The sequence below is a fragment of the Pristis pectinata genome, chromosome 6, assembly GCF_009764475.1.
Source record: "Pristis pectinata isolate sPriPec2 chromosome 6, sPriPec2.1.pri, whole genome shotgun sequence".
NCBI classification, from domain to species: Eukaryota; Metazoa; Chordata; class Chondrichthyes; order Rhinopristiformes; family Pristidae; genus Pristis; species Pristis pectinata.
In genome coordinates, this window is record NC_067410.1 from 15,000,637 (window position 1) to 15,577,352 (window position 576,716).

A 576,716-nucleotide genomic window follows, 5' to 3' on the forward strand; every position below is an offset into this window, starting at 1 on the left:
AACAGAAAAGAATCAAAAAGAAACATAATCATCCCAAAAATTAGTAAGTGGTTACTAGAAAAAAAACTCAAAGGAAAAAAAAATAGAAAACAGAAAGTGTTCATAACGAGAAATGTGAAATCATTCAGTAGGAGTTTCCAGAAAACTCTGGGCTTCTTCCAAGGATCGAAACCATTTTTGCGAGCCGTTTTTAAGTATGATCCTGAGTCTTGCCGGGAATCGAAGTGACGGCTTGTACCCTTTCTGATACAGATCCAACATAACCTTTTTGAATTTAACCTGTTCCTTCATAACCTCTGGTGAGTAATCTTCAACAATTCTAATTTGATAGCCTTGGAAATTAATCATCCCTCAACGACGTGCCTCCTGAATTAGAAGCTCCTTAGTTTGAAAATCATGGAGAGAGATGATAATTGATCTGGGTTTAACTTGTGTAGGAGGTTTGAAAAAAGATATTCTATGTGCTCAATCAACCTTAGGCAAAGGTTCTAGAATACCAGGGAATAATTGAGCCAAAAACTTTGCAAAAAATTCCATCGGTTGATTACCTTCAGTCTTCTCTGGTAGTCCTAGAATACGAAGATTGGATCTTCTGCTCCTGTTTTCTAAGTCAATAATCTTCAGCTTTAATCTTTCGTTGTCTTTGGCTTGTTTTTTATAAAGGCTCTGTAAATCATCGATTTTCCCATCCAAAACCGAAAGAGAGGCTTCGTTCACTTCAATTTGTCCTTCATGATCTTCCAGTCTTCTTTGAAAAGAATCAAGTTTAGCATTAATTTGTTTAAGCTGCTTGAAAATAGCTTCTAAAGTTACAGGAGGAACATCTTCCTTAGTGGTTTTCATAGCACCCCTTGTATTCATAGTAAAATAAAATCACGTTTAAATTTACTACCAAGGGTGAAAAGGAAGAATTTCAAGTCAGGTTGAAAAGGTTAGATACAGTGAGAGCAGCAGCAGCAAATAGCTGTTACTCCATCTACGGCCAGCAGAGACTCCCCCAATGAGCTTCACTAAAGCATTATCCAAACTCAACTACTGAGCTAAGAGTGGGCTCACCAAAAATTTGGTCTAAGGGAGACCTAGAAGCGGTAAGGCAGGTGGAAGTGTTTAGTGAAGAGGACCAGGACATGAGGCCCAGGCATCTGGAGGCACAGGAGCAATTATGCAAGTAAGGGAAGGGAAAGACTCCAAGTGTGACCTAACCAAAGTTTTATACAGCTGCAACATGACTTCCTTCCTCATGTACTCGATGCCCCGACGAATGAAGGCAAGAATGCCACATGCCTTCTTTACCACCCTATCTACTTTGGGTGGCCACTTTCAGGGAGCTATGCACTCGAATCCCAAGGTTCCCCTGTACATCAATGGTGCCATTAACTCTATACTTTCCCCTTACATTTGACCTTCCAAAGTGTTACATCACATACTTGCCCGGATTAAACTCCATTTACCATTTCTCCGCTCATATCTGTAACTGATTTCTATCCTGCTGTATCCTTTGGCAACCTTCTTCACTATCAACTCCTCCAATCTTTGTGTCGTCTGCGAACTTACAAACCCACCCATCTACATGTTCATCCAAGTCGTTAGTATGCATCTCAAGCACTAGGATCTGCTGTTTCTGGGCAGGGATATCCCTGTCAGTGCTGTAGGTGGGATGGGAATGTCTCGTGTGCCACTCAGAGTCAAGGGTCACAGTGGGTTTGCCCTTCTCCACTTCTGACAGGTGGATCCTCCCTGATCTCCTCACTGCTGTTGGCCATGCCTTCAGCTGTCCACCTCTGAACTCTGGAACTCACTCCCGAAGCCTTGCCTCTGTAGAAGATCCACTGTAAAAGGCACCTCGTGACCAAGCTTTTGGTCAGCTGACCAAGTAATGTCATTGGCTGCCATATCCTGTGACAGAAATATGGAGGAATTTCAGTATTATAGGGGTGAACGGGGTTTAGAATTTGCAAAAGGCTAGGTCAAGAATAGACTTAAACTGGCAGATTAGACTCATAAAACTGGAGATGTTATTGAATTGGATGGAGGACAATGATCAAGTCTTCCTAAGTTACTGGAAGCATAGCAGATGCTCATCAAGTCCTGAATTTAGTTGAGCTGGTTCAAGCAGTCCACGAGTTGCATTTTATTCTCAGTTTCATCTTACTTAAGGTAATGGAATTCAGGCACTTAGCACTTTCACTTTACTGAGCTGACCTTTGAGAATTTAACTCTATTAAGAAATCCAAAGGGCATACTTTACTTGGGGTGATGCAGGGAGGACCTGTACAGTACCTTACTATGTTCTGCAGGGCTGGAGTGGGAAGGCTGTGTTGTCACTGAACTGTATGGAATGATGTACAATAAGCCATTGTAGACTCTATGATGGCAATTGAGAGCAAATTCGTTTGTATGCACTTGCACTGCAGTGACCACGATAAAGGCTTTACAAAATATTTGGGAGATTGCTGGAAGGGTTACTGAACACAGCAGTCCTGTTAGAATTCCCAAATTGTTAACAAGGCTTAAACACCACCAAAAGAGCAGCAATCCCTTTGGGTTCATAGAAAGAAAAGTTTTAATTTAACCATTTGCACATTGTTACTTCCAGAGCATGGTTACAATTACTATCTAGGCAATGCTGGCTAGGCAAGATCACAAACACAGCAAGGAACCAAGTCCTGGATTAATCCAATAAAACGAACCACTGGAGGAACTCAGTGGTCAAGCAGCATCTGTGAAGGCAAATGGATAGTCAACTATCTCTTTAACTCTACAGATGCTGCTTGACATATTGAGTTCCTCCTGCAGTTTGCTTTTTGCTCCAGATTCCAGCATCTGAAGGCTTTTGTGTCTCCATCTCACCTACAGGTCCGCACTCCAGTGGTCTTACATTGAAGTGTCACACGAGAGTGTGTGCGGTTAGTTCCCTGGAGTGTGGCTGACCCCATGTGGTGAGCATGCTTCACGGATTTAAGATGACTCTTGTAGACATACCCATCTGAGAACTGATGGTGGTCCCTTCTCAAATGTCAACCATCACCACCACAAAATGGCCAACACAACCCATTTCCTCCATTCCTCCCCAACACACCATCCCTCAATTCAAATGCATCTCAATATTGCAAACATTTTATTTTTTACTGCTATCTTCCAGTTGGTCTTGACCAGTTGGTGACTTGATTTTCAATCAACAAAACTTTTCCTTTTCTGTCCTGTTCATCAATTTTATCTCTTAGATAAAGAACCTAGCTGGACTCATTGAAACAGAGGTAACACAATTAACTTGCTTTCTCTTCTACTCTGAAGACATACAAATACAATTAATATAATACAATTAATATCCCGCATTCAAACTGCTATGACTAACCATTCAAAACAGTTTCAGGATAAAGCATTAAAAGTGTTACTCGTGCATAAAGAAACCTTAATGTAACCAAATAAACTGAGACAGGAAATCCTCCTATCTGTAGCACAAAACTCATTCAAACCCATATTGAGAGGGCTATAAATAACATGCCAATAAAATGTCATTTCCTTTACCGAAACCTGCACACAAACAGAAATCCTTTCAACAATGTTCAGCAATTTTTTCTCTCCCTTGATCTCTTCTCCTCCAATATTCTCCTGCAAACGTTAGTATCTTTCACTTTTCTTGCCCCATGGACTTTTGTTGACTAAAATTGGACATTAGGTGCATCACTAGCGATCCTTCTTCCTGAGACAATTAACCATTAGGTTCAAGAGACTGTGATATCACAACATGTCTCGTTCAGTTCAGTAAACTGCAGTTGATCACTACTCCTGGATCTGGAGTCATAAGACCATAATAAAAGAGGGTTCTTTAAGCCTGGTCCTTCAGTTGCAAGGTTATGACGGAACTTCTACCTAAAGTCTACTTTACAGCAGATTTTCATATCCCCTGTTACAACATCTGTCAATCTGTCTTGAATTGACACAAAAACCAAATCATCACCATTAAAAAATGAGCTGTTTTTGCAGAAAAATGTTTAACTATATTTCATTTTAAGTTTTACATGTATAGATGCAGTAATACAGCACAATTATAATTAAAGATATGAATTAAAGAAGTCATAACATGAAACACATATCCCTTCCCATTTTAATTAATGAGGACATTTGAATCTTTTTGAATGATTTCCCCATGCAGAAATATATTCATAGAAATGTGCTTGACTAACCATTTCCAGCATTCTTCTACAATGGATAAATGTTATGTCCAGATTTATTGTTCTCATCAGCAACTACAGAATGATTAACTTCTCAAGTGAAAGACTCATTAGTAATTATCATCACCAATAAAAACGGAAAGAAATGGATAGTGGCTTGTAGATGTCATTTCACTTTTTACACTGAAATGGTCAAGGCGATAACTACTGAGAAATACTACTCATGATGCTTGACCATAAGAGCAGCAAACCCTCTGATCCTTTCTGGCTTGGTCATCACATCCAGCTTTTGCTGGGAAAGATGCCTGTGAAAACTTTGTAAAAATACAAATTCCAGCTTCAGTGTTCCATGTCTGTCTACCACTGCGGTTGGCCTTTTTTTTTGTTGAAAATCAATCTGTTAGTCTCATCCAAGGAGTCGGTGAGGATGGCTGATAACCTATTCCATGCTACCCATTGCCTTCAGCAGAGAGTTTGTTCAGATTATAACCAAGACAGTGCTGCAATTACCCAAATCATATCCCCTATTATGTGCTACAACTGCATCCACAAAATTCACTTCAAAACACCTGCACTTAGTACCATTGCAAACGTTCACAAGTTGCTTCATCTACTTGAAGAACTCTGAAGAATGCCATTAGCTGGAACCCTCTTGTATCCTGGAAGCTGTCCATCAATGAATGAAGATTACATAGAACAGGACAGCACAGAACAGGCCCTTCGGCCCACAATGCTATGCCAACATAGCTATTCCCTCCTACCTACAGAATGCCCATATCCTTCTATTTTCCTCGCATTCATGTGCATATCTTCCAGCATATCTTGGATCATGTTCTAATTAAGGTATTGACAACTACAGGAATATTTAACTGATCTGGTGTTCCCTCTTCAACGTTAGGAGAATCAGGAGTTATGGAGAACAGGCAAGTTGAGGACAAAATCAGAACATTCATGACCTTATTGAATGGTGGAACAGGGCTAGAGGCTATATGGCCTATTTCAGCATCTATTTTTATGCATTCTGACCCATCTACCAACGAAAGATCATTTAGTATTTACCCTACAGCTTTAAATAAATGGTATTAACCAGTGCACATTATTAAATAGGCACCAGTGCCTGGTTTAGTGCTTTTATAAATTAGTTCTGGTGTTAATAGAATTGAACAAAGCTCCTTAATAGTCAATTATATATGCTAAGGGAGCATTGAGAACTTTATGGAGGTGGATGAGAAAGAAAGACTATTGAAACTGATTTAGGAAGAAGAGAATCCAAGACCCAATGTAGTGTCAGTGCCTCTGAGTTATGAAGGTTCTGGGGTCAAGTCTCACCACAGAGAATTTTGCATAAAAACCTAAGTTGATTCCAGTGCAGTAATGGGGGAATGCTCCCCATACAGAAGTGCTGTCTTTTGGAAAAGACAATCCAATATTCTGCCAGATGTTAGGTGGAGTAGAAAGATGCAACGGTTTGTATAGAAGAAATGGGTTTTATCCCCAGTGTCCTGGTCAATGATTTCCTCCCATTGTCAGTAAAAGCAAATCATCTGTTTGTTACCCAATTCCTTCCTCTGGGAGCCTGTTGTACACATGTTGACTGCTAGTTTTTCCATATTACAGGAGGGAGTAGATTTCAGAAATACTTCATTGTCTGTAAGATGTCGTCAAGAGGACGTGCAGCAACAAAATCAGATACAATCCATCTCTTTCTGACATGCGTTCAAGTAACCCTGTAATACCGGTGCACTTTGTTCAGCAGAAGCACACTACCACGGGTCCACTACATGAGACAAGCTCATTCTGCCAGAACTCATGACAGTAGATTTACACGATGATAAGTGATGAGGAATTTCTATTAACCCATCTATGTTCAGCCATCAACATCCTAAAATCCATCAGTGCAGAACACAGATTGTTCTTTGATGATTATGAGAATTTTTCAGTTAATCATCTATTGGGATTTTTTTTGTAATGTAGTGTTTCCTGATACTAGTCCTATATTTACTTCTGATTAACCTGAAACTCTTTTGTTCTAGTTGTAAATATTTTAATTTAAGCAACTTTCTGTATTTAAGAGACTCTTGAACAGACCTCTTGTACCGTAAAGATGAATTCTTGATCTCTCAGTCTACCTCATGGTGACCATTGCACTTCATTTGCCCACCTGCACTGCACTTTCTCTGCAACTGTAATTCTACATTCTGCACCCTGTTATTGTTTACCTTCTGTACTAGCTCATGTACTTATAGAACATAGAACAGTACAGCACAGCACAGGCCCTTCGGCCCACAATGTTGTGCCAACATAGCTATTCCCTCCTGCCTACAGAATGCCCATATCCCTCTATTTTCCTCACATTCATGTGCTCATCCAAGCCCTTCTTGAAAGCCCCCAATGAGTTTGTCTCCACCACCTTATCAGACAACGAATTCCAGGCATCCACCACTCTCTCAGTAAAAAACGTACCCCTCACGTGTGTTCTGAACCTACCCCCTCTCACCTTAAATGCCTCTGGTATTGGATGTGTGGAATGATCTGTCGGGATGGCGTGCAAGACAAAGCTTTTCACTACATGTGACAACAATAAACCAATTACCAATCTATACTAACAACAATTTTACACAGTTTACTTAGCATTTACTTCAGGATTCTAGTTTAGAGAAGCCGGTTCTGACAGAGCATTTTGACACTCTCCGTGACTGAAGTCTGATGCAAAACTCACCCAATCTGTAGCATCCACTAACTGTGGTGTGAGTGAGTAACTGGTTTAATTGCCGGGGTCTGTGTGATAGGTTCAGTGTTAATGAATGTGAGATCATTGTTAAATGTGATCAGATGATAACTGTGCAACAGGTGTATATAAGTCTGGGGCTGTGCTTCTAAAGTATCAGTCTGGACTTTTAAAATAAAAGTAAGTAGCGATTTCATTGAGTTTACGCTTGATCTCATAGAGCTATGTCATCCTTCTAATCAAGTATTAGTGAAATATTAAGAGGGAAATCGGAGTTTTGATTATTTTAACGCATCCTTATTGGGTCAGCGGTGGGCATTACAGCCGGTGAGTGGATTCGAAGATTAAGCATGTAAATAATCGACCTAAAAGATCTTCCAATCTATGTAGTCCTCATGGCTGCAGTTATCGGAAACGAGCACTCCAAAGACACACTTTGTGATCACGGTTGGTGTTGGACTAAGGCAAAAATCTAACCAGGTTTGCTCCGCTCCCCTGGACCGCTACACTTCGACCAGATGTAACTATTCCACTTCTGGTATAGCTAGGTAGTGGGGGGAGGGGATCCTTTGGCAGGCTGCAGTAAGTGTTTACAGTTTACCAAACAAAAAAAAATGACCTTCCGTAGGAACTTGCACTTCAGAAATGAATTGAGGAAACGCGAGGGATTCTTAAGTTTAATTAACGGGCCTTTTTATTAATTTCTAGTGTAATGTGAAACTCTAGGCATAAATTAAGAATGTTTAAAAACGGTATGTAACCAACCTAATTTAAAAATGCGGAAGCAACCAGCCATACTGTCTACACAACTAATTTAATGCTGAACTGCTTTGTGGTTTGACATCTGTTCTGTGCTTCAGAACCTCGGTTTAAATCAGATTAGAAACTAAAACTGTTGCCAGACTTCATCTGATTAAGAGATGGGAATTGAAGAGGTGCTGAACACCGGTTAGTTATCTGGGGGCATCTAGAAGTGTCCCTAGGTAACTGACCAAGTCGTTTGGTTTTTGTGTATAAATGTTGTATTCTAGCTCAGTAAACTAAGTAGGTTTCAATAACGTGTGATTTAATGATTGAGTACTGTCATTCCAATTTTGTCATAAAATCCAGTTCATCCATTGATATTTTCTCCCCTGTTCCATTTTTCTCCTCTTTCCAGCTCCTATCACTCTCCAAAATGTTGTACTAAAGGCTTGTCTCTTTCTGGCACTTCATTTTCCACTGGTGTGTAGATGTGGTCAACAAAGACCAGTTGGTGCTGCAATGTCACCTTTCCTCCCCCTGCTCCATTATCTGCTAATTTGTTTTCTACAATAGAATTATTGAACAAAGTTTGTATGGCAGGAATTAAAATGACTTGAGTTATCCTGCTGGGCAATGTGGCTGAAACAGATTCTGTTCCATCCTTTTACTCCTGTTTTAGAAGTCCCAATGGTCATCTTGGTTTTTCTTTTTCTTTTAAAACAAAAAGAATATTTGTCTTGTGATATGCTACCCTTTTGTCTAAGCTGTTTCCTTTGTAATGAGACTATTGATTTGAGTTGAATGTTAGAGTTCCCATTCTGGGAAATGACTCTGCAAAGAGTTCATGTTGCTGAGTCGGGCAATTCGCTAACATTTGCCGAAAAGAATTTGTTAAATCATTATCTTTTCCTACTTGGATACAGTGCTCTAATTTGGGTTCATTATATAACAATCAATGCACTTGTGCAATAGCTGAACTAATGTGTACTCCTTGTGCTTTGAATTGGAGATTGTTTTGCAACATTTGGCTTTGTTCATGCTGAAACTTTTTTTTACAGAACCTTACTGGAATTTCTACTATACTGTATCTCTAATCAATTGTCTTATCTGCAGATGTGAAAAATGTTGCTGCCATGCACCTTTAATTAAGTTGGACCATAAGTTATAAGAGTGGAGTTGGGCCATTCAATCTGTCGAGACTACTCTGCCATTCAATCATGACTTTTTTTCTATAAATCCCCATTCTCCTGCCCACTGAGTGGGAAGAGTGCCCCAACTTCAGTTAGTTCTTGAACTGTAACAGCACCTCCTGTATCAATCATCAGGTTCCCCATTGTAATTAATGATTTCAATTGACCTTACCAAATGATTTAAAGATCAAGACTAATTTGTGAATTCTCAATTTGTTTTTAAAAATCTAGAAGTCTGGTTCTGTACAAAAATCATTCCACTTCAGGGTAGGCTGGAAGAAAATTGTCCTTTTGAAATGTGGTGCTGTTAAACACATTGATCAACACTCCCTCTTTTTATGCTGACGTAGTATTGTGGAGTAGGAATTTTAATGGCAGAACTTTGACCTACTTGAGTCATTGATTTTACTGAAACATTGAACTTTGGAAAACTAGTCAGACTCTAGTATGTGGGCAAAAGAGAGAGACTTGAAACTCGGAGTGTTTTTTTAAATATTAGTATCAGCTAAAGTGAGTATTGTCTTTTTACTTATCTACACTTTCTACTTGACTCTGGGATATTGGGCAGTGTTTTAAATCTGTACAAGTTGATTTACTTTGTGCTGCTTCAGTTCAATCCTTCTCCATAAATCACTGGAACATTCCCATGCATTGAAACTGTCAGTGTACAAGCAACCTGCCTGAAATTTTCCTTTAGGGTGTTGTGTACATCCATCTCTTGCTTGCTGTAGCCCATGATTGGTAACAATTTAGTTGTAATTCCTATTAATTTTCGTGTATTATGTCTGAAGAGTGTGTCCTTCAATTAAGTGTTATTTTGGGGAATGTAGTTATTGACTGAAGGTGAATGTGTAATGTGTGGCTACCTGCTGCAGATGTAGTTTCTATACAGCATGTTGCTAAGTTTGATGGTGTAGGGGCTTGCCTTTACCCTTGTCAGATGGTACTTTTTTTTCCTCTGGATTGGTGAGGAGGGAGGTAGGTGGTTTGATTAAAAGATTATTGTGGTGCAGAATTGTTCTTGATCTGGGCATTCACCTAACTGAAAACTTTAAGTGTTAACTTTTGCAAATTATTTTTAACAGGTCTTTGGGTTTTCATAAAGGCTAAAAATGGAATATGCAAAGAAGTCCCTCAGTTTCTTGTCTTCCAGTTCCATCTCCAGGTAATATCTCCACAGATACAATGATCCTTCAGTGCACACAGTTCCCTGCCTGGTTGTGACCACTGGATTTCCATGACCCAATAGTAACTGTACAGAAGCTTGTACTATTGGTTCTGTAACATTCTCACTCTGGCTCCAGTGTGGTGGATGATGTTTATAATTCCCTTGCCATGACTGGACTAGAAGCCATTCACTCTTGGACAGTTCTGAAACTGCAGGAAGCTAGCAGAGGCAATAATAAATCACAACTTTTCTGAGACTGGTTGAAGGGAAACGTGAATAACTGATAAGCCTACAGTATTTAAATCTCTCTTGGATTTGAACCAGTATACTGATTTGTATTTCCTTCAAGCCCCTGATATCAACTCCAAGTCTACTATATTTCTGGAAACAAGAGACTGCAGATGCTGGAATGTAGAAGAAAACCATGCTGGGTGCACTTGGCTAGTCAGCCAGTATCTGTGGAGACACATGTGAAATCTGAAACTTCAGGTCAATACCCTGCATCAGGACTGAGGGAAGAAGAAAGATAGAATTAATGGGGAGAGGGGGTGGAGAGACAGAGACTGGTAGGTGATGGGTGGAACCAGATGGGAGGGGATGATGGAACCAGGGAGGGGATGGGGAAAAGTGTCCAAAAGGATGAAACTAAGTGGGAGGAGTACACTTGGGGTGTGGGTTACCTGAAACTTGAAAATTCAATGTTCATAGCAACTTGTTTTTCTCATTCCTCTCCATATTATGGAGAGACCAAACACCTCATTATTCTGCACAGGGAGCTTGCAACCCAATGGTATGAACAAACAATTTTCCAATTTCGGGTTATCTACCCCTTGGTAGACCTCTCCTCCCACAACTCACCTGTCCACCTAGTTTCTTCCTTGGTTTGCCTTTCCCATTCTCTCCTCACCTGGTTCCATCTACCCATCTCTTTTCCCCATTTGATTCCACCTATCACCTACCAGCTAGCCTATGCACTCCACCCCACTTTTCCCTGTACTGCTATGTACTAGTGTTTTCTTTCCTGATGCAGAGTCTCAATACCTTGCACCTTTTGCTGATTAACCGGAGTTCTTTCAGCATTCTGTTGCTTTCTACTACATTTCCTATTTATGTAAGTTGTATTCTGGCAAGGAAAAACTCATTGAGCATTGTTTAGTGGGGTTTGATGTAATAGTCCAGGCCTCTGGATCACCTTGCACCTTATTGTCTACCCGTAATGCACTTCCCTGTAACTGTGACACTTTACTCTGTATTCTGTTATTGCTTTTACTCTGTACTACCTCAATGCACTGTGTAATGAATTGATCTGTATGAACAGTATGCAAGACAAGTTTTTCACTGTACCTTAGTACAATTGACAATAATATACTAAAGTTCTTCCAGTATTCTGTTGCTTTCTACTACACTTCCTGTTTGTATTCCGGCAAGGAAAAATTTGTTAATTGAGCACTGTTTAGTGGGATTTGATGTAATAGTCCAGGCCTCCAGATTACTCGGAGAGATGGAGAAGGAATGTCTGTGATAAGAGGGAGACCAAGATTGTTCAGATTGTAATTGCTTTTGGTGCTGGTAGTTAGATATAAAAGAATATTGGAACTAAGATGCAGTGCACTTCAATTAGTGGCAATCTGAAGCAAGAGACTTCCTGAAATACCCAGCAGATCAGTGAACATCTGTGGAGAGGAGAAGCTGAGTTAATGTTCCATGTGGTTGACTTGCCTCTTTTCTGACCTAAACAGGAAAGACTGGTTGCTTGTTGCCTCTAGTTTCGACAACAAAAGACACTCTTATTTGGGACAAGCTGTTGCTTTGACTTGAGCTATTTCCTTCAACCTGTCTAGCCTTGTCAGTAATCATCATCCCACCATCTTGCATGCTTCTGTGTCAAGATCAATCTGTTACAGTAATCAGAACAGGACAAGTCAACGTAACCTTCCAGAAACCAGCCTGTTATCTTTATTAAGAAAAGAATTTAAAATTCACTACTTCAATGAACAGTCTTGTAGATATTAAAAGATGAGATTTCTTTATTAGTTGCATGTACATCAAAACACAGCGCAATGCATCTTGCATAGAATGTTGTGGGGGCAGCCTACAAGTGTCACCATGCTTCTGGAACCAACATAGCATGCCCACAGCTCCTACCCTGTATCTTTAGAATGTGGGAGGAAACTGGAGCACCCGGAGGAAACCCACGCAGACATGGGGAGAATGTACAAACTCCTTACAGACACAGAATTGAACCAAGGTTGTTGGTGCTGTAATAGTGTTATGCTAACTGCTACACATTACTATTGATCATTCTTTACAAGATAATCCAATAAAACTTGGGTGACCATCTGAGGTGTTTTTTCTTAGGTGTGTTTCTGCCAGTGCATCAGTAACTTCTCACCTGTTGAACAGTGGTCCACACCAAAGACCATTTAGAGTGTGCAACTGGGATCGGAGTTTGAAGAAAGGCATCATGGCAGAGGGTCTTCAGGATCTACTGGACAAGGTGACAATTATCTCCACAACTTTAGTGTGGACTGTAAACATCCAAATTCTCTCAACTCATTTACTCAAAACTGGATGGACACTGTTCGCACAATGGGGAGGGGGGAAATCTTGTGGCTGGTTGTCTTGCAATTCAGAAATTGTCTATCCCTTTAACATGAAAGTACAATAGTTTTCATAAAATTTGAAACCCATGTGGACTATCTGTCCATGTACAGGCTTGCCTGAAAGGGATACTTTAACTAGTGAGTTTTTGTTTTGAGTGGGGCTAGCAAAAACATTTTTATTGCAAATCCTTAATGCAAATTGGGCTTTTAATCTTCCACAATGTGGTGCTTCATCTTAAGTGTCTTGAGTTTCTTGACCTGTGACTGAAGTATGATTATGGTTTTGTCAGCACCAATATTTTCTTAATATTGTTCTTGGCAGTTAAAGGTGAGTGTCCAGGAATTGCCAATTTCATAGTACTGAAGTGGCTTAGCTGAGGGGTGACTCCTGTGCATTGGAGCACAGACATGCAATGTCATCAATGTTTCAGCATCATTGATAGAAACCTTGAGAGCAAGTAGAACTGGACAGATCTTCAATAAAGCTGCACTGGGATCTGCTGAGACTGTAACTGGTGGTGCACACCAATTCATTGGCTTTTTAATGAAAAGGTTTTCAGAAGTGAGCTTTAAAGTGAAAAACCAACAATTTAAATTTGTACTTGTATCAAGTTTTAATAAACTGACTTGGAGTGTGAGGTTTGGTATTTTGTTTCTTAAACAATTTTGCATTCTTTCAGGTCCAAGAATCACTACATACAACATCCAGTGTCTCACTTCTACTGGAGGAAGATGGGACCTTCATTGAGACTGAAGAATTCTTTCAGACAGTTTTGGATAACACCCTCTTCATGGTCATTGAAAAGGGGCAAAAATGGACACCACCAGAGGTGTGGACACTGGCATTATTTATTAATGAATTCTGTAATTTTGAATCATGACTTGAAGTAGTTTTCAACTGTAAATTCTTCCACTCCTTAAATGGCCAGGAGCTTTCACAGAAGCTCAACTTGCTTCCAAACCAGTTCAGATTAAGCCATTCTTCCATATAACATGCCCAACATTTCAAGGCTCAATTTAGTCCTGAATTCAAAATGGCTATTTTCCACATAACTATCAAGTGTGATCAACCAAATCATTCTGGAGAGGAATATACAAGTAGATTACATTTTCTGCTGCAGAATAAAATTTAGTTTTTATTTTTAACAGAATGTTGGCTTTCACCTGGGTTTCCGCAACAAATTGCGTAGAAGGAAAGATGTTGCCAGAATAACCTTTGACCTCTACAAAGAAAATCCTCAGGACTTCATTGGCTGCCTGAATGTAAAGGTGACCCTCTATGGCTCCTATTCTCTTTCATGTGATGTTCAGTGTATGGGAGCGAAGAAAATAATGAGGTAAGAATTGAGCTAAAAAGCATTGGACTGTTGAAATTAATTACTGTTCAAGAAATATTTTGAATAATTATTGATGAGACAGTGTTATAGTTGTCTTTGGGATGCTAAACTTTCTATTGCCAACTGCTAGTCCAACAAAAGTGAGTTATAAGTCAATGGGGTTACCCAAGCATTAGGGAAGATTTTTAAATTTATCAACTCTCTTTAGCTGTGTATTCATTCATGTTCATGAATGGGTGTCATAACAGAGGTTGCCCAACAGCCTTGGGTTATGAGAACCTAATTTGTTTTTGGGGTGGGATGTCTTTTGCTCCCATGCTTTGGATTGAAACAAACAGCCACCTTTGCATAGTCAGTAAAACTGAAGTAATCTTGGGTGACCATGGAATGCTTCTAAAGTGTTCTTCTGTTTCCAGTATAATCTTTGTTCTGCATCCCCTGCTAGTGTGATAGATCCCAGTACACTACTTCATGCAATATGCCCTTGCAATAGCCCAAATCACCAATTCTTCAGTCTTTAATTATTTGCTCTCTTCCCAGTTCCAAGATCTATCCTTGCATGCAACATATTACCTTGCAAAAATTGCACCAAAATATCCCCTTCCCTAACCTATTTTTACACTAACTTTGCATTCATCAACTTCAATTTCATTTGAACCTTTGAGTTGCTTCCACATTAATCTTGCCCCTCTATCATCATCCAGCTAACCATGTACTTCAACTTCTGTCATTGAATGCAAGCTTGACCTTTGTTTAGATTCTGCCCAAATCCCCCTCCAATTACTCTTTTATTAATCCCCCTTTGCCTCTTGCACTTGGTGCCTATATGCCACCTATTAACATACTTCGTCAGTTTTCCATCTCATGGAGAGAGATGACATGTAAACAAGGCCTTTTTGGCCCACCAAGCCTGCAACAACCAAGCACTCATTTACACTAGTCCTACATTAATCCCACATTATTTCCTCCCACATTCCCACCAATTCTTCCCCCCCCCTGCATACTAGGGGCAATTTGCAGTGGCTAACTAACTTTCAAAGCCACAAGTTTGAGATCTGGGAGAAGACCAGGGCACCCACAGGAAACTTGTGTGGCCATAGAGAACATGTAAACTTGTCACAGACAATGAGGCTGGGCTGAGGCAATTAGCTGTACCACTGACCTACCCATGTGGTCATGGTCTCCTTGATGGAGACTCATTAGATCTAGTACTTCCATGCTTGATGGGGCTGGCTCTATTTTCTACTGTAGCTGCAAACATATTTTTACAGAACTAATTGGATCCAACCACTTTGCTTTAATGTGCTGCAAAGAGGAAATGCAGAAATGAGAAGTTCTGGTTTCTACTAAATCTTAAAAGGTACTTGGCTGCATGGCAGAAAATGGGGACTTGGGTTATGTGGTTAATTGTGCTGACAGAAGTTCTCTGTATAACATTATACAGACTTGCCTGTTTATCAATGATCTCTTTTCCTTCCATATTAGGGAAGCCTTGCGTTTGACAATGTTCACAATGCAAGCTACAGGACACATTCTACTTGGAACTTCAAGCTATGTCCAGCAGCTGTTGGATGAGGAGGAACAGCAGGCAGCAGGGAAACCCTTCCATCTTCTTGAATGAAGGACACAAGCCCTATCTATTCATAGAATACATTAATGACTACTTTCATAAAACTTTTTGGCACATTTTATATAACTATCAGGTATGCTCATTGAATACTGGAATGGTGAGTAATTTTACCAACAGACCTTGAGTGATATGGCTCAATGATCTGAGGTTGTTTGCAAAAACTTCATTGTCAATCCTGATCATAGAACCACACTAGAACAAGAACATGTTTGCAATAATATGGCCTAAATGTTTTAGTGGAATAACTGCATTGTGGGAATAATCACCAGTTAATCACTAGAGATTCCTATATCAGTACACTCAATCAATTTGAAAAATGGAATATTAGTCACCATTTTTGGAGCTTTGTCCCTTTGTGCTCAGGTGGTGCACAACCCAGTGTTGGTTTTCGTTAGCTTCCACTTACAGTAAAACTAAGTGTGCCCTTAACCACATTTGTTTTGCCTAAAACCTGTACTTGTCACCCTCCTGTAAAATTTATTCAAAGTGTCCACTTAAGTCTGCAATTGCAATAGTTAGCTGTAATCTAGGATGACTATTTATAACTATCTAATTTTATTCTCAATTGCAAAGGGGATTTCTATTAAAATGGGTGACCACAGGCTTTGACTTGCAATCCATTGTACTTGCTGTGGTCAGAGTTGATTTCTAAGCCATTCAACAGTGACCTTTTTAACAGAACTAAAACTGTCAAAGTGACAATGATGGAGCAATCTAGTCAAGTTCAACTGTGGTTATAGCAAGAGTTCTTGCCACAGGGAAAAACTGAATTAAATGCAATTTAATTGTAAATCTAATGGTGAAAATTAATGTATAAATTTGCCTCTATGTAAATACAGAATATTTATCTGAATCTACTCTTGGTGTACTTGTCCTTCAACTCTGCCTTCAGTTATTTCTAGCTTGACTGGTTCAGTTAAATTGCAAAATCCTAGATGGCTTTCAAAGTGCAGGTTACAAGCCATCCACTTCTAATATCAATAGAAAACCAAGAATAAGGCCACATGTGATGTACTGTTTCTTTTTGTTTTTAATCTTATTGCAGTTTTGCAATGTTCAGCAGGTCAGACAGCATCTAGGAAAAAAATGGTTGACATTTCACTTTTATATCCTTCATCAGAACCAAAAGGTCCTGGACATGTTAACAGTCTCACTTTTCTGTAGATGCTGAGTGTTTCACACTTTCTATTTTCACTTCAGATTTCCAGCAACTGCTTGATTTGCAGTATTTGGGAATTCAATCCATCTAAATTGTTCATTTATTGGAAAATTAGTTACCTCATTTTCACACTAAACCCAAAATGTAACTTTAATTCAAATTGGTGTCATTGATATTTGGTTTACAGTGAATATTAATTCTAATTGCAAACACTTCATTGCTGAAGGTCTACTGTAGTTTTTCAAATGGTTATTATCTTAACTGGGTATATATATTCAATAAGTGAAAATATTGCTCCTGCCTTAAACAAGAAACACAACCACACCAGTAAGCCTTAATGGTTACAAAACCACTTGGGTGTGCCAGGTGATGTTGCTTGTCTTCTCTGAGCAACTTGTTTGACCTCATTAGTTTGTTCTTTTGGGTTTGGTGCTTTCCATTTTTACTTTAGTAGTCCAATCCTAGCCTTAATTCTGACGATGTCAGCCTAAGAAAGAATAAGGAAATTCTGGCAGTTGACAGTGTAATCACCATCAAAATTCAAGTGTGCAAGTTGTTGCTCTTGGGAATGATCACTTTGTAACTCCCATTAATTCTTCCAATATAATTTAACACTGATTTCTCTGCACTCATTCACTCTTGCCTATAGTGTTCTATTTCCAGGAGGATTTTGCTTCTTTAGTGAAGTTTTTGTTTTCCCTCATTTCCTCTACAGGGAAGTGATAGGAAAACCTTAAACAAATCACTTCCACAGCTTGGGTGATCTCCCTCTGCAAATACAGATATCACTGCTGAAACTCATCACAACCTCCTGCATTAGCCTTGGCTACATGAGGAAGAACATTTCAGGATCTCAGCCCCAACACTAAGCTCCACACTAGCGTGCCTTTCTCTCCTCTCATCTTTGAAGATGTAGACTAATGGGATTAATATATCACCATCACCACAATGTGGTTTCAAATCTTCTACACATGTGAAATCAAGTTTGCACAATGGTGCTGCAGATCTTTCATTAAACTGTGAGTTGCTTTTGAACTGGTACATACATGGGTGAGAAACCTACAGCTAAAGAACATTACCCAAAGTACTTGTGATTTGTTCTTCTAGTCACTTTAAAGAGCAGTAAGTCAGAGTGTGCCGATGCAAATTCTAGGCAGTGGGTTTAATACTTTCTAAATCTTCACAAGATCAACCAATAAAAGCTTCCAATCCATTTATAATCAGGCACACTTCGGTACCATTACAGACCTTCAGGTTGCAATACCAGTTACACTGTGCTTGACTCTACTTTCCTAGTACTGCTTGCATGTATGGCTTCAGGCTTGATTTTATGTAACCCTATCTACACCCAGACAGTTTATATAGGTGTAATATTTTAAGTTTGAGTAAACCAGTATGTACTGTTTCACCAGGATAGAGACCAAACATAACTAAGTGGATAAACAGTCTTTTGCAATGTCAGACAGAGCCAGCTGGATTTAAGTCGGCAAGCAATGAAATCTCCCTGGGTTTACATCAGTATTGTAACTCATTGCAGTGACCATGTTGTGTGAAATTGTTCTTTTAACTGTCTTAAGGATCAAGGACTCTGGAAACAAGCTTTGTAGACCAAAGCTAGTTTAATCACAAAAGTGAATGCAGGACAGAATGGATGGGAACAGACATGCTCATCACGCACAGGATACCACGAACACAAGGGAAATTGCAACTGGGGTAACACAAGTGTGCACGCACACACACAAAATGTACAACTTCAGGATATAACACTTCAATGCCTGTCCCACACTAGCATTGGCCCTTAACACTCCCTGAGACTGAGTGAACTGCTCCCTGACCATGTGGTGATGCACTTTTACCAATGATCTCTGCAGTGTTGTCTCACTACTCCTGGGGACATCAAAAGAGGCAGGGCTAGGGGAGGCAGCCCTTCTTATGGTGCTAGGAGGCTGGGTGGAGCCTCACTGTTGTGATTTGAATGAGCCAATGGTGTGGAAGTCAAAGACAAAGGTTCCTGCCACAGCCAATGGTCAAGTAGGTTCAGAGACAAAGGATACTGGTCAGGCAGGTTCAGATGCAAAAAGGTACTCTCACACCTGAGGGGTGGGTGGAGCTGCACCTTGATTGACAGTAGTACCACTTCTGATCAGAGGAGCAATGCTGTCCTCCAGTCAGCGGGGGGGGGTCAGTGTCGTTACTGTCACGTGACATCCATGTGGATTTCTCACAACAGACCACCAACTGGTTTAGCATTGTAGCCAGGTATTTCCACCCTTATATTTTTCTTTATTAACTCATTTCTCCTGAATTTGTCAACTCTTATTAGAATAGGAATCCACTGATGCCAGCAGTTTTACTATCTCAATCAAGTGTGCAGGTATAAGCTTAGATAAGCTACAGAAACATCACATCAAACTGCAAGTTATCACCCATATCTCTAATAGGTACACTGTTAGTTGTGAGCATTGGTTAACAATCAGAAGTGAGAAACTTGAAATATAAACAGGAAATGCTGGTAAAACTCAAGATCAGACAGCATCAGTAGAGAGAGAAACGACATTTTAGGTCAATGATTCTTCATATGAATAGGAACCTGATTTTATTTTCTGAATTGAGGACCACGAGAATGAGGAAAACCAAAAAATATTTATTTAACCCAATTTCTAAACTCATTTTAATTAAGGTACAATTGTTATGATTGTCCTGGAGATCTGTACCATCTCTGCAGGTTGCAGTCATTCAGTTCCATGTCATCGTGTTGTGAAAGAAGGACTGTTACAAACATGTCCTGATCTTATAAGTTTCTAACATTTGGATTTCACTATGACCACACAGAAGTTGGGCCTTTATCTCAGAGTTCTGGCTCAGACAGCCCTGAACGTAATTCTTCATTTCCTTCTTTTCCTTATACTTTCATCAGCAGATCCATTCATTGTTAAACCCAGGAGTTCAAGAGTCCTGGTGAAGTAAGCCAGGGGAGCAGCTGTAATGACTGTCTCTGATTTCTTAGTTTCAAACGGTGGAATTGTAAGTCTTTGTAAGTGAAGGTGAATTGGTATTTTCCACATCTGTTTTTGATCCAAATGTAGCTTCCGCAGCAAGGACTCATCCAATACCTAATAAGGAAAATGCAGTGTTTGTAAGAATTATGCAATGGTTAATCGGATGTGTACAGTTTAAGCAAGGATCATCTGATACCTGCTGATATTGGGACAGACAAAAAATAATTCAATACCAAGACAGACTTGGACAATGTCAGCGAGTTTTAACACCTATTGTCTTCCTGACAGTGCAAGTAAAGAAAATTTAGTATATAAAAATCATTGATTATTTAGGATGCTTGAACACTATCAGTACAGGTCATTTAGAATGGTAAGAATAAAAGGGGTGAATGGGGGCAAAGACTAGATTCTGATGAAGAAATATGCAAGTTACACACATGCAACCCTACTTCATTTTGCCTCGACTCCAGATCCAGCAGCCATTTCCCTACTTCTGACGAAGGGTCTCCAACTTGAAAAGTTGACTCTGTTTCTCTTCCCACAGATGTGTCCTGACCTGCTGAGTACTTCCAGTATTTTGTGTTTTTGTTTTAGATTCCAGCATTAGAAGTTTATTTTGGTTTTCAATGCTGTTTCTCTTGCATCCTACATCACCCACCCAGTGTCCTCACAACCTCCCAATCTGCTCTGGCCTCATCCTTCCCAACAACAACCAGTCACCCTTCAGCTTCTTATCCCTAATGCACTTACCTGAGTTTGAGGAATTACTGATTCTGCAGGAAGGCAGAAAGGAACTCCAAGAACCTTGCCCAGGCGGGCAGAGTATACGTGATCCCCAAGAACTGTGCAGAGTTTGACAGCGAGGTGAACTTCCAACAAGCTCTCAAAGGCTGGAAGGAAAAGTATATAAAAATGGAAAGTTTTAATGTTTAACCAGGATATAATATCCACTTGACCCAACCTTCATACAAAATGAATCCACTTAAGGAAATCTTTATTTGCAATGAATGCTTCTTTTGTTACAAACTGCCCAGGGCCAAGACAGGGGCTTACAACTTAAAGTAATGATGGATTTATCATTTTCAAACTTTAGAAGACATTCAGAAATAGGTTGGATCAAGGAAGCAAAGAAAAGCTGAGTAAACCTATGAAAATTCCCCCCACATTATAAGTCAAGTTTTAGCAGTAGAGGCTTATAAGGAACAGCTCTCTGTTCAACCTCTGCCAGAAACAGATTAGAGATCATCAGTGGAGAAACAACCCAGGAACAAGCATCTGCCCACACTCCCCACCCAACTACAGGTTTCCATATTTTTCTGCTCTCTCCTGCATCATAAATTGAAAGACTATATGATCTGTATTCCACATTAATGGATTAGCAACACTTTCATAGCTAATATTGGACAGACTTACTTGTAAGAGGCAGAAGCTGCACTAAAGCACAACCAGCTGCAGCATCCAGAACTTTGTATCGTGTAATTGCTTTCTTTGCTTCTTTCCGCTGAAAGTTTCCAGGAGTAGGGTGAAACACAGGAACCACCTATTGGCATAACAAAGTATGCTAACACAATTTCACTCTAAGTTGTCACCCTAAGAAAATATGACCAAGTGTTAAAATTGGACAATGCATTATGATTCTACCATTCACCTACAGATAGGGGGAATTTACAGTGGCTATCTGACCTACCAACCTGCACATCTGTGGGATATGGAAGGAAACCAGAGCAATCTGAGGAAACTCACAGGGAGAACATGCACACTCCACACAAGCAGCATCAGAGATCAGGATAAAACCCAGGTCACTTGAGCTGCCCACAGATGCCTCGGAATGCCACCATCTGCAGGTTATTAGTCTCACAACATCCTGACTTGGAAATATACTGTTGTTCCTTCATTGTCAATGGATCAAAATCCTGGAACTCCCTACCCAACTGCAATGGGAATATCTTCACCAGAAGAACTGCAGCAGATCAAGGTGGCGGCTCATCAACACCTTCACAAGAGCAATTAAGGGTTGGACAGTAAATGCCGTTGCCAGCTATGCCCACATCCCAGAAACAAATAAAAAATGTGCTCAAGTGGATTAGTAGCCTGTTATGTGCAAGCTACTTCCAATTGATGTATGTTACCATCACTTAGGAACAGAAAAATTGTTGTTCCTCTCATTCTTCAATGATGGACAATCACTTTAGGAAGTTCTTATGTTGCAGTCCACCTTCTTGTTTCATTTTTGCTTTTATTATTCATTGACAATTGTTCCGCTGTGCCATTTATTGCATTATCAAAATCAGAAGGGTGTGTATCAAGCAGAAACGTACCAGCTTTTGCTCACCAATATTCTGTTGTTTCAGGGCAATGTTGATTTCGCCCTCCGCAGGTTCTGGAACACCCACTGTCACTGCACTGTTGGGAAAAAAATACAGCAAATGCAAATACTCAAAGAACTGGATTCACAAGCACACAGAGCTCCAGAATGATTGCACGGGATTTACACCACCTTCACGTGGCATGTAATTACAATTTTGAATTAATCAGTTACAGTAATATTGTGAGGCAGGTACAAAGAACATTGCGAGATTTGAAGGGGAAAATGCAGATGATGGTACTCAAAGGCATGTCTGGATAGCACAATGGTGCCACGAGTACGACCACTGTCTCATGAAGCCAGAGACCCGAGTTCAGTCCTGACCTCGAGTGCTGTCTGTGTGGAGTTTGCATGTTCTCCCCGTGACCATATGGGTCACCCCTGGTTGCTCCAGTTCCCCACATCCCAAAGACGTGACAGTTGGTTGGCTAATTAGCCACTGTAAATTGCCCCAAGTTGAGCCTATTGTTGCTTGTCATTTGTATCAATGATTTGGATAAGAATGTACAAGGCATGGTTAGTAAGTTTGCAGATGACACTAAAATAGGTGGTGTCACTGACAGTGAAGATGGTTATCAAGAATTACAATGGGATCTTGATCAGCTGGGAAAAAGGGCCAAGGAATGGCAAATGGAGTTTAATTCAGATAAGTGCAAGATGTCGCATTTTGGGAAGTCAAACCAAGGTAGGGCTTTCACGGTGAAGGTTAGGGCCCTGGGGAGTGTTGCAGAACAGAGGGACCTAGGAGTACAAGTACATAGTTCCCTGAAAGTGGCGTCACAGGTTGACAGAGTGGTGAAAAAGGCTTTTGGCACGCTGGCCTTCATCAGTCAGGGCTTTACATATAGAAGTTGGGATGTTATGTTGCAGTTGTACAATACTTTGGTGAGGCCGCACTCAGAGTATTGCATTCAGTTTTAGTCACCCTTTTTATAGGAAAGATGTCAGTAAGCTGGAAAGACTCAAGGGACTGGGTTATAGGGAGAGGTAGGGCAGGCTAGGACTTTATTCCTTGAGTATAGGAGACTGAGGGGCCTTATAAAGGTGTATAAAATCATGAGGGGCATGGATAGGGTGAATGCACACAGTCTTTTTCCAAGGGATAGGGAATCAAGAACTAGAGGGCACAGGTTTAAGATGAGAGGGGAAATACTTAAAAGATTTATTAGGAACCTGAGAGGCAACTTTGTCCACACAGAGAGTGGTATGAATATGGAATGAGCTGCCTGAGGAAGTGGTTGAGGCAGGTACAATAAAAAACATTTCAAAGGCACTTGGACAGGTACATGGATTGGAAAGGTTTAGAGGGATATCGGTCAAACGCGGGCATATGGCACTAGCTTGGATGGGCATCTTGGTCGGAATGGACGAGTTGGGCCGAAGGGTCTGCTTCCATGCTCTATGACCCTGATTATGACTCCTCTTATAAACTGAAAACAAAAATTTCTCATGTTTTGCACCCCAGCCACTGACACATCTCCTCCTACACAGCTCCTTAGTATTTAATTTCTTCTAGCAACAGGGCTTGCACTTTGCTATCACTGTTCTTGAACAAGCAGCTGTGACCACACATGCATCCTTCTACCACCTCTCATCCACACCCATATCCATATCAGTGCACGCACTAACCTCCATCATTCCAATCACAACTCCACACCCGGAGACATAGGTCAAGGCAGTCACATTATTACACGAGAGTGGTATTTGAATCCACAGCGAAAAAAAACACAAGATATCTTTTTTTTGCAAAAAATAGATTAGTTGCACAACATGGTAAATATATTTGAAACAGGTTTAAACCAGTCTGCCTTGTCACATGCTACTCCCAAGACAAACAGTTTTGTTATTCAGATAGTAATAGCCCCGTCATTCATGGTGTTCAGTAACATTCAACTTATGATAGCCATGCCACTCCCTGTCCTTATTAATTTTCAACTCATGTCAATTGTGTATGGAGTCATAGAGGTATACAGAGTTATACAGCACAGAAACATCTCAGCTACTTCCATTTGCCCATGTTTGGCCCATATCCTCTAAACCTTTCCTGCCCATGTACCTGTCCAAATGTCTTTAAATTGTAGTGCCTCAACTACTTTCTCTGGCAGCTTGTCTCACATGCACACCACCCTCTGTGTTAAGAAGTTGCCCTTCAGGTCCCTTTTAAATCTTTCCTCTCTCACCTTAAACCTATGCCCTCTAGTTTTTGATTCCATTTCCCTGGGAAAAAGACTGAGTGCATTTGCTCTATCTATGCTCCTCATGATTTTGTAACCTCTGTAAGGTCACCCCTCCTGTGCTGTTGTTCCTTGTGCTCAGCAATTTTCAAGCAGTCACACTCTGTCATTTCCTGTACTTCTCAATGAAAATTCAAGTTGTAACAGCCTGCCATCCTCAGTACTCACTGACATACAAACAGTAATAGCCCTGTCACTCTGTGCACTGATTAATATTCAATTCATAACAGTACTGTTATCCCGTGTTTATTTACACCCTGTATTTGGTGATGTTCTGTTTCTAACAGTCACATTGTTGGCACCTTATCAGACCAAGATCTTTGTGAAATAGCTTTTGTCGTGCAGATATAGTGGAAAACAAAGAAAAATTTTGTGACCAACACCAATTTCTACATACATAGAACAAACAGCACAGTCCAGGCCCTTCGGCCCACAATGTTGCGCCAACATTTTATCCTGCTCTAAGATCTATCTAACCCTTCCCTCCCACATAGCTCCCCATTTCTCTATCATTCATGTGCCTATCTAAGAGTCTCTTAAATGTCCCTAATATATCTGCTTCCACCACCTCTACCAGCAGTGCATTCCACACACCCACCACTCTCTATGGAAAAAACTTACTCCTGACACCCCCCTTATATCTTCCTCCAATCACCTTAAAATTATGGCCCCTAATACCTTGCTATCCCAGGCATATTGTTGATTTGTTGACAGGTGCTATGATTGAGGTACTGTTACTAGGATTTGTTCCTTTGATCAGTATTTGTGAACAGGACCTGGGGTTTGATATACAAGGTTTTATTTTTGGGTTATTTAAAGTTTGCATGGTAATTCAGCCATTACCAGTAACTTGCTAATGTTTCCTTCTTTCTGCGAGCCTGGATGAAGGCATCCTCGATGTGTTTGGTGGTTTGGTGACAGGTGGAAAGCAGAACCAGACCAGAATAGTCCCTGTGAATAAAACAGAAGAGTCAACTGCAAGTAAGGCTGGATACTGAGGGTTAAGAGACTTGTCACAACTCAAGTTACACAGTACACTCATTTGCAACATACAAATCACAAAGTAGAATTATATACTGTACGTGATTAGTGTAGTAGTAGAGTCTTCAAAAATGAGGACTATTTCAGTGAGATACCTTGATCTGCAAGACTTCTATGTTTAGTTGCAAAAATGGTGTGTTGTCAGTACCTGCATATCATTGGTACTATTTATGGTGATCCAAATTGTACATAACGGCACTGCTGCAACCTTCTCTTCTCTCTTATATGTAACCCATGATGGAATTGTATGGTGCTATGGTTGTACAAAAGAGCTAGCATTGGTCCATTGCATACTTTATATCTGTGAATGCATTCTGCCCCTATAGTTGTTCACGCCACTCCAGCACGCATTCTGGACACCTGTCTAGCTGTGCAAACAACCTGGTTTTCTATGGGCAGCTGCCCTAATCCAACTTGCATTTAGTCCTGTCTGCATTACTCTGGATACACTTTAGCCCTGTATAAAAATCATTATTTTCTCTTCTTGCATATGTATTTCCCAACTTCTAAATTACATTCCAACTATGTACAGACGGCTTATTTAATATCTTGCACAATGGATCCAAGAAGAAAACGGTCATATTCCCACCACGAAGCTACCCACCTGTGACTTGCTTTCACAACATGAAGCGTTTCGGAAAGCTGCAGCTGCTGCTGAAGATCTGGAAGCAGTGAAGTCAAGCAAAGGTCTGACGTACCTGATGTACGATGGGGGAGAAAAAAAGGCATGCTTTATCTTTTTATGAATATAAATAGGGGCACAAGAAGGACACAGTCCATTGAATCTTCTCTGCCATTGAATAAGGTCATGGCTGATATTATCTCAGAATCAGAATCAGGTTTACTATCACTGAAATATGTCGTGAAATTTGTTGTTTCGTGGCAGCAGTACAGTGCAAGACATAAAGATGTAAAAATTACTATAAGTTACAAAAATAAATAAATAGTGCAAAAGAGGAATAATGAGGTAGTGTCCATGGACCATTCAGAGATCTGATGGCAGAGGGGAAGATGCTGTTCTTGAAACTTTGAGTGTGGGTCCTGTACCTCCTCCATGATGGTAACATCTTTGGCTTCAACTCAACATTCCTACCTGACCCCTGCCCCCAAGGCCCAAAAATGCATCTGGATCATAGAACATAGAACAGTACATCACAGGACAGGCCCTTCGGCCCACGTCGTTTGTGCCGACCATGATGAAAAATTTAAACTAATCCCATCTGCCTGCACGTGGTCCATATCCCTCCATTCCCTGCCTGTTTGTGTGCCTGTCTAAATGCCTCTTAAGCATTGCTATCACATCTGCTTCCACTTCCCTGGCAGTGAGTTCCAGACACCTGTAACTCTCTGTGTAAAACAAACTTGCCTCACAAATCTCCTTTAAACTCTCCCCCCCTCACCTTAAACCTGTGCCCTCTAGTATTTGACATTTCCACCCTGGGAACAAGACTCTCACTATCTACCTTGTCTATGCCTCTCATCATTTTATCTACTTCTATCGGGTCACCCCTCAGCCTCTGATGCTCCAAAGAAAACAATCCATCTGTCCCAGTCTTGAATATGTTTAAAATATTAGCAGCCAAAGCTCCCTTGGATAGTGAATGTCAAGGTTTCATAATCCTCCAAGAATAATAAATTCCTCCTCACCTCAATCCAAAATGACTGAATCCTTTCTGCAGCATTTACTTTGTCAATCCCCTTCTGAATCATAACTTTAAATGAGATCATCTCCTATTCTTTTAGACTCCAGACCTATATTGCTCATTTCTTTCCTCATAAGACAACTCTCCCATTCAGGAATCAGTGAATTTTATGTGACTGTCAGTGATATCAGCCAATGAACCTCACCTCCAAGACAAATATATCCTTCCTTATTAAGATGACCAAAACGGTATACAGTATTCCAGGTGTGGCCTCACCCAATCTCTGTACAGCTGTGGCAAGACTTCCTTGTAGTCCATCCCCCTTGTAATAAAGGTCACTGATCCATTTGCCTCCTTGATTACTTGCTGCACGTGCATGCTAACTTTCTGTGTCGCTTAGAGAAGGTCACCCAGATCTCTCTGAACACCAACATTTAATAACTTCAGAGCATTTAAATACTGCGCTTTTCTATGCTTTCTACCAAAGTGGAAACCTCCATATTTCACTCCATTAGCATCCTTTTGTCCACTTACAACCTGTCGAAATCCCTTTGCAGATTCTTTATGTGCTCTTCATAACTACTAGCACATCTTAGATCTGCCAGCGAACCTGGATGCATTACACTCAGCCCTCCATCTCAGTCATTAAAACAGACTGCAAATAGAAACCTTTCTCATTCATTGTTGGCAAAATTAAGCAACTCTGCAATCTGTAGGCAGAGCATCATTTCTTGGTCCACTGCTGGTCCAGGTTTCTATGCTCTTCTATCTATTCATTCATTTGGCATATAGAAATGGGAGAAGCTTATTGAACTTGAGCCAAATATTTCCAACTTCCTGAGAGCACCGACGTACAAAGACTACAAAAAACAGCTCAGAACTTGTTAGGTGTTAACTGAAGGGATAGTACTAATGTCTTCCTCTCCCGTTCTTTCCCCAGCCCATGCAAACTCAAAGCAGCTGAAGGAAAGTACTCCTTATCTTTCGTTGACCAGAATGTCCCAGCGGTCTTCTCACTTCCCATCTCTGCTAAAGGCACAACAAATTGACATTTCCTCTCACACCAGCACCTGTACAGTTTAGGTTCCATTATGTTCATAGCCACGATATTTACAAACTTTCAATCAGTAATGCATAAAGGATGGTACCCAGCAAAAAAAAAATCAGTGGATAAGTTTTCAGCATTCAAAACACATCCAGTTTAAGCTCCCTAGCAAGGTTTGGTGCAAGGTGAGGATGGATATTTGCAATGTAAAAACAAACCACTTAGAACTTAATTTTTTTAAGTGGTACAGCAATTATGAATATTGGCTGGGTCATTAAACCTTTAAAAAAAAATTAGCAATGTTTGGGCAAGTTGTACCCAAAATGTGCACAATAGCAACAGGTGCTGAGTGTGTGGTTCAGGTATAAGTCAAATGCTGCAAGTATGATAATTAAGAATGGTCACAAAGCTTCTCTAGAATGCATCTGAGCTGTTTGTTTCAAATACTCCGAGTGGTATTGAGTTCTAATATTCTCTGGACAGAAAAGATCCTCCTTATTTCTAACTAGATCTGATAACTACCACCTTACCTTACAATATGACCTTAGGATTTTGTACCATCAATATACCATAAGATAATATGGTAACTGAGAGAACTATTTCCTGATTGAAGATTTTCTCTCCTTCCTGATGCTCTTAAAGGCATTAACTCTTTCTTAGGTAGAGTTCTGCAGTGTTGAGCATCCTACAATACTCCCCTCACCAAGTGTTCACTATTCGTGCATGAGCTTTTACTCTCCATGCTTCAATCTACCCAAAACGACACCTGTCTCATTGACCCCTTTAGTTGCCACAAACTATCACCTTTGTGGATTATCCTGCTTGATTTCATCCTTAAGTCATTCCCTCAGAAATAGAGCCAGGAAAGGGATTATATAGGATTATATTTCCTCCTGCATACAGGCAGTGTTAGCAGTCTAAACACTAGTTATGCTGCCTTTTTTGCCCTTTACTGGTTTATCACACTGCAACCAACTGGGAAGAAATCCAGGAACAAATTTCCAGAAATCCACCAATGACATCCTGTAATCAGCCATTGGCAATGTCCCATAATCAGTCGTCAAGGCTGCATATCAGATGGTAACGCTACTTCTATTTGCCTCTGTTCCATGGCTGAGAATCAAATATGCAGGACAATAATGCTGAGGTTAAAGCCTTACTAGTAATGGTAAACCCTGTGACATGTCCTAATACTGCTAGAATCACAATACATTGAAAATAATACTGTAGCATGAATGGTACAATTTACTTATATTGCTTCAAGCACGTTAATGGAAAGATGAAAAGTACTTCAGCTCAAGAATACACACACCATTACCTGTGATAGAGAGTCCTGGAGGTTTATTAAAGCCAATTAGAGGATCTGGTTGAGAAACAGACAGTAAGTAACTAAGGAACCAGATTATTGACAAAACACAGCAGAAACGCTTACAGACACTCAAAGTTTGTATCTCGAGCTCTTTGAAATGCTCACATGCCCTAAACAATGTGCATCAAAAAATCCTCCCTCTATTGGTCATGAACTGTAATATCAGTATTGTGTATATAAACTATCAGTACAGCAAAAGATATATCTTAAAGAAATATTCACAGCATTGAATTAGACTAAATAATTAAAGTTGTCCATAGTTAAGGGATTGTATGACTAATGTTTCCACAATATATTTTAATTTTTGGGAACTTAACAAGTTCCTCCAATCCTAGCAATTTTTGTTGTATTTTTTTCATTCACACAAGATGTGCCATGCTGACAGCAGCAGTAATTATTAACGGTTCCTAAGTGCCCTTGAGAAGGTAGAGGTGAACTGGTTCTTGTACAACTGTAGCCCAGTGAGATGAAGTTATACCCATTGTGCTGATAGTTAAGTAGTTCCAGATTTTGGCCTTGGGATAATGATGGAATGGCATTACATTCCCAAGTCAGAATGGTGTGGAACTTGTTGGGAAACGTAGAGGTCATGATAGTGTCAGTCACCTGTAGCCCCAGGCTTTTTAGATAGTAGGAGGTCATTGGCTTGGGAGATGCTGCTGAAGAAACTTTGGTAAGATGCTGTAGTGCATATTGTAGATGGTATATATTCAATCTACAATGTAGTGAATGGAGTAGCTGTTGGAGGTGTTGGACAAGTCAGCTTTCAGTAAAGAAGAATGGCTTGTCCTGAATGGTATCCTGGCAATATGGAACAGCTTTGGGATTCAAAATGTGAATCACTGATCTCAATATATAGCCTCTAACTTGCTCCAGCGGCCACTGATTATATGGCTGGTCGGTTAAATTTCTCTTCATTTGCGACTGTTGGTGCAGAATTCGATAATAGAAAGACTATTAACTTACACTTTAGTTAGAAACGGTCATCTGTGAACCTAAGCTTGGATATTCTCCAAGTCTAACTATGTACGGACACAGACTGCTTCATTATCTAAGGACATCCACAAGTATACAAGTCCTACTTCCTTATGTTTCAGGATGTGCTTTCTTGAACAGAAACCCAAGTAAGCTTTTGCCAGGGATCAAACAAAGCACACTTTTCATTTGTATACAGTATTATTCCTATCACATCATCCTTCCTTATCTTCAGAAGGTGAAGTATCAGTATGCTAGTTTTTGAGAGTATTTAACCACGAAATAGTTTTTTTAAAAAATTAATCAATAATAAAGGAGAGGAATAGTAATAGCATCATACCGTATAATCCTGCAATATTTACTTAATTCCTCTTGCAGTTTGCTCTGCAACTATTGCACTAAACTATGATACCAGTGATTTTCTTTCGAATAGTTCTTTTCTTGTTCTCACTACAGAAGCTATCAAAATTTCTATCTTTGAATACTAGTCAGATTTTCTAATTTAAACAAAAGGGATCAATAAATACTTGAAGCTAACTGGACCAAACCGATTAAAATTACTGAGAACCAAAGCTGCTAATCAAACACAGATGTGTGGATTGAAATGAGTAGTTTGTTTCTCTCCCCTGGATTCTATTCACAGTCAAACTGTTTAATTCTGTTAACTGGTCCAAATTAAGATAAAAACCTTCTCTATTACAGCAAAATAAAAGAACCAAACATTAACAAAAATTTAAGATTTTTCTCTGTATGTGAACAAAATGCAATGGGGGCAATACTTCATAAGTTTATGCTGAGGGGCATAGGTAAAACAAACACGTTTGTTTCCAGCTTCCACAGATGAGAAGAAGGAACAAACAGCTCCTAAGAAAATCACTAGCACTATAGTTTAGTTACAATGGTTGTGAGAGGCTGACCTGGGAACAGTAAATATTCCTGTGTCTTTTTCCCTTCTCCTAGCCAAAGTTATTGATACCATCTGGGGTGTAATTCCACAGGAACTCCCTATATCTGTGTCAATTACTTACATGTTACTGTAATCAATGACTAGCAACATTGTACAAGAGTACGGTCACCATAGCTGAGATACATGCAAGTGATATTTATCAGGTATTAGCATGGATGCTAGGCCAGCAGTATCCCATGATTAAATACAACACACAGGGCCACAGGTTCCGAGTAGATACGTATCCGTCAGCATGTAGATACATTAACCTGCTGGTCTTAGCACCAAGCTCCGACTTATGTCTCAAGATACACGAGTCACCAATCCAAGAAATGTACCTTTATGTTCCACGTTAATTACATTTCAGCATTGGCTCAGTTGCTAGCAGTCTCTCCCAAGCCAGAGGTTTATAGGTTTAAACTTGAATCTAGTGACTTGAGCATAACTTTAGGCTGTCACTCCAGTGCGGGATTGAGAGTGTGCTGCCCTTTGGAAAGTGTCAACTTTCAGAGGCCCCACTTACCCTCTCAGGTGAATGTAATGTAGTGTCCATGACACTATTTGGAAGAACAACAGGGAACTATCCCTGAGGCCTAGCCAATATTTATCCCCCATTCAGTATTATTACCCATAGGTTTTAAACACTGGAATGTGAAAGGAACATTTCATATGTGCTTAATTCTCACAACCCTCCTGGTTAACAACCATTGTTACAGAGCTACTTGTGAGAACTTGTTGTGTACAAAGCAACTATTGCATTTCCTGCATTACAACAAAATCTACTTCCTTGGCTGTTAAGCTCTAAAAAGGCAAATTCAATAAATGTGAGACTTACAGTTTTCTTACCCACAAATTTCATATGTAGGACTGACCTTCTAGAGCCCAATACACACCTTTGGGCACACTATTGTACCTTGAAGTAAATCATATGATCTCAACTCAGATATGCTTTCCACAAGGATTAGAGGCACAAACGTCCCACTGATAAATAAAAACACAGATACCACTAAGCTTCTCTCCTGTGTACCCAATACACCCCCCCGAAATAAACATAAATATGCCCTGTAATGTTCTAAAAGCATTCACACATATGAATCAACACACTGAAATATTTAAATACCTAAAAGGAAATGACATTAGCTAAAAAATGCCTTCCATTGAATCTATTGATACTAAGAAGCAGTGATTGGTTTTGAAATCACACAACACGGCTGTGTAATCAAAGCATGCTCTCCATTAGAGCAGTGTATAGCAGGGAGCCACTTGACACAAGTGACCTGGAAACTGATCACTGTACCTATACAGACAATGATTGGTTCCTCATTGTGTCCACGTTTATAGATATATTTTTTCAAAAAATTCAAAATGGGGCACTGACCTTGTAAGCATACAGATATGTGGAGAACAAATCTGCGTATAACATGGAATGTATGTAATTCTAGATATAATCCCCATCCCAAAACTCTTATGCAGTTACCACTTGCATTTTCTGCTTAACCTCATATCATGGAGCTGATTTTACTGAAGTGAACGCTCACATTCTTGGTATACCACACTGGCTGCTAGCAGTTCCACAAGCTCTTGTCTGGTCATCTTTCCTAGCACGGGGATGCCTGGATCCTGGAGGATACTAACAGCTTTGCCTCTTTTCACATGCTGCCTCTGTTTGTGTATCTGCACCTTTGGCTTTATATCAGACCTGAAACAGAGATGGAGGACACATAATGAAGAGAAAACCAAAACTAGCCTCAACATCATCGCTATCTCTGAATTCCCAGCCGAGCACGGCAATGCCAATCACAATACCTTCAGTCACTCCATTCACAATACCATTTTAATCTCCAAAAGATATCCAAAGTGTATTATCCTCGGCAGAAGAATGGTGTAATCCAACTCTCTTGCAAGTTTCATGGTACTTGTTGATCCATCAGCCCAGAAACCCTGACTTTACATGGCAACTCAGAACACACAGCTATGTCAATAATAACAGTGAGCTAATTTACAATCATCACATAGAATGCTTAGTGTTATAATGATTACACTGAGCTCTGTCAATCAATTTAGAGCCTGAACTCAGTTAAAATCATAACTGACCACACTGCATCTGATCATTATACATGGAGAAGGTGAGGAGACATGGGATCCAAGGGGACATTGCAGTGTGGATCCAGAACTCGCTGGCCCACAGGAGGCAAAGAGTGGTTGTTGAAGGGTCGTATTCTGAGTGGAGATCGGTGACCAGTGGTGGACCTCAGGGGTCTGTACTGGGACCCTTGCTCTTTGTGGTTTTTATAAACAACCTGGATGAGGAAGTGGAGGGGTGGGTTAGTAAGTTTGCGGATGACACGAAGGTTGGGGGTGTTGTGGATAGTTTGGAGGGCTGTCAGAGGTTACAGGGGGACATAGATAGGATGCAAAGTTGGGCTGAGAAGTGGCAGATGCAGTTCAACCCAGATAAGTGTGAAATGGTTCATTTTGGTAGGTCAAATATGTTGGCAGAATATAGTATTAATGGTAGGACTCTTGGCAGTGTAGAGGATCAGAGGGACCTTGGGGTCCGAGTCCATAGGACGTTCAAAGCGGCTGCGCAGGTTGACTCTGTGGTCAAGGAGGCATATGGTGTATTGTCCTTCATCAATCGGGGATTGAATTTAGGAGCCGAGAGGTATTGTTGCAGCTAGAAAGGTCCCTGGTCAGACCCCACTTTTACTGTGCTCAGTTCTGGTCGCCTCACTACAGGAAAGATGTGGAAGCCATAGAGAGGGTACAGAGGAGATTTACAAGGATGCTGCCTGGAATGCGGAGCATGCCTTATGAAAGCAGTCTGAGGGAACTTGGCCTTTTCTCCTTGGAGGATGAGGGGGAACCTGATAGAGGTGTATAAGATGATGAGAGGTATTGATCGGGTAGATAGTCAGAGGCTTTTCCCCAGGGCTGAAATGGTGGCCACAAGAGGACATAGGCTTAAGGTGCTGGGGAGCAGATATAGAGGAAATGTCAGGGGTAAGCTTTTTACTCAGAGAGTGGTGAGTGTGTGGAATGGGCTGCTGGAAACGGTGGTGGAGGCGGATACGATAGGGTCTTTCAGGAGACTGTTAGATAGGTAGATGGACCTGAATAAAATAGAGGGTTATGGGTAAGCCTAGTAATTTCTAGGGTAGGGATATGTTCGGCACAGCTTTGTGGGCCGAAGGGCCTGAATTGTGCTGCAGTTTTCCTATTTTTCTATGTTTCTAATTCAGTTACAATCTAAACACAGTTATATGCATTATATGTAAAAGGTTCAGTACAATCTTTTTTTTTCATTTTAAGTATGTCCTACATTTTGGTAGTCAAATCTAATAACTTTTTCAGCTAAGTCCTAGTAGGCAAGAAGATTTTAGCTGGAGCTTGCAGTTTCAGGTAACCAAATACCTTAATAGGGACCCCCTTTTGTAATCAACTTCAGATGACTGGTCTGTTGTTTGAGTGTATAAGAGAGCAGAGAACTTTGTGAAAAAAAAAGTCTGGTCTTGGAGTGCAATGGACTCACAGACTGGTGAGGTGGCTTCAGGGATGAGGGGAGTAGCAGAAGGTGGATATTGTTACCTTGCTCTAATGCTTTAATTTCTCAGTAAAAGTAAAGGTAGGGACTTTGGATTGTAGCATTTTGTGCTAAGAGCATAATTAGTTACTCCCTTTAATCAAGAGTACTAAGGGAATTCAAGAGAAGAACTTGGCAGTGTCTCAAGTGACCATATGTGCAGGAAGTGGGTCCAGCTGCAGGTCCTGACAGACTCTGTAGCACAGGTAGAATTGCAGACAGTTTCATCGTGGAGTATCCACGATGCTGCGACATTGTGGAAAAGCATGTTTAATGAGCTGCTCACCCTGTAATTATTGGCTGCACAGGCAGAAAAGTAATGAGTGACCAGCAGGAAGAGCAGTAGACACAGGTGGGCGGTAGAGAAGGAGTGCCCTGTGGCCATCCTCCTCTCAAACAGATATAGTGTGTTGGGTACAGCTGGGGGAGTGGAGTGGGGTGAAGTAGCAGCAGCCAAGTGTGTGGCATCACAGATGGCTCTACTGAACAGGAGAGGAAAAAGATTAGGAGTGCAATAGAGAGAGGGAATTCAATTGCAAGGGGAGAAGACGGATGTTTCCGTGGCCACAAACGAGGTTCCTAGATGGTGCCAGGATCAAGGACGTCTCTGAGTGACTGCAGGACAATCTAGAAGGAGAGGGTAAACAGCCAGTGGCCCACGCTGTTACTAAGAACCTGGGTAAAGAGAGGGATGAGGTCCTGCAACATGAATTTAGGGAGCCAGGTCACAGATTAAAGTGCAGGACCTCTAAGGATATAACCTCTGGATTAATTGTAGTGCCATGAGCTAGTGGGTACAGGAGGGTAGGTCAGATGAAAGCGTGGCTAAAGGGATGGTGTGGGGGAGCACTTTCAATTTCTGGATCAACTGGGACCATTTCTGGGGAAGGTGGGACCTGTACAAGCTGGACGGGTTGCACATGAACTGAAATGGGACTAAAATCCTAGCAGGAAGGCTTGCTACTGCTGTTGGGGAGGGCTTAAACTAATTTGATAGGGGAATGGGGCAGAGTAGATGTACATTTCAGGAGGTGGTGCAGTCAAATATAGAAAGAAAAGAAAGTCAGTCCAGTAGGCAGAACAAGAGTACATATGATAAGGTACATTATATGGGAGGAATACAAGGCTAAGTTACATATATTATAATGCAAAGAATTGGAATAGTAAGGCAAATGAGCGTAGATCATTGATCAGCACATGGGAACATGATATTGCTTCTATCACAGAGACCTGTTTGAAAGAAGGGCGGGATTGGCAACTCCATATCCAGGGTATAGAATCTTCAGGCGTGACATGAAGCAGGGGAATTTAAAAGTGGAGGTGACATTGCAGTATTGATTGAAGTCTATTCTGTAGTAAAGGATGAGGATATACTAGAAGGCTCTTCAAATGAGGCCATGTGGGTAGAACTTAGGAACAAAAAAAAGGGATGATCGCTCTGCTGACAATACACTTCAACCTCCTAACGGTCAATATGAGATAAAGGAGCAGATATGTATACAGATCACATAGAAATGCAAGAGTAATAGGATTATAATAATAGGGGATTTCAATTTTCCCAGTATTAACTGGGACTGTTTTAGTGTGAAAGACTCAGAGGGGATGGGATTTTTAAGAGGATGGAATTTTTTAAAGTGCATCCAGAAGAGCTTTTTGTTCCAGTTTGTAGACAGTCTGACAGAGAAGGACCTAATATCAGGGAATGCAGCAAGGCAAGAGGTGCTTAGTAAGTTTGCAGATGACACTAGAATAGGTGGTGTCATTGACAGTGAAGATGGTTCTCAGGATTTAGAGGGATCTCGATCAGTGGATAAGTAGACAGTGATGGTGAAGGTTGTTATTGTGATTGCAAGCCCGTGACCAGTGGTGTATCACAGGGATCAGTGCTGGGACCCTGACTGTTTGTCATATGCATTAACCATTCGTTTATGAATGCAGGAGGTATGATTAGCAAGTCTGCAGATGACACAAAAATTGGTGTTGTTGATACTGAGGAGGATAGTCTCAGGCTAAAGGAAGATATTGATCAGTTGCTAAAATGGGCAGAGCAATGGCAGATGAAATTTAATCCTGATAAGTATGAGGTGATGCACCTTAGGAGGATCACTAAGGGTATGCAATGGACGATAGGGTCCAAGGGAACAGATATTTATTCTATTGATTATTGAATTAACTTCCTGTTATGTGTGAAATGGACAATAAATGGGTGCATGCAGGACTTGTATGCACATCGCAGAGGTCAAGGTTACTTTTGTTATGCTGATTACAGAGTACAGCAATCCTTGTGCACTAGGTCTCATTCATAGGGTCCAAGGGAACATTGATGTACACCTTGGTGTACAAGTCCAAGGATCCTGAAGATGGCAGCACTGGTAACTAAGGTGAGGCAGAAGGCATATAGGATACTAGCTTTCACTGGCTGGGCATAGAATATAAGAGCAAGGAGGTTATGGTGTATCTTAGCATAACGCTTTACAGCACCAGCAACCGGGGTTCAATTCCCACTGCTGTTTGTAAGGAGTTTGTACGTTCTCCCCGTGTCTGCGTGGGTTTCCTCCGGGTGCTCCGGTTTCCTCCCACATTCCAAAGACATATGGGTTAGGAAGTTGTGGGCATGCTATGTTGGCGACGGAAGTGTGGTGACACTTGCGGGCTGCCCCCAGAACACTCCACACAAAGATGCATTTCACTGTGTGTTTCGATATACATGTGACTAATAAAAATATCTTAGCTTATCATTGGTTAGGCCACAGCTGGAGTACTGTGTGCATTCTGGACACCACACTAATGTGGCTGCAGAGGATATTCAACAGGATATTGCCTGGGATGGGGCTTTTCCCTTATGAGAAGAAGCTAGATAGGTTGGATTTATTTTCCTTGGAAGAAGCTGAGGAGGGACCTGATTGAAATATACAAAGTTATGAAGGACACTGATAAGGAACCTTTTCCCATAACAAGAGCTGTCCAAAAACTAGAGGGTATAGATTTAAGGGAAGGGGCAAGAGGTTTAGAGGGGATCCAAGGAAGGTGATTGGAATCTGAAACACACTGCCTGAGTGGAGGGGGGTGGGGGGGTGGTGGAAGCACCACCTCATAACGTTTAAGTACCACCTGGACATGCACTTGAGTTGCCAAGGCATGGAAGACTATGGACCAAGTGCTAGTAAATGGAACTAGTGCAGATGGGTAATTGACAGTCAGCATGGACAATGTGGGCCAAAGGGCCTGTTTCCATGCTGTGGGACTGTAACACCCAGCACTTGTACCTGGAAATGTGGAAGAGTAGCAAGAGTGCTGGTGTGGTAATAATCATACTATAGAAGACTCTAAAATGTCCTAGCTAGCCACTAATTTCAGACAACTAGAGATGGGCAACACATTTGGTCACATATTTCCAGTGATACCCAGATCCCAAGAATAAATAGAAAATCAAAGGTTTCTACTGATGACACAATGTTTTTTGGGCTCTTATCTAAAGGTACAGCTGAAACTGTGCTCATTCCATGTGCAAACACTGCTAAATACTGAAACATACCTGGGTACACAAAAATATCTGAATTTTTGAGCGAAAAAAACCTCACCTGCACGCAGTACTGAGGAAAGATGATGCTGAGTTGGTTACGAGTCTTCCAACACGGAAACAGGACCGTCTCTGCACGGCAGTGGTCAGGGTCATACTTCCTTTATAGATTTGTTTCCACATGTGGCTCATCCTAAATTAAAACAACTACAATCATTAATGACTGTCAAAGTTGGAGGAGCTCACTGGATGACATGATACACCCTCAACTAATCTGTTGGAATCCACAGAGAGCACAAATCAGCTAAACATATGCCCTTTGTCTCTGCTTAAGTAGCTGAGAATAACTAACTTAATAGCTCTAGTAAAGAGTCTGCATGGACAAATGGCCTCCAGCTCTGTTGTACTATTCTGCCTGTTGTATTATAAAGAATAATGAAAAATAAAAAATTATATTCTATTCTCATACTTTAAAAGTAATTGTGTTTCACTGACAAAAAAAGCTGATGAAGCCACGAATTCCAAGGGCATCTTTATCTCAAGACAATTGTAATATTGCAAGAGACACTAATTATGTCCAGTTAAGGGAATCCTTTTTTCCTCACTTGTCAATATGTATCAGTAGATACAAACTACATTAATCTCATCAGTAGCTTCATGGCAATGATTTGAATGCAGTCTTTTTTTTAATTAGAAAGATGTTAAACTGTGTACATATTACACCCTTGATGCACCCAATAACACAAGAATAATGGGTGCAGAAAATAAATTTCTCCAGACGATGGAGGTGTGTACCATTTGCTAGGAACACAAGTCTAACAGGAAATAGCAGAGGCTCCAATTTTAATCCTCTTTAAATATGCATATTTAACAGAGTATGAACTGTGACGAATTTTAAAATTCTGTTCAAGATAGAACAGAAGGATAAACTGAGACAGGTGTTTGTAAGGCAAACTCACCCAAGTATAAAACTAAATATAGAATTAGTGCACATTTAAAACAGGAGCAAATCAATGAGAGTGAAAACTTAAAACATTACAAATCTAATAAAAGTTTTCTTTTAAGTAACTGGATAAAGAATATACAATTTACATGATTATAAAGGAACAGTTTTTAAGTTTGTTACAAAAAAGCTAACTTGTGCTTTAAAGATGAATAGATCAGTGTGGATGCTTGACACGATAGGAAACAAATGGATAAGGCCAATGGGCAATCCTTGAACCGGAAGAAGTGTTCCGCAGAAGCTACTGCTGTATCCAACTTTATCCTTCAACCAGTATCACTACATGATATCACTGGCTGAGCGTAGATTGGCTATTGTATTTCTACAAAAGGTGAACTAAACTTCAAAATGTATGGCACCAGCTAACGAGGGCTGTGAGAGCAGAGTCATTAAAGCATCATAAAAAAAAATCCTTTCCTAATAATACAGATGGTTGGTTGTATTCAACATATGAAAACTTCCTAATATAAAGGGGCTAGCAATGAGTAAGAAATGTCAAGACAGGAGAACTACACACAGTTGGTCAATGCAATTTAATGCAAGAAAAAGTGGCTTGCAATCATAATTAGTTTCCCAAAGTATTTTAGAATGCTAACTTTTTATTAAAGTAGTTTTTGTCATAATGTAGAAATCAGAGCAGCTATTTTGTGCACAGGAAGCAACATTGTGGTAATATCCAAATAATGTTTAGTAACTGACTGATAACCACCACCTCCCCCCAACCCCCTTCTTTATGAGATATCTTGCATCTACCTGAAAGAGTAAGCTCTGCCCAGGACTGCAAGAAACTGCAGAGAGTTGTGGACACAGCCCAGCGCATCACGGACACCAGCCTCCCCTCCTCAGACTCTGTCTTTACCTCTCGTTGTCTTGGTGAAGCAGCCAGCATAATCAAAGATCCCACCCACCCAAGACATTCTCTCTTCTCTCCTCTTCCATCGGGTAGAAGAGGCAGGTGCCTGAGGGTACGTACCACCAGACGTAAGGACAGCTTCTACCCCACTGTGGTAAGGCTATTGAACGGTTCCTTTATACAATGAGATAGACTATGACCTCACAATCTACCTTGTTGTGCCCTTGCACCTTATTGCACTGCACTTTCTCTGTAGCTGTGATACGTTACTTTGTACTGTTATTGTTTTTACCTGTACTACATCAATGCACTTTGTACTAACTTAATGTACCCGCACTGTGTAATGAATTGACCTGTACGATCGGTTTGTAAGACAAGTTTTTCACTGTACCTCAGTACAAGTGACAATAATAAACCAATACCAATACTTCCTCAGTATTGCACTTAAGTGTCAGCTTAGATTTTGTGCTTAAAACTATGGAAAACCACAATCTGGTGAAGAGAAGCTGCTTCCAGCAGAACCGTGAAGAGTCCGCGTGCATTAAAACAGAAAATGCTGAAAACATCTGGGTTACCAACCCATAACCTTCTGTACTCACAGACCTCAAACGTTAACGTGGTTTCTCTCTCCACACACGCTGCCTGACCTGCTGAGTGTTTCCAGCATTTACTGTTCTAATTTCAGATTTGCAGTAACTCCAGTTCTTCTAGAGTCTGAAGCAATACATTTCCAAAGTTTAAAAATAATCAGTGCAATTACGTTGACAATAAGAGGCTGCCCTAAAAGGTGTATTTACAGAAAATGCTATAAAATAAGTGGAAAATGGGACAGTTACTCGCAGCATAGTAAGGAGCCACGCTGCAAGGGGAGGGATTATGAGGTTGCTCCAAGGCTGGGCTCAATCATCGGGCTGGAAACCGCCGACCCTGCGAGCAGCTCCACGACTTCGGGACTCGGTGCGATCAGCTGCCGCTTCACCGACTCCTCTTCCCCCACTTCTCCTCCTCCTTCCCCGCCAAACCCGGCACACTTCTTTCGAGCGGTTCTCTCCACCCCACTCACCGTTCAGCGCTTCATCTCCGATCGGAAACCACAGCTCCGAAGATTGGTTCCATTCTCCCTTCAGCTGAACAGTCCAGCTCTTCGTAACTTACAGCCCAGAGTACATTGAGCCTCTCGTTGTTTCGGATTTTGTTGTATTGCAGAATGATTTTTGTTTAAATATCTTCCTCGTGTTGGAAATAAAACACCTTCATGGGAAACTGCATGAAGTGATGGGTAATCGATCAGATCTCTTGCAATTTTCCAACCACAAGAATTTCATTCAACAGTTCTGAGCAAATAAAAGACAAGGGAATACTTGAGTCAATTTTATAAATCAAGTTTTTAAAAAAATCAATAGAAGAAAGTTCGTATATAGCAGTATTATGCAATTCACCCATCGATGAGAAAGAGACCTATCCTTTGGAGATGAAAAACAGGATGATGCCCGAGGAACTCAGCAGGACTTCTTCAGTCCTGAAGTAGGGTCTTGACCTGAAACGTTGACCGCTTGCTTTTCTCCACGGATGCTGCCTGGCCTGCTGAGTTCCTCCAGCATCATCGTGTTTTTATCTAGATTCCAGCATCTGCAGTCATTTGTTTCGCACCTCTCCTTTGCATTTCTGTCATTTGACTTGGAACAAGTTGTGAGAACTCTTATGTTTGTAAGAGCCTTGAAACCATCCCTAACATTTCCACTGCCAACGACATCCTGACAGTATGCCCTTCATTACTTGAGTACAAGTTCTGGATATGCGTGCTGGACTACATAAAGCTGAAATGAACAAAGTGGACAGCAAGATATCAAAAGTTAAATATATTCAGGGCAGTAAATGAGGGAATAAACTGCTGGAAATTCAACTGGACTTTTTACTTGAAGGTGGGCTGATTACCTATTGAGAATTGCTGCATCCAAAAACTTGAACATTTGACATATCAAACATAGAACTCACAAATATAACAAATGTAGCCTAATTACAAGAACAGAGAATGAAATTAAAAATATTCTACCTAAGTGCTGTGCTAAACAACGGTTTGAATATGCATATCCAAGATTAGCTGTACTCGGCAAGGACACACTGTTAAAACTTAATTGCTGGCGGAGGTGGTAGGGCTCATTCTAAAACCTGTAACAGATATAAGATCTCCAACAACCTCTGTTTCAAACCAACTGACAGAATTCCAAAGGATGAATCTCCTGCTCATTGATGACAAAGTATGCTTTATAGTTGAAGTAGTTGACCTCCAAATCAAACTGAGTTGCAAATAAGATATTAACAATGAAAGGTTAATTGCAGATAATCTGAATGTTTATTTTCTTGTCAAAGTAATATCTAATAATTTCCTTGGTGCACAGAGATTACATCAAATGACACATTATTCTCATTCTTTTAATGGTTTGTTTTCAATGAGTTGAATGAATTGCATCCTATCTACAACTATTGTGCCAATAAAAGTGTAATGGAGCAGCCTTGCTTTATCACTTATGTTGAAGCTGTAGCATCTTCTGGTTGTGCAAGTGATCCCCTTCTTGATGGATATGTAAGGAGACATCATATTGTCCTTTGTTACTGACATAAAAAATGTTCTCCTTCAAAAGCAATGTTGGAGAGAGAGAGAGAGATTCAGAGAGTTTTAAAACAATGTAGGGGTTTGAGTAAGAGGATTTGAGTATCTAAAAAACAACAGGAGTAAAAGGCATTTAAAAGAGCACTAAGTGAAAAGCTGATGATAAAGAGCAGAAAAGAGAGAAGCTGAATGTAAAGAGCGAAAGAGCCAGAGGTCAAGATAAAGACCAGGACTGTGAGAGGATTCACCAGCACAGAGTCATAGAGCAATACAGCACGGATACAGGCCCTTCAGCCCAACCAGTCCATGTTGACCACTGTGCCCACCCAACTAGTCCCAATTTCTTGCATCTGGCACATATCCCTCCAGGCCCCGCCCCTCGAAGTACCTATCTATGTAACAACAACAACTCTTTGGCAGGATTGTACTGACCAAACATGCCTTAGGAACTGTAGCAAAAAACAAACTGCTGGAGGACCTTAGCGGGTCAGATGAAGGGTCTCCACCCGAAATAACAATCATCCATTTCCCTCCACAGATGCTGCCTAACCCACTGAGTTCCTCTAGCAGTTTGTTTCTTGCTCCAAATTTTAGCATCTGCAGTCTCTAATGTCACCATGCCCTAGGAACTGTGTCCACCTTAAATCTGCCTCAGGGTTATAGAGCTGGAGTGCGAGTTGGGGACTCTTGACAGAAGAGAGATGGCGAGGGTAGAATATGCCATGATGATTTAACAATGGCACAAGAAAGACAATGAAATTCCTGCTGCAGCATCAACTACAAAACTTTATTTTTAAGCTTGTGAAAGCCTTTGACTCTTTCAGTTGAGAGAGGCTGTGGCAAATCTTCCTAAAGTATGGCTGTCAAAGAAAGTCACCTCTATTCTACACTTGCTCCGCAGAGACCTGCAAACCATGATTCTAACCAATAGGTCAACTGCAGACCAAAACTCAGACATGAGTCAAGGGAGTTCCTCAATCTCCCTTGCTGCTATATTGCATCTCACCTCTAACATGCTCCCCACTGGAATGGAGCTAATCTACAGGATGTAAAGGAAACTTCATAAGCTCCACTTCACCATCAAATGGAGAGGTCTGGAGGGTTATTGACTGGGTGCAGGTAAATGGGACCAGTGGAATAAAGTTTTGGCACAGACTAGAAGGGCCAAATGGCCTGTTTTTCTGTGCTGTAGTGTTCTATGGTTCTATGGTTCTATCAAGTGAAGTATGTAAATACTTGGAGTCTGAGTTTCAAATTATTGTTGACTTATTTACAGAAGCATATGAAAGAATTGGCCTTAGTCTAAACAAAAGTCCAATAGGACAACTTGCCCCATTGGCACTCTGCCCCCAACAATAGACATCAATCTATAAAAATAGATTACATTCCACAACTTGGAAGCTCTTTCAGTGTAGACAGACATAAGTGATGACATTCACCGATGCCTCCAGTACAACAGCACTGTCTACAGCTGTCCAAGGAAAAGTGTTCAAAAATTGGACCTTCAAGACTGGTGCAAAGTTCCTGCTCCACTGGGTGGCAGCGATCCCTGCCCTTCTGTGTGAAGACATAAACTATTGTCAATAGGCACTAGAAAGCTACTTGGTCCTTCAAGCTTTCATTGCAAAATCCCCCAAATCCATTAGCAGGCTAGGTGAACCAATGTCACCTTCCTCTCCCAGGACTATATCCCCACTATCAGAGCTCTAATTACAGTCAGCCAGTTCTATGGGTGGTTAATATTGTTCACATGGAGATACAAGCGACTGCAGATGCTGAAATCTGGAGCAACTATCTGCTGGAGGAACTCAGAGGGTCGAGCAGCGTCCGTGGGAGGAAAGGAATTGTCAATGTTTCGGGTTGAACCCCTGCATCAGGACTGAGATCCCCTGATGCAGGGTTTTGACCCGAAACATAGACAATATTGTTCACATGCCTGACACCAGATTCTCATCTCTCTTTGGAACTCTCTTCCTCAAACAGCTGTGGCAACAGAGTTTTTGAATATTTTAAGACAGAAATAGATGAATGCTTGATAAGGAAGGAGTTGAAAGGTTACTGCAGGTAGACGAGAATGCAAAATTGAGATTACAATCAAATCACCCATGATCTTATGGCTACTTGTAGGCTACTTGAAGGACCAAGTAGCCTACTCCTTCCTGCACCTAATTTGTATGTTTGTATGAACTTTCCTCTGAGCTCTGTCACAGCAGGTTTTCAGGTGGACAGAGAAAACGTTTCAAGGATATTCTCAAAATGTTCCTTAAAAAAATATAACATGTTCATTGATTCATAGGAATCCCAGGCCAAAGACTGCTCAAAATGGAGCAGCAACACCCAGGAAGGTTCTGAGTGTCTTTGGTGGGAGCACACAGAGGCCAAGTAAAAAGGGATGGAAGGAGCACAGCACCTCCCAAACAACTCACCCCAAGCTATCAAGTGCCTTCAGCTGTACCTGTGGGAGAGTCTATGGATCTGGTATAACCTTATTAGCCACCTTGGAAATGGGAAGAAGCAAGTTCACCCTTGACCCCAAGGGACTGTCGAAAGAGAAGTCTGTGACATCCCATGGCAATGGTTATTGGCTTCCAACAATGACAACCATTTTATGCAAGATACAACTTCAGCCAATGTCTGGGTCTGCTGTGTTTCCCATTGACTACCAGGGCTGCTGACGCTACTCAAGGTGAAAACCTATCTCAATGCCAAGAGCACTCACTCTTATTTCTGCACTGGCAAAGGCTAGACAAAGGCTGCATAGAGGTCTTGAGGCAAATGATCCTGGCAGAACCCCAAATAGAACATTATGTGACCAATTTGGTGACCCCCACCATCACTTTGTTGATAGTGGAATGTAGCCTGACTGGGCTACATTGGTTAGCTGAGGTTTGTTGATTATCTGGGGACAGGGTACTCGAATTTTTCCATTTTGGTACTTGTCTTTATTATTGTTATACAGGCTTCCATTATTAGTTGGGATGTTTTTGGGACATGTACTCCTTCCTGAATCCAGTGTGCTTTGCCATTTCTTTATATCACATGGACTGAGTTGAAGTTTTGCATCTAAAATGTTAGAAAACCCTGTCAGGTTTTCCTGAAGTGGTTTGCTCCACCATCAATCTTGATGGGGATATTCATGAAGCCCTCCATCCATCAGTAGTTCGATTATCCACCATTGACTAGATAAAGAGGGATTTGGGGCTTTGATCTAAATGATTGGTTATGAGGCTGTTCAACTGTCTACAGTAAATTGCTTCTGCTTTTTAATTGACATCTGGTCCTGGGTTCTAGCTTCACCAGGCTGGTCCCTTACTTCAAGATATTCCAGGTGCTGATTATGGAATGCTGTTCCATACTCATCACTGAACTAGTACTGGTCCTCTTTCTTAATGGTAATGGTAGGAATAGGCTGGGCAATGAAGTCATAGGTTGTGGTGGAATAACATTCACAGCTTCTCATGTCAATCATTGTGAGTTACCAGATCCCTTCTGAATCAGTCCCATTTACCATGGTGGTAGTGTATCCTCATGAGTGTATCCTCAATGTGACAATGGGAATTTGCCTCTACAAGGATTGTGCTAATTATTCTTGTTGACACTGTCATAGATAAATGCAATGGTGACTGACAGAGTGATGAGCCAATGTGATTTTCCCTTCTGTGGCTCTCTGACCAACTGCTGCAAGATCATACAAGCTGCTATAACTTCAGTCCTTATTAAGCTTAGCCAGTGATGGTGTTACCAAGCCACTTTTGGTGATGTACTCTGTCTGGGCGGGGGATTTCCATGTCCATGTTTTCCATGCTAATTTCAGTGCTTCTTCTAAACCTTGTTCAATATGGAAACAAGGGGATTCCTGAGCTGATAATGGGCTATAGATGGCAATCAGCTGGAGAATGCTTGTGTTTGTCCTAATGCAGCGAAACTCAATGGGGCCCAGAGACAATGTTAAGGACTCCTGCAAGTTGGCAGGACAAACTCGGGGGTGATGATGGATATGTCATGATGTTGGCTGAAACACATGATTCTGTGATTAAGAGCAAATCAGTCTGGTTTTGTTATAACTGTGGTCACAATAGTTTATCGTGGGAAACTATGACAGTAACAAATCAACATGAATTGAGGTTTTGAAAACAGACAATGGGTAAGATTAATATATGGTGTCAGGTCTGTACATACTTTACCACGTGCAGCACTGTATTTGATTCCTCTGATTGTGTTTTTTTTGCACTGATGTCTTGTTTTGCACACTTTTTTCACTGCCTTGTATAACTAATGTATAATTTATGGGTAATTACTGTTCTGTGTGTTGTCTGAATCCATGTGCCTGTGATGCTGCTGCAAGCAAGCTTTTCATTGTACCTGTACCTCACTGTACTCGTGCATATGACAATAAACTCAACTTCACCTGTTATCTGTTACATTCAGTCTCTACCATACCTAATCCTTTACACATATTTTGTTATTTTTGAATATTTCAGTGTATTTCTAATATTTTCAGTTTAGCTGGTGGTTTGTGTAGAGGTAGAATTTTAATAAAAGTTAATAAAAACTATAGTCTATAACATGCCAATGATAACAACAACGTCTGATTCATTCATTATTACAATGACCTCCAATTTCCCAGATACAACTGTATCACCTGAGATGAACACAGTTCTCATTTTAACTGTTATAAAACTATTTTTCAAAAGAAACAAATTGTTTTTCAAAAACAACTACTAATAATATCAATTTTCAATAAGGTAAAAGCTCTTTTATATAAAAAAAATGATTTTCCAGTGAGAATCATTTCCTGAGAGAACTTCAGAATGCATTGCCCTTGTTCTAGTGAATGATTTGGAAAGGACCCATCAGTAAAGATCTCCTTTAATGGAAGCAGTGCAAAGGATCTACTGGAATGGGCCTTGAGTTACTGGAAGAGCTGGAGAGGATCTGCCAGCAAATACTCAGATCATTGAAGGAGTCCAGTGCTTGTGCTGAAACAACTGGACAGGATCAACCAGCACAGAAATTGTTACTGAAAGAGTGGAAAATAGCTTGTTAGCAGATGCCTGTTCATTAGATTGATGGTTGCATTCTGTTGGGTTTCTATGTACTTGTTGCTGATGTCACTTGAAGCTTTAAACTGAGGCTGCAAACCAGTAATATGAAGCTGTGGAACATTAGTGTCTGTTGATTGCAACCGTGATGTATTGTATGAGTAACGCAATGGAATAGACTTTTCGTGGCTAGCTCTGATTTTGTTTGCATCTGCAGTAGTTGAAGCTCTTGAGTGTTGCATATCTTTAAGGTTCAACAGATCTAAGCTTAAGTATTTCAATTTTACCCGGAAGGGGTCTCTGAGTAACTGTTGACCAGGCAAGAGGAGGTCTTTCACAGATGTGCTCACTTGTGAGAACTTGGTCTTTGTTGGCAAATGCTGTTTTCCAGTCCCTCTGTTTCCTCCTGCCTTACTGAGCTTTGGAATTTCATATTGCTGTTCCAGTTTGTCACCAGAGGCAAGTTTGGAAATGTTTTCGGTTGCACCATCCTGAGCTGTGTCGACAATGTTATTTCTTATTTCCTCCAGATCATCCCAAGCCTTTGCAGAACTTGAGCCTAGAACACTGTGATTGCTTAAAACACTTGCCATCTTATTCTGAGTAACACAATTTCTTGTTTTGTGGAAATGCTTGGAAACGTGTGAATTCTTTGTCTTGCCGTAGTGTTTGGAAATGTTGTGAGTTTTTTCTTTGCTATTATGATTGGGACCTCTGTGATCTTGGAGGATATTGTTGGAATCCTGAGAAATTATGGAATTCTTTGAATTGATGGGCTTGGGAGCTATATTATTTGCATCACTAGAATTATTGGAATTGAGAGGATATTTGGTTTTGCTGGTTTGAATGGGAAATGGAGAATTGTTTGTAATCCTAGGTTTATTGGTTTGTAACTGACTGTTTGTATTGGTGGGATCAGTGGAATTTGATGTTTTTTCTGTAATTCTGTAATTATTGGGATTCAGAGGACTGTTTGCAGTGCTGGGATTTTTGGAATTCAATTCATCCTTTGTGATAATGGAATTGGTAACATTTATTGCATCTGTTGTATTGCTGGAATCAGCAGAATTTAATGTATCCTCTGCAGTGTTGGAATTAACAAAGCTTGATGTATGTTTTGTAATGCTGGAATTCTTGGGAGTTAAATGCTTAGCATTGTTGGAATTTTGGGGAATTATGCAATGGTTTGCACTGTTGGAATTATTGGGGGTTAAAGGGTCTCTTACATTGCAGGAATGAGTGAGTTTCAATGGAACTTTTCCTATGTTGTAATGATTGGGAATTAAAGGATTTTTTCCATTGCCAGAATTAAAAAGAATAAAAGAACTCTTTGCATTCAAGAAATTGTTAGGAGCGATAGGATGGTTTGCAAATTCATGTTTTCTATCAATTAAGGAATATTTTGGTTTGCTTGGATTGATCAATTTTGAAGCGTCTTTATTTTTGGTATTTTCAGTGTTGGCTGATTGGTCTCCATCACAGTTCAGGGAATTTTGGCGGTAGTGAACTTTGGCAGCAATAGGTTTTTGCACATTTTGGGAGACCTGTGAGATGTTGTGCATCCCAGAGCTATTGCTCCTCTGAGTGAACATGGGTGGTTTCTTGATGCCTGATCCTTCCACCAGCAGATTTATTCCTAGGTACAGAGGAATGTTTGTTGTATTCTGAATAAAAAAGAGATTAAATCAAATTAGTGAACAAAATATGGCAAAACTGTACAACCAGTATCATATTTAATGAAAATTATTTAAATGAATATGCCATTGGGCCAAACATTGGGATCTTTAGATTTTAAAGAAAAATACTACCCTTACTGTATATAATATAAATCTTCAAAAGATAGCTGAACCAATTCCTTGCTGGGGCTGTGGTCGTACAAAAGGTAAGTGGAATACAATATGATATAAATCATGACCAATGTTGTCATATGGGCTCAGCTTTAATCACTTAAAGTGGTCAAACAGAATTTTACTGATTAGAAAAAAGACCTTAGTTTATACAGTATATCTACTTTTTCTCTCCTGGGGTATTAGTTAGGCTGATAGAGCAAGGTGAGTTTGGAGCAATACTTCAGGGAATTTGAAGGGCTGGCTCAGTGAACCACAAGGCCTTTTCTTGCCTATCATTTTCCATAAGCTTCATTTGGTCCACAACTCTAAATTCACAGATTACATCCCTTCCTATCAGACGAATTCGGCAGAGAATGCATCCTCTATATGTTTGTAAAATATCACATCTTGTTCCCAGATCCAATTATTATGAACAGGGACATCAAAAAGACTTGAGTAACAAAGACTTTTTTAAACATCCACCTCCATGAATGCTTGGTCAATTCAGTTCTGAAATGTTTAGATTAGTGCACACTTTATAGTAAAGGGAAGCATTTCCCTTCCTCAGTGCACGTAACCTTAACACTGTCATAGACTAGTCTCTATGAAATATACCCCTGTTGGAATGTATGATTTACAGTCTGTCTGAAAAGGAAACAACTAGCAGTCTGGACTGCTTTACCAAGAGGCCAACAAAGGTCATCACTCCTACTAGCAACACAAAGTCAGCAGGTCTTAGAGAACAAAACACACCATAATTGAGTTGCATGTTCATGAGAAGTCTGACTATTTGGGCAAGAGTGCCAGGAAATATAGGATTGCCCCTCTGCACCCATGTCCAAGCACCTTTCTCCCACCTGGCAGATGATACAAAGCTCAGAAGTGCAATAAACGGTGATGGTAAGAAGGCATGGAATAATGACATGGATAGGCAATTATTAATGCAGAGAAGTTAAACATATATTTTGACAGGAAGAATGAGGAGATACAATATGAAGTAAACCAATGTTAAAGGGGGTGCAATACAGAAACTTGGATGTTTGTACGTATAACCTTAAAGGTGGGAGATAAAGTTAAAAAGGCAGCTAAAAATAGCATATGGGATCCTTGGCTTTATCAAAGAAGGGACAAAATAGAAAAAGAAGGAAGTCATGCTAAGTCTTTATAAAATACTAATTAAGCATCAGCTGCAATATTACATTGAATTCAGGATACCGTACTTTACCACCAAGTCAAGGCCTTGGAGAGGATGGAAATATTTACTGAAATAGTACCAGGAATGTGGGAATGTAGGAACAGAGAAGGATAATATAAAATGTTATGGAGTTGTCCAAAATCATGAATGTTCAGTAGTTCATTAATGAAAACAGATTTCAGAGGCAGTAGGAGCAGTAAATAGAGGACAGAGATTTAAGGTAATTGGTGAAGGAACCAAAAGAAACAAGAGGAAACTTTTCCCTTATCATAGTGATCATCCAGAATGCAGTGCTCTAAATAGTAGCAGAAGCAGATTCAATAGTATCAGCTGAAAATGAAATGGATAAATAATTGAAGGAAAAATAATAACAGGGTTATGGAGAAAGAGCAGGGGAGGGAATCAAATGCATGTGCTGCTGAAGAGATAGTCCAAGCCTGATGAATAGATCAGCCTCCTCTGGCACTTTAACATTCTATGATTCAAACTTCATTCCATTATAACATTTAGGTGAGCCATCCAATAATAAGGCAATGTAATGAAATAATGTGACAAAATCTCTCTTTTTAATAATGTTAAGAAAATTGCCTCTTTTATGGCCACAGATCAGTTTACTTTCTTCCCTAATAAAAACAGAAAATGCTGGAAATGTTCGGCATGTCAGGAAGTATCTACGTAAGGAGAAAAATAGAGTCAAAGTTTCAAGTCGATGACCTTTCATCAGAACTTTTCCTGAAACGTGACTCTGCTTCTCTCTCCGCTGATGCTGTCTGACCTGCTTGGTATTTCCAGCATTTCTTGTTTTTTATTCCAGATTTCCAGCATTTGCGGTTTTTTGCTTCTCGATCATTTCCTTCCTTGCTTGCTGCATGTTTTACATTACCTGTTTATACAAAAGCTCAAATTGGCCCGTGTCACATGTCTTCTCAAACTTCCGATCGATAACAACTTTAATAGTGTCCTCTTGAACATTGCTGCACAATGTCGCTGTCACTGGTGTTGAGGCTGACATGGTGGGGCTACAATTAATTTCAATCAGCCATGGTTTGAAGTCCTCCCCTAACAGGAAATCAGCTCCGTACAATTCAAAACTGTTCTTGCGAGGTTTCACAAGGTCCTGCATAATCTGCATGGTATTTATAATTGCCTTCTTCATGCCAGGGGAGATTATATCCTCCCAGGTGTTAGTAAAGCCACTTTTATTCAAATATTCCTTGAACTGGTTACTGGACCACATGTTATCTTTAGGAACTAATGGGTGGCGACTGGAGGATGCCACATAATATTTTTGGATTGAGTTATTACACAAGTGAATTGATCTAAAGGATGCAAAGAGAAATATGTTAGTTGTTATGAGATGGATTGGAGTTATTTTTAAGGTTTGTGTGCTGTTAGCTAGAGCACACGTTATCATATGACCTTTGATAATATTAATATATTTACCTTAAATAGGTTGGGACCCCTGTTTGTTGAGTGTGTTTGCTTAAGACTATATGCAATTTTTAGACAGGAGTTGCTGAACTGACCACTTCAGCAAACTGGGTTCAATTCCCACTGCTGTCTGCGTGGGTTTCCTCTGGGTGCTCTGGTTTCCTCCCACGTTCCAAAGATGTACGGGTTAGGAAGTTGTGGGCATGCTATTTTGGCGCCGGAAGCACGGCGACACTTGCGGGCTGCCCCCAGAACACTCTATGCAAAATTTGCATTTCACTCTGTGTTTCAATGTACATGTGACTAATAAAGATATCTTAACTTATCAATCTGAAGCTAAATTGAAGAGATGAATAAAATCCAACACAGTGTGGCAGCCTGAACAGCACAATCCATTTTGCACTCATTACATTGACATGCAACAAAATGTAATTTCTCTGTAGCAGGTCATTAAATCATAGCATAGGTTACAGATTAGTACTTGTCGCAAATTTTTCACTGCAGAATCCAAGAGAAGGATTTCAATTTACAGAACTGTGGACCTGACCAAATATTTTGCCGCAGATATGAAAGTCATTTACAAAGCCTCTTCAAAGTGCATAAATAAGAAGCAGAAGCTGCACCACAGGTCTCATTGTTGCACGTCTGAGACCACATGTTGAAAATTGGGCTCCCTCTTCCCAGTGTGTAGGACTTGATTTGAAGTCCTAGTGTGGCATGTGACAAAGTACGTGGTGTGCCTACTGAGGGGAGTAACACCACATCTCAGTAATATACCATCTGTCCACTTCTCAATCAAAATGGTTGGGATGTCACAAGAAATCAGCTACATGACCATTAAAATCAGGTGACAAGAGGTGATAACTGGGAGGTTCCAGGGGGGCAGACCCTGGCACAAGATTGATGCCAGATTGGGTAATCCCAGGGCAGAGAAAACCTTAATTTTCCTTCTGATACTCACAGAGGTGCCCTTTTGTTTTTCTTAGGCCACAAGGAAGCCAGGAATTTTTTTGAAAAACTTATCTTACTCTGGGTCCAATCTGGTATTTTAACCTTTGACATCAATGAACCCAATTAACCTTTGACATCAATGAACCCAATCTGCTTATTTACGGTGTATCCCAGCAAGTCGGACCAGATAGCTGCTACATCTCAATTTAAAACTGCTGTCAATTAAACTGGGTCAGGAAAGAAGAGGCAAAGCCTCACAATCAAATTTAACTGCCTCTTAATGCCAAGACATAATTTTAGGGATATGATGCAGAAAGAAACTATGTAATGGCATTGCCAAATAATTGTACTGTTAAATCTGTCTGGTTTGTAGGTTTCTCAATATTTTCAAGAATGGATCCAATGACCACATGAAATGCCATCATCTCTGACACTATGGATCAAAAATCTGGGACATCAGATTAACCTCAAATCCATTTTGGCCAAAATAGATGTGATGGGCCAAATGGTTTCCTTTTGTGTTGTCAATTTTTATGTTTCCATCTAATGATTATTTGTCCTTGGAAGAAAGAGAAAAATTATTCATTCCTTATATCCAGTTTGGCTAATGGATCAACATGCCTACTCTAGCATTTGATAATTTATTAATTCTTGCAGTTCATATGATATTCTTTGGGTAGTTTATCATTCAAATGCATGCGACAGTAGAACTGATACATACGCGTCTAGATTCTCCAAGGAGAATGCTTGGGTTGAGAAGCGCAGATAACAGTCCTTATAGAACCAGATAGTCACTGGGTTCCAGTCTGTTACTAGGAACCATTGGCGCATGTCAAATTTCGTCCCATAAATAAGTAGTGGATGCTCAATGTACTTCTGCACTACCCATTTGCCATCTGTGATGAGAGTTGGGTGGCCGTAAACTAGCTTCATGATCTGCTCCAATCGGTTCATGCAAGTGATTCCTGCAGAGACAGACAGACGATGATCTGTCATTCCATCTGTCATTACCACAATTCATAACCCTTTGGTATCATAGTAAGATGCAGAGACTCAGGTACAGTGATACACTGAGGAGACCCCAGTAACACAGATTTGAAGAACACACTGAAAGACATTAATAATATCAGTAATACAGCACAGGGGCCATTTGAGCCATTGTGCCGATGCTGGATACATTGTAGAGCCATTCAATTAATCCCACTCCCCTGTTCTTCACCTGTAGCCCTGTACATTTCTTCCTTTCAGATAATTATTTAATCCCCTGTTTATTTATTTATTTGTTTGTCTGTTTGTTTATTTTTGTTGAATCTGCTTTTACCACCCTTTCAGGCAATGCATTCCAGATCCAAATAAATTGAATTAAAAGTAAATAAACTTTCTCACGTTACCTCTGGTTCATTTCCCAGACATCTTAACTTTGTGCCTTCTGATTAATAGGAAACAATTTATTTTTATTTACACCATCAAAACATTCAGTTGAGCACTTCTTATTTTTTCTCTTAATCTCTGGTTTCGTAAATTTAATGCCAAGATTCTCCAGTTTCTTAAGCCATAGTAGTAAAACCTCTTCTGCACTTTTGTTAAGGACTTCTTGTTATTAGTGAAGTGTGGTGTCCAAATTGAATACAATCGATGGGTGCATTTTGATCTCTAAGTCTGAGTGTAGTGGCATATTAAACTATAAGCAAATCTCAGCCTTAATGGATGTGGATTGGAGGAGGCCAACCTACCCATTTGTGAATGGTTGGCTGGTCATTTAAATATTATAATAAAGCTGTGGGCATCAGACTTAATCATTGTTTTCAATCTAACCATAGACGGCTGTGTTTCCCAGGCTTCAGGATTCTTATCAGTTAAAAGGAAGCGAGGACCCGTGGAAGTAAGTACCTTTCTATTTACTCATCAAGTCCAATTTACCTGCCAACCCCATCTCTCCCAATCAGACACTGCCCTCCAATCCTTCCAAACTCCCCCCTCTCAAAAAATTCCTACCTCCTTCCTCAGGTACTTCATATCTCTTTCCTAAGGCCCTTCTACCCCATGACTGTTTGTGGGTGGTGCTATCTATCTGCTAAGAAGCAGGGTTAACCACTTCCTGCGACTAGGTTCACTAGACTCAAGAGGAATTTGTTCTCAAGGGTTTCCTAACCTTGAATCAGCCTTCCTATCTCACCCAAAACTCACCCAAATTAACCAGTGCTCAGATGCTTTTGCACAAAGCCTTTACATATAGAGCTAAGTATATCTTTGCTTAAACAGCCTTCCTGCCACCATCAATGTTTTGATTATGTACATGCATGGTCTTACTGTTCCTGCACTCCCTTAACATTGTACCATTTAGTTTATATTGCCAAACTCATTCTTCTTAACAAAATGATCACTTCAGTTGGACTGTGCTATAGCACCTGTCCCTCATAGAAAAGTTGGTGCAGTTAATCAGGCAGTCACCTGCACAGAATGCCCTTGAGCACCTGCAGGAAAAGAAGATGGTGGATCCTGTCAGATGGATCCATGAACAGACTGCCAAAGTCATTTGACAGAATGTCCCTCTACCAGAACTTTTAAATGAGCACCAAGACCTTTCTTGGTTGGTGGTGAGAAGGACCCTCCATATCACATGCTTCATACACTGCTTGAGTCTCAGTACCATTACACGCTACCTTGGAAGTGCCTGCATTGCAGATGAGACCATCATCCACTTCCTTCAGGAATTTATGTTTGAAGTACATTAATAACATTGAAGTGATTAATTTTTAAAATAACTTGTTTTATGGTTTTCAAAGTTCTAATAGAAAGCACAGCATACTAGATTATGTTGCTTTGTTTCAAGGTCTCCAAGTCACTGACTTAGTTCCCATACCTCTGCCACGAGATTGGGCTCCAGGCTTCACTATCCAGATATTACACATTCCTTCGATCTTCAGCTGTGCGTTCACCTTCTGTAGCTGCTGCAGCATATTTTCACACAACTCAGCATAAATATTCCAATTTTGAATTGTTGCTCCCTCACTAAGACAAAGACATATTACAATACAATACAAAAGTACAACTATCACAAACCAATTCAGGTAGACTTTACCATGATAAAGTGGACTATAACATTAGAAGGTTTTAAAACTGTACACATCCTTAAAGCAACTACAAGTTATTTATTTTAGAAGTTAATCAAATCAAAGATGAAGATTTTTTTTAACCCAGAGAGTGGTAAGGATCTGGAAATGCACTGCTAGAGGTGGTGATGGATTCAGATTCAATTGTACCATTCAGAAGGGTGCTGGATAAGTATCTGAAAGTAAAGAATATTTAGAGCTATAGGGAGAAGGTGGGAAAGTGGAACAAACTAGATTGCACTTATATCGAACCAGTATAGACTTGATGGGCCAAATAGCCTCTTACATACTGTAACCATTCTCTGATTCTGTGAATTTTATATGCAGGATGGAATGTGATGCTCTATTAATTGAATGTTTTGACGACTTAAAGTGCACAAACTTTTGGAAAAATCCTTCTTTTCCTTAAAATAAATGGTATGTATTTGGAATTATTGCTTGGTTAACCTGAGAGAACTGTTTGTTAGAGTTTATTTTATATTACATATTAATAAAGTGCAGTTAATGTCACAATACACTTATTTAAATCTTTTATGTATTAAATTCATCAATGACATATCTACACCATCTCACAGATTTCCTAGGCCCTAAACATGCTGCAAAAATTTCAGCTCTCCCAGCCCTCCCCTTCTTTCTCAAATGGTCATCTGACCATTGATTGTATGATTTCTTGAGAGGTTAAGAGGCTTCTGTGGTACAGGGGAAACATTGCTGCTACCGTTAGCCCACAAACAGTGCTAAGAGGGCTCCGATTCAGTTGCTGGGTTTCTGAGGGCTAAGAAATCTGGCAGCCTGTATTAAAGTTGGATCAGAGGGAGAAAAAAAGCACACAGCCTCAATTAAATATTTAAAAGGAGGACCTGACTCAAGAGTGGACTGATCTGGAAAATCCACCAATCACCAGAAACCAGTGGGTTTGAAGCAGTTGGGCCCCAGACTTAAAATTTAATTTTTAAACAAAAAAATCCCACTTTACCTAAGTTCACCCATCTTCAAGGGTTAAAATTACCCTCAATTTTTTTTTGTTTTTCTAACATAATAATTTAAAAAATCAGTGAAGTAAGTACAAGGCACATTATTTCAACAACTAATCATGTTAGAATTATAGAATTGTTACACTGTTGAAGGAGACCACTTGGTCCATTCAGTCTATGCTGGCTGTGGCAGTACCCATAGCCCCAATCACCTCTTTTTCCCTATACTCTGCAAATTATTCTCTTTCAAGTGCCTATCAAAACGGAGACACAGGAGATTCTGCAGATAATGGAGTCTGGAGCAACACGCACAAAATGATGGAGGAACTCAGCAAGTCAGGCAGCATCTATGGAGGGAAATAAACAGTCGATGTTTTGGGTCAAGACCCTTCATCAGGACTGGTGAAGGGTCTTGACCTGAAATGTTGACTGTTTATTTCCCTCCATAGATGCTGCCTGACCTACTGAGTTCCTCCAGCATTTTGTGTGAAGTGCCTATCAAATATCTTTTCAAAATCCCAGATTTCCTTCACCCTAACAAGCATTTTAACATAGTTTGAGACTTTCTCAACTTACGTTGTAATTCCTGAGTACTAAATACAGGAACTAAAACGATGCATTATCAGTTTGTAAGTGTAACTTACTCCATGATAACAGGGATGATAGGAAAAGCATATTAGGATTCTTTGCTTGGACTAAAGCCCAGTGTAACAGAAGTAAGGTTGTATCTTGGATTGCTAGGCTTGGATGAAATCATCTACTCAGCAGGAATGCTGGACGGTTGCGATTTTATTCTGAGCCATTAAATCAAATCTGTTAGAATGGGATTGGCAACTTGGTGTTTCATGCTTGCATAAATTGCTCCATAGCACAATGGGGATGTCATATTTGAATCAAAAAAGCGATGGGATAAATTATTCAATCAGGGTTAGTAGCAATGATGTGGTGCACTGTAGTTCAATGTCTACATTATTATGACAAGATTAGAATATTGTAATTATTTGTTGCCAACATGTTCAAAGCCCATCATAAATTTCCAAAATTAGTGTGAAATAACCCAACAATTGTATCAACATTAATAAATTAATTTATCTGGCATGTTACTGAATGTTTCCAGCACAATGACACTACTAATTGAATCAATTGTACTTACTGGATAACCTTGTAGTACTGCTGGATAGTCTCTTCCCAGCGTTTTTCTGTTACTGCTGGTGGTGTGTCCAGACTCACATCAATATCCTTGTGATCCATGGTGTTTAAATACTCTTCACAGGCACGGAGTGCTGTCTCAATAAGCGTAACAGAAACAACTCCACCTTTTTTATGAGGGTGTCTTTGAAAAGCTGAGAATAGAAAGTTAAAACATCCTTGTGTGTGATATTGGCCACTAGTTTGAGAATTAAATTTGTTTAAAAGGAGTGTTGTTTTCTTTCCCATTTTTACTTCCAATTTCCTAATTCCTTTTTGTTCATGTTGGAAAATAGATTTACAGGCACTAAGCCATGTAATAAATAATTTATTAAAGTAACCATTCTATACAGTTAACATTGTGAAGTTATTACTCTGTTACAGATACCACTGCTGAACCCAATCCTCTGCTTTCCTAACATCTTGAAAAGAAAACTTCCAGTAGGCAGTCTGTGGCTGCTCACCAGTGTTCTGTCTACTGTATATATAACAGGAATGATCAATACAAACCATGAACAATTGGAGTTTTAGGGTTATAACAACATTTTCTTCAATGAATTTCAAACAATATTTAAGTATCTCAAGTCATAGTAAACATCGAGCTTTTAACAACTGTATTTTCTTTCATGCTCATCACCAGACCTAATTTAATCCTCAATGGATATTATTGACTTCATCATAACACTGGGAGAGAACTCAGTTACAATTTGTGTAAATCTAACATAGATTGCTCCAACTGTTAAACAAAATGAAGTGTCCCAATGTGAGTACCCATTTATTTCTGGATGATCAAAAGACAGTTTTAAAAAGATATACATATGTGAGATATACTTCCCAAACAGCCCATAAATTATATTTTTGGAATATTCATTCCTTATCTAATCTAATTCAAATCTTGGTGCAAATCTAAATATAAGGATAATCTCTCCTTCATTTGAGATTCTTTAGCCCCTTACTGCTACTTGTAGCCTTTGGCAGTTAGAAAATAGAGGTAAAAATGAAAGGTCAAGATAATGTGCACAAAATTAAGAGAATTTAACAGTGGTATGTGCTGTGTCATAGCTTGATTATTTTGCTCTAAATACTCCAACTGGTCCAACATTCTTAATACAATTTGACAGGGTGTCCTCATCAGTGCCAGGAAAAGGAGTATTGTAACATTTTTATGACTCCATGTCAGAATCAAGCACTCCTATGTTAGAAATCGTGCAGGTCAGAGTCAAAGCAAAACTGTATACCGTCCCTTCAAAAATGTCTGAGGCCCAGTCTCAGCATAGCAGCTCCTTTTGTTATGGAGAATCTTTTAGTTGTTTATCAAAGAGTGCAATTCTCTACAGTGTATAATTATTAATAAGTATAAAGTATGGTATGGGAATATGGTGATCAGGAAAATTTGGTGAAGAAGGTGGAGGGGTACTGCTTGATTTTTTTAAAAAAGGATAAAATTAATTAGAAAATAACAATTATTTAATCACTAATTAAAATAAAGCTTTAACTACCAAAGAGATATTTCATTCAGGGTAACAAATTAATAATGAGCATACCTAAAAAGAAAATGGAGGAGAAATACAAGGTTTCTCAGACACCTGCAACTTACTGTCTGCAATTCCGGCACCATGAGAGAACTTCAATATGTTGGAAGACCATGTGTGTTGGAAGCACCTCTAATTAATTGAGCTTAAGTTTATGATATCCCAGCTTTAGGAGCTACAGAAGTCATTGAAGAGTTTCAGGGAAGCTGAAAATTCCTTGGATTGTATGTTCCAGGAGGTGGTCACCACACAGCAGGAGGGAGTTCAGGATAGTAAGAGAGAGATAAGAGATGAGGCCATCTGAAACTTTCAAGGTTGTTGCCACTCACAAACTTACACTCAGTGTAAAAGACAGTGGAGGCGATGACTCTCTGTAATAGTGCAATATAGAACATTGCACTGTGAGCCAAGGCCTGCACAGAGGAAAGGAGCAAAGCATAGAAATGCAGTGGTCATACAGGATTACGTTGTAATGGGGGAAAATGGGCGTTTCTACAACTGTCATTGTGAGTCTTACATGATGTGTTGGATCCCTGGTACCAGGATAAAGTACATCACAGAGACAGTATGGAGAATCCTGTGAAGGGTCAAGAGAGTAAGCTATTAGTTTTGGTACACTGGCATCATAAGCATAGATAAATGAATGAAATCATGCAGACATATTTCAAGGAGTTAGGAAAGGGTTTAAAAAGGACTTCAAAGGTTTTAAACTCCAGATTAATCCTGGTGTCACAAGTGCAGAAATAGGATGGTGTGAATGAATGTATTACTGGAGGGATGGTGCAGAAGGGAGCATCTTAGATTCCTGAATCACTGGAGCCAATTCAGGAGAAGGTGGGACCTGTAAAAGACAGACAGGTTGGACCTCAACTAAGCTCGGATCAGTGTCCTCAAGGATGTGTTCACTGATGCACGAAAGGGAAGGGAAAAGTTAATTTGGCAGGGAGATGGGCCAAAGGATGTCTCATTGGGAAGGAGAACAAAGGTGCACGAAAGACTCGGAGATACTGATGGCATTGGGACAGAAAATAATACACGGAGAGACAATATAATTTAGAAAACACAGTTCTAAAAGGAAAACAGAAATGTAAAGATTTGGGGGTGTATGTGCATAAATTACTGAAGGTGGCAGGGCAGGTTGAGAAAGTGGTAAAGATATCTTATGGAATTCTGGGCTTTATAAATAGAGGCTTGGAGTACAAGCACAAGGAGTCTTGGATCTGTTACTAATGGAGTCTTATGCTAATTCTGGGGAACACATTTTGTGAAAGATATGAAAGCCTTAGAGAGGGTGCAGAAGCAAATTAATTAAATGATCCCAGAGATGAGGATAGTTACGTAGGTGGAATGGTGATGCTGTTGCTTTCCTTCAATAGAGAGAGGATCTAAAAAGTATATTTAAAATCACAAAGAAGCTAAATAGAATAGATGGAGAGAAAATGTTCCCAGTGACAGAAGTAGGCAACACAGAATAAAGGCGATTGGCAAAAGAACAAAAGAATGACATTAAGAATCCTACTTGCACATTAAGTGGTTAGAATTTGCAAACTACAGCCTGGAAGATTATTGAAGACAGATTCAACCATGGCATTCAAACAGGGGTTGTATAAGTACTTGAAAGAAAAAAGAATTGGCATGGCTTTGACAAGAGGGTAGAGGACTGAGACTAACTGGATTATGCCCACGGAGCTGGCATATCCTGGATGGACCGAATGACCTCCTTCCATGCCATGACTTCTTGTGATTCTGTGACTTAACATCCTTCACAACCTCTGTGAGGGTTCACAATTTATGCCAAATTATGTGTCGTCTTTGTGCTCTGGAGTCAGCCCAGAGAAAATGGATTGAGGCCATTCACTCAGAACCATTGTGGATAACACTGTGGCAAATATAAGAGAGGAGGGAACTGAAGAAGGCCTTTCTATTTTGCCTAACAATTTTAGTGTTTTGCCACTCTGAAACTATGTGTTTAAAAATTGTACTTTGGTATTTTGGTTCATAAAAGAACCTTGTTCTGTAATTTTGTACTGTCATAAATCCAGGGCTCTCTGCTTTCTTTGCCTTATAGCACAGTGAACTTTGGAATTTTACTCCTGTTCCACATTCATCACGAAGATAAATGTGCCCTTCCCCACAATATTTAGTTGCACTAAATCTTGTGGGATCCTTTCTCTTCTACCTTCTTTCATAGAAGACTTTGATGTCATCTCTCTGTTTTCTTGGTCCTTTTGCAAACCATCATTTGTCTTCTTCAGTTCCACAACCCACTTCAGAATACTTCGGGCTGCAGTCAGTCTGAAATCCTCTGAAGAAAATGAAGGACAAAGATTAAAGTAATCAATGTAAATAGAGAACAATTAAAAAGGGACAAACTTCACCTTACATCACACTGTACCTTCAGTAAACCTCCGTAACGCACAATTGAGAGTTTTCTGTGTACAAAAAGCATTATCTTAAGGTGTAATTGAGAGGTCTGAATCAGAAAATTGTGGCTCATGTTCCAATCTAAAGAATTTAACACAAAATCTAGGCTGATATTCTAGTACTGTATGAAAGGACTGTCAGGGGTGCAATCCCCTGGAGGAGGTGTTAAACCAACTCTGACTTTTGAGGTGGACAGAAATGATCCTACTGCAAAATTTCAAAGAAGTACAAGAGGTCATCCACTATAGAAGTACAAGAGGTCATCCACTGTATCCTGGCAACCTTTAAAACTTGACCTCTAAGTACTGCTGTTGTGTTATCAAATCAGTGAAAGATGTGCTTTCATCTGGCCAAAATTTGCTGGTCTTCCAGGACAAGGAGCTATTTGCAATGAAATGTTGCAGACTGGCATATCCCAAGGTCCAGAACTACATGCTAAGAGACACACTGAAACTTAGTACAAAGTCTGTATGGGGAAAAGCCACAGTTTAATGTATTCCCACCACTGAGTATTCAGGGCTTGAACCTATATAAATACCTCCTGGATATTGCTCATTGAATGTCTGCAAAAGAAAAATAGGAATCATGCTGATATAACATAAATCTTGTAAGCAAATGGAATGATATACCTAGTACAGTGAATGGCCACATTTCACTTTTCTGTATTATGTATTTGAAGATTTACAGAATATGGAAAAAAAACACAAGTAAAACTGAATTTCTGATCATCAGCATATTATCCCACGATGTGGCAGTTCACGATACACAAACTGGCTGTTGTGCTTTTTAAGCTTGACAATGACAACTCTTTTAAAAATACTTCATTGATTGTAAAGTGCTTTGTGAGTTCCTGAGGTTGTAAATGTCTTATTTGTCTTTTATTTCTTGTTAATGAGTCATACTGGTCAAGCATTTGAAAAATTACGAGCAAGGCTGCCTGTTCTACAGCTGTTGGAAAAGTTGTTGCTTACACCCTAATTGTCATCAATGTATGTGGTTATTAGAAAACAGAAGGTATTGCACTGAGGGCCATTTGCAAGTAGACCTCAGGATTCTGATCAGATACTTGAAGATGTTTTATGTTGCTTCTGAAAAGACCAGAATGGTTCCGATTTGCAAGAATAAAAAGTAATCCAGATTATGAGTGAAAGTGTGAGAAGACTGTAACCTGGATGAGATTTTGTGCTGAGATTAGTGTCAGATTTTTCTTGGATATTTTCTGGAGAGTGAATGTTGCTTTCTTTGTTAGTTATTATGTTGTGAGGTAATGCATAGCAATTGTGCTAAACCTTTTTTGTCAAGAGAAACTACTGTATTAATAATGTATTATTAATATATACTATTAATAATAAAGGAAACGAGGGATATATGCAGGAAAGTGGTGCAGTGGTAAAAGATGAGCCATTGATGGAGGAAGGAAAAAGGATGGAATGGCCTACTCTGCTTCTATTGCTTATAATTGTTATAGTTCTTAAGTGAAGTGAGACTTGCTATATATATATATATATATATATATATATATATATATATATATATATATATAGCTACAAAAATACAAACCCCTGGTCAAGCCACACCTGGAGTGCTGGGTGTCACATCTCAGAAAGAAAATATTGACTTTGGAGGAGCACACAACAAAGAGTTACCAGAATAATTCCTATACTCCAACTGTAAAACCATGAAGGAACGCTATAAAAAAATAAGGCTTGTATTCCCTGGATTTCAGGAAACCAGTGGATAACCTGATTGAAGTTTTCTAGGGGAACTGATGACGTACAAATAAACTATTCTCAGCCTAAAGCCATTTGCTTCATATTAAAGCTTAAGATTGTAGACTGTTACCCTTATTTTTTTAAGATATTAGTATCAGAAGCATACTTTCCTGCTAATCCTCATAATAGTTTTCAAGATGATAAAAGCAATTGATAAAATTGATCCAGGCAAATTGTCCATTTTAGTAAAGAAATTTTTTCATTTAGAAAGTAATAAATTTAAGGACAAATTACTGATAATTATCAATGAAGATGCAAGTATAAATCTAATCAGGCAGAATTAGGATCAGAATCAGGTTTATTATCACTGACTTATATGACATGAAATTTGTTGTTTTGCAGCAGAAGTACAGTGCAAAGACATGAAATTACTATAAATTACAAAAATAAATAAATAGTGCAACAGAAAAGGAATAATGAGGTAGTGTTCATGGGTTCATGGATCACTCAGAAATCCGATGGCAGAGAGGAGGAAGCTGTTTCTGAATCATTGAGTGTGGGTCCTCAGGTTTCTGTACCTCCTCCCCAATGGTAGTAATGAGGAGAGGATATGTCCCGGATGGTGAGGGTCATTGGTGATGGATGCCACCTTCTTGAGGCACCACCTCTTGAAGATGTCCTCTATGGCAGAGGGGGTTGTGCCCGTGATGGAGCTGGCTGAGTCTACAACCCTCTGCAGTCTCCTGTGATCCTGTACATTGGAACCCCTTCATACCAGGTGGTGTTGCAACCAGTCAGAATGCTCTCCACCATACACATATAGAAATTTGTAAGAGTCTTTGGTGACATACCAAATCTCCTCAAACTTCTAACAAAGTGGAGCCTTCTTCTTGATTGCATCAATGTGTTAGGCCTAGTATAGATCCTCTGAGATGTTGACGCCTAGGAACTTAAAGCTGCTCATCCTTTCCACTGCTGACCCCTCAATGAGGACTGGTGTGTGTTCTCCCGACTTACCCTTCCTGAAGTCCACAATCAGTTCCTTGGTCTTGTTGGCATTGAGTGCGAGGTTGTTGTTGTGACACCACTCAACCAGCTGATCCATCTCACTCCTGTATGCCTCTTTGTCACCATCCAAGATTCTACCAGCAACAGTAGTGTCATCAGCAAATTTATTGATGGCATTTGAGCTGTGCTTATCCACACAGTCATGGGTGAAATTCATGTGTTCATGAAGTTCATGAAATTCATGGCAGAAATTCCATGTGTTGCGGGAAAGGGATAGAACAACATGGAAAAGGAGAAGACTACATAGCCCTCAAAACTGGTTCATCATTGAATAAAAAATGTATCCATTCCCATATTATTTTAACGATAATGACATGAACAGTCATTTGAAGTTCATCTAACTAAAAGGATGACTTCATCAAATCTATTAGACTTTTGTGTTCCTTAAAAATAAAGTTAATTACGGTGATAATTTTGAAATATTCTGCATTGGAGACAATTGACTAAGTAACATACCAATGAATGACTGCTTTTCGTCTTCCACTGCAATTCTGTAACATCTTGGGAAAAAACTGTCTGGATTCACCCCATTAAACCATTGAAAGTTCCTGAGATTTACACAAAGTCCAGCCTGGAAAGAAATAGAACACATAATCTACAATACAGCTATACTGTTTGGGATGATGTAATTATTTTTTCTTTACAAAGAATCTAATCAATATGTACAAACAGCTAGAGACAATGTGATTAGTGTACACTCTCCAAAGCTGTAGATGTTCACAGTAAGATTTAAGAAGTACAACCATAATGCAAATTGAATAGACTCAGATTAGGTCTGACTGTGGGCAGAACTGCTTCACTAACTAAGGAGTCACAAACAGAAGTGCGCATTGTACAACCTTCATTGAACATCCCCACTTCTGATCTTAAGATGAATTAGCTTTGAAAGTGGTTGGAGATCCTGCAATTATGTGATGGGGTTGAGGTAACAGGCCTCCACTCACCACAGTTATCTTCTTTTATGCCAGGTATGAAAATAGAGAGTGCAAAGATTTCTTCAAGTTCTACTTCAATGTCACTCATTCTACTTGGTCACATGATGCTTTGATGTTTAGGGAAATCTCACTCCTGTCCTCTAGTGGCTGAAATCTGAAGTAAGTGTCCATCCTGATTAGACTCCAGTGAACTAAAACTCCCTCAGGGAATGCATCTGATTCTATGTTTTATGTAACCAGGTTGGGTACTAATGCAAATTTACAGCAGAAATCAGTTCTAATAACAAATGTGTAGTGTGGTAACTTATTCCTGAGCATTATCTGTGTTTTGTTTTAAATTTTGTGTGCCTATAAATGTCAAAAACATTTATACCATTTTAAGCTAAGTATCTCCATTTCTGTGTTCCAGGATATTTTTTAGTTCCCTCCAAAGACTACAAATTAAGGTAATAGGCTACTTGCATAGAATAGTTTGCTTCAATCTACCGGGAAATAGTGTTGCAAACTAGCTTAAGGACATTCCCCAGAGAATTATTCATAGGATAACAAAACAATTTAGCAAAAAAGCCAGGGCTTATCATTATGAGCTCCTTCTGTACCCACTAGACTTCAGTTACACAGAAGCAAAACCCTAAGCAGAAATTACTAAAAGAAATGCAAAATTGGATTTGGAAGGAAATAAAACCTAGAAAATGCATTGCACAGCATCTTATTTAACAATCACCACATAAGATTTGATTTTAAGTGGAATGAATTGCATTAAAGATCACTTCAAGGTAAAATCATGCCAATTACAAAATTGGACTGGACACATGTGTACAGTTTAGTGCACCTGACCTGTTCCTAGCATCAGTCATATACCTAACACCACCATTAATTTGTTCTGCACATCTCTGTCCATCCCCTGGTGTCTATGCCAGCTGTGGTGGGATAACATTCTTGATCATATAATCCTCAGGATCTGAGCTGGCAAGGGCTTTTGCTACTGGCAAGTTTAACCATGCTAGGCTGATTTGAGGAGGAGCCTTAGAAAACAGCCACCTTGCACCTTCAGTTTAGGAGACACAAGAGAGACTGCAGATGCTGGAAATCTGGAGCAACACATACAAAACGCTGAAGAAACTCAGCAGGTCAGGCAGCATCTACGGAGGGAAATGAATGGCCGATGTTTTGTGTTCCTCTCCATCCCCCACCCTTTTATTCTGGCCTTTTTCTTTCCGGTCCTGATGAAGGGTCTCGGCCTGAAACGTCGACTGTTCCTTTCTCTCCATAGGTGCTGCCTGACCTGCTGAGTTCCTCCAGCATTTTGTGTGTGTTCCTCCAGTTTAAGGGTTAGGCACAGGTCAGGCAATCCTGTGCTGTAAAAAGCAAAATATGTTACAGAAAGAGTGATGAAGCAATCAAACATGACTGTGTGTTCAGGACTCAGAAATCTATAATACATACAAGTCTCAGAGGTAATAGCCAAAAGATAGTTACTGAGAGGAAGAATGATGTTACCAAAACTGAAATGAATTGTTTGAAGATATGGATGTAAATTGGTTCCTATACAGTAGCATGGTATGAATAAGGAAATCAGATGTGCATGTAATAATAATGGGGGACTTTAATCTGCATATAGAAAATGCAAATCAAAGAAGCAGTAATAGTGTGAAGGATGAATTCATGAAATGTATAAGAGATGGTGTTCTAGATCAATATGTTGAGGGACCAATGAGAGTAAAGGCCGTTTTAGGTCTAGGATTGAATAAAGGATTATCTGTTGATCTGCTAGTGAAGGGCCCTTTAGATTACAGTGATCGAAGTATGATAGAGGATTTTATATCAAAATTGTAAGTGACTTAGTTCAATTTGAAACTACTGCCTCAAATGTGAATAAAGGAAACTATGAAAGAATGAAATGTGAGTTGGATTTGGTGGATTGTGAAACTACATTAAATCTAAGGCAATACACAAACAATTGCCAACATCAGAAGAATTACACCAATGAGGAAAGAGAAAGTAGAATACAAATATAGGCTAGAGAGAAACATAAGAACAGACTATAAGAGTTGCTATAGAAATGTAAAAAGGAAACGATTAACCAAAAGGACAAATGATATTGGGGAAATTGAAATGGCAGAAATTAAACAAATATTTTGTGTTTGTCTTCATGGAAGGAAACATAGAGAAACTCCCAAAAGTAGCAGCGAGTCTGGAATGAATGAGGGAGGTAAACAAATTAGCACTGCTTAAAAAATTAGTACAGGAGAAATTAATGGAACTGAAAAGCAAAAGATCCCCAGGACTTCAGCCTAGGGTTTTGAAAGAGTCAGCAATAGAAGTAGTGGATGCATCGTTTGCCCAAAATTCCACACTTTCCAGCCACGGAGAGGAATTCAAGGTGGTTTAATGTTCAAACACTGACCACATGCCTCATGAAAGGACTGAGAAAAACATGATGAGAGAATAGTGGGCAAAGAAGACATTTGTTTACACAGTGAGTTGTGATCTGGGACATGCAGCCTGAAGGGATGGTGGAAGCAAATTCAACGGGAACTCAGGGTTCTGTGAAAGGCATTACACACAAGCAGAGGACACAGGACAAAGATCTCCAACAGTGTTACTGGTGCACAAGGCACATGATCGCATTTATTCATCTGGTGTTTGATAAAATTCCATTGTAGAACACTGAAAGTAATGTGTTACAGAATTGCCTCTGTTGTTTGCTTATTCATTCACTTTTTTGGATCTGAGCTTCACTGGCAAGGCCACCACACAGATGATACCACTGTCATGGGCCGTATCTTAAATAATGATGAGTCAGAATACAGGAAGGAGATAGAGAGCTTAGTGACATGGTGTCATGACAACAACCTTTCCCTCAATGTCAGCAAAACAAAAGAGCTGGTCATTGACTTCAGGAAGGAGGGTGGTGTATATGCACCTGTCTACATCAACGGTGCTGAGGTCAAGAGGGCTAAGAGCTTCAAGTTCCTAGGGGTGAACATCACCAATAGCCTGTCCTGATCCAACTACATAGATGCCACAGGCAAGAAAGCTCACCAGTGCCTCTACTTCCTCAGGAGGCTAAAGAAATTTAGCATGTCCCCTTTGATACTCACCAATTTTTATTGATACATCATAGAAAACATCTTATCTGGATGCACCACAGCTTGGTATGGCAACTGCTCTGCCTGTGACCGCAGGAAACTGCAGAGAGTTGTGGACACAACTCAGCACATCATGGAAACCAGCCTCCCTCCATGGACTCTGTCTAAACTTCTCACTGCCTCAGTAAAGCAGCCAACATAATCAAAGACCCCACCCACCTCGGACATTCTCTCTTCTCCTCTCTCCCATCGGGCAGAAGATACAAAAGCTTGAAAGCTCGTACCAACACGCTCAAGGACAGCTTCTACCTTGCTGTTATAAGACTATTGAATGGTTCCCTAATATGATAAGATGGACTCTTGACCTCACAATCTACCTCATTATGACCTTGCACCTTATTGTCTACCTGCACTGCTCTTGCTCTGTAACTGTAACACATTATTCTGCATTCGGCTACTGTTTTACCTTGTACCACCTCAATGCAGTGTGTAATGAATTGATCTGTATGCAAGACAAGTTTTTCACTGTACCTCGGTACCTGTGACAATAATAAACCAATTCCAATTCCACTCCTGACTTGTGCCTTGTAGATGGTCAAAAAGTTTTGTGGTGTCAGGAGGTTAATCACTCATTGCATGATACATACTTTTGACCTGCCTTGTAGCTGCTGTACTTATATGGTTGGTCCAGTTGAGTTTCGGGTCCCATCACATTAATGATGACGGACTCAGAGACAGTAATATCGTTGAATGTCTGGTGTACGTGGTCAGACTTTGACTTTGTTGAAGCTGGTTATTTCCTGGCAGTTTTGAGATGCAGAAGTGTTTAAAAGGCATCTGGACAGGTATTTGGATAGGAAAGGATACGGGTCTATTGCAGGCAACTGGGATAAGTGTAGATAAGCATAGCGGTTGGCATGGACAAGTTGGGCCACAGGACCTGTTTCTGTGCTGTAGAACTCTATGACTCTATGATATTCAAGTATAGTTTCTATTTCTCTTGAGTGAATAGAGGAGCTATCTTCCTCTCCCCTCCAACCAGTGAGTTCTCCATGGCAGTATCATGAACTAATTCTTGTATATGTTTAAATTACTGTCATAAATGCTGTTGCATTGATGTGACTCTTCAGCAGATCCTACCTTTATTGATGAAACAACAAGCTGCAATACTATTTGAAACTGACTTGCGTTAGAGGAGAGATCATACTTTAATGATAAAGTAGTGAGAAATAATATAAAGGGGAGACTTACCTTGGAAGCCTTCATTTTAGTAGACAGTTTTGGTGAAGGATTTAGCAATGTAACTGAGATCCTGCATTTGTGATGAAGGAGTCTGCTATGTAATGGACTTTTACATGGTATAGAACATCAGTTGCCACATATTGAAGAGTACACCTTGTGAAGAAAGAGCCAGTCCGATGAAGCACAGCCTACCTTTGTGGTGAAGGAACCAGCCCCCAAAAAATGGTTGAAAATCTGATCTTTCTGCAGGTTCTGCCCATCAACCCCATTTGTCCAGAGAAAATATGGCATTTCGTTCTTCAATAGTCGAGACTGCAACATAAAATTAAATGCATTTATAAATTTCTAGATAAAAAGTAAACTAATGTAAATTACTAAGTAAAACAATGTGTTTCTCCCTTCTGCTGTCTCTGTTTGCTTAAAAGCAGTCATAGAATGTTGCAATACAGAAACAGGCCATCTGGATCATTAGGTCTGCAAATTTCTCCACAATAATTGCAGTTCATTCTCTTTCTACTAATTATTTGCTTCCTTTTGAAAAGATTTCAAGATTTTTTAACAAAATTTCCGAATTCCATCCACTGCTAGAATGTTGTCTTTAATCTCACCAATTTAATTGATTATAACTATTTAACGCAACCTAAGATAATTTTGTTCCTCTGTCCCATTACTTATTCATCTTCTTAATTCTAGTGGAATAGAAGCCTCCTTGAAGTTCTTCATAACTGCAACTTCTCAATTTAGTGACAAAATCCTATCAACCATCAGGACTCTGACTATGGTAAAACCGAGGTAAAACTCCATTGTAATGTTTCTATATTTTCTTTCCTTTCATAAAGAGCATGAAATTTAATTTATTTGTCTTTTACCCTTTTTCAAGTCCATAGTTCAATCCACTGTTCCACCTCAGTAATAGTCCCAATACAATGGCACAACCCTACTATCACAATAAGTTTCACTCAGTTAACCACAACCCCAAACCAAGGTAGAATTATGCATATAGGCAGTTTTCTGAAGTTCTATCTTGCAGTCTTGCCATTTACAAGATGGATACCTCCGCTAATAAACTGTATGCTTTTGGTAGTTCATTCTAACCAAGCAATCATTGTTGAATAGGATATGTCTATTGGTTTTATATGCATACTGCCATTAAAACTGCATTAAGCAACACAGTCACTTTGAAATGGACCATTATGTTACCGAGTTTTATCCAGACGCTGTTTCTTCAAAGTAAATGCTATTGGCAGCAAAGTTTCATAGGCAAATAACTATACAACACTAACCACGATGTCATGGATGTTATCTGGATCATCAGAGAGGTCTTTCTCATCACCCGTTTTGTCTGCATTGTAAAATAAAACATCACAGCTTAATGTCAATCCCATTTAAACTCTAGGATTTTGAACAAATAAACTGACATGACTTTACAGGAATATATTTATTGAAATGAGCTTTCGATGCATGGTTTAATATTAAATGTCACAGTTTTCTGGATTTAACCTCCTCTTCTTCTGCCCTGACAGTTGTTCATGGGAAATGCACAATGCCAAATGAAGCAAAATTATTTTCTGTAATTCCAAGGATGTTATTAGCATGAATAAGTTCACAGGCTCCATTAATGGCTCAGTGAGCATGTCCAGTGATTAGCTGCACTGTACAGTCTAGGAAATTGTAACATTTAATTCCTGGACTGTGCTGAATTAACTGATCACTTATGTGGTTGCCTCAATGCCCTTAGGTTTGGGAGGTGAATATTAGACAGGATTCCTAATCACCACTCCAGCTAATACTGTGGGTGCATGTGGAAACTGAGTGAGGGCAATGAACAGCTTTCTAACACTCACTAGCATGGTTCATGTAGAGGTATTAGCCATTTTTATAAAGTAGTGGAGGATATCCATAAGGTCATAGCCCAATAAGAGTTAAAGCCTTTAAGAGGAAAAGAGAGGAGCCAATTAGTGCATGGAGAATTTTTTTAAAATATCACTCTATATCAACACGTCACACGTACAGGAAAATTTTAAGAGTGGTGAGCTCAGGGTAGAAGAGGAAGAGTTAAATCCTGAAAATGCTAGGAATCCATTGACTTTACAGAGAGGGATCAATAGCCATCAGGAGACAATTTGGCATTTTAAAATGTCTTAGTTTTGGTGTAGACATTTGATTTAATCTGCTTTGCAGATTTTTCTGTGACCAATCATGATTCCCAGACCTTGGGGACAAACCTCTGGATTTTTCAACCAAAACTTGTTCTGCCCATCTCTCTGTGTAGCCCTGCATGTGGCATCATACTCGAAATCCATTCAGAATACACAATATGTGAAGCTTTGTGGTTTTGCATTGTGGTTACAGGATGGCTAAGCATCCATTATCCTATGTCTAGAAAAACTGTTTGAGACTTCACATGGTCACTCAGCAGCATGTAAATGATTATGTTTGAAATACCCACAAAATCATTGCTCTGTTTGCACAAGATGGTGTATGGATGATTTTGGCATTAATGTGGTTTATGCACAGAATGCTGTGTGAAAGCCATGGTTGACTAAAATTAAAGGAAATATGCTTAAAATTACATCAGTACAAATTGCTGAATCTACATGGATCTATTCATCCAGCTTTGGAAGAAAAATTATGATTACCATCAGAATCGCACCCATCAGAATCACCAGCTCCATCATCTAGATCATTTTCCATGAAGATAATCTTCTCCTTTTTCTGAAGGCTCTTTGGTGGTTTGGGCATCTTCTTCTCTAACCAGCCCCTGTTGCGCAGACATTGTCTGATCACTGGATATGGTCCAAAGATGGTAAATATCTTTTTTAGCTAAGGATTAAGAATGTTGTACAATTATTTATTATTTGGTGAAATTACTTTTAACATTTTCACCAAGTACAATGGAAAACAGCACCACATTAGTACAAGTCTCAAGCATTATGGTGAATGGTCTGATGGTATTGATAACCTTCTCCCCTCCCCTCCCCTCCCCTCCCCTCCCCTCCCCTGCCTGGCTCCATCTGCTCATTATACCCCACCCCATCTGGTTTCACTTATCACCTACCAGCTCCTATCTCACCCCTCCCTCTCACCTCTTTATACTGGCTATCTTCACCCCCACACACTCAGTCCTGATGTAGAGTCATGACCGAAATGTCAACTATCCCGCAGATGCTGCTTAACCTGCTGAGTTCCTCCAGCAGTTTGCTTTATGTTCCAGATTCCAGCATCTGCATGGTCTCCCGATGGCATTTCTTTTCTTTATGCACAAACTAAATTATTTACATTGTATTTAATGACTGGATTTTGCAGTAGTATTTTCTCTGATTGTATTTTCTTCATCTTCCTTGCTAAGTAGTTATCTAGAGGAAGGGTGGTAGTGCAAGAGAAAGGGATGTATTTTCTGTCTTTGTTCCAAGTTTCAACATCAATCCTCCCAAATCAGTTATACTACGGTAAGAAGCATTACTCCACCACTCTCACAACGTAACCCACAACACAACTTGCACTGAACCAGTGTGTGTATCCTTAAACATCCAATGCCAACAGCCTTTCTAATCTTTCATGATTATAGTGTAACTTAATCCTACTTTTAGGGGCAGCTTTATATCCTCTAAGAAATGAGGGTGACACCTCCACTTCACTACTCCAAGGTGTGCATCAAGTACACAAATTGAGAACTTGTGACATTCACATTATATTATGTCTAAGGTTAATGGTTTAAAAAATGCTTGGTACACATCAAAGAATGATATTGCGGAATTTTTACTCTCTAAGTTTAAATGGCCACACACCTTTATAGCAAAATGGACATTTTTTCTATCCCATCATTCTGGGCATCACATACCTGATACCACCTACAAATTTTAAATGGAAAATCATTCAGAAAAAAAATCAAGATCATTTTACACAATTAAGCTGTTCTGTCTGTGGATTATATTTGCTTTAAAAAGGTGTGCACATTGCTTCATAGTTTTGGTTTCCCAAGGGAAAAATAACCAGCAGTAAAAAATAATTTTAAGACACGGTCAATAAAATCTTCATGCAAAGAATCATTCACATTTAGAAGGTTCCTCCTGGTTGGATAATGCATGCAAAAACCTTACCTCTGTTCAAGATCAAAATAGAGAATTATTGGGAGAGCAAATACATCTTCCCTCTGCCCTAACCCCTGGCAAATGGATGAAATAAAATGAACTGAATACTCTTTCCGAACCACACCCATGTTGTGACTCCCAAGAGCAATATTAATCAAGGTTTAAGACTGACATTGTTTAGCTCGGAGTGGCCAGATTTCTCCAACAGCATTCCCACAATTTTAATGGTGTTGGAATCACGGCATTCTGTATTCTGAAATTCAATCATGCATGTCTATGGTTAGCTCCATAAGCTTCATATTTAACCAGATGCTTTCGGAGGTCATTTCTAATAAATTAATTGTACTACTAACTACACAGTGCAAATTTTCAAAAAATCTGAAATGCAAAATAAAATGCAATGATGTGAAAACATGTGACAAGTTGTAAGCCCTAACCCTGGGAATGAACCTAAGCAGATTTATGCTTATAATAGTGCAATAGCAGAATAGTATAGGGATTTAACCATGGTCTTGCACTTATTTTGTAGCTACTGTCCTGAGATGCACCTGCAAAATGGATTCAAACTAGATAGTACATGATTAAAGCTGTGTAACTGATAGTGTCATGGTTAACTTTATGTGGAGAGAACTTTTCCTTGACTTGAAAATGTAAATATGGTTTAAAGATTATATGTTGTCCTATTCATATCAGTAAATCATTTAGATGAACTGTAGGTTTGTCTAAAGCATGTTCAGGAGGTATAACTAATGCAAAAGTTATTTCAGGTTGGTTACTTGCCATGAAGTGTCAATCCTAAGTAATGTAAGATTACCTCTTCAAAGGAGCCTAACAACACTTCTACCCAGACTCATATTGAAATAAGATTCTTGATTTACCCTACAATCTTAAGATTGCAACAAAATAGAAAACTGAAGTTCTACTGTGTGTGTGCACCTGAAACAATGCAAGCTGCAAATGTTCTGACTCTAGTCCTTGATTCTTGACCTGATGAGTACTACACTCTGAACTAAATTTTTGATAATTTTTTTTTACCTTAATTGCTTTCTCCACAAGGAGTTTGCAGTTTTTCAATCGATCGTGCTTTATCTCTAGTGCAATCGCTTGAGACTTGTGGACCTTTCCCTCTTTTGTAATCCATGACTCTGTGGAATTAAATGAAGAAACTCCTAAGACTCGCTTGTTTTCAATTGTGCAGGTAAGTTGTAGAATTAAAGTCAGTTATACAATCCTCTCTGTTAGGGATTGAGTAATCATAAATAATTTCTACATGTACTGCAAAATATTTGTTAATTTATGACAGCAGCTATATTGTGCTGTTTTAAGGAGTGTTTTATAATACTATTTTGAGATATAGTGAAAGCACATTGAATTGTTAAACTTGGAACAGCAACTGTAAGATTATAAATTATCACTTAAGAATAAAAAAAAGCCAATGGCCCTCAAACCTACTCCACTATTCAATGAGAAAATGGCTGGTTCTGCACTGTGTCCATCTACCTGGCCATACCCTGTACCTTCTATGTCTGAAAATCTATTGATTTCTCTTCCAATATGTTGAACAATTTAACATGTACAATCCTCTAAAGTTGAGAAATCTAAAGATTTACCATCCAATGTACTAAGAGAATTTCTTCTCATCTCTGCGCTTAATTGGTGCTCCATTATCCTGATACAGTATTTCCTGGTTCTGGATTCAAATAAACCTGGACTTAAAAGATCATACATATCCATTTCAAAGAAAAATATTTTAGCCCACACACAAACTACCACCTGCAATTTAACTGCAGAGACACTTCACCTATACTTCTAAGTGAAGATGAAGTGGGAGAACATGCTGCACAAATGATATTGCTAGTTGGTAGTGGCAGATAAACAGTTAAGGATATAGATTTACCAGACAAAGCTATCTAATTTGAATGGGATTGCTGATATTTAGATGCAAAATACATGCAATGTGAGAATGATATTTGTACAAAATATGACATTGAAATGAGTAGTGTATGAATGCATGGGCCCAGTGTGGGAAAAATACACATATTAAGCATGAGAAGGACAACAAAACATCATCGTAGCTATATAAGTAACACAAAATTATTTTTGAAGAAAGATCATCAACTTGAAGTGTTAACTCTGTTTTTCTCTCTCTTCACAGACACTGGTTGATCTACTGAGTATTTGCAGCATTTTCTGGTTCTTTTTAAACATAAGTACTTCTTGTAGAGACACAAGAGACTGCAGATACTGGAATCTGGAGCAACAAACAAGATGCCGGAGGTCAGGCAGCACTTGTGGAGGGAAATGGACAGTGGACATTTCGGGTTGAGACACTTCATCTGGAATGAAGAAGGGTCCAGATGAAGAGTCTCAACCCAAAATGACGACAAATGCTGCCTGACCTGCCGAGTTCCTCCAACATCATTTTTGTTGTTGTATATCTTGTGGAATTGTTTGAATGCCGTGTAAAAATTAAAAATGTCAGTGTGAGTGGTCTGAATGTACAATTTGAGTGATGGAGGCTTGTAGCAAACATGGGTGGCAGATACACAACATGAAGGGCAAAGATACCTTGAGATACTAAAGACACAAACTTGAATATCATGCAGTCTATGCGTTTAAGTTACAGTGTTAGTGGAATAGACAGACAGTGTGAATTTCAGATACAATGTAAATCTCAAAATTGCTAAGAAATTAGATGCACTACAGATACCATAGTACAGCTGATGCAGTACAGTAATTTATTTTCTCACCAGATGACTTGTTTGTCCTTTTGGCTTCATTATATTGGGATTTAAGATTCTGTTTCAATTTGATTCTTTTCATACTCTGAACTGATTCATCCTGTTTCTCAGAAACTGGGTCAACAAAAGAGAAAGTTTAATTAAAACACTAGTATACCATGGGTTTTCAATTTTGTAACATCTAAATTAGGCAGAGGGGAAGAAAATCATCTGACTTTTTGAATTGTAGCACTTACTGGTAGGAGACGTTTCTCTATGCAGATTGAGAGTGGCATATTATTTTGGCTGATTTGTCTGAAAGCTGTGCTATAACCTATCCAGAACTTTGCTTCCTATCAGATATGGTGTACATATAATTCCAGTGTAGCCACACTGTTTTTCCTGTATGCTGGTTCAAGAATAGTTGGCAACAGGATGGACAGAAAAGGTGAGGTGGGTCCCTTCTGTGTCTTCGTTCTGACTGTCCACCAAATATTGAGGTGTGGCCAGCACAAAACTACATCCTTTGGATTTGTACATGTTCTGTATTTATAGGCTGGAAGGAATAGATCGCAACTAGTTGGATGTTTAAATTTACTTTGTCATCATAACTGTCAGGAAGTGGGCCCAGGTGGAGGCTCTGGTGCAGAGTGTAACATAAGCAGCCACATTGAATACAAACTAGTACAAGCATTTCCCAGAGGACTCTCTGATCTACAGGCTGTTCCCGGGGACACACACCGAGACAGACATCAAGTGCTCTGGAAGGTCATCAACTCGGTGAAGGACGCACTTTGGTCTGCCCGAAACTTGTTGGTCTTCCAGCACAGCAAGATGTCCATTAGGGAATGCTGTCAACTGGCACAGTCCAGGCTGCAGGAGTATGTGCTGAGGGACGCACTGAAGCTCGGGGCATCCAATGCTAAGGTTTTGTGGGGAAGGACCACAGTATAGGCCCCTTCCGCTACCACACATGGATGGGCAGAGTTGGGTGGGGAAGCCTCTCGAACAATGAAAGGGGTATCACCTCAGGGAGCCACATAAGTGGCAATGGTGTTATGTTTGTTTGTGTGTTTGTCTCTTTAAAGTTTACACTACTGGATGTTAAGGTTTTGTTTTTGCACTGTTCCTAACTTTGTATATATTTTTTATCATGAATAAAGTTTATTTTTGAATAAAAAAATTCCCTGGCCCACATCCAATAAGCACATATACTGGATTAGTCAGCTGTACAAATCCTGTCTTGACCAAATCATCACCTAAAAAACAATTCTTTACAAAATAGTATTACACTTATTGATCTTATTACTGTTTTTTTTAGATGACGTAATTGAAAACCACACAGCTGTCACTAGAGCCTCTTGAAAGAGATTCCTGAAAACATATGATGGGTTGACGGTAGAATTAGCAAAACAGTGGGTAAACTTTGCTTTTTTTTCCTCAGAGGGGAGGAAAGTTACAATAAATTCGGAGGTAACAACACCTGCACTGCAATAGTTCCATGATGCTTTGCATCTTACCATTGTCCTTGGGACAGCTGCCACCAGTCATCTTGTCCTTGATCCTGCAGGTATTTTTGCTCTGTTGTAAGATTAATACAACCGTTAGTCACAATTATGAACTGACCCTAATAGCAGTCAGATGGTATTATAAACATGTTGTGGGATATTTTTGTAGCATTCAAAGTTTTGCCTTCAGCCAAAACGTAACTAAGGCTTCTTGAATGTAATTCTTTTTTCCCTAAAAGATTTAAGTACATTAATATTCTTCCTTCAATATATAAATACTTGAGTGGTCCTCTAAATACCAATTTATCAATTTTAATAATTATATTGCAAACCTATTAGATATTTGTGGATACACACCTCTCAATTAATAAAATTATTCCATTAGTGCTGAACTCTAATTCATATCTGTCCTCATAACCAAACTCTACACCTTCAGGTAACTCCCTTTCCCTGCATCAGGATGGCCAGTTCATCATTAGATATTAACTTAGGCTTCCTCTTATCACAACTTGATCTGCTGGGCATGTCTTCAGCCTTGCATTTCACAATATTTACGTTGCTTTGTCTACATTCCCACTATCTAACTGCCTGTATTCCATAGCTTTCATGAATGAAGGATGACATTCTCTCTCCTTCATTGCTCCCATTAACCCATCACCCAGATGACTTCATTAACAACTGTGCCTGGGGTAAACCTGGCCTCACACTATCAGACACATTCCCTTTGTCCTATCCATACTCCCCCACACTCTGTGCAACTTCCTAATTCTGACATAGGGTCATTAATTCTGTTTCTCTTCCCACAGATGCTGACTGGCCTGCTGGGTGCACTCTGCATTTTCTGTTTTTATTATAATTGAATTCTTTCTTTACATGGTTTAGACAGTAAATTATCCTCATTGCCTGAACACTTGAAATCAAGTATTTTGGATCTCTTTGTGGTAATGGATGTAGAGTTTTTCAGATTTGTTAAAGTGCTTGCAGATAATGATGCACTTTGAGCTTTCTAGAAAGCACACGTTTTAAAGGTGTAGCTCTTCTGTGTCATGGACTGCTCCTTTGTGGAACAATGAATATTTTAAGGTTTTTATGGGCATTTAGTTTAGTGTGTGATTTTTGTGATTTGTTTTTAACTATTTTAAATTGTTTTACCTTTTATTAATACAGTTGACATTTTTTTAGTTTTTATTTTCAACATATCAGATGATATAATTCTTTTGAAAGACTGGTCAAGAGTTTGTATCTATTTCCATTTAAGGTGACAACTGTTTCACGTTAATTTTCTGGCCTGAGATCAACTAGCCATGTCAATAGATGAACTGCGGTAAAACTTGAAAAAAGGCTGTGATACATGTTTGCTTTTAATAATTGAAGAGAAAACTGTGAGCTTCAGTCAGGGTTTGTTGATAATGCTCTTGTTTCTGAGTCAGGATGTTTGAGTCCCAAGTTCTGCCTTAGGACTTAACAACGTTACCAAGGATGATGCTTCTGTGAAGGAAGTGCTGCATTGTCTGTGGCACTGACCTTTAGATTAGAGGTTAATCCAGCATCCATCTACCTGTTCCAATCGGTTAACTGGACATAATGATCCCATGGCACTGTTTAAAGAATACAGAGTTCCTTAAGTACATTCTATTTTGTCCCTCGGACTCGGTCAGCTTCCAGTTAGTGTTGGTGGCCTGCTCAGATATAGTACTGCTGAAGCAAGTTAGAAGAAATTATCATGTTGATTGAGATTATCAAATAAATTGATAATTTTATAAATAATTTATAGGGAACAATTGCTATTGCATTGATAATTATTAGAGATTTTAACTTTTTTTTAGGCAGTTCCTCAGTGTCAAAAATAACTTGCTTCCAGTCCAGTTCTGGGGCGGCCAACGTTTACTTTTTAGACTGTACCACAGGAGGTACTTAATGGGGCAGCTGGGTGGATAGTATGGGAGCTGCTGCACTCCTTCAGCCATTTTTGCTGGGCTTTCACATGTTCCTGATGGAGACACTAGGGGTTCTCAATGCCATCCTGAGTGCTCTATCTCCATTTTGAGCGATCTTGGGCTAGGCATTCCCATTAATTGGTAAGCCTGTTACATTTGTTCAAGGAATCTTTGAGAACACCCTTAAGTTACTTCCTTTGTCCATGCAGGTCCTCTCTTGCTGTGCTGGAGCTTGGAGTGGATGTCCTTCTTCAGGAGTCTTGTGTCATGCATGCTAATGATAATACCTACCATCAGTGTTGGTTGATTGTAATAAGTGCTTGATGTTGGAGATGTTGGCCTGAAGAGGAAGCTCCAGTAGATTTGAAGAATTTTGTGGAGGCAGCATTGCTTTCAGATGCCTGCTGTAGATATCTCCTAAGTGAACAGGAGAGCAGGGATCACTGTTTGTTGGTGTATTTGAGCTATGTTCCAGCTTTATGTCATTCATCTTCAAACACTCTTTTTCTTAGATGGTAAAAGGCTATGTTGACGCAATGAAGGCGATGATGAATATCATCTGTTACGGACTCAGTGAAAGTCCCTTTAAGATAGAGAGTGTGTGTGTATGTGTGTGTGGGGCGTGCTTACGTCAATAGAAGATAAAGGACGTAATGACGTTGTTGAAGAAGTCAGAAGAAGAAGAAGGAGAGAGAGAGAGAAGGGAGAGAGACACCAGCCTGCTTGTTTTCTCTATCGATGGATGAGAAACAATAACTGTGTTTGCCACTGAAATCCATGTATGGAAGTTGGAAGTAATCCGGTGGAGTTCACTTTGTTGCTGACCTGTAGAAGGAAACAGGTATTTGTGTGTGGACGACCATGGTTCGGATGCTTTTCGGGGTGAGGAAGTCACTACCGAGTAAACACTGAAGTGTCGTTTGGGTTCCATCGTGGAACATTTGGATTTCGTATGTACTCTCTCTCTGTTTTTCTACATCTACGTCTTATCTTCAGACAACGGTGGTTGTTGAAGAAGCCCTTGCTCATGTTTCACCTTATGGCTTGCGGAACTGAACTTTAAGAACCATTCAGGAACTGGGAGTTTTGGACTTTGTCACACACACACACACGAAGAGTTTAGTTTTGGGGTTAACGTTCGAGGTTTAACATTCTTGAATTCTAACATACTAACATTTTTACTTTTATTCTACGTATTATCATAAGTAGTGATTAATAAAATAGTTTTTAACACTAAATCATGCTCAGTGTGTTTCTTTTGTTGCTGGTTTGTGACACATCATTGATGACTGCCTTCACTGAGAGGTGGCTCTGGTTTAGGAAAGTGGTCCACATTTTCAGGGTCTCATCCTTGGTCTTTATTGTCAGGGGGTGGTATTGTGTGCTGGGTGCTGGTTTGTAGAGGGCCTTTGTTTTGTGGATGTTCAGTGTAACACCCATTCTCCCATCCACTTCAGTGAAAGTATTGACAATGGCCTGGTAGTTTGGCATATGTGCAAATGTTGTCTCCATATACCAGGCTTACTGACTGAGCTTGGAGTGACCTTAGTTCTGGAGTAAAAATGGCATAGTTTCCCATCTGTCTTGTAGATTACCTTCACTCCATGAGGAAGCACGTTTGAAGTGAGGTACAACAATGTGACAAGGAAAGTTAAGAAAAGGGTTGGAGTGATGACACAAGTGCCTGCCCCTATTCTGCTTTAGAATTGGATCTGTGGGGACTATTTGGTTAGAATCATGGCTTGCATGCATCACATAGATGCGGAATATAGACAAATTTCTGAGTGCAGCCAAATTTTAGAAGCATTGATCACAGCCCCTCTTGAATGACGTAGTTAAAAGCCTTTGTAACATTAAGAAAGTCATATGTAGTGGTTGATTTTGCTCCCTGAATTTCTCTTGCAGTGGTGGAGCAATGAAAATCATGTCCATTCTGGAGAATCCTCACTGTGATCCAGAGAGGAGCTCTTTGGCTGCTGGGAGGAGATGCCTAAAGAGAACAGTTGTGATGATTGTTCTGTGGCAGAGAGCAGGGAGAATCCTCTGTAGCTAGCATAATTGGATTTGTCTCCTTTCCCCAAGATGGTTTCCTCATCTCTCAGGGCCCCTTGCGTGCTCTCCTCTTCCTTGATGTAGGAAATGAGGGTGAGAATTTGTGTCACTTGCTTACATTTGTTGCAATCATAATAAGAATGTCCCTTCTTATTGCTGCTTAAAGAGACTCATTTTGTGAGAGGAAGAGAACATTATGATTTGTCATCCAGAAAAAAATACACTCTGAGTCACACTAGTTTGAGGCTGAGATGAAGGAAGTAAATATCTAGCCTCTTATGTCCATGTTTGGTTTGAGATTAAAGTCCAGTTTTAACTGTGGTTTGTTAATGTCCTGTAGAATTTATTGTAACTAATCTGAATGATGTCATACTCATTCACAGTTCTGGTTAAGTGCTGACAAAAAGCACAGTTCAAAGTGAAACTACAGCAAAAATTGCAGGTGAAGAAATGGACACATTTAGCAATCTAAATAGCAGCATGTTAGAAAAATTGCAATGAACTGCATCCCATCTCAGTAAGTAAGCTATTAACAGACTTTTAAAGTTTCCAGTTAATTCTCAAAACTGTGTTGAATCAAACTACTATTCATCATTGCATACCAGAGTTGTTGTATATCAGAAGCCTTATTTCCACAGCCCTCAATTTCTCCTATTACTGCTTCCTTGCTTGGCTTTACATTAATTATTTCCGCATTCTCTTTCCCTCTTGTTTCTTCCCTAAACTTCGACACATGGGCCCAGAATTTATGATATTTAGCCAGTAACAAAGCTAACAATGATGTTACAGAATTCCAGCAAATAGTGACAGAATAGTATGTTAGTTCCAAGTCAGTCTTGTGGGGAATAGATAGGGACATCTTGATATGGTTTCACCATAGGTTTATCCCTCTTTTCTTTCTCAGCTATATTTGTCACACGGGCTGCTGACATAGTATTAATTAATTACTATAATCTCTCCTGGATAGACTAATATTTTTACCCAATTTTTGTAGATAACGAGAAATTTGTTTATTAAAAGGCAATGTTCTGTTCTTTGTTTGCAAGGTTTATCAAGCCACAGTGAGAACTATTTTTTACAAGTAACAACCTATCAGCTAATCATATTTCAGACAAATGAGTTCAAGCAAGGTGGATGCTCTGCCTTTCAGTTTTTATCATTTGTCACCTCCTCTTGACAAAACTGGTGTCAAGCCTTTGTCAATGCATAAACACATAGTGACAATGAACCTGCATTTAAAACCCACAGTTTCAAATCTGCTGCTCAAGCAAGGAAACCAACTTAATCTTATTTTAAACACCATGTCCAAAAGCAGCATGTATTTACAGGAGGATCATACCTCTGGGGTTTAGAGCCATCAGAGAATTGTGATTAACATCCACCAACTTTGTGCTGTCTCTGTTAAATAAATAGTGTTCCTGTTCTGACTGGTGGTACAGCCTATAATTGTTGAACCTTCCTGGCCACAAGGGAACTGAATTGCAAATATAGCCCATGTTTTGTTATGGTTGCATTTGCATGCTTTAAGTTTTTTAAAAAATCATTGATGATTGCACAATAACAATAATGGATAAAGATGGAGCCGTGCTTGTTACTAACGGGTCTCCACTCATTTACTTTGCAATTTCATACTGTTGACAAGGTGTTGATAATATCAACTGATCCAGCAGGTTTATTCTAGAAAGCACTAGCCTTTTTTTCAAAATACCATTGACAAGGTAGAGCATCCTAAGATTCTTCTCAGGATCATTATCAAACAAAATGTGTGACACTGCGACACACAAAGAAACCTTAAGATATGTTGTCGAGAGCTTGGAGCTTGGCCAAACAGAAAGGTTTTAAAGAACATCTTAAGGGAATACAGAAAATTGGTGAGGTCAGGAAAGGGCATTCCAAAGTTTAAGGCACAGACAGCTCAGAATACAGCAATGAACATCAGGGATGTGCCAGAGGCTAGAATGTAGGGAACAGAGCTAAGTGTTGATTTTAATTACCACCAATTATAAAAGATTCTTAGGGTTAAAAATAGAATGACCTGCAACATTTGTCCAATCTGCAAACTCAATTGGATATATATTTTGGCTTTCAAGAAGCTTAAAGGAGCCTCCTAAGGTGCAATGGAGACCCTGTCTTTCCAACCTGCTTGTTCACCCTCTGTTTTCATTCTGAGAACAGTCAAATTATCAACAAATTCCAAAAGAATCTCACATTTTAGATTCTTGAAAGATTTGCTTCTGTGTGTCTGGTAATGGTGTCCAATATGACGGCAGCATTTCCTTTTAGCTTCTCACTGGCATACTATCTAAAAAAATAGAAAAATATTTATGTTTTTAGAATTAGAAAACTATTTCAGAGATAAAGCTTAATTTTTTAAAATAAAAAATCACAATAAAATGAAAGTAATCTCATGACTCTGAATTCTTAGTTTTTCTTGGGGTGTAATTTAAAAACTAAAATACATCCTGAAATATTATAGGGGAATTCAAACAACAATAAAAACTGGAAATGAAGCAAAGAACTGATGAAGCCAGACGGACAAAGTGAATGTTAAGAGGTTGTTTCCTCTTGAGGGAGAATCCAGAATTAGGGAACATCATTGAAAAATAAGTGGACATCCATTTGTGATTTAGATGAGGCACTTTATTTTCCTCTCAAAGGTTTGCAAGTCTTTGAAATTTCTTTCCTCAAAGTGTGGTGAAAGCAGATTCTTTGAATATCTTTGAATAGTAGATGGATTCTTGATAAACAAGGAGGTGAGAGGTTATTGATTGTAGGTAGACTGGAATGCAGTGTTGAGGTTACAGTCAGATTATCTTGTTGAATAGTAGAGCAGACCCAAGAGGCCAAGTGACCTACACCTGCTCCTAATTCATTTGTTGATTTTACTTTACCCAGAGGAATTGATGTTTGTTTAACACTCCATTCTGTCTGACATCATTATTATATTTTTGTGTTAAGAGTTTCATACTTGGCGGAGAGTCTTAAATGATGACGGTCTTGACTAAAGGAGAGTTCCCTCTTAGGCAGTTGGTGGTCATCTTGGTATATGTCTGTTCTTGAAAAGGTCTTTCCCTTCCTGGGAGGAATGAGGAAAGGAAATACCAATATCAATTTCATGAAAAGAGAGGAGAAATTTTACCTGTGGTTGGAAATTAGCCAGAAAGATTACTCAGCAAGTAACCAGTACAGACTTGACTAGAAGATATGCTCTTCAATCACCGACTCCAATAGATCCTCATGAAGTTTCATCTTGTACGCTGATTCCAGGAGGTTTGTCTGCAGTTACTGTTCAACTAACAAGGATTGAATGTATCAGTTTTGCTGTCTCTAGTGATCTTGTGTGCTATCTTGTTACATTACTACCTATCCTGTTACATTATATGTTACATGAAAACTTGCTGGCCATCCAAACACAAAAGGCATCAATGGGTAAGGGGAGGGAGCAGGAATTTGGTATTGAGATAGAGGATTATATTCCTGATCATATTCAATAGTGGAGCAGACTCGAAGGGCCAAATGGCCTACCCCTACTTCTATTTTTCCATGTTATTCATGTGATTACTGTGAAGCCTCCATAAACTTAACATTAATTTTGGGCCATTACTGACTATCCGTTATCTCTCTGTTCTTAATTTCCATGTTCTTATCATTGCTGTTTATTAGTTTTCATCCCTTTGAATTTTTTTTACATTCTTTTTCAAAATACTACATAGGTAGTTGAGAGGTAGCTCCTGAGACACAGGCCCTGTGAGTTTAAAGACAACCCGGGTAGTAACTGAACCCACAACCAGTAGTTTGCTAGTCTGGGCTCTGGGACATTGTGATCTGTGGACACCAGAGAGCTTTATAACAGAGGGTTTCAGGAATCTGGGTTAGGTCCCGGGATGAGGGAAAGAGCTAGGGAAATGAAGGGCCGCAGCTGAATGAACCGTGCCTAGCAATTACTCTAAAGGCTTTTTCCAGGGGTGCAGATCTCATCGAAACTTACAAAATTCTTACAGGGCTCTACAAGATGGATTCAGGGAGGACGTATCCCCGGCTCAGGAATAAGGAGAAGGCCAGTTAGGACTGAGATGAGAACTGGCTTCACTCAGAGGAATTCCCTTCTCCAGCAGGGTGTGGACGCTCAGCCATGGAGTTCGTTCAAAACCGAAACTGATACGTTTCTGGATATTAAGGGAATGAAGGGATATGTGGATAGTGCAGGAAAATAGCACTGAGGGAGATCAGCCATGATCTTAATGAGCATTGCAGAAGGCTCAAGGGGCCAAACAGCCTATTTCTGCTCCTATTTCTTAAGTACTTAATCCTCTAAACACCCCATGGGAGTGGAACTAATTGACAGGACAAACAGGAGGCCGTTTAACTTGTGTCAATTCTACTCAAGAAACAAAGTATCCCAATGTCAGGCCCGCGGTGTGCCCATGATGCTTGCATATGTGCACATCTAGTTGCCAAGCTCCAGGCGATCATCGACTCATTCACTGAAGGATGGGCCTACACTTAATTCATGAAACAAGGGTCTAACAAGTTAGTCCAGCTATATACACCTCCAACAAAGAAGTTACGTGACAAGTCCCTTGAAAAGAAAGACTACATTCCATTTCTCAGATGCTAACGCTCAACGAGAACAGACACCAGTGATGGAATTCACCATCACTGTCAGTGCTTCAGCACAGCCTTTCACCATCCAAGGAAAATCTACACCAGTACTGGAGAGATGCAACCAATGCAAAATCCTCCAGTCCTCTGGTTGCATAGCAAACCAATGTCAGAGCCCTCTCCCTGATCAAGATCTCTAGCATTGAAGCTCTAATTATACTCAATCAGCTCAAATTGGCAGGTTACATTATTTGCATTCCCAAAACTAGACTCCTGAAAACAAACACAAACAAGCAGCATCATGATGGCAAGAGAATACCAGATGGACAAGGATATTGTTGAAACCTCTTTGAAAATGCGTAACATCACCACCAATTTGTGGGAATCCACCACCACTCAAAATGGTGAAGGTGCATTTGGGGTGCGATCTGAACCCTGATTCCATTTGTCATGAGCACATAAAATTCCAATTTAAATGGCCTCTTTCCCCACCTGTGGTAGAGTCTGTCTCACACCAGAACCCACAGTCACCTCAGAACCCACAGAAATAGAGTGGAAGCAAGTTATCCTTGACCCTGAGGGACTGCCTATTAAGGAAACAAAAAAACTTGCAGCCTCAGTCATTCAAGATGCTGCCTCCACTTTACTCTATACGCACGTGGCCTTTAGTTTTACTTTAATCAGTGTTTATAGAAGTCTACAAATCTTATTAAAACATGTTTTGCTAGTGGACCAGCTATGCTAATTGAGCTAAATGTTAAGGGAAAAAATTCAATGAATGCAAGTGATTCAACATAGACTCTACTTTTAATTTAAAGTTGCTTGATTCAGATTAACTGATAATTGAACTATTTATAATTGACTTACTAGCTTGGAGTGTTATTGGTGTATCTTAATTCAAATTGTTACATAATTTATTCTTTATGCAAAACATTTTAAATTATCAGCAGCAAACTGTGTTTTAATTAATTACATTGCATGCTCTACAAGTGCTGAATCATACTTGAACCAGTCCCTAACAATAACAACAGATTATTAACTAAGGCACCACAGTAGCACAGTTAAATAGAGCTATCACCTCACAGTTCCAGCAACCCCGGTTCAATCCTGGCCTCTAGTGCTGTCTGTGTGGAATTTGCACGTTCTCCCTATTATTATGTGGCATTTATCTGGTGCTCTGGTTTTCTTAGTTGGCTCCTGTAAACTGCTGCTTGTGAATAGGTGCTAAGGAATTATCTGGGAGTTGATGTGAATGAGAATAAAATGGGATTAGTGTAAATGGGTGCTTGATGGTTCGCCAAAGGGCCTGTTTCCATGATCTAAGACTCCAATTCAGCTCACATCACTTTTTTATGTTATATGGAGGAATTAATTTTCTTGCTACAAGTGGCACAAGTCCAGTCATGCTTGGTGTCAATGTATTAAATACTCCCACAGGGTAAAAGACATCCATGTATAAATGAATATTGCTTAATCAGTAACATTTTTACCTCATGATGTGAACAGCCTAAATTGAACTCCAAGCCATCATATGAAGAAGATTTGGAATTAAACTCCAAAAATCATAACAAAATTGTGTGGAAATCATGGCTTAATATTCCCTTTAAACTATCGTCACTACCATTTTAGTTGTCCTCTGTATACATTTAGGACCCTGCAAAATACAGTAAAGGAGATTTTGGTAGACAAAGTATGTTATCTTATTATCTATGGGCCTAAAATATGTCAAAGGATAGAGCATTGGAACACCATCTGCTGAACAATCTGCAAGGAGTGATAACAAATGCTAAGATTTCAAGGAACTGTATGTAACTGATTAAAATCTGTCACGGAATTGAAGAACTTTCCAATAGCATTTCCTAGGTGCAAGCATCTTGGGGGGTTTTGTATCAATACGATGAGCAGCCCGACAGGGAGTCAATCTTCTCCATCATTGTCCCAAACCCAGTGTCACTGCACATGTGACATTCAGAAAAATAGACAACTAAATTAATTAACATACAGAAACAGGCCATTTGGTCCAACCAGTTCATTTATCATCCACATAAATGAATAATTTTAATCAAATTTACCACCCCTTTCCACTATCACTTCATCCCCTTTTCTCAGTTCTCCTATCCAATATGGCTTCAGCTGTGATTATTCATCCTGGAGGTAAGTTCCACAGCCATGTGTTTGAAGAAGTTTCTCCTGTCCTCTGGTTTGTGTATCTGTCGCCCCTTGTTCCTGACCCCTCAGGAACAAAAGATTTCAAATAAGCATTTTTTGTTGCTTTCTGATCTTGTTATTGTTAAATTACGGATACATTTATAACAATGTGAGTTTAAATGCTGTTTCTTGGAATCTGCTGTGGTAGAAAAAAATTAACAGAGAATGTTTTGTGTATAAAGTAAAAGTATATGCAGTAAGAGACTTATGAGCTAATTAGAGGACTTGAAGAAAGTTTTAATTGTCTAGGTGCATGCATCTTGGGGGTTCATAGTACAAATAAAAGAAATATTAATCACAATAGAAACCTACAAAACCCTGGCCATCAACAGGCTGCAGAAGGACTGTGTCAAACCTCAAAGGCTGAAAGCTATGGAAATATGCCATGGGCAATGGAAAGCCGCATCTTAAAAAAGTCTATCCTAAGCAAGTAACAACATCAAAGGTGTGGTATAATCAGGGAACATAATGATAACCACATGCAGAAAGCCTCTGCTTGCTGCTTTTTTTTCAGTATACTTTCATGTTTAATGAACTCATGCTCATTACTGCCCATGACCATTCAGACAAATGGAAGGCTTGTTTCGGCATTAGGATCAACTCTGTATAAAAAAAGTTTCTTTTTGAGCATTGTAGTTTAAATGTTATTTTTCCCCAAAAAGTACTTAAAAATTCTGAATGAACTGCAGATATTGCTTGATGCTAGGTCTATATTTATTTAACATTTGAAAATTTACTTTTAAAAACTCTCCTTGGTTCATTGCAAGCTTCCTGTGAGGATTAAGAACTCATTTAAAAACACAATTTTAAAAGGGCAGAGGTAAACGTAATTCAGAAAGAAAATCACATTCCCCGTGTTTCCTAATATAGTACATTTGGGATTGTAATTGCTGAGATTAGGCAGAGAAATAATAAAGGCATACAGTACAGAAACAGGCTCTTCATCTCACCAAGTCCTCATCAAATTTCACACACCCATCTACACTAATCCTTCACTCCTCTCATTTTATTCTCCCTCCAACTCCATCCCTCCACCCTCAGATTCTATTAGTTACCTACACACTAAGGGCAGTTTACAGCAGCCAATTAGCCTACCAACCAGCACATCTTGTGATGTGGAAGAAAACCTGGTCACAGGAAGAATGTGCAAACTCCACAGAGACAAAACTGGAGGTCAGGATTGAACCCAGATGGCTGGAGCAGTGAGGCAGCAGCTCTGCTGGCTGTGCTGTTGTGCCACCCAGCAGCTTGATTCAATCTCATTGGTATGGGACTGAGAAGCCAAACCAGACACGGTCACAAGATTCCTTTGTGCTTCAATTACAATTTGTGCGCTTCTTGGTCACTTTTACTGATACTAGTTTTTTTAATTAACAAGTTTTGTGCAGTTCACAATTTGTTTACTGTGCAAAGGTCTTTTTTTTATATATTTTTGGGATGGGAAGAAAATATTTTTGTAAAATGGCAATTTTTAAATTGTAGTTATTGACCAGAATAAACTTCTTAACTTCTGAAAAATATGGTTATCTTCACTCTTTAACATTTTGTAGTTACACTGCCACAAACGTCACAGTCATACAGCACTAGAAACAAGCCCTTCAACCTACCATGCCAACATCAAGCATTCAAGTTACATTTAATTACAATTAATTTCTTATAGATAGGAAAGATTTAGAGGATCGATAGGAAAGGTTCACACGTATATAGACTAAACACAGGCAAATGGGACAAGCTTAAATGAGCATCTTGGTCAGCATGGACAAGTTGGGTTGAAAGGTTTGTTCTGTGCTTATTAATCTCTGATCCTACACTATTCCCATTTTATTGCCATGTTCCCATCAAATCCTTTCCCCTTCCAGATTTTACCATTCACCTCCACTCTAGAGGCAATTTACAGTGGCCAATTAACAATTAACCTACTAACCCACATGTCTTTGGGATGTGGGAGTAAACTGATGTACCAGGAGGAAACCCGCAAGCCCACAGGGAGATCATGCAAACTCCACACAGACAACACCAGAGGTCAAGATTGAACCCAGTTGAACCAGTGCAGCGAGGCAGCAGCTCTACTCGCTGTGCCATTAATGTATCATGATATGGTTTAACCAACAGTTACCAATCTCTCACACGTTCATCAGGTGATGCTTGGTTTGCACGCTCTCCAAGCAAAGTAGCCATCCCCTCTATTATGTAAGAAAGAAAGTCTTGGATTTCTACTGTGTCTTCAACGATCAAGGATTGTCTTAACTGCTTTCCAAAGAAGGATCTTTGAAAAGTAGTTTAGAAACAGAATTAAATATCACTTGAAAAATGTGGATTGATTAGAAAAAGCCAGCACGGATTCATTAAAGGAAAAATGTATCTAACTTTTTGATGTAGTAGTAGAGAGGGTCAATGAGGGAAAAATGTTTATGCAATATATATGGACTTCCAGAAGGCACTTGATAAATTGCCACAGAATAGGCTTTTTTATAGGTAGGCACGGTAGTGTAGCGGTTAGCGTAATGTTATTACAGTGTCAGCAACCCAGGTTCGATTCCGGCCACTGTCTGTAAGGAGTTTGTATGTTCTCCCCGTGACTGTGTGGGTTTCCTCCAGGTGCTCTGGTTTCCTCCCACACTCCAAAGACATACGGGTTAGGAAGTTGTGGGCATGATATATTGGACCCGGAAGCATGGCGACACTTGCGGGCTGCCCCCAGAATACTCTACGCAAAACATGTATTTCACTGTGTGTTTCGATGTACGTGTGACTAGTAAAGATATCTTATCTTTTTATTAAGAGTGAAGCCCATGAAATAAATAGGACTGCAGCAGTATAGATAGAAAATTAGCTAAGTACCAGGAAACAGGAGCCAATAGTGAAAGTCATTTCTCATATTGAAGGGAAGTGTACAGTGGGGTTCCCCAGGTTCAGTACATGGGCCATGCTATTCTTACTACAAAACTTGAAGGCATACTAAACTGTGAGGAGATAGTTATAGATTTTAAGGACATACAGAAAGCTGGTGAAATGGGCAAGTTGGTGGCAGATGAAATTTAATGCTGAGCAATGTGAAGATACCTTTTGGTAGAGAGCATAAGACAAGAAAATATAAACTAAAGAGAACAACTCTAAAAGGGGTACAGGAACAGAGAGATGGGCGAGGGGCATAAATGTACATGGTTTATTAAAAGTGGTAGGCAAGTGGTTAAAAAAACTATACAAAATACTGAATTTTATTAAATAATGGAATGGAATATAAGCAAACGAAATTGATGACTAACCTTTTTAAAACACCAGTTCAGCCACAGAAGAGATTTACTGAAATAATTCCAGTAATGAGTGCCTTTTTTATGTGGATAGTCTGGAAAAACTGGGATTAACCTTCATGGAATCGAGTACATGAAAGAAAATCTATTTAAAATTATGAAGAGTATAGATAGGATAGATAGAAACTGATCTCATTGTGGCAGGGTCAAGACCCAAGGGTATAAAATGAAGGTGATTGGGAAAAAAAACAAGCTACAAGAGGAAAAGCTTTGAGCAGTTACCGCCTGGCATGCACTGATACTTGTAGTAATGGAAGCAGATGCAACTGTTAATTTCAAAAAGCTGCTGGATAGAGGAAATAATTTGCAGGCTATTGGAACAGGACAGAAGACTTAGACCAGCTGAACGGCTCTTACAATATGTACTCCAGAGGTCAAATGACCCCCTCCCCTGGTGTAACAGTTCTGTGATTCTGCAGTCACTGTTGTAACACAACAGCTATTTTGTGCACAGGAAGCTCCCATAAACAGCAAAACGCTAACGTGCTATTTTTCCAGTATTGGTTGATGGATAAATATCAGTCAAGGATCTTCAAAAGCTATCTGTATGGTATGATTTTTGAGGTCAGAGACTTTAGCCCTTCATTCAGCACCGCGATGCCAGGCTGGATTTTTGTTGCTGAGATCTCTGGAGTGGGACTTGAACACGCGAACCCTCTGAAGGGAGCTTAAACAAAAGCACTGCACCAGTGCCTCCCCCTCTCTCTCTCTCCCTCCCTCCCTCCCTCCCACGGATGGTACTCACTCTGCCCGATGATTCTTTACTGCCCCCCAACGTCGCGCTTGGCTCCCCCTCCGCTCAGGGCTGCACCCAGTCACCACCACCCCCCACCTCCCTCCACCCAGCGCCGCGCAGGCGCAGACCCGCTATGTTTACAGTTACCATGACGACCATTGCACGACGTCAGGCGCCATATTTGTTGGGACCCCTCCAGCCTGTTCAGTCACGGCGAATTGTTGCTGCTCATTCACCAGAACATTGTTGACGTGGCTTATTTTTTTGGCGGGGGGGGGGGGCACTGGGGTGCTTGCAATGCAAACGACGCTTTGATTTGCACACTAAATTAATTGCTGAACCGAATGTTGAAGGCGGCTCCGCCCTTGGCCACCGCCTCCATGAATGGATAGCAAAGGGGTTTGCGGGTTAGACGGGCCCCTGGCAGTCAGCCCCACCAGTTAAAGTGTCTGCTGCTTCCTTCAGCCATCACTGCCAAAAAAATAATCCTGCCTGTTGGAAGTTTGAAACGAAAGTAGTAGAAACAGGAGCCCCCCCCCCCCCCATGCCACCGTTGACTGCATCATCTCTCTGATCCTCGACCACTTGCCCACACGATCACCACACCCCCCGCTCACCTGATTGCCCAAAGAGCTATCGATCTCAGCTTTGAATGTACCCAACTACTGTGCATCCTCAGGGTTGAGCATTCGAAAGATTTGCACATCTCTGTGAAAGCAACAAAAAAAGTTGGAAATCCGTAGACGTTGGAAATGCACACAAGTCAGTCACCATCTGTAAAGAGAGCAGGTGAGTGAACGTTTCAGGTGTGTTCTTGAGCATGATATTTTCCTTGTGATTGTGCCCATCGTAAGCAATGCCAAACTGGGTCACGTTGTAGCTGAGACTGGATTGCACACATACACACACGCACAAGAATTACTGATTTCACCATTGCCAGGATACGGTAGTGACAGCAAACAAGGGTAGTAATATAATGCGAAGTGGGTTGACCACTTTTCAGTAGGTGGACTCCTTGAAACAACTTAAAAACTGAGATTAAATTGGGGGGGGGGGGGGGTGAGGAGGAGGAGGAGGAGGAGTAACGTAATATGATACGTGTCCAACCTTCCAGGACAGCGGGGTAAATTTTCCACAATTAATTGCAGTTGATTTAGGGAGAGAAAAGTGAACTCCTTCTGAAGCCAGTTTTTTTTCATTTGGATACAGTTCCATAGATGTCAGGGACTTTCCAGTAGCTCATCAAGTAGACATTTTCCATCTGAGCCTGAACCAGTGATGATAGGATTGGTTCTTATGGCTCCAATAGTCCAAAACCCCAGTTCTATTCACACATAGATCCAATAGGATCAGTAGTCCAAACCCAAATTAACGTCATCCTTCCTCATTCTGATTTTTAGTGTTTCCAACAGTGGCAACACTTCCTTAGCTGTGAGGTGCTTTCCAACAGCTTGGTGCTATGAAAAATGCTTTAATACATCCCTACCTAAATGACTGCTGTTGTTGAAATTATTTAGTTATGAAAAAAGTGCCGAGTTAAATGAAAAATTAATATCCTTTTAGTGCTGAGTTAAATGAAGAATTGATATCCTTTTACCCAATGGTAGTAGATCATAATAAAATTTCAATATTAAATCTAATGACCAAGCTACTAAATTCTCATCTCCAGTAGTTTACTACTGTTCTTCATCTTGCATCTGGTTCTTGTGCTACCTTGTGTTTAGATCACTGTTTCAACCCCTGAACATCATCTTACCAGTTATGATCATAGCTTATATCATTATTTAGAAATGATTTATCACCTTTATAAATGATATTTTGGTGAAAAATAGGTATTTAAATGGTAGGTGACTACCGTCCCAATACTGCTTAAAGGAAACAAAGGTGTGACTGAAATTTCTCAGTTTAACTTCGGTAAGGACCAATTTCAAAAATCTTATTCCAATTTTAAAGACATTTCAACACATTGATATTTTTCATTGGAAAAACTCAGGTTATTTGAAAATAGGAATCCAAGTACACTAGAATGAAGGTGACTCAAGAGCTTTGTGTCAAAATAAACATTAAAAAAAATTGGGTAACTGAAATAATTGGGCTTTCCAATTTATGTCAAACACAACTTTCTCATTGGACACGAGCAAGGAGGAGGGTGTGACATTGTGCTGCTAGTCATAATTTACAAATTATCTTGGAGCTATTAAAACATTTCTAATTTCATGATACAAGCTATGAAAGACCAGACTGTTCAGAGATAAAACTAAAAACAATTTACAGGAAATGACTGGGTAGATGAATTGCAAAAGTTTTTAATATTGAGAAGCATGTCAATACACATTAATTGCAGTAACAGCAGTATTACATACCCTAGTTTAATTATTCCCATTCAAACTACTAAGAGTTTAGTTTCAAGTGAACTCACAAAGCACATGCCAAAGCTACCTCTGGCCTCAGTACACTACTCTAGATCATCTGTGTTATAGAAAGCACACTGTTGACCAAACTAAAAACAGTAGTGCAGTTTGCACCCTGACTATTCATTACCAAAGTATTTTAGGCCAATACATCATTATCATTTGTCAGCTGCAACGGTTAAAATTAAAAGCAACAAAATCTATACCCACTTGCAGTAGAACAAAATTTGTAATAAAAACAGAAAAATGAAGAAAATACTCAGCCAACTAGGCAGCATTTGTGGAGAGAAAACCAGGGTTAACTTTTCGGCTTGATGACCTTTCATCAGAACAGTTCTGATGAAAGGTCATTAGTTCTTTCACAAATTGTCCTGGAAATGAGTTAACTATTCAGTTCAACAAACTTTCATCAAAACCATTCTGATGAGAAGATCATCAAACCTGAAATGTTAACTCTGCTTCTCAGATGCAACCTGACCTCCTGAGTATTTACAGCATTTTGTATTTATATCAGATTTCCAGCATCTGCAGTATCTTGCTTCTGGATAACAAAACCCATGACTCCATAACAATATTAAATTTGACAAAAAACTCATTCAGAAACTAATGATAGAACAAACAGAATTAAAAGAAATGCAAGGAATGTGGCCCTTCTTACAAATTGACAAGATGGGAGATTATACAAATGATGAATTACTCAGATTCCATTTCAAACAGAATTATAATTGGTGATAGAATAAGTACCAGTAGAGATTGAAAATGCCAGAACATTTTGACAAATCTTGCAGCTTCTGGAGAGAAGCAGGGTAAACATTTAAAGTTAATGACCACCAGCTCTGATAAAAGGTCATCCCCCTTCAACTAACCAAAACACATGTCTGACCTGCTAAGTGTTGTCAAAATGTATTATTTATGATGCCCTGCACCTGCAGAATTTTGCTTAAGGTTTTACAAGATAGAGGTCTTTTCCTAATACTGTCAAGAACTCTGAGCAGTCATTGTTTTATTGCATTGATTAAATCCCTCAAAAATAAAGATGGACTATCAATTAAACACATGGATTAAGAAAGAGCCAAGTCAGAGACACTATGACACAAACTATGAATGAAAGTTTTTATTTTTCAAAATACAAATGTATTAACTCGGTCCCTTCAATTTGTGAAAGAACTAATGACAGCAGATATGCTGCTGTAAATACAGTATCAATTGAAAAATGATTTGTTAATACTAAAGCCAGCAGTCTGGTTGAGTTATTGTACAAGCTCCTTCCAGCAAACTGGTTAGGATATTGTGTGAGCCCCCTTTCAGCAGATGATTACACCCACCCCTGCCCCAAAGCTTCTTTCCAGCAGTGCAGTTTCACATAGTTCCTCGTAACCTTGGTCTTGACAGTTGAAAGCAAACGCAAGCAGCATCAGAACTGTAAACAGAAAAGTAAAGATCATATTTAGTACATTTTCAGTTATTGAGACAAGAGCCTGGTGGGAAAGCACTTTTAGTATCAGGGCACTGCTATTGTTATTTATCACATCTTGTTAATTTCCTATCAAGGAAAAAGTTTTCATGACCCAGGAGGTATAAGAAATCTAATATTTTAAGATGGAAGCTGTCCACCTTCCACCAAATGAATGAGGTTAATGGGCAAATCAAAACTTTGCAAGTTGCAATTTTTGCCACACTAATCAGAAAGGTCACAGGGTAGATGGACCTCCAATTTTTCTTTTAGTGAAGCATGGCAAGAACAGTAAATCACTGGTTTATAAAAACTTAAACTTTACAGCATTCTATATCCTTGCATATTTTTTGCCCCTTAAGTAATGCTAATTACTGTTGGTGGGCAGCAAACTAAGACAGCAAAGTTGTCTGATAATAAGGGATAGAGGATGGCAACAAATGGGAAAAAGTAAATATTTCAGTACAAGTTAACATATGACAAAATGAAAAATAAAGAGAATTGTGCAAGAAGAGGTGGTGAGACAGAACAAAAGTGAATGGAAGAAATGAGGAAGACAGGATTAGGAAACTGGGGGGGGGGGGGAGAATGAAGGAGAGGATGATTGAGATGGAGAAGGAGAGAGATATGGAATGGAAAAAATGGAGAGAATGCACAACATCAAAGCAGCCTCGCAAGAGGAGATAATGATATTAGTGAAATGAAATTCAAGAAAAGAACATTAAATAATATAGGAGATGAGAACCAAAGAGCAATGCATGACAACACCACTGGAAAAGGACATGGGGTTAAGGGGTGGGTATGTAGAACAAGTGTGCAGATACAAAATAAGCGGTGCAATGGCTGGAACCAGTTGGGACTAAAGATAAGACCACCAGTCATTTCATTGTGCTTCCTGCTGCTATCAGAAGTCCTAACCACATCCAGTCCTTTAACCTGCAGCCTGAATGTCTGTCTCCGTAGCCACCTGAAACAAGGTAAACTCAACAGAGAGGGAGAAAACAGAAGGAAATAAAACTGTGCTACAAGCAGAGCAAAATACAGCAAATAAAAGCAAAACAAAAAAAACACAAAATTGATAGGGAAGTTAAAGCAAGCAATAGCATTATGACACACCACACAAATATTACATTCTACTACCATGGGCAATGCTTTGGGAGAACTGCATCCAAATCCAATGACAGTGCTTATTTCTCCTGCTATGCACCTTGGCTTGTAGCTGGCTATTATGAATAAATTGTACTCTCTACATAGAATTATATGTCCACACTAAAGGGTTATATGGAGACACAAGGCACTGTCGATGCCTGAATCTGGAGTGAAAAAAAAAATGAACTGCTGGAGGAACTCAGTGGGTCAGGCAGCATCTGTGGAGGGAAATAGACAGTTGATGTTTCAGGTCAAGATACAAAACATTGACTGTCTATTTCCCTCCACAGATTCTGCCTGATCCACTGAGTTCCTCCAGCAGCTTGATTTTTGATCAAAGAGGTAAGTACTGTTCTTAAGTGAAAGAAACCACTGGTCTTGTAACTCATTCCAGCACTACTCAGCTGCTACTTGACACCATTTATGAGAAAGATAGTTGGACCAGCAATCTCATGAATGCAAGATGCTGGGCACACCACAACAAACAGCTCACCTCTCAACATGCTATTCTACCATTTATAAAGTCTAATCAAATACTCATTTGTCTAGATGGCTGCAACTATCAAAGAGTTCAAAAACATAAGTTTCTTGAATTATCACTCCCATCATTGATGTCAAAATCTACCCCCTTCATCAGTCCTTTGTATGGCAAAATAGACCTATAGAATGCACTACACTAACTCAGACAACCTCTAAATCTCAGTCTTAATTTTAAATTGGCTAGACCTCAAGTTTTTGTTTGAATGTGCTAGATATTCACTGCCCTCTGGGGCAATCATTGTTAAATCTTTTAATCATCCTTAACACATGAATTACGTCACCTCTTCAAATACTCAGGGAATACAAGCCTATTTTATGTAATCTTTTCTAATATTTAATCTTAATTGCCCTGTATCAATACGATGGATCTTTACTGCACCCCCTTCTTCCTGGATTAATGTTCAGAGCAGAACCATATTGTCCAGATACAGTCTGACAGTAAAATACATCCACCCCATTACATTCTAGCCTCCTTGAGATGAAAGATAACTTATCCACTAGTCTTTATTTTTTGTACTTATCCATTCGCTTTTAGTAGAAATAGTTTTATTCATTCAATGTCACTAGGTCATTTTCGTGGAATTCCCAAACCAACATCGTTGTGAGAAAATCTATAGACTGCTGTATCACAAGATGGTTCATCAACATCATCTCAGCATAACTATACATAAGGAATGAATGTTGCTTTATTACAATTGTAGCCATAGAGCAAATAAAACAGTGAACAAGTCATCAGGCTATTTCAGGACACTTCCTTTTTAAAACAGTATCACTGCATATAAAAATAATGTTCAAAGCACTAGTTTCAACTAAAAGAGAAGTCAAGCATATTTGAGGAACACATCCTCTCCAAGCAAAAACCACAAAAGGCAAAATAAAGGCAGCACAAAGACCGACTCAACATAATTTATGCAACACTAACCGACCTTGCCAATGCATGCAGTAAAACATCAGAGGTGCAATTTTCAGGCTCCAACGGGTTCAGCAGCTAACCAGTGCTGCAAATCTCTATCGGTTTAGGGAAAACGAGGAAACAAGGAAAACTCACATTTTTGAGGAACTCCTCTGCAACAATGCGAGCTCTGGCATTTAACGACAGTTTCATTTCACTGACTTCCTTATCAATCTCCTCCATGAAGTGGATGACAAAATCAACCAGCTTGTGTTTGTACATTTGTTCAGTGTGGAAGTTGGTAATCAGGAAGCTGATATCATAGCCCTGCCAAGAGAGGAAATAGAGTTTCATTTATGGTTACTGACATGGTTAGCTATCTAGCAAATCAGGAGGTAGGAAAAAATTCTCTAACATACATTCACCAGATCAGAGCCGAAGTTCGAGGAATTTCCTGCCAGAAAACTCAGTTATTCATAACACTCGAAGTCCTTGTGAATTTTATGCTAATTTATACCATTAAATTTGGACTAAATCCCATTTCCTAGAGATGAAAAAGTAGCCTGCCAACCCACTGCACCATGCAGCCTCTTCAGTCATATTTTCAGTAAGGAAATTACTCTGCATGCAAAATGGTTTATCACTTCTACATGCAGAGTACACAAAGCCCAGATTCTGCTATCTGAGATATTGCAGTCCTTAACTTTCAAATCTCACACAAGCTTTCAGTGTGAGGATAAAGATGATGGCATGAACTACATTCAAATGGTTTGCAGACCACTGGATACAGAATGCTAGAGATAAATGCCTGCCCATTATCTCACAAAGAAAGCCTAGCACATCACCAATGGGCTCCTGGAAGGTCCTCAGCATAGAAGAAAATAAATTTCCTTTACAGGATATAACATGATTGGGAGGAAAAGGATCTGCATGTGATGGGATAAAACATTCACACACAATGTTCAGGTTAAACTTCTCTGTATACTTTCAAGCAGTTGAGCACTTGCTAAGACGAGTACAGTAGCAGAATGCAATGTGCATGGACTTCTTGAAATGTTTGTAGAAAGTCAGAGTTTGGGTGGAGGATGAAGAATTAAAATCTAGAGAACTTTCAAAAACAGGATTACTGTTGGTCCTCAGTCTTCACCTTTTTTGACCATCTGACTTGCACTAATGAAGTGAAACCAAATAAAATGCAAATTCCAGGCAGTACCATTACCTCAACAGCTTTTCTTCGGAGGATGAAGAAGTTCTCTGCTCGCATCATCATAAACCTCATGAATTTATGACAAAGAATCTTTTCAATCTCATCTGCCTGAAATTAACAATATGAAACTTTAACAGGTACAAACTTCAACCTGTTCAAAACTAAAAACTTGAGGTGTTTAGGATACTAATAACCATACAAGGATAATTTAAAAAAAGGATACCACATGCACAATTACTAATGAAGGCATTCATGGGAAAGTACAGAGAATAAGAGTTAAAAAGTGGTTAAAAACATCCTCACTCTTTTGTTAAGATTATTGTCTACTACTCAAAAGTTGGAAGTATTAATGTGTCGGGGGTAAAGCACCACCATGTAGCACAATTATACAGGCATAACCCCCAGGCTAAAATTACTGAGTTTATAACATCAGCTATGGTGCTACATGGGTGTTCCTTCATACAAGAGAAATAGACAAAAACAAAAGGAAGAACTATTGCTAAGTTGCTATTGCCAACATATACTTTAGAGAAAATGAATTAATGCTGATGTGATCATGGAGACAAATTAAAAACATACTGGAAATGCACACCTAGTCACTTAGAATTAGTGAAGACAAGACAGTTTAACAATTTAGCCTTGAACTGTTAGTCAGCATTCTATGGAAGGTTATACCAAAAACTTGAATAAATCTTATTACAGTGTACCCTAACATTACAGTGGTTTGGGTAACAGAAATTCACCCTTACAGAATTCACAAATCACTACCAGTACAGAATACAAATTCATTCTTATGGAATCGATGTGGGGAAAAAATAAACACAAAGTGTATACAGAGTTTACCAAGGACCATGATTGCAAACTGCTGGTTCACAGCACGAGTCACTTAAGGGATTTGCTTGGGAGATGAGGCAATCTCTTCTATCGATACTTTGTTGAACAATGTAACATCCATTTCTAGTCAATTAAAAAAATAACTCTTTCTGTTCTGCCTAAAAAATACAATTCAGAATTCCCTTGCCTGTAGACTGCACACTTGTGGGGGCATTACTGTTGAGAAAAAAAACTTCCTGTAGAAACATTTCTCGCCTTATAGCACAGGATTTAATGGGAGTAAAGGGCTCATGTTATGGAAAACTGCGACATGGACTGTTTTCTAGGAATACAACCGTTCCAATAACATGGGGGTATACAATATTTATTGTTGTTGACTGACCCAATGCATAACATTATTTTTGTTTCAAATCTTTGGCATTTGCATTTTATTCATTCAATTAGGTCAGATTGAGCTTTACTGTATATACATAGTTTGCCTATATTGTATGAAAAAGGTGGCATGGTGGCACTCAGTTATTGCTGATCCTGGTGCTGTCTGTAGAGTTTGCATGTTCTCTCCATGACCTTGTGCATTTTCTTCAATATCAGTAGACATGCTGGCTGTTGTAAATTACCTTTTAGTCTAGGTTAATAACAAAATGTGTTAAAGGAAGCTGATGGGCATATGTGTGTGAGAGAACAAGTTCCAGGAATACAGAGAAAATAAGGAGGGGGAAATGGGACTAATGGGATTGCTCCCCTAGGAGCCAGCATGGCCTTGTTCTTTATTATGTTGTAGGTAAATGACACTACAGAGGACTGAAATATGTAAAGATATGAGGGACTAAGTGTGCTTTTCTAATGATATACACAAAAAGAGGGAGAAATAATAGAACTAAAGATCAATTAACCTAACATCAATTGTTGGGAAAATGTTGAAATCCCTCAAAAAGGAAGTACAGAAAGGCAAAGAAGATCACCATCTGGTGAGACCAAACGCAGACCGCTTCGCAGAACACCTGCGCTTTGTCCGTAACCGCGATCTGCATCTCCCCATTGCCAGTCACTTCAACTCCCCCTCCCACACTATCACAGATAGGTCAGTCCTTGGCCTCCTCCACTGCCAGGAGAATTCCAAGCGCAAACCGGAGGAACAGCACCTCATTTTCCATCCGTCTTGGAACCTTGCAGCCTAATTGCACGAACATTGAATTTTCCCACCTTAAGTAATCCCCACAACGCCCCCCTCCCCAAACCATGCTTCTTTTCTACCATTTTCCTTTCTCTCTTGCCTTTGACCAATCCCCCAGTAGATCTGCTCTCCCTTCCTCCTGCCTATCACTATCTCTTACGTTTATCTACCTATTACCACCTTGCACCCAACCCACCTCCCCTCTTTTGTCCACCTATCACTGCTCTGCTTTTCCCTCCTACATATTGGGCTTCCCCTTTTCCTATCTTCAGTCCTGAAGAAGGGTCCTGACCCGAAACATTGACCACCTGCTTTTCTCCATGGATGCTGCCTGGCCTGCTGAGTTCCTCCTGCATCAGTGTTTTCCACCATCTGAATAGGCAGGGTAAACATTCTTAATGAAATGTATCTAGTAGGGTAACTGAATTGTTGGTTGAGGGATATCTGAATTTGCAAAGAAGCATCAATAAAGTGTCATATGAAAGGTTGTTACACAAAAAGGTTAGGGATTTTTATACATTTTCATGGATAGAAGCACAGTAAATGCCATTTCCCTTGGTTGCACAATCTTAGATCTAGAGGGCAGAATCTCAGAATAAATCTTTGCTCACTTAGGACCAAGCCAGAGAATAATTTCTTCGTTCAGAGGATTGAGAATCTTGGGAATTATCCACTTCAGAAGGTTGTGCATGCTCAGCTGCTGAGTAAATGCAAGAAAAATTGATAGCTTTTTTTGGCCTTAACAGGAAGAAGAGCTTTGGGGACTGGGCAGGGAAGTGGAAGAGGATCTTACTGAATGGTGTAACAGGCTTAAAGTAGTTATACACCCTAAATGGAAGTATGATGTTCTTAAACTTTTGTCAGCTATTATTTCCAAGAGAAAACATACATTTCACTTAAACTTTGTTAATTAGATAAAGCCTTGCAGATATCAAATTGTGCATTATTAGAAAGAGCATCTGGATGACTATTTAACTGGGAAGCAAGAAAGATTTAATCCAAATACTGTACTGATTGGAAATTACAATGCCAAGTATGCATTAACAGAGTTAAACAGGGTACTGACCTGCTTGATTGCAATGCTGACTCGTACAGAGTTTATTGAGCCCTCAATGAGCACCTTCTCCTTCTCATTCCTGCTGATGATCAAAGGCTGCAATAGCAGTTCTTTACTGCTCCTGTTTTTACGCAAGTAAAAAGTTGTTTGTTACTATCCAGTAATCAAAAACATCTTATGCTTTCCACAGATTACCTAAATCCATTTTGTTTTTGAGAGCATTGATGTAGAGATATTTCCAAGGATTGCATGCAGATGGTGTGATCGCAGACTGGCAGCATTCTTGAGTTTTCCAATAAGCAATTTCAAGACTTAGAGTTAACTTTCCACTTAAATTCTTACTTAAAAGGAATGTACTTCAGAACATACTCCACATAACAACTGTGATGACATGACCAGTATTGAAACAGTGACACATCATGTTGAAACTATAAAGGCACCACCATTCCTAACAGTACGGTATCATCATGTCAATATTTCAATAAAAGAACATTTCCACACAAATCATTTCCAAAAGGGTTATAGAAAATAATATTATTCCGGTCAGTTACACAAATACACCTCAGCAATAAAGCTTAAGGAATCACAGCTTTCTGTAGTACTTAACTATTTCACCCAGAGTCCAAAAATAAGTTTATTCACATTTACCTCCAGAAACAGATGACTGCATTTGCATATTCCTGTTTTAGTGAGGAAAGCCCCACCTGAGCAAACCAAAAACTATATCTGTCATATTTACAAATCCTACCTCACTTCCACCTCTGGTTTATTGTGACGCTCCACCACCTGTGATGAGAAATTTTCCAGACACAATGCCGCTTGAAGAGTGGCACGAACTGCATTCAGGTATGGCCGAAGTGTCGCCTTTTCAAAAGGAAATCAAACCAATGTCAAAATAACACAGCTAAGAATACCTTTGGTGGTGTTTCCATCTCTAAAAGGCCTTCATCAATGTTGGAAAATACTCCCATTTCAGTCCATATGATTTAATATATTTAACTGGACAAGATGTATTGGCACTTGTTGACAGGTGTAGAATCACTGTGAAGTCAGTGCCCTACGTCACTTCACACTCCCTCTCTAGCTAAAGAAATATGGATACAGAGAACCCATGAATAAAATGATAAAAGGTCATTCAACAAGATATGATTGAATAGACTAGAAGCTAACAAATACAGATGCAACAACTAATCTGATAATTTAGTTGATAAATAATGAAGGGAGTTGTTTGTGGGTGGTTAATAGTAGGATGAAGTGACAAGCCTACCAGGAAATTGGGTCCAAATATCCTAATGCTATAGAATAACTTTAATGACAAACAAGGCAGCTCATGCCCACATAGTTGTCCACACAAGAGACTTTTGAAAATATTGCCCACTCACAAGATCATCCAAGAACAGTTAAAACCTAAATCACATTGATGTAGGACTGAAATCCCACAAGGGCATTCATGAACAACTTGTTTTTTTAAATGATAGTCACTTTTAATGGTGGCAGATTTAATTTTGTATTTTTTAAAAAAAACAAATTCAAATTTTCAAACTTCAATGGTGGGATTTTTGGTTATACTATTTACATTAAATTCCAAATATTTGTGCAACATAACTGTACAAGTATAATTCAACTTTTAATTAAGTTAAATAGATCACAAATTGTACTACGTGTATAAAGTATTTGAAAAATAATTGGAAGCTAACAACTGAGTACTAAACCTCAAAGTTTTGCACTCAAGCCAGCCTCTCAAACTTGTTAACCAGAATAAGTTCTTTGAAATTAACAGATACTAACATAGACCCCCCCCCCCATAAAGTATACGGTCCAAATAATGCACATAAATTATTAAAACTAGAGATTCTACAGTGACTATTTCTCATACAATGCTACAATTAAGGTTAGGCTCTGTTGCATTCTCTCAGATTTAGAAACCTGGACAAGTCGAACCACCCCGAGTTCTAACCCTCCTGTTTCATCTACTGCCCTCCCCTCCCCTTCCCTCTCCTCCCCTCTCCTCCCTGATGAGGCTGTACGGAAAATGGTTCCCTAACCCTGCACAGACGTCGGATAGGATCCACAGCTGGGGCATTCAGCAGTGGTAATGTAATGACAAAGACCACCGGAGAGAAACCGATGGACCCGGGCCCAGCCCAGCCCAAATCTCAATGACAGCCTCAAACAGGAAGCCCCGGGTGTGGATCTCTCCTCGCCCTGGGGAAGTGGGTGGGGCCCCGGTCGCACTTAAACCCCATTACCCGTGCGCAGCGCTGGAGACCCCCCTATATCTCAGGCTGGGGGTCCACACCCACAACCCCCCACCGCCGCTCCGCGCTCTCTCCCCCTTTTACCATCTTGTCTCCCCGGAAGGCGGAAACGTCTCGGACGCATGCGCACTCCTCCCGCCGGTCCTCCTGCGGGAAGTACCATCCCTAGCAGCACAAAAAGAAGGCCGATGCACTGAAGCAGGATTGCATTGGCTTTTGCGTGCTGCTTACATGATATTAAGATACTATTAAAAAAAAGCAAGCTACTTCGTGCATTAGATTCTCTTTAATGTTCCTCCTAAAACGTGCATTATATTTTCTTGCACTACCCCTGCCTGGTGTGTATCATGCTAGCATGAAAGGGGGGGTTACATTGTGCATTTACCTTGTTATATGCATTATTCTGGTTTACTTTCTTTTTCCTCCTTCAAATAAGACTGTAACAAGCTTTTAAAGTTCAGGTGTGAGCAGGGTACTCCGGCCACCGATGCAAACCGTTTCAGGCGCCGGACCCTCTTATTAAATCCCCCCTCCCGGGCTCGCGACTGGTTGAGTCCGTCCGAGGCGCCGGAAAAGGTCGCGCGCTCCTGTTGGGCGCTGCCACCGGGCCGGGGGTGGGGGGGAAGCGGGGAGGATGATGGCTGAGCTCGGCGCTGCCCCACTGTCCTACAGGCTTCCCTCTCTGCCGCGTTCGGTTACTCAGTGTGTAAAAAAATAAACGGTAAGCGAGGGGTGGGAGTGAATGCCGAGAGCACGCAGGGTGCGTGGCTTCATGCCCAACACCCCCCCCTCCCCCAGACACACACATCCAACGGCGGCGGGGCTGCCGATGGCACCCGGGGAAATGTAACATTTTCCTGTTGCAACAATGTGAAGCGGCGCGGCGCCTAGTAACCACCGGCCGTTTCCCTGGCGACCCCAGGCAACCCCAGGGTTGTTACTTCTCGCTTGTAGCTACATCAGAAAACCAGAGGTATGCCGTGCCTCAACCACTCAGCATTTGGGCTTTATTTCAGAGGGTGGCATCCAGTGGTTAAAACAAGGGGCGCCGCGCTAACAATTCCAGCACTGCTATTGATCCCAAGGCTTATAAAGGATGCATTAGATGTTAGGATTGTGATTCTTTTGGACTGCAACTTGTTCCTATTCCTGTATCAGTTATTCTGGTAACTCCATTTGATGGTCAGATGGATAATGTAGTGAAGCTGAAATGGAACTGGAAGTTAGGTCTTTAAGCTGGAGCTTTAAGTGGTCTGGGCTACCTAGCTCTCCCCTGTCACTTATTCTGAATTGTGCATTATATAGGTAGTAGAAAGTTGATTATTCCTATCAATAAAGCTGAGAAATTTGGAATGGATATTATCCCTTGATAAAGGTTACTGAATGTCACACATAACATTAATTTCATTGCACACTACTTTGTGGATAATTTTGGTAAGAAATATCTTATTTTAGAATAGTTTACTGTTTCTGCTTGTGATTGCAATTTATTTTCAGTATTACTCTGTGTACAATAAAAATAAAATGCTAGAAACACCTAACTGGTCAGGTAACATCTATGGAAAGAGGAAAATGTGTTTACATTTCAGGGAAGAGATGTTTTAGTTCTCTATCTACCCTGTTAACCAGTTTGACTTGTCCTTGCTCTATTGCAGATAGTCCCATCCTTATCCAGCCCTCATGACAGTTTCTCTGCAACTTAAAATTACCTTTTGTTATTTCTTTTCCAGTTCTGACAAAAGGATCTTTGACCTGAAACAGCAACATTTTCTTTAGAATGATGCTGCCTAACCTGCTAAGTGTTTCCAGCATTTTCTGTTTTTATTTTAGATTTCAACCACCTATGATTTTTCATTAATCTCAGTTGTTATGATTGTATCTTTAAGATTATACTTGATAAAAAAATCCCAGATTTTATGGTGATCACCCAATGTCCTGAGTACATTGTCCTTTCATCTGCCTTAAACCCAGCCCTCTTTAATGACTTGGAGTCCCTGCCAGTCAGCTTTCATGTGAAATGAGTTGGCTGACCTTAATCTTGAATTTAATGTTAAAGGCTTAAAATGACCTCAAGTTTACTTCAACATTGTACGTATTGCTCATTAGACATGGGTGTGCTTGTAACTTGGAACTAGAGCTTGATATTAGTGCTAATGTCATATAGCAATAAGAGCATTCTTATTCTGCAAAGCACTGTGGCACTTAGCCTGATCTGAAAGTGTGAGACTGCCAGTCTATGCCTGCAGTGCAAGAATGCACAATTTCCCAATCTTTATCTTGATGCTTGCAAAAATTCACTGGAAAACTAAACTATAAGTAAGTTTAAAAGGTACTGAAAATCCCCGAAGTGTAATAATGGAATGGTTACCCTACAAACAGAAAGTAGGAGAACCTGCAGCCACCGATAGCATGAGGTATTAGGACCCTTGGAGCGAGCAGATCTTGAGCCAGTGAAAGAAAGTGGTAAATCAGTTTGGTACATTAATTAGGGAGGGGCATACTTGCAATGGAGGCAGTTCAGAGAAGATGTCCTAGGTTGACTCCTGGGAAGAAGGAGATGTCTAATGAAGAGCAAGTTGGAATTAAAAAAAAAGGTGTAAGGTTCAGAGAGAGTTTGATAGGCTAGCTGCTGAGGGTTCGTATCCCTTGGAGGAATGTAGAATTAGGAGTTTTCGATTTGGAATACAGGTCTGCCATTTTAAGGCAGATATGAGGAGGAAATTTCTTCAGTCAGACGGTTACGAATCTTTGCAGTTTTCTACCTTGGAGACGTGTGGAGGCTGATTCATTGGACATATTTAAGAAAGGAAATGGGCGGGAAAGTGAAGTGCTCAAGATCAATTTGATCTTGATCTTGTTGAATGGAGAAGTAAGCTCAGGGGCCCAAATGACCTATTCCTGCTCATGTTTTGTACTTGTGTTCTTATTACAAAACATTTTGGAAAAATAAATGATTTTACTGGGATAAACAAAACTTTGCTGGTACATTAGTACTTTTTTTTTAGCAAAGCTTCACTTTAATGGTGCTAACACTAAGCAAGTTTGTGGCCTTGAAACTTCATTTGATGGACAAACATCAAGGTTCTAGGTACTAAAGGGCATGTTAACTCCTTAATGTCAGCTGTAGATTTTCAAACTATTTGTAAGACATCAGCCCAATGAAAATCCAGAGCATATTTTACAGTACCATTAACATTATCTGCACTGTTTTTAACCAGCCTTTCACCTGCTGCTTAACCTTTTATTAATAATACTGCCCAGTACTTGTGTGCTCTAGCCAGTAGTGCTGAGTGGATGATCCATCTCTGCTTCCTCCTGATGTCCCCACTGTCATAAAAGCCGGTCTTTAACCAATTTGATGTACTTTTAATATAGCAAAGACTATGGGACCAGATGGTAATTCAGCTGTTGTACTGATGACTTGCATTCCAGAACTAGCTGTGCTTCTATTCAAACTGTTGTAATAGTGGTACCTACCCAACATTGTAGAAATTTGCTTAGTCCATAAAAAGCAGGACATCCAATTTGGTAAGTTACCACCTAATCAGTCGTACTTAATTGCCAATAACCTACTCACCAATGCCTGGTTTGATTATGACCAGGACTATTTAACACTAAACCTCTTCACGGCCTTGGTCCAGATATGCACCAAACAGCTGAGTTCCAGAGGTGAAATGGGGATAACTGCCATTGATGTCAAGGCAACATTTGACTATCTATCAAGACGCCCTGGTAAGAATGAAATCGGTGGGAGTTGAGGATAAAGCAATGGTTGATGTCATGGTTGTTGGGGGGTCAATAATTCCAGCTGCATACATTGCTGCAGGAATTCTTTTTGTCCCGGCACAAGCATCTTCAGATGTTTCATCAATACCTTCCTTCCATCTTGGGGCCAGATATAGGGATGTCCTCTGATGATTACATTACATTCAATTCCATTTGCAACTCCTCAGAAAATGAAGCAGTCCATGCATAGCACTCCACGGGAGCCAGATAATATGGTGATGAGTTGCAAATAGCAGTTGTGGCACAATAGTGCCAGGAAATGACCATTTCTGACGAGAGAGAGTTTGGCCAGCTACACTTGGTGACGGTAAGGTCAGTTCCCACGTCAGCCTCCTGGGAGGTCTCCATTGTCCAACTGGAGAAGTCCCACAGTCGGTGGCTATAAGAGCAGGTAAGAGGTTGGGTATACTGCAGTGAGGGACTTGTCTTCTGGCACTCTAAAGCACGTCCACCATCTATCTACAAGGGCACAAATCAGGAGCATGATGGAATGCTTTCCACTGGCCTGGATGAGTGGAAACCCAAGGTTCAGAATCGGGTTTATTATCACTGATATATGTCGTGAAATTTGTTGTTTTGCAGCAGCAGTACAATGTAAGACATAAAATTACTATAAATTATAAATAAATAGTGCAAAAGAGGAATAATGAGGTGGTGTTCGTGGACCGTTCAGAAATCTGATGCCGGAGGGGAATAAGCGGTTCCTAAAACATTGTGTGTGGGTCTTCAGGCTCCTGTACCTCCTCCCCGACGGTACTAACGAGAAGAGGGCATGTCCTGGATGGTGAGGGTCCTTAATGATGGATGCTGCCGCCTTGAGGCACTGCCTCTTGAAGATGTCCTCGATGGTGGGGAGAGTTATGCCCGTGATGGAGCTGGCTGAGTCTATAACCCTCTGCAGCCTCTTTTGATCCTGCGCATTGGAGCCTCCATACCAGGGGGTGCTGCACCCAGTTAGAATGCTCTCCATCGTACTTCTGTAGAAGTCGCAAGAGCCTTTGGTGACATACCAAATCTCTTCAAACTCCTACTGAAGTAGAGCCGCTGGCATGATTTCTTTGTGCTTGCATCGATGTGTTATTCAATAAAGTTCAACTTCATCAAAAGTAGCCTGCATAATTGATACCCCATCCACCACCCCACACATTTGTTCCTTCTGACTAGCACACGGAGGTTGCAGTGTAAACTAACATCAAAATACATGCCAGTTACTAACCTAGGCCACTCTGACAGCACTTCGAAAACTTGTGATCTTCACTATCAAGAAGAACAAGCAGAGGTACATGGGAACACTGTTATCTGTAGGTTTCTCTCCATGCCATCCTGTCTTGGAAATATATTGCCAGATTTTCATTGTTGCTGGGTTTAAATTTTGAACCTCTCCACAAATGATGTAGTTGGGTTAGCTTCATCAAAAGGATGTGAATGGTTTGAGGTGACTCACCACCACCTTCTTGAGGACAGTTAGGGGTGGGTGATAAATGCCACAATGCCTGCATCCTGCAAAAATGAATAAATACAGAAAACTTGATCCACCTCGTTTTTCTTAGCAGGTTTTAGACAGAAGTCCACTGGTTCAAAATGAGCGAACTAAAAGATTGCCCACTGCAATTCCATGACTTCAAGCCAGTAGACCATGCGAAGATGTGTCCCCGGTACGCTGCCGTGCTATCGCGTTCGGAAGATGATGGGATTGGAATTGAGGAACTGGACACGTTACAGTTGGAACTGGAGACGTTGCTGTCCTCAGCAAGTCGGCGACTACGTATCCTAGAGGCAGAGACACAGGTAGGAATGATGCTGTGACCTGTGTTCTGTCAGGTCATAGAAATACAAAATTGTCTGTACAGAATTGACATGAAGATTTGATTAAATACTCCTTTCAGAAGAAAAGCTAACAATACACATTTCGTGTGATAGCAGATAAAGATTTCATGCAATATTCCTAAAACTTTGTTATGTTGGACCCAGTCTTCAAACCCTGTCTTCTTATGGTCTACAAACATGGTCCTGTTAGGTTGTGACATACTCTTTTTTTTTAGCAAGATTTAAAACAGGACATGGACACATTCTTACAGTTAAGTAATAGTGGAGATTATACCTGTTCAGAAGGAATGTGTGTCTAATTTAACTTGATGGTAATTATGGACCAAAGCAATAGATTTAAAATAAAAATTCCTATCAGCCTTTATTTATTTTGGAAAAGTCAAGCAGTCAACATTTTGGGGAAATAGGCACAAAAGTGTTGCTTATCCTCTGGGTGGCACACTAACTGTTCTGTCACAGCAGGACTCTCAAAGTGCAGTCATTGATCCTTTTCTAAGGGTTGTAGCTTCAACTGACCCATGGTCAGTTTCAGAAGAGCATTCCCAACAGCATCACTCTGACAGTCCCAGCTCCCACACATTTTTACTCTCTGGCCAAGGAAACACTGATGCTAAATTGAAAAGCTGTTTTATATATATATTTTTAAGAACATTTAAACTGTTGATTTCAGATCCTCACAGACTGGCAGGATAAAAAAGGAGATAAGAGGCTGTTAAAATTTGGGAAAGAGCATGAGCATGGAACGCCACAGAAACACGGAAAACCGAAGAAGCAGAAAATAGATGGAAAGGGCAGTCACGGAACTGGACCTGGGCCCGGGCGCCCTAAATCCAAAAATGTACAACCTAAAATACAGGAGTATGAATTTACAGATGATCCTTTGGACGTTCCCAGAATTCCAAAGAATGATGCCCCTAACAGGTAGGCTCTTGCTGGTAGCTTTGTCAGTGAGATCTGTAGGTCAGAAAACGTGTCATATCTTCTCTGGAGCTTGTCATGAGTAAGATTTGTATATCCCGTCAGATTGTATAGTATTTTCACTGTACTCTGCTCGAATTATCTCTTGTCCTGAGAGAGGTGAGTAAGCAGAAGGAAAACACTGGAAAAATAAAACGATGAATTGCTTTGACATTGCCCGCACCAACCTCCTTCCGAGGGCCTGAGGACTGCATGCAATGTTACAGCCCAGTCTGGAGATCTACCTACCAGGGGTAGGATCCCAATGTCCATAAATCTAGGTCTCACCTTTATCGCTTTTAAGGAAAACAACAGGTTTATTGAAATGTTCCAGTTCTGTAAATAAATCTCTAGTTAAGTGATTGTGTCTGTATTGTTTGCATCTTAGCCATTTTGACCATTTCCATAATCTTTTTTACTTTAATCAAAATTAGTTCAACTCTAAAAGCTTTTGCTGTTAGTTTTAAAACCCCTGATTTTGTCCTTGTCATTATTCTTTGAAACTTCTTATCAACTGAAGATATATTGGGACCTTACCAATGACTGTAACCAGATGATTTCAATTTTGCTTCAATCTAACAATCTTGTAATGCATCCTGTATTTGTGAAATCTAAAAGCAAAAAAACCACAGATCTGAAAATCCGAAATAAAAACAGGAAGTGCTAGAGATACTAAGCTGGACAAGCAGCAGCTGCAGGGAAGAAAACCAAATGAACATATCAGCACAAATGAAAGGTCATTGACTTTGATCATTAACTCTTCTCTTTCAATATCTGCTTCTTGACTTGCTGAGTAACTCGAGCATTTTCTGTTTTCATTCTGGTGTTTGAATAACCTAGCCAACAATGGCTACACATTTATTGGATGTTAGTAGTGAATTGTTTGCATTTGACTATCTGCTGTAGATTTTGGGCATCAGTGGAACCGTACTGTGCTGATATTACCAACGAGGAGATCCGTATCCTTGAGGACCTTCTGAAACCCCCTGAAGATGAAGCAGAGTATTACAAGGTGAACAAGCAGGGGAATGAGAATAAAATGTGGGTTATGAAGCAAAAGTACAATTGAATGAAAGTCTTTTTTAGCAGGCTTTTGAAAGCAGGTTGGATTTGCTTTTGAAAGCAGGTGGATTTGTTTTTAAAGCAAGGAAGAGGAAGGTGTGAAGCCTTATGCCAAATGTGTCTGTATTTCTGCCTATAATTGTTTACTTGACTGATGATGCTACTGAGCTGATAACCTACAACAACTTCAAACATACCAAAAGTAGGGTTTCAGATAGTCCGGATATAAAAGGCATGGCTATCCATGTGATTGTTGCTATTGAACCTCCATTGTTGAATGTAAAAAAAATTACAAACCATTAGCACAAAACTTTACTTACCTTTTCTTATCTGGTGATTGTATAACTGGACACTTACCTAACAATGATGGAATGGAATTAGCATCCATTAATTGCCTGGTTTGTACTCATTTACACAGTGCCCTTGATTAACAGCTGTCAGTATTTTAAAGTATCAAAGGAAAGGAAAGGAGGTCGTATTGAACTCTCTTTTTAAAAATTACCACTATTCCCACATGAGCAAGCAGGTTAAAATTCCTCTGATGGTTTGTTGAAGCCCTCTACACAACCAGCTGAATGGGGGTGACAATAACACTGAGGATAAAACTCCATCCACAGCACCCCCTCCCCATCCCCCGACCCCCAATCAGTATCACAAATGGGCATTGCTAGAAAGGCCAATGTTTTTTTTGCCTATAAGTAGGTGTTGTAGAGATACTGCCTTGAACAGCAACCTTGAAGGCACTCCCATAGCACATGGTGATTTTTGAAGTACCTGAGCTTGCCCGGCTCTTTCAGGGACATTTGCAAGTTTCTGTGTATAACAATGGCAGATTTCCTTTCATAAAAGTATCAATGATCCCTTGATTCACTTAAAACAGGAGTTTTGTCGACCTCACAACTGAAATGATTTATTTTATTCCACTTTTAAATTCCCTAGCTGCTGCAGTGGGATTTGAACCCCTGCCTCTGTTAATTAGTGCACACTTCTGGCTTACTGTGTCCTCCTGGGGCACAGTACAGCTCAGATGATTTTAATTTGTTTTGAAATAGGAGAGGAAACGGGATGGACAAACACATACATTGGAAAAGCAGGAAGGTTGAAACAGCCGAGTACAAATATACATCTGGGTGTGTGAGGTCCATGCATCCAAATGGCTGTGTTCAATAGGAAAGTGGCATTAGCTGAGGAGGGAGAGTGTAGCTGTGGAAATTCTGTGGAAGTTGGCAATCCTCAAACATTTATCTCCCTTTTCATCGCAATCATTTCCCATTATTCTGGGTGCTCCGGTTTCCTCCCACATTCCAAAGACGTATTGGTTAGGAAGTTGTGGGCATGCTATGTTAGCGCAGGAAGCGTGGCGACACTTGCGGGCTGCCCCCAGAACACTCTAGGCAAAAGATGCATTTCACTGTGTGTTTCAATGTACGTGACTAATAAATAGATATCTTGTATCTTGTATTCTTTTCCGTGCAGATCCCTCCTTTGGGGAAACATTACTCTCAGCGTTGGGCACAAGAGGACCTTCTGGAGGAGCAGAAGGAGGGTGCCCGTGCTGCGGCCGCAGCCGAGAAGAAGAAGGGCATGCTCGGAGCTTTAACTGAGCTTGACTCTAAAGGTGAGCTGGACTTCACTTGAGTGCAATGCATTTCATTACAAGTTGTTGTACTCTGTTTCTCTTCGTAATAATACCAGCGGATTGAACAGTCCTGTACTTTGCTTATTTTATTCCTTGGACTACATGTATTTATTTAATGTTTGTTTTCAAGAAGGCTTTCTGGAGAATTGCCTCAACGGGTTTACCAACTGGAAAAGATCTGCTTAATGCATTGGATCTGACTGGCAGCCTGCCACTTGCTGAGCAGGAGTCAGAATAATTCCCATCAGAATTAATGGCAACCATCCTTAACCTTTGATCCACCCATCCTCAAATCTTGCCACCCTCGCTTTCTCTTTTTCCCCTTTCCCTGGAAAGGAGAACAGAATAAACATTTTAATACTGTTTTGGCACTGAACACATAACCCCAGCTTGGTTTTCAAAAAAAAACAAGAAATATCCCGTCCTGACGTGAAAAATATCCCATTTGTCCCTGACCTCTGATCCAATTAATCTGCCAAAATTGCTGCAAATAGTTAAAATCCAAATCTGCAGCTAGAAATCCATCATGATATCGATTTATCCTTTCTACTCTTCTCCAGGGCTATTGGTACATGAATGGCAGATGGTGCTTTCTTAGAGAATGAAGGCAGGGGAGTACCAAGGGGTGTTTGTAAACAAATCCCAACAAGAAAAGTTGATGCTTAAGTGAAAAAGAGACTTAATAATCCTGATGAATTTAAAATAAAGTATTTAAAGAGAAACTGTTCTAGTGTCTGAAGGGTTTTAACCAGAGGGCATAGATTAAGATGATGGTTAAAGAATCTGAGGTGAAATGTGAAAAAAGATCATGGGCCACAGTGGTTAGGATTTCGAATACACCACTTATTTGATGGATACAGATTTAACAGTGATCTTCAAAGGATATCTGGATAAATGTTTGAACGAGAAAAAAATGGCAAGGGTGTGGGAGAGTCGGATTGGTTGGAGTCTTCTTTGAAAATGCCAGCCTGGCTCAATGAGCTGTTTGTCTTCTTCTAGAACCTTTACTTTCTCTTTGCTCTGGCCTCTCCTGCCACCAGCTTCAGCTGGTGAAACCTCCCACTGTATCTCTCTCCCGACCTGTCTCTGCACCTTTTCTTGAACCCAGTCTCCTTGACCACATTTAGCTGGCTCACTTTCTGTTACTTCACATCTTTTGTGACTGGCTGTGCATGATAACTGGGCTTTAAAAGTATTGTATAAATCCATCTGCTTGTTGTAAGTGATTATTTTTTTTGTTAGATGTGGATGCATTGCTGAAGAAAGAGCAACATGATCAGCCTGAAGATGGCTCTCCTTTTGGGCCACTTACGCAACGATTGCTCCAAGCTTTGGTGGAGGTGAGACTAGAGTATTATGGCAGGGCATAGAATGCTAAATTTCTTCAAGATCATTCAGATTTTATTTAATACATATTTTTAATTGTTCAGTATACATGTACAAATATCCAATGTCCATTCTGTGCTCTTTTTTTTTTACGGTGGGTGTCTAAGAATTGAACTTGAACTTTTTGTTCCTCAGTACTACCCCAAAGTAATTCACCTACTGAGCCATTGGGCAACTGCAATGGTGGACTGGCAGGTTGGTAGGCATGGAGGTGGGTGGACAGATATTTTAGCTTTATTGTGATCTTTTATTCTGTTTAATTCCAAAGACAGAACATAGAACAATACAGCACAGGAATAGGCCCTTCAGTCCACTATGTCTGCACTGACCGTGATGCCAATCGAAGTAATCCCATCTGGATGCACGTGGTCCATATCCCTCTATGTGTCTATCTAACTGCCTCTTAAATGTTGCTACCATATCTGCTTCTACCACGTCCCCTGACAGCATATTCTAGGTGCCTAGCACGCTCTGTGTAAATAAAAAAAAACACTTGCCATGCACATCTCCTTTAAATTTAAACCTACTCCCTCTACTATTTTACACTTTCGCCTTGGGGGAGAAAGACTCCAGCTATCTACTCCATCTATGCCTTTCATAATTTTATGTACTTATGTAGGGTATAAATGTGAGGTGTTGCACCTTGGTAGGACTAATGTCAAGAGGCAGTACACTCTTAAGGGCAAGACCCTTAATGGTGTTGAAGAGCAGAGTCACCTTGGGGTGCAAGTCCATGACTCATTGAAAGTAGCTACACAGGTAGACAGGGTGGTTAAGAAGGCTTATGGAATGCTTGCATCTATTAATCGGGGTATTGAGTGTAGGAGTCAAGAAGTTATGATGCATGTCTATAGAACTCTGGTTAGGCTGCATTTAGAGTATTGCGTGCAGTTCTGGTCACCTCACTATAGGAAGGATGTCGAGGCTGCAGCGGAGGTTTACTAGGATGCTGCCTGGATTTGAGGGCATGTGCTATCAGGAGAGGCTGGACAAATTTGGGCTCTTTTCTCTGGAGCGGTGGAGGCTGAAGGGTGATCTGTTGGATGTGTATAAAATTATGAGAGGCATTGATAGGGTGGATGAACAATATCTTTTTCCCATGATTGAGCGATCCATTTTAAGGTGAGAGGGGGTAGGCTCAGAACAGATGTGAGGGGTACGTTTTTTTACCGAGGAAGTGGTGGATGCCTGGAATGTGTTGCCTGATAGGGTGGTGGAGGCAAGTTCATTGGGGGCTTTTAAGAGGGGCTTGGATGGACATACGAATGCGAGGGAAAATTAGAGGGATATGGTCGGTAGGAGGGAATAGCTATATCGGCACAACATTGTGGGCCAAAGGGCCTGTTCTGTGCTGTACTGTTCTATACTTCTATCAGGTCACCCCTCAGCCTCTGATGCTGTATCAGGCTGCTTGGCTCAGGACATTATAAAAGCGCTGGGTTCAGCTGGGTGGGGATAGTGAGGAGTTGGATGTGCTGCCATCTTTTCCATGCTACAGTGCACAAGTGCAGAAGTCTGGTGCGTGTTGATACGTGGAACCATCAGCAAGTCCAGCTTTTTATTTCTGCAGGGGATATTGTGCTTCTGTAACTCTTTGTTGTGATTGGAATTATACACTGACAAGAGTGAACTATCAATTTCAGAGGGATCCACTATTTACTACCTCTTTTACCAACCCATTTTCTACATTTTCCTTCTTTTCTGAAAATGGTGCCACCTTTGTGGGATATGAAATCAAAGATAGCAGTTATCCTTGAAATATTCAAGTAGTCAAATATGACCCAAAAATGTTACTTGGTAGGATTATTCAAATAGGGATGTAGACAATTAAGTAAAATCCAATATGCTATTTCCCAAAAGACTAATTTATATCTCTTGAATTTGAAATGTGGAGGTCAATTATAGCATCTCTGTCATCTCCTAGCTAATGCTGGCAATCTCGGCATAGGTTAGGTTTAAAACTAGTTAACCAGCTGAGTTATTCAGAAAGGAGATGATCCCCACCTTCTAATTAATTAAATGCAAAGAAGAACTTGGTACCTGATCTGCACATCAAATTCTTAATTAGTTATTCCTGAAATCTATCCAAGATCATTTTCTTTATTCCCCATGTGTTTTGACCAGACTGAACAGACTAGGACAAAATTAACGCTGGATATCTCCTTCATTGCAGAGCTTTTCATTTTTTCCCTCACTTCTCAGGAGAACATTATTTCACCCATGGAAGATTCTCCCATACCAGAGATGACAGGGAAAGAGGCGGGGACTGATGGAGCAAGCACCTCCCCTCGAAGTCAGAATAAGGCATTTAGGTAAGTTGTTTGGACAATAGAATTGCACAGGCTGTAAATGAAAAAGATCTCAGAATAAACATATACCCCAGAAATGTGAGCTGCTAACTTCCCTTGCTTACTTAAGCTTTCTGCTAGGGCATTACTAAATTAACAGATTGTGGAATGAAGGAAAAATGATGCTCATTTACAGTAAGAATGTATCACAGATCATATATCATTGTTTAAGAAAATTATTAGGTTTATTGACTCAAATACAAAGCTCGTCTTCGTTCACTGAGATTAATGTGACCAAGTGAACACTTGGGATGCTGATCTCTTTGTAGCAAATAACATGTGGATTCCAAAGTGTGTTGTTTTTCTTCGTACTGCAGGTAAACACCAGAAAACCCATCCCCCCCTTACAGTTATGATTAATACTTAAACAACTTTGTAATCATACGTTTGTATATATCCAGATCTTGCTACTTAGTAAAAGAATTGCAAACGGTTATGAACCATAGAACCATACAGCACAAAACAGGCCCTTCGGCCCACCATGTTGTGCCGTCCATCAAACCACCCTCACACTACCTAACCCCTTCCTCCCGCATATCCCCCCATCCCACACTCCTCCATGTGCATATCCAACAAGCTCTTGAACCTGTTCAATGTATCTGCCTCCACCACCACCCCAGGCAGTGCATTCCATGCACCAACCACTCTCTGGGTGAAAAACCTCCCCCGACATCTCCCCTGAACCTCCCACCCATAACCTTAAAGCCATGCCCTCTTGTCTTGAGCATTGGTGCCCTGGGAAGGAGGCGCTGACTGTCTACTCTATCTATTCCTCTCAGTATTTTATGTACCTCTATCATGTCTCCTCTCATCCTCCTCCTTTCCAGTGAATAAAGCCCTAGCACCTTAAGCCTCTCCTCATATTCAATACTCTCTAATCCAGGCAGCATCCTGGTAAATCTCCTCTGCACCCTCTCCAACGCCTCCACATCTTTCCTATAATGAGGTGACCAGAACTGAACACAGTACTCTAAGTGTGGCCTAACTAGAGTTTTGTAAAGCTGCATCATCACCTTGCGGCTCTTAAACTCAATCCCGCAATTTATGAAAGCCAACATCTCATTGGCCTTCTTAACTGCTCTTTCCACCTGTGAGGCAACTTTCGATGAACTGTGAATATGAACCCCCAGATCCCTCTGCTCCTCCACACTGCCAAGTACCTCACCATTCACCCAGTACTCTGCCCTGGAGTTTGTCCTTCCAAAGTGTACCACCTCACACTTCTCCGGATTGAACTCCATCTGCCACTTGTCAGCCCAGCTCTGCATCCTATCAATATCCCTCTGTAAGCTCTGATAGCCCTCCACACTATCCACAACACCGCCTATCTTAGTGTCGTCCGCAAACTTACTAACCCAGCCCTCCACCCCCTCATCTAAGTCATCTATAAATATCACAAAAAGTAGAGGTCCCAGAACCGATCCCTGCGGGACACCACTAGTCACTGCCTTCCAATCCGAGGGCACTCCTTCCACCACAACCCTCTGCTTTCTACAGGCAAGCCAATTCCTAATCCACACAGCCAAGCTTCCTTGGATCCCTTGGCCTCTGACCTTCTGAAGAAGCCTACCTTGAGGAACCTTATCAAACGCCTTACTAAAATCCATGTAAACCACGTCCACCGCACTGCCCTCATCAATCTTCCTGGTCACCTCCTCAACGAACTCTATCAGGCTTGTGAGGCAAGATCTTCCCTTCACAAAGCCATGCTGGCTGTCCCTAATCAGTCCATGATTCTCTAGGTGTTCATAAATCTTATCCCTTAGAATCCTTTCTAACAGCTTACCCACCACAGACATGAGACTCACCAGTCTATAATTCCCTGGCCTATCCCTATTACCTTTTTTGAACAAGGGGACAACATTCGCAACCCTCCAATCCTCTGGCACCATCCCCGTGGACAACGAGGACTCAAAGATCCTTACCAGCAGTTCAACAATCTCCTCCCTAGCCTCTCGAAGCAGCCTGGGGAAAATCCCGTCAGGCCCCGGAGATTTATCTGTCTTAATATTATTTAACAACTTCAACACATCCTCTCTCTTGATATCTACAACCTCGAGAACATTACCCCTACCAGCACTCTCTTCCGCATCATCAAGACCCCTCTCCCTGGTGAATACCGAAGAGTAGTACTCATTGAGAAGTTCTCCCACTTCCACCGCCTCCAGGCAAATTCTCCCACCTTTGTCCTTAATCGGACCTACCTTTACCCTAGCCATCCTCCTACCCTTCACGTACTTGAAAAAGGCCTTGGGATTTTCCTTAACCCTACTAGCCAAAGCCTTTTCATGTCCCCTTCTAGCCCTCCGCAGCCCTTTCTTAAGTTCCTTCCTCGCTACCCTATATTCCTTCACGGGCCCTGTCTGAACCCTGCTGCTTATACCTCACGTATGCTACCTTCTTCTCCCTAACAAGTCGTTCCACCTCTCTCGTCACCCATGGTTCCTTCACCCTGCCATTCCTTCTCTGCCTCACCGGGACATATTTATCCCTAACATCCTGCATAAGATCCCTGAACATCGACCACATCTCCATGGTAGATTTTCCTTCAAAAAGGACATCCCAATTTACACTCCCAAGTTCTCTCCTTATAGCCTCATAGTTCGCCCTTCCCCAATTGAAAAACCTCTTGTCCTCTCTGCATCTGTCCCTGTCCATGACAATTTTAAAGGTTATGGACCAATGGTCACTGTCCCCCAAATGCTCACCCACCAATAGATCCTTCACCTGTCCCGGTTCATTTCCTAAAACTAGATCTAACATAGCATTCCCTCTAGTCAGCCTGTCAACATACTGCGTCAGGAATCCCTCCTGGACACATTTAACAAATTCCATCCCATCTAAACCTTTGGCACTAAGCAGGTTCCAGTCTATATTTGGGAAGTTGAAGTCTCCCATTATAACAACCCTGTTATTTTTGCTTCTCTCCAAACACTGCCTGCCAATCTGCTCCTCTATATCTCTACTGCTACCAGGGGGCCTATAGAATACTCCTAGTAGAGTAACTGCTCCTTTCTTGTTCCTTAATTCCACCCATACGGACTCTAGAGATGATCCTTCTACAACATCCATCTTTTCCACAGCCGTAACAGTGTCCCTGACCAGTATCGCCACCCCTCCTCCTCTTCTCCCCCCTTCCCTATCCCTCTCAAAACACCGAAAACCAGGAATATTCAATATCCACTCCTCTCCTGACGTCAGCCATGTCTTAGTAATAGCCACGATATCATAGTCTCCCATACTTATCCAAGCCCTCAGTTCATCCCCCTTATTCCTGACACTTCTTGCATTTAAGTAAACACACTTCAGTCCATCTACCTTACTACTTTTATAGCCTGTATTCTGCTTCTCCTTCCCCAAATCCTCTCTACCTGTTTGATCTAACTTTTCCCCATTCCCTTCTTCCTCTGACCTACTCCTCCGGTTCCCTTCCCCCTCACAAACTAGTTTAAACCCTCCCGAACCACCCTAGCAAATCTCGCCGCAAGGATATTGGCCCCCTTCTGGTTCGGGTGTAACCCGTCCTCTCTGTACAGGTCCCACCTTCCCGAGAAGAGATCCCAATGATCCAAAAATCTAAAACCCTCCCTCCTGCACCAGCTTCTCAGCCATGCATTTATCTGCCACCTCCTCCTATTCCTGCCTTCACTATCACGTGGCACTGGCAGCAATCCCGAGATCGCTACCCTTGAGGTCCTGTTCCTCAATTTTCTGCCTAGCTCCCTGAACTCACTCTTCAGGACCTCATCCCCCTTCCTACCTATGTCGTTGGTGCCAATATGGACCACAACTTCTGGCTGCTCTCCCTCCCGCTCAAGAATCCTGTGGACCCGATCAGTGACATCCCGGTCCCTGGCACCTGGGAGGCAACATACCATCTGGGATTCATGCTCACTGCCACAGAACCCCCTATCTGTTTCCCTGACTATCGAGTCCCCTATCACTACCACATGTCTCTTTCCCACCCTTCCCTTCTGAGCAGCAGTACCAGTCCCAGTGCCAGAGACCTGGTAACTGCAGCTAGGCCCCTGCAGGTCATCCCATTCAATAGCTTCCAAGGCAGAAAACTTGTTACTGAGGGGAACAGCCTCTGGGGTTCTCTGCTCTGTCTGCCTGCCTGACTTCTTCTTCCTCTTCCCTCCCCTGACAGTCACCATTCTATCTGCCTCCTGAACCTCAGATGTACCTGCTTTAAGGGGAGTGACTGTCACCTGATGCACCGTGTCTACATAACTCTCTCCCTCCCTTATGCTGCGCAGTGTTTGTAGCTGCGACTCCAGTTCATCAACTCTGAGCTGAAGTTCGTCTAGCCTCAAGCACTTACTGCAGATGTGGCCATCTTGGACCGTAGCAAGGTCCACGAGTTCCCACATCAAACAGCTGCAGCACACCACCATGTCCTCCATCTGACTACCTTTCTTTTTTCCCTAGTTAGTCCCACCTACAAATCTATAATGAACAAGAGGTAAACCTTGCCTTTACCTACTTACCAGCTACTTACCCTCCTTGCCCCTTCACGCCGAAGGCCCTTGAGCCAAAGCCCAGAACACTCTGCTGCCACTCACTCCGCTGCCCGCTCCGACGCTGCCCGCTCTATAGGCTGTTTGCTTTTTAAGCTGCCCGCGCTGCGCCTGCGCAGTCCAGCCCCCACTCGACTACTTAGAAAAAACTTATAAAGATCTAACCCTTACACTAAAAACCCTAACAAAAACTAACCCTTACACCTAAAAACCCTAATAAAAGTGATAAACAGAGAAAATACTTAGCTGCTCCGAAGTCCTCCGAACCGAAGCCCGAGAATATAATAGAAGGAATATTTCGGGTAGCCTTTTCGGCAGAAGAGGTTCTTTCGATACAAACCTGGTTTCCACGTTGGTGTACTTAATGTTTATTAGCTGTGAGCCATTATGATGGCCTTATGATCTCTTGTCATTGTTTACTCTGTAAAGCTTTTAACATCTCCCCGGTATCTGCTCCAGTGTTCCTCACACAAAGTCTCTAGAAGCTCGAATTAAGGAAGAACTAATTGCACAGGGTCTGCTGGATTCCGAGGATCGTCCTACTGAAGACTCTGAGGATGAAGTTCTAGCTGAACTGCGTAAACGTCAGGCAGAACTGAAAGCCCTCAGTACCCACAATCGAGCAAAGAAACAGGAACTTCTCAGGTAGTGTAAAAGGGCTAGGTTAAGAATTCTGGATGCTGATTGCCTGGGTTTGGATGAAAAATAATACTTAGTATAGCACAACTCTGAAGAATGGGCTAGTGACATTTTGTATTCTTGATTGGGAGAGTTTATTTGGGCACCGATTTTTTTTTTTCTCTTTCAAATGAAAATTTACTTTCAGAGAATTTGCTGAAAACGTTTACATTGTGTCCTTAGCATGGATAAGCAACACAGTGTTTCCTGGAGATATAAGTGGCAGACCTGATCTAAGATAGGATTTTAACAATAGCATTTTGGGAATATGGGAGGCTAACCAGGGCAGCATTTGAACAAGGAGGTAACAAAACCGTGGATGATAGTTTCAGTAAAAAATGGACTGAGAAAGGAGTGAAGGTGGGCAGCATTACAAAGGTGGAAATAGACTCCACCTCTGGGGAGGATATCCGTGTTCAGGCTTGGAGTTTAAAAGGACACTAAGGTTACAGTCATCTGCATGAATGAGATGGTGAAAACATGTCAACTGGTTGAAATGTTAGGACCCTGGTCAGACCCCACTTGGACTACTGTGCTCAGTTCTGGTCGCCTCACTACAGGAAGGATGTGGAAGCCATAGAAAGGATGCAGAGGAGATTTACAAGGATGTTGCCTGGATTGGGGAGCATGGCTTATGAAAACAGGTTGAGGGAACTCGGCCTTTTCTCCTTGGAGCGACGGAGGATGAGAGGTGACCTGATAGAGGTGTATAAGATGATGAGAGGCATTGATCGTGTGGATAGTCAGAGGCTTTTTCCCAGGGCTGAAATGGTTGCCACAAGAGGACACAGGTTTAAGGTGCTGGGGAGTAGGTATAGAGGAGATGTCAGGGGTAAGTTTTTTACTCAGAGAGTGGTGAGTGCGTGGAATGGGCTGCCGGCAACGGTGGTGGAGGTGGATATGATAGGGTCTTTTAAGAGACTTTTGGATAGGTACGTGGAGCTTAGAAAAATAGAGGGCTATGGGTAAGCCTAGTAATTTCTAAGGTAGGGACATGTTTGGCACAACTTTGTGGGCCGAAGGGCCTGTATTGTGCTTTAGGTTTTCTATGTTTCTAAAAGATAGGACATGTAGTTGAAAGATGGATTTAAGCTGAAACTAAAACATTTATTTATGTAACGTGATTATGTAGAATGAAAAGAATAAAACAGAACACAGACAGGGAGAAGTGTGCAACACCTGATTTCCACTTACTTCAACTGTACCAAGTGAATAAAAAGGTGTGAATCCTTCCCAGATTTTATTTTGATATCTCTGGAGTTTTTTTTAAACTATACTTCGTAAATGATTCTTTTAATGAGAGGAGCTGCATGAATTGGTAACTGGGGGGGGGGTTCCAAAACTTGTGTAAGGTTTTGTGTTTGATTTTTTTCAAAGTTAAAGCAGGCTAATTTGAAGAATAAAAGCTTTTCTTTTTGAGTATTCAGGTAATTAGGATAAAAGGCACTGCCTGCGTTTTCAAGAATGGTGAACGTGAATCCACTTCAACCAATGTTATATTTGGTTTGACACTTGATAGCAATAACACGGTGCTCTAGACGCAAAGGTACTGAATTTTGTTAGTTTCCCCAAGTCTATCTATTCCAATTTCCTGAGGAAACTGATCCAGACACCAAAATAATTTTCTGCTCTAAATAAATTCTGAATCACTAAAGGAAAATAGCTACAAAATGACTCCTACTGAAATGTAGCTGAATTGGGAAGGGTTCCTAAATTTAATATAGCAACAAGAAAGATTTTTAAAGATGCAGCTCTTTATTGATAATGTCAACATTTGGCTGATCTTCTCTAGCTCTATTTATTTTAGATCCCTACTTAACACAAATTATTGAGTATTCCATTCACTTTAGCTGTTATCTATTGTGCTCTTCTCTATAGTGAGAGGTGGATGGGAAATAGTGGTACTTGCACAGAAAGTGTGTGGGTGTGGGGGGAATTCAGGTGACCCATCCCTCAAACTAAAATTTCTTGAGATTTTAGCTGGAATCGTGCTTTTTTTTAAATAAGTGTGTCCTAGATCACCTAAAAATGCAGATGAAAGATGATTTTCCAAAACTAGCTATTCTGCTGTTTGTCCATTGACAACTAATTAATTGGACAGCCTTCTAATGCAAACTGGGATTTGACAACAGTAGAGAATTTGTTGAAAGGTTGGTGACACATTACAGAAGTTTGAGCTTTGGAACCACTGCCTAACAAGACCTTATTCCTTCATTTTGCTTTATTTGAATTGTTCTATTTGTGGCACAGGTGCTTCTATTTGAACCGTATTGTGAAAGTGCTGCCTGAAGAACGGTCACATGATTCTCCAGAGTCTATCAAACTCTCATCCATCTCTAAGCACCACTATTCCCCCACGCACACACCCCTCAAATAATTCTGCTGCGGCACTGAAGGATGTGATAGCTGGGGAGCGATTACTGGGGCCTCAGATCTTCTTTCTAACGCTAATAACCTACTGCATTTTTCTATAAATCCAGACTTGCCAAAGAGGAGTTAAAAAAACAGGAGTTACGACAGCGAGTGAGGATAGCAGACAATGAAGTCATGGATGCCTTCCGGAAGATCATGGCGGCACGCCAAAAGAAACGAACACCTACTAAAAAGGAGAAGGATCAGGCATGGAAAGCACTGAAGGAAAGAGAGAGCATCTTAAAACTGTTGGACAGTTAAAGGCAACTGTGCCAACCCACCGCACTCTGTTACTTCAGAAATATTGGGGAAGCATTTTTTGTCCCTGAGCTGTTTGGACTTGAACTGACAAAAAATAAGAGAGATTGAAACCTACCTGTTTTGAACTGGTAACATTCCACTGCAGCAGGCTGTCTCTGTTGCAGCTTGCTTGTCTTGTATGTCGAAGATGGACGTCTGTCATATAGAAATCTGGATGTTGTTTTTTGCTAGTTTGGATTTGTACTGTATGTAAGAGTAAAGTTTCTGCCATATGTTCAGATGAGAGTGTAGCATTTATAGGTGGTTGTGCCATTGCTGGTCCTTCAAAATGTGATGTTAACAACTGACACTTTATAACTTTTGAGAAAGATTGTCCCTCATTCACTTCCCCACTCCCATAAAATTTTATGGAAATAATGTGTGGGGGTTATCTCTATGACCCAAAACATGTTCATTATTCCTTAAAACTATTTTTATTCTATTTCCATCACCCTCCTCGTAAAGCCAATGTACGGTGGGTCTCTTGTACTAATTTGAAATCTTCCTGCATTTCCTCTCAATCATTCAATGCTTTGTGAAGTATCAAAATATTGCAAATTTCTAATGTCAAAACGTAGGGAGGGGAAGTGGGAGTGTGGGGTGTGAAAGAAAACTTTTTTACAGAAAGGGAGGTCACATAAGGTTTATATAACCTGAGCAACAATAGGTGCGGTTCCATTGATCAGTCCCAGGGTAGCATAGTTACAAATGTTCTAAGTCCACTGCTGTTGGGCCTTTGGGGTGAACGCACAGCGTGTGGTCTCCATGGTCTTGCCCATGATCCTTGACTCAGTCTCTGGTGTTAGCTGTTAGCAGTGAGAAGTTGCTCAAGAAGTTCAATGCACCTTTGGCTAGTGGCAACATAAACAACCGGTGTTCCTAAGTCTACACCATGGGTTTCACCTGCCTTACAGAATTGTCTTGTGTGATGGTTGCTATTGTTTTTGTATTTTGTTTCTGCATTTGTTTGGATGGGACGACCATTCTGCAGTCTTGGAACAAAGTGGAGGAATCTGACGCTGCATCATTTTATGGTCGACCTTAAGCCATTTGGCACACAATCCAGCTCACTTTACAGCCGAGAAATGGACTGTTTGGGAAGGGGCCGGATGTGGCTGAGTTGGCCCTTTCTTCACCCTCCTGTGGGATGACCTGAAACTTTGATGTATCGTAGATGAGGCAGGACCACGTTGGATAAGATGACAGGGGGCTGCTAATACATGAATTGGTATTGAGGAAGAACAAGTATGGGGGAATTGAAGGTGTGCTGTGGAAAAGATTTTTACAAAATACTATAATATTACCCTACCATTGTATAAAAGAGACTGAAGAATCATACTGCTAAACTTGCCATTTTATTTTAAGCAGGAGCCTTGCTGTGATTGAACACCATTTGATAATCTCAGTTCTGTTCTGCGACATCAACACTCTGATCACCTGTCTGTCGGTGAGTTGAACAAGTCTCATCCTCCTGCACAGACCATATTAAGTCACTGATCTGAATTCTGATAGCAACTATCAGTCATTGTAAACCCAAACCAGGTGCCCTTACTAAATTATTGGATTGTATTTGAAGCAGCAGCAGTTATTATCATTGGTGATGTCAAATCCTTAATAGCGTACTGGTCATTAACTGAAACTGTAATGAATTTTCAATAAACGTCAACTGATTATTTCAGTTCTCAGTGTGAAATATGTATTAAATAGGCATCTTCAAAAGATGAGACAAATGAGTCTGAAAGTGACCTACTACACTGATCACTTGCATATCAAAGAGATTTCATGGCTTTGAACATCAGACCTCATACACCCTATGTAGGAGTCTCTTAAGATGGCTCTCGATCTAATCTTTTTTAAACATTCTGCCTTCCCACGTAAATGTTCTGAATCTCCAAATTTCTTAGTTGTCTCCATCAGAATGTGTCAGCTCTCCACATAAGAACTCTAATAATAACTGCTGGAGCCTCTCAAATCTGCCTCCTACAAAATTACATTTCACTAATTTATTGATTAAAAATACAGTGTGTCAGTGTCAGCAAAGAGCTGGAGGTGGGTCCAGGCTTCTGAATGGATTTACAGCAAGCTATTGATTATACATCACAGTTAATTTACTCGGAAAACAGAGTCAATTTAAAGAACCACGGCTGTAATATTTCCCAATAAAAGCAGTGTCATTTCTCCAGAAAGAAATGCTGTGAATGCAGAACAGTTAATGGAAATTAGGTGCTTAAAATTATTTTCAACACTTGCAGCATTGTGGATGCCAGACTTGATCAACAGAGGTATTACCCAACCATATCCACTCTGGGAATGGTGCTTCACTACCTGCAACCTTCAAAATATCAAGTCCCTTCTGGTTCTTTTAATAAGGCACCAGAGATTCAAGTAATTGATTCTTTGAGACTGTGTGTGACTCACAATTGATACCAATCATTACACTGAGCATGATCTCATTAACTGTTTTTCCATGTTAAATTTCCAAAAGGCAGAAACAGGAAATTTAGTTAGGCAATTGTTTAGTGATGATTTACCAGTTTCACCATAGATTAACCCAGAAAGGTAAAGTGAAGCAGTGGAATGAAACCCAAATATGCTGGAAATACTTAGGGAAGGGAGCATCCACGGAGAGAGAAACAATTCCAGTTAACGTTTCTGATTGCTGACCTTTCTCAGAACTTGGAAAGGGTTGATAATGTAATTGATTGAAACAAGTATAAAGGAAAGGAGGGAGGACGGGAAAGAACAATAGGGCAGATTCATGCTAGTGTGGAAAGTAGGAAAGCAGTGAGATTAAATGACAAATAAATGACTATGACAAAAATGGGTAATGATGAGGTAGGAAGATTGGTACTATATCTGTGCATGGGAGTGTGACACAGGAAAGGAATGTGTTGAGTGTGTTTGAAGAAGTGCACGAGAGTGACGCAACAGGAACAGTTGATAGGGGAAGTGAAGGCATATTTGATGATGGTATAGCACCAAGAGTTATTAAATGCTTTTTATTTTGGGTTTTTTTGGCCATTTTTACACTCTTACTAGTGTCAGAAGGCAACCTTGGAGATATTAAATCATCTCAACATACGGAGATACAAATTAGATTGTTACCAGAAAACTATATTTGGTTTCGACAGCAACAAACAATCTGCTGGAGGAACTCAGCAGGTCAAACAGCATCTGTTGGGGGGGGGGGGGGGTGGAAGGAATTGCCAAAGTTTTGGGTTGAAACCCTGCAACAAGGTATTTGGTTTACAGTCTACGAATAAACTGAGAACTGATACAGTAAGCATTAAAGTGAAAAGATAATTTTTGTACCCATGGCAACATATTTCTGAGTATTACTTTGAGGCTTGTAGTAGACTACTTTATTGCTGTGATTAGTTAACTTCATTAACATTGTATAATGTGAATTCCAAATACATATGGGCTAGTAGGTTAACATGGGTGTAATTGGGCAGCGTGGGCTCATTGGGCTGGAAGGGCATGTTACCTTGCTGTATAAATAAAGTTTTAAAGAAGGCAAACCTTTTGGACCTCGTTACTTTATTGTCTAGGAATTTCAATGCCTCTATTAAAGCAGCTCTGGTGTTTGTGATGGACAGGGCAGAATGTTTGTAAATTTCCCACAGCTACCCTTGCCAATACAGTATAAACAACTCCCAAACACTACTGGAATACATCATCCTCTTTATTTGCTTCTGTTGTCATTCTAGCATTTCAACATTTTGTGGTGCAAATATAGTAAATTGGAATGTTGAGGCTTCTCAACATAACTGAGAGGAAACAACATCTCATCTTCTGTCTGGTCATACTGCAGCCATCTGAGCTCTACATTGAATTCAACAATTTCACATAACTGGTCTTTTCAGTTTGCATCAGAACAGGCCAGTTCTGGTGTAAGAGCAGGGAATGCTTGGGATACTTGGCAGGTCAGCTCACAGTTCAAAAACATATGATATATGATCTGGGGTAGGCCATTTGTCTCTTTGAACCTGCTCTGCCTTTCATCTATATCATGGCTGATCTTCTCTCTTAGCTCTGTTTTCCTGCCCTATCCATGTATCCCTTAATATCCCAAAAGCTTTTGGTTGTTGTTTTGAATGAACTCATCGACTAAGCACTTGTGGCCCTCTAGGGTACAGAATTATAAAGGTTCACAACCCTCAGAGTGAAGACGTTCCCCTCACCTCTGTCCTAACAAAAAGCATGGTGGATGCTGGGATTCTCAAACAAAAGACTGGGAATAATTCTCCATGAATTGCCTCCAGAGAGAGAAACAGATAACGTTAAAAGGATAAAAACCAGTAACTGCTGAAAGAACTGAACAGGTTAGGTAGCATCTATGGGGAGAGAGGTAGAGCTAATGTTCCACGTCAATGACTTTTCATCAGAATTAGGAACTGTTGGGTGTAGAACCATTTTTGAGGTTGCATGTCAAGTGATGGTAGTGGTGGAAGCTGAAGGAAGATGACAAAAGCTTGTGAATGGACGATAAGACATAGGAGCAGAATTAGACCATTCATCCATCGAATCTGCTCCGCCATTCAATCATGGCTGATTTACTTTTCCCTCTCAACACCATTCTCCTGCCTTCTCCCCATAACCTTTGACACCCTTACTAATCAAGAACCTCTCAACCTCCGCTTTAAGTATACGCAATGACTTGGCCTCCACTGCCGTCTGTGTCAATGAATTCTACAGATTCACCACCCTCTGGCTAAAGAAATTCCATCTCATCTCTGTTCTAAAGGGACGTCCTTCTATTCGGAGGCTGTGCCCTCTGGTCCTGGACTCTCCTGCTACTGGAAACATCCTCTCCATGTCCACTCTATCCAGGCCTTTCAATATTGGTAGGTTTTATTGAGACACCCCCCCCCCCCCATCCTTCTAAATTCCAGCGAATACAGGCCCAGAGCCATCAAATGCTCCTCATACATTAACCCTTTCATTCCCGGTCAGTCTTGTAAACCTCCTCTGGACCCTCTCCAACGCCAGCACATCCTTCCCTAGATATCGAGTCCAAAACTGTTCACAATACTTCAAATGTGGTCTGACCAATGTCTTATAAAGCCTCAGCATTATACCCTTGCTTTTATACTCTAGTCCCCTTGAAATGAATGCTAACATTGCATTTGCCTTCCTTACTTCTGACTCAACCTGCAAGTTAACCTTTAGGGAATCCTGCACTAGGACTCCAGATCTACAGCAGACACCATCTCCCTGGCCCTGCACTCATTTCTGGAGCATCTAGACAGTAAAGACACCTACATTAGACTGTTGTTTATTGACCACAGCTCTGCCTTCAATACTATAATTCCAAGCAAACTCATCACCAAACTCTGAGACCTGGGATTCAACACCTCCCTCTGCAAATGGATCCTTGACTTCCTGACCAACAGACCGCAATCAATAAGGGTAGGCAGCAACACCTCCAGCACAATTATTCTCAATACTGGTGTCCCACAAGACTCTGTCCTCAGCCCCCTACTCTACTCCTTATACACTCCTGACTGTGTGGCCAGATTCTGCTCTAACGCCATCTACAAGTTTGCATATGATATCACCACAGTGGGCAGTATCTCAAATAACGATGAGTCGGAGTACAAGAAGCACACAGCTCAGTGACATGGAGACATGACAACAACCTTTCCCTCAATGTCGGCAAAGCAAAAGAGCTGGTCATTTACTTCAGGAAGGGGGTGCTGAACGTACACCTGTCTACATCAATGGTGCTGAGGTCGAGAGGGTTGAGAGCTTCAAGTTCCTGGGAGTGAACATCACCAATAGCCTGTCCTGGTCCAACCACATAGACGCCATGGACAAGAAAACTCACCAGCACCTCTACTTCCTCAGGAGGCTGAAGAAATTTGGCATGTCCCCCTTGACACTCACCAACGTTTATCAATGCTCAATAGAAAGCATCCTGGATGCATGATGGCTTGGTATGGCAACTGCTTTGACCGGGACTGCAAGAAACTGCAGAGAGTCATGGACACAGCCCAGCACATCACAGAAACCAGCTTCCCCTCCATGGACTCTGTCTATACCTCTCGCTGCCTCGGTAAAGCAGCCAGAATAATCAAAGACCCCACCCACTCTGGACATTCTCTCTTCTCCCCTCTCCCATCAGACAGAAGATACAAAAGCCTGAAAACATGTACCACCAGGCTCAAGGACAGCTTCTATACCACTGTTATAAGATTATTGAACGGTTCTCTAGTAAACTTCCAATCTACCATGTTATGACCTTGCACCTTATTGTCTGCCTGCACTGCACTTTCTCTGTAGCTGTGACACTTTACTCTGCATTCTGTATTGTTATACCTTGTACAACCTCAATGCACTGTGTAATAAACGTTATGACGGTATGCAAGACAAGTTTTTCACTGTACCTCGGTACAAGTGACAATAATAAACCAATTCCAGTTCCTCTGCATCTCCAATTTCTGAATTTGCTCCCCATTTAGAAAATAGTCTACACCTTTATTCCTTCTACCAAACTGCATGACTATACACTTCCCTACGCTGTATTCCATCTGCCACTTTTTTGCCCATTCTCCCAACCTGTCCAAGTCCTTCATTCTCCCAACCTGTCCAAGTCCTTCTGCAGACTCCCTACTTCCACAACACGACCTGCCCCTCCACCTATCTTTGTATCATCCGCAAACTTGGCCACGAAGCCATCAATTCCGTCATCCAGATCATTAACATATAACGTGAAAACAGAAGGCAAATCTGTAACTTAGCAGACATGAAAGACTGCAGATGCTGTAATTTGGAGCAAAAATTAAACTGCTCAGTGGGTCAAGCAGCATCTGTGGAGGCAAAGGGATTGTAGACATTTCTGGTCAAAACTCTGCATCAGGACTGAAAGTGTAGAAAGGGAGATAGCTAGTATAAAGAAGTGAGAGGGAGAGGGTGAGGCAGGGGGTGGTAAAGAGTTGAGAGGGAAGAGTGGGGCAAGGGCTATCTCTTTGCCTCCACAAATACTCCTTGACCCACCGAGTTCTTCCAACAGTTTGTTTATTGTTCTGTAAATAATCGATTGCATATCTGAAATCACTCCTGACAATTACAGGTGAAGCTGACATTAATTCTGATTCTATTTCTGGAGATGCTGGCTGATCTGGAGCAATTTCAGTCTTCTGCGGTCCTTTGTTTCTCCAGTTTCTCAGTCTTTTATACTTACATTGAAAATCCCTAATAGGGTTGTACTTGTAAACATTTAAGGAAATGGGACAACTTTCACTCTGCATCTTGGCTCGTTGGTCTAGGGGTATGATTCTCGCTTTGGGTGCGAGAGGTCCCGGGTTCAAATCCCGGACGAGCCCACTTTTAATCGCACACACGGCAGCGGTCAACCGCCCAAACCCAAGTGATCTGAGGGCAGAACGAAACGTGGCGGAAGAGCTCGGGAGGTCGAGCAGCATCTGCGAAGGGAATGCGATTGCCGACATTCGAGGTTTGGACCCAGCATGTTGGGAAAGAAATAAATGAAAGGAATTCGTGCAGCAGGGTCGCTATAAATTTTTCGGCTAGGAGACGAATAACGTCGAGGTCTCTGCATTGACTTCATATAAACTGACAGCAGATCCCTACTACAGCGGCTCGTTGGTCTAGGGGTATGATTCTCGCTTTGGGTGCGAGAGGTCCCGGGTTCAAATCCCGGACGAGCCCTACTTTTACCTACAACTTGTGCATTTTTAAATATTTTTAAAGCGCTTTCAGTTCATCTACGATTTTTTTTCTCTCTACGAATACTTATTTTATTTCGACACCTCGTTAAGATTGTCCAGTAAAGGGACCATCTTGTTGTGGTGCATCTGTCACAATCCATTGAATTATTGTAGATTTTAAAGTGAGCAGTTGAGAGAAATAAACAAAAGAAAATCAATTTTACAATTATATACGACATAAAATGAGAAAAGTAGGGCTCGTCCGGGATTTGAACCCGGGACCTCTCGCACCCAAAGCGAGAATCATACCCCTAGACCAACGAGCCAATATGATGGCAAAGCGGAACCAGCTGAAATGAAGGGAATTGCGAAGTAGCAGAAAAAGTGCTTATTGAATTATAATGAAATAACATCACAAAAGGGTGTACGGTGTGTACGGGACTGACGCACTTTGCAGTGGAATGAGGTCTATTGTATTATCAGCACTGAGTTCAGATTGCCATTGCCACAGCCACAGACTGTTCCCTCACCGGTTGAGCCAGTAGGGGGAGCCCCGCTGCAATAGCTGCCTCCCCCAGCGACTTGTAGACTTTCATTCAAAAAAAAGTCGAGCGGGAATCTGATTGGTTAAACAGTAAGTCAATCATATTGCGAACGCGCCTTTGTATTCCCCACCCCGGTAAAACCACCTCCGCTACTCGTTCACCCATCAATCTGCTCAGATTTGAAAAATAGAAATCTCAGTCATACCAGATCATTAATATCTCTTAATGCTTTTATATAATTTATGATGTGATATTCTATTTATTACATAACACTGGGGCAAAAATCCAGTCCTACCTGGGGGCGCTGGAGTTTTAAAGGACAAATAGCCTCAATTCTTGTAGATTAGACATCAAAGGCAGGAACCTGGAGCTGAGAATTTAACTTAATTTCCAATTACTTTTAGGCAAAATTCAAATCACATGAACCAAAGATTTCCTTCTTCAGCTGTATGGATTTTAATATTTGAAATTAAGGTTGGATTTACACAAAAGAGTGAGAATCTTTATTTAGGGCAGTTCGTCGGTGTGGCACAAGTGTACCAAATGTCAACAAACCACCCTCCTGGGAGAGTAGCCACAAACAAATGATTGTCATAGAATCATGCAGCACGAAAACAGGCCCTCCGGCTCACCAATCTCATGCTGACCGTCAACCATCCATTTTAATTCCAATCCTGCAATAATTCCATTTTTTATTGTTACCGTATTCCCATCAACACCCTGCAGATTATATCATTCCTCTGCACATTCCAACTGCCAATTAATTTACCAACCTGGACACTTTTGGGATGTGGGAGGAAACCAGAGCGCCTGGAGGAAACCCACATGGTCACAGGGAGAACGTGTAAACTCCAAGCAGACAGCACCTGAGGTCAGGATTGAACCCAGATTGAAGTGAGGCAGCAGCTGCCCCATCCCACAGTGTTGATCTGATCAATCTAAAAACTACATCATTCCAAAGTGGGTAATATTTTGGCAACTTGAATTAACTATTGATATGCTGTGGTGCACATCAGGGGAGAAAGGGTTTTTACCAAAGCTAAACTTGCTGTTCATGTCTGGATCCTGTGATAGACCTGTCTCTGGAATAAAGTTCAGGGATAATGGAAGCTTGCTTTGGTTTGATAGTTTGATAGAAATTTGGTTTGTCCCCTTTGACTCTCACCAGCTTTTACAGATGCACCATAGAAAGCATCCTATCTGGATGTATCACGACTTGGTACGGCAATTGGTCTGCCCAGGACTGCAAGAAACTGCAGAGAGTTGTGGACACAGCCCCGCGCATCACAGACAGCAGCCTCCCCTCCTTGGACTCTGTCTTTACCTCTCGTTGTCTTGGTGAAGCAGCCAGCATAATCGAAGACCCCACCCACCTGGGACTTTCTCTCTTCTCTCCTCTTCCATTGGGTAGAAGATACAGGTGCCTGAGGGCACGTACCACCCTCAAGGTGGTACAGAAAGGTAGACAGCTTCTACCCCACTGTGATAAGACTATTGAATGGTTCCTTTATACAATGAGATGGACTATGACCTCACGATCTTACCTTGTTGTGACCTTGCACCTTATTGCACTGCACTTCCTCTGTAACTGTGACATTTTACTCTGTACTGTTACTGTTTTTACCTGTACTACATCAATGCACTTTGTACTAACTCAATGTAACTGCACTGTGTAATGAATTGACCTGTACGATTGGTTTGTAAGAAAAGTTTTTCACTGTACCTCGGTACAAGTGACAATAATAAACCAATACCAATACCAATATATGGATCTGCATTACCCAGATGTCGATGGAATTAGCTTCCATTCATAGATAAATGTAACTGTGCAACATCTCCAATTCTGCTCCCATAATAGTGAAGCAATACAGAGCAAGTGTAGAATTTCTAGCTTTGTTGTATGATGTGTATAAAAGAACTTCTTTGAAAATGTAATGTAAAGCAAGCTGAAGAAGGTGGCATCATTTCAAAATTACTAGATGTAGTTGTGGACTGTAACAGTTGACTGGCTTGGGAGTATGAAAATTAATATCACTTTAAAGCAATTGAAAAAAAACTTGTGCGAGTGTAATCTCTTCACAAATGTATTGACGTACATTCGATATACTTTAGAGGGACCGTAGTTTATTTGCAAGGCAGAACACTTAACCTTGATACATGTCTTAATCTAAAACTCTTGTCACAGATTGTTTTCCAGTCAATGTTCCATTCTTACAAAGCATGCAAGTTATATCATGTTCCTGTCTAACAGCTTCACAGTTTGCTCACAGAGCAGGTTCTCTACCACCCTGCCCTTCAATAATAAAAGCCTACGATGAGACCCTTGTCTGCTGACTGGTCAAGTGATCAGCAGAAAAAAAAGGTAGGCCATTTGTTGTCAAACTTGATGTAAACAAGGGGAAGAGATGGCAAAGTGGTGAAGAAATTCAAAATCCTCTGCAATTTCTGCTGCTTTCAATAAGGCAGGCACAGTAGTGTAGTGGTTAGTGTTACGCTTTACAGCGCCAGCGACCCAGGTTCAATTCCGGCCGCTGTCTATGTTCTCCCTGTGACCGCGTGGGTTTCCTCCGGGTGCTCTGGTTTCCTCCCACATTTCAGAGACGTATGGGTTAGGAAGTTGTGGGCATGCTATGTTGGTGCCAGAAGCATGGCGACACTTACAGGCTGCCCCCAGAACACTCAACGCAAAAAGATGAATTTCACTGTGTGTTTCGATGTACATGTGACTAATAAAGAAATCTTATCTTAAGATTCCACCACTGGGCCTACCTTCACATCACCTGCCCTTTCAGCATTAGGTAGGGACCGTCCCCTTTGCGATTCCCTGGTCCACTCCTCTGTCCCCGCAAACTACTCCCCTCCTCCAGATACATTCCCATGCAACCTCAGGAGATGCAACATCTGTCCCTTCACCTCTTCCCTTCCCACCATCCAGGGACACAAACAGTCCTCCCAGATGAAGCAGCGATTCACTTGTGCTTCTTCCAATCTAGTGTACTGCATTCAGTGATCATGATGTGGTCTCCTCTGTGCTGGAGAAATCAAACACAAATTGAGTGAAGGCTCTGCAGAGCACCTGTGTTCAATTCCTGCAACCCTTAGCGACCTGTAGACCGCCACTTTAGTTCTCCATCTTACTCCCACTCTTACCTATCTGTCTGCACTATTATAATGAGGCCTAAAGTAAGCTTGAGGAACAACACCTCATCTTCCATCTCGGCATGTTGCAGCCTTCTAGACTCAATCTCAAATTCTACAATTTTGCTTTATCTGTCTATATCAGTTCTGCTGTAGGTCATCCATTAATAGTATCTGCTCAGTTCTTCTCTCTTGATTAGCACTGCCTAACCTGCTGAGCCTGTTTACCAAAACCTCAGTATTTAAATAATGATATTGGAAAATAGATACATTATGTAGACAATAGTACTTATTCAGAGGAAGCACTTACAACCTGTTTCAGTATTATCTGTCACTGGCTTCACCTGCTAAGGTTGATCTACTGAGTTCTGAACTCAGGGTCTTCTTACGTGTTGCTCCAAGGTTTGAGGCCACTGTTTTTGGTTCTTTCATGCTTGCATGCCCTGTGCTCAGATGGATACAGTGTTACTTGGGGTCATACCTATCGTTATCAACCTTTTGTCTTTTTGCGAATTCCTCAGACATCTCCTTCAATGTCTCAATTGTGACACTCAGCCCTCTCTCCTAATCCACATTTTCCTTCTCATGTGTACTAATTATAATTAATTATCTGTCTTCTGATGCTGACACTCCTGCCTCTCTCTGTCATCTTTGTTCTTGAGATAATTCCCAATATCCTTGCTTCACTTACACATTGGATGTTATTTGTGACCACCTGTTCAAGCTCCCATTCATACTTCCTTTATTTCTTTGCATCTCATCATCGGTCTCTGAGTACCAGTTTGACCATCATACCTTTCTCTACTGTCTCCTGCAACATCATTTGTTACTGTCCTAATTAGTAATAACAGGTTTAAGATAACATTCATTTCCTCTCCTGCTTGACTGATGAAGTTTCCATGCAGTTCAAAGTAAGGTACATTCTCATGGGTTTAGCTGAATTCCTCATAGTTACAGGTAGAATTAGTCAGAGAATGGGATTGCTCTGTGAGCTAGTATAGACTTAGTGGGCCGAACAGCCTCATGGTAGTGTAGCAGTTAGCATAATGCTATTACAGCACCAGTGATCCGGGTTCAATTCTGGCTACTGTCTGTAAGGAGCTTGTACGTTCTCCCCGTGTCTGCGTGGGTTTCCTCTTGGTGCTCTGGTTTCCTCCCACATTCCAAAGACATATGGGTTAGGAAGTTGTGGGTATGCTATGTTGGCGCTGGAAGTGTGGCGACACTTGCGGGCTGCCTGCATAACACTCTACACAGAAGATGCATTTCACTGTGTGTTTCGATCTACATGTGACTAATAAAGATATCTTATCTTATATATCATAAGGAAGTTAATAAACCAATGCCCCTCTTGCATTTCCTACAGCTCTGCATTTTCCCTTTGCCTCTTCAACCAAATTCCTTCTTCTTTAGCCCTTTGCCTCTTCTACCTATCACCTCTCAGCTTCTTACATCTTCCCCCTCTCCCACTCACCCAACTTCCTCCTCTCACCTGAACTCACCTGTCACCTGGCTTCATGTGCTCCTCCCCCTCCCCCCACCTTCTTATTCTGGCTTCTGCCCTCTTCCTTTCCAGTTCTGATGAAGGGTCTCGGCCTGAAACGGCAGCTGTTTATTTCCCTCCATGGATGCTGCCTGACCTGCTGAGTTCCTCCAGCGCTTTTTGCGTATTGCTCCAGGTTCCAGCATCTGCAGAATTTCTTGTCTGCATTTTGCAGCTTTTACATTCCTTTGTATTCTCTCTCCCTAAACTGCCTCATTTCACAATTATTGTGTTCCTTTTCATTTAAAAAAAATTGTTTGATTTATCCAAGTATTTCCTATTCATACATTTGGGTAAGTTTAGGATTTTGTCTATTAATGGTAATTGCAAATACATACTTATTGTTCTGAGTCTCCTTCTCAAGTTCAAGTTTATTGTCGTGGGCATGCAGGGTGCAAATGCCATGAAAATTTGCTTTTTGCAGCAGCAGCACAGTATGTTACAAACATAAATTATGCATAACTTAAGCGACAAAATAAACAAAAATAGGCATAACGATTTCTCAGATAAATGTTTAATTATGTATATTAAAAAAAAACTACAGGGATTATCAATGGCGAGGGAGTTCATTCTTTAGATCCCTGAGCTTGCCCGCAACCTGGAGAATGGTTCATTGATTCTCTCAGTCCAGTGATGAGCAATTTCACCGCGGTTGGCGGGCGAACTGGGCTCCCTCGCTCGCTCTCGATTGGTCAGCGTTGCCTCGAAGTCCCGCCTCTCCCCTACCACGATAGGACGGAGGGAATCGCACCCTCTTCGTCTCTGATTGGTAAGGGGCCAAGAGCGAGGGCCCGCCCACTTCTCCGCCCCATGGGTGGGGAAAGGGCTCATGACGTCATTGCGGCAGCAGCAGCCCAGGGCAAGTGCTGGATGGAGCGAGAGGTGTGAAGGGGTAGAGTTACTCCCTCCTTTTACACACATACACACACGGCAGACCAGACTGGAAGCTGCCACCCTCTGCATCTGACACAAATAAGCGCAGGTAGGAAACATTGCAGCTCTTGGATCTGAATTATTATCCCTTTATTGCAACGAGCGACCGTGGACGTTTCTTAAAAGCGAACTATTGCCGAATTCACATTTGCGTGCATCTCTTAAAGCGAGACTGAACGGATCGTGTTTATTTCTTTGCTTCGGCAGCGATAGTGCACGGGCACGCTTGGAGGGAGACTTGAGCTTGGGGCTAAGTCGCCGTTGCTGACTGTGTGCATTGTAAATAAAACAGAATATGATTGCTCTCCCCTCTGTCTTTCAGTGGAGAAAGCTGCAGTCTGCGGAGATAGGATGCCTCTAGGAGAGATGGACAAAACATGGAAAAAGAAAGAGGAGATTAAAGTGGCGTACGAGTTCAAGGAAGTCCTGGGAACGTGAGTACAATCCGATTTTTTTTGTTGGGTTTTAATCGCCTCTAGGAATTGATTATATTTGTTGGAGGAGGTTAAGACTGCGCGGGGATCTGAATGGATTCACATCTTAAAATACGTATCCTGGTGTCCCGAGAGATTGGTGAGAACGTCTCAAACTTCTTTAATTTCGGGGCTGTCCTTTTTTGCTAGGTGTACTTGAACCTCTTCTCCAATATCCAGCTATGTAGAACTACCTTTGACTGGTTCCATTTAGTTCTGTCTAATCAAAGCTAAAGGATCTCTTACAATAAGGTAGAAGGGGGCAATGTTCGGATATGTAGCAGTCTAGCTCTGCTTCCATATCGAGCCAGTTGCATGTAGACTACGCTGTGTTGTGTGAATGAACTTGCATGAGAAATATAGAAGGAAACATCGCCACTGCAGCGTTACTCTTGGGACATCTTCAAACTGGAATTGGGAGTTCACCGTTTGTAATAGCGTAATATAATCTGATTAAATCCTCGTCCAGTTGAGTAAATGCATGGGGCATACTTTCCTGTAACGAGAGAAAGTAATCAGAAGAGGGAACTCCAGCAGCGATGTAGAGATAACCACTGGATTAAAGTTAGGTTAACAGGCAAACTAAAGCACTTTCTTCTGGTCTGGATCTAAATGTCCAAGAAAAGTTGCAACTTTGAAGCCTGTTAAACTAACTTTAATTCCAGCACCCAATACGGTATCATGCCTTTGCAACTATGGAAAATGAATTAATCATACAGTCTAAAGAATAATTCCAGTGATAGTTTAGGTTATTTTTAACCTTTGTTGCTGTATCTTTCTCAATCAGTGTCTTGTATTCTGAGGCACATGCTCAAACCTTTCATATGGATTTTTATTCCTGCCACAGCACTCAAATATTGTCATTGTAGTGAACTGACCTTCCTCATTTTGTTTTGACTTGTTGGTGGCGGTCAATACAATTGGAAAATGTCCCTTCTCCAGTATCCAGTTATGTAGAACTACCTCTGACTGGTTCCATTCTATCTAGTCAAAGCTAAAGAATCCCTTACAATGATATTCATCTGTGTTCACCTCCGGAGCTTCACTATTTTTGATCTTTCACCACTACCCCTCACTACACTTCCATTACCTTTTGATTTTCCTCCTAATTCGGCTGATGATATCCAGTACTGGTTGAACAATAGCCAGTGCCATTAACATAGCAGATCATCCCAATGTGCCCCATTGAATACAGATTTTACACAGTTACATAAAGAAATGTATTGGTTTATTATTGTCACTTGTACCGAGGTACAGTAGGAAAAACTTGTCTTGCATACCAATTGTACAGATCAACTCATTACACAGTGCAGTTACATTGAGGAAGTACAGGTAAAAACAATAACAGTACAGAGTAAAGTGTCACAGCTACAGAGAAAGTACAGTGCAATAAGGTGCAAGGTCACAACGAGGTAGATCGTGAGGTCAGAGTCCATCTCATTGTATAAGGGAACCGTTCAATAGTTTTATCACAGCGGGGTAGAATGTAAGGGGAGGCTTACAATTTACATGCCTTACAAGAAATGTAAGACTGCAAGTTTAGTCAAAAAGGGAATGCTAGAATGCAGGGCCTTGACAGTTGAAGTCACGGCAGCCGGTTGTAGAGCGATTGCAAGCTGGTAGCCAGAATTAGAGGATGACAGATATCTTGAAGTGTTATACGTCTGGAGGAGATTACAGATACGTTGAGGCCAGGACCCTGGAAGGACCTGTACACCAGGACGCAAACTTAAGATCAGGGCAAGGCTTAACTGAGATCCGGTGTCGATCAGCAAACAAAGGAATGAGGCATGAAGAGGACAGCATACAAATTAAAGTAACAGAACTTTGAATGGCCTTAGGTTTGTAAAGAGTGGAATGAGGGAAGCTGGGGTGTTAGAATAGTCAGACCTAAAGCTAATAAAAGGATGAGCAAAACTTTCCTCAATTAAATATTGCGCTGACGAAAGACAAACTTTTTTTTCTATTCCTGCCACAAATTCTCTTCCCTGTCTCCATCTACTTCTCTCGTCACTATGTTTTATAACAGGAGGGTTAGCTAGGAAGTTTGCATAAGTACCATGAGTGCAACTTACTCTCAGTTATTCTTGCATTGAAACCAGTTTGAGCATTATTCTGGTCTAGGCATTTATTGAAAAATAATCAATTTGCAGAAAAATAATCAATTCTTAACTTAATTTTGTTTAGTTACCATGCTTGTGTACACAAGTTCTATACGGCTGGTATGATTGCATTGTAATAGGCTGCAAATATTCAGTCTGCCTTCTGATAACTTTTCTGTGTCCAGTTCATCTGTTGCATGCCTTTTTTTTTGTCCACAGTAACAATCATTAACTATTGCAAAAAAATTCATAAATACAGCCAGTCCAAGCTTCTGGCAGGCTATAGTAGAATAAGCTTTGGCCTAACAGTTTTACACAACCAGCACAAAAAATATTTTTCATGAGCTACTGCAGTTACATTTTTATTACAGAAATTAGCCAGGCTTCAAAAGAAGGAAACTCTTGTTTCCAGTGACTGATGTACAATACCCTTTAGCTAAAAAGAAAGAACAAAGGAAGGGTGAAGTAAAAATAGGGGAATTCAATCACTTGCTGATTAGAAAAATAGCCCTTATGAATGAAGTTCCATGTGGCTGAAAAACATGGTGAACTCTGTGTTTGAATGCTAATTAGATATGGCTTGCCCAAAACGAAACCTTCTAGTGAATCTGGAAATAAGCTTTATGTGCACAATTAAATGAAATTACAACTCCATGAAATTTCATACTGATAATTGGCATGGACTGTATTGAGAGCACCAAATTTAAAAAAAAGTAAAGATAAAAGGTGAAGATTTTATTTAAGCACCTGATAGTGTTTATTTTTACAAGTGCAGATGATAATAGCCTTCTTACTGTAGCCTTTAATCTGCTGTTCCTTTTAATGTGAGAGTTAATTTAGTGAAAAGCAGGCTGTGATTGAGATGTATAAAAAGCATCCCATCCTGGATTTGTCTGAAATGGTCATCAGAAATTAAATTATTGCTTCATTGTTGAAGTAAAGATAAAAATCCTCTGGTACGAGAACATTTGATATAAATTTTGTTGCAATTTTAAAGTGATACGAACTAGTTGTTGTCTACATTATTTTTAAATTAACTGTCTTATTTGAAGACAGCTGATGTTTGTGGAATACAAATAGGCTGCAAAACATAAAATATAGTTCTGTTGTTAAACCCACACCCTAAATGTTATATAATGTGATTTATACTGAAGGATTGATGCATCATTCTCCTTGGCTAAGTTACAAATATTCATTGGGGAAACTTGCCTTGTGAGCAAGAGAATGGCATTTTTAGCAAAAAGAAAAATGTTTACTTTCATTTTATTCTCACTGGGACTTATTATTCTTTAAATCTGAAGGATTACAAGTCTATTAATAAATTCCCTCTGCTTGCATCCAGTGCCAAATGCTTTCATAATTCCTATTCTTTAGATCATATCTCTGTAAAAATAGCATGGTTTTTACTTGAACTGTGTTGTTCAACGTAATGTAATTTTAAAAAAAAATGCCTTAGTTGGGAATCTCTGTCTCTCTTGCTTTCTCTCTCCCTTCTCTACCCTTGTTTTTCCTGCCCTTTTTTCTTTTCTTGCCCACTCATTTCTCACTCTTTCCCATCCTCTCTCGAATAAATTATGTGGTAATCCCCTTCAGCCTGTGGATCCCAGCATATCCAGAAGCCAGTGCTTTTTTATAGGGATTATTTTATTTCTTCTCTTGCTTTGTTTTAGTCTTGCTCACATTGTGCAGCTAACTATTGGAAATGGATGTTGTGCTCCTAAGCTGCTTGCATTTCGGCTTTCTGGCTGCACACCAGCAGGTTAATGAGAGAGACAGGCAACATCTGCTCTGTTCTCTGTTCCTCCCAGTGTGTTGACCAGGCAGCCTGCTTCTGCCTGGTCTTCTCTCAGAAGCTGGCTGAGATCAGAAACTCACTGGAGAGGGTGCTTAAAGCGTGACTGTTCCACTGTACATAACTGAGCATCAGTGGAGTGCCTGGTTATTTTGAATTTTGATGCACGTGGATCTAAAATGGTAAACTTATTTGCACCTAGGCTCTAGCAAAGTATTGGTCAATGTCACAGATACTCCTCTGCTCCTTATCGCTGATTGAATTTTCTATACCTGCTCGATAATAATAAACTGAGAGAGGCAATACAGTTCAAACAAATTCAAATTTTTGAAAGTGAAACTTGAGATGATTTTTGCCTCTCCATGCAGTTGTGATTTTTTTTTGCTGACCTGGCCAGGAAATTATTCCAAACACTTTTCAGGATAAATTTGATCTCATTTGAAACATAGAAACCTCGACTTTTAACACCGTTATAGCTTTGGTTTTAAAATAGCACATTCTAACTCATCTCTCTTTGTCCTCTTGACCAATAAATTTTGATTTGTTGCCTCTCAGTTTTATGGAGACTATTGCAACTAGTCTTAACAATGTACCATATTCTTGTGTATAATCCAAAGTACCATATCAATGATCTGTTATTTCTTAGTGCTGCCCCACAAGTTTCTGTCAGCTAGTTCTTGCCACTGTCATAACTTGTGAAAGCCACAGAATTTTTCATTACTATTTTATTGCATTGATTCCATAAGCTATTCATCTGCTAAGGTCACAGAAATTAACGGGGCGGGGGGGGGGGGGGGGTGGGGGGAGGGGAGAGGCTTTTATTTTCATAGTCTCTTTACCCATAACTTGTCAGTGACACAAAAAGATGTGTAAAATTCCCCTCTGATAGGGTGAATGTTAATTATCCACAGTTATTGTTGTCCCAAGGCATTGTTAAGTTTCAGAATGACTGTTGTTTTTCAGTTTGAATTTCAGATTTACACTTGCGTTGCTTGGAGCTGTTTTGTATACTGATACTCTATTCAATGAGGTAATAATTTTTTAAGGCAGGATTGAGTTTGAAGAAATGTTTTAACGATTGTGTTCGGATTGCTCTAATATTGTGTCCTGATTGGGAACGATGCAAGGGTAGTGTCTTCAGGAAGGAAATGTATATCTGAAAAGGATTTCCCAGAATAATAACTGGATTGCAAGGGTTAAATGTCAGCGAGGGACTACGCAAAATAAAATTGTAGTTCCTGGAATGTAAAAGGTAGAAAAGTGATGTTTCAGTAAAGTATTAAAGCATGATGAAGGGTGTGTGGAACAAAGCTATTTCCTGTTGTTGGGGGCCCCAAGGACTAAAGGGCAATGTGCATCATTAGAACCAGACCGTCCAAGAAAAGAGTTGGGAAACACTTCTATCTGCAAAAGGATGGACAAATTTGGAAATCTCTCAGCAAACTTCAATTGATGCCAAGTCAATTGTTAATTTTCAATCTGCGATTGTTAGCTGATAACAAAAAGAAAGGTTTGAGAAACACTATGATGCTGGAGGAACTCAGCAGGCCAGGCAGCATCCATGGAAAAAAGCAGGCGGTCAACCTGAGACGTTGACCGCCTGCTTTTCTCCACAGATGCTGCCTGGCCTGCTGAGTTCCTCCAGCGTCATGGTGCTTTTCATCTAGATTCCAGCATCTGTAGTCCATTTATTTCTCCAAAAGAGAGGTTTTCTTAATGTGCATTTCACTGAGAAGTCTTGCATTTATTGTTTAACCTTACTTATAAGATAAGATATCTTAATTAGTCCCATGTACATCGAAACACACAGTAAAGTGTACCTTTTACGTAGAGTGTTCTGAGGGCAGCCCACAAGTGTCGCCATGCTTCCTGCACCAACATAGCACGCCCACAACTTCCTAACCCGTACGTCTTTGGAATGTGGGAGGAAACCGGAGCACCCAAAGGAAACCCATGCAGACGTGGGGAGAACGTACAAGCTCCTTACAGGCAGCAGCCAGAATTGAACCTGGGTCACTGGTGCTGTAAAGCGTTACGCTAACTGCTACACGACTGTGCCTTGATAAGATGGTAGTGAGCTAATGCAGTCTTTTTGGTGAAAGTGCTCTCATGATGCCACTGGTTAGGCAGCTCCAGGATTTAGATCCTGGCGACCATAAAAGGATGGTGAAACATTTTGAGGTTACGATGGCACGTGACTTTGAAGGGACCCTGAAGATGGTGGTGTACCTATGTGCCATCTGTCTTAGTCCTTCTTGGTGAAAGAGCTCATGGATTTGGGAGGTGCTGTTGGACTAGCCTGGGCAAGTAACTGTAGTTGTGGTTGTCAGCAAAGGTGCATTGGTGGATGGGGTTGCATTGGTGGATGGGGTTGCAATGAAGTGCACTGCTTTGCTTTGGATGACTGAGGCCTCCTTGAATGCCATTGGAGCTGCACTTATCTGGGCAAGTTAGATATACCCCTGACAAACGCCTTATTGGGTGGAAAGGTTTTGTGGGTGTCATGCTTCATAACATTTCAATAACACTTCAGGAGACCCAGTCTCAGGCTTCCTCTTGAGCCATATAATTTTTGTGGCTGGCCCAACTGAGTTTCTGGTCAGTTGTTGTTGGTGGGACACTCAGCAATGCTATTGCCATTGAACATGAAGGTTAAGGGGCTAGGTTCCCTTTCATTGGAGCTGATCATTGCTTGGCACTATTGTGGCACCACTGTTACATGCCAGAATATTTTCTCGATCTTGTTGCATGCAACCATGGACTGCTTTCTTTGCTGAGGAGAAGCAAATAGAATTGAACATTGTGCGTTGTGTGAGATCAACGACCTCTAATGTTAACTCAGTTTTTCTTTCTCCACGGATGCTGCCTGAACTGCTGGGCTTTTCCGGCCTTCTCTTTTATTTCAGATATCTAGCAACTGCTGTGTTCTGTGCAGTTCCAGCATTCTTCTTTCCCCTCTCTTCTCCCTCTGCTTGTAGCTCCTTCCAAAAGATTAACCGCCTTTACCCCTCCCTATCAGTCAACATCAATCTGCATCATCCATTTTCTTTTGGTCTCCACCCCATCACATACATTTCCACTGTTCTCTCTACCCCTTCCTCTTCTTTGGCCTTTCTGAAAACCACCTCTCTCGGTCTCTAAAGCTGCAATAAATAATAATATCTCGAGCTCTTAAATTGTTAAATGCTGTATTCAATGAGCAGAAGTTCAAAATTAGCCTGCTTCATGATAAGAGAAACAATCACTGAATTATAAATATTTTCATTAAGGTTTCATTTATACCAGCACAGGTTAATCTCAATTTTTTGGAAGTGTTTGCTCTTGGGGGTGGGTCAGAACGTGACACAGAAGGTAAGGGACTCAATTTAAAGCGTAGATCTTGTGTTTTAGAAAGTTGAAGTTCATACACGTTGGCATCTGAAAATGCACAGGAGCAGAGATCTTGAGCTATGACAATGGTGGGTTAGGGAAATTGTAAGTATGAGCCAAAACAATGGGAAGAATTCCTTGGGAATTGTTTTAGGCAAAGTAGGAGTGGGGATGGGGAGAGTTAGGAGTATTTAGATCCAGATGGTTTAGTGGATTGGCCCAGTATAGATGGATGAGAAATTCCACTCATTGTAAATACAAATCCGTTCATTTGTAATGCGTTGAATTGTACTTTGGAACCACTGGCATCCAGCATCCAGCTTTTTGATGGCTCTGGGCCTGTACTCACTGGAGTTTAGAAGGATGAGGGGGAATCCCATTGAAACCTACCGAATATTGAAAGGCCTGGATAGAGTGGATGTGGAGAGGATGTTTGTAGTAGTGGGAGAGTCTAGGACCAGAGGGCACAGCCTCAGAATCGAAGGATGTCCCTTGATAACAGAGATGAGGAGGAATTTCTTTAGCCAGAAGGTGGTGAATTTGTGGAATTCATGGCCACAGATGGCTGTGGAGGCCAAGTCATTGGGTATATTTAAAGCGGACGTTGATAGGTTTTTGATTAGTAAGGGCGTCAAAGGTTACGGGGAGAAGGCAAGAGAATGGGGTTGAGAGGGAAAAATAAATCAGCCATGATCGAATGGTGGAGCAGACTCGATGGGCCGAATGGCCCAATTCTTCTTCTATGTCTTATGGTCTTACAGGGAGTACATCCTAGATCTGCTGGATCAGCTATGCAACAGACAGGCATCTACAGACCACTCTGCTCCATCACATGACTCTAATGGTTGAGCTATATTCAACATTACACTTCTGCTCTTAAGATTAGTTCAGTTATTTTTCACCTTCATTTTAATAATTGGGATACAATAGTGTAATGGCTACTGGACCAGCCGCCAAAGTTGTGGATCGTTGATTCAGGCTTGTTTAAATCCCACCAGGCAGCTGAACAAATAATTAAATACGTCTGGAATTTATAAAGAAGCTCATCTCAGCAACGGTACCCTTGTGACTATTGGATTGTCATTAAAAACCCATCTGGTTCACTGACGTCCTTAAAGGGATGAAATCTGCCATCCTTACCTGTTATTATGTAGTTATAATAAAGAACTACAGTTCCCAGTAGGCAATGCAAGGGGTCACATGGGGGAACAGGAAATGGCTGTAAAAAGAGAGGGGAAGCAAGCCAGTCTGTGGTGTTGGTTAATAAGAATGTTCAGATGTTAAACCCATGAGAAGTTTGTCTCTTGATGAAGAACAAACATAACTTTACCCACTCTGGCTGATGTATGACTCCAGATCCACCATGTGATTGGTTCTAAATTACCCTTTCACTTCAGGGGCAATTAGGGGTAGACAATAAATGCTGGCAGTGCCACTGACATCCGTGTCTTGTGAACAAGGAAAACAAAAGTTAGTTTGGTTTTGATTACTTTTTAAGTATTTTTTATGTTTTAATTGTCTGTTTTAATCTGTCTATACCTCTCGCTGCCTTGGTGAAGCAGCCAGCATAATCAAAGACCCCACCCACCTGGGTCATTCTCTTTTCTCCCCTCTCCCATCAGGCAGAAGATTCAGGAGCCTGAGGGCACGTACCACCAGGATCAAGGACAGCTTCTATCCCACTGCTGTAAGACTATTGAACGGTTTCCTTATACAAGGAGATGGACTCCTCACAATCTACCTTGTTATGACCTTGCACCTTATTGTCTACCTGCAATGCACTTCGCTGTGGCTGTGACACTTTACTCTGTATTCTGTTATTGTTTTTAGCTGTACTACCTCAATGCACTGTGTAATGAATTGATCTGTACAAACAGTATGCAAGACAAGTTTTTCACCGTACCTCGGTACAAGTGACAATCATAAACCAATACCAATGCCAATTTTCTAAAGCAGTTTTAATTCTTCTTAAATGTCTCTGAAGATCATAGGTATTTACAAACTATAACTGTTCAGCTTTGACAAGAGGTGAGGGACAACCTCCGTCCCTGACTTCTGTTAAATGCTCTCAGATTGGCTTGGCGTCGCTGAGGCCGAGTCACTGCTGAGAACTTGCTTTGCCATGGTGCCCAACCTCCAGGTGTGCAGAATCAGCTTATCTGGTTCAGGCAAGCATGAGTGCCACAGGTGGTAAGTACCTGCAACAGCCCTGAATCAGCCCTCTATCTCCTCCTTCGAGAGGCACAGATAGGAGATTGTAAAGGTCAAACTGCAGAGGTTCAGGGGTTATAAAAAAGGCTGTCAGTTTGATGTGGAATTGTCAGCGTTTCTCTGCATCAGTGCTGTTATTCCTGCACAGACATGCTAGAAGCTCCTCACTACGCTGTTTCCGATGCGCTCTGACGTTCGATATGGAGGACCATAAACGTGTTGCAGCTCCCCAACCGAATCCTCCCCTAATTAGACAAGGGGCAGGAGCAGCGAGTCCGTTCATTTCAATGGGGAGGAACAGTTGGTAGGGGCAAGGGGAAGGATCAACTAACATGGTTTTTGAATTATGGAGTCATACAGCATGGAAACAGGCCTTTCAGCCCAACTGGTCCATGCCGACCAAGATTCCCATCTAAACTAGTCCCATTTGCCCATGTTTGGCCCATATCCCTCTAAACCTTTCCCATCCGTGTACCTGTCCAAGTACCTTTGAATTGTTGTTGATATACCTGCCTCAACCACTTCCTCTGGCAGCTCATTCCATATACTGACCACCCTCTGGGTGAAGAAGTTGCCCCTCAGGTTCTTATTAAGTCCCTTCCCTCTCACCTCTTTGCCCTCTAGTTCTTGATTCCCCAACTCTGTGCCCATTCACCCTATCTATGCCGCGCATAATTTTATACACCTCTATAAGATCACCCCTCATTTTCCGATGGTCCAATGAAAAAAATCCCAACTTGCTCAACCTCTCTCCATAACTTTCCATAATTAATTGCATGTTTTATTGTTTCTAAATATTTTAAAGTATTTGCATATTTTAAATGAAAATTTAAATGTTTCTGAATGTACCTGATGTTCAGAAACACTTAAAGTAACTGATGGGTCTGATAAGTCTGTGTATGTGGCTCCGCAGCTTTATTCAGCTGCTCCATGTGACGGCATTGCCTCATTCAACACCCTTTCCTCCACCAGGGCCATGCTGCTTTGTATTGGGACAGCTTCTGGCAACAATTTGACACCAGATCCTGCCAAAATGTTCACGCAGACTCCAAGATGGGAAGTTCTATGCAGTTAGCATCCTTCAGTCTGAAGTTCATCCCAGTTTCTGTGATCAATCTGAAGGCTGTAAATTATTCATTTATTAAGGAATACTTGCAATCTCTTGTGTGGAGAGACATCTGTTGGCATGATGTACGCATGCTTTCAGTAAATTTAATAATTCAGAGCTCTTTCTGAAATCCACTGTAGATGTTCAAGTGCCTTGAATCTATATAACAAAAAAAACTACTTGCATTGATGTAGTGCCTCTTGCATCTCTTTCAGGATGTCCGTTTACAACCAGTGAAGTATTTTTGAAGTCTAATCACTGTCATAATGTGAGAAACAGGGCAGCCAGTTTGTGCAGATCGCTCCCCACAAGCAGCAATGCAATAAGAACCAGATAGTCTGTGCAGAGTAATGTAGAATGATGGGCAAGTATTGGCTCGGAATCTGGGATAACTCCTCAGCTCTTTAAACATTGCCATGAAATCTCTTACATCTACTTGAGGACACAGAGGACTTCAGTTTAATGTCTCATTCAGAAAATGAGTGAATGGATGCTTTTTAAAGATATCTTCAGGCTTTTAACAGCGTGAGGAGTAGGGTTATTGATTGGGGCCCCAGAACAAGGGCATATTTTTGGAAGTGTGCTTTATTTCACTGCATGCTATTGATCAGAACTTTATAAAGCTTCAGGCAAGCATTTTTTTCAAAATCAATATGAGTAACATTTTTCAAAATGAAAGATGGGCAACTGGCTGGCTGTGAAATGAAGTTGATTCTGGAAAATTGCCAGGATATGCAGGCTTTATTCTAAGTAGATACACAACACTAAGCTTTTACGAGCCCAGCAGGTGCTTGGAAATGCAAAAATGACTAGATATTACTCCTTTGATTACTACCAATACAGTTGCACTTGAGTACTGATAAGATGGTGCGGCAGTCCTTGGCTCTTAGTAACACGGTAACTCCGCACTGGTAGCAGCAGTGTACAATGGAGCCAGCCTTCACCTCCTGTGGTGGCATACAGATGCCCCTACCTCTTGTGGCCACGTGACTTCCAACGCCCTGCAGCCATTCAGTGGAGCAGGCTGCAAGCAACAACCAGGCTGTAGGCCGTGGAAACAAAGGCCGTGGATTGCCTGAAGGTCTTTTGATTGCTCTTGATGTCAGAAGACCTATTCATCTGTTTCCAAACGTCTTCGATGATCAGAGATATTTAGAAACAGATGAAAAACATTTAAATAATTAAAAATAGTAACAAATTAATCCATTTTAAATGACAGTTAACCTGTGTAAGTTACTTAAAACATTAGCACACTCACCCTTCATTCACCACAAGGGATAGGTGAACTGTCTTCCTACTAAAACGCACATACTAAGGCTCAATCCTTTGTACCAAATATACTCCAAAAATAAGCATAAGTATGTCCTTTAATGTTCTAAAAGCATTAACAAGCAACCACGTTAAAAAATCTAAAAGGAAATAATATTATGTAACAAACTACTTCCATTAAAGTTTAGAAGCAATGAACAGTTATGAAATCACAGGGTGCAATTGTGTAAAGAAAGTTCTCTATTATAAAAGTTCACAGCAGGGAGCACTTGACACAAGTGGTCTGGAAGCTGAGCACTCTACCTATACAGACAGTGATTGGTTCCTCAATGTGTTCATGTACATAGATATCTTACTTTGGAACATTTTACAGATGGGGCCTGGGGCCAACCTTGTGAATAGAAAATTGGCGGATAGCAAGGCCTGAGTATACGGATTAAAATTAACTTGTAATAAAATTCACCACTTGTTTTTACTTATCTATTCCGAGAAGGTCAGCAACCAATTCATGTGTAAGTGTCTGTGCTGGATGTGCCAGCAATGGCTGAACCAAGTGTTCTGGGTGAATTGGCTCCTTTAGTTCTGGAACTGTGACTGGGCCCAGCAGTCGAGCTGGAGGTTGAATGTGCCACTGTCTGAACTCCAGTGTGCTCTGTACTTCCACACTGCCGTATATGGGTCCGGACTTCTGGAGTGCTCTGGCGCGCGTACTTTTGCCAGTCACTGTTTCTGTATGAAACTGCAAGCTTGCAGTCCAATATCTCATCTTGAAAGTCTATTGATTCCATTTGAGGAACCCACTGTTTGGCAGTCAACAGCAAGTAGTTTACTGATAAATTGTCTTACTACCCGATATGCCTTTAAATAGGCAAATAAGTTTGATCAGCTAGCTTTAATCCTTTACATGCCCTTAACCCAAGATTCACCTTCTGAGGTGAACATTAAGTATGGTTTCGATGCTAATATGGCACTGCAGGTCTCCTGAATGTTATTTGAGAAAGTTTCATATTCGAGGTTCACAGAATACTGCAGTTAGGTTTCGCTGGGTAACGGCAAGCAAAAAAAAATGACATTGTCAGTTTAAACGTGAGGTTCACTATTGATATGTTGCAAGTTCTCACTATTCTCAGCAAGCAGCACAACAGGTGTGATTTTTGCAGGAAGCTCTTAAAGAGACATGCCACTGCAAGCAACAGGTCTCCAGCTACTGGTGAATGTTGCTATTGAATAGCTGGATGCTGAAAGGAGGGGGCTGGTAGAATCTTCAGGAGTCAGGAGGAGCTGGGGAGGTAGCACAGTGCCTCCAGGAGGCACACAGCTCCCTCCCTTTCCTCTCTCGGGCTATTGCCAGCAGGAATCATTGAGGACGGTGTACAGCAGAACTGGCCAGCAGCCTGCCTGAGGTTGTAGAATTTGATATTGAGTCTAGAAGGCAGCAACATGAGCAGCCTGACACAACGGGTCACATTGTAAGGAAGCAGGAAGCCACAGATCAGATGGGGTGATCCACAGAGCTCCCTGTTGGCTTCCACTTTAACTCACCAACCCTTCCCTCCCTGTCTGTTATATTGAAATAGAGATTCAACTCCATGGAAGAAAAGTACTGCAGATGCTGAAAGTCAGCAATAAAATCAGGAAGCCCCCAGCATCTGCAGAGGGAAAAGAACTGTTTGGCCAGATTGCCTGACCTAATGCCCACAAGCCCCGTACAGTTGAGTGGAAGCTGCAACAACTACCACTTGGTGCTCTTCAAGCCTGCCAAACCTCGTTTGTCAGGGATACAATAACACTTCTGAGCCGGGGGGGGGGGGGCGTGAAAATGGCCTCAAACCTATCTCCTCCTCCCCCTATCCTCAAAGGACACAGCTGAGAAGTCACTTCAGGGTGTTCAAATCAATCATTTGGAGAAACATTTAAGAAGACATTTAAATTAGGACTAGCTTCTGCCCAAAGTATCTTTCCTTTATTGAGATATATATCAGATATTTACTTATTAGTGACATGTACATTGAAACACAGTGAAATGTGTCTTTTTGCGTTACTGAGAATGTGCTGGGGGCAGCCCGCAAGTGTCGCCACGCTTCTGGCACCAACATAGCATTCCCACAACTTTCTAACCCGTACGTCTTTGGAATGTGGGAGGAAACTGGAGCACCCTGAGGAAACCCACGCAGACATGGAGAACGTACAAGCTGCTTACAGACAGCGGCAGGAATTGAACCTGGGTTGTTGGCGCTGTAATAGCGTTACGCTAACCGCTACAGCTTGCACTTTGGACAAGATTGCCCAAATTCATTCCACACACACCTCCACCTCCAACTCGAGGGTCTCACTCAGCTTGAGGCAAGGAGCAGGATCACTGAACACCCCTGATATAAAGGCTGGGAGACTCCACCTCCTGGTGGCGCAGTGAGGGACTGGCATTGCTGGCAAGCAGACAGTGGGGAGGTGGCTGGTTTGGCGATTGGCAAGCTGGCCTGCTGATCTGGCTACCTTCCAACCAGCGAAGCTATGTTCCTAGCAGTTCCTTCACAAACTGAGGGCCCACAGGTTGCACACTCGCCCAACATTTCAGGTCTTTTCACTGTACCTCGGTACAAGTGACAATAATAAACCAATACCAATACCAAAACCCATACCAATACTGTTAGAAATACTGATGAAAAGCCATCGACTTGCAACTGAGGTCATCGAGCTTTCAGCTTCTTTCTCTGCAGACACTGCCTGACCTGCTGAGTGTTTCATGTTTATATTAACTTGATTGGTTGGATTTACTGAGGAGAAAACACTGATGCAAAACAAAAAAAGCTGAATTTTGTAGATGTGGGAGCCAACCAGGGAAGTGGCAGACTCCTGTTCTATGTCTCTCTCTGGTAAACCAAGGTGAAAAGGAAGAACAATGGGGTAAAACATGGCCATTTGGTTGGACTTCCAGCAGAAACTTAATGGCCTGCCATTCCTCATTAATTTGCATGACTGAGGCAGACCTAATTACAGTGCTCCAGAGATGGAAATTTCGGTTGATTTTGTTTTGCTCCCTTGAGACTGGCTTTCCATCCCGCCTCGAACCTCATTGAATGTCATGCCTTGCAAGCTTCAGGAAGGGGAGAAGAACGAGTGTCAACTTTCTATAACTGTTACAGCACTTTGTTTGACACTTGACAGGAAACGGTGCATGGTGGTGTTGCTGTACTTGAAAAGTAGCTTCAGAGAAAGTTTGACACAATAGGCTGTGAGAGGCCTCCTTCAGCTTAACCTTCCGAATGAGCTTGTTCCATAATCCCTGACAGAGCGCACCTCTTGCCTAAATAAGATCACATCAGTTTCTTTCCATTTGCAGGGATTTCTTGGACCTATGGACCATAGTTTTTCCAATGGAGCAAATAATGGGGCAGGTCCTTTTGATGGTTTGCAGACACCATTGCTGGTTTGGGTTTAAGGAGTTGTATCTGTAATAGATGATCTGTGGAAGTGAGCAGGATGATGGCAAATACCACCTAATCGCAGCTTGTGCCAGTCTCAAAAGGAAGCAAACATGGAGTAAGATGTGAAGATTGATCTGCCATGACAGTGTCTTCCAGAAATTGCTGAGTATGCATATCCTGGGTGCACATTGCTTAAATACAGCACATTGGTTCCAAAGCTAGGACACCATGGCTGGCTGTGTAATTATCTACTATGTAAACAATTGTGATTAGCATCTTCACTTTGAACACAATGACTTGACAGTGTAGTATTTATTGCTTTTAAAACTGACAAAGTCAAGCATGTGATCTCTGGCGCGTGATGCCAAAATGGAAGGAAATTGGTTAGCTCTGTGGGTTTCTGTCTCTGTCATGTCACACCCAAGATTGCATATTTAATATTGGTTATGTGTCTGTTAATAGAAATTTCCTGTTTGGCTGTTAGCTGGGAAAATCATTCAAACATGCTGGTTATTCTTTAGTGAGGAATAAAGCAAGAGGAGAGGGTACAAGTGAAATCTAAGCATACGTAGCGTGAAGGAAGGAATCCTATTTCTGTGGGCAAGGTTCTTGTCTGCTTTATAGAACCTACCATCTTGGGATTCAAATGAACAAATATGTTGGGGGAAAGTCTGCCTGAAGTGTCTCATTGGCTCGTGTGTGATTGATGATTGCAGAGGGAAGATTTTGTCTTTACTTTGCGACTACCGTGGGGATGTGAAATGGTAATTGGTCCCAGAAGGACCAGTTACTGTTGGAAGAGAAGCCACAAGGGACTTCTTCGTATTGCTTGATATTGTTTGCCTTTGATCTGATCCAGGCCTTTGGTTGCTGCTATCTGAACAATGTTGGAAGCAGTGTAGGACAGCAATCACTGCTATAACCCTCCAAGGATATTTAAATGGCTTGAGAAGGCAAATGCAATGTTAGCATTCATTTCGGGAGGACTAGAGTATAAAAGCAAGGATGTAATGCTGAGGCTTTATCAAGCACTGGTCAGACCACATTTGGAGTATTGTGACCAGTTTTGGGCTCCATATCTAAGAAAGGATGTGCTGGCGTCAGAGAGGCTCCAGAGAAGGTTTACGAGAATGATCTTGGGGATGAAAGGGTTAACGTTTGAGGAGCGTTTGATGGCTCCGGGATCATACTCACTGGAGTTTAGAAGGATGAGGGGGGGATCTCATTGAAGCCTACCAAATATTGAAAGGCCTGGATAGAGTGGATGTGGAGAGGATGTTTCCAGTGGGGGGAGAGTCCAGGACCAGAGGGCACAGCCTCAATAAAAGGACGCCCCTTTACAACAGAGATGAGGACAAATTTCTTTAGCCAGAGGTTGGTGAATCTGTGGAATTCACTGCCACAGACGGCAGTGGAGGCCAAGTCATTGGGTATATTTAAAGCGGAGGTTGGTAGGTTCTTGATTAGTAAGGGTGTCAAAGGCTGCAGGGAGAAGGCAAGAGAATGGGGTCGAGAGAATAATAAATCAGCTATGATCGAGTGGCAGAGAAGACTCGATGGGCTGAATGGCCTAATTCTGATCCTATGTCTTATGGTCTTGTTGATAGGAGAAAGCAGGGAGTAGAAATTTCTTATTTTTTTCTTCCCTGCACCTTTTCATGGGGTTTTCAGAAACCTTATGACTGCTATTTTCTAAATTACATATGGCATGGTGCATTTGATTAGATTTCATTAGTTTTGAGGGAAGTAAGTCTGGTGTTCCCCCACAAGCCAGCTGGAAGTCTGGAATAACAGCAGAAAATGTTGGAAAAGCTCAACAGGTTAGACAGCATCTATTGGACAGCAAAAAACAAAGAGAAACAATGTTAACATTTCAGGTCAACAATGATTATTCATCTGATGAAAGGCCATTGACCTGAAACTGAGTTAAAGTTTCCTTCTCCACAGTTGCTGACTGACCTGCTAAATATTTCCAGCATTTTTTTAAATAAAGAAATGATTTTCAATCAAGCTGAAAAAAATATGGGAGCCAGTAAAATAAGAGCTGATGAGGCTTTGTTTGAAATAAATGACCACCATTCCTTAGCCACCCAAAATAAATTAATTGAACTCTTCAATAATGCACCCCCTTCTGGATTTGTGGTAAATAACAAATGATATCCTTTAGAAAGCTAAGTTCTCCCTGTTTTTAAGTGCAATTGTAAAGGTCTTCACAAAATTACAAAAGGTGCTTCACTGTGCAAATCCGAACATACCGTGCCAATAATGGGACAATATTACTGGCATATGTAGGTGGTTTCTAAACAGTTCAAATACTAAGGGACTCTGGAAATTAGTTTGTGATGTAGTTGACTTTCTTAAAAAAAAAGCAGCCATTTTGCAAAACTGCAGTCCAGCGAAAAGGCATGCTAAAACTGAAAAGCTTTCCTGGTTCAATGTGAAAGAAGCAGAGTATTTTTGGATTGCTACTAACAAAACTGGTAAGAAAAGACAGCTTGCCATACTGCTAAGAAACAGGAATTTCTAGTGTGTGGTGTTACTTTCAGAATCTTCCAAAATGAATAAAATAAATCTTCAAATGTCTAGATGAATTATTATTCTCCCCAGGTTTTCTACACCAATCTTACAAATGATAAGACACTGTTCATTGCAAGAATGTATTTCATTTTTATAAATTAAATAGTAAGTTAAAACCAAGAATAAATCTCATTCTTCTATTTCAACATTAATTATTTTAATTTAATCTGAACAGTACATCAATCCAGTGACAGGTTTATTAAACTGTCTTTGATGGGGTCAGAATATTCATTGACAGGGTGTTCCAATCTGCAACTGATGAATATTTTAGCTGGTAGTCGTTTCCTTGAAGACATAGGTGTGCTGCAGTGGGACATTTGATTCAAGGACTTGCTGGGTATGGAGAAGAATCACAACAACCTAAACAAACTTGGTTAGGTAACTTTGTTCCTTCAGTTGATGGTACTGAATGGCACTAAATATATTTGCAATTCTTTAGAAAGGAGCTTGAAAGTTCAAGGAGCCATGTTTAACAAGTTCCTTCAGCAACCTTGCTTTTTTTTAAAAAGCAGAATGCAGCTGCAGCAATATTTAAAGCAGAAAGTAGCTCCTTTCTCTTTTCCTTCCTGTTTTAGTTTCCAAAGCGATGCCTGGTTATTTTGTATTGAATGTTAATGGTAAAATAGCCTACCAGTAATTGTGTTGCAACATCTTTCCAACTCTTCACTAATAATGTGTTGCTTTATTTTAGCGATGTCTAATCCCTCATTCTATTTCATTTAAAGCTATCCTCAAGTTGGGTGTCCATTCTATGTTAAATATTGAGCAACACACAAAATGCTGGAGGAACGGTACGGTAGCATAGTAGTTAGCGTGACGCTATTGCAGCGCCAGCGATCAGGGTTCAATTCCCGCTGCTGCCTGTAAGGAGTTTGTATGTTCTCCCCATGTCTGCGTGGGTTTCCTCCGGGTGCTCTGGTTTCCTCCCACATTCCAAAGATGTACAGGTAGGTTAACATCGGTTTAGATAGGCGACGCGGACTCGTTGGGCCAGAATAAATAAATATGTATTGTGTATAATACATTTAATATATATTTAATATGTATAAATAAATATTTATACTGTGCTGTATAAATAAAGTTTTTTTTTAAACTCAGCAGGTCTGGCAGCATCTATGGAGGGAAATGAACAGTCAATGTTTTGGGTCGAGACCCTTCATCGGGACTCAAATGTTCAATTTTACCAACTTATGAGGAGAGATTGGGTCAGTTCAGACTGTATTCATGGGAGTATTGAAAAATGAGAGACAATCTGATGGGAATCTAACGGGACTAATTAGATTGGTTATATGGAGGAATTTCCCGATGTCTAGAGAATCCACAACCAGAGGTCTCTGCTTCAGAATACGGGGTACACCATTTAGAAGTGAGGTGAGGAGAAATTTCTTCACCCAGGTTTTGTGAGCCTGTGAAATTCTCTACCACAGAAGGCAGTGGAGGCCAAGTCATTAAATATATTCAAGAAGGAAGTTTTTTTTTAATGCTAAGGGGATATGGGGGAAGGTGGGAAAAAGATACTGAAGTGGATGTGTAGAGTGGGCCCAAAGGGTTAAATGGCCTTGTTCTGCACCTATTGTCTATCTTTCCATAAATCTACATAACATACTGTCAAGAAATGCAAGGAATTAACCCCTGGTTGTGATTCCCTTTCAGTGTGAGTGTTTGGTGGGTTTCCAACTGGCACATATTGGAAGTGATAAGAGAGAAACCATGATGATTACCTACTCTGCGACACAATAATCTTCCCCCTCCTAGGAAAATATTGGCTTTAAGCACTAAATCAATTGAAGAGTTTTGGTGTAAAGAAAACCTAGTTAGTGCAATGTTACTCATATTTTATCTGAGGAGATGCTTGGAAAGAGACATGCATAACTGAAAATAAACAAAGTGTAGAATGTTTACCTTTTTCTTTCTCTAGAACCATAACTTATTCTTGTTTGAAGTGTGTGCTTATTCATTAGTGATTATTTATTCCTGAAGTTGTAACATTTTGGTAATTATATCTTAATCGTGTGTCTTGGACTTGTGTCTCTTAAATGTAACCAGAAGAGATAGCTAATAATCAACTGTGTTTCCTTTGTTTGAAGCCAGTTTAGTTTTTATTTCTGGTCAGGGTTAGGACCAAATGGACAACAACGGCTGTTAATTGAATGGATGGGATGACCTATGATAACAGTGAAAATCGCCTAATCTTATTTAACTCCCATATTATGTAAATTCTTCCAGCTGTGCTCAGATTATAAGGCAAACAGTCTGATGGACTGTTCCTGTTCCTTCACTTAGTGACCATGTAACTTTCACGAAAAAGAGGATTAAAATATGGATCCATTGGGGCTCTCCTATGTGTAGATCAGATTTGGAAAAGATTTTTACTTGGGTTAGATACTACTAGTGATCATCTCAGGGTGGAGTTGTACCAATTGGGAAATTGGCCTGGGTACTCCCATGTCCAATTCACACCCGGTGTGAAATTAATTCTATCACAAGTTACACACCACACATTTTCCCCTTGACGGCATAATTTGGAGTTTGTGTGTGCAGTCTGCAAACTTTCAACATTTTCAGTACAGGCACATGGCATGCTACTTTGTTGTATTTGTGCCTGATTTGGTAACAGAGGGAGATCCAACTGGGCAGACTGCTCAGACAATTCTGAGTCCACAGATTGTGTTAGCATTAACGGAGTGGTTTTCTTTTAACTTTCAGCTGCTGAGATATTCACTCAGTGATTGTTTGCCGGCATGGTTGGAGGTACCTTTATAACAATGACAATGCAGCGAGTGTTGGGGACTCCTGTGCAGGAGTCAATGAGATGCCATCTGTGAAGAGTGTACTACCACAGTGTCTTCAGAGTCACCTGGACCTTACTGATGAACCACGTATCTCAGGCTTAGGCTCAGGATTTCATCACTAAGCTATGTGACTTACAGTGGAAAGACCTTGAGGTCCAGGTCCATAATTCACTGAAAGTGGCAACACAAGTGGATAAGGTGGTAAAGAAGGCGTATGGAATCCTTGCCTTCATTGGTAGGGGTGTTGAGTATAAGAGTAAGGAAGTCATGCAGCAGCTGTATAAAACTTCAGTCAGACCACACTTGGAGTACAGTGTGCACTTCTGGTTGCCCCATTATAGGAAGGATGTGGCAATAGTAGAAAAAGTGCAGAAGAGGTTTACCAGAATGCTGCCTGGAGTAGGGGGTATGAGCTATAAGGAGAGGTTGGACAAACTAATTGTTCTCCTGAGAGTGTCGGAGGCTGAGGAGAGACCTGATGGAGGTTTTTTTAAACAAAATATACTTTATTCATAATAAAAGAAACTATCTACAATAACAAAACAGTTCAAACCTTTATATTCGTGTACAGTTCCATTCATAGTGTTACCTTTTTATATTAAAAAAAACAGCACCAATGCCAGACGTTTGGCTCCCTGGGGTGATACCCCAATCCCATATTTACAATATTTGAGGGGCTTCCTCGCCTGACCCCTGCCCCTCCCCCTCCTGTGGCAGAAGAACAGATTTTTTAATATCAAAATATACTTTATTCATAATGAAAGAAACTATATACAATAATAAAACAGTTCAAACCTTTACATTCGAGTACAGTTCCATTCTTAGTGTTACCTTTAGGGTAGACAGTCAGAATCTGTTCCCAGGGTAGAAATATCAAACACCAGAGGACATGCTTTTAAGGTTAGGGGGAGAAATTTAAAAGCAATGTGAGGGGCAAGTTTTCTTATGCAGAGAGTGGTAGGTGCTCGGATCGGTTATTGGGGGAGTAGTGGAATCAGGCAGTCTGGAGGAGCTTGAGAGGCTTTTAGATAGACACATGAATATGAAGCGAGTGGAGGGATATGGATGATGCACATGAGGAGGATATAAAATGGCCTGTCCAGTGCTGTATTGTTCTATATTCGGTGTTCTATCCCTGGATTGCTTTCTCCTTGACTCAACCTCCTCATCACTAGAACTTTCAACCTGACCGCAGCTGATCTCTGCCATGTCTCCCAATTGGCTGCATCAGAGAGGTCACCATACCACCCCGTTCACAAGGAGGCGTGCTCATGCAGAGTTATACAGCACAGAAACAGACCCTTCCGCCCACCACATCTGTGCTGACCATCAAGCATCATCTACACCAATCCCATCGTTTTCATGTCCCTGTCAGCTCTCTGCCAAGGGACAAATGTGCAGTAGCTAATGAACTGACCAACCAGCATGTCTTTGAGATGTGCAAGAAAACTGGAGCACCTAGGCGAAATCATGTGGTCGCGGGGGGAATGTGCAAACTCCATACAGGTAGCACCCAAGGATGGAAGCCGGGTCTCGGGAGCTGTGAGGCAGCAGCACTTACTGCTGTGCTGCCTTATTCTTTGATTTCATTGAGGAGCGGGTGACCCTTTTGGCAGTTGGATATGCAGTGTTGGAATCCTACAAGCGTAGGCAGCCACTGACTGTGCTCGTGTGTCCACTAATAACCCAGATATTTCACCCAAGTTTTCCACCCTCTCACTGTTCAGATAGTTGTGAATCATCAGAAGGCTGATGATAAGTGCTCGGTATCCAGAAAGCAGTTAATGTGTCTGACCTAGGGGAGATAATATTGCCAGACATTTTCAGTGCCTGGATGGATGGATCCTGGGGAACAGAATCTTCTCTCTACTTCCCTGTATTCTCACACCAACTTGGTGTCCGGCTGAGTGCCACTGTGACGAGAGTTGAAAATGCGATTGGTCTTTTGAAAATGCGACTTCCATGCCTGCATCGATTGAGATGCATGGCTGGTGTGGAGACTTTGTTGTGTGCTGCACACTGCACAGCCCGGTGTTCAGAATGCAGCAACTGGGGAAGGGCAGCATACAGATCCAGAGGCTGAGGGGGATGACGTCCACACAAGAGGAACAGTGGTATATCCAAGCAGGGCACCACTGTAGTCGTCTCCCAGCAGAGCAGAGGAGGGAGGCATTAACTGCAGGAGACAATAAGGGACCTTGATTAGGAGTCTGTTCTCTTAAGAACCTGCAAAAACACACTCCCCACTCCAGAAACTTTGACCCTCTCCATTAATAATCCTTCTGTCCTTAATAGTTCACATGGTTCATCAGTAATAGGCTGAGAGAGCCCAGATAATCCGTGACATCCTCCTTTGCAGGATCAACTGTGCTGATTGTAACACGTCACTGAGTGAAGCCCTGTCCCAAAGATAGAATTGGCCACAACTGCTTTCAGTGGTGGGAAGCTTGTGAGGATCTAGATATCATTTGCGCATTGCAGTGGGTATACTCAAAAGCTGGAGCCACTTCCCATTCTAGTGGGTCTCCATGCCCCCACTCTCCCTCCTCCCAGGTGCACAGGACCTACCTCTTGGCATTGGTCTCTCTGATGAGAGTGTCCAGATCTTTTCCACGAGATCTAGGCGGGTCCCTTCTCCTCTGCAGCCTCCGCACCCTCCACAGCAGCCAGAGTGGTGTCTGGCCACCAAGGAGCATGTACCTTTAAGACCTGACGCCTTTGTCTGATTGCAGCAGGAAGAGTGTTTCCAGCTGCTGTAAATTGGATGAGGTCCCGTGGAGAACAGCACAGGCCCTGCTTTATGGCATGATTCTGGGTGTAAGAACATAAACATCAGAATTAGGAGCAGGAGTAGGCTATCTGGCCCCCTTCGAGCCTGCTCCACCATTGATCATGACTGATCTTTTATCCTGGCCTCATTTTCCTGCCCTATCACCTGGTTCCTTTAATATTCAAAAATCTCTATTGACCTCTGTTTTGAATGAACTCGACCGAGCCTCTACAGTGTAAAGAATTCTAAAGATTAATCATCCTCTACATGAATAAATTTCTCCTCATCACTGTTATGAGTAGCTTGCCTCTTATTCTGAGACCTTGTTACAGACTCAGTCTGTCAAGCCTTATAAGAACTTTGCCCCAACCTCTGCAGTACCCCACTAGCCACAACCTGAGGAAGATCTGTCTACTAACTCAATGTAACTGCACTGTGTAATGAATTGACCTGTACAATCGGTTTGTAAGACAAGCTTTTCACTGTACCTCGGTACAAGTGACAATAATAAGCCAATACCAATACTCCCATTCTTTGCTTTCTATTGTTAACCAGTTCTCATTCCGTGCCCTCATACCTAATTACATGCACGCTAACCCTGTTGATGAAGTTCCTGTGCGTCACCTTATCGAAAGCCTTCTTTAAAAAAAACCCAAATATGCCACTTGCACTGGTTCCCTCTTATCTATTGTACTAGTCACCTCCTCGAAGAACTCTGATAGTCATAGACATAGAATCATACAGCGTGGGTACTGTTGGCTCACCATGTCCATACTGACCGTTTTGCCCACCTACGCTAATCATGCTGATTGCACTTTTACTCAGTCCTTTAATTCTTTTCCAGGTTTTCTGTTATTATGTCCTTCATTATAGATTCCAGCATTTTCCTTCATTATAGCATGTCCTTCATTCCAGCATGTCCTTCATTATAGATTCCTGCATTTGATAATTTCTTGTTTTCTCTCTCTGTCCTTTATAAAATATTGGGGTCATACTTGCTCTCCTCCTGTCTGTGGGCACTGTTCAGTATCTGTAGATTTTGAAGGATAATAACCAATGCATACACTGTCTTTATAGCCACCTCCATGAAAACTCTGGATGTTGATCATGGGGCCCATGGGATCTATCAGCTTCCAGCCTCGCAGACATCTCTAGCACTGTACTTTTACCAATGCTAATATCCTCCATTTCCTCATTCTCACCAGAACACTGATCCTCTAGTACTTCTGGTGGGGTTTTGTGTCTTCCATGAATTTCTTTATTCCCCATTATAAATTCTACCATCTCTATCTTGCCAATCTATATGCTCACTGGTCTTTTCCTTTCTGTATGTTTTTATGTTTCTCATCATTTCACAGTCATGCGTTGTCTTCCCTTTCTTGGTCCTCCTTTGCTGAGTTCTACAATGCTCCACAGTGTTACTGAAATTTCTGGCAATTTTAATAGCTTCTTTCTCTGATTATAATACTAACTTTAATGTGTCTGGTCAGCCAGGGATGAACCACTTTTTCTGTTTCTTTTTCTTGAAATAAATATAGTTTGAAAATCAGATATCATTTCTTTAAGTGCGAGCTTTGTTTTCCCGCCATCGTGCCTTTTCAGCGTTTCCCAATCAGCCATTGCTGATTCGCCCTTCATTCCTTTGTATTTTCCTAGTAAACCATCATAATGCTGTTTCTAATGTTTTTTAGGCTAATGTTATAATTTTTCATTGGGAGTCTGTTTGGGCATTAGCACTGTATGCAGCATGTACCAGTAAACAGTGAGATCTAATCTCCAGGCAAATCTGTCTGCATTGAGGGAGGCTGTTTTGTTTATGAGTGAATGTGATCAACATGTTTCCCGGGGCTAAATAAAACCGAGATCCTTTTAAACATCAGCGGACATTGTTTTAAGATGAGGTGTCACGCTGAGCTGTAGTCTTTTATTAAAAGTGTAGAACCTTTATTACTGAAAATAAAGTGTGACCAGGGTAATCAATATGTTGACCGACTTGTATCTTGACACTTAATAGCAGCATCTCTCAACCATTAGTTAATAAGGCCAGAATCAATTGATAAACTTTCCAATGTAGCTGTTGAAGTGTCCATTTAAAGCTTAGAATGTGGGGCTCGATAGAATACAGAGGGTGACCTGAGTAAGAGTGATTTCAAAGACAATTTGATCTACCCTAAGTTTGTGGACAGCCACTGATTAAAGCAGTATGTGTTGAGTTACTAGTCTTTTAAGTGCGGTATGTAGCTTGTACTCTGAAGATATAAATATTGAGAAGTTCCTGTACGTTTTTGGAACAGTGCTTGGGATTGGTAATAAAATGATTTTTATATCTTTGTAAATGTTAAATTTTTTGAGAGTTGAGTAAGCCATTATATAGTTAGGTGTAAGTGTATTGTTTTATATTGAGCAAGGGACTACAGTATATCGTCAGGTTTTTAATATGTGTTATGTTTTAGTTTTAGTTTCTATGTTTTAGTTTTTAATAACCATGATAATACCTGGACTCTGAGGAGAGGATGAACAGCCTGGAACTCTCTTTTAAAAAGTAAGCAGAGGGAAAGGTTCCTTGGGGGGGAGAAACAACAAACTAGAATCATAGAATATCATGGCATGCAGGGTTCAGAGGTTGGAGGTTGGACAAACTTGGGTTGATTTCTCTGGAGCAGCGGAGGCTGAGGGGAGACCTGATCGAAGTTTATAAGATCATGAGAGGCATAGATAGAGTAGTCAGCTGGTATCTTTATCCCAGGGTCAAAATGCCTAATACTACAGGGCATGCATTTAAGGTGAGAGGGGGTATGTTTTAAAGGAGATGAGCGGGGCAAGATTTTTACACAGAGAGTGTTGGGTGCCTGGATTGCACCATCAGGGGTGGTGGTGGAGGCAAATATGATAGAGGTGTTTAAAGGGCTCAGATAAGCACATGAATGTGCAGAGAACGGAGGGATATGGACATTGTGTGGGTAGTAGCGATTAATTCTGTAGGTGTTTAATTACTAGTTTAATTAGTTTGTCAGAACATTGTGGGCCGAAGACCCTGTTCCTGTGCTGTCCTATGTAAGGATGCCCTTTGGCCCATCAAGTTTTTGCTGACATTTTGTAGAGCATTCAATAGTCCCATTCCCCCTCTCTTTCCCCATGGCCCTGCAAGTTGTTTTCCCTCCAGTGCTGATCTGCTTCCCTTTTGAGCGTTCTGATGGACCCCACACTTAAAGGCAGCATCACAGTCATTCTGCACCAAAGAAAGTTTTTCTTCACATTGCCCCTGTATCTTTTGCCTCTAACTTTAGGATTTCTGTCCCCAGGTTACAGATGTCATTGTTATAAGGTAGACACCACAAATCATTTAAAGAATTCAGAAGAAGCTTTCTCATCCTAAGTGGTGAAGATGAGGAACTTGCTCTTGGTTGGGGCAAAGACCATAGATTCAATCATGAGAAGGCTTGACAAGCAAAGGAGGGTTGTGGTGGTAGATGAGGAAGGATGAGATGGGGAGGAAGTATAAATTTCCACAGTGAATGGTTGGGCAAAGGGCTCATTTTTGTGCAGTGTGTAATTCAGGCAATGGAGCACGTTAGTATTCCATTGTCTGAATTATGCACTGCACAAAAATTTGAGCAACCAGTGTCAGTATCGAGCTCTCCTTCATCTGATGTGGCAGAGTTAGAAATAACACGTCTCTCTACTTCGATCCAGCTGAAACTCCATCACCTAGGAGATAGCGGTGTTTTATTTCTAGCCCTGCTTATAATAAGAATATATTTTTGGAATTGAAAGAAATCTACCACCACAATAAATCAGAATGTATTCAGCATATTTATTCACCTTCTTGTCAAATCCATCAACTCCACATTTATTTTTGATTTAAAAACAAGCCTTTTATATTATAAGATTATATCACTTTAAATGAATAACATTTACTTGGGTCATTCTCTTCATACATTGGAAGCTTTAATTAAGAAATGTAATTCTGAGAGAAACAAAGTCCTACCCTCTTAACCTTTCGCTTATAACTCGAATTCCTGACAGCCATAATCATCCTTTGGCTCAGTACCTTCAATCATACGAGTTAGTTGACCAAAACAGCACACATCATTCCAGACGGAGTTTGGCCTTTTCCTTATATAGCAACAAAAGCACCTTTTCTTGGCTAGATGCTCCAGTTTTGAGGTTTTTGTATTTTTCTCTCTCTGACCTCAGTCATACAGGTAGTGCTGCCATCTATATCCGCTTCCCCTGCCTTCCCTGGCGATTATATTTAATTTATCAACTTCTGTTTTAAGCTGAGGCTTGACTGCATGTTCTCCCTCCTTGGCTCTGAAATACAGTCCGTGCCTAAGAAAACAATTAAAGTCCTTCTCTGAGTTTGCAGGTATTTCACAGGAAGTCTTGATTGACATTGCTGGTCACTGATTGATTGTTCAATATAGCACGGGGATGAATGCTTGGCACCATATGTTCAGAGTAGGGAGTTGGATTTTATTTATTTTGGGAACACGAACCTGGTTAAAACTTCCAATATATGAAGATAGTGACTCAAACAAACTGCATGCAAGTGGACGGCATGGTGGTCCCACTGCCATCTGGCAGGCAGTACTGGAGCATCCGGGCCAGAACTACTAGACTGTACAACAGTTTTTTCCCCCGAGGCTGTGAGGCTCCTGAATACCCCGGAGGCAGTTTCAGACAAATGCCGCGTCAAAAGCCCTGGTTTGCCCAACGGCATATAAGTACTTTGGCTGCTGCTGAATATGTTTATACATTTAGTGCAACACACTGTGTTCTGTATTTTCTTTGTCCAACTCGGTTTTGCACTAACCCTGCACTAATTTTGTATTCTGTATACACCATTTTTCGCACTATTTGTACTTGCACAATTTTTTTTGTCTGTGTTTATTGTATGTCCTCTGTTCTATGTATGTCCTCTGTTGTGAGTCTGGGGGAAATGACATTTCATTCCTCCATGTGTTTTTATAGCATGTGGGTGAATGATAATAAAGCAACTTGACTTGCAGCAGTGAGTGCTGCTGCCTTACAGCTCCTTGGACTTGAGTTTGATCCTGATCTCAGGTTCTGTTAGTGTGGAGTTTGCACAATCTCCCTGTGATTGGGTTTCCTCCCTAGGCTTTGGATTCCTCTGGCCTCCCGCAGATGTGCTGGTAGGTTAATTAGGTACTGTGATTTACCTCTTAGTGTAGTTAAGTGACAAAAATAATCAAATGGGAGAAGAAGGGTGCAGGGAAATAAGGAGCAGGGGAGTAGGGCTGATCAGATGCCTTTTTGTCATGGTAAACTGATAGAGGCCAGGAAATTATACTTGTTAAAATTCTTAACAAGTATTTCTGTCAAGCTAGTAAGTGAAACAAGGGAATAAAAATTGCTTGCTGTAATAAGACAGAAATGGCATTGGTATGTGACTTTTGGAGCAGTAAACTTTTGTGAGCATCTATGGAGTAAACTGCTGTGTTTTCAAAGACCACATTTCATATTCTGTAGCTTGACATCTGAAGCTGGCCTGCTTTTATGAAACTGCCTGCTCTAGGGACCTGAGTGGGAAATCCATTAAACATGCTGTAAATGAACACAAACAAGAGCTTAAGTATTTTATGGATGGAAACCTGGGAGAAGGATAGCCAAATGGAACAAATGTCTCTGTAGAATCAATAATTTAATATCAGTTTCCCTTTTTATTTTGGAACTTGAGCAGAAATGTGCTGTAGTAACACCGAGGTTCAATTCATACTCTGTAACAGGGCCAGGGTCTCTGTATCTGGTACATAATTAAGACGTGTAAAAGATTTGGTTAAATTGGAACTAGATATAGCTCTGCAGTCATAGTGGATTAGTGACACAATAAATTGAATATGAGCTTGGCTGAATGTTGTGTCTGTGTCAAAGGTTGTACGTTGGAAGGAGAATGGTAAAGTTTGTATTTGCTATAAGTGTCTTATTTTTACCAAACATTATTGTCTCTTAATTTATTAACTGGGCTTTGATCTCGTGGTATATGCTCTTTAGAAACTGAGCTCGTAGGTTCTACACTCTATGCCTGGGTCTTGTTACATTTACCTATAGGAGGGTAAGAAAGTGCAAATATTTAATATTTAATTTTCAGTACTGGCTAGTGATGCTGAGTGGAAGGAAGATATTTTCTTTAACATTCAAGACAGAATCGACTTCAACCAAAATTTGTTCTTCTGAATCTGAATTGGACTCTTCTCTTCACTGGCACCACTTGCCCCCATGCCAACCCACCCCAGTTGTGGCCTGTTACTGCAGGCTTTCCACTCATTAGCAATCTGTCAATCAGGCAGAGAACCTAGTGACAAAAGGGTTAAAATACTTATTGATAATTTCAGCAATACATTGAGGAAATCTGTTCATCCTGATTTTGTGCTCACATTTTGCCCTCCCTTAACTGCGTGCAGTCGGTCAGATTAAGAGAATTGCCTGGTGGATATACCTCAGAGTCGTAGAACACAGAAACCGGTGCTTTGGCCCACATATGCATACTGACCATCAATCACTCATCTGTACTAGTTCTATTCACCAGCACTGTAGCCTTCTACGCCTTGCTATTCTTCTTGGAAATAATAATGTAACAGTGTGAGGAAAGCACTGTGGTATAGGGTAGTTAAAAATCCAAAGTCCCGTTCCTTTCTGTTTACTCCATTCATTATTGTCATGACAACGACTGACTCAAAGCTGACATTATTTGAGATATTCTGGAAACAGTGAAGCATTGTACTTTTTATGGTGCATTGAGCATTCCCTTACGCTTTGAGTCTTTAAAGCCTTTCTTTCTATAATTAAGTGATGGGCTTGAACTAAACGAAAATATTTTGTGCAAAAAACTGGGTGATGTATGGATGAGGGTCTTTTTTGCCCTATATTTTCCTCATTTTATTTCTCTTTTTTTCTTATTTCTGCCCTGTCTTGAATGTGTAAGGTCCTGTCTAAGGTGTCAGAGTATCCTTGGTACATTGTAGGCATGTGGAGTGGTGGTGAAAGTCCACTGCTGTGAAGGTCCTCTACAATTTCCTGCCACCTTACTAAATGATTATTTATTGTCTCTGAACCAACTGGTCCTGGCAGTCCATTTAACTAGAGAAAGGCAGACCTCTATGCAGTCTTAGGTGGTAGTAACTGCGTTGTTAACTAACACTGCACCGTTTTATTTGAAGAAGCCATTACTTTGGTAGTCATTTTTTAATACTTTCTGTGAGTGTGATTCTGGTCTAGGAACATCTTTTCCACGGTTCTGGAAACATACACGTTCTCCCCAGCTTATGAACAGCAACTTGTGTACAGCCCGTACATACGAACGAGCGTTTGGGAGACCAGTGGGACGGATTTGCTGGCTGCTGCGGGGCTGCAGGCATCTTCTGCCGTGTGGGGACTCGGTTTGCGACCAGATTTCCCACTCGTGCACGATTGGGGTTACGAACAGTTCACAGGAACCGAGCTCCTGCCCTAACCTCGGGAGGATCTGTAGTCAAGAACAGCATAACCTGCAGCAGGGGAAAATTGTGCCTATTCCCGTACCTCTGGGTACCTGGCAGGAAACTTGATCCCTGGCTTTCCATGACATTTTATTTCAGACATAAGGGTCTCTCAAATAATGTCAATGATACTGCAATACTGAAAGTTGATGCAAGCAAAAGCATTGGTCTGGAAGACACCAGGTGCCTCACTCAATGCTAGCTGAATCATCATGGCTAAACCCTCCTTCCCTTCCTGACCTCTTTTCTTTCCCACCTCACATCTAACCCCACAGTCACACTCTCAGTGGAAACAAAAATTGCCCCACACATCCCCTTGGACCTTTTCCCCCTCTCACCTTAATGTTATACCCTCTGATATTCAACCTTAAAGTTATACCCATTGGTATTTGAATTGTTAACATTTTGGGCTGACAACCTGCATCAGAACCCATAGACAATTCCCACCCACCACCCCCCCCCCACCCCAAACATAGATGCTGCCTGACCCATTGACTTCCTCCAGCAGTTTGTTCTTTGCTCCACGTTCCAGCATCTGTCTCCCTAAGTGTAGGGAATTTCATAAGGAGGTGTGCTGCAGTGTGAACAGACTGATCAACTGCACCACAAGGAACCATTCTGACTGTGGTCTACTGCAAAAAAAAACCTTCAGCAGGGTGGTGATGGAACTTTTGCAGGTCCCAGTTGGTGGGTATTATCTGGCTTCTGAAATACAAAAATTTCTTTTGGTCTGTGCCAGTTTTGCACAAATTTCTGGTTTAATCTAAAGGAAAAGATAAGATTTCTTTATTAGTCACATGTACGTTGAAACACACAATGAAATGCATCTCTTGAGTAGAGTGTTCTGGGGGTAGCCCGCAAGTGTCACCACGCTTCCGGCACCATAGATAGCATGCCCATGACTTCCTAACCCGTACATCTTTGGAATGTGGGAGGAAACTGGAGCACCCGGAGGAAACCCACGCAGACACGGGGAGAACGTACAAACTCCTTACAGACAGCGGTTGGAATTGAACCTGGATCGCTGGCACTGTAATAGCGTCACGCTAACTGGTACACCACCGTGCCTGCAAAAATATAGAACGCTTCACGAATTTGCATGTCATCCTTGCACAGGGGCCTTGCTAATCATCCAAGTGTAAGATCAGCTGATAAAGACAGAAGGGACTATTTGACGAAGGTCTCAAGTGTCTGTAGGATTTTGCTTTGACACTAATACTGTACGGTTCTATTTGAAGAAACTATCATTTATTTTGTAAGAAGCTGTTTTTTTTGATACTTCCTGTGAGAGAGATTCCCAAGAAACTTGACTAGGTGTTCCTTTGCACTCCAGAAAGAGTGGCATTGTGCAGTCGAGAACAACTTAACCTGGAGCAGAGGAACATGGTGCCCATTCCTGAGCCTCCAAGAGTCTTGCAGGAAATTTGATTTCTGACATTGTGGGGGATTTTCATTAGCAACGGACATTTTTGGACATAAAAGCCTCCCAGATAATGTCAACAAAAGTGTAATGCCAAAAGTTCATCTTCCAGCAGGGCTTTCCAATCTCACTGTTCTGAACAATGACAGTTCTTATTTACTCACATAACAGCCAGCTTCCCCCGAAACCATGCTATTTAAAATGCCAACATTGAAACTGCTTTCTTTGTCCTCATTGAGATCTGTGATTTCCTGTGACCTCAATACAAGCTCGCACAGGCACCTGGATTGGTGTCTGTGGTGGCCATGGTCACAGTCACTCTTGGCATCCCAGCCTCAGGATCACTGCTGCTGATCTGTGCAAGATCTCAGTTTACTGCTCATTATTGCATTGGAGAGGCCATCAAGCTCCGTAGTCAAGGAGAAAATATTATTCCTTCAGCTTACAGAGCTGACAGTTCTATGTGCAAATTGAACAACTTCTTGAACAACTATAGTGGCTGTATCTCCAAGGTGTTTCTATTAACTCTGGGGCATTATGAAAGGCAGTGTGTAAGTACCAATCTGTTCCTGCTTCCCTCCCTGACAACACAGGATTCTGCATTAGTGTTATACCCCATGCACACCTTCTTACAAACCACTTACATCAATTCATTGTCAGATCACTTCTGTCTTCTCTTTTCTAAAGTGATAGAGTAATTTTATCTTTCCTGAAGGCTTTAGCCTCTCCATTCTGATGCGATTCATATTTTTATCTCACCGGTGCTTCTATCATCTTTATTATACAATGGAGATAAGATCTCTGCATAGTGCCAAGTGCAGGCTTATTAAAGTTATGCACAATAACCTAACTCTTTTGATTGTTTTGTATCCCTAGAAAGAAATCACAGTGCTTTGCCAGCATTTGTACTGTGTTGCTGCTTGTATCCCAAGATCTTTGTATTACAATTGCACTCAATTTCTTGTGCAAGAAATTTTGAAACTGGAGTTGGTTTATTATTGTCACTTGTAATAAGGTACAGTGGAAAAACTTGTCTTGCATACCGTTCATACAGATCAATTTATTACGCCGTGCATTGAGGTAGTACAAGGTAAAATAATACAGAACGTAGAGTAAAGTGTCACAGCTACAGAGAAAGTGCAGTGCAAGTAGACAATAAGGTACAAGGTCATGAGGTAGATTGTGAGGTCAAGAGTCCATCTTATAGTCTTGTACAGTGCCAGAAAAAGCAATGTTATGCAGACAAATGTAATGTTAGCCAATTTGTGCTTGTTTCTAGGAGAGTTAATACCAGTTGTTAATATGTTATGGACTTATTGGTATGAGATTTTGGTGTACCCTTGCTCTCTTTTACCAATGTCCAGCTTGTTCAAATAACATTAGTAATAGTTCAACACCCAATATTCATCTCCACCAAAATTTTCAACCATGTCATTCCTGGCAACTTCTTGAGATAAATGTAGCTGCCTCCTGTGTGCACTGTTCCTATGCATATTCCTCCTTCTGCTACATCTCCCCCATCATAGTAATTTGCATTCATTTCATACCATTGTGTCTCAGTAGCTGAAAGAGTGCTGGTTATGTTGTGGTGTGACACTTTAAGGACTACTTCCAAAGGTCAGATGTTACCCAATGGGAAATTTGACCCTTATCATCCATCCTCGTTGAAACAGAGCAGCGTTTTGGAACTAATACTGTTTTGGAAGTGGTGCTGCTACATTTTACAATCCAGATATTGTATTCTGTTTATTTTATATGCTTTTTAATATGGCATAATGGAGATTGCTTTTGCTTTTTTTAACACGAAAAATTTTCAGGGCCCTTAATTTCTCATTTCCATTTTCCCTACCAAAATTCATTACCTTTTATATTCATCCGTGTGAAGTGAATGTGCTTCTCAACCAGCCAGTTGCAGTGCTGTAATGCTGCCTTCCATTCAGCAGTGTTAGCTAAGCTGCATCCGTTCCCTATCCTTTACCCCACCCCTCCCTCTTCCTCAATTTGATGTCACTGCATGTTTTGACATTGGTTTTTAACATCCCCATGTGTGCATCATTACTGTGATTTATGAAGAATAGCAATACCGGCACTGATCCCTTTGGAACACTGATTTCCACGTGGCTGTAAGCTTCCTGACTAACCTTTATGTACCACTTTTTTTTTGTCAGCTTGTTATCCACCCCAGCTGTGAGTACTGCACCACCACTAGGTTTGTTATAAATCTAGCATGAGGAGCACTATTGGGGGCATTTTCAAAATCTGTGACATCAGATCCAATTAATCTCAGGATGTCTAATAATTAGTGATCTTAAAGTTCCATTGCTCAGTGAGAGATTACTGTACTGTGCATTTTCGTGGTGTAATCTTACCTTTATAAGGCACAAATGGTCTGCCTATTCATAAACAACACCACTGCAGATCTGTTAATGTGCAAATTAAATGCAGCAAATGTCCTTACCAGGGATGAGACAGCAATCAGTGACTCCACTGACTGCCGAAATGGGTAAGCTACAGTCGGCTCCATGTGAAGACGTTTATCTCCCTACTTAGCCAGCCAGGTGGCCGTGATGTTCCGTTTATAAGACGTGAACATTTACACTTTGAATAAAGTGACTCTGTGCAGTCCTGGCAATTTTCTAGCTTCTAGTCTGAATAGCCATTTCCTCGTGTGTGTGTGTGTGTGTGTGTGTGTGTGTGTGTGTGTGTGTGTGAGTCCTGATGGTGAATGTAGTTAGCTATGTGATGTAAAGGAACATTGCAGTTAAACTTAATTCTGATTTTCAGTGAATGCCAATGGATAGCAGTGCAGGAGCTGCAATCTGGGTACTTAATTTATTCTTAGCTTGGGTTGCTTGTAACTCGAACTGAAATCAGCTGTATCCTTCAGGCATCTAAAAATTGGTTGAGAAACAGAAATCTGAGAGCTGTGCAAACTGACACAGATTTTGAGACAGGTGGCTGAAAATTGGGCATCCTTGAAATGCTACGGGCAATGTAATTGTGCAGCACTTCACTCCGTAGTTGGATGGTTTGGTGTGTTCCTCAAATTGCTATCGTCCTCGAGAGGAGAACAGGTGATAATTCATCCATGGACTCTCAAAATCAAGGAATGTTACAAGATTAACCTTACTGTGAGAAACCAACACTGGTGAAGCACTGTAGCTTTTATTCTATGTGATGTAACACACTGATTCTTAATGTCACATGGAATGAATTTAGTGGGTAGGACATTGACACTTGTGAGGGTGGGAACCTGAGGAGAAGAGGGACAGAAAAACTTGTCATACCCCAAGAGTGGTAAACAGTGATCCTTTAGGGATTGCTGACATTAGACAACTAACAGGAACAGTAATAATTCACAATGCTCTCCATTCTTGACTATGGTTGAACCGAACATAGAAATGCAAGAATAGAGGCTGAAGCATTTGCAATCAGTTCTCCTGTTTTCTTCCCTCTCCTCCTGCGCTATCTGTCATTATTGGCCGAATAAATGCAACCTTGTCAGCACCCATTGCAATAACAGATAGCAAAATGAAGAGGTCAGAATGAATGTCGTATTTGAAGAGTCAAGTCACAACTGACACAATATATGATTGCAACAAAGGTAAACCATCTTCTCCTCATCCTTCTGACCTGTAGCCTCATTATCTCTCTACATCATCTCCTCCAACATGCTTGAATCCTAGCCCAGCCATTTGGGTGTCTGTCTAGTTCACCAGATATCTGAAAATAATTAACAAAAAAAAATGCCAGAAATCTGAAACAAAAAAGAGAAAATGCTAGAAACACTCAGCAGGTCAGGCAGCATTTGTGGAATGAGAAACAAAATCAACATGGAGACACAAGAGACCACAGGTGCTGGAATCTGGAGCAACGCAGAAGGCGCTGGAGGACCTCAGTGGGTCAGGTAGCATCTATGGAGGGAAGTGGACAATCAATGTATTGTATCGAGACCCTTCACCTGGTCTCCCTCCATTTCCCTCCATAGCTGCTGCCTGACCCACTGAGTTCCTCCAGCGCCTTTTGTGCTGCAACAAAATTAACATTTTGTGTTGGAGATTCTTTGTCAGAATTTTCTCTTCTTACGGTGGCACGATGGCACAACTGGTAGGAGCTGCTGCCTCACAGCACCAGCGATCCCGATTCAATCCTCTCTGCCTTTGTGGAGATTATACATTGTGACTGCATAGCTTAACCCCGGATGCTCCAGTTTCATCCCACATCCAAAATGGGTGCCAGTTGCTAGGCCATTCTGAATTGCCTCTACTGTGTAAGTGAGAGGCAGAATCTGGGGGAAGTTGATGGGAATGTGGGGAGAATAGGTTGCAGAGAAAATTAGTGGAGAAATTGGAATGCTCTGTGAGCTGACATAGACTCGATGGGCTGAATGGCTTCCTATGTTATCTGGAAATGGGCAGAGTATTGCCTACAACAGTTTGTGAGGCTAAAGAGGGAGCAGGAAAGATTCACAAGAATATTTCTGGGACTGGAGGGCTTGAGTTATAAGGAGAGACTGGATGGCCTGGGACTGTCTTCCCTGGAGCAAAGGAGGCTGAGGGATGACCTTATAGAGGTTTATAAAATCATGAGGGGCATATATAAGGTGGTTGGTCACAGTCCTTTTCCCAGGGCTGGGGAATCTAAAACAAGAGGGCATTGGTTTAAGGTGAGGGGAGAGATTTACAGTGGACCTGAGGGGGAGGTTTTTCACACAGAAGCTGGTGAGTATTTGGAACAAGCTGCCAGAAGAGTGGTGGAGAGTGGTACAGTTATAACATTTAAAAGGCATTTGGACAGGTACCTGGATAGGAAGGCTTTAGTGGGGTATGGACCAAACGCAGGCAAATGGGACTAGCTCAGGTAGGCACCCTGGCTGGCGTGGACAAGATGGGCCAAAGGGCCTGTCCCTGTGCTGTATAACACTATGACTGAACGGTTCATGCTTCCTGCACTCATTTCATTCCCCACTAAAGACATTCCCCCCACACAATAGACATCTGTTCCTCAGCTGCCTTCCCACCTGACGGTTATCCGGCCTGCCAATTCGACTGGCTGTCAGGCAAGAAAAATTTATTATGTCCTGCATTCAATTTCTGCATGAGGTCTGGGAAAGCTTTTCTCCCAAGTTTCCTTTTGGAAAATCCTCTGACCATTTTTCCACTTCACCCCTCCCCTCACTCTCCCCTGCTCATCATAAATATCAGTCATGTCTCCAAAGTACTTCTGCATGTGGTGTGATGCAGCTTTTTGGAATGTTTTATGTGTAGTAACCTTATTAGCTTTTCGAATTGAGGAAGTCCCTCCTGGATTCCTGGCCTGACAATTCTTTTGCCTGTTTCAGCTGATGTGAATGTTTAATTCACAAAGAAAACTACAGGGGAATCTTCGCTGAGAATGAATCTAAGGGGCCAAAAATACGTTGTTGGCTAAAAAGGCAAAATATTTGAACCAGCTTCTATTTCAAAGTATTGCAGTTCATGCTAATTTGACACTAATTGCATCTTTTGCCAAAAAGCTAATTGTCATGGAAGATAAGGGAGCACAACTGACGTGGTAGAAGCCAACTTAAGGAAGGGAAGTGATGATAATCACTATTTTGAGAATGTTTGAAAAAAAGAAATCTGGCTTTGGACCAATTGCAGTCATCAATATAACAATAACTTTAGCTGGACGAACGTTACACACAAACCATATGTACGTACGTGTCAAGTTAAATTTCTGCCCTCACCTTAAATCTATACCCTCTAGATTCCCTGACCCTGGGAGAAGGACTGTGACCATCCACCTTATTTATGCCTCTCATGATATTATAAACCTCTATAAGGTCACCCCTCTGCCATTTAATAGGGTGTTGCAGCTGGTAGAGCTGCTGCCTCCGAGCTCCAGTGATTCAGTTCAAACCTTGGGTGCCGTCTTTGTGGAGTTTGCACATTCTCCCCGTGGCCACGTTTATTTCCCCCAGTCGCTCCAGTTTGCTCCCACGTCCAAAGACACACGGATTGCCGGGTTAACTGGCCGCTGTTAAGTTGCTCCTAATGTAGGTGAGCAGTAGAATCTCGGGAAGGTGGGTGGGGGAGGGGGAGGGTGTGATGAGAATAAAAAATGGAATTGATGTAGGATTAGTGTAAATGGATGGTTGATGTTCGGCGTGGACTCAGTGGGTTGAAGGGCTCTTTCCCTGCTGCGTCTCTCACTGTGACTCTGAGGTCATAACCTCACCTCCACATCCCTGTCTAACCACCTAATCCCACATATCAAGAATCTGTCTACCTCTGCCCTAACGAGATTCAAAGACTCTACTTTGACTGCTCTTTGAGTAAGAGAGTCTCAAAGACTCGCTGTCCTCTGAGAGAGAAAATTTTGCCTCAGCTCTTCCCTTAATTGGCAAACCCATATTTTTAAATGGCAGGTTGTAAAGGAGCAGAGATTAATTCTGGTGCAGAGATCAATTCTGGAGCGGAGTATCAAATGCTTGCTCAATTCAGGAGTAGAGCTGTTGGATTTTTTTTCCTTTTATTCCAAAATAAACTTTATTCATACTAAAAGACAAACTATATACAATAATAAAACAGTGCAAGCCTTTACATTCTCGTACAGATCAATCATTAGTGTTACCTTTTTATATAAAAAGAAACACAGCACTGATGCCACTCTTGTGGCTCCCTGGAGTGATACTCCAATCCCATATTTATAATATTTAGGGGGATTTCTCGCCTGACCTTGTCCCTCCCTCTCCAGTGGCAGAAGAACCCTAAACTATAGTCTTTCCCCACTGAGCCCTTGGGTTGGCTGCACCCAGCTTCAGTGCATCCCTCAGCACGTACTCCTGCAGCCTGGAATGTGCCAGTCAGCAGCATTCCCCTGCGGACATCTCACAGTGCTGGAAGACCAAGTTTCGGGCAGACCAAAGAGTTTCACAGAGTTGATGACCATCCAGCAGCAGTTGATGTCCATTTCTGTGTGTTGCTAAATTGCAAGTGGCACCCAAAACATTACACACAAACCGTATGTACACACGTGTCAAGTTAACTTTCCGCCCTCACCTTACCCCAGAGTCAGGGAATCTAGGTTTAGAAAAGGCTGTGACCATCCACCTTATCTATGTCTCTCACGATATTATGAACTTCTGTAAGAGTTCTCTGTGAGAGAAAAGAAAACCAAAAGGCTGCAGTGTGACATCTGTTTGTTGACCTGGGTCGCTGGAATAATTATTATGGATAGAGTGACTGAACATTTGAAGAATTAGCCGATTGTAGAGAAGCAACTGATTTTTTTTTTGAGGAGTTCACTAACTAGGTGAGTAAGTGGATGTTATCGATGTGGTTCATCACTGCAGAATATTAGCTGGAAGCAATTGGGAATAGCCTTCAGACATAGGTCAAAAATTGTATAGGAAGTCAGAGAGAGATATAGGTATAAAGAGAATGTACTCTAATTGGCTGAGTTTAATGTGAGTTGATCTTCTCTGGGCTGTCAAATTTCCATCATGTTTATCAATGACTTGGATGAAGGAATAACATAGTTGTCTATAGAAGTGCTGTCACTGTTGTAAAGTAGGAAACAGCAATGATATTCACTCAGCTGGCTCATTATTAAGCAGTTGTGTGATAATGACTCCAATCTGTTTTAGAGATGTTGATTGAAGGATGAACATTGATTAAGCCATTGGGAATAACTCTGCATTTGTCTTCAAAATAACATCATGAAGTCTGTTATATCTACCTGAGAATCCAGATGGGCATTTGATTTAACAGTGCCTCTCAATGTTGGCAACTCTGATAATGCAGCACTCCCTTGGTAGTGGGGTGTCAGCCTAGATTATTATACTCTTATGTTGAGTCGAGCATGAACTTACAATGTTTTGTGCCAGACACAAGGGTGCTACCAACCGAGCCATAGTTGGCACAGCTAAGGTGTATTGATAACCCAGCTGAAACAAGAATGTCTTGGCAAGAACCAACTGACACCATACCGCTGCGGGTTGTGACATGGATGAATGGCCAGGTGATGCGTAAGAAGGGAGCAAACAAGGAGCCTCGGTACTCCTCCATATCCAGTTGGCTAACTTTTATACCGTCCTCGGACATGTAGCTGAAGCTCATTTTACTGACAGTGAAATCAATAATTAATAGTTATCTGCGGTATTTAAAAAAAACTAAAGCACTTCTTGGAGACCAGATTGCATCTGCTGAATTGTGGTGAATTGGTTCTGAGTCAGCAGTGACCAGTTGGAGGCCTAATAACACAAGGCTGGTTTTATTTGAGAAGGCTGGGCTGTTGTATATCAGTGAATTGGGAATTCTGTTAAATATTGAAACAGTTTAATGTGTTATACGGTGGTGTGTTTAATGCATGATCTGCATCTGAATGCTTGTATTCTGGGCTTGAAGGCTATGTGGCTGAACTGTATTTCTCTTTTCCATGGTGTTTTCATTTCCTAAAGTATGAGTGCTCCCAGTGTACAGAAAAAGCTCATAGTTGCTGTTTATCTGTCAGTCACCTTCCTGTTATGAATGAATCAGCAGGCTGATCTGTTCTCTTTCTCTCTTCAGCAGCACACCCTTGGTTACATTCACAATCCCTGATGCTGCACCTTCCCCTAACGTTACTTTACTCCTCTTCCTGTTAATGAAACTGGAGGAAACCGCACTGATTTCACCAACTACATTTGTTAATGGTTTTGTTTGCCAACTTTACAATTTTAAAATGAATTTGAAAGGCCTTTCCAAAGGAATTAAAGTTATAAGATCTACTTTGTTTCATTTTTTGACTCCTCCAATATTTAATTATGTTTCTGCTACCCAAATGTGATCTTTTTTCTGTGGATACGTAGAAAGCAGGATGCAACCTCTTTAGTAAAGTAGAGGTGGGGCTGTTGTTGAAGGATAGCGAACTGACAAAAGCAAAACTTTCACGCGGTCCATAGTTCCCTCATCAAAGCTGGCAAATACCTAATTATCCCTGGCACCATAAATTAAAATGTATTTGTGTATCTGCATCCATACATATTGTGCCTGAATTTCTACATTTCCTCAATATCCGACATATAAATTACAGCTCATGAACAGGCCATTTGGCCCAGCCAGTCTGTGCTGGTGCACAGATTCCATTCTTTCCCACCCAGCTTCAAATCAGCCTATCAGCATATCTGATTGTTCCTTCCTCCTTCATATGCTTACCTAGCTTTCTCTTAAATAGATCCGTGCCATTCACCTCAGCCAGTGAAAGTGAGCTCCTCATTCACAGCTCTCTGAGTAAAGGTTCCATTCCTAAACACTATCTTATATTTGTGGCCCCTGTTTTTTTTTTAAGCTTCCACAAGTGAAAACATCTTTTCTGTGCTTACCTTTCATAATTTTCAATGTCCTTTATCAGGTCACCTCTTGCTCTCCGTTTAGACTAACAGACTTCCGCTCGATCATCCTTACACAATAACAGCAAGTTGCTTGATTTTTGTTTTGGATTTTCTCCCCATCAAGCCATTTCCTTTTGCACCGAACGCCTGTTGGTTGTCATTGTAAATGGAGTCCCAGGAGTTAGCTGCAGGCAGAGAAATGAATGAAGGTTACTGTAGCAATAAACTGAACTTCGGAAGAACTCAGTGGGTCAAGCAAAGTCCACGGAGGCAAAAGGTGTATGTCTACGTTTCGGTTCGAGGTCCTGCATCAGGACTCAGGGAAGAGGGGAGAATGCCAGTATATAACAGTAGAAAAGATATCTTTATTAGTCACATGTACATCGAAACACACAGTGAAATGCATCTTTTGCGTAGTGTTCTTGGGGTGGAACCACAAGTGTCGCCACGCTTCTGGCACCAACATAGCATACCCACAACTTCCTAACCCGTACGTCTTTGGAATGTGGGAGGAAACCGGAGCACCCAGAGGAAACCCAAGCAGACACGGGGAGTATAAGGAAGGGGGTTGTTTAGAGGCTTGTAGGTGATAGGTGGAACCATATGAGGGGAGGTTGGGTTTAGCCTTTCTGGCCTGTGGGTTTAATAGCACATTACCATGGTTATTTATTATTTTATAGAGATATTGACATCACTTTCTATTAAAATGGAAATTCTCTAAGATGGTTTTGGAACCAGCTTATTTAGATTATAATGCCTTCATCTTTTACACCACTGTTGCCATCTGTGGGTATAATATGAATGACTATTAACGGCAAAATAATCAGAATCCATGAGCAGGGTGACCAGATGGAAATCTTCAGTTCAGTGGATGCTGATAAAGGTGCAGTAAATATTGCAGACTAAGTGGATTAATGTTGTGTGCAATAAGCTAAAGAGGAAGCAATTATTTCTGCACCGTTGTACTTAAAGGTGTGTTTAAGGATTAAGTGATTTCCTCATTACAGATCTGTATTAACTGCTTGCTTCTATGTGACCCAGACACACACTAATGACAAGGTGCAGGTTCACAAGAGTCCAGCAGAACAAAGAAATTCTTGCCTTGAAGCTGGACTCAAGTGCACGTATCTTTTGTGTGCAATTTGCATGTACAGACCGTTTTCAGGTCTATTAGTTATCATCGGGGAATTAGACTGGGCACTTCTGGATATGAAACACCCTTGCCCGTACGACACTTATCTGGTGTACCGCAGGTTTTCTGCAGTTGGTTATTGAAAGTGTGACTTTTGACCTGCATTTATAACACAGAGTAAAGCAAGGAACAAACCCTGCAGCCTATTAAAGGCATACAAGTTAAAGGATCCCCACTACAACATCAATGCTTGGTCTACAGGCTCTGTCAGACTCATTTTTCTGTGCTCCAGTTCAGCTACAAGTATTGCTGACAATGACCTCAGGGCCTTAGTGCACGATACTGTGACCATGAGGCCTTGATGAGTCCATATTTTACAGCAGCTTGTCGCCTCATGTGGCGCAGTGGGGGGCAGGGGTGGGGGGTGGTGGTCAGACCACCTCACCCTACCTGCCATTTCACTCTCATTACAACCTTCATGCTTCTGCACTGGCTATTTCGGAGAATATATTTAAAGAGCTGACTGGCGTGTCAGTGACATGGCAGCTGTGAGCTCTGTTGGCAGCTGCTGTTAGGAAGGTGTTGCTTGCGGTGTAACCCACCTGGCTGTTTTTTTGTTTTGTAACCAGGTTGTTCCCCTGTTTCCAAATTCCCCAATTTTGTTTTACTACACTGAGTGCTAGCCCTGCATGCTGCACTTGCTCAGCACATCAAACAAGGCTGAACTCCAATTTCTGAGCATCTCTGCAGCGGAATCTCTTTTGGGGGACAAAGGGGATTACATTGCTTTTTCTTTCACATGGTTAACATGCATTTACAAGAGAGCTGGCAGAAGAAGACAGAAAGAGGTAGCTCTTGCAACATTTCCTTTAAAAGAGCTTGTACTTCCTTGAAGAGCAGAGTATTTGATTGGTCGGAAAGCCTCTCCCAAGCAGCTTGCTTGTTTAGATAAACAACACCAAACACATTCCTGAGCTGGTTCAAACTCGTTCATGATGGCAGAGCTGCAAAATGCTTTATGATATGATCATGATAGCTATGTCTTAAATTGTGCTATTCCCCACCATACCATCTTCGACCTGAATAAACCCAGGCCCTGTTCCTTAGCATTAATAGTAATGTAATTTAACATTATTAATTATGTAATTGAAACTTTTTTCTTAGTTTTCTCCAGTGTTTTTTTTTAATCATAATCTTGTCTTTTATTGTGGCTTATCTTGGAATATTTGAACTGCTGCTCAAATTGCCCCTGATATGAATCACTTTCAGACACAGGCATTCCTTGGCAGCACCACATTCTGTCTGTGGTTAGCCTGGCAGTGTGACAGTTGGGGAATGTAGTCTTGCCTATGATCCCTCACTGTGCCTAAAGTTGCTTGAATCGCTAAAAGCTTAAGGAAAGGTGCAGCTTCTCTTCATGTTGTGACTTGCGATGTGATCGGAAGGTCCACAACAGTTTTATTTTTAAAGTTTACCTGATATTTAAAGTTTACTGTTTTGATGTAATCGAAATAAAACTTTTACTTTGTGTTCTGTATGTTTTTCTGCCAAGTCCTAATCTGTGAAGCAGGTAGCTGTCTTGCACAATTCCCTCTGTTGTGTGTAATGAAGCCTATGAGGTACATTGACCTAACATGGTGGGACAGAAACTTGCAATATTTCTCTGCACTACAAGTTCTCAATTTTGGCTCCAGTTGAGCTCTCGAATTGTGGTGGTGCATCAGCAGAACTGTGTCAACTTCTTTGCCTGGTTGTATCCTATTACATGAAGGGTTCTTAGACAAGACATGGTAAAAATACACATTCAAGGGAAGAGAGGCCCACACTTGCCTCTTGTGAGGCCACCAGCAATAAAATTCTACTTCACATATTGGCCAGGCCTTGGACATTTCTTGTGCACAAAGATCTTTACATTGTAAGTTCCTGCCTTTACAGAGCTAGACAGGGAAGTCATTTGCACTGTGCATTGCAAAAAGGGTGTGGTCGGGTTGAGAGAAGATAGTAGGATTAATGGTAATTAGCAATTCATTTATTATTGTTACATGTACTGAGGTACAGTGAAAAATTTTGTTTTGTATGCCATCCATACAGATCATTTCATCACATCAGTACAACAAGGGAAAAGCAATAACAGTTTGCAGAATTAGTGTTATAGTTACAGAGAAAGTGCAATGCAGGTAGACAATAAGTTGCAAGGCCATGACAGGTTAGATTGTGAGGTCAACAGTCCATTGTAGAGTGGATTAGACTGGGGCTAGGCTGAGGGAGGTTTTTTCTGATAACAGATTCGTGTCTGTCAGAGCATTGAACCGGGTTAGAGAGGCAGTTGTGGGCCCTGGAGATGTTAGCAGGAGGGGAGAGCGGTGAGAGTTAACATAGAGAAAGTTATTTAGAGATGGGCTGAAGGGCCTGATTCTGTGTTCTATCACTTCTATGATTTTATTTCCCTTTATAAGAAGATGAAAAGTGTCAACTGGGTGAAAAGGAGTATTCCTCCCCTAGTCAGACACAACACAGAACCAGCTCCACTCCTGAGTGCACCAGTTCCTTAGAGAATTTTGATGCATGTCTATGCTCAACAAGAGTCAAATCAAAATTGTATAATGTGGAGGAGCATTAAAACTTGAAGCAGATGAGATTTAGCTCATTGTAACGTTGGGTGCAGTGTGGAGTCTGGACTCCTGAAGAATTCAGATGATTTCACCATTTTATTGACATGAAACAAGTTTGCTGTGTTGCTGGGAGGAAAAAGCGATATGAACTGGGCTGGAATTGTAATCAATAGATGATCATAAATTTTTAACCAAGTTGATTACCCTAGTCTAGTTAATAAATGATGAGAAATGAGCAAAATGCCTCTGTAAAATATAAAGCCCTTGGTGAATGAAAGGATGAGGCAACCATTTTCTTGTCATTTTACCAGCAGTGTAAAACCAAATGCGTAACATTGATTTAGAATTAGAGAAGTGGACAGAGAATTCTGGCAAATAGCAAATAGCTTACTTGCCAAACCAGGGTGACAAATCAGCAGAACATTAAGAGCTGTGGTAAAGGATTAAAGGGAAGTAGTGCTGATCCAGTGAGGGAGGAGGGGATTGTGGATTTGAATGCAGCGTATTTGAAATCCATTATCAGAGTTATTAAGTGCTTGGTTAAAATAAACCTGCTTTCTGCACATTCAGCGTTAGTCTCTGCTGGGGCGAGGGAAGGTGAAAAGAAGGGATTGTCCTCGGTGGTTCTCTAGAGAGCACAATTTATTTTTGTGCAGCTAGGTGCATCCAAGCCTTAGCTAATGTCTATGGCTCATGTGGAGATACCTTATAGGGATGAAAAAGCACAGATGACGCTGTGAGATAGGCAAAATGAGAAGAATATGGGTATACCTGGGATTGAAAGCACTGCTCGAGATTTGAAGGGTCTTTGAACACTGGTAGAAGCAATGAGACATAAAGGCAGAGAGATGTTAGGCAAGGATTGGAACGTGTGTTAACCAATGGTACATCTAAGAATTTTACCTAATGCCATAGGCCAGTTGGCTCCTTGAGCCTGCTATGCCATTCAATAAGATCATGGATGATTCAGTCTTGGCCTCCACCACTTTCCCACTCTCTCCCGATACTCCTTGAATCCCTTGTAGTTCAAATGTCTGTTAAGTTCCACCTTGATTTACTCACTAATTCAGCCTCTACATCTCTCTGGGATAGAGAATTCTAATAATTAATGACCTTCTGAGAGAAGAAATTCCTTTTCTGTCTGCATCTCAAATGGGCAACCCCTTATTCTGAAACCGTGCCGAGATAACCCCATTAGGGGAAATATAGGCTCTGCATTTGGAGACACGAGAGACCGCAAATGCTGGATATCTGGAGCAATGCACACAAAATGCTGGAGGAACTCAGCAGGTCAGGCAGCATCTATGGAGGGAAATGAACAATTGACGTTTCGGGCCAAGACCAGCCTGACCTGTTGAGTTCCTCCAGCATTTTATGTGCTTGGGCTCAGCATTCACCCTGTTAATCCCCCGCAGAATCTTGTGTGTTTCAATAACATCTCCTCACATTCTTCTGTCCTGCTCAATCTCCCTTCATACATCGATTTTCATCCCAGGAATCAACTTAGTGAATCTTCTCTACGCTGTCTCCAATGAAAGAACTGTAGAACGATGATAATCTAGTACCTTTAGGATTATAATGGTATTGGACTAGCAGATTTTCAGTTCTATTGGATAGTACTCCTATTAATATCCCAATATTTAACACGTTTTAGGTATTACACAGTAGTTCAATACATATTCCAGTTTGAAGGGAGTGTGCAAAACAGGGCCCTAGGGAATTTAAAAGGATAGTGAGAACAGGGCCCCAGTGATTTTAAAAGAAGTGTGGGAAACTGGACTCCGGTGAGTTTACTGAGATGTGAAGAAATTTCTTTAACAAGGGAGGACAGTAATAAGTCTTTGGCATTCTCTACCCAAGAGGTCTGTGGCAGCTGAGTATATTTAAGGCAGAGATCAATAGAGTTTTGAATGTTAAGAAAATCAAGATATGGGGTTAGTGCAGGAAAGTAGTGCCATGGAGAAAGATTAACCATGATCTTATTGAGTAGCAGGGCAGGCATGAGGGGCTGAATGGCCTATTCCTATTTCTTGATTTTGCATTCTTGCTTTATACTCTTGTACGTTCATCCCCTTACCATCCTGATACTAGGTAGGATGTGGCATTATATATTCAATCATTGGGGAGAGACCTGGGTGGCATCAGCACAGATGTTTGAAGTCCTTGTACATAAGTCAGTGAAAGTTAACATCCAGGGATAGCAAGGAATTAGGAAGTCAAATGGTTTGTTGGGGTTTCCTGAAAGAGCTTTTAAATGCAAGAATAAAGATGTCTTACGTAGACCCCCCCCACCCTGGTCATTCTCTCTTCTCCTCTCTCTTGTCAAAGAAGAAGATACAAAAGCTTGAGAGCACGTACCAGCTGGCTCAAGGACCGCTTCTATCTCACTGCTATCAAACTCTTGAATGGACCTCTCGTGCTGAAAGATGAACTCTTGATCTCCCAATCTACCTCGTCGTGGCCCTTGCACTTTATTTGTCTATCTACACTGCACTTTCTCTGTAACTGTAACGCTATATTCTGCATTCTGTTTTCTCTGGACAGCTATCTTGCTGCTATCAGACTCTTGAACAGACCTCTCATGTTCTGAAAGATGAACTCTCGATCTCTCAGTCTACCGTGTTGTGGCCCTTGCACTTTATTTTTCTATCTGCACTGCACTTTCTTTGAAACCGTGACACTATATTCTGCATTCCGTTTTCCCTTCTACTACCTTGATGTAGTTATGTATGGAATGGTCTGTCTGGATGGCACACAAACAAAAACTTTTCTTTTCATTGTACCTTGGTACATGTAACAATAGTAAACAAATACCAATACCAATAGTAGAACCATGCTGGTCTGGTCTGGTCTTCCCTGCTAAAGAAGGATCTACTTTCAATATTGGGAGTGCAACAAAGGTTCACCAGATAGATTGCTGGGATAGGAGCTTTGTTCCATGAGAACTTAAGGAGACTTTGGTTCCTCGGGGCACATAGGTGGCTTCATTGCAGGTAATTTAATCTTTGTGCTGTAAGGTCACCACCTACAGGAAGGATGTGGTTAAGCTAGAGAAGGTGCAGAAAGGAGTCACAGGGACGTTGCCTGGATTGGAGGGCTTGAGTTATCAGGAGAGCTTGGATCGGCTGGGACTGTTTTCCCTGGAGTGAAAGAGGCTGAGAGGTGTCATCATAGAGGTGTATCAAATTATGAGAAGCATAGATCGGTTAGAGAGCCAGAGCCTGTTTCCCATGGTAGGGGTATCTAAAACTAGAGGGCATAGGTTTAAGGCAAGAGGAAGGAGGTTTAACGGGGATCTGAAGGGTAAATTTTTCACACAAAACGTAGTTGGTATCTGGGATGAGCTGCCAGAGGTGGTGGTGGAGGCAGGAACAGTAAACAGCATGTAAGAGGCGTCTTGATGGGTACGTCAATGAGCAGGACATAGAGGGAGATGGAATTAATGCAGGCAAGTGGGATTAGTATAGATAGGCAGGTTGGTCGGCATAGACACGGTGGGCTGAAGGGCCTTTCTCTATATTGTACAACTCCATGACAATGATTCTATAAGTTGTCTAAGGACAATGTGGATTGAGTTATGGCAGACCACAAATTTAAAATACATTTTAGATACAGGCCAGTCCTTCGGGTGCTGGAAGAGATGAATGTACTGAACCAACTCCTACTGTAAGCTTCTGGATGGCACTTTCCAAAGAGCATGTCTCCTGAAGGGCTAATTAAAGCAGAAAATGTCAGGGATACTCAGCAGATCAGGCAGCATCTGTTGAGTGAGAAACAAAGTTAATGATTCACATCAATGACCTTTCATCAATCTTCTCCTGAAAGGACAACACTGCCCTCAAAAAAAAATTTTGCAATGGATGACTCGATGAGCAGTATCGCCTTTAAACAGCACCTGCCCACAAAAGGAATACCACAGATGTGCAGCAGATAACAAGCGTCGGATATTTTTAAAACTGTGATGTATTATAGATTACAAGCAGTAACTAATTGACCACAGTACATGTGAGCTTTAATTCAGATGCTGATGAGGCTATTGAAGGCTTCCTTATTGAAAGCTCTAAGCCTCGGTAATTTGTAGTTGTAATTTCTGAAAACTATAAATAGTCATAAATAGGATTTTTCAAGGGCTTAGTTTTGCTTAGGGCCCCTGCCTGACTATGTATCCGAGTTCATTGGGTGGGGAAAGGAGAGCATGAGAATATCTTTGTAGCCAAGACATTTTGCCCTTGAGTTGGCTGGAAGACTGTCCCTCGGGCCAGTAGATTGATTCTTGACATTTGTCGCATGCATTTTCTCTCCTCTTCCAAGTTTTTGTTCTTGTTCCATTGGCCCCCACCCAGTCTCCAGAAGCAGGCAGACAATCAGAGTCTGACCTTGTTTTAAGCCAAGTGTCCACACTCCTATGATGCTCAAAGTAAAGGGTTGGCTGTTCAGGACCAGGGTGGAGAGAAATTTCTTTATCCAGGTGGAAATGAATTTTTGGGTTATTTGTTACCTAATAGAAGATTCCAAGACACAGGTCAACAAAGTCAAGTCGAGTTTATTGTCATATTTACAAGCATGGTGAGGTACAGGGATGTGGGGTTAGTGCAGGAAAGTAATGCTGAGGTAAAAGATCAGCCTTAATCTTATTGAATAGCAGAGCAGGCACAAGGGGCCAAATAGCCTTCTCCTGCTTCTATTTGTTTTGCTATGTATGTAATTTGTGCTTGTCTTTCTCAGGATTTTTGTGTGATATGGAAAGCCATGAACTTATCTTTACTCCTGCAATGGATTTCAGATGAGTATCCAGAATGCATATATTCCGATTCCTTGGGTCACTTGTAACTGCTGCACTCTGTGCCGCTGGTAGCTATTGCTGGTGTTGTAGACAGCACACTGAGAACAATTTGTCATATTTTCCACATCCAGTGTCAGGGATCACTCAAAGATGAAGGAAGTACTGGACATCTGCAACAATCCCTCTGAAGAGTGAAGGCTGGTCAATAGCCGGAGCATACTCTGCCTTCATTAAAACAAACCTGTCACCACATCTGTTCACTTCAGTTGTTGATTGTGTCTGCTGCAAATTCCCTGCATTTATTGTTCATTTTCCAACATTCTCAATTCTTGCTTTTAATCATGGTCTACCATTCTATTTAGGAGGTTAGTTATTGCACAGTGAGCTTTTAGAAATGACCTTAAACATTTTTAAATTTTGATCTTTAATACGAGTGATCAAAATCCTATGCACTTTCCAAATCATATGTAGTGTTTATTTCCATATTTCCTTCGATAGAATACCTTTTGAGAAACACAATGGGATCTGTGAGCCGTGTAATTTATGTTGCTAAGGCAACATGATGTTCCAGCTGTTGGAAAATTCACCTTCTTCTGCTGTATAAACCAAACTGGCAGAACAATTTGATGGGTTTTTCCAACAGTTATTACAGTTAGAAAAGTAGATGGTTTATTTCAGCCTTTTTTTGTACTTCCCTAGTCTGTGGTAATCATTTAGCTCTCAGGGTTTAATGAGTTTTATCCAATATTCAGAATTTTGACTAGAATCCAAATCTCATTATATTTGGTAACTAGCACTACTTGTTACCCTCCACTGAGATCTTGAGGGATCTCAAAGTGGGAGCTGTGCCTTGAAATTGGAGGGGTTATTGGGGGACTGGACATTCAGGACCTGGACCCCGCTGGATTCGAGAATAAGATCCATGTGCCAGTGGGGGTACTGTTACCTTGTAATGAAGGGTGCCCACAACTCCAAGGCAAGTAAGGGATTGACTTAGTGATTCCCAATCCGGCAACGTATTACAAAATCTTAGCTGTCTTGTGAGTGACGGAGGATGGTTGCTCACTGAACAGCTTGGTCCAAGTTCCCCCACAGTGCTCCAAAGGGAGCGTTACTTGGCAAATGGTATCATCCCCTCTGCCACTGATGCAGAAATTACTTCAGAAGGTGCGAGGGGGAGTCCCTCCAAGGTGTGCTTGGCTGAATAACTGGAGTAATGTGAAATCATCTGGAAATAATTATAATCACTTTTCAACCTAGAAAACGTTGATTGTATATGACTGAAAAATACAGCTTTATATAATTGAATTCTTAAGGATACCGTTCTATATGTTTTTAGGTAGGAGCATGGGCAGGAATTGGCAAATGCTGGGGAAATGTATCTCATGGCACATAGGTCTGTGGATATCTTGGGGGCTTGTAGCCAGGAATATATTAGAGGAAGAACTGAGACTACTGATTTGAATGGGATGAAGTGCAGATTATGTCCAATACTTTGGAACCTTTCTGTCCCTCTCCCCTCCATCCCACCCTCCCCAGGACTCCTCCTTGGCAGTCATGTGACCATGGCCTACATTCCTTTTCCTGCCCTGATCTCTGAACAATTCCTCGATCTCAAGTCTCAATGAGTCCAGGTCCCAAGCTCTGCCTGTGCTTTCTGAAAACCTCTGCAGAGTTCCCTGGACTTCCCTCGCGGTATTTCTGTGAACATGGGCCATGCTCAAAATGTGGCTGGAGGTTGAGATCCCATCCCTGGCCTAGAAAAGCCAGACCCTACATTCTGAGTGTTCCCACATCTCAGGCTAGTTCCAGTGTGACCTTAGTAATACTATTCGCAATAATACCCCACTCTTCTGAAACATCCATTTCATTTTGTATGTGTGTATGGGGCATGAGCATTGTTGAAACAACCAGCTATTGTCCACCCTGACTGCCCTTGCATAGGTAGTGGTGAGCTGCCTCCTTGAACTGCTGCAATCCTTCTGTCAAAACTACTCCCGTAGTGTTGTTGGATAGAGGGTTACAGGGTGTAGATAATAGTCATAGGGTTATGCAGCACGAAAACAGGCCCTTCAGCCCAACTCGTCCATGCCTACCAAGGTATTGGTATTGGTTTATTATTGTCACTTGTACCGAGGTACAGTGAAAAACTTGTCTTGCATACCGATCGTACAGGTCAATTCATTACACAGTGCAGTTACATTGAGTTAGTATAGAGTGCATTGAGGTAGTACAGGTAAAAACAATAACAGTACAGAGTAAAGTGTCACAGCTACAGAGAAAGTGCAGTGCAATAAGGTGCGAGGTCACAACAAGATAGATCGTGAGGTCATAGTCCATCTCATTGTATAAGGGAACTATTCAATAGTCTTATCACAGTGGGGTAGAAGCTGTCCTTAAGTCTGATACTACGTGCCCTCAGGCTCCTGTGTCTTCCACCTGATGGAAGAGGAGAGAAGAGAGAATGACCCGGGTGGGTGGCGTCTTTGATTATGCTGGCTGCTTCACCAAGACAGCAAGAGCTAAAGACAGGTGTCTTTCCAAGCTAGTCTCATTCACCTGCATTTGACCTGTAACCCTCTAAACCTTTTCTATCCATTTACCCGTCTAAATATCTTTTAAATATTTGTGATTGTCTCCCCTCCTACAGCTTCCTCTGGCAGCTCGCTCCATATACCCACCACCCTCTATGTGGAAAAGGTTTCCCCTCAGGTCCCTTTTAAATCTTTCCTCTGTCACCTTAAATCTATGTCCGCTAGTTTGAGACTCCCCAACTCTGGGGGAGAAAGATTGTGACCATCCACCTTATCTACACCCCTTGTGCTTCCATATACCTCCATAGGATGATGGAGCACTACTTGGAGAGGAACTTGCAGATGGCAGTGCTCCATACACCTGCTGCCTTGGTGATATCCTTCACTTGGGCAATACCACCAAAATTATTGCAATAATTACTCAAATGTGCCCATATATTTATTTAATGGCAGGCAGACGCACTGTGGACTTGTAGAGTGAACCACAGGAGTATTTCTGACTTATCCATACTTATTTATAACATCTCCATATAGTGCTTGATACCATCTGTCATATAACTTTTTTTTGACAACATTGTGTAGCAGTTTCAAAATTAATGAAGCACTGCAAGGCTGCAGTTTCTTTTGTCACTTAATCTTTATTCCATAGCGACCCTGCATTCAATGGCACATTGCTAATGTTCATTTGATTGTATTTTGAGTCAGATGAGCAAGGCTCCTGCGTCAATGGTGACTGTTTTTTTTATATAGACGAGCTTCACAGCACTCGGCTTGTAGAGAAATCTGAAACCTGGCTCTCAGATGAAGTTCCCAGTCTCCCACACAGTCTGGGACAACTAGAATGAAGGGCTGGTAGATCAGGCAGTACAGTACTTTATCCCAGATGATTAGTGATGCAAGAGTGAAGCAATTACTACCAGAGCAGATTTTTCAGAGATTTGGATTATGTTCTCTCAGGGTAGTTCCACTGGGGTCAAATGATACGTGCCTGGCTGAGTCACGGGAAATAATGTCTGCCTTCGATATTGCAAGGCAACAATGTTTTCTTTGGTTCCCATCCTGCCCATCCCCATTAGTGTGTCAGTGGCCAGTGATAGAGGTGGCATCGTGAAGGAGATAATAAGGAAATTGGCCAGAGGGGTAAGGAGAAAGCCCGGGATACATAGACAGAAGAGGTGAGAAGTAACTAATGAGAAAATACGACAGAGTATAAAGGAAAGGAAGGACAAGAACTACAATACTTGAAGATAGATATGGAAGAAAATGAGGGTGACTATAAGTGGACGGAAGGAGGTATGGGTAAAAAAAAGTTATAAGAGTCAAAGGGCCTATATGGAGGATAAGAGGCTTAGATTGCATTAACCCCTGTTCTTGCAGGATCAACAGTTCTTCCCCTTCATTCTTCTTTGATATTCAATAGGCAATGATCAACAGAAAGAAGAATTAAATATCACTTTTTTTTCTTCATCCCACTGTTTGTACATGGTGCCAAATTGATTCTGTCAATGAGTGTTAAGGTTTCACTGTGCGCGTCACAGAAGAACTTCAGATTAGCACGGAGACAGGGTGCTCAAGTGGAGTTGTGAATCAGTAGAAGAATTTCATAGTTGGGCAGATTCCTGGGGAAGTGTTCACAGTCAGCTGATGTTGGAGAAATTTCACACTGATAGCATGCTAGACAAATCTGAACTTTTTTGTTATTAAAAAAAATATTTGCCCGATCAATCTTCAGTTGTGATATAGTGATGATTCACCTTGAAAATCTGCACTATTTCTGCTATAGGTCAATGATGCATTCAGTTACAATATTAATCTGTCTTTTGAAATTATCCAGAAAATGTTCAGTTAGATGCTGGCCAGAAAACATAATAGCAGGGCTGCAGTTCTAATTCCTTAAGATGTATGGAATGTTCCTGGAATATTATTTTTTACTGCTGCTAGTCTAGGTGTTGGGAGTTGCAAAACCAGCTTTTCACTTTTCAGGCAGCGATGCATTGGAACTTGTCCAGAGCTTATTTTCCTATCGATCAGTTTTGCTTACATATTGGTTAATTAGCCTCTAGATGGATATAGTTGACGGCTGAATCCTTGAGTAGAAGTACAATTGTCTTTTGCTTTTCTAGGTTGTAGAGAGAGGACACAGTACCATTGTTATAAGCCCTCTTCGAAACAAATCGCGTGATGATTATGACAGTAGAAGACTGCCTTGTTATGAAACCTGACTAATGTGGGTGTGGTGGGGTGGGGGACTGTTTTAGGAAGGACTTCAAGGGCCACATGCCTATGTCTGGTATCATTGTTTTCTTCATTGTTCTTTCTGTCTCTGAATCTGTGAATGCTTCCAGTCTCGGAAAAGCTTATTGTCCACTTGACTTCATTTGACAAAGGCAAACTTTTAAACCTTTCATTAGGAAGTTCCATATATCAATCCTGGGTATTATCATGAGGCACTGTGGGAATAAGATAAGATTGAGAGTAGCTTGGGCTCGAGCAGTGTCCTTAATAATGATCCCTCTGCTGCAGAGATGAGCATTTTTCCCCCATTGCCATGTTAGCACTTTGTTAACTAAACACTTCCAGCTCATAATGTACTGGCAAACAAATAGCAAAATCAAAAGTTTGCTGAAATGAATTGACATCTCGTTCTCTTGTGCAATTTCTTATCTCACTATCAAGAAGGTTTTTTTTTAACCAAGAATTGCAATTAGTGAGAATTGATCAGAGTGGGCATGTGTAGACTCCTTGAAGCAGTGCCACCCCCTTATTATGAAGGAAGTTGTGTTTCACCTGCATGTGGATCCAATTCCTCGACTTTTACTCTCCCTACTGATCCTGACTGCTTCTTGTCTTTTTGCTCAGGAATCTAGCTGTTCTGCTTCTTATGGGTATGAATTAGTCTTTGCCAAAGTTCTGAGACTAAGAATTCATAGCCATTATGTGAAGCACGCTACTTCCTTAAATGCAGCTCAAGAAGTACCTGTGACTGGCAAGTTGGGGAACAGAGGATGACTAGCAGGAGACTCCCGATGAGCAGTTCATACCATCTGATTTCAATACCATCCCATGTAAAGTGTTGTCAGATCCAGTTATTTTCGAACCCACTGGTTCTTTCAGGAGTCCAAGAATGAGTTGAAATCAACTTGGTGCTTCACAAAGTTTTATTGGAAAAGTTTAAAACAAAGAAACAGTCACAGAGCACGTGGCACTAGCTTTACTACTAGAAGATGAGCCGAAACAAAAGGAACTAAAAATGAGCTAGGGCCGGCGGGGTGGGGGGGAGAGAGCAAGAGCAAGATAAGCAAGAGAGAGAATAGAGAGAGAGAGAGAGAGAGATAAGCAAGAGAATGATTAACAAAAAAACGACACTTTTTATACCTGAGATAGGAGGTACTGCTTAGCTAACAATAGTCCAATCAGAAAACCTATTAGATACCTGTGGCAAAACCAACCAATGAGAAAACACATATTCACCTGATGGACGAACCAATAAGCTAAGAAGCGGCCATTCCTTGTGCTTCCTTGGCCATTCCAAGTGGCAATACACGTGAGGTATATTAAACACTATACATGTTTAAAAAAAACTACTTAAAACAGTCAAATCCAACAGTGTCCAACTTCCTTGTTTCATTATGAGGCCAAGCAAGAGTTACATAAGTTCATTTTTTCTTGCTATGAGGGATTTGTGAATGTTATTCACATTTTTCTTGAGGGTTTAGGCAGAAATACAACTGTCTTTTGTTTTTCTAGGCTGTAGAGAGAGGACACAGTGCCATTTTGCATCAGAACATAGGAGCAATAGAATGTCATGCAGCCCCGAGCTCGTTCCATTATTCAGAGTTCATGGCTGATCCTCTATCACGTCCACTTTCTCAGCCATTCTCGTATTTCTTGACTCCCAAAAATCTATCAATCTCAGCCTTGAATTTCTTGTGACTGAGCGTTTCTCACCATTCTTTATTGAAATACTTTTGTTATCTACAGCCTTGAAATGTCACGGGGTCAAACCAATGCAGAAGGTAGTTCTTTTATATAAAATGAATAGCGGGAGCAACATGGCTATGTAATAAAATACTGGGAATACTCAGCAGGCCAGACAGCATCTATGGAGAAAGAAATGGAGTTGGGCAGAAACTTTCTCTCTCCATATTTGTTGCCTGTCCAGATGGGCATTTACACCACTTCCTATTTTTATTTCATCTGCATTTTTTGAATATAGTAAGCACCTTTGTTGTGGACCTGAAAAAGTAAACAGCATTTGATGTTGAAGTCAGCAGGATATTTTTATTTTGTTCTTTGGAAGTCTGAGTCAGAGTCTTTGCGCATCATCCTCAATCCATCCTTGAGTCTTGGAAGTATTTTGTGCTTTCATGTAAAATACATAAGTGTGGAACCTCTTTGTCAATTGGTGTGGGGAACAAAATCTGATTTGCCTTGGCGTTGTCTCAAAATTTGATCCTCCAACAAGAATGGGAGCAGGTAGAACAGATTGAGATCATCTATATCTGTTCAATGAACAGAAATCCTGCATCCATTCCCGTTGCAGTGACTGTGTTATGCTGGGATGGGTGATGTATTCCTGATAAAATACCACAAAGATTGGTTTTGGAGCAGGAATGTTTTCCAGCAACATTTTAATCTCCGTATCCAGCAACAGTAAATAACTGAACCAATTTGAGTCTTTTGAGCCAAAATCTGTATTGCTCTACACACTGAATTGGAAAGAATTTATGGTGTCTCTTCATGACTTCAGGATATACTAAAATGCTTTACAACCAATTAAGTATTTTTCTGTGTGGTCAGTGTAGTAGCACAATATGTTAGTCACTGTTCACAGAAAATACTTATGAATGATAGTGAGATAAAAACAAAAAAATCCAAAAAGATGCTGGAAATCTGAAATTAAAAAGAGCACTAAAATAAAAACAGAAAATGCTGGAAATATTCAACAGATAACGCAGCATCTATGGGAAAAAGAAACCAACTTAATGGTTCAGCCTTTCATCGGGACTGGGAAGGGAAAAGAAACAAGTTAGTTGTAAGTAGCAGAGAGGGTGGGGAAGGGATGCAAATCAAAAAAACTGCAGATGCTGGATGATGAGGAGCTGTTCCTCAGGCTTGTGTAGGGCTTCAGTGGAACATTGTAAAAGCCATAGACAGACCAGAGTGGGATGGAAAATTAAAGTCAAGACAACTGGAAGCTCCAAGTATATCATTACTTGCACGGTTCATTACAGGAAAACTAAGGTGCATTAACACAGATCATAACTGGATGTGGCTGCTCCTGACTTGCAACTGGCAAAATTTTACCCATAGATGATCACCAATACAATCTATTCAATTCTGGGTTGCATAGGGTTATGTAATCAATTTCAGGGCTTAGGTTTTTCAGATGTTTCAGAAGTTATCTCTCTTCCTTCAAATGATTGTGGCAGGTTTCTCGAAGTCCAAAAGAATGCCAAACGTACACAATGAGTATCACTTAATGGAATGGATAATATGGAGAGTTAAAGGTATCACTTTCCACTTTGCCTTTTGGATGTGCAACTGCAGGAGCAGACAACTGTGGTCAGGTTTCTGAAAAGACAGCTGACAGTCTCTATTCTAATGGCACAGGAGATCTGCCCTATAACAAAGGAAAATTGACACCGCAGTGGATTGTACAACCCAGCTGAGAGAAAATGTGCAGACATTGTTCAGAGCTGTTTTTTCTTTGCAAATTTCATTACCTCTCTACCCAGGGCAATTTTCAAAAAAATTACTTCTGTTCTTCTTCCTGTCATTTATTTTACTGCTGTTTACGGGAGTTTGTTGTGCATTGATTGACAGCCAGCTGTCCCTGCAGCAGCTTCACACCAGACCACCTCCCCCGCAAATGAAAATCAAAACACTGCAGATGCTGGAAATCCGAAATAAAAACAAAAAATGCTGGAAACGCTCAACAGGCCAGGCAGCATCTGTGAAAAGCAAAACAGGCTTAGCGTTTTAGGTCAAAGACTCTTTGTCAGAGTCTCGATCTTCCTGACCTCTTCTACTGATTGTTATAGTTTGTTGTGTAAGGATGACACAGTGACATGGCTAGTAATGCAGCTCCTTCACAGCTTCAGCAACCCAGGGTTCAATCCTGACCTCTGGTGCTGTTTATGTAGAACTTGCATATTCTCTCTGTGACCGCATGGGTTTCCCTGAGGTGATCCAGTTTCCTCCCACGCTCCAAAGATGTGTGAGCTGGTGGGTTAATTGACCACTGTTTACTAACACACACCCTAGTGTAGGCAGAATATGGAGGGAGTTGTGGGAAAGAAGCATTCTAAAGGGAGGATGGGGTAACCATGGCTGACAAGGGAAGTCAAAAACAGCATAAAAGCAAAAGAAAGGGCATACAATATTGCAAAAATTAGTGGGAAGCTAGAGGATTGCGAAACTTTTAAAAACCAACAGAAGGCAACCAAAAAAGCAATAAGGGGAGAAAAATGAAATATGAAGGTAAGTTAGCCAATAATATAAAAGAGGATACCAAAAATATTTTTAGAGGTATAAAGAGTAAAAGAGAGGCAAGAGTGGACCGGACCACTGGAAAATGATGCTGGAGGGTTTGTAATGGGGAACAAAGAAATGGTGGATGAACTGAATAAGTATTTTGCATCAGTCTTCAGTGTGGAAGACACCAGCAACATGCCAGAAATTCGAGAGATTCAGGGGCTGAAGTGAGTGTAGTCACTATTACTAAGGAGAAAGTGCTTGGGAAACTGAAAGGTCTGAAGATGGATAAGTCACCTGGACCAGATGGACTACACCCCAGGGTTCTGAAGGAGGTAGCTGAAGGGATTGTGGAGGCATTAGTAGTGATCTTTCAAGAATTACTAGATTCTGGAGTGGTTCTGGAGGACTGGAAAGTCACAAATGTCACTCCATTCTTTAAGAAGGGAAAGAGGCAAAAGACAGGAAATTATAGGCCAGTTAGCCTGATTTCAGTGGTTGGTAAGATGTTAGAGTCCGTTATTAAGGATGAGGTTTTGGGGTACTTGGAAGCACATGATACAATAGGCCAAAGTCAGCATGGTGTCCTTAAGGGGAAATCTTGCCTGACAAATCTATTAGAATTGTTTGAGGAAGTAACAGGCAGGATAGACAAAGGAGAGTCAATGGATGTTGCTTACTTGGATTTTCAGAAGGCCTTTGATAAGGTGCCGCACATGAGGCTGCTAAACAAGATAGGAGCCCATGGTGTTACAGGAAAGGTACTAACGTGGATAGAAGATTGGCTGACTGGCAGAAGGCAAAGAGTAGGAATAAAGGGGGCTTTTCTGGTTGGCTGCTGGTGACTAGTGGTGTTCTGTAGGGGCCGGTGTTGGGTCAGCTACTTTTCATGTTATATGTTAATGATCTGGATGACAGAATTGATGGCTTTGTGGCCAAGTTTGCGGATGATACAAAGATAGGCAGAGGGGCAGGTAGTGCGGAGGAAGCAGGGAATCTACAGGAGGACTTGGACAGGTTGGGAGACTGGGCAAAGAAGTGGCAAATGGAATACAGTGTAGGGAAGTGTACAGTCATGCACTTTGATAGAAGGAATAAAAGTGTAGACTCTTTTCTAAACGGGGAGAGAATTCAGAAATCGGAGGTGCAAAGGGACTTAGGAGTCCGAGTGCAGGATTCCCTGAAGGCTACCTTGCAGGTTCGGTCAGTAGTAATGAAGGCAAATGCAATGTTAGCATTCATTTCGAGAGGACTAGAATATAAAAGCAAGGATATAATGCCGAAGCTTTATAAGGCATTGGTCAGACCACATTTGGAGTATTGTGAGCAGGCTTGGGCCCTGTATCTAAGGAAGGATGTACTGGCATTGGAGAGGGTTCATAGGAATGATCCCGGGAATGAAAGGGTATGAGGAGCGCTTGATGGCTCTGGGCCTGTACTTGATGGAGTTTAGAAGGATGAGGGGGGATCTCCTTGAAACCTACTGAATATTGAAAGACCTGGATAGAGTGGAGAGGATGTTTCCAGTGGTGGGAGAGTCTAGGACCAGAGGGCACATCCTCAGAATAGGAGGACATCCCTTTAGAACAGAGAGGAGGAATTTCTTCAGCTAGAGGGTGGTGAATCTGTGGAATTCATTGCCACAGACGGCTGTGGAGGCCATTGGGTGTATTTAAAGTGGAGGTTGATAGGTTTGATTAGTAACGGCATCAAAGGTTATGGGGAGAAGGCAGGAGAATGGTGTTGAGTGGGAAAAATAAATCAGCCATGATTGAATGGCAGAGCAGATTGAATGGGCCGAATGGCCTAATTCTGCTCCTACGTCTTACGGCCTACGGTCTTATGGGGAGAATAAAATAGGATTAGTGCAGGATTAGCATAAATGGGTGCTTGATGGACAGTGAGGACTTAGTGGGTGGAAGGGCCAGTGTTCATGCTGTGTGATTCCATGACTTTATGCAGCCTTAATTCAGAACCTGTTCCGTTTGTGATAGAAAAAAAAACTGCCTCAAGTTTTACCTTGAACCAAAAATCTCTCAGATGCTGGCTATCTGAAACAAAAATAGAAAATAACTTCAGTTCTGATGAAGGATCATTGACCTGAAATTCTCCACAGATGCTGCATGACTTGCTAAGTATTTCTGGTATATTTAGTTTTTGCTTCAAATTTTACCTTGATGGGCAATCACACTCAAAAAGTTCAGGTATAGGTGGTGACACTGAATGTATCCAATATTGGTTTTCTGATGTGGCTAAACTGGAGTGCGTGTGCACTTTTTACAGCAGCCTGCAAGTGTCCCCATAGTGTTATGGGGTGAATGTGCACAGTGCATTCATAATCTCCACCTCGTATATTCTTTTTTGGATGATTATTTGGGAAGAGGGTAACCCCCTGTGTCCCTGCTTGGCATCAACAGCCCACCTCCTCTTCCCCCTCCCCTCCTGTTCCCATTCCTCCATCACACCTATGATTAAGATGCATAGTTTGGGAGAGTAAATGGAACACACTTTTCCACACTGGATTGCAACTGCTATGTCCTCAGCCATTCACTTGGCCCTTCTATGACCTTCTGAACCTTTTGCCCACCCACCTTCGTATGATCAGCAAACTGGTTCTCTTGCATGTGATCCCCTTATCCAAATAATTGATATAGACAGTGATCACTTGGGGACCCAACATTGATCTCTGGAGCACCCCACTCATTACAATCACCTGTCCTTCATCCACTGCTCAATCCATATCAATACATTATCTCAATACTCTGTGTTATGTTTTTCAATGTCGTCTTTATGCCAGAAAGCCCAAATATATCAGATCCATGGTTCACTCATCTACTCCATCAGTTAGAACCTCAGAGTTTTAACAGATTTGTCAAGCATGGTTTCCAGTTTACAACATGTACAAAATGCTGAAGGACCCAGTCTCTTGTGTGTTCCAGTTTATAATTCCTGTTGATGTTGCCCAACCCAATTATTAATTACTAAATGCCTCTCTATAACTTCCTTGTTAATAGATTCCAGTATTTTCCCTAATATTAAGGTTAAGCTAACGGGCCTGTAGTTCTGTTTTCTCTTTCCTTTTTTTTCAAGTAGTGAGGTTGCATTTGTCTCCTTCCAATCTGTGGGAACCACTCTAGAATCCACAGATACACTTACGAAATACATTGTTGAGCACACTCACACTTTTTCACAATATTTTCCATTTCCATGGATGAATATAACTGTAAAATTTCAATTTGTGATGCAACAAAACTATTGCTGTGGGATAGTTTTATAATATTATAGAAATGTTGTAGCTGGAACCTATTTCAGAGAGGCTTCCTTTTGTACTGTAGAGAATCAAATTGCTTACAAACCTATACAGCTGTGAAATTGCTACATTCCTAAATTGCTTGGCAGTTTAGATCATTACATTTCTGAAGCTTTATTGAATGTACATTTTAACATCAGTGGACAGCAATGGAAGTTCTGGTTATTAATGGTGGTGATATTTAATTTCCAGCCATGGGATTAAATTCAATGGGGTTCTCAGACAGCACAACTGATAATAGAAAGGATGTAATGTTTGCAATTTTCACTCTTCACATAGTCTGGAGTGCAATAAGATTATTTCCTAACGCTTGTACACTTTATCAACATTTTCTAAAACCTCGATGTACAATTGCGTGTGGTGCATTAGATGACTCTAGTAGATCTTTCTGGTGCTCCTCATGTAATACCATGAGTCTGAAGCAATGCTAATCTGACCTGACCTTTCAATATCACTGTTCTCATTATGACCTTAGAAAGATCATCTGAACCAGGGGCAGTTGGAGGTGGTAAGAAATACAGTTCTAACTTCCGAAAGGAAATTGGTTGATTCCTGAAGGAGAAGGTTTTGCAGGGATATGGCAAAAGAATACGGCAATGGAGCAAATTGAATAGGTCACCAATGAGCTGCACAAATAAGATGGTGGAATGATCTACTCTGTTGCACCATCCTATGACTTTATAATAGGCAAATAAGGTAATCAGGATCTCTGTAAACTTCTGAGATCAGCCAAAAGCAAATGCATGCACATTTTGGAACAACTGGCATGTTCGTTTTGGGTGGGAAGGCTTTCATCTGTAACCGTGTGATATCTGGATGCAAGGTGGATACAAAATTTGCTTTAAAGGTGCTGGCACATCCATAGGGCTTTACACACATTGAGCCAGAGAGTGGGATGTAAAGGGAAAATGATGACTATTTCAATAAAATAATATAGGAAAATCTGCATAGAAATTTTGCCCATGGGCAATGAAACAAGAGTGTTTGGATTGGTTCCTGGAAGATAATTATTATTTTCCTTTTCTCCTGGAGCTGAAGAAACAGTTTCCACCCCTGCATAAATAATGTACAATTATTTCCCAATTCTCAGTATTACCAAAAAAGACAGCACTTTAACCATTCCGTAAACTTAGAATATTTGATGCAGTTCTTTATTATCAAAATTTTTTAAGAGGAATAGATAGAGTGGACAGCCAGCGCCTCTTTCGCAGGGCACCAATGCTCAATACAAGAGGGCATGGCTTTAAAGTAATGGGTGGGAAGTTCTAGGGAGATATCTGAGGAAGGTTTTACCCAGAGAGTGGTTGGGGCATGGAATGTGCTGCCTGGGGCGGTGGTGGAGGCAGGTATTTTGGTCAAATTCAAGAGATTACTAGATAAGCATATGGAGGAATTTAAAATAGAAGGATATGTGGGAGGAAGGGGTTAGATAGTCTTAGGTGAGGTTTAAAGGTCGGTACAACATTGTGGGCCGAAGGGCCTGTATTGTGCTGTACTGTTCTATGTTTTCCACTTAAAAAGGATCCACATTTGAAGTATGCAACTGTTCTGGAATTATTTGGCAAAATAAATTTAATTCACAGTCACTGTTGCTGTTAGAGGAAAGATATTTGTGACTGGTGTGGATGCGTACTGGAAGACTCTGCACACTCACACTCCAGTCTTTTTTGGAATTCTGGGCACAAGTGGAGTTGTCAGCTTTTCAGATGAGGAGAAGGTCAGTGCAGGTCCTGGACATTCTGAGACCATGACCGTCCTGTGTGAAAAGGAGGAGGAGAGTACTCAAATACTGACAGTTATCCAGTAGGAATTCTATCTCCAGTCCAGGTACCCACCTTTGTTCCATTGCTCATAACCTAACACAGTTATCAATGGTTTCAATATTAAAATAACCTGATGACCTCAGCCTTTTAGGAGCAATGAGTTCATTGTTATGACTCGTGTGGAATAACCACTTATTACTCTCACACCTAAATGCTTTACTCTATTGTTCCTTGGTAGGATTTTCCCAATCACCTATCATTTGAATCTTCTCATTTCTTGAGATCTGTGAATGGTAGCAATCTATATGCATATTGCCTCTAAGCAATGGCCAGGCTAGTATCATGTTCAATGAAGTTACAGTGAAATGTATGATTTTATGTCAACAATGTTGGAAACCTATTATTTTTTTGTTTCTGTCAATTCCATAGGTATATGCCTCGCAATGAGTTTTCATTTATTCTAATTATAAAAATTGAGTTAATCACAGTTAATGTGATTCCTTTACTTAGAGGGCAGTGAACTGAATAATCGAGCAAAAATTCGGCCCCGCTGAGGCATTTTTAAGATGATTAGTTGTTCACCTGTTGTGGTATGAACAGGAGAATAAAAATAAGCATAACCAAGTTGAAGTATAGTTAAAGGACTGGGGCACTCAGACCCCATTCTAAGATCATATATTTTGCCCTTAACTTTTTGTTATTCAAGTAAATAGCAAAACGCAACACTTTGGGTAACATGAAAATGAAACATTGGAGTTGCTATGTACCAAATACTATGGAGCTTAGAGACGCAGAAGTTTATCTACAATATGACCCATTTGCAAAGGCAGACGTTGTTCTGAGTTTGCACATGGAATTTTAAAATGGCATAGGTAATTTGTAGAGATCTAAAATTCATTAAAATTTAGTTATGTAAGTAACATGCCTGTGGCTCTTTTGTGCCATTGCTCTTTGTAGGATATGCTAATATTGTCAAGATCAATATGCGTTGCTGTGCTGTGCAGCATAATGCTTTTCTTAAAAAAAAATTGCTGTGTTTTGTTCATGACTTTTCGACATTGATGGGTTTTAAAAGGTGTTTGTTCCAATTGCAAATCAATACTAGCTTTTGTACATTTGTACATGTAACATCTGATATATATCTAACACAGGTACATGACGATTGCATGTTACATATTAGTTTACTTATACATGTATAAGTAAACTGAAAACACTCACATATTTCTGGAATCAACTTTTTTTTTCTACAATACATTTTTGTGTTTCTATTTATAATGGAGACCCGATGATAAGTTTAAAATAGCCTATCTCTCCTGCCAGTGGCACTGTTAACAAAATTTGGATGCACGTTTTTATAATAGATTACCTAATATATTTAAACTAAATTCCTTCTTTTCTGGTCAGTGAGATTATTATGGAACTTTACAATTCAGAATTGAAAATATCTCCAGTGCAAAGTTGCGAGTTATTTTACCAACAATCTATTTTTTTAATATCTATGCAACTGTGTATTTGCTGTGAAAACAATGGATAATTACTTTGCTATTCTGGAATTTACGGTGAGATAAGTGGCATTGTATCAGTTGAAAAGATTGGGTGTATTGATTCTGGCAAACCATATTCTATTGTGATTGGGTTTTTCGAGATCTTTAATTTAACGCTGTCACACTGCACAGTTCTACCATAATTGTTTCAGACAACTAACGAGCCGACTCTTTCCAGCTCAGTGTCAGTTTAGGTTTTTGTTTTGCAGACACAATTCTGCCAGTCCATTTCGGAAGGTCACTGATGAAAGAGACTGATGCAGCCATATGCAGATCTGAGTGCTGCTACAGCTGCTGGGAGATCCCAAAATGGAAGATACATTGCAGGAGCACTGCCAAAGAAACCATTTAACCTATAAATACTGCTCCATATGAGATGGTCAGTTATCCATTCACTTTCCAAAAACATCTTTGCTCCACTTCCTTAATACTTTTAGAGGACATGCATTTAAAATGAGAGTGGGTAAGTTCAAAGGAGATGTGGAGGGCATGTTTTTTTTACACAGAGGGTGGTGGGTGCTGTATTGTGAAGGGTCATGGGTGTCATGTGACACCACTGATTACCTGGTCGAAAGTCCCATCGCTGCCAATCAAGGTCTGACTCCACCCACCCATTAGTCCACACTTGACCATTGGTCTCTGTGAACACCTGTGTACCTGGCCTTGGGTCACTGGCTTGTTTGAACTACCAGGGCTGGCCCACCCAGCCCTCTAGCACTATAAAGAGTGCCACACGTGCGTGGTTCTCCCTCTTTGATTGCTCTGAGGAATCATGAAACAATGCTGAAGAGACTGTTGGTAAGAGTGTGCACTCCCACAGGGTTAGGAGCGTCCCAAAGTAGATTCCCGATAGTGTGGAGCCATGCCTTCACTGAGTCGAGGGGTGGCAGGCATCGTATTGTTTCTTCCTTGATCGTTTGTACTCAGTGTGCGTGTGTGCGATTTCCCCACATTCGCGATCGCCAGTGCGCATGTGTGTATGTGTGTGTTGTTCCCATTATCCTGTCCCGCGTTTGTCTTTTATAAATAAATCATTTTAACTCCAAAGACTGTGTCCAGAGTCCTCGTCCCTCGAGACCCTCGAATCTGTTACACGACAGGTGCCTAGAATGTGTTGCCAGGGCTGGTAGTGAAGGCAAACAATAGAGGCGTTTAAGAGGCTCTTAAGCACATGAATGTGCAGGAAATGGAGGAATATGGACATTGTGTAGGCAGAAGGGATTAGTTTAGTTAGGCATTTAATTACTAGTTTAATTAGTTTGGCACAACAGTGTGGGCTGAAGGGCCTGTTCCTGTGCTGTTCTAATTTTCCAGTTAATTTTAAATTGGCCTAGAATTTGTTGACAGTTGGAAGAATCCACACTCATTAAATATACATTTTCTCCCTGCAGGATCCTTTAGAGTAAATCAGGTTCTAACCTTCGTGACAAAGAGCTGTGCAACATTGTGCCATTGCAGAGGGATGGGGCCATGTGCTGAAAAAAAAAGCTGATTAAAATTTTAACAGCAGGCTAAGTCATTCCATTGGCTTAGCTGGTTGTCAAAGCTGTCAAAAGATGTTTCTGATGTTCAAAAAAATTTGAAAACAAGTTTAAACTAAAATCAAAAAACATTATAAACAAACACTTATAAATAAGCACTTTAAAAAATAAGTGACTTACCTAATACCATGTTGGAGCCATTCACCTTCATTGAAATCAAGGGAGGAGATTTGCTTGGTGAGATTGCTGCATGAGTGTAGGGAAAGTGCCAGTGTTGCTTTGCTAGATTCCATGAAGAGTCCAGCTCTTGAACAGCTGACTGCAACCCAGTACTGGCAGGATCATTCACAAACCCTAAAGATGTTGAGAGCTAAGCAGGGAAAATGCTGGCATGCATGAAGATGGTGAGTAGCATTTGTCGATAGAAGTCCAGACTAACCAACAGTCTGCACCAGGAAATTCCATATTTTAGCATCATCAGTGGTTTTAAAAATTCTCCCATATTTCTTTCTGTGGCTATCTTGCACATGTGTCCTGTTATCTTTTTGACAAACCATTGAAAAATTCCATTGCTCCTGTTCTTCTGTAAGTTTTAAATGAAGAAAAATACACATTACTGGCTATCCCTGCAAGCATTTTTGTTTGTGGTTTGCCTAACAATGAAATTGAATTTTTTAAATCATCTTGAAAGTAAGACTTTTCTTTACAATGGTACCCTTCATATCCTTGGGATATTCCAAAGCATTTTACAGCTGGTGAATGATTGCTTAAAACTTATTCAGTGTTATACTACAGGAAATATGGCAGCTAAGTTGTGTGCAGCAAGCTCCCGTGATTAACAACCTAATAATGAGTGCATAATACACTTTTATGATTTTTTTTGAAGCCTTTGTTACTCTCAGTCCATTAATCTACATTTGAGTACATTTTAAGGGGAATAAAGTGGGTTAGTGCAAAGCTTGATTTAACGTGCTAACACAGGTGAAGAGACCAGCAAAGGAAAATCATTTCAACGTGGGCACTTTATGTCGTATCTAGTAATGGGTCTGGTCTATTATGGTGGCACAGCTTGTAGAGCTGGTGCCTCACAGCTCCAGCGATCTAGGTTCAATCCTGACCTCCAGTGCTGTCTGTGTGGAGTGTGCACGTTCTCCCTGTGGCCGTGTCAGTTTCTCCCCCCCTCAGGTGCTCTGGTTTCCTTCCACGTCTCAAAGGTGACCAGGTTGGTAGGTTGATTGGCCACTGTAAATTGTCCCTAGTGTATAGGTGGGTGGAAGAATCGGTGGGGGGGGGGGGGGGCGGGGGGGGTAGGGGGAGGGTGGAGAGCATGGGAGGGGAGAGGGAGTTGATAGGAACAAGTTACAAGAAAAACTAGTGGGGCATTGGACTTTCTCTGTGAGCTGGCAAACAAGATAGGCTGAATAACTTGCTTCTGTGTCAGAAGGGAGTATGGAAATTTGTGTTTATTGATAACTGTCATCAAAGCAGTAGAATACTACAACCAATGAAAAGCTGGCTGAAACAGATGTTTAAAATCAATTTTTACTGTATATTTAATGTCATATAAGATACAATTTAATAATCTCTATTTTGTTACATCATTTGGGACTCTAAATGGTAAAAAATCATGCAGTTGAGTAAACTAATTCAGCAGAATAAGTGGCAGATAAGCAGCAGATTTTGAAGGCTAACAGCATAAATAGACGTCAAGAAGCTATAATACAATTGTTGGATTTGATGGGTGAGTGGGAGGAGATCAGTACTGTCCTTCATGCTTTTATATGCTCAGTGTGCAATAATGTATAATAAAAACAGCCCTGGGAGTGACCATACAGAGGGCCTTTGGGGAATATGAGACTTACTGTCACTTAAATTTAAATTTAAATTTTAAATCTATACTTGGAATATTAACATAAAATGAAATACCCGTGCAGCTTGTTAGGTATGAATATGATTAAACTGCTCTAAAACAACAAAGGAGAGACCTGCAACTTAAACTGGATTACTATTGTATTAAATCAGCATCAAGTAAGAGGAAGGAAGCCAGGACAGTTGAAATGTCAAAGGAAGTGCTGAAAAGTGGCATAATCTCCACAGCAGTTGAAGTCTCTGACCTCTCTCCATTCTCCTTCACAGGGTAATCCATGTATAGTAGCGCATGATCAGTAGGTGCTTTTAATTGGATAGTTGCAGCAGGTTGCCAGGAACACAGCCGTAAATGCATTACCTTGCTTTCCGAATTTGATTCGAAGCACCTGGGAAATGTCTTTACTGAGAGGGCATATTGAACTAGGCGTGAATAATCCAATTAATCCTATCCATCAGGAGATGAGAATACTTAAATTAAACGCATTGGAAAACATTACTAGCTTAATAAGTGACTGTGGAGAATGTTATTTGTCTCTGATTATGAACCGATTATGAACCATAACAGAAAGCCTTAATTAGAGAAATTATGTCTGCCCATTTTCCAATAATTTTAGAGAATTCATTATTATAATTTATGACCTGTTTTATGAAAGTCTAGACAAGTTTATAACTGGTAATTAAATTTAGTTATTTGTAGACTTTTATTAACTTGGATTTGGCATTGAGGTCATATCTATCACTTCTCTTGATGTCTCATTGGCATCATTATGGTAAGACCTGAAGTTCCAGTATAAAATCTTTGAGCCAAAGTTTTCAACAGCTCAACGTGAAAACTAAAGCAAATGTCTGCCACAAATTCAATTCCCCTGACTCGTACTCTATCGCTCCTGCATTGATTCCCACACACGCCGTGCTCTTTGTAGCCTTGGTATCCAGTTTCACCATGAGCTATGGTTTAAGCTAAACCTTCTATCCTTTGCCAAGGTTGTCTCTGTCTATCATATCAAAATTAGCTTGCTTGCTCATTCCAGTCTTTGCTGACACCTAATCCATGTCTTTGTCAAGTCCAGACTCTACAATTATTCATTTTTTTTTTCCTTTTGGGTGACTTGTGCTCTGGAGGCCCGTCTTTTCTTTTACATCCGGGTGGTTTGTGCGCTTGGTAGTGACGTGGCCATAACCATCATGTTGACACAGCCAGGGCAGTATTTTCAGAAAGACTTGCAATGCTGTGGTATCTATCATAACCTTAGGACTTGTCAGTGAATCTTACAGGCAGTTTATTCTATTCACTTCTAGAGTAGTTCTACAAGCAGTTTTCAGTGGCCTTGATGGAAATTCTACTTCATAAATTACCAGGATTAATAACATCAATGTAAGCAGACATTTCCCTGGATATTGCTGCTCATGTTGACGAAATGGAAGAAGTCAAGAGCAGAATTTTATATATTTCCAAAGTAAATCAAAGCTATCCCTGTGAGAGGTTGGGCTTGGTTCCATCTAACTGATGTAAATTTACCAAAATTATAAATGTGCAGCTGTGTTTGAGCCTTTAGTCACAGAGTTTTGTATATTGGCCCCTAACGTTGAATGTGTACTGTGCTGTTCTTAATATGGCACAAAGAAGTTGTTTCTTTGATGAGCCAGCTGAGATGTATGTTATTTTTAAAGGTACTGTGAGATAAAGGATATCAACAGAAGGGATTCGGTCTTCTAGTAGTTCGACATTATCAATGAAATCAGTGGAATGTTTCCAGGATATTGTCCGAATCAGGTTGCTTTGACCAGTGACCTAGTGGGAATATTGAACGTAATGGCTTTATTAAAGTATAGCAAAAGTGCCCTGATTTAAATACACTGCTCATGAAGGCATTAAACCAGGATGCTTGGTCTGTTCTGACTTGACCATCATTTGGGATGTTGCGATTGGTGAGCTTCATTCTGATGTCTTTTACCATCAATTACTCCGTCAGTTGCTGTTGACACTTGTGCAAAGAAATTGGCTGTTTGGTTGATTTACATAAAGGCTGATTATGCCTCTGAAATCAAGAGTCCTTGATTCTGCATCATGAGGAAAGGAAGGAAAAAAAGAAAAAAATGCTGCAACCTGCAAAGAAACCTACATAGAAAAATCTTCCCAACATTGTATTGGTTCATGAATTAACTCGGACCGAGGAGACTCTGCCCACTGTCGAATTGACAATTGCTCTGTTCATTGCCTTGGGTCTGTAGCAATCACTAAACCAGGTACACCATGTTGTTATCATGGTGTGTCTGAAGCTAGCCTGCCCTGACACTTAAATGGTGAAAATACATTCACTCTGTGTGTGACACATACAGCCCTACATTCTGCTGACAACTAATCTTTATTCCTTTCATTGTATGATCAGAGATGCATCAAATCTTTCCTGGATCTCTCTCATCATCTTCCTGCATCCACCAAACCTTGACCGTGGCCACAAAGCCTTGATATTGGATGACCCCTCTTTTTCAGGATTATGTGACCCAAATTTGATTCACTTGGCATAAATGGTTTTAGCAATCCCTTTTTCTGATTGAAATTGAGCCAGAAAATGGAGTGGGTTTTTCCAGCCATGGCCCACTTTGTACTAACTCAATGTAACTGCACTGTGTAATGAATTGACCTGTACGATCGGTTTGTAAGACGAGTTTTTTACTGTACCTCGGTACAAGTGACAATAATAAACCAATACCAGTACCAGATCCGTAAGTCCAATTTTTTTCTGGCTTCAGACACATACCTGATGATCTCAGTCACTATGCAATTGTCACTTGTACCAAGTGAAAAACTTATCTTGCATACCGTTTGTACAGGTCAATTCATTACACAGTGCATTGAAGTTTCCTCCTGTTCTGACATAAATTGGAGCTCAAAAGAGAAACAAAGGACTGCAGATGCTGGAATCTAGATGAAAGACATTATGATGCTGGAGGAACTCAGCAGGCCAGGCAGCATCCGTGGAGAAAAGCAGGCCATCTGTCTCTGACACCTCTCTCTCCTTCCTTGATCTTTCCATCTCCATCTCAGATGGAGAGATGGAGATCTTCTACAAACCCACTGGCGCCCACAGCTACCTTGATTACAGCTCCTCCTACCCTGTCTCTTACAAGGATATTATCTCTTTTTCTCAATTTCTCCGCCTCTGCCGCATCTGCTCCCATGGTGAGGCTTTCCACTCCAGGACATCCGAGATGTCCGACTTTTCTAACTGGGGCTGCCCCCGACTGTGGTTGAGAGAGCTTGCACCCATACCTCGCCATTTCCCGCACCTCTGATCTCACTCCAACCCGTCCCAGACCCAACAGGGATAGGGTCCCCCTTGTCCTCGCATTTCATCCCACCAGCCTACGTATCCAACACATCATTCTCCATCATTTCCAGTGGGACCCCACTGCCAAGCATATCTTCCCCTCCCCACCTCTTTCTGCCTTTTGCAGGGACCGCTCTCTCCGTGGCTCCCTAGTTCACTCCTTGCACCCCCCCACCCCCCCATCCCGCTCCCACCCTGGGAACTTTCCACTGCCCCCGCCATAGGTACAACACCTGCCCCTACACCACCTCCATCACCTTCATCCAGGGACCCAAACAGTCCTTTCAGGTGAGACAGAGATTCACCTGCCCCTGCCTTAATATCATCTACTGCATTCGGTGCTCCAGGTGTGGCCTCCTCTACATCGGTGAGACCAAACACAGACTAGGTGATCGTTTCATAGAACACCTGCGCTCTGTCCGTAACCGCGATCTGCATCTCCCCGTTGCCAGTCACTTCAGCTCCCCCTCCCACAGTATCAACGATATGTCAGCCCTTGGCCTCCTCCATTGCCAGGAGAATTCCAAGAGCAAACTGGAGGATCAGCACCTCATTTTCCGTCTTGGAACTTTGCAGCCTAACGGCACGAACATTGAATTGTCCCACTTTAAGTAATTCCCCTCCCCCACCACACTCCTTCTCTTCTTCCCTTTCCTAGCCTCTCTCTTTTTTTCTACCTTTTTCTCCCCCCTTTCTCTCCCTACCTTTGACCCATCCCCTGGTGGATCTGCTCTTCCCTCCTCCCCCACACCTGCCTACACTATCTCTTAACTGTATCTACCTCTCACCACCTTGTGCCCATCCCGCCTCCCCTCTTTTGTCCACCTATCACTGCTCTGCTTTTCCCTCCTTTATATTGGGCTTCTCTGTTTCCTATCTTCAGTCCTGAAGAAGGGTCCTGACCCAAAACGTTGACCTCTTGCTTTTCTCCTTGGATCTTTTCTCCCTGAATCCTGAAACAACCGTTTTAGAACAGTTTCAGGAGAACTAGTAGCATATGTTGCTTTGCTTTACTCACTATTTAAAGCAACACTTTGCTGACACCAGGAAATCTCTGGACAGCTTCAGAACTGACTGGAAATTACTCATACACCTTCCCTAGTCCATAGTGTGCTTCAGCTACCAGAGCCTAGCTACCCAATGTGGTCCAACTGTTGGTCAGGTTTGATTTAGATGTTGAAAAAGTAAGTTTTTGGTCTCAAGTCAGGTTCAGATTGGCTGTAGTCAACATGAGTTTTACTTCCATAGTTGAGTAGACCTCTATACCAGGAAGTGTGTAATGCAACTCTTAATTGCTACTCATTCAATAGGTGCCTGTGGTCAGGGTGTGACAGGTGACTTGGGGAGAGTCAGACCATGTGCAGGAGACAAATTGATGTCCATATTAGAGACATCTCATTAGAGAGATCTAGAGACAATGTCTTCACAGGCTCAAGTTTTCTAAGACTATCATAACCAAGTTATGTAATGTTCGGGGATGACCTTCAAACACGTTGATGTGACTGGACTGCTCTCTCTATGGAAGCGAATGTCACGGTAACTATAAACATCCACAGTGCTGGATCTTTCTGGATGCCACTGTAGAGTTCTGCCGTACTTTTTGTTTTGTTGCTCATGGTCACCCAGACTCCACGTTTGTGGAGGAAGAGTTTCATTTCTTTTGATTAGAGCGGGGAGTAAGTGGTACCTCGGGCTTTGTTATTTGCCATTATTGCTGACTTCCTGTGAATGCAGGCAGCAATCGACCTCACGTGTCCAATAAAGGTCCCGTTGATTCACCCAGACTTATCTATTAATAGAAAGGTTTCCACTCCTCAGGTCATTGTCAATCTAAAGAATTTTACATTGGACTCCTGAAGAACAGGTGTGGAGACATTATAGTAATGTGCTGTGTGCTGCAAACCTGGCAAAGCAAAGGCAGCAGCCTGTGCCTGAGGAATGCAGCCAGGAAAGTCCGTCAGAAAACCAAGACTAAAGAGCAGGAGGAACAGAAGGAAGATCAAGGTTCCAAGGAGATCCCCTTTTCCAACACCAGCTGCTCGACCTTGCAGCTTAGCAGAGGAAGGAGACTGTATAAGGAGTAAGGGATTCTTCCACAGAGAACTGGTCCTCCTAAACGTTCTATACAATCATAGTTCTTATGAACAACAAGTGACCCTCTCTACACTCTGGATATTACCATCACCTTTCTACGTTGCTAAGCAGCAGTGAGAACCCAGTGAAACATAATATCCCTTGACATGTAGTTTCACAGTTGGTTGAAGCATTTACACTTTGTCCTGCTTTGTAGGGCAGGCACGGTAGTGTAGCAGTTAGTGTAACGCTTTACAGCAGTAGCGACCCGGGTTCAAATCCGGCCACTGTGTGTAAGGAGTTTGCACATTCTCCCCATGTCTGCGTGGGTTTCCTCCGGCTGTTCCGGTTTCCTCCCACATTCCAAAGACGTACAGGTTAGGAAGTTGTGGGTGTGCTATGTTGCCGCCGGAAGGGTGGCGACACTTGCGGGCTACCCCCAGAACACTCTATGCAAAAAGATGTATTTCACTGTGTGTTTCGATGTTCATGTGACTAATAAAGAAATCTTATCTCTGCTCAGCATTGATGGTGCAAATTCACCATTGTTGTTTGTGCAGCTAAAAGTAATGCACATCACAATAAATTAATCAGCTTGGCATGCAGTGAATAGGGAGGTGCATTCAGAGGCTAATATTTCAAGCCAATTTAGTCCACCCTCATTCAGCAAACCTTCATGGAATACCAAGTGTCATTTGAGCCATTGAACCAATAGACCATTTTATGGTAAACAAAGTGAAGTTTCACTGGCAAATGCACAAAGTTTTATTCTGTGCACATCAATTGGATGTGCTCACAGTAGCATCATTATTATTCTGCTCAGTCAATTCGGACTAATACTATCTCACGTAGACCAGAGACTGAGCCAATTGACAGATGCCAAATCAGAGGTTTACATTGGTTTACATGAGATGTACGGCACAGTCAGTCCAGCGTACCAATACTTGTGCTTCACAAACCCCATCCCTTCTTCCCTCATCTAAATCTATCAGCATAATCCTCTCTTCTGTTCCTGCTCTTGTGCTTCTCCAGCCCCTCACCGCTCTTGGGGTAAAGAAGGTTCTTCTGAATTCCCTTTTGGATTTCTTGGTGACTGTCCTATGTTGATGCACAAGAGAAAAGCCCCAGTTTTTTCAGCCTTTCTCGATATGTGTGCTCTTCATTTTTGGTATCATCCTTGAAAATCCTTGCATCCTCTCCATTGCTTCTGTAATGCTATTATTGGTATTGGTTTATTATTGTCACTTGTACCGAGGTACAGTGAAAAACTTGTCTTGCATACCGATCGTACTGGTCAATTCATTACACAGTGCAGTTACATGGGGTTAGTACAGAATGCATTGATGTAGTACAGGTAAAAACAATAACAGTACAGAGTAAAGTGTCACAGCTACAGAGAAAGTGCAGTGCAATAAGGTGCAAGGTCACAACAAGGTAGATCGTGAAGAAATAGTCCATCTTATCGTATAAGGGAACCGTTCAATAGTCTTACCACAGTGGGGTAGAAGCTGTCCTTAAGTCTGGTGGTACGTGCCCTCAGGCCCTTGTATCTTCTACCTGATGGAAGAGGAGAGAAGAGAGATTGACTTGGGTGGGTGGGGTCTTCGATTATGCTGGCTGCTTCACCAAGGCAGCGAGAGGTAAAGACAGAGTCCAAGGAGGGGAGGCTGGTGTCCGTGATGCGCTGGGCTGTGTCCACAACTCTCTGCAGTTTCTTGCGGTCCTGGGCAGAGCAGTTGATGATCAAAACTATATATTTTATTTCAAGTATTGTTTAACCAAGGTTTGATACAGGTTTGGCATAACTTCCATGCTCTTCAGTTCTGTCCCTCTAGAAATAAACCCTAGTGATTAGTTCACCTTTTTTTATGACCCTGCTAATCTATGATGCAACTTTCAGAGATTATTATAATTGTACACTGAGATCCCTCTGTTCCTCTTTCCCAAGGAGACTGATAGCTTCTAAGTCATAAGTGACCTTCTCATTCTTCCCACCAAAATGATTTATCTTATGTGTATTTGTGTTGAAACTCATCTGCTTTAGTCATTTCTGACTGCCCCTCACCCCTTCAATCTGGTATCATCAGTTTCAAATTTGTGTTCCAATTTCCAGCGCTTAAATTATTGAAGTAAATTGTGAACGGCAGTGGTCCCAAGACTGATCCTGGTGGAACGCCACTACCCACCTTCTTTCACCATAAATATCTAACCCTTACTCCCACTCTTCCTTCTGTTTTGAAGCCGGCCAGCAATCCCTTATACTTCTTCCTAACTCCACATTCTCTGATTTTATTTATTAGTTCAATGTGGGGAATCTTATTGAAGACCTTTTGAAGATCTAGGTAAATTCTGTCTACTACATGACTGTTCTATCCTCTTTATTACTATTTCAAGAAATTCAATAACATTGACCAAGCAAAAACTTCTCTTTAGTTCATTATACTTTCCATTACAAGCTGTTCCTCTATTCTCTCCTTTAGAGCTCCCACTATTTTTCCTCCCACTGAAATTCAGCTGACTTGTTTCTGATCCCCTGGATATATGCTATCCCTCTCCTCAAATATAGGTCTTACATTAGTCCTTCACTGCTCCTCTGAAATTACTGCCTATTCTAAAGAATTATTAAATATGTGTAAAAATGCCTTTGCCTCCCTTCCCTAGACTTTTTTCTAATGTGTGGATGTAATCCATTCAGACAGAAAGTTTTATCCACTTTAGGAATGATCATCAACCTGAAATGATAACTGCTTCTCTCTCCGCAGATGCTACCTGTCCTGCTGAGTGTTTCCAACATTCAGTTTTTATTATCTTCTGAGTCTGGTTTATTTAATGTATCTCCTTTTTCTATTTTAAATACGGTTATTTCATCACTCATCTCCATCATTTGGTCCATGCTGTATTCATTCCTGTCCTCCGAGTCACCTCGCTGCACAATCCATGCAGAAGTCTGCCCACAATAGAGAGGTGTGAATTGGTTACATGCCGCTTCTGCTACAGAGGAGGAACGAGTTCATGCATGCCATATCTCTGCTCCTGTGGGAATGCAACCTATTCACACCAGAGAGCAGTGTGCTGACATGTGGCATCTCTTTGTTCACGGAGCACAGCTGACTACTCATGTATGACATCATTTTGCTCCTGTCGAACTGAGAGCTGTTTGTCGGTAGCACCCTTCAGTCTATTGTGAACAGCAGTCTGCTCACAACTGGCATCTCTCTGCTCAACGGGGAAATCGAGCTGCTCCCCGGTAGCATATCATTCTTCCCAAGGAAATACAAGCCAGATAGAAGCAAGACCTCCAGCTGAATCAAGGTGAGACCGCTCAGAAGCAGAGGGACATTGTGCGGCCTTGGTCACACCAGCTGTCACCTGAACCAGTGACAAGACCGTTGCTAAGCCCTTGCAAAGGGGTGTGCATCACCCCCAGAACAGAGGTCATAGTCTCCTGACGCTGCACAACCTCCTCCGTGCACCTTTTCACCCCTGCATTCAGTCAGGCAGACACACCCTGATGACAAGGAAACCATTAGTCTGCTGATGAGGTCATTCCATGAATCCCCTGGGACAGTGCAGATAAGTGGACCTACACCTTCACCCCATCGGGTGAGCTCCTGCAACTGGTCTCCTAAGCTTCATGCTGGACAGTAGAGTCATAGAATAATACAGCACAGAGACAGGCTCTTTGCCCCACTTGTCCATGTTGACCAAGATGCCTATTTGCCCGTATTTGGCTCATATCCCTCGCAACCCTTCCTATCCATGTCCCTATCCAACTGTCTTTTAAATGTTATTATGGTTCCTCCCTCAACCACTTCCTCTGGCAGCTCATTCCATGTACATACCACCCTCTGTGTGAAGAAGTTGCCCCTCAGGTCCCTTTCTAATCTTTCCCCTCTCACCTTAAATCTATACCCTCTAGTTTTTGATTCCCTTTCTCTGGGAAAAAGACTGCACATTCACCCCAATCTATGCCCCTCATGATTTTATACACCTCTATAAGGTTACCCTGCAGTGTCCTACGCTCCAATGAATAAAGTCCTAGACTGCCCAACCTCTCCAATTAACCCAGACCCTTGACTCCAGGCAACATTCTTGTAAATCTTCTTGACACTCCTTCCAGCTTAATAACATCTTTCCTATGACAGTGTAACTAAAACTGTAGCCTGCTAATGCCTGGCGTCTTCTTGTGAAAGCATCCCTCTGAGCTATCTTGCTCATCCCTCATGGTGCCGGTCTCTGAGGTGCTGCTGTAGGTGGTCAAGCTCTTTGCTCTTCATTGTCAGCACCATCCGCCTCCTCCTCCTGACTCTCCACTCTTCCCTCCTGCTGTTCCATCTCCCCGTGTTCCTGTAGCCAACTCTCTGGCTCTTCTGGTGAGGGGAAATGGGGGCTTGTTCTCACCCTGCAAGACGCAACAAAGGAAATTTCTAGCGCCGATGTCATGATGGTTCGGTGCACCAAAAGGAGCTGCAATTCAGATTCAAGACCGGGCACCCACTGACACTGAGCCTGAATGAGCTACCATTCATGTTTTGTTGCTAATATAAGTTGCACCCTGAACACCTCTGCTGCAACATGCACGATAATGAAGATATCTCACCAGACTCGAGGACAGCTTCCATCCTGCTGTTATCACACTCTCACATGGACCACTCACATGCTAAAGATGAATTCCTGATCTCCCAATCTACCTTGTCGTGTCCCTTGCACTTTGTTCACCTGCATTTTCTCTGTAGCTGCTGCACTGTATTCTGAATTCTGTTTCTTTTTACTACTTTAATGTAGTTAAGGATGGCATGGCACACAGACAAGTTTTTCATTTTATGTCAGTACACCTGGCATTAATAAACCAATTCCACCAATATATACTGGTGTAATACTTTTGACCGATAAGATAAAGTATCTTTTAGTCACGTGTATATAGAAACATACAGTGAAATGCATCTTTTGCGTAGAGTGTTCTGGGGGCAGCTCGCAAGTGTCACCACGCTTCTGGAGCCAACATAGCACGCCCACAACTTCCTAACCCGTATGTCTTTGGAATGTGGGAGGAAACCGGAACACCCAGAGGAAACCCACACAGACACACAGGGAGAACATACAAATTCCTTAATACCATAGGGCTGTAATAATCACACTGAGACACCGTCAATGTGTTTAACTGGCAAATTTCATATTGCTTTCTGCTCAAGGATTGATTTGAGTTTCAGTGATCCCTCTGGCCAAGAGGAGGAGAATAGTCACCTCCACCCTAGTTAGGTGCTGCACACGAAGCAGCTCCCTTTGGTGTGAATGAACGCCCTTCTCTTTCTCGCTGCTTTAGCCTAAATGGCTGAGATGAAAGAAACTGCATAATTACTTCATTATCCCACATTTTGAAGCTTCACCTCTACGTGTAGTGGCTGGGGAAGGGGTGGAAAGGGCAAAAGGAAGCAATGTAGCAGGGTGTAGGTGTGAGTCGATATGTAATTTGGCAAGTTATATCTTTAGTGGTTTGCAGCTTACCTTTACGTACCTTGGAAATTCCTATGGCGTTACTCCATTCAATGTAGATTCTCACTCCTCTAATTTGAGCCACCTCCTGTCACACTTTTGGCATGTATCTCACTTATAAACTTAAGTGAATCTGGGTACTCTGCAATTCACTTTCCTCCGTGGCAGTCAGTGTGTGTATTAGCTGCCTGTCTGCCACGGGAAGTGTGCTGTAAGGGCTCACATCCTCCTTTGAATGATGCTCGGCAAAATGCTCTTGAATTAAGCCCAGCTCTATTGTTGCGTTCTTGTGCTGCTTTTTGGATGTAAAACATCCTAATGCTATTGCATATTTGTTTTTGAACAAGTCTGTGATCTTTTCAGGATGCCCAGTTTGGCACTAGGCAAATGCAGTGATGGTTTCGTATAGGTATTGGTTTATTATTCTCACTTGTACCGAGGTACAGTGAAAAACTTGTCTTGCGTACTGTTTGTACAGATCAATTCATTACACAGTGGATTGAAGTAGTACAGAGTGCATTGAGGTAGTACTGGTTAAAAACAATAACAGAATACAAAGTAAAGTGTCATAGCTACAGGGAAGTGTATTGCAGGTAGACAATAAGGTGCAAGGTCAAACAAGGTAGATTGTGAGGTCAAGAGTCCATCTCATCGTATAAGGGAACCGTTCAATAGTCTTATCACCATGGGATAGAAGCTGTTCTTGAGCCTGGTGGTATGTGCCCTCAGGCTCCTGTATCTTCTGCCTGATGGGAGAGGAGAGAAGAGAGAATGATCCGGGTGGGTGGGGTCTTTGATCATGCTGGCTGCTTCACCAAGGCAGCGAGAGGTATAGACAGAGTCCAAGGAGGGGAGGCTGGTTTCCGTGATGTGTCCACAACTCTCTGAAGTTTCTTGCAGTTCTGCAGAGCAGTTGCCACACCAAGCTGTGATGCATCCAGATAGGATGCTTTCTATGGTGCATCGATAAAAGTTGGTGAGTGTCAAAGCGGACATTGCCAAATTTCTTTAGCCTCCTGAGGAAGTAGAGGCGCTGGTGAGCTTTCTTGGCCGTGGCATCAACGTGATTTGACCAGGACAGGTTACTGGTGATGTTCACTCTTAGGAACTTGAAGCTCTCAACTCTCTCGACCTCAGCACCATTGATGTAGACAGGAGCATGTGCATCACCCCCCTTCTTGAAGTCAATGACCAGCTCTTTTGTTTTGCTGACATTGAGGGAAAGGTTGTTGTCATGACACTATGTCACTAAGCTCCCTATCACCTTCCTGTACTCCGACTCGTCATTATTTGAGCTACGGCCCACTATGGTGGTATCATCTGCAAACTTTTAGATAGAGTTAGAGCAGAATCTGGCCACGCAGTTGTGAGTATATAGGGAGTAGAGTAGAGGGCTGAGGACGCAGCCTTGTGGGGCACCAGTGTTGAGAATAACCGTGCTGGAGGTGTTGCTGCCTGTCCTCACTGATTGCGGTCTGTTGGTCAGAAAGTCAAGGATCCAGGTGCAGAGGGGGGTGTTGAGTCCCAGGTCTTGGAGATTAGTGATGAGTTTGCTTGGAATTATAGTATTGAAGGTGGAGCTGTAGTCAATAAACAATAGTCTAACATAGGTGTCTTTACTGTCCAGATGCTCCAGAGATGAGTGTAGGGCCAGGGAGATGGCATCCACTGTCGACCTGTTTCGGTGGTCGGCGAATTGCAGTGGGTTAAGGTTTTCTGGGAGGCTGGAGTTAGTGGGTGCCATGACCAGCTTCTCGAAGCACTTAATGGTGGTGGATGTCAGAGCCACCAGTCAGTAGTCATTAAAGCATGTTACCTTGTTTTTCTTAGGTACCGGAATGATAGCAGTCTTCTTAAAACAGGTGGGAACCTGAGATTGAAGCAGGAGAGGTTAAATATGTCTGCAAATACCCCTGCCAGCTGATAAGCACAATATCTGAGCACACGGCCAGGGACACCATCCGGGCCAGATGCTTTCCTCGGGTTCACTCTCCGGAAGACTGATCTTGCGTCTTCAGTGGTGACCATGGGTTCAGTTGCATTGGAAGCGGTCAGGGTGGGTGGTGACAATACACTCTCCTTCTGTTCAAAATGTGCGTAGGATGCGTTAAGCTCATCAGGAAGGGGTGCACTGTTGTTGACTATGCTGCTGGACTTCATTTTGTAGCCCGTTGTAGCAGGTAAGCCCTGCCACAACTGACAGCTGGTCTGAGACTCTATTTTGAACTGGTATTGTCTCTTGGCATCTCTGATAGATTTACAGAGGTCGTACAGTATCTCGATTTCTTGTAAAGGTCAGGGTCACCTGATTGGAATGCAGCAGTCCTTGACTTCAGTAAAGAGTGGATCTCCCGGTTCATCCATGGTTTCCGGTTTGGGAACAGCCTTATTGTCCTCCTTGGTGCACAGTCCTCAACACACAGGTCCATGATGGTGGTGACATACTCATCTCAGCTGGCAGCTGAGTCTTTGAACATGGACCAGTCCACTGACTCAAAGCAGTCACGGAGAAGCTCATCTATTTCCTCAGGCCAGCACTGCACGACTTTCTGTACTGGATCCTCCCGTTTCAGTTCCTGTTCATATGCAGGGAGGAGGAGCACAGCCTGGTGGTCTAATTTACCAAAGTGAGGGCAAGGGGTGGCTCAGAAGGCATCTTTGATGGTTGTATAGCAATGGTTAAGGGTGTTAGAGCTCCTGGTGGGACAGGAGATGTGCTGTAGTACTTTAGTAACACACTCTTGAGGTTGGCCTGGTTGAAGTCACCTGCAATAATGAAGAGGGCCTTGGTATTTTGTTACAAGGCTGTTGATCACAGAGTATAGTTCATTGAATGCAGGCTTCATGTCTGTCTGGGGTGGGATGTAAACTGCCATCAGGATCGCTGAAGTGAACTCCTATGGCAGGTAGTATGGTCGATATCGTTAGATATTCCAGGCTGGGTGAGCAGGAGCACACCAGGACCGTCACGTCCAAGCACCATGAGTTATTGATTAAAAGGCAGACTCCTCACCACTAACTTTGCCCGAGGACGCTGTACGGTCCATTTGGTGGATTGAGAAGCCCTCGGGTTGTATGGCACAGTCAGGTGAAGTAGGTGTAAGGCACGTTTCGGTGCACCAATCCAACTTCTGGAAATGGCACTCTTCTATCTTTGTGCGTAAATGGGGTTCTCTTCACATCAAGTCCAGACTCTATTTTCAATTGCTTTGCGGCATGAGTATGTACAGCGCCAACTCTGGAACTTCACCATTGCGACCGAGCCTGACTCTCCAGTTCAGATGTGTACACATATTCGTCCAATGGCATGACAAGGAACTGAAGTTTTGGCGTGCTTCCTTTCTTGCTTACTCAGGATATCGCCTGAACTGTGAACATCGAACAACTTCTGGGCCAAGGGAGTTAGTGATATTTTGATTTTCACAATTCTTGAAGGTGCAGGTTTACATTCGTAATCAGTCTAACTTTTAAGTATCGGAAAAATATAGACCTTTCTCCACATCTCCTTGCTGTCAAACACTCACGATTGGAACACTTGTCCTGCTTCACTTCCTGACCATCTGCTGATTTTACTAATTTTTCTTTTCACAGTGCAGCCATGATAGAGACACAAGTTGAGAGTTGTGGTGTGACAAGTTATTATTTTGTGAGTAAGAACCCAGTTTTGGGAATTGAATGGGACTTGATGCAAGCTGGCTACTCAAATAAACCATGCAAACAATTAACTGGTGAATGGTAAAAATTCAGTAGTCTGCACATAGTCAATATTTTTCTTCTTCTGTTCTGCTGGGCAGTAAGTATACAAACTCTATAGAGTCTGAAGATCCAAGGTTCAAATCCCAGCTTTGCTGCATTAACTGATCTTAGGTTAGCAAAGTTTAAGGTGACTGATGCTTTCCACATTCCCTTTTTACAAGGCATTTTTCAACTGCTTGGAGGTGTCTACTAAGGCTTTGCTATCAATGAGCCATCTGGAGTAGTGAACATGGTAATCAGTCTGTGCTAATTTCTGCAGTCTTCACTCTTGTTTTTAACCAGATGTTCATCAGCTACTTTTTTTTTCAAAGTATTAATTGACAAAAAAAAATTCCAAACGGGAAAATACTGCAGATACTGCAAAATACTGCAATATTTACCAAGATGGATAGCAATTGTGGAGATTCCGTCGTTAGTCTATCAGTGTTTTAAATCCACTATACTTCCTCAGCATTAGTTACGTTTCATTGGACTGTATGACTACTGTTTGAGGCTGAGGGTTCTGGGGACAGTTCTTCTCGTCTCCAGTGTCATTGTCCTTGTCAATGGACTTGGTACTGAAATACAAGAAACAAACAAGGTTGCTGCCCTTGCCTACAAAATGTACAGTAAGCCTGCCAGAAAAAAAAATTAAGGCAGGTGCATTCAACCGTAAACAAATTTTTAATGGTAGGGTATGGCAAATAGCTTCTTTGACCCTGAAATTTTAACCTATCAAAGTATGCATCCTCAACTTACTTATTGGAGGCAAATTACATTTTATCTTTCTTTTGATCATTGTCTTCATTCCATCTTTCTTCACATCAATTTATTTTGCAATTACTACTTGATTATAAAATGAAATAAGTATTCTAATTTATGGGATCTGTCTTAGATTTGGAGAGATTGAGTAGACAAGGCTTGTTTTCTTTGGTGTTTAGAACAGTGATAGAAACTGTCAAACCACTTAAAGGGCTTGATGGAGTGGATGCAGTGGAGATGTTCCTTCTGGCTGTGGAGTCTAGAACCAGGGCTCACAGTGGGTAAATCAATGAGGACTGAAATGAGGTGAAATTTCTTTAGAGAATCATAGAACAGTACAGCACAATACAGGCCCTTCAGCCCACAATGTTGTGCTCTTTCAACCTCGCCTAAGACTACCTAACCCCTTCCTCCTACATATCCCTCTATTTTAAATTCCTCCATATATGCTTATCCAGTAATCTCTTGAAGGTGACCAATGTACCTGCCTCCACCACCACCCCAGGCAGCGCATTCCATGCCCCAACCACTCTCTGGGTAAAAAAAAAACTTCCCTCTGACATCTCCCTTGAACTTCCCACCCATTACTGTAAAGCCATGCCCTCTTGTATTGAGCACTGGTGCCCTGGGAAAGAGGTGCTGGCTCTCTATCTATTCCTCTTAATATTTTGTATGCCTCTATCATGTCTCCTCTCGTCCTCCCCCTCTCCAATGAGTAAAGCCCTAGCTCCCTTAGTCTCTCCTCATAATGCATACTCTCTAAACCAGGCAGCATCCTGGTAAATCTCCTCTGCACCCTTTCTGATGCTTCCACATCCTCCCTATAACGAGGCAACCAGAACTGGACTCAGTACTCTAAGAGTTTTGTAGAGCTGCATTATCACCTCACGGCTCTTAAACTCAATCCCATGACTTATGAATGCTAACATCCCATAAGCTTTCTTAACTACCCTATCCACCTGTGAGGCAACTTTCAGGGATCTGTGGATATGAACCCCCAGTTCCCTCTGCTCCTCCGCGCTACTCAGAATCCTGCCATTAACTTTGTACTCCGCCTTGGAGTTTATCTTTCCAAAGTGTACTACCTCTCAGTTCTCCGGATTGAACTCCATCTGCCACTTCTCAGCCCAGCTCTGCATCCTATCAATGTCCCTCTGCAACCTTTGACAGTCCTCCACACTATCCGCAACACCACTAACCTTTGTGTCATCTTCAAACTTGCCAACCTACCCTTCTACCTCCTCATCCAAGTCATTAATAAAATTCACGAAAAGTAGAGGTCCCAGAACCGATCCTTGCGGGACACCACTAGTCACAGCCCTCCAATCTGAATGCACTCCCTCCACCACAACCCTCTGCTTTCTATAGGCAAGCCGATTCTGAATCCACATGGCCAAGCCTTCCTGGATCCCATGCCCTCTGACCTTCTGAAGAAGCCTACCATGTAGAACCTTGTCAAAGGCCTTACTAAAATCTATGTAGACCACATCTGTCTGGTCACCTCCTCAAAGAACACTATCAGGCTTGTGAGACATGATCTGCCCTTTACAAAGCCATACTGGCTGTCCCTGATCAAACCATGATTCTCTAAATGCCCATAGATCCTATCCCTAAGAATCCTTTCCAACAGCTTGCCCACCATAGACTTAAGGCTCACTGGTCTATATTTCCCTGGACTATCCCTACTACCTTTTTTGAACAAGGGGACAACATTTGCCACCCTCCAATCCTCCGGTACCATTCCCGTGGACAACAAGGACTCAAAGATCCTAGCCAACAGTTCTGCACTCTCCTCCCTCGCCTCGTGGAATGGCCTGGGGAATATTCCGTCAGGCCCCGGGGACTTATCTGTCCTAATATTTTTTAACAGCTCCAACACATCCTCCCGCTTGATTTCTACATGCTCCAGAATATTAACCTTACCAACACTGTCCTCAGCGTCATCAAGGCCCCTCTCCTTGGTGAATACTGAAGAGAAGTATTCATTGAGGACCTCACCTACTTCCACAGCTTCCAGGCACATCTTCCCTCCTTTGTCTCTAATCGGTCCTTCCTTTACTCTCGTCATCCTTCTGCTCTTCACAAGTGAAAAAAGCCTTGGGATTTTCCTTAACCCTACTCATCCAGGCCTTTTCATGTCCCCTTCTTGCTCTCCTCAGCCCCTTCTTAAGTTCCTTCCTTGCTAATCTATATTCCTCAAGACACCTATCTGATCCTTGCTTCCTAAACCGTATGTATGCTGCCTTCTTGCTCCTAACTAGTTGTTCCACCTCTCTTGTCACCAATGGTTCCTTCATGCTGCCATTCCTTCTCTGCCTCACCGGGACAAATTTATCCCTAACATCCTGCAAGAGATCCCTGAACAACGACCACATCTCCATAGTACATTTCCCTTCAAAAATGTTATCCCAGTTTACACTCGCAAGTTCTAGCTTTATAGCCCCATAATTTGCCCTTCCCCAATTAAATATCTTCCTGTCCTCTTTGCTCCTATCTTTGTCCATGACAATGCTAAAGGTTAGGGAGCAGTGGTCACTGTCCCCCCAAATGCTCACCCACTGAGAGCTCTGTCACCTAACCCGGTTCATTACCTAATACTAGATCTAAAATGGTATTCCCTCTAGTCGGCCTGTCAACATACTGTGACAGGAATCCGTCCTGGACACAGAGTGGTGAATCTTTGGAATTTTCTACCCTGGAAGGCTGCTGAGGCTGTGACTGAGTCCATTTAAAACAGAGGTTGTCAGATTTCTAGATGTTCAAGGAATTGTACAGTCTTGAAGGACCTTCTCCTGCTCTGGATTCTTCTTGTGCTTATATTCATATCTGAGTCAACCCTATCCATTTCCATCTTCATATCCTTGCCCAGTTTCATCCAGCAACAGCTCATCTGTTGCTGAAAGCCCTATCCATGACCTTGTTAAATCTACACATGATTACTTAAACACTCCTTTGGTCATCTTCATTTGTTCTATTCTTTGAAGTCAACCAAAAGTCTGCTGCCATCATCCTAACTTGGGCCAAGTCCAGCTCACTCAACAACCCCGTGCCGTTGAACTACTTTAGCTCCCTGTTAAGCAATGCCTCAGTTTTAAAAGTCCCCGCATATTTTCAGATTCCTGCCCACCTCTGCAGTTTCTCCAGGCCCATGATCTCTCTGCCTCTTTCCTTCTTGAAAGTGCTGCTTAGAATTTGCCTGCAAACAAGGTTTTGGGGTTTTGGGGTTTTGGTTGCCTGTCGGCTTTCTTGGCATTACTTTTTTATTTGAACAAGCTTTGGAATTTTTAAATTTGTTATATCAAAGGAACTGTAAAAAGGGAAGTAACTTATCAGTATCACATGTAAGAGATGATATGCAAATAAATGTTTTGAACTGAATTTCCTGGAATTGATCAAAGTGATGTTTTCAATCCTAAGATTCATACTGGAACAAAGCAAGGGTTAAGGATCTAACATTATTTTGGCAAGGTTCCCTACTAGAGAATTATTTACTGCGTCCAGCTGTCCTTAGGGACAGCTTGTGATTGTCATGATATTGGTTTCCAGGGAAGCAGCTTGCGTACAATATTGTGTCTTTAAGGGGGCTTGTGAACCACGGTTCAGCAATTTTTATGTAGAATAGTTAACTTCAGAGACAGTCACTAAAATTAAAAAGAAAATCCTAATCAGCTTAAAATAGAATTGGCTAAGCTTTTCCTTTCTCATTTTTTTGGCTGAGGAAGGATTCTGTCACAGTTATATTTGCAAAATTGCAGACAACCATTGCTTGAACTGACAAGCTTTGGAAACTTCGGATGGTGTGTTAAAGTCAAACTGTGGTTATGGTCAGTTAAGGCTGATTGTCTGTAAATTCACACTGATAGAAAAATAAAAAAGGTATTTGTGGCTCAACTTGCATGCAAAGATACCAGCACAGCTGCTGCTTCTGCCTCTATGAAGTAACTCGTGGTCTCAGTCTCGCAAAATCCACCAATCAGCAATTCCACATTCCTGTAGGACATTGCCGGATAATTTCCATGTCATGCTTATGTTTGTTTCCACTATTTCAGAAAATGGCATCGGGAAGTCACATGCATGCATCTCGAAGGTCCAGATGTTCTTTGCTGTGCAAATCCAAGAATCCTTGAAGGAGACAGCATAGATGGATAAGATGGTGAATAAGGCTTATGGGATACTAACCTTCATTAGCTGGGGCACAGAATATAAGATCAGGGAGGTTATGGAAAAGCTTCATAAAATATTGGTAAGGCCACAGCTGGAGTAGTGTGTACAGTTCTTGTCACTACACTATAGGAACGATATATATTGCACTGGATGCAGGGGAGATTAACCAGGTTGTTGCCTGGGATGGTGCATTTCAGTTATGAGGATAGACTTGAAGATTTGTTTTCCCTGGAGTGGGGGAGGCTGGCAGGGGACCTGATTGATGTGTACAAAATGATGAGGGACAAAGACAGGGTAGATAGTGAGAAGCTTTTCCACATAACAGAGGTGTCAAAATATTAGAGGACATAGTTTAGGGTAAGGGGCAAGAGGTTGGGGATCCAAAGAAGAATTTTTTTCACCCGCAGGCTGGTTGGAATCTGGAAAGCACTGTCTGAGTGGGTGGTGGAAGTGGATACTCTCATAACATTTAAGAAATATCTAGCCAAGCATTTGAATTGCCAAGGTCGAAGGCTCCTGACCAAGAGCTGGTAAATTGGATAGTGTAGGTGGGTAATTGATGTCAGCATGGAGAAAAGGCCTGTTTCTGTGCTGTAAGACTCAATGTTATGAAATAAGGGCGAACCTTCATTGTATCACTGTTGCATTCACAATACTGAAGGAGCATCTTGCAATTCGAGTAGTAACAGGCTCAGCAGTTAATTAGTATCCACAACTGGACAGGGGACAATTGGAAAGCAGCTGCTTGCTCTTTCCATTGAGGTAGCCACATTGAAATCTTGGGATTTTGGTGTTTATGTAAGTTTTAGAAACAAAGGAAGATTAACTGTACCAGCAAAACGTTTATTGGAGACAGTTTAGGAAAATCCATTTGGCTTTTGTGTCTAAAGCTAGTTTTATTGGTGAAGTCACAGTATTAGTCTACCTTGGCTGACTTGGAGAGCAGAGGGATGCAATGACTTTGCTCACTATCGTTTAATGTGGAAGGCCTGGCTTCAAATTCACTCATTTTGAAGGAACAAAGGTCTCCTGATTGAGAGTAATTATCATTTCTGTGAAATCATCTTTGGATGCATCTGCACACCTAGTTCAGTGCAAAACAATTTAATACATGTCAGTGACAATAAATCTGATTCTGATATTTTTCCCACCACCCTACAAGCAGTGAATTCTAGATGATAACTACACTGAGTGAAAAATTCTATTTCCTCACATCCCTCTTGTTTCTCCTATGCAAAATTTTAAATATGCGTCCCCGGTCATTAAACTGTTCACTAATGGAAAAGGCTTCCTTCTGTAACATCTTTTGACCTTGTCTTGTTTCTTATTTTTTGTATATTATGGAAAGACAGATATTTTACTGGAAAATATGGCAGAGCTATCTGGTGATCATCTAGGTGTAAACTTGGCTTCAAACATGGACAAGCTGAATTGCTGTCTCAACTCTTCACAGCTGGTCTTCTTATCCTCAGAGAACCAGGTGATCAAAATAAGTTGGGTTCCAGAAACGTATTTAAAAAAACAATCCTGGTACCCCAGGATATATGACTGTATCCTGTGAGTGATTATTCTTATGTTAAGTATTTAAAGTTACACTTAGAATCAAATAATACTCTGTGGGTAGCAATAAAATCAAATCAAGCAACATAGGAGATAAATCTGCTCCTGATTTCTTGTTCTAAATAATATGACCTCAATCATTTTATTCTGCCTGATCGAATTAAAGTTTAATCAGGTCTTTTTTGATGGGTTCGGCTATTATTCGGCTCATCTATGTGATCTGGTTAATTGCCTACTTTAAATATTTAGAGAAGCCAGCTCTTAAGTACCTGACTATTTGTAAGTGAGCTGTTCTTATCACTCAGATAAGCTCTCAACCTGGCTGGCCAGAGGTAAAAAAAAGTTTCTGACTCAAGAGCTGATTCTTTTTTAATAATAGCAATGATGCTACAGGTTCAGAGCATGTTATAAAACTGAGCATCAGTATTAAATTTTAAAAGCGCCAGAATCTGATAACTCCAGCAGCCGGGTAATATTTGCTAAATGTAATTTGTGTGGTTGAAGTCTGAAGGACGGTGTAGCAGCAGTTCCTACGCAATCGTTGCTTTGTCTTACCTCTTCGTTTGTGGCAGTTGTACTGTCTGCCTACACCTGTCTCTTACATAAGTGTATGAGTGCATCCACTGTATGAGCATCTGTCACTGCCTGTGATATATGGGTCTGATTGTCTATGTTCTCATTCATTCTCCATTTCATTTTCCCTTAATTTCACTCCATTAATCTTTGTCCCTTTTCATGTATTTCCTCTCATTCTCGCTCATCTACATGCTTTCACACTCTCTCTCTCATTCACATACAGACACACACATGTACCCATTTATACACACACACTCACACCCCTGCACATCCGCAGTAACCCTCCTTCCCACTCACCACACATGCACATGAGGCACTACCACTATATACATGTGACTAATGAAGAAATCTTATCTTACAGAGGCACCCAGTGCTATATAGTATTATAGAATCATACATTTGCACACATTTTCACTCTCTTCCCCAATATATTTAGATCACACACGTAACTAAAAGTTCTTCTTCAGATCTAGAGCTGGTGCAGTGGGAAAGCTGACGGATACAGATCTCCTCTATAATCATTGACCACTTTTTATATATTGGCTTACATCTGTGTGTAAATAATATGCTTCTTTTTAAAGAGCCACCATTAAAACAATTAAACTTGGTGTTAAAATTTTTGCCATGTTACTCAGGAACAAGAGCATTTCAGAATATGTGGGTGATCAGCCAAATATAGAGGAAGCTAATTTTGGTAGTACTTTTTGTTACTTTGGACAGTGATTATTAGGGGAGACGGGGTGGGAATTGGACCCCGGTATTGTGATTGCCAGGACTGGGTGCATCAGAGCCATGTGGTCTGCTAAATGGGAATGAGAACCATCAGGGGCCTTTGTTGTTGTGGTTGTGGGGATGTGGAGAAGACGTCTGTGCTTGTTACTGTGGTGGGTAAGGTGGGGAGGAAGAGAGAGATCAGGCCAAGGATGAGGCAAATTGGTGATGGGTTATTTGGAGACTGGGGTTTGGGGCCTGCGTCTCGGGTGAGGTTGGTGATTAGGGTTTGGGCCTCAGGCAGTCAGCAAATTGGGACTGAGATTGTGTGGTGGTAGTTTGACTGATATAGTGCAGGGATGAAACGCAAGCAAGAGACTTAACACACTTAATGCCAGTTCAGCACTGCACTGGGATGACATTGTTGTCCTGAGAGGACACAAGGATAGTCGCTCCCAGGAAAACGTAGTCTAGGTGCTTCTACTATACTCTAAATGAAACATTGCACAGTGAATGATATCATCTTGTGCTGCCCTGACTTGGAAATCATGTCACAGATGCAGGAGTGACTCATATTCAGAGGCACCTAGTCAAATTTCCAGAGTATCACGAAGTAAACCAAAAAGGGTCATGATCATGAACATTCAATTGAATTTCTGTACATGTTTTCGTATTTTAATAAAGCACAGTGTCTCATCAGTGTGGCTACTTTCAAACTGCAAATTTGGCTGTGGCTGGTTTAGTTAGCTTCCTCCATATTTGTCTGATCACTCCACACATTCTGAAATGCTTTTAGGTTCTGAGTAACATGGCAGAAATTTTAACTTTTTGATTCTCATAAGTTATAGTTTTCTCAACCGGTACAAAAATATGGTTTTAAGTAAAGTCTTGTAATTTTTTTTTAAAGAAGGTGACGTGGTTATTTTAAGAAAGTGTAGAAATTCCATTCCTCTCAAACAGCATTGTTGAGACATGACTGAAGCAGTAATCTGTTTGGTATCTACATTTTCTGAGAAAACTGTTCCAGCCAAAAACAAAGCTGCCTACTAACAGTAATTATGGTTTGTTATAATTTTTGTTTCACTTTCAGAAGTAAGATACTTTGGTCATTGAAATTAAATGGACAACACGTAATCTTATTATGTGCTGTTTTATGGAGATTCGTAATGACAGTTCAAAATGGATGATGAGGTTTGTGGAGGTCAGAATAAGCCAAGTGATGCAGTAGATCTAAATTTGAATGCTATAATTAGGTTTGTGAGAGATGGCTTGAACATTATTGAGGTGGCTGAGTACCAAACTGCTTTGGAAGTAACTTCTTTCACTGCATGTTTTGAATTGTCAGTCTGACCAACCCGAAGTGGAATATAATTTCACAGTATTTCACAGGCATTGTAGCGTAGCGGTTAGCATAACGCTATTACAGCGCCAGAGACCTGGGTTCAATTCCAGCTGCTGTCTGTAAGGAGTTTGTACGTTCTCCCCTAGTCTGCGTGGGTTTCCTCCGGGTGCTCCGGTTTCCTCCCACATTCCAAAGACATACGCGTTAGGAAGTTGTGGGCATGCTACATTGGTGACGTAAGTATAGCGACACTTGCGGGCTGCCCCCAGAACACTCTATGCAACAGATGCATTTCACTGTGTATTTTGATATACATGTGACTAATAAAGATATCTCACAATCTCTATCTAATTTATTTTCCATTACTAGAATACAATTCATTTTGTTTATAGCCTTGGCATTGATAGAGAGATGTGAGATGGAGTGAAAGACTGCCCTTCCCTTTATTCAGAAACTGAGGATTTTTTTGTATGTTAGACCAGTGGTTTTCAACCTTTTTCATGCCGTGGCCCCCCAGAACATGTCCTTGTTAGATGGCGGACCCCCAAAGCCCACAAAATCGAACAATGGATAATTCATGCATTCAACACTTAAATTACCGCACATAGGCCCTATTGAAATAGTGACTATTTCAATCACCGATAATTACCAACGGTGTCTTTCAGTGTTCAGTTCAATGTGAAGGTTGTGCCTGTTTTGCACTGCAGAGTTTGTCCAAACGTGGTGGTACGTGCGACAAACATACACGTATGTCATCCTCAATATTCAGTCTTGATCTGTATTTGGTTTTCATGGCAGTGACTGCAGAAAATGCTATTTCGCACAAGTAAGTGGCTGCAAATGGTAACAGAACATTGACGGCTTTGCCGGACAGCAGTGGATACTCCTGGGAACATGCTATCCAGAACGACAACAGTGACATTCAGTTGAACTGCAAGCGCAAAGTCCTGTCAGATGACAGTTCAGCCAATTCTTCTTGTTCACATCCAGTTAAACCAGTAAGCATGCATTCAAATGGATTTTGAATCCTATCAAACATGCTCGTGTCATCGTTGCCGAAATACTCATGGAAATAATGTGAGAACTGTTGAATATGGTTCAAAATGGTGCTCGCAATGGCCTCTGTCTTAGTCTCGTTCACTGTCAGAAAGTCAGCCAGCAACGGAAACATATCATAGACACCTTGCTCGCATCTTCCCTTCCAGATATGGAGTTTTTTTCTGGAAGGCATTGATTTTGTCATGCGTTTTCAGGACATTTGAGCCAGGTCCTTGCAATGATAGATTTAAGCTGTTCAAAATGTTGAAAATATCTGCAAGATAAGCTAATCTGGCAACCCACGTCTCATCTGTCAAGAGCTGTGCCAATGATCCGTTATGCTCATTTAGAAAAATGAGCAGTTCATCTCGCAATTCATATACGCGCTGCACAATGCGGCCTCATGACAGCCATCTGGCTTCTGTATGTAGCAACAAATGCTTATGCTTGGCTTCCATTTCACGGCATATGTTTTCAAACAAACGATGATTGAGCGGCCTGGCTTTGATAAAGTTAATGATTTTAATGCACGCGGAAAACACATCCGCAAGATTTTCATCCATATTCTTTGCAGCCAAAGCCTCACGGTGAATCATGCAGTGGGTTGCTGCCAGATGTGAAGTTACTCCTTTCACTCGTGCGACTAGACCCGACTTCCGTCCCGTCATTGCGGCAGCACCATCCATGCATATTCCAATACGCTGTGTCCACGCCAATGCTGATTGAACAAAAAAAAGTGTCGAGCACACGGAAAAGTTCTTCACCGGTTGTATGCCCTGGGAGCACCTTGCAAAACAAAAGGTCTTCCAAAGCCTCTCCTTCCCAGCAATATCAAACGTAAACCAACAACTGCACAGCACTGGCAGCGTCAGTATTTTCATCAAGCTGAATCGCAAATCTGACTTGCTGAAGCCGTGCTATCAGCTGGCTCTGTATATCTTCTGCCATATCGCCAATTCTTCTGCTTACTGTGTTATCAGACAGTGGAATGGCTTTCAGTTTTTGACTGGATTATTTTCCCAGTACAACTTCGCACATATCTACTGCTGCAGGCAGTATAAGCTCTTCTCCAATTGTGTGAGGCTTTCTGGAATGTGCTATTCATAATGCTACCAAATATGATGCACGAAGAGCCTTCTCATTTACAGTGGCGCAGGCTGTCATTTTGCCTTTCTGCTTGAGGTGCAGCTCCTTTTGCCACTCAAAATACTCCTTCGGCTTACTGGCAATATCTGGATGCACTGTTGTTAAATGGCACTTCCATTTTGCTGGTTTCATTGTATCGTTGGACAGTGTTTGCAAACACACAACACAGAGAGGTTGGTCCACATTTGTCCCCACTGCGATGAAGCCATATGAAATGTATTCTGGATTGTACTTTCATTGTTTTCTCTTTCGGTCACCTTTATCCCCTTCGTCATCAGAATCTTCCCGTTTCTGGTCAGCTTTTCTCTTCAGAAATGTCTCCATACTCAGCAATACACGCTGGACAGTTTAATTACTATTACTGATAAACAAAATTATCAAAACTAATCTAAAATTTACACGCTTGTGCACTTTTCGTTTAACAGTGGCGTCACTGTGGTGTAAATGCACGGTAAGTAAGCAATATTATTAAGGCACACCAACAATGTCACTCAGTCTCGCTAACACTAAAGTGCACAACAGAATAGTAGTGAGTAGTGAACACTACTGACTACTCTGACTAGACAAATCGAATATTAAGCAGCAGCTTACCAGAAGTGAACACCGTCTAAGTCTCTAAGATTGTCGCCTATAACAGGTAGAATAGATATGGCCGATTTTCTGAATAGTGGAAAACTGGAGCAAGCAAGTAAGCTACGTCTTTGTAACAGGTCGCTTTTCCATTTTTTTTTCTTGGCTTGCTCGCGGACCACAGGTTGAAAACCTCTGTGTTAGGCTAATAAAATCAGGAGTAGGCTTGCAGTCCTGAAAACTGTTTCTGTTCATTTGGATCACAGCTAATTTGTGTCTTAACTCCATTTACCTTCTTTGGTCCTTTAAGCCTTATTATCCTTGGCTAACATGTCAATTAGTGTTTGGTGTCTGCACAGTGCAAATTCTCTGAGCAAATGCACTCTTATATTGGTGTGTGGTAAAGCTATTTGAATTTAAGCCAACATGAACAAGTTATTGTGTATGTTAATGCACTTGAAATAGTTGTGTTCTGAAAGTGAAATATGAAACCATGACCAACACAAATGAGAAGGTGAGCAGTGACAATTTTGATCAGTGGAGAGCAATTGACATCAATAAAAAAAATACTAGTAGTTATATGGTGCCCTATCATCTCCCTTTCGGGATATTTCAAAGTTCATTTATAACCAATGAGGGCTCGACTGGATAGATACAAGGAACAATGTTTCCCCTGACCAAGAGCTCTAGAACTAGGGGTCACAGTCTGAATATAAATGGGAGGCAACTTTGGACTGAAATGAGGAGAAATTTCTTCACTCAAGAAATGGTGAATCTTCATAATTCTCTGCCCCTCGGGGCTGTGGCGCTTCAGTAAACTGGGATTGATTATATATCTGCATATTAGAAAAATCAACACGTGAAGATAGGGCAGGAAAATGGTCTTAAGGTAAAGAGCTGCCATCATCATCTTGAATGGTGGAACAGGATGTGGAGCTAAATGGCTTACTCCTGGCCCTACTTCTTATGTTCTTAGATCTTTTTGAAATGTAACCAGTCTTGTAATGCAGGATATAAAACAAGAAATTTGTATGCATCAAGCTGTCATTTGTTATTTAGTGATGTTGACTGTGGGATAAACATTGGCCAGTGCACTTGGGATTCCCTTGTTTCAAATGGGATCTTTTACATGCACTTTAGAGTGTAGAGCCTTTTAAAGTCACACTCAGGAAGCAGTACTTACAGAAGCGCAGCCCTCTCTCAGTACTCTACCACTGTGTCAGCCTAAGTTTTTGTCTCGGGTCTTAGGAGTAAGAACTGAATCCACAACCTTGTGTCTCACAACTCCACTGGGGTCTAGCTGACGGTATCATAATTGGCTTTTCCTTGTTCCTGTGATGCTTCTAGCCACTAAATGATGAGAAGTTCTATCCTGTAGGCAAAGTTTTCATCCACTTTATTTAGCGCCTGATTGCATCACTGTCCATGCAAAGGCCTGGAAGGTAGAGCGTGGCCTTCTATGTGTGTGGTCCTCTTCTACACTAAGCAGCCTGATGACAATTAGCACAATTATTACTTATAATGGGAGGAAAGTTGCCCTTTTTTCCCTGCGGTGCCCTGACCTCCAAGATCCCTTTGTTGTGTGCTCATCTCTGGGCTTCCAGTGAAAGTATGTGGTAACCAAGCCCATTAACCTTCCACTGGAGGGCAAACCTTCCACAAAACAATTCCCTCGTCATTCAAGCAGCATTAACCTCTGTGGCAGGAGAATGGGGAAGGCAAGTCCTCAGGCGAGACTTTGGCCTCCAACGGAACATTTTGTGCACAATTGTACTGTTGTCGATCCTGAACAGTATTTTGCACCCAGTGCGTGAGAGAATATTTCGCTCTGTGGCCTCAGTTAGTGTTAGTGTGTGGATCGTCCCCAAGTCAATCAATTCCTATGCCACACTTGTTCATGTTTAATCAACATTTTGTAAGATACAAATTGAGTACTTAAACTGGATAAATGCATTGTTTTAGTAAATACAGTGCTATAAAGGTTATGTGTGCAATGAGCTGCATCATGAGACACTCCACACCCTTGGACTTTTGGTCAGTTATGATTGTATGGCTGTTTATTGTGGAAGGCATGTTCTGTGGTAGTGCTCAAATTGAAAAGATAATTAGTGTTCCCTGTACTTTGAAAGCAGCTACACCAGGCACCAGCATTCCTTCTGTCAGGTTTCATTGTTTTTAATCTATGAATTTCTTTTCCAAGAATCAGTTATGCAAATTCTGTAAACAGAAAACTTATCAAAATAAAGAGAAGGTACTCTCTATACTGCCTGAAGCGTTGATATTACAATCAGTTTAACTTCCATTGAATTAATTTATTTTCCTATTTAAGGATGGTCACACAATTCTTCCTACTCTCAGCATCACTGTGTGACAGTGGTGCGATTGTTACTGGCAAATCAGAGATTCAAGCAGGAAGCGCATTTGCTTCAGGTTAGAGGGAAACTAAATTAAATTGGTCAGGTGCTGGCGTGCTGTAAAGGAGGATTAATCTCATCGAGTCAACCTCTTTACCCCAATCCAATTCAATAAATGGTGTGTTATACCTAGGTTTACTTCATCCAGATCAGAGAGGACCTGCCCACCATGACCCACCAAGCCTATATCAGAGACTAGTTACTGGAAAAGACCCTTGGGTGAGGTACCAGAATATCAGGAGCCCCACATGAGATGCGACCTTCAGTGGAAATATAGTTACATCACAATATTTGGTGATGTTTACATTTCTCTCTGCTCTGCATTAGATATCTCTCTACTTACTTGTCTGACAGGAAGAGATATGCGCCTAAGATACAGAAAGGGAAGTTGTATTTGGTCAAGTTAGTAAACAAGCACTTACTCAGAACTGCGGTGGATAGAAAAAGTCTGCAAAAATACTTTCTCATTTTAACATTGCAAACCTTGAATTTATACTGACAGACAAATTGATTAATACAGCTGTATTGCCCAGTTTGGCATTAGTCTATCAGCAGCTTAATGTCGATGAGAGAAAATGATATTGGGAGTAATCAGGAGTGGATTCCACCATACAACTGTAGAACATGTTCAGACGTTGTAGAAATGACTAAGAGCATAGGGAACAGCAAAGGCTATGGGAAAATAACATCCTGGCTGTAATACTGAAGACCTGCACTCAGAACTAGCTGGGCTTCTCAGTAAGCTGTTCCAGTACACAACACAGCATCGATGGGGAGAATTTTTAAAGGTACACACTGTTCACAAAATGCTGGACAAATCCAGATCTGCCTAATTGCTTCACTGCCTCTCATCAGTCATTTGATGGAAGGTGTGGGCGACAGTGCTATTAGGTGGCACTTGCATGCCTGACACCAGACTCCTGAAACAGGCACAGCTGCAACAACATTCAAGAAGCTCAACATCACCCAGGACAAAGCAGGGCAGGGCAATCCCCTTGGAAATAACAATAGCTCCCAAATGTCCTCCAAGGTTGTCTCCATGGTAATTGGTGGCCCGAATGGTGCAGACACATACTTAATGAAGCCTGTTCATGATGGGGATCTTCACATGAGTGAATCGTGCAGGGATAATGATGTCAGAAGTGTCTGATCGGCTCTGTGTTTTTACATAGGGTGAAGATACCGTAGCTTAACTCCAAATGTGTTTAAGAATGCCATGGTTTGTATAATCGGAGAGAACATTTAGAGTGCACCTACTAAGGTAACTGGGCCACTCACCCTTCCTAAGGTGCAAGATTATTTGAAATAAGTTTCTGCCTGACTTGAGAATGAACGTAAGAATGATTCTTTGCTCCAACATTAGTAATAGTGTCACATATCTTTCATTAGTAATTGTGTTTGGTTTAAATGCATTCACACCCCTTGACTGAATGATGGTCCCATGCCAAGTGGCTTTATTGGGTGAGTTCTTTATAGACTGGGTAGGTAAGAAGTATTCGATCTTGGTGTGATTCCATGACTTGGTGGGGTGTCAAGCAATCAGCTCCATGCAAGGAAGACCTAACATTTCTGCCATCTTTTTTATTTCAGAGGTGCATTCTCTGAAGTGGTCCTGGCTGAGGAGAAACGAACCCAGAAACTGGTTGCCATAAAGTGTATTCCCAAGAAGGCTTTGGAGGGAAAAGAGAACAGCATTGAAAATGAAATCGCTGTCCTTAGGAAGTAAGTAGTGGGGCTTGTATAAGTAGAAGAAAACAAATAAACTTTGGTTGGGGAAATAAGGTGATGGTGAAGTGAACTGTTTCTAATTGCAGTCCAATTAAAAGAAGGGTATTCTTTTGCTAGTTTTAACTTGCACCCGAGTGTGAAAATTCTTGGCAAATGATTTATATATCAGGATTGCATTGTGTAGATCAATCTGTTTCATTCCACTGAGTAAGTGAAAGGTGATGTTTTACCATTGGGTCCATAAAGCAATCAACATTTGAATTTTCCATTTACATCAATGTTGTCGCATGGGTTTTCCAGACAGTTTGTTAATTTGCTCTTCATTGCAGAAACACATTAACAGAGCCTTTCCAATGAAGTGTGAAAGATGCTAGTAATCAAAAACTGTAGGGAAAACACTGGAAATATCCAGCAGATCAGGCAATACTTACGGAGGGAAAAGTGGAGTTAAATTTCAGGTTTGATGACTTTTCGCCAAAACTGGAAAAGTTGAGAGATACGTGGATTTCAATTACTTTTGAAATGTAGTCACTGTTGTAATGCAGAAAACACATCTGCCAGTTTGCAAGCAGTAAGATCCCATAAATACCCATCTTCTAATGACCAGAAAATCTGATTTTGACAGAGGGGAGAACTCCCTGGCTGCAGAGTGGTCTTTCACATCCACCCAGAGAATATCTCAGGCTTTAGTTTAACATCTCATCTCAAAGACACTCCAACATTCTCTTATCACTGCACTACAGTACCAGCCAGGTCCAGGAAGGATCATCCTAATGCCAAGGGAACCATCTTCTATGCCAAAGCTGTTATATTTGAATCTTTCATTAGGCCTCGATGTGGATGAAATGTGAAAGCCAAGTTTATTGCACACGCACCCTGCAGACGTGACAGTAAGTTTCCTTGCTGCACTCTCTATGTTGACTGTGCTCCCACAATGACAGGTTCGTCCAGGAATTTGGCCTGAACCTTCAGCAGAAGTAGAGTTTGTTACTTGCTGGTGGCACTTGAATCTTCACTTGAAGGTCATTTGTTGCAATGATAGAGATTTGTGATCTGCAGTCTTTCCTTTCTGATAATATCACAACATTGCATCCCCACTATACACGACTGTGCTGTGTGGTGGAGACACAAGACACTGCAGATGCTGGATTTATGTTTATGTCTTGCACTGTACCCCTGCCGCAAAACAACAAATTTCATAACGTATGTCAGCGATAATAAACCTGATTCTGGAATATGGAGCAGAAAACAACCTGCTGGAGGAACTCAGTGGGTCGAGCAGCATCTGTGGGGGGAGAGGAATTGTTAGAGTTTTGGGTTGAGACTCTGCATCAGGAATGAGCATTGAGAGGGTATAAAGAGGAGAGGTGAGACAGGGGCCAATCACCCACCGACTCCCACCTCAACCCCTCCCATTCCCCCACCTGGTTCCTTCTGCCCATCATCCTTCCTTCACCCCTCCTTGGTCCACCTGTCATCCACCAGCCCCTGTCTCACTCCTCTCCCTCTCCCCTTTACACTGGCTATCTTTTCAGGGTCTCGATCTGAAATGTCCACAATTCCTCTCCCCTGCTCTCCCCCAGCTACACACTCCTGCTGCTCATCCTGCTAAGTGTCCCCAGCAGTCTTCTGTGTAGTGGGGCAGTTAATAGTGCAGTATTTTCCCATGTGAGTGAATTGTAGAGTACACTGCCATTGGCCAGAGATAGGAAAAGTAAGGTAGGATTCACAAATAGAAAGGAAGCTAGGTTGATGTGAGGAATGAAGATTTATAGGATTTCAGAGATGCCACTGGAGGAAATCATGAAGATTTCGAACAGTGAAGGCAGAATCTGTTGCACAGTTGGTAATTGGCTGTTGACGTTGGAGATGATGTCTGAGTGATGTTGGTCCTGGAAAATCTATATCATTTTCCAAAGTACAAAGTTGTCAGCATCTTGTTTGGAATAAAATGGCTTTCAGTGTTAGTGGTCAATGTGTTACTTTAGAAATGTGTTTGATGCAAATTTCTTGTGGAATTCTACTATGTCTAGAGAAGAGATGGCGATATGGAGCAAGGTAGAATGCTGCAGCCTGAATTGATTTGGGATTGCTGTTTGCCGGTTTAAATGTGGGCATTTGGCTGCTCCACTGCTGTCATTGCACAACAATCAACTCAGTGCCTTTTGTACTAGGAGGTTGCAGGAAATAACCGTTTTGAGTATGAAAGTTCATGGATTAGCCTTTGTAGGACAGATCAGCAATTATCCACAGGTTCAGTTCCTTACTGCTCATTGCCCTATTGACTAAATGATATATGACTGGCATTGAAAAAAAACATAATAACCCAAAAAGACACTAACCGAGGCAAATGTTTGTGTGAACACTGTAAATGACACGACTGACTTTTATTTTAAATTTGTTTCTCAGCACTACTTCCTGAATCCAACCCAGCACCAATGATTTGCTTGTTTGACATTCAGTATTAGATGAAGAAAAAATGTTGTCTAACCTCTTCTAATGTGCTTCCTGCAAAACTGTGCCCAGAAATTTTTTTACATTGTTCCAGATGTTCCAAATGTCTTGCACCAAACACCACTTGTGTTCATAATATTATGCTTAAAAGCTCTGAATGTCATTGACGTTTTCTGTAATCTACATCCATAGTTGGATTTCCTAATCTCTAACCACTTCTGTTGAATAATTTAGGGTACATTTCTGTTGTTTATCTCAAGGTAGACTGTTTCATGATGCTCTGCAGTGATTGACACCCACACAGGATGGCATGGAAATTGCAAAAGTGAAATTGGTCATTCAGTCTAAGTTACTTTGTTGTTTATCCACCATGTGGGCAAGAATCCAAATTCCCATGTCCGATTATTTACCTGTCCTTCAACCATCTCTCCAGCCTAGACTTAAATGTTAACATCATTTATTTAAATCAACTCCAGAAATGCATTCCATTATTCCTCAGCCTTTTATTCAGGAGAAAAATTGCTTCCTTTCAATTCTAATTCCCTTACAATTAATCTTATATCTGTCAAGTTTCTAATAACTGGCAGTTCTTTGGATTCTTTTCACAGCTTGCTATGCCTTTAATTTGGAATTATCAACAAGCTCTCCTGCCTGCAATTAAATCATATTGAAATAGCTGAACTGTACTTAAAATTCACTTTTATTCAGCAAGCCAGAAGTCATGGATATAAAATAATAAGTTTTCCATTTCCTTCTATGACTCCTTCATGGCTGGTAACAAAATTAAAACAAATCGTGATGACTTTCAAAGGGGAAAAGCAGAACCAGATCTTGAGGCAAGAAACAGACTTGCATCAAGCTGGGAAGCACAATTTTATTATGAAGATTAAAACAAAACAAAAAAAATATTAACCCAGCTTGTGACTTCCTTTGCTAAGAATCTCCACAATTAATTGTTAACAATGAATTCCTGTTTATGTACCATATCTATATTTAGGACTTTAGCCAATCCTCCCCCCTCCTTGTTTGAATAGATTGTACAGATCTTTCAAGATTTCTTCCTTTAGGTTCATACTTTCTCTGCTGTTCCCATGTCTCATACACAAGCAAACAAAATATTTTCATGTCCCCTGTAACCACCCAATAAATTACATTTTATAAATAGTCAATGGCAAATTTCAAATCACAAATTTTGCTTGTCACACTGGCATATGTTTTTAACATTGCAATACGATCTTTCAGTGAGCCATGGGGAAAATTAATGTTGTTTGACGTCATGTTTATTTGGCAATGAGGAGAAGAGGAATGTGATGACTGCCAGCCTGGTCCAGAGTTGCAGCACCTTTTCAGGTCAATGTGATGGAAGAATTTCTATTGAAGTATAACCTGTCTGTTCTGATTAGAGCAGTGTCATGTCACTTACTGGGCAATGTTTTATTTGCTATTTCCATTACAACAGTATCTGGATGTTCTGTAGCTTGTAAGGCATCAAAAAGGCAAAAAGCACCTGTTAGACATCAATTGCAAGTAAGGCTAGACCAATTCAGCTTCGAGTGCATTCTGGACTATTTATGTTGTGCAGTTTGCCCTCTATTTTGTTCATACCACTCCCCTCCTTCTCCTGTGCTAGTCCACTGGTGGTGGTGGTGGCGGCTCCCCAGGACCCTTCCCAAGTTCCCAGTCTTGAAGGGTGAACTGGACTACGTGGACTGCAAGATGATGAAGGTAGTTCTAGAAGAGCCTGGCCTTGTATTCATTTGATGTCAGTGCAGTTACATTGCACATTGAGGTCAGGAGCAAGGAACCCGAAGACATTGAGCATGTTTACTGTCAATGTAAATGGGATCACATAACTCAGCACAGATTATATTTGCCACTTTGTGAACTTGAACAGTTGGGCACAGCATCATCTGTGCATTTATCAACACACAATGGGAGGGATGCTTTCAGAGCTGGTGTATCGATGTAAAAGCTGCTCTCTCTGTAAATATCTGGACTATTTCTGATGCCTTCTGCAGCAGTGCTCAAAGGATTTCTCAAAGATTCACCAGTCCCTCTTCTGCTGGCTGTCCGTGGCAAAAATAATCCCTCCCAATTCCAGACCACCCACAGTGTGATATGTGAGACACTTGATCTACCAAATGTCTGACCTTGTTATACCCTTTGTGTTTCTGTAAGGAGAAATAAATCACATTGGCAGAGAAGTTCTGCTGCATCCATTTTTGTTGTAGACCCAATGCACTGAACTTACATGGCCTCCAAGGTATTGGAATAGATTGCATGTTGCACATTCTTGTAGGGGAAAATATACTGCCTTGTCCTTTATTCCTGAAGCTGGGCAGAGACTAGGGAATAGGGTAACCTAGAAATAAAAGCATTATGAAATGAAATTACTAAATGATTATCTATTAGGGTAAATAACTGAGCAATTACACTTACCACCACAGTTCAGTTGTATTTTGATATGCTTCAACATACTATATACCTAATTTGATTTGACTATCAATAGGAATATAAAGTTAAAATCAAGGCACATGCTTAGTTTGCACCCTGCTTGACTTCCTGTCTTACTGAAGTCTAATGAAATGTAATACAATGCTCACATCCTATGAGGCATAGATAGTGCAGTCTTTTTCCCAGGGTGGAAATGTCAAATACTAGAGGGCATAGATTTAAGATGAGAGGGGGAAAGTTTAAAGGAGATTTGTGGGGCAAGTTTTTTACACAGGAAATGGTAGGTCCTTGGAACGGGCTGCCAGGTGAGATGATGAAAACAGATACAGTAGCAACATTTAAGAGTCATTTAGACAGGCACATGAACTTGCAGGGGAAGGCGGGATATAGACCATGTGCAGGCAGATGGAATTACTTTAAATTGGCCTCATGGTCGGCACAGATCTCATGGGCAAAGGGCCTGTTCCTGTGCCAGACTGTTCTCTGCTCTGTTGGGCATGAACATGAAAGCATAATTTATAGAGTAACCAAATAGACCTCTCCACTTACCACACCCCAGAGCCCATGAAGCACAGCAGTTGTGCCACAGTACGCAGACCACGTCTCTTTGTGCACCCGTGGAGGATGAGCTCCAAGCCATTGTCGACTCATTCTCTGAAGCATACAAGAGGACGGGCCTTCCACTCAGCGTGTGTGAGACAAAGGTCTGCGATCAGCCTGCCCCACCGCACCACACTGCCCTCCGACAATAAGGGCTCACAGTGAGACGCGAGGTAAAGTGGATCACTTCTGATATGAGGAGACATCTCTCAGAAGGCAAGTGTCAGTGATGAAATCCATCACTGCCTTCAATGCGCCTACACATCTTTTGATTGATTGAGGAAATGGGTTTTTTAGGATCAAAACATCAGAGCTGGCACAAAATATGTGATCTACTGAGCAGCAATGATCCCTATCCTCCTATTTGCTTCTGAGACCTGGGTGGCCTACACCAGGCACCTCTAAGCACTGGAAAAATGCCACCAATGGTGGCTCCGCCAAATCCTCTGAATTGACTGGAAGGATATCTGTCAGTTTCCTCTCCCAGGCCAAAGTCCCCAGTATTGAGGCCTTGTTATACCCAGTTGGGCTGGCTATATTGCTTGCAGGCCCAAAAGCAGATTTCCAAAACCAACACTTTATCCTGTGCCCTGTCACAGGAAGAGATTAAGAAGAATTGATATAAGGATGTGCTCAAGGCTTCCTTGAAGAAATGTAATGCCCCAATTGAATTCTTGGAATCTCTGGCCCATTACTGCTTAAAGTGAGAAAAGAAGCATTTGGGACGGTATTGAGAACCTCAAGGCCATGCACACACAAGCCCTGCATAAATGGCCTTGAGGTTCTCAAAACCATCCCAATGCACCACCTCACAAGCTGCCCACTTTCCTCACTTCGTCAGCCACCTCCTTCTCCATCAGTGGGAGAATCTGCATCTCCCATATCTGCCTCAACAGGACCCACAAACGCTAGTGGAAGCAAATAATCCGTGCTCCTGGGAGATTATCTAGAAAGAACCCAGAGCCTCATCAACTCCTGGAAGAGGCAAAAATGTAGACAAAACGTCAACCAATTAGGCAAATATATCTGGAAAGTTCCCCTTTCAGTGATCAAGACTAGAAAAGAAGACCTTATTGAAAAGGGCCCACAATGCAGGATAATTGTCTTTTGTGCCTCCCCTCCCATAGTTCCCAACCCCAGACAGGAAACATGTCAACAGAAAATCAAAGAGAACTCTATCAGCAACCCAACCCAACCCATTTCTTAGATCAGCTTGCTATGGAAAGAAGTGTAGCCTAACATCCAGCCCAGTATTATCCTTGGGTAACTGCAAGGAGAATTTTAATTGTAAAGAGAAATAAACCATCAGGCACAGTTTCATTGGCTCGGGCGCTCTGCTGGAAAACATCAGTTGAGAGATCAAATTAATAGAAAAGACTGCAGTTGAAAACACATGGAGTGGAGGGAAATGCACACAGTTATCTTGTCACAGAAATAAAAACAGAAAATGCTGGAAATATTGAGTAGGTCAAGCAGCAGTTTTAACATTTCAGGTTCATGACTGTTGATCGCAACTGGGAAAAGTTAAAAGTGAAGCAAGTTTTAAATTGCAGAGATAAATGGGGGCAAGCGACTGAGTTAAAGGGGGGGGGTGGTGGTGGTGGTGGTGGTGGTGGTGGTGGGCTGGGGGGGAGGGCCTGCAATAAGATCGAGACTGGGAGAGATTAAGTAACACAAGTGATGGTGGAGAGAGGGCAATAAAGGCATGACTGGAAGAAGGAGAGGAGACCAATGTGAAATACTAAAAGAGAAAAGATTTTAAAAGAAAAAGATTAATATTGGAAATATGAGATATAAGATTGGAAAGACTGATCATCTTAAATTGTTGAATTCATTGTTGAGCCCTGAAGGTTGTGTTGTGTCAGGTCAGAAGGTGAGATACTGTTCCTCAGATCTTTGTTGGAAGCCCAAGGAGTGGGATGGAGAATTAAAGTAACCGGCATCTGGAAGCTCGCGCTCATCCTTGAAGACTTAACAGAGGTGTTCTGCAAAGTAGTACCCCAAATAGTGATTGATTTCTTCAATTGAGAGAAGACCACACAGTGAGCAACAATTGCTCTACACTAAATTTGAGGAAGTGTAAGTAAATGACTTCTTCACCTGGAGGAGCAAGTGCGGAGGAGATTCACCAGGATGTTGCCTGGATTGGAAGACTTTAGTTATGCGGAGAGATTGCAAAGACTGGGCTTTATTTCCCTGGAACAAAAGAGGCTGAGGGGTGACATGCTAGAGATATATAAAATTGTGAGAGGGATACTGAGGGCAGACAGTCAGAATCCTTTCCTGTGGTAGAGGGATCAAAATGCATGGGTTTAAGGTAAGCCAAAGGAGTTTTAAACTAGATCGGAGGGGTGTGGTTTTTTTTTACACAGAGATTAGTTGATGTCTGAAATGCGCTGCCAGAGGAGATAGTAGAATTGGATACAAACACTACATTTAAGAGGCGTTTAGACAGACACTTGAATAGGCAAGGTACAGAAGGGTAGGGTCCTAATGCAAGCAAATGGGATTGGTGTAGATGGGCAAAAAGGTTGACATGGACACGGTGAGTCAAAGCACTGGTCTCTGTCTGACCCTAATATCAGGGACTTTGGATGTTGAAAGGGGGAGGTGTTGCATCTCCTGCATTTGCATGGAAAGATGCTGTAAGAAAGGAGTAGGGTGGAGAAGGGACAGTGGCCCAGAGTGTAAAGGAGGGAACGTTCCCTTCAGAATGCATGGTGGGTAGGGTAAGATGTGTCTGGCAGTGATACTATGTTGTTATAGAACCAACTAAACCTTATGCAGCAAGTTTCTTGACATGATTGTCAAAACATTGGCCACCTTTAGATATATCAGGCTCCTGGCAGTAACAAGAAGTTGATCTGAATCTCGTAGCCTAGAAACAGCCAGAGGACATTGAATAGTAATTGGAACAGGTGCAGTGATATTTTAGCCTTAGGCTTTTATATGGTCTTTGTTAACTGGTAACATTTATGTGGTTCTCTTTAACATGTTCAGCTTAAATGACCTCTTAAATGCAGTCAGGTCTTTGTTCTTTTGTAAAATGTCGGTCATGTTTCCATTATCCATGATTTCGCCTGATTTTGAGATCTGGTGTCTTTAGCCTATTTAATAATAGTGGTCGTGACTGCATCTCTTCCAAATCATAGAAATTTATAGCACAGAAGGAAGCTAATTCAGATCTAATGAAAACAGAAAATGCTGGAAATACCCAGCAGGTTAGGCCAAGGAAGAGAAAGAGGTAATGTTTCAGGTTGAAGACCCTTCATCAGAACTGGAAAGGAGGCAAAAGAAGCTCGTTAAGCTGCAGGAAGGGTGGGGTGAGAGATGTCTCTGGTGGGGGATAAGCTGGTCAATGAGCAAGTGGGAGCAGTTAGAGAATGAGAACAAAGACAAAAGAATGTAGGAGTTGCAAAATGTAGAGCAGGAAGATGTGCCTGGCAGGTCAGGTTGGTCATGTCCTCCACTCCCAGAGGGAAAAAAAGAACAACAACACAAGCTGAACCAATACCGCAGTTGATTACTGTCAGCCGGGGATCACTCTTCTCCCTCCGTGCTCCAATATTCCACTTCTGGAATACTGAATGTTAATCCAATCAAAATTGAAGTGTGGTTGTGACATTCAGGAACCCAGCTTGTAGTTTACTGTGTGTAACATTTCCAGATGCTGCTGTTGCACTGTATTATGCTGCACAGTGATGATGATCCTCTGATACTATCTCACTCCATGACAATACAGTTTGAGCCCTTCTGATATCTGCCTGAATAATAACCAGAAGCTGAACACTGAGCTGTTAGTTTCTATTTGAATCATCATCTGTAATGGTGTATTTTTTTATACCTACTGCACTTCAATCAATGCTGCAGATCTGCTAAGTTACACAATCTGCCAGCTGTGTTTCTTTTTTTGCAGGGTCTCATGTCTATTTTTTATCCCCTTCAGATAAAACCTGCAGAGTCTTATGATGGTTTTGGGGGAAAACCTCAATGATATCGCACTTCTGCTCTGACCTTTCTATCCTCTGCCCCTTCCACTGTTCCAAAAGAACTCAAGCTAAGCTTCAGTTCGACATAGTTCAGACTCAACAGTGAGTTCAACAGTTTCAAGTAATGATTCTGCTATTCCCTAAACATCACTAGACTTTGTCAGTGATATCTTCACTTGTCCAACTACAGTCTCTTTATGCCTTTATTCATTTAATTTCTCCTGCCTTCTACTCTTTTACTGGCCTACCTTTTAGTTCCATCCTCTCCTTTCTCTGCACTATTAAACCTCTATTTTTAATTTTTTCCCCATCCTGATGAAAGGTCATCGACCTGAAATATTCACTCTGTTTCTGTCTCCACAGGTGCATCCTGGCCTTTTGAGCATTGTCAGCATTTTCGGCTTTATTTCAACTTTACAGTATCCGCAGGATGCACTATCAGTGAATTGATTGGATCAGTGTCAATTTCAGCAGAATACAGATCATTCTGAGCACGTCATCAGTTTTTATTATACCTAATTTAAAAAGGCTGCCGTAAAGTTCACGTTGAAACTGCAGCTTACTGATAACACACTCTGCACAGAATTTGAAGGCGTTTTTTTTTATAAAGGGATCTACCCTCACAATTAAGGAGGTGGGTTGCTAGGAACAGGCAAAATGTTTCAGGGAAAGCTTGAGGGCGGTGAAGGCAATTTGACACATTATGCATAATTGTAAACTGCTTGCATCACGGCACACGCACGCCGCCTTTAAATAACCCAGCACAATTTTGAGTTTCATCCAATTGAGCAGGAGATGGAAATTACAGAAGGCTCCTCAGTTTGTGGAGCCTGTCGACTGTTGAATGAAATTTTCTCATGTTCTCATATTTTCTTATGACAGAGAAGGAAGCTATTAGGCTCATTGAGTCAATGCCAGATCTCGGAGCAATTCCATCAATCCCATTCTCCCATTTATTTCCCAGTAATCTGTTGCCCTTCATGTAACCATCAACTGTCCCCGAGACCCCGATTCTTCTGCCACACACCATCTAGGAGCCACCTGAAGCAGCAATTAACCTACCGTTATATCTTTGGGATGGAGGGAGTGCTGGGGGTAACTGGAGCAACCCAGAGGAAACCCATATTGTCATAGAGACAATGTGTCAACTCCATGTAGACAGCACCTGAGGTCAGGATTGAACCCGGATCCTTGGAGATGTGAGGCAGGAGTGCTAACTGCAGTGCCATTGTGCTGCCCCTTGCTGTGTCACTCTGTGCCCTCTGTTGTGTTGCCCATGGCATCTCTACAATACCGTATGTTTGCCTGTGGTCCCTATTTCTTAATACTCATTGGCCAGCAAAATCTGTTGCTGTCACAGAAGGTGGTGAATTTTTGGAATCCTCTACCCCAGAAGGTTGTGGAGATTGGATCATGGTGGGAGTTGGGGGTGACTTAAAGAGGGAATAAATTTTTTTTTGAAAGATCAGGTAATTGAGGGCAATAGGGAACTAACACAGAAGAATTGATGAGGACTGAGGCAAATCAGCCATGAATATACGAGTAGTGGAGTAGGCTTGAGGGGCTAAATGGCCCCTAGGTTCATCACAACTTGGTATGGCAGCTATTCTGCCTAAGACCGCAAGTAACTGCAGAAGGTTGTGGGCACAGCTCAGCACATCACAGAAGCCAGCCTCCTCCACCCCACCCCCCTCCACCCCCCCACCCCACCCATAGACTCTGTCTTCACTTCTTCACTTCTGTCCGCCTCAGTAAAATAACCAGCATAATCAAAAACCCCACCCACCCCGGACCTTCTCTCCTTTCCCCTATCCCATCGGGCAGAAGATACAAAAGCCTGAAACCACGTACCACCAGGCTCAAGGACCGCTTCTATCCTGCCGTTATATGCCTATTGAACGGTTCCCTTGTATGATGAAATGGACCCTTGCCCTCACAATCTACCTTGTATGACCTTGCACCTTATTGTCTGCCTGCACTGCACTTTCTTTGTAGCTGTGACACTTTATTCTGCATTCTGTTATTATTTTACCTTGTACTTCCTCAATGCACTGTGCAATGAATTGATCTGTATGAATGGTACGCAAGACAAGTTTTTTCACTGTACATGTGACATTCATTAATCAACCAACTTACCAATTTACTTCTACACCTATTTTCTTGTGTGTTCTCGGATTTAAAATGATGAACTGAGCTGTTAACTTCTTTGCTTTTGTGTTCCGTGCTTTGGTTTTCCTTTGCATTGAAGAGGTGTTATCTAACTTCTGATCTTAATCACACGGCTGTGTCTCTGCTGGGCCATCACTTTGCTTTCAATTTCAAATTACAAAGAACTCTGAAACAAATACAATTTAAGAACAGGACTTGGTGTCCGAGAGAGTGCTGTCAACAAAAGACACAGCTGCAATGCACTGCATTTGAGAGAAAAGGCTTTCTGTCATAAAATAAGAATTAACTGGACTGTGTCCTCCACAGATGCCACAGGTGATTGGAAATCTGGCACTGAAGAAAGATTATTTAAATGGTATTTCTAACGATCGGCCACAGGAGACAGAAGATAAAAAGTTTCCATTTTCCTTGTTGTTGGAGAGGAAATGTATAATTTTGGTTTCTTTTAATACTTGAGAGTTAGTTGGAAAATTGGATTGGAAAAAAATGGATGAGGCACAAGCAAACAATATATAAGGCATCTAAGAAGTAGTCCAGAGATAAATGAACTGGAATCTCCATTTAGACGATTCAATTTGCAACCAAAACATTCTACTGAATTTACATCTGCAAACTAAGATCCAAAATGGGCTTGATGAGTTGAATGTGTGCAGTGATTCTGTGATATGATAAGTTCCAATTTATATGCATCTACTATTCCTACGACAGTTTCCACATATTGCTTCAACTCCTGTAGCAGTATCACAAAACTGATATCGCGAAAATGATGTATGACTACATTGCATTGACACCTTGATGAGTGGCCTAATAATAATGGAGAGCTCATCTAAGTAGGAACAAGAGGACAGATTTTTTGGAGAGTTCGTTGTAAAGAAAAGACTCTCATATCCTCCTAGCTTCCTTAATTGTAACTCCAAAAAGCATGTGTAAATAAATGACATAAATGGTTTGTAAGGACCAGAGGGACATTTCAAGGATATAAACTGTCATGGATATGGTATATTGATCCAGAATAAATTAGGACACTGCTGATTATATCCTGCTTGGGAAACAATACCAGGTCCTCCATCACATGAATTTCTGTCATTATGAGGTTTACTTATGAGATTAAATACTCATAATACTCTGGGATAGGTTGAAAGGATTAAATTTCTACTGCAACTATGCATAAGTAATTACTAGTTTGAAGAAGTACAAATCTATTACAGGACATTTTAACTAAGAATGAACAGAAATGAAAAATAGTGGGGATTATATATAATTGCGTTTGAATGTGAATCAGTGCAAAATATTTTTTTAAGAGTGAAAGATATATTGATGGAATGTGGGTGTCAGATTGCTTCGGTGGCTGTCCTGTTTTATATTCGACTGATGGATTATATCTCTGGGTGAAACTCAGTTTTGAAATATTAGCTGGTAAGTGTTCAGTTATGCCTGGCGGTTGGGAAAACAAGTGAAGTGTCAGAAATTGCACAGTAAATACTAAATATTCAATTCTGTTTTCATCTGATAAAATGTACAAGGCAGTCTCGTGCATCCTGGGCCTGGAATCTTATGAGTCCACGAGCTGTTGCTACATCAAGAGTATCTGTGATCTGCTAATCCTGTACACTGGATTTAAAGAGAGTTGAATTGTGTTGAAGGCACTTTGAAGAAGGTTGAATAACTTTATACCTGGGATGATGGGGTTAGCATATGAGGAATGATTCCAAAGGTTGGGCAGTATTTATTGGAGTTTAGAGAAGTGATTTTATTGACGTGTAAAATTCTGAGAGGGCTTGACAGGGTAGATAGTGAGAGGTAGTTCCCCCAGTGAGGTTATCTAGAACTAGAGGGAATAGTCTCAGAAGAAGGGGCTGCCCCCTTAAACATGGGGATGAAGAGGAATTTCTTCCCTGAGAGATGGGAATCTTTGGATTTCTTAACCCCAGAGCGCTGTGGAGGTGGAGTCATTGAATGTTTTTAAGGCCAAAATAAACATATTTTGGGACTATAATGGAATCAAGGGTTATGGGAAACAGACCAGAAAATGGAGTTAAGGATGGATGAGATCAGCCATGATCATATTGAACGGCTGTTGCTGCTCCTATTAAATGATTAATCAAAGAGCAACCCATTGAGGGAGTAAAATAAAAGCTGAAACCTCTGGCACCATATATTAATATGAAAAATAATTCTAACCTGTGTACCAATTGGAGAAGCAGTTAGGACATCTGTAAAACTTGTATGATGTAGTACAGTACTCTCCATCCAATATTTGCCAATGTTTCATCTCAGTTACTGAATGCAATTTTGAGACGTGCCTTTAGTCAGTATCTTATCACACTGGCTGGTCCAATTAGAGCAGCCAGGATGGACTTCTGCCAACAGACGCTAGATCAATGAAATTATTCATTTCCCCTAAAACAAGTTCAAAGAGCTTTGCTTTGTTAAACAAAATACATTCCAACGACTTCAGCCATGGTACAGAAGCTGGGTATTAACTCATGCTGACCTTTGTAAAACTTATTAAGCAATTTAGTTCAGTCTTCTTGGCTCATAACCTTGACATTTGCATGTTTTGCATGTAATTGTTGCACTATGGTTAGTGATTTTGTTCCTGAATAATGGGACACAGTGTCAAGATGAGCACTGAGTTAGAAACATAGAAAACAGAGAGAAAAGCTACAGCACAATTCAGGCCCTTCAGCCCACAAAGCTGTGCCGAACATGTCCCTACCCTAGAAATTACTAGGCTTACCCATAGCCCTCTATTTTTCTCAGCTCTGTGTACCTATCCAACAGTCTCTTAAAAGACCCTATCGTATCCGCCTCCACCACCGTTTCCGGCAGCCCATTCCACGCACTCACCACTCTCTGAGTAAAAAAACTTACCCCTGACATCTCTTCTATATCTACTCCCCAGCACCTTAAACCTATGTCTTCTTGTGGCCACCTTTTCAGCCCTGGGGAAAAGCCTCTGACTATCTACCTGATCAATACCTCTCATCATCTTATATACCTCTATCAGGTCCCCCCTCATCCTCCGTTGCTCCAAGGACAAAAGGCCAAGTTCCCTCAACCTGCTTTCATAAGGCATGCTCCGCATTCCAGGCAGCATCCTTGTAAATCTCTTCTGCACCCTTTCTATGGCTTCCATATTCACCTTCCTGTAGTGAAGTGACCAGAACTGAGCACAGTACTCCAAGTGGGGTCTGACCAGGGACCTATATAGCTGCAACAATACCTCTTGGCTCCTAAATTCAATTCCCCGATTGATGAAGGACAATGCACCATATGCCTTCTTAACCACAGAGTCAACCTGCGCAGCCGCTTTGAGCGTCCTATGGACTCGGACCCCAAGATCCCTCTGATCCTCCACACTGCCAAGAGTCCTACCATTAATACTATATTCTGCCATCATATTTGACCTACCAAAATGAACCACTTCACACTTATCTGGGTTGAACTGCATCTGCCACTTCTCAGCCCAACTTTGCATCCTAGCCATGGGATAGGATGCAAAGTTGGGCTGAGAAGTGGCAGATGCAGCCCTCTAAACTATCCACAACACCCCCAACCTTCGTGTCATCCGCAAACTTACTAAACCACCCCTCCACTTCCTCATCCAGGTCGTTTATAAAAATCACAAAGAGCAAGGGTCCCAGTACAGATCCCTGAGGTACACCACTGGTCACCGACCTCCACTCAGAATACGACCCTTCAACAATCACTCTTTGCCTTCTGTGGGCCAGCCAGTTCTGGATCCACACTGCAATGTCCCCTTGGATCCCATGTCTCCTTACTTTCTCAATAAACCTTGCATGGGGTACCTTATCAAACACCTTGCTGAAATCCATATACACTACATCTACTGCTCTCCCTTCATTGATGTGTTTAGTCACATCCTCAAAAAACTCAATCAGGCTCGTAAGGCAGGACCTGCCCTTGACAAAGCCATGCTGACTATTCCTAATCATATTATACCTCTCCAAATGTTCATAAATCCTGCCTCTCAGGATCTTCTCCATTAGCTTACCAACCACTGAGGTAAGACTCACTGGTCTATAATTCCCTGGACTATCCCTACTCCCTTTCTTGAATAAGGGAACAACATCCGCAACCCTCCAATCTTCCGGAACCTCTCCCGTCTCCATCGACGATGCAAAGATCATCGTCAGAGGCTCCGCAATCTCTTCCCTCGCCTCCCACAGCAGCCTGGGGTACATCTCATCCGGTCCCGGCGACTTAACCAACTTGATGCTTTCCAAAAGTTTCAGCACCTCCTCTTTCCTAATATCTACATGCTCAACCTTTTCAGCCCGCTGCAAGTCCCCACTACAATCCCCCAGATCTTTTTCCATAGTGAATACTGACGTAAAGTATTCATTAAGTACCTCCACTATTTCTTCTGGATCCATATACACTTTCCCACTGCTGCACTTGATAGGCCCTATTCTTTCTCATTTTATCCTCTTGCTCTTCACATACTTGTAGAATGCTTTGGGGTTTTCCTTAATCCTGCCCACCAAGGTCTTCTCATGCCCCCTTCTGGCTCTCCTAATCTTCTTCTTAAGCTCCTTCCTATTAGCCTTATACTCTTCCGGATCTCTAACATTACCTAGCTCTCTGTACCTTTTGTAAGCTTTTCTTCTCCTTTTGACTAGATTTATTATAGTCTGTATCCTCTCGTGACTCCCCTGTCTCATTGGAACGTGCCTATGCAGAACTCCACACAAATATCCCCTGAATATTTGCCACCTTTCTTCTGTACTTTTCCCTGAGAACATGTGTTCCAATTTCCAATCTTCCAATTTGCTGCCTGAGAGCCTCACCATTCCCTTTACTCCAAGTAAACGCCTTTCTAGTCTGTCTGTTCCTATATCTCTCCAGTGCTAACGTAAAGGAGATAGAATTATGATCACTATCACCAAAATGTTCACCCATTGAGAGATCTGACACCTGACCGGGTTCATTTCCCAATACCAAATCAAGCATAGCTTCTCCTCTTGTAGGCCTATCTACATATTGTGTCAAGAATCCTTGCTGAACACACTTAGGAAACTCCACCCCATCTAAACCCCTCACTGTCTGGAGATGCCAATCAATATTTGGGAAATTAAAATCCCCCATCACAACAACTCTGTTATTCTCACACCTCTCTAGGATCTGCTTCCCTATCTGCTCCTCAATATCCCTGTTACTATTGGGTGGCCTATAAAAAACACCCAGTAAAGTTATTGACCCCTTCCTGTTCCTAACCTCCACCCACAGAGACAGTCCCTCCACGATGTCCACCTTTTCTGCAGCCGTGACACTATCTCTGATCAACAGTGCCATTCCCCCACCTCTTTAGCCTCCCTCCCTGTCCTTTCTGAAACATCTAAAACCCGGCACTTGAAGCAACCATTCCAGTCCCTGAGCGATCCAAGTCTCCATAATGGCCACCACATCATAGCTCCAAGTATTAATCCAATACTTGTTCACAATGCTCCTTGCGTTAAAATAGACACATCTCAAACCTGTCTGAGCACGTCCCTTCTCTATCACCTGCCTATAGTACCTACTACTAGCTTTTTCTATTTGAGAGCCAATCACCTCTTCCCCAGTCTCTCCAGTTCGGATCCCACCCCCCAACAATTCTTATTGTTTTGTTTTGTTTTGGGAATATTAGATGAACCTGGCAAACTTTGACTTCGGAAACACGCCAGTGTGTCTGATTCCACCCACCCGTCTTGAGCCCCTCACTGCAGCCCCACCTCTGACAGCTAGGGGGTTTTAGTTTTAAACAGATTCATCATTTGGTAAAGGCAGCGGTTTATACACCCCTAATATCTTGAAAATCAACAAAATACAGTTGCTGAAATTCAGAAATTGAAAACAAGCTGAGGTACGTTTTCTGAGTTACCTCCAATATCTCACCTTGGCAGCTCTCTCACCTACTCTCTAAGATACTGTAAAATTGATGGTTACCCTTAACAATAGTGTCAGGAAGTGTTCTTACTATGAATGAAAATCGAATAACTACAGATGCTGGAAATCTGACTTAAAAACAAAAAATGCCGCAAGCAATCAGCAGGTCAGGCAGCATCTGTGAGAAAAGAAACAGACTTAACATTTCAGGTCGAAGACCTGTCATCAGAACTTGGATAGAGAGAATCCAAGAGGAGACACTAGAGACTGCAGGTAGTGGTATATGGAGCAACACACCAAGCGCTGGAGGAACTCAGCGGGTCAGGCAGAACTTATGGAGGGAAATGGACAGTCGATGTTTCGGGTCGAAACCCTTCACCTGGCATCGAAGAGAGAAATCAAGTTGTTTTTCGGCTACCCTAAATGAAATTCCACCTGCAGTCATATCCTCTTCTGCCCACTCCTTTCAGCATCCTGAAGTGACTGTATCCCATTATGAGTCCCCAGCCCATTCTTCTACATCAACCACTCCCCTTCTTGTGGCACTTTCACATGCAACTTGTCCTTTTACCACTTCTCTTCCTACCATCCAGGGACCCAAATAGTCTTTCCACATGGAGCAGCAATTCAGTTGCACTTCTTCCAAACTCACGGACTGCATTCGGTGTTCACAATGTGGTTTCCTCTCTGCTGGAGGAACCAAACACAGACTGGGTGATCGCTTTGCAGAGCACCTGCATTCAATCTGACCCTGAGATTCCTGTTGCCGGCTACTTTAATTATTCGTCCCACTCCCAATCTGAACTATCTTCCTGTGATCTCCTCCACTGTTATTACAAGGCCCAGCTCAAGCTTGAGGAACAGCATCTCCTCTTTCCCTCTGGGTATGTTGCAGCTTTCTTGACACATTATCAACACCAGCAAACTTGCTTACTCTGCTTGTATCCAAACTGGCTAGTTATCCACCTTAAATATTGGCTCAGTTTTTCTCTCCCTGATAGCATGGTCTGACCTGCTGAGCATCTCCTGCAGCTCTGCGTTGTGCTCTCTTTGAGTTCTTTCTTCCTCTCCCTCTAGCTGTCCTTAGTTTATAACTTTTATGTTCCTTTTCTATATGCCTGCATGTTCACACACTCTCTCTCTCTCTCACTCATTCTCTCTCATTATCTCTAACTCGTTTTCTCTCTCTCTCTCGTTTTCTCTCTCTCTCGTTCTCTCTCTCTCTCTCTCTCTCTCTCTCTTCCCCCCCCCCCCCCCCTGCCCAAACTGCCCTTATTAATCTATCAACTTGGGTGATTGCATCTCCAATTTATCTCCACAGTAAACCTGCCTTCACCATATCAGAGAGGTCGCTTTTAGTCCCATCCACCAAACCCTCTGTTATTTAAAACTAATTTATTATATTTTCTGTCCCAGTTCTGTCAAAGCATCTTTAATTTGAATCGTTAACTGTTTTCCTCTCTCTCCACAGATGCTGCCTGACCTGCTGAGTGTTGTCAGCATGTTCTGTTTTTATATTATGATTCCTCCTGTGGCTTTCTTCCACACTGGCCACCTCTGAAGCTTTCTGCACTCATTCTTGGAGCCCGGAGAGCAGTTAGTCACAGGACACAATCCTTAAGGGGTGGACAGCATTAAAACAGCAATTATTGTCCACGAGTGATTTTTCATTGCAGTACATATGTTAAATTGATCATGAATTAGCTTCTGATCTAAAGCTGATCATTTGTGAGGCAATGGTCAAGATTTTTTTTATTGATCTCTAGTGCCAAAATGTAAAGTTTATTCAACTTGTGGAATTTCCAGACAAAATGGTTGATCCAGTGTTGACTATTGTACTGCACGCACATCAACTCCACCAAGGCCACAGAAAGGACTTGATTGTTAAATCCTTTCATATTACAGCCAAGATTCACTTCTGTTCTGATTCTTTGCTGGATTAGTAATAATTATAATTGTGGACTTCATTTTTGCGTAGGAAGGTGTCAGCAGTCAGATGATATAAAGCTGCAGGATCTGTGAGTCAGTGTGGCATGCTGTTTATTTGCTGTAAGAAAAAAATTAACTCCTTCTATGTTGATCGTTTGAGAGGAATTCCTTCTACCTTTCTTTTGGTTCAGATTATTGCCAAAGCCATGCTTCTGTCCTCTGAACATATCAGCAGTGATGATGCAAGTGGAAATTTTGGCAGAATAGAAAGTAAAAGGGATTAAAAATAAAATGACTTTTAAAGAAGAATCATGATAGACAGCAGCAGTGGTGCTATTCTTGATTTTGATTGGCTGTGTAATGGGAAATGGAATGCAGTATCCCAAAGTGGATAAAAGTGACCTGTAATAGAGATCAAAGGATAGAAATCTGGCCACAGCACTAAATGGGTGCTGTAACATATGACACCTGTTCAATTTCCCTCCTTATTTTTGGTTTTATTGATTGGCTTTGACCTCAATGGAACCGAATGTCGGGGAGGGGGGAGGGAGGGGGGGAGTGAAACAGGTGGTCGATGCTATATCCTCCACTTAGCGCTATGAACCAAAGATAAATTTCTGCCTCCAAGTATCAAATGTTGGTTAGTTGTCAATCCAGCGTTTGATAATTGTATTCCTTGCTCACCACCCTACACCACAATCTGGTGGAATGCTGGACTTTCTGTGTGTTGGATCCTTCCTTCCACATTTAGCTGGAGGTTTCCCCATTTTCTGCAGCTTTGCCAGCTATAAAGACAGAAAGCTGCTAACTACATTTCAGAGGCTTCCAGTGCTTGCAATACAGAGATGGGGTGGAAATACCATGCGATTGTTTTAACGTCTTTGGGCTCAGTAAAATGGACTACCTCTAATTAAATCATATTATTTCTTTCAGAATTAAACACCCAAACATTGTGTCTCTGGAAGACATTTACGAGAGCCCAACACACCTCTACTTGGTGATGCAGCTGTAAGTATCGATTGTACACGTCACTCACTACACAATAATATAGTTGTAATATCCATGCACCACAGTTAGATAAGATAAGATATTTATTTATTGGTCACATGTACATCGAAACACATGGTGAAATACATCTTTTGTGTAGAGTGTTCTGGGGGCAGCCCGCAAGTGTCGCCACACTTCCGGCGCCATCGTAGCATGCCCACGACTTCCTAACCCGTACGTCTTTGGAATGTGGGAGGAAACCCACACAGACACGGGGAGAACGTACAAACTCCTTAGAGGCAGCGGCCGGAATTGAACCCGGGTCGCTGGCGCTGTAATAGCGTTACGCTAACCGCTACACTACCATTGCAATATTACAGTATTGCATAGTTGCAATTAACAGTCCAATGGACACAGGCCCAGTAGTACCTCTATAAATGTTCTTGCCTTATAAGCATCAACTCAACATAGAAACATGCTAAAACAGCTGTAACTAATGATCAGTGTCTTGTGACCAAAGGTTGCACAGGCCAGTTTTGTATCTCCTGGAGATTAGAAGAGTGAGAGGTGACTTGATTGAAAAGTATAAAATTCTGAGCAGTTTTAACAGGACAGATGTGGAGGGGATGTTTCCTTGTGAAAGAATCTGGAACTAGAAGTTACTGTTTAGAAATAAGGGGTTGCCCATCTTAGACAGGGACTAAGTGAATATTTTTCTGAGGGTGTGGGTCCTTGGAACATTCATCCTCAAAGGTTGGTTGTAGCAGGATCTTTGAAGCAGAGGTAGGTAGATTCTTGATAATGCTTGACAGATTAAGTGGCCTACTCTCCTGCTCCTGATTGATATGTTTGTATGACAAGCTGCCTTTGTACATGTTCTCAATAATGCAATTGTAACTATCCATCCAGTGCAGAATACTTATTGCAAGTATCAACATTTCTCGGGATGAGCTGTAGGATAACAGCAATGAGTTATGCCTATTATGTAACTTGTTCAAACTGGATTATTGGGCAGGGTGATGAGGTTTGAAGTGTGCATCAAAACAGAAACCTCTCTGAGGACAGATATTGCCCTAACTCATTAAGATACTCCCCCCGCCCCCCCCCCCCCATCTCGTATTTTCACGATGCATGTATTTGAAAGAAGTATCACGATATTGATATTGACAAAGGGCTTTGTTGAAGGTGGTCACTATATTTAGCTGAGAGTAATGGAATTGATTTTGTGGCACTGTGTCAAAGTAAATTCTAATACTACCTGTATACACAACTCGTATTTTAAAGTAGCTTTAGCAGAAAGAGCTGAAGGTTTACCCATCCAACAATGTGCTCCTCAAGCAAGTTTCAGGTAACACAAAAGCCTCTTTATTTCTCTGCAATTAGAGCTACTGCTTTGCTGCTCCAACAACCCAGATTCAGTCCTTTCCTCAGGTGCTGCCTGTGGAGTTTGCAAGTTCTCCTTGATACCATGTGGATTTCCCTTGGGCGCCCCGGTTCCCTCTCATACCCGAAAGGTGCGTGTTGGTAGGATAATTGGCCACTGTAAATTGCCCCTAGTGTGTAGATGACTGATGGAATCTGGGAAGAGTTGATGGGAATGTGGGGTGAACAAAATAGGATTGGTGTTGAATCAGTGTTTGATGGCGGTCATGGACTTGGAGGCCTGTTTCCGTGCTGTATGACTCACAACTCTGCTTACAGGTGCTCTTAGGGTGTGTGTGTGGAGGGATTGGGTTATGTGGGTCCTCATAGGTATGATTTTGCTACATTTCCTGAGACACTAATAGTCTTAATTCTGCCTATTTTACAGAATTATATGACGCCCGATGTGGGCAGTCCACCTTACACTGATTATTACTCCCAAATTACTTTAAAAGAAATAAAAACTGGGAGATCTAACACACATTCTTTTTACACTTTCACCCAACATTCACAGTGCCTAAATTCCCCAAATCCTTTTTCCTGTCACTTTTCACCCACAGTCAGTACAGGACCACGATGGAACATAAAGTAACAGCCTAATCTGGAGACCCCTCTACAAACTCGATCATGATCTTTGCTATCTGCCCTTTTCTGTAGGCTGCAAATTTAGTTGTTGTCATCTACATGTTGAGTCTTAGAACTTTCCCATGGTAATGGTTCCCTTGTGCATTTAGGTAACTTTGGTGTCCCTACTATGTCTTTTGTATCACAGTCTCCTTGGTTGAGATGTGTTGCATTCTGTTTTCTCACTGCAGGTTCTTTTTTCATTATTCATGTGTTTGGTTTTAAATTCGCAAATTAATTGACTTTTTAAAAATCAATGACCAACGCATCCAGCGAGAGTTCCAAAGGAACTAATCTGCATTGATACTGAGTGCAGAATAGTGTGAATAGAATGAGCTCTTATTATTGTTGAGAAAGCTCTGATGTCTCTGATCTCCAATATTCATGGGCTGTTTGTTCACGTTGGAGGAGTGCGTGGGTTGGGTGGTGAGGGTCGATGTCATCTTTTTATGTGCTGCTCCACAGTCGGAATCTATGACCTCTGCTACTTGTGAATACTGTTAACAATTAATTATCGTGTGGGAGAGTGAACTGTAGATAGCTCATACTATATATGTTGACGTCTGAGTCATGTGCCCTTGCGTGACTTAGCAGGATCAAGCAAAACTGTTGAGTGTTTTTCCCATTTGCTGATAGGTTTCATTAAAAATTACAACTTTTATTCTTAATAAGATTATTTCATCCTTGAAACATACGTAGATTCAAGGGAGCTCTGTTTACCTTCTAAGGGGCCAGCTCACGAAGCTTTGTTCTCTGTTAAGTTTCTGTTCCAGTGAAGCCATGTAATCCCTCAAGGGAGTGTGATTAACCCTGTAAATAGCTTCCCACAGAGAGTTAGTGCCAATTCATGAGGTATGCAGCACTGAGGCATTGTAACCCTAGGAAAAAGGAGCAGCTTTCTTAAAAATAGTAAGCGCGCGAAAAGAGGTATGAAGAATGTGTTTTTTTTGGATGGTATTGGTTGAGAGAGGAGCAGTACGTAAGATACGGCTTAGCTTTTGAGCCAAGAGCAACTTATTTTTCTCCTTCATGCATTTTACTAGATCTGAACAAATTTGGCAAGCCATTTATTTTCTGTTTCTAATTGTCCTTGAACCTAGTGGTTCGCTAGACCATTTCAAGGGGCTTCTTTTGAGTCAACCAATTTGGTGGGTCTAGACTTGCATATGATATGGATGGCAAATTTCCTGAAGGATGATTAATTATCTTCTAATTTCAGAGACAAGCATGTATAGGGCAGATGAAATTTAACCCAGGAAAGTGAAAAGTCTTGTATTTTGGAGGAAGCATGAGAAGTGGCAACATAATTTAAGGGGTACAATTTTAAAGCAGGGCTCATGGAAGCAGAGACCTTTGCTGTACATGCCGAGAGCTTTGTAGGTAGCAGGGCAGGTTGAGCAAGTCATTTAAAAAACATTGAGGATTCTGGACTATATAAAGTGAGGTACTGATGTATAAAAGTGAGGAAGTCATGATGAATGTTTATAAAACTACTTCGATCACAGCAGAGAACTTTAGAAAAGATGTGAAGACCTTGGAGAGATAGCAGAAAAGATTTACCGTAATGGTTCTATATGTGAGGAGCTTATGGGGTGAGGCTGGAGTTATTCTCCCTGGAGCAGGGAAGGATTAGAGGAGAAGCAATTCAAATCTATGAGTGGTTTAGACTGAGTAGATGGGGAGACCCTGTTCCCATTGATGGACGGGTTGAGAACCAGAAACCACAGATTTAACACTTTGGGCAAAAGAATCAAAGTAAGCTTGAGGAAAACCACTCCTGCTCAGAGAAAATATGAAAGGTGACAAGGAAGGTGTGGGGAGGACGATCAGTGGCATTGTGTTTGCCAAGAGCTCGCATGGACTGAAAGGGCTGAATGGCCTTGTTCTGTGCCATTACCTTTCTACGAAATTCCTCTCCTTTCCCTTTGGTTCAAGCTGACGTTCTTTGGATTGCTAACTCAGTATGTGAGGAATCAGAGAATCCTAGTGTGTTCACGGAGGGAGGAAGGTGGTTGGCTGATAATAAAGGGAGCTTTACCATTCATGCAGGGTGCTCTTGTTCTGAGAGATACTGCTGTAGATACTGTCTTATATAAAAGGCAGTGATGTTTTACTTGGTTCCGCTTGTAGTAAAAGTGGGGCCGCCTTACAGTCACTTGCCACAAGTGGAGTTCCAGGACCAAAAATATTAGAACATAGAACATAGAAAACCTACAGCACAATTCAGGCCCTTCAGCCCACAAAGCTGTGCCAAACATGTCCCTACCTTAGACATCACTAGGTTTACCCATAGCCCTCTATTTTTCTCAGCTCGGTGTGTCTTTTAGACACTTTGATGCTTTGGATAACTTCATCTGTGGGATGGTTCTTGCACAAGCGAATCACTTTGTAATCATCAGTTTTGGTGTCTACAATAAACATTGTACTTTGCCCATGAGATTGCTGTTTACCATATTTTGTAGCTCCCATTAAGTCCCTGGCCTACCTCCCTGCACTCGTGGCAGAGATCAATTTGCTGCTTCCTTCACATTAATTAAACGACATGTGAGTTTGGGTTTTAAGTGATTGTATTGACTAAATTATCAAGAGTAGGTGGAAGCTAGGATCAGGGATAAACCATTAATCTGCCTTTAACAATTTAATCAAGTCTGTCTACTTCAGCTAAATGTGCAGTGTTCCCATGAGTGAGAATTAACAGCAGTCTGATTTAATGGTATTGAATGGCCGTTAGTTTTGAATGGGATTGGTAAAGGAGTCTGCTCGTGCAGTCTGTGTGAGAGGGAGACTGGAACTAAAGAGACACAGCCTTGGTGAGACTGCATCTGTAGCATTGTATTGAGTTTTGGTCTCCTAACCTAGGAAAAGGTATACTGGCCATTGAAGGAATGCAATGAGGATTCACTAAACTGGTTTTGTGAGGCAGGTCTACCATAATAGAAGAGAACTCTATATTCTCTAGCGTTTAGAAGATTGAGAGATGATCTCATTGAAGCTAACAGAATTCTTACTCAGCAAGGTGGATGAAATGAGGATGTTTCTATTGGCTGAAGTATCAAGAACTTGGGATCAAAGTCTCAGAATGAGGGGGTAAGCCATTTAGGCTGAAATGAGGTGAAACTTCTTCAGGTAAAGAGTGGTGTGTCTCTGGGATTCTCTCCCCAGGCGAGCTGTGGAAGTTCAGTCATTGAGTTAATTTAAAACAGAGGTCAGTTGATTTCTGGATATTACTGGGGTTAAGGGATATAGGTACAGTGCAGTAAAATGGCATTGTGGTGGAAGATTAGCCATGCCCTCGATGAACATTGCAGCAGGCTCGAAGGATTGGATGCTTACTCCTTATTGTCATGTTCTGAAGGGGTAATGAAGCAGAAAATACTGGAGTTACTCAGCAGGCTAGGCAGCACCCCCGGAGAGAGAACCAGAATTTATACTCCATCAGAAGGGGAGATTGAAGCCAGTGATTGGGTAAGAAGCATGCTCAGAAATGGAGACTTGGAGACTATTGGTTGCATCTGTCCATTCCACATTCAGTTTAATTTCCTTCTTTGCCAATGAGTATCTCTTCAACATCTAACCTGCTCCTGAGAAAATCTTAACTACAGAATTATATGGTACAACATGAGCTCATTTGATGCATTGAAGCTGTGGGGGCACTTTGAAAGAGCAAATAGCCCCACTCTCCTGTTCATTTTCTGCAGCCCTGCAAATTTCTCCTTTTCAAATATGGATCTGTTTCTCTTTTGAAAGTTCCTCGTGACCATTTTTCCAGCAGTACATTCCAGATCACAGCATGGTCCTGATGGCTTGTGGACTTGGCTATAACAGCCCTAGGCTAACAATTGTAGATTCCAGATAGATTATTGCCATTTACACCAGGGTGCAATGAAATTCCTTGTTTGCATGAAGCTCACAGAGTAAACCGTATACAAGGTAATAATAAATACAATGAGTGCAAAGCAGCAGAATGGTGCAAAGACTGTAGTGCAATCTGAAGGAGTGCAACAACAAGATATTAAAGTGACAATTGTGGAATAACCAAAGGAGGTGGAGTTGAGAGTACAAGAACGTGGCAGCTCCACTGGGAAGGGGGTGTGAGGGAGGTGATTGGGTCAGGACTCTGATAGCAGTGGGGGAGAAGCTGTTCTTATGTCTGGATATCTGGGCTTTCAAGTTCCTGTATCGTCTCCCAGAAGGTAAAGTAGAGAAAAGGGAATGGCCAGGGTGGCACCACTAGCCTTCCCGAGGCAATGCACCGTGAAGCCCTTAGTCCACTGTAAACTCTTCGTTTGAACATCTAACTCTATACCATTGCTCTCTGATCTCTCTTCTGAAGTCCATCTTTCCCAACTGATCTTTAAACTTCCTCGGCAGTGTTCTTGCTGAATCCTCTTCCCTATTCTACATCATGGCATCAACGTGATTCCTCGTGTTCAGCCGTTTGAAGCGCATGTTCCCCTAACTCGTCCTCCTCCAGTGTGTCGCGTTATGCATCAGTCAAGCTGCCCTTACACAATGAACTCTTTCACCCACATCCTCAGCCACCCTCTCTGCCATCTTAAGCATCACCAAGGTTTGTGTTACTGAAGAGACCATCTCTGATCACTTCCATGTTTCCCTCACATTGCTCTATGGCCTGCAATCTTCCTGTAACCTTTCTGGGGAAAATATATCTCCCAGGATTCCTAATATTCTCTCAAATTTCCACTTCCCATTCCTTTTTTCCCCTCCATTTAGCACAGCTTCTCTTTGATCTCTTTTTTGTTTCTCTCAGTCCTGCCAGGTGCTATAGAATTGGCCTCAGTACACTTTGCATCCCTTCACCCTGGTATCTGAGGGTGTCAAGTGTGTCTGCAGTGTAGGAAATATTCCTCTCCTCTCCTTAGCCTAATCCTTCTATTCCAGGATGAGGACTGGCAGCCTGTTCCATAAAAAAAACCCTTCCCCGTGATCTTCTCTCTGTGCTCCCTCCACCCTCAACCCTGACATCAAGTATGAAGCAATCTGGCATGTCCTTGAAGATCAAGATCCCTTCCTCATATTGCTCCTCCCATTCTACAGCTCCTCTTTCCCTTTACCTGCCTTCAACAGCTACATTTCCTCAGCATCTTTTCTCCCCAGCCCTTGTCCTGACCGTGTACAAACGAGCCCTAAGTTACGGCTGTTTGGCTTATGAAAATTCACCCGTACAGGGTTTACAAATCACTCCCCAAAAATCTGAGATATGGAATAAAATTTGCTCTCACTAATCTCAAAACTTATTTGGTTTCAACTCACTTTTCTTGACACTAGTTGACACAGCTTTGCACTCCAGAAAATCGTAATATGGCCTGTTTTCCAGGAGCGCATCCCCTCACACCCGTAATGCGGGAGTCGCCTGTAATTGACCTAATGGTAATATCGTCGAAAGCTCCCTTCTTTGGATTCCATCCCCCTTGGCTGGGATGGAATCCAATGGTCTGCTGTGTATGGAACAAGTCCCAACTAGGATTATCTTGTTGTTTACCCGCAGCCATTGCCCTTGTTGTTGCTTGTTTTGGATACAGAATCTGTGGAGATGTTACTTCCAACCAAATTGGAATTTCTGAGATTGCCCTGTGCCTTTCAAATAGTACTGCTTGTTGTTCTACCGTACAAGAATAGAAGGGTGGCTGCTGGTCTGTGCCAGTCGGAGATGAGGCAGCTGTTGGGACACTTTTGGACTCGGGAAAGATCAGCCCGTGCCCTGCCTCCAAATCCTTATTAGGTGAAGACTGATGGGATTTTGCACAAGAGCAAGTTTTAAAGTTTCATGTCATGTGCTAAAGAAACATCCAGTGCTTTCTGTCCAAGTTGATCCTTGAATAGCAGCCAGTCTGATGTGTCGTAGAGTCATAGAGAGATACAGTGTGGAAACAGGCCCTTTGGCCAATCGAGTCCACACCGACCATCCACCACCCAGTTACACTAATCCTACACAAATGCCGCTTTTTATTCTCCCTGTATTCTAATCATCTCCCCCCAGATTCTACCACTCACCGACACACTGGGAACAATTTACAATGGCCAATTAACCTACCGGCTAGCACGTTTTTGGGACGTGGGAGGAAGCTGGAGCACAGAGGGGAAATCTACACAGGCACAGGGAGAGTGTGCAGACTCCACACAGACAGCACCTGAGGGCAGGATTGAACCTGGGTCTCTGGCGCTGTTGGGCAGTGGCTCTACTGATTGTGCCACTGATGCCTGGAAAAGGGTGATCCTGCAGGATGAGGGTTGGTTTTATGGCAAAGCTAGTTACCTTTGGAAAGGTGCATGAAAACTGGGGAGTAGGTTTGGAATTTCTCTTCAGAGGTTACATTGGAAGTCCTTGCTGTGTACTTCCCTTAAATAGACTGGGTGCTGTTAATGAATTAATCCTGCTTTTGGGACTTCTGTGCTCTTATCAATTACGTGTCAGCACCTCTGTTGTGATCCTTTCTGTGAAGGTTACAAAGAAATATTTTATACTTCACTTTGGAGCACAAAGGATTAAAGAGGTAGGGTGCCAAAAGGTGTTGCTTAAAGCTGTATCTGATTACAACTCCCAACCCAAGCACCATGAAATGCTTGGCCACCTTGCTGTGTGCTTCTGAGGTTGCTGTAGCAATACGTTTGCTGCAGATTAAGCAATGTGTTGCATAGGTCCAGGCAACTCAGGTAAGAAAGGAAAAACAGAGACACAAGAAATTCTGCAGATGCTGGAATCTGGAGCAATACACAAAAAGTGCTGGAGGAACTCAGCAGGTCAGGCAGCATCCATGGAGGGAAATAAACAGTCGACGTTTTGGGCTGAGACCCTTCATCAGGACTGGAAAGGAAGAGGGTAGAAGGCAGAATAAGAAGGTGGGGGGAGGGGGAGGAGCACACGCAGGCAGGTGAAAAGTGAGTTCAGGTGATAGGCGAGTCCAGGTGAGAGGGGGAAGGTGAGTGGGGGAGGGGGAAGAGAGTGTAATAAGCTGAGAGGTGATAGGTAGAAGAGGGAAAGGGCTGAAGAAGAAGGAATCCGGTAGGAGAGGGCAGTGGACCATGGAATAAAGGACAGGGGAGGAGAGGAGATGGGCAGGTCATCAAGGCCACAGGAATAAGGGAAGACAAAGGAGTGGGTGGGGAAGGGGGGAGGAAAAGGAGGGGTGGGGTTACTGGAAGTTGGAGAAATCGATATTGAAGCCATCAGGTTGGAGAGTCCCAAGGCGGAATGTGAGGTGTTGTTCCTCCAACTTGCGTCTGGCCTCAACGTGGCAGTAGAGGAGGCCATGGATAGACGTGTCAGTATGGGAGTGGGATGTGGAACTGAAGTGGGTGGCCACCAGGAGGTCCTGGCTGTTGCGGCGGACAGAGCGAAGGTGCTCGACGAAGCGGTCACCTTGTATAGCACCTTTCACTACATCTGTAGACACTTATACAGGCATTAGTTTTTCAAAAAATTGGAAATGCAACAGTCATTTTGTGTATGGCAAGCTCCCATAAACAGCAATGTGACAACGCCCACATTGCTTCAGTGGTGTTGAATGAAGAACGGTTAATGGCTAGTACCCATGACTAGTAATGACCAGCTCTTCTTTTACACCCACCTGAGGGAGCTGATGGAACTCAGTTTAACACTTCCTTCAAAAAAAGATGGTATTGGTTTATTATCATCACATTGCCTTAATGTTCTCCCGTTTTACTATTTACTGCTTAAAGTGGTCTGAGACAGCTTATTGTTCAAGTGGAGTGCTATCACCTGCAGAGGGTGCTTTGACTCTGCATGTTGAGTTGCTTGACTCTGCCCGTTTCGGTGAGTGCCAGTTTCGGAGCTCCACTTTTTGAGCTCCCTAGCTCTGTCCACTAGGTGGAGCAATGACCCCACACATCAAGTTTCCTGACTCCGTCCACCGGGTAGTGCTGCAGCTTCCATGCGTCTGGTTCATTATTTTCTGAGCACAATGTTTTGGTGGAATTTCGCTGCACAGAAACTGGCTACTGTCTGTGCTGATGTTTATGGTCCACATGATCCTTCTACCATCTTACATTATTCAATTTCGTTCTCCTTTGTAACTTCACTTTGAATGTACCTGCGCCATCTCCTGAACTGCTGCTTGTGGTGTGATGACATGATGCACATTCTAACCACTCTCTGAGTAAAGACGTTTCTCCTGAATTCCCTACTGGATTTTTAGTGCAAAATAAAAGCGCAGATGCTGAAAATCCTGAATATTTCCAGCATTTTCCAATTTGGTTTTGTTAGTAATATTTATAACTGTTAGTTTTGGACTCCTCACAGATGAAACAAACTGCTGTGAGATTTGTTTCTTCTCGTCATTATGTTTGCGGACACTCCATTTAGGAAGATAGTAATTCCATTTAAATCTTCTTGCATTCATTGTAAAATTGGTGCATAAGTCACTCCCCCTTTTAGTGGGCTTTAATTTTAGGAAAACACCTTTCTTGGACATCGAACGCAGTTAACATGCCAACAACGGAAAAAAGTTTTGAAGCTTTATTTATTTCATTAACGATGTCACTGGCTTTAGTTTACAATTTCATTACTTCAAATAAAAATTAGTGAACATGAATAAACAGATATCAACAAACAATGTTTGAAGATTAAGCACTGAATTATATTGAGCCTTATTTTCTTAGATGAATACACCAGTGTATAAGTTGCACTGGTGTACAAGACAACTCCCATCCCCCACTGACTCACCACCGGTCTCCTTTCAGACCTTCCCAAAACTACCCAGAAAGCAGTTTTTGTTTTTTTACAGTTGATTTTCCTGGATGACTGTCCGGTGGAGGCAATCATCCCCTAGGTGTCTTTTTGTTTTCTCCCTTTGATCTTTTTTAGTAATTACATATCTCTCCAGTGCCTGCTGAGTTTCGGCAAGGGTTTCTGTCCTGATTTGTGCCTTCTGGGGAAAACAATTGTATCATCAGATTAAACCAATATCCAGGCATTTAGGGCTTTCCCTGTGGAACACTTGGCATACAGATGCTACTAGTTATGAAGACAAAAGGAACAGATCACAATATCAACTTTCTGAAAACAATGTGTAATCTCTTTTTGTAGAGAGCCACACAGTGAAGTGGTGTGTCATGCTATCAATTACTTATGTTTTACGTTTGATGGAAACAGATCTGACAGTACAAACGACAGTGTACCACATGAAGGAAGGGATTATGGGGGATGGAGTTCACCCAAACACACCTTGGTTCACTGCTAGTGGCTCCTGCAGATCCTAACATGGTATTGGTATTGGTTTATTATTGTAACTTGTACTGAGGCACAGTGAAAAACTTGTCTTGCCTACCGTTCCTACAGATCAATTCATTACACATGGAATGAAGCTTGGTGCAGTTGTCAGACTCTTTAGGAAAAGGACACTGTCCGGGGTGCCTCTGCCACTGGACACTGAGGAGCAGGGCTCTGTGTAACAGGCTCTCAAGTGTTGCAACGTTTGGGAATGATGTCAGAAGTAAAATATACAGAGTAATACCATCATTCAACATGTCAACATCACTAATGTTACATCCCCAAACATTGCATCAGTGAAACATTTGAGAAGCTGTTACATTACAAACTTACCCGGAGCATTCAGCAGCTCACAGGGCAGAGTGCACCCAATGCCTCTTGGTGCGTGGCAGCAGGGGCATCGCCATGGTGACAGAGGCCAGAACAAGCCCCATTCCCAAAATGTTAACGAAGCCTCTTGACAGCAGCAAGGCTGCACCTCTTATCCCAGCCCTGCACGGGAAGGACAACCAAATCCCTTAATGCTGTAAACACAGCATAACGTCAATATTCAATCGATCCAAACACATACTGACACATACAAAGTCCCAGTTTGTCACAAGGTGATCCCACATGTGCATGCTATGCCAGAAGCCCCCTCCCTTACCCTTATTCTAGATACAGTAACCCTTCCCACACCAGCTAGTGCTTTTCCAAATGCAGTAGTATACTCACTATCAGTAAAATAGTTTACACAGGGTCCTAGAGCCCTGAGGTCGTCATATTTTCCCATGTTACAAACATTTAAAATTTAAAGATATTTTTGTTTTAAAAAAAAGGAAACTTCAAAACAATCTAAAACGTCTGAGTTAACCAAAATTTCATCATTCTGCTCTATGGAACTGAACGGTGAAATACTCCCTGTGCCAGGTTGAATTTGGCAACCTCAGGCCTCCGTGCTGAGTTCGGCGAGAGTCAGTGGGACAGCTGACCATAACATTAGGGTTTCGGAGTTCACATTCATGAGCCCTGTGCTTGTACATGGGAACCCTGAAGTTACAAATACCCAACCGCCAACATTTCCCCACAAACTCCAGAATATATGCCTTTCTTTTATCAATATGAAAATCCTAAAACCACCTTTTCGCTTTACTGAAATCATGGTGACAGTTCTGACAAGTCTAACATGAACAGGGTGTGCATGACTCACACCAACCCCAGCGAAACAGGTCTACAGTGGACACCATCTCCCTGGCCTACACTCATCCCTACAGCATCTGGACAGTAAAGACACCTACATTAGACTATTGTTTATTGACTACAGCTCCACCTTCAATGCTATAATTCCAAACAAACTCATACTAAACTCTGAGACCTGGGACTCAACACCTCTCTCTTAAGCTGCATCCTTGACTTTCTGATCAACAGACCGCAATCAGTGAGGACAGGCAGCAACACCTCTAGCACGATTATTCTCAACACTGGTGCCCCACAAGGCTGCGTCCTCAGCCCCCTACTCCACTCCCTATATACTCACGACTGCGAGGCCAGATTCTGCTCTAACTCCATCTACAAGTTTGCAGATGATACTGTATCTCAAATAATGTTGAATCAGAGTACAGGAAGGAGATAGAGAGCTTAGTGACATGGTGTCATGACAACAACCTTTCCCTCAATGTCAGCAAAACAAAAGAGCTGGTCATTGACTTCAGGAAAGGGGGTGGTGTACATGCACCTGTCTACACCAACAGTGCTGAGGTCAAGAGGGTTGAGGGCTTCAAGTTCCTAGGAGTGAACATCACCAATAGCTTGTCCTGCTCCAACCACGTAAATGTCACGGCCAAGAAAGCTCACCAGCGCCTCTACTTCCTCAAGAGGCTAAAGAAATTTTGCATGTTCCCTTTGGCACTCACCAACTTTTGTCGATGCACCATAGAAAGCATCCTATCTGGATGCATCATGGTTTGGTATGGCAACTGCTGTGCAATGGGACCGCGAGAAACAGAGTTGTGGACACAGCCCAGTGCATCACGGAAACTAGTCTCCCCTCCATGGACTCTGTCTATACCTCTCGCTGCCTTGGTGAAGCAGCCAGCATGATCAAAGACCCCACCCACCCAGGTCATTCTCTCTCCTCCCCTCTCCCATCAGGCAGAAGATACAGGAACCTGAGGGCACGTACCACCAAGCTCAAGGATAGCTTCTATCCCACTGTTATAAGATTATTGATGAGATGGACTCTTGACCTCACAATCTACCTTGTGTGACCTTGCACCTTATTGTCTACCTGCAATGCACTTCCCTGTAGCTGTGACACTTTACTCTGTATTCTGTTATTGTTTTTACCCTGTACTACCTCAATGCACTGTGTAATGAATTGATCTGTACGAATGGTATGCTGGACAAGTTTTTCACTGTGCCTTGGTACGAGTGACAATAATAAACCAATACCAATATATACAGAAGAAGGGACAGTGCAAATACCCTTTTCATTCATGGCCGTTACATTCAGTAGTGTAAATTTTTAAAAAAGACCAAACCGTACTTCCCCACAAAGCCTTTATTGCAGTTACACCAAGCTTCTAAGCACACTCAGTCATACCACTTCAAAGTGAGGGTGAATCCCTGGCACTTCACTGTGGAGATAAATCAGATTGTATTGCTCAAGTTCATGCTGCCCAGCAATTGCTCTAATCATTTGCTCTTATCTTATTAAGAGCCTTGTACTCATCTCTGTGAAGAATAACTTCATGGGCCTGTAAGCAAAGGTGGAATTGAGAAGGTACCACTGTCACTGTCTTCCCTGTTTTGTATTTCCCAGTGTGTCTGGTGGTGAGCTCTTTGACAGGATTGTGGACAAAGGCTTCTACACAGAGAAAGATGCCAGCATGTTGATCCAGCAAATCCTGGATGCCGTAACGTATCTGCATGAACTGGGAATCGTGCACAGAGACTTGAAGGTATGTCCCATCGCACACTTCCACTAATTTGAGGCATTCATGTGTTATTTCCTCATTCTGGATACAACTGTAGATATCTACGTATTTAGAGAGACACACACCACAAAGAGCAGAAAGATTATAATGCAATTGCAATCACATTATAAACGGATAATCATAGAGTCATAAAGCAATGAAACAGGCTCTGCATCCCACCATATCCATTCCCATCAAGTATCTATCTAAGCTAATGCCATTTAATCGGCATTTAGTCTGTAGCCTTCTATGCCTTGGCAATTCAAGTGCTCGTCTAGATGAATCTTGAATGCTGTGGGAGTCCCTCCCTGCACCCCACTCTCAGGCAATGTGTTCCAAAGTCGAACCATGCTTTGGCTGAAAAAAATCTTCCTCTATCTCCTCTTAAACCCTCTTGCTCCTTACCTTAAACCTGTGTCCTCCTGTTATAGATACCCCTGATACTCTCTACCCTATCAAAGCATCTCATAATTTTGTACACAGTTTTTTTTTGAGGTGTAATATTAGCTGTAGTTCAGGAAACAAGTCAATTCACATGTGCACACACATTCACAGACCTTGCGCTCACTGACTGTGTATGTGTGATACAGACTTTTCTAGATGAATTGACCAATCTTAATGTTACTTTGCAATCTGTCTCTCAGCCAGAGAATCTGCTCTACTACAGCGTTGATGAAGATTCCAAAATAATGATCAGTGATTTTGGCCTGTCTAAAATTGAGGGAACTGGGAGTGTGATGTCAACAGCGTGTGGCACTCCAGGATATGTGGGTGAGTCCACAGGAACACCAAGTTGAATGGGGGATCCCATATTATTGGTACTTAAGAATTGATTTAAGAATTCCCCATTGCCTTGTGTTTGGAAGTAACAATGGGGTTCAGAGTTTGTGGTAGCAGGAGATGGAGGGGATGGGTGTTACCAAGGTTTCCCAAAACTTATTTGATTGGAATTTCCTTCAAATTCTATCCAAAATTGGATTAAATTGTACGTTTGCAGTTTCTGTCCTCTTCTTACCCTGGTAGTTTGTTGTGGCTTCACTGAAAGGAAAGGTTGGGTGAGCAGGGCTAGACGGTGTGTGACAACTAGTCTACTTTCGCATGTCAGTACGGATGAAGGAGTGGTCGTATTAAGGGATAGTTCACAGTTAATGGAGAGCAGACCAACAAGGACATGGCTAATGGCAAGAGAAATGGGTGAGTTGCTTGATTTGAAAGTGAGTTTAGATTTGTGATACCGAGAATCATTTATCCCTGCTGGTTGTTGCGGGATGGGTTGTCTGCCTTCTACTAACCTACTCATCTGTTGACTTGTCTCCTCAGCTCCAGAGGTCCTAGCCCAGAAGCCCTACAGTAAAGCAGTCGATTGCTGGTCTATAGGAGTCATCTCCTACATTTTGTAAGTTATGTTCAAGTGGATCTGTGTTTGACAAGGGACAAGTGGGCAGTATAACTCAAATCTATTAATGCTGAATTGCAGTAAGTTCTGTCAGGAGTGACCTAGGTTTGAATGTTCCCTTGAATGCTTCCAATCTGGATGCACCTGTCCTCACACCATGAAGGTCCAGAATGAAAGGTAGAAATATGATCACACATTGTTTCCAGAATGAAATACTAATCGTGCTAAGAGTGACAACAAGAATGTCTTTCTGATGTGAGGAACTGATGGAGGTGTGAATGTTCTTGCCACTGAGGCAAAGGTAAATGGGAAACATGGTGCTTTATTCTGCATTCAGCCTAAAAATAAAGGGCATTCAGTCATCAGCATTGACATCTCTGCCACAAAGAGTGGAACGGTCCATCAAAATCATCACATTTAATTTAAAGTTGTTGAAAACTGTCAGTTTATGTGAAGATGGATAGAGTAACTGTCCTTCTCCTCACTGTTCTGGCTTGAGAAGAAAGAAATATTTGCACTTAAGCAACATCGTTCATGTATCCTTCAGAATGTGCCAGAGTGCATTACAGCTAACAAAGTATTTTTTGAAGTGCAGTCATTGGTGATAGGAAAGGCTCCCACAAAGAGGCATGTGATAAAGACCAGATGATCTGTTTTAGTGAAGTGAAATGGGAGAATATTGATCAGGGTATTAAACTTGACATTGTTTCTGTGACATTTGCTTTCATTCTCTCTCTTCTGCAGACTGTGTGGTTATCCTCCATTCTACGATGAAAATGATGCAAAGCTCTTTGAACAGATCCTGAAGGCTGAATATGAATTTGATTCTCCATACTGGGATGATATTTCTGACTCCGGTACAGCTTCATAACTATGTTAGATTGTCGTATTGAGATTCTGAGATCCACTCATTGGGTTTCCTCAAAATGGGATCACGTGCAGTGCTGTACAATTGTGGCCTGACCCACCTGTGGGAACCTAACTTTTTTTTTATATAGACATTTAATTTTATTGTATCTCCTTGTGGGAGCAACAGTCCAGAAGACATCTTTTTTCCAGATGTGTGTGAGAGAAGGTGTTTGGGTTGACTTAAAAACAAAGAATTCTGGGAAGACTCAACAGGTGTGGTAGCATCTGTTGAGAGAGAAACTGGTTAACATTTCAGGTTTGTGACCTTGCATCAAAGCGGTCCAGCCCATTCAGTAAGGTCATTGACCTGAAATTTTAGCTCTTCTTGTCTCTTCACAGGGGCTGCCTGACATGATGAACATTTCCAGAAGTTTTTGTTTTTATTTCAAATCTCGAGCATGTGTGGTATTTTGCTTTGGTGAGTTGATTGGATTTTAGAATTTTTTTACCCCCCCCATTAGCTCCAAAACAATTGAGAGAAAAGCTGGGAATATTTAGAAATCATCTTCAGCTGTGATACAGATCTTAATTACTCCCGTGCTTTTTTGAAAATCGTAAACTCATAGCAGCGTTACTATTCCTCCCAGTGCACAATGCCATTTCCATCTCTGGGTGGTCCTGTTCCTTGTTGTGAACTCTGACCCTTTTTTTGACTCCTGTTTGTGCCAACTTGGAGAAAACATCACCAATAGCCCGACCTGGTCCAACCACGTAGACGCCGCAGCCAAGAAAGCTCACCGGCGCCTCTACTTCCTCAGGAGGCTAAAGAAATTTGGCATGTCCCTTTTGACCCTCACCAATTTTTATCGATGCACCATAGAAAGCATCCTATCCGGATGCATCACGGCTTGGTATGGCAACTGCTCTGCCCAGGACCGCAAGAAACTGCAGAGAGTTGTGGACACAGCTCAGCACACCACGGAAACCAGACTCCCCTCCATTGACTCAGTCTACACTTCTCTCTGCCTCAGTAAAGCAACCAGCATAATCAAAGACGCCACCCACCCCAGACATTCTCTCTTCTCCCCCCTCCCATCGGGTAGAAGATACAAAAATCTGAAAGCACATACCACCAGGCTCAAGGACAGTTTCTGTCCCGCTGTTGTAAGACTATTGAATGGTCCCCTAGTATGATAAGATGGACTCTTGACATCACAATCTACCTTGTTATGGCCTTGCACCTTATTGTCTGCTTGCGCTGCACTTTCTCTGTAACTGTAACACTTTATTCTGCATTCTGTTATTGTTTTCCCTTGTACTACCTCCATGCACTGTTGTAATGAAATGATCTGTATGGATGGCTTGCAAAACAAACTTTTTCGCTGTACCTCGGTAGGTGTGACAATAATAAACCAATTTACCAGTTTTATTTTACTTCAGTTAGAATTGCCCATTCTATTCCTTTTTTGATTTTCCCACATCTTGCTACATTTTTCATCCTTAATACTTAACCAATTCCCCTTTCAATAATATTGACATTTCCAGCTCAATAGCAAACCCTATTCCAATCCAATGATTCCCTTTGTTTTCCTAGACAAAATCCTGAGGGAATGTTACTGATTCACTTGCTCATGGAAATGAGTTTTTACTCCTGATTTGACTTCTTAATTCCTTTACTATTTTGAAATCCTTTGAGAGATTATTAACACCACAATATGGACATTTTAATGCTGAATAATGAACCACAGCAGTTTGCAAAGGTGTAAATGGTTAAAATGGGTGTCTTTACGTCTTCACTGAGGAAAATATTCAGTTTTTCAGGATTTATCTTCAGATTGAAAATTCTTTGTTTTTGCTGCCACTCTGGTGAATCTTTGCTCTATCTTTCCCATGGTTCTATGGTCCTTCTTTAAGTGAGGTGTCCAAAACTGCTGTACCTAACCAGAGTTTAACATTGCTTTCTTGCTCTTATTGTCAATACCCCAATATTTGTCATCTCTTATCCAGTTACAGTTTCTGTTGCTGCACTTGCATCTTTAAAAACACAACACAATGCAGTATAAGAACACAAAAAATACATTAGGAGCAGAAGGAGCTATCTGGCCCTTTGAGCCTGCTCTACCATTCATCAAGATCTGATAGAAGTTTATAGAATTCTGAGAGGCATAGAGTAGACAACTGGTTTCTTTCTCCCAGGGTCGAAATGTCTAATACTAAGAGGTATGCATTTAAAGTGAGAGGGGGAAAGTTCAAAGGAGATGTGTGGGGCGTGTTTTTTTTACACAGAGTGGCGGGTGCCTGGAATGTGCTTCCAGGATTTGTAGAGACGGATAACATGGAGGTGTTTCAGAGGCTCTTATATAGGCACATGAATATTCATAGAATGGAGGGATATGGACCGTGTGCAGGCAGAAGGGGTTAGTTTAATTAGGCATCATTAGCTTAATTAGTTTGGCACAACATCGTGGGCCAAAAGGCCTGTTCCTGTGCTGTATTGTTCTATGTTCTATAAGATCATGGCTGATCTTATATCTTTGCATCATTTTCCTGCACTGTTTCCTTATCCTCAATTCCTTTAATATCCAGAAATCTATTCATTTTCATTTTCAGTGAATTCAATGTCTGAACTTCCACAGCCCTCAGGGTAAGAAATTCCACAGACTCTCCACCTCTTAGAGGAAAAAAATGTTCCTCTTCTCAGTCCTAAACAGCCAGATTCTTATTCTGAGACTATGTCTCAGACTATGATACTATGTTCTACTCCTATGTTTTATGGTCTTATGGACTGTGAGCCCCTTCTCTAGACTCCTCAACTAGGTGAAGCTTCCTCCCTGCATCCAGCCATTGAGTCCTGTGAGATTTTTGCAAAGTTCCTTTCATTCTTTCAAATCTTTGAGAAAACAGCTATAACCTCTTTAACCTCTCATATGGCAATCCCTCCCATTCATGGAGCCAGTCTAGTGAATTTCCTTTGCACTCCCTCTAAGGCAAGCATATCTTTTCTTGGGTAAAACTGTACACAGTACTCCTGGTGCGGTCTCACACGGGCACTCTGTAATTGCAGTAAGATTTTCTAATTCTTGTGTCCAAATCCTCTCATAACAAAGACAAATATACTCTTTGCCTTCCTAATTGTTGGACCTGCATATTGGCATTCTGTTGCTTGTGTATAGGACACCTAGCTCTCTTTCAACAACAACATTACCCAATCTCTCACTGTTTTAAAAACTACTCTGCTTTTCTGTTTTGTACCCCAAAATATTTCCACGTTATATTGTACTACCCACTTACACAGCTTGCCTATATGGCCTTGAAAAGTTTTTACATCCTCCTCCAGACTTAAAACCCACCAGGACACAAGAGACTACAGATGGTGTAATCTGGAGCAAAAACAAACTGCTGGAGGAACTCAGCGGGTTGAGCAGCATCTGTGGAGACAAAGGGATAGTCGAGATTTCAGGTCAAAACCCTATATCAGGACTGACTGCCTTCCACACCTATGCCAGCCATCATGCCTATCTGTACTAATCCCACTTGCCTGCATTAATTCCATATCCCTCCATGCCCTGCTCACTCATATACCTGTGCAGATGCCTCTTGAATGTTGTTAGTCTACCTGCCTCCACCACCTCCTCTAGCAGCTTATTCCAGATACCAACTAATCTTAGTGTGAAAAATGTACTCCTCAGGTCCCCTTCAAACATTCACATTCAGCCTATGCCCTCTAGTTTTAGACATCCCTTCTTAGGAAACAAACTAAGTTCTCCCCGTGTCTGCTTGGGTTTCCTCCGGGTGCTCCAGTTTCCTCCCACATTCCAAAGGCGTACGGGTTAGGAAGTTGTGGGCATGCTATGTTGGCGCCGGAAGCGTGGCGACACTTGCGGGCTGCCCCCAGAACACTCTATGCAAAAGATGCATTTCACTGTGTGTTTCGATGTACATGTGACTAATAAAGATCTTATCTCTCATCTTATCTCTCATCTATCTCTCTTATCTGTGGTTCCCATAATTTTATGTCCCTCTATCATGTCACCTCTCAGCCTCCCTCACTCCAGGGAAAACAGACCCAGCCTATCCAATCTCTCCTGATAACTCAAGCCCTCCAATTCAGGCAACATCCTCGTGAATCCTTGCATTTAGTCATTGGTCAATCTGATGACTCATAGCGCGCTATTTTTACAACTCTTGCATTCATATACCAACTTTCAGGAGCACCTTATAGCCAATGAATTATTTTAGCTTATTGTGATGCTGTAGGAAACACAGCAGTTAATTAATGAATTGTTAGCTCCTGCAGACAGTAATATGATAATGACCAGATGATCTATTTGAAGTGGTGCTATGGGATCCTTCACCCATACTCAGGAGAAGAGGGGACTCTAATTTGACATTGCAGCAGTCCCTCAGTGCAGCACTGTCAGCCCAAGTTCTGTGCTCAAATTCCTGGAGCCAGACTTGAACACATAACAGAAAGGCAATTGCTAGCCACAGCTGACATTTTAATGTTTTTTTTTGTAGGGGTGAATACATAGTTGGGTAACAAACTATTAAGAGCTGTGGATGCCTTTTTTTTGCTGTTTTCATTAAAGTTCTGTTTGGTTTCACTTTCAGCCAAAGACTTTATTCAGCATCTAATGGAGAAGGACCCAAATAAACGTTACACATGTGACCAAGCTTTGCAGCATCCCTGGTAAGATTAGAACTGATCTGCAGCTATTCTTTATGCCAATCAAAGGCTCACTAATACGTTTCTGCAGGGAAGTAAAGGCACTAGTGGAGGTTGGGTGGGGAATGCTGATTAAGTTTTGCATGTTATTGTAGGAGGGATATAACAGTCTAAATGGCACCTGTGCCTGGGCTCAAATAACAGTGGGCTATGTTTCCCATTCATTTCCAACCTGTTTTCTTATATTCTATTGCAGAGCTCTGCCATGCAATAATAATTGGACTGATATACTAGTTAGCATTTTTATGCCAAATGTTTCCCTTTTGTCCTGCAGGATTGCTGGTGATACCGCCTTAGATAAGAACATCCATGAGTCAGTTAGTGCACAAATCAAGAAGAACTTTGCAAAGAGTAAATGGAAGGTAGGTACCTAGAAGCAACGTTGTGCTAGGTCTTGTGAATTTGCAAGGTGTTCTGCATTCTCAAACTAGAGGGCATAGGCTTAAGATGAGAGGGGAAAGATTTAAAAGGGACCTGAGGGGCAACTTTCTCACACATAAGGTGGTGGGTGTGTGGAATGAGCTGCCAGAGGAAGCTGTTGAGGTGGGTACAATTACAACATTTAAAAGACATCTGGAGACATACATGGTTAGGAAAGGTTTAGAGGGATGGTGGCTAAACACAGGCAAATGGGGCTTACTCAGGTAGACAACTTGGTTGGCATGGACGAGTTGGGTTGAAGGGCCTGTCTCTGTGCTGCATAACTCTATGACTCTGTTTATCTGATGAGATTTAATCCCTAATGCTTCTGCTGCTAATTATTTGAGATTGCATCAAGATGCAATATCTTGAAAGGTTTGGAATTAGAAACCTGTATATTAGAAACGAACTCTTTAGAAGAAATTCCTAGTTATATCACAATCTTAATAAACAAAACATATGACAGGAATTCTTCAGAATTCTTACTCTACATGACATAGGCTGTGGAGATTGTAGAATGGACCTCTGGTGTAAAAAAAACAGCTATCCCAAAGCACCAAGACATTGTAAAATCTGTATAAGGTAGTGACGTTTCCAGCAAGGTACAGGATCTTGTCAAAATGTAAGTGAAATGGTACATTTCCAAAGGAGGTACAGGAGCAGAGGGACCTTGGTGTCCATAGTTTTTCAGAAATAGCAGAGGATTGAGAGAGTGGTTTGTAAAGTTTATGAAACCCTGGGTTTCATAAATGGAGACTTGGAGTACAAATGCAGAGATTTTATGTTGAACCATTTTAAAGTGCTGGTTAGGCTAGAACTGGAGAATTGCACCCAATTCTCGTCACCAAATGTTAGGAAAGATATGAAGGTCCAAGAAAGGATGGAGTAAAGACTTGCTGGAGTGGCTGCAGAGATGAAGATCTTCAACTACAATGTTGTACCGTAGAAGCTTGTGTTGTTCTCAGTAGAACATAGAAGTTTAAATGGAGATTATGATGGGTTTACACAGAACAAATAGAGAAAAGCTGTTTACATTAGTGGATGGTTCGTGGACCAGAAACACAGACTTAGAATGAAGAGCAAAAGATAAAGTCATGATATGAAGACTTTTTTTCCACAGAACGATAATGATTTGGAACTATAAAGAAAGTGGGAGCAGAATCAAATCAGAGTTTTCAAAAGGAAATTAGGTAAGCAGTTGAAGGAAAATAATTGGCAGGACTGCAGGAAAATAGGAGGGAGTGGGTTTGACTCAGTTGTTCTAGTGAAAGCCAGCATGGATTCAATTGACCCGAATAGTATCCTGTACTGTAGCAGTTATATAACTCCATGACCAATGAGGTTTGGAACACTTGACCTTAGGGCCTTCATTTTAGTATGAATGCCAAAATTATCTCATGGCGTTACAACACAAAAGGAAAGTGACAGCATGTTTGTGTCTTCCTCCTTTATCTCTTCCTCCCAACTTCAATCAGTAACACTCAGATTTTTCCATCATCTTCCAACAGCAAGCTTTCAATGCCACAGCTGTTATACGTCACATGAGGAAACTGCATTTGGGCACCAGCCAAGAAGGGTCAGTGCAGAACACACCAACCAGTCCATGTGATGGGACGCTTCTGGTACCAGGAGGGAATTCAAACAATGGTAAGAGTTTGAGTTTGTCCTCCAGCATGTGAAATGTGCTGCAGACTGCATCAACTGGTTGGCATAGTGGCACAGTTAGCAGAGCCACTGCTTTGCAACTCTTGCGACCCAGGTTCAATCCTGATCTCTGATGCAGCCAGTGTGGAATTTGCATATTCTCCCTATGTGACATCCTAAAACCACCACAGTCTTAAAGATTCTCTGACTGTGCCAACTCCATTCAAATGGTAATGGAGTCAGCAAAGAGCAGTCATTTTTCGAAGGATGAGATCTGCATTGTTTTAAGTGGATCAACATTGTGGTCTTCAATGTTGAAATGGGCTTGATTGGGATCCTTCGACTTCTGTGCTGAGATATGCTGAGCTGTTGTGGACATAGCTCAGCACATCGCAGAAGCCAGCCTCGCCTCCATGGACTCTGTCTGTATTTCTCGCTGCCTTGGTAAAGCATCCAACACAATCAAAGACCCGACCCACTCTGGACTTCTCCCCTCTCCCGTTGGGCAGGAGATACAAAAGCCTGAAAGCACGTACCACCAGACTCAAGGACAGCTTCTATCCCATGGTTATAAGACTATTGGACGGTCCCCTAGTACGATAAGATGGACTCTTGACTTCACACTCTACCTCGTTATGACCTTGCACCTTATTGTCTACCTGCACTGTAGCTGTGACACTTTATTCTGCATTCTGTATTGTTTTACCTTGTACTACCTCGATGCGTAGTGTAATGAACTGATCTGTATGAACGGTATGCAAGACAAGTTTTTCACTGTACCTCGGTACAAGTGACAATAATAAACCAATCCTAATTCCAATTCTTATGACGAGCAGGGTTTTTGTTTTTGCATCATTTATCCTTTCTAAGCAGTTGTGTTGCGTTTTACAATGGTGTATTTCAGTTTCAGGTACCAAATGCCTCGCCTGTCTTTAATAACTGTAACAGTGTCCTCCTCCTATTTCAAGGTTCACCCTGCGAAGAGTTCCCTCTTTCTTCGTCTCCACATTCTGCCGTACAAACGGATCAAAACTTGCTGACCAACCATTCTCACAGCTGCCAGTACAACCGAGTCTAAGTCCAGATGGAGACCATCGGTATTCTGGTTATTGATGATGTAGCCTGGGCTCAGAGGCAATTTAAATGCAACACTCATTCCATTCTCAGTACATGTTACCTGAGAGCCTTGTGCTTGGGGGCTCCTTCTGAATGCTCTTAAACCTTCCTGTTTGCCGGAATGCCGACCTAATAGAACTTCTACCTGTGATATGATTATTGCTTCTGGGTGTGAGCAAGCTGGTTGTACAAGTGACGTTCAGGGGTGGTGAGAATTCGATCTCAGGCTGTATTTTAAATTCCATATATGGGAAAAAAAATTATAGAACAAGGTAAAAGTCAAATCTATGCGACAGCCTGAAAACTCGGACGCGAATCTGAATATTTTAAATGTTTTAAATTTCCAATTGAAATTTTTTAAAAGTTGAAAGGAAGAATCAATAAGAAGAGTCTTTATTGGCTCACTGAAATCCATGTGGGCTTGACCCAGCTGTCTCTTTTCTTTATTGGATGATTCTTAAAGCAAAGGTAATCCCATGGGTTATTTATGGTTGGTGACATTTTAATATTGCCAATTCTTTGGATCCTGTCCGTATTTTTAAAAGAGAATAGTCCCAAGTATTGTGGAAAGTGCCACACAAGCCTGACCTGATATCGAGGCTCTTTTGTGTATGTGTATATATTATGTAAAATATGATAAAATTTGTCAAATGGTCTCTGATCAGATCCAAGCTCCATCCATGTTGGCCTCTGGATTCCTGAGTCTTCTAAGTTTGCAGTTTGATTATGTGTCACGAATGATCTTTCTTGAGTGTCTGAGATCATTCTTATCTGCTTTATTTTAATCTTTAATCCCAAGTAGTAATTGGTTCAAATATCTTTGTATTTGCTTGAAATGTTTCATGAGTCTCTCCTGAGAGAGTTAGTGTTTTGTCTGATCCGTGGAAATTTTGAAAAACAGCTTCTCATCCTTTGACACAGCGACAAGTAACATTTTAACAGTTGCTTAAATTGTGCTGCTATGGGAATTATTCAGACTTGCCAACCAGTGCCATTTGATTAATTTAGTGAATTTTACTGAGTTGAAAGATTTTAGACAGAAAAATAGTTGCTTTTATTGGGCCTTTTGTACTTGCCTTTTTATGGATCAATAGTAGATTCCACCATTTAAGACTGCTGAAATAGTCAGATCCACAGTATTTTGCTTTTATATTTAAGAATGCTAATTGGCTGGAACTCTTGTAGACGAATGCTGGTTAAGGTAGTAATAAGATATGATTGACTGCTGTAGAGTCCCTAAATTTTCCTCCACACTTTGTAAAACATGGATGAAAGGTAGGTTAGCATTTCTGGCAGAACTCCTTCATCAGGTCAGCTGTGGAACTTAGTGGTGTTTATGCCATTTTAGTCTGAATTATTTGATGTATCCACAAGGGGTAGTCCTGTCCTAACGTGGATGAGATCTAGCTCTGGAATATTATTACACTACATAGCAGGTTTTGATTTTAGGCGATGAAATTGCACACTTACAGATTTGAAAATATTAAGGGCTAAGTTGTAGAGTTATGCAGATTAAAAAAAGTCTCAGCTTCCTCTTTAGTATGTATTACACACAATGTGGGTTAATTGAGACTACAGTTACCCTACCATGTTGGACAAAAGGTCAAACTGCTCAATAGGATCCATTCTGGGGGAACAGAACTAATGGTTGATCCTGGTGGCCCTGATTCAAATAGAGCACTTTTCCTTGTAGTATCTTTTACTGAGAGTTAAGTATAGCCCTTCTGGGGAAAGCATTGATGTGGCTAACATTACTGCTGTTTTTTTGATAAGCTCTATTGTGCTTGCTTGCAAATAAATGATTAGTAAGACGTTTTTGATGATGACAGCTCACACCAACAAGTGACTCAGAGCTGCCAGATCTGAAGAGGCCGCTGATATATTGGCACTGTGGCCAGCCGCCAGTTCTAATACGCACTGGGTAAGAGGTGCCAATGCACTTGGGTCTGGACTATATACCTTGGTGCTACCTCTGTGTATGTGCAATGCTTTTAACTGGGTGAAGTGGATTCTCATTACAGACAAGAAATGATGATTAAAAATGGGGAAGGTCCTTGCAATGAAGGAGGATTTAGGTTTTAATTTGTTTGTGTGCTAAAACCCACAAATCCAGATGTTTCTCCCCCTGTCAGTCTTGGCCAACATGCAGCAGCACTGCAGCCTGACTCAGACCCAGCAGCTGCACTGCTGGCTTGTCTCATCAACACGCTGGTTACTCTGATGTTTTGCCCCAGTGCTCAAGGGCTTAGTTGAGAAAGAGTCCCCACAAATATTTCTCAAACTTCAATAATGTTTGTTTAGCCAAGTTAAACCTGGAAACACAGTTTTATACACGTGGCCTGTACCATATAAGGCCTCAAACTAATAAATATTGCATCTAATCATTGAGGGAGACTTTTTACATTTTGAATGGTCCATGCTATGGTAGCTTGATCATGAATCATTAATAGAAAAAAGCTCATTTTGGAAATATACACATTAAAATAGATACATTTAAGATAAATCTTTGAAGTTCTTAAGCAAATGCCCAGTGCACATTCTCAATTATGGTGTCATAGATTGAGCTGAGAGGAAGTCTGGGGTTTTCATGTACTAAATATTGACATCCCACTCATGCAACAGTGAACTATTTTTCACCATCTGGTTATCTTATCCCCCTCAACTGGTCACATGGGAAAATTCAGCTGTGCCTCAGTTAGTGGTTTGCAGTGACCGACATGCACACAGAGAGATTCTGACTGTTGTCAGTAAGGGTGACCAAGGAAAGACTTGTATTTATAGAGTTGTAGAGTCATAGAGTTATACAGCATGGAAACAGGCCCTTCGGCCCAACTCATCCATGCCAACCAAGTCGCTTACCTAAGTTAGTCCCATTTGCCTGCATTTGTCCCATATCCTGCTAAACCTTTCCTATTTCTGTACCTATCTAAATGTCTTTCAAATATTGTGATTGTACCAGCATCCACCACTTCATCTGGCAGCTTATTCCATATACCCATCACCTGTGTGTGTAAAAAACAAAAAGTTGCCCCTCAGGCCCCCTTTAAATCATTCCCCTCTCACCTTAAACCTATGCCCTCAAGTTTTAGACTCCCCTACCCCGGGAAAAAGCCTGTGACCATTCTCCTTATCTATGCCCCTCATGATTTTATATATCCCTACAAGGTCACCCCTCAGTCACCTACGCTCCAGGGAAAAAAGCCACAGCCTATCCAGCCTGTCCTTATAACTCAAGCCTTTCAGACCCAGGAACATCCTCGTGAATCTTTTCTGCACCCAGTCTAGCTTAATGACATCCTTCTTGGCATGCTTGGCGACCAGATCTGCACATAATACTCCACGTGCGGTTTCACCAGTGTCTTGTACAGCTGTATATCTTGTACAAGATTTGAGTATTTATATGGCTCCTTTCTCAGTTTGAGCATCACTAATAGTTTTATAGCCAATGAAGTACTTCTGAGGTACAGTCACCATTGTGAAATGCCAGCCAATGCATACACAACAAGTTCCCACCAACTGTGATGCACTAATGACCAAGTTATATGAACTTTAGTGAAAATGATTAAGGGATAATATTGGCTAATACACAATGGAGGACTTTGATTGGATGTCTCGAGGAACAGTCAGGAAAATAGTTAAATACTTCTTTTGGAAATTTAAGATTTAGAATTTGTGTTGTTAGTGCTGGTGCTTTGTGGGGTTCATTGAATTTCTCATTGCCATCAAAAATAGAAATGGAAAAGTTTGATTTTCAGACTGTCAAAATTGTTTAACGTGAGGCAAAATGCAAATGATTGTTAAGCTGAACAAACCTGAAAATAATTACTAAACTTATAGGTGCCAATAGTTAAATTGTGCATTTGAATATGGTTGATTTTGTGACATCTTTCAGAGCCAGAATTTATTCTAATAGGCAAAATGATGCTTGCCGTTCCTCTTTGCATTATGTATATTACTTCACTCTTTTGTGAGAGGCATCATAACCATTCTGGGTCAAAGGGAGAAGAAAGCTCGGAGAAACGTGAACTGGGAGCAATCTTTTACCATATGCTCAACTCCACCAACCTGTACTTCAGCTTCATTATTGCAGGATTTATTATAACTGATCTTGACTTTATGCAATGGTTTTGTTCAAAAATTTCTGCTGTATTTTTGGTGTTGTATATGGTGTTCCCTGCCAGATTCCAGCAGTTGACTGCTGGTGTGCCCTTTGTCGAGAGAATCCAAAATGTAGTCAGCCTGCTGTCAGACAGTGGAAGATCAGTACAGAAGTAGGAACTGAAGCAATTTTTCATTGCTTGGGTCCAAGCACCATCATTGGCTTCAGTGTAAATTAATACTGCACTGTTAGAAAGTAATCTTGAAGTAGTTTGGATTAACCATTCATCCTGGTTCATTTGATCAGCAGTGTCTGGGATTGGGGTCTACAATGCCAGCCATTGTAGATCATGAATTCCTCTCATTTGTGTTGTAGTGTATGTGTGTTAAACTCTGCTTCTAAACTTTAACTTCAGTGGAACTGAATTTCCAAAGCAAAGTTCAGCATACATAGGCTACTACATCAGAGACTTGCGTATGCACCTGAAGAGTTTGCACCTGAAACATTACTCAGTCTTTTCAGTTCAGGAATGCTGATGGAAGTGCTGTTATTTTATAGTTTGGTTTTATTTGAATAACTCATATTTATAGGGGTTATAAACAAATCTTTCATGCTTTTTAAGTCCAGTTAACAGTTCTGAAAAACTGCTTTCCATTATAACATCTATGTTTTGAACCATTTCTAAAATATTAACTAGGCAGCATAAGTTTTAAAGAAAATCTGTTTTTTTCATTATATTAATTCACCGGATGAAGACATTGCTGGCAAGGGCAACATTTGTTGTTCTTTCCTAGTTCCCCTATCAAGGTGCTGACAGGACTTTTGAGCCGCTAGAGCGATTTTATACAGCTGAGTAGCTTGCTAGGCCTTTAGAGTGCAGATTTCTGTGAGACTGAACTCATGTAAATGGTAGGTTTCCTTCCCCAAGGAGAGCAGTGAACCAGTTTTTGCTTTTATGTCAATCTGATAGATCTGAGGTCAACTTTTACTGCTGCTGGCTTTATTTTCATGTTTCGTTTTAAGTGAATTGAATTTATTACAGTACCATGGTGGGAAATGAACTTTCATTTTATCACTTGTCCAGTAATAAATAACCACAGCATTACCCCAACCTGTCTACATTCTGGCTTGTAGGCCTTGGTTCTTAGAGTTTCAATTAACTTTCAGAATTAGTAAAGCAAAATTCCTTCTGTGCCATCACCTCAGCTCCCAACCTCCTGTCCATATTTTCCCGTGTTTTATTTTGAGCATGTATAAGGTAAGCTAACGTAAAAATGTACTTTCAGTGCAAAATATGATCACGAGACCCTTTATTTTGTGCCCTGGGCCATGGGGAAAGATTGAACTCACTATTCAAAATGTGGTTGAATGTCTTAACTTTTCGGGGCTGTCACTATTCCAACAAGGTAGCAGGCATTGGCAGGGTTCAGTCTTTATTAGAACATGAAACTATGTCATTCCAAGGGTTCCTGTTACCATTAGCAACCGATGGTTGAACAGATTTCTGAGCCTATTACTATTTCTAAACGGTGATGCCCGTGTGTTGTATATCTCATAATGGTTTGCTGTTGAATTGTTGAAACTGAACGTTGGGCCATCTCGCTGCACCTTACAAAAGGGGGTTGGTGCGTTATTGGTAGCAATAGATGCCAATAAGAACATAGCTACAGGGAAAAATATAATAAAACACACCATGGGCCACCTGCAACTCATTATGTATGTTCAGTGCATTGCCTTGAGATGGTGTAAAGAGAGTAGTAGTCCAAAGCACAAATGATGGCCAGTTTAATTACAATGTATTGAGGATGAAGTGGAGCCATGTTCTGAGAGGTCAGTTTGTGGTGGGGGATAGCAATGGTTAAAAGGCTAGTATTACCTATTGCTCTAAAAGGAAAACAATAGGGTGCCCAACAACAGTAATTAGAATATTTTATCTGTCTATTAAAGAATGAAACAAGTTTAATATGAAATCTAAAGACTAACCCTTTTCAGGGGTTAGTCAGGTTTTGTTGCAGTGGTTCACCAAATGCATGTGACAGAATGTGTTGATGCACCAAATGGTCAAGTTAAATGTGCGTCATGTGCTCTGCATCATGGTAGCACCTCTGTAGAGATTGTTTGTGCTCTGTCACGTTAAGTAAAAGTGGTGTGTGTAATTATGTGGAAGGGTTTTACTGGCAATGTTTAGTTTGTATTGGGGTTCACGTTCCCATCAGCTTCATTGCTGACCAGTGTTCCCGGTGACTGTCCTGTTAGCCCCAGTCCACCTCTCCTTGTGAAACAGCTATCAGTGCAGTCACTTCTCTGCCCACTGCTGAGTGTGGTTTAACACGTCCTGTGGTTGTAACAGGTGAAGTCACATTTGTCTTTATTTTAATCGTATGAACTCAGCAGCTCTTTGCATGATGGGCTATAAAATATAGTAAATTTTCAGGTTTCTATGTGAAAATACATGAAGGAAGATGCTTACTAAACATAAACTTATTTCTTAGCTCTGAGTACAATGATTTGAAAGAACTGGTTTATTACTATAGGTTCTGAATGTTTGCTAACTGATTCAGATCCTACTAAATTCACATTGCAGCAGTGGTTATTTTGATGTCACTATTGTTTCTTATACTAGAGGAACAATTGGCTTTCCCTTTGTATTTTTACTATTTTTGTTTCTACACTTGATCCCAGAATGCATAGTCAGTCCGATGTCTTCTCATACTGTTGCCAGTACATATATTAGAAAGAGTGCATCTGCCCCAATACATCCTTCCACATTTTAGTCTACAACCCATGTTTTATAAGTTCCATTGTCTGTATTTAGAATGGAAAATATCTGTGTCAACCTGTCACACTGAGTTCGGCTTCCTAACATTGACGGCACTGTGGTGTCTCAGTTTTACAGCAACAAGTCCCTTGGTGCTGAAGGGAAATTCCTAACAAACTCGCGCTACACAAATTGCCAGGAATTTTGCTACAACTATAACTATTGTAAATCAAATTTTTTTATTTAAAATAAGGACAAGTTATCTGATTTTAAAATTGTATCTTAATTGTCAGACCATCCTGCTTCAGTTATCTCTGCCCACTTTGTGTTCAATATCACAGCCCTTTCTCCTGAAGCAAATAAAAGTGCAACACTTAATGAAATCGACAGAGCTGTTAACCAACAAGAAAATTAGATTAAATCAGCAGACTGATTTGTCTTTCCTGTGTCTTCCCCCTTGTCTCATTTGTGCTTTAGAGAAAGTAATTATGTTTTTAAGAAAAACCAACTGAAACATCAACATTTCTTTGCAATTAAATAGTTCTGGAGAATCTAAAATGAATTCTCACCCTGCTAATGTCACAGGACATTGCTACGTTACAGCTCATTAGGATAGATTGTCTTCTACAGATCAAATCCTTCATCCCAGGGGCAGTAATATGGACCTTTTTCTGTTCTGTTGATTCTCTCACTGTTTTAATGAAGCTAGTCTTGAAAAGATAAAGATAAAAAGCTGCTAAAGCAATACTGCGCTTCTGCAAGCCAATCAAACACTTGTATAAAAGTTGCCTACAATTACTCCCTGCGGAATTGTTGCAACTATATCAGAATAGAAGTAGATAATTGCTGGGATGCCTTAGGGATCAGGAGTAGGTCTTGCCATGTTTGGATTGTTAATGAATGATTTGGAATTGTACTAATACAAATTCTATGCATGGACAGAAATCTACCGCTGGTAAGACACAACTAGAGGAAGTACAAAGCTATCTGGACCGATAAGGAAATTTGGCTATTGACAGGGAGATATATAATGTGACAAATAAGTAGTGGAATTAAACAAGCTTGTCATAGGATTAAGAATAGGACAGCCACTTGAGAAGGACACTTGCTCTACAATGGAGTGTACAACTCACGTAAAGGTGGCAAACAAGATTTTAAAGGGAGGCTGAAATTTCCCTGGGGAAATGAGCTTGTACAGAGCCCTGGGGATTGGCATGAGTAGGCACAATATTACCTTTACCTTGATGACTAATGTATATTAATTGCTCTTTTCCAGACTCATGTTTTTATTCTTTAAATATGGACTAAGTTTAACATTAAATAGGAAGTGAGGAAGAAAGATTATGGTAGTTTTGTTGAGCAAACATCTTCCTTTGCCAGTGCTTGTGTTGTGTTCTTTCTGCTAAATTTTATGAAGACTGCACCAAATTGTAAGCAGTTCTGAGCTCTTTTGGTATGGATGCAATGCATCATGGGTAATATTGATTATGCTAATGGAAGCCATTGATTTGTACCTTTTTGAAATTTGTTATTGATCAATAAAATTGTTTGTCTACCCTCTGTTTGTATCTAAATGCACCTGCGTTATGAGTCTTTTTGATCTTTAAATGAGTTGTTCTCTTGGTCTCACTAACCAAAGCTGAAACGGTGGCCAACTGATGTGGTTAATAAACCTTCATTCATGAGCCCCTTTAAGCCTAGCGGTGAATAAATTCACACAAGTGCACGAGGAAGAGGCCAATAGCTGGCTAAAAATCAGCTGGATATTTTGATAAGATATTGGAGCCTAAGAATTATGTTTAAACCATTGCTTGGAGAAATATTTGTGTATTTACTTTATCGTAAATAAATTTTCTTTATCAAAGGCACTCTTACATATCAGCACAAAGTTAATACTTGCTGGTTAAATAAAGGTGAATGACATTTGATATTTGAAACAAATACTCTGTTAAATGTGAATATCTGAATGTTGTTGAAGTAAAGGCCCCTTGTTCGAGAGCTTTGTGAAAATGACATCTAGCTGCTTGTCTCACCGTTAATTTACACTAAATCGCATCAGGCCATTGCACCTGTGTGGTAAATATTAACTAAACTTGCTGCAGAGCAATAAATCTTGCAAGCTCATGTCTACATACACTTAAAATAACAAGTTTACTGTAAATCAAAAATCAACTATTATTACAGCAAATTATCACATAGGAGAAAAGTCATTCTTTGCTGTATGAACATGTGCAACATTGGATTGTATGTCATTAAATTCCATTCTATTGAATTCAATGAGGCAACATTTCAGAAGTGGAGTTCAATGCACATACAGCACAATATCATACAATAATCCAAAACTAAAATGAGGTGTTGCACAAAAGATTATGAAACAAAATTATAATGCTTGGAAATGCTGAGGGTAATATACAGATATAGATTGAGGATCGATTATTGAATGGAAACAAAGCAGGAATAATCAGGTTATTTTTGGCTTAGGAGGCTGTGATGTGTATTCTCCAAGCATCAGTGCTAGGTTCTGTTCTATAATCAATGATTGGATAAGAGATCAAGTGTAATATATCTAATTTGCTGTTGGTACAAAGTTAGATCACAGTTTGGGCCATGAGAAGAATGCAGAGAAGTGTCAGGGATATGAAGAGTTTAAGTGAATTGTCAAAGATATGGCAGATAGAATATAATATCGAAAAATGTAGCATCATCCAGTTTTAAAAGGAGAGAGAAACAAAAAATTACAGCAGAAGTAGACTTTGGTCCTTTGAGCTTGCTCTGCTGTTCAATGCAAGCATCTTCTATCTCAATATCATATTCCTCTCTTCCCATACCCCTTAATGCCTGTTGTGGCTAGAAATCTATCCACCTCCATTTTAAATATCTTCCATGATTTAGCAAACAATCTGCTGGAGGAACTCGGTGGGTCAAGCAGCATCTGTGGGAGGAAAGGAATTATCACCGTTTTGGGTCAAAACCCTGCATCAGGACACCTGCAGATTGTTTATTGCAACACATTCCAGCATCTGCTGTCTTTTGTGTCTCCCTCTTCTATGATTTGCCTCCAGCAACTTCTGTGGAAGAAAATTCCACAGGTTCATCACCCTCTTGAAGAAATTTCCCCCCAGATCAGTCAAAAACACCTCACCCCATATCCTGAGACTGTGAACCCTCATTCTAGACCCTCAAACCAGGGGAAACATCCTCCCCAGATCAGTCTATCTAGTCTGGATGCAATCTTTTATGTTTCAATGAGATCCCCTCTCATTCATCTAAACTCTAGTAAATCAAGTCCTAGCTAGCCCAATCGTATGGCACTTTCTCAATGGCAAGTATCTCTTTTTTTGAGGTAAGGAGATCATAGCTACCTTTATTAGTCACATGTACATCGAAACACACACTGAAATGCATCTTTTGCTTAGAGTGTTCTGGGGGCAGCCCGCAAGTGCTGCCGTGCTTCCGGTGCCAACATAGCATGCCCACAACTTCCTAACCTGTATGTCTTTGGAATGTGGGAGGAAACCGGAGCACCTGGAGGAAACCCACACAGACACGGGGAGAATGTACAAACCCGGGTTGCTGGTGCTGTAATAGTTTTATGCTAACCACTACACCACTGTGCCTGCCTACACATCGCAGATGTGGTCTCAACAAGTGCAAATGAAAAAAAATACTACAGATGCAAGAAATCTAAAATAAAAACAGAAAATGTTGGAAATACTCAGTAGGTTAGGAAGCATTGATGCAAAGAGAAACAGACTTAACATTTCAGATTGAATTGTAGCAAGGCATCTTTGCTTCTGTACTCAAAACCTCGTGCAATAAAGCCCAACATAAGGCATAGTGTATTGGTTAGTGCTTGACACAAACAATGACACAGCAGCAGGTTACTCAATTGCAGGTAAACATAGCCGAGCGAGGGTAGGTTCAGGGAAATAAGTGGGAGAATGAGGTTAAAGGATTGCTCTGAGCTAGCATTGGCTGAATGGCATCCTTCCATGTCATAAGGAAATATATGAGGAGTTATAGAAGTAGTTCAGCTAAGTACGGTGAAGGTAATACAGTGAACTTGAAAACATTCAAGCAAGACCTTAGGTCAGAAAAATATGTTTCGTACATCAGAAAAGTCAGCAAATACAACCACCAGTGGTTGGAAAGCAAAATTAAACTGCAGATGCTGGAAATCTGAAATAAAACCAGAAAATTCTAGAAATACTTAGCCTGTCAGGCAGCCTCTGTAGAGAGACTAACAGAGTTAATGGCTTAAGTCAATGACCTTTCATCATAGACAAGGAAAGCTAGAAAACAAGCGTGCTTTAAGTTGTAGACAAGGGAGGAGAGTGGAAAGGAGAAAGGCAATGTGCATGATAAAGTGGGGACCAAGCGGAACTGAATGAGTGGGTGATGTTGGTGCTGGATGAGAAAGGGTGGTGAAGGTTTACTGATTGTGGCTGCTCTATCTGGTGGAGGTGTCAGTAGTGAGAGACGAATGAGAACAAGGAGAAAGACAAGATGATATTAAAACTGTGTATACTGCACCCAGTAGTAACTGGAAATGTGAAATAAAAGAGAAAGCTGGAAAGCTCTACAGGAGCCTGAAGACCCACACCTCAAGGTTCAACAACAGCTTCTTCCCCACTGCTATCAGGTTCTTGAACCAACCTGAAAAACCCCAGCACTACCTTAGACTACACATTTTTTTCTCTTTCTCAATCTTGCACTGGTGTCATTATGTTCATTTTGTTGTTTATTTTGCACCCATGTAAGTTGTGTATAATTGTTATGTTAACTTATGTTTGTCCTTGTCCTGTAATGTACTGTGCTGCTGCTGCAAGAAGCTAATTTTCATGGCATTTATACCCTATGTATGCACGTCTATGACATTAATGAACTTGAACCTGCCAAGCAGGTCAAGCAGCATTTGTGGAGAGAGAAATAGCTAATGTTTCGGTCAATGCCCTTACATCAGAACTGACACCAACTAGAAAGACTCGGGACCTGAAGTTGTTGAGCACAAAGTTGAGTCCTGAGGGTCATAACTTGCCTAGACAGAAGTTAGGATGCTCTTCATTGAGCTTACACTGGACTTAGTTGGAACAGTGTAAGAGCCAAAGCTGGAGAGATCAGGATGGGAGTGGGCTGGAGAATTAAAGTGACAGCTCAGGGTCATCAGTAGTCGTAGGATACATTGGAGGTACCAGAAAATGACACAGAAAAATATTGCTCTAAAGCATTTATGGGAAAAAGTTTAAAGGTAAGGTTTAAGTCAGATAAATTCCTACAATACATTTTGTCAACGGAACAATATTAAATGCAGATTCCGAGCTATTGCACTGAACACATTCAGAAGACAAATTTGGAAGAACTTCACACTCAACATTCTGCTATCATGAGAATGAAGGTAATTACTAAATAGTTTATACATTAACTGAGAATAAATAAAGATTTTGAACAGCTGGTAGATAAATATCATTTCTGTCAAGCTTGCAGAGACAAGACAGTGAAAACACTTCTACAGAGCTGAACATGGGCATGAGATCTTCCAAAAAAGTACACATTCATTATGGTAAGAAGGGGGATTGATAATTTTTTAGTCTCATATGAAATCACTGGAAATAAAATGAGATAAAACTAATTGGACCCTGTACCACCACAAAGGATACTGTTGAAGAAATGAAAGCTACTTTCTCATGTTTAGGCTTATCAGAAGAACTACTTGTGGATGAATGTCATCAAGTTTTGTTCATTTTTATTTGAACAGATTATGACACAAAATGATATCGAGCACACACTTATTTCACCAAATCATCCAGTATCAATTGTTCAGAGATCAGAGAGAGTGATTGAAGAAGCAAACTTTCCAGGAGATGTTCGAGCTTAATAATAAGACATCAGTTAGAAAACTACCTAACAAAGTACAACACAGTTCTTCAATAAGTTATACTCTCGCTGAGTTACCAATGTATAAAAATACACAGAACGTGATTGGATTTAGTTCAGCCAAATCTTAGGTGACAGTTGGGATAGAAACAAAATTACAACTCACACCATGAAGAGAAACAAATTAAATTACATGAAAGTGTTTGTATAGTGATACTACTTAATAAGCCTGACATTCAGAAATGGGATGTTGGCAGAATAGTTGAAATTTACAGTACAAATAGCTTGTGAAACTAGAAGATTAAATTGGATGGATTAGTGTACATATAAATCAGTTAATTCTAATAAAGGATGTACAAGGGAATACCAAAAGTTATATGATTGAGGGTATTCCTCAGGTTAATTCAGTGGAAGAAATAACACAAGATTGTACTGAATTGAGTAAAGAGATTTAGTGAAGGTTTAAGTAGATTATATTTGAAAATAATGTGAATACATGAATCACTTCTTTTCAAAGAAGGGAAAGCAGTGTAGTGTACATAAAGGAATAATGTATATGTAGGATATATCTTTAACATGCATGACATATATGCACATACATATGTACAGTGTAGTTACTTGGTTGAATAAACCAGTTGCATATGTTTTAGAAGCAGTTTGTGTTTCTTGTGTTTCTTTATATCCTCTGTATTTTCCAGGTTAGAAGTATGGATGGGTGCACACATTCATGCACTACAGTCATGATTTCCTCATGCAATATTCAACGTGCTTTTAGGTCTAATTCGATCAGTTCTTTATGGGCTTCTTTATTTAAATAGAAGACATGTTTTTTCTAAACTGGCTTTAATTTGCATCTAATGTCCTGAAGGTATATTGATAACAGAAGTCTCCCATCTTCTGCTGCCTCACGCTCAAATGATTCATCTCCTTGCTGCTTAATGCTTTCAATCACCAAGCAAACTTCAAGTACCACATCTAAATCCATTGCATATGCCAAGAAACATGCTTGGAATTCCATTAAACCAGTCACATTATGCCATTTAAATCAGATTGCTTTCAGAATCTACTTGAATATCAGCCTCCTCATTTATGTTCGTATCTAAACTTTCATGTGTCCCACCTCTGTAAGCTGGTGCCAATTTTCAGAGACTTTCCAGATAAAAAAAACAAGGGAAGGTCCGTTACTGTGGAGCAATTGCGACAGTGATGGGTCGAGACAGCTTGTAGAAAGGGCTTCCAGTAAACTCTTGGGAATTGGGGGAACAGAAAGAAATGCTTCAAAAAGCCAAGGGTTTGAAAACAAAGGTGATCCTCGTGAAAATACTCATTACAACCTGATAAGAAAAATGTTTATCCTTGGGATATTTCTCTGAATAACAGAGAGCAAAACCCTTCCAACCAAAGCAGCACTTCAAAAAAAACATTGCGATAAATGATAACTCTCATGGATTCATTGATTACAGTCTAGAAGCAAATGAAAGAGTCACATCTTCCACAGAGCTCTAAATCAGCTGCCAATTGGAAGTGTGATTGCAGATGTTGAAATGCTATCTGAAATGCCCTGGAGCTAGAATTAAAATCTTTGTTGAAAGTTCACAGAAATTGGCAGGTATGTCAGGTCAAAGATGAAAAGGCTTCTTTTTGCCTGTGAGCTTCGCCTGTTCCAAATGCAGCAATTGTAATAGCGTAAGTTTCAACAGCAATACCACCATTACATTGTGAAGCAGATCCAGGCTACAGGCAAGGCTGACTTTATTCATGCTAATCATCTACTGAAATTTAATATGGGCATTTGTGGATCAATCCTCATACTGACCCCAACTCCAGTGTGTTTTTTTTTAATATTGCCGCAAGCAATTGTTAAAAAATGCAAATTATGTATTGACTATTCCTGCCTGCAGAAGTCCAACAGCTGCATCCCCAAAGGGGTAACATCAGAGAAACCAAAATAGTTTTAATCAAATTAAACTGAACAAAGAAAAATAGTTTCTTTTTGCAATGTTGACTTTATTTTAGTTGAACTTTAAAAGATCTCTTTTGGCACAAATTGGGAAGAAAGGAATAAATGAAATGAAAGCATCTGATTATCATGAATAGGTGATTGATATGGCTAATTAAACATGGGACGGTATTGACCTGCAGGTTAGAAAAAAATTGTATAAATTAATATTGAGGTCAATCTACAATATAATTAGATTATTCCTTATGCCACCTCAAGAAAGAAGCAGATGGATCACAGAATATTTCACCCAAGTGTATATAATTTAAAGATGTTTGCAGGACTTATGTTATGCTGGTCATTTACAACAATCAAACTTTGTTTCCACAACCCAGAACCTTATGAGGACAGGTTGACCGAGCTAAGGCTTTTCTCTTTGGAGAGAAGGAGGATGAGAGGGGACCTGATAGAAGTCTACAAGATGATAAGAGGCATAGATCCAGTGGATGGTCAGAGACTTTTTCCCAGGGTGACAATGACTAACATGAGGGGACATAATTTTAAGGTGATTGGAGGAAGATATAAGGGGGATGTCAGGGGTAGGATTTTTACACAGAGAGTGGTGGGTGCGTGGAACATACTGCCGGCAGAGGTTGTGGGGGCAGATACATTAGGGACATTTAAGAGTCTCTTAGATAGACACATGAATGATAGAGAAATGGGGGGCTGTGTGGGAGGGAAGGGTTAGATAGGTCTTAGAGCAGGATAAAATGTCGGCACAACATTATGGGCTGAAGGGCCTGTACTGTGCTGTAATGTTCTATGTTCTATGTATTAGTGGTAGTAGCCACTTCACTAGCAGATCCTCTTTGTTAAAAGACGGTCAGCTTCTGAAAGCTTCCCTTGTGAAATTGGTCATTGTAAAATTGATCAAATAATGGGTCAATCAACAGGTTGTGCACATACCTTAGGTTTATGGATATATAGACACTTAACACCAAACAAAAATTTGGAGAAAGCATCAGTTCTACAAGTTGTCAGCTGATTACTGCTTTGAGCCATTGATTTAGTTTGCCAACAAGATATAACATTCCAAAGAATCATTGAATTGCACTGAATTTCTAAAATAACGATTAACATAACCAAATGACCCAAGGCATCTCAGATGAGGGTTATCATGCAAATTTGACACACGGCCACAAGAAGATGTAGGCCGTATAAAGGCCTGATTGAAGAAGCTGAAGAAGGAAAGAGAATGCAAAGAGATTCAAAGGGTTAAAAAGTGAATTCTAACTGGTAGAGCTTTGGTAGCTAAAGATGAAGCTGCCAATGATGGAGCAATTAAACTCTGGGATAATCAGGAGACAAGAACTGGAGGAGAGCAGTGATTTTAGAGGATGGAGCAAATTACAGTGATGGGGGAGGAATTTGGAAGCAGGTGTGAGAGTTACAAATCAAGGTGCCACCATCTAACCAACATGTAGTGCAGGCCAGAAAGCACAGGAATGATAAATGAATCAGACCATGCCAGTGAAGACATGGGCAGGGGGGTCTTGAATGATTTGATCTAACAATGTTATAAATGAGCTAGATAAATCAAAATGTATAGAATGTCATGTCTAGAGAAACAAGAACTTAGATGCAGCAGATATGCTGAGGGTGGTCAGAGTCAGGCCACATTAGAGAGGAGGATCGGAGTCTTAATGATGGTGTAGATATGTTGCTCAGAGCCCAACTTGGGGGAGGATACAGCAGCTAGAGAAGAGCTGGTAGTTTACAAGGATGAAGAATTAATTTTTTTATATAAAAGAGGCAAAAATGTCAGATTTGAAGAATAGGGTGAGCATCTGCAGAAGAAAAGAATTCACAATAACGGCTGGAAATGGAAGTTGTGCACTTCACAGCAAAGTTGAGATACATTGAGCAACAGTGCCACCTTCCTGTCATGGAGAAGATAAATCTTCTCCTTTATTACCTAGATTCAAAGTGTAATATTGTTAGGAAATTGAAATGGAAGCTATTCAATTGGCCAGCCAAGGTTTGTAGAGAGAGATAAAGAAGAGACAACTCTTCAGCGCAATGAACTTCCATCAGAACTGAAGATTACTCAGTGGAAGAGCAGGAAACACACTTCCTGATCATTCCACCTTTTGGGAGACTGTTACTGCAGTAACATTAGGTTTTTTACACAGGAGCACGGAGTTGTGAATGCTGGTGAGGACTCACCTGAGGCTGTTTTTGTTGCTAATTATTGGTCACCTTCAGGCAAAGTCAGTTTCAGGGTGCCTGTTCATCTCAAGTCTAAACATGATCAATTTTATTCAGCTGATAACTTAGCTCCAATGAATGGGGTTATAAACAAAACAAAATCACAAAATCTTTGTGGCTTTTGTTCTTTTATTATTTAACTATGCACATCTGGTTTCTGATTGTTTTACAAATTAAATTGAAGAAAGGAGAAATCTTTCTAAAAAGCTTTTTGATAAGAAATAACTTTCAGAATAGAGTCACATCTCCATCCATAACTACGGTAGGGTGAAAAGTCTTGTTGAAAAGTATTGAATAGATTAGATAAACTGTAATGAGTTCCTCAGTAACACTGCACTATTCTATCCTAACTGAAGGACTACAGTTTAGGGTTCTTCTGCCACTGGAGATGGAGGGGTGGGCTCAGGCGAGGAAGCTCCTTATGTAATGTGAATATGGGATTGGGGTATCACCCCAGGGAGTCACATGAGTGGCATCATTGCTGTGGTTTTTTATATATAAAAAAGGTAACACTAATGTTTGATCCGTACACGAATGTAAAGGTTTGCACTGTTTTATTGTTGTATATAGTTTTTTTTAAGACAAATACAGTTTATTTCGGAATAATAATAAAAAAAACTTGCACCAAGCCAACACCCCAGTGCTTGCTGACCTGAACTGGCTTCAAGCTGAACAATGCCTCAACTTTGTTTTTAGGTTTGTCCAAGGTCTTATCCTGCCTCATTCACTAAGCTCTAATAGCCCTATTACCCTCTGCTCTCTATTCCAATTCTGAACTTTCACCCATCACTCTTCCTTGAATAATTTTCAAGAGTGCCTGTTCACCTGAAGTCAAAGCATAATCAACTTTATTGAGCTACTAACTTAGCTTCAATGAATGGGGTTATAAACAAACTAAAATCGCAAAATCTTTGTGGCTTTTGTTCTTTTATTATTTAACTATGCACATCTGGTTTCTGATTGTTTTACAAACTAAATTGAAGAAAGGAGAAATCTTTCTAAAAAGCTTTTCATTCCCAAATTTAATTGCTGTGCCACAGGCAACTTTCAGACTCCAACGTCTTCAATCTGGAATTCCTTCCCAAAACCTTTCTGCCTGCCGTGCCTGACTTTCTTCCCTTACGTTGCTCCTTAAAACATCTTTGACTGGTCATCTGCCCGAATATCTCCCCATGCGGACTTGCACCATTTCTGTTTATGTTTAATGGTGCTCTTGTGATGCACTTTGGGATGTTTTCATGACATTATATAAATAGGAGTTGCTATTCTGTCTTTGAATATTCACTAAATGAAACCTTTCATTGGTTGTGTTGTGCTACCATTCAGCATCTGATGACTGGATAGAGTTTCTGTTGGATAAAGTGAAAATTATTCAAGAAAGAGTGATAGGTGAAAGCCAATCTCATTGATCTGGAATTAATAAAAAGAACTGTATCAAAGTAATTTCCTCCCTCCATTGCCGTCAACATTGTAAATGCAAGAAAATCATTTCTTTCAAAAAAATAGAACTTTTGAGTCTGACTCGCAAAGAACTTTTCTAACTTTTACACTCTAACAGAACTGTGTGAAAACAAGAGTTGTCAGCTCACAAGTTTTATGAAAAGGTGATTGTATCATTGCATCTATCCCGGTGTCTGTGGCACACTCCCTGTGCAGTTTACAAGATGAAACCTTTGCTCTTCATGCCTGGGATTACAATCTATCACAGTGCTGGCAACGAAGGTGTAAAAATCGCTGGTTGACAGAATGATATTCAAATACGATGTAGTGGAAACTGACCTCTTCACTACCGGATGGCCCTAACCTATCAGCTGCCACCTTATTAACTGCAAGGTGTGAGCTGTTGTTTCGTGACATCTGTGGGACCTTCATGAGGATTTAATTCACACACCTGGAAGCAGTGAACTATAAGTAATGAATACTTACACATGTATAAATGTGCTCTTATATGTATAACTTTTAAACTGAAAGATGGTTTGAGTTCTGTTTCAACAGCTCCAGATTTAAGAAAAATAATTTCTTTGTCTCACATATGCAGTAGACCACGGTCAACTGGTACTAAAGCAGAAGGTGATAAATTACAGTGGTCATCACCTCAGTTCAAAGAATTGACTACTAATTTATTAGAGATGAATTGAAACTCTTTGACCCAGAAGTTTTGGGGTTATATAATTAACTTCTTATTACATATTACATATTACAGCTTAAAGGGTTTAGTACGCAGGATCTTCCTCAGTCTTCCTTGTTGTCAAAGAGGACTTCACAACAAAAAATACTACCAATCCACATCTCTTACACTATCCGACCCCAGCACTTATGCACACACGCACAAACGCACGCACACACTTGCGCACGCACATGAAACAATAAGCTTTGTCAAGATGCCATTCTTGCGTCATGTCATCAGAGTGTATAAAATCAAATGCTGCTTGGATTGTTGATAATATTTCACATCCCTAAAAATATTTCCACCTTGCTGTCATACGCCTCTTATTTCCTCTCCCCACTACCATCTGCCAACCTTCCATGCACTCGTGTTTTTACATCTGTCTCTCATGTGACTCCAAAGCCTTTTGCTGATTCTGTGGGCTAAACTGGAATGTTGCCTCTAGGAACCCCTCCCCATAAACGCACACCCCAGGGAAATACAAAGTTAAAAAGGGAACAATTACAAAGGCAAATGTTGTGAATTGGAGTCATAATGAGAATGGGACCTATAAAGAAACAAATCTCCCTGAAGTGTGGTGCAACAAAAGCATTTCTGGAAGCATTGTCTAAATCACCCACCTAAGATCTGTTTCAAACCTCTTCTCCGTGTTTCCCTCTTACTTTCCCATCTGGTACTGCTGCTGTCTCATGCTTGCTGTCGTGAAGTGTTTAACTCCATATTTGTCCATAAAACCAGATCGATCCCTTTAATAATGACCAACAGTTTAGGACAACAATGCTTCTTTGCCCTGGCTACCACTCTATAAACATCTGTATTACTATGTGTCACCTGTGTTGTAGAGTCATAAAATAGGTACAGGATCAGATGGTAGGAGGTTGAGAGTGGAACTGTAAGCATACATTTCCCTATGTTACAATAACAAATGCATTTTGAAAGAATGTCATTAGCTTTGGGATAACATCTCCTCAAACTTTATTCTGAGCCCTGTCGAGACCAGAGGCTAACAGGTTGACAGGAAACAATTCAAAAGTGTTCGCAAAAGCTCCTCCAAAGAGTGTAACTTCTCCACTAAATCATGGGAATGCCATGACTGCTCAAAGCACAGAAGGCTTTGCGATGGTACTGGGAACTTCAAGCCTATGGATCAGGAGAACAGAGAAGCCCAGCATAAACATGGAAAGGACTGGTGTACTTCCCAAAGCACCCACCACTCCCCTCCTGCCCACCAGTGGCAGAATCGGCAGCAGTGAACCCCACACTGGCTTCATCGGTTTTCTCAGATATCACGGAACTGGAGTGAAGCAAATCAACTTCAATTCCAAGGGATTTCCTAAGAGAGAGCCTTGAAAAGAATATGATAAATAGAAGCAGAGTAGATTCCCTGGACTTCACCGCCATTCAAGAACACCATGAATAATCCTTAGTTAAAACAATGCTGGAAAAACTCAGCAGGTCAGGCAGCATCTGTGAAGAGAGAGAAACAGTCAATGTTTTGAGTGTGTGACCTTCTGTCAGCATGGATTTTAATTTTGATTTTAATGAACAAACCTTGGCCCATGATCCTGCTAGTTTCTCATATCCCTCGATTTGCTTGGTGTCCAAAAGTCCATTGATCACAGCCATGAATGTATCTACAGTCCTCTGTAGTAGAGAATTTCAAGAATTCATGACCATCTGAGTAAAGAAATTCTTCTCCATCTCCTCATACAAATGATCCACCTTCATCACGAGTCTGTGTCCCCTAGTTCTAGATTTTCCAGCAAATGAAAACAAAACCTCCCAGCATGCATCCTGTCAATCCCTTTTATGTTATGTTTCAATTAGATCAGTTCTCATCCTTCTAAGTTTCAGTGAGTTTCAGATAATTCTACTGAGTCTATAACTATAGGATAACTTCCTTGATACTCTACAGTCTCATAGACAAGTATAACCTTTGTCAGAAACAGAGAACAAAACTGCACTCAGAACTACAAGTGCGGTCTCACTAAAGCAATGTTCAATTTCAATAAGACTTTCTTACCCTTATACTCTTAAATCCTAGCAATAAGTGGCCATAGATTTTGCCTTTCTTAACTGCTTGCAGTACCTGAATATTTACTTCTTGCGTTTTGCACATCATTTCTACACCAACATTGAGTTCGCTGATCCAAAAGTGCTGAACATCAGCAACATCAGCATCAGAATCAGGTTTATTATCGCTGTCTTATATGACGTAAAATTTGTTGTTTTGCAGCAGCAGTACAGTGCAAAGACTTAAAAATCTATAAATTACAAAATAAATAAAAACTGCAAAAAAAAAAGGAACAATGAGGTAATGTTCATGGGTTCGTGGACCGTTCAGAAATCTGATGACAGAGGGGAAGGAGCTGCTCCGGAATCATTGAGTGTGGGTCTTCAGGCTCCTGTACCTCCTCCCTGATGGTAGTAATGAGAAGTGGGCATGTCCCGGATGGTGAGGGTCCTTAGTGATGGATACCACCTTCTTGAGGCACCGCCTCTTGAAGATGTCCTCGTTGGTAGGGAGGGCTGTGCCTGAGATGGAGTTGGCTGATTCTACAAACCTCTGCAGCCTCTTGCAATCCTGTGCATTGGAGCCTCCATACCAGGCTGTGAAGCAACCAGTCAGAATGCTCTCCACTGTACATCTATAGAAATTTGCAAGAGTCTTTTGTGACATACCGAATCTCCTCAAACTCCTCCCGGAGTAGAGCCACTGGTGTGCCTTCTTCGTGATTGCATCAATGTGTTGGGCTCAGAACAGATCCTTGGAGATGTTGACACCTAGGAGCTTGAAGCTGCTCACCCTTCCCACCACTGAACCCTCAATGAGGACTGGTATGTGTTCTCCCGACTTCCCCTTCCTGAATTCCTCAATCAATTCTTTGGTCTTGCTGATATTGAGTGCGAGGTTGTTGTTGCAGATGACAACAACAGTGGTGTCATCTGCAAATTTATAGATGGTGTTTGAGCTGTGCTTAGTTGTGCAGTCATGAGTGTAGAGAGAGTAGAGCAGTGGGCTAAGCACGCATCCTTGAGGTGTGCCTGTGTTGATTGTCAGCAAGGAGGAGATGTTTTCACCAATCCCTACTGGCTGTGGTCTCCTGATGAAGAAGTTGAGGATCCAGTTGCAGAGGGAGGTACAGAGGCCCAGGTTTAGAAGCTGGATGATTGATACTGAAGGGATGATGATGATATTGAACGCTGAGCTGTAATCGATAAACAGCAGCCTGATATATGTTTTTCTGTTGTCTAGGTGCTCCAAAGCAGAGTGGAGAGCCAGTGAGATTGCGCCCACTATAGACTTATTGTGACAGTAGGCAAATTGCAGTAGGTCCAGGTCCTTGCTCAGGCAGGAGTTAAATCCAGCCATAACCAACCTCTTGAAGCACTTCATCACAGTAGACACAAGTGCTACCAGGCGATAGTTGTTGAGGCAGCTCACCCTGCTCTTCTTGGGCACCGGTATGATTGCTGCCCTTTTGAAGTGGATGAGAACCTCCGACTGCAGCAGTGAGAGGTTGAAGATGTCCTTGAACACTCCAGCCAGTTGGCTGGCACAGATGTTCAGTACCCGGCCAGGTACACTTTTGGGGCCTGACACCTTGCAAGGGTTCACCCTCTTGAAGGATGTTCGGATGTTGGCCTCCAAGACAAAGATCACAGGGTCGCTGGATGCTGTGGGGATTCACACAGGTGTACTGTTATTCTCCCTTTCAAAGCATGCATAACATGTGTTGAGCTCATCAGGGAGTGAAGCACCACTGCAATTTATACCGTTAGGTTAAGCCTTGTAAGAAGTAATGGCATGCAAACCCTGCCACAGCTGTTGTGCATCCGATTGTGTCTCTAATTTCACAAGGAATTGCCTTTTTACTCTCACAATGGCCTTCCGTAGGTCATACCTGGACTTCTTGTAGGATTCTCGATCGCCAGTCTTAAACGCCACAGATCTAGCCCTTGGCAGAATCTCCTGGTTCGTCCAGGGCTTCTGGCTGGGAAAATTCGATGTGCTTCAATAAACATTAAAAAGAACCCTGTTCTCCAAAAGAGGTTACCAGAGTAATGTAACATTTGGAGTATTGCATGCAGTTCTGGTTGTCGCATTACAGGAAAGATGTGGAGGCTTTGGAGAGGTTGCAGAAGAGGTTCACCAGGATGCTGCCTGGATTAGAAAGTATTAGCTATGAGGAGAGCTTGGACAAACTTGGATTGCTTTCTCTGGGGCATCAGAGGCCGAGGGGTGACCTGATAGAAGTTTATAGAACTATGAGAGGCATAGATAAGGCAGATAGAGTCTTTTTACCAGGGTGGAAATTTCACATACTGGAAGGCATAAGTTGAGAGAGGGAAGGTTTAAAGGAGATTTACGAGGCAAGTTTTTTACATAGACAGTGGTAGGTGCCTGGAATACACTGCCGGGGGAGTGGTGAAAGGAGATACGATAATAACAGTTAAGAGGCATTTGGACAGGCACATGAACGGGCAGGGAATGGATGGATATAGACCATGTACAGTCAGGTGTGATTAGTTAAAGTTGGCATGGTCGGCACAGACATCATGGGCTGAAAGACCTGTTCCTGTGCTGCACTGTTCTAAGTTCAATGTTCTTTGTAACTTGAACACTTAGTCTAGTCTTTAGAATTCTTAACATGTGGGTATATTGGAGGAAGGATTTTGTCTTATTATAAATCTTTCACTGTAAACAAAATCTTCTTGCTGAAATATCTTGCTGAAGATTGATGCCACTGTCACAAATGTATTAGCCAGTCACAATATTATACTGTTGCAATGAGGCCCAATATAAGCCTGAGGAACAGCACCTCATACTTTATCTGCGCACATTGCAGCCTTCTGGACTTAATATTGAATTCTACAACTTCAAGTAACTTGATTTCTGTTGGTATCAGTCACCTTTCCGTGATATTGGCTCATCTTGTTTTCCTTTTTTCCCTCTGGGAGCGGAGGAAATGCCCAACCTGATCTCCAACTCCTACATTCTTTTGCCTGTGCTCGCTTGTCTATGTTCTCACTCTCTAACTCCTCCCATTCACCCATTGACCAGATAACCTTGGTTATAGCTTATCATGGCCAGATTCTGCTCTAACACTATCTGCAAGTTTGTAGATGATACCACCATAGTGGACCGTATCTCAAATAATGATGAGTCAGAGTACAGGAAGGAGATAGAGAGCTTAGTGACATGGTGTCATGACAACAACCTTTCCCTCAATATTACCAAAACAAAAGAGCTGGTCATTGACTTCAGGAAGGGGGGCAGTGCACATGCTCCCATCTACATCAATGGTGCTGAGGTTGAGAGGGTTGAGAGCTTCAGATTCCTGGGAGTGAACATCACCAATAGCCTGTCCTGGTCCAACCACGTAGACGCCACAGCCAAGAAAGCTCACCGGCGCCTCTACTTCCTCAGGAGGCTAAAGAAATTTATCATGTCCCCTTTGATACTCACCAATTTTTATCAATGCACCATAGAAAGAATCCTATCTGGATACATCACGGCTTGGTATGGCAACTGCTCTGCCTGTGACCGCAAGAAACTGCAGAGAGTCGTGGACACAGCTCAGCACATCACAGAAACCAGCCTCCTCTCAATGGGCTCTGTCCATACTTCTCACTGCCTCAGTAAAGCAGCCAGCATAATCAAAGATCCCACCTACCCTGGACATTCTCTCTTCTCCCCTCTCCCCTCAAGCAGGAGATACAAAAGCTTGAAAGCACATACCACCAGGCTCAAGGACAGCTTCTATCCCGCTGTTATAAGACTATTGAACAGTTCCCTAGTACGATAAGGTGGACTCTTGACCTCAAAATCTACCTCATTAGGGCCTTGCACCTTATTGTCTACCTGCAATGCACTTTCTCTGTAGCTGTGACACTTTATTCTGTGTTCTGTTATTGCTTTGCCTTGTACTACCTCAATGCACTGTGTACCGAACGGGTATGCAAGACAAGTTTTTCACTGTAGCTCGGTACAAGTGACAATAATAAACCAATTCCAATTCTAATTCCCATGGTCATCCCAGTTTTACCCTATCAGACATAACCCCCTTCCCCACCTTCCCTGAAGCTTAACAAGTTTCCTTGTGGTCTCCTATGGTCTCCTTCCCAGTTCTGACAAAAGGTCTTCAAGCTGTAACATTAACTCTGTTGCTCCTCCCATAGGTGTGGCCTGCCCAGCTGAACCTTTCCAGCATTCTGCTTTTAATATACAATATTATAAAGACTTCTTAAATATGAATAAGCTGAATTTTGGTCTTCCTTATTGCAGGATGAGTCAATAAAAAAATTGAAACAGAAAATGCTGGAAACACTCAGCAGGTCAAGCAGCAGCTGTGGAAAAAGAAACTGAGTTAATGTTTCTGTTCTGAGCCTGTGTTAGCCGGTCTCCAGCATTTCCAGAACTTTCTGCTTTTATTTCAGATTCCCATCATCTGAAGCATTTTTGATTTTCATGAATTGATGAGTAAATCCTGTGCAGTTTAATCATTTTGAATAATTTTCAGACAGATTTTTTTCACTTATAATTCAATATCTTTCTATGTGTAGGCAGTAGATGATGCTGTTCCTTTCTCTTTGCTACAGAATTCTTCTTTTCACACACACTCAAATAATGAAACTGTCGTTAAGACCAGGACAAGTAAATTATCAGCGAGGTTCTGCCTTGGGCTCCATGAACATGTCTCAATCTATTCCACAGTAAATGTAAACTGGGATTCACTCTCATGTATATTGCTCTGATTAGGAATGCCTGGTGTCAAATACACCGTCTATAATCTTATAATAACTATTATTATCCACTCAGTTCTGACATTCCAGTAACATTCTTTTCACTGACATCATGCTCAAAGGGTTTCACAAAATGTTAACATGTTTACTTACCTACCTGCCTGTGTAACTATTGGTCTATCTATCTTTCTATGTATTTATATGCATCTATCGCTGTAGGTTACCTCTCCTAATAAAGACAGAACAAGCATAAACTGGGAGAGCATTGGAAAGGTTTAAATTATTGCCGACTTCCCATCGAGGGACATTGCAGTCTATGTCTATGGTTTTTATTGTTAAAGACTAAGGTGTTAAAATACTTCAGGAAATATGTCTTATCTACTCCTTTGTCAACTTTATTTTTAAAAAGCCAAGAATGCTAGTGTTGGGGAATAGAATACAATCATTTTCCAGATACCCAGCATGGCATCACACCACTCATCAGTCATATGTATGATCTTGAGATGGCTAATGTAATCTCAGTGAAAATTCAGATTAATCAGGAACTGGGTTAATACTGATCAGACTTGTTTCAGATAAATACGTTCTTTATTATTCAAACCTGGTTTGATTCAAAGTCATTCTCAAGGAGAATAACTTTAACCTATTGCACTTCATTAATCTTCATTTTCTGCTTCATAACTTTCTTGTTTTTCATTGCTTGCTTTTCTACAATGAAAGTTAAATAATGAATCTGTTACTAATTAAGCACAAAATCTTGTTCTTTTTCACATCAGCTTCAGTGTCCAAAGTCAGCACATGGTACAGGGATATTTTTATTTATCAGAATTAGCTTCAATTATGTACACAATTTGCTCCAGAACTTTAATAAAATTAAAAATTTTAATTTTACGTAAAATCACCCTCCAAGGCCCCCTGAATTTCAAGTGAGCAGTCTTCCACTTCAGTCTTCCATCCAATGAGAAACTACAGTATACAAGAATGGGTACAGGGGATGCTTGAGGGTGATTAGTTTCATGTTGTATGCATTACCTCATGGGTGAATTTGTAAAATTGGATTCAAATGTGCATTTACTGGTGGTTTTTATTTTTGTAATGCCAGGAAGGCTGATGAGAGGGTCAGAAACACAGGAAAGCGAAGGGGCCTGGGACACATAAAGAATCGGGAGCTGTAGTTTAAAATAGTTACAGCACTGAAGGGGACTATTTAAGTCCACACTGGTTGTCATAACAGCAATCCAGCTAGTCTTGCTCGCCTGCCATCTCCCAATGGCCCTGCAAATTGTTTCCTTTCAAAAACTTATCCAGCTCCCTTTTGAAAGCTACAATTGCCTCCACTATAACTCCCAGCATTACATTCTAGACCCTAACCATTCGCGGTGTAAAAATCTTTTCCTCATGCAACTTTTGCCGGTTACCTTCACTCTATGTCCCATACTTCTTGACCCATTTTCTATCTATTTACCCTGTCGATACCCTACATGATTTTAAAATATCAGATCTCCCTGCATCTTTCTTTGCTCCCAGAACAGCAACTCCAGTTTCAACCTTGGAACAACAAATCTTGGAATCATCTTGGGAAATCTCTTCTGCACCTTCTGCAAAGTTTTCATATTGTTCCTAAAGTGTGGCTCCTACACAATACACAATGTTCCAATTGTGGCCAAATCAGTGTTTTATGGAGGTTAATTATGCTTCCCTTGCTCTTGTACTCTCTCTATAAAGCTCAGGTTCCATGTAATTTTTTGATCATTTTCTTAACCACATGTTTCTCACATTTCTTTACAACACAGAAGATCAGTCATCTCATCAAGACAGTACCAGTGCTTAAAACATTCCACATCAATCCCATTTCCAAACGTATTTCCTTGCAACCTATTCTCTCTCACAAGCCCATCAACTCCACCCTGATTCTTGTGCCACACAGCTACACTTAGGGCAATTTACAGCAGTTAATTAACCTACCATCATATTTTGGGATGCTGGAGGAAACTAGAGCACCCAAAAAAACCTGTGCAGTCACGGGGAGAATGCCAAACTCCAAACAGATGCACATCTGATACCAAAACTGAGTCAGGTGTGCAAATCTGACTTATACTGGGAGGTGCCCAGCGTACTAGATAACAACGAGGAAAATTACCATGTTTCACTTCATCCAAAGTTCATTTTCAATTGTGCTGCTCTTAAACAGACAGTGTAACGTGATCAAATTTCCTGGCCATTATGTTTCTGTCATGTATCTTGAGATGTTTTACTACAGTTAAAAGGTAACTTGCTTTTGCATGGGTAGGAAATCAACTAATTAACACTGAATCATATGTTAAATCACTGTTGGTACAGTCAGTTTGTTGTGCAAAAGATAGATATATACCTGGTGCAGAGACGTGTTCTGACTTACATTGTACTTTAATTCTATATAGAAAATTGTAAAATGTTAAACATTAATGATTTCAGAATGAGGAGTTCAGTGATTATCACCAGTTGAAAAGAATTGGCCCCAGGGGACATTCCTGGTGAGAATTTACAGAGAAATAAATACCAGTCTGCTGTCTCTTCAAAGGCTTCATCTCAGGGCAAGAAGAATGTTGCCATGAAGAATGAAGCTTTAGCAACAGAGGCATTAGGGCGTCAGACAGTCTGAACATTTACAAGGAAACTACATCTGTTCCTAACAAGGTTTGAAGGTTGTACGTGCTGTTGAATTTAGTGTAAGAGTCAGACTTTAATACTTGTTACTATGTGTAAATCTGTCACATATTGAATTTATTAGATAACCTTTATATAGAGGTAGTTGAAGCATTAGATTATGATTTGCATAATATTTTACCTGAGAGCAATGAAGGAACATTCAGTAATATTGTACACTCACCCTGCATTTTCATTGTGCAATATTAAATAGTTTTCCAGATTCAAGAATTTAGTTAGAACTAGAAATTAGTAAAATAAGTTATCTCCATCTAACTCCATTGGAATGGCCACACAATGAATTTTTTGCTGCAGTGTGTTTACTAATATGGACATGAATCTTATATATATAAAACACTGTGTATATATATAATATATATATTTCCCTCATTAATCTATCAACCAGATGGCCTCATCAACAGCTTATCATCATGGCAATCCCCATCTTATCCTATCACAGATATTCCCTCTCTCTACCCTTTAAGATTAACTCTTTTCCTCTCTTTCTCTGTTGTGATGCAGTGTCTTTGATCAGAAGCATCAACATTGTTTCTCCTTCTACAGATGCTACACACCTGCTGATTGTTTTAAGCATTTTCTGGTTTTATTTCAGATTCAGATCTGCAGTTTTTTTTATTTTGATAATATAAACTACATTATTTACTTCTACAGTAGTAAATAAATCCATGGATATATGGAGATTAGAACAATTCAAGGATACCTGCAATGAAGAAAACTTAACAAACTTGTTGACATTTTAAAATTTTATTTGCTCCATTAAATCTTGGAAGATTATTAATTCATCTTCTTGCCTTTTGTGCACAATGCGGAGTGTCTAATTCTACTCTTTAAGCCAGAACTTGATATAAATGAATTATTTTCATAAAAAGATTTCTTAACTATTTTTAATCATAGGGGTAAAGATTTTGCCCGGGTCACTTGAGCTAAAGATACAATGTAAGAGTAGGTATGTTTTGAACTCAGCTTTTACAATTTGTCTCCATTGGAACAGAATTTCAGAACTGGAATGCAATGAGCTTGTCCTGTTGTAAATTGATGTCTATTGTATGCAATCAAAGAGGAATTTCTACCTTTTAACTTCTGATAATATGATAGAGTAACAAGAATGAATAGGGTTTAAATTCTGTTTAAATTGCAAAGGTTCACGGATCGCCATGAGAATTTACAGCGTTAGTTACATTTTTGCTGCTTTTAGTTTTGCTCTTCCAGATTGTTTTGCTGCCTTTGATTCTTCCTTTAATCAGTTTAAATACTTGCTTCTGGTGTTCTTTACATGGCTGTTGTAACACTGGAACTCTGACTCCCATTAGCTTGAACACTCCAAGCCAGGACATAATTGTATACATAAGATTAGCCTTGGAAGAGTCAATGATTTTTGCTGCATGCCACATATACAGAAGAAATACCAACCTCAGAACCTGATGCAATTAGAACCTAGCCACTTGGCTTAAGCCTAGCGGGATCCAACTATATGTATTGGATTCATTTGGGTTGGGTTTATTTTCTGATAAGCTCAATGCATTATCCAGGTCAGACTGATATTCTCTGTATTTCATATAGTATGTTGCCATATTTATGGTTGTGATTGGGTTAGGTCAGTTGGATAAGGAATATATTATACTTTAAGTACTCAGGCTCAGATTGGTTTTGGATTGACTGTGGCCAGTTTGTGTTAGAACTGGGTTTTAATTTTATATCTGAGCAGACCTCTAATATAGCTTGCCTTATTTTCTGCTAGCTTCCTTTACAAGGGTTCCTTTTCTTCTAAGATACAGTAATTGTAAAACACATAGAAACCCTGTGGGATTATTCTTCTGATGCACTTAAATAGTTACAAGTCTTTTTTCAGGAATCTTGACCGACTTGGATAGTAGTCCATTGTCTTTCCTTGCTAATAGGTGGGCTGCAGACATAGCAGAGCTCAGTCTTGGAGACACTGTTTTAACACACAGAACAAGTTAAGTAACATATCTGCTACTGGTCTTTCTGTCACTTCTTTCTCTTCAAATATGTTAAGCTTACTCATTATACACAATACATGCTCAGCACATTCTCACACTTCAGCAAGTAATATTAATTTAACACTCATGTGCAATGTAATGTATATTTAGTCTGTTTGGAATTGAATTTATGGACTCCAGCACCCCATCAACATTATTTAGTGTGGGTGTAGCTCCAAGCACAATGTGACTCAGACATGGGCATCTGGAGCCCAGATTCTTTGCATACTACATTATAGCTTTTTCATCTCCCATTAAACATCTGTGGAAAGATATAAGTAAGACAAAATGGCAATGGGAAAAACAAAATGATGGAACTTGAAATAGATAAATTTCCAGTACCTGATGGTTTCCTCTTTCAGATAGTAAAAGACATAAGGGATGAAATTGGAGATGATTTAATGTTGCTTTTCCAAATCTCTCTAGATTCAGTTACTGTGGTTATGAACTGAAGTATTGTAACTCTGTTATTTATGAAGAGGGAAGGAGAAATCAGGTAACCAAAAGCCTGTCAGCGTGACATAAGTTGTGGAGTGGTTGTTAGAATATAACATCAGGACATAAGGAATAGGGCCCTTAAGTCTGCTCTGCCGTTTAATAAGATCATGGCTGATCAGAGCTTGGCCTCCGCGTTACTTTCTTGCCTGTCCCCCATAACTCTTGACTCTCCTAAAGTTCCAAAGTTCCTAAAGTCTCAGCCTTGAACCTCAGCTCTCTGGGATAGAGAATTCCACAGATTCACAACCTCTGAGAGAAGACATTCTCCTCACCTCTGTTTAAAGAACTATTCCTTATTCAAGATTCTCCAGTAAGAGGAAAGATCTGCCCAGTGTCTATCCTGTCAAGCTCCGCAGAAACTGATATGCTTCAATATGTTTACCTTCATTCTTCCAAACTCCAATGACCATAGATCCAACCAGACCAACCTTTCCTTTTAAAACCACCCTTCATTCCAGGAATCAATCTAGTGAACCTCATCTGAGCTTCCTACAATGCAAGTATATCCTTTCTTAAATAAGGGCGCTAATATGCCATGCAGTTGTGCTGAGACTTCCCTAATTTTTTTCTCTCCACTCTCTCACAATAAAGGACAACATTCCTGCCTTCAAACTTACTATGTATCTGCATGGTCTTTCTTGTGCTATGCACAAGTGCACCTAGATCCCTCAATATACCAGCATTCTGTAGTCTTTTTCCATTTATACATTATTTCACTTTTCTATTCTTTCTACCAAAGTGGATAACCTAATATTTATTTCACCACATTGCACTCCACAAGTTTTGGTCACTCACTTAACCTATTCATATCTTATTGAAAACTCTTGTGTCCACCTCGAAATCTGAGTCCTGATGAAGGGTCTCAGCCATAAACGTCGACTGTTTATTTCCCTCCATGGATGCTGCCTGACCTGCTGAGTTCCTCCAGCACTTTTTGTGTATTGCTCCAGATTCCAGCATCTGCAGAATTTCTTGTGTCTCAAAATTTGGATTCTTGCCTACTAATAGTGATTTATCCAATCTACCTCCTATACAATTGGGAATCAAGTGGTATGGGGAAAGAGTGGGAAGATGGCATTGAATGCAAGAATAAGTCAACCACGATCTTATTGAATGGTAGGCCAGGTTTGAGGGACTAAATGGGGACCTTCCTGCTCCTGTTTCTTTCATCCTTATGTTATTACCTCACAGACACACAGAAAGAGACAGTAGAAAAATTAACATTGGCTAGCACACTGATCTTCCAGAAATAGTGCCACAAGATCTTTAAAATTCATCTTTTTTACACCATTTGAACTCCTTCAGAACTTCCCACCTAAGTCATATGCAGAAATCTTGGAATGTGGCTTGAGCTACCTCTGTCATCCATGCTACAAAATAAGTAATGCTAATGCAAAGTTACAATACATAAATTTCTTTAAACCATTAATCTGCCTTGATTACATTAAGATTCGACAGCAAACATTTCAGTGGTCTTGAAAAAGGCCACTTCTGTGCATAAATGATCTTTCAGTTTTTCAAAGGAATTTTCAATGATAAGCTTCAAGAAAAAATTGAGTCATGGAGAGATACACATGGAAACAGGCCCTTCAGCCCACCGAGTCCATGCTGACCATCAGCTACCCATTTACACTAATTCTACATTCATCCCATTTTTGATTCTCTCCACATTCTCAAAAGCTTTCCGCAGATTCTACCACTCGCATTCACGTTAGGGGCAATTTAGAGTGGACAATTAACTAACTAACCTGCACATCTTTGGAATGTGGGAGGAAACCAGAGGAAACCCATGTGGTCACAGAGAGAACATGCAAACTCCTCACAGACAGCACCTGAGGTCAAGAATAAACCCAGGTCACTGGCACTGTAAGGCGGCAGCTCTAACTAGCTGCACCATTTGGCCATCTAACCAATTTCTAGCCAGATTTCTTTCAGGATGGGCTATCAATCAATGAGAACAAAGCAGCAATATAATTTTGAAGGACAAAATAATAACTTTCATGTATTAAAATTTAATGCTTGATGGACTATGTGTTTCAATATAAAATAAACACTGACTATAAAGTTCTGAGCACAGCTTAAATTAATCAAAATGTTTGCACAGGTGTTTTCTTTTTGGAGTTTTCATTTTACATCTTAATTATACTGTTTAGGATCACCCATGGATCAAAGAAAGATGATTTTAACTAATCCTGCAGCGAAAAAAGATCTTTCCCATCTTCTCACAGAAGTTTGGAGGCATTCCTTTCACTGATCATTGAAGAGGGAATGTGACAGCTCTTAGAGAAAGCCTCACCAATTACACCAAAGGGACTGAAAGAGACAGGCAGGCTTTACCTTGTAGTGATTCACAGTTGTAGCATTTTGACACCGGCATTTCATTTATTTTTAAAATCTTATGGTGAAATATTCCATATTAGTGTCTTGTCTGCTGTAAAAGTAATAAATTACAAAAACTTTTGCTGAATCAATAAGACAAACTAATTTATATTTTGGGAAAAGCAAAGAAAATGTTTCTCTTTGACATTATTTCCTTTGTATAAAGCAAGAAGAATTTGTTGCTTTCATTCATGTTCTAAGCTGCAGATGTGTCAGGAAATGAGCAGTGAATATCTCCCTTTAATTAAAAAGGAATTTGCAGTCCTGCCATTAATTGAGCCAGTGGATCAAACAGTGGATACAGCCAGACATACAGTCAATGGGCAGCTATTCAATTTGGACTGACTGCTGAATAGAAACCACTCTTCCGCTGCTCAAAACAACAAAAGAACAATATTGTGTGATTTTGCTCCATTTAATCTGATATTAAAAACAGAAAATGCTGGAGATGCTCAGCATGTCAGGCAACAGTGTCCGTGGAGAAAGAAACAACAGAGTTAACATGTCAGGTCAATGACTTTTCTTCATAACACCCAAAGAAAGATATGAAGAAAGGTCATTGATGTGAGTTCAGTTTCTTGCTCCATAAATGCTGTCTGACCAGCTGAGTATTTCCAGTTTTTCATAGAGTCATAGTCGTGGAGCACAGAAACAGGTCCTTCGGCCCAACTCTTCCATGCTGACCATGATACCTATCTATGCTAATCCCATTTGCCTGCATTAGGTTTGTGTCCCTCTACTACTTTCCTATCCAAGTACCTTTCCAAATACCTTTTAAATACTGTAATTGTATCGGCCTTTACCACTTCCCCTGGCAGCTCATTCCACATAATCACCACACCATGTGGAAAACTTTCCTCTCAGATCTACTTCTCCCCTGAGATCTATGCCCTCTAATTTTAGACTCTCCACCCGAGGGAAAATACTCTTAACTATCTACCCTATCTATGCCTCTAACACTTCAATATTTGTTCACTGAGATCCCTGCAGCATGCTTTATAATATCAGTCTAAACTATCATGTTCCTTCAATAGCAGGCTATCACATGTCTGTATCTGAGACAGGTAAATCTAGGTATAGATTATTTCCATTGATAATGATTGTGTTGTTCTTTTGCCACTACCTATAAAACCGAATCTCATAGGAATTACAGCATAAATATAGGTTTCACAGACCAACTTGTCTATACCACTGTTTATGCTACAGATTAGATTCCTCCTGACAATTTATCACCATTGTATTCCTCTGTCCCTTCTTCACTCATATATTATCTTGTTCATCTTACTATTCCACTTGTTCATGTGGCTTGTTGTTCTACATCAAAGTTCCATATTGGAATCCTGCTCCTTGTCAATCTATCCCCTTCCTGTGAGATATATAATCTATATTTGTTGGACTAGCAACTAGAGTTTGTGAATTCAAATGCAAAAAAATCATTGAATAAATCTGTTCATCTCTGAGCCAGCACCAGTTCAGGATATCCAATTGATTTTAAAATGTCCTCTAGGATAGAGAATTCATCATCCCAAAACCCTTGGAACAACTAGTAATAGGCATTCAAAATTAAATATTGAGGGTGCTAGAAATCTGAAATAAAACAGAAAATGCTGGAATTACTTAGAAAGTCAGGCAGCATGTGGAGAGAGAGAGAGAAAAAACGGAATAAATATTTTATGCTGGTGACCCTTCACCAGGAATTAGAAATAAACATTCACAGAGTCAAATAAAAAACACATTTCTAAGGTGGTAAATACCCAAGTATGTGATGTAATCATTTGAGTGAAACTGCAAATTGATGCACATATACTGAATTTGGAGTCAATTTTCTTGTAATTAAAGGCTTGGTATTTGCATTTCATCTCTATTCATACATTGAATTCATGGAGTTGCTTATGCCTGGAAGAGTGAACCACACATAAGAGATTTGAAAGTAAATCTCTTAAGAACAGAATTCCCCCTCTAAACCTTGAAACATTTTTTTCTCCTCCTTAAGCTTTCAGTTAGAACTGATTACTTCAAAATTTTTCTCCTTAGCACACATTTTTATAGATGTTAAATTAGTTCCAGAATGAGGGTTTGATGTGAATTATATGAGAGGTCATATAGGTGATGGCTCTTGTGTTTGTGTGTAGCTATACCCTACTAGAAGTACGTATATATGGAACCAGGTATGTCATCTATTGCAATGCAATGAAGATTTGATGGCATGTTGGAGCAAAATGCTCCAATTAACTCCTTCCATTAACCTCTCTCATCTAAGCATGTGTTAAACAGCAGGATAGTCACCTAACCATTGCCATTTATTGTGATCATCAATTATATGCAAATTAGTTGCTAATTAATTTCTAACAGCTGTTGCTGATTCTACACTACTTGGTACTTTTTAATGTTCTTTACAGTTCACTTCTTAGAAATATAATTGCATTACACTGAATTCTTTCACCAATATGTAATTGAAAATCCATTTATCTGGAGTAAATCACATTTGTGACTGCTGACCATTTCCAGGCCAATCGAGAAACTCAGCATGGCACTACATGTCTTAAGAATATATAAAAAGAGAAGCAAGAGTAGGCCATTTGGCCCCTGCCACCTGCTGTGCCAATCGTGACTAATATTTTACCTCAGCCATATCATCCTGTACTAACCACTGATTCCCTCAAGAACCAAAGATCTATGGATCTCTGTCCTGAACATACTCGGCTGAGTCAGCCTTCCTCTTAGGCAGAGAATTCTAAAGTTTCACTAAACTCTGTTCTTTTCTCTGTTCTGAATGTCTGACCCTTTATTATGAGACTGGACTCCTGATTCATGACACCCCACCCAGGGGTATTTCTGTCCTGTCAAGACCTGTAAGAATTTACTTGCATGAAGTCACGTCTCGTTCTTCTAAACTCTAATGATTATAAGCCCAGTCTATTTAATCTCTCAGCTGCGAGTGAACTTTGATCTGGTCACTCTTCCACACATTAACCCATTCCAGCACACGTTCCAGCAATCAACCTCTGCAGTGAGTGGTGTTGCAGATGTTGATGGTCTTTGTCCTGAATTCAAGGCTTCCGTACAATCCAATTCTTTTCTATGAATTCAATAGTAAACATTTCCCTAGTAATGCAGCATGATATTTAATTAAATAAATCCGAAATAAAATACTATTTTCAGTAATTGCAATGATGAAAATATTGTCACAGAGGCTTATCTGGTTTAACAATGTCCTTTAAGCAACGAACTCTGTGGTCTGTTTTTCTTAACCCTGCCTAGCCAACTCAGACTTATGGCAAAGCAGATAACCTTGTCTTCAAGTGGTACAGTATAATAAGATAGACTGATGGTACAGTGATTAAATTATCATATGTTAGACTGACATTTCAGAACCTGTGTTCACATCCCACCATAGCAGATGAAGAAATTAAATTTAAATAATAAAATGGAATCTAATTTAAAACAAAAACTTGTCATTAGTAATGTTAACCACTAAACTACTGGATCAAAAAAAGAACCCATGGTCTGGCCAATATGTGACTGCAATGTGGATGACTCTGAAATGACTTCATTTCAAGGTCAATAACTCCAGTGATTTCCGGCTCCTGAAAAGTAAAAAGAAACATTGCAGGGTAGTTTTGGGTGATTCTGGCCATTTATGCTTTTGGCTCCCTTGATGAAGCTTGTAAAGCATGCTCATTGTGTTTGTTTTCATAGTTTATCAAGTTTATCCCCCCAAGCCTTCAACTGCTCTAATATGTAGCTTCATGATGTTTGCTTGATAAAGATGCTATGAAGTGCGTTGGATGAAAAGATGCTTTGGAACTGCAAGTTGCTATTGTTGATTGGATCAGGAATTCCTGGGATGTCATTGATTATGAAACACTAAGAGTCATAGAGTCTGCCCACTGTGTTGCCCAGAGAGCTAGTCCCATCTGCCCACATTTGGCCCATAGCCCTCTAAATCTCTCCTATCCATGTACGTACAGTATCTGGATGGCTTTTAAACATTGCTAATGTGCCTGCCTCAACCACTATTTCTAGCTGCTCATTCCAAATACACATCACCCTTTGCGTGAAGAAGCTGCCCCTGAGGCCAACATATTGTCCTTGAATCATGCAATTTTAAATTTGTAACAGCAACAAATCTCAATAAGATATCTTTATTTAAGATATCTTTATTAGTCACATGTACATTGAAACAGTGAAATACATCTTTTGTGTAGAGTGTTCTGGGGGCAGCCCGCAAGTGTTGCCATGTTTCCTGCGCCAACATAGTATGCCCGCAACTTCCTAACCCATACATCTTTGGAATGTGAGAGGAAACCAGAGCACCCGGAAGAAACCCACGCAGACATGGGGAGAACATACAAACTCCTTACAGACAGTGGCCGGAATTGAACACGAGTTGGTGGAGCTGTAATAGCGTTATGCTATAATTTAGCCTTTACACTAAGACCATGTTATTCATGAGAGATTGGGGCTTGAACTTTCCACGGATAATAACAAAGCACAGATACCACTAAAACTGTCAGCAATGCTACTAAGGCTGCAGTTCCATGCAGTGGTCAACTGGTCCACGGATATGACAGCTTCAATGTAATTTTCAGCTTTGAGTATTTCCAGCCCTGACACATTGACCCTAGCTGTGGTTGCACACTGATTATTGATAATTCACTACATGTCAGCAAAAGGCATTAAGAGCCATCCAGCTCTTAGCAAGTAGGATTCACCGCACACCACAAGAGAGGGCTCTAGAGGAAGACGCTATGTTTAGTTACACTCCAAGAAATACACATCCAAGAACAAGTACATAGATCCACAGATAGTAAGTCAATGGATAACGAGGACTTAGTGTACAAATTCAGTTTCATTGTATTTATAGTGGCAATATATTAATCAGCAGAAAATTGTGTAATTTTTAACCATTCAATTTATTTTATCATTCAAAACCTCCTGTGAATGCACACCTCAGAAACTGTGACCTAGAGCCTAAGTTTTTGGTGAGGATTTTGTGCTATGTTTAATTTATGCTTAATATGCGGAGGCTAAGACATCTGGGATCTAGTTCGGGATTTGAACTAGTTTATTTTGGCTCAAGGTTAATTCTCAGACTTTCTACAGCAGTTGGAGAAAAAGCAGAGCTAGAATTCAATGGCCCTCACTTCCTCTGGGGGCTGTGGAATGAATTACTGCTGTGTTTAATAACACAAGAGAGGTGGTCAATTTACTGAGTTATATAGTGACTACAAGTGAACGAAACAGTATTCCTGCATGTGTGGTCCCAACATGCATAACGTGGGAAAGATTTTCAACTTGGACTAAACTCCTACAATTAAATTTTAGATTGATATTGAACTTTAGGATTAGGTAGAGTTGTACATTTGGCTTTATTTAAACCAGATTCAGTTACATTGGGCCAACAGTGCAGTGTTTCAAAATAGTACAGTTGGCCTTCATTTCCTGACCTTTGGTATAAGCTCACCTTTTAAGGCCATCATTTAGACCTAATATTGCTCACTATCTTTGGTAATAGTCTACAGTTATTATGGGCTCTCCTTAATTCCCACACGATTGTTGATATTTTATTAAGGACTGTATATATTTTTAATTTGAACAGCTGGATCTGTACCTTCTTCCTTTCAGCAGCATGGTTAGGTACCTTTTTCTACCTGTTTTCAAGAAATTATATTCATTAAAAGAGGTAAAATTATTAATTTACAGTGGTCAATGGAGTATGTAAAGAACATTGCTAATTTACCAACTGAGTAACTTAACCTACGTTGAAACATGAACCACCTTGCGTATGGCACTTACAGATCAGCAGCAAGTATCTATTAGTTATACATAATTATTACCAACTATGTTTTCCTGTCAATTGTTTCCATGAAAGAGACAGCAATCTACTTTGAAACATAATACAAGGTCTCAAAAATCTTTTAGGCAACATGTGCTATTGGTTTCTAGCAAAGTTTAAATCTTTTGTGCTTAGGGATCTAAGTCACAACCATGGTTAAGCAAAATCAGATTTGAGTTGTTCAGTAAATGCAAATAATAGGGGATGCAAATATTAACCAGTCAAAAGGTCAGAAGGCAATTGCAGACAAGAAAGTTATACAGCTGGTTTCTTACGCACTTCTAATGCTCAGATCACATTGAACATGATTGACGTGGGACAGGTTAGCTGATATGTTTAGATTCAAGACCCTCATGACCACAGGGCTGGTTACTGGAATGGAGCAGTAATAATACAAACTAGGACAGTTTTGATCTATGTATTTATTGATTCTACATTTTTGAGTATCAACTCCTGCACATTTCAGTTAAGTACTGTTAAGTTGTACTGATGTAGAATAGATGGTGAACACTGACAAGACTGTGGCACAGAAGTTAGCACTGCTGTCTCCCAGCTCCAGTGACCCAGGTTCAATCCTGAACATCAGTGCTGTCTGTGCGGAGTTTGCATGTTTTTCCTGTGACAGTGTGGGTTTCCTCCAGGTGCTCTGGTTTTCTCCCACATCCCAAAGTTGATAAGTGAATTGGCCACTGTAAATTAATCCTAGTGTAGGTGAGTGACAGGCGAGCTAGGGGAGTTAATGGGCATGTGAGAGAGAATAGGATACAGGAAAGTAAATGGGGGAATGGGATTGGTGGGATTTCTCCAAGAGCCTGCATAGACTAGATGGGCTTGATGGTCTCTTTCAATGTCATAAGAAAAAAAACCCAATAATGTGTAAATAATTCCTGAGGACCAATGGACTCAGAAAATTGGTGCGATGCACATGGTACAAACATATCCTCACCTGCCATTATCTCCATCAAACATGAAAACAGATCATGGAAGTATCATAAAATGCTACACTTAAACAAAGCTGTTAATTTTGCCTTCTGTGATAAGACTATTGAGTGGTTCCCTTATACAATGAGATGGACTATGACTTCACGATCTACCTTGTTGTGACCTTGTACCTTATTGCACTGAAGTTTCTCTGTAGCTGTGACACTTTACTCTACTGTTATTGTTTGTACCTGTACTACATGAATACACTCTGTACTAACTCAATGTTGACCATCCCATCCAAAAGACAGCTTCAGGCACCTTTGGCCATCTCCTGGCAGATGGAATGAGAACAGTTCAGTTATGGTGCTCCATTGACAATTGAGTAATCTGAACAGCTAACTACCTTCGCCAGCAATCTAATTGCAGACCCAGTTTGCTGGGATTAACACAGTAGCCTGACAGTGCTGCTTTAAGTTTATGGGTCAGTTATGCTGGACTGTGTTCATGGATATCCTAGGCACTGGCCACCATGGGCCCACATGTAAACAGGACACTGGACATTCTTTATGCTGTTTATATTAAGGATATATCTCTTGACCCAATACAAAAATCACTCAAACCATCAAAATGGACCTGATTTTATTTTCTTAGACCTCACAAAGAGGAAATATATGATTTAAATTATTGTTATAACATTCCCTGGAAAAAAAAAGGAAAAGAAGAACTGGAAGGACTGAATTAATTCTTAAAAATTGTATGTTTATCATTTACATATTACAGGAACTTTGGGAGTTGAGGGTGATATGAAAAAGAGTATTCTTTACCAGAGATAGAACCATCACACCATCACAGACTTTATCAGCAAGTGTGTGGAGGACTGTGTACCAAAGAAGACAATATGGGTGTTCCCAAACAGGAAACCATGGAGGAACCAGGAGATCCACTCCCTACTGAAGACGAGGACTGCTGCACACAAATCTGGGGATCCTGATCTGTACAAGAAATCGAGGTATGACCTTCGGAAAGCTATCAGGGATGCCAAGAGGCAATACCAACTCAAAATAGAGTCCCTGACCAGCTGTCAGTTATGGCAGGGCTTACGTGCCATAACAGGCTACAAGACGAAGTCAGGCTGCATAGCTAACAACAGCGCATCCCTTCCTGATGAATTTAACGCATTCTATGCATGTTTTGAACAGAAGGGAAGTGGATTGTCACCATCCACCCTGACAGCCTCCAATGCAGCTGAACCTGTGATCACAGTGGAGGATGTAAGATCAGTCTTCCGGAGAGTGAACACGAGGAAAGCACCTGGCCCAGATGGTGTCCCTGGCCACGTGCTCAGATCTTGTGCTGATCAGGTGGCAGAAGTATTTGCGGATATATTCAACCTCTCCCTGCTTCAATCTCAGGTTCCCACCTGTTTTAAGAAGACCACTATCATCCCGGTACCGAAGAAAAGCAAGGTAACATGCCTCAATGACTACCAACCAGTGGCTCTGACATCCACCATCATGAAGTGCTTTGAGAAGTTGGTCATGGCACACATCAACTCCAGCCTCCCAGACAACCTGGACCCACTGCAATTCACCTATTGCCAGAACAGGTCTACAGCGGATGCCATCTCCCTGGCCCTACACTCAGCTCTGAAGTATCTGGACAGTAAAGGCACCTACATTAGACTTTTGTTTATTGACTACAGCTCCACCTTCAATACAATAATCCCAAGCAAGCCTGTCACCAAACTCCAAGACCTAGGACTCAACACCTCCCTCTGTAACTGGATCCTTGACTTGTTAACAAACAGACCGCAATCAGTGAGGATAGGCAGCAATTCCTCTGGCACGATTATTCTCAACACTGCTGCACCTCAAGGCTGCGTCCTCAGCCCTCTACTCTACTCCCTATACACTCATGACTGTGTGGCCAGATTCTGCTCTAACTCCATCTATAAGTTTGCAGATGATACCACCGTTGTAGGCCGTATCTCAAACAGCAATGAGGCAGAGTACAGGAAGGAGATAGAGAGCTGAGTGGACAACAACCTTTCCCTCAATGTCAACAAAACAAAAGAGCTGGTCATTGACTTCAGGAAAGGGGGCGGTGTACATGCACCTGCCTACATCAATGGTGCTGAGGTCGAGAGGGTTGAGAGCTTCAAGTTCCTGGGAGTGAACATCACCAACAGCCTGTCCTGGTCAAATCACGTAGATACCATGGCCAAGAAAGCTCACCAGCGCCTCTACTTCCTCAGGAGGCTAAAGAAATTCGGTTTGTCCCCTTTGACTCTCACCAACTTTTACCGATGCACCATAGAAAGTATCCTATCTGGATGTATCACGGCTTGGTATGGCAACTGCTCTGCCCAGGACTGCAAGAAACTGCAGAGAGTTGTGGACACAGCCCAGCCCATCACAGACACCAGCCTCCCCTCCTTGGACTCTGTCTTTACCTCTCGTTGTCTTGGCGAAGCAGCCAGCATAATCAAAGACCCCACCCACCCGGGACATTCTCTCTTCTCTCCTCTTCCATCGGGTAGAAGATACAGGAGCCTGAGGGCATGTACCACCAGACTTAAGGACAGCTTTTACCCCACTGTGATAAGACTATTGAACGGTTCCCTTATACAATGAGATGGACTATGACTTCACGATCTACCTTGTTGTGACCTTGCACCTTATTGCACTGCACTTTCTCTGTAGCTGTGACACTTTACTCTGTACTGTTATTGTTTTTACCTGTACTACATCTATGCACTCTGTACTAACTCAATGTAACTGCACTGCGTAATGAATTGATCTGTACGATCGGTATGCAAGACAAGTTTTTCACTATACCTCGGTACAAGTGACAATAATAAACTAATACCAATACCAAAAGAACTAGAAAGCAAAAACAGTAAACAAAGAAAAAATGCAAGACAGAAAGAAAAGAAGAAAAAAATAAAATGAACTAAAGGAAAGGTAAAATGTAAACAAAGACAAGAGAAGTGGAAAGAATAAAACAAGAAAAGAGTCTCCTGATGAAGGGTCTCGGCCTGAAACATTGACTGTTTGTTTCCCTCCATAGATCCTGTCTGACCTGCTGAGGTCCTCCAGCACTTTCTGTGTATTGCTGAAGGGTTATAAAAAATGTAATCGCTGGCATAATGTTAAAAACATACGGTGATGTGCACAGCAGTGTCTCAACGACAACAGTGAGTGAGGTAAGTGACAAAATAATCTTAGATTCCCACAAAGGAATTGATATTTGTTTTTCTTTGAACGTAGAATCATAACATCATAGAATTGTTATAGCACAGAAGCCTATGCCAGCTCCTAGTACAGCAATCCATCAGTTCATTTCCCCCACCTTTTTCCCCATAGCTCTGCAAATTATTCTATATCAAGTGCCTATTCAATTCCCTTTTGAAGCCATTTAAAAATGTTGTTTCCATCATCCTAACTGGCAGTGAATTACAGGTCATAACTGCATCCTAGTAAAATAGTTTTTCTTCACATTCCTGCTGTATCTTTTGTGCAAAATATTAAATTCGTATCCCTTGGTCCTTGAACTATCCTCTAATGGAAACAACTATCTACATACCCATATAAACCATCCTGATTATGTGCATCTTTATCAAATCTCCTGTGAAACTTCTTTGATCCAAGGACTACAACCCCAGCCATCACAGAATAACATTATAGCTGAAATTCCTTCCTCCAAACATTCTAGTAAATCTTTTTGACAACCATTGTATACTCTCCTATGTGTGGTGACCAGAATCGGACAAAGTACTCCAGTTGTGGCCTATCAAGTATTTTGAACAGGTTCTACATAACATCCCAGCTGTTGCAATCCATACCTCCTGTTATGAATCCCAGGATCCCAAATGCTTTGCTAACCATTCTCCAAATACGCCTTGCCACTTTCAAGGATGTGCACCCAGTTCCGACTGCTCCTGCACACACTTTAGCAATGTCCTATTTAATCTATACTTTTTTTCCCCTTCTCCTCCATCTTCCTTGGCTACAGGAGTGAAGTTGGATGATTATTGCTAATGTTTTACTGTTACTTGAAAAGGGTGGAAGGGATAAACTGAGATCAGGTCAGTTAGTTTAATTTTAGTGGTGGGCAAAATATTGGAGTCAATTCTAAGGGATAGTACAAACCTTCATTTACAAAGGCAGAGATTAAACAAGGACAATCAGTGTGAATTTGTTAATGGAACGTCATATTTGACTAGATGACAAAATATGCAGACCGGGTGAGCATTTTCAGAGCACTTCTGTTAAGACTATAAGGGTGACCCTGAGCTTCCAGTCACCTGTCACTTTCATTCATTCTACTCCCACTCTGACCTCCTTGTCTTTGGTCTCCTGCAGTGTTCCAACGACGCCCAACATAAGTTTGAGGAACAGCATCTCTCGTCTGAGCATATTGCAGTCCTTGGATCTCAGTATTGAATTCAGCAGTTTCAGGTAACTGGCTTTTGCTTTTTTTTCGTTCCTTTGTTGCTTTTCCTTTTTATCTCAATCTGCCAATATTTAAAGTTATGATTAGCTTGACAGCTTTGGTCTGCATCCTATCGCAGACATTTCCCCTAATTTGTCCGTTCTCTCCGCTCTGCATTTTAAGACATGTTTGTTTTCTCACTCTTCCAGTTCTGCTGAATGGTCATTGACCTGAAATATTGACCCTGTTTCCCACTCCATGGTTAGTCATGGAGTCATGGACTCACAGAGATACAGCACAGAAACAGACCCTATGACCCACTGTCCACACTGATCATCACCCCCCTCCCCCACTTACACTAAACCTAAATTAATCCCATTTTGTGTTCTCCCACCACTCCCATCAGTTCCCCCCAGATCCTACCCCTCGCCCACACACTAGAGGCAACTTACAGTGGCCAATTAATCTAACCTTGCACACCGTTGGGATGTGAGAGGAAACTGGAACACTAAGTGGAAATGCACGTGGTAATAGGGAGAACCTGCAAACTCCACGCGGACGGCAGGCATGGTAGTGTAGCAGTTAGCGTAACGCTTTACAGCACCAGTGACTCAGGTTCAATTCCAGCCACTGTCTGTAAGGAGTTTGTACATTCTCCCCGTGTCTGCGTGGGTTTCCTCCGGGTGCTCCAGTTTCCTCCCACATTCCAAAGACGTACAGTTTAGGAAGTTGTGGGCATGCTATGTTGGTGCTGGAAGCGTGGCGACATCTGCAGGCTGCCCCCAGAACACTCTATGCAAAAGGATGCATTTCACTGTGTGTTTCGATGTACATGTGACTAATCTGAAATCTTATCTTGTCTGCGGTCAGGATTGAACCTGTGTCTCTGGAGCTATGAGGCCGAGGCTCTACTAGCTGTGCTACACAATGATTGCTTGCAGAGTCCTATGTTACACTGCAATAGTAATTGCTTGGCTGTGCTGCAATGGAGAAAGCTGTTATGCTTCTGACAGTTTCTGTTTGTTTGAAACTTGACTAATCAGGATGAATTTTTTGAGGAGGTAACAGGAAGAGATGATGACCATTTGATGTAGTATACCCATGGATTTCAGCAATATTTTAACAAAGCAGTTTGATCAAAAAATCTAAAAACGGATGGGATCCAAGAGAGGATGGCAAAGTGGATCCAAAATCATCTCAGGAGCAAAAAGCAAAGGGTAATGACTGACAGGTGCTTTTGTGACTGGAAGGCTGTTATCAGTAGGGCTCCACAAAGTTTGGTACTCATTCTTTTGCTTTCTGTCGTATGTATTAATGATTTAGACTTAAATGTAGGGGGCAAGGTAAAGAAGTTTACAGATGATATATTAATTGGCTGTGTGGTTGACAGCGAGGAAGAGAGCTTTCAAAAGTTTCTGTTCTTGTCCTCTGCTTCATGGGCAGTTATTTAAGATTGAGGACGACTTGCTTCCAAACCAGTCCTGCGGGTCGACTCAATATTGAATTCTACAACTTCAGGTAACTTGGTTTCTCTGTCTGTATCAGTTGTCTTTGTTTACCTTTCCTTTTTTTTCACTTTTCTCTCTGGAGGTGGAGGATGTGCCCATCCTGACCTGCTGGGCGTGGCTTCCTGCTCTTCTTTTCACAATTCCTACATTCTTTCTTCGATGTTCTTCTGTCTATGTCCTCACTCTGTAACTGCTTCCATTAACTCACTGACCAGATAACGTTATTTACAGCTTATCCCCGCGGTCAACCTGGTTTTACCCTGGGAGAGACATCTTCCTTCTCCTACCCTCTCTGCTGCTGAAGAAGCCTCTCTTCTCTCCCCAATTTTGATGAAGGGTCTTCAACATGAAACATTAACCCTGTTTCTCTTCCCACAGATGTGGCTGTTTTTATATCACACACCTTCTTAATTGCTTGTGGTGCTTGCATGTTAACTTTATGTGGTTAGTCTACAAGGACATCCAGGTCCTTCTGAACACCAACGCCTTTCAATCTCATATTATTTAAAAAATACTCTTCGATTTTTCCTATCAAATTGGATGACCTCATATTTTTTCACATTATATTCCATCTGTCACATTCTCACAAATTTACTTTGCCTGTCGAAGTCTCCCTGAAGAGAGAGAAACAAGAGACTGCAGATGTTGGAATCTGGAGCAACAAGTAATCTGTTGGAGGAACTCTGTGGAGAGCATCTGTGGGGGGAAAGGAATTACTGATGTTTCAGGTCGAAACCCTGCATCAATCCCCCTGAAGCCTCTGTGCATCTTCCTCATAACTTATGCTATCAATCTGCTTCGTACACCATCCATGAATTGAACACTAGTAGTTTATAAAACAAATGTGGTACATAAGAACATAAGAAATAGGAGCAGGAGTAGGCCATCTGGCCTGTCGATCCTGCTCCGCCATTCAATAAGATCACGGCCGATCTGTCCGTGGACTCAGATCCACCTACCTGCCTTTCCCCATAACCTTTAATTCCCCTACTATGCAAAAATCTATCTAACTGTGTCTTAAGTATATTTAATGAGGTAACCTCTACTGCTTCCCTGGGCAGAGAATTCCACAGATTCACTGCTCTCTGGGAAAAGCAGTTTCTCCTCATCTCTGTCCTAAATCTACTCCCCCAAAACTTGAGTCTATGTCCCTGAGTTCTAGTCTCACCGACCAGTGGAAACAACCTTCCTGCCTCTATCTTATTTATCCCTTTCATAACTTATATGTTTCTATAAGATCCCCTCTCATTTTTCTGAATTCTGACGAGTTTAGTCCCAGACAACTCAATCTCTTCTCATAGGCTAACCCCCTCATCTCCAGAATCAACCTGGTGAACCTCCTCTGCACCGCCTCCAAAGCCAGTATATCTTTCCTCAAGTAAAGAGACCAGAACTGCATGCAGGACTCCAGGTGCGGCCTCACCAGTGCCCTGTACAGTTGCAGCATCGCCTCCCTGCTCTTAAATTCAATCCCTCCAGCAATGAAGGGCAACATTCCATTTGCCTTCTTGATAACCTGTTGCACCTGCAAACCAACTTTTTGCGATTCATGCACAAGCACTCCCAAGTCCCTCTGCGCAACATGTTGCAATTTTTCACCATTTAAATAATAATCTGATCTTTTATTTTTCCTTCCAAAGTGGATGACCTTGCACTTACCAACATTATAGTCCATCTGCTAGACCCTTGCCCGTTCACTTAACCTATATATCTATATCTCTCTGCAGACTCTCCACATCCTCTGCACAATTTGCTTTTCCACTCAATTTAGTGTCATCGGCAAACTTAGATACGGTACACTCGGTCCCCTCTTCCGAATCATAAATGTATATCGTGAACAATTGCGGGCCCGGCACTGACCCCTGTGGCACCCTGCTCACCACTGACTGCCAACCAGAGAAACACCCATTTATCCCAAATCCCTGCCTTCTATTGGTTAACCAATCCTCTATGCATTCTAATACATTATCCCCAATTCCAAGCATCCTTATCTTATGGATAAGTCTTTCATGTGGCACCTTATCGAATGCTTTCTGGAAATCCAAGTATACATCATCCACCTGTTTCCCTCTATCCAATGCACTCATTATATCCTCAAAGAACTCCGATAAGTTTCTCACACAGGATCTGCCCTTCCTGAATCCATGCTGTGTCTGCCTGATGGAACCATTTCTATCCAGATATCTCGCTATTTCTTCCTTAATGATAGCTTCAAGCGTTTTCCCAACTACAGGAGTTAAGCTAACTGGCCTATAGTTACCTGCCTTTTGTCTACATCCTTTTCTAAACAGTGGCATGACAATCAATGTCTTCCAATCTGCCGGGACCTGCCCAGAGTCCAGAGAATTTTGGTAAATTATCACAAGTGCACCTAGTGTAGGGCGGCACGGTAGTGTAGCAGTTAGCGTAACGCTATTACAGCGCCAGCGACCTGGGTTCATTTCCCGCCACTGTCTATAAGGAGTTTGTATGTTCTCCCCGTGTCTGTTTGGGTTTCCTCCGGGTGCTCCAGTTTCCTCCCACATTCCAAAGACCTACAGGTTAGGAGCTGTGGGCATGCTATGTTGGCGCCAGAAGAGTGGCGACACTTGCAGGCTGTCCCCCAGCACATTCTCAGTAATGCAAAAATCACATTTCACTGTGTGTTTTGATGTACATTTGACGAATAAATAAATATCTTATATATCTTATAACCTCTGCCATTTCTTTCAGTACCCTGGGATGTATCCTATCAGGACCAGGGGACTTGTCTACCTTTAGGCCTACTAGTTTGCTCTCCACTACCTCTTTAGTGACAGCGATTGTATCAAGGTCCTCACCTCCCATCGCATCCATAACAGCTTTATTTGGCATGTTAGACGTGTACTCCACCATGAAGATCGACACAAAATAGTCATTCAAGGCTTCGGCCATTTCCGTATTACTCAATATTAATTCCCCCTTCTTATCTTCCGAGGGACCTACATTCACTTTAGTCACCCTTCTCTGCTTTATATAATTATAAAATCTTTTATTATCTGTTTTTAGATTTTGTATAATGTACTCTCATAATCTATCTTCCCTTTCCTTATTGCTTGCTTAGTGGTTCTTTGTTGCTTTTTAAAGTTTTCCCAATCTTCCAGTTTCCCACTACTCTTAGCGACATTGTATCATTGTAGTTGATATCCATTCTACGAGGAGATGATTAGTTATGCCTAGCATGGACTGTATTACAGCAATCTCTTTCCACTAATGGTGAGAACACTGATATAGTTCATCCATCAACACTGCATTGTACATATGATGGCATTCAACACCTCCTATATTTCTGGAAGTTCTAAGATCCGTTGGGTCACTCCAACATGTATTTCCAGGTTATGGTATGTTGATTTACATAATCAGCTTAGTCAGAAAGGAAGGGTGGAACAATGATGCATTTAGTAAAGATGCTGCCTCACAGTTCCAGTGACTCAGGTTCAATCCTGACCTCCGGTTCTGTCCATGTGGAGTTTGTATGTTCTCCCTGTGACCCTAAGGGTTTCCCTGGGTACTCTGGTTTCCTCTTACAGCCCAAACAAGGTTGGCAGTGGAAACTGAGGGGAGTTGTGGGGAATGTGGGGAGAATATAATATGATTAATGTAGGATTAGTGAAGATGAGTTCTTGATGGTCAGTGCAGACTTAGTGAGCCAGGGGTCCTGCTTCCTTGCTCAATGACTCAATGAAGGAGAATGGGAAAAATAACATCTCTTATTTGATAGTATTGTACTTGGTATCACTGATGTCATTTAACTGTTTGCCAGGCGGAGATCCAAGATGTTTAATTTGAAAACCAAAACTCAGGAGCCCCCAAGAATGTTAGATGACTCTAAAGGCACAGTCAAGAACCACTTTCTGTAACTTCAAAGATGATCCATTTTTGTTAAATTTGATTTCACTCACTGGGTGGCGAGGAAGGTGTAGGGCATACTTGCCTTCATAAGCGAGGCATTGTGTATAAGAGTTGGGAGGACTTGTTACAGTCGTACAAAGCATTGGTTAGGCAACACCTAGAATATTGTGTGCAGTTCTGGTTGCGGTATTGTAAGAAGGATGTGATTAACCTAGAGAGGGTGCAAAGAAGATTTACAAGGCCGTTATCTGGATTGGAGTGCTTGAGATATCAAGAGAGATTGGAAAAGCTGGGTCTGTTTTCCCTGGAGTGAAAGAGGCTGACGTGTATAAAATTATGAGAGGCATAGATAAGGTAGACAGTGCCTGTTTCCCATGGTAAAACTTGAGAAAACAACACACACAAAATGCTGGAGGAACTCGACAGGTCAGGCAGCATCTATGGAGGGAAATGAACAGTCGACATTTCAGGCTGAGACCGTTCATTAGGACTAAAACTAGAGGGTATGGGTTTAAGATAAGAGGAGAAAGATTTAGAGGCGAACTGAGGGGCAAGTTTTTCACTCAGTGGGTGATGGGGATATGGAATGAACTGCCAGAGGAGGTGGTAGAGGCAGGCACAATTACAATGTTTAACACTCGTTTGGGCAGGTAAATGGATAGGAAAAGTTTAGAGAGAAATGAGCCAAACACAGTCAAATGGGATTAGCGTAGACAGGCATCTTGGTCAGCATGGATCAGTTGGGGCAAAGGGCTTATTTCTGTATTGTGTAATGAATCTATGAATCAATGTTAACAGAATTCAAAATTCCATGGGACCAAGTGCAGATTTCTGGGATGAGGGATTTATCCCCAGATTTTAGAAGAATGAATGGTGATCTCATGGAAAAATATAAAATTCATAAGGAAATTGATAGGGGAGAAATTAGGAGGATGTCTTCCTGTGTGGGGAGACTACGGGGTCACAGATATAGAATAATGGGTCATCCATTTAAGACTGAGATGTGGGGATATTTTTTTCCTTAATAGACAGTGATTCTTTGCATTTGTCTATCCCAGGTACACTGTGCATACTGTGTTACTGAGTACAGTTAAGATAGAGGTCTAATTTTGATTACTAAAGAATCAAAGAATTGGTGATTGAACAAGGAAGCAGAATTGAGATAAGGAGACATGTTCGTATTAAATGGTGGAACAGGCTAGAAGAACTGAATGCCCTTCTCTTGCTTTCATACTTTATATTGCAACCATCTGCTCAAGTCTACTAAGCTGCATTCCCAGCCCTCAAATGACACTTTGAAGATTTTTGGTGATTGTCATTCAAGTATTGTTGATTAGTCACAGATGGCTTATTGGCCCTATGCCACAATAGAATCCAATGAGTTGACAATCATACCGGACAATGACTTAAAACAGACTTCTTGTTTGAAATATCTGCATGTGCCATAATGTTACATGAGGTTACAGAACAGTCACAGTGGTTCCCTCTATTCTCAGCTGGAGCTCAAAACACAAAAATGTGGGACTTTACAATGGGATCAAATGAATTAACCTTTGAGGAAGAGTAGAACTTGGAACAAGAGTGGTTCATAAATTCTCTACAGAAAGATGCTTCGCAGAACAATGGAAATACCCTAGTAATCATACTGTAAAATTAAAGAGAGATATATCTATCTATATATATTCAGTTGAATTAATTATTACGCTAAAATCCTATTTAACGCTGGAGGGGAGACCAATGAAAGCAGTCACATTTGTAGTTTAATAGAGTTACACAGCACAGAAACAGGCCCTCTGGCCCAACATGTCCATGCCAACCAAGGTGCCTATCTAAGCTAATCCTGTTTGCCCATAGCCCTCTGTACCCTTCACATGAAAGAATAGTTAAGAAATGCAATATAGCGTTTATAGTCCAGGTAAAAGTTATACAGAGTCTTGGCTCTCTTGCCTAGCAAAATGGGCAAAGTGGCTATTCCACCTAAACCGCGAGTGGCTGAATTATTTGGAGGCCAAGCCTCGGCCATCCCACTCAGAAGCTTCTTGGAACTTCCCACCCACAATATGGCTGCTGGCATCCAGCATTTATGGGAGGACAGGACGTTGGTAGGCTGAATGGGCTGTGTATTTGGCCTTGTGGTAAGGTGGTGGGATGAAAGGTGAGGATACATTTAGGCAGGGGATGGTTTGAACGGTTTAGCCATCAGCTGAAGCTTTTATTCTTGCTTTTCTGAGGCTCAATGAAGGAAAATTTCTGGACTCAATGAGAGTCTTTTCGTAATCCCTTTAAGACCCTCCATATCTGGCAGAAAAGACTATAGTAAAGATGTTGAAATTGTTCAAAGTAAGTTGCTTAACCTTTGATCCCAGTAACTATACAATTCCCCAGGTGTATAGGACAGAGTGTTGGGATTTCTGGGCATCCTTGGAGAGGGAAAGGTATAGTGGTGGGGGAGAGAGACATAACTGAGCTGGGCAGCAGGTATTCTTGATCACCCATCTCATTTGCCAGGTTGCTCTCTTGATGGATGCCCCAAAGAAATGGTGTCTGGACTTATGTTCATAAAGACCCCAGAAAAGGCTAAAGAATTACACACGGACCTGATTTCCTCTCTATGCACTCTCTTCCCTTCCGTAACAAGAACACTGGAATTTACTAAATGACCAGGCCTGTGTTGAGTGTCCCATTAGGGTGTGTGAACAATCCAGCTACAGCTCCACACTGAATATCCCAGGACTTCTAGGGCTGCACTTCACATGTGTTACTCCTGTTGTAGCAAGGATGGGAGGGATGAAGGACATGGAGACTGGAACTTCAATGGAGACATTCAAGTCCTCCATTAGGAAAATACCAAAGAAAATGAACAAAAACCAAATAATCATTTTGTTTCTGAACCTGGATTGAAATGTTCAAAATTAGGCCAATTTAATGCCACTGATTTTGTTAATCCACATGACAAAACAAATTTAATATCTTTTCTTCGCATGGAATTCCAAAGGAAGTGGTTATAATTCCCTGAGGTTATATTTCCAAACTCCATTCACAGCTGTTCCAAGTCAGATGTGTTTTGCAATACATCATTTCTATGTCAATCTTCATTAAATAAGAACAGAAAGCTTTGGCTCCGAGCAAAGAACTTGAGCCTTTGTTATTGGGTCACCTTTAACTCAGGGAAAGGCTAAGGCCTTGTGAGAGCTTAATATCACTAACAACCTTTGTTGCATAACTCTCTATTGTCTGAAGCCTGGACAATTCTGTAAAGAATAAAATTACAAAGTTAAGTCATTTGGTTTCTTTTGAGTTAAACCCAGGAGGATTCCATACTATTTCTTCCCAAACAAGAGCCTCAGGCACAAATTATCACAAATTATACAGTGTACTCAGAACCATATTCTGAGAAAAAGGAATCTAATGAGATGGTTGTTCCATAAAATTTTGTGAGCTATATTTTCACTGGCTTAAAGACACAAAAAGCTGGAAATTCTGCAGCTTATAAAAAGCGTGCATTAAACTGGAGCTAAAAAGTGGGGTATGAGGCTGCTCCCCCTGTGTTGTCAGTGCATATTTTTTGTATGCACACCTAATGCAAGGATGTGTCCCTTAGGGAACATCAACTGCACTATTTTCCATTCATCCTGTCTCTAATGGGATTGTCCTGTATTTAAGCCACAATGTGTGTACCTTGACTTCTTGTCAAGAAGTGGCAAAGTATCTTCTGATTCCCAATCCCTATTGCATTTCTCAATAAAACATAACACACTTTGCCAAATAATTTTCCCTATTAGTACATGGTAAGCGCAAGTAACTTCAGGAGTCCTCTGCATCTGCTGCACCTTACTGTAGTGATTGGTCTTATTCCTGCATCACTTGAAGAGAAAATGATTTCTGAACCATTCACTACTGGAAATCATTTTGTACCTTGGGGAGCACTGAGAACAATAACAGTAGCACGACTGGATATTCCATTTCACCAATGCTGATATTGAAATCAAAGTCTGCTGTGTTGTCCCTGAGGACCTGGTCCCAGCATTACAAGAAATTTAATGATCTCACACAAGCAGTCAAAGTTAGTGGAAATAGCAGCAAATCCCATCTGCCAACACATGCTCTACTTCACTCATATGCTTAGCACTACTTTGACAGTTAATCACACAACTTAATATATTGCACATACTTCCATCTGTTCAACCATGGCAAGCATATCACGCAAACTGTTTGCCCACACGTTCGCTGGCTCTCTCTCTTTTTGGAAAACACAGGAACACAAAAGAGCACAAGAAAATAGGAGCAGGAGTCAGCCACCCAGCCCCTCAAGTCTGTCCTCACCATTCAATATGATCATGACTGGCCTACCCAGGACCTCAACACCTCCTCTGTGCCAGATCCTCATAGTCCTCAATCCCCTGATTTTTAAAAAAATATATGTCTACGACCACCTTAGATGCTTCTAAAGAGTTGGTGGAATGAAAGTTATTTGTGATTGTAGATGACAGCAGCAGATTGCAGGTGGACCCAACCATCCCCACAGACTGCCCTTTGGAGGACAGAATGCTGGCAATCACCAACTCAGTCACCAGAGAACCCATAAACTTCATAGAGTCATAGAGCAATACAGCATGGATACAGGCCCTTCAGCCCAACCAGTCCATGCCGACCACAGTGCTCATTCAGCTAGTCCCAATTTCCTGCATTCAGCCCATATCCCTCTAAACCCTGCCCTCCATGTACCTATTCAAGCGCTTCTTAAATGATACTATTGTACCTGCCTCAACACTTCCTCTGGCAGCTCGTTCCATATACTCACTACCCACTGCATGAAAAAGTTGCCCCTCAGGTCCCTTTTATAAGATAAAATATCTTTATTAGTCACATGTACATCGAAACACAGTGAAATACATCTTTTGCATAGAGAGCTCTGGGGGTAGCCCGCAAGTGTCGCTACGCTTCTGGCGCCAACATAGCACGCCCACAACTTCCTAACCCGTACATCTTTGGAATGTGGGAGGAAACCAGAACACCTGGAGGAAACCCATGCAGACATGGGGAGAACGTACAAACTCCTTACAGACAGTGGCCAGAATTGAACCCGGGTCGCTGGCGCTGTAAAGCGTTACACTTACCGCTACACTACCTTGCCTGCCCTTATATCTTTCCCCTCTCACCCTAAACCTATGCTCCCTAGTTTTACACTCCCTTACCATGGGGAAAAGGCTGTTACCAGCCACCTTAACTGTGCCTCTTCATGTTTGGAGATGAAAGAAGATGATGGCATACTCTTATCTAATCCCACTTCTCACACTGCCCTCCTCCCACACACAACCCACAATCTCTTCTGTCTTCTAGCAACATCTGAGCGTAGGTGAATGGATCATGTGTGATCAAATGGTAGATTTTGCACCTTGCACTAAAATGTCCTTTATCCTTCAATTCAATCACATGACATATAAAGACATGAATGAATCTCTAGTGCAATGTCTTCAAAGAATTTGGTAAATCAGCCTTAGAGGTGAAAGAGGCAACCCAGGGTATTTATCTGAGATTCTTAGCAGTATAAAATTACTGGAAGTTAAAACAATTTACTTCAAAGCGACCTAAAGTATCATACAATAAATAATTTTATAAAGGCAACTGTTTTGTGCTCCTTTAAAAATTTTGTTGATTATTTTTCATTTTATATTAATAACAGACCCAAACAATGTTCTGTGGAATATGTGCTGCATTGCAACTGCTGACTTTCGGAATAAGGAGACAATTGTTAATTTAATTGTTTAATTTAAACCAAGCCAAACAGATTTCACGAAAGAAAATTCTCCACTGATAAAGGTTGAGAGAATGTTGACAAAGTACTTTGAAAACCATCTGTTTTCAGTTGAAGGTAATTGGAAGAGATACCACATTAGCATAAGAATATTCTAACATTCTTGTTTTTTTACCTCCCAGCACTAGTACACTGATCCCACCAGCAATTCCTCCCAATCTGGTGCCCCCACACCACCCCTACGTTCTACCACCCACCATATAAAGTAAATGCCAGGAACACACTAACACACTGGGACCCTGGCTTGTCTTCATTGGCGCTGTGTGCTCAACAATCTGGTCTGAATGCTCCTGGTGCATCATGCAAGTTATTCCCGGAACATCAGTAAATAATGTAGATAGGCCGACCTCACTTGATTTAGTCAGGACAGCCCAGCCCAGCTGTGCATGGCTCTGCCAATTTGTTGTCTGAGGACGTAGTATTGTTCCATATATTCTTGTTCAGCCAGAAATCTCTCAGGTGAAATGGAATCAAAAGCCTTTGAAAAACCACTAACCAAGATAATCTCACTGGCCTTGAAATGGTTGGTTTGTCCTTTCCTCTTTCATGTTACAATTGTGCCACTCATTTATTCTGATATACTTACGTTCAAAAAATGGTTGATATCATTTGCAAGTTATCCTTATCTTCTCCTTGATCTCTTTTTTATTGGTATTGGTATTGGTTTATTATTGTCACATGTACCGAGGTACAGTGAAAAACTTGTCTTGCACATCGATCATACAGGTCAATTCATTACACAGTGCAGTTACATTGAGTTAGTACGGAGTGCATTGAGGTAGTTACAAACTTCGCTCTTTTCCTTTCCAATGTTCTTTCATTTAAAGCTGTCTCTGGTCAATATGAGAGACCATTGCAACAAATTAAAGTTACCAAAAATAATCATCTTTGTGAATGGATTCTGCTACTGGGTTGTGAACCCAATCGTATCTTTGCCAGAAGCATATCATAGATCCCTGAAAACCTAAAATATGAATGGAATATCCTGGAAACATGCAGTGGATCAGGCAACATGGATAGTGAGGAAATAGAATGAAAATAAAAAAAATCTACAAATGCTAGAAGTCTGAAATAAAACCAGAAAATGCTGGAAACATTCAGCAGGTCAGGTAAGATCAGTGGAAAGAGAAATAGAGTTAACATTTCCAGCATTTTCTGTTTTTATATCACTATAAAAATATTCTTACAATTCCACATCCTTTCCTGTTGCTAAGCACTGCTCATAATAAATACACCTACCAATTATTCTCTGTCATATTCTTTGTTTTGTAGTTAGGGAGTCTTTTATGAATGCTGCCATCCCCTTCTATCTAATTTAACCTGTTTTTTCTGCATTCTTATATATTTATCTTCCAACCTTGGCCATGTGGCACCTGGATTTCTGTGAATGTTACCATATCATATTCCACTAACTTGCACTAACTTGCTCCGAGCACTCTTGCCCCTGAATCAGGAGGCTGCAGGTTCAAGTCCCACTTCAAAGACATGAGCACAAAAATCTAGTCTGGCACTCCAGTGCTGTGCTGAAGAGTGCTCTATTATTGGATGTGCCATTTTTTGGTTCAAGTGATAAAAATGAGACCCCATCTACTTTTTCACGTGAATGATCCAAAACATTATCTCAAAGAAGAGCAGGGGAGCTCTCTCCAGTATCCTGACTGAGACTTATCCTTACCCAACATGACCATTTGGTCAAAATCACATTATTGATTGTGGGAGCTAGTTAGTTTCTGATTGCTTTTTTTTACTGGCATTTGCTTTCATACCGCAAGGATCTGACTTTTCTAAACTTCTTCAAATTTGCTGAGGTCTGCAGGCAGTAGTAGGCCAAGATTTGGAAGGCTCACTTTTGAACTCAAGCTTCTTCACAAACCAAGTTGCTGCATGGTGCATGACCAGGCAATTCCCCTTGGATCATGGCTGACCAGGACACCAAGCAGAAGGTGTAGAGAACAAAGCAAGCTGTTAGAATAAGGAGAAGGAGGAGAAAGTTTATCTCCATGAGGAAAAGCTCCAGCCTCAATTCTAACTCCATGCAAAGAGAGAACCACTTTGCTAGGGGCTATTAAATGTGACCATGGTCACGAGCTTTTAAGCATCAGGCAGAACAATCCTAGTAACCTCTAAGAAGAGCTCAGCACTTCAGCTAACCAAGTAATCTGTAGGGGACACATTGCTGGAATGATGTATCTCTGCTGATGGGAAGTATTCTGCTATGGCAAGCAGGTTAACTTGAGCTCAAGCTGATGTAATTTGTCTGCATTTCTGACACATTTAAGGAAAAACTAAACAAGCACTCAAATCTTATTATAGTAATCAGACAAAGTGTGCTGCATGCAGTTTTATACCGAGAGTATAGGTACAGGCTGCAATTGTTAGTACAGTTTTGCATGGGAATTGTAACTACCAAAGAAGGTGGTGCTGTTATTACCCAGCTTTATAGCGGCAATGCAAAGACTGCAGAGTGTATGAGTGTGCAGACAGCATCCAGAAGGGATCAATAGATAACAATCAGGGAGCAGGAACCTCACTGATTTTAACTTCCCTGACTATGGAGTGCTGAGGCCAACCCCAGTAACTTAACTGCATTTGGTGGTTAACACATGAAATTGGTTGATCAGATTTACTCAGTGCCAGAACAGTTCAGTCAATGTGAGGCCTCCTTGCTCATTAAAGTACGATTGATTGTTCATGGTTCAATGAGTTAATCTAAACAGTAAGGTATGCACTTAAATTAAATTGAGGGCCATTACTCTCTTGAGACATCATTTTATTTCCACTTCACTGGGGCTTGCAGCAATGCTACAGAATTTTTCAGGTTGTAGCGGTGGACTTTCACTTGGAAACATGGATTGAGAAATTGCTCACCTCCATACCATGCTTGGATTCATTGGATGAAGAACTTTGGGCACTCATGCACAATTTCCCTGACTGACAGTGTTCCAGCTTGGGAGTGTGCAATTGGAAAATCTACCTTCACGTGTTTAGTAGCAGCAGAAGGTTTGCTTGGTCTTTACATTGAGCCTAAACATATGGAGAGTGAATGGTAAGCTCAGTGTTTCTGGTTGGAAGACCCTCTTGCAAGGAAACAGAGCAGTAACATTGTGATGCTGACTCTCTGACCTGTGCTTCCTATGCACGCAGAATTGCTGAACTCCCCTGGCGCTGAACCCCACTTTGAGATTCTTTGCACTTTCCCAGCAGTGGACTGAAGATGCATTTTCACAAATTAATGCTTGCTGACACTACAAAGCAACCTAAAATGAAAATTACAACTTGTGTACTTTCTGAGTGAGTTTCATATGTTTAGCTAATGTTCCCCATCATCTGGAGTGAGAAATGGAATTTTAGGGCTGCTCATAGAGCAAAAGAACGGTTAACATAACCAACTCTGACTCTAGTCACAAATTATTGTTTTATTAATTTTTAGAAAATATCCAAATCGCCTATTTAGAAAACATTACATTTGTAGTGTGTTTGTGCAGAGATGATTGTTTTCCAAAATCTAATTTAAAGTGGTCTTAAAAAGATAATAAGAAACAGAAAAGTTTTGAAACTGGAAAGTAAATCTAACATGCCAATTGGCCCAATTGTGGAATGTCGGTTTGGCTAGATTGATGAGAAAAATCTGTACTTCATATAATGTAGTCCAGAAAAGAAATCTTGCTTCCAAGACCCTGCTGTTGTGCTGACTAGGGCAATTTACTTTACTAGTTTTCCATCATTTGCTGCAAGGTCTTCTGTTTCTCCCTGGTACAACTCAGGGGAGTCAGAGGAAGTCCAATTCTAACAGGGTGTTATTGCCAGAATTTCTTATTAAAAAAACTTGCAGGAATATTTATACACAACCTACCTTCTTTCAATATTCTTCTTGCAGTATAGGAAGATTACCTCAGCTTTCAATATCCTTCGACTTTATTTTGAATTGGTCTTGGGAGAATTTTCTTTAAATAGAACTTGAGATCCTGCAGGAATTAGAGGAATTATTCAGTTTCAACCTGTCCATCACTTGCACGCAATCTGTTCTGCACTTCTGCCCAAACAGTCCTGCATTTGTTTCATTTGCCTGTCCATTTTCTTTCTTCTCCTCTCTCATTCTGTTACTATTTTTTTTCTTGCTTTCTTTTTCCCTCTTCCACTTATTTTTCTTCTTCTTTGATTGTTACCGTGGTGCATTATCCCTCTCTCCCTTTTAGGCTTCCCTCAGTTGATCCTACTGATCCTTCTCCAGTCGTTCAATTGGCTCTGGGTGATTGCCTGTGTTTTGTTCCTCTCTGATAGAACAGTGGTAGCATTTGTCTCTCTGCCCATCCTGCTCCATCACCTCTGGAATCCATCTTTTCTTCAGCGTTTACATCTTGCTCTTTAGATTTGAAATGTTTTCCAATGACATCCACTTCTGTCTCAATCCAGCTCCCTTGGCCATTCCACTTTCTTTGTGCTGTCAGGCTTCTAGTCCATTATGTAATCTTGCATACATGATAACCCTCACTACACAGCAAAAGTTGGAGGTATCGGTTATGATCCCTCCAAAATCCCTACTCTTGGCTAATGTCTACACCACACAATCTGCGATTCTATTTGCCTCTAAGTGTTTTCAAACTTACATCCTCTCCATCAGAAAGATTGTACTTTTCCACCCTCCAATAGTATTCTCATTCATACTTTTATGGTCCCCAAAATTGATTAGTCTCTTCTGGTTAGCCATGTGTTCTTCATGTTTCATACCTTATCTGAGCCACAGCTGGAGTGTCCACATTGGGAATCATTCTGACTGGTGATCCCGCTCTCAACATTCATCAAGGAACCAGGGTAAGGATCCTTGACTTAATGGATGAATAAAAAGTACCATTGACTGTTTCTTGACTTGCTGTAGACCCTGCTTGAGACAATATGGCACCAGGAGCCACGTCAGTGATGCAGGAATGCTGTAGGTTGCTTGCCCAGCTCTCTTGCATCATTGAAGTGGCTTCTAGTGCCTTATTGCCTCACTTATTATTTTCTCCCTATGTTTCTGTTCCTCTGGAGCCTCATTCGTCCCTATCTCTGAAGCCTCATTCATGTATGCAATCCTTCTTGTTCATGCACATATTGCCCGATTGTAGGATATGAATCCTTACTTCCCTTGACCCACCATTAACTCAGCCATCAACCTTCAAGGTTTTATTCTAGATTCCTGTTGCCAGTCTATTTAAACTTGCATTGTATTTGCCTCTTTAAGACCTTCTTTAAACTATACCATTTTGACCAAACTTTTAGTTAGCCTCCCAACCTTTCCTTGGTTAGTTCACTTTCATTTCTATGGAAGTTTTTCCTCAGCTTTGGAATTTTTTTTCTGTGCTAACATGCTATAGTAAACTTCTGCCTACCACATTCTATTCTCTCTCTTGCACTGTCTCCCTCTTTTCTCTCTCCCATACTCACTCATTCGTTCTATCTTTCTTTCCTCTTTTATTTCCCTCTCCGACCTCCTCTCTTCTGTCTGTTGCTTTACCCTTCTAACTGCCATTTCTCTCATTCTTTCTCTGTTTCATTCCCCCTTTTCCCTCTTTATTCCTTTGCTTTTATTCTGCACTACTTTTTCCCTCAAGCTCAGTTCCAATCACATGGAAGAACCAATTGTTTCTGGGTTTCAAGAACACTGTTTGCCTCTGGCACCTCTTTGGTCTTCCCTGTATTAATTTTCTTTCTTGTGATCTGTGGAGGTAACCTTGGTTGAAACAGAAAGAACAATTTTCTCTGCGTGACATCTTTTGTAACTTGTTTTTGGCTAAGAAGATTCATGTCTGCAGAAAGGCAAATCCTTCCTGTTATTTTCAACTTCTCTGTGTCTTATTTTCTCAATCACAACCTTCAAAGAGTTGAGAATTAATTATACTCTGATGCATGTCTTTACTTGGGCATGTTTTGTATTTATAAGCCACCTTTAAGTAAAAGGAATTAGTAATGCTTTCTTAACTTTTAAGATTTGTTTTCAAGATTTTCCTACGGGCTCTATTAGTTTTATGATTGAATGATTTAACTGATTGGGTATGCACAGCTTTGAGTTGTTTGCTTACAAATCACATGGCTGAACGGTATTGAACAAAGTTTGGTTATTCCCACATTGAAGATGCTCATGTGCAATGATCCAAATTTTCTTATTGCCCAGTATGATTGTAAAATTGTGGGCAGTAAATAAAATTATAATGCTCCTATTCCCAAAGGTGTGTAAGTAAAATGTGTGATTTTATTTTCCCTGTGCAGAGCTATAGTCGAAGATGAATGCTTTCATCAATAGTTTGCTGCATATTCTTTTGCTTGTGTAGGTTTGTGAAGGAAGTTGGATGCTCTTGAATTTGCAGGATTCTGAATTCACATTTGCATGTGAAGTGAGATGAAACAATTATAGAAATTTACATCTCAGAAGGAGGGCATTCATCTTATTGTGTTGATGCTGAAACACTTTTGTCTTCTGAAGTATTGTGGGGAAATTAAATGCTATTATCTTTTTGTAGGATTGTGGAAGGAAGCAGAAGGTTTACTGGCCAGTTCCTGTGGAGTGGAGAGACGAATGCAACTGGGCAGGAAAAGATTTACACGTGAGTGAGCCCACTTTTAATTGACCCCAAGCACCATTTGACAGGCAGTCTGCAGCCTCCATGAGCCGACAGGGGTCTTTGCTCGTCCCGACCCCTAAAAATCCATTCCTCTAATCTAGCAGCTGTGTATTATCGATTTCCCGAATGCATAATCAGAAAGGTCAACGAAGTATGAAGTGTGTATTGAATAGTTGTACCCTCCCAGAAGGTGTGAGGAGAGTTTGGTAGTAGGCAGGGGTGGACAACTTGATGGGCATCCTGAATGTTGCCCCACTCTTGAGGGTGAGTAATAGTTCCCGTAACCGTCTGGTGAATTCAGATGAAGACTGCAAGAAGATCTGCAAATTTCTACTTCATTTGGCTGCCCTCATTGCTATTGATTGCTGAGACAATTATTTCTTTAAGCCCTGATGCAAGGTCTGAACCCATAACATCAACTTGCACCTTTTGCCTTCACGGATGCTGCTTGACCCGCTGAGTTCTTGAGTTTCTTGTTCCGGATTTCAGCATCTGCAGTCTCCTGTGTCTCCAGTAAACAAGATGTGTTTTTTTTAACAACAAGGGGAATGGTGGTGATGCAACAGTTAACATGGCAGAATAGCAATTCAGAAATGTGAGTTCAAATCCCACCATGGCAGCTGTGGAATTTAAATTCAGTTAATTTAATTATTTGGAATTGCTTAAAGTGAAAACTAGTCTTAGTAATGGTTATTAAAACCCATCTGGTTTACTGATATCTTTCAGGGGAGGAGGTCTGTAGTTTTTACCCAGTCGGGTCTGTGTGTGACTCCAGACCACAGTACTGTGGTTGACTTTTAACTGCTCTCTAATTGGCCTGAGGTTATCTATCCAACTTTATCTTATTTAGGCAAGGGGCACATTTTATTCGGTGAGGTAGCTTGTAAAGTTTTATCATGTTGAAAGCAACAAACAATCTGCCGGAGGAACTCAGCATCTGTGAGGGGAAAGGAATTCTCGAAAGGAATTGAAACATCAACAATTCCTTTCCTCCACAGATGCTGCTCGACCCACTGAGTTCCTCCAGCAGATTGTTTATTGCTCCAGATTCCAGCATCTGCAGTCTCTTGTGTCTCCACTTCTCATGTAAAAAACTTGATCAGAATTCAGAAGAATAAGTGGTGATCTCTTTGAACTGTACACGTAATCTTAAGGGGCTTGATAGATTAGATGTGGAGTTGACGGGATGTCTAGAACAAGAGGTCACAGGCTAAAACAATGGTTGACCATTCAGGACTAAGGGGAGGAGAAATCTCGTCACTCAGAGGGTGGCGAATTTTTGGAATTCTTTACTCAACAGGGGTGTGGGGGCTCAGTTGCCACAGATATTCAAGACAAAGATTGATTAATCTTTGGATATTAAGGGAATTAAGGAATACGGGGTTAGTATAGGAAAGAATAGGTGAAAGCACATAGTTTTCCCAGGGAAGGGGGTGCTAAAAACAAGAGGGCATAGGTTTAAGATCAGAGGTGAGAGATTTAAGATAAGATATCTTTATTAGTCACATGTACATCGAAACACACAATGAAATGCATCTTTTGCATAGAGTGTTCTGGAGGCAGCCTGCAAGTGTTGCCACACTTCCGGCGCCAGCATAGGAAGCCCACAACTTCCTAACCCGTACGTTTTTGTAATGTGGGAGGAAACTGGAGCACCCGGAGGAAACCCATGCAGACACGAGGAGAACATACAAACTCCTTACAGACAGCGGCCGGAATTCAACCCAGGTTGCTGGCGCTGTAATAGCGTTACGGGACATCAGCTTCTTCATGCAGAGAGTGGTGCATATTTGGAATAAGCTGCCAGAAATAGCGGTTGAGGTGGGCACATTAGCAACGTTTAGAAGTCATCTAGATAAGTACATGGATAGGAGAGGTTTCGAGGGCTAGGGGCCAAATGTGGGCAGAGGGGACTAGCTTGCAGGGCAACACAGCATGGACGAGTTGGGCCGAAGGGCCTGTATCCATGCAGTAAGACTCTATGACTCTAAGCACTCTTACCGTATAGGATTTTGAAAAACAAAAAGCTGGAAGTCTGAAATAAAAACAGAAATGCTGGAAACACTCTGCAAGTCACGCAGCATCTGTGGAAAGAGGAACAGAGCTAATGTTTCAGAATGAAAAATCTTCATCAGAACAGGGACAGAGAGAAAAATAAGTTAGTTTTAAGTTGCAGAGAAGGTGGAGGGAGGGATAGAGAGGACAAAAGGAATATTTGTAATCGGGTGAGGCCATGTCAAATGGGTTAATGGGGACATAATCAACATCTAACAGCCCTTTAACCTGGTCTCACCCCATCCCTCCTCCTTATTTTCTCTAGGATGTTGAAGCCAGATGAAAAATCCTTTCTCTGTGAAAGAAGATACCGTTCTTTTCTCTCCACAGTTTATCCATTTTTATCTTTGTAGGATAATTTCCATGATTTTGAGAAGAGACAAATACTTATATCTCTGGAGCATTATACAAGGTGATAAGTTGAATAAAGCCACTGTCACTTTTGGTTGTAAATTGTACTTTTGATTGTAAATTGATATTAGCATTTGAATTAATTTGAACCACGGGTTTTACAAGACCTTTGATCATTAATTTGTGAATTGAAGGCTGTTTTTTTTATCAAGGACTTTTACCAAATCTGCACGATTTAGAGAGGAAAAAAAAACAGTGGAGCAAAGTGTTTCCTTAATTCTGGAAAATGGTCAGGTTATGTCATTGAGGAAATGAAGCTTCTTGTTTCAGTAAAAACATCAGGAAATGAGTCTGGGAACCAAGCCGCCTAGTTCAATCAATAAAAAGATCTTTAATATTAGGATTGCTTTCTCTCTGGGCACATTTTTGAGTCATTTACTTTCTTAATTTACTGCTGCTGTGCACATATGAATTCTCCCGGATCTCTTTGAGCCCCAAACCTGCCACTCCTTGTGGCAGCAAATCTCAGCAAAGGAGAAAAAGCCTACAATAAACCTCTCATGAAGTAAAAAGTCTTTCAGGAAAGGATCCGGTCATGGTCATTGTTGGAATCAATCACAAATCCAGACAGCAGGCCATTAAAGGTTCTGTCTGAGCTAACTGCCCGTCCCTTTTACGAGGAAATATCCATGCCTGGTTGTCCCTGGAGAGGCAACACGTGGAGTCTGCTGCTCGCAGGAGGCCTTCCGGGACTAATGGGAGCTGCAGAGACTGGACTGTACCCTGAACAGCAAGAATTACACATTAACATAAAAATGCTATGAATATTGTGAATATGCAAATAAACATTTTTTTAAAAAGACAAAAACATATAACAAGAAATCCTGTTTAATGAATGGTAGGAGCTAAATTAAGCAGCAGGACCTCAACGGATATAACCTCTGGGTTATCACCTGTTTTGTTCAAATTGAATAAACAATGAGGGAAGTGAAGATGTGGCTGAAGAAGTGCGTGGGAAAGAGAGCTTCCATTTCATTGTAACTGGCACCAATATTATGATAAGAAAGAGCAATGCATTGGGATAGAGTTAACGTGAACTTGGTTGGGACCATGCTGCTAGTGGATGAGGTAAGTGGGATAGTCAGAAGGACTTCACACCAGTAAATGGGGTTGTGGGATGGGATAGGGTGGGGGTGGCTCGGGGGCAAAGGGCAGGAAATGTTCTAAAAGAAACAAAAGGAGAGTATACCAATATATAAATGATGCAGGTGAAAGGAGAATACAAGCATATAAAATAACTCAATTGAAAAAATAAGAAAAAAATGTATGAATGAAACATTAGATCAAAAGGACATGTTATAGTGAATGACGCCAGTAATAGTTCATTATACAAACCATTGGAGTAGAAGAAGCAAATTAAATGAATTACAGGCATAGATATAACTTGGAGGTGATGACAAGGCAGCCATGCTACATAGCAGCAGGAATGGTCAGGACTGGAAACTAAACATACCAGGTTATGAAGTCTGCTGAAAAGATGGTAAAGGGCAAGAAGTCACCTTAGTGACCCAGAATGAAATCACTTCAATGAGGAGATAAGATATAATGAGAGGTAAGTGGGTATTTAAGATTTTATATGGTGAAGTTAAGAAATAGGAGAGTTTATGGTTTTGTGGGAATTATGTACAGGTTCCATATTAAGTGTGAAGTAGCAGAAGGAATAAATGCATACATTGGACAAGCACATAGCAGAAGTTGTGTGGTATTAATGGGGATTTTAACTTTAACTTGGGATCAACAGACCAGCTTATATCTGAGAGATACAGAATATCTGGAGTAACTTCAGGATAGTTTTCTGTGACAATACGTTCTTGAAGCAATAAGGGGGTAGCCATAACAATGGTCATTTAGGGCAACCACACCTTAGGAAGTGCCCTTGGAGGAGTTGCATTTACCTGATTGATAACAGCAAGAGTTAACTTCCAAGGAAAGACCAGATAAACTAGGTAACTGAAATTATCAAGATATAAAGGGAACTATTAAAAAAAACTATAACAAAGCTACTAGTTGAATAGCTATGGCTGGAAAGCATAGTCTAAAAACCCGAGCCAGGTCTTTATGGAAAGATGTGAGGAAATGTGTATGAAGAGGATTGCAGAAAATTGGAACTCTCTTCCACATCTTGCGATCTATGCTAGGTCAGTTGTTAATTTTAAATCTGTGATAATAGATCTTTATATGTAAAGAAGTGGAGAAAAGGATTTAAAAGAGAGCTCAAGAATCAGCTATAATCTCACGGAATGGAAGAATAGGCTTGAGGGTCTAAATATCATCCTCCCGTCCCAACTTCCAATATTCTTTAATCTGCTCATCCTCATAGAAGACTGAAACTGAGACAGAGACATGGTTATCCCAATCTTGTTATTTGTTCTAAATCCATAGGTGAAATTCTTCAGTCAGGTTTGCACATTCCTCCTCAAATATTATATCATCACTTTTGATTGATGCTGGATTCTCTCTTACTATCATCACCACCTCTTCTTTTCTGATTTGTCTAAACATCTAACCAAGTTGTAAAAAATTCCCCTCACAAACTGAATGCATGTCCTTACATCCCCTGAAGCTGATATATTTTACTTCTGCTAGATGTAATTTTCGAAGCCTATCATGTTTCAGGTATAATAATGTTATAATGATACTTAATGGCACTTACTGCCAGTTATTTTCAGATTCATAAAATATAACATCAAGTAATTTGTGCTGTATACTTTTCTTGTAACTATTTTCCATTGCTTGCCTTTTCTGTTCTAAAAGCATCCCAATCAGATTTACAAAGTCACATGCTAAACACACATCTCAGATCAAGGTGATTTAATAACGGTGATGGCACCCCCTTTGCCAGGTGAGCTCTAAGTATGTCAGGTTAGCTTAGTTGATAGAAACTCAGATTCAAGCCTGACTGTTTTTATGAAAGAGGACTTGAGGCACATAAAGGGTGGATAAATTCCCAGAGCTTATCCAAGTGTATCCCTTACATTGTAGGAAGCAAGGGAAGAAATTGATGGCTCCCTGGCAGAGATTTTTGTACCTTCTTTCGCCACAGGTGAGGTAACAGAAGAATGGAAGGTGACTAATGCTCTGCCTTTATTTAAGAAGGGCTGTAACGACAATCCAGGGAACTACATACTGGTGAGCCTAACATCAGTGGTGGGGATTCTGAGATACAGGATCTACCTGCATTTGGAAAGACAAGGACTGATTAGGGACAGTCAGTATGGCTTTGTGCATGAGAAATTGTGTCTCATGAATTTGGCTGAGTTTTTTGAAGAGGCGACCAAGAGGATTGACCAGGGCAGAGTGGTAGATGTTGTCTACATGGACTTAGAAAGGCTTTTGACAAGATCCTGCATGATAGACTTTCTGGAAGGTTAGATCACATGGGTTCCAGGGTGAGCTAGCCAATTGAATACAAAATGGGTTTGTTGGACGGAGTTGGAGGGTGGTAGTGGAGAGTTGTTTACCAGATTGAAGACCTTTTCAGGTGAAAGTTAAAGTACCATGATGCCAACCAAGAACAGGAGTCAGATTCTGTCTGTTCTTCTTGCTCTCTTTAGATTGAAAACCAAATCAAATATAACAGGCTACATATCCCAGTGTTGGTAATGGATCCAACTGTGGGCAAAATGACTGGTGCTTTCACCCATGTGGGTATGGTAACTCCACTTCAATGTATTTGAAGTATTGCAGGGTGTTGCTGAAAGATGAGATAAATCACTGCATATAATATGTAGGTTCACAGTGCAGAGGTAAGCAAACTTGTCTGTTGTCTTAATGCCAGCTCTACTGAAGCAGCCCAAAACTAAATGCACAGTGATAGTGTCTTCCTATGGTACTTCTGTTCTTTACTTCAGTTTTCTATCCGTTTTTTTCTTAAAAAGAAGCTGTAGTTTTTCCCTTAACTATTCCTGATAGCAAAACATTCCATCTTCAAAGACCTCTCTGCATAATTTATAGGTGTATATCTTTTGTTTAGTTCCAGATCTAATCGTTTTCTCATTCCTTTCAGTGACAGCTCTCATTGCCCTTTCAGTCTCTTGTCTCTATGACGAAAATGATTGACACTGTAGTTATATGTATATACTTGTTAGCTGTTCTCCATCAAGCCAGCTTTTGAGGGTGTATCTTGTGTCAGTGTTTTGATCTTTGGTAGATGTCATTTTGATTGATCTCTGTAAGGATTCAGCAAACTTGAAGAAAATAAATAAAATTCCTAAAGTAGGTAACCCAACTTCTATCTTTTTTATCTGTTAAGATATAACAGTCACTTTCAGTCATTCTCTCCTGGGTGCAAAAGACTGTGGGGCTTGCTGATCTTTTGCTCAAATTCCCCGTGGGATGTTCCTTATTCAAAATAAGTTAAAATATTTGACCTTCTTTTCAATCTACATTGACTTCCTACAAAACCACCAGAAATTGGAATAAAGAAATCCCTTCCCTTTCTATCATGGGGATGCAGAGTTGGGAATTGAACCCACACTTGCACCTTGGTTAAGTGGGCTAAATTTTACACTCATTCATCACTGGCTTACAAAAACAGCCAAGGCATACCTCCGCATCAACGTATGTTCCCAAGGCTGCCTGATCCTCCGCAGCAAGAGCCTACATGCTGTCAGGACTTTCAGTGGTGTAAACCAGATGTGCAGGAGGGGCCAGAACAAGCCCTGCCCACTCATCAGCTGTAGAAACAGATGCTGACTAAGCCTTCCCATGGCTTGCAAGCTGTGAAAGCTGTCAAAGTTTGGAAATGTTCCAAAACCATTAAGAATTATTCAAATCCAATTAAATTAATTAAAATTAAATCAAATTAACAACAATTTAAACAAAAATAGTATTGTTTAATTTTAAATTAATGAAAACTTACCTTTGTTCCTCGCAACTGTTCTTCTCTTTTGAAATTTCTGTTAAGTGTCTTCCCCCTAAGCCTGGTCCAATAGGGTACAGGTTGACTGGGCAAATAATCCACTGTGAGTGTTGGTGAATACTTGCCGCATCATTGAACAGGGTTAACCAAACTACCATGAGCAACCAACTTCAACTTTAATACTTTTGCACTGCCATAGATGTTCAGTTAATTTTGTGGGAAAATGTTGGCTGTTATGTTGGTATCTGCCAACACCATCCTTCGACCTATCCTACTCAGTTTAGATCTCGTAGTTGGAGGGTGGTCAGTTAAACCCAACTATAACATTCAGTTCTACCCCTTTGAATACACATAATCATCTAAGGAGAGTTCCAATGCAATCCAACTCCACAAACAAACATCTGAATGCAAGCTTTAAGGAAGATAATAGAAGTCAGACAACTGAAGAGTTTCCTGTTACTTATTGAAAGCATTCTGGAATTCTGCCGATTTGAATGGAGTTTTCAAAACAATTACTGTAGCTGTCCGTCACACTGCATGGTTCAGTGATGGCCCTTTGATCTCTGGGAAGGAATGACAAAAAAGAGGGAAATGTTGAGGAATGATACATTCCGAATCCTCTGCTGAAGGTGTAATGTGCAGTTGTGTTGCCACAGAGGGGTCACAGCTGTAAAAACTCTTCCCCAGAAGATGTGTCAACTCATAGATTCTAAACACATTTGATTTCCTTTCTCTCTTCCTGAACAGAACAAACTGAGTGTTGCTAGTACTTTGTAGGGAATCTGAAGTGAAAAATAAGCCTGGATTAAGATAATTAAATGTAGCACAGGCAGAATAAAATTTCAGCTGTGACTTTCTGCTTTAATTTTAAATAGTCTTGAGGGATAGTTTCTTGCCTCTTTGTCAACACTCTGTTTCCCAAACCAGGACTTGCAGGTCAATCTGGTTTAAATTACAAGCCTTATTTTTATGTGCTGTTATGTTGGGGGGAAAAAACATGTCAGCTAAAACATTTGGAATACTGTTGTCCCATACTCATTCCTGATGAACCACAGATGTGGCTACAGTAACACTTTTTTAGCCACATGCAATTAATTTTAGGCAAAAACAAAGTATAACTTGAACTTGAAGGGCGGGAACAGAAAGACCTGGGGATTCACATTCATAAACCTTTTTAAGGTGGTGGGACAAGGTATAAACATGCAGGTGGGATTCTTGGTTTTTTAAATTGGGGAATAGCTATCAAAAGGAAAGGGGTTTTGCTTAGCCTTTAGAAATAATTGTTCAGACCCTGTAAATACTGTGGCTTGAATAACAGTATCAATTTATTGCACACAGTGCAGGGGAGATTTACCCTTATGCTGAAAAGTTTCAGGCATTTTGATACACAACAGGTAAACACTAGAGTAGAGCTAATTAAGGGAAGACTTGATAGAGGTAAGCAAAACTATGACAGGTTTGAGTAAGAATTTTGACAGCAGAGTGACGTAACTAGTAGAGCCTTCCTCACAGTGTTGGATACCCAGGTTCAGTCCTGAGGAGTTCAGTGAGGAGTTTGCACATTCTCACTATCAATCCATGAATCAGGATCAGAATCAGATTTATTATCACTGATATACAGTATGATGTGAAATTTGTTGTTTTGCAGCAGCAGTGCAGTGCAAAGACATAAAAATCTATAAATTACAAAAATAAATAAATAGAGCAAAAGAAAAGGAGTAATGAGGTAGTGTTCATGGGTTCTTGGACCGTTCAGAAATCTGATGGCAGAGGGGAAGAAGCTGTTCCTGAATCGTTGTGTTTGGGTCTTCAAGCTCCTGTACCACCTCCCTGATGGTAGTAATGAGGAGAGGGCCCTTAATGATGGATGCCACCTTCTTGAGGCACCGCCTCTTGAAGATGTCCTCAATGGTGGGGAAGGCTGTGCCCGTGATGGAGCTGGCAGAGTCTACAACCCTCTGCATTGGAGGCTCCATACCAGGCTGTGATGCAACCAGTCAGAATGCTCTCCACTGTACATCTATAGAAATTTGTAAGAGTCTTTGGTGACGTACCAAATCTCCTCATACTCCCAATGAAGTAGAGCCACTGGCGTGCTTGGACCCAGGATAGATTCTCTGAGATGTTGATGCCCAGGAACTTGAAGCTGCTCACTGTTTCCACCGCTGACCCCTCAATGAGGACTTGTGTGTGTTCTCCTGACTTCCCCTTTCCTGAAGTCCACAATCAGTTTCTTGGTCTTGCTGATGTTGAGTGCGAGGTTGTTGTTGCAACATCACTCAACCAGCCGATCTATCTCACTTCTGTAAGCCTCTTCCTCGTCATCTGAGTTTCTACCAACAACACTGATGTCATCGGCAAAGTTATAGAAGGTGTTTAAGCAGTGCTTATCCACACGGTCTTGAGTGCGGAGGGAGTAGAGCAGTGGACTAAGCACGCATTCTTGAGGTGCGCCTTTGTCGATAGACAGTGAGCAGTTACCTCCAGGTGCTCCGTTTCCTCACACATCCCAAAGACATGCATGTTTGGAGGCTAACTGGTCACTGTAAATTGTCCTTAGTGAGTGGTAATATCTGGGAGGAGGCGAAGGGAATGTGAGGAAAATAAAACGAGATTAATGTAGGATTAGTGTAAAAGGGTGGATGATGGTTGGTGTGAACTCAGTGGGCAGAAAGGCCTGTTTCTGTGCTGTATTTGTCTATGACTCTGTGATTAAATGAGGAGTTTTTTTTCCCTGGTTGGCAGCTGAGTGACTAAAGGGAAGTGTTTCAAAACTATTGTAAAGAACCAGAATGGAGATGAGAGATGCATTTCCACATGAAATAGTTATGGCCTGGAATGCATTGCCTGACAGGAGAGTGGAACCAGATTCAATAGAACTTTCATTAACAGGGGAATGAGCCGTGTTGTGTGGGTATTAAGGTAATGGGATGGTGCTCCTCCTGGCATAGACATGATGGCTGAGTGCTTCCTTTCGTAATATGTGATGCTGAAATTTTACTAACACATTTTACTTGCAGGTTGTGAGTTAGTATATTTACACAACAATTATCTGCCACCATTTAGCAATCAGGAAAGTGAAGCAGTTGTACATGTCAAATAAGTCCTGCACACTGCTTTTCATTTTACCATTTCACCGAAAATCATAAAGCTGCTTAAAACATATATTGTACAAATATGAGATCACATGACCAACATAGAAATCTATAAAAATCACTACCATTTGCACTGATACCATCTATTGCCACCTACATTGGAATAATGGTCCCAAATATTAGTCCCTTCCACAGATGTCAATTACAGGTTTGCTTAAACCTTACTAAGTTTTCTGGCTATTTGTTTATGAAATTCAAAAAAAACCTGCAGATGCTGGGAATCTAAAATAAAAACAGAAGGTGTTGGAAGCTCAGGTTGAGCTGCACTTGCGGGAAGAGTCGTTGGCCTGAAATGTTAACTCTGTTTCTTTTCCTACAGTTGCGGCCTGACATGCTGAGTATTTCCAGCATTTTCTGACTATTTGTCAGTTCACCACAAAGCCATTGAAAAGCTCTCCTTGTTTCAGAACAAGTGAATCAGCTGTCTGCAATGTTGGTTTCAAAGATTCATAGTTATACAGCATGGAAACAGGCCCTTCAGCCCAACTTGTTCATGCTGAGCAACATGCCTATCTACACTAATTCCATTTGCCTGCACTTGGCTCATTTCCCTTTAAATGCTTCCTATCTATGTACCTGAGCAAAGTCTTATAAATGTTGTAATTGTACTAACTTCTGAAGCTTCCCCTGGTGGCTCATATACCCATCATCCTCTGTGTGAAATACTTGCCCCTCAGATCTCCTTTAAATCTTTCCCCTCACACCAGGCACAGTAGTGTAGAGGTTAGCATGACACTATTACAGCGCCAGTGACCCAGGTTCAAGTCCCGCCGCTGTCTGTAAGGAGCTTGTACGTTCTCCCCGTGTCTGCGTGGGTTTCCTCCGGGTGCTCCATTTTCCTCCCACATTACAAAGACGTACAGGTTAGGAAGTTGTGGGCATGGTATGTTGGCACCGGAAGTGTGGCGACACTTGGGGCCTGCCCCCCCAGAACACTACACAAAAGATGCATTTCACTGTGTGTTTCGATGTACATGTGACTAATAAAGATATCTTAAATCGATCTCCCACCCTGAGAAAAAGACGTGATCAGCCACCTTACCTAGGCCCCTCGTGATTTTATAAACCTCTATAAGGTCATCCCTCAGCCTCCTTTACCCCAGAGAAGACAGTCCCAGTCTATCCAATTGCTCCTTATAATTAAAGCCCTCCAGTCCAGGCAACTTTCTTGTAAGTCTTTGCTGCACCCTCTCTAGCTTAATCACATCCTTCCAATAGCATGGTGACCACAACTGCACACAATACTCAAACTGCGGCCTAATCAACATTTTGTACAACTGTAACATGACGTTCCAACTCCTATACTCAATGCCTAAGTGCTAAAGATTTTTATTTAAATCACCATTTGCAGTGATGTCAGTTATTATCAATGAAATTTGCAGTGCCCTTAAAAGGAATACAGTCATAAAATTCAACTTACAGCATAAAATGAAGGAAAACTTAACAATTAAATTAAAATGTGAACTTTCATCTGCTTCATCCTCATGGTATCCACTGCTCATAAAAGGACAGCATTTCATGTGCTTCATTTCCACAGACCCCTGAGAAGGTAACCATGGAAAGTAGCAGGCAGTCAAGCTGAACTCCCTCGACATATCGATGACCACCTAGTCCAACCCTAGGAACAGCAGTGTTGCACTGTCAACAATTACGGCTGTAAAGCTGAGACCTTAGGCAGTTGAAATTTCCATTTGAAGTTTCCATCAGCTGTTTGCATTGTTAATGATTGCAGCAGGGCATTCAAACAGCTTCAGGAGTTTTGTCATACCAGCTAACGCAATAACTGGAAGTTGAGTTTGCACAAATACTCACTCATGTATGATGGGGACTGCATTCATTTCTAATTTACACCTTGTACTTAGTGGCTAAGCTTTTTGAAGGCACTGGCTTAAAAGGTTAATGGAGATTTATAATTGGAATTACACTTTTGCAGCTAGCTACAGAATGGGAAATGATGTCAGGCTGTGAGTGGAAGTGTGGCCAACTTGAGTCTGCAGAAATCACTCTGTGTGCTATAATTTGCAGAGAAAAGCACTCAAAGAAAAGAAAGCAACTCAAGGATGATGAAAAGAGTTGAACCCTGACAGTAAGAGGGATTGATTTATCCCTTCTAGAGTTATTCTTGATCTTACGGCAAGGTACATCTTCAAGTCTTCACATGTGCATCCCCTATATATATGAAGCACTGGCCCTAAAGCCAGACCACACACCATCCTTCAGCTTACCATTTAATTCAATAAACTCAACTTATTAAAAATGATATATAGGGTTCAACTGAGGAGAATCCACACAGCGTGATGCATATAATAAACTATGAACATATGAACTTAGGGATTCAGTGGAGAGAGTAAAACATGGGGTTAAAGTTCACATCTGCTGTATAAACTGGAAACAACCATAGAGAACTCCTTTGGGACAAATGAAATCGTAAAGAAACAGAAAATGCACATGCGGTGCCACATTGCTGAAGAATTACTGTAGGCCACTCATTATATCATGGAGGGAACTTATCAGGCATAATATTGTGTTATGCATGTTCCAAGAAGTAGCGGGCCCGATCATTTTGATGGGTAATTGGTGCGTCAATGGAGAGCTACCAGTGGGTGGAGAGTGAGCAGAAATGTGGCCTGGATTTCTGCACTGCACACTGCGGTGCAGAAGTTGGGAATGTGCTGGAGGCCTGATGTTCACACGGTTGACCGCCTGCTCTGATGCTGGACTCCCTGCTGACTCAGGGATATACTGCATGACTTGCTGAGTCGAGGCACTGGATATACTTTGTGTCTGGCTCAACGGTTGTACACCAGCTATTGCTAGTTCATCCACTGTGGTTCCAGTCTTTGTGTTGGATTGCTAGAAAGTTTAGGGAAGGTTTTTGTTTATTTTTCTTTATTTTGTGTTTTTAATTAATTAAAACCACTTTTGTGTGCTTTAAAATAAATTTATCATTTTTAATTTTTTTTAGTGTTTGTAATTTTTTTCAAGTGTTTCGAAATGGCTCAGATGATCGGAACTGTTTGAAAACAATGAAAAGGCTTTCGTCAGCGCAAACCATTGGCAGGCCATCATGGTGCTCTGTGGGTGGGGCCTTGGTTCCCACCACCTGAGGCTCAGTCGTCATGGCTGCACGATGTGGGGTGACCAAGTGATGCTGTGGGCTGCAAGGCTGCAAAATTATAGTGATGCGTGGGAGTGTGGGCTGTGACTAGCATGGTCTGGACATAATGCAAGGGTTGATAGTTCTAGGGTATGAAACAGGATAGATAGTATGAGCATTATGGTCACCCAGCTTAAGGAAAGATCCACTTCCGACACCCCTACCATCCAGCTCACTGCAACATCAGAGCAGCATTCACCCTGTGCCTGTGTAAAGCCTTAACATTTGTCATTTCTATCTGTCCTGCAACCTTTCTGTACATTGTTGCCAGTTATCACAAGTTCGATATGAGGGATGATCCCTGATATAAACTTCATCCAGATGGCACAATGTCAATGATCCAGGGCACTTAATCAAGGGATCTGTTCAGTTTGGACAAGATTCAGACTGATACCATTGAGATGAAAATTCCATATGTAATTTAGCCCAGTCACTTTCCCCTGAAGCACAACACATCCATTCAAGCATCAAAGTAGAGTGGAGAGAATTTGAAACACCAACAAATGGCATCCTTTGGACATCAAAAAGACTAAAGGGAGGCTGGTGAGGATGCCAAGAGAACCCATTACAAAGTAAACATCATTTACCAAGGATGTAAAAGATAATATATACAGTAGCTTTCTAAGATTGGTATTCACAGAAAATTTAGGCATGTCTACATTTTTCACTGTAACTCAACACAAAATATTGGTCGCCTGCCATCATATTCATTGTACGAGTAATATCTGTATTTTTTTAACCTTTTGTTAGCAATTTTACCCTCAAATTTATTCCAAACATTGGGAATTAAGGACTTTAGAAACAGGAGCAGGAGCAGGTCAATCAATCCCTTGAGCTCGATGCGCCATTTAATAACATCGTGGCTGATCCAACCTCTTTCCTACTCTTTCCTCACACCCCTTGACTCCCTTACAGTTTAAATATCTGTCAATTTCCACCTCGAATACATTCAATGACTGCACCTCCACAGCTCTCTGAGGCTGAGAATTCCAAAGATTCACCTCTGTCTATCCTTCACTATGAACCGAAGGCCTTAGTTCTAGATACACCCACTGGAGGAAATATTCTCTTAGCCTTCACCCTGTTAATCTCAGTCAGAATCTTAGGATTTTCAATAAGATCTCTTCTCTGTCTTCTATAGTCCTGTTAGTACATCAACCCTTTCATCCCATGGCTCAATCTTGTGAAACCTTTTCTGCAATCTTTCCAATACAAGCAGATCCTTTTTTAACTATGGAGACCAAACTGCATGTATTTCACCAGGTCTCACTGAAGAGCTGTAAAGTTGCTTCATGCCTTTCCTACCTTTACACTCCATACCCCTTGCAACAAAGGCCGACATTCCATTAGTTTTCCTGACCACTTGCTGTGCTTGCCTGCTAACCTTTTGCAATTTGTGCACATGAACACCCAGATTTCTCTGTACTTCACTCATCTGCGATCTTTCTCCATTTATGTCATTGTCTGCCGTTAAGTTCCCCTTAACGAAGTGCGTGACCTCACACTTTCACACATTCACCATTTGCCAAGATTTTGCCCACTCTATCCATATTCTGTTGCAGACTCCAAAGATTCTCACTGCAAAATGCTCTCTAACCTATTTGTGTGTCATCGGCAAACTTGGACACCTTATGCTCTACCCCCTCCTCTGGGTCATTAATATTAATCGTAAATTATTGAGGGCCAAGAACTGATCCTTGAAGCACTCCCCTGGTTATGTCCTTCTAGTCTGAAAAAGAATGCAGAGGTCTCTCTTTTGCAGTAACATTTTATGTGGAAATTTTGTGGAAATCCAAATATACTGTATCTACTGGTTCCCTCTTAACCACCCTGTTTGTTACACACTCAAAGAACACTCGCAAGTTTGTCAAAAATCTTTTCATAAATCCCTGTGACTCTGCTAGAATGTAATATGGTCGATAGTGCAGCAACAGTGTTCAAAACCGACCTCAAAGAATGTGTCCCACAAGGACCCAGTGATTACTGCAGCTTTTCTGACTTTGGTTGCTCTCAGCTGTCTGATCAATGGGATCAGTGGAGTCGCATGGCTGTGAAATCATCAGGTTGATTGAGCAGCCATTAAGACATTCTCTCAGACAGCAGACCAAACAAGCCTGAATACCGACTGTGAAGTAAAAATTGGAACAGACATGTATGTTCAATGCAGAAGCCAAAGTATCATAAACTTCAAAAAAATAAATTACCATGTAAAATCTACTATATTTTGATATGGTTATTTGAGACACATAGAATTAGTCTTTTAGGACCAGTAAATCTGCTAAATGGTCATTATGGCTTAATAATCAATATTTCACTTGGATTTCAAGCAATAAAATTAGAACATTTTTATAAGAAAATGAGAAACAGAAGCAAGAATAGACCATTTATACTGTCACACTTGCTCTGCCATTGAATAATAATGTGGCTGATATTTTAGCTCAGTCCTAACTCCATAGCCATTGGTGTCCTGAATGTCCAACAACCTAATTATCCCCTTCTTGAATATACTTAAGCCACCACAACCCTCTTGGATGGAGAATTACAAAGAGTCACTGCTCTGGGAAAAAACATTTCATCTTATCACATTCCCAAATGGCTGAACCCTTATTTTAAGACTTGTAACTGCTAGGTCCAGATGCCCCACCCAGGGGAAACATCATCCCTGGCTCTATCTTATCAAGCCTCTTAAAAAAATTTCACGTTTCAATGAGATTACAGAGAGTAGCTTTCTTACTCTCTCCTTGTAAGACAAATCTCCTCCATCCCAAAATTCAATCCGGTGAACCATACCTTCCTTAATGCAAGTGTATCATTCCTTATGTAGGAAGATCAGTGCTGTACAAAATATTCCAGGGGGTGTAACATTGGGGCCCTATATAATTGCAGCTCCCTCTCAGTACTATATACAGTATATGTATTCATTTCTGGCTGTGTTTCTCTCTGTGTATCTAATTACGAGATGTGCTCTCGGAAATATTCTAATTGCACCAAAACACTGGTAGTAATTAAACTTACAAACTTTGCCTTGTTCTAATTTTTATTCACAAAACAAGTTAAATATGGAAAGAGACTCTGGTATAGATTTTCAAGCACTGTGTGTAAAACCAGCTGCACATTGAAAATTATATTTGTATTCCATTAACTATTATTGGACTTGCCTGGGTATCAGATTAAAAATCTACCAACGTTCATCTATCTGTCTCAGTGTTAGCCTTTGTCTTTGCCGGTCTGTTTCAGCAGCTCTCTCAGTGTCTAGGAGTAGGTGACAATTAGAGTGTTTATATGTTTTATCATTGATGTATCACAGGTAGTAATCACAGTGTTCTGAATGTCAGCACCAATGCCTGCCAAATGATGAACAGGGACTCTGCAGCTTCCCCATGCTTGCTGGGCAGTGGTATGCATTCAGAAAGTGGTCCCCTTAGTGTCATTTAGTTTGCTGATAAATGCCACTGCTTCACTGCCCTGAGTGAAATATTGCCTGGCTGATCCTGTCCACATTCTGGGAACAAATAAGAAACACAGGCTTCTGAGCTAAACCCAGAGTGCCTCCACTGAACGAAACCTCTGGGTCTTCCTGTTGTGGATATCAGTGGAAGTGGCCATACCTTGCTCCTCAATAGAGAGATACGACACTGTGCAGCAAAGTTGTATTCTCCTTTCCTTTCTAGATATGAGAAAGACTAAAGTAGGGATGGAGATTGATGAAGAAATGATACAGGTAGAAAAAGGAATAAGAGGAAATTAACAAAACTATCTGATATCAACAGGAAATTATGATTTACTGTTTAGGAATCCCATTTAAAGTTTATTTGCGTATATACTTTTTATCTTTTAGATTTTGCACAAAGATTCCTCCAGTTTAAATGCAGTGTTCATGCTTCAAGATGAGGCACATTGAATATTCTTCAGGGATGGACACATAATCCAATGTGACTCGTTTGTAACACTTGTCTGCTACTCTTTGGCTGCCACACTCAGTGTAATGAACAAAACTAGGATTGATATGAGGTAGGCAGACAGGTAATAACTGTAATTTAAAAATGAAACTGTTGACATTGAAGTGAATTTAATTGTGGGTTGGGCTTGAGGAAAAGGTTTTAAAGTTATACACCGTTTACTGGGATGTTAGCATGTAAGTTATTTGTGTAGGTTCTATAGCTGGCTGACCTGTTAGGACAATGAATGGGTAGTTATCAGGTAGGAGACGCATGTCTCATGAGGCATTTCTTTTCTTTGGAGAGAGGACTGACAAAAAGAAAGGCCAGGCTCTGGAGTTAATTCTTTTGTCAAATAAATCTTGCAGTGACTTATGCTCCTTTTTTATTATTATACAAAAAAGTCAATAAAATGGAATTTATCGACAGGATATATAGTACCTCAAACAGAATGGCAAAAAAGAGACACAAATGTAGGTTGAAAATACTCAATAGTTGATACATGGGTGCTAACACAATAATTAGCCACATCACCTTTTCAAGGAATGTACATACAGCTAATATTTCAGCTTTGACTACTTAAGTATAGGGTGTAATTTCCTGCATTGTAGCCTGCCAACACTTCTGCTTTCCACTACAACAAACAGGAAGGTGCTTGTTATTCCCCTTCCCCACTTTGTCTTCTACACTAATTGTTTGGATAGGTCCTCTTATTATATTTTAACTTTCAGTAGGTCCCACAGACCCCTCCCCTTCCTACACCCTCATCACATTATGGCCTAGGAATCAGAGAACCATTATTTTAATGACGATTATTTGCTTTTGCTCATACAGAAGCTTTGTCCCCCCATCTTCATTTTTCACTCAGTTTGTATGTGTGAATCTTTGAGACAGATTGTTACATTTTGAGATGTCAAGTAACATGCTCAGCAGGGTCATCAATGGATTGTCAAAGATGTCAACTTTCTTGGTGCTTCTTGAATCAGAGTTGACCACAGTCTTCTGATTGTGTGCAAGGGAAATCATTAATATTGTAGACTCAGGACCCGTTCTGATATTAACCTATTAAATGGTTAAGGTGTTCATTCCCTTCCTGCCAAGGCCCTTTCTGTAAAATAACACGTCTTTTCAAGGCAGAAATATATTCATATTTTCCAGATCATACAATAATAGTTATATTTTAACTGCTACTTTAATGAGCATATAAACCTATGTGGATCAGGATGGTCACTAAATCACCTTACTCTCAAACTTGTATGGTAGAGTAGGATGAGAACAAAACACTTGGAGAGATTATACAGGCCTTAGAGGACTAAGGAAAAGAAAGACCAGACTCTGAAGTTAATTCATTTGTCAAATAAATCTTTCAATGGCTTGCACACCTTTTTATTATTATACAAAATTCAAAAATGGGATTTATTAAAAAGATATATAGTAACTCAAACAGAATGGCAAATAAGAGACACATGTGGCTTGGAAACTACATTTAAGTCACATTCAATAGTTATAGGCCAGAGATATCTTTAAAAGTGGCTTATAAAAATGGCAGCCAAATCACTTGTTCCTGGAATTGCGGCATGATTCCAAACTGATCATTATACAAGAAGATAACATTAAGAACAGAAATGTTTTATCGCTATTCTTGTATGGACTAACCACAAAACATATAACAACTGTTTTATTAACTATATTTGCATTGCTGACACCTTTATCATCACTTTACATTCTGGACAATCTTTCTTTTCCGGTTGGTTCAGGAAGAATGTGAAACTTTTGAGCTGTAGTTTATGTTGGAGGCAAGTTATAAACATAAGAGAGTTAGATAGTTTATTCAAAGTTATCGAAGGATGCAAGACACAATTCACTTATTATGAAGAATGGTACTTGGCTTTGTTTGGGATCCAGTTTTATTGGTCACATGCTTTCTTGCACCATGTTCATCATGAGATGAGAAGGCAAATGACTCACCGTAGGGACATATGTGGGAAGGTAGTTTAGCCAGCGTTTGGAGGAGCACATCCTTGACATTATGAGGTGCAAGTGTGTGGGCGTCCACAGCCTCAAAGTGTACATTTCATTTGGATGATTAACTGAGGGAGCCCTAAATCCTACCTGATTCCACCATCACTCCTTCCCAACCTGTCCTACTGCACACCCCTTCTCAACAGAATGGTGCGGAGTACGCAAAAAGTGAAACAGAAAGAGCCAAAGCACTGTATTTTCCCTTTTCCCTCAGGGGCAGGATTCACCCTCCACATCATCCAGTTCATGACACCAGGAGCTTAGGGTCTGAGGAATGAGAATCCTACCATTCTTAATGTAGTCAGATCCAATTGTAGTCCAAGCTGCACCAAGTATTGCCTTGTGGAAGTCTGAACTTCCTCTCTCCAATATCCTCCATTCAATTTGTCCTTTTGAATCAGAAGAAAGTGGACTTTGAAAGCATAAAACCAGAAACTGTTTATCAACACCTGGATAGAGACCATGTTGGTTAATAATTCTAAATTTGAGCAAAATTGTGCAAAAAAAATTAGCAATTCAGCAAATCAAAGGAAATTCTAACACAATCGGAAAGGCACATTAACCTTCAAATAACACACTTCTCCCAAGTTACTGAGTTTAATCAGAGTGGTACACCTTCTCTCTCCAGGCATGAAGCAACACTCACACTCATACACAAAACACCCACACAATCTGTTTCACCTAAACAAAGGAATAACATATTAAAAGCATTGCAAACACCCAAATGAAAAGTGGTCCTGGATGTCTGAACATTAACATTATGCAATAGTCTGCTGGTGATGGTGATTCAGCCTTTAAATGAAATTAAACCATATTACATAACATGGTAATTAGCATTTTCACAGAGTATTAATGAAGTCCTAAATGCCTGAGATTCTTTTGCCCATGGAAAGAGTTTTCCATTCCATTTCTCATGAGAAGATCTTAGTCTCAGATTTATAATAGGGAGCAGCCTAGGTAATAATAGACAACTAAAATGGTTACAGAATAGTCAAAGGGTGACGATCTTATATATTCAATGAGTACAGAATATGCAAAAACTACAAGAAAGCTAAAGTAGTTTACACGATATGCTATTGTCCACCTGTAATTTGTGCACTTTAAATATTATTAGTGTGTTTTTTATCCTTGAAATTAAAATGCTTCTGGGCTTTTTCTACTCTTTAGTTATTCAAAAGTTGCTTCAATCACAATGGAGTAATAATTTAACAAGAAACATTGTTTTGCTTTGTATGAGATTCTGTACTAGGAAATAGGATATTTTTGCTTTTTGCATTATATTCTCACTTGATCAGTTGAGTAGAGACAAGACAGTGTATAGCTCCTCTTACCAATGTTTCTTCCCAATACATCATGAATTACTGTCCTGGTACTGTTTGTTCTGTTTTCCACACCAACCATTGTTTCTCTGAGGAATCTTGTTAATTTAGCGAAGACTGCAGAAAAGTTTCTGCCAGTTTTCTCTGATGGGTCCCATGCCTGCTTCATCCTGCTTCTATCTAAATTCAATTGGAACGCTGTAGTAGGAAAGCACATGGCTGTCACGTGACAGTAACAACACTGACCCCTCTGGTCGGAGGACAGCATTGCTCCTTGGATGGGAAGTGACACCACTGTCAATCAAGGTGTGGCTCCACCCCACCCATCAGGTGTGGGCATAGGGATTGGACTTGGAGAGCACCTTTGTTCCCGAACCTGTCTGACCATTGGCCTTGGCAGGCACTTTTGTCCTTGACCTCCAAACCATTGGCCTGTCTAAATCACCTGGCCAGGATCCACCCAGCCTCCCTGCACTATAAAGAGTGTTGTAATCCTCTGGCTCTCTCTCTCTTGACTGCCCCAGGAATAGTGAAACAATGCTGCAGAGACCACTGGTAAGAGTGTACACCACCATATGGTTTGGGAGCGTCTAAGTCAGATTCCAGCGAGTGTTAGAGCCAATGCTTGTCTAGGTCAAGGTATTCAGGCATTGAAGTATTTATCCCTTGATAAGCTGTACCTTGTTTACTGTGTGTTTGTGTGTGAGTGTGTGTGTGCATCTCATCCTCGTTGTGATCTCCCCTCATGTTCGTGGTCTCCTCTGTGTGTGTGTGTGTGTGTGTGTGTGCATGCGCGAGTGTGCATCCGTTCCCATTCATTCTGTCCCCACATTTGCCTTTGTGATTAAACTATTTTTAAAATCCAAAGCCTGTGTCCAGAGCCCTCCATCTTTAAGATTCCAAAAGAACCTTTTCACACAACAAACTCTTACTAAAATCAGAAAAATACTTAAATTGCCCAAGAAATATAATGCAAATGTGAAAGCCAAGCAACACACCCGTGTTTTCTAGTTCACTCGACTACATTGTTACTGGGAATAGATAGCTGCTAATAGTGCAGGTAGTTTCCATGTATGCTGCATTCCCATTTAGCAAGTGAAGCATTTCAACTCTAACTTCCAGACCATTACAACTAGTGAGTCTGGAACATTACAGTTTATGGTTGACTGGCTTCTTGACTGGTTTCTTCAGGATCTGTTTGCCAGTGTCCTGTTTAGCATTCAACTTTCCTCTTTCCTTGTTCTGTTCCTTCTGCAGAAGCTGTTTCATGAGCATTGCCTCTCTCTTGCTCTCTTTTTTCACCTGCCTAAGGGAACGTTTAATCCTCTTCACCTTCTCACGCAGATGATTGTTGGCCTTCTCGAGAGATCTCACTTTCTGGGAGAGTTTCCGCACACGATCTTCCTCCTCATAAAGGGCCTTCTGTACGGTTGAGCACAGGAGCTAAATAAGACATTGAATGCGTTCATTAGAATGTGGAGCATTAAGATAAAGCAACAGCTTTTTATAGTGGTCCAATGACTCTAAAGTCAATATCTGTTCAGTATAATGTGTGCGAATCAAAGTATTGCATTTTAACATTGGTAATACCCTTTCAAAGTAACTGGATTACTGTATCACCACTTGTAATATTGTGCAATCCTGTGTGTAACCACTCATGTTGTTTTGGGCAACCAGACGTTTGACTTGTGGCAAAAAAACCATCACCATGTTAGAGTACCCAAACCACACTATTGAGGAACGTATACATGCAGAAACACTGCTTGGATGAAACAAAGTGCCTATTCTTTCCCATATAAACACACTGAATTCACCAAACTTCAAAGGCTTAGAAACCTCCATGAGTTAGCAGCCATATGCTGGTGTTTACACAACTAAGATACACAGCTTACTAGTGCAGAACACTGCTAAGCCTCTTTCTGCTTGTTGTAAACATTTGTAATTCTCTGCCTCAGAGCTGTGAATGTTTGATTGTTGAGTATGTTCAAGGCTGACAGCAATAGAGTTTTGGGTTCAGAACTGTGGATATTGTAATCAATAGGCACAAAATCTTATTAAATGTTCAAGGGACTATATAGCTGGGCTAATTTCTGCTTCTATTTCATTTGTTTTTTTCAGCTAAATCCATCCTATTCTTTCAAATATTGGCTAAGTATAACCTGGAGCCAAATGGGAAAGATCCCAGGTACCACTGATAAGTTCACTCCATTACTCATGAGCCAAACTGTGTTTTGCAGCAATGTGTTTTTAATATTTCAGATTTGCATACTTCAGATTATTTACTAAGGTGAATAATGGATAATTCCAAACTATCATCACAAGGTAGGTCAATTCATATTTCCCTAAATTCCAAAGGTGCTTTACTTGTATGAATACCATTGACTAGCATAAACTAAAGGGTCTAGAAATCCTTCTGTGTTGGAAAAGAGTGCAATAGCGCCTTCTGCACTAAAATAGACCATCAAGGTTTGATGCAACAGAAAGGCTTTTTCCTTTTAACTTTCCAACATAGAGGAACTTGAGAGGGTCCTGGGCCACAAGTCACAAGATTGAGGGGTAATCACTGTGGGGAAAAAAGCTGGGGTGTGTAGGGGTAGGATCAGATCAAGTCAGGTCATTGCTTGATGGTGCGGTTTGAGTGTAGGGGTCAAAGTCGAGATGTAGTGGTTGAAGGGTGTAGGATGTGGTTGTGTACTATACACCACCGGTCAGTACTGCACATGTCTGGGTGCCTCCGTGCATTCACGCATCATACGCATGGAGGATCCAGAATCAAAATGGCACATTTCAGTTTTCTGATAATGTTTTACCAAAACTGCGTGGCTCACATAAACATTGTGCTGCACTATAGAATTTCTAGGTCTAAATGTCTTATACAATGTATATATCATCCACTACAGTAAGTAGTTCTGTTCTTCCAAATTACACAGTGGTTCAAATCCACCCATTGCTGCATAATCCTCAGACTTAATTCTTGCTTTGATTGATTCAATACTTGTCTACAAATCCACCTCCCACCTGCAACCCACCCCCAAACACCCTACATTCCTGAACAATAAATACTTCATATTGAAATGATTGATTGTCAAAATCAAAGTCAAGTTTAATGTCATAAGTACATGTATGCGCAGGTGCATTTGAAAACTTACTTGCAGCAGCATCACCTGACACAGCGTCATATAAGCAGCATTCAAAACAAAAACATAAATTAAACATAAATTATACACAATTTTTACAAGAAAGAACACAAGTAGAACAAAAAAGGAACAAAGTCCATTTTAGTGCAAAGTGATCAAAGTGGTCATAGTGTTGCTAAACTCTAGTGATTAGGGTTGTCTCGGTTAGGATTGGGCCCTGCATCTAAGGAAAGTTGTGCTGACCCTGGTGAAGATCCAGAGCAGGTTCATAAGAATGATCCCAGGAATGAAAGGCTTAATATATGAGGAGCATTTTGTGTCTCAGGGCCTGTACTTGATGGAGTTCAGAAGGATGGGGGGTGGGGGGGGGGAGGGAGGGATCTCATTGAAATAGAGTGGACGTGGAGACCATGCTTCCATTAGTAGGAGAATGATGGATCTGAGGGCCCAGTCCCTTTAAAACTGAGATGAGGAGAATTTCTTCAGCCAGAGGGTGGTGAATCTGTGGAATTCATTGCCACTGAGGGCTGTGGAGGCCAAGTCGTTTGGTGTATTTAAGACAAAGACTGATAGATTCTTGATTGGTAAGGGGGTTAAGGGTTACTGGGAGAAGGCGGGAGAATGGGGTTTAAAAGAAAATCAGCCATGATTAAATGACATAGCAGACTCGATGGGCCGAATGGCCTAATTCTGGTCCTATATCTTATGTCTTATGGATTGAGAACCTGGGAAGTCAATTTAGTTCCTGTATTATTACATAATTAATAATTCCATCTTCCAGTATTTCTAATGACAGATATAATTTTTGATATTTTTGGATTTAATCCTGTTAATTTGTAACAAAAGATTCTATCTACTCTCAGTAGATTCTTTCTATTTAGTTCAGCTCCCCACCTTAGAATAAGGATTTAAGTCTCTTTAATGAATGTTTGAAGGATATTTGCGAGTCCTGAAGGGAGTCTGAGAGATTGTGATATGTGTATCAGCATCTACATGAAGCAATACTCCAAATTTAAAAAAAAGCAGAATTCATTTTGACCAATCAACGTCCTATAGCCATACACAGATTCTTGTTTACAAAAAAAAACACAAATCTATCTTCTTAAAGATACTAGATCCTTATCAGAGATGAAAAAACTGCATAAGATCTCTATACTGCAGCCAACAAAAATAGAAGACTTAAACGTTCCATTTCTTTAAGCACATATTTTAAGGAGAGGCAAGCTCCTTGAGTTCTACATTCTGCTGATTATGTAGATATATTCCTGCATTTTGCATTGTGCTCCCTATACAGAGATGTTCCACAGTTCTGCTCTCTGGATGTTGTATTCCTAGCACAGTATATTCCAGGGTTCTGTACTGTGGTCTCTCCATATGTGTCCATATAAAACAGTATATTAAAGATCACAGGATATTGTTCTGTATTGCTCTGTATGTATCCCCAGAATAAATTGTTAATGGTACATTAACCCAAGTGCACTTTTGCTCCAGAATCACAGGCTTGGAAACTGGTTTGCATATTGCCTGAGTTTTCAGAGGCTACATGATCGAGTTCTGGTTTTACCTGGACTAGATCTTCTCCACGAAAGTCACACCAAAATGGTCTGGGCATTTCCATGCACGCTCATGTTAGTATGTGTGACATTTTCCCTGCATCAGGCTTGTACCAAAAGATGTCATTTTCTTGTTATACAGTTTCACCTATACCTTCATAAACTGGACCTCAAAGTTCCATATTTTGACCATGATGGGAGCAATCTCAGTAGAATTAAGAGCACATTGTGCTAGCTTATTGCTTTTTTTGTTATCTAAGGGGATACCCTGACTAGGAAGCTTGAATGGGCACTCTCAGAGGTTACTGCTGACTGCACAACCAAATCCCAAAGAATCCAGGAAGTGTTGCAGAAGTAACAGGGAGTGCATTTTCCAGCATTTAGCTGCAAAGACACTCATTCTATGGGTGCCTTAGTGATGAAATTGCTGGCAGTTCTGCATTACTGGAGGTGTTGTTTTGTCAATGACTGGCCATCCATTGACAGAAGGACAATGAGTGGAGAAGGAGGCAAAGAAGTTCTTATGTGTGAAGAACCTACTATCAGAGACTCTGCAGAAACTCCACATTCTACCTGGCCCTCGCTGACGAACCATGTTTTTGCAGGCTAAGCTATTCCTAGGCTAACTTCACCAAGATGTATGACATTCTGCAGAAAGATTTATGGCCACATTCCTATGCCTGTACTCTTTTTGTGGGGTTCAAGGTTACATTGACTCTTGACTTCCTCAGCACCAGCTCTTTCCAAGAAGTCAAAGATCACCACCATCATGTCCCTCTGCAGCATCAGAGAGGTCACCAGATACTGTGTTTCAGTAACGGGTGACATCCTTGGCACAGGAGCTGGCCACTGACTGCATTCATGTAGCCAAGTGTCCTGGATGTTTTTAGGAACAGTAAAAATTTTCAACCCCAAAGTGTAAGTCATTGCAGAACACCAGAAGAATTTCCTTTTGGTGAATGCCGTGTTTCTGGGAAGCATTCTTGACTCCTTAAGTCTGAGTGAGTCTGCACTGGTGAACATTTTCAGTAGCCAGAAGTGCCTTGGTGCATGTATCCAAGGTTACTACAGCTCTGCCTGTAGTACAGTACTGTAATATTGACTACAGCTCCGCCTTCAATACTATAATCCCAAACAAACTCATCACCAAACTCCAAGACCTGGGACTCAACACTTCCCTCCGCAACTTCGACTTGACTTTCTGACCAACAGACCACAATCAGTGAGGATAGCCAGCAACACCTCCAACACAATAATTATCAACACTGGTGCCCCACAAGGCTGTGTCCTCAGCCCTCTACTCTACTCCCTATATACTCATGACTGCGTGACCACATTCTGTTCTAATTCCATCTACATGTTTTCAGCTGATACCACCATGGTAGGCCGTATCTCAACTAATGTTGAATCAGAGTACAGGAAGGAGATAGAGAGCTTAGTGACATGGTGTCATGACAAAAACCTTTCCCTCAATGTCGGCAAAACAAAAGAGCTGGTCATTGACTTCAGGAAAGGGGGCGGTGTACATTCTCTCTTCTCTCCTCTCCCATCAGGCAGAAGATACAGGAGCCTGAGGGCACATACCACCAGGCTCAAGGACAGCTTCTATCCCACGGTGATAAGACTATTGAATGGTTCCCTTATATGACGAGATGGACTCTTGACCTCACAATCTACCTTTTTTGACCTTGCACCTTATTGTCTACCTGCAATGCACTTGCCTGTAGTTGTGATACTTTACTCTGTATTCTGTTATTGATTTTATCCTTTACTACCTCAATGCACTGAGTAATGAATTGATCTGTATGAATGGTATGCAAGACAAGTTTTTCACTGTACCTTGGTACAAGTGACAATAATAAACCAGTATCAATACCAATACTCACTGTCTACTCTCACCTGTACACTCTCCAACCCCAGCAACTGTACAGAGAGAGCCATGCAAGCATCAAGTCATAGTGCAAAACATACAGTCTTTTCCCCAAGGGTTGGGGAGTCCAAAACTAGAGGGCACAAATACAAGATGAGAAGGGAGAGATTTACCAGAGACCTGAGAGGTAACTTTGTTACATAGAGAGTAGTGAGTACCTGGAATGAGCTGGCAGAGGAAGTGGTCGAGGTGGGTACAATTACATTAAAGAGGGATTTGGATAGGTACATGGAGGGAAGGGGCTCGGAGGGTTATGGGCTGAATGTGGGCACCTGGGACTAGCAGGGAGGATGCTGTGGTCAGCATGGACCAGTTGGGCCGAAGGGCCTGTTTCGGTGCTGTATTACTCTCTGGCTCTATGACTGTAGGTGAGATTTTGTTGCCTGCATCAGTATGGTACAGCTGAGCTACTTTGGAGGCGGCACAGCTTTGCCACAGCCAGAGGAGACCAAGAACCTCAGGGCCATGAGGGAGAGCTTGCAGAGCAGCAGGTACAAGAGGAGCAGGAGGAAGAATGTGGCTCGCAGGGGAAGGTCCCTGTCCAGCATCCACAGCCAATGTCCAGCATTCTCTTTGTTTTGGATCTCCTAGCACCCTGGTGTTGTGGGAAAAGGTTCTTTGGGGTCTCAAAGGTAGAGGACTCTGGACAGTCTTTGGATTTAAAAAAAAGGTTTTATTTACAAAGACAAATGCGGGAACAGAATGAAAAGGAACAGATGCGCACTCACACATATACACACACACACACACACACAGTGAACTAGTTACAATCAATCAGGGAAAACGCAATACAGTGCCTGAACCCCCTGATTCTGGACAAGCATTGGCTCTACACTACCGGGAATCTACTTAGGATGCTCCTAAACCCCTGTGGAAGTGCACACTCTTACTAGTAGTTCCTCAGCGTGGTTTCAACTCTGGCAGCAATCGAAAAAAGAGGAAGAGCCACGCACGTGTAGCATTCTTTATAGTGCTGGAGAGCTGGGTGGAGCTAGCTCAGGTAATTCAACAGGTCCAATTGATCATGGCCAGGTACAAAAGGTGTGCACGAGAACCAATGGTCAAGAGTGTGTGCTAATGAGCGGGTGGAGCCAGACCTTGATTGACAGTGGTGTCATGTTCGACCAGTACTCGATGGCGTCACATGACAGCCATGATCTTTCACACTACACCTGGTACACAGAATTCTCCTCCTGGCATGTATCCCATTGACTAGGACTTGTATGTACCTTTGAATGACCATGGAGACTGACTTTTCTCCCCTTCAGCACCGACCTCCTCAATATCCTGGGGGAGTTTACCGATGAACATTCAGCAAAAAGGTCATGGGTGTGGGGAGCCAAAGGGCCCTTTTCTGTGCTGTACAGCTCTAAGATTCTGTGACCCTCTGACCAGAAACTTAACTGAACCAGCCACAAAAACACTGGTTCTAAGAGCAGGTCAGAGTCGGGTTATTCTACACTGAGTGACTTGTTCAAATACTTTCCAGCATTTATAAGGCCCAAGACAGGAATGTGATGGAATATTTTCCACTTGCCTGAATAAATTCAGTTCCACCAACTCTCAAGATGCCTGACAACATATAGGACCAAGCAGCCCATTTGATTGGCATCCAATCCCTCAGACAAAGTATTCCCTCTCTCCACCACAGGTGCACCACGGTACCACTATGTACGATGTACAAAGTCCCTTGCAACAATTTTCCAAGGCATGGTAGCGTAGTGGTTAGCGTAACACTATTACAGCGCCAGCAACCCGGGTTCAATTCCAGCCTCTGTCTGTAAGGAGTTTGTACGTTCTCCCCGTGTCTGCATGAGTTTCCTCCAGGTACTCTGGTTTCCTCCCACATTCCAAAGACGTACAGGTTAGGAAGTTGTGGGCATGCTATGTTGGCGCTGGAAGCGTGGCGACACTTGCGGGCTGCCCCCAGAACACTCTACACAAAAAGATGCATTTCACTGTGTGTTTGGATGTACATGTGACTAATAAAGATATCTTATCTTATCTTCTTCAACAATGCCTCTAAAACCCATGACCTCCACCACCTAGATGAATAAGACTATTAGATACACAGGAATACTATTGTCTACAAATCCATCGTCCAAGTCATACATTGCCCTGACCTGGAGATATATTTCTATTATTCATCGTTGCTGACTATAAATCATGGCAAACCCTCCCCAACAATATTGTGGAGTACCTTCACGACACAGGCTGCGGTGGCTGAAGAAGATGGCTCACCATTACTTTCTCAAGAACAATTCAAGCTGGCTGATAAATGTTAGTGAAAAAAACAACAATATGCTGGAGAAACTCAGCAGGCCAGGTAGCATCCGTGGAGAAAAGCAGATGGTCAACGTTTCGGGTCCCAACGTACTGACCCAAAACGTTGATGGCCTGTTTTTCTCCACTGATGCTGCCTGGCCTGTTGAGTCCCTCAAGCATCTTGTTGTTTTTCATCTAGATTCCAGCATCTGCAGTCCTTTATTTCTCCAATAACTGTTAGCCTTGCCAGTAACACTTACATCTGAGAGATGAATAACAAATAGACTCCCTTCTTCATTATGCTACCCACAAAGTGTGAACGAGGTGATGAAATGGCAACAATCGCTAATTTACTCAAAGGTCAATCAAACAACACCCTCGGACCGTCAGCAGAATATAGCTATTATGCACCTCCTCCCCCCATCCCCTTCTCTGCTGCCTTTTCTAGCTTGTTTCTCTCTTTCCCAGTACTGATGAATGGTCCCAACGTTTACCATTTCTCTTTCCACAGATGCTGCCTCACCTGCTGAGTGTTTCCACCATTTTCTGTTTTTATTAAGCTCCTGTCTGTTTTTGACAGGCCATTGATGCCTAAATTGATATTCAGCTGAAAACTGAAAGGTGCAAGTGTTGAGAGATAAGTTAAATATTTATTTCAATTCTTTTTTTCAAATTTTGTCCCATTATCCTCCCATCTGTGTTGGGAGTAAAGTAGGACAAAAGGTGAACAATAATTGGATCCTTACACACTTCAAGTTCTTCCATTCCAGATGTACAGCTTTTCATATATCCACTCTAACCCCCTGTAACAGTGTAAGATCACGCAAGAAACTTATAAATATCCCATTTCTCTGACATTCTTCCAACATTAAATTAAATACACCAACCAATATTAAAGCTAGAAAAGCTGAAAATAGGGATCACTTGAATGGAAACAGGCAGCTGGAGTTTAAAATAGGTTCTTCTCAAACCAACAACAGAACAGTTGTCCTTTCCCAAAACAAGAAATGCATGTTATAATTGAAAACGATACTTTTTAAATTTGGTTTTGGCCTTTTGCTTTGTGGATGCGTAATACTAGAATTCCTGGTGCCAGATCACTGGTTTATTTAAATTCCTCAGCAACGTTGAATGACTTCAGATGGTGCAGCTCTGGTCAAGCACCTTTTTGTTTTGGCTGAGTCACCCAGAGCTGCTTTATTTAATGTGTCAGCATTCAGCACACGGATTGCAGTTTGGAGAAAAGGGTGGGTCACTGGCAGGATAATTATCCTCTTTCCTCTCCTCTGCCTTTTCAATCTTTTTTTAGAAGGTTTTCTGAGGTTGTTTTAATCACTAGGGCTCCTTCGGTAAAATAGGATTAAACACAGACTGGATCATTGAGAAGCTGCAGAGGTTGAACTAAAGTCAGCAAAATGTGCATGAAAAGGTAATAGAATAAAAAGCTTTTTGAAAAGTGTAAGCTATCATTACATTGGCACTCTAACTATACCAGGATCTTGACATCAAATTGCAAGGAAATAAGTTATACATCATAATGGCACAAGTAGATTTCCTGTGCACTTTCTCATATTTATTAAGCTCCCATGACCCCCTTAATTTAAATTCACTCCAACTCTAATACAACTCACTTGCTGCAGTGATGTATTATATGACTGATTTATGGAAGCAAAAATATTATTAATGACCAAAGAGCCAGCACGCAAAATATTTGTTTCTGTTCACCAAACTTCACAAAACTTACAAAAGATGCTAAGAACTGTTATTTCTTCCGCAGATCTCCTATTCCCAGTTTGTATATTATAGAGGTATTTTCATCACTAACTCATATGGTGTTGTGCATTCATAAAACAAGTTCACGCAGAGAAATAATTTGAGTAATTTGGCTTTGTTCTCCCTGCTGAAAGATAGCTTTAATTTTTACACTAAATTCTTAGCTTTCTGCTAGTTATTCATTCCCCATTAGTAGTTGTTACTACCTTTTAATGTCTTAACAATTAGTCATCGAACAGACACCATGGGGTGAAGGGCCTTTTCCTGTATTGTACGGTTCTGTGTTGTATGTAGTCAATTGGACACAAGCAAATTTAACAGGTTGATCTAATCATTCTTTTGACATGTAATCCTTTAATTGAGATCCAATACAAGTGGCAAGACATTATGGGCCAAGAATGTTGAACATCTGAATTGAGGCAGAGGGCAGAGGGCAGAGGGCAGAGGACAGGGGCCCTCCACTTCTCCTTAGCTCCCCCATAAGTAAGTAAAACAACTTTTGACTTACCTTTGAAAGGCAGCCTGCACTAGTCCCTGTAAGAAGCTGCAGAGAGTAGTGGACTCTGCCTAATACATCACTGACACATCCCTCCCCACCATCGGTATCTAGAGGAGGCGCTGCCTCAAGAAGGCAACATCCATCATTAAAGATCCCCACCCTCCGGGCCATGCTACCTTTTCGCAGCTACTGTCGGGCAGGAGGTACAGAAGCCTGAAGTCCCACACCTCCAGGTTCAAGAACAGCTACTTCCCTTCAACCATTTGGTTCTTGAACCAACTAGCAAAACCCTAATCACCAGTACAGTTTAGCTACACTATGACCACTTTGATCACTTTGCACTAAAATGGAATTCATTTTTATTCTAATTGTGTTTTTTTTCTTGTAAAAATTACGTATAATTTATATTTAATCTATGTTTTTCTTGTGAACGCTGCTTTTATAACATACCATGTGCCTGTGATTCTGCTGCAAGTAAGTTTTTCATTGCACCTGTGCATACACTTACTTGTGCATATGACAATAAACTTGACCTTGACCTTGACCTGCTGGTTTGGTTACTTGAGGGAACTAACTATCGTATACATAAGACAAGATGAGATCGCTCAGTCTAGTTTGTTGAACTGGTCTGAAACTGGCAGTAGGACCCCAATTTGCATATACTGGGCAATCTTTTATAAGGTGTGCACTTGGGCCAACTGAGCAGCACAAGCCAACATGGAAGATGATGCATTTTGTACACAAGTGAATATACGAGACTCACATTATATTGTAAAAGTATAGTAATATTCAACGCTAAACCTTTTCCTGACTATTAATTTATTAAATAAACTAATCAAGGAAGTCCTACCCGATTATCCTCTTGCAGTTCCCACTCAGGTGAGTAGGTGTGATGATGGGTGCCAGTGGTACAATTGGAGAACTGGAAGAGACTGGCAAACATCTGGTTGTTCTCTGTGGTGTCAGGGAAAATTGGATCCTGGAAATTGATTCCATGTGGCACAATGTTGTAATTTTCATCCAGCCTAAAAACAAGTGGATATTTTATAAACTTATTCAAGTCAGATCACTATGTCCCATACTTTGCCATACATTAAAGCACTGTACTATTCCAGCAGTTGATTTTGATGGTTATACCACTCCAAACAAGAACCTCACAGATTTAACCTGTTTCCTCTCTGACTTGTGCAGGACCTTGATGGAATAGCAATACTGGGCTCTGTCCACTTTTGTACAAAAGCAGAGTTTAACATCTTTGAGCACCATGAACCAATGGTTATTGTTGCAAATAGCTGGATTTAAGAACTGTGAAATGAGATTCTCAGAAACCACAACCTCATGTAACTAAACCAGAATGTTGCAATCTGCCGTCATGAACTGACAGATCTAATTTTAAAAATGGAATGTAAAGGGAGGAGAAAGAAGTAGAGACTGTTGCTTGAAGATAGGAGATTTTCCAGGCAATTTTTGCAATAGGAACAAGGAGGAAGTAATCTTATGTCAGAAGTGGGGTTGGAGTCTGAATCCCTGTCAGTTTTTCAAAGAGAGAGACTGTTGCTACCCTTCAGTACTGAGGTCCATAAAGTATTTATATTTTGGTAATATTAATACAAAGGCAAAATTATATGAATGCTAGAAATCTGAAACAAAAATAGAAAATGCTTGAAGTATCAGCAGGCCAACAAGCAGCTGTGGGGAAAGAAATAGAGCTAAAGTTTTAGGTTAATGACCATTCCTCAGAACTTTCAGAAAATAAAATAAATCTTTGTTTCTAGGTGATAAAATAGTGATGGAAAAGCTGAAGGATGTATTATACCCATCCCATTTTTATATAAAAAAAGTATAGAGCAGGGCAGAATAGGCTGTCCATTTGTTTTTACTGCCACAACTATGATAAGATAAGATTTCTTTATTAGTCACATGTACATTAAAACACACAGTGAAATACATCTTTTTGTGTAGTGTTCTGGGGGCAGCCCGCAAGTGTTGTCATGCTTCCGGTGCCAACATAGCATGCCCACAACTTCCTAATCCGTACGCCTTTGGAATGTGGGAGGAAACTGGAGCACCCGGAGGAAACCCACGCAGACACGGGGACAACGTACAAACTCCCTACAGACAGTGGCTGGATTTGAACCCAGGTCACTTGCGCTGTAAAGCGTTATACTAACTGCTACACTACCGTTATCACACGGACTGTTACTGAGTAGAAGGCGGCCTTGTAACTCAACCTTAATCAGCCTTCCAAGTTATCTACTTATTCCCACTCCCCTGTACGTGCAAATTTCTCTCTTTTAAAATAATTGGCATTTTGCTTTGAAAGACCATTATGGATTCTACTTCCATCATTCTTGTGGCAGTGCATTTTACGTCTTGCCAACTAATTACAGATTTTAAACCAAAATCCTGCAACCTATCTTCATATTTTTGTTTCTGACATTAAATTTACACTATTCACAAGTCACTGGGAATATTATTCTTTAGTAGATGGCCCTTATCAGCTCTATATTCTGATTCTGATTCCTGATTCTGATATATCACTATCAGATCTTCTGTTAGTTATCTTTGCTTTAACTGTATAACCCTATTTATCTCAATCCTCTTCATAGGTAAATCTATTTATTTTGCTCAATGGACCTTATCTGATAGCTCTCCACTGCAGTGACACCCTGACTGAATATTATGGCCTTGAGTTTTCTGTCAGTGGGAGGCTGCCCATTCTTCTGGTGGTAATGACGTTCTGACTGAAGTCTTGTCTATGTAATTGCCATTGTGGAGCTCCAGAGCAAAGCTGAGTCTGTGTAGGCTGAGAAAACTTCGACAGCTGACTGAACATTCCTCCCAGCTTAGCTGACTGTCAAAACTTCCAAAGTGATTTATATTTTGGAATAATTCAGACTACTAAAAATCAAACTATTGTTTGAAAAAAAAATAAAAGAAAGAAAGCACCAGAATACTTAACAAAACAAAGCAATTAAAACCATTTAATTAAACTCAATTAATTCCAAAAGTGTAAGCAATCTAACACCAATCTTTGTCCTGCATCTTTGTCCCTCTCCATTGAAATGACTAGAGGCATTTATAGTTACCAGGTGTTGGATTCCACTGTTTTGAGTAGTTTTTTTTAACACCTCAAGTGGCTGCACAAGGAATGGCCACTTCCTAGCTTATTGGTTCATCCATCAGGTGAATATGTGTTTTTTCTTTGGTTGGTTTGGCCACAGGTATCTAATAGGTTTCCTGATTGGACAATTGTTAGCTAAGAAGTACCTCTTATCTCAGGCATAAAAGATGTTATTTTTGTTAATCACTCTCTTGCTCTCTCCCCCCACCCCCACCCCTGGCCCTAGCTCATCTTTAGTTCCTTTGTGTCGGCTCATCTCCTAGTAGTAAAGCTAATGCCATGTGCCCTGTAACTGTTTCTTTGTTTTAAACTTTTCCAATAAAACTTTTCCAATATAACTTTGTAAAGCACCAAGTTGTTTTCAACTCATTCCTGGACTCCTGAAAGAACCTGCAGATTTGAAAATAACTGGGTCTGACACAGGAAATCTGGGACATTCACATTCATGCTAGTACAACTGATCCAAAGAGCTAAATTTGCATTTCCCACCTGAGACATTCTCTCTTCTCCACTCTCCGACTGGGCAGAAGATACAAAAGCCTGAAACCATGTACCACCAGGCTCAAGGGCAGCTTCTATCCCACTGTTATAAGACTATTGAACGATTCCCTAGTACGATAAGATGGATTCTTGACCTCACAATCTATCTCGTTATGACTTTGCACTTTATTGTCCACCTGCACTGCACTTTCTCTGCAGCTGTGACACTTTACACTGCATTCTGATCTTGTTTTACCTTGTACTACCTCAATGCACTGTGTAATGAATTGATCTGTATGAAGGGTATGCAAGCTTTTCACGTCCCTCGGTATGTGTGACAATAATAATTCCAATTCCAATTTCACATAGAGTAAATGGCAAACTCAGGTTGCTCACTGCTGGTCAGATTGTCTGGTGCCCAAACTGCTAGTGTTTTGTTTGTAAAGGATATCATGGCATACTTCAGAGAAGGGTTGAGTGTTCTACTGGTGTCCTGGCCAGCATTCTTTTCCCAACCTTTATCTCCAGAACCAATAATCCACCTTTTCCTGCAAACCTGCATTATTCTTGCTGTCTTCACAATCTACCTTGTTATGGCCTTGCACCTTATGTCTACCTGCAGTGCACTTTCTCTGTAACACTTTATTCTGCACTCTTATTATTTTACCTTGTACTACCTCAATGTTTAATGAACCATATGCAAGACAAGTTTTTCATTGTACCTCAGTACATGTGACAATAATAAACCAATTTACCAATTTAATTTCCCAATTTAGTCTTCGAAAGTAAATTATTGGTTTGTGAGAATGAAATATCCAATGTTTATAAAATACTTGTAGGGCTTGATGAGGTAAATGCAGGAATGATGGTTCTACGACCAGGGATCATGGTCTCAAAACAAGGGTTGACAATTCAGGACTGAGATGAGAAGAAACTTCTTCACCCAGAGCAGAACGAATCTTTGAAATTCTCTACCCAAGAGGGCTGAGGAGACATTTGCCACTGAGTATATTCAAGAATTAGATCAATAAATGTTTGGTTGTTAAGGGAAGCAAGGGATATGGACTTCATATAGGAAAGTGGAAATGAATGAAAAGATCTTATTGAATGGTAGAGCAGGTGCTGGGGCTGATTGGCTGACTCCTGCTTCTATTTCTTATGTTCAGTTGGGACATGTTTTGGAATGTCAAGAGAACATTGTGAAAGCATTACATGTGATTGGACAGGGATTCCTCTATTTACATTTGTATGTTAGTGTTTACATGCTTTCCCCATAACCATGTGGGTTTTCCTTCCATATCCCAAGGATATGTTGTGGTAAAAATGACCCCGTAATGTAAGTAAGCAGCAAAAAGAATCAAAGAAGAGTTGATGAGCATATAAAACAGAATAAACTGCAGGGATACAGTGAAATAGGATTGATGGGATTTCTTTTCTGTAAGCTTGCATGGACAAGATGGGCTGAATGGCCACCTTCTGTGTCACAAAAAGTAAGTAAGTAAGTACATCCACATGGATATAAGGCAATCCAAACTAATGATGTAAATTCACCAAATCTGTACATAGTTAGGGAAATTTATAAATGTTCTATTTCTTATCTGATGCTGGATTATCATGGTCTAATAAAACAGACCAATATCTCCCTACCTGAAGTAACCAAAACCACACCAAGTAGTTGGGGAACTTAAATTCTGGAATGAAAAACTGGTAATTGTGAAACAGGCAATTTGTTGTAAAAATTTACCTGATACCCTTTAGAGAAAAAAATCTGCTATCCTGTTTAGTTTGGCCTTTGAGATTCCCAATCACCCTAAAACTAGCCCAGGTCAGAATGCCCACAATCCATGGAAGAACTTTAAAAAAAAGTGAAGTGATTATTAAGTTGATTAATGTGTCTTATGTGCTATCTGGCAGTTTGGCTGTGTGATTTATGGTATTGGTATAGTACAGTTGGTGGCCTCATTGCATGATTTATGGAATTAATCGTTTTTACCCAGTGGTCAGATTGCGTGAATGATGATATATTACCAAACAAAGCAAAATTTGGCCAAATCTGTTGAGAGGCTTCATTAATACCAAGAGATCTAATTTTAAAAATTGGCTGCCTTTTTACAATAAAGTGGTATTTTCTTATTATTATCGAAACATTGAAGTATAAATTGTGGAGTTATGTGGTTGTCCAGTGCAATTTGAGTGCATGGAAGCTTTGGGCCTGGGGAATAATTTTGGTCAAAGAATAATCAGAAAATATGTATTTTCAGCCTATGGAAATAATTATTTCATTTAAAAATAATAATACTGTGCAGTCTCAGATCTAATATTACCTTGACTGCCCATGGCATTGATACATTAGAAATCCACTGTGTTTACCTTGACAATTACCTTTTGAAAATGCAAGGAATTACATTGCTTACCTATTGTTAATAAAGTTCCATTTGTAAGTATAGTGCAGTTAATGTTAATCAAGGTGACATCAACTAACTCTAGCTGGTTCATGGAGAGGTTCCTGACTGATATCAGTTTAGTTTTGTAATCATATCTGATGCAGAATACAGTGATATTTTGGTAATTAACAATCTTATTAATTCAGGTGGAAAATAATCAGGCAAGGTCAAGTCTAATGAACAAAGGTTATGTGCTGGTTACAGATAATTCTGACCCAATATAGACTTGAGGACTATTTTTGAGTTCTCAATATTGGCAAGCTTTCTTAGGTTGGTGTATTTGTAGATTGGCAGTGGTTTACAACAGCAATACCAACTCTGAAAAACTGACATTAAGCTTTAAGAGTGCAGCTTATATGACAGTTTACTTTACCTCGCACAAACCTTATAACAGATCTGATAATTCATTTGATTTGATATTTTTATCTTGATTTTTCTTTCTAGCTTAATGCTAGAAATCTTTGGAAGTAAGTTGGTGAGCTCCACTGTAACATAGTCTGTGCTTTTACATTAATTATAAACTAAAGTACTACAACCATGTTGATACTTGTGTATATCTGTAAAGGAGGATGAAAATTAATTATGTGTGTCATTGAAATCCCCTAAAGAGTATACTCTTGTTTTCTTTTCCTTTAACACATGCCAAATCACCTTGGTATGGGCATTAATTTCCAAATAATTTTGTTTGCTTTGCTAGACCTTGCAACTGAACTTTAAAATCTGTCATCAGAATGATTTTTAATAACTGCAAAAACAATGCATATAAACTGGAAACTAGGGAATTGGATGCAAAATCCATTTGGCCTATATCAGCAAACCCCAGAAAATCGCTACTAGAATGTTTCCTGCAACCAGTCACCTTCACATTTTGTCAATGATCTTCCTTCCTTTATATGATCCAAAAACAAAGATGTTTTCAGATGAGTTCAGTGTTCTGTTTCATTTCCAATTCCTCACATAACAATGTGGTTCAGACCATTATCAGAATTGAATTCTGCTCCTCTCCCTACTCCCTATCAATGGCAGGCACGGTAGTGTAGCGGTTAGCATAACGCTTTACAGCACCAACGACCCAGGTTCAAATCCGGCCACTGTATGTAAGGAGTTTGCACGTTCTCCCCGTGTCTGCATGGGTTTCCTTCGGGTGCTCCGGTTTCCTCCCACATTCCAAAGACGTACAGGTTAGGAAGTTGTGGGCATGCTATGTTGGCACCAGAAGTGTGGCGACACTTGCGGGCTGCCCCCAGAACACTACGCAAAAAGATGCATTTCACTGTGTGTTTCGATGTACATGTGACTAATAAAGATATCTTATCTTATCTTATCTTATCTTACCATTTACCTGAAGTTTAACAGGACTAGCTACATAAATACTGTAGGTATGAAAGCAAGTACTCTGCAGTTTGTGTGTTATATCCTGATTACAAAAGTCTTTTTAACACCAATGCCCAAAGTCCATGTCATGCAGAACGAAATGGCTTGATTGGGTCCTCACTCACCACTCTAAACATTCACTCCCTCTACCATCATAGCAGTATGGTTGCAGCATGTACCATTTGCAAGATGCAGTCCACCAACTTACCAATACTGTTTCGACACCTCCTACCAAACCTGTCAACTCTACCACCTAGAATGACTTGCAGAAGCCACATGGCAATATCATCAGCTCAGTGTGGATCTACAAGTGAAATGCAACACCATCCTGACTTCAGAATATATCACTGTTATCTCATTGTCACTGAGTCAAACTTCTGGAATTCCCATCTAAAAGCTATCGCTGCAGCCTGTTCATTCTCAGGTACCAACCTGTAATTGTAATTGGGCTTGAATCATATCAAAGCTTCTCAGTTCAAAGACCAAGAATGAATTTAATTTTTAGTGACAGTCTTCAAGGCTACTTTGAACATACATTTCATTCTTCCTATTGCTTAAAATTAAATGAAAGAAAAACATCCAAGAAAACTTTTGATAACTGTTTCTTAGTTGTTTCCTGTGGTCTGCCTCAACACATATGCTTAGGATTAATCATATTTGATATGTAGCGTTTCACCAATGGAATGCACCATCTCATGTCATTATTTTTCAAGTAAATATTTGAATACTGTTAATAGATCCATTTGATCTTTTAGTAATCATTGCATTTTGGAATTTCAATTGAAATATAGTTCCAATTTTATTGTCAATCATGTTCTATCATACTCAAAGTGATTGCAATACAAATTCTGATGAAAAGTCATTGTCCTGAAATGATAACTCTGTTCTGTCTCCACAGATCCTTCCTGACCTGTCAAATAGTTCCTTCTTTTTCCATCTTTACTTCAGATCTCCAGCATCTGTGGCTTTTTTTTATTTCAATACATCCTTATAGACTTAAGATGGATGGGAAGATCTCCATCAGGCCGTAGCAAAGATCCACATCTGCATTCTTCTTCCTGTTCCATTTAAACTTGGTGGGCATAAACATGGACACTGAAGCCTCCATGAGATAGAAGCACCTCCAACTTCTGAACTGAAGAAATTTCTTCAGATAAGACAGATTGCAACCTCACCATCAGATCAGATGGACAGGAATAGCTGTTTCTAATTAACAGAAGAATGTTCACCTCATTGTGAAACATCTGCATCAAATAGAAGTAACCACTAGATTGGAACATCTGCATTGAATTAGAGAAATCAGCAGAAGATAAAATGGTGCATCTCTACCAGTTGGATGTGTGTATCTGCATCAAGGCAGAAACATCTGCATCAGATAAAATCACCTGTACCGCACAAATGTAACATTTCGATCAAATGGATGCATGTCTTCCTCTGGGCAGATACAACTGTATCAGGTAGAACCGCATGTATCATAAAGAATGGGGCATTTCTATCTGATGAGCATCCCCCTCTAAAACTGGACAGGAACATCTGCATCATGGAAACATCTGCACTAAACAGAATATCACATTTCATCTGGTTAGAAACATAAGTTTATGCAAACATTTGCATCAGATAGAAACATCAACATAAGACAGAAGGGAACATTTTACTTATACATGCATCTGGACAGAAGCATCTACATCAGATTGAAACATCAGCACCAGAACTAACACTTTGCTCAGATGGTCACATGCATTTGCATCTGAACAGGAGTGTTGGCATCAGAGTTGTGAATCAGGCAAAATGTGGTAATTCAGTGGAATAGACACGTGTCTGAATCAAGATAGAAACTTCTATATCAGAGACAAAGGAACATCTCAATCAGATAGACAAAAACATTTGCCTCTCTGCAAAAAAGGTTGTTCATCGGATAGATAGAAACAAATGCATCCCAATCTGACATTGTATCTGCATCAGACAGGCAACCATCTCCCTGCACCACTTTCTAACTGATATCCAGGGAGATATCATTCCCCACTAGATGGGCAGAAACAACTTCTTGGCTCTCTGATGGTTAGAAAAGCTGAACAGAGACTTCACTCTCCTCCATGGGGCAGAAATAAAATCTACCCTCACCAGAAGAGCAAAGATACTCAAGCATCCATCTCTGTCCCTGAACCATCCCATGTGCTGACTCAATTATTTACCAAGCAATAGTTCAGTCAAAGTAACCATAGGATAATAAATGAACATCTCCACCTACTGTGGGTGGCAGAACCCTTTTCCCTGGTACCTCATGGACAGCAGACTCCTCAGTTACAGTCCCCTTAAAGCCCCAAACACCCAGTGATTTTCTACTCATTAATAAAAGTGTCAATGGTTACACCAGGCAATGGTTAAAACCACCCTAGTGGAGTTCCACGCTCGGTGGGCCCCTCAGGGGATCGCGTGTGTCGTGGACGGTACAGACACGATTCTTATTTGAAGTGTCGCGTTGACGGGTGTAGAGTCACGTGTGTGTTTCGGTAGTATTAGTTTGCATCCTCTACTGTAGTATGTCGTTGCGTAGTTTCTTCTTTTCTGTATTAGAAGTTGTGTATTGACACTGGTTGTCTTTTGTAGTGCTTTTAGTGAATAAACGTTTATTATTTTAAAAAATGGTTAAAACCACATGTCACTGTTCACAATGACAACTCTAACAAGTTGGCCTGTTATTTCTTGGATTGGATCTAAATTATATCCCGAACAGTTCAGGGTCCACTTCTCTGTACCAAGGAGGTAGCTAGCAAGTAAAGCAACCCACACATTCACCAATGGTCCTTGAACCTAAGCCCTGTGGCAATTAAATGTGTGGGAACAAACGTCTAATGAACTTCTTGGGGAAATCCCTGAAGTTACTGGCATTTCATCCAAGTGAAATAGATCAGAGAGCCAAGCCCAGAGAGCAGTTAGCGCGCACGTCCAATCAGACCAAAAGATGCTCAACATTCGTGGGAACCCAAATTCTAAAGACGTACGGGTTAGGAAGCTGTGGGCATGCTATGTTGGCGCTTGAAGCGTGGCTACACTTGCGGGCTGCCCCCAGAACACTCTACCCAATAGATGTATTTCACTGTGTGTTTCGATGTAGATGACTAATAAAGATATCGTATCTTATTTTAATTGATTTAATGGCGCATTGTATCTGCGATTGCAAGTAGGATCGACATAAATCGAATAGTGGGGTCTCGAACAGAATAGAAGGTGTCTCGGCAGTGGAGATAAATGCAACTTTTGGGGTGTTGACTTGCCACACCAAAGCATCCTCCCCCATCCCCTGCGACCATACACGTACACGACCCCTCACTGCCCTCATTCTCTCCCCAGGAGACTGTCCTACCTGACGAAGAAATAGTAGGTGTTGTTTTCCACGACGGTATATGAGTGGCAGGGGAAGTAACCCAGTCCAGTCAAGTTAAACCTGGCTCCGGCTGGCATTTCCAACATACTGCCCCACGCCTGGTCACATAACAGCTCCACTTCTGCCGAATAGAAGAGGTCTGTGTCATACTGCCACGGAAGGTAGTTGTGCACGCTGTAGGTGTCCTTGTAGATAGCCAATACCTTGGCAAAGACGATAATTTCGGCCAGTTCAGCTCGGCACGGCTCGCTTTGTGGTCTCCAGTCGTGGGGAAGCTGACAGCCCCAAGACCGTCCCAGGACCGTCAGTGCCAAGAGAGTGCAGAGCCACCTCATTCTGACACCGTCCGACCCCGTAGTGCAGTGGGTCAGAAAGCCTTCTCCAGAGAGTGCAACGTATCGGGTACTTTGTTTAGGGAGGTTGGGGCTGCTTTGAACTCTCACCAACCTGCGCAAACTTTCTCTGCTTCGTTCTTCCCTGTCCTCTGACCACTCCGCATCCTTTGAAGGTGCGTTAGAGAATGCAAATAATAGCCTATCTAACGAGATCCGTGTGGGTTGCCGGTGTGTGTGTGTGTTTGTAGCTAATCTATCGCCGGGCACTGAATACAAATCCTTAAAAAAAACCTCACAAAAGCAAGATCAGTTTTCAAGGGGGGTTGGAGTCGCCAACATTTTCTTAAAGCGACAGCAACCCCCACCGCTGTGGCACGGATCCAACCCCTTCCTCTTATTCATAAAAGGTTTTCAGACCTTCTTAAAAACTCTTGTTATTGAGAGCTGCCCGGGTTTCCAGCCAGTTTATTTTTGCTTGAATCTTATATTTGTATGTTATTGCAGTAATCTAGCCCTTGCAAGAACTCGCCTGGATTCCTGCATGTAAACCTTTCACCTCTGTGGTTTAAAAACATAAAGGGGAAAAAATGCCTTGTTTTTTTTCAGAAAGTTTGCCAGTTTGTGAGTGGGAAGGGCAGATTAGTATAAATCAGGCGCGTCCGTTTCCCAAAGGGCTTTTTCGGTTTTATTTTGGTTAATTTGGCAATTGCTCGTCCCCAGGAAGTGAAAGTGCCTGCCATCGGGGCATTTTATGTTTGTTGTCTAATGTTGGTGCTTAATTCTCCTGAAGTTTCATCTCACTTGTGGGGTTCAGGACGAAGTTCGCAAACTATTTTACAGTCATCGGCAGGAAATGCCTGGAGACTGGAGTTTATCCTTTTACAGTGCGCTACCTGTGCACAATTGGGAAAAAGCGAGGAAATTTGGGGAAAATCCCAATGAGAAAATCGTCTTCAGTCTGAAGCATCTGATAAAACTTTACCTGCGTGTTTCCCAAAGGCAGCTGCAGTGTCATTTCTTCTGGGAAGGTCTTTCCTTGATGAACATTATCCATGATAGCTGCAATACAGGGAGACATAAGGCTGTCGTGAAAGTGAGGGAAACAGTGGGGTGGGAGCTTAGAGTCACAGAGTTAACACTGAAGCAGGCCCTTTCGTCCAACTCCTCCATGCCAAGCTGCCTAACTGAGCTAGTGCCATTTGCCTGCGTTTGGCCCATATCCCTCTAAACCCTTCTCAAACATGTACCTGTTCAAATGTCTCTTCAATGTCGTAATTGTAATTGTATCTGCCTCTACCACTTCCTCTGGCAGCTCCTTCCATATACCCACCATCCTCGGTGTGAAAAAGTTGCCCCTCAGGTCCCTTTTGTATGAACGGTATGCAAGATAAGTTTTTCACTGTACCTCGGTACAAGTGACAATAATAAACCAATTCCAAGTCCCATTGTCATAAGACTATCAAATGGACCTCTTGTATAATAAGATGGACTCTTGACTTCACAATCTACCTCGTCATGGCCTTACACCTTATGGTCTGCCTGCACTGCACTTTCTCTGTAACTCTTAACACTATATTCTGCATTCTGTTATTGCTGTTCCATTGTACTACCGCAATGTACTGATGTGATGAGGACAGGCACGGTAGCATAGTGGTTAGCATAATGCTTTACAGCGCTAGAGACCCAGGTTCAAATCTGGCCACTGTCTGTAAGGAGTTTGTATGTTCTCCCCGTGTCTGTGTGGGTTTCCTCTGGGTGCTCTGGTTTCCTCCCACATTCCAAAGACGTACAGGTTAGGAAGTTATGGGCATGCTATGTTGGTGCCGGAAGCGTGGCGACACTTGCAGGCTGCCCCCCAAAATCACTATGCAAAAGATGTATTTCACTGTGTGTTTCGATGTACATGTGACTAATAAAGATCTTATCTTATGTGATGATATTATCTATAAGGATGGCATGCAAAACAAAGTTTTTCACTGTACCTCGGTACACGTGACAATAATAAACCCATGACCCATTAGCCCTTCTCACTTTTAACCTGTGCTCTCTAGTTTTGGATGCAGCTACCCTGGGAAAAAGACTATGACCATTCATCTTATCTTATGCCCCTCATGATTTAATATACCTCTATAAGGTCACCCCTCAGCCTCCTATGCTTCAGGGATAAAAGGTCCTTCAAAGTCTCAGTGGATTCAGCTGTGAGTAAATGCACTTTAGCTCCATGGACAGACCAATTATTTCAATTTAGTTAGTTTTAAACATTTCACGTGTAATAGGTTAAGTGGCATAATCCTTCAATCTGCGGAGTTAATATCAGCAATTTGTGAAGAAAGTTTTGAAATTGCCATGTATGTAGCAATTTAGTACTCTGAAAAACATCCAAAAAGCTTCACAACAAATGAATTACACTGTCCACTATTATGCTGTCATGTGTATAAAGTCCACAAAAAAAGAATAAGTAAAAAAAATTAATAATTTTGGAATTGATTTTTGGTTGAATAGGTAGTCTTAACTAGGGGAGAACCATTTACTCTTATTTGAATAGAGATGTGGAATCTTTTACATCTGGGTTATATACCACCAGAACCTCTGTTTAAGATTTTAGCTGAAAGTTGGCATGAGTGAAAATGTAATACAACACACTATTCCATATAAGTGCCACTTAGAATACTGCAGGAAAATATAACTGCATCCTACTAACTTGGAGCTAGACTGACATAATCAATATTAGAGTCTTAATACTTGTCCTGTTAGACACAACTGAAAGCATTGGAAACATACCACTAACGCTGTCTCCACATAATCCTCTAAACTCACTAGAAGGACAGGCAAACCAACATCAGTATCCTTTTCCAGGCCAACATTCCCTAATTACACTCAAAATGCTTCGCTGGGCTGGCCACGTCAAATGCATGTTGACACCAGACTCCTGGAGCAGGTACACTGTTCTGATCCCTCTCAAGGGAAGAGAGAGAGGAATTGGCCAGAGACTAGAACTAGGAGACATAGCATCAAGATTCGGGGGAGTAGATTTAGGACAGAAACGAGGAGAAACTGCTTTTCCTAGAGACTAGTGAATCTGTAGAGTTCTCTGCCCAGGGAATCAGTAGAGGTTACCTCACGTAGCATAGCATAACACTATTACAGCACCAGCAACCTGGGTTCAATCCCTGCTGCTGCCTTTAAGGAGTTTGTACGTTCTCCCCGTGTCTGCGTGGGTTTCCTTCGGGTGCTCCGGTTTCCTCCCACATTCCAAAGACGTACGGGTTAGGAAGTTGTGGGCATGCTATGTTGGCACCGGAAGCATGGCGACGCTTGCGGGCTGCCCCCAGCACATTCTTAGCAACGCAAAATGGTGTATTTCACTATGTGTTTTGATGTACATGTGACTAATAAATAAATATCTTATATCTTATTAGAAATATTTAAGACTCAGTTAGAGAGATCTTTGCATAGTAGAGGAATTAAGGGTTATGGGGAAAAGGCAGGTAGGTGGATCTGACTCCACAGACATAGAACATAGAACATAGAACAGCACAGTACAGGCCCTTCGGCCCACAATGTTGTGCTGACATTTTATCCTGCTCTAAGATCTATCTAACCCTTCCCTCCCACATAGCCCCCTATTTTTCTATCATTCATGTGATGATAGAATCAGACAGATCAGCCATGATCTTATTGAATGGTGGAGCAGGTTCGATGGGCCATGAGGCCTACTCCTGCTCCTATTTCTTATTTTCTTATATAAAGTGCTCAAACCCTACATGAAAAAATGCAATATCCCACTGATTCTTGGGAATGCTGGCCCATGTCTGATCACATTGGAAAAAGAGCATTTGGGATGACATTGCCAACCTCAAGGCCAGGCATTGGGAGCACGTAAAAGCCCAGTCTAAGTGTTGGAAGAAGGGCACCACCTCACAAATGACGCACCCTATCATCCACTACCTGTCCCATCTGTGGAAAAGTCTGTGGTTTCCACATTGCCCTCATCAACTCAGAACCCACAAAACTGGAGGGAAAGCAATTAAAGCACAGAGCTGGCCTCAGTACCGTGTTTGCATCTCCAGAAAATGTGCCACTCCCATTTCTCAGCAGCTGAAACTGCAATGACTATTTAGTATGTGGATGATGGTGCATTGGACTATCTAGTTAAGTTGATGTAGTTGTGGATTTCAATAACTGTAACTTAAACCAGGGAAGTGAACAAGAAAAAGGGTTTAGAGCAAGCAGAATTCTTAAAATGTGTTTAAGAGAGAGCATGGTGCCAGACTTAGGCTTAAGAAATGAAAATCAGCATATGGAAAGTGTGCCAGTGAGTGAACACTTTGGTCGGAGCATTCATAATTTAGTCAGATTTAGCATTGTAATGGGAAAGGAGAAAAATAAAGCAGGAGTAACATTTCTAAACTGGGGAGATAATAGGCTGAAGTAGGATTGGGCAGTAGACTAGAAACGGAAGCAACCCATTGTCAGAACATTGAAGGGTTTAGACCAAGTATGTTCTTAATAAAACTAAATACATTTTCAAATCTTGATGCGCTGGGCATTGAAGATCCTGCAATCTCAACATTGCAGGTAGCTTGGCAGAATATGGAGAGTGCAGAGAAGAAAATTAAAAGGAAATAAGGAAGGCAAAGAGGGTGAATGAGAAAATAACAGCAGGTAAAATGAAAGAAACCCCAAACTGAGTTATAAATTTTAAAAAAAGGGAACGACAACAGGGAAGAGAGTTGGGTCTATTCGTGACCAAAGGAGTACCTTACTGTGAAGGTTAAAGATGGGTATTGTTCAAAATGAACACTTCATATTTTTCTTAATAAGTGAGGAGGAGGATATAGACATTGGTATGATGGAAGAAGATATGATAAACATAGAGAGGGAACCTATTAGGGAATTTAGCATAAGTTATTAAGAGGAACAAGGGAGGAAATTATGGTGCAGTGATTGGTTCCTTGTTCTCTGTGCATATATCAATACCATAGACTCATGTCAGCACAATGGTTAAGAAATTTGGATTTGGTGTCAAAAATGGCAGCATGGTTGAAAGTGAGGAAAAAAATTGTAGGAAGCACAAAGATGTCAATGGACATTGTAATGGGCCCAAAAGGGGCAAATAGAATTTAGTTAGGAAAAGTGGGAGAATGTATTTGGGGAGGGAGAACAAGATAAGACACAATAATAAATGATGAGACCCAAATAAGTATTGAATGGAGAGCTGTTGGAGTGTATGTCCACAGTTCCATGAACGTAGTCAAATGGGTGATTTCAAAGATTCACGAGAGTCTTTCTAGCCTTTAAAGGCTGAAGCACAGAATTTAAGAGCAGGATTAAGCTGGGACTGTATAAAACAGAGCTAAAGCCACAGACAGGATTAGACCATACAGTTCTACTCACCAAACTACAGGAGGGATGTAACAGCACGAGAGAGGAAGCAGAGATTTACAGGGCTGGAGAATTTCGGCTATGAGAAGTGATTGGTGAGGTTGCTATTCTTTCCTTTGCAACAAGGAGTACTGTGGGGAGATTTAGTCAAGGTGTTTACAATTATGAGAAGTACATGCAGGGTGAATAGGAAAGCACCCATTCCCCTCAGCAGAGAGGTCAATTATGAGGGGGGTATAATTAAGTTAATTGGTAGAAAGATCTGAGAGGAATTTACTTTTTGGCCAATGAGTAGTCGGGATCTGGAAGTTATTACCTGAAAGTGTAGTGGAGGCAGCAACTTTCATTACAATTTACAAATACCTGGATGAGCCCCTGCAGAACTGTAACCCACAACCCACCCACCAAGAACTGGAAAATATGATTAACCTAAATGGGTACTTTTTAGGTCTGCATGGATGTAATAAGCTGCATGGCTTCCTCTCTACACAGTACTATAAATATCTATCATTAAACAAACCATCACAACGGAAACCAACTGGTGTACTGGCTGCATTTCTACAAGCTATCCACTAGATGTCTCCAGCCTGAGAGCTGCTGGGAATCATGCAGTCACAAACCTGTTGACTTCTGGCGGCTTGGATTGGTACTGGTATTGGTATTGGTTTATTATTGTCACTTGTACTGAGGTACAGTGAAAAACTTGTCTTGCATACTGATCGTACAGATCAATTCATTACACAGTGCATTGAGGTAGTGCAGGGTAAAACAATAACAGAATACAGAGTAAAGTGTCACAGCTACCAAGGAAGTGCAGTGCAGGTAGACAATAAGACATTGAATACTTTCACTCACATTTAGCTACTTGGATCTCATCTATACATGGGTGGTGGAGATCTAGAAGGATCAGAAGATTCTGGATTTGTTTTAACATCTAAATTTTCCATCAGTTTGTATTTAGGTATCTTTAACTTTGTTAATCTTTGGGGAAGTAAGACACCAACCTTTAAGGTATTGGACTGCAGGACAGCTGTTATTGGTGTACCTTATGGTATGCAAGTAGCTTGATAAGTAGAGGGAGTGCAGATCCTACCTTTACAAACCAATGTTTTTTGTATTTGTGTGTTAGTGACCATTCCAGCAACTAAGTCCTGCCCAAACAGATGGTGGGTTCTTCGTTTTGGTAGGGTGTAGCGTTTCCATTGGATCTAAGTAATTGGATTAAACCAGAATGGTTCCCTTCCCGTACTTGAACCAGTACACCTCACTTAGAGCCCAATCAACTTACATTGAGCCCAATATTTAGTTACCAAATGTCCTCTTATTCTCGGCAGATTCCCTTTCATAACCCATGTCCACATTACTTTCCAATCGCTACTCTGGAATGATTTCACCTCTGACTAATCTAATGCAATATATCAAGGACTGTGATTGTCAAAATCACATTTTTTTGGTTTGAGTTTATTAAATTTTAATTATGTTTTTGGGATCATTTAATGCGGAATGGATTGATGCCTAGTGCCATTCATATGGAGCTTAACCCAAAATATTCCCCTTGCACACGAGTTATATTTTATGGTGCTCAAAGGCACTAAATGCAAAGTTCTTTCTAAAGTTTATTAACTATACCCAAACAAACTTCACCACTTAAGATAAAGATAAAGCAATACAAATATTTTTCTGCAAGTATGGAGCTCTGCAAATGCAGGTACATGAAAAAATCTAGATTTAAGGAATAAACACACCATCATCTCAGAACATTTCGAAAATAATAACTAAGCGATAATGCACGGAATTTAATTTTTCTTGGACTATGAAATATTTAAAAGCAGTGTTTTTAATTTCGTCTCCATTCCACACAGTTATTGTGAACTCCTTCTCACACATTCTCCAGTTCGGAGTAGGGGAAGGGTTTTCAGAAAACAGATCAGAGCTCCATACAGATCCCCCTGCGAATCTTCAGGGGTCCAATTCTTAAAGCTTCACGCAGCTGGCTCCAGTTACATGGATGTCGGGTCGCCCTGACTCTCTGTCCGGAGTTCCAGAAGAACTGTGGCGAATTCGGAGCTGCACGTCGCCGCCTGAAGGCTGAACCTTCTGGGAGCAGTGGCCGGGGAGAGGGGCCCCCCTGTAGCAGAAGCTGAGTCTGGCTCTGCAGACACACCGCAGGTGGAACGGTCTCCAGAGGTGGCCCCACGCTGACCCAGAACCAAGTCGCTGCAGTGAGGGCTCTCTCTCTTCAGGATGGATTTAGGAGCCATCAGAATTGCCTCCTGAGGAACGGACAGTCTCCGGTGCGCCTTGAGCTCCTTTGAATTAAGATTGAAGGTGACTATGGATCTTCTTGGAGAATGGGAACCTCTTGAAGAGTGTGTCTTTAGGAGAGACCCTTCAGCAGCCACACAGGCTCCTATCGAAGCTGAGCGAGCCCGGGACTTTCTTTTGGACTGCAGTAAGTTGTCCGTGCTGTTGACTGACCTTGACCAAGCACAAATGCCCAGACCATTTTTTGACGAACGTTCTTCAGACTCTTGGTCCTTCTTGTGTGGTAACGGAGGGGGATGTGTCCTCTCATTAACCATATCTGGTCGTGGAATTTTATGTAATAATCTTTCCGACTGGCCCGTCATTCCAAAACATTTGTGATCCCTTCTCTGCATGGTTCCCCTGTTGAGGCAGTATTTAAATACTCTACATTGGCAGTGAGCCAGACTAAACAATCATCTATCTAATGTTGATATTAATAAACTGTTCTGCAGTAGCCTATTAACCAGGGACCACAATGATAAACAGAGAGCTCAATATAATCTATCATGCAGTCGGCCTGTTTGTTGTGGTCCGTTTTAACTAATGTTAACTCACTGTGGGGCATTCTAACTGGATTTGCTGCCCGATTGAAATGTTCCATAATCTATTTGTAAGAAGGAGTTATAAATATTTTATCTAACTGGGAAATGCTGATTATTATATTTACACAGGGGAGGTCACCTCGTGCCTCATTTTGTACTTGTGATCATATACAACTTGACACATTTCTGCTGTTCAGTAATGCTCCCTTTTATTTCAGTGACATTTTAACCAATCATTCAAATAACCTGATACTCATAATAGTAAATTTAATCAACAACAATAGCTTTGACAATGATGCTTACACTTATATGAAGTGTTTTTGACATATCTGTCACCAGAATGATAACAAAGAGCCCTGCTGAAGTCTGTTTGGTTTAACTTGTGGAGTACTGTGTACAGTTTTGCTCACCCTGATATAGCAAAGAGATGGTTAAACTGGAAAGAATGCGGAAAAGATTTAGAGGCCTTGAGTTATAGGGAGAGGTTGGCCAGGCTAGGTCTTTATCCCTTGGAATGAAGGAGAATGAGGGGTGACCTTACAGAAATGTTTAAAGATAAGATATCTTTATTAGTTACATGTACATCAAAACACACAGTGAAATGCATCTTTTTGCGTAGAATGTTCTGGGGGCAGCCCGCAAGTGTCGCCACGTTTCCAGCGCCAGCATAGCATGCCCACAACTTCCTAACCCGTACGTCATTGGAATGTGGGAGGAAACCGGAACACCCAGAGGAAACCCACGCAGACACGGGGAGAATGTACAAACTCCTTACAGACAGCAGCCAGAATTGAACCTGGGTTGCTGGTGCTGTAATTGCATTAGGCTAACCATTACTCCACCGTGCCTGCCCCACTTATGAGAGGCATAGATAAGGTGGATGGTAACAGTCTTTTCCCCAGGGTAGGGGAGTCCAAAGCTAGGTGGCATAGATTTACGGTGAGGGGGAAAGATTTGAAAGGGACCTGAGGGTGGTGAGTATATGGAACGAGCTGCCAGAGGAAGTGGTTGAGGCAGGTACAATAGTATCATTTAAGAAGCACCTGGATAGCTAGATGGAGGGGTGTGGCTTAGGGGGATATGGGCCAACTGCAGGAAATTGGGACCAGCTGGGTTGGCACGTGGTTGGCATGGACTCGTTGGGCCGAAGGGCATGTATTGCTCTATGATTCTGTGACTTTAATTTGTTTCCAAAGGAGCAAAGTTGCATTAAGTATTATTTGGAGTTTGTTTGATTGTTTAATATTGATTCATATTAAGAGTTAGTCCTTGATAGTGATAGAAAGAAAGGTATGATATACAGTAAGTGAACAAAGGATCCTGGGCAGAAGCACTGGTGTTGGTTGCTTGTTAGGGTAGGGCCAATGTTGTTAGAGAGGGAGCATGTGGTATCCATGGGCACCCTGGGTGAATTCCACAATCGGTGGGCCCCTCAGGGGATCGCGTGTGTCATGGACAGTGTGAATGAGATTCTTCTCTGAAGTAGTGAGTTTTGCAGTCATTAGTTGGCGTTATCTGCTGTAGTTATGTTGTTAGAATCTGTCTGCGTGGATTTTTCTTTCTTGTGTCAGTTGCTGTAGTTTTGACACTGGATGTCATTTTGTAGTGCTTTTAGTCAATAAACTTTTGTAAAGAAAAAAAATGGGCCAATGTTGTTGACGGTGCTCCCATTGACTCTCAAGAATCCCTGTCCATGGCCATTCAAGGTGGAGAAGAAGAATTTGGGATGGTGTTGAGAATCCTTGTGTCAGGAGCACACAGAAGCTCTGCACACCCTTTCACAAATTACCCTGCTACCTATCCCATCAGGAAGAGTCTGTGGTTCCCACATTGGCCTCATCAATTACCTCAAGAGTGATGAAACCATATGGAAGCAAGTCATCCTCAATCCTGAGGGACTGCCTGACAAAAAGCCACCCCCAGCACATTCTGAGTAATGCAAAAAGATGTATTTCACTGTGTGTTTCAATGTACATGTGACTAATAAATAAATATCTTATCTTATCTTGTGAGGAAAACTGGCACATATCAAATTGTAAGTCGGTTTATTTTGTGGACAAATGATTTTGGGGTGGCAAGGTAGTGTAGCAGTTAGCATAACGTTATTACAGCGCCAGCGACCTGGGTTCAATTCCGGCCGCTGTCTGTAAGGAGTTTGTACGTTCTCCCTGTGTGTCTGCATGGGTTTCCTCTGGGTGCTCCAGTTCCCTCCCACATTCCAAGGACGTACAGGTTAGGAGCTGTGGGCATGCTATGTTAGTGCCGGACGAGTGGCGACACTTGCGGGCTGCCCCCAGCACGTTCTCAGTAACGCAAAAAGACGCATTTCACTGTGTGTTTCGATGTACATGTGAATAATGAATAAATATAATCAAATATAATAATAATGATGATAATCCTATAGCTATCAATCTAGCTTGTTTATGTTTAACAATTTCTGACCATGTCTCCCTAGGGAGGATTTTAAAAAGAGGGCAATTTTAAAGATGGATTTTTAAAGCCAAGTGTACTCCGACAAGTTTAAGAAAATATACCAAAGTGAAAAATGATTAATGGACATATTTAGGTAATAGAAATTACCATGAAGCACACAGCAATTTTTGTTAACTGTGCAAAGGTGTAAATATAGAAATTGCTATCAGAGGTGCCTATTCCTTTAGAAACTGCATTATAATAGCATCTCGCCATCTAACTCACTCTTCAAATACATTGTGTGGCCCAAATGGCAGTAATCACCTCATGCTGAAAACTTAATTCCTCAAATAAGTTAGGGTTAGTCTGTCTCAGATTTTTTGTGTACTGCATCACAAATCCCAACTGCTCACTTGCACCATCTATAGAAAAATCTGCAGAAACCACACAGGCCTCATCAGACACATCAGAATCCAGAAAAGCAGAGTGGAAGCAAGTCAACTTCCATCACGGGGGACCAGCCAAGAAGAAGAAGTCTCTTTTATTAATGTGATTGTTTAACTATTGCTCTACCACGTGCCTGGTACTGAACATTAACTTTAATGTGTTGAACCTCACTCACTTCTGCAGATTTTAATCATTCTTGTGAATTTCAATATTTTACTTCACTCAGGTAATGTAGCAGTTAGCGTAACGCTATTACAGTGCCAGCAACCCGGGTTCAATTCCGGCTGCTGTCTGTAAGGAGTTTGTACGTTCTCCCCGTGTCTGCGTGGGTTTCCTTCGGGTGCTCCGGTTTCCTCCCACATTTCAAAGACGTACGGGTTAGGAAGTTGTGGGCTTGCTATGTTGGCGCCAGAAGCGTGGCCACACTTGTGGGCTGCCCCCAAAGCACTCTACGCAAAAGTTGCATTTTACTGTGTTTCAATCTACATGTGACTGATAAAGAAATCTGATCTTATCTTAAATGTATCATTTATGAGCTCAGATGGTGAGTATCACTTCTTTCTCTCTCATTTATCTCCCAATCCTTTTTTTTCTTTACTAATTTTATTTCAATTTCTGTATTTGTACATTATTGTAAGTGACAGTCCCTGGTTCAGACTTTGTGTTATTCATTAATGGTTCTTCAGTCCAGTTAGTTAGACAGATAAAGAGTTGCTTGCCTTGTTTAAGCAGGGTTGAGACCCCCTGTACTAGGTGCTGCACCACTTCAGCTCTCGAACAAGCAGTGAATTCCATTTCAAAATTTGCACTTGCCGAGAGATGCAAATGTAATGAATAGTTGCAGCTGTTTGTTTACCAGTAAGAGCAATGTCTGAAATATTAAAAAATATTTTTAATATCCATCACTTCTTCCTTTTTCTTTCTCAAAGGTAGGATACTGTTACAATAACATATTTAAGAACACCTTCGTGTGCAATAGCATGAAGAAACTTGATACAGAAAAGTCACATTGGCTTTATATCATAAAACTTGTACTTCAGCAAACAAATAACAACCTGCAAGGGAGGTAATTAGTATTTTGAATGTGATTGACTGATTGGTTTGAACATGTCTGGAATGGATGACTATTTATAGAGCAGTTCTTGTAAAACATCATTAACTTTGTTTAACTTATCTATAATTTGGTTGTTGTGGAGTTGTTGAGGTGGTGTTGCTATTGTTCATATTGATTATTGTGTGGGTCATGGTGACCATTGATTTCATCTGTACTGAACAGAAAATAGCATTCCTCCCTTTCTCAAGGTAATTATTCCTTCCTCCCCTCCAACCTTTCAGCAGGCTTTCCATCATTCCCATTGGCCGACCACAGAGAAATTTGCACTGCCTGTACTGATTCACAATTTCACTTCATTACTGCAGGAAAGTACCTTGTATCTACTCAGTATCTTTCCCCATTGAACCTTTCAGACGATGGGAAATTAAAATCGGTAATTTTGCAGGAAAAGCATTGACAGTGCCTCTCCAGTACTTTGATGTGCCTCTCCAGTACTTTGATGTGGCTGCTGTAGGTAGTCTATGACTCAGAAGCATATAGGAGGCAGGATCACTGTTGCCCACTGACCACAAGGTTTGTGCCGAGTTAAAAGTCCTCATCTTTAGCTAAAGGCTGCTCCTTGGCACTGAAGACTTACTGAAGTCCATCACTGATGTCTACCTTGGTTGAGAAGTAGCTCCAAAATTATGGGAAGTGGTCCATGTTTTCCACTGTTGTTGGAGGGTGGTGTTGTACAGTGATGACAGGCTTGAGAATGGCTTTGCTTTGAGGGTGTTGCATGAGGTCCATTCTCTCATATGCTGCAGTGAACAAGTCAAAAGTGGCCACCTCTAGTGGTCCTCAGCCCTCTACTCTACTCCCTATACACTCATGACTGTGTGGCTAGATTCTGCTCTAACTCCATCTACAAGTTTACAGATGATACCACCATTGTAGGCCGTATCTCAAACAGCGATGAGTCGGAGTACAGGAAGGAAATAGAGAGCTTAGTGGAATGGTGTCATGACAACAACCTTTCCCTCAATGTCAACAAAACAAAAGAGCTGGTCATTGACTTCAAGAAAGGGGGCTGTGTACATGCACCTGTCTACATCAATTGCTGAGGTCAAGAGGGTTGAGAGCTTCAAGTTCCTGGGAGTGAACATCACCAACAGCCTGTCCTGGTCAAATCATGTAGAAGTCACGGCCAAGAAAGCTCACCAGTGCCTCTACTTCCTCAGGAGGCTGAAGAAATTTGGTTTGTCCCCTTTGACTGTCACCAACTTTTACAGATGCACCATAGAAAGCATCCTATCTGGATGTATCATGGCTTGGTATGGCAACTGCCTTGCCCAGGACCGCAAGAAACTGCAGAGAGTTGCGGACACAGCCCAGCACATTACGGACACCAGTCTCCCCTCCTTGGACTCTGTCTTTACCTGTCGTTGTCTTGGTGAAGCAGCCAGCATAATCAAAGACCCCACCCACCCGGGACATTCTCTCTTCTCTCCTCTTCCATTGGGTAGAAGATACAGGAGCCTGAAGGCATGTACCACCAGACTTAGAGCTTCTACCCCACTGTGATAAGACTATTCAACAGTTCCCTTATAAAATGAGATGGACTATGACCTCACGATCTACCTTGTTGTGACCTCGCACCTTATTGCTCTGCACCTTCTCTGTAGCTGTGACACTTTACTCTGTATTGTTATTGTTTTTACCTGTACTACATCAATGCACTCTGTACTGACTCAATGTAACTGCACTGTGTAATGAATTGACCTGTACGATCAGTTTGAAAGACAAGTTTTTCTCTGTACTTCGGTACAAGTGACAATAATAAACCAATACCAATACCAATGCAACCTCTGCAAAATCCTCCAAATCCACTTGCAGAATAAGCGAACCAACATCAGTATCCACACTCAGGCCAACATCCCCAGCATAGAGGCCATGCTTTGCTGGCTCTGATGTGCAATACAACTCATTCACATACTGATACCAGGCTCTAGAAACAGACAATTTATTCCCAGCTCCATCACACCAAGGAATTAAAGGGTGAGAGAGGAAATAGCTCAACAACACTCTCCAAATCTCCTCAAAAAAGTGAAGCATCCCTACCATTGTGGAATTTCTGGCCCCATGACTGTTCAAAATAGAGAAAAAAATATCTATGGTGGCATAAAGAACTGAGTCCATTCATTGGGAGCATACGGAAGTCCAGCATAAATAGCAGAAGCTCATCTGCTCCCAGACTACCCACTCACATGCTCCATCCTCCCCCTTCTGCCACGCCTTTAGCAGAGTTTGTGGATTATATACTGGCCTTACCATGCACCACTGAGCCATTGAACTGGAGTGAAAGTAAATCACCTTCAATTCCAAGGAGAAGATGACAGAAGAAGAAGAAGAACAAGCAGCATGGATAACATTTCCCTGTCATTGTCACTAGCAATCACCACCATTAAAAGAGGGATAAAATGGGCAAAAGATTTTTGAGCAGGATCAGATGCCAATATTTTGCCATGTCAAAGCAGCTTAGTTTCTTTTCACTGACTATGTTTTAATTAGTGCCCTTTGCTTATTAAACTGAATGGAAAGTTGTTATTGAATTCTCACAACAGGAACCATTGTTTCTTTGGAGAAAAGCTAAATATTTTTATGCTATGAGATAGCTAGTGACTAGCCAGGAGTTATCATTCAAACAGAACAGCTTCCAGTGATAGATTTGAGATTTCAGTTTTGATTTGACTTTAACATTCTTTTCACCAACATGAATTGTGATGCCGTTAATAACAGTCAACTTCATCTGTACGACATTTGTTAAACTGATAGGTTCAGCTATTGCTTGTCCATTCCAAGTAAAGTTAAAGCATTTAGTTCAGTTCTATAAGCTAGGCAATATGTGTTGATTTCAAGGATATTTGTAGATTTAATTAAGGTTCTAAAATTAGCCAATGTACATGCAGATACCTGTACATTATTTAGCAACATACAGTAACCCATGTAATATTTGACCTGGGTTCAATTAAGTTAGAGCTTGCATAGTCTACAATGCAATTTTGTGCATCCATGATAATTAAGTGAAGAATTATTATCACGCATAGTACCCATCTCCCTAAATGAGAACATTGTGTGATGATACAAACTACTCCAGTTTAAGTGTATATCAGACAATTAGGTTGGGTGAAACATGCTTCAGGAGATGGACAGATCTATTAGACTGATTGAGAAGTAGGCAGAAATGGAACAAAATCTGTCACTGTGCTTGACTCAGTCAAGATTATTTATTGGTTTATAGTTTTATTCATAAGAAAGTGATTGATGCAATAACATTCTGTCTCAAAGACCAAATATAAAAACTTCAAATATTTGCTGGGCTGTGGAAAAAGTAGAGGGAGCTGGATTAATTGGATAGCTCTTTCAGAGACTAACAGAGGTATAATTTTGCTGAATGCTCTCTTTCTGCACAGTATGATTTTATGACCCTTTAATTAACCTCACTGGATCAGTTAACCTATTGCCATCTATGATCAGAATATTCAGCATTGATAGGTTGGTAATGGCCCTACATGGTAAATCACCTCTAACTGACTGAAATGCTGCTTTGCATGAAAATCCAAATATAAACCTATCGCTGCTTTGCTGCTGTATTATATCTTCTTGGTTAATGCCCAATACAAATTCCACTCTTCAATTATTCATTAAATATTGTGAATCAACTATCTAACTGAATGCTACTCAAATGAGTCTCATGTGCAGCACAGTGGGCTGGATCTTCCACTTCTGGCTGCTTGAGTTCATTCTGTGACTCAGTGGTTAGCACACATTAAGTGATTTGGTGGTTTATTCTTAGAATATGCTATGTATTTTTAATATAAGGTGTCAACGTCAAACCAGCCATCAGTGAAATACACACATTTTCCCCTCACTCGTTATGTAGTGTGAATTACATTTAAAATAAATGTTATCAAGTTTGAAATCTGATTCCGGACAATCAAGTGTGTTTAATTGCTAAGCAATAGCATTTGCTGCAAACACCACATTGAGTTATTGATTGACGAGTACAGAATATGATGTATGAAGTTATCTTTTAAATCACTGATGCGAGATTTCTTCCTATTTTTTTTCTAGACTGCACATCATTTTGTTGGGATACCTTCATTTTACCTCACTCAAAATCCAATCATTTGAGAGCTTGGACAATGAATATCACTGCTTTGGCAACCTCAGACTTTGTGAGTTGTGACAGAAGTTTTCTCTCTTTACAGTTGGTATCAGCAATTTCTTTTTTTCATTTTAGTCACCATGGGTCCATTTTCAATAGTGGTCAAAGTAATAGTGGATGACTTTTTGTTCTTTATTTCAGGTAAACCTAAAGCCATCTATTGGATCAGTGTTGTCAATGCATCAGAAGTCAATTAACATTGCAAATTAAGGGATTTGATTTGTGCAATTTTTTCATCAGTGCAGTCATCATCTTTCCTATTAACCTACTTAGGGAACGTATTACCTTGGTTATATAAAGTATCAACAGTTTCAAAGCCAAGGTTTATGTGTGTAGTAAGCATTTGAACAGCAATCAGTAATTGAGCTGGACTTTATCTGTGAACCAAATGGCAGTAATGTCTTTGTGAACTAAGTAAATAACTTGTGTCCAATCCCATTGACCATTGCTCAACAGGAGTAGTGACTCATAATGTATAAATAAGGTATGTGATAGTTTATAAAATCACTTTGCTTGGAAGATATGATCATTTTCTCCATTATTTCATGTACTTTCTCTATGATCTGGATGTAAACTATCTTCTCAAATTGGAATTGTAAAATCACATGATTCAGAGTGCAGTCAGCTCTTTCTTTACAGGTGAATTCTCACCTTAAATATATGGCTAAAAGAATCACAAGACTGAACCTAAATATGCTCTTGCTGACCTTTAACACTCTGGTGTATCATTGAGGATTAAAGTTCATCACTACACCTTTATGACTATGGATGAGAATCTGCGTTAAGGATGCAATTCACATATGAAATATTGTCCTGCTCACATTTTATAAGGGCTTTTCAAATCATTGCAGCACAACACAGCTACACAATTCATTGCCACATACTGATGTTCAAAATTGTTTACAGGACATCTCTCACTGTGCACATGTACATTCTGCAAACTCTGCCTGCAGCAGGGCACGTAATACAAAGGGAGTAATCCAAACTGAAGCAGCACACAAAAAGCTGGAGGAACTCAGCAGGTCAGGCAGCATCTATGGACAGAAATGGACAATTGACGTTTCGGGTCGAGACCCTTCATCAAGATTCCAAACTGAAGGATATTCTGACATTTTAGTGCCTAAAAAGAACAAAGAAAATTGATGTGGAAGGCTTGACTCGACAAATCTTGTACTTTGATCTCTTTTTCATTCAAAGTATCACGGGTACACACACATACATCATACCTGCAACATGCATAGTGTTCTGTGATGTTAACTTTGTTTAAAGATGTACCTCAGCCCAGCATTCGAACATTTGTTGTCTTTTGTCTTTGTAAACATAAACTTGCAACCTGCAAGAATTTCAATCGCTCAATATAAGTATCCTTCCTCTTCTTTACTGAAGTTAGCAAGCGCCCGTACTGTTACCCTTTTTATGGACATCTACTAATAGGTTTATCATGATGAGAAAATAAAATAAATTCCAAAATATTATCCAAAAATTAATTCATAAGTCCTTGAAAGGAAGGAAAATAGACTTTTTTCGATCGCGCCTTCTGTGGCCTCAGGTCACATTGAAGAGCTTTCTAGCCAATGAAGGATTTTTGAAATGTAATAAAAAACAGAAAATGCTGGAAGTACTCAGCAGGTCAGGCAGCATCTGTGGAAAAAGGAGTAGAGTTAACATTTCAGGTCAAAGACCCTTTGCCAGAACTCTCTAACTCATTTCACGGCTCTTCTGTTCCTTTGTTTAAGATAAGATCTTTATTAGTCACATGTACATCGAAACACACAGTGAAACGCATCTTTTTGCATAGAGTGTTCTGGGGGTAGCCCGCAAGTGTCGCCATGCTTCCGGCACCAACATAGCATGCCCACAACTTCCTAACCCGTATGTCTTTGGAATGTGGGAGGAAACCGGAGCACCCGGAGAAAACCCACGCAGACACGGGGAGAATGTACAAACTCCTTGCAGGCAGTGGCGGGAATTGAACCCTGGTCTCTGGTGCTGTAATAGTGTTATGCTAACTGCTACACTACCATGCCTGTCCTCTATGCTCTCTCTCTCTCTCTCTCTCTCTCTCTCTCTAACTTTCTTCATTTAACTCTCAACCAGATGTCTTCATCAGCAGCCCTCACTCTATTAACATTCACTATGACCTATCCTTCTCTCCCCCATCATCTCTATCACACAAAACTAATTAATTTTTTCCCCTTCCCAATTCCGCCGAAGGGACTTGACCTTGAATCTGTTTCTGACTTCCATATCCAACTCGTGTTGTGAAGTTAGTTTCCAGTTTTAAAGATAGAATGATGGCAAAAGGGTCTCAAGAGGAAAGAGCCAGGATGTTACATTTTTCCTGTCCAACTTGATACATTATGGGCTTCCACATGGACGGGTGAATATGTAGTGTGCTCATGTGTAGCAGTGTAGCAGATGAGCCCTGTGTGTTCCCCATACCTGGAGTAGATGATATCAACAGTTTCTCCTTCACATTTGGTTGGGCACAGTTCTCCTGCATCCACAAAGACTGAGGTAAACTCATTAAACTTTAAACCTTGGACAACTCAATCCCACCTCATTATGGGCGTGGAACAGTACTTCAGTTTTATGGCTGAGGATTGGACTTTTCAGATATTAGAATCACAGATATTTGACTACACCTGTGTCTTAGAAATTTGGACCATCTCAAGTTATCAGAAGTGAGACTAGAATTGAGAATGACATATGCAATGGTAAATATAACAAAAAACAGCAGTGTCAACTGCCAACTGTTTACTGTTCATGAGCTGTTGCAAGAAATGCAGAATACCCAATGGAGTGAAGGAGGGATTGAAAAAAGTGGAGAGCCCAGTAATATAGCAGGAAATGAAAGAATGAAAAACAATGTATCAGTCAACACAGAACATGTCACCTCCAAAACTGACAGCAATATACTCACCTCCCCCTTGCACCTTAAGATGAATAATATACCAAATAATGTGTTAATATGGAAAGTACCAGGCCAGCGGGGGTGTATTACTTTTATGTACGTGTTCACTGGAAAAATGGAGCCAAGACACCAAAATACGTACTTGCAATATATTCCATAAAACGGGATATTGTAGCAATAAAACATCTCAGCAATGATCTATTCAACATAAGCCTGAAGTATTCTTCAGTAAGATATAGTTAACTGCAGAGCCAGCTTTCTCAATGTGGCCTCCTGGCTTGAGTCCCCATATTATGATGGTTTTATCCCTGCTTTTCTGTCCATTGAATAGAAAATTGAGGGGCGTATTCCTGTCATTTTACTTGCTGTGTTTTAATACCACCACTGTTTTTATTTTGAGTGATCCATTTCCATAATTATTGTTTTATTTTATAGATTTAATATAAATTGAAACCTTCATACCATTTTGTCAAGTCAATTTGTGATATTTCTCCATTATCATATATTCTCCATAAAATGAAACAGGAGTTAATACTCCACTGTTGTATTTATTTGTCATGAAAAATGGTAAGTTTTGTAAAATGCATAGGCTCTGAAGTGATACCCTTTGAAATCTCAGCCTTTGTGCAACCATGAATGATTATATGTTGTCATGTCTTTTTATAGGCTTTTCTTAACTGAAAGAAAACATTGTCTGAATGTCAACATGAAAAACTTTAAAATTCAAGCAATGTAGCTCCACCGAGGAGATCCTGTCTGATTAATTGTTGGGAGTCTACCAATGCTCCCAGCTACTGTCAGAGAAAGCTTTTTGTGGACGATTCTCTTCTAGCAATTTAACAGTTCCAATTTTGTGTGTCCTGGAAGTCCTTTGCTGTTACTGTCGCTGCTGCATGTGAATAATTTTGTCATGAATGAAACATTATTCAGTGCATTTTTGATAAAACATCAGGAAAAAGACTTGCAACATCGTGGCTACAACAGGCTGGCTCTCTTGTGCCATATGAGAGGGAAGTGTTGATTATGTGGTTCCTCAGAGGAATGGAGGGGTAAACAAACGCTGAGTAAATGGGATAACCTGGATACCCTGCTGTTCCTCTGAGCAACCTGCTTTAGAGCATCCAGAAACATGTTATCTTCCTTCATTCTCAACAGTTGTTACATAATTCCTTGGACTGAACACCAGAGGTGTGTGAAAGCAGGACATGTACCTTCTACCGTGACTCTTACGCATATAGTGTCTTCTTAAATGCAAGATGACTTCAATACCTCTCAAATAACAAGTGTGATACTTTTGATGTATGGACCGTTGTTCTTCATGAAGTGCCATGAATTTTTTAATTCACCTAAGAGATGAGACAGGGGCAGGGTTTAATATCTCATCTGAAAGGTGAGCATCTTCTTCCTCAATGGTGCATTGAACTACAACCTTAGGTTACACAGCTAGTCCACTGAAGGTGAAAGGAAGGGAATGTTAATTCATAAGTCTTTAACAATGGTTAAAGAATGACCACTGAGTCAAAACTGGCATCAGTTAAGTTGTAATTCTGTTACCAAGAATGAGTTCTTCCTCCATTCCCCTACTTCAGCCACAGAGAGCCCCAGCAGTGCTGCACTGGGACGAGGCTAGAACCACTTCAAGGGTAGATCAATCCTGCTGTGATGAGGCTCAAGACAGTAAGAGTCTGAGGCCTAACAGAAGGGAGAAGTGCTTACAATTGGCCCCTTTCCCACCACATGGGTCACTGACAGGCATTATGCTGGTACTCAAGAGATGCAGCTGATGGTCAGGAATTCATTGGCTTTCCAACTGTAGATTACAGGTGCCAGGCTGGGAATGAATGTGTGGGAAAGCAATACTAACAGGGGCCATGACTGCAGGCTTCGCCGCTTGGTTTCCTTGCGTTTCCCTCCTTCATCACACCCACTTTCAGGGTGATGGCACTGGTAAGTCTTCAAGAGGAGGGGAGTGTAGATTCTTTTCCTGGGTTTAAAAATAGTAAAGCCAATTAATTGCTTTGCCAAAATGCAACATTTGGATCCTTCAAGTCAAATTCTTTTCTTTTGAACGAAAATTTTTGAAAAAGTTTGGAATGTATCAAAAGCTTTAAGAATGACTGCTGTGGGAGCTGTGTGCAAAGTGAAGAATTGTGTCACCAAAGCACCATTAAATGGGTGACGTACAGTGAGAAGACCACGAGAGAGCAGAGTTCGCCACCAATAAAAGGAAGGGCTGGACAGAGCTGACAGGCTGATTTAGTTAACTCCCAGCTCCTGTTCTTTACACCATAAAAGCAATTTGTCCCGTCTGCTGGTAAAAAGGTTGTCTCCAGCATGAAAGGCACTGCTTAAAGCAGGAGAAAAGTGCTGGCTATGTACTAAATTGCAAGAAAACAGCCACCATGTGAAAGCCTTTCATGCCTCTTCTGCATTACTGATTGCTATCAATGTAGGAATGTCTCACCATGCAGTTTGGAATGAGATTCCCCTTTTTACAATAGCTCAGAAAGGATAGAAAAGCTCCAATTAAAATGGATGCTACATGCACTAATTAAATCCACCGCCCCATTACTGACTGGCCCAATAATAACTGTGTCTAAGAAGATCCTTGGGACACAACCTCAGCAATTACTCCCTTTGACTCTCACCCATGACCTCCAACACTGATTGAGAGATGTCAAATAATTTGCATTCATCTGGAGTTCAACGGTGCTGCTAAAGTGTGGAATCTTACAGCACAGAAGGGGAACATTCAGCCCATGTTGCTTGTGCTAGCTCATTGAAGGACCCATCCAATTAGTCCCCCTCTCTCATTGCGAATGTCTATTGATAATATACATAATTCCCTGTTGAGAACTGGTACAAGCTTTTAGATCAAAGAAGCAAAATAAAAATAAGAAATAGAAACAGAAGTAGAACATTTGTCCCATTAAGCATGTTCCACTTGATTTTATCTCTATTTGGATAATAATAAAGTGTCACCAGTTATGATGGTTACCTTAGTTTACTACTACCAGCAATGTAACTTAAAAAACATATCGAGTGATGTGGGCAGGTTGCCTCCTCAGTCCGTGTTTCTATATAGTTTAAATGAGTGAATGTTAATTTGTTCAGTGCATGGTTTATACTGGAGCTATTCCTTTTACTCTGGACATCTGAAAGCTGTTTCCTACCTCACAAAAGGGTTTCTTGTATGGAGGGCAAACCCTTTCTTTGGCATTAAAACTACAGAGAGTGAAGGGTAGTCAGATATAAATGATGTGCATACAATCAACCCCAGGCTTGTTTAGCTGGGAAATTACTTAATCATCTCCACTCTGGCTGGAAGTAGTGTTGCCATAATCCAGCTTTAGTAATTAGCAATTAGGGTATTAACTATATCAACCAGACCGTTCAACATACAGGACAACTAAGAAGGGAAAACACTGTGTCTGGTTCCCTCTGTTACTTGGTTTTTTGCTTCAAAACTCGTTCTGGTTCTTAATCATATAAATTAGGTGGCTATTTCAGTGTAGTACTGAGGGCATGCCATACTAAATATACAAACTCCTGCCCATTCAGGTGAATGTAAAATAACTCTGGGTACTATTCAAAGAAAAATATGAGATACCTTGACCAATATTCGACCTCAGCTATCACCACCAATGCATGCGGAACTTTGCTAACTGCAAATTGTCTGTAGCATGTGGCTGCAAAAATATCATGAATTCTCTTTTAGTTTTGCATTTGGTCTGACAATGTTTCAGTATTAATTGACTGTGGATGTTTCTCATTTTAACCCCAGAAATACATGAAGTGTACATTTTACCTGTCCTTCTCTGATGTGCTAAGAATTCCCAGTATTATTTATAGAAATTCCAAATGTTTTTTTGTCATCCTTTGGATGAAGGCATAACTGATATGGAGTCAGTGAGACTAGAAGAGTAATGTGAAATGTTCCTCATCCCTAATCTGTATTGCCCAACAGTGTAATTTAGCCTCTGATTGTTGCACATAGCGAAGTCATGTAAATTTTCACATTTTCACTGCAGGTTAAAGCAAGCAATAAATTCACATCAAATTTAGTATTAAAAATAAATCCTCCCTCCTCTCCATTCATTCTACTACTTCAAACAGTAGGGACAATATAGAGTAAGACTGCTCAAACGATCAGGCATCAACATAAACCGTCAGAGCTCAATAGTTTTACTTCTTCAGTATGTGTAATCCAGCAGGGACTCAGTATTCCAGTGCCATTACAACGGTCTGTGATTCCTGTGATGAATTGTCTAGGAAATCTACCCGGATACATTTTCTGTACCTTCGTCATCGTCGTCATGGCTGTCCCTCGAGGTTGAGGATGATGGTCTTCATTCCGTTGATCTATTTATGGGATCTCAAGTGGCTTATGAGTCCAATCTTGGCTCTGAAAATTCTTCTGCAAGTAGCCCACAGAGCGAAGACACCTGTGCCTGTATTTGTTTAACCTGTACTTGATGTTGCACTACAAAAGGCACACGATACTTCACAGATCAACCAACTGATTCCAATGGCATGGAAACCACGACGATTGTTGCAGCCTTCATCCGCCTTCACAGCTGTTGATTTCAAAATAACTTCATCCACCTGTTCCACCATTGAGGTCTTGGTTGGATTGTTCTTTGTCAGGGACCTCACCATCAACCTTACCGCCATGGGAGCATAGCTCCAGACGGCATCGTTCTCAGGATCTCAGGACCACACAAGCTTCTCCACCATGACAAGGTGACAATCCACAGAGAAGCTTCTGTACCACATGTGTGCAAAATAAAAACTAAAAATTCCTTGTTTTTTTTGAGTTTCCAACAGCATCTTTTGTCGCTTTACAAGCTCCGCCCATTTGGACCTGGATCGCTGCATTCATTGGACTGCCATTTGTAGCTTTATGGAGTTTACATCTATATCAGGCAGGTGCTCTGAATGCCTGAAAGTCATTTAAACCACTAAGGTGTCTAGTGCACATCCATGCAGTGTGTCCAAAGCAGATCACAACATGAAACCTGAAAATCTAAAGTCAATTTTATACTGGAATAAATGGAGCCAATGATTTGAATTTCTTCCAATAAATCTTCAGTTCTAAGAATTGTCCAAATTGTCCCCTTCCCTATGCAATGAGTTACTGAAACGTTCTCATTGCTGTTAAACATGGGTTCCCAAATTGTCTTCTATGGTACATGTTGGATGTTCTTTCTTTGACAGACATCATCCAATATGGGACTCGATCAGCTTCTTTACCTTTTGTGTGGAGAAATGCATCAGAGAATATTCCTTATGCCATGGTCATAGTCTTATTTTATGGGTTAATGTAAGTGCAAATATTATTCAAGTAATCCTTGGTATCATTTGAGCACAGTGTCCTGTGCAGTCAGAATAATTTTTGAGAGTGGGTAAATGGCTAAATTATCCTGTAGCAGACATAACCTTGCAGGGTGGGGATCTTTAATGTATGTTTTGATAAATTTAATACTGCAAAAAAAACCCCTTAGAAACAGATGTTTGAGTTTACATTCTCAACATAAAAGAAAAATATGCTTGTCTTGTCTTCGATCTCTGTAATTGCTTTAACAGTTGCCAGCAGTAAAACCCCTGCTCTTACCACAGGGCAGAGGTTGTGTTTCACTTTGCATACCAACAAGTCCCTGTGATGTTTTGTGGATCCAATTTCACATAGCATTTGTCGGTCTTGCTAACTGACAACTAAGTACTTGTACATGTCATTGGGCCAAGCTTCATTGGTTCATGCTTTTAATAAGTAAATACTCTCACCACTAGTTATTGAGATTATTTAAAATCACCAGCAACTGTTGAGATCAGGAACTGTAAAATACACCTCATCTTCAACCCCTTAATTAACCCCTTTCTTGGTCAAGATATCTGGATCAGAAGTGGTCAAATCATTTCTTCTCAGATGGATCAATGGTTCAGATGGAGTCAAAGAGTCATACAGCACTAAAACAGACCTACCGTAAGCCCACTAACCATCAACTACCATTTACACTCATCCCACATTCATCCCATTTTTTATCCTTCCAATATTCTCATCAACCCACCCCCTTCCACCCCCGATTCTACCATTCACCCACACACTAGGGGCAATTTTCAGTGGCCAATTAACCTACCAACCCAGGTGTCTTTGGGGTGTGAAAGGAAACCGGAACACCCAGAGGAAACCCACAGAGTCACAGGGAGGACATGCAAGCTCCACAGCAACAACACCTTAGGTGAGGATTGAACCCAGGTCTCTGGCTCTGTAAGGTGGTGGAGCATAGTTCCACAGTGCTCCAACACACAGTGATCATTTTTGAAAACAATGATCCGTTTATACAAATATGAGGGAGTCCATATTGTTTTCATCCTAACTGCAGCTGGATATAAACTCTGAATGCCAACAAATCAGCAGTACAATTCACAATTTCCAATGGTTAGACCAATGTCAATGGAAGCAAAATGCTTTGTACATATTCCCATACAGAGTTTTTACTATGTGACTTACAATATTTTTATCAGTTGACTGACAATGTTCCACATTTTTGAAAACAATGATCCGTTTATACAAATATGAGGGAGTCCATATTGTTTTCATCCTAACTGCAGCTGGATATAAACTCTGAATGCCAACAAATCAGCAGTACAATTCACAATTTCCAATGGTTAGACCAATGTCAATGGAAGCAAAATGCTTTGTACATATTCCCATACAGAGTTTTTACTATGTGACTTACAATATTTTTATCAGTTGACTGACAATGTTCCACATTACTTAATTGATTCCGACAAACCTATCATGCATTTGTATTCCTCCATATTGGTGGTGGCTCTAATAGTTGTACATTTCTGCCTGCTGCGCAGATAAAATAGAACATAGAACACAGAACTCTACAGCACATTACAGGCCCTACAGCCCACAATGTTGTGCCGCCATCTTATCATGCTCTAGGATCTATCTAACCCTTCCCTCCCACATAGCCCCCTATTTTTCTATCATTCATGTGTCTATCTAAGAGGCTCTTTAAATGTCCCTAATGTATTTGCCCCCACAACCTCTGCAGGCAGTGCGTTCCACACACCCACCACTCTCTGTGTAAAAAACTTACCCCTGACATCCCTCTTATACCTTCCACCAATCACCTTAAAATTATGTCCCCTTGTGTTAGCCATTGTTGCACTGGGAAAAAGTCTCTGACTGTCCATTCGATCTATGCCTCCTATCATCTTGTAAATGGGAAACAAAATCTTTGTAACCATATAGTATGGAATTGGTGTCATCAAAATGATTACAGTATTGGCATGACAGAACGATCTGGTCCATTCATATTGTCTGAGATCAAATGCATGATAGGTTTGACGGAATCAATTAAGTGATATGGAACATTGTCAGTCAACTGATAAAAATATTGTAAGTCACATAGTAAAATCCCTGCATGGGAATATGTGCAAAGCATTTTGCTTCCATTGACATTGGTCTAACCATTGGAAGTTGTGAATTGTACCACTGGTTTGTTGGCATTCAGAGCTTATATCTAGCTGCAGTTAGGAGGAAAACAATATGGACTCCCTCATGTTTGTATAAACGGATCATTGTTTTCAAAAATTAACACTGTGTGTTAGAGCACTGTGGAACTATGCTCCATGGTAGAAGGGTGCAGAATTCATCCCCAGGAGGTGGAGCTTCTGAAACCTGCTGTGCAATGTGGTGGAAATACCAAGAAAAGACGTTCCCCACAGGGATAAGAAAAGTTGGACACTGTCTTCACTGTGCTGCTCCCTCATATTGCTTGAAGTACAGCATTGCTAGTGCCTCAAGTGCCCTTCTGTTCACACATGGCTCAGCTGTAGCACCTTTACCCCTAAGTTAAAGGCAATTCCTTTCATCATGGGAGGATATTACCAGGAGGACAAAAAAAAAGATTGAAGGATCATAGAGAGTCCCATACAACACAGAAACAGGCCCTTCAGCCCACTGACCATCAGCCAATCATTTACACTATTCCTGCATTCCATTCTCCCTACATACCATCAAAACCCCTCCTCCACACCCCCACCAGATTCTACCATTCATCTACATACTAAGGGCAATTTTCAGTGAACAATTAACCTTCTGACCATATGTCTTTGGATGTGAGAGGAAACCAGAGCACCGGGGAAGCCCAAGCATTACAGAGAGAACATGCAAATTCCACTCAGACAGTACCGGAGGTCAGGATTGAACCCAGGTCTCTGGCACTGAGCTGCACCACTGGGCCGCCCTTGAACCTTCCAGGAGATGTAAAAAAGATCAATATCAAGAGAAGGATAGGAAGGATTTATAGACCTAGTTTAGAATGCAATTGAGCAAAGCATAGAGAGATATTGAATGTGATATATAAGGGATGGGGAGCCAAAGAAAATGAAGGTGAAAGAACAGGACTTGGTATGGATGGAGTATGTGTGGAAGAAGTTCATACGAGATACTTCAAACCTTCCTTGAAGAAGTGCAACGTTCCCCAAATTCTGGGAATCTCTGGCCCATGGCCATTCAACGTGGAGAAGGAACATTTGGGATAATGTTGAGAACCTCAAGCCCATGCAAGGGTGCTCACAGAAGCCCTGTGTAAGCAGTAGAAAGAGCGTGCCACCTCACAAACTCCCACTCAGCCACTCTGTCAGCCACCTCCTGTGAAAGGGTCTGTGGTTTGTACTCAGCCTGCAATAACTACCTAAAAACCCACTGAACCGGCCTTTTATAGAAGTCTCCCTTCCTCCCAAGGGACTGTCCATGAAGAAGAGAAACCCCAGGGTTCAATGAATTCAACGTGAGCCACAAAGCTGTCATTTCTCTTTCAGAAGATGATAGACCTGCTGTGTACTTCTGACATTTTCTGCTTTTATTTTGCACCATTTGTATTGGCTGACAAATTTCAATTTTGTAGCTCCTTCACTGTGGAATTCTGGAAAAAGGCATGGAGATTAAATTGTTTAGAGACAAGGTACAGTCCAAGGCAGTGATCCACAAGCCTGCCCAGGCATGTTTTATGGCTAGCACTGATTAACACTAAGAAACTCCCACAGCATGTCAGTAAAACAGTGCCCGCTGCAAAGTGGGTGGAGGAACGAGAAGTTAATCAAAATGCTGATCCAAAATGGATCTTCTATTGTTTGGATTGGATAAAATGCCTTTAAATAACTCATAAGTTACTGAAGTAGTTGTATCTTGACATTCATGGACTGACTGAAATTTAATAAATGGGATAAAACATTTAGAATCGAGATGAGAAGTTTCTTCACTGAGACTGTGGTGAATCTGTACAATTCCCTTCCACAAGGGGATGTGGAGGCCAAGTCATTGACTATATTTCAAAAGGAAATCAAAAGATTTCTAGATATAAGAATCATCAAGGGTTATGGGGAGAGGGCAGGAGTCAGGGGCTGAGATAAAGGATCAGCCATGATCAAACGGAATTGTGGAGCAAGCTCAAGGGGCTAAGTTACCTTCTCCTGCTTCTATTCTGTGTTTCTATGCAAAAAGAACAAATGTAGCTCCTGCTTCAACAAGTGACTTGCCCACGGAATACTGATTATTCTTCGTATTGAGGGTTAATGACAGCAACTGTCAGTTGGCCTTTTGGAGCTATTCTTTCAGTGTTCTTCCTTTCTGAACATGATCCACACATTATAAGGTGCAACCATTCCCTCTATTCACATAGTCCTTTCCGAGAGGTTGTGAATTTTATGGTGTAACCCAGATTGTGGGCTATGGTCACTAATTATTGTTACCAATCTTGATATATATGGGATGACGATCAAATGATTAAACTAAGTCAACAACAACTTGCATCTTTGTAGTTCTTTTAATGTACAGAATATTAGAAGGAATTAACAAATAAGCAAAGTGGGGAAAATGGGTCCTGAGCTTAGAGCGAGTTACTGCAAGCCAAGGAGGAGACATGAATTGTGAGGATTTTTTTTAAGCCAGAAAGGAAGCTGAACAAATTGGAAGTTCCAGTAAGTTGGATAAAGGCAATTGAAGGCCCTGCCTCCAGCTATGAGGAGAGGTAAAAAGGGTCAATGTTAAGAGAAGGGAGGGAAGGATTTATAGACATAGAGGAGAATGCAATAGGGTAAAGCATAGAGATATATTAAGTGTGATACATAGAGCATGGGGAGCCAAAGGAGATGAAGGTGAAAGAACAGGACTTGGTATGGATGGAAGAGATGTGGACAAGAAGGGAAGCCAAGAAGGACAATATTGGAATAATAAAGTCTAAAAGTGACATGGATTTTAACAGTGTGATAAAATGTCAGTTGGTTGTTTTGATCAGAGTAATAAAGGATACCAAGATTGCAAACAATTTGGTTCAGCAAACGAATGTAGTTTGTGGGAGAGGCTGAAAGTGAGAAGTGGCCCAGACCATTTGTTCCTCTGATGAATTTGAATCCGCAACCTACCTCAACTGTTTTTTTCAGTCTCCATTTAGCATATTGTTCATTAACCCCATCAGAGTTTTGGTGATGCTGCCACTCACTGTAGGCAGAATGTAATTAGGCAGGTGCATCAAAAGTATAAGGCACATGGCATTGCTCTACAGTGCCTCAATTTTTAATACCATTGCCTTTGAGTTGGAAGGTTGTGGGTCCAAATCCCACCCAAAGGGAAGAACACAGAAGTCTGTGTTAACTTTTCAGCCAAGTATTGGAGTCCTGCATCTCCTGTTGGAGATCCTCTCTATAAGATAAGACATTAAACCATGGCTATGACTGCTTTCACATGTAAGAAATGCCATGGCACCTTACAGGAGGGAGTTAGCCTCAGTGCATTGGACACAGCCTAAAGCTGAATCAGTGTTCCTAAACAAATCATTGGGTCATTATCATGTTGCTAGCTGTGGGAACTTGCTGTGAGCATATTGATCACCACATTTCCTACATTACAATAATGAATACACTTCCAGAGAGCTTCATTGGCTGTGAAACACTTTGAATGTTTTGAGTTTGTAAAACATGCTGTATAAATACAATTTGTTTTTGCTGAAATCTAGCGGCATGTAACATTATATGTTCATTAAAGCCACAAGGAGACAAATTGTTATTAGATGCTGTGGAAGGAATACACCCTAAATGACTAATATTTTCCTTTAGAGATTCTGCCCAACTTGGTAAATACAGAATTTCTTAAGTTCTTTTTCTGTGAAGACAAGCTTTGCACAATAGATTAACATGAGATTATATTTCTGGATGATCAGTCATAGCACTGTAAGATAATAGTATTAAAGATTCAGCCATTGAAAGTGCGCTCTAACATGTCAGATTTTACTGTTTTCCATGTTACCATGGAAGCTGGAATTTTGAAGGTTCGTGCTCAAATGTTTCTAGTATCTGCCCTGCAACGAGCTTCAACACAATCCAAAATGTTCAATGCACCTGTGCCTCCCACCAACCTCCACCTGAGAAACACATTTTAACGTTGTCACAAAGCTGTGCAGAACAATTAATCACTCTATTTAATGGAGTTAATTTTAATGCAATAGTGGAACAGGATTGACAAACTCTGATAGAGCAAGTTCAGCCTCCATAGGCAACGTAGCTACCCACTCTGATACAGTAAACAATCAAGGAATTTTCCAATGCTCATCAACAATAAAGCTGGCGTGAAATAAGTTGACCCATATCAAGATAATATTAAAGTAACAACAGGTGTATTTCTAATGATTTGTCAAAGATGCCTTCAAAATTCAGTGGTTATGAGACTTTGCAGTAAATACAAGCAAAATGCTACAGGTATAAAAAGTCAAAGAAAGTTAGAAAAGCAATTGCAAATATTCAGCAGATTAATCAAAGTTTGTGAAGAGATGGAAACAGAATTCCAGATAACTTCAGGTTAAGCTCTGATGCATGATTATCCCAGAGTCACAATGAGAGAAGAATGAGTGACTCTTGCAGAACTTGAGGCATAGAGTGTTCCACACATAGTCCTGTTCAACAAGCTTGTAAACAGGTTAATGCATAAGCAATCTGGGTGCAGTTTCTGCAGCCTGGAAGAGTCTATGTTGCTAGTTTACATGGGTATGAAGAGTTGGAGCTGTTTATCCACTATCTGTAGCTGGTGTTCCATTGTTACTGGTTCTGCTTCATTGCCACGGCCTTAATCCTTGCACATACTACTGGGAATGGCCAATGTGGCTACTGAAACTCACCTCCTAACTCAATCCCTAATTCCCCAAAGTCTGTCCACCATCTACAAGGCTCAAGTCAGGAGTATGATGAAGTACTCTCCACTTGCCTGGATGAGTGCAGCTTCAGCAACATTCAAAAAGCTCGACAATATACAGGGCATAGCAGCTCGCTTGATAGACACCACATCCACAACCACTGATGTACCGTAGCAGCAGTCTGTATCATCTAAAGGATGCACTGCAGCAACTCATCAAGACTCCTTAGACAGCACCTTCCAAACCTACAACATCTAGAAGGACATGGGCAGTAAAGCCATGGGAACACTACCTCCCTGAGGTAGTGTTGCCCTCCAAGCCACACACTATCTTGACTTGAAAATATATTGCCATTCCTTTACAGTTGCTGGGACAAAATCCTGGAACTCCCTCTCTAACAATATTTTGGGTATACTAGTACCTCGAGAACTGCAACAGTTCAAGAAGGCAGCTCACCGCCACATTCTCAAGGGCAATTAGGGATGGGCAATTAAATGCTGGCTCAGAGTGAGAAGCCCACATCCCTTGAATGAATAAAAATAAACACCCATGTCAGAAAGCTAACAGATAACATTTTAATTTATTTATATTTAGTATTTATTCTTCAATATAATTATTTGTAAAAATACACACACCTTCCCAAAAAATGGAAATACATATTATAGAATTATTGCTCCTTCCCCTTTAGAAGTGGATAAATAGGCTTCATTTTTTTCCCCATTGCCACACCAGCATCCTAATTCACCTATTTAACTGAATAACTGAGTGAAACAACTGTTACTCCCCATTGAAATGGGTTGAACAATGTGGTTAGGATTCCCTGCTTAGAGGAGAATGGACACTCTTCCCGCGCTGTCAGTGTTTACAACAACAATCACTTGCACTTTTTATATAGAAAATATCTCAAAATGGTTCACAGAAGCAAAATCAAGCACCAGGCAAAAGGAGACACAGAAAGGAATGATCAAAAACTTTTCCGATTAGATAGATTTCAGAAAGGAGTGTAAGGTAGAAATTTTAAGGTGGAGATGCAGAAAGATTCAGGGAGACTTTCTCCATCAATAGACCAGTGAGTGTTTGCATGTAGATACTATCTGCAGTTATACTGTGAACAATTGCTGTATGAATGACCTCTGTCCTTTAGAAGCAAACAGGCATTTTATACTCCTCTGGCTTTGCAAAATGTTTTTAATGCTGAAGAAAATGTCACATTATGTAAGTTCCAATGCAGCTAGTCTGCAATAGTACCATGCTCGAGATATCAATTCTGAGTCATGCAAAAGCAGTCAGTTTTACTGGTTGAATAATATATTGTTTTGTAACAGATTGAAGTATGGGCTTCTGTAAAGTTCAGTGGAATGGCATCTAATTTGCAAAAGCAACATGGTTTAAAAGTGGTGCGATTTGAGATAATTTATCAGAAGGAGCCACTGCTGAGCCAGTTTCCTATGGAGACAGTAAATCACTAACAATGTGTTAGTTGAGCATTCAACAATCTACCGGTGTCCAACTCCTCATCTCTGGTAGGAAATAGTCCTGCAGTGTGACATGTGCAAGCACTTTAGGTAGACTGGAGAAGCATATTACTCCAGAGTAATGCTGCGTTAAATTGGATATATAGTTTATTGAATTTAAACTATTGTTAAAGTCTTATGCTACTGTGAATAGGGATACAGGGAGAGAAGGAAATAGCACTCAGCATAATATGCACTGATATTGTAAGAGCTGGTTGATAGATTTGGTCAGCAAGGTATCTTCCAAGGGCTATGGCTTTTGCTGTGTGCATAATGTAACTGAAGGACAAATAGGCACAGTTTTCATGGGCATAATTTAGCTTTTTCCTCTCAACAGGTCCAAGTGAAAAATGGAGTCTTTATTCTTTCTGACCACTTACCATGGATATTACAGCTGGTCTGACTTTTCCAGTGCTCTTGTCTAATTCAGGAGGTAGCCTACAATTAAAGTCAGATCCAAGACATGTAGGACCATTGTGAAGTAAATGCCATTTTATCAGTTTCCCCCTACTTCACCACTACTTCCTGCTTTGTCCATCAGCCATAGGCAGCACGTTCTAAGAGCTGGGTCCTCATATGGTCCCAGGTAAAGCTTGTGTAGCCACTTTTATTGTTGTGGTTTGTGGACCTATTTGGAAGTGCTGACAGCTGTGACTGAATATTCTGAACTGTTACAAAGCTCTTCGTAAGTGGGGATACTCTGGGAATTTCATTCTGGGTGGAAAGGTTGGAGGAGGATGTCAAAGAATAACAGAAGAAAGAAGCAAATCAAGCAGCAGTTGGGCTAATGACAAATAGATAAAGGCACAGTTGACAGAATCATTACCCCAAATGTATCCTTGATGACACTAATAGCAGTGCACATTCTTCAGGAGAGCAATAGAACGATATCCTGCTCTAAGACCAATAACTAACTGCTACAGCTACCACAGGCTTACCTGTTGAAGGCAAGGTCACTCCAAATGTCATTTTCTGTTCCTAGCTCCTTCCTGACTGTCACAGGGGATATCATCAACATCAGATTATTAAGTAGTCCATGCTTACATTAAATTGATATCTGAAACTGTGTCAGAGAAAACTTTCCCTGAATGATCAGAGCAGAAGGGTAAGTCTCAGAATGATGGGAATCAGTGGTACCTGGGTGGGTGAGGGGGAATAGGTTGTAATGGTACTTTTCATTTCAGTTTTCTACCAAGAATTGGGTGGGAGAATGTGCTATTTTCTGTTTTTATAAGACTGTTGTTCTGGTGTGATTTTATCTGTTTTTAACCAGAAACCTTACTTTTTGTGATTTGAACAAAATAAAGGAGACAAGGAAATACTTCTTCCCAAACTACAGGTGGACTTTCACAATTGATTAGTAAATTTCATTTTCAACTAACGAATAAATACGAATTAAGCGTAGTGTCAGCATTTCCAAGCTTAGAATCAGAATGCTATGTTTTGCTTTCAATTAACCTAAAAATATAAAATTATATTTAAATTATTCATTGTTATATTAATTCTGCTGTTGTTTTAGGTAATTATTGAATATTTGTAATGGATAGTTTTAGGTTGCTGCCCCAATCTTAACCATTGGTTGATCTACAGCAGAGCACAAAACAAGTGGGGCTGTTGTAGAGATTTTTTATTGTCATGTTGTCAGCGGTGTGTGATCATTTGACAGCAAAAAAAAGAGTATGTCTATTGGTGATGTATGGATGTGTAGCAGGCAGGTGGCTGCAATCCCAGTCAGTGAAGAGTTGATCTACAACAAAGAAGGGTTAACAGTACAATAAATGATGTGTGGATGCATGAGACTGAAGAGACACCAATCTTCCCAATGATATGTAGAGCTGTAAATGACAGAAGACAGCAATCTCTCTCAATGATGTATAGGTTTGTAACAGAGGAGATCGTGAGGGGGAAGGGACAACAATTGCTGTCAGTAGTACATAAATCTGTAAAAGAGCAAGACACAAAATCCCCTTTAGTGATTAATGGGTCTGTAATAGAGAGGTACAATCTCTATTGATCTTTAACAAAGAGAGATAGTAATCGGTGCTAGTGAAGTGTTTGAGATCCTGCATTAAAATAATTATCCGCAATGTAAATAAGATTCAGCAGAGGTGTAAGATGTATAAAGATGGAGAAAGGGTATCTGAACCAAACCAGAGAGGTTTGGAGATCACAGATAAAATGGTCTCAGTCCTGAAAATTATGTAGAGTTATTTTGAGAAGATCTATTCTAAACAAAACACAGCTTTATTAATTTACAGTATATACAGTAGCAGGTTTAATGTAGTGGAATAGACAGGAGGTTACCAGGAATCAGAGTGTGGCAGTTAGTGTAGTTATACAGATGGGGTAGACATTTTGGAGATGGGGGGGGGGGGGGTTGATAGAGTGGCATGGTTGGAAGGGATTTAGGACCGCTGTTGTTCTCAAATTCATTAATGACTTTGAATTTTGAATCAAAAAATGCAATTTCTAAAATTATAGATAACTCCAAGATGTGGGAGATAGTTAGTACTGAGAAGCAGATATTTATAATCTTTCAGAATGGACATATAATTATCAAAAGGATCTCAGCACAGCTAAGTGGGATAGTATACTTGAAAAATAGGAATCTAAATTGTGTGAAAGAGCAAAGAGATCAAGGAGAATGAACATGTAATAAATACAGAAAATGCTATAAATACTCAGCAGATCAGGCAGCATCTGTGGAGAGAGAAGCAGAGAAAAGTTTCAGGTCCATAACTCTGTTATCACTAACTCTGTTTCTCTCATAAATGGTCTCTAACTTGCTGATTAGCTCCAGCATTTTTTATATTTAATTTCAGATGAAGAGCATCTGCAGATTTTTTTGTTTTTTGAGTTTAAATAGGTAAATTATTCAAAGGAACCACCAAGTTGATAATTCCATGAAAAAGCAAACCAAGCACTTGGATTTATCACTAGGAGGATGGAATTGGAAGCATTGGAAGCCAGGATCAAACCTAGGTCACATGAACTGTGAGACAACAGCACTACCTGCTGCACCATTGTGCTGTATGAAGTTACAACCAATATGTGAGAAGGAATAGGGTGTTGTCTTTAATTTACAATAAGAAAGCCAAGGTGTGGCTTATTATTAGTTTGCAAAATTATGAAAGGATTTGATAGAGGAGTCAGAGAGATTGTGTGTTTCCAGTTTTTGGGGAGAACAGAACTTACCAATAAATGATATGGACAGACAAGAGACTGCAGTCTGGAGCAACAAACAATCTACTGCAGGAAGTCAGTGGGTCAGGCAGCATCTGTGGAGAGAAGTGGACAGTTGACGTTTCGAGTCGAGACTCTTCATCTGACTGCAGATTGTGGAACCTGGAGCAGCAAACAAAATGCAAGATTCAATGTGCAAAACAAAAACAGATGAAGGGTCTCGACCCAAAACATTGACTATTCCTTTCCCTCCTCAGATGCTACCTAACCCATTGAGTTCCTCCAGCATTTTGTTTGTTGCTGATAAATGATATGCACCAACAAATCAGACGGCAATTCAGAAAGAAATTCTTCATTCTAAGTGCAACAAGAATATGGGCTTTTCATCATAGGGACTGGTTACAGTGATAGTGGAAATGCATAAAAAGGCAGACTGAATAAGCAGTGGGGAAGCTGGAGGATTACATTGATAGAAAGGGTGTTTGGAGGCTTAAATAGAATATATCTTTTATAGTGCTTTGTATTCCACATGATTCCAATTTTTAATTGGCTTGAGGCAAACATGTGGTGAAATAGTACGTGTTAATAAATACTGAAAATATGAATGATTGTACATAAGTATGAAAGTGAGATAGTAAATATATCATTGTAGAGAACTGAGAATAGGTGGACTAACTGAACCTTGGAAATGCTGTCTTAATAACACACACATAGCTGTAGAGAATTATTTATTCAATTTGAAGTGCTTTGGGACTTCTGAGAGATGGTGTTACATAAATTTCACTTTTTTCAATCAGAATTGAAGATTTGCACATGTAACACAGTTTTCTGTTGCCATCTGGTGATTGAATGTGGCAGTGCTGGTAAAATGCAGCCTTTGGGAATGTTGGGTCACTTCCCAAAACCAATGGGATGTGAGTTATTTTGTTATAAATATAGCTAAGTGCAGCACTGTGTGAATAAGCTTTAAGTGGAATATAGTCCTTGTGATTACTTCAGATGCTGGAGAAACTATTTAAATGATATATAAAGACATTTGATACAAATATGGAAATACAGAAACATAAAAAATAGGAAGGAGATAGTTGCTATATAAGTCAAGCTGGGGAAGAAATAGCAGAGATCCTGTTGCATATATTTTACATGGAGGTAGTGCAAGAATCTTCCTGGAATTATTGGCCTAGGAATTGATTGGTGGCATAGCATTGTGTTAATCGCTTGCTGCTTGGCACACCAATGATTATTGTGGCCTTGGACCTGGTCTGTGGAAATTCTGTGATGCTGAAAACCCAAGGTATTCATGACTGAATTGCCCTGAAATGAGGATAGGACTTTCCTTTGTGTGCTGTGCCAGTGGAGAGTTTGTGAAGGAAAACAGACAAACCTAAGGTCACCGCTGGTCCAGGGGATTGTGGGGGGACAGTGTCTCAGGGGTGGAGAAGGTGGTCAAGGTTGGAGGGATTGGACTGAGGTTGAAATCTGGCAATTGAGGAGTTCAGCAATTGAGGTAATTGATTGATGTTCGGGACTCAGAACAGGAACCTGGAATTTCAGGTGACTGGGACTTGGTAGGATTAGGGTCATGTAACCAGTAATGAGTGGCAGCTGCCCAGGGCTTGGAGGGTGGTGAGGGGGTGGGGAAATGTGGGAGAGTGGGGGAGTGTCACATCAGGTGATCAGGGCCTGAGTTTAGATGACTGGATTCACGTGATTGGTGGGTTGGTGAGTTTTGGAGGTGTCAGGCAAGGGTTGTAAGCTTGTGGGGAGCATCATGGTAGATAGTGAGGGCAGTTGGAAGGGTAGAGGCCAAAGGAGAGCAGAAGATAAGTGAGCTAAAGGGGATCTGCCTCATGTTCCCAGCACCAGGATAGGATCTGCTCAGGCAAGTGCTCTTTAAACCGCACAATTGCAGAGCAGGCAGCATGATGTTGGGATGGACGTTACCCAGTGACGGACACAGTGCAGAATAACTTGACCTAATTTCTCCTGACAGTACTCTAAACTGGTGGTGTATTGGAGAATGACATCATTGTCTGTGAGTCTGAGAGAAAACAGCTGATCCTCTCAATTCATGACAGAAAGTGCCTATCTGGATTTCTGGAAATTTATATACTCCAGGATAAGGTTCATATATGTGAGTGTATGAAAGAGTGATAAAACTGTGGAACTCACTCCCATATTTTTAAGGGGAAGCTCACCATCAAGGAGAAAGGAAATGAGGTTTACACTGAAAGGGTTAAGTGAAGGGGGTGGCTTGTATAGGACATATACCAGCATGGATTGGTTGAGCTATATGACCTTTACGTGAGCTGAAGATTCTCTATGATTCTATTTAAGATCTCCCGTGAGGCTGCTGACTTCTGAAAAGACCGATAGAGGTACGATAGGTATCTCAAGAGATACTTGAAGCTTCATGCTGACGCTGAAGAGGGAGAATTGGAGAAGCAGAGGGCTCTTGAAGGTGATTATAGATACAGGCAGGGGCGGCCTCGGTGATGAGAGAGGAGGGCAAGGCGATGAAGTGACTTGAAAGCAATGGTGATATCTGATTAACCAGCAGCTAATATAGATCGACAGGCACAGAGAAGATGGATGAGTAGGACCTGGAGGGAGTTAGGACGTGAGCACAAGAATTTGTAAAGAGTATAGAGAGTAGAATGAAGAGGCTGGATAGAGTAGGAGTGGTGGGCAACAGAGGGTGTAAAGATGCCAGGAATCTGTTGGAATCCAGAGATAACAAAAACAGAGGCAAGGGTATAGCAGGAGACTGGCTGAGGCAGTGGTGGAGCCATGTATGATCGTAGAAGTTCAAACAGGTTGTTTTAGTGACTGGATGGAAATGTGGTCTGAAGGTTATTTTTGTGGTCAAATACAACATAAAAGGTGTGAGCAGTTTGGTTCTGTCTCAGATAGTTGCTTGTAAAACTCTGCAGGGCTTCATGTTGTTCATATATTGGTAAAATACATAAACTCAGGAGCTCAGGAGTAAAGTAACAGCGGTATTTGTTAGTGTTTCCTTTTAATGGTCTGCACATCTCTAATAGATCTTATATCTGCATAATCACAGGAAAGCAGTTTAAATTGGTGAATTGGCAACAGTTCTTGATCATGATAAACAAGAGTTCAGCAAGATACGACTCTGATCATTCAAATCTTCTCCACTGACCTTAAGGAACCTGGATTGTTCCTTTCCATCAGGTGCTAACTAATTCACAGGACCCGGATATATTATGGTAAAGAGACCTATCATTTCTTTTTCATGAGCAAAATACTGTAGATACTGAAAATCCAAAATAAAACAGAAGTTGCTGGAGATACTCAGCAGGTCAGGCAGAATCTGTGGAGGGAGAAAAAGAATTGTTGCTGCAGTTCAGTTTCAGTTTGATGGCCTTTCATCAGAACAAAGAAAAGGTTAGTCTTTAATCAATCCCAGTTCCAATGACCGGCCATTGATCTGCAACATGAACCTTGCTTCCTCCTCTGTCAATGCTGTCTGACCTGCTGAGTATATCCAGCATTTCCTGTTTTATGACAGTTCCTTTCATTTGGTTCAGTTATCTACCTAAGCATGAGTGATTTGAAATGGCTCATTAGTTTATTTACAAAATCATTACAAGAGGCTATCCCTGTTAGTCATGGAAAAGTTCACTGGAGCATATCAAACAGCGTAATATCAGGCAATTAAAGTCTTAAGTGAATGTTTTAACTATCATGAACATTGTAATACACCATCTGTATTACACTCAGGTTTGAGTCCAGCCAGATGTTGGGTAAAGTTTTGATTGTGTTAGTACTCATTCTGGACAACTTGGCCCTATGCATATCTTCATCACAAATGGTGGAGGTATTGATAAAGGTTGCCACATTTCAGCAGAAACAAAAAGAAAATCGTCAGATTGGTTTGGGAAAGCCATGAGGAGAAAGGTGTAAGAAAAAAAAAGCTGCGCAAGGCTATTCTAGGTATAATTCTACCACACCTGAGGTAAAAAGGGAAACATGTGATATGCCTGCACCTCATCTGGGAATGTTTGCTGCAAGTGGGTTCCCTTCATTGTTCGGTTCTCAGGCCACTGACATCCATGATAAAAAACGACAAGAACAATCCAAATGAAATCCATCCATCATGAAATCCTGCACAACTGTGTACTTCCTTAATCACATATTTTGTTTGATCAGTTTTATGTTCATTTTTTGCATCATTTCACGCAAAGAATATGCTTATTGAAGGTAAACTATGATATTGGATCAGGTTTCTCCATTTTATATGGTTATATTAATCATCAATACAACTGGCTTTAGATTCCCACACACTGACTGGATAGTTTAATTCCAACTTCCATCCAAGTGGATGTATATGTCTCATGTATTCACATTCAAGAATAAATTTGTGAGCAGTTAACGATGGAAACACTCAGTAGGCCGGACAGGCAAACCAGTTGCGTTTTCTGTTTTTATTTCAGATTTCCAGTAACTGCAGCTTTAATTTTGATATTTAAAATTGTGTCCAGTTGGTCTTGCAATTTGTAGCATTGTCTTGCATTAATATCCAATCAAAGAATCTACGTGGAAGTCACAGCAGATGTCAGTGACTTAATAGTGTTTGTCCAATAGGTACTAGAGAATAGTAAATAGAATACTGACATAAGCCATCTGATTGATCAAAAAAACTGTCAAATTATAGATCAAACAATTATAAGAATTTATTTACAGCCAGCAGCCCTCCACAATAAGAATCACATCAAATCATGTGTTGCAAGAACTTTCCAACTTTGTGGCAGCATTGTAAATGCATAAGTGCGATTTGGTGAAACCTTAAGTGCCTTCTATAATGTGTCAATTTGATGAGGATCAATTTGGAAAAACACTTTGTCTCACAGATTTTTGGAAATACTAAATTCAGTCAAAGAAACTGAGGTGAAACCAGATCAGTGGGTGGTTTGCATAAAAACCTTACATAGTTTGACCGAAAACCATTCTCCCATTGTGTAATCTGCTATGAGCTTATATTACAGCATAACTACTAAGCTTTCCAAAATATACTACAATTTAATTTTGATAACGCAATGACTTAAGCATGGCAGATCAAAACTATTTAAAGATGAACGAATAGAAATCAGGAAATAATTATTAGGTTGAGCAAATATTAACCAATTGGAAAATAAATTGGGGCAGACATAGTGATTGGAAAAATACAGTAAAATGTTGAGAATGAACACCCGGAAAAATAGATGATTTATAAAAGATGTGTCGTTTTCCCAATATATTCCAGACCTGTATAACTGGATCTTTAATCAAAGTGGAGTGATTATTGAAATTTCTTATCGTGTTTAATTAAATATGCTTTGTTGCTAGACATCCCAGCATTCACATCCTTAGGAATGCACATTTTCCTGCTCAGTTCCTTCTTAAACAATAGCATAACTCAATGATCTTCTAGAACCCTTACTCTATTCCCTAACTAATAGAACACAACAGATTCTCCCATTTCGGGGACAAAAGATATTCTGCAGATGCTGGATACCTGGAACAACACACACAAAGTGCTGGAGGAACTCAACAGGTCAGGCAGCATCTCTGGAGGGAAACAAACTGTCAACCTTTTATTCTGGCTTCTGCCCTCTTTCTTTCCAACCCTGATGAAGGGTCTCAGTCCAAAACGTCAACTGTTCATTTCCCTCCATAGATGCTGCCTGACCTGCTGAGTTCCTTCAGCATTTTATTTCCCTCCATAGATGCTGCCTGACCTGCTGAGTTCCTTCAGCATTTTGTGTGTGTTGCTCCCATTTTGGAGGATAGCAACCATTCTACCAAAATGAGATGCAGACTATGAGCAAGTAAGTTTTATTTTGGAAGAAAATGTACACACTCTTTATGTGAATGTAATGGAAATTGTATATTCCAAACAGCATTTGTGGGGGTGTCACAAGAAACTTTTTGTTGAATGTTCACATTTATGAAGAAGTTTGAGAAAATCAAGCTTGTTGATTGGTGCTTTGTTAACAAATGGACAAATAGCTTTCAATCTGAGTTCAAGTGTATAAGATCAGAGCTAAAGCAGTCATGTCTGAGTGAAAGGCAAAAACCAAAGGAATAATGTAACAAAAAACTACAACAACCAAACTGTAAGTTATGCAAATACCATGTGACTCTTTAAGAATGAGGTCATCTCTTCATACTCCCAAAAACACACAAGTAGGGAGCCCCATGCTTTGAAGGCCATAAACAGTTGCAGTAAAGAAAGCAACAGCATTCTGTAGCAAAATCAGAAAATGCTTTGTCGTCCCGGGGTGTGGGTTAGGCAGTGTACCATGTGGGGACTGTTCACCCATTCCCCGACCAGAAGAGTATTTGCATATGTGTAATTCTGTAATGTTAAGTATTTAGAGGAATAGAATTAGTTGAAGTGATATGGGGAAATATGCATACATCACTGAAACTAGAACCCCTTTATTTCTTCTAAAGTTTGTTACAGACCTTCGTGCATGTGGAACGTAATTCAGAGCCAGTAGTGGGGATGCTGAGTCACTGAAGGACAATGGAAGTGGGTGCAATCCAGTTCAGAATGGTGAGAATTGGAGATATTTTTCATGGCATGTCTGGAAGCTATGAAATTAAAAAGCAGCATACAAATAAGGCTGTGTTTTAGAGATGTCCTACTTCTGAATTTTTTTAAAACAAACCTATAATACCATTTTATCGATGCAACAGAGCCAACGTATCATTACTTTATAACCTGCTTGGTGGTGATCAGCTCCCACAGTTGCTTTCCTTCTCTGGGAGATACAGTGTGATTCAGAGAGGGTCCACTGTCCTACCTCTCCAATGACTAGGGGAGGATCTAGTGAGAAAAAATGTTGTGACTTTTGGCTCCTAGGGTTACCACCTATGGTATGTTATGGTCCTAAGGTGCTGTTACTTGACATTCCATTTATAAGGGCCTTGTCCTTTCTGTTGGTCCCTCGACATGATTGCATACCTCACCATACTAATAGGAAATGAATGAACTTTTAATTTCCTACTTGGACAACTCTTGCCTGCTTTTCAGTGTTTTTTCCTTATATCTTATTTCTTACTAACTGTTAAGCAAGTGATTGTAGGAATCTTAATTAAAAAGGACAAATTTTTAATGATTTCCAATGAAGATTTTCCTTTTGCAAGGGTTGTCGCTGATGCTCAACCACAGGAAAACTAAAGAGCTGATTGTTGACTTCAGGAAGGGGAAGGAGGGTGAATATTTGCCATTCTACGTTGGGGGATCGGTGATGGAGAGAGTCAGCAGCTTTAGATTCCTGGGTGTTAATATATCGGATGACCTGTCCTGGGCCCAGCACATGGATGCAATGATAAGGAAAGAGCGCCGGTGTCTTTACTTTCTTAGGAGGTTAAGGAGGTTCGGTAGGTCACCAAATATTCCAACAAACTTCTACAGATGTACTGTTAAATGTATCCTGACTGGTTGCATCATGGTCTGGTACAGAAATTTGAATGTGCAGGAATGTAAGAAGCTGCAGATAGTAGTGGACTCTGCCCAATACATCACGGGCATGTCCCTCCCCACCATTGGTATCTACAGGAGGTGTTGCCTCAAGAAGGTAATGTCTATCATCAAAGACCCCCACCATCTGCGCCATGTTATCTTCTCGTAGTTACCATCGAGCAGGAGGTACAGAAGCCTGAAGTCCCACACCACCAGGTTCAAGAACAGCTACTTCCCTTCAACCATTTGGCTCTTGAACCAACTGGCAAAATCTTAATCACTACAGTTTAGCGACACAATGACCACTTTGATAACTTTGCACTGAAGTGGACATTGTTTTGTTTTGTTCTAATTGTGTTCTTTCTTGTAAAAATTGTGTATAATTTATGTTTAATTTATGTTTTTATTGTGAATTGGTATTGGTTTATTATTGTCACTTTTACCGAGGTACAGTGAAAAGCTTGTCTTACAAACCGATCATACAGGTCGATTCATTACACAGTGCAGTTACATTGAGTTAGTACAGAGTGCATTGATGTAGTACAGGTAAAAACAATAACAGTACAAAGTGTCACAGCTACAGAGAAAGTGCAGTGCAATAAGGTGCAAAGTCACAACAAGGTAGATCGTGAGGTCATAGTCCATCTCATTGTATAAAGGAACCGTTCAATAGTCTTATCACAGTGGGGTAGAAGCTGTCTGCTTATATGATGCTATGTACCTGTGATGCTGCTGCAAGTAAGTTTTTCATTGCACCCGTGCATACATGTGCTTGTGCATATAACAATAAACTCGACTTTCACTTTGACTTTGCAGCAGTGGTCCAGTGATTCCAGTGATTAGGTTTTAATTTCAGGAGACCAAGTGCTACCTTGGAGAGCTGACGACATTATCTCCCCTCCCGCCCTAGCAGATTTGTGCCCATGAATGTTTCCATCATGCTGCATTTTGTATTGCAGGAAGATATGTAGAATGCGAACTGCCCAAGCATTCCTATTTTAGGAGTAGCCTGTGGCTTGAGCCATCATATCAAACAAAAAACGCCAGCACTTGACAGCTGAAGTAAAAACGAGCAACAATACAATTGCTGCCAGCAGGTGTCAGTGGTGTGTAGAGAGTTGAACTGAATCTGCTGTAGCTATTTTTTAAATCCTTTTTCTACACAGCTTGATCTTTCTTCTGGCTTATCCACTTTTCCCTTCTGTAATCATTATTGCATCCAACTATAATCACTTTTGTTCAAATAATAAAATAGGATTTTAAAACAGAACTGAAATATGGAAATTGTGATAAGAGGCCAGTTATGTCAGAAATGAGGAAATACAAAGGAAGCCTTGGGTGCACGTGATGGTTCTTACATTGCAAAATCACACAAACAGCAATGACAATAATGGTCACTTTTCTGCTATTTGTTGTTTTGGTTAAAGGAAAATTATTGGTCAGAAGTAATCTCTTTTGTAAACATTTTCAATCCGGTTTGTTTCATCTTTTGTTACTTTACTTTCACTAAGCACTGAAACAATTGATTTAAGCAAGCATTTTAATGAGAATTTTTCATTCAGAGATGACTCCATTAGGAAGGAAAGATTTAGGCCCAGACGTTGCAGTGATAATGGCTTGAATTGAGCTGTCTGCCAGCAGTGGTTCCGCAGGGAAATACTGGCTGTCAGCTCCTGTATACATCAGCAAGTTTCAGGATCTTATGGAAGTCCTGTGCTTGGAGTACTGTGCTCAGTTCTGGTCACCTCACTACAGGAAGGATGTGGAAGCCATAGAAAGGGGGCAGAAGAGATTTTTGCAAGGATGTTGCCTGGATTGCGGAGCATGCCTTATGAGAACAGGTTGAGTGAACTCGGCCTTTTCTCCTTGGACCGATGGAGGATGAGGGGGGACCTGATAGAGGTGTATAAGATGAGAAGAGGCATTGATCGTGTGGATAGTCAGAGGCTTTTTCCCAGGGCTGAAATGGTTGCCACAAGACCACACAGGTTTAAGGTGCTGGGGAGTAGTACAGAGGAGATGTCAGGGGTAAGTTTTTTACTCAGAGAGTGGTGAGTGTGTGGAATGGGCTGCCGGCAACGGTGGTGGAGGCGAATATGATAGGGTCTTTTAAGAGACTTTTGGATAGGTACGTGGAGCTTAGGAAAATAGAGGGCTATGGATAAGCCTAGTAATTTCTAAGGTAGGGACATGTTCGGCACAGCTTTGTGGGCCAAAGGGCCTGTATTGTGCTGTATGTTTTCTATGTTTCTCTGTTTCCACGTGAGTTGGGGATTAGATACCAGCAATCTTACCTCCTGCTTCACCACTGGACTCACCATTGAACCCAGTAGCAGAGGGCTACGTGATGAGGTATTAATAACTTTCACTTGCCCACACAATGCACAATTTCAAGTTTACAGGTGGAGTGTGACCTTGCACCTTATTGCACTGCACTTTCTCTGTAGCTGTGACACTTTACTCTGTACTGTTACTGTTTTTACCTGTACTGCATCAATGCACTCTGTACTAACTCAATGTAACTGCACTGTGTAATGAATTGACCTGTACGATGGGTATGCAAGACAAGCTTTTCACTGTACCTCGGTACAAGTGACAATAATAAACCAGCACCAATACCAATACCATCAGAAGGACAGTGATCTGAAGAGGACAGACAGATCGCAGAAAAGGTTCACAAGGATGTTACTGGGACCGGAGGGCTTGAGTTATAAGGAGAGACTGGATAGGCTGGGACTGTTTTCCCTGGAGTGAAGGAGGCTGAGGGGTGACCTTACAGAGGCTGAAAAAATCATGGGGGGTGTAGATAAGGTGGATGCACAGCCTTTCTCCCAGGGTAGGGAAACCTAAAACTGGAGGGCATGGGTTTAAGGTGAGAGGGGAAGGATTTAAAGGGGACCTGAGTGGCAAGTTTTTCACACAGAGAATCGTGGGTACACGGAACAAGCTGCCAGAGGAAATAGGCGGGAAGAATTACAAGAATTTCAGAAGACACTTGGACAGGTACATGGATAGGAGAGGTTTAGAGGGAAATGGGCTAAACACAGGCAAATGGGATTGACAAGCTGACTCTATGATGGCATGGGTGGCTATGTAGCAGATGAAATCTAAATCCGAGAAATGCAAGGTGATGAATTTTTGTATAAAGGACAGGAAAAGCAATTTGATATAATTAGTTAATATGTAAAGTGAGGAATAAAGATACCTGGAGTATATCTGGACAAACCTTTGAATGGCTGAGGAAATGGTTAAAAAGGCATACAGGATCCTGGAGTTTCTAAACAGAGACCGAGAGTGTAAAAGAAAGTTATGTTGAACCTCTCCAGGCTTAGCTTCAATTCTGGATCCCACACTTTAACAAGAAAGAAGGGAACTTAGAGAGGTGCCGAAAGGTTGCTGGAACTTAGGGATGAGGATCTCCAGTCATGTGGATAATTTGTAGAGGCTGGTTTTATTCTCCTTGGAGCTGAGAAGGTTACGAGCTGTTTTGAAAAAAGTGTTAAAAATCATGAAGGATCTAGAGAAAGAGAAACTGTTTTGATTAGTGGAAGAGCAGAAAACCAGAGGATACAAATTTAAAATGATTGGCAAAAGAACTAAATGTGACAAGAGGAAAAAAAGCATTTTCACTGTGTGAGTGGTTAGTAATGGCAGTTTTCACTAAGCAATGAGGCAAGCATTTAAAAGAAAAACAGAACTGCAGGGTAAGAAGAAAAGAGTCCAGGCAAGGACTAACAGGATTAGTCTTACATAGAACAGTTTGGGCTCGGTGGTCTGTTCTGTAATCATCCTAAAATTCATTACTTCCAAAAATGTCCCAAATATGGGGAATATTAATTTCTTACAATTCCATAACTGAAAGTGAAATGTGATTTGACAATTTCTGACAGATACTGATTTTGTTTTAAAGTAATCCCCAATCACCAATAGCTGCTGGAGTATTTGTTTTCATGTTTATTAATGACTAATTAATTGAGAATAATAATTTATGGAGTGTGAAAAGGCTTCACTAATATATAGCTCTTCCATGGGATTTCCCTGAACTAAAGGTGGCAGTGGCAGCAGAGAAAAACTGGCTCAGGGAATACCTAGTCAAACCCTGACAAGTAGTGACAAGGTGGGGTTCATTTAGATAGATATAGATAGATAGATAGATAGATAGATAGATAGATAGATAGATAGATAGATAGATAGATAGATAGATAGATAGATAGATAGATAGATAGATAGATAGATAGATAGATAGATAGATAGATAGATAGATAGATAGATAGATAGATAGATATTTATTTATTAGTCACATGTACATCGAAACACACAGTGAAATGCATCTTTTTTGCATAGAGTGGGGGCAGCCCGCAAGTGTCACCACACTTCCGGCACCAACATAGCATGCCCACAACTTCCTAACCCGTACATCTTTGGAATGTTGGAGGAAACCAGAGCACATTTGTTGGATACAGTAGCAGATTATCTGCCACTACACATCCCACCTGCCTTTCCTTTCTACTAAAACAAGTGCCTTGAGTACATGTCAGCTGATACACTAACATTCCTGATTCATTTATTTCTGCACATTAAGGAAAATACCTAACTGTGTATTAACCAGTTGCAATTCTCATCACATTTTTAAGTGCTCTTCAATAACATCCAAGTGCCAGACCTCTTTTGATAATTTCATTCTCGCATAATCATTTGTTGCTAACAATCAAATTTATTTGAAGAACTAGAGACTGGTACTTACAGAAAAAGCTAAGCATTCAATAAGTGGTTACTAACAAAGGTGAAGTTACAGCAAGCATTCAGTTACTCTCTGGGAGGCAGCAAGAGTCTCAGAAGGCAGAACAAAAAAATGATTCTCACAGGAAATATAAATCTTTGAAAATTACCATGGAATCTCATGTGCTCAAGCTAATCTGGTTGGGTTCAACCCACAATTATACTCACAAACAATATATCTGTTACAGCAGCATTTTGTATCACTGTGTTTGTCATTATTTATTTTTGTGATCTGAAAAGGAACACCAACACCCCATTAAATCATGCTTTCTGAATTATAATTCTGGTTTACATTTTACTTCTGGTAAAACAGTCTGCTTTCCAGAGTCATCACCTTCTTAACAGGTTGCAGCAACAAAGGGACTTTGTGTAAGATCGGAACAATTCTTTTGATCAATTTGTCACATCAGGGTCATGCCATAAAGTTTGATACCCCATTAGAACAAGATGTTATCTTTCACCACTGCCAATTACAAAAGTAACAAGCAGACCCAATGACACAGAACTCAAAAATGACAAGCAGGTAACTGACACAAAACCTAGAAATTACAAGGAGCTATACAGACTTAGATTCCAGATATTAAACACATCACAAGTAGACACACTGACACAGAAGCTAAAAATGACAAGCAAACGCAATGAAACAGAACCCAGAAATAACAATCAGACTCAGTGACACAGAGCCAAACTGTACCAAGTAGCTGTACTGTTACAGATGTCCATCATGTCTGGGTTTTGTATCAATGAGCCCACTTGCATCGGAATTTTTAACCTGTTTCAGCAGAGGTGAAAATGAAGCTTTTGTTTTAATCGGGTTTATTCACCGTTGTATTAACAAGACTATACTCAGACTCTGAAGCAGAAGTGTGTTAAGCAATCATTCTGGTCTTACACATGGTTCACATATGGCCACAGCATGTTAGGGATATTGCTGAGTCAGCTTGTGCTTGTGTTGGACCTTGTGCTTGTGCTTGTGTTGGACAGTCTTGCCCTGAACCTTAATCCTGACTGTAATTGAGAAGGTCTGATTTAATATGATGTTAATGTGTTTCACCAATCACAAAAAGAAAAGATTATAATGATGGATTTGTCACTCTAGCACAGACAACGGAGGATTTATTTTAGGAAAAAGCTTTCTGTTGCATAGTGATAGGACTGCACGTTTTCATTTGCTTTTCAAGATTTTCCTCTGGTTCTGTTGATTTATTTCGGCTTCATTTCAGTGGGCTAGTAACAGCCAGCAGCCCCTACCTGTCAAGTTCTGACAATTGCATCTCCGTGTTCATGGTTGCTAGGAGACCCTGGTGGGACCAGCTGTTCAGATAATGGTGAAGGCTGTGAGAAAGTGCAAAACGCTGAGACTGAACAATATGTCAAATTAACCAGTTATTATCTAAGAGTGAAAGCTGAATTTAAAAAAAAAGAAGTAAACGTATCTATCAGGGGAAACAAACTGGGCCAGGGAGTGAGAGGCAGAAGAATGGGGACAGTGCGGATACAGAGCAGTAAGAAGAACAACTAGAGACTTTAGTCAAAGGAAACTTAACCCAACCTCGGGAACAGCACCTGAGTGTGTTCCTGCATATACCATCTGAATATTGACTTCAGTTACCTCAGACCTTTATTATAGGTCTCCTTTTATTCACAACAAGTGTTTGTCAGTCTCCAGAGGATACAATATGTATTAATATTTGAGTCAGAGTCTCTTTAATAGTACTACCAGGGCAGGATGCATCCTTGCTGATCTCTTCTCTCTATCGCAACTCATTTCTCAGTACCCCTGCTGAAATATCATGCCTCTGTGCCCTTGTTGTCTCCGTTCTTCTTATTTCTTCCTTGAGTTGTCTCTCAATGCCTTAGCTTTTTGCACACAACATACCAAGTTCTTCATTTCCCTAATTCCTTAAAGGTATGAGTTTTTCAGAAGACTTATCAACCCAACCTTCTAACCAGTTCTCATATTTTGAAGCTGAGTGCACATCGCTGTACTAATAATTGCATTCGTTCTGCCCCAATCCAGTTACAATTGCAATAAGTAAAAACCATTCAGCATTTGTGTAAAGAATGGATAATTGAAAGTCATATGGCAGCATTACAGCAAATCAAAGCTGCCTCATTAGTTATAAACAGATTTGGGGAAATCTATAAAAAGTGCTATATAAATGCAAGTATTTCCTTTTTCTTTTACCTGAGGATGTAAAAGATGCAGTTCATCCATTTTCTTTCTTTTTTATTATTGGGACATTAGAACAATCCTCTCAGATTGAACCATTAACTTCTACAGATAAAGTTTTGTAAACAGCTATTTCTTGTTCAAACAACTTAGAACTTTTGTGAACGAATGGTGTGCTTTGTGATCTAAATCTGTGTCTTTCATTTTAACTCTTGCAGAACAATTATAACTAACAAACTTGATTTACAATAGGATGTTTATTGAGATTTGCATTGTTTATTGAGATTTGCATTGGTGTTCCAAAACGTCTTCAGGCTTTTGAATGATAATAAATACCAAGTGCAAAATCAGGACTGTACTAAAGCAGTCAATTAAAATTATTTATCATTAAAAATTTACAGCAAGAACTAATTTATAGCAATAGAACGATTAGGAAAATTTTATGCTGCACTGCATAAATGGTAATTTAAAACAGGTACAATTAACTTCCATTTGAAAAGCCAGTTAAACCAGGTAGCATTTGATTTGCTGTCTTGAAATATCACTTTTCTTATTTTAAACCTTATTCTAATTCCTTTCCCTGATACTCTTCTCCTGTTACTTCCACAGGCAGACACTTGCAACCTCAGAATTATCTACTATATTCTGTGTTAAATAACAATTTTGAACAATGAATCCTTTTAATCATCATCATTACAGAAAAACAATGTCCAATATTTTTACAAAGCCCATCCTTCCCAAAATCAGTGGGCATAGCATTATGACAGATCTCATGATTCATACTGAAATCTACTAATTACAGTAAAACTGACAATCCAGCCTTGATTGTTGGAAAACCCTGATGGTTCAGCAGTTAGCTAACTTTTTGGTTTGGAACACAAGTCAGGAGGGTGAGTGAGTAGTGTGGCCAGAGCTGGGGGTCCGAGTGCAGCCAAGGACAGGGTCCAAGTGTGAGACAGGATTTGAGTTCTGGACTGCTTGTATATTTCCCACTCTCCTTAACGTCACCACATTCACTGTAAATCACTGCGTAATATGTTGAAAAAAATGAAATAAAAGTATATTGGGGTATTAATAGGAGTAACATCCAATAGTCCAGAAAATCTGCTAGTCTGGCACCACCAAAGTCCTGATGGTGCTAGATTATCGGAGTTTTACTGTTCTTGATTTCTCACCAGTATATAATTCAGCTTCAAAACATCTTTAAGCAATCCTGTTGATAATGTTGGGCAACAAAGCTATGATGAAATGCTTTAGGTGAGAAAAGCAATCTATAGACTCCATCTTTAACATTCAATTTATGTGGGAGCACATTGAAAAAGACCTCACTGTAAAGAATCCCAAGCCATCTGTAACTCTCCAGCCCCTTTTAAAAGGCTATCAGATTCACAATTAGTCAAAGTTAATCTTCTATGAAATCTTTACTGCAAGTTTATTTTTCCACAGAAATTTGTCAGGGCTTACAAGAATTTAGTTATAAATTCATATGCTGCCTGGTAATATCCAATTGAAGACACAAGGGAATGTGATTGTTCTATTGCTGGATGATGCTATCATATACTTAGATACTGGTTGGTGTGGTCACACCACAAATGTAAGCTCACTAGATGTGATAAACACTTTTTTTCAGCTGGTGTGGCCTTTATATTCCTTCCCCCACCCCCAACCCAACCTTGTCCTGTCCTCATCTGTAATATCCTCCAACTCTGAGGACAGGCTTGTACCAAAAGAGAAATTGTTTCATACAGCATGCCTGATCTTCCAAATGTTCCTTTGATTATTTTTCCTGTTTATGTCTAAAACTTCCAGCAACTGCAATATTTTGCTTTTGGGTCATTCTTTCATCTTAAATGCTGTAACCAAACAGTGTATATTCATTGGGTACATTAAATCATGCAATGATTGGAGAATAGCAAAAAGCCTTTACCACAATATTCGCAGCAGTTGGTAGGAAGGAAGGGTTGTGCCAACCACATTCTTCCTGTCAAGCCTTTTGTAAGAACACAGTTAAACAGAACTGTGTGTCCTCAAACCTTGCCATAAATCTATAACAGAATGCTTCTCAGCTGTCATTCAGCAGCTGAATGACGTCAGCAAAAGATATTATTAGAAGTAGCACATAACCTTTGCTGTCATCACACATTTCAGTTCACAAGATTCTTGAAAGCTTTAAAATGGCTGGTTCATATTCCATTCACACTATTTTGATACATTCAGAATCAGCCACATCCTTATAAGTGCAGTAATAATGAATAGATGGTTTAAATGCAGATAAAATTAGGACCATAAATGGATGATAGAGTGAGGGGAATAAGATTTGTGCAATAAGTCAGGGTTTGTTCATCTCTGTCCCCTGTGACAGAAATAAATGAATAATATGCTAAATTTAAAAGTAACGGTCCAGAAAGCAGCTGTCATGGTTACTTGTGACATGCTTTGCTTGGAATGCTTTTGTTAGTCTAGGGTACCTTTACATGTTATAGTTGTTGAAATGGAGACTCCTATGATCTGGGTGGTACAGTGAACTGTTTGCAATCTATCAAGTGCATTATCAATAATATCGTGCTTAAGGAGATATGTGTAATAAATATGTTGGTGCCTTCACCTGATGGAGCCAATTGCAGGCTGTGTTACTAAGCTAATGGGATGTCTAAGACAATACTGTAGTCCTCATATAATGGAGGTCAAATATCTCCTTTTATTTTTCAAGAACAGCAGGTTATCATAGACAAGCCTTTGCTATCAATCAAAAGTCATTTGAACTGTTGTGCTAGCAATTTTGAGGCGTATCACCATAGCACCAGCATTAGTAATTAGGATTGAACAATTTTAGGTGGTTCTGTGTTGAAATATATTCCTATTAAAAGGAAATCACAATTTTGAACATTTTAATCACCCACCTACATTGTTGACCGGTGAATAATTATTTCCGCTCAACTGATTTTTTCATTGCTTGACCTGTCAGCATTGGATTAAATGGAACATTGTACCATTTTCTAAAGCATTGGAATAGGTTTAATTAATAGTTTTGTCCTGTAAATCTTGAGCTGGAATATCTGCAATTATATTGAGTTCTTGTGCCATTCATAAACAAATGCATCGTGACTCAATAACAATAAGTAAATAGGTATATTGAGAGTCAGTGTTACTAAATAAGGGATATCATAGTGAGTAAACTGGTGTATTGTAGCTCAATGCCACACAGTAAGCTGCTTTATTGTGACTCAGTGTCATTCAATAAACTGGTATGTTGTGACCTGGTGTCACATAACAAGCTGGTATATTGTGAATTGGTGCCAGTCAGTGAACTTGTGTAATCATAGAAACATAGAAAGTTTACATTGCAGGAGGAGGCCAGAGTGCAGCTTGAAAAGTTCTTCAGCCTAATCCCATCTTCCAGCACTGAGTCCATGGTCCTGCAGGTAACAGTTCTTAAAGTAACATCCAAATACCATTTGAATGTGTTGAGCTCTCTGCTTCTACCATACTTCAGCTGGCAAATTTCAGATCCCTTACACCCTCCAGGTGAAAAAAAGTTTACCTCACCTCCCCTCTAGCACTTCTTCCAATGAATGTAAATCTATGACCCTTGGTTTTTGACCCCTCTGCTAAGAGAAAGAAGTCCTTCTTTTCCACTGTGTCTAAGTCCATCAAAATCTTTCACACCTTATTTAGGTCTCCTCTCAGCCTCCTATGTTTTAAAGAAAACATGCCTAACTTCTCCAATTTCCAGTGCAATCACACATTTTCCGCAACATTGTGGCCAGAACTGTAGACAGGACTCAAGCTGTGGCCTACCATGTCTGGTATTCAGCTCTAGCATAGACTTACAACCTCCTTGCTTTTATATTCTATATCTTGGTTAATAAAGGAAAGCATCCATATTCTTTTTTTTATCACCCTGTCTAGCTGTCCTGCTACCTTTAGTGATCTGTGGACAAACACTCCATGGTCCCTCTGCAACGTGGCCCAGTTAAACTCAGCAAGTGGTAGGTTGTAACTTGGTGCTACTGTATAAACTGATGAAATATGGCTCATTATTATTTGATTAATTGGTGTTTGTGATTTGGTGTCACTGAGCAAATGATTGGTTTATAATTTGCTTTTGTGTGACAAACTGAAGTATAATCAATCCACCACTTTTCACCATGAAATTGTGACAGTAAGCAACAAACGTTTATATAGTATCTTTAATGCTGATAAGCCCAAACCAATTTTCCCTTAAACAAAACAATGTGTAGGCCTTCACAAAGGGCAGTTAAAAGTCAACCCTGTTGCTGTGTCTCAGTTCACACAAAGCCTATGTCCAATATTATAGTGAGTAAACTGGTGTATTGTAGCTCAATGCCACACAGTAAACTGCTTCATTGTGACAATGATTGCAAATTATCTCCCCCAAGGACATCACCAGGGTTTCTATGACAATCTGAGAGTTTATTACTGATTTGGTACTTTAATCTACAATATCCCTTGTTTGAAATTGGAACTCAATGCTCCAGATCAGCAGTCTAGGCCTCTGGACTAACAATACAACCACTACGCTTCCTTATCAAGTACGCAAGGCCTTAGAAACAAAATATCCCACAACCCCCCAAGTGAACAACAAGTTAATAAGTTGAAGTTTACAAGGAATGGAGGGCAGGAAAGATCAGCCAAGGGACATCGGAACATTTAAGTCTGGAGGTGACAAAGGGATTAGGCAGGATCCAGGATCAAGTAGGCAAAGAATTTTTAACAACATTAAATGGACCAGAGTCACACAGAGAGATATACAGCAGGGAAACAGGCCCTTTGTCCCACTGAGCCCATGCTGACCCATTTACACTATGAATCCTTTTATTTTATTCTCCTCACATTCCCATCAACTCCCTCCCAGATTCTACCACTACCTATACACTAGGGACAAATCTCTGTGCCCAACTATCCTACAAACCTGATCGTCTTTAGGATGTGAGAGGAAACCAGAGCACCCAGAGGAAACCCATGTGGTCACAGGGCAAATGTGGAAACTCCACAGAGACAGCATCCAAGGTGAGGATTGAACCCAGGTCTCTGGCACTGTGAGGCAGCAGCTCTACAGGCTGCACCACTGTACTGCACAGACTACAGATTTATGGATAACTCAGTGCTTGTCAGTCAAATGGGATATGACTGAATCTGAATTTTGAGGGAATTAGTAACAGCAAGAGCAAAGCCAAGTTCCAAGCGTGAGTCAGGAGGGCAATGACCAAGCAGCTTGGCATCTGCCCTCTGCTTGTTGGCTGCCAACAAAGTGTGTGAGGGAAGGGTGGCCAGGTGTCACTCAATGGCAAGATCCCCAGAGGCCAGCATCGCAGCACAGCTGCACACAGATGAATCTGATAGTTACTGTCACTAGGTGTGATAATCATAAACTGTGTGTACTATTGCAGCAGATGGCATGGCTCTGCAGCTGGCTTTTGCCTGTATGTATCCTCTGAAGACAGTGGAGATACCAGGTTCTTCAGATACAGTTGGCTGCATCTTGACATGTGGAGTAATCAGGCTATGCAGCTGATGATTATGTTGCTGTGGCAATGAAAGTATGACTGGTAGGAAAGAGGCATTTCCAAAGAAGTATTCAATGTTATAGAAAATCAGGAACAGACAAGTCAAAGTGATGCCAGAGGATCTGCAGACACAGCTTTCTTTCTATCTGCACCAAACATCTGCAAAAGCAAACTCTGGAGAGTTCAGTGGGCGGGCATGGAGAATCTGCCACAGAGTGTGGTCTGTCTGGATTCAACCAGAGGTCCTCTTCTTCCTCCAAACAGAGAAGGGGATTCCTACTGGGAGCTCATTGGTAACAGATTTATACAGATTGAATTTTAACCTTCAGCATTTAAGGTTCATGAGTCCTTATATATCAGCAGAAGGAGAATAAAATCTAAAATTGCCAATTTGTTAGAAGTAAATAAGTATTAACACTAATTTGCTTTTTATTTAGTGTTGGGTCAACTCGTGCTCACTGTGGTTAATGGTTCTGAAGGGAGCTGCTGGCATTTAGGTAAGTCTAGAGTTGTGGACTTGCTCTGAGACCTGAGTATCCTGAGTGATAGATGATGGTGGACATGGTCACTTCACTCCCTCTCTGGATTCCTTGTCAGACTGGGAATCCCCAACAATCTTATGGTCAGAGTCTCCTGGGGTTCTTGTACCTTCGATTAGGAGAGTAAAGATAAGCTAAGATATATATTAGTTTTTTACTTATTTTTTTATTATTTGTAATTATTTCTTAGTGTTTTGATATGATAGCAGTTAGCGTAACGCTATTACAGCGCCAGCAACCCAGGTTCAATTCCAGCTGCTGTCTGTTAGGAGTTTGTACATTCTCCCCGTGTCTGTGTGGGTTTCCTCCAGGTGCTCCGGTTTCCTCCCACATTCCAAAGACGTACGGGTTAGGAAGTTGTGGGCATGCTATGTTGGCACCGGAAGCGTGACGACACCTGCTGGCTGCCCCCAGAACACTCTACACAAAAGATGCATTTCACTGTGTGCTTCGATGTACATGTGACTAATAAAGATATCTTATCTTATTTATTCTTTATAGATGTTTTGATTATGTACAACAATTTGAATATTTTTAATATCTCTGAATATCACCACTATTTAAAAACCGTTACAAAGCGTTGAACAGAAGCAAAGATCTAACCCAAGCTTTGCCTCCTGTCAAAGGCTATCAGGGCACTTCAGGAGAAGGACCTTTGAAATACATTACCTGAGGCCTCACTCTGCTTCACTGGATGCCTCCTGGATGTGAAGTGTCAGTTCAACCGGTGCTTTGCATCTGGACCAGGTAAGTGTGGGAAAGTGGTGACCGAAGTCAATTGGTCTTTGGAGCAGGTCAAAACCAGCTCAGTTTGATCCAATATTCAATGGCGGTCCCAAGATCAAATCTCACATGGCACATGATTTCATCCTTACCGAGAAATTCCCTTTGTTCCAATCATCACTCCTCCACCTTCATTGCTATCTAGATCACCTTGTTTCTCTCTTTCTCAGGTCTGATGAAGGGTTGCTCGTAAAACGTCAACTGTTTCTTTCCAAACATACTGAATGACCTGCTAAGTTTTTCCAGCATTTCCTGTTTTAATCCAAGATCCCTCGTAACTGATATTCATACCTGAACAGTAAGAAGTAGGGAATGCCCCCCTCCCCCACTGCTAACTCTATATGCAAACGAAGTCTATCAGCGTATGCATCATGTATAGAAATCACAGAATAAAGCTGCCACCTATTTTATCCACTAGTCATAGAAGAGTAAAAAAACAAGCTGCCAGAGGAACTACTGGTTATCTAGTTACTAATGTTAGAATGGATGACAGAGAGGTCAACCAGTTTACTGACAGGAGTTTCTATTCAGTGGTGTAAAAGCTGGGAGCCTGCACATATATCATTCTTCCGAAATGTAAATTAAAATAGTGCTCTTGAAAAGCAGGTGATATTTTGCAATGCTATTGTGATTCCATAGAATACCCATGTCAAATGTGAAGTTCAGCACAGCCAAGTCAAGCAGGGCATCCTTTATCTCCACACAGACACGTAGGAGTTGCTGGGTGATGACCTGAAACAGAAATTCTTGCTGATATGTTTTTCTTTCCTACCGAGAAGTTCGAAAGTCTGTAGCAGAGACCTAAACATTTTGAAATATTTAAAATTCCCAGGTTGGTGGGTGAAAATTTATAGCTTATCCGACTTTATCTGTGCAGAATATTTGAGTTGATAACTTCCATAGAATTTTGCAACTACAGTGCGGTACAATGTTATCTTATTTGTCAGACTACGTGTGTGTTATAACATCTGATCAGAGTTTTAATACTGTGTTATACTCCCTCATAAACACAGAGCTGCTCAGCTAGAATAATTTATTCTTCTCTCACACACAGCCTCCTGGGAATGAGATTGAACCTTGCTCATTTTCACACTGAAAAGCTCACAGATCCGCTTGCTGTTCATGGCAATTATCCACTCACAAAATCAACTGCACCCAACCAGCCATCGCTAATAGAGTAATGCAGATGCTCAGCTCAAATAGGTGGACATCTCTTTGCTCATGGATGTTTGCTTCTCAAGGGCTAAAGTCTTTGCATAAAGTAAGAATGTAAAAAGTATTTACGCGGTGCTTTCTACAACCACAAGCATTCCAAAGCCCCTTGCAGCCAATTAACTAGTTTTGAAGTTTACCCACTGCAACAATGAGATAAATAAAGAAAGTAAACTCTCTTATTCAGAGAATGGAGTAATTTGTTGAGACAATGTGGTGGACAGAATACACAGCTTTTTGTTTCTTAGGTTGTTAATGCTTATGGGCCAAGTGGCATTTAATATAGAGATATTAAATTGATAAAGATGATTGGCCAATGAGGCTAGGAACAGTGCTCTCCAACTTCTCTATAGTACACAGAATTCAAGCAGAACCAACCAAGATATATAGGTATATAGGTATATAAGTATATATACTTATATACAGTATATGTATATATAAGTACAAATAGTATGGAGTTGCTTTGTCAGAAATTTTGAGCCACAATTTCAACACTCCAGACCTAGAGAATACACAGAACATTCAGACACATTTGCATAAAGGGAATACAGAAAAGATGTAACGAGCATGCTTTGCTGTTTTATGGGGGAGGCAGGGGTGGCTTTTAGTTATGTACAGAGGTATTTCCACACAGCAGATAAAGACTCCATACTGTATATCTGGTCTGGTTGCATATGCCAGATGAAGATCTCTTGTCTATTTTCGGAAGAAAGTATTTGCAATTACATTAGTCATAACTCAACACCAAACCACATCCCAGCTGATGAATTATTTTGAAAGTGCAATCATTTGCTGCCATAAAGGCAAAATTTATAGTTAATTTGCACATAACAGGGACACACAAACACTAAAACATTGTCATTAGTTGAAAGGGAGATGTTGAGCAGGACTAGGGCTAACAGTTTTGGACTTCAGATGGTGCCAAGGGATCTTCTATACCCATCTAAGCAAGTAGCTGAGTCCACTACTAATGCAAATATGCCATCCTGCTTCCACCCCTAGTATTGCCTTACAGTATCAGCCTAGATTAGGTGTTCAATTAAGTTTCAATTCTCTTAGTAGCAAGAGTGATACTGAATGAACCAAGCTTAAAAAGTATTACAATAAACATGCTATTTACATGTGGAAGATGCAAAGTGTACACTCCTTCCCAGTCCCCTTTCATACAGAGAATTAATTTTTATTAATCTTTTCATTCAGTGGGTTTGAAACCATCCATGGTTTAAAGGGCTTCTTCTATTGATTGTAATTATGGGACAAAATTAGTGCATTTTGTACAGAGGGAGATTGTGGCAAAAAACTACCCATAAGTCAATATACATTAGCACTACATTGTGAATTTCATTCAAAAAAGACATACAGATGATAACCCCAAGGATTAGAAAAGACAGACTCGTGCTCAGGATTAAAGACTGTGATCATGTAGAGAAAGGGCAACTTTCTATTAAACTTGTTCTGAAAGTAGCCAATGTTCAAATAGGGCAACAAAGGTGAGAAAATGTTCCATTCTACCTCATTATAACCAATCATTTGAACAGTTTCCAAATAATTCCCTCTCAAACAAAAGAAGTTGCATTTACAATTCTCCTTAATCATGTAACTTGGAAATGTCCCAGATGTGTTACATTCAATGAGTCACTGACACAAACAAAACACATTTATACAAAGCACGTTTTTTCTTTATGTGCATAAGCAAGGGTTCAGACTGGGAATCTCTATAAATTTGCTTGAATCAATTTTAAAAGAGATTATGCTCAAAGGCTATGTTGCATCACAGGCTGTCATGATGCTGAGTGCATCTGGGAATAATAAGCTGCTATAAAAGCTATAATGGGGTGTTTCTCAGATGCAATACGTGCCCAGTGCAAAGCTTAGCACTCATGGCAAATTGACGCCTCTGTTAACTGAAGTGAGATATTGTGCTCAATATAAATTAAAACAGCATACACTTAGTGAACTGAAAGCCATGTATTCTCTGTTGTGTTGCATGTAAACTTCTTGATACATACTCACTTTAACTCAAAAGATAATAAACATGAGCCATTTTATCATTTTCCTTCCCAGTTATTCATTATAACCAAAAGTGACTATTTACAAAAACAAGCTGTGTTCTTGAAGTCAGCCCCAATCATACTAATCTTTTGAACGAGAATTAAACATAAAGTACCCCGGACATGTTCCATTAATTCTTCAAAATAAATGAATAAATTCTTCAAAAGACATGTAAAGTAATTTCACCATTCCTGCCAGTTGTAGTCTCGGAATTGCATAGGCATTCAGCCTACGCAGCTATTTCTTGACTCAGTATCAGCTCTGGCTAAGTTCACAGCACAAGGCAGGTTCATTTGATTTAGGTTTGTACAATGTGAATTACTCAGCACAGGAGGTACCAAAGCAAAAGTGCCCAGTTTACAGTCCCCTTATTTATCCAGTCATTCGATTAAATCAGTCAAGACCCAGAATGGGCACACTCACCCCACAACAGAGATTCCCAATTTGCACTCAGTCTGCTCAGTCCCAGGAGTGCCAACTCCTAAAACCTGCTCTAAATGATTGATTAACAGCAGAGTGATGAACAATAAATATTTCCCAACATCTTGGTTTCCTTGGTGATTATGCATCAAAATCTATACATCTGTAAGGAATGTATATTGCTTGTTAGTAGACTTCATGCAGAGTCAAAAGAATGCCATCACAGAGGCAGGGTCACTATGCCATCTTTCTTAAAGAACTCCTATTCTTATGCTAAGAAATGAAGTACACAGATTAAATATGTAAGCAATGAATGCATTGTAGCAAAGGCTGGTTCAACGTATCCATTGTAAACAAACCTTCCAATTGTAATCTAGACTAGTGATACATCTAACTGTTCCTAAGTAGTACTTGTCTAAGGAGCAGTAGAAGCACTCACATTTGCAGACCATATCCCCAAAATGTCTACGGGGCCCACCTTCCTATCTTGATCTTTCTTGGGTAGCATTGACTCTGGAGGTTTAATAAACCAGTCAACACTGAGATGTGTGGCCTTCTGTGGACAGATCTATAGGCTCACATTACTGATTAGACTATTTTGCCAGACAAGATGACGGTCACTGTTACACTCAGAATCCTTCCCTTTGGATCATTCAGGGTGGCTGAGGCTGATCTATGTTTTATCTCACGCTTTGCTGCACATTAGGGTGGTCACTGATGCGGTATGGTCAAGAAAAAAGGATTTCTAATTTTCTGTCACAATGGAAGATAAGGCTGAACAAGTGCATGGAGTTGACAGAATTGTGCACTTCCCCAGGGTTCAGGCAGTGATAGACTGCACTCAACGATCTTGATTCAGCAGGTGGTACATTTAAAAGCAACAGAGCTCTAGACTCAAATTCAACAAGACAACTTAACAAACACGATAAGCAATATTACTGCTGTTCTACAGAGACATTTTAATTGAATGTACATATAGATGCTCAATATGCATGCATAAATTCTTTTCTCTGCTATCTAAATAAGGCATTTTATTGTAACTGTCTCTCATGTGTGAGCAGAAAGTGTAAGCTCACATGGGTAATTAAGCATCAGCATGCTAACATCACAACTGGAATTTCAAACCTACTATGTTGAGGTATATTAAAGATGAGGGGGTATCCAGGAAAAGAATAAGACACATTGTGGGCCAATGGGGCAATCTGTGCCTGGAACCAGAGAACGTAAGTGAGGTTTAAATAAATACTTTTCACCTGTATTCACTATGGAAAAGAACAGCTCTATAAATGCACTAAGCATTGTGTTCCTGATGTAATTATAGAGATCCATGTTAGTATCTGGAGTGCAGATTCAGTCATTATAAAGGCATTTCCACATTGGATTCATTACATGCTTCTTGGACCAAATTGGGCCCTTGCTAGCTTCCGTTGTGCTACTCAGTAGGACTTGGCCCTACCTGTTGCTTAGGCACAGTTGCTGTAGGGACAAATGTTGTGAAAATCCTAAAACTGCAGATGCTGGAAGCCTGAAATAAAGACAGAAAATGCTGGAATCACAGGTCAGTCAGCGTCTGTCAAAGAGGGTCCTTCACCAGAGCTGCTTTTGACGATGCCACTGTTGCTGCTGTTGTCAACAGTAACATCAGAAGCAGTTGATGGATTTGGATTTTGGCAAGTTTGCAAAAGAGACTCTTAGCAGCACTCAGAGACATCCTTAATATGGAGGAGAATTGTTTCACTGGTGACCAGTGGAGATATTAAGATAAGTTTAGCTTCATTTATGGGCAAAGAAAAGGAAAAGAAAATTAAAATGTGTTTAATTTCCCTAGTTCCAGAAAATGATTATGATCTGGCATTGAATCAACTGGAGCGTAAATGCTGGCAATGACCTATTTCTGAGCCCAACATTCCATGCAATTCTGTATAACTTTTATTTTTGGTTCACTTTATTTTTACTGTTCTTTAATTTGAAAAATTGTTTTCTTCTCTTTGGTCCGTTTTCTTTATATGAATAAATGTATTTGTTTGCTGCTCTATTATTTGTATTTTGTCTTTTAAAACACCTTTTTACTGTTATATCCTACCCCACCTCCTTCCAGTCTCTCCTTTTGCGTCAATGTATATTTATTTCTTTTATCTTTATCCATGTCTTTCCTGTAAATGAACACTTCATGCCCCTTTTAATTCTTACTCATATCTCCTTTTGTTTTTACTTCATTTTTTATTTATTCTTTGACATTAATCTTGTTTTATGCATTTACACATTCTATTTCCCAATCCCATTCCTTTTTTTCCCCTATTGACTGTTTATCTGGCTTTGCTATGATAAACTAAGTCAGCTTCTACAAAGTAGTCAGTGCACCTGTATATTGGGGACTGTTTGGTCTTCTCCCTGTAAGAAAAACAGTAAATGATTTAAAATGATTCTATTTTAAAAGGAGCTCACTTGATTCCAATTGGAAGCTTTAGGACAATTCACCACTGAGGATGACACTCCTTCATCAATAGTTAGCAAATACTCCGGGAATAGGCCACTCTTATTTTAATCCATTGGTCTTCTGCTTGCACTGAATTCAGGAGAAAACAATTATATTTCCCTGGCAGTAACAAGCTTAGAAGATTATCAAGCTGATTTTTATGTTGCAAGAGAACAATTAATTATGTCTGTTATGGATCGGATTCAATTATCTGTCTATTTACATGACTTTATGTGAAATCAGATAGGTTTATTTATGAGCATGTGATGCTCCATATCCAATTATCCTCAATGCATTGCTTACTTTACTATTCTAACTCTTTTTCGTGTGTTTTTCTGGTCACTTTCTTCCAATTGCTTATTCCAACACTGTCTAGATTTGAATAAGGAGCAGCATATTTGGTATTGGTTTATTATTGTCACTTGTACAACACAGAAGCAGGCCCTGTGCCAGCCATCAAGCACTCATATACACTAATTCTTCACTAATCCCATTTTATCCTCCCTACGTTCCCACAAACTCCTTCCAGATTCCACCACTCACCTTCACTTTACAGTCGCCAGTTCACATATCTTTGGGTTGTGGGAGGAAATCGGAGCACATGGAGGAAACCCACGTGGTCACTGGGAGAACATGCAAACTCCACACAGATAGCACCTGAGGTGAGCAAAAAAAACAAAATGCTGGAGGAACTCAGCGGGTCAAGCAGCAACTATGGAGAGAAATGGACAGTCGACGTTTCAGGTTGAGACTTTTCATCTGGACTTCGCCTGAGGTCAGGTTTGAACCCGTGTCACTGTGAGGCAGCGGCCCTACGGGCTACATCACTATGCTGTCCATTTTTGTCCCAAAGATTGCAGCAAAAATATTGTGGAATCAAATATTACTTTTGCATACATTCATGAGAGATTTAATATACCTTTCTTTCCAATTTGCCCTCTCTTTGCGGATACAAATTACAATCACAGTCATTTATGACTACCCAATCTGAACAAATCACTGAACATAACATACAAACGTAAAAGCCCCAAAATTATTTGCTTGTTATGCAAAGTTAAACCACTGACAGTAGGTCAATAGATTACCCATTTCCCAGTTCTAAGGAATATGCACTGATATAACTTTTCTGAAATAAGCTGCTTCTTAAATCTGTGATTAGATTATTAGCCCTAATATCAGCTAGTCATTCTTCTCATTATCCTCTAATCTTTGAATTCCAAAGGCCCTAAATTCCAAATCAATCAAAAACTTTCTTTAAAATAACATTTTACACTATGGCAAGGAAGTATAAGGTCAGTTACTATTTGTATGCAGTAAATTCTGGGACATTATTGAAATAGAATAACATGATTTTGGATGGTTGGTTGGTTGCATGGAAGGGTTCCACAATTTCTAACACTAGGTGACCTTTGCTGACAGGAAATAGGAAATGACTCAGTTGACAATTAAATATTGCCATTTGTCATTGTGGTAGATACATTCATATTTATTTCATTCATTTCTTTCCATTGTAGTTCTTGTAACTTCAGGAGCCAAGTGGCCTAATCCTGCTCCTTTTTGTGTTCAGTCATAGACCCAATTTGTTTTCTATTAAATAAAGTCTTGTTGTACGCTGTCAACTATGTGTGTGGATCAAGTGCCATTTATCCAAGTTTGCTGACAATACAAATTTAGGTGTCTATGTGGGTTGTGAGAAGGATACTGAAAGGCTTGGGGTGGGGTGTAGACTATGTGAATGGGCAAAGACCTGGCAGATGGAGTATAACATTGAAAAATATGAAGTCATCCATTTTGGTTGAAAAATAGAAAAGTGGATTTTTTTTTAAAATGGAGAGAGATTGAAAGATGTTAGTGTTTAGACAGACCTCAGTGTCTTTGCACAAGAATCACTGAAAGTTAATGTGTATGTTCAGCAAGCAGTTACATAGGCAAACAGTTTGTTGGTCCTTACTGATAGAGAATTTGAGTATAAGAGTAGAGACAGCTTGCTCTGATTATACAGAGCTCTGGTGAGACTGCATCTGGAATATTGGGTTCAGGTCTGGTCTCCTTACTGAAAGAAGGATGCACTTATGATAGACAGAATGCAGCAAAGGTTCAATAGATTGATTCTTGGGATGGTGGGTTTGTTTGTTGGAGAAGTTAAGTAGGCTGGGCCTGTTCTCTCCTGCATTTAGTAGAATGAAAGGTGATCTCTTGAAACATACAAAATTCTTACAGAGCTTAACAGGGTAGGCGTGTAGCTGATCTTTCCCCCGGCTAGGGTGTCTAGAATCAGGGATCACAGTCTCAGAATAAGGGACGGCCATTAAGGATGGAGGTGAATAAAGATTTCTTCACACAGTGGAATTCACAACAGAAGATGGCTGTGGAGGCTTAGTGACTCTGTATGTACAGGACAGATGTCGGTAAAATGTTAAATGTTAAGAGATTCAAGGGATATGTAAAGGCAAGTGGTTCTGATGTCAAAATCAACCATGGTTATTTTGAATGGTGGAGCAGGCACAAAGGACTCAATGATTTACTCCTGCTTTTATAATCTGATGTTGTTCTGTGTGCGGTGGTGCCGAAAAATGTGCATTCTTACAGCATCTATAATGGGCTGAAGAGTCTGTTCCTGTGCTGTACCGTTTTACCTTTCAAAACCTCAAGGTGTTGCAAATTGGGGCAGGTGAGGGGGACCCATCTCACCAGAACTTCATACCTGGTGTCGTGGTCCAGACGGTGACTGAACCTTAAGTGGCAAACTGCAAAGGCCCCGTCACTGAAACCACACAGAAAACCTGAAACAGTGCAAGTGGAGCTTTAGAATGTTACAGTACAGTACAGGCCATTCAGTGCACTATGTTGTGCCAACCTTTTAACCTACTCTAAGATCAATCTAACCATTCTCTCCCGCATACCCCTCCATTTTTCTATCATCCATGTGCCTATCTAAGAGTCTCTTAAATGTCCCTGATGTGTCTGCCTCTACCAGCACCCCCTGCAGTGCGTTCCACGCACCCACCACCACTCTCTGTGTAAAAATCTTACCTCTGATATCCCCCCTATACTTTCCTCCAGTCACCTTAAAATTCTGCCCCCTTGTGTTAGCCATTTCTGCCCCAGGAAAAAGTCTCTGGCTGTCCACTCAATCTATGCTTCTTATCATCCTGTACACCTCTATCAGGTCACCTCTCATCCTCCTTCTCTCCAAAGAGAAAAGGCCTAGCTCGCTCAACCTATCCTCATAAGACATGCTCTCCAATCCAGGCAGTATCCTGGTAAATCTCCTCTGCACCCTTTCTAAAGCTTCCACATCCTTCCTGTAGTGAGGCAATTGTATTAATATTGCCAGCTACTAAAACCTTAAGTAATGTTAAGTGTTCCTCTGATATCAGAAATATTTAAAAACAATTAAAGTTGAAGAAAACTATTAAAACATACAAAAGTACTCGAAATATCTAAAATACCTATAATCAAAACATTAAACTAAATGGAAATAGTTAAAAAACAGTATCCTGCCTTTCTTTTTGCCTTCTAATATGTGGACCACAATATGCATTGAAATCAATGAGGGCTCAGATGCTGTTTCAATTCTGATCTGATCCAGGATCCAAGTGGTGATTTCCCAGTGAATACAGGAGAAAGTAAGCAGGACTGTGTCATATACCCAGACTCCATATGGATTTCAGTAGCAAAACAAACTGACAGATTTGACCCTCCAAATCTGTCAGTAATTTCCAGACATTTGTGTTTTGGTATTGGTATTGGTTTATTATTGTCACTTGTACTGAAGTACAGTGAAAAACTTGTCTTGTATACCGATCATACAGGTCAATTCATTACACAGTGCAGTTACATTGAGTTAGTACAGAGTGCATTGGAGTAGTACAGGTAAAAATAATAACAGTACAGAGTAAAGTGTCACAGCTACAGAGAAAGTGCAGTGCAATAAGGTGCAAGGTCACAACAAGGTAGATTGTGAGGTCATAGTCCATCTCATTGTATAAGGGAACCGTTCAATAGTCTTATCACAGTGGGGTAGAAGCTGTCCTTAAATCTGGTGGTACGTGCCCTCAGGCTCCTGTATCTTCTACCCGATGGAAGAGGAGAGAAGAGACAGTGTCCCGGGTGGGTGGGGTCTTTGATTATGCTGCCTGCTTCTGAAGGGTTAGAATTATAGCTATTTAAACAGCTCAACACTAACGATTCCAATCAGAACCACTGGCAAAACTCAGCATGATCCAGTCCTTTTACTTTGAAATTTACTGTACTTGATGTAAAATAGATAAATGTAAATTTTCAAGTTCAAGTTTTAGATAGTGTTATCCCTTTAAGGGGTCAAATGACCTGCTTTGATCAAGATAGTTGAGGAAAACACTGAGGAAAGCCCTTTCTCTTTGAGAATTTAATTAAGACCTACTTAAATGTCAGCCTTTGCACAATGAGTAGCATTCTTCGCTTTGAGTCAGAGATAATTGAGCACAAAAGATCTCAACTGACATATAGTGTGTTATTGAGAAAGGACTATGCAATTGAAGATGTCACCCTTGAGATGAGACATTAAACTGAAGCCTTTTTACTGTCTGAGGTGGATGTAAAAAAATCCCATGACAGTATTTCAAAGGAGGGCAGGCAAGTTATCCTCATATCCTGTTCAACTTTTATTCATCAAGCTATATCACAAAAATAGATTGTTTGGTCACTGTAACATTGTTGTTTGTGGGAGCAATACACAATGGAGGAACAATACCTCATATTCTGCCTTGGGAGTCTCCAACCTGATGGACTTAACATAGACTTCTCTAACTTCTGGTAATCTCACCCCTTCTTTTTCTCCCCCCCCCCCCCAACTCTTTTGTCTTCCCTTATTCCTGTGGCTCCCTTCCCCCACCTTGATGACCTGCCCATCTCCTCTCCTCTCCTCTCCTCTCCTCCCCTGTCCTTTATTCCATGGTCCACTGCCATCTCCTACCAGATTCCTTCTTCTTCAGCTCTTTGTCTCTTCTACCTATCACCTCTCAGCTTATTATCTTACCCCCCTCCCCCACCCACCTACCTTCCCCCTCTCAAATGGACTCGCCTATCACCTGAACTCACTTATCCCCTGCCTGCGTGTGCTCCTCCCCCTCCCCCCACCTTCTTATTCTGGCTTCTACCCTCTTCCTTTCCAGTCCTGATGAAGGGTCTCAGCCCAAAACATCGGCTGTTTATTTCCCTCCATGGATGCTGCCTGACCTGCCGAGTTCCTCCAGCACTTTTTGTTTATTGCTCCAGATTCCAGCATCTGCAGAATTTCTTGTGTCACCATTGTTGTTTGCGGGAGCAAATTGATTGTCACTCGTCCTAAACTGCAGAGTCTGTACTCTAAATGTTGGCTGTTAAGACTTTAGGACATTTAAAGTCACAAAATATGCTAAATAACTGCAATCTATTTGCTCAAATTTAGCAGGAACAAGCAAAACCTTGCTCCCCAAAGTGTGTCTTTACATGCCCAATATCTCCTTTACAGTAGTGAAATTGAAGATCAAATATAAACCAGGTTATGCCCACAACCCATCTGATTCACTATTGCCTTTCAGAGAAGGCAATCTGCCCTCCAAACACAATCTGGCCTTGTATGCAACTCCAGACCAACCGATGTGTTTGACTCTTCACTGTTCTCTGAAATAACCCCAACAAACCTCTCAGTTCATGGGTGATTATGGATAGGCAGTAAATGATGGCCTTGTTGGTCATGTCCACTTTCAGAAACAAATAAATTCATTAAACCTTTGGTGCTGTATTTATTTTACTGTATGTTTCACATTGAGCCAGGATGTCCAGCTCACCATTTGTTAGCTCCATGACTGAGGGTCACAACTGCAATGCAGGCTGCTCAGCTATCACTTGGCAACCCTGCCAAGCTCCTGTTATGAGAAAGGTTCTTTTGGATCTTAAAGATAGAGATATCTGGACACACAGTCTTTGTACTTCAAAAAAGAGAATTTTATTTACAAAGACAGACGCGGAAATAGAATGAGAAGGAACAAATGCACACTCGCACATTTGCACTCAGGTGATCATGAAACATGGGGGGAGTCGCAACAGGGGTGAAGTGCACACACACTCACGCACACATGCTCACACACACACCAACAACGAGCTAGTACAAATGATCAGGGAACCAAGTTATACGTTGTCTGAACCCCCTGGATCTGGACAAACAACGGCTCTACGCTACTGGGAATCTACTCAGGATGCTCCTAGACCCCTGTGGAAGTGCACCCTCTCACCTGTGGTCTCAACCCCAGCAGCAATCAGAAAGAGAGAGAACTGCCCACATGTACCATCTTTTATAGGGCTGTAGCTGGGTGGATCCCATTCAGGTAACTCAAACAAGCCAATGATTCAGGGTCAAGAACAAAGGTGAGTTACAAGCCAATCCTTAGGTATGCTCTTGATGGGTGGGGCGGAGCCGGACCCCTGATTGACAGTGGTGTAGCTTCCGACCTGATAGGCAATGCCATCATCCGACCATGGGGGTCAGTTGTGTTGTCACTGCCATCTGACCCCTGGCCTTTCATACTACAGCTCCCAACAGAGATCAACAAATCCTGGCATACATGGGAGTTTACATGATCAGCCCTTGTGTGCACTGATGCTGCACAACCCTCAAGATACAGGCTATTCAACTCAAAGTGCCCAACACCTGAATTTCCTTGAACTATTTCCAAAGCGGTGTCAAGTGGCACATTTAAAATCTAATAAAAAATTTCATGCAAAGGCGTACTGTTGAAAAATGCCATTTATGTCAACAAACTCAAAATATCATTCTATAAAGAAATCTAATGGAATCATCAAGTCTGGCCCATCTAAAATGTACATTGGACGTTCTCAATTAGCTTTCAGGTCACTAAACCCTGAAGGATGTGAAAGGAAATGATGTTCGCATGGAAGAAGAATCAGATTGCATGAAAGAGGAATCTTCCTTGTAAGAATTGTGTATAATTTATGCTTTCCTTGTGAATGCTGCTTATATGATGCTATGATCCGTGATGCTGCTGCAAGTAAGATTTTCATTGCACCTGTGCATACATGTACTTGTGCATAAACTCAACTTTGACTTTGACTCTGAGATACAGAATTCGCCTAGGAGAGCATGAGGTTGTGTTCAGCTGGGTGACCACAAGCTGCTTGTGTAAAATGAACAGTACCAAACAAATGCACGGTACTCTGCTAACTAGTACAAGGCAAGAACTGCTGCCCAGTGATGTCAGCCTGTCCATCAGATAGCCACCCAACGTTCCTCACCCTTGACTTCAAAATATGTTGCAAAATTTGGAAGGGAGACCACTAACATATGAAAGGTTATTTCAAATATATTTTAAAATGTATTGTAAGAGGGCCACACCAGTTGTTTCCATCCATTCTAATTTTTGATGCAGAACTCAATTGAGGGGATCAGAGTTCTGGCTGGAAACAAATAATTTCTGGTGACATTGTTGCCTCAGAACAGAATAGCCATGACCCACTACATATTTCAATCTTTCAGACACTCCATCATTCATAAAGAAAAATTCCTGTAAGTGTTCCAACGTCACCAACGTCTTTATCAGATGAGTAGAATTAGCCTTCTGTAGCGGTTGCTACCGCGGAATAAAACAAGACTCTACTCGGAGGATTGCCAAACAGAACTGGTTTATTTTCCCGCCTAGCGCGGGCCCTTTAAGGGAGAATGTTCCCACCCAAAACAACCGGTAATGACGTAAGTCCTACGTCATCAGGACTTTCCCGTGCGCGGGTTCTCCCCGTCGCTCGGAAAGACAAGGCCCGCCGCCATCTTGGGCCTCATCGCTCCGACACCGCGCGACCCGACTGCCGAGCCAGTTCGCCCGACTAGACGGTGAGTCGCCACACAACCCCCCCCCCCCCCCCCCCCCCCCCCAAGAACCGGCGATACAGTCCCCAAGGTCCGTGGGCTGTGCCAGCTGCCGCTTAGGGGGGCGGCCTCTGCGTCGCGGCGTGGCAACCTCGACAGGCTGTTGCAGATCCAAATGGGCCGGTTTGAGGCGGTCCGCCGTGAAAACCTGTTCCCTGCCTCCAATGTCCAAAATAAAAGTGGATCCGTTATTCCGTATGACTCGGAACAGTCCCTCATATGGTCATTGCAATGGCGCCCGAGTGTGTGCCCCTGCGAACGAAAACAAACTTACAGTTCCGTAGTTCCTTGGGCTGGCAGGATGGGGCTTGACCGTGCCGTGAGGTGGGAATCGGGTCCAAGTCGCCAAGCTTCTCGCGCAGTCTTTGTAGGACTGCTGGGGGTTGTTCCCCTTGGTCCCGAAGGGCAGGTATGAAATCCCCGGGGACAACTAGTGGCGCCCCGTATACAAGCTCAGCTGAAGAAGTGCGGAGGTCTTCTTTGGGGGCAGTGCGTATGCCGAGCAGGACCCAAGGCAGCTCGTCAACCCAGTTAGGACCCTTCAGGCGGGCCATCAAGGCCGATTTCAGATGGCGGTGAAAACGTTCCACCAACCCGTTTGATTGAGGATGGTAGGCCGTGGTGGTGTGCAGCTGCGTCCCTAGCAGGTTCGCTAATGCAGCCCAGAGACTGGAAGTCAATTGGGTGCCTCTGTCTGAAGTGATGTGGGCCGGAACACCAAAACGTGAGACCCAAGTTGTGAGCAGCGCCCGGGTGCAGGAATCAGTTGTGATGTCAGTCAGGGGGGTTGCCTCAGGCCACCTCGTGAACCGGTCCACGATGGTAAGGAGGTACCAGGCTCCTCTTGAAACCAGCAGAGGGCCCACGAGGTCGACGTGTATGTGGTCGAACCTCCTACGGGTAGGCTCGAACTGCTGTGGCGGGACCTTGGTGTGTCGCTGGATTTTTGACGTCTGGCAGTGCGGACAAGTCCGGGCCCACTCACTGACCTGTTTGCACAGGCCATGCCAGACAAACTTGCTGGCGACCAGTCGGACAGTTGATCTGATGGACGGGTGTGCCAACCCATGTACCGAGTCAAAAACGGGTCTCTGCCAGGCTGCAGGGACTATAGGGCGGGGCTGACCAGTCGCAACATCACAAAGTAGGGTCTGCTGACCTGGACCAACCAAGAAATCTCGGAGCTGCAGGCCCGAGACTGCGGTTTTGTAGCTGGGCAGTTCGTCGTTGGCCTGCTGTGCGTCAGCTAGGGCCGTGTAGTCGACACCCAAGGATAGGTTGTGGATGGTCGGTCTGGAAAGTGCATCAGCAACGACATTATCCTTTCCGGAGACATGTTGGATGTCAGTTGTGAATTCGGAAATGTAGGATAAATGTCTCTGCTGCCGAGCTGACCAGGGATCGGAGACTTTGGAGAAGGCAAAGGACAAAGGCTTATGATCGGTGAAAGCGGTGAAAGGCCTGCCTTCTAGAAAGTATCGGAAATGCCGGACCGCCAGATACAGTGCTAGAAGTTCCCGATCAAAAGCGCTGTACTTCAGTTCGGGCGGTCTAAGGTGCTTGCTGAAAAACGCCAAGGGTTGCCAGCGGCCTTCGAGTAACTGTTCCAGTACCCCACCCACCGCGGTGTTGGACGCGTCTACCGTGAGGGCGGTTGGGACATCAGTCCTAGGGTGTACAAGCATCGTGGCGTCTGCCAGGGACGAAAGCAGCCGCAGCCTCGTCAGTCCAGGTGATGTCCTTGCCCTTACCAGCCAGCAGCGAGTACAGAGGGCGCATGATACGGGCTGCTGCAGGGATGAAACGATGGTAAAAGTTGACCATCCCAAGGAATTCCTGTAGGCCTTTGACTGTGTCGGGGCGGGCAAAATGGCGGATAGCATCCACCTTGGCGGGTAGGGGTGTTGCCCCGTCGCCGGTGATTTTGTGGCCGAGGAAATCGATAGAGTCAAGTCCGAATTGGCACTTGGATGGGTTGATCGTGAGGCCGAAATCGCGGAGGCGGGAATACAGCTGGCGGAGGTGGGAAAGGTGTTCCTGGCGGTTACGGCTGGCGATCAGTATGTCGTCCAAGTAAATGAACACGAAGTCCAGGTCTCGGCCTACCGCGTCCATCAGCCGCTGGAAGGTCTGCGCGGCGTTCTTAAGGCCGAACGGCATCCGAAGGAATTCGAACAGGCCGAATGGGGTGATAATCGCAGTTTTGGGGACGTCATCTGGATGGACCGGGATTTGGTGGTATCCCCTAACAAGGTCCACTTTGGAAAAGATGCGGGCCCCGTGTAAGTTCGCTGCGAAGTCCTGGATGTGAGGGATGGGATAGCGGTCCGGGGTGGTGGCGTCATTCAGCCTGCGGTAGTCGCCGCAGGGCCTCCACCCTCCGGTGGCTTTGGGGACCACGTGCAGGGGGGAGGCCCAGGGGCTGTCTGACCTGCGAACAATCCCCAGCTCCTCCATGTGACGGAACTCTTCCTTTGCCAGGCGGAGCTTGTCTGAAGGTAATCGTCGTGCTCGGGCATGAAGGGGTGGCCCTGTGGTAATGATGTGGTGTCGTACCCTGTGTGTGGGCCTAGAATTTGTAAACGAAGGTGCCAAAATCGATGGGAATTCGGCTAGGAGCTTGGCGAAATCGTCGCCAGAAAGGGAAATGGAGTCCAGGCGCGGGGCTGGTGGGCTGATTTCTCCCAGGGGATAGGTCCGAAGAGTGCTAGAGTGGACTAACCGCTTCCTTCGCAGGTCGACTAACAGGTGGTGGGCCCGAAGGAAATCGGCTCCTAGGAGTGGTCGGGCGACGGTGGCAAGGGTAAAGGTCCAGGTAAAACGGCTGCCGCCAAAGTGTAATCGAAGTGTACGGGTGCCGAAAGACCGTATCGTTGTACCGTTGGCAGCATTGAGTAGAGGACCTGGTGGCCTGTCACGAGTGTCGCGGCCTGTCGGGGTCAAAATACTGACCTCCGCTCCAGTATCAACGAGGAAACGCCATCCAGATTTCTTGTCCTGAACGAATAGGAGGCTCTGTCCGCAGCCAGCCGCCGTAGCCATCAGCGGCGGCTGGCCCTGGCGTTTCCCTGAAACTTGCAGGGTGGGCGGCATCGATGGGCCTCCGCACCCCACCTCTGATGGTAGAAGCACAGCTGGTCACCCGTGTCGTCGTCTGCGTTCCTGGGGCGTGGTTGCTCGGTTGCTGGGGCCGGGCGAGGCAGGCATTGGGCTCGCAGCCTGGTGATTTGACTGACGGACGAACCGCTCTCGCGCTTGGCCCTCCACAGAACATCTGCCCGGGTGGCCACCTCACGGGGGTTGCTGAAGTCGGTGTCAGCTAACAACAAGTGGATGTCATCGGGGAGCTGTTCGAGGAAGGCCTGTTCGAACATTAGGCATGGCTTGTGACCCTCAGCCAATGCCAGCATCTCATTCATTAGGGCGGATGGGGATCTGTCCCCCAGGCCATCCAGATGAAGCAGGCGGGCAGCGCGCTCACGACGGGAGAGGCCGAAGGTTCGGATCAAAAGGTCTTTGAAAGCCGGGTACTTATCTTCCTCTGGAGGCGACTGGATGAAGTCTCCAACCTGGGCAGCTGTCTCCTGGTCTAGAGAGCTAACCACATGGTAGTACTTCATGGAGTCGGAGGTGATCTGCCGAAGGTGGAATTGCGCTTCGGCCTGTGTAAACCAGACGCTGGGCCGAAGTGTCCAAAAGGTGGGCAGCTTGAGGGCCACTGCGTTGGCTGCTGCGCTGTCGTTCATTTCGCAGGTCCAAAAGCCGTTTGGACCGTCGGGGTCACCAATGTAGTGGTTGCTACCGCGGAATAAAACAAGACTCTACTCGGAGGATTGCCAAACAGAACTGGTTTATTTTCCCACCTTGCGCGGGCCCTTTAAGGGAGAATGTTCCCGCCCAAAACAACCGGTAATGACGTAAGTCCTACATCATCAGGACTTTCCCGCGCGCAGGTTCTCCCCGTCACTTGGAAAGACGAGGCCCGCCGCCATCTTGGGCCTCGTCGCTCTGACGCCGCGCGACCCGACTGCCGAGCCGGTTCGCCCGACTAGACGGTGAGTCGCCACACTTCCTTTTTGTCATCTATCTGTCTAATTATCGAACTACCTGTCTTCTGCTTACCTGCCTTCCTAACAACCATCAGGTATTACAAACAACACAGCAGTTTTTGCTTTAGGATATTCTACCTGTTTTGTATGGTATGCAGAACCTGTTTTGAAAGGATCTCTGGCATCCATTATCTGTGGTATTCTTTTTTAACTTAAATGCTTGTCAGGCTTTTTTTCTTATTGTGTGCCAACATGAGAAACCTTGCCCACTGGCTCAAAGTATTAACGTTAATAGATGGAAATTCATGGGCAATGCATTTGCAATTTTTTGATGTGCACAGCTAGACTGCTGCTGGGCTAGGCTCTGTGTTAATCACTGTTTCATTTTCTAAAATTGTCTTCCTCTAACCAATGTAAAATAATGAAACTAAAGGTAGTTCCCCTTCAAACCTCACAATCCTCCCAGTTCAAGGCAGAGGTAGAAGTTGAGCCATTCTTTCCCATGTTCTCACTCATTCAGAGGTCTCCTGCCACTCAGCAAATAGGACCTCAAAAAACCTCAGCAGAGCCTGGATTATTGCCAGCAGAGGTTACTAACTCACACAAAGAAGAGGAGATTCCTCTCTCCTAGTGGCTCAGTGAGGGATTATCTCTTCTGATGAGTGAGTAGTTGGAAGAGTGCGAGTGGTGAGCATTTCCACTGGTCCATCTAGCTCCCTGAAGAGAAGGTGAGTGCCACTGATGGGTTGCACATTCTGGCCCAATATGGGATCCCTTCCACTTGGAAAGCAGCAGCAGGCACCAGCAGTTATGCTAACCACCAGCGGTTAGCATAACGCTATTACAGCGCCAGCGACCCGGGTTCAATTCCAGCCGTTGTCTGTAAGGAGTTTGTACGTTCTCCCTGTGTCTGTGTGGGTTTCCTCCGGGTGCTCTGGTTTCCTCCCACATTCCAAAGATGTACAGGTTAGGAAGTTGTGGGCATGCTATGTTGGCACTGGAAGCGTGGCGACACTTGCGGGCTGCCCCCAGAACACTCTACGCAAAAAGGTGCATTTCACTGTGTGTTTCGATGTACATGTGACTAATAAAGATACCTCATCTTAAATTATGGAATATCAGCAAGCATCTTGATCTATAAATTAGGGAACTAACAATAAATAGGTTAGAGATAGTAAAATATAGATTCTAGATTTGTACCCAATCTTCCTCAAAATATAGAAAATATCAACCAAATATGACTCACAGCAAAATTGGACCTGACTCTATGATCTCAATTGTAACTGTGGATGAACGGTGAGTCTGGATAATAGTGGAGGCATCAGATCACCCTTCCGCACATGCTTGATGTCCAGACCTTTCAAACACCAGATCCAACGTATGCCTAGTCCAGCATCAAAGGCAATGAGACTGGTGAACCATTGTAAGCTAAGTCTGGCAGGAAGTCACAGCAAGAATCTGCAGGAATAGTCCTCCCAACAAGTTGGGCTGGGGAAGGGGGTGAATGGAGACAAGTGGGGTCAGTAAAGGCAGGGAAAACCTAGGAAGTGCCACTCTCCTGCCCTAAAATAATAATGAAGTATCATTTCTCAGGAACTCTTCTGCTGCACCAGGTCTGGCCTTGCTAATAAGGTTAAAATGATGTTAGAATCTAAACAACCTTATCGGAGACCGATTTTTGAATTTGATAAAGAACGTGAGAAATAGAAACAGAAGTCAGCCATTCATGCCTGATCCACCATTCAATAAGACCATGACCACATTCCCAATCCTTTAATTCTACCTCATTCATCATCGCCCTTTAATATTTCTTTTACACTACTTCAGTTTGCACTACTATACTTTGCACTATTCCATTGTTTTGCACTCATCACTATTTATTGTTGTATTTATTATTACCAGGTATACTGTTTACTCTGTGAGCAGGGAATTTCATTGAACCCTAGTGTATATGATAATAAACTAATCTGAATCTGAACCTGAATCTTTTACCTCAGCACCATTTTCCTACACTAACCCCATACTGGTATTGGTATTGGTTTGTTATTGTCACTTGTACCGAGGTACAGTGAAAAACTTGTCTTGCATACCAATCGTACAGGTCAATTCATTACACAGTGCAGTTACATTGAGTTAGTACAGAGTGCATTGAGGTAGTACATGTAAAAACAATAACAGTACTGACTAAAGTGTCACAGCTACAGAGGAAGTGCAGTGCAGGTAGACAATAAGATACAAGGTCACAACAAGGTAGATTGCGAGGTCAAGAGTCCATCTCATTGTATAAGGGAACCGTTCAATCTATCTGTCTTGAATATACTCAGTGATTGATCTTCCACAGCCTTCTTAGAAAATTGCAGAGATTCAAAGTTCTAGATATCCCAGTCAGGGAAACATCAACAGATCTACCCCCTAAACCCCTTTAAGATCTTTGTATGTGTGATCTCATTGGAGTAGAGGCTCTATCTGCTTATTTTCTCTTCAGGTAACAAACCTGCCATGCCAGGAATCAATCTATTGAAGGGTAGCAGCACTTCCTTCATCAAAAGTACAACCTTTCTTTGTTGGGGAGATGAGACCTGTACACAATATTCCAGAAATGGTCTCACTAGGACTCTACATAATTGAAACAAGATGTCTCTATTCTTCTACTCAAGTCCACTTGAAGTAGTGGCCAACATACCACTTACCTTCCCACTTAACTTTCAGTGCTGTGTGTACAAGTACTCCCAGGTTCCTGTGAATACCAACACCTTTTAGTCTCTCACCACTTAAAATCTTCCGCCTTTTTAGTTTTCTACCAAAACTGGCCCATTAAAATGACATGAGACGTGAGTGCAACACATTGCAACCTGTTCTTGTTCTACTTTGGTGTGAAAATCCTCCTGGACCCAAACTATAATTTTACATGGTTTTACTGTAAATCCTGTGTGGGATATCTTGCCTTGTTTGGGAAAAACCTGTTTGAGATATAATTTGAGTCATTTAAACTTCAACCAGTGAAGCAAAGAGTGTACATAACAGATTGTCAAACTTCCTCAGGATGTCGCAGAAAATTTTTGGATTCCCAGATACAATCTCAAGGATGATGACGTAGGAGTTAAATCCTTGTTCAAACGGATTACTGGAAATGTCCACAAGCAAACCCCCCACTAAAAGCCAGGAATGACAGCAACCAACCTAACTGCTCATATAACAAACCGATTATATCCACCTGTTGTAAAGAAGAACTTAAACAAGCAATTCAAACTGATGCAATTTCTTGCTTGAACATTTTAATATTTCCTGATTTTTTGCACTACTGGCTATTTTAAATGTACATTTTGTTTCTCTGTTCACAGGATATACAGTAGATGCTGACAAGACTTACATTTATCGTATATCCCTAAATGCTTCCATTGACCATTTTAGAATGAGGTTCAGAGTCAACCTCATTGGTCAGTCCAGAGTCAATTATAATCCAGACATAATGAGAATAGCAGAGTGCTTCCCTGAAAGGCATGGGACAAGCAAATTTGGTAGCTTCATAGTCACTGTTATTGATGCTAACTTCTTATTTCAAATTTATTTCATTAACCAAATTTAAATTCCTCCAACACCATGGCTGGATTCAAATGCTTGTCCATGGATCAGTAGCCCAGTCCTCTGGTTACTAGTCCAGTAATACAACCACCATGATTGCATTGTATCCCTGGATTTAATGCCAAATAAACCCTAATACTAATAGAAAGAACAAGGGAAAATAATGCACTGTGGACAAAAGAAAGACTTGCATTTATATAATGCCTTTGAACACCTGGGAATGTCAAAAGCTCTTTACAACCAATGAAGTACTTTTAAAATGAAGTCACAGAGTGATGTTGGAAATATAGCAGCCAATTGACACAAATCAAGCTCCCATAAACAACAACGTGATCACAACCAGATAACATGTTTTAAAATAGCATTAAAACAGAAAGTGCTGGAAATGTTTGGCTGGTCAGGCAGCATCTGCAAAGAGAGAAAAATAGAGCTTATGTTTCTAGTCAATGGCCTTCATCAGATTTTATCTGTTTTTATTTCAGATTTCCAGCAACTCCATTTTTTATGTTCAATTTTTAATGATATTTGTTGAGAGACAAGGATTGGCTAAAATATTGGAGATAAGTCCCCAGCTTTTTTTTCTAAACTAAAACATGAGCAGGAGTAGGTAATCTTGCCTGTCAAGCCTGTTCCACCATTCAATATGATCATAGGTGATCTGGCCATGGACTCAAGATCCGCCTACCGGCCTTTTCCCCATAATCCTTAATTCCCCTACCATGCAAGAATCTATCTAACTGTGCATTAAGTATATTTAATGAGACAGACTTAAATTCCACAGATTCACTGCTTTCTGGGAAAAGCAGTTTCTCCTCAGCTCCATTCTAAATCTATTCCCCCAAATCTTGAGACTATGTCCCCTAGTTCTAGTCTCACCTGCCAGTGGAAACAACCTTCCAGCCACCATCTTATCTATCCCTTTCATAATTTTATATGTTTCTATAAGATCCCTGCTCATTCTTTTGAATTCCAGTGAGTATAGTCCCAGGCGACTCAATCTCTCCTCATAGGCTAATCGCCTCATCTCTGGAATCAACCTGGTGAACCTCCTCTGCATTGCCTCCAAAGCCAGTATATCTTTCCTCAAGTAAGGAGACCACAACTGCATGCAGTACACCAGGTGCGGCCTCACCAGTACGCTGTACAGTTGCGGCATAACCTCCCTTCTCTTAAATTCAATCCCTCCTGCAATGAAGGCCAACATTCCATTTGCCTTCTTGATAACCTGTTGCACCTGCAAACCAACCTTTCATGCACAAGCACTCCCAAGTCCCTCTGCACAACAGCGTGCTGCAATCTTTCGCTATTTAAATAATAATCTGATCTTCTATTTTTCCTTCCAAAGGGGATGACCTCGCATCTATCAACATTGTACTCCATCTGTCAGACCCTTGCCCACTCACTTAACCTATCTATATCTCTCTGCAGACTCTCTGCATCCTCTGCACAATTTGCTTTTCCACTCAATTGAGTGTCATCAGTAAACTTCAATGCGTTACACTCGGTCCTCTCTTCCAAATCGTTAATGTATAGCATGAACATTTGCGGGCCCGGCACCAAGCCCTGCGGCACCCCGCTCATCACTGATTGCCAACCAGAGAAATACCTATTTATCCCAACTCTCTGTCTTCTATTGGTTAACCAATCCTCTATCCATGCTAAGGCATTATCCCCAACTCCACGCATCCTTATCTAATGGATAAGTCTTTTATGTGGCACCTTATCGAACACCTTCTGGAAATCCAAGTATACAACATCCACCTATTCCCCTCTATCCACTGCGCTCATTATATCCTCAAAGAACTCCAGTAAGTTCGTCAAACAGGACCTGCCCTTCCTGAATCCATGCTGTGTCTGCCTGATGGAACCACTTCTATCCAGATGTCTTGCTATTTTTTCCTTAATGATAGCTTCAAGCATTTTCCCAACTACAGACGTTAAGCTAACTGGCCTACAGTTACCTGCCTTTTGCCTACATCCTTTTTTTAAACAGTGGCGTGACATTCGCTGTCTTCCAATCTGCCGGGATGTACCCAGAGTCCAGAGAAATTTGGCAAATTATCACAAATGCCTCTACTATAACCTCTGCCATTTCTTTCGGTACCCTGGGATGCATCCCATCAGGTCCAGGGGACTTTTCTACCTTTAGGCCCACTAGTTTGCTAATCACTACTTGTTTAATGACAGCAATTGCATTGAGGTCCTCACCTCCCATCGCATCCATAACATCTCTCTTTGGCATGTTAGGCATGTCCCCCACCGTGAAGACTGACACAAAATAGTCATTCAAGGCCTTAGCCATTTCCACATTACCCAATATTAATTCCCCCTTCTCATCTTCCAAGGGACCTACATTTACTTTAGCCACCCTTTTCTGCTTTATATAATTATAAACACTTTTACTATCTGTTTTTGTACTTTGTGCTAGTTTACTTTCATAATCCATCTTCCTTTTCCTTATTGCTTGCTTAGTGGTTCTTTGTTGCTTTTTAAAGTTTTCCCAATCTTCCAGTTTCCCACTACTTTTGGCGACTTTGTATGCATGAGCTTTTACCTTGATGCCTTCTTTTATTTCCTTAGTTATCCAAGGCTGGCTCTCCCCACCCTTACTGTCCTTGCTTTTAACTGGAACATACTTTTGTTGAGCACCATGAAAAATCTCTTTCAAAGTCTTCCACTGTTCCTCAACTGTGCCAGCCTGTGTTTCCAGTCTACGCTAGCCAACCGCTCCCTCATCACGTTGTACTATCCCTTGTTTAGGCATAATACACTGGTTTTAGATCGAACTATTGCACCCTCTATTTGTATGAGAAATTCAGTCATACTATGATCACACTTTCCAAGAGGATCCTTAACTACAAAATAGTTAATTTAACCTGTCTCATGGCACAGGACCAGATCTAAAATAGCATTTTCCCTTGTAGGTTCACTAACGTGCTGTTGAAGAAAGCTATCACGGATGCATTCTATGAAGTCCTCCTCAAGACTGCCTCGACCAACTTGATTCACCCAATCTATGTGGAAGTTAAAGTCCCCCATGACAACTGCCATTCCATTCTTACATGCATCAAATATTTCTTGGTTTATTGCCTGTGCCACTGTAATGTTATTATTCGGTGGCCTGTAGACAACTCCCCCCAGTGATTTTTTTCCTTTTACTATTCCTAATCTCTACCCAGATGGACTCAACATTCTGCTCCTCGGATCTTATATTGTTTCTCACTATCACCTTGATCTAATAGAGATTTTAAAATAATACTTTGCATTTTGCTGGAGCAGACTGAATGTTTTTGACAGGCCAAACTGCCTGACTAGAATTACTAAGGCCAGTAAGTCGGCTTCACTGAATCATTTTGACCCACTTTCGAAAAGTTTCCAGTGCACAGACAAAGAAATGAAATACTGAAAGGCAAAATACTGCAGTTGCAGGAGGTCTGACATAAAGACACAAAACGCGGGGAGTAGGCGGTATCTGTGCAGACAGGAACAGAGAATCTTGCAGGCTGCACTTCCAAAAATATTTCATTAGCTTGTATGGAGGTGCCCTATAAAGCATCCATTTCAGATGTGACAATACTTCAAAACTTTTATTAACCATCCCAGTTGTAGTCAATTCTGCATTTTCAAAAGTGTTGAGGTTGATTTTATTTTCGACTCTACATTCTCAAGGACCGAGCTGGCAACAATCAGGAGCACTTAATTTGCAAGGAGTTAAAACGTGACCAAAATCTTTTTGAGCTAACGAAGAGGAAAGTTACAAAAGCAGACAAACAAAAGAGGTTTGAGCTGCGGAAGATGGATAACTGTGCACATGAGGAAGAGCAATATGTGTTGAGGGGAGTTGTTGAGCTCGTGGGTAAATAAGAAGATAAAGTAAGTCAGGAATGGGAGACCGGCGCAGTCAGCTTCAAGTAGCAATGCAAACACTTGGCGACAGCATTAGGTGGAGAGGCTGAAACAGATAAAAGAGGCAGGGACAGAGATCATGAGGCAGCTGTAGGCGACTTAAAGGGGCAGAGAGAGGGAGGGGAAGAGAGACGGTAGCGTGTGGCTTTGTCTGACTGCTGCCAGTGGGAGCGGGGAGGCTGATTCATTGAAGTGCTGGCAACTGCAGACGTGCCTGAGAGCTGATTCCCGAACCCGGCCACAGATAAAGAGAGAGGTGATGGCTGAAGGCAGGTTTTAATTCACAGTGGCTGTTTGAGTGTTATCTTCGGGACAATCGCGGAAGACGCATAGGCTTCGGATAATCGCATTTCACCGGAGCCGAACGTGTATATTTTTAGTTGACTTGTTTGAATTTTGATCACCCTGGCATTTAAAGTCGTTTTTGATCCCACACACGTTGGCTGGTTGCACCCAGCTGCTCCCAAGACTCCCAGGGGCAGACAGACTCGTCTCTGTGAAGAACAAAACCCTGACTCTTTTAACTTCTTCATCCGGAGAGACTGAGGAGAGCAGATGGCGGGGATGTTGTAGCAAACTTGAAGAAAGGGAAGTGACAGAAGGCGAGATGGTGACCAGGGAGAGACATGAATGTCCCGAGGAGCAGGACTGGGAAGAAACACCTGCTGCAGGCAGCAAGTTCTTTCAGAATGTGAAGAAGCACCATCACAAACATAACCTGAAGCACAGATACCAGATCCTGGAAACCCTGGGCAGCGGAGCCTATGGGAAAGTCAAGAAGGCACAGGAGAGAGTCACTGGAAGGACAGTAAGTAGGGCTGGCTGTAATCTCACCCATAAAAACCTTAAGTAACGTTGTAAATAAAATCTCTTGTAAACTGATTGCGATCAGATGCGTTATACAGAGCTAATCTTTTTGAGCTTGGAGAATACTCTTAACTGGTTGTGAGCCACTGTTTAGATACCTTGTTGTAATTTAATGCAAACATATCATTTAACGCACTCATTTCAAACCCCGACTTCCTAAATGAAAATATAAAGGTTATGAACACAACTAAATCACAGTAGAACTAATAAGGTAATATTATAAACAGAAAAGCTGCTTATTGTTTCCAAATTAAGTATGTAAGTAATCTTGTTCCAAACAGATCTGGGCAATGAAGATGTGCTGAGGTGATGTGGAAGGATGAGTGACTGGAACTGGAGGTTAATTGGCTTCTTGGTCTAGTGGTATGATTCTTGCTTTGGATGTGAGAGGTCCTGAGATCAAATCCTGGATAAACCTTTAGTTTGGGTGGCACAAAGGTTCAGCAGGCAGTGCTACTGCCTCACAGCTCAAGGGACCAGGGTTCAAGCCTGATCTCTGGCTCTGTCTGCTGTTTGCACGTTCTCCTTCAGACCCGGTGGGTTTCCCCCCAAGTGCTCTGGTTTCCTGCCCACATCCAAAGACATTATTGTTTAGTTAACTGGGTACTGTGAATTGCCAATAGTGTGGGGATGGGAGGACAAACGGAGTGGAGTTAATGGGCATGTGAGAGAGATGAGATTGCAAATAGGGGAATGACATTGAGGAGATTATTCTGAGAGCCAGCATAGTCTAGATGGGCTGAACAGCCTCCTTTTATGTTATGAGACATAAAAATATGAATCACCAGGGTGCCGCTGGCACTCCAGTGGTGTATTTGTGCAATCACTTTTAATACCCCCTCGTGAAGCAGCCTGGACAATTCTCCTTGTTAAAAACTACATAAATGTAGAATGTCATAAGGTGAGTAGTTAATGTGAGATCATCATTGTAATTTGCATCCTGCTATTGTTATATAGGAGGTCCCAATTCCTCTGACTTATAGCTCCTTTACTTTTCCAGTTCCTTTCCCAGTCAAACACCATCATGATTCAGAAATGTATTGCTGCTCCTTTTTCTGCAGCTGAGTCTAAGTTCTGGAATTCCCTGTCTAACTGCATTGCAGAAGTAGCTTCACTAGATGGACTGAAGAGATTTTAGAACCACCACATTCTAAAGAGCAATTAGAGAAAAAAACAATAATTTCTGATCTTGCCAACTGTGCCCACATCTGTAAATTAATTGTAAATTAATGCCTTTAGCCAAACTTCATTGGAGTAGATTAAGGTGAATCTACCAAAGTCAACCAGGATCCCAAACAATCTGACCTCTCACATCTCTATTGTCATTCACATTCATAAAAATGTGTCAGTTTTCCTGCCTTTCTCCTGAATGCTATGGTGTCTGGGATACTTGGATACTTTAACCATGAGTACGTTTAGGGATGTAAATTCAGTTGGACCAATTATTGGCTCATTGCTGCAAAAGTCAACCAGAAAACTCAAGGTCAGCTTGAAATTGGGCCTCAGCACTTTAGATGTGATTTGCTGGTTTTCTAAAAAGGAGGGTGTAGAAAAGAATGTTTTTTCTTCCATATACATCTGTGTATGTTTTGGGAGCCAACAATGAAGATACTGCAAACTGATTCTCTCTGTACATATACACATTGTTTAGTCCATTGCTAACATTACTCAAAATCTAGAGGTGAGAGTTTCAGTTACAAGCCTAAAAAGTCATGAAGTTATGAGAAGGTTGAATAATGAATTAAAAGAGTTCATTATTAATCAAAGTATCCTAATAACTGTCCAGCAATGGATTTAGTTACAAATGTGTTCAGTCAAATTTATTAAACATTACCAGTCAATAAAGTGAATATAATCCATTATCTTAGTCAACAGGAATAATATCAAAACATCAAATGATGGTTAAGATTGCCTAATTAAAAAGGATGAATGCTTCTTTAGAAATAAGCTGGATTTTGAGTTAACTAGTTTCTTTTAGTTCCTCATTACATACACAGCATCAGACACTAGCAATATTCTCATTCGCAGTGATGCCAAGCCAAATTTTATAGTTAGTCTGAAACTCCAGCATTGCAATGCTGTAACAAAGTGCTTTAGTTCCAGCATTGTATGAAATATAAATGCACCACTCAAAAACTCTGCTTCCATTTTCCAGAAACGCCTGTTACTCCAATTCAACAGAAAAAAAAACATGGTTTCCTCAGGCAATTGTTGATCTATTCAATACTTTTGACATTTATTCTCAGGACTTGAGAAAAGAAAGATTTTCAAAAGTTCATTACTGAGAAGTCTTCAACTGCTGCCATCCTTGTGATGATAATGTTCCCATGAGGGAGTTGGACAGTGCATTGCTAGACATTGATTTAACGATGATAAGAAATGCCTGTGTATATATCTAAGTCAGAATGATGTTCAGTGAAGGGCTACGAAAAGATTATGATAGTTGCATCACAATGCTACCCTCTGGCTTTTTTTTGTGGTGCAGTTCAGAAGACTGATTGGCAGAGCTTGGCAACATAGTTAATTTAACCTGCAGTCACAGTGCACCCATGATGGTGGGAATTGATACTGAATGCTGTGACTCAGCATTGCTTTGGTGTTAAGATTCTTGAATATTTTTGCAGTTGAATCCAGTTAGATGACAGATGAGCCTTCTATCATACTCCTACTTAAACATAGATGGTGGAGAAGTGTTAACAGGTCAGGAAATGAGCCATATGTTGCAGAATACCCAGGCTTTCCCTGCTTTTGTTAACGCTGTTGCTGAAGTGATGATCCCAGTTAAGTTTACAATCAGGACTGACCCTCCAGGATTTGATGGTAATGTGAGTATCAGTAGAACCGATTAGGCCTTTTCTTGCTGGTCGTTACCTGATAAGTATGTTATCTAAACAAATACAGTCTTAAGCATGGAGGTCGACCAAGTACTGCTGTAACCTGCTAAGGACTTCTTCGCTATTGGAAAAGTTGTAATTGTAGTGGCTGCTGTGGGCTTTTTAGCAAATAGACTCACTTCTGAAGTTGTGATCAGGGCCATTGATTAAAGAAAGATGATTGGTTGGGCCAAAGACAACTCCCTCTGGAATCTCTGCATTAATGTAAGAGGGCTGGCATGATTGCTTCCAGTTGCCATACTCAGCTTCCTTAGTTGTTCCTTATGATGGCATTTCTACCTTGTATACACATTGACCTCAATTTTGTTGGGGTTTCTTGGTGTTACACACATTCAGTGGCTGATTTTATGGAAGGGCATTTCAAATGGGATGGGGAAGATGAACTCAAAGAAGTAGCAAGGCTAGTTCCTATTATTACTGCAGGGCTGGAATAGGAAATTAAGTATTCATTTTAGATATTGGTTCTCTTGTTTAACAACAGTTGAACACATGGACTTTTAATGAACCTGAGCAACATTTTCTTTTAATTTCATGTGATCACTAAATTAAGTTGATTTATGATAAGGCACAACTATTTTGCTGCAAATTTTCACTCATTAATCTTACATAGTCAAATAATTAAAATTTATATAATATTTATTCAGGTATGTGTGCTTGATGGATATTTGTTGTGTCTTGATGAACTGAACAACAGTTTTAATATTTCAGCCTCATTGAGGCAAATGTGTTCAACAACATCATTGAACATGCTCAGCAACACTTCATATCTGTTGGATACTGTACATTGGAGTGCACCTATGTTTGTTGTGCCAGGCTGTCTCAGTACAATGCTATTTTCAACAGCAATAATAACACTGGATGTTACTTCTGGCTCCCGTCTGTTTTCATATTTCCTATACAAGGTTAATTTACACAGGAACCACATTCCTCTCATGCTCTCAGACAATATTGAGATATTTTTGGAAACTGTATTCCACTAAAATTTGCTAAAAATGGATCATAGATGGGAACATTTCCAGATCTGTGTTAATGGTTCTGGACTGAAGCCAGTGCTTGGAAGCTGCCAGCCTATCCTGTAGGATGATTACCTCCTGCACTTCCATTCTGCAGGGACTGATGCTTCTTCCAGCTCTGTTTAACTCCCACCCTGCTTAACTTGTTTGACACCTTCAGTCCTTGCATCTTACCTGTCTGTCTGGGACCAAGTGGAGCGTCATTCCGCAGAGCTGGAGCCCCTAAGTCCCCTAGTCTTCAAGTTCCATCATACAACGTGGAAACAGGCCACTCAACCCAACTTGTCCATGCTAGCCAGCGGGCACCCTTCCATATTAGTCCCATCGCCTAGTGCTTGGTCCATAGCCCTCTATGCCTAAGCAATTCAAGTGCTCACCTGGACACTTACTAAATGCTGTCAGCGACCCAGCTTCTACCTCTCTCTCAGGCAGTCTGCTTAAAACTGGTGGCTCTTTGACTTGTTAATTGGAGTCCGCGGACTGTAACTTCAGACACACAGTGCTAATTGTTTAGCTGATTGTCCTCACCCACCCCGACCACTATAACCCATTCTCTTACCTTCATTCTTCCCCTACAACACTGGAGTTTTAATCCAGAATTTACTGCTCGTGGGGATGGAGGTGAAAGAAACAATATCAGTGGTTTCAGTAGATAGCTGGATCGGCTCTCAAGAGAGAGAATAAATTGAGGGCTGACGGGAAAGTGCCCTGGAAATCCTCTGCTCCTGTGACCATGAGAAAAGTGATGGGAGAAAGTCAAAACCATGTCACTCACTTTGGCCATGAATATTCAAGCTTTTTAACTTTACTTTACTTTAACTTCTTTAATGCTAATCTCCCATGTGGCCCTTCCCTCTCTGAGGCCGCTTCTGTGCAATCAACCTTTTATTTGCTTATGCCTGTTGTAAAAGAATTATTGTATGCTAAAAGGTAACGAAAGCTCATATCATTTTCAGGATCTTCTGGACACATGTTGGAATTGCATGACTGTGGATCGTTAGCAAACTATTCTTACTTACTTTTTATGTTACTGTGATAAAGGACCCTGAGAGCATATTTCTTAGCAGCATTAGAATAGAAGAATCATTGGATCATGCCTGTTCCAGCATTCAATAAGATCCTGTACTTCAAGTACATAGAGCTGCTCAACACAATATACCCCTATTCCCTCGGTGTTCGAAAATCTTTCAGTCTCAGCCTTGGACGTACTAAATGATTTAGCATCCAGAAGCTTTTGAGGCAGAGAATTCCAAACATTTACAACTCTCTATGGAAAGAAACTGCTCCTCCTTTCAGTCGTACATGGTGACCTCCCACTGTGCCCTCTAATTCTAGACTCCAGCTGGTGAAATAGCCTCTCAGCCTCCCGGTCTGTCAATCTCTCTCAGAATCCTTTATCTCAATGTGGGTCATCTTGCATGTCTCAACGTCTCTTACATTGTGTGGGACAAAAATATAATCTATTGCAGAGGAAAGACCTTCAGCATTAGGTTCTGGAAAAGTTGCATCTTTTAGTTAATTTTGAGAATGACAGATCTGTAGCTCTACATCCACTGTGTGCTTAGGTCTGCATCGGACCCTGCTATATTTGATGATAATAACATTTATATAGTATACAAATATGTGTTTTTGTTACCAGACTAGCAATTCAGAGCACTGTATTAATAGTTCAAAGAATGAATTAAATTGCACCAAGGGCAATTTGTGAACTTTAAGTAATTAAAGTGAACATGAAGCTGTCAGCTAATCATAAAAAGCCACAATCTTTTAAAAGCTTTTAGGGAAGGAAATCTATTTTCCCTATCCAGCCTCACCCAAGCATAACTCTAGTCTTATGTGTACATACTAGAGTTAACATTTCATATCTGTGACATTTTATCGGAACTGGGAAAAAAAGGATAAACAAGTTTTAGGATGCAGAGGAAGGGAGAGTATGAAAGAACAAAAGGGAAGTCTGCAACAAGGTGGAAGGCAAGAGATTAAGTGATTAAAGGGAATTGGGATTGGTTTATTATTGTCAATTATACTGAGGTACTGTGAAAAACTTGTCTTCCATACCATTCATGCAGATCAATTCATTACACAGTGCATTGAGTTAGTACAAGGTAAAACAATACAGAATTCAGAGTAAAGTGTCCCAGCTACAGAGAAAGATAGACAATAAGGTGCAAGGTCGTAACAATGTAGATTGTGAGGTCAAGAGTCTCTCTTATTGTACTAGGGAACCATTCAATAGTCTTATAACCGTGGGATAGAAGCTGTCCTTGAGCCTGGTGGTACATGCTTTCAGGCTTTTGTATCTTCTGCCTGATGGGAGGGGGGAGAAGAGAGAATGTCCAGGGTGGGTGGACTTTGCAAAGGAAAATTGGGTAGTAATAAGAAAAAGTAAAAAAACTAAAGATGGTCCAAAGGAGGTGTAAAGGGGATAACAAACTCATTATTCAAAATTCTTAAATTCAGGGTTGTGCTGGAAGGTGTAATGTGGCTAGTCAAATGATGAGGTGCTGTTCCTTGAGCAAATGTTGAAGTTGATTGGAATGCTGTACAAAGCTAAAACCAGAGAGAGGGAATATACATGCAGAACTACAAACGTGCTTGCTTTTGGTAGGGTACATGTGCAAGTCCCTAAAGTAATGGACCAAATATGTGAGCATGTGCCCATAAGCTCCCACTATAATGTTTTTAGGTGAATATCGAGTGGCCTGTGCCCCTGTTTGCTTTGCTCCCACCCCATGCAAGTCCCAGGGATTGATGGAAGCGGGTCAGAGAATTAAAGTAACAGGTGACTGGAAACTCAGGGTCATGCTTATGAACTAAACAGATTCCTGCTGCAAAGCAATCATACAATCTGCTTGTTGCAGTAGAGGGAATAGTATCACGAGCAGAGAATATAGTACTCTAACAATTAATAGTCAGACAAGGAAAAAAACTAGAAACCAGAGCAGGCTAACCTCTTGCATTTTTTACTTCCAAGTTAGCAAATTAATCATTTACCTATCTGAATTTATGGCATATTGTGGCAAAATGGTCCCAGCATCTGCAAGTGTGGAGAATGAGCCATGTCAATAATGATCAGCCACGTTGTACAACAACTGTATGCTGAGTTCCCAAAGGATATTGCTGGATTCCATCGGTCTCTCTGCAGATTTATTTGGTGCCAGAATTCTAAAATTTACACCAAGTCAGTATCTCATCCTTTACATAGTAGTTGTCCTCATGCTGACCACAGGCAGTTCACTTCATTTCATCAGCATTTTATTGTTGCATTGACAGTAAACATAGGTTTTTCTAATAACATTAGGGAAACTTGTTTTACTGGGAGCCAAGTAGTTATATGTCCAAAGATTAGTGACATTATAATTGAAAATTTTCGGATATTTCAAGAACAACTAAAAAATAACTGAACACAGAAGAGTAAAGACATATTATTTTAACACTGAGCTGGTTTGAAATAATGGATCGGATTGTCTATGGCCCAGCCCACATCTCATGTACACCTCCTGTGAGATCCCCACAGCCACTTGTGGCTTCCAATGACTTAAAAGGCCACACCGCTGTGGCAGAGAGGGTCGCAAGTGGTGAATAAGCTTCAGCTTGCACAACCTGAAGCCTTGCTCATGGATCATCCTTGTGGCCTTCTAACAACTTGTGCTGCCAATGGACTTTTTACCTGGAATTGAACCCAGGCCGCTGGCGCTGTAATAGCGTTACACTAACTGCTACACTACCGTGCCACCCCAAAGACACAAACAGAAGCACAAACAGAAGCAGAATTAGAGCTGGGCATTTAATCCCATTCCAGGCGATGGAATTGATTGTTGAATTCTTTTAAGTAAGGTACATGTTTGTATTTTTTTATGTTTCTGCTTTCAGCCAGTTTCCTGGGTCTCAGAAAACCCAGCAGGTAAAAGGATGCAGGAAGGACTGGGTCCAAATGTCTGCTTAGAGATCAGCAGAAGCAGTTTTTTTCCAGGCTCAACAAACTCACCAGTTTTGTGATCTTCAACCAATCCTCATTCCAACGTCCTTGCAAAACAGCAATTTTATTTATTGATTGATGGGTGATGGACATCACTGGCAGGACTACATTTATTGCCAATCCCCAATTGCCCTTAAAAAAACCTCTGGTGACCTTCCTTCATTGAACTGCTGCAGTCCAAAGGTACCAGTGTTGGCAGTGAAAGAGAGTTAGCTATAAACTACATCTTTGTTCCTCTCCAGTTTCCATAACTCCAGTCACATTCCTCTAACCACATCCACGGATACCTGAAACAGCCCCGTTCCCGCCAATCCCATGGTCAACCTGGCTAGCTTCTGGGCAGGGAATGTTCCAGAAGATACACTCCTGTTCAGAGAAACACCCTTTTCATTTCCTGGCGTAAACTTCTCACACTCAGTCCCAATGAATATTGGGTCCCCACCTCATTATACAGAACACAGACAAAATTCGCACTGTATCTAATCGAGGAACAAAACAAACAAGCGTGTGTGTCAAACAATTAGATTTGAAAATCCTGCATTCCTCGCTGCATTGATACATTCCAGCTACCCTACCATCATCATCAGGTGCATATCAAGCTCTGACTACTCTGATAACCTGAGAGAATTACAGTCACATCCACAGTCACAGCTAACCTTGGTACAAACATCAGCATAACAAAGTGCCTCACAATATTGGTATTTCTCAGAGATAAAAGCCTGTGATGGGCCACTGAAAACATTATTATAAAGGTGCATCATCAGATCACCCTGTTCTGAAATCTCAAGCCCCTAATTAAAACCTGATGAAGGGTCCTTGACCTAAAACATTAATTGTTTCTCTTTCCACAGACGCTGCCTGACCTGAGTGGTTCCAGTATTTTCTGCTTTTATTTCAGATTTAGAGCATTTGCACTTTTCATATTTAAAGCCTTCTGCTTTTAATCTTGATCATTTTGATGAGATGTGTTAGTTAATCTTGAGGTACTTAGTATGAAAGCAAGTGAGGTGATAAATCTAACATGTTATTGGAAGATGATGAAATGTTTGAAGTAATGCGAACCTGTTGCATAAGCTATTCTAAAGTGCTTTCTTTAGATAAAAGTTCTGATAATCCTTGTGTTAATTTCTGTCTGAACATTGTTGATGTCAAGAGACAAAATGTTTGTGTCAGCATATGAGAATGAGAGGATTTAGTACTACTGAGACCTCCCGCCCAGGACTCACCCTCAATCTGTCTCCTGTCATTAATCTTCCACCACTTTGAGGCGCGTGGCTTGAGTCAGGAATTAGCACGAGAACATTGGTAGCAATGAAGCGAGAAACTACTTCTGAAAATGGTTAATCAGTTGCTTGTGTATACTATGGAGAAATTTGTGAGTGATGAGGAACTTCTGATAAAGAAACAGATCAAATTATCTAAACAAGATGTCAAGCAGAAGGTTTCCATTGGAATAAGCACACAAAGCTTTTAATGCTTCACACGTTCTGTGTAGTCAAATGCTGCCAAATTAAATTAAGCTACAGATCCCTTGGAACACAATGCTTTCATGCAGTATGACTCTGGGCAAATCTAAGGCCAGGAAAAGAATAGATTATGAGTCTGCAGCAAGAACAGGGCATATGTTTTGAATAAAAGCAAATGGGAATGACTGGAGCAGAACTTTGAACCAGGTATGACTTAGTTCTATGAGGTTTGCAATGACTTGATAATGCTCGGAGAGGATTGTTATAGAGTGCTAGAATCATGCAGCATTCCATGACTCTTAGAGAAACAGTAAACAGGCCATTTGGCCCAACTCATCAATGCTGACCAGTGGGCACCCTTCCATATTAATCCCATCTCCCAGCACTTGATCCATAGCCTTCTATGGCTAAGCGATTCAAGTGCTTGTCTACACATTTCTTAAATACTGTCAGCGACACATTGTTGTTGTGTATGATCTCAAAGAGGTATACAGATGAAAGGAAACATCTTGGCCCATCTACCATAAGCTTCTGTGGAAGCCTACCAACCCAATATTATTGTTTCCAATGGCTATCCTACACCAAGCCTACTTTCTCCAACTTGTCACTCAAACTTTGTCCTGTTCTTCTTTTCCTAATCTTCTATGCCAAACGACTGCTGTTCACTGTATTTCCAGTCTCTGTCTCAAATCATCTAATATCTACCACAAATTTATTGCTCTTTGTGCCTTTGAATATACCACTACCTTCATGACCATGTCAGATATCTTGCCGTATCTATTTCTGTGGTTCCCTTAAGAACATTGCCTCGTCTTGTCCACCCTTATACCATGTATCACGAAGATGCTAGCATTGTTCAGCCATACCTTCCAGGCAGATAATCTTGGAAAACTCTCAATTAACTTACTGCTGCAAGACATGGCACGGCATGGTAGCGTAGTGGTTAGCGAGACGCTATTACAGCGCCAGCGATCGGGGTTCAATTCCCGTCGCTGTCTGTAAGGAGTTTGGACGTTCTCCTGTGTCAGTGTGGGTTTCCTCCAGGTGCTCTGGTTTCCTCCCACATTCCAAAGACGTACGGGTAGGTTAATATGGGTTTAAAATGGGCGGCACGAACTCATTGGGCCAGAAGGGCCTGTTACCACGCTGTAAATAAAATTTAAAATTAAAATTTAAATTTAAAAAAAATTTAAAATATCTGTGCAGATTTCTGCTCTAGCCATTCTCATTTTCTCTTATTCGAAACATTTGCTCTGCTCAGTACATTCCCAAGCGCCTACCCTTTCACCTTTCATTAGCCTCTGATCCTCTACCTTTAGTGATCTCAAGGTCAGCAAATTCTTCCACATCAGTCATTTTCCTGATAGGGCTATCCAAGCTTTTCCTTTAAGTCTGAGGGTCACAAACTTGAGCAAAACAGGTGGATAACTTTGTCACCTTGCATCACCAAAGCTCGCTCAACTAAAACTTTCACTGTGGCTCTGTTGTCTTGAAGAAGAAAAATGAGAGAGAAAATGAACTGCCCCTATCAGCAATAACCACACCTAGAAAGTGAGGAAAACAATAGTTATGGCGTCATAGTGTAATGATGCACAGAAACAGGCTCTCCGGCCCAACTGGTTCATACTGACCAAAACACCCATCTAAGTTAGTCCAATTTGCCTGTGTTTGGCCCATATCCCTCTAAACCTTTTCTATCCATGTACCTGTCCAAGCGTCTTTTAATTGTTGTTAATGTACCTACCTCAACCCTCTGGCAGCTCATTCCATAAACGGACCACCCTCTGGGTGAAAAAGTTGCCCCTCAGGTTCCTACTAAATCTCTTCCCCCTCACTCTAAATCAGTGCCTTCTAGTTCTTGATTCCCCAACCCTGGAAAAAAGACAGTGTGCATTCACCCTATGCCCCTCATGATTTTATACACCTCTTTAAGATCACCCCTCATTCTCCTATGCTCTGATGAATGAAGTCCCAACCTGCTCAACCTCTCTGCATAACTCAGTCCCTCAAGTCCCGGCAACATCCTTGTAAATCTCCTCTGCACTCTTTCCAGCTTAATGGCATCTTTCCTACAGCAGGTTGTCTGACATCCATTTTTGGATGAGCTATACATTAGGAAGCCTTAACTAATTGGCCCAAATTTTACTGAGAAGAGCCTGCTGCCTGCACCCTGCCCAGATGTATGTCAATATTTCTTACTTTGACCGTTTCCTAAGGGTAAACTTGCTGACTGAGGTCATCTTGAAGCTTACAGGCAGCATCCTAAATACAGCAAAGCCTTGTACAACGCAACTGAAATACATGGGTGAGCCAGAACAAGCCCTGTCCACAAAACTCTTCTGAAAAAACTGACTGATGACAAAGCCTTGCCTGGAACTTTGCCATTAGTTAAAGCTGACTCTGAAGTCAGATACATTTAAAACTATTAAGAATGATATGAACAATTAAAATACTATTTAAAACAGTAAAATAACCCAAACACCTGGAAGTAATTAAAAACATTGCAAACATAAAAGTAATGTCCTGGTCCAACCACGTAGATGCCATGGCCAAGAAAGCTTACCAGCGCCTCTACTTCCTCAGGAGGCTAAAGAAATTTGGCATGTCCCCTTTGACACTCACCAATTTTTATCGATGCACCATAGAAAGCATCCTATCTGGATGCATTGTTGGTATGACAACTGATCTGCCCGGGACCACAAGAAACTGCAGAGAGTTATTGACACATCACGGAAACCAGCCTCCCCTCCGTGGACTCTGTCCATACCTCTCGCTGCCTTGGTGAAGCAGCCAGCACGATCAAAGACCCCACCCACCCAGGTCATTCTCTCTTCTTTTCTCTCCCATCAGGCAGAAGATACAGGACCCTGAGGGCAACCTGAGGACTATTGAAAGTTTCCCTTATACGATGAGATGGACTCTTGACCTCACAATCTACCTTGTTTGACTTTGCACCTTATTGTCTACCTGCAATGCACTTCCCTGTAGCTGTGACACTTTACTCTGTATTGTGTTATTGTTTTTACCCTGTACTACCTCAATGCACTGTGTAATGAATTGATCTGTACGAATGGTATGCAAGACAAGTTTTTCACTGTACCTCGGTACAAGTGACAATAATAAACCAATACCAACCAATGCCAATACCAATAATGTGGCAGATAGAGGGATTTTATCAAGTGGTTCCTTTAATATCACTAATATTAATTTTTGAGTTTGTATGTCAGTTATGTATTTTATCACCCAGAGGTGGCATCTAGGGAAAAAGAAAACCAAAAAAAATCAAGAAAGGAACAGCAAAAGTGTATCACTGGGATAAAAGAAAGGAGAGTTGAGACAAGGAAATGCCTTGAAAGAAAAGAGGCAAGATAGGCAAAAATAATAAGGAGGTGTAAGGGGAGGTTGGAAAGGCAACAGGGACGTAAGCTGAGTAAATGAAGTTTGAAATGACAGAAAGCTGAGCCACGATTTAGTGTGATTAGCTAAATCATTGCCAAGATTCATTTGCTCTAACTGAAATTGATGCAGAAAATTTGCTCTGTAGGAAGAATCTAAGGTGGCCAGGCATTGGATTTTACAAAGGGAATCTGAGACAGACAGCAAAACTCGAGTAAAATATTCCTAAAGGTTGGCTGAGGGCAACTCTTGTGATTGTAAGTCTAGCAACATTCCTTAAGTGATTGCCAAGTGGAGTAATTATAGAAACCTTCATCAAGTCAACAGCAAGTCTGTTAGCTTTCACCGGTTTTCATCAGTTAGTGAGGATTTATTTTAGTTAAGTATTAGTGTTGAACACACATTGTTCACAACCACGGTGAGCCTCAAAATATCAACTGAGATTTGGGAATGGAATTTGCAAACATTCCTAGACTGAGGTATTCTTGAAATAATCTGTACATGTTTCTGGAATTCTGAAGCAGCATGCTTTTCTCTTTACACTGGAATGGTCTATCAGCATAAACTCTCTGATAAAACTGTTATCAGAAAGTATGTTCATTCCGACTGAAAACAATGTTATCTTGCTTTAGAACATGAATTATGTCTGATAGGGCTGACTGTCTAGGTCTCCTTCATTGAAGTTTGATTGGCTGAGAGTGATTCAGAATGACGACACCAGATCTGAATTTAGCCTTCAGGTAGATAAGGAAGTGGTGATGTTTCTAAACAAGCAGCTTCCTAAAGATGTGCAGCACCACAGACTGTTGCTTAACAGAAGCAAGTTGCAGCACTGCTTTGTTACAGAGAACGAAACAGAAACAAGTGTGTGAGATATATAAGACGCACACACCAGTGAGGATAATTTTTTCCGTCTACCGTATGGATTGGCAAAAAAAAACAAGATTTCCTTTGAGCAAGTTCAAAAAAACCACTTTATTTCACTACAAAAACAAACTAGTGGATGTATTGAATAATTTGCTTTATATGCCACTAAAGACAGGGTCTTTAAGTATATATAAGTTTTTCAGTACTTATTTGGCCTGGGCCTCAGAAATATTCATATGTCATTTGTGTTCTGTGGAACCATACACCTTAAATGGTGATCCTGAGCTCTTAGCACAGATCTACTGAATCAATGTGACCACTGAATGATCCCTAACAGGTGGACACAGCATAAGCAATTCTAAACCACTTATCTCCCCTTTCATATACAAGCTTTGTTGAGGGTCTGAAATATGTTTCCATTACTCCAAGTTCATATCATTGGTATCACTTTAACCTCTGTGTGGTGATCTTAAAATCTAATTTCTATCAGTGATGATCTGGGTTCCTGCAGGGTTCATTCTGAAGAGAAACTTGTAGAGTTCTGGAGATTAAGGGTATGATGGGATATGGGGATAGTGCAGCCATGAACTGGTGAATGGTGGATAGGCTGGAAGGGCTGAATGGCCTCTTCTTGCTCCTCTTTCTTTCATTCTTATGCTCATCTCAAATCCTTTCTCGCAGGTGGCCATTAAATCTGTCCGAAAGGATAAGGTTCAAAAGGAACTAGATCGGATCCATATTCAGCGGGAGATGGAGATCATGTCATCTCTTAACCACTCCAATATCATAAATATTTACGAAGGTGAGCATCATTATGATTATATTTCCAGAATCAAAGGCTGAATATTTAATTAGTAGGCCCTGGTCTGCCATATTATGTCCCAATTTATAAAAGCATCAATATGCTTAGAGCATCAGCATCTGTGTCTCTGGGCTTGAGAGAAAAAAAATGCTGGGAATGGAATGGTAGTCAATTAGCCTCCTATAGAGTCATAGAGCAATACAGCACAGATATAGGCCCTTTGGCCCAACCAGCCCATGCCAACCATGGTGCCCACCCAGCTAGTCCCAATTTCCTGTGTTTGGCCCATATCCCTCTAAGCCCCATCCCTGCATGTACCTATCCATGTGCTTCTTAAATGATACCACTGTACCTGCCTCAACCACTTCGTCTGGCAGTTCATTCCATATACTCACCACCCTCTGCATGTAAAAAACTGCCCCTCATTTCCCTTTTCCTCTCTCACCCTAAATCTATGCCCCCTATTTTGGACTCCTCTACCCTGGGGAAAAGACTGTTACCATCCACTTTATCTATTCCTCTCATAATTTTAAACATTTCTGTAAGGTTGCCCTCCTCCTATGTTCCAAGGAATAATGACCTAGCCTGGCCAACCTCTCCCTATATCTCAGGCCCTCTAGTCCTGGCAACATCCTCATAAATCTCTTCTGCACTCTTTCCAAAACTGTACACAGTACTCCAAGTGTGGCCTCACCAACGACTTATACAACGGCAACATAATGTCCCAACTCCTATACTCGATGCCCTGTCCGATGAAGGCCAGTGTGCTAAATGGCCTTTTCACCACCCTGTCTACCTGTGACACCGCTCTCAACAAACTATTGCCTTGTACTCCTAGGTCCCTCTGTTCCATTACACTCCCTGGTGCCCTACCATTCATAGTACAAGTCCTATGCTGGTTTGACTTTCCAAAATGGATTACCTCACACTTATCTGTATTGAAATCCATTTGCCATTCCTTGGCCCACTTCCCTAACTGATCAAGATCCCCCTGTAATCTACGAAAACCTTCTTCACTATCAACAACACCTCCTAATTTCGTGTCATCCACAAACATACTGATCAAGCCTTGTGCATTCACATACAAATCACTTATATAAATAACGAATAACAAGGGTCCCAACACCGACCCTTGTGGCACACCGCAATTACCGGTCTCCATTCCGAGAAACAACCTTCAACCACTACCCTCTGCTTCCTACCTCTGAGCCAATTTTGAATCCACCTAACTAGTTCTCCCTGGATTCCATGGGACCAAACCTTCCAGACCAGCCTACCATATAGGACCTTGTTGAAGGCTTTGCTAAAATCCAAATAGACAACATCCACTGCCCTACCCTCATCTACCTTTTTGGTTACCTCTTCAAAAAAAAACTCTAAAAGATTCGTCAAGCATGACTTTCCACACACAAAGCCATGCCGACTCCTCCTAATCAGACTCTGTCTATCCAAATGCTGGTAGATCCTGTCCCTCGGAATTCCCTCCAGTAACTTCCCCACCATTGATGTCAGGCTGACTGGCCTGTAGTTCTCTGGCTTATCCTTGCTACCCTTCTTAAACAACTGAATGACAATTCCAGTCTTTGAGAACTTCACCAGTGGCTAATGATGAAGCAACTATCTCCGCAGAGGCCTCCACAATTTCTTCTCTAGCCCCCCACAAAGTCCGAGGGATGCACTAGGTCAGGCCCTAGGGCTTTATCCACCTTAATGCACTGTTGAGGCTGCAAGTACTTCCTCCCTGGTAATACAACTGTCCTCCAAAATGTCTCCATTTGTTTCTCTCATCTCTTGAGCAACCACGATTTTCTCCCCAGTAAACACCGAGGAGAAATATTCGTTAAAAATCCTACCCACCTCCTGCGGCTCAAGACATAGGCGGTCCTGCTGATCTCTCAGCGGACCTACTCTCTCCCTTGCCACCCTTTTACTCTTAAATAAACTCCATTAATTTCCCTAATATATATCCTGGAAGGAAATGCTGGGCGAAGCCAATGATGCTGATCGATCTGCTCATTTTCAGCAACTACCAGCCCTGTAGTGGTCATCTGCATGTGGAATGGACTGGGATTTCCAGGGAAATTCTGGCAGTTCCATGCAGAAGTGTTGCCATATTTCCCCATGTTAGTGCCAACAGGTCTGGCAATATATTGTATGCACATGTGAACATGGCAGTCTTGAACTTGCTAGTCACTGGTTGTTTTGAAGCAACAATGCTCCAAAGTTGAATAGCAGTGGAGCACTGAGTTGTCTCAACTCCATAGCACTAATGCTGCCCAAGAAACCTGTACGAGGTCAAGTCTGGAGCAGGAACAGCATACCCATTCTTTTGAAACAATTGCAATGTAAATGCTATGTACTTCTTATGAACTATTTGAGTTTATTTAAATTTTATAATGATTTGTGCCACCTTAAGTGTTGTAAATTTTTAATAATTTTATTTTTTTCAATTATTTGATTTTTACGAGTTTTTGAATGACTTTGAACAACAGAGATATGTGCTTGAGGTCATGGGGTATGGGTTTGAGTAAGAGCAGGTAACTCAGAGGGAACCTAAGTGAGTCACGTTCCCAGTGCTGGGCCTCTTCTTAAAGTCACACATAACCAGGCTTCAGAAGCACTGTGAAAGCCTGCTTCTGCATGTGCCAGTCCAGCATGAACAAAAATCCCAGAAATGCCACCTAGGTGTGGGTTGCATGTTAGTGGGACTCTCATGTCTTGCACAGCAGGTTCATGGAGAAACCCCAGAACAAAAGCTGCACACTTTGTGACCTCTACTATAAGACCTATTTCTCATTCAAGTTTTATTTTTCAAAGGAATTAAATTGCTGATGCATCCTAGTTCCCATTTACAGTATGTCTAACAGAAGTAGGAAGCAGCAGGATAAAATCAAGATTTATGGTTTAGAATATGGTGTGACTTCCTTTGTGTTGAAATAATTTTTATGTCCCGGTTATAATCTGAACCCTTTGCTGTGCTTGTTGCACATGCCTTTCGAAATAAACATAGCACACATGTTAAAGAACTAGAACATGGTTCTACTTCATATAATTAAAAACACTTGTAATAAAATAAACTGATCCAGATCCAATTATCATTTTGTGTTCTTTTCCACAGTGTTTGAAAATAAGGATAAGATTATCATTGTTATGGACTACTGCAGCAACGGGGAACTGTACGATTATGTAAATGAGCACCACAAACTATCTGAGTCTGAAGCACGTAAAACTTTCAGACAAATTGTCTCTGCAATTCACTACTGTCATAAGGTAAAACAACACCTTTTAACAAGTAATGTGCTCATATACATGCTTAGTAGTAATACCGCTGCCCAGAATATACGAAGGGAGCAGGGGTGAATGAAACTGGCTACAGGTCCTCCCAGGTTACGACAGGGTTCCATTTCTGCAAACTGTTCATAACAAACAGTTTGCAAGTTGGAAATGTGGCTGTGAATTGAGTCCCCACACGGCAGAAGATGCCTGCAGCCCCGCAGCAGCCGGCAAATCCGTACCGCTGGTCTCCCAAACCCTCGTTTGTATGTGCGGACTGTACATAAGTCGGACATTCATAAACTGGGGAGGACCTGTATATAGATCCTATATTTATCCTAGAATCCTTGCAGAATTATTCACTACTAATGATATGTTCTTTTCATGCAGTACACCACATCATAACTCTGCACTCAAATATATAAACACACCTAGGTCTAATATGTTCAGCTATAAATTGGGGCAACTATTAGCACATTGTCATCTTTCAAAATGATGACACAGAGACTGCAGATGCTGAAATCTGGAGCAACAAACAATCTGCTTAAGGATCTCAGTGGGCCGAGCAGCATCTGTGGGAAGAAAGGAATTGTCGATGTTTCGGTTGAAACCTTGTATCAGGAGTGTCCTGAGACAAGGCTTCGGCCCGACACGTCAACAATTCCTTTCCAAAATGATTCCTGATGCATGGCAAATTTGAGAAATAAGGGAGAGAGAAAACAGGGAACTGCACTCTGGTTAGTTTCAAAGCAGTAATAAGAAAAACAATAGAGTCTATTATAAAAGACATGATAACAAGACACTTGGAAAATATCAATGAGATTACCAATGTTGACATGAAGTTATGAAATGGAAATCATGTTTGATAAACTGATTGGTTTTTTTGATGATAAAACAAATAGAATAGATAAGGGTGAATCAGTGGATGAATTGCATTTGGATTTTCAGAAGGCCTTTGTAAAGTCCCACAAAAGAGAATAGTGTGGCAAATTATAGCACATGGGATTGGGGGTAATGTAAGAGCATAGATTGAGAACTGGATGTCAGACAGGGAACACAGAGTAGGAATAAATAGGTCTTTTGCTCTGTAGCAGGTAGTGACTGGGGGAGTTACCACGGGGATCCGTGCATGGCCCCCAGCTATTCACAATGTATAACAATGAAGGAACCAAGTGTAATGTTCCTAAATTTGCTGATAACATGAAACTGGGTGGGATTGTGAGCAGTTAGTGTAATGATATTACAGTGCCAGCAACTTGGGTTCAATTCCCTCTGCTGCCTGTAAGGAGTTTGTATGTTCTCTCCGTGTCTATGTGGGTTTCCTCCGGGTGCTCCAGTTTCCTCCCACATTCCAAAGACATACAGGTTAGGAGCTGTGGGCGTGCTATGTTGGCGCCGGAAGCATGGCGACACTTGCAGGCTGCCCCCAGCACATTCTCAGTAATGCAAAAAGATGCATTTCACTGTGTGTTTCAATGTACATATGACTAATAAATAAATATCTTATCTGATAAGGAGGATGTAAGAAGGTTTCAAGATGATTTAGACAAGTTAAGTGAATGGACAAATACATGGCAGATGCAGCATAAGATGGATAAATGTGAAATTATTCACTTTGGCGGGAAAATAGAAAAATAGATTATTTAAATAGTGATAGCTTGAGAAATGTTGATATGCATAGGGATTTTGAGTGTATTTGTACACCAGTCATTGAAAGCAAACATGCAGGTGCATTGAGCAGCTAGGAAGGCAAACAGTATGTTAGCCTTCTTTGCAAGAGGTTTTGATACAGTAGCAAGGATGTCTTGCTACAATTACACGGGACCTTGGTGAGACCACTCTTGGAGCATCGTGTGAAGTCTCGATCTTATCTAAAAAAAAATGTACTTGACACAGAAGGTGTGTAAGTGAAAGTTTATCAGAGTGACTCATGAGATGGTGGGACACTTCTGGGATGAGAAATTGGATTGACTAGGCCTGTCTTCACTGGAGTTTAGAAGGATGAGCAAAGATCTCATTGAAATGTACAAAATTTCAAGGGTCCAACAAGCTGTTTCCCCTGGCTGGGGGTTTGAGAATGAGAGGATCATAGTTTCAGGATATAGGGTAAGACACTTAAGGCTTAGATCAGGAGAAATTTCTTCACTTACAGGGTGATGAACTTGTGGAATTCTCTACCTCCGCAGTGGAAGACAAATATTTAAAGAGATAGATAGATTTCTAGACAAATAAGGCATTAAGGGGTATGGGAAGAGATTGTTATTTGGACTTTGAGGTAGACAATCAACATGTTTGCATTGAGTGGCAGAGCAGCTCAAGGGGATGAATAACCTAATCCTGCTCTTATTTTTATATGTTCTAAATTCACACCCACAAAAAATCACTATAAAATTGATACACACAGCCTGAAACCAAACAATGTAATTATATCCTCAGCAAAACTTATGCCCTCCAGAAAATATATTTCTTATGTTCTTATGTAAAACACAGAACAGTATCTTGCAGTATGACCATAATTGTACACAGCAGTAAATATAAGGCATAAACATAATGTATATTGATCATAAACATAAATGTGCGTGGTTATAATCAATGCACAGTAAGATATAGTATCATAAACACACACACACACACACACACACACACACACAACCAAAAACACACTGAATAATGCTTAGAATCACAAATACACAAGAAGTGTAAATGTACATTCAATATGGGACACACACAAAAGCATTCAGTAATATGTAAAATAAATTGCACTGGTACATACATAGTAGTGTAAGTTATAAACACAGCAACAAAAATAAATTAAAGATTACCATCCATAATCTGAAAACATCATGATATGACTTAACTTTAACTTTGCCTGCAATCCCCATTAGAATTAATGGAGTCTCAGATCCAGGGCAGTTAACACTTGGCACAGGATCAGAGAGGCATAATGCTGGGGAACTCGGGGCACTCCGACAAGTGTGAGACATAACTTGGTTAAGTGTGAGGTGTTGTACTTTGGTAAGTTAAACTAGGCCTTACACAGTAAATGGTAGGGCCCTGGAAAATGTTGTAGAACAGAGGGACCCAGGGATACAGGTACATAGTTCCCTGAAAGTGGAGACACAGGTAGACAACGTGGTGAAGAGGGTGTTTGGCACACTTGCCTTCATCAGTCTAGGCACTGAGTACAAGAGTTGGGATGTCATGTACAAGACATTGGTGAGACTGCACTTGGAATTCTGTGTGCAGTTCTGGTCACCTGGCCACAGGAAGGATGTAAATAAACTGGAAAGAATGCAGAAAAGATGTTGCAAGAACTGGAGGGCCTGAGTTATAAGGAGAGACTGGATAGGCTCAGACTTTTCTCCCTGGAGCACTGGAGGCTGAGGAGTGACTTCATAGTGGTTTATAAAATCACGAAGGGCATAGATAAGATGAACAGTTGCAGGTAGGGGAGTCTAAAACTAGAAGGCATAAGTTTAAGATGAGAGGGGAAAGATTTAAACGGGACCTGAGGGGCAACTTTTTCACACAGAGGGTGGTGCATATATGGAACGAGCTGCCAGAGGAAGTGGTAGAGGTGGGTACAATTATAGCATTTAAAAGACATTTAGACAGGCACATGGATAGGAAAGGTTTAGTGGGATATGGGCCAAACATGGGAAAATGGGACTAGCACAAGTGGACAACTTGGTCGGCATGGATGAGCTGGGCCAAAGGGCCTGTTTCTGTGCTGTATAACTCTATAACTGGGTGAGATGGTAAACTAAGGACATTGGCTTCGTCGAGTTAGACTAAATTACGAATAAAGCAGAACTACAATGAGAAAAGGAACTCCATGGCACTTTCATCTGTGATAATCTGACAGAAGCAAACTTTTTGTAATGCTCCAATTTTGTAAATCAAATTGACTTGTCATTAACAAAAATAACTCCAAGTTGTGCACGTCCATCTTCCAATGATAGGTCCTAGTGAATGAAATGTCCACAGAGAGTCCAGCAGCAGAGCTGGGCCTTTGAATCTGTCTGTAAATCTGGGACTTCTGCACTTGCATGGACAGAAGACCAGAGTTACTGCTGTTAGAAATCCAGCCCATCACAACCCATTAAGATTCCTTTTCTTCCTTCATTTTCACAAAAGAAAGGGTGGGGCAGCTGTTGGTGATCTTGAGATTGGAGGAGGTAAACTTGGTGGGCTGGGAGCTATCACTCTTGTCCTGCAGACAATGCTGAAAAAGGACCTACCTGTCCCATGCAGTGATTCTCGGCTCCCTTTAGTTCTTGTGTTGCACATGGCCTCACCGACACAGCATCTTCGAATTAATTCTAAAGGTAAAATGTGAGCCTCATTATGATGTGTAAATGATTAACCTCCATCTCTTGGGAGCATGTAGAAGTCAGCATTTTCAGAGCAAGCTTTAATATTTTAACTTTTTCTTCACTAATAGCCCACCGGGCCCAAACTCTTTAAGTGTTAAAACTCCCCTCGTCATCACATTGCAACTTCATTGATTCTGAAGCTTATTTTTGTTCCCATACAGAAAGGAATTGTGCACCGTGACCTGAAACTAGAGAACATTCTCTTGGATGAAAACTTTAATGTGAAGGTTGGAGTTTCATTTTGTCACTATTTTCTTGCTTCTGTATTGTTGATGAAAAACTTATGAGAATAACTTTGTGCATGGACTTGATTGAGACTCCTCTCTCTTCACTGTATTTTTTTTACTTTCAGTTATGGTGCAGTATATAATTCAGAGAAGATGTGCATCACACTGCATAGATCTCTTAGTGGAGGACAATTCATTCTTGTGACTTGGCTGTTTAAGTCAGGCTGCAGAGATGAATGGCCAATATTGTAGTGGAAAAAGTAAAAGGGAAATGGATTCATCTCTTTTTGCTCAAAGTAATTTGAAATTTCAAGTTCTGAAGTTGAATCTTCTGATCAGGAATCAAATTACATGTCAACCACCTACCCTGAACTAAATTAGTGGATTATCACCAGCTGTTCGAGCAAATAATCAGAAATTCTTGCACGTGATTGAGGTTTACACTGCCTCTCCCTGTGAGATTAGTTTCAACGCTAAATATGGTAACAACCACATGAGGAGGAGGGCCATGACATCATATATCCAAAGTGGTCAACAGAAAAACAAAAATCAAATGGCTTAAATGAAAAAAGCAGCTTCTCATCCCACAAAATTGGTGAGTAAATGTTTCCCTGTAATACAGTTGCTGCATCTGAAGCAACAAGTGTAGCTTACACTCTCAGCTGCAAACACGTGGAAATTGTTTGGCTTCTGGAAGGATATGCTAATTCAGTAGCATGTGGCAGCCCAGTTAATGATTTCTTTTCAAGGGACCACCTTTGCAAAATTCTACAAAATTCACGCACAATACTTCGGACCTTGTACTGTGTGCGCTGGTGGGTCTTCCTATCAGCAGATGGAAGGGGAAAGAGACAAGTTGCCGATCATGAGGCAGAGAGGCTTGTGAAGTGCAGATGGCTGGGATATCTGCCAGGGTGAAAGATTAAGACTTTGTGGGGAGGTGAAAGTCACAATGAGCTGCTGGGAGTGAGAACCCTAACACTAACCCTGAAGCTCTCAATATTATCAAGGACCTGACTAGAACAGGTCTGGGGAAGGATGGTTGACAAAAGCCAAGCCCAGCATGGTGGGTAAGTATTTTTCCCAAAAATATAATTGTTAAATTTGAAAATTTATCATGCAGTATTTTCATATATCGTCTTTCACAGTACATCAGAATTACATTTATATGCAAGATTTACATTATATTGGCACAACAATTTTACTTCTAGATAATTTGCATCGTCAAACAGTCTGAGGAAGGTTCTGGCCCTTCAGCATGCAATGGGGTGCAGTGTGCCTTAAGCAGTGGTGTTTCTCCATGGATCCTTTGCAGTAGCTGTATCTCAGCACGTAGTCCTGGACCTTGGAATGTGCCTGTCTGCAACATTCAGTCATGGAAAGCTCCTTACACTGGAGACCATCAATTTTCTGGCAGACCAAATTGCTTCTGGCAGCAGTTAACTTTTGTCTCAGTATGTGTCCCTGGGAACATCCTGTAGAGCACAGAGCACAGTTGTATGGGATGATCCTCGACAAAGACCACTGCATTTCTTTCCAATCTCCTTGGCAAACACACATTCCAGCAGATGGATTAGAGTCTTATTTACAGCCACTACGAGGCCGGCATGTGATTGAGTTGAGTCTCTGGCATGCATGAAGGAGCTGAGAGGGAGAGCCCGTCTCACCACCAACCAACTCAAGTCTTGGTACTTGTTCAAATGTCCTTGTGATGGGGTATTCTGCCAAATGACTTTGACAATCTGCTCAGGGAACTATCTGACAGGATCCACCAATTTCCTTTTTGGTAAGTCCTCCAGGACTTTCTGTGCAGACCACTGCCTGATCTGTGGTCAAAGGTATTCTTCTGCACAAACTTTCTATGGGGGACAGGTGGTACAGCACAGTCTAGCTGGAAGGAGCATTCTGTGCAATATAACTGGACATCCTTCACAACACCAGGGATAGAATCTTAACTGTAGTGTTTGCTTGTGTGGGGTCCACACACAAGGGTAGCCATCAGGATGAGGACTATCTTGGATACATTTTGCTGGCCATTAGTACATTGTGCATCTCTGGACATGATCTATTTTTGATCTCCAATGAAATGGAATAATGGCTCGTGGTGTACAAGAGCAGTACAGCAACATCAAGAACACCTTTAAATATTGAATACTAAATATTGAATATTGAATATTAAATATTGAAAATCTGCCGTAAAGAATTGAATGTTTTTGGCTTGGAGACACAAGAGGCTACAGGTGCTGTAATCTAGAGCTCAAAACAAGCTGCTGGAGGAACTCAGCTGATCAGGCAGCATCGGTGAAGGTAAAGGGATGGTCAACGTTTCAGTTTGAGACCTTGCATCAGGACATTTTGGCTTTTCATTTTTCGTGTTAATGTAAGATACATTAAAACTTGTTTGGAAGATCAAAAGCAAACAACAATTATTGGAAAATATAATACAAGCCACATATAATATAGTTCCAACAAAGAATAAACATTTTATTTAAAACAAAATATGGCTGAATGTTTAGCATATCTCTGTATAATTGGATTTGGAAGAAGATTCAATTTAAATTTGAGTAATCTCTAATTTTCTTCAATGAATTTAATGATTGAATTATGCACAAAAAAAGGTTAGCTTCTAGACTGCACTAAATAATTCAAAAATAGCTAAGTACACAATCCCTTATTTGGCAAGGACTCCAGAACTAAAACAAGTAAGTGGAATTTAAAGAATGCCAATCATGCAAATATTCTTTCTTATTAAAATGCACAATGTGCACCTCACCATTAAGAATTCTTTAGACCACTTGCAAAACATTCTTACTCACGCAGGAATATTTAAATAACTGTCATACACATATGAGAGAGGAATAAGTCTTTTTATAACTTGGCTCTAATATTTTGTGCCATTTTGAATGCTTCTTTGATGTTAAGCAACTACTAACTCACTGATATAAATAAGGTACACTGTTTATGTAAAATAAAATGTAGGCAGGTCAGAATTTTGCAGTTACAATGATGGCAATATTGGCAGTATTCACTCAATGACACTCCAAAACTGACAATTTTTACTGGTGTCTGCATTTATACAGCTAAATACTGAATTCTAGTCGATGGTATCAGTGACATCATGGTCCTCCATATTGTCCGCTGTTAAAATCTTCAAATGGAAAACTTTTTACTGAAAAAAACTACTTAATTAACTATGAAGTAGTCATTGAATTAACTATTTAATTTTTTGCCCTATATTCTAACTATTAACCCCCATCGAAAGCTAATCCTTGTTGAAGTATGTGTAATTTAGCATTATAGGCATATTTCACTGCCGCTGAATACAGGTCTGACTCAAAAAACCTTTTTATCTGTGGATTCCAATTCTTGCAGAATAATTTTCAAAACTCCATTGTTTTAAAAATAATTCGAATTGTTTTTTTTCCAATTTATGGCATTACCATAATCTCATATATATACTATTTTTGCTTTCTGTAAAATGTTTAAAGCCAGTTAAAAATTAGAGCTACTTACTTCATAGTTTGCTGTCTTGAGAATTTTTCAATATGATTGGTTGCTCAGCCTGTTTGATGACAGTGGGATTACTGGAAGCCAATCCTCTAATCCAGATGTCAAAATAAAATTAATATGAGAGAAGGAGAAATTCACACCACAGTAATTGCTAGATACATATGTGAAGCTTTCATCAAAGACAGTAGAGGCTCTGTTTTCAGTTACTGCAAAATTTGGCTCGATGGTTGTTGGAAATATTACAGAATTTTTCACCATGTTGTACTTCAGTGTTATTCAACTCATTTACATTACAGGTATGGAAAAATATGATACTGCTTGGTCAATGTAACATTTGGTTTTACACAAATACACAAGAACAAATTAAAACAGAAACAAAAGTCGGCCACCAAGCCCCGGAGTTTTCCCTGCCATTCATTCTGATAATGTCCAATCTATGCTGGCTTTGACTCCTCTTCTGTGCCAGTTCCCTGTAACCCTCAATTCTTCAGTCTTTCAAATATTTATCTATCTTCACCACCCTCAGGGGCAGAGAATTTCAGAGATTCACTACCCTATGGGAGAAGAAATGGAATCAGGGAACCTTCAATCTGAGGTACACACTCCAAAATGTTATACAGAAGTCTGACCAAGTATGGAATCTTTTGAATCCAGATGAAGGGTCTCGACCTGAAACGTCAACTGTCCATTTCCCTCCATAGATGCTGCCTAACCTGCTGAGTTCCTCCAACATTTTGTGTGTTTCTTTTATTTGCCCAGCCAATGGGAGATTAAACAATCCTTTGCGCATTTCAAATGAGAATGAGCAGTTGAATTTACGAAGGCCATCAATAATCTTATTTCCTCATTATTTTATGTGTTCAGCTTGCTGACTTTGGCCTGTCAAACTTGTATCACAAGGATCGTCTGTTGGAGACATACTGTGGAAGCCCCCTTTATGCTTCACCAGAAATTGTGAATGGACTTCCATATCAAGGACCTGAGGTAATGTGAGAGGAATGGACTAATAACTAAGTGTGCATAATCAGCTTTTTTAAAAGCATTTTTCACTGCCAAAGGGTGCTGCTATAAACAAAATTGTATTGTTAGCTTCAAATAAATTGCTAGATATTTATGGGAATCCTTCTTCAAGGTTAGTGGGGAACACAGACACATTGGCACTGATCACAAAATGTGGCCCAATAACTGTTGCAAATATTGCAAACATTTTGCACCTTGCTGTACTTCAGCTCAGAGTTATTCAGCTCATTTACATTATAGACTTGTAAAAAATCAATACCAGTTGGTTAACGCAACCTTGTGTCTACAATCTGGGGACCTTTTCTGCATTTAATTGTATAGCGTCTCAATTAATAAAATATGTGTCCACACATTTCTCGTGAATCTACTCTGTGGCCAAAACTTATGAAAATTTATTGTTTGAACCCCTGACCCTGCCACACTTGCCAGGATTAGAGGATATTTCAATATTTTGTCTGACCCTGAAATCTTCCACCATTCATAAAAGGCAGTAGTCCCAGAAGGAATGTAGAAGGCACAGATGGCCTGAGTTTAAAAAAAACTATCAGTTTCAAAAAATAAGGGAAACTGGTCACTTAAACTTTAATTTTAAAATGAGTCCATTAACTTTGTTTAGCTAACACAGACATATCAGATGCTCCCTGATCTGGAATTAACAAGTTAATTAAGACAATTCTGTATTTTCATATTCGCAGGAATTAACTTTCACATATTTTATTCTGTTTTAGGTTGATTGCTGGGCCTTAGGAGTTCTGTTGTATACGCTGGTGTATGGAACAATGCCATTTGATAGTCAGTGTTACAAAACTTTAACACAGCAGATCAGCCTTGGAGAATACAGGAAACCTCCCCAAACTTCTGGTATGGAATTAGAAATTTTAGCAACAGATCTCACAATTCAAATGCAGATGTACACACTCATAAAGAGGGTACTATCAGCACATTTTTCAATCTTTGAGACAGAGGTGCCGTTGATAAGGTCAGCATTCATTTCCTAACCCTAGTTGCCTTTGAAGTTGTGGTGGTGAGGCATTGCCTTGTACCAACCAGTCCTTCTGGTGAATATGCTTCCACGGCATGGTTGGGTAGAGATTTCCCAGATTTAAACCCAGAGGTGATAAGGGACTAGAGATATAGTTCCAAGTCAGGAGGGTGGGTGATGGAGAGGAAGGTGCAGATGATGGTGTTCCTATGTGCTTGCTGCCCTCTTCATTCTTACCAGTGGACATCATGAGTTTGGGAGGTGCTGTCAAAGGGGCCTTGACAAGAAAATGCAGTGCATTTTGTAGATGATTCACACTGGAACCACAGTATGTAAATATGGAGGGAGTAAATATTTAGGGTGACAGATAGAATATCTGCTTGGTATTGAGCTTTTTGAGCATTGTTGAAGCTGCAAGCACTCAGGTAACTGATGAGTATTCCACCACATTCATAGCTTGTGCCTTATAGATGAGGAAAAGTTTTGCAGCTTTAGGAGATGAATCACTTGCTACAGGATGTACAGTAACCACAGTATTTGTATGGCTAGTGTCCCTTTGTCAATGGTGAACCCCAGGTTGTTACTGAAAGACTCAGTGATGGTAATGCTGTAGAATTCCAAGCACGGATGATTAGGCTCGCTTTTGCTGAAGATGGTTACTGTGTGGCACTTCTGTGCAGCGAATGTTACTTGTCATTTGTCAGCCAGTGTCTTAATGTAGTCTTACTGAATGCAGAAATGGACTGCTTAATTTTCTGAGGATGATGTCCTATGTAACTGTATTCTAACTTAGATGTATTGTGTTCAAATCTTAAGAAATTGTGAATTTGTACTTAGGGAATTTGGTAGCCAGAACATGACAATGAAAGTGACTACACTATAGTAAATAGCTGGTTTAATTAATATCCTTTTCTGTAAAGGAAATTTTGCACTCCAACATGGTATGACCTACATATTATTTCAGTGACACAAGAAATGGTTGAGTGATAATGGCCTCAGAGCAACAAGAGAACAATTTAAGCTCTGGAACGATAATGTACTTGGATTATATTTCATATTTTATGACATTCTTGGGATATCTCAAGAAGCACATTTCTTTTAAAGTTTAATTACTATTTATATAATTAAAATTGCAGGTACATTGCAAGCAAGGTCTCAAAAACAGTGAACAAAGTAATGAGCCAACTTAGCTTTTAAAGATGTTCACTGACCAGGATATTAGCAAAGACAATGAGAATTTCATTGTTTGAAAAATACCATGGATTCTCAACTTTGGTTTGAATTAGCAGTGGTGAAACTGTTTTCACTTTTCTTCTGCATTTAACAGCCCAGATTGTTTGCTCAAGGCTTCTATTCAGGCTTGAACTTATAACCATCTAATTCAGAGGTATATACTGATTGAAGATGATATTTAATTGTTTCATAGAAGACAAATATAGAAGTCCTTGAGATCAGTTGTTTTAATCACTACAGCAGAACTGATGTTGCTATTTGTTTTCTACAGATCTAAGCCAAATTTACTTGGGGAACAGAACTATGTGCAATTTGGTTTTGGGGGCACTGACATAAATTCTGCCTGTGGTTTGTGAATTTTACGGTAGGTAATTGAAATTGGATGGAAAAAGAAATCCATAGGAAAGATTTAAAGCAGGACAAAGCAATTTCAATACAGTTCCATCGTGTTTACCTTCCAAACTAATTTCCGTAGTAAGTTCACAATACTCAAGTCACTCATCTGCAGACAATAGATTGGTCGAAAAATTGCTGATCAATTTTGATGTAATGGTATTTTTATTGAAATATCTGTGACTAATATATCCTTGATAAAAATATGAGAATGAAGAAGTCCTTTGCTGGATCGTTATATGTTGTCATATTTTCATCAATAGGTGCACATGCCCTAATTGACTGGATGTTGTCAGTGAATCCAGGGAAACGTGCAACAATTGAAGATATTGCAAATCACTGGTGGGTCAACTGGGGTTATGATGCACCAGTTTGTGATTGTGTTTCTGAAAACGACTGTCGCTCACCCCTACTGGTACGTTATATTGACTGGCAAAACCGGGATGGATATTCAAATCAAGGGAAGAAAGAAACTGAGGATGTCCAAGGGGTGGAGAATTCTGTGCATAAATCTCCAAAAGCAGAAATTAGGCAAGAGGGTTGTTTAAAGAAGTCAAAAAAAGAAAATGATATCACCCACCCACAATATGATGCAAAATTGCAAACAGCAACTTCCAAAGATACAAATAAAAAGCCAAAGGGAATTTTGAAAACCAGGACCAGCTTTGATAGTGATCTTTCAACTACAGTCACAGACATGCACTCACAATGGATTGAAACAAAAACAACTACAGCAGAACCTGCAAACACCTTTTACAAAGTATACACAGTGCCAGCTAAAACCTACACCAGCATGCCACTGAAAGGGATCCTAAAGAACTCATGCCAAAGAGAATCTGGCTATTCTTCTTCCCCAGAACACATTGAATCAATGGACAGGGATACAGCTGCCATTCCCTCAAAATCAAGTCAAAAACAATCAGAAATAGTCTCAGGAAAGGTTGTATACAGGAAAAAGGGAATTCTAAAACGAAATGGAAAGTTTTCTATCAGTCTAGATTTGCCTGATGATTGTTCATCATTCAAGCTTTCTGATTCCTTGAAGGACCTCATCCTAGGAAGTGGAAGGCAAAGCACGAGTCGCCCCTCCAGTGTAATTAGTGATGACAGCATACTTTCCAGTGACTCATTTGATCTCCTAGATCCCACAGCAGAAGGCAAAAGATTATTTTCACAAAGTAAACATGGCAGTATTCACTGTTTGGGTTCAGAAGATAACTTGTTGGAGTTGGATAAGACAGAGGTGGAACCACAAACTGCATAGAATATAAGCTCTGAAAATGTTAATATCTTTTCATAATGGAATGTGAAAATGCATGTTTCTGATAAGACCCAAGAAACCTGCAATCATTTGAAGGAAAAGTGAATGATTTATGGATATTTCTCTGCACAAATTGTACCCTAAACTTATTTAAACTCAATTAACTTGAAGAAAATGTTATTCATTAGACTTGTCATGAACAATATGTATAGACAAAATAACTTATTGTCATTTTTATTTAAATATAGCATTGCGTGATTCCTTAGAAAAAATGTACTTATGTTAGTGACAAGATTAATAAGCTAAACAATTCTGTATTTTATTTACGTGCATGTTTTCCTAAGATAAGATTCATAATGCTAATGGTTACAGGGAAGGGAAGGGAGGAGCTTTTAATTAGTTTTGAGAATCTTCCCAGATCAGCTATTTTCTAAAAACCATTGCACAAAATACTGGATATATATTATGCAATTGTATTGTGCAAACTGACTCTTTGTTTACAAATATATGTTTGTATCAGTGCTGGAGATGTAGAATTGTACATATAGGTGATCAGATTGAGAATTTGGTAATGAATGACTGAACATTAAATATAGCCATCTTTTAACAGTAGGACTTCAAACAAGGTCATTTTTATTATTATCTTTTTTTATGCCTGGATATATTCTAACAAAGCGACATGGAGCCTAGCTGCATTCTAATAACTGGTTAGATAGTAAGGCAAAAGCCTTTTGCCTTGAATTTCATTTCTACTCTGGATCAAACAAAGAACTAATTTTCAGGAGTAAACATAAGAACTACCTGTATGATAATAACCTAGTAAGCAAGAGCAAACATAATTCAGAACAGTCAAAGTCCACCTGAAACCTTTTGAATTTTTCAAGTGCAAAGTGGAAGAGGCTACAACATGGTAATCCAGGATCCCAAATAGCAATTGATGAAGTTGTGTTTGAAACATTGGTGGTTAAAGGCATAGAAGTGAAAACTGGGAATAAAATTTAGGAATAGATTTAAAAGATAGTTGAAAGGGAGACTTACAAGCTATTCTCTTAAGGAGATACGGTATGTGGGTGTGGGGAGTGTGATCCTACAGGGTTCAATGCTGGGATACCTGTATCTCATTTATATTACAAACTCACAGGAAAATATGCAAATTTACAAATGGCATTAAAGTAACTTAGTTTTTGAGTTAAGTCATGAGGCCACAAAATGGACTGAACAAAATGAATAAGTAAGTAGACAAAATGGCAAATTAACACTGCACTACCCATTTGGTGCAAAAGTAGATGACATAATGTTAGGTATGAATATTGCTAAAATAGTTACTAAGTTTAAAAATATCTAGGGGTTTCAGTAAAATTGACAATCAACATAGCCAATTGCCATAGAAGAATAATCAAGAAGACAAACATGATTCAAAGCTACATTAGCCAAACCAGTGGAATACATTTTAGATGGTGCTCTGGTCAAACCAGACCTCAAGTCTCCAGTTAGTACCACAGATATTGCAAAACATACTCGCAACTATACTTCTCCAGCTATGAGATAAATCTGGGTTATTCGACTGTTCCATATTTTTTCAGATCTTAACATACCATGATATTAAATAATTCAGTCTTCTTCAATTATCAATAAAATTCAATGTTCACTAGACAAATGCACTTAAATCACCAGAAGAACATTACTAATTTTCATGTTTGGGCCAGAGCAGTCAAAATCAAAGCAATAACAATTACATGATACTAGATTAAAACGGAGAATACCAAAAATACTCAGATCAGGAAGCATCAGTGGCGAAGCAGACAGAGTTAACATTTAGGTTGCTTCCTTATCATGATACTGGATTGTTACATTCTATAGCATGATATATGGAAGCAGTACATTAAATTTCACAAACAAATAAATCACATTTTCAATTCATATTGAACAGTTTGGGATGGGAGGTAGAGAGTTTTCAGGAAAAGTTACTACTTTTGAGTGCATAATCATGGTTGACTGAAGGAAATTGCATTGTGTAACATGCCAAGAGAAATGTTGAAATTTTGTTTGCCTATTCAAACATAAAAATAATCCAAGTATTTAAAGAGCTAGGAATTCACCTGATGTCCTAGTTAACAATATTTTCAGCCTTTATGGAATATCTAATAACTGATCTAATTTGCTATTTGTAAACCTTTGTGTGCATATTGCATAACATTCCAAAAGTAATTGATTGTTTTAGTTATTCAGGCTAACAGAACCAGTAAGCTAATCCACATGAGAGGACTTTTGTACCATTAATATGTTATAAGGCTCAAATGTATCTGATATCTGCTCCTGTATTAAAATTGTACAGTACATTTAATGAAAAATAGGTGTCTTTAAAATTAATCCACATGTGCATTTCAAATTTTCTTTTATCCACGTTGCTATCATTTTATTAGCAGTCAGGACTGAATCCCTAACAATCATAAAATGAATGTTACTTGTATACAAATGCATATCCTGAGGATTACAATTTGTGCTTTATTTTCCATTGATATTCCATTTTGATGTTTACAGATGAAGCTATAATTAACCACAAAGTAAATTTATTTTTCTAAGGAGTTGTATTAAGAATAACTCTCACAATATGTAATGGTTAGTTTTTCAACCTTTCATGTCTGATTACTGTTACCAGGTACCATTACTTTGTTGGTACAAACTACTGACTGTAATTGGTATTACACTCTTTCAGTTTTATGATGTCTGTAAATTCTATTTGTTTCAAGGTATTCATTTTGTATATAATAAAGCTTAACATGTAAAGAATATGTTTGCATTACAACTGTGAAAGCTAATTTTGTAATTTAAGCCAGCAACAAATGCACAATGAAATATTTCAGAAACAAGTTTATGGAAAAACACAAGAATTAGTTGTGTTCTATGCTGTGTGCCTAATGAAACAATAAAATACTAAAATTGACAAATCTTTGAATGTTGACTTGCAAGTGTTTATGAAAATATAAATGAATCTTTTTTCATGTTGGTAAAGGGTTATCTTTGGTATGACAATCTTCACAAGAGACTGTTTAAATTTGGTTTCCCAGATATGTCAATATAACGTACTTTATTCTATAAAGAAAACAGCAAGCTGTTTTCTTTATAGAATAATTTTTAAGCTGTCAGTCATTCATCTGAACTGCATTGAGAATTTTGATGAAACCTATGCAAATGTTCTTTTTCAGCTTCAAAGAAATTGAAGTCAATAAATTGTTATTTCAAACCATAGGGAATGCCTTCTTACTAGTTTACCTTAAATTCCTCGGTATTCAAAGAGATATACAATGTGAATCTCTCAAAACAACTGTCGGATATCTAGCATGCATGACATGGCAAAATACAACTGGGATGGTCTATTTCTATTTAATTTCAGATGCTCCTCTGAAGTACAGTTTGGTTTAGCTGCCAAGAATCTTCACCAGAACTTCAAAATTCGATCAAGGCATTCACTCACGTGCCTTGCAAATATGATGAAACATGATGTGTGATCTTTTCACTGTTCCTCTCAGCTGGTTAAGTTTATTGTTGTTTTTCAAGGCATGTAGTTCATTCCTTGTTTAACCAGTGTAGTCTGTAGCTGAAAAGTTAAAGCACAAGGGATAGCATGATATAATGTCACCACAAGGAACTATGCTTGAATTGAGTCTAGATTGATGTAAATGTGTCTTCTCCACTAGAGAACCTAATTCTAGTTTAGTGTAGCTTGAAGTCATATTCAGGGGCAAAAAAAAAGACTGCTCTATACTGCATTATTGCCTTTGTAGTACAGCTATTTCTCTGCTTCAGCTCAACATATTAACTTTGTATTACTTATAGCTGACAATAGAGGGGAGAGATTTCACTCTGAAAATCTCAGCTTTAGTGGGAAATTGCACAATCCAGCCTGCGATGTTCAATCTGTTCAGATCAATGGGTCGAAATCATGGCATGCAAGCACTGAGCCAGAAAAATACCCACAGATATTGAAGTTGTGAAACGGTTCAATTGCTCAGCATTCAAAATCAATCTGAAGAGGTAACTTCAGGGCAGCAGTCCCTTCAACTGGCTTTGTATATTCAGGGAAACTTTCATTTTATTTATTTATTTTTTGGAATGCATGCTTCACTGTCAAAGCCAGGATTTATTGCTCATCTCTAATTGCCCTTGAGAAGGTAGTGATGAGCCACCTTCTTGAAACTCTGCAGTCTTTCTGTTGAAGACTCCCACAGTGCTGTTTGGTAAGGAATTCCAGGTACAATGAAGGTATAGCAATATATTTCCAAATCAGGATGCTGCTTCACTTGGATGGAAATCTGCATGAGATGGTGTTCCCATGTGCTTGTTGCCCCTAATCTAGGTAGTAGATTGTGGTTTAGGAAAGTGCTGTCAGAGTAGCCTATGCACGGAAGTGTAAACGGTACACACTGCACCATTGATGGAGGGAATAAATGTTAAGGGTGTATCATTACTTGATACTTATAAGTTCTTACCTGAATGTTGCCATCAGAGACTTTATCAGCAAGTATGTTGAGGACTTTGTATCTAAGAGGACAAACCAGGTGTTCCCAAACTGGAAACCATTGATGAACCAGGAGATCCACTCCCTACTGAAGTCTGGGACTGCAGCATTCAAATCAGCTGACCCTGACCTTTACAAGAAATTGAGATATGACCTCCATGAAACTATCAGAGATGCCAAGAGACAATACCAGTCCAAAATCGAGTCCCAGATCAGCCATCAGTTGTGGCAGGGCTTACATGCTATAATGGGCTACAAAATGAAATCAGGCAGCATCGACGACAATAGCACATCCCTTCCTGATGATCTCAATGCATTCTGTGCATGTTTTGAACAGAAAGGGTATGTCACCAACCACCTCGACAGCCTCCAATACACCTGAACCCATATTCACTGTTGCGGATGCAAGATCTGTCTTCTGGAGAGTGAACTCGCAGAAAGCATCTAGCCCGGATGGTGTCCCTGGCTGTGTCCTTAGATCCTGTGCAGATCAGCTTGCAGGAATATTTTCAGACATTTTTAACCTCTCCCTGCTTCAATCTGAAGTTCCCACCTGCTTTAAGAAGACCACTATCATCCTGGTACCCAAGAAAAACAAGGTAACAAGCCTTAATGGCTACCGACCCATGGCTCTGACATCCACCATCATGAAGTGCTTCGAGCAGCTGGTCACGGCACACTTTAACTCCAGCCCTGCAGATAACCTCAACCTACTGCAATTTGCCTACCGCCGAAATAGGTCCACGGCAGACACCATCTCCCTGGCCCGACACTCATCTCTGGAGCATCTGGACAGTAAAGACATCTATGTTAGACTATTGTTTATTGACTACAGCTCCACCTTCAATACTATAATTCCAAGCAAACTCATCACCAGACTCCGAGACCTGGGACTCAACACCCCCCTCTGCAACTGGATCCTTGACTTCCTGACCTACAGACCACAATCAGTAAAGATATGCAGCAACAGCTCTGCCACGATTATACACAACACTGGTGATCACCAAGCCCTCTACTCTACCTGCTATACACTTATGGCTGTGTGGCCAGATTCTGCTCTAACTCCATCAACAAGTTTGCAGACGATACCACTGTAGTGGGCTGCATCTCAAATAACAATGAGTCAGAGTACAAGAAGGAGATAGAGAGCTTAGTAACATGATGTCATGACAACAACCTTTCTCTCAATGTCAGAAAAACAAAAGATGTGGTCATTGTATTCAGGAAAGGGGGTGGTGCACATGCTCCTGTCTACATCAACAGTGATGAGGTCGAGAGGGTTGAGAGCTTCAAGTTCCTAGGAATGAACATCACCAACAGCCTGTCCTGGTCCAACATTTAAACCCCACGGCCAAGAAAGCTCACCAGCACCTCTACTTCCTCAGGAGGCTAAAGAAATTTGGCAAGTCCTCGTCGACCCTTACAAATTTTTATCGATGCACCATTGAAAGCATCCAATCTGGATGCATCATAGTTTGGGATAGCAAATGCTCTGCCTGTGACTGCAAGAAACTGCAGAGAGTTGTGGACACAGCTCAGCACATCACAGAAACCAGCCTCCTCTCCATGGACTCTATACTTCTCACTGCCTCAGTAAAGCAGCCAGCATAATCAAAGTCCCCACCCACCCTGGACATTCTCTCCTTTCCCCTTTCCCATCAGGCAGAAGATACAAAAACCTGAAAGCACGTACCACCAGGCTGAAGTTCTGCTTCTATCCTGCTGTTATAAGATTATTTCCAGTGTAGATTAATCATATACCTCAGAATCTTTTCCAATTATTTTACCTCACATTCTACCTCGTTATGATCATGCACATTATTGTCCTTGACCTCACAATCTACCTCATTATGACCATGCACTGCACTTTCTCTGTAGCTGTTACACTTATTCTGCATTCTGTTGTTGTTTTACCTTGTACATCCTCAATGCAGTGTGTAATGAATTGATCTATATAAATGGCATGTAAGACAAGCTTTTCACTGTACCTCAGTACATGTGACAATAATAAACCAATTAAATTCCAATTAAAGTCTTGCCATATGTAATCTAAAATTGCTTCATTTGCATTAGCTAATGAAGGAAGGAGGGCAACTGATGAAGCAGCTAAAGATGATTGGGCCTAGGACAATGAGGAAATCCTGCAGAGATGTGATCAGGCTGAGATGACGGATCTTTAACAACTGCAGCTTTCTTCTTTCATGCAAGGTATGACTCCAACCATGGAGTGATTTCCCCTCAATTTCAGCATTAGCAAGGTCACTGAAGAGACACATTTGCTCAAATTCTGCCTTCATGTCAATGGCAGACACTCTCAATGCACCTCTGGAATTTGGTTTTTGAACCAAAACTGCAAGGTGACCCATTCATTTGCATTTTGTTGATCCCTGATATGAATCAATTATTTCATTTTTTGTTCATGTCCATGATTCTTTATCTTCTGCACTGTTTGTACAAAATATTCCCTTTGGCAGTAATATTTCACTTACACTGAAAATCTTGGAAAGGTAACCAAGTTTTCCATGGCCCTGTAAAATCTGATCTATCATAAATTCTGTGCACTTAAGTGAGAAGCAACAATGGAAAATCAATAACCACTCTCCATGTTAAGAGAACAAATTGGAAATAGCTGTCAAGACAATATAACTATGAATAAAACTAAAACTGTGCCAGGTTATAAGAACTTCTATAAAGAATTACCAACTGCTTAATATATCATACAATCAAAATTTCCTAAACTTCTTTGCATAATATAAGTGGATGTTTATTATTACTAAACAAAAAATGATCAGATTTTTACATATACATTTCTTTACATTTCCGATCCATTGGCTTCCTTTGATGGACTACTGCATTTTATAATGGAAGCCGATTCTTAGCAACAGTTTGACAGCTGTAAAACATCTGAGTGCCTATGCAATAAAAAACATACAATGTAGAAGAGAATGCATCAAAGACATGTGTAGACTTATAACTACACAGAAAAAGTAAATGTACTATAATCTGTACTGTAAATCTGTCATCTATAAACCTTACAGTATCTGTAAATAAAATAATGAACATAAAAACATTGTCAGGTCTTACAAAGCTGATCAAATCAAGAAAATAGAAAATGGAAAAAATCCTGTATATTTCTAATTAATTATCAGTTCCTTCAGAGAAAAGAAAAACTACCAAACAGTGATCAATTAACACCAGCTTCAATGCATTAATTTGTACACCAATAGCATCAACAACATAAACTGAAGGCATGTGGTATATTTAGTATAAATGTGAACAAAATAATATAAATTTTACTGTTAAAAGTTAGTATATTTTTTTTCATGTCACTCTTTTTTACTTTACCTCAGCTTTTTTAAAATAAATCTGATGGAATAAAATCTAATTGCTTCCTAATCAGAATCTTCACTGCTGTCAAAAAAGTTAAGCTGTGTTTTATTTTGTGCTTCTTTTCCAGGTGGAGGGTTTGCTGGATTATCATAGTAGCTCTCATGAATTGGAGTTAAAGGACTAAACCATGACTGAAGCAGATGCTCAGATTCCATACCATTCTGCAAAAAGCCCTCTTGAAAAGAGATTGGAGGCTGCCATGAAAGATTTCTCTTAGCTAGTTTAGGAATCTCCTTCCTTCCTTTTTGGTGTTGTGAGTAATTTCTTTTCTTCACTTGTTCCTGCCAGGTCTCATCTTTCACATGCAGTCCTTCCAGAGAGTATCTTCGCTTTTCATAAGATGCCTGGCCAAGGATTTTCTTTTCACTACCATTTGATTGCTTCTGTGTAGCTGATTTAATCCTCAGTTCATTCAAGGTAGCTTTTTTCACACTGGCATTAATGCTGTTTGACTTATCTGATGCTTTGGTGAGTTTGTCCTTTTTCTTATTGAGTGGAATACAGCTTCTTCTTTTTGTAGGGCATCTTCTGGTCCCAATCTTTCTGCATGTCACAGCACTGCCACCAGTCCTTGTATTGTTATTCTTCATGGTAGTATCCGGCCACAAACTATGACCATGGTTACGTCTTACACTTGGACTGAAGGAAACAGGACCCCACTTGTTTTCTTTATTGTTATGCATTTTATGAACAGGGGGAGATTTGCTCTTAGAGCTATTCTGGCCTTCAGCCAATTCAACATCACCAGGGATAAATGCTTGGGAAGATAGCCCATTTGTGACACTGACAGGATCTAGAGATGTTATGTGATTTGAGTTAATTGCAGTAGAATATGAAGAAGTGTCTTCATTTCTGCCTTCACAACATGAAGATGCAGCAAGATTTTCATGAACAGAACCACATGGATTTGGCCTAGCAGTCTCTGATAAAGTTTTCTGGTAAACATTCCGATGAACATAGCCACTACCATTTGGTAATCTGTCCGTACATACAGCTTTGGTGCCACAAAGTTGATAGTTGCCTACTAGTGCAGGCTGAGGTTGGAATGATGTTCTGCAAACTCTTGTGCTTTCATAATAAGCTTTTCTCTTACTAACAATGCAGAGGCCACTTGTACTTGGAGTTGTTTGTGTCATATTATTCTGTACTTGGATGACAGGAGTTGTGTTAGAAGTAAGTTTATGGAGCTCGGACATGAATTCAGTAAACTTGAAGTGATCTTTAAACCAGCTGAGCTGCTCACACATTTTCTCATGTTGTTGAAATTGTGAATGTTTTATTCCATCCAGACAATCCTGCACCAACTGTAGTTGAGTCTTAAGATTACTCATTTCCATCTCTTTCTATAAAAAAAAATGAAAGCACATTATTCATGTAACTCTCTTCACAATTCAAAAAGCTCCAATCCTTAAAACTTAATTTTCAAACAATAATACTTCTGAAACTCGGAGGAACAATCCTAAATTTGAGTTTCTTCCAGTTAAAACTCGGTATATATAGCGTTAGAAAAGTTGAAGAGAATAGCACGAGTAATAACTTTTATACTCGATTGAAGTGAGACACTGACTATGATGACTGTACGAGAAAAACGATTAAAGATAACATATATGTTTAATGCATTTTAAGCTGAGGAGATGCCATGTCCCTTTAAGACTAAATATTCTCATCTATGTTAATACTGTCATGGTCAAACCGCATGGAAACAGGCCCTTTGGCCCAGAGTTTGCACTAACCATCAAGCACCTATTTACACTAATCCTGTGCTATTCTCATTTTTTTTCATATTCTCCCCAGTAATGGACAGAAATCAAATTTCAGTTACATTTTACAACTCTGCAGATTGGAATGTGTTTGTTGGTTTCAGAACACCAGCCCAAAAATGTCCCTGCATTTTAACATTGTCTTGCACTTGTAGCCACAATATAAGAATGCATGTGGTACAAAGAATTGGTCCAAAAATTCCCCGAGCCTTCCTTTGCTGCTGAGAATGGAGGGTTGTGGGCCATTTGAATAAAGAGAATGGGTAGCTTTATCACTTTTTATATTCTCTGGTTGTCTGCCCAGTGGGGGCCAGAAATTTCTGAGTAGGTACTTGTTATTTCATCAGAACTAACGACTGCTTTCTTCAAGTCTAATATCATGATTTTTTTGTATTAGTTAGGTATGCAATTATTTCTTTAACTTATTTTTCAGATACTTTGAACAATCTTTTATTGGATTTTCTGTGGCATATACCAACCATCTCTAGTCAAGATCAGCTTTTTCAAACAAATATCAATATCACTGGGGCTAATCTATAGATTTGAGAGAACTGTCCAAGGTAAGTTACTTTACAGTTTTTTCTTTTCCCGTATGTAAGTAGTTAGTTTTTAAAGGAAAAATGAGGAAATGGAACCAACTGATTTATTTTAATAGGAACAGCAAGGAAAAGAAATGTAAACTTAAATAATAGTTTTAATGAAGATCACAAAGAGACTTCATAGTCTACACACATAAATCTTCAAAGGTTGCAACACAGGTTAAGAAGGAGTTTTAAATAATCATACATAGTGCTTGGCTGAAAAATTAGAGGTACAAATTACTAAAGTTAGGATATTAAACTAAACTCCTATAAAACACTTGTTAGGACATGGGGGTCATACTGAGGTCAATAATAGGCTTTGCAACTTCAAAAGAATATCAAGACATTTAAAAAGTGTGGAGGAGTTTTTCTGTAAAGGACCTATAATACAAAGAGAGATGAGAAAAAAATGAATTCTCATTACAGCAGAGAAAGTAAAGTGAAATTTGTTAAAAATTGTGAAGGATTTTAATAAATAATGAGAATTAGTACCTAGCAGCAGCAAGTACCAGAAAGAGTAGTAGGAAAATACATTTATGCAGCAAATTGTGATGATCTGGACTTTTTTTTCCCATTTGTAAGGGAGAGTTGCTCTCAAGACATGTTTTTGATGGTTAGTCATGTATTGAACATGCTCCGAGTATTGTTGAGCAGGCACATACCTTAATTAGACCCAGCGACTATGAAGGAATTGCAACACTGAAAACTCAATTAATCTGGAATGCTCAAATCTTTGTAGTACTGGACTAACAGATTCTGCATAGTTTATTCTTATAATACCCCAACACACTTGTAATTCATTTTTTTAGATATTGCACAGTAGTGTAATAAATTTTCTGGTGAACCCAGTAAGTTTAAAAGGAGCAGAGTAAACATAGCCCTGGTCAGTTTTAAGTAGGAAACAGCACCAGGAAAGTTTAAAGGGATCTCAGGAACAGAGCCCCAGTGAGATAGAAGGGAGTACAGGAACTGGTACATTGGTGAGTTAAAGGGAGCACAGGAACTTGGGCACCTGTGTATGAGATGGAACTCAGAAATTAAGGCCCCAGTGAGAACCGGGACCTTGGTGTTTTAGAAGGAGCACAGGAATGGGACCCTGGTGAATAGAAGGAAGCGCGACAGCAGGGGTGCTCATGAGTGAGAGGGAGCATTTGAACAGGGCCCCAGTAATGACAGAGGAAGTGCGGGAATCAGCACTTGGTGTGTCAGATGCCTAATTATCAGTATTTCCAAATGGTCGGATAACAGATGATCAGGATTTTATTTATGTTTCCATTTTAGGAGGGGGAGTTGCACATGATGCTGTTCCCCTGCATCCACTGCCCTTGTTCTTCTAGGTCTGGCTCTGTAACCCAAGTAATATGAGGAGCTATTTTTTCAAATTCAATCAAAAACACAGTATTTTACATGCCGTAATGCAAATACTCACTATTTCAATAATACACTAACTGGTGTGATATCTAGTGTTTTCTAAATAAGAGGCACATATCCATTTATTTTGCAGGGAAGACCAGATTTATAATTCAAACCATTTCTATCACTTATGGGAATCATTTTGTTTTAAATATACATAACTAAATACTGATGAAACAAAATATACTGAATACATGATTAGAATAACAAGCAAGAAATCCTGTTTGTAATTTAAGCAGAATAAGCAGAATAATGATCTGCAAACTGAAATAAATCATTATGCATTCTTTCAATGCAACAAAAATAATAATAAAATATCAAATAAATTGCTTTCTTCAATCTATTTCATTTTTGACAATTGCACAATTATGACAAAATAGGTAGGTTAATTTGTTGGCAGCAGAAATAAATCTTGATTTTTTTTTCCAGTTCCAGTTCAAGACAATGTTGAAGATTAAATTCAAAACAAAAATAAAACATGATTTACATTACAAAGAAAAGTTATCAGTTCAATTAGCACCGAACGCAATGTTTCGCGTGCATAAAGTAATTTACCTGAGATTTGTTTAAAATTACAGAATATTTCTTTGTATTATAAACCAAAATATAAACTTACAGCTGCAAGTCTTTTATCCATTTCTAGAATTTGTTCTCTACTGCTGCTTGCTTCCAAAGCACTCACTATTGTTTCATAGTGTGTGTTTATGTTTTCCTGGACTAAACAAAGAGAAAAAAATAAAAAGTTAAACATAACAATGCCCAAATTGTAGATTAGATAAAAGAATTTCACTGAGGGTTGAGGTGATAGTGCTTTAAAGTGCCTACAAGGTTAATGAGCATGGGGTGTTGGAAATGAATATCAGTTCTGAGTCACTAAGAAGTGAAATCACCGCTGTTTTTTGCAGTCTAAGTAGGATTACAAGAAAATATAAGAATATAAGGAACAGCAGTTATCTGCTTGAATAATATTAAGCAGCATCTCTTAATGTATCAGCATATGTTAGATGCAACATGAAAACATTACAGGAATTCCTGGTTTAGCAATTATATCTGCCATTCTTTAATTTAAATGATCCAGCTGATCACTTGGCTTCCCATTTGTGGTTTCCAATTTCTTTGAGCATAACATTCACGGTTTTAGGAATCACATGCTCATCACATTTAATTCATATATATAAAAAATATTACAGCCAACTTGTCTTCTTTGACCTGTATATGTAGATAGAATTTGTTTATTGTACAGTGCTCCATCTAGTGGTTATATAATACCCAGCTATAATTTACCAAAAAAACCTAATTAATGTAAAATGCCCAAAATCTTGGTTAATATCTTTAATAATAAATTTAGATTTACATAACTATAGTTAGTCCCTTTTGAAGATAACTCTTGGATAGCAATAGCCTATATAAATGAACATAAAGCAAGCTAGAATTTGATTCAAATCCTGTACAATGTGAGGTAGTTACAACCATCCCTGTTCCTATTATAGAGAGATGTAGGATTCAGTTGTTTGAGTCTATGTCTTTTGTGTTTTCACTCTAGATTGGTAATAAAGGCCAGAATTTCCAACTTCAGTTATAAAATGGATAGTGGTGCATCAACTACCAAATATGCATCCTGCTTGCTGACTTTCCTTCAATTGTCATTGATACATAAAAAAAATCCATCCCTTAATGTAACATACTAGCTTCCATAGATAAACAATACTATATGACTAGAATATAGGGTTCAAACAGGAATATAAATTAATATATTACATATCCAGCAGCATGAAATAAAAACTTATATTTGTTGCAACACAGGTTACAATATAGTTCATACCTCTTCCATATTCTGTTACTATGGTTACACTCTATCTGAAGTATTCATTGGATATATACAGTAGTTCATCAAAAACCAGGCTTTGAAATCGAGTATTATTTGTGCAATCCATTCTGAGATCTATGACTTCAGATTCTGATTACTGATTCTGGGCATATCTTAAATTAAACCATGGAATCTTGGAAATTTATGACCCAGAAAGAAGGCCATTTACTCCATTATGTCCATTCTAGCCAAAATCTTAGTTGGGCCACAATGGGGGCAGGTATGATAGTGTAGCGGTTAGCATAACACTATTACAGCACCAGCGACCTGGGTTCAAGAAGGCCATTTGTTCCATCATGTCCATTCTTGCCAAAATCTTAGCTGGGTCACAACAGAGACAGGCAAAAAAAAGGAGCAAATCCCAGATCCCAGCTCTTGGTATGAAGCATTGTAGATACAGTTCTTTTTAAATGCAATGAGTACGTCTATATCCACCACCCTCTAAGGCATTGAGTTCAGAGCCCAACATTCAGTTGGTGAAAAAAAATCCTCAGGTCCCCTCACATTCTTCTACTAATTAAATCTATGGTAGAAGAATGTTGCTTATTGATTTTTTTGCTAAAGGAAATAGGTCCATTATGTTCAGCATCATAATTTTATACACTTTAATTAAACATCCCTGCAGTTTCCTTTGTTTTGAAGAAAACAATTCTGGCTTAGCTAAGCTCTTCATAACTAAACTAAAACAGAATATGTTGGAAATACACAGCAGATCAATCAGTATTTGTGGAGAGAGAAAAAAAGAATTAATACTTCAGGTCATTGACCTTTCATCAGAACTCCTCATAACTAAACTTCTCCAGCCCTAACAAACTTATGGATCTCCTCTGCTCTTTCACTCATGCTATCATGTTTTCCCTGTATTGCAGTGACTAGCACTATGCAGAGTACTGTAATTAAGATAAGATTTCTTTATCAGTCACATGTACATTGAAATACACAGTGAAATGCATTTTTGCCTAGAATATTCTGGGGGCAGCCCACAGGTATCGCCACATTTCTGGCGCCAACATTAGCAAGCCCACAACTTCCTAACCCGTACGTCTTTGTAATGTGGAAGGAAACCGGAGCACCCGGAGGAAACACACGCAGACACGGGGAGAACGTACAAACTCTTTACAGACAGTGGCCAGAATTGAACCCAGGTTGCTGGTGCTGTAATAGCGTTAAGCTAACTGCTACGCTACTGTGCCTGCCCCCATTGTGACCCAACTAAGATTTTATTCAGTCACACTATGATGTTGTGCTCTTGTATTCTATGCCTCAACTTATGAAGGCAAACATGAAAAGTGTTTTCTCAACAAACTTTGCTCCCTGTCCTGCTACTTTTAAGAACACGAGAAAATAGGAACAGAAGTACACACGCGATCTTTCAAGCCTGCCCTGCCATTCAATATGATTGTAGCTGATCTATACTGGACTCAACTCTCCTTCTGTGCCAGTTCCTCAAAACTCTAGTTGTTCAATCTTTCAAATATTTATCTGTCTCCACCTTAAATAAATCTAATGATCTGACCTCAGGGGTAGAGAATTCCAGAGAGTCACAGCTCTCTGAAAGAGAGAAAGTTTCTGTGCTCCTCAGTTTCAAACGACCTGCCCCTTATTTTGTAGCTATGTTTCCCTGTTTATGACTCTCCCACTTGTGAAAACATGTCAACATCTACCGTGTCAAGCCCCCTTAGGACTTCATATGTTTGAACAAGGTCACCCCTCATTATTCTAAACTCCAGGGAGTTACAAACCCAAATACAAACCCAAACTGTCTAGCTTCACTTGATAGTACAATCCTCTTGTCCCAGAAATTAAACTAGTGAATCTCCTTTGGACTGCCTCCAATGCTACTACGTCTTTTTTTAGGTAAGGAGATCAAAACTGGGTGCAGTGTCCCAGGGTGTGTCCTAACCAACACCTTGTACAATGGTAACAAAATCTCTTTATTCTTAAACTCCAACCCCTTTACAATAAAGGCCAACATGTCATTTGCTTTCTTAATTACTTGTTGGACCTGCCTGCCAACTTTTTGTGATTCATGCACCAGAACACCTAGATCCCTCTGAACTTCACTCATTTGTAATCTCTCTCCATTTAGATACCTCTTAACAAAATATATGACCTCACACTTCTCTGCATTAAAGACCATTTGTCAGGTTTTCACCTAAATATTCAATCTATTTATGTCCTGTAGTAGAATTACAATGTCTTCATCATAACACACCCTTCTACCTATTTTCATATCATTGGCAAACTCGGAACCTTACATTTTGTTCCCTCCTCCAGATCATTAACGTAAATAGTAAACAATTGAAGGCCAAGAACCGATTGCTGGGGTACTTCACTTGTTACATTGCTCAAGCCTGAAAAGGATGTATTAATTCCAACTCTCTGTTTTCTATGTGACAGCCAGATGTCAATCCTGGCTTACATACTTCCAACAATATCTTGGGTTCTTAATTTATGCACCAGCCTCTTATCCACCAGCACCTTGTCAAATGCCCTTTGGAAATCAAAATACACTAAGTAGACAGGTTCCCCTCTGTCAACTCTACCTGTCACACCTTCAACGAATTTGAGTAATTTCATTATTGAGTAATGAACTTTGTCAAACATAATTTACCTTTCATAAAGCCATTTGGACCTGTGAACATGCACTCCAAGAACCATCTGTCCTCTGTACTTTTTTGTATTTTGATATTTATTATGTATTTTTTCTGTTGCATCCTTGTGTTGAATTGAAGTAATGCCTCCCCCAAGTGCACCAGCTCATGCATCTCCAAAATTCATTCTGTTTGCCAATGTTGTGCCTGCTACCTAATAAAATGGTGGCTTCTTGCAGTATACAACTTCCCTCCTCACTATCAACCACATTGCCTGTTTTGGTATCATCTGAAAACCTCTTAAATGTAGAGGTCACTGTTAAATCCAAATCATTGTTATGTACCACAAAAAACAAATGAACCTGCAACCAATCACTTTTACCTTTTGCTTTCTTCCACTGAACTAATTTTGAATTTATCCAACTACATTACCTTTTATCCATGGGGCTTTTAATTTTCTTGTTAGTCTGCCACGTGGGAATTTGTCGAATATCCTTCTAAAATCCACAAAGAATATATCAAATGTGCTGCCATCATCAACTCTTCTTGTGACTGGCTTTATCGGTGCTTTCCATTTGGCTTTAACTTTTAGTGGAATTAAAATCAGACAGGCTCTACAATGAACAGGCATTGCATTGCATCAAACACCCAAGTTGGCTGCTACATTCAAATTACCTCACAGTATAATGAAGGATATCCCATTATATCTAACTCTGTGTATCTGAAATACCTACCTTAGATGATGTTCCTCCTTCTACTTTCTAAAACTATTATTTGAAAAGCCTTTTAATAAAGTAAGCTTACTTGTTTTTGACAAATTTTCCAGTTCTTCTAGAACTGATTTGTTTTGTAGTTCTGTTTTCCTCTCAAGTTTATTAAAGGATGCCTTAATCTTTAAAATGAAAAAAAATGAGTCAACAAAAGGTGCTTCTTAAGCATATTTGCCAAAAAAAATGCTGTTAACAATATTAGTAAACGAACACATGACAATTACATTTGTTTTTCATCCATCCAATCATAGTGTCACATTGGACTTCTATATGTTAATTTTAATGAATTAACTTTTTAAAATTTGAACAGACCTCAGAAGAAATGGATTATAAATGTACCAAACAATTGTGTTATTATTAGTGGCAGGATCAAGGCTATGATCTCTATTACTTTCGAGGGGGTGGAGGGCTGGGTTAGTAAGTTTGCGGACAACACTAAGATAGGCGGTGTTGTGGATAGTGTGGAGGGCTGTCAGAGCTTACAGAGGGATATTGATAGGATGCAGAGCTGGGCTGACAAGTGGCAGATGGAGTTCAATCCAGAGAAGTGTGAGGTGGTACACTTTGGAAGGACAAACTCCAGGGCAGAGCACAGGGTAAACGGCAAGGTACTTGGCAGTGTGGAGGAGCAGAGGGATCTGGGGGTTCATATTCACAGTTCATTGAAAGTTGCCTCACAGGTGGAAAGAGCAGTTAAGAAGGCCAATGGGATGTTGGCTTTCATAAGTCGTGGGACTGAGTTTAAGAGCCGCGAGGTTATGATGCAGCTTTACAAAACTCTAGTTAGGCCACACTTAGAGTACTGTTTTCAGTTCTGGTCGCCTCATTATAGGAAGAATGTGGAGGCATTGGAGAGGGTGCAGAGGAGATTTACCAGGATGCTGCCTGGATTGGAGAGTATTGAATATGAGGAGAGGCTTAAGGTGCTAGGGCTTTATTCACTGGAAAGGAGGAGGATAAGAGGAGACATGATAGAGGTATATAAAATATTCAGAGGAATAGATAGAGTAGACAGTCAGCGCCTCCTTCCCAGGGCACCAATGCTCAAGACGAGAGGTCATGGCTTTAAGGTTATGGGTGGGAGGTTCAGGGGAGATGTCAGAGGGAGGTTTTTCACCCAAAGAGTGGTTGGTGCATGGAATGAACTGCCTGGGGTGGTGGTGGAGGCAGATACATTGAACAGGTTCAAGAGCTTGTTGGATAGGCATATGGAAGAACGTGAGATAGAGGGATATGCGGGAGGAAGGGGTTAGGTAGTGTGAGGGTGGTCTGATGGACGGTACAACACGGTGGGCCGAAGGGCCTGTTTTGTGCTGTATGGTTCTATGGTTCTATGGTACTTGTTGTGATAACAATGACTAACATTCATAGACTACCAAGGAATACTGCACAATTTAGATAAATATTACCTAAGGCAACAATTTATTATTGTGACATGTTTGTGGAGACATGAGTTCAACACTAGGATGCAACGGGAAAATATCGGTCTTTACCAAAAGTATGGCATTATCACCTCAAGCTATGTGACCAATCGAGAAATCTGAGGATCTGTTAATCTACAGAAAAGTAAACTGGTGTATGAAAATACAAATTATCTGTAACCTTTAGATTTCTGGATTTCAATACAATGTTTTAGGGAGTGCATGCAACTGTAATTTTAGATGTTTTACCAATTTTAAACATGGCCATGACACCAACATGCAACCCTGAGGGAAAAGATCCCGAGAAGGAATACATGTGAGGTGGGAACCTGATCAAGCAGGATTTTATTATTCTAAGACAAAAGCTTCTTTTGGTGACAACAGACAGAAAGTAGTTATATCCAATTGCCCTAAAAAATTGCTAGACTGTGCTGTAGTGTGACACATGCTACACCACACACTAACTGAAAGAAGTATGTCTATTTATAGATGTGGTACATAAACAAGCTTCCGCACTGAAGGGCGATGAGGAGCTAAGAAGCACAAAAGCACTGCATGAAACAATTAAGGTACAATTGACTTTTTTTCTCAGGACATCATTCCTTAAGCACACAATTATGTTTACTTGGAAATTCTATTTTGGGAAAGAAGAGCAGCTTAAGAACAAATATAATATTGGTGTCTTCGAGAAGACATTAATTTAAAAAAAAAGCAGCACGGTTACTGTATGTTCACCATCTTTATATTCCCAGTACGAAACATGAGCCTTGCTATTTGCCACAAGAGAACAGCAACTATCATGTCTCTGTGGCAAAAATCTGCTGGATCTTTGAAAAAATCATAACAAATCATGCTGCTTATGTTACTTGCTTTGTTGTTTGGCTCACACAGACCTTGCACCATGATGGGTTCCAGGTACAAAACACCATAACCTTGGACGTAAAAGAAGAAATCAAGATTGAAGAGCCAGGAATATCCTCTCCTGGTTCATTACCATGAGAGCAGGTGCAAGTTTTGATTCGCTCCTTGAGGAAAGCATCAGAAATCAAAATAATGTAGTGAAGAAACTCATAATTGATCTCTGTATCTTATTTCCTGATCCTCATTGCCTTGACTCTTGGAGAGGTTGGGATGAGGGGGTAGGGAGAGAAAAAAACACTTCAAGCTATATGGAAAAATTTCCTTTTCTGTGCCTCTGGAGTCCCAGCCATGATGAACAGCAAAACAGATCAAAAATGTATAAGGCTCTTACTGTGCTTTACTTGGATTTCATGGTACACTTGGGGGCTTATAATTGTAGTAGGGTCTAACTTGGTGTAACTATGTTAATAAGAGAGGAAGCATTCATTGCCTCTCTGATTATTTTGCTTTTACAGTGGCAGGATACCTCGTGAATCCTCACAAAAACAACTTTGCTGAGACAAGAGGACTCCTGAAGGTAGCCCAAAAATTGGAAGAGTAACAATCAGGAACATTTCTCCATTCCCCAGAATTATATAAAATTTTCAATACACATACAGGCCTTTCTGCCCAATAATTCCATGTAGGTGTTCGTAAAAAAACACGTCTCTTCCACCCTTGTTTCCGTTCATCCTATCAGAACAATTTTTAAGGCTTCTGGTCATTGCTCCCCAATGGCGTATATAAAAAGACAACAGGCCTTTCAATATTACTGCTGAGCTCACGTTTCTTGTCTGATTTGCTGGAACAGTACACAATCAGGATATGGGCCTGGGCCATGAAAATGGCTTGGACCAAAGAGATTGCATGCTGCTGTTATTGTAAATGTAGCCAAACTGAGCTGCAATATGTGATTGAGGCAAACAGCAGGCATCTAAGTGGGGAAGACAGCCTCCAAAGACCAAGTAATCCAAAGGGATTTGCCCCAAAGTAAGCAGAATGAATTCCAGATATACCACATATTACTCTGTGTCACTCCTGCTGCTGAAGTGACCATTGAAAATATAAAATTAGTAAAAGGAGAGAAATGCCACACACAGTACATACCCCTTCCACATTGTCTTGGAGCTTAGAAATCCAGTTATTATAGTGCTCACTAAAATAAGAAAAAAAAACAGAAAATAGAATCAAACATATTACCAGAAAGCATTAACAAAGCATGTTAGTTATTTTCTCTGTAATAACTACCTTTCTTCCTTTTCTTTTGCTTTTCGTTTGCTTATTTCAAACTGCTCCAGTAATCCTTTGGGTTTCCCAATGCAAAACTGAGTCACTGAGCGAGTTTCTTTATTTTCCGTAGCAAAAAGATATGGTTTAGCCTGGTATTTTTCATAGAATTTCAATTCACTCTATAAAGTAAAAGAAATAAATGTGACTATTTCTCAAGAATTTTGGTTTTCATTTCAAATTAAAACAAAGAAATACATCTGCTTTAAAATTTATACAACCCCAATTTAGTACATATTAAACTTTCCTTAATTGGGTATTCAACAACAGGTGCCAAGCAGCTTTAAGATAAAGCTTTCTTTATATTTGGTGCTCTCAGCTATTTATCTAATCCAATGGAGTTCTTTGAGGATATGACTAGTAGAACAGATAAGGAGGTGTACTTGGATTAGGTGTAAATGGATGTGGTGTACTTGGATTATCAGAGCACTTTCAAAAAGGTCCATCGCAGAACATTAGTCAACAAGAATAAAGCAAGATCAATGCAGTTGGGAGTAATATACAGATATGGGTTGAGAATTATTATTTGACGTAAAGCAAAGAATGGAAATAGAGGCATCTTTTGGCAGTCTGTACCTAAAGGGGTACTGCAGGGTTGAGTACTTGAACTATATCAAAGATTTGGCTGTGGGGACCAAATGTCATATTTGTAACAAAAACAAAATGCTGGAGGAACTCAGTGGGTTATGCAGCATCTGTGGAGGCAAAGGGATAGTTGATGTTTCACATCAAAACCCTGCATTAAGTCCTGATGCAATATAATGTGGGGCAATGTGAAGTTATTCACAAAACAGAAAAATTGTGTACTTTTAAATGGTGAAAAATTGGGTAATGTTGATGTTCAAATGGACCAAGGTAGCCTTGTACATTAGTCACTGAAAGCCAACATACAGGGTACAGCAAGTGACTTGGAGGCAAATGTTACGTTGCTCTTTCTCATAAGCTAATTTGAGTGCAAAAGTAGTTGTATTACTTCAATTATATAAGGCCTTGTTGAGACCTCATCTAGAGTATTGTGTACAGTCTTAGTCTCTTTAACTAAAGAGGATATAAATATCATAGAGGAAAGAACTTGTGGTCAGTCTCAGAATAAGCAATAGACTACTTAGGACTGAGTTGAGAGGAAATTTCTCAACTTGCTTTGGGCCCTGTTTATGTATGCAACTGTGAAATATTTATCTTTTGACAAAAAAAACTACAATTTTTGTACTAAATTCTATTCTGTGCCTCCCTTGTATAAACAATTGTTCTTGTGGCAGCAAATGCCTGGCTTCACAGCTATTTTCAGATTGTTAGAGATAATAAAAATGTTATTACTTACTTTTCTTTTTCTTATGTGATCTCCCTGTGCTATGAATGATCCAGTCAACAGATCAGAAAAATGATTTGCTCTTGTGTCTCTGTCAATGTCTTTCTGTAATTGACTGGCAGAAAGTGCAAGGCTCAGGTTAATTCTTTCTAATTTTCCCCAAATGGAGATGCATCTGGATTTTACCTGGCACATAATGACTGAATTTTTTGGATAAAGTAATGGACAGGGGAATGTCAATATATGTTAGTTATATGACATTTATACAATGTTATTTGATAAAGTTCTTATCTTTATCAGGGACAGGGATGAAGGAACAAAGAGAATGTATGTGAGATGGTGGAAATTAAGAGGAACTGTAATGCAAATTTTTTAAAAATATTCATTTCCAGGATCTGGAATTTCTAACAAGACTGACATTCACCCTCATCCCTAATTGCCCTTGAGAAGGTGATGGTGCACCAATTTTTTCAATGACCGCAGCCCTTTTAGTGAAAATACTTTCTGAGTGCAGTTGGTCATGGAGTGTCAGGATTTACTCTGAGACACGAAGGGCCAGCAAAGTATTTCCAAGTCAGGATGGTGTGTGACTTAGAGGGGAACCTGCAGGTGATTATGTCCGCATACATCTGTATCCTCATTCTTCATGGTGGTAGAGGTCATAGGTATGGGAAGTGCTGTCGAAATAGCTTTGGCGAGTGACTGCAGTGCATTATACATACTGCAACCACTCTGCACATAGAGAAGGGAATATAGGTTTAGGAATGGTTGGTGGGGTACAAAACAGGCTGGAACTTTTCCTGGAAGTTGTCAAGTTTCCTGAGAGTTTTGTTGCTGCACTCACCCAGGCAAGTATTCCATCATGTTCCTGATTTGTGTCATGCAGCTGGTGAAAAGGCCATGGGCTGTTAGAAGGTCAGTTATTTGCTGCAGGATACCCAGCCTCCGACCTGTTTTTTAACCACAGTTTATATGTGGCTATACCAGTGGAGTTCCTGGTCAATGGCAATTCCCTATGGCACTGCCATTGAATGTCAAGGGTAGGGGGGTTGGATCTCTCTTGTTGGAAATAGTCATTCTCCGGCACTTTTGTGGCACAAAATGTTTCTTGTAACTTATCAGTTCATACCTGAATGTTGTCTAAGTTTTGCTACATACAGGCATGGGTTGAGGATGGGGATACTCTTGGAGTCTTCTCTTCCTGATTGTTGTTGGTTGTGAGACTACATAACTCTGTCTATTGCATCCTATCTTGTTGTTTAGCATGCAAGTAATCCTGTTTTGCAGTTTCACTAGGCAGGCACCTCATCAATTTTAGATAAGCCTGTGCTGCAACTGGCAAGCCCTTCATTAAATCTGGGTTGATCTCCTGGCTTGGTAGTAATGGTAGACTGAGGAATTTGCTGAGACATGAAGTTACAGATTGTGCTAGTGTACATTTCTGCTGCTGCTGCTGCTGATGGTCTACACTCCCTCATGGATGCCCAATTTTGAGATGCCAGATCTGTTGAGATTCCCCCATTTAGCACATTTGTACTGCCACCCAGTATAAAAATGTCCTCAGTGGGAAGACAGGACTTTGCCTTTGCAAAGACTGTGCTCTGGTCGCTTCTACAAATGCAATCATGGACAGATACACCTGCCACAGGCAGATTGGTGAGGATGAGATAAAATAGGTTTATCCTTTGTGTTGGTCCACTCAGTATGTGTCACATGGAGCAAAATATTGTGTATAGTGCAGTTATCAAACTGGATCCTCAAAAAGATTGGGAAATTGGTTAAAAACAAGCATACAACAATGTTAACGTGGTTTCCACCTCAAAAGATTCACTGAATTTAGACCTGCGTGTAAGCAATATCATTTTAATGTTTCTGCCATTATGTTGCACAGCATTCAGAAATAATTGTGAGCCCATGAAGTGTGAGCAATCTGCTAATCATAAGTGTGGGCAATGAATTATTTCATAAACCAACTGTGTTATATTGTAAACATTGGAAAGACCCAAAAATAGGTAACATGTTTTTGACATAGCTGTCACCTGGGGAACTAATTGGACTATCTAAATTAAGTTATACCATGGAGACAGTTAATTAAATATATGGAAGAGTATAATTGAAACTAGGCAACAGACAAATATGATAAAAGTCATACTAGCAGCAAGAATAATGAGTCATGATTATCTGACACACTGCCTATCAAATGATGATTTTTAGAACATAAATATTGGGGTATAACTTGCAATGGGGATTACAGTCATAGAGAACTCTTAGTTACCAAGCCGATAGTCTGACCAACGTAATGGTCAGACTATCGGCTTGGTAACCACTATTGCACTATTTCAGGATCCCTTGGGTGTGTGGGTATGTATTATTTGGTCAGTACTATTAAGATTTTATCTGAATAGAGTTCATCCTAGTAGTTTGTGAGTAGAAGAGAGTGAAAATGAAAAGGAAGTTACAACTTATAAAAGGCAAGACCCCAAGCACCCAGATACCAGTAGCACACAGGGGGTGGAAGTTGATGGAAAGGAAGGCTGCAGGGGAGAGGCTCTCAGCAATTATGCATTTGAATCAATCTCCCAGATTGGCCTGTCACACCTAGCCCCTTACTCGTGCTACTTGCTAGATGATTACTGAGCTAAACATATTTTTTTCATTATATTCTTATATTCTCCAAAAAACATTCATTAGTTTGAGTATTGATTAAAAACTTTGGAATATGAGCAGTGAGTTCCAGAGCTGCCTTGTGAAGTGTCCCAGGGTATGCCAAAATGACCTTTTAAATGGGGCCAAACACAGCATTCCCTCCTTCTTGGTTTGCTGTGACTGTTATCTGGGAACTCCGATTTATATTGCTAGGACTGAAACACGCAATGCACTATAACTGCCATAATTAGATGTTCACCTAACACTGGGAAAACATTGGAGTTGCTGATATGGATTGCAACAGGTGTTGTCCAATTCAATTTCAAGACTAGCAATACCTTACTCAGGAATGATTGTTAACCTGATTTATTCCAGTTATAATTTTTTTAAGCATGTAGTGCTGAAAACAAAACATCACTACACAATCAAATTTCTAGGAATGATAGCTTTTTTTTTGCACCTCATAAATTGGAATACCAAGATTGAGACACCCACTCAGACCAGTCTTACTTCATTCTGTTGTGAGTTCTGCTGGGAATTCTTCTGGGTTCTTGAAGGCAAGTTAAAATCCTGAGACTCTGAATTTTCAGGACAAAATTGTGATCCAAAAAGAAACTGAGAATCAGTCAAACTGCAATGGTCACTGGGAGCACTATTCCGAGTGGCAGATTTAGTCATCCTGTATTAAAAGAATTAGTGGTAAGCGAACATTAAACATACAAATAATTGGAAATGCATTGACATGAAGCCAAATCTGTCATTTTGAGCTTCCATTGCAGAGTAATTTTATTAAACCAACATTCAGATGCAGCATGAAAAACTCTATGATGCTGGAGGAACTCAGCAGGCCAGGCAACATCCATGGAGAAAAGCAGGTGGTCAATGTTTTGGGTCAGGACCCTTCTTCAGGACTGAAGCAAGTGATCAGGAAGGCAAATGGCATATTCAGGTTTTATCATGAGAAGATGTGAGTAGAGAAGTAAAAATTTTACTGCAATTATTTAGGACCTTGGTCGGACCAAACCTGGAATATTAAGTAAAATTTTGGACTCCGTACCTAAACAAGGAAAGGAAATGTCATAAAGGGAAGAACCAATGGACATAATATTAGAATAAGAGGTGAGCCATTTAGGACTGAGATGAGGAAAAATTTCATATATTTTTCATATTTCATGAGGACATAGAGGAGTGCATTCACCCCACTGAGTCTATGCTGGGTCTCAGAGCAGTCCCATCAATCCTATTCCCCCACTTTTTTTCCCTCTGACCTTCATTCTCAGACATGCCCATTAAAAAACACCCCTCTCCCCCTCCTCATTTCTCCTAGAATCCACCTTCAGCAATAGCAATTTATAATAGGCAATTCACCTAACAACCAGCATGTCTTTTGGATGGAGGAGGAAACCAGAGCATCTGAAGAAGACCCATGCGGTCACAGAAAGAATATGCGAAATCCACACAAACTTTACCAGAGGTCAGAAATGGATCAAGTCGCTGAAGCCATTAGACAATTCCCGCAACGTACAGTGCCATCCTACATACAGAGGTCAGTGAATCTTTGGAATTCTCTACCGCATTGGGCCTTGGCGACTCAGTCATCCAGTTCATTCAAAACAGACATCATTTGATTTCTGGATATTAAAGGAATCATGGGATATGAGGAAATGGTGTTGAGGTAGAAGGTTAGCCGTGATTTTGATAAATGGCAGAGTAGGCTTGAAGGGCCAAGAGGCCTACTTCTACCAGCCACATAAATGCTGTGGTTAATGACAGAGCAGAGGCTGGGTATCCTGAGGCAAATAACTCACCTCTGACAACCCAAGGCCTTTCCATATTTAAAATCACAAGGAAGAAATGTAAGAAAACTCTCTGATTTCTGAGAGGAATCATTATCCAATGATTACTGACCCTCATCTCCAAACCGTCTGCTCACTGTGCAGGCCAAAGCCTGAAGGGATGTCGTATCATGGCATCCTCTACTGAAGCTGACCAGAATCTTTGGTCAGGAGGCATTTCAATTCATGAAAATAAAGGAGTAAATAAAGATGATGTAGTTATAGTTATAATATTGCATACATCTGTAATCTGTACAAATTCTAAGCTCTGTTTTTGAATGACTATGACAGAAATGATAAATCTGCTTATTGTATCAAACATGGCAGGATTAATGAACTGCAGATTGGCTAATGTCACATATATATGCTGTGGACAGCCAGCAGAAGCTGTAGGCAAGAAAGGTGGTGCAATAATTACCCTGACTTCAATTAGCAATTCAGTGTTAGTTGTAGCAGATGGTTGTAAATCTCATGTGAGAGGCAACACAACTGTCTCACTAGAGCAGAGCAGTCTCTGTAAACACTGATCCTTCAATAAGGACACGTAAATAAAGTTTAGGGGATTGTTTGTAGCTGCTACAAACAGATAGTCATAGAGTTGTCATATCTATTCAGACCATCATGCCTATCTATAATAATCCCATTTGCATGGATTAATTCCATATCCCTCTCTGCCTTGCTCATTCAAGTACCAATCAATATGCCTCTTAAGTGTTGTTACTGTTCCTGCCTCAAAACCTTCTCTGGCAGCTCACTGCAGATACCAACTACTCTTTAAGTGAAAAACTTACCACTCAGATTCCCTTTAAACCACCTCCCTCTCACAAATCTATACATTTAGACACCCCCACCATGGGAAAAAGGCACTGGCTATCTATCAAATCTATGCCTCTCATAATTTTATATACCTCTATCATGTCACCTCTCAGCCTCCTTTGATCCAGGGAAAACAGATTGAGCCTACCTAATCTCTCCTTATCACTCAAGCCCTCCAATCTAGGCAACATCTTGTGAATCTTTTCTACACCCTCTCTAGCTTAGTCACATCCTTCCTGTAGTGTGGTGACCAGAACTGCACAAAATATTCTAAGTGTAGCCTAACTAATGTTTCTTAGAACTGTAACATGACATCCCAACATTTGTATTCAATGCAACAAACAAACTGCTGGAGGAACTCAGCGGGTCGAGCAACATCTGTGGAGGAAAGGAACTGTCGACATTTCAGGTCAAAACCTTGCATCAGGACCTCTATAAGCTTCATCTTTTTCATCTGATACACTACTACTTTGGGTTCCACCCCCCCGCCAGACTAGTTTAAATCCTCCTGTGTAGCACTAACAAACCTCCCCACGAGGATACTAGTCCCCCTCCAGTTCAGACGTAGCCCATACCTCTTGTACAGGTCACCTCTGTCCCAGAAGAATCTCAATGGTCCAAGAAGCTGAAGCACTCCTGCCTGCATCAGCTCTTCAGCCACGCTACGCATTCATTTGCTTTATCTTGCTATTCCTACTTTCACTAAAGCATGGCACAGGGAGGAATCCTGAGATTATTGCTCTTTAACCTTCTGCCCATCTTCCCATATTCACCTTGCAGGACCTCATCTCTCTTCCTGCCTATGTCATCGGTACCAATATGGACCACAACCTCTGGCCACTCACCCTCTCCTTTCAGAACATCTTGTGCCCACTCGGAGACATCCCTGCCCCTAGCATCAGAGAGGCAACACATCACCCTGGAGTCATCAAATCATCAACTGAAGAAAATAGTAGCTATAAACAAAATATTTCATCTCCTTTTTCAAGTCAAGGCAGGCGAGTTTCCCAGCAAGCATTGCTGAAATGAAACATTATTGAAATGTTAAATTCCTGGAATATCTGCCTAACAGATCTGGATCAATGCTCCATAAGAGCTTCTTCACATTCTTCATCAACCAACCCTGAGAACATAAATTGCTATTCCATTTCCCTCTTTTCTAGCTTCCCGCTGGTCATTTGTGATTAGGTTGAGTATGTATCTAGAAATTTATCTGGCTCAAATAATGGTCATTGTGCTAAGAACAAACTGTAGAAAGAAAAAATTATTTTTGGTTAGCATTATCTAGTTCTTAGCATATGTGAACTGAATTTAGTTGACTCAATTATTATTCAAATTCTGTGTTATCAGTTACGTTCTCCCCATCATGGAAGCAGGCTTCTGATTCTTTTCATTCTTTACAAACAGACTTGCTGAATGGTGTGTAGGTATACCTGTGGTGATGCTTGTCTTGCTCCTCACGTCTTCAAACTCACTTTTGTAGTATGAAAACAAATATATTCTCACTGAACAATCCATATCAACAATGAAAAGCAATGTATTTAATAAAAATCGAGTGGAAATCAAGGTAAAAGATATGGGAATACTCAAAATTATTTTAAAATTTCATGTAAAATAAAATGACTCCTCAAAATGATATCCACGAGAGATACAATCCAGCAGCTTGCACTGTCATTGACATATAAATGCATTATTCGGGGTGGAAAAGAAGATTTGGATGGATCCTAGTTAATTTCTAGAAGGCCATAAAAGGAACTAGCAGATGATGTTTAGGTACAAGTGTTGAGTTTATAATGTAGATTTGAGAAGTAGCATTTAAGAAATTAATTTTGTTTGCAAATTTAAATCAACCACAAACTGGACAGTATTTATGGAGAACTTAGGTCCAAGTACTCTGCATATCAACATCTCCTGACAGACCAATAGAACTGAGTATTAAAAATGTTTACCATAAAAAAGAACACCATGAGAAGAAAAGGAGCACAGCATGCATAAATATCTAAGATGATACAGAGGGCCTTGTGCAACTGCTTCCAAATAGAGTTATATATCGCAATTGATCAAGCTCATCTACAAAGGCAAGATGCCTGCAATGAATTTGGGATGCAAGAATCGCTAGATTTTCATTGCATTCAACTAGTAAGTTTAAATATTTGCAACAAGCAATTGGATTTCCCTCTTTGTTAGTGCACTGAATTGTGTTTCATATGTAGTACTAATGTCTAATCAAAATTTTGAAACTGGGTAGGCAAGCACTACTATGCTTTTCTCCCTTTTAAGTGCACATTCATGGATGGCAGTGGCTTGCTACACAGGCTGTCATGGAGATGAGGAAAACCATAGATTGAAGGAGCATCTAAAAATTATGATTTTTACATCTAAAAATGACTGCATGATTTGTCCATTGATTTAGTGTGAGTGAAAAATGAAGGTTGCAAGTCGTGACCTTTTGATCCAATTTCTCAATAAGTTTTCAGTAAATCCGATGCATGAATGATAATGAAAAATGATATCTATATTTGGATGAATCATGACAGGAAGTGTCCGGTCCAATTTCCTGATGGCTTGGACTGCTATCAAAAACAGTGCAAATGTCGCTTTTAATGTATGATTTCAGCATAAAAGACATACGTAATTTTTTTTCTAATCCAATTTCTGGGCAGTAATGTCATCTACTTCCCAACACTTGTGTATCAGGAATTACCAGCTCAGCAGTAATGTAAAAGTACCATATTTTTTTATATTGCTACTTACCCAGGTCCTGTTGGGATGCTTAACATCTCTCTAATGTTCCATATGTTTGAAGTCATTTCTGCAATATTTGCTAGAAAAAAATGAAACTTAAAATTAATGCTCCTGTACTACTTGTGCTCATGTATTTCAATGACTCCAGTTAAACCATTTTAATGCATCTGTGGATCAAGTGGAAGAAACATAAACCATAACAATGAATCCATAAATATCTCAAGTTTTAACATTTCATCTTGGCTCTGAAAAATATTATGACTTCATATTCATGTATAAATCTATCTTATTAAACAGTTAATCTTTGTTTCTAAGTATATGTGGTCCTAATGAATTGTAAACCCACAGATGTAATGCCCCTAATTAAGAAAGAATGAAGTCAGAAGGTAAAAAACTAAATCAACACACAAAATGCTGGAGGTACTCAGCAGGTCAGCCAGCATCTATGGAGGGAAATGGGACAGATAACAGTGGACTGCCAGATGAACAGTCTTGACCCAAAACATTGACTGTCCATCTCCCTCCATAGATGCTGCCTGACCTGCTGAGTTCCTCCAGCATTTTGTGTGTTGCTCCAGATTCTATTATCTGCAGCCTCCTGTGTTTCCATGTAGAAAACTAAAGGCCTGTTAGCCTGCTATCCACTGTGGGAAAGTTGTTGGGATCTCAGGAGGTCATCAAGCATATCAGCGCTATAATGATGGCTAAGCCACATGAAACTGCAAGCTTAAGGAACAGGAATGTTAACAGAAATTAAATGTTAGGCAGTCAACTGCTAACCAGATCTATGAGAAAGCTGAATCACAATGGTACCAAATTGAGGTATGTTACCCATTATATCTCCCCAAGTGACATGCATCTGAAATAACTACACTGAACATAAAACCAATCATGATCAATGACAACTACAGTCATGCTTCAAAGAACCATTCATCATAGTTCTCAAATTTACTAACCTACTTCGTTCCCACTGCAGCTGCATGCCATTTAGGATCCCTTTGAAAAGTACAGAGTGGGAAGGACTTCCATCTTGCTGTAAATTGTAGAATTCTGATGTATGATTAATCTAGTGAACACGAGCTTATGTTGGCAGGGCTAGTGTTGAATCAATGCTGCATTCTTTCAGTGTACATGGTTGACACAGTCTATCACGCTACCTAATTTGGCGAGAAATGTGAATTGTGCCAAAAGTGTGCTCATGATATGTGAAGTTGGAAGCAAATCATGACCTATTGCTAAGTCCTATTTTTGTAGCCAATATCTCAGGGAGAACTGGTGGAAAAAAAGAGAAATGCTCATAGCAAAATAGACCTTTGACACCATCCCAGAGATTTCTTGGTGGTAACAAGCTCAACAGTGGTGACCTGGCACCCAGTTTCATGGCAGAGCAGTGTTAAGCAGGAATACATGTTAGGTTCATGGCACAGTAACTCTATCAGCATTGCATCTCTCTACATAAAATATAGTGCTTTCCATGATGCTTCGATGTCCCAAAATATTTTATAGCCAGTTAATTATGTGTAGTCAGTGTTTAGACAGAGGCAATTTTTACACAGAAAGGTTTCATAATTAGCAGTGTGATTAAATATTTGATTTGTTCTGGTGGCATTATCTTTTATTTTTTGGGATGTGGGTGTTGCTGGTCAGGCCAGAATTTCTTCCTCATCGATTACTGCCCTTTAGAAGGTGGTGATGAGCTGCTCCTTGAACTACTACTATCCTTTTGGTGAAGGTAATCCACATGCTATTGGATGGACCCAGTGACAAGCCAGGTTGGTGTATGACTTGGAGGGGAATCTGCAGGCTGTGGTGTGCCCATGCGCTTATTGCATTTGTCCTTTTAGGTGGTGGAGATTGCTGGTATGGGACATGCTGTCAGAGTAGCCTAAGTGAGACCTACAATGCATTTTGTAAATGGTACATAGTGCATTTGCAGTGCAATGATGATGGAGGAAATGAATGCGTAGGGTCGTGGATGGTGTCAAGCTTCTTAAATATTGTTGGAGCTCCACATTTGGGTAATTGAAAACTCCATCATGCTTACAGACAGTAATTGAAAACTCCATCATGCTTACAGACAGTGGAAAGGCTTTGCAGTATCAGGAGAGAGCTACTTGCTGCAGGATATACAGCATCTGACCTACTTTTGTTGCCTGGATGTTGTCTATTTCTTGCTGTATGTAGGCACGTACTGCTTTATTTTCTGAGAAGTTGCAAATGGAATTGAAATTGTTCAGTTATCATTGAGTATCCTCACTTCCGACATTCCAAAGGATGAAAGCTCATTAATGAAACAGTTGTTGATGGCCCGAGGAACTTCTGCAACTGGCTGGGGTGATTGAGGAATGAATAATGGCTAGAGAATGGTCCTGGAAAACTTGCCATGGAATACTGTTTATTGCAGCTAAGCAGGCAAATGTAATTTTGCTTTTTATCTCATGTGAAGGCAGTATTTTCTAACACTGCAGAATTCAAATACCACAGAGAAGCATCATCAAAGTTTTTGTTGAAAGTATGAGAATGGAGCCTGAAACTACAGCCTTGACTTGGATGTGAGTGTCATACCACAGAACTAAGCTGATATTTAATATTAGCTTACATCAGCATAAACAAAGTACCAGCAGTTCTCTGAGTAAATCAGTTGTGAAAGTGGAACAAGACAAACAAGGAAAAATAAAGTGAAGAACATATAAATAAATAACTGGGAGAAAATAAAGTGACATTTACATTTTATCTCTTTCTGAGAAATGCAGAAATTGCCATGAGTCATGTTGTAGACACTTAATATGTTCAGATCACTTTATGATCACCAGTTTAATAGATGCAATAAGTCATTTTAACATAAAGTTAATGCTTCTAACAAAATATTGTGGAGAAAAAAATTGATACAAGTATAATAGACTAGACAATAATGCTATTGTTCACGCAGCTTACGCACTATAGAATAGATTGTATGTAGTGAGAAACTGTCGGCCTGGCCCCACAAAATTTTACATGTACTTACATCTTACTTTGTGGATTTGTTTTAAACATCTCTGCCTCTACTAACTTGTGTCGTCAGATTGCTTGTCTTATATCTAGGCTTGCATATCCAGGCAGGCACAGTAGTGTAGCAGTTGGCATAACACTATTACAGCGCCAGCAACCCAGGTTCAATTCCGGCCTCTGTCTGTAAGGAGTTTGTACGTTCTCCCCGTGTCTGCGTGGGTTTCCTCCCATATTCCAAAGATGTACGGGTTAGGAAGTTGTAGCAACACTTGCGGGCTGCCCCAGAACACTCTACACCAAAGGTGCGTTTCACTGTGTGTTTCGATGTACATGTGACTAATAAAGATATCTTGTCTTATAAACTACAATTCCTTCCAGTTAAGCATGAGGACAGCTGATGCCACCATCTCTGGCCTCACCCAAAACATTCCACTGCATATAAATCTTGGTTCCTATATACAGCTGAACTTGCTCCCACCTTTGCCTCTGTTGCTGAAAACTTCTCTGTACCTCTCTGTACATGCTCCACTATTCCACTGCTCCCCTAACTGATCTCTCTTCCTCCACTAGCTCATCCAACACTCTGCTGCCTCAATCCTACTCCATATTAAGTCCCAGTCATTTGCCTTGCTAAAATTAACTCCTTTCTAAATTGCTCAATTCAAAATTCTTATCCTTGTATTTAAATCCATTCATAGCTTTGCCCTTTCCCTTTCTACTTTTCAGCATACACACATTTCTTTTAAATTTCTGGTCTTTTTTTGCATTCTTGCTCCCTTCCCATTGGCTATGCCTTCTGCAGTTCTGAATGTGAAGCTCCAAGATACTCAACCTAAATCTGTCCCCCCTTCAAAACTTTTGTTAAGTCCATCTCTTTGACCTAGCTTCTGATTATTTCTAATATTTCCTTTTCACTAAGGATGTCTTAGTGAATATATCCTTCCCCACAGCAAAATGGCCTGAGAGCCCCACATTTCTTATTTAAACAGGGGGGCCAAATATCTCCCATTTACCATTACCCTCCTCTACCTAGTTAAACTTGTTCTCACACAGAATATCTTATTTGGCTCCACTCACCTACTCCTATTACAAGCTATGTATGTATGTATACCATAACGGGTGTTAATGTGTGAATGCTATTTCATTGGATATGTGAAAAATAATTATTTTCTGGTCTTACTCAGGATCCCTCTCTCATCCCTCTTCAGTGTACATTGATTATTTTGTCATGTTTCCTGCTCTTGGCCTAAACTGGAAAATGTATTCAACATTGCTTCTAATTTCCATCATTCTCTTGCCTTCAGATGGTTCACTGCTGATGCTTCCCTTTATCAATTTCTCTAATTCTATTTCTGGGGGTAAGCTATTGACAAATTTCCACTATGAGCCCATTCACTCCTAAACAGTCTTTTCATCGGTGTGTTTGTAAGGACTCTGTTCTTTGTCCCCAGATTCTTTGTCTGGTATGGGTCTGATGATTACAACTTTAATGACTGGGTTTATGATATGTTTTCTAGGAAACTAAAACAAGGATTTCCCTACATCTTGGTTGGCAAAGCCATCAACCTTTTTTTAAAATATCTCCTGAACTGCTTTCACCCATGCCCTTCTTTCCCAAAACTATACAAAAATTACACTTGCACTTAGTTTGCACCCTACTGCATACACATTCAAAAGATCTCTGTGGAAAGCAGAGAGACATTTCAGACCTTTCACAGAAGTGGAAAAGTATTCTGATAAAACATGTTTAAGGACAGAGGCAGAAAAAGGAATAAAGGAGGAAAAAGTAGAATATCTATTTCTGCCATCACCAGTATATTTATCACCACCAGGCACACCTTCCTTCTCTTTTTGTCATTCTCAAGCAACCATTCATGACACTCTGATACACTCTACTTAGATGTAAAAGCCTCGTACTTTCCCAAGTCACTTTTCCAGGCAAATGAAAAACTTGCCCTTTTCCCTTCTGCTTTTCCATCTTCCAGGGACCCAACACTCAAAGCAGGTGAAACTGATTCACATTTAATTTGGGAGATTGTATTCACTGCTTATAAAGCAGCTTTCTCTACATTGGGGTGGACCAAATGTAGAACTGTTTTGCAGAACAGCCTCATTCAGTTCACAGTTGTGGGCCTGAGATTGCAGTCTTCTGACTCCTTAATTCTCTGCCCTACCACTATCCCTGTTTTCAGTTTTTTATGCAGTTCCAATGAGCTGGAACTTGATGAACAGAGCCTCATCTTTCAAAGAGACAAATTGCAGCCTTGGTATTGATTAACAATGTTTTTGATACTTACACTGTCTTTGGACACATCTTTTATTTCTTTATCTGACTTACTGCCACTTAATTTCATCTGACTGATTTCCACCTATATATATTGGTTTACTTTTTCCTGCTTCATTCCATTTTCTGCCTTTACCCTTGCTTAAACGTGTTTTACCAGTTGACTTTTCCATTTCTGTGAAAGATCATTGACCTGAAATGTTCTGTTTTTCCATAAATGTGGCCTGGTTAGCTGCATATTTCCTGCGGTTTCTATCTTCATTTCTAGTATTTCCTCCTTTCTGTGTCAACTCATTTATGATTGTTCCTCTGTTCTCTCCATTGAGAAATGTTTCTACATTAAAAGCTAGAAAGGTAAACTACTTAATGTTGATTAATTGATGGACAAATCTTCAATCACTGTACCACAATCTGCTAATGCCATCAACTTGAAATGTAGAAAACCAACTGGAACATTTATTCAAACTTAACATGAAGCCCTTTAGTTTCTGTCATGCATGTGGATTTGCCCCATTCAGACGAAAGCTTTGATACTTGTTTTATGGAGAAAAAAATGAGCTGGAAACAAAATTTGAATAGTTCCGCAGCCTTGATCACAGGAATGCATTTTTCTTATATTCTTCTTGTAATAATTAGTAAGGATAAATAATACTTTAGTGCCATTCTAATATACGATATGGGATGCAGCAAATTTGCAAAAAACTGTTAGAAAGTCATACTTAAATAATCCAATGTAACTGATTCTGTCTATCTTGACTCTGCCTAATAATGATTTCCTAATTGTCTTTCTCTTACTTTCTTAATACAGTTCCTCCCTAGCTTACGAATGCCCGACTTATGTCCAACAGGTTTTATCTGTGAGCTTCCCCACCAAAGTCTTCATCTGAGCCTTCTAGACTGAACATAGAACCATAGAACAATACAGCACAATAAAGGCCCTTTGCCCCACCATGTTGTGCCGACCTTCAAGCCACTCCTGACTATCTAACCCTTTCCTCCCATATATCCCTCTATCTTAAATTCCTCCATATGCTTATCTAACAATCTCTTGAACTTGCCCAACGTATCAGCCTCCACCACCACCCCCGGCAGCGCATTCCATGCACCAACCACTCTCTGGGTGATAAACCTCCCCCTGACGTCTCCCTTGAACCTCCCACCCATTCCCTTAAAGCCATGCCCTCATATATTGAGCATTGGTGCCCTGGGAAAGAGGTGCTGGCTGTCCACTCTATTTATTCCTCTTAATATTTTGTATACCTCTATCATGTCTCCCCCATCCTCCTCCTCTCCGATGAGTAAAGCCCTAGCTCCCTTAGTCTCTCGTCATAATCCATACTCTCTAATCCAGGCAGCATCCTGGTAAATCTCCTCTGCACCCTTTCCAACGCCTCCACATCCTTCCTATAATGAGGCGACCAGAACTGGACACAGTACTCTAAGTGTGGTCTAACCAGAGTTCTATATAATTTAAATTGACATCTAATGTTAACACAATTTACTTTAAATTATCTTAATAAATGGGCATTCATGATCTTAGATTTGTTAATCTTTCTTATCCAAGGAAAATCAGTGATGCAAATACACAAAACAGGTGTATAACAGAATATCCACACCAATAATTGCAAACATTCTAATAAAGATACTGATGGATATTTATACTTTAGTCATTTTATATTCATTTCCTTGATCACTATATCTAAGCACTTGTAGTTGTCCATCATCCTTCAACTGCTCAAAAATCTTAATTTATATTTTCATCAGTTTACTTTCATATTTTTCCAGGTCTTCCTGCAGATTGATGCTAATATTTCAACTTGTAGAGAAAGCAGATTTTGAATTAAAAAATGTACCTCTTCATGTGAGACAACATTTTCTGACCTAGAATAGACAAGTGACTTGCTCTCAAACCTTCACTTATGTTGTTTTTATAACCAGTGTTTGTTAGTTACTCTTAGTGGCACATGTCATCCAAATGCTCTCTTATCTCCCAGTGATAAAAAGCTTCATCTTTTGAAGCTACAGATGTTACGGACTCAGTGAAAGTCCCTTTAAGATAGAGAGTGTGTGTGTATGTGTGTGTGGGGCGTGCTTACATCAATAGAAGATAAAGGACGTAATGACGTTGTTGAAGAAGAGAGAGAGAGAGAAGGGAGAGAGACACCAGCCTGCTTGTTTTCTCTATCGATGGATGAGAAACAATAACTGTGTTTGCCATAGAAATCCATGTATGGAAGTTGGAAGTAATCCAGTGGAGTTCACTTTGTTGCTGACCTGTAGAAGGAAACAGGTATTTGTGTGGACGACCACGATTCGGATGCTTTTCGGGGAGAGGAAGTCACTACCGAGTAAACACTGAAGTGTCGTTTGGGTTCCATTGTGGAACATTTCGATTTCGTAATTACTCTCTCTATGTTTCTCTACGTCTACGTCTTATCTTCCGACAACGGTGGTTGTTGAAGAAGCCCTTGCTCATGTTTCACCTTATGGCTTGCGGAACTGAACTTTAAGAACCATTCCGGAACTTGGAGTTTGGAACTTTGTCACACACACACACAACGAGTTTAGTTTTGGGGTTAACGTTCGAGGTTTAACATTTTTGAATTCTAACATACTAACATTTTTACTTTTATTTTACGTATTATCATAAGTAGTAATTAATAAAATAGTTTTTAACACTGAATCATGCTCAGTGTGTTTCTTTTGTTGCTGGTCCGTGACAAAATTGGGGGCTCGTCCGGGATAGTTCCCAAGCTTAACGAGTGTCGTCTGGGATTGTTCCCAAGGTTAACGAGATTTGTTCGGGATTCAATCCAAAGATTTTTGAGAGAGGTCTGATAAATTCTTTTTAATTGGCTTGTGTGTGTGGAAACCAGCAGCAATGGATATTAAGGCATTTTTGGAGTCACCAACCCAAAAAGGATTGGAGGTGGCGAAAAAGGATGATCTGATAAAGATTGCTACAAGGCTAAACCTTACAGAAGTAAAGCAGTCTATGAGAAAGGCAGATATTCAGAGACTGATAGCTGGCCATTATGTGGAAAAGAAGGTGTTTGAGAAGGAAGTGTTAAAACAGTTTCCTGGCAGTGAAATAGCAATTTCTGAGGCACAGGTGCAGCTGGCAAAGATAGAGGCCGAACGAGAGCAAACCCAGTTAAAGATAGAGGCTGAACGAGAGATAACTCGGATGAAGTTAGAGGCTGAACAGGAACGGGAACTAATTCGGTTAAAGTTTGAGGCAGAGGAGAAGGAAAAACAGAGGCAGCATGAGTTACAAATGAAGCGTAGGAGTTCGGAATCTGATTCTGATGATGGTTTTTCAGCCAGCAGGGAGGTTCGATTAGTCCCTCCTTTTGAAGAAGATCAGGTTGATCAGTATTTCCAACATTTTGAAAAGGTTGCTGTGAGTTCAAACTGGCCAAGGAAAGGATGGGCTCTTATGGTACAGAGTGTGATTAAAGGTAAAGCTCAAAAAGCTTATTCTGCTTTGCTGAGGATGCAGCTGATTATACCAAGGTAAAACAAGCTATATTGAAGGCCTATGAATTGGTACCTGAAGCTTATAGACAAAAATTTAGAGACTTGAGGAAATCTGCAGATCAGACTTATATGGAATTTGCCAATGGAAAGAGAATATGTTTTGAACGATGGTGCATGGCTAAAAATGTAGATGGGGACTTTGATAAATTGAAAGAGTTGATACTAGTGGAAGACTTTAAAAGATGTGTTCCAGCTGAATTAACAACATATTTAAATGAAAAGGCAGTGGAAACTTTACAAGAAACTGCTAGGTTGGCAGATGATTATGCTTTAACCCATAAATCCAAATGGGAACAACCTAAAACCTTTCAAAAGAGTTACAAGGACAATCCAGGTAAACCGGAGATTAAATTGGGAGGTAATCAAAAAGGAAAAGATGAAAAGAAGCCAGAGCTGGAGAAACCTGTTGAGCGTACTTGTTATTACTGTAAGAAACCTGGCCATGTGATATCTAATTGTGCCCTTTTGAAGAAAAGGAAGGAAGCTGTGCCCAATGCTTGCTTTCAGGCAATTAAAAATCAAAAAGGTTTAGGAGATGCTGTTAAAGATCAGTCCTTGCAAGAGGTAAAAGCGGAAAAGTTGGAGGAGGTGAGAAAGGAATTTCGTTCTTATGTATCAGAGGGTTTTGTTTCACTGAATGATGAGTCACCCCAGGTGCCAGTGAAAATTCTTAGAGATACTGGGGCTAGTCAATCTCTCTTGCTGGACAGTGTTTTAAATTTTGGTGAAGAAAGTGACACTGGTGAGGTAAATCTAGTGCGAGGCGTTACAGATGACACCATGTCTGTCCCTTTACACAGGGTGATTTTAAAGTCAAAGTTCGTAGAAGGACCAGTCGCGATAGAGATAAGACCTAGTTTGCCAGTGGAAGGAGTTTCTTTGTTATTGGGAAATGACCTTGTAGATGGAGAAATTGTTCCTGTGGTACGGTTAACGATCAAACCAAGGATTGATGAGTCTGAGAATGATCCAGATGTTTACCCATCATGTGCGGTGACTCGAGCTAGAGCTAAAGAATTAGCCAAGACAGACAGTCCGGTGTAGTCTGATGTGGTTCCTTGTGACAGTCCTAAACAGGAAGAAAATTATGATGCCTTATCTGAGACTTTTCTGTCTTCACTGGAGGATCAACATCCTTATAGTGAGCCTGAATTTAAAGATTTGTCTTTGTCGAGGAAGGATTTTATGGTGGAACAGACAAAGGACCCTGAGTTGACAGAATTGAAAGAAAAAGCTCTCTCATGTGAGGAGATTGAAAAAGTGCCAAGTGGATATTATGTCAAAAATGGAGTGTTAATGAGGAAATGGAGACCTCCTCATGTCCCTGTTAATGAGGAATGGGAAGTTATTCATCAGGTTGTTGTTCCAAAAGTTTATAGGGATAAAATTTTAAACCTGGCCCATAGTATGCCTTTGGGTGGTCATTTTGGTGTGAATAAAACTGTAGGGAAGATCTTGAAACAATTCTATTGGCCTGGTTTGAGAAAAGATGTGGTGATGTTTTGTCGAACCTGCCACACATGTCAGATGGTAGGTAAACCAAATCAAAAACCCCCTGAGGCTCCATTGAAACCAATTCCTGCTTTTGGTGAACCCTTTTCGAAGGTGATTGTGGACTGTGTTGGCCCATTACCAAAGTCTAAGACTGGAAATCAGTATTTGTTAACCATCATGTGTGCCACTTCTAGATTTCCAGAGGCAATATCCCTTAGAAATATTAAGGCCAAGACGGTGTCAAAGGCTCTTTTAAAATTTTTTACCTTGTTTGGTTTGCCAAAAGAAATCCAATCTGATCAAGGTAGTAATTTTATGTCAGAAATTTTTCAACAACTAGTCTATGAGCTGGGAGCAAAGCAAATTGTATCATCTGCGTATCACCCAGAATCTCAAGGAGCTCTGGAGAGATTTCATTCTACTCTCAAAAATATGCTGAAGACTTATTGCTTTGAAAACACAAAGGATTGGGACGAAGGTATTCATTTACTTTTGTTTGCCGTTAGAGAATCAATCCAGGAGTCAATAGGATTTAGTCCGTTTGAGCCTGTATTTGGACATAGGGTGAGAGGACCTTTGGAATTGTTAAAAGAGCAATGGGTTAATGAGGAAGTGCACTTGAGTCTGTTGGACTATGTCCAAAAATTTAAAACTCGGTTGGAGAGAGTCTGCCAGCTAGCGAGAGAGAATTTGAAAACTAGCCAGATAAGAATGAAGACATATTCTGATAGACGTGCTCGGCCTAGGACATTTGCAGTGGGGCAAAAGGTGTTGGTAGTTTTCCCTAGCCAAAATAATCCCTTGCAATCTCGTTTTTCTGGACCCTATGTTATTGAATCTCGAGTGACTGATTTAACATATATAATCAAAACACCAGATAGACGCCAGAAAACTCAACTCTGTCATGTAAACATGCTAAAACCTTATTATGAGAGGGATTCAGTTGTGGCCTTGGTGGATGATGTAAAGGTTATTTCTAGAATGCCTGATGTTGATGTTGAGGAAGGCCAATTTAGACCAAATATTGTTCCATCGAAACTAAAAAACCAAAATATCCTGGAGAACCTTGAAACGAAGTTGGACCATTTACAAGTTTCACAAAAACAACAGATGAGAGAATTAATTTTAAAATTTAAAAATCTGTTCCCAGATGTTCCAAACAGAACATCGATAATTACCCATGATGTTGATGTTGGGGATGCAAAACCAATCAAACAACACCCCTATCGAATGAATGTGGAAAAAAGTAAACTTGTTGATCAGGAGATAAAATACATGTTGGAAAATGATATTATTAGACATTCTACTTCGAATTGGAGTTCGCCCTGTATTATTGTACCTAAACCTGATGGAACTGTTAGATTTTGCACAGATTACAGAAAAGTGAATGCTGTAACAAAGTCAGATGCTTACCCTATTCCTAGAGTGGATGATTGCATAGATAGAGTGGGAAAGGCAAAATTTCTTACAAAGATTGACCTATTAAAAGGGTACTGGTGTGTCCCATTAACAGATAGAGGACGGGAGATTTCAGCCTTTGTAACCCCTTCTGCATTGTATGAATGTTTTGCCATTTGGAATGAAAAATGCTCCGGCAACATTTCAAAGAATGATTAATTCAGTGATTCATGGGTTAAAACATACAGATGCCTACATTGACGACTTAGTAACTGGGAATGATACATGGGAGGATCACATCTCTGCGTTAGAAAGGTTGTTTGAAAGACTTTCTGAGGCTAACCTTACAGTTAACTTGGCTAAAAGTGAATTTGGCCATGCCACTGTGACATATCTTGGTAATGTTGTAGGTCAAGGCAAGCAAGCTCCTGTTCAGGCAAAAGTTCAAGCAATATCTGAGTTCCCTATTCCCACAGGTACGAGGACTGTTAGAAGATTTTTGGGAATGGTTGGATATTACCGAAAATTTTGTAAAAATTTTGCTGATATTGCTCTTCCCCTAACTAATCTTCTGAAGAAGGGAGTAAAGTTTGTTTGGACAGATTCTTGTCAAGAAGCATTTGAGAAGCTGAAAGCCATTTTATGCTACCATCCTGTGCTCAAAACACCTGACTTTGAAAAGCCATTTTCATTAGCAGTAGATGCCAGTGATGAAGCTGCAGGAGCTGTGTTGTTGCAGAAGGGTGACCTTGATGATATTGACCATCCGGTAGCTTACTTTTCAAAGAAATTTAATGAGCATCAAAAGAATTATTCCACCATAGAGAAAGAATTACTGTCGCTTGTTTTAGCCTTGCAACATTTCAGTGTATATGTTTGCACCGCTCAGAAACCATTGACTGTATATATAGATCATAACCCATTGGTGTTTCTGAGCCGAGTCAAAAACAAGAACAGAAGGCTGTTAAACTGGAGTTTAATTTTGCAAGAGTTTGATCTCATGATAACTCACATTAAAGGCAAAGATAATGTGATTGCTGATTGTCTTTCCCAATGTTAAATGGGAAACATGCATCTGTACTAATCTGATAGTCTGTAGTTGTGTAGCATGATAATTATTAACATTACTAACTGTATGCGTGGTTAAATTTTTCTTGGGAAAAATTTTTTTTAGGTGGGAGGTGTTACGGACTCAGTGAAAGTCCCTTTAAGATAGAGAGTGTGTGTGTATGTGTGTGTGGGGCGTGCTTACGTCAATAGAAGACAAAGGACGTAATGACGTTGTTGAAGAAGTCAGAAGGAGAGAGAGAGAGAAGGGAGAGAGACACCAGCCTGCTTGTTTTCTCTATCGATGGATGAGAAACAATAACTGTGTTTGCTACTGAAATCCATGTATGGAAGTTGGAAGTAATCCGGTGGAGTTCACTTTGTTGCTGACCTGTAGAAGGAAACAGGTATTTATGTGTGGACGACCACGATTCGGATGCTTTTTGGGGTGAGGAAGTCACTACCGAGTAAACACTGGAGTGTCGTTTGGGTTCCATCGTGGAACATTTGGATTTCGTATTTACTCTCTCTATGTTTCTCTACGTTTCTCTACGTCTACGTCTTATCTTCCGACAACGGTGGTTGTTGAAGAAGCCCTTGCTCATGTTTCACCTTATGGCTTGCGGAACTGAACTTTAAGAACCATTCCGGAACTGGGAGTGTTGGACTTTGTCACACACACACACACAACGAGTTTAGTTTTGGGGTTAACGTTCGAGGTTTAACATTTTTGAATTCTAACATACTAATATTTTTACTTTTATTTTACGTATTATCATAAGTAGTAATTAATAAAATAGTTTTTAACACTGAATCATGCTCAGTGTGTTTCTTTTGTTGCTGGTCCGTGACACAGATCAGATGAAAGATGAAATTTGCCAATGTTGATACCTGTATTCCAACAAAATGATGCAGCACATAATGAAACTGCGAAAAAACCTCACACCCTCACCATCTCAGAATACTGGTCATACTGAGTAAATTTTCTTGGCGTTCACTACTGTGCTGGAAGTTGCTTGTTTGAGTCTCACTCTAGAGACCTGAGCACCAAACTTAGGCTGACACTCCAGTGCAGTACAAATGGAATGCTGTATTTTCCAATGAGCTGTTAAACTGGCTCCCAGTTTATTATTACAAGTGAATGCAAAAGATTCCCATAACAAATAATTTTGAATAAGGACAGAGGAAGAAGGATCTGGGTTGGTGACCAATACTTATCTATCATTTAATGTTAGTAAATTATCTGGGCATAATCTCAGTGCTCTTTGTGGGAGCTTGCTGCTGGATTTCCTACATCACAACACCTACAACCTTTCAAACTGGCTCCAAAGTTCTGTAGGACAAGCTATAAAGGGATGTGAATAGTAATATACAAATGCAGGCTCGGCATGCACCACTTGCCAAAGGGATTCCCTTATGTAAATATATTACGTGCATGTGTCCTTCAATAAAAATCTTTCCATGAGTTTAGTTGGTCTGCAGCCATTCTTCCTCTCGCTGGTACACTGGTATCCTGCAGAGCACTGCCACCTATCGCTTACCAGCTCTTGCTCCACCTTTTCCCCTCACCCCTTTATACTATCTCCCCTCGACTCTTTCACTCCAGATGAAGGGTCTCGACCCGAAATGTCGACTGTCCATTTCTCTCCACAGATGCTGCCTGACCCACTGAGTTCCTCCAGCGGTTTGTGTTTTTTTTGCCCCAGATTCCAGCATCTCTCGGATTTCCAATAGCGCTCTTGGACCTCCAGTCGGGTCACTCACAGGTCAGGACACCAATGTACGTTTGAAAAGGCGCCTGCCCAGACTGTGCATTGCTGTGCTGGCGCTCTCCCGGCCCAAGGCTCGGTGTGGAGGAGCTGACTTCGTCCGGGCGGCCGCTCAGCACCCCCAACCCTGACCCACATGGGTGTGAGTGCGGGCTACTGCCCCAGGTGCTGACAGACCCGCCGGGCTCCGACCGTCCTTCTGGTCACCTCCTCCTGACGGTGTTGGAAGCTGCTGTTCCCCCTCCCCCAACCCCAGGGTTTTCTCCGTGACCTTGCACCCGGGTTCCCACTAACAGCAGCCGAGGTGGCAGGGCCCATGGCACACAGTCAGTGCTGCATCTCTCCAGAGAAATGATCTCTTTTAGCGCTGATTCAATGGGCGCTCTCGCTCCTGGCAACCAAATACTGAGCGCGAAGCGAGGCACCAGGGCAATGTTTGCAGCAAGATGGAGCCCTGAGGTAATCCCCCCAACTACCACACTCCCAACTTATTTACCTCCTACCTGCATTTCTACTTTCCTGAAGTGACCCTTTTCCAAACTGTGAACATATTGTCCTTAAGTCCTATAATATTTTACCTATCACTGCCCTTCCCAGAAGCGACGCCGCCGCTGCCCTGGCAACAGAGCCTCCAGCCCCTGGAAGGCGGGAACCACGACCCGTCCGGAGCCTGAGAAACCGCGCATGCGTAATCATTGTGATTGACAGCTGTGGAACGTCATGCTCCATCACTCTGCTGAGGGTGTAAGATTTGTATCTCCCCTGATGCCCACTAAGAAAATGTCCTTTCTACTTTGCCATCTGTGCAAGCGGTACATTCCTTTTTTTTTCCTTTCTGTAAACCCCACAGTCAGCCTGCACTAAATAATTTCGCATGCATACTTCAAGAATTATTTACTTCGAGAGACTATCCATGAGCAGATTCTGTGGATTAATAATTCTCGTTGGAACAAAATACACATGCATAATATATAATTGCCTCCTATCTATACATAATCTGTTGAAGTAATACAATGATTGTGGCGGGGTTGGAAGGCAAAATCAAATATCGTCCTGCGTCAATTTATTTTGCGTGATGGGGAAGAATTTAGTGGATTATGGTTGTCATCTCATATTTGTTCTTTTATATCGAAATTGTGCTCGAGGGATCAATTTTTTAAGTTAGCATTGCCTTCCCGCAGTGATGTAACTGACAGTTCTCTCTCTTTCCCTCTTTCCAGCAAGTTTAAGAGTCTCGGAGAAGATATTGTGAATCTAGCCATCCACAAACTCAGCATTCGCTCAGGCCTTTGACATGACATGGAACATGACACAAACAGCAGCAGAAAACACACGAGTATTCAGACCGAAACACAAGAGACTACCAATGCTGGAATCTGGAGCAAATAACAAACTGCTGGAAGAACTCAGCGCGTCAGGCAGCATCTGTAAAGGGAAATAGACAGTTGATGTTTCACACTTCAACTCTAGAACGTCGACTGTCCATTTCCCCCCACAGATGCTGCCTGACCCGTTGAGTTTCTCCAGCAGTTTGCTTTTTTTTTTGCTCGAGTTTTCAGACCGTAACCTTTTCAGATGTGTCTCGAGATCAACTGACTACAGATGCTTTCATATATTCCCACTTCCTCTGCTAATTGTGTCCTTTTTGGTGTGTCCTGTGATTGCTCTTGTCTCCATAATTCAGCATCTACACTCTCTCGTGTCTCCGGTAGCCTGTGTCTCCTGTTTTCCCAGGATCCAGACATGACCTGCCTTTCATTATTGACTTGTGACTGAAATGCAGTGGCTAATACCAAGGTCTGGTCTTATTAGAATCAACAGACTGTTAATTCCGTCTGACTTTAGTTTAAATTAGGGTGACATGTTAAAGCCTTGAGCGAAGCGTTGATGCAGCAAATGTAAAACGGTACCACTCTCTTCCCTCTGCAACACTTGGCTCTTATCTATTTGTTTGTCTCTCCTTCGGACTTAATTTCTGTACATTCTGAATTCTATACTGTCATTACACACTTATGTGTACGATTTTGTTCTTCTTTTCTTCCATTTGTCCTTTATGCTTCCCTGGTTTGGCAGCTCCAACAATGAAGACATATTTATGTCCTACTTCTCACGTCTTCTGTCCCTTTGAGTTCATTTTGCACCTAATGTTTGATTAGGGCGGTCAACTGAGAATAGCCGCTTTATTCGTACGAATTTATGCTAATCTAATAGGTCACCGTTCAACACTGAGTACAATGCCTGTGGGTTAGCCGTGCGGTTTATATTTTGCTAACATATTCCAGTCGTCCACGCCTCCCAAGTGTGTAGTTTAGCAACGGAGTAAACAGTTGAGGGAAAATATCAACATAAACTCAACGCCGGTTCTAAGGAAACCCATTCACGGATAAGGAAACCCGACCAGCCACTATGGCTGGGGCTATCACTGGATCTTGGGTAAGGAACTTGGTTTTGGAAGTTCATAAAGCAACCATTGAATTCTACACAAGAAAGCTCCGCTCAGCATTTATCTATACTCAATGATCCTCCCCCCTCTCTCTAGTTTCCGACTGGATTTCACGGACATGCTCGCAGTAAATCAAGAAATGATATATTTCAAGAATACAGACTGCAGGCCAAACCTCCCCCTCCCGAGAAACTTCTAAAGCGACTTCGGGTGAGTGCGAAGAATTCATGTTGAACACATTTACCAACCTGATCCCACCGTTGGATTGGAGATAGTGTTTGCACCATCCTATTGGCTTCTAATGTATGTGATTTCTGATTGATTATTCTGCTGCCTAAAATGCACTGCACCTAGTTCACCCGTCACCCTGTGTCCATTGACACACGTTGGCTCTCTGGTAAAGAACAATTCAGCTTTTAAAATTCTCACTTTCAAATCTCTTCACGTACCTCAGCCCTTTCTATCTCCATAGCTTCATCCAGCTCTCTCACCCTTCACCCTACTCGCATTCCTGCAACCCTGGTCTCTATCACCGACCAGATTATAACCAGCTTCACTTTCAGCTGCCTGAGGCATAAACACTGGAATTTATGCCCTAAATCTCTTTCTCTCCCCCTCCCCCACCACCTCTAGTTCCTCCTTTAAGAATCTTTTATAGAAGTTCATGGAGTAGCTTTTAGTCGTCGACCTTAATATCTCCTTACATGGGTCCGTATTGAATTTTGACTGTTGCCGTTCCTGAGAAATATGTGGGATGTTTTATCTTTTCAAAAAATGCTAAATAAGGATATGTGGTTTTGTTGTACATTTGCAACAGATTGTACTCATGTTGATTGTGCAGAGGTTGTTGGTGTACAGAGGGATCTTGGGGTCCAAGTCCATAGCTCCCTAAAAGTGGCTGCACAGGTTGCTAGGGTGGTAAAGAAAGCATGCTTATTAGTTGAGGCATTGAGTTCCAGAGTCAGAAAGTTATGTTGCAACTTTATAAAACACCGGTTAGGCAGCATTCATTTCTGGTCACCCCATTATAGGAAGGATGTGGAGGCTTTGGAGAGGGTGCAAAAGTGGTTTACCAGGTTGCTGCCTAGATTAGAGCTTTTAAACATGGATAAATCTCTAGGGCTTGACCAAGCGTATCGTAAGACGTTTTGGGAAGTAAGGGAAGAAATTGCTGAGGCAAAGGCAGAGATTTTTGTACCTTTCTTAGCCACAGGTGAGGTACCGGAAGACTGGAGGATGGCTAATGCTGTGCCTTTATTTAAGAAGAGCTGCAAGGATAAGCAAGGAAACTACAGGCCGGCAAATCTAGCATTCGTGGTGGGAAAGTTACTGGAGGGGATTCTGAGAAGCAGGATCTATCTGCATTTGGAAACCAAGGACTGATTAGGAAATAATTAGCATGGTTTTGTGCAATAGTGTCTCACGACTGTGATTGTCTTTTTTGAAGAGGTGACCAAGAGGATAAACGAGGGCAGGGCAGTAGATATTGTCTACGTGTACTTCAGCAAGTGTTGTAGAACAGAGAGACCAAGGAGTACAAGTACATGGTTCCCTGAAAGTGGTGACAAAGTGGTAAAGAAGGCATATGGCAAGCTTGCCTTCATTGGATGGGGCACTGATCTATATGGATGGCATGCAAAACAAAGTTTCTCACTGTACCTCGGTACATGTTACAAAACTAAACCAATTTACTGAGTACAAGATTTGGGATGTCATGTTACAGCTGTATAGACATTGGTGAGACTGCACCTGGAATATCGTGTGCCGTTCTGGTTGCCATACTATAGGAAGGATTTGATTAAACTAGAGATTCACAAGGATGATTCCAGAACTGGAGGGATTAAATTATAAGGAGAGTTCAAGTTCAAGTTCAAGTTACTTTATTGACATTCACCCATATGCTATAAAAACACAATGAGGAAAGAAATGTTGTTTCCCCCAGACTCACACAACAGAGGACATATATAAAACAGAAGACATACAATAAATGCAGGCAAAAAAATTGTACAAGTACAAATAGTGCAAAAAACAGTATATACTGAATGCAAATTTAGTGCAGAGTTAGTGCAAAACTGAGTTGGATGAAGAAAATACAGAACTCAGTGTGTTACACTAATTGAATCGTTAAGAGATTGAATAAGCTGGGACTGCTTTCCCTGGAGAAAAGGAGGCTGAGGGATGACCTTATCAAGTTTTATAAAATCATGAGGGACACATGTTACGGACTCAGTGAAAGTCCCTTTAAGATAGAGAGTGTGTGTGTTTGTGTGTGTGGGGCGTGCTTACGTCAATAGAAGATAAAGGATGTAATGACGTTGTTGAAGAAGTTAGAAGAAGGAGAGAGAGAGAGAGAGAGAGAAGGGAGAGAGACACAAGCCTGCTAGTTTTCTCTATCGATGGATGAGAAACAATAACTGTGTTTGCCATAGAAATCCATGTATGGAAGTTGGAAGTAATCCGGTGGAGTTCACTTTGTTGCTGACCTGTAGAAGGAAACAGGTATTTGTGTGTGGACGACCACGATTCGGATGCTTTTCGGGGTGAGGAAGTCACTACCGAGTAAACACTGGAGTGTCGTTTGGGTTCCATCGTGGAACATTTGGAGTTCGTATTTACTCTCTCTATGTTTCTCTACGTGTACATCTTATCTTCAGACAACGGTGGTTGTTGAAGAAGCCCTTGCTCATGTTTCACCTTATGGCTTGCGGAACTGAACTTTAAGAACCATTCCGGAACTTGGAGTTTGGGACTTTGTCACACACACACACGACGAGTTTAGTTTTGGGGTTAACGTTCGAGGTTTAACATTTTTGAATTCTAACATACTAACATTTTTACTTTTATTTTACGTATTATCATAAGTAGTAATTAATAAAATAGTTTTTAACACTGAATCATGCTCAGTGTGTTTCTTTTGTTGCTGGTTCGTGACACACAGATAAGGTGGATGCTCATGTCTTTTTCCCTGGGTAGGAGATTCTAAAACTAGAGGGTGTAGGTTTAAGGTGAGAGTGGAAAGATTTAAGAAGGCCCTAAGGGGCAAGTTTTCCCACACAAAGGATTGTGGGTATATGGAATGAGTTGCCAGAGGAAGTGGTAGATGCAGGTACAACTACAATGTTTAAAGCCGCTTGAACAGGTACATGAATAGAAGAGGTTTAGAAGGCTATGGGCCAAATGCAGGCTGTTGGGACTAACTCAAGAAGGCTTCTCTGTCGGCGGATGAGTTGGGCCGAAGGGCCTGTTTCCATGCTATATAACTCTATGACTCAATAAGATTATGAAAGGCGTAAATAGGGTAGATGGTCAAAAGATTTTTCCATTGGCAGGGGTATCAAAAACAAGAGGGAAAAGGTTTAAGGTGAGAGGAAGGACTTCTAAAGGAGATCTGAGGAGTAAGATTTCTACAGTGAGGTGGTGGAATCAGATACAATCACTACATTTAAGAGGCATTTAAGAGACAGACACTTAAATAAACAAGGCATAGAAGGATACGGTCTTAATGCAGGCAAATGGAATTAGTGTAGATGGGTAAAAAAGGTTGGCATGGATGTAGTTTGCTGAAGATCCCATTTCTTTGCTGTATGACTCCATGACTCCTAGAATGCTTTTGCTGAAACAATTTAAAACTAATCCCACTGCCCTTCTCTGTTCTTTACTATTCCCTTGAAACAGACATTAGAATCTGATCCAACTACTGGCGGCAATGCATTGAATGCTCTAACACTCCGCTTTTGAAGTATCTTCTCACATGGGTTGATGTCAAATTTTGTTTCATTATTCTTACGTAAAGTCCTTATGACATTTTATGGTGACAAAAATGCTAAACATATTTAAAGTTGCTACTCTAATCTCTCTCCTTAGTTTCAAAATGAGTTTTAAATTGATCAACTAACGTTCCAAGCAGGGGAGTTTCTTTTTCTCTCCATTCACCTGAAGAAATTCTTTGATAAAGGTAAATGGCATCATCAGGTGGTAATAAAAATGCGAAAACAACCCAAAAAAAAAACATTTGAACATATTACAGCTCAGCAAGGTTATAACTTCAAACATCATATAATGGTATATGCCGGAAAATTTAAGTTTCAGAAATTGTCAGGAATTCATCAGTTTGTATAATGGATAAAAAATCTTTTATTTAACAGACTAAATAAATAAATTCTAAATACACTGAGGTGTTTTGAAATACTGATCCATCTAAAACTCAAGAGTAATTTGAAGTGACTTTTCGGGTAAACTATGCGCAAAGCATCAGTACTCATTAGTAAAACAATCTGTAAGATCAGAAGGGTTTAGTCAGCTCAAGAGCAGTAGCACCAATTCATCTCACTTGATCTGTGGGGGCCCTTTTTTCTAATTATCCATTGATTAATGAACTGTGTGGTTGTTACTCACACTGACTGGTTAATTAAGCTTAAAAATGACTGCACACGGAAACATTTGTTGCTGCCTCTAAAGACCGATCTTCACAATCCACTGTACCATTTATTGTAAAGTAGATTATACCAGTCCCACAAATTGTCCTTGTAAGTGGCATTGAAATTCATCTAGGCTGATCACTATACTTCCCAAACAAGAAGCCCGATATTGAACAGAAGGCCTCAGTTTAATAAGTTTGATGAAATGCCAACACCTCCATAAACAACTCACTTTCAAATAAGTGTTTTGAGGAGCAGGTAGGGGAATGGGAGGAGGACAGTGGGAAGAATGCTGTGGAGATCTCTACTTCCACATGAATTTAGAAAAAAAGAAGTTAAATTTTTGTAATGGTGGGCAGATCCATGCCAGAAAAACCTGAGATATAGCCGGGTAATGAGAGAAAAGCTAGCAATCCATTCTACAGCTTTGGGTGAGGGAGTATGAATACTTGTGACTCAACCAGGAATGGATCTCTCTCTAGAGTTCAGCATGTGGGCAATGGCCTGACTTGGATGCCCATAGTTACAATTTGGAATGTTTCTCAAGTTCTACTGGTGGAGTAGGTGGCCACCTTTTCCTTGGGCTGCCTTGGAGGGTTGAAGTCTGGAACTTCATTGTTCAGGTCAGTTCCCAGGTTGTAGATTGTGATACGGGAGACTGCAGATGCTGGAATCTGGACCAAAAATCAAACTGCTGGAGGAACTCAGTGGGTCGAGCAGCATCTGTGTGTGTGGAGGGGGGAGGGGGAGGTTAGGAATTGTCGACATTTCTGGTCAAAACCCTGCATCAGGACAATTCTTTTCCCCCACAGATACTGCTTGACCCTCTGAATTCCTCTAGCAGCTTGCTTTTTTGTTGCAGATTATAATGTCTGCAATCAGTTAAAAGTTGCATGATCAAGAGGTGGAGCTGTCATTAGTTTGCAGGTTAAGAGTATGTCTCAGTATCGGTTGCAAATTTCAGATGGGTGGGTGACAGTGGAAGTGCTTCATTGTCTGTCGGCCAGTGGAGTTCTTTAAGGAAGAAGTTTCTCCATGGACATTAGAAAGTTTAATGTGGCATAATCCAAGAAGCCACTCAGCCTCTGTTGGTCTCAGTACTCCAGAGATGATCCTCATGGCTTTCCAGAGGCGCTTGTGTGGCAGCTCCTGAGTCAGGATGAACAGTGGTGCTTCTGCTGTCGAGTAAACCAGCCAAATGAGGTAATGCATACTGTGTTGGTTCTACTGTCCCAGCTGACTCCCCATCTGTTGCCATATCAAATTCACTCCTACCTTCACCATAGCTCCAGCTTTCTCCAGGAATTGCTGGTAAGTCTGTGTACAGTCAAAAGTGATGCCAAAGTTAGATCACAGCTGAATTGCTGGCCATAAAACTGTTTATTAAGTAGTTCAGATGGAAGGCTGAAATTATAGTCTTGGCGATACTTGGTTAAAGCTCCTCTTTTTTTAAGTAGATTTCCAGAGAATTTTCTCCAAGTGTTTTTCCAGTCTGCTGAAATTCTTTAGCCTAGCAAGTCAGGGCCAAATAATCAGCATATACAAAGAGCCATGACTTTGTGGGAAGGAGGTCACTAGCATCTCTGTTGAAGACAGCTGGTGCCAGTACTGATCCCTGTGAGAGTCCATTAGTGATTGTGTGTGGGTGGATGATTTGATCTCCAAGGTGCACATCGTTGATGTAATTAGTTATAGGTTTTCAACACAGGAAATGATTTTGGAGAGTTTCATTAACATGCCTGTACATCACACTGTGTCAGGGAAGTCAGCACATGCTTTCAGGCTCCACTGGAATCTTACCTCAATGTGGGAGGTCAACAACAATACATGCTTAGAGAGGTTGTGTCCTGTGTTAAAACTGGTGACTGTACTGATGACTTGTCCACTGCTCAACTTGGGGATGGTCAGTTTATCAGAGGAGTCCCAAAACCAACTCTTGGGAACCTTGTTTTCAGAAGCATATGTAGGGAGTTTTGTTTGGATCCAAGTCAAGCATGATATTGGTGGCTTGCACCTATCTACAGCACCCAGCCAATGCCTGAGCCAGGAGTAGGCACAAATTACTTTTAGATTTGGGCCTCATTTAACCTTTCACATAATGATCAGAGAATCTCATGGAAAACACATGTGAAGATAGAAATTTTATTATTATTATTAAATTTATTATTATAAAATAGAAATATAGAGTAGGATATTATCAGCACAAAGCATAAAATAATTCCTTATGATGTCAGTTAAATGCAAAATATTTTGCCAAAAGTGTCAAATGACTGCTCCCTGAAGTTTCTCAGATTGGTACCTTTCTCAGTATCTCTCTCTAGGATACTGGAGGATAACCAATAATTTAAACTAACGAGACATGGGTCTATTAAAGGACTTACATTGGGCAAATCAGTATTTTGGACAGTGGCTTTTTGCACAAAGACATACAGATTCTCCCCAAAAGCAGACCGGGAATCTCCCTTTATGCTCTACTCTGAAGCAACGTCCACAATATACAGAGAACAGTTAATCACATTGTACGGTTCTTAAAGTGGTACCAACCCAATTTTATGTATGCCATGAGCTAGAATACTGTGTTTATTCACTTGGCATCTACATTCTTCAAGGCTGATAAGATGGCTTGAAATTTGACAGTGCCAAGTGGGCCAAAGAAGTTGCCATAAAGAAGACTGACTGAAGATCTGGAGACATTACAAAAACAAAAAAAATTCCATTCATGACCAACATTCCCTTTAAGATCTTCTGCTTCAGTTGCTCTGTGTCAAGAGAAACAGGAATTACTGTACACATTGCTGACTTTTCCAGATTTACTATGAAGATTACAACTACTTTGGCATAGATAGGGTAAATAGTCAGAATCTTTTTCCCATATTATGGTATCAAAAACAAGAGATGGACAAAAAGATCAGCATGGATGTGATTGGCCGAATGGCCTGCCTCTCTGCTATAGTCTACATTTGATGAATGCTGAGTCTATGATTTGATGAATTCAATAGTGACTTGAATGTTTAAACATAGTCTTTTGCATTTTTTATACCTAAGCACCTATATAAAGGCCATAATGAAAATTGAATAGACTGGAAAATTAATACTTGAAATCTCCATCAGAATTTCCTCTGCAGTAAATCTATTTTTCAAGTGCTGAATGAGCACTGCTGGAATTCCCAACCATAGATTCACTACTACTGAGGAGTCTGTTAATTATTCAGTAAAAGGTGAAATCGGGATGCAGATGCGGCATTATGTGAATATCAGCTATTACAACAGGAGCCATGTTTTGTATGGCCTGATACATAGCCTTTCCTGAGACCTTTATAACAAAATCTTTGTATCCAGTGATTGCTGAATAATCTACATTCCCCTGAAATGTCACAGTTCATCAAGAAGCATTCAAAGCCCAGTAAAAACACTCCATTTCCTTGGTGAATTATGCTTTCTTGCCATCCATAATAAATTATTTCTTGTTCATGAACCTCTATAGTTTTTTTTAAAATTTGCAATGGACAGTCCTGCACTGTATCTTCTAAAATATAATCCAGTACAGTATACTTAGGATACCAAGTGAATAGGATGGTCAGATTTCCTCAATTCTTTCTGTTAAAGGGAGCTGCTGTATCTTTGTGGTGAGTGCACAGCAGGAATCAGTGCCTGGTACTTGGCTACCATCCAGGCCAGCTCGCTTTTAAACTGAGGTATCCAGTTGAGTGTTATATATTTTTCCTTCTACATTAAAGCAGTCTCACCCACTGTGGTCCAGACTTCGATCAACAAAGATATTATTTTTTCTCTAGGAAAGTCCTTTGAAACACAACTTTTCCAAACATGATAGTCGGCTGGTGTTTTACGATGGTGCCACGTATATGGAGAATGTAAGTAAGAAAACTGTACAAAATGCAGCAACTCAAGGACTTTCAATTCTCAGAGTCGTTAGTAAATAGTCATAATGCGGAGCAGGTGAGTGACAGTATATGCAAGGAGGAATGAAAAAAGAACCAATTAAGTGGAAGTAAATTAAGAGATTATGGAACTATCCATGAAATGTAGTTATGGAATCTAATCACTTCTTAGTTTCTGGGAATCCTGGGAATTGCAATTAGTTTGGGCATAATAACTGGATCTTGCTGGAAAAGTGTGTTAATAATGAAATAGGGAATGGTTTATGAATCTCCAGAATTTATCAGAAAATTTGCATTGATCTGCTGTTATTCTCCATTATTTTTTAAATGAGCTAGATTTGTCCACTAAACTTGCCACATTAAGTTTGAGGCGTTTAACAGCATGTGGCTTTTTCTGAGGAAATGATTGTTAATAGAATACCAATCAACCTCTCTGGCTCAGAATGGTTTCATCTCATTCTTCTATGTCATTAATCATTAAAAGATTTTAAAAATGTTTAATTTCCACTTCAGCAAGATCTAGCCCATTTCTCTAATGGCGCACGCTGACTATGCAAAAGCCTTTTTATTCACTGGAAAGATAAGTGAACCAATATTAATATTCTCTTTGAGGCCATTAACCTCAGCACTGGTGCTCCAGTTATTCAGTGTCAGCTGTACTGGGCACGCTACATCATTTGCCAAACTCCCGAAGGAGACAGCTCTGCTGTGGGAGGAGATAACCTCGGTGAACAGTGAAAAAAGTTCCAAGACAAACTGAAAGTGGCCTTGAAGAACTTGTGGGGACCACTCACTGCTCAAAGTGGAGAAAGAGCATTCGGGATGGTATTGGGAATAGTACTGAGAACCTTAAGCCCATTGCGAGCATACACAAGCACTGTGTGAGCGGCAGAAAGAGTGGACCACCTCACAGAGTACCTATCAGTCACCTCCTGTCCTGTCTGTGGAAGAGTTTGCAGATCCCAAATTGGCCTCTTTCGCCACCTCAGAGCCCACACAAAAAAGTGAGGAAACAAGCCATCTGCCATCCTGAGGGGCTATCTAAAGAGGGGAAGACAATTCAAGCCATATAATGAACAGGTATGGAATACAAAAGGGCTAATTGAGATAGATCTTCCCGAAACTCTACAACCATATAACAAGTTGAAACAAACTTTTGCAGGAAATGTAAAAAAAACAGCATGGGCTAGTTGAATTTGCAACATGACATCCCTAGGTACTTCATTGTCAATGAAATACTTCTGGAGTGTAGTCATTTTTATAATATGGATTATAGATTTTACTTAATAATAAATGGAATTCTTATCACAACTAACCATAATCTTGAGATGTTGATAGCAGTGGAAATACTCTAATCAGTAAAGTATATAGGTAGATGTTTTGTGTTTTTAAGAATATAGAGTTGTACACATGGAAACAGGCCCTTTGGCCCCCTAAATCTGCACTGACGATCACACACCCATTAACTAACTCGTTTTGTTCTTCCCACATTCCCATCAACTGCCCCCAGTTTCCACCATTCACCTACACACTCAGGCCAATTTTCAGTGGCCTATTAACCTACCAATCCGCATGTCTTTGGGACGTGGATGGACTTCAGAGCACCTGGAGGAAACCAACATGGTCACAGGGAGAAATGCAAAATCTACACAGATAGCCCTGAGGCCAGAATTGAACCTGAGTCACTGGAGCTACGAGGCAGTAACTCTACTCACTGCACCACTGTGTCAGAACTATCACTTGACTCCACTGTCACCAACACCCTCCATTAGTTTGCTGATGATTGAAACTAGGTGGGGCGGTAATTGACAGGGTTCCAGGACTGGATTTGTCCACCATCTATGGACAGGGCATAACTGGTCGACTTTCCATTTTGTCACGTAGTTGTGGCTGTCCTAGAACTGTTTGGCTATAGGAGTGGCCAGATCTAGAGCAAATCTTCAGCACTAAACCTGGATTGTTTTAGATTTAGTGTTGTTACATCATTATGTAATTATTATTGCATTTCCCTTTTAAGAATATCGAGTGCTTTCCTTACCAAGAAATTGTGTATTATTCTATGTATGCTAGGTATGTTCGATGTGTCAATAAAGGAAAGCAGCAAGGTTTACATTATACTCAGCGTTAAATCTGTACAAGTAATTGCAAGAATAAGGGCTAAAATAGTAGGGGGTTACAGTTGTTGCCATGGCTTTGTCTGTATTCAGCATGTTCAGCTGTTTCTTGATTTCACAAGAAGAATGTGAAATTTGACTGACGCTTGCCAGATCCAGACCTCCTTTCGAAGAACTGCTGAGCTGCATGCGTTGGATACAGATGGATCCAATAGCTGAAAGTCCAAAGGCCACTTGGCCAGCAGCTGGGTAAGGCCTTAAGGGAGTGAATGAATCACAGAAGGTTGGGGTGAGTTGCTTTTCATGCAACCATCCATCACAATCCTCTTGTGCTTTCTACCCACCTCTGACCTATAATCTCCTGACAGAAGCTTAAAGAGGTTAAAAATAAACTACTAGGAGAAAGGGTTCTGAAAATGTTCTCTTCAATCTCCAAAGGCAATGAAAAACTAATTCTCAGAAATAACAAAAACAGCAAGGTACATTGCCAAACTCCCGTCCCTATAGAACTGCAGGCTGTCAGTCAGCTCAATTCAGCCTTGCAAGAAGAGATTGCACAAACCAGGTCGTATTCTCTGGAATTTAGAAAGTTAAGGGGAGATCTGCTCAAACGTTTCAAGCTACTAAGGAAACCAGCGGCATATTTGAGGGATAAATGATTTCTGCGGATTGGGGAGTCTAAGACTCGTGGGGCATAGACTAAAAATGGAAGCCAAATCTACCACGGGCAAAGTTAGGAAATAGTGTAACCCCAAAGGATGGTAGAAGTTAGGAAGACACAAGAGACTGCAGATGCAGGAATCTGGAACAACAAGCAATCTGCTGGAGGAACTCTGCAGGTCAAGCAGCATTTGTGGGGGGGGAAAGGAATTGTTGACATCTCAGGTCAAAACGCTGCAACAATTCCTTTCCCCCCCTCAGATGCTGCTCGACCCGGTGAATTCCTCCAGCAGATTGTTTGTTGCTATAGAAATTAGGAACTCCTTCCTGCAAACAGCATTTGATGCCAACCCAATTGTTACACGTAAATCAAGCTTTGAATGAAAATAGCTTAAATGTTCAGTTGATCCAGTTAACACCAAAAGTGCAAGATTTGATTGAACTGCTACTAAAGAAAATAAGGAAGAGAAGGATTGTTCATTTTTTTTAATTGAACAAAATGGTGAAAAGCATTAAGAGGCTGCAGATTAGATATACTACTGAATGTAGAACAGGCTTGAGGGAATAAATGGCCTACTGGTATGTTTTTATGTTCCAACCCATCCACCTGTTGTACATAGTAGTATCAGCCTCTGCCTAAAACCTCCTTTCCAGGCTCAATGAAAGTTTGTACCCACTGCACAAACTATCAATATAAGGTAAGCGGTGCTCTGTGAAGCCTCGTGATATCTAACTTAGCCTTTTATAAGCAAAATTATGAATACGTAAATACAATAAGTAATAATATTGTACAAATACAAGACAGATTTTGTTGCAAATTGCATAGTTATTTAAAACTATTACAATTTTTTTCTTTTCTGACTGGTCTTGTCCTGGAGATATCTTGGTATACAATATCTCAAGCTAAGCTGCTGGAGGTTCAGGGCAGCTGAATGAAGGAGCCACAGGAGATTTGCACCAATCCTCTCTGATGGAGACTGACATTCAAGGAGTCAATGTCAGATGTCTATAAAAGTCAGCGTAAACTTAAAAAACAGAAATTCACAGCCAATACTTCCCTTTTTGACCTTTTAGTATATTCCCACACATACACAAAAAGCTTGCTATCTCTTTTGAGTTATTAATTTTTCATATTGCCCTTTTTACATAACCTCAATGTTCTTGTATAGTCTTTTGTGTATAAAACAAATAGAACATTTATCATTTTGAAATGTCTCAGCTTTTCACATGCAGAATTCCAACATGCTTCAATCTAAGACCAGTAGAATTCAAAGCCTTTGTTTTCTTTTAATCGGTAATCCAGCCTAGGAAAGAGACAAAGTTTGGCAATATTAAGGATGCTGGTGCAGAACGCTGCTGGAATCTGCAGGGGGAAAATGACCCTGGTGTTTACAATCTTGTATGACAGAATTTGAAGTAATTACGAAATAAGGATTTTAGTATTAGTATGTCATGACTTCCTGAGCAGGATTAAAGTACAGAGCCAAATTGGACTTTCAGGCCCATATTTTGGTTGCTGTCTTAATTCTGGATCCTTGTAAATTTTTTCTGTCCTGAAAATCATAAGAACGTAAATAAATCTGCACCCCTGTTTAAACATAGCTACTAAAAAGTGTTGCCTTGACAGTCTACATCCATTCTCCTGCAACTTGCTGTCGTCCCTGGACTTGGTTTAGAAAATGTGATCTCCCTGCTCTAAGGGTACAATTATACTGCAGCTACCAGTAAAACCACCAGAACTGGTTCCAGCCATCCACTGTTTAGGTCAAACGAGTTCACATAATCAGAGGGAACATTGATGGGCGTGCATGCCCAAGATGGAGGTTGTAAGGAGGGTCTCATAATATTGAAGATAATGCTCTGAGATGACAGATTTCCCTCAGTTAACTGTGAAACTTGGTCAAAAATATTTTCCCAGAAACAGCCATTCAGAATGAAAGATATGTCTATCACGTTTTGGAATGTCAGGGTGGGGGCAGTCAGAGATAGGAGTATGGGGAATGGGGGTATTAGTGTTTGGGATGGATGAATGAATGTCAAAGGAATAAGTGGACATCACAAGGACATCACTACTGGTGCAGAAGTCTAAGTGTGAGATGGAGCCATGGTGAACTAACAGAAGACTTTCCCGCTCTCCTTGGACCAGAAACTGTGATGAAAGTATTCCATCTGTTCCCATTCCATCATTTTCACTTCATTTCAACTGCTGCTTTTCCTAAGGCATGGAAAATACATCCAGTCAACATTAAAACTGAAAGAAGACATAAAATCCCAACTCCTCCAAAAACGTCAACGTTATAAATGGTACCTCCCTGCATTGCTTCTCCACCCCCAGCCCCATCCTTGCTCACCTTGTGTTTAAAATTCCACCCTTCTTTCTCAGCATTGCTATTGGAAGAACTGATTGTTTGCCTCTGGCCTCCTTCGAGCGGGTAGTGCTGACAGGCATCAAAGAGCTGGACAATTCTTCAGTTTCCAGTTTCTGCTGGGTTCCGGGATACCCTCATCCTAAATTCTAAAAAAGTGCTGGCAGCACCAGAGAGCTGACCAATGGGCCTATCTCAGCACACGAAGAGATGTCAGGCCCACAGATTTTCACCCTCTGCATTATTGTTGGAATTCATCCCATATCAATCCCAAACTTTATGAGCCTGACTTCTCCGGCATGAATCTCATACCACTTCCTACTCGAGTTGTCGTTGAGGCTGACAGAAAAATTACGCCATTGTTTTTACATCAGTGAAAACCGCTTTGATGCAACACCCTTCAGATTCTGGCACATTATTGAAATAAATTTTTTATTGTGCTACTTTGTAGAATGCAGGTTTTGGCTAGGTCCCAAATGTTCCATTACCATCACCGACTCTTATACAGTTTAGAGTAGAATAATTGAAGCCTACAACAGATCCAGCCAGTGTCAAACAAATGCACAAAGTTTAAGTATACTTGCAGCATTAAATTCTCGAACCCCAGCCAAAACTTGGAGAATATCAGTGAAAGACATCAATCTGTCATGTGTGCCTTAGTTACTCTGGGAAGGTTGTAAACTGTACAGGGTTATTTAAATATTTACCATACAGTTAGCTGAAGACTTTTAGTACTAATAGTTTTCTTTCCCTTTTCTGTAGACCAAGGGCAAAAATCGAGCAAAAAGTGCTTTTGGAAGAAACAGCGAATTTAAGAAAGATTTAATTTCCTGGATTCCAACTCAGACTGAGGGTCAACAGCAGTGGCCATTAATATCCACATATCAAGCGGATTTCTGGCATCAGAGAAACCCACAGTCAACAGCAGTGATGGTTCCTCAGCTGCTGGTCCCTCGTGTGCGGCAGCTGATTACGGCCACCTGTCCTGGGTCAGAAATGATGCAAACAACATATCGTCAGTTCTACAGCCACTGCCAGCCAAATCCAAATGTACATACAAACATTTACACTGGGGAAGTACAGAGCATGCCCATGGAAAAGGAAGCAACATTTGTCTATGTGAATCCAAAACCGAAGCTGGCAAATGGTAGATTGAGACCAAGATCCTCACTATCAGAGTGCTTCACTGTTGCCGACTGTCTTTCATGGTATGTCCCACAAACAAGTGGAACAAATGACTGAAAACTCCATGGGAGGGGGTAGGGCTAATTAATCCAAGGAGCAAAACAGAAGTGACCCCAGTGTTTTAAGAAAATATGTTGCTAATTCAGATACAAAATACATAATTTTCCTTTAATATTTTACTTTTTAAGTGAGCAGAATATTCCCTGGTAACCTTCCAGATATGAGAAATAAATTTCAGGCAGTCCTGAAGTATTGCTGACTTCATTCATAATGATTCAATGATGTTGGGCACTGTTATTATCTGGCTCTGGTATTTTCACAGGTTTGCTGGAAAAATGCCCCTAATTTAGCACTGATTGGCCATCAAACTCAGAGGAAGCCCATAAAATGGCCGGTGTGGGCAAAAAAGTTGTTACTGGTACACTTGCAATTATGCAGTGATTTTAAAGACATCTCAAGTGCCTTACAGCAAATGAAGTGGTAATGAACAAAATGTTCCAGCCAGCTGGTGCAGAGGGAGCTCCCACAAACAGGAATGGGATAATGACTGGATAAACCCTTCAATAATGTTGACTGAGGAATAAATATTAGCAAGATCACCAAGGATGATGATCCTGCTGTTCTTTGAAATAGCACCAAGAGATCAGTGACATTTGCCCAAAAGGACAGATGATTATTTGCTTTATCATTTCTCCTGAAATACCTGTGACATTGCAGTGTTCTCAGCACTGCACTAGAATGCCAGCTGGATCTTTGTGCTCAGGAGGGAAATGATCTGAGTCAGAGACTGAGGATGCTGCTTGGGGATAGCAGGATATTATTCTGCATCTGGCTATGTTATACTTGAACTGTATTTGTTTGCTTGCACAGGGTGCATTAAGGGAATGAGTTTCATCTCCTACAACTTTAATCAAAATTTATAATGAACATATTCAGAGTCATAACTTTTAAATAAATTGTGAACCAGTTGCTTTTGCTTTCCTTGTAGATAGTAGAAGTATGTCCGTCAATAAGTAGCAGGTGAAATCTATGACTTGTTTTTTAAGAAATGACTGCTTGCACACGTGTGGCAAATGAGGTTGGGAACAGGCATTTAAGTTGAAATATTTAAAGAAGGTTTTATCAAATCAATCGAGAAATTGCTAGGATAGGGATCTTAGAGTTGGTTGATGAGGTGTTAGAAAATGCTGTTTCCCCTCTGTCCTTACTTCTTCTTCAGAGAGTATTCATCTTTAAGGCCAGTTTGTTAAGTTGAAAATCACCTTTCATGATAACCTCTGATATTGCATTCAATACATAACTATTGATTATTGTCAGTAAAGTATCACTGAATGTAAGATTTAATTATACCATCTTGCTCACATGTAAGGAAAGCAAAACAGATTGTAAACTGAACACATAGTGCTGCAGTCACTGACTGAATAGTGCAGATCGGTATGTTGTACAGCAGCATCTTTCAACAGACAGATTGGACTGAGGCCATTCTGCATGACTAATTGTGCAGTAACCATGCACAATTTAGAAGCCACTCTACGAGTCTGTCTAAGCAGCAACCTTTCATCAGTGTGAGAAAAACTACCACACATTCAGGAATAAATGCCTTTGAATAACTGATCGTCTTGTCCATTGACTTTGAGCAGAAGAATGACTGTGGCATCTCTTTGCTTTCACTAAAGACTTCTGTGTAATTTGTGGGGAGAATGGAACGAGTTAGTCTGGTGCTGAAACGAGGTAATTGACATATTCACATGTGGTAACATTTACATATGGGAAACTGTCTTCACAATCTTTGAACAGAAATCTGTAAGCACAGGAGTTGAACTTTTTACCTTGTCAGCTTTGAAATCAGATTTCTCTTCATCCTGTCAGTGCAGAAACAGGGTTCTGAAATTATTTTGTTTGTCCTTTTATGAATTTCACAGTGATGAGTAGCATATGAATAATGACATCCATACTATTGTCAGATCTCCCCTATGAATTCTTCTAAATGCCCAGTTAATGTAGCAATTAAAGTGACAATTGTGTGGCTGCATGTTCTGAATCTTACTCTCCACATTTCCAATATGCTCCCTCCCCGACCACACTCCACCTCCCTAAACTATATGTGGAAGCTGTGAATGGAGCTCGGAATATATAAACAATACATTATCTGTGGGTTCCAGCAACAGGGTAGCTATTAACCACTGCTAAATACCTCATTACAGATGTTTAACATATTGCTCCAAACAGTTAATCTGTTTTCTTTTGAAAGATGTCTTTAGCTGTCATACATTTCATTATTTAAACACTGTCACAATAAGGCAGTATTAGAAAATGTCAAATGGCAATATCTGGATGGGGGGTGGGAGTGCTACTGGAAAACTGCAATAGAAAGACGAAGACGGAGTTGTACAGGAGTGATCACAGAGTTAGAAATGGGGCAATTAAGAATAGCCAGGAGTAAACAATGTGTATAGTAGTTCAGGGTGTGGAAATGTGTGTACATGAGAAAGCAGTGTGATAAATAGTATACACTTGGAACTAAGTGATAGAAGAGGTATGCCATAAAGAATAGCATAGTGCAGGTCGTAAAATGGGAAGCAGTGAAATAGAAAGAAGGAAGTGGAGGAAAACATGATAAAGAGTACAAAATGAGGAGCAATAAAATGGAAACACAAATGGTGGATAATCTTAGAGTAGGTACAGTATAAAGAGGGGAACTGCATAAAGGAGGTTTCACTGTGAGAATCAATGGGATAGAGTGAACTATACCTCACAGTTACCTGAAACATCAATAAATGAAAAGACCCAAATCTAAGTCAAACAATTTTCAACCCCTGTTAATTTGCTCGCAAGATACGGGTATCAGTGATCATTTCTAATTGCACTTAAAAAGTGATGGAAAAGTAGCGATGGGACTTAAGTGGAGATTGTTTGGACAACTATGTAGATCATTAGACCACTGCAGAGACCATCAAATTTCAACCATAATTTGCAGGACTGAAGTCAAATTTGACTACACCATTTTGTAGTTGATTATCTTTTAAAATTCGGTCTAGAATTTATAAATAATTAAAAGGCATAATCACAGTAGGCTATATTTATTGACCAAGTAGTTTAATGGAATGTAACTGTGCTATTGTAATTTTAAAAATGTATTTGGTGTGATACTATCACAGAGTGCCGTAAATTGAATTGACAGTCCAAAGGATGGAACAAATAATTGACTCTTTAACACTTAACACAGAAAAGAAAGATGGCATCACCATGTCTGAGAAAGTTTGAAAGAGACAGCGAACCTGTGATTGTCCCTCCTCACTTTTGGATACTAGGTTGATGCGCAATGTTAAGTAAACACAAATAAAACAACTTAGTTAGCTCAAGACCATGACCCTTTTTATTGTTTGTTTTCATAAATGATAAAGGTTTTGTATTATTCATTGCTCTTACAGCTAACCCTGGAAGGTACAACTTCTATAAGCCCCTCTTATGGTGTGCAGATAATCAACCTCTCAACCAAACTTCAAGTAAGATAAAGGAAAAGACATTTGTATTGGGTTCTTAACTACAGCAGTCCACCTTTAATATATGAAGCTCATACTGAGCACCATTGTTATAGCATGGTGATTTGACATAATAAGGGAACTTTACAGTGTTCAGATTGGTATAGCAATACCTTAAAAATATTATAGACACTAGGGCAGGACCAGAATCTCACTCAGTTGTGAAACATCTCTCCGATGGAACATCTCTCTGACTGCATGTGGACTACATTAAGAAGAGGGAAAAGCTGTTTGGTAGAATGCTTACTTTATTGGGTGACTTTATTGTAGGAAACCTTAAGTGGAGAGATATAGCTATAGAAAATTATAGTGTAGGTAACAATCCAATACTACAATTATTAGAAACACCTTACTAATATTGATTTGCTGAACTTGTTACTTTACACTTCATTTATACTGATGGCATCACTTTGGGTGCTCACATGTGCACTGGTTTAGAGAACTCCTTCTGCTCCCTTTGTTGGAACACTATTGAAGGATTATATTGATGATACATCACTGCAGGAACTTCATTGACACTAGTGTAACACAACTAAATATCATATCAATTACATTGTGTTACTATTGGAAACAGTTTTGCATTATATACTGTGCTAAAGGTAGGATATTATTACAATCACACAGGAAGAACATGACTCATATTTGTTACACTAGTGCAACAGTATAAAAGAGACTTCAACAATACACTACTGTTGTGGCACTGCTAAAAGAGCCCATATTGATGTAAATTTATGTCAGGAAATTCACTGCAGTTACGTCAGGGTACAGATTGCCAAAAACACTTTGAAACAAAACTTGGGACACTGATAATGCACCAGGATGATTATCTTTGATACTTGAGGTACTTTTCTGAATGGGAGAGAGGGAGAGAACCATGGATTGGATTCTGTGGATCATCTTATTTTCGTACGTTATACTGGAACAAATATGAGAGCTCTGGATACAACAGTGGAGGCAATGGCGGGGGAATGAAGCAAAAACCTTTGGGCTCCGTACTTGATTACTTATGCTGCTACACATACATCGAAGTGAAAGTTTACGGACATATTATGGTGCAAACTGGTGAAATGGTACAATGGAACCTTTACTTCCAAAAGCGTAAGAACCCTTCATTTGATGGTTTCTGTGGTACTATGGGATTTTTACACTCGTATCAATTAAGGGAATGTCACATTGACCACATTATTTCAATATCAGCGTGTAAAACAGAATGCAACACAACTGCATAAAGTTACAAATGCAGCCCCACAATAGAAAACCCATTCCATTCTGGGACATTCCTCCAGAAAACTCACAATACTTTCACTATCTAGGAATTGTGTATTGGTGTTGCAGTACCGCAGGGATTTTGGAGCATTTGATGAGTCAGTGGTGCAAGATTGCCAAACTGAACCTAATCTGATGTAGGACTACTGATAGAACATAATACCGAATAACGCAGATTTACTGCAGGAACCTTACAGTGCTTGCATTGGGTGCACCTGCACAGTGGAGAGTACTTGGTTTACACTTCAGTGGCACAACTATGTATGATATACAAATTACTGGGGATAATGGAAATAAAAAACAAACAAATAATGTTGGAAATATTCAACGTTTGTGATGAAAGAACCAGAGTTAATATTTCAGACCAATGATCATTGACCTTAAACAGTAACTCTGGTCCTTTCTCCGCAGAATTCCCCTGACCTGCCGAGAAGTATTTTCTATATATGACTTCACTTGAACCAATGCAATATTACTTTAGGAAGCTTCCCATTTATGTGACATTATTAAGGAAACATCAATTACAGAACTGGAACACTACTACAGGAATGTTGCAGCACTCAAACCAGTGAAATAAGACTATAAAAACCATACGGCACGTAGTAATGTTAATACAGGAACCTCACAGGAATTGTACTAATTCCTAGCCACATAATGCACACTTGGCATAATTTGTTAAATTACTATATTCTACCAGGGATTGAATTGCTGGGAAAGATAAGAGTTCTATGATTACCATATTATTATCTAGACTGCTTCTACAGCATTTTTCATAATAACCTCAAACTGGGACTATGCTTCAACGATCACAATTTTATTGTCCTAATGGCCAATAATCTGATACTGATAATGTGTACCTCATTTTCATTTATCCAGGCTTCGACAGTTTTTGGCTCCAAATTCTGGAGCTTGTCCTTTGATAGAAAAGTCAGACCTATTGCTGGATATAGGAAACACCACCAATTCTGTGGAATTCTTTCCTAAATTTTCCATTAATAAATTATCCTCTTGGACAAAAAAGGGAATTCAACAGCATAAGTGCTTACTTACAATCTGTTGAGCCCATTTTGCATTATGCATTAATCAACCATTGTTCCTTCACTTAATATTAGTTTCACAACTGTGAGACTTGCATATTCACTTGCTATTCTGACTAAAGGTTGTATCAGTATCTCATAATTCCACAGTTGACCACATTTTATTTGAGCCAGTACAATGTCAGTACTCAACTAGTTCTATAAGGAAACATTATCCTTGTGTTTAAAAGTTTCTTGTGCACCTTTGTAAGACAACAGTTATTTTAAAAACTTCCACTGATAGCATTAATATTCCATACCAGAATCTTCAAACAACACTGACAGGGACACTAACCAAGAAGGCCATAATTAATTAACCATTGATCCACACCATTACTGTTTCAGAGTTTCATTGTGTTCAGATACTCTCTCGGTCACACAAAGCTTCCACAGCATTACTGGGTCCCTGTGCAACACCACCAATCACAAAGAGCATGTTATCGATTTGGAGGCTGGCACAAGAGCAGCGTGGGGCGTTCATTGCAGGTAGACTTTCCCATTTCCTCTTGATTGGATTGAATCCTTCTACTGATCCAAGTGGTACTGGCTGATTTCCTGCAATCCAAAGGCATGAAACAAAATAAGGAACAAGAACTCTAACCATTTAAAGTTGAAAGTTTTTGCTTCCAGTCTCTATCTTGGCTCAATTCCTTTTTGTGAAGTGGAACCTTCTGTTATCAGCCTTAAGTGCACCTATTAGCAATTTGAATCCATGCCCATTATCCTACTTGGGTAATTTAATGCAATATTTTGAATTTATTTCTTCCATATCTTGTATATTTCAAGATGTTCACTTAGATACTCCAACATCAGTTCTGGCAGCTCTATTCTATTGTATAATAAGGGGACTATTTTAACATGTTGACTAAGGACAGGAAAAGCAATTCATAGGAATAAATGATTAATCACAATATGTTAGGCTCACCTCACACTATGCATTATGCTTAAAGTTATTTTGCTTAAAGTTGGTATCACAATATGGAATTATAAACTGTAAGACCTTTATATTCCCTTTCTGTTTCATCTTTACATTATATCAGTGTTGCATTATTCCATGGTTGACCTGAGGTATATTTTCAAAGTAATGTAGGGGGTATTCAACATCACTGCTAATCTATACCATACCCACCTTTGTGTCCTTGGTGAAATTACTCAATTTTTAATACCTGCCATCTTTTCAACCTCTGTATTCTAAACTGTTTCAATCTAATGTAACAACAATTTTTAGCATGAGAGTTAAAAGTAACAATGCCTGGTCTTGCAATAGATTAGGAATTTCGTTATGCTGGTCATCACTTTGCCCAGCAGGAGGTAAAAGAACCAGAAGCTTTCATTCTGGTTGCTGAGAAGTGAACGAGATATTCAAGCATTAAAAGCAGCGAAGAGCTATGAGACTGAATCCTAGAGGTTAATATTGAGGTTACGGAAAGAGACTGGAGAGAAATAAGGTTTTCAACTTGTAACAAAAGTACCTAAGATGAACTTTTAGAAACATACGTGATAGATAACAATATGAAAGAAGTTAATCTGAAATATTACATTAAGTTACGAAAGTAGGACGACGGGCATAGATTCAAATGGCTAATAGATACACTTAAGGCTGAAAACAGAAGGTTCCACTTCACAAAGAGGAATCAAGCCAAGAATGGATTCTCATATGGAGACTATAAGCAAAAACCCTGGAAATTTTCAAATGCAGCTATGATGTAAACACCTAGAAATAAATGCTTAGTCAGCAGCTATAAAAGTGGATAATATAATATTCAGTGCACATTGTATTTCCCTTCTGAAATTCAGTTCCATTGTAATGCACAGATTGTTTCTATTTATATCATGCACTTGGGACCAAGGATAAATTTCTCTCCTGGAGTTTTTCTGACAAAGTAATTAAACTGGGTTGAAAGACTTTCGTCATTGATACTTAAGATCAAGGATTGAGAGTGAGGGATTTTTTTTCTCTCTTTTAACTGAAGAAGTTATTGGGGATAGTACTTTCCTTTGATAGAGAAGAGCCACAACAAAATGATCACTGAATTGCTGATTTTATTCTGGTTCAAAGGAGCGTGCATATTTACTGGAGTAGAAAACCTCAGTAAGCAGGGGAATGTTCGAGGGAATGTGATTGTGAAAGCGAGTGCTTAATTAGCTGTTCGAAAAGTGACACTCTGGTGATTAGAATTAACATAAATGTCTCTTATTTTTCTTATTTCTTTAAATAATAAATGATCAAGTGCTAAGTAAAAAAGTGAATAAATGAACCTGAATATGGAACACTTATTGCAAAATTTCACACCTTCGAGTAATTGCTTCAGGAAATATTAGCACCAATGAGTCTTTGGAAAGAGTCCTGCAATCATGGATTCTACATGCACACACACTTGTTATATTATTCCAAATTTCTTTAA

At 40.8% G+C, this 576,716-nt stretch overlaps 10 protein-coding genes, 1 long non-coding RNA gene, 3 other non-coding genes and 1 pseudogene across 26 annotated transcripts in view; 7 read left to right on the forward strand and 8 right to left on the reverse strand.

Moving 5' to 3' along the window:
• Positions 1–280: 280 nt before the first annotated feature.
• On the forward strand, positions 281–17,038 carry cidec (cell death inducing DFFA like effector c). 5 transcript variants are annotated; one of them, XM_052018170.1, is made up of 6 exons: positions 281–299; positions 9,923–10,002; positions 12,364–12,502; positions 13,289–13,438; positions 13,758–13,945; positions 15,431–16,447. In XM_052018170.1, the coding sequence occupies exons 2-6, from the start codon at positions 9,950–9,952 to the stop codon at positions 15,564–15,566; spliced, it is 666 nt and encodes a 221-aa protein (XP_051874130.1). In that variant the 5' UTR covers positions 281–299; positions 9,923–9,949; the 3' UTR covers positions 15,567–16,447. The 5 variants fall into 5 exon arrangements, with proteins under 5 accessions (XP_051874130.1, XP_051874126.1, XP_051874128.1 ...); XM_052018166.1 differs by lacking the exon at positions 281–299 and adding an exon at positions 7,113–7,230; XM_052018168.1 differs by lacking the exon at positions 281–299 and adding an exon at positions 7,369–7,423.
• A 2,320-nt stretch (positions 17,039–19,358) lies between these two features.
• On the reverse strand, positions 19,359–41,356 carry LOC127571728 (mitochondrial mRNA pseudouridine synthase RPUSD3-like). 4 transcript variants are annotated; one of them, XM_052018375.1, is made up of 10 exons: positions 41,147–41,356; positions 38,516–38,647; positions 32,890–33,050; positions 29,380–29,424; positions 25,978–26,071; positions 25,176–25,283; positions 22,052–22,136; positions 21,147–21,273; positions 20,484–20,623; positions 19,359–19,847 (listed from the first exon to the last, which is right to left on the reverse strand). In XM_052018375.1, the coding sequence occupies exons 2-10, from the start codon at positions 38,644–38,646 to the stop codon at positions 19,620–19,622; spliced, it is 1,119 nt and encodes a 372-aa protein (XP_051874335.1). In that variant the 5' UTR covers position 38,647; positions 41,147–41,356; the 3' UTR covers positions 19,359–19,619. The 4 variants fall into 4 exon arrangements, with proteins under 4 accessions (XP_051874335.1, XP_051874336.1, XP_051874337.1 ...); XM_052018376.1 differs by having other exon boundaries at positions 38,516–38,661; XM_052018377.1 differs by lacking the exon at positions 41,147–41,356 and adding an exon at positions 40,914–41,020.
• Positions 41,357–47,870: 6,514 nt separating this feature from the next.
• Positions 47,871–81,178, reverse strand: LOC127571316 (tubulin tyrosine ligase 3-like). The gene is made up of 15 exons (XM_052017589.1): positions 81,098–81,178; positions 78,981–79,041; positions 77,491–77,595; positions 75,776–75,885; positions 73,289–73,472; positions 71,933–71,991; positions 70,842–70,961; positions 65,837–65,951; positions 62,356–62,481; positions 58,610–58,799; positions 56,233–56,381; positions 54,091–54,334; positions 51,871–52,306; positions 49,375–49,627; positions 47,871–47,941 (listed from the first exon to the last, which is right to left on the reverse strand). The coding sequence occupies exons 1-15, from the start codon at positions 81,176–81,178 to the stop codon at positions 47,871–47,873; spliced, it is 2,304 nt and encodes a 767-aa protein (XP_051873549.1).
• Positions 81,179–97,324: 16,146 nt separating this feature from the next.
• LOC127571258 (actin-related protein 2/3 complex subunit 4) lies at positions 97,325–106,920 on the reverse strand. Its single transcript, XM_052017487.1, has 6 exons — positions 106,874–106,920; positions 105,280–105,395; positions 104,541–104,652; positions 101,479–101,574; positions 100,416–100,586; positions 97,325–97,645 (listed from the first exon to the last, which is right to left on the reverse strand). Exons 1-6 carry the CDS (start codon positions 106,874–106,876, stop codon positions 97,640–97,642), a joined length of 504 nt encoding a protein of 167 aa, XP_051873447.1. The 5' UTR covers positions 106,877–106,920; the 3' UTR covers positions 97,325–97,639.
• Positions 106,921–107,393: 473 nt separating this feature from the next.
• Positions 107,394–131,225, forward strand: tada3l (transcriptional adaptor 3 (NGG1 homolog, yeast)-like). 5 transcript variants are annotated; one of them, XM_052017483.1, is made up of 10 exons: positions 107,429–107,510; positions 112,129–112,363; positions 113,073–113,323; positions 114,266–114,371; positions 115,898–116,039; positions 117,303–117,400; positions 117,582–117,641; positions 119,649–119,758; positions 124,774–124,959; positions 127,473–131,225. In XM_052017483.1, the coding sequence occupies exons 2-10, from the start codon at positions 112,157–112,159 to the stop codon at positions 127,663–127,665; spliced, it is 1,353 nt and encodes a 450-aa protein (XP_051873443.1). In that variant the 5' UTR covers positions 107,429–107,510; positions 112,129–112,156; the 3' UTR covers positions 127,666–131,225. The 5 variants fall into 5 exon arrangements, with proteins under 5 accessions (XP_051873445.1, XP_051873443.1, XP_051873446.1 ...); XM_052017482.1 differs by lacking the exon at positions 107,429–107,510 and adding an exon at positions 107,540–107,762 and having other exon boundaries at positions 112,126–112,363; XM_052017481.1 differs by lacking the exon at positions 107,429–107,510 and adding an exon at positions 107,540–107,762.
• A 3,735-nt stretch (positions 131,226–134,960) lies between these two features.
• trnap-ugg (transfer RNA proline (anticodon UGG)) lies at positions 134,961–135,032 on the forward strand. Its single transcript has one exon. It is a non-coding gene; the product is annotated as a tRNA-Pro (tRNA).
• A 274-nt stretch (positions 135,033–135,306) lies between these two features.
• Positions 135,307–135,378, forward strand: trnap-ugg (transfer RNA proline (anticodon UGG)). Its single transcript has one exon. It is a non-coding gene; the product is annotated as a tRNA-Pro (tRNA).
• A 253-nt stretch (positions 135,379–135,631) lies between these two features.
• Positions 135,632–135,703, reverse strand: trnap-ugg (transfer RNA proline (anticodon UGG)). The gene has a single exon. It is a non-coding gene; the product is annotated as a tRNA-Pro (tRNA).
• Positions 135,704–141,452: 5,749 nt separating this feature from the next.
• camk1b (calcium/calmodulin-dependent protein kinase Ib) lies at positions 141,453–295,139 on the forward strand. Of its 2 annotated transcripts, XM_052017167.1 has the most exons (12): positions 141,453–141,585; positions 141,859–141,970; positions 241,710–241,841; positions 262,268–262,342; positions 276,418–276,556; positions 277,216–277,342; positions 277,892–277,967; positions 278,712–278,824; positions 283,428–283,506; positions 283,817–283,904; positions 285,471–285,609; positions 286,575–295,139. In XM_052017167.1, the coding sequence occupies exons 2-12, from the start codon at positions 141,888–141,890 to the stop codon at positions 286,682–286,684; spliced, it is 1,161 nt and encodes a 386-aa protein (XP_051873127.1). In that variant the 5' UTR covers positions 141,453–141,585; positions 141,859–141,887; the 3' UTR covers positions 286,685–295,139. The 2 variants fall into 2 exon arrangements, with proteins under 2 accessions (XP_051873127.1, XP_051873128.1); XM_052017168.1 differs by lacking the exons at positions 141,453–141,585; positions 141,859–141,970 and adding an exon at positions 174,758–174,894.
• Positions 173,995–174,085, reverse strand: LOC127572153 (uncharacterized; annotated as a pseudogene).
• A 72,963-nt stretch (positions 295,140–368,102) lies between the features above and the next one.
• ccdc3b (coiled-coil domain containing 3b) lies at positions 368,103–392,604 on the reverse strand. Its single transcript, XM_052017172.1, has 3 exons — positions 392,008–392,604; positions 382,072–382,246; positions 368,103–371,507 (listed from the first exon to the last, which is right to left on the reverse strand). Exons 1-3 carry the CDS (start codon positions 392,361–392,363, stop codon positions 371,214–371,216), a joined length of 825 nt encoding a protein of 274 aa, XP_051873132.1. The 5' UTR covers positions 392,364–392,604; the 3' UTR covers positions 368,103–371,213.
• An 82,474-nt stretch (positions 392,605–475,078) lies between these two features.
• On the forward strand, positions 475,079–509,888 carry LOC127571102 (NUAK family SNF1-like kinase 1). The gene is made up of 7 exons (XM_052017166.1): positions 475,079–476,218; positions 490,574–490,694; positions 493,813–493,964; positions 498,505–498,570; positions 502,945–503,064; positions 503,829–503,961; positions 505,972–509,888. Exons 1-7 carry the CDS (start codon positions 476,018–476,020, stop codon positions 506,970–506,972), a joined length of 1,794 nt encoding a protein of 597 aa, XP_051873126.1. The 5' UTR covers positions 475,079–476,017; the 3' UTR covers positions 506,973–509,888.
• A 22,081-nt stretch (positions 509,889–531,969) lies between these two features.
• LOC127571111 (uncharacterized) lies at positions 531,970–552,004 on the reverse strand. The gene is made up of 3 exons (XR_007956443.1): positions 551,921–552,004; positions 536,832–536,901; positions 531,970–532,105 (listed from the first exon to the last, which is right to left on the reverse strand). It is a non-coding gene; the product is annotated as an uncharacterized LOC127571111 (long non-coding RNA).
• Positions 552,005–553,742: 1,738 nt separating this feature from the next.
• Positions 553,743–568,484, forward strand: LOC127571317 (uncharacterized protein C3orf84-like). The gene is made up of 4 exons (XM_052017590.1): positions 553,743–553,775; positions 553,882–553,995; positions 561,998–562,075; positions 568,005–568,484. The coding sequence occupies exons 1-4, from the start codon at positions 553,749–553,751 to the stop codon at positions 568,482–568,484; spliced, it is 699 nt and encodes a 232-aa protein (XP_051873550.1). The 5' UTR covers positions 553,743–553,748.
• A 6,185-nt stretch (positions 568,485–574,669) lies between these two features.
• klhdc8b (kelch domain containing 8B) overlaps positions 574,670–576,716 on the reverse strand; it is a 66,172-nt gene continuing 64,125 nt past the window's right edge. Inside the window, exon 5 of the mRNA XM_052017175.1 lies at positions 574,670–574,866. Within this exon, the coding sequence (XP_051873135.1) occupies positions 574,670–574,866 (197 nt within the window). The remainder of the gene's footprint in view (positions 574,867–576,716) is intronic.

Coding starts and splice junctions, on each gene's coding strand:
- LOC127571728 (XM_052018375.1), bottom strand. CDS start 38,646: ATGAGCCACATGTGGAAACAAATCTATAAAGGAAGTATGACCCTGACC. Junction 33,051..38,515: donor TTCCTCAGTACTGCGTGCAG/GTGAGGTTTTTT, acceptor TCTCTGTTTCAG/GTCTGATATAAAGCCAAAGG. Junction 22,137..25,175: donor GAAACATTAGCAAGTTACTG/GTAATGGCTGAA, acceptor TTTTCCCAACAG/TGCAGTGACAGTGGGTGTTC.
- tada3l (XM_052017483.1), top strand. CDS start 112,157: ATGAGCGAACTAAAAGATTGCCCACTGCAATTCCATGACTTCAAGCCA. Junction 117,642..119,648: donor CTGCAATGGTGGACTGGCAG/GTTGGTAGGCAT, acceptor CTCACTTCTCAG/GAGAACATTATTTCACCCAT. Junction 124,960..127,472: donor AAGAAACAGGAACTTCTCAG/GTAGTGTAAAAG, acceptor CTATAAATCCAG/ACTTGCCAAAGAGGAGTTAA.
- LOC127571102 (XM_052017166.1), top strand. CDS start 476,018: ATGGTGACCAGGGAGAGACATGAATGTCCCGAGGAGCAGGACTGGGAA. Junction 493,965..498,504: donor CAATTCACTACTGTCATAAG/GTAAAACAACAC, acceptor GTTCCCATACAG/AAAGGAATTGTGCACCGTGA. Junction 503,065..503,828: donor TTCCATATCAAGGACCTGAG/GTAATGTGAGAG, acceptor ATTCTGTTTTAG/GTTGATTGCTGGGCCTTAGG.
- cidec (XM_052018170.1), top strand. CDS start 9,950: ATGGAATATGCAAAGAAGTCCCTCAGTTTCTTGTCTTCCAGTTCCATC. Junction 13,439..13,757: donor AAAAATGGACACCACCAGAG/GTGTGGACACTG, acceptor TATTTTTAACAG/AATGTTGGCTTTCACCTGGG. Junction 13,946..15,430: donor GGAGCGAAGAAAATAATGAG/GTAAGAATTGAG, acceptor CTTCCATATTAG/GGAAGCCTTGCGTTTGACAA.
- LOC127571317 (XM_052017590.1), top strand. CDS start 553,749: ATGGCTGGGGCTATCACTGGATCTTGG. Junction 553,776..553,881: donor GGGCTATCACTGGATCTTGG/GTAAGGAACTTG, acceptor CCCTCTCTCTAG/TTTCCGACTGGATTTCACGG. Junction 553,996..561,997: donor AACTTCTAAAGCGACTTCGG/GTGAGTGCGAAG, acceptor TTTTTTCTCTAG/GAAAGTCCTTTGAAACACAA.
- ccdc3b (XM_052017172.1), bottom strand. CDS start 392,363: ATGAGGTGGCTCTGCACTCTCTTGGCACTGACGGTCCTGGGACGGTCT. Junction 382,247..392,007: donor ACCTACTATTTCTTCGTCAG/GTAGGACAGTCT, acceptor ACTTGTTTTTAG/GCTGGATGAAAATTACAACA. Junction 371,508..382,071: donor AACTGCAAGAGGATAATCGG/GTAGGACTTCCT, acceptor TGTCTTATTTAG/CTCCTGTGCTCAACCGTACA.
- LOC127571258 (XM_052017487.1), bottom strand. Junction 104,653..105,279: donor AAACCAGAGGTGGAAGTGAG/GTAGGATTTGTA, acceptor GCGTAAAAACAG/GAGCAGTAAAGAACTGCTAT. Junction 101,575..104,540: donor TCAGCATTGCAATCAAGCAG/GTCAGTACCCTG, acceptor TGTTAATTTCAG/GCAGATGAGATTGAAAAGAT.
- camk1b (XM_052017167.1), top strand. CDS start 141,888: ATGCCTCTAGGAGAGATGGACAAAACATGGAAAAAGAAAGAGGAGATT. Junction 241,842..262,267: donor GAAATCGCTGTCCTTAGGAA/GTAAGTAGTGGG, acceptor TATTTCTTTCAG/AATTAAACACCCAAACATTG. Junction 283,507..283,816: donor CAAGCTTTGCAGCATCCCTG/GTAAGATTAGAA, acceptor TTTGTCCTGCAG/GATTGCTGGTGATACCGCCT.
- LOC127571316 (XM_052017589.1), bottom strand. CDS start 81,178: ATGCATGACACAAGACTCCTGAAGAAGGACATCCACTCCAAGCTCCAG. Junction 77,596..78,980: donor CAGCTGTCCCAAGGACAATG/GTAAGATGCAAA, acceptor TTGTTGACCCAG/TTTCTGAGAAACAGGATGAA. Junction 75,886..77,490: donor AAGGACAAACAAGTCATCTG/GTGAGAAAATAA, acceptor TTAATTCCACAG/AGTCATGGATTACAAAAGAG.